Source organism: Schistocerca americana, chromosome 5 (assembly GCF_021461395.2).
Source record: "Schistocerca americana isolate TAMUIC-IGC-003095 chromosome 5, iqSchAmer2.1, whole genome shotgun sequence".
NCBI classification, from domain to species: Eukaryota; Metazoa; Arthropoda; class Insecta; order Orthoptera; family Acrididae; genus Schistocerca; species Schistocerca americana.
The window spans coordinates 705,695,834-706,272,549 of record NC_060123.1 but is presented as its reverse complement, the minus strand read 5'-3'; the positions used below and the strand labels follow the sequence as shown (position 1 = coordinate 706,272,549).

General features: G+C 42.7%; 2 protein-coding genes and 1 pseudogene across 2 annotated transcripts; 1 reads left to right on the top strand and 2 right to left on the bottom strand.

Moving 5' to 3' along the window:
* Positions 1-17,149: 17,149 nt before the first annotated feature.
* On the bottom strand, positions 17,150-69,980 carry LOC124615738 (U11/U12 small nuclear ribonucleoprotein 25 kDa protein-like). The gene is made up of 2 exons (XM_047143818.1): positions 69,630-69,980; positions 17,150-17,567 (listed from the first exon to the last, which is right to left on the bottom strand). Exons 1-2 carry the CDS (start codon positions 69,867-69,869, stop codon positions 17,322-17,324), a joined length of 486 nt encoding a protein of 161 aa, XP_046999774.1. The 5' UTR covers positions 69,870-69,980; the 3' UTR covers positions 17,150-17,321.
* A 30,638-nt stretch (positions 69,981-100,618) lies between these two features.
* LOC124616647 (trehalase-like) lies at positions 100,619-513,337 on the bottom strand. Its single transcript, XM_047144975.1, has 12 exons — positions 513,037-513,337; positions 431,190-431,289; positions 419,759-419,911; positions 329,963-330,212; positions 311,816-312,019; positions 294,752-295,080; positions 273,008-273,144; positions 245,359-245,642; positions 230,048-230,311; positions 229,800-229,944; positions 189,443-189,560; positions 100,619-100,753 (listed from the first exon to the last, which is right to left on the bottom strand). Exons 1-12 carry the CDS (start codon positions 513,335-513,337, stop codon positions 100,636-100,638), a joined length of 2,403 nt encoding a protein of 800 aa, XP_047000931.1. The 3' UTR covers positions 100,619-100,635.
* LOC124616913 lies at positions 310,375-310,492 on the top strand (annotated as a pseudogene).
* Positions 513,338-576,716: the final 63,379 nt, after the last annotated feature.

The window sequence follows — 576,716 nt, the reverse complement described above, 5'->3', positions numbered from 1 at the left end:
TAGGACATGTTCTGAGGCATCAAGGGCTCACCAATTTAGCATTGGACGGCAGCGGGGAGGGTAAAAATCATAGAGGGAGACCAAGAGATGAATACACTAAACAGATTCAGAAGGATGTAGGTTGCAGTAGGTACTGGGAGATGAAGAAGGATGTACAGGATAGAGTAGCATGGAGAGCTGCATCAAACCAGTCTCTGGACTGAAGACCACAACACACAGTGCAAGCAAACATAACAGGAAAGTGCTGCTTGTAGCAAAAAAAGCTGATGCTCACTACTGGAAACAAAAAGCAATATGGAGGATTGTAAAGCAGGAAACAGGTACCAGGAAGATGAATAAATCAAATATACTAGGTCTACAACTCTGCTTCCGTCGTTTTTTCTCAGAATTCAGGGCTTTATTGTGAAAAACTTATGAAAAAATTATGATTCATAGTACTGCCCATCATTGGCCACTACATTATCCCATCTTTTAGATTGCGTATGAATCCTGTGGTGGAAGAACTGGGCGTCTTTTTGGGGATCCATGAATCGATTCAAGTTTGCACTTGTTCATATGATCGAAAGTGCTGGTCAGCAACACTGTATGCCACTGATCGAAAAAGGTAGTAGTCAGAGAGAGCAATATATGGAGAATATGGCGGGAGCGATAGGACTTCTCATTTCAACGTTTCCATGTATATTTTGACGGGTTTTGTGACATGGGGTCGAGCACTGACCTGCTGCAAAATTACCTTTACATGTCGATCGCTGTATTGTGGCTATTTGTGTTCCAGTGCTGGGCTCGAATGCATCAATTGCTTTTGATAATGATATCCAGTGACTATCTTTGTCTGTTTCAGTAGCTACAAAAACATTCTGTCTTCCGCCGTCACGCTGGTCTTCGACATCAAAATCACTATTCTTAAGGCACTGAAAACATTCTCTGCACATTCTTCCACTAATAGTTCCCTCACCATTGGTCTTACCCAAAATTTTAAGAGCCACAGCCGCAGATTTCTTCATGTTAAAGTAGAAAATTGAAACTTCCTGCAACTGGCGAGAAATGGGTATGTAAGTTGATGTATTTAATCAAGAATAACCTTATGATACAATCACAAATCGACTAATATTTTTATAGCATTACGTTTACAGATGCCTAAGCTTATTGTATTACCCGTATGACCAACCACCTGAACCCCACTTATCGCTACTGGTGTCTATTGCAAAATGGTGGAAGCAAAGTTGTAGACCCAATTACAATCAAAGACAAAAGGACTCTAATAAAGGATCCAAAAGATTTGGCACAATATATACACTATGTGATCAAAAGTATCCGGACACCACCAAAAACATACATTTTTCATATTAGGTGCATTGTGCTGCAACCTACTGCCTGGTACTCCATATCAGCGACCTCAGTAGTCATTAGACATCATGAGACTTGCAGACTTCGAAAGCGGTCAGGTGTTTGTGTGTCACTTGTGTCATACATCTATACACGAAATTTCCACACTCGTAAACATCCCTAGGTCCACTGTTTCCAATGTGACAGTGAAGTGGAAACATAAAGGGACATGTACAGCGCAAAAGCATACAGGCCGACCTCGTCTGTTGACTGACAGAGACTGCCAACAGCTGAAGAGGGTCGTAATGTATAATAGGCAGACATCTATCCAGACCATCACACAGGAATTCCAAACTGCTTCAGGATCCGCTGCAAGTACTACGACAGTTACGTAGGAGGTGAGAAAATTTGGATTTCCTGGTCAAGCGGCTGCTCATAAGCCACACATCGCGCCAATAAATGCCAAACGATGCCTCGCTTGATGTAAAGAGTGTAAACATTGAAAAATTGAACAGTGGAAAAACATTGTGTGGAGTGACGAATCACGGTACATAATGTGGTGATCCAATGGCAGGGCGTGGGTATGGCGAATGCCTGGTGATCATCTGCCAGCGTCTGTAGTGCCAACAGTAAAATTCGGAGGCTGTGGTGTTATGGTGTAGTCGTGTTTTCCATGGAGGGGGCTTGCACTCCTTGTTGTTTTGTAACGCACTACCACAGCACAGGCCTACATTGATGTTTTAAGCACCTTCTTGCTTCCCACTGTTGAAGAGAAATTTGGGGATGGCGACTGCATCTTTTAGCATGATCAAGCACATGTTCATAATGCACAGCCTGTAGCAGAGTGGTTTCATGACAACAAAATCCCTGTAATGGACTGGTCTGCACAGAGCCCTGACCTGGATCCTACATAACACCTTTTGGAACACCAACTTCGTGGCAAGCCTCACCGACCAACATTGATACCTCTCCCCAGTGCAGCACTCTGAAGAATGGGCTGCCATTCCCCAAGAAACCTTCCAGCACCTGAGTGAACATATGCCTGCGAGAGTGGAAGCTGTCATCAAGAGTAAGGATGGGCAACACCGTACTGAATTCCAACATTACCGATGGAGGGCACCACGAACTTGTAAGTCGTTTTCAGCCAGGTGTCCAGATACTTTTGATCACATAGCTTAAATAACTACTTTAGCACTATAGGAACAAAATTATAGGCAAAAATTCAAACAGCCCCTTAAGTCAAAATGCTAAACAAATGTGTACCACTTTCAATGGTATTAATGCCTTTAACAGAGGTGAAACTCTATAGAGCAATTTGCAAACTGAAAAACAAAATTTCAGCAGGTCTGGATGAAGTACCAACTTGTCTGATTAAGGACTGTATAGAGAGCTGAACATCACCATTAGTTGACATTATAAATCAATCATTCAAACAGGGTTGCTTTCCTTACTACTTAAGATACACAAAATTACTGCCTCCTTTCAAAAAAGGTGAAACTGGAAATATAGAAAATTATAGGACACTCTCACTGATCTCTTGCTTTCGAAAAATAACAGAACTGTGGTAAAAGATAGACTTATGAACTATTTAAATTATTACAACCTCGTTTCCTATGATGAATTCGGTTTCAAATCAGGGAAAAGTACTGAATCGGCAACAAAATGTTTAACAAAATATGTCCTACATACATTGGTTAAAGGAATTTCTTATATAAAAGGTATATTCCTCAATCTAACTAAAGCTTTCAACACAGCTGACCACAAAATACTGTTAAATGTATTTGCAGACAACTTTTGATATGTCTGCAGATGATTAATGTAATGATCACTGACAAATCACTAGAAGCACTAAGAGAGAAAGCTGAATTAGCAGTGTATATGAACGGACAATAAAGTCACTTGCAATGTAAAGAAAACAGTCGCTATGAACTTGTACGTAAACAAAACACCAGATTACAACAATCTGAAAATAAATAATTAAGTTCTACAACGAGCAGAAAACAAAAACTTTCTGGCAATGCATGTTGCCTGCCAGTTAGCACGGATAGAGCCTGTAAAAATATTTAGTAATATAATCTCTACAGCATGGTATGTCCTCTGAACTCTTACATCAGTATGTGATATTTCATGTATCAGATCAGTGCATTTTGTTTATATTCATTCTGTTATTAACTATGGCATATCTTTGTGGGGAGAGAATAAGAAAAACATTCAAGCTGTATTCAGACTGGAAAAAGAGGGAGAGAGAGAGAGAGAGAGAGAGAGAGAGAGAGAGAGAGAGAGAGAGAGAGAGAGAGGGAGGGAGAAAGTATAATGACTAAAAGAGGAAAAACAGCTGAATTCCTCACTTTTTAAAACGCTAAAAATATTAACTGTATCTTATGAGTATATTTTTGGAGTGTTATACATGTTTAAAAAAATATATGTTGACCACTATGTTAAATACTGCTTAGTACATGATTATAAAACCAGAAACTGCTACAATTTGTATCCGGATGGAAAAAATAAAGTTAAAACTCAGCAGAATTTATTGTACAATGCCATCATGTTACATAATAAATTACAACAACACATAAAAGATATAGATAATATCTACTCTTTCAAAACGAAACTGAAAGATTATTTACAAAATAAAACTTTTTACAAGGTAATGGAGTACCTAAATTTAAAAAGAAGTTAACTATTTCACGATGTACTGTTTATAATGTATACATAGTAATAATACAGATGTGTTCAAATTATTAGACTAAATGATTATTTTTGATACTCTTTAAGTTTTCTGGTGTAAAAACAGGATAGAAAAGTTTAATAACTGATTTGTTTTAATAGTTTGATTGATTCCACGAAATTTCCCTTCCAAGCAACTCGCAGATCACTGAAGTTTTCGTAATGGTTTATGTTTCTGTGGTGTACTTCAGCTTGTTATTTATTCTATCAACTTCTTGCTACGTTAACAATACATTATATAGCTTGTGGACTTGCATGTTTTTAGCTATAGGAATAAATCGTGGAGTTTCCAAACAAATTGAGGTCATGGGGAAGACAATAGATGTTTCATCTTGGAAAGTTTCCCCTGTGGTAGCACTTCTTGCTGAAAATCATTACACACAGCAAGAAATTACTTACAGAATGAGAATATCACAGAAAACTGACAACAGAATAAAACTTTCAGTGCAGGAAGGTGGTGAATACAAGCCAAACAGGGAAGGAAAACGCAGACATAAAAGAAAACTCAGTCCTAGAACAATGAGAAGACTTAAAAACATGGCAACAATGAACTGTAAACTTACTTCTACAGACATGAACCAACATCTGTGAGGTTTGAGTGTTTAAGTGTCACCTGAGACAGTGAGGAGGACGCTGTTTGAATGTGGTTTAAAGGCACATCGACCAAGGAAAAAACAGAAAATCACACCTGCCATGAAAACCAAAAGACTGCAGTGGGCTAAACAACTTCAGGAGTGGATAAGTGAGGACTGGGCTAAGGTAAACATGGTGATATGGTAAATTAAGTGGGTCTGATCTCTTAAGGTTAGGAGTTTTGGCTTGAAACTGTGGTGTTTTGTTGATACTGAAGAAACGCCACTTGAATTTTGGGACTGTTGAGGTCTCCTATGCTACAATTTCCAGCTTTTCTAACCTGCAATTTTGTACACATGATTCAGGTATGCTTCAGTGATGAATCTGTATTCACTGTGATGGAAGAAAGCAGCCAGTATGTTCGTTGCAGACCTGAAGAACAGTTCAAAGCTGAGTGTGTGCAGCAAAGTGTGAAGCATTCAACTTCCACAATGGTCTGGAGTGGGTTTTTTAATGTTACATTTTTAGGGCACAAAACTGCTACAGTCACTAGCACCTGATCTGTGACTTAGGAAAAGGTAAAAAAACCAAACTGGAAACAAGCAGCAATGAGAGTGAAACTCAAAAAAAGTGGGGAAACTAAAAACAGAAAAAAAGCTTAAAAAACCACTATACAAGGGGGTTGTTTGTCCCCAAAAAGGACTTCAAATGACCGATGTCATCTCACTGACACTCGAGAACGCGATCGGCTGAGCGAGTGTCATCCGCTAAAATGGAAGATAAATCAGGAGACAGCTGTAGATGGGCGCGTAACGGAGTAAAATAGGGGCACTCAAGTAAAAGGTGTCTCACCGTCCACAGTTGAGAGCAGTGGGGACAAAGCGGGGGAGGATTGTCGATGGCTAAAAGACAGTGCCTTATCCGGAGTCTAGTTAAAATTACCTCCTCCCGACGACAAGGTCGGGAGGAAGAGGTTCAAGCATAGGGAAGAGCTTTCACGTCCCGCAATTTATTACTGGGAAGTGTCGGCCAATGTGCATGCCATAAAAGAGCAATATGACGACATAAAACACTCCGTAGATCAGCGAAGGGAACCATGCGAACAGCAGGCTGAAGAAGAGAGACTGCAGCCTTGGCCGCTATATCGGCCGCCTCGATTCCACAGACATGTCCTGGGATCCAGAGGAACGCCACAGAGACGCCCCCTAAGTGGAGCAAGTGGAGACAGTCCTGAATCCGGTGGACCAGAGGGTGGACAGGGTAGAGAGCTTGGAGACTGAGGAGAGAGCTGAGCGAATCTGAGCATATAATATACTGTATCCCCTGATGGTGACAGATGTATTGGACAGCCTGGAGAACAGCGTAAAGCTGCGCAGGAAAAACCGAACACTGGTTGGGAAGCCGAAATCGATTAGGGGTGTCGCCAACAATTTAGGCACTCCCAACACCAAATGATGGTTTTGAGCCATCAGTGTAAATAAATGTGGCATCCTTCATTTGTGTGCATAGAGCAGCAAATGCCCAACGAAAAACAAGAGAAGGGGTACCATCCTTGGGAAACTGACAAAGGTCATGGAGCAGGCAGGTCCGGGGCTGGAGCCAAGGCGGTGCTGTACCCCAAGTTGTTAAGAAAGTTTTAGGACAGTGGAAGGAAAGAGAACATAGCAGTTGACGGAAGCAGACTCCCGGTGGTAGTAGAGAGGAAGGGCAGCCCGCATACCCTAAATCCAAGGAGGCGCCGAAAAAAATGTCAACAGCCGGATTAGCAGGCATGGAAGACAGATGGCTAGCATAACGACTCAGAAGGACAGTTCGCCAATTGGACAGTGGATGTTCAGCAGTCTCAGCATAAAGGCTTTCCACAGGGCTGGTGTAAAAAGCGCCATACGCTAAACATAATCCACAGTGGTGAACAGAGTCGAGACGCCGAAGAGCAGACGGCCGAGCAGAGGAGTGAACTATGCTTCCATAGTCCAATTTCGAGTGCACTAAGGTGCGATTGAGGCAGAGAAGGACCACTCGGTCTGCTCCCCAGGAGGTACCATTCAGGACATGGAGGGTGTTGAGAGATCGCAGACAGTGAGCCGAAAGATAGGAAACGTGGGAGGACCAGCACAGTTTTCTGTCAAACATAAGACCCAAGAATTTAGTGACATCCGCGAACGGAAGGTTGACAGGGCCTAGATGTAAGGAAGGTGGAAGAAACTCTGTACGACGCCAAAAACTGACACAAACGGTCTTACTGGGAGAAAAGTAGAAGTCGGTTTCAATGCTCTAAGAGTGGAGGCGATCGAGACATCCTTGAAGACGTCATTCAAGAAGGTTGGTCCGTTGAGAGCTGTAGTAGATCGCAAAATCGTCCACAAAGAGGGAGCCCGAGACATCGTGGAGGAGACAATCCATAATTGGATTTATGGCAATGGCGAACAGTACAACGCTTAGCATGGAGCCCTGGGGTACCCCGTTTTCTTGGGAGACGGTACAGGAGAAAGTAGTGTTCACCCGCACTTTAAATGTGCGCTCTGCCAAAAATTCACGAAGGAAAACGGGCAGCCGACCTTGAAAGCCCCAAGAGAACAGTGTGCGGAGGATGCCTGTCCTCCAACAGGTATTGTATGCTCTCTCCAGATCAAAAAATATTGCTACTGTTTGGCGTTTCCTGAGAAAATTGTCCATGATATAAGTGGAGTGAACAAGATGGTCAACGGCAGAACGATGCCTACGGAAACCGCATTGGGCAGGTGTTCAAAGACTTCGGGACTCCAGCCACCAGGCTAAATGGCAATTCACCATGTGGTCCAAAACCTTACATACACTACTCGTCAGAGAAATGTGGCGATAGCTAGAGGGGAGATGTATGTCCTTTCCAGGTTTCGAAACAGGAACGACGATAGCGTCCTGCCATATTTTGGGAAAAGTATTGTCGGTCCAAATTCGGTTATAAAGGCGAAGGAGGTAGCGCAGACTATGGTATGATAAATGCATCAACATTTGGATGTGGATACCATCCGGTCCTGGGGCGGAAGAGCGAGAAGAAGAGAGTGCGTGCTGGAGTTCCCACATGGAGAAAACAGTATTACAGCTGCCTGTGTCTGTATATGTGCAGATGTGTGTGTGTGTGTGTGTGTGTGTGTGTGTGTGTGTGGGATGTGGGAGGGGGAGGAGGAGAGGGGGGGGGGGGGGGGGAGGTGAGCGCGTGCGAGTGTATACCTGTCCTTTTTCCCCCATAAGGTAAGTCTTTCCGCTCCCGGCATTGGAATGACTCCTTACCCTCTCCCTTAAAACCCACATCCTTTCGTCTTCCCTCTCCTTCCCTCTTTCCTGAGGAAGCAACCTTGGGTTGTGAAAGCTTGAAGTTTGTGTGTGTGTTTGTGTGGTTTTTATTGTGTATCAACGTACCAGCACTTTCTCGTTTGGTAAGTTACAGCATCTTTGTTTTTTATATGTATTATAGCTTTTGCAATTTTGAGAGGAGAAAGCAAGAGGTCACACTTCCACTGCATGTTTATTCGGGAGAAAAGCTGGTGGGGAATTTGAAGAGCTCGAAATCTCAGCAAAGTGTTGACCCAATGAGTTAGAAATTGCAACGGGGTCCACTAAGGTATCATGCATGACAGTGAGCCCAGAGACCAGGGAGAAACTAGGCCCTCCAGATAACCGTCGAATCTGACTCCAAACTTCTGAGCAGGGAGTGAAGGTGTTAAATGAGCTAGTAAAGAAGTCCCAGCTTGCCTTCTTGCTATAGCAGATGACACGATGGCATCGCGCACGGAACTGCTTATAGCGGATACAGTTGACCAAAGTAGGATGGTGGCGGAAAAACGCGAAGAGCACGTCGCCGCTCACGTATTGCGTCATGGCATGCCTCGTTCCACCAAGGAACAGGGGGGCGTCGGGCCAAATCGGAGGTGCGAGGTATTGAACATTCCGCAGCTGTAAGAATAACTTCTGTAGTATGAGTGACCTCATCGTCGACGCTAGGAAAGTGACTGTCATTGAATGTCGCTGGAGATGAAAAAAGTGTCCAATCAGCTTGGGCAAACTTCCAGCGTCTCAGGCGCATATATGGCAGTTGTGGCTGCAATCTAAGGACACATGGGAAATGGTCACTCGAGTGTGTATCAGCAAGAGCGAACCATTCAAAGCACCGAACAGTACACCCGAAAGGTCCAAATGAGAGAAATTTGTCATGGAGGCACACAAAAAATGTAGAGTCCACAGTGTTGAGGCAAATAAGATCTGCTTGGTGGAAGATGTCTATCAATAGTGAGCCGTGCAGATAAGGACACGGAGATCCCCAAAGCGGGTGGTGGGCACTGAAGTCCCCAACCAGCAAATAGGGGGGCGGAAGCTGACCAAGAAGATGAAGGAGATCAGCTCTTGCCATTGGTGTTGACAATGGAATGTATACAGTATGAAGAGAGAAGGTGTATCCAGAAATGGAAAGACGGACAGCAGCAGCTTAGAAGGAACAGTTTAAGGGGATTGGGTGATAATGGACAGTATCATGGAGAAGAATCATGAGTCCTCCACGTGCTGGAGTGCCATCAACAGAGGGGAGATCAAATTGGACTGACTGAAAATGAGGGAAAACAAAGAGATCGTGGGGATCCAGCTTTGTTTCCTGAAGACAGAAGATGACCGGCTAGTAGGATCGTAAGAGGATCGACAATTCATTCCGATTGGCTCGAATGCTGCGGATATTCCAATGGATAATGGACATATGGTGGACAGAAAAGGGAAGAATGTGACCAAGGTTGCCCTCAACTCAACGACTGCTCAGAGCCGGCGGCCGACAGCGTGGAACGGCATTCAGACGAAGGCAGAAGATCCTGATCCATAGGTTGTTCGGGAGCAGCTCCTGCCACCAGCGATCGGCCGGTTGATCGGCCGCCAGCAGTGTGCCTTGGTGACACAGAAGATGGCCGAGGGCGGTTACTGCCAGGTAGTGCCGTAGATGAGACACGTCGTGGCGGAGAAGGAGAGGAAACTGGGTTTCTTATTAGACTTCTTGGAAAGAGGACATTGATATGAGGGAGGAATTGATGGTTGTGAAGTCAGGGTACGTAAAAAATCTTCATGAGTAGGCTCTTTTTGGAAGTCCAGGTGTCTGATTTTGGGGCTCTTGATTTTAGCAGAACCTGATGAAGGGTGAGCCATAGAGTGAGCAGGTGACAGTGGGGAGGTTGAATGGGCGATCTTTGCACTGGTCGATCTGATGACCGTGGCACTAAAGGTGACATCACAAGTCTGCCGACGAGAGGCAAGGACAGTACTGTATTTACCTGCGTGAGGCACAGTGGGCTTTCGACTAGCAAATAACTTTCGACCAGCAAAGGTTGACACCTTTTCCTTCACTCTGATTTCCTGAATAAGCCGTTCGTCTTTAAAAATGGGGCAATCTCTAGACGAAGCAGCATGGTCACCCATACAGTTAATGCAACGAGGGGCTGGTATGATTGAACTGCTGACACTGATAGCAACGCGTAGGGTTTGGGATGTAAGGGCGAATGGAAATTATCTCATAGCCCACTTTTATGTTCGATGGAAGTTGAACTCTGTCAGATGTCAAGAAGACAGGGGTTGGAACCAAGTCCTCGTCAACCCTTTTCATGACTCGAACAGCCTGGCCAGACAAGTAGTTTTGAATTTCCTCGTCGGACAATACGTCAAGGGAGCGTATATAAACCACCCCATTAGATGAATTTAAAGTGCAGTGCGCTTCCACCTGGACAGGGAAGGTGTGTAGCAGTGAAGTACGCAGCAATTTTTGTGCCTGGAGGGCACTGACTGTTTCTAACAACAAGGTGCCATTTCATAATCAGGAACAAGACTTTACAGGACCTGCAATTGTGTCGACACCTTTCTGAATAATGAAAGGGTTGACTGTGGAGAAGTCTTGACCTTCATCCAATGGAGAAACAGCAAGAAACTGTGGCACTGATGGAAGAATTGTCCATGGCTGAGACTCATTTAACTTTCGCTTGTGAGCAGACATAGTAGGCAATGAGGAAACCATTGCGGAAGTATCCCCCATGATTACCAGCGTCTCCGATGGCACGCTCCTTCCTTGTGGGGGCCCTCTCTGAGGGCACTCCCGCCTTAGGTGATTGTTCACACCTCAGGTCACACCTCCCGAGGAACGGACGGAAGGACCAATCGGCACTTTCGGAAGGTACCAGCTCGGGTAATCATCCCTCCCTGGGCCTGGCCATTACCAGGGGGAACGTACGTGTCCTACCTGTCTGCCCAGGGCGCGGAATTACGTGTTACCCTGTCACCAGCTACACGTGGGAATGCGTGGGTCGGCCTTCAGACATGCACAGGGAGGAAAAAAGAGAAAGGGAGGAACAAATAAAAGGAAAGAAGAAAGGTCTCAAATGCCGCAGCAGAGAAGAGGGTAAAGATAAGAGGTAAGGAAAAGAGAAGGACAAAGGAAGGACAGAGACTTGCCAGCAGAGAAAGCGAAGAAAAGAGACTGTTTTACAGTTTCAAGTGTCCGTCACCGGATGTAGGTACTAAACATACTCCCAGAGGGGGAGGAAGGGAAGGGAAGGGGTGGTGGTGAGGGGCGGGGAGGGGGGGGGGGGGAAGATAGGGATGGGAAATGATGTGGAAAAGGAAGGTATGCAGCCTGGAAAGGAAAGAGGGCCACACTAGCTCGGGGTCCCGTGCTCGCTACGCACGTATCCACAAAAGAGTTGTGGACCCCCTGAGGGTGGTCTGAAGTGTGGTGTCCATGAAAGGTCCTGGCAGATTACACATGATTGAAGGGACAATGAGGCAAGAACAATATACAAAAATCCTTGGAAAGGAACTTTTCCCCCAAATAAATGATTGGTGTCCAAATAAAGATGCCATTTTTATGCATGATGGGGCACCTTGCCACAACGCCGAAAGTGTTTAAAAGTAGGTACTTGGAAGAAGAGCAACTGAAAGTGTTGTCCTGGCCAGGGAACAGCCCTGATATGAACCCAATTGAAAAATTATGGCCTATTGTGAAACAGAGGGTAAGGAAATTTACATTAACCACCAAACAAGATCTCATGGAGAAATGAGAGGAAATGTGGTACCAGGACAATATTAAAATGTCATGTGAAAAGCTATGCCAAACAGGATAAAAATGTTGATTAAGAACAAAGGCGTGCATATAAAGTATTGCATGCACAAATATAATCTGTATGTGGATGTAAATGTGTAATAAATATAAAGTTTGGGAAAAAATGTCTTTAGTCTAATAATTTGAACACATCTGTAATTAGTGAAGACTATAAAAAAAAGTAACTAGATTTAAAAAATTCATTGCCACTTACTGTATAACAAATTAATTTTAAGCAATAAAATTTCAATGATGAAATCCATACAATGTAATGTTTCATGGACTGATATAGCAATCAGTCAAGGGAAGCATATAAACAAAAGAAGCATACCTGAATCAGGACTATCTTTTCTTTTTTACTCTAACGTTACATGAACAGAATACTATAGCAACAAAGTGCATAAAGGCAAAAGATATCTATGAAACAAACCACATACTCAGCAAACTTTTTAAACTTCCTGTGGAATTCATACACTTTCAGGCATGATTTCTTGTCTGAAGCACACTAGAGGCCCTGTCCAAACCGAAGCCTGTAGGAATGATTATCCCAACATTCACTTGGTCTACCTCCATGATGTAAAATAGAATTGTGACTGCATTAGTTTCAAATGTTAGTTTAAAAAATTGTCGAGGAAAAGTGTGGCATATGTGAAAAATTGAGCACTTGTTGCAATAATGTTTGTCTGACATGTGATAATATTTGAAGTGGTTAAAAGCAAAGGGTTTTAAGTGACAGGACCACAAGTCAGAAAATGAGTGTCAAAGTTTCTACCAAATTTTCGAATTCTGTGTTCATTTGTTATACTGTCTATAGTAACTATCTTGTTGTTGTTGTTGTTGTTGTCTTCAGTCCAGAGACTGGTTTCATGCTACTCTATGATGTGCAAGCTTCTTCATCTCCCAGTAACTACTGCAACTTACATCCCTATGAATCTGCTTACTCTACTCATCCCTTGGTCTCCCGCTACGATTTTTATCCCCCACGCATCCCTCCAGTACTATAATGGTGATCCGTTGATGCCTCAGAATATATCCTACCAATCGATCCCTTCTTTTAGCCAGGTTGTATCACAAACTTCTCTTGTCCCCAGTTCTACTCAGTACATCGTCATGAGTTACATGATCTACCCATCTAACATTCAGCATCTTCTGTAGCACCACATTTCAAAAGCTTCTATTCTCTTGTTGTCCAAACTGTTTATTCTCCATGTTTCACTTCCATACATGGCTATAATACATACACATACTTTCAGAAACAACTTCCTGACACTCAAATCTATACTTGATGTTAACAAACTTCTCTTCTTCACAAACGTTTTTCTTGCAATTGCCTGTCTACATTTTATGTCCACCCTACTTTGATTATCACACGTTATTTTGGTTCCCAAATAGCTAAACTCTTTTACGACTTTAAAATAAGTGTCAGTTCCTCATCTAATTCCCTGAGCATTAGCTGATTTAATTCAACAACATTCCATTATCCTTGTTTTGCTTTTGTTGATGTTCATCTTATATCCTCCTTTCAAGACCCTGTCCATTCCGTTCAGCTACTCTTCCAAGTCCGTTGCTGTCTATGACAGAATTACGTCATCAGTAAACCTTACAGCTTTTATTTCTTCTCCCTGGACTTTAATTCCTAGTCAAAATTTTTCTTTCGCTTCCTTCACTGCTTGCTCAATATATAGATTGAATAACATCATCGGTAGGCTACAATCTTGTCTCATTCCCTTCTCAACCACCACTTCCCTTTTTGTACGTACAAACTGTAAATACTGTTTCGCTCTCTGTATCCTACCCTGCCACTTTCAGAATTTGAAAGTGTGTTCCTATCACCAGTGTCAAAAGCTTTCTCCAAGTCTACAAATGCTATAAACTTAGGTTTGCCTTTCCTTAAGCTATCTTCTATGACAAGTCATAGGGTCAGTATTACCTCTGTGTTCCTACATTTCTCCGGAATCCAAACTAATCTTCCCTGAGGCCAGCTTCCACCAGTTTTTCCATTCTTCTGTAAAGGATTCGTGTTAGTATTTTGCAGCTGTGACTTATTAAACTGATAGTGCAGTAATTCTCACACCTGTCAGCACCTGTTTTCTTTTGAATCAGGATTATTATATTCTTTACAGAAGCTCTCCTGCGAACCTTGCAGAACTAGCACTCCTGAAAGAAAGGATATTGCGGAGACATGGCTTAGCCACAGCCTGGGGGGATGTTTCCAGAATGAGATTTTCACTCTGCAGCGGAGTGTGCGCTGATATAAAACTTCCTGGCAGATTAAAACTGTGTGCCCGACCGAGACTCGAACTCGGGACCTTTGCCTTTCGCAGGAGAGCTTCTGTAAAGTTTGGAAGGTAGGAGACGAGGTACTGGCAGAAGTAAAGCTGTGAGTACCGGGCGTGAGTCGTGCTTCAGTAGCTCAGTTGGTAGAGCACTTGCCCGGGAAAGGCAAAGGTCCCGAGTTCGAGTCTCGGTCGGGCACACAGTTTTAATCTGCCAGGAAGCTTCATTATATAATCTATCTGATACCTTCTAGTATCTCCAGGCTTCTTCCATGTATACTACCTTCCTTCATGCTTCTTGGTTCAAATGGCTCTGAGCACTATGGGACTCAACATCTTAGGTCATAAGTCCCCTAGAACTTAGAACTACTTAAACCAAACTAACCTAAGGACATCACACACACCCATACCCGAGGCAGGATTCGAACCTGCGACCGTAGCAGTCCCGCGGTTCCGGACTGCAGTGCCAGAACCGCTAGACCACCGCGGCCGGCTCATGCTTCTTGAACCAAGTGTTAGCTATTATTACGTTATGCTCTGTGCAATATTCTACCAGGCAGCTTCCTCTTTCATTCCTTAATCCCACTCCATATCCACCTACTATGTTTCCTTCTCTTCCTTTTCCTACTATCAAGTTCCAGTCACCTATGACAATTAAATTTTCATCTCCCTTCGCTATCTGAATAATTTATTTTATCTCATCACACTTTTCTTCTTCATCTGCAGAGCTAGTTGGGATATAAACTTGTACTACTGTAGTAAGCATGGGCTTCATGTGTATCTTGGCCACAATAATGCGTTCACTATGCTGTTTGTAGTAGCTTACCCGCACTCCTATTTTTTTATTCATTATTAAACCTACTCCTGCATTACTCCTGTTTGATTTTGTATTTATAACCCTGTATTCACTTGACCAAAAGTCTTGTTCCTCCTGCCACCGAACTTCATTAATTCCCACTATATCTAACTTTAACTTATCCATTTCCCTTTTTAAATTTTCTAACCTACCTGCCCGATTAAGGGATCTGACATTCCATACTCTGATCCGTAGAACGCCAGTTTTCTTTCGCCTGGTAACAACATCCTCTTGGGTAGTCCCTGCCCAGAGATCTGAATGGGGAACTATTTTACCTCCAGAATATTTTAGCCAAGAGGACGCCATCGTCATTTAACCATACAGTAAAGCTGCATGCCCTCGAGAAAAATTACGGCTATAGTTTCCCCTTGCTTTCAGCTGTTTGCAGTACCAGCACAGCAAGGCCATCTTGGTTAGTGTTACAAGGCCAGATCAGTTAATCATCCAGACTGTTGCCACTGCAACTACTGGAAAGGCTGCTGCCCCTCTTCAGGAACCACACATTTGTCTCGGCTCTCAACAGATACCCCTCCGTTATGGTTGCACCTATGGTATGACTATCTGTATCGCTGAGGCACGCAAGCCTCCGCACCAACGGCAAGGTCCATGGTTCATGGGGCGGTCCCCATACAGGGTTTAAAAAAAATTAATGAAAATGTTAGTAGTATCAACAAGAACCCAGTTAGTAATAAAAACAATATAAAGATGATAACTGATGGGGAGTTATCATCTTTATATTGTTTTTATTACTATCTGGGTTCTTGTTGATACTTCTAACATTTTCATTAATTTTTTAACCCTGGATGTATTGTGCCCCTATATCTATGTTTGGTCTACTGTTGCCCATATGGATTCGTGATGGGTGTTTTTAATTTTTGATTGGGTGTTCTAGTCCATTACCAGTCTTTTATCACATTATGTTGTGAAGATATTTCTTGATGGTTTCAAAAAAAAAAAAAAAAAAAAAAAAATCAGGCACAATTGAGGAACTGTGGACCCATATTTTCTGCTTACATATTGATCTGGCAATTGCGGCACTTATTCATACACAAGGAATGTTCAGTCCCATCCACATTGCAACATTAATGTTACAATTCACCATGTAAGTAATTTTCTCTATTTCTCATTATAGAATGCAGCTAAAATTTGGCCACAATTGTCGCAAATGCTTTGTTTACTTTAACCCTATGAAGTGGCCTCTAGTTTACAATATTGGTCATTAACTAAATTATTTACAAGAGCAGCCAAGTGGCTATTATTCAAGATGTATAGTACATAAACTTCTCTTCTATATTAAAGATACCAACCAATTCCTAGACAGTCTGAAATCTGTGCCCATCCCACTCCTACCACACACCTTGCTTGTTGCCACTGGTGTCACCTCTCCTTATACCAACATCCCCCATGTACATGGTCGGTCTGCTGCTGAACAATTCCTCAATCAGCACACACTTCATGTCCTTTCTGCTCACCTTAATCAACTTTATACTTACCAACTTTACCTATGAGGGGCAGACCAGGGGCACAGCCATGGGAATCAGGTGGCTCCTTCCTCTGCCAGCATTTTCATGGTTCATTTAGAGGGGAGCTTCCATGGGATCCATAAGATTTCAGCCCCTGGTCTGGTTTAGATATACTGATGACATCTTTACCATGTGGACTCATGGTGAGGCTGACCTGATAAAATTCTTGATGTCTCTAAACGCATTCTCCCAATTAAATTTCGCACAGTCCTATTCTGAATCCCATCCACTTTCACTACACATGCCATCTGGATTCCTTCCCCAGACACTAATTTCTCAGAACTCCACAGGTGGAAACTGGCATTACAAAATGCCCTTTGTCCTCACTACCCACCTGGCTTAATTTTATTTCTTCAGTCTCAGCATTTCTTCTCAGTAACCATTCCCTTCGTCACTCTTCTTTTAGTTTTCTATACCTTTTATTTCTACATCTTTTCTTTTCTGACCTGTTGTTTTTTCCCACCTTCCACCTCTGCCACATACAATGTACTTACCTCTCTATTTTTGTTAACCTTGTACAATGTCTTGCTAGTGATCACTGTCTTGCTTATTGCCCTGTCTTCCACCTTTAAGCTCTCAGATTTCCAAATCTCTTCCAGTGCAGTCCCCAGCACTAGTCTTTGTCTTCCTTCCTCTTCAGCCCTCCTGCCAGGAGGAGGAGCCACTGACTCTAAAAGCTTACAAATTTCAGTATCTTTACATGGTTTTTTCTCCCTGCCACCTCATGGTGAGTAGATTGTTTTATCAACCCAATTACATTACATTTCTATAAAGAAGGATCAATTTATTTTCTGTCATCACATTGCATTGTACTACAATCTTTGTACGTAGCGAACACATGTAAAAAAAATGTTGTAAGATAGTACAACATGACAAAATGTTTATACTGTGAGATCACTTATCAAAATATACATAAAAGTATTTTGCATCAGCAAATACTGTCAGTTCTTTATCCCCTTTTCCCTTAGTCGTTTGATAAAACTAACATGACATTTATTCCATATTCCCAAGTCTTCCAACAAATCACTGTCACTTTTCAGCTTCTGACCTTCAAAATACAGCCAATTATTTTTCCAAACATAGCGCCAACTGATTTTGGTGTATATCTTCTCTCGGGCAAGCTTTAATGACATGTTTCGGCGAAAAGCTCTCTTCAAATCCAAAACAGTTGAGCCTCTTTGCGGCACCTAGAGGGAAAAAAGCAACCATTGTTCTAAAACAGATATTAAGAAATATACTTTTGATAAGACTCATCTTCTACAAAATAAATAAATAAAATACCTATTAAGGCTTCCATGAATAGAAAACTGATACAGAAAAATCTACTCAGAAAGAGTGACAGGAGCAGAAAATGTAGCAGTATATATTTTTTCAAATTATAAAGAGTTATGAGCTCCTTCTTCCTAGAGAAGACAGGAAAGGGTTGAAAGGAAAAAAACCCTGGCAAGGTTTAATGCTGAAGGAACAATTACCAAACAAACAAAAGACTAACTCAACAAGACACAAAAAAGGTTGTTGGTACTAGATCAGATTTAGTATCCAAGAGCTTAGAGGAGATAGAGAGGATGGTTGTCAAGTTTGACATGAGCAGGAAAGAGAGGGAGAAACTGTGTACAGAAAAAAAAGTGAGAAAAGAAAAATTATTGTACACTCAAGACAGATGGATGGTACAATTAAGGTCCAATCAGTAAAGTTCTGAGCAAGAGGTAAAGTCCATCAAATATGCGACAGAAAATGCCTCATCAGTGACAAGGTTATTAGAGATGGAGATGGGGAAGAATGGGTCCACATTCTTTTCAAAGGAACTGTCCCAGCTTTTGTGTCAGGCATTTTAAGAAAATAACTTAAAACCTTAATTGTAAAACATCCATCTGTCCTGTCAGGTGGAAATTAGAGCTCCCATCCTCCTGCATGAGTCCAGTGACCCACATCTGCAACAGTGCATGATTTTACAGGCACCAGTTCACAACTGAAGTGCTGCAGAACAAGTCTGGCAACAGTTGCAAGTATTTACTTTCCATCTATGCCCATTTATCCATATTGACTGTTGCTATACCAACCGACTGCTTCCATTTGGTGAGTAGTTTTTCTTTATCAACATTTGCCATTTGAAATAACAAAATGCATTCAGAAAGTATATCTGAATAACTCTGAGACATTGAGGCAGACATAAATCATAAAGATTACACAAAATGTTAGTTAATGATGTTACATATGCTTTCAGAAATTTGTGTCAGAAATAAAAAAGTGTGGTGATTATTTTAAGACTTTAACCACGATAATAGAAATACACCAATCAAGAAACCCCAAATCAGTAATTAAAATGTGTGTATCATCTACTGCTTACTGAAAATAGCCTTCACAATTCTGCTACGTATCATATCAGTCCAGAATTTTGTCTAACTTCAAGTCCAAAATATAGCAGCACAGAAACTGAAAAATCCTAAATAAACTTTGCTAAGAGCTTTTCATATCACTGATTTCCACATCTTCCCCGTAAATCCCAACACAATGGAGACACATTGGGGGTATGAACGAGCCAAGGTATACATTACCACACAGTAGCGGCCACCACAGATTGCTTTTGTAAAGTACACCCACAAAACTGGATGTACATCTCCGAATCCAAATACACTGATCATTTTAGGAATGGCTAAGCAGTTTTGCAGTTTTTCCTAAGCTTCTTTATCTCCCCTCCCCCCCCCCCCCCACCCCTCCTAATAACTGGGATTTCCAGCTTCCTGTCCGGTGTCTTCAGGCAGCCAGTTTAACACTTTGCACCATAAAGGAATACTCCAGTGCGAATCCTAGTCAGAGACAGAGTCTACACAGACATTATTTTCACGTGTTGTGTTTATAAATTGCACAGTTTGTTCCAAATTCTTATTAATATTTATTATTAATTACAAATATCACAGCATGTAAATGCATTGGTACATGAGAGTACCAACATCTAGATCTCTGAAGAAGCTTCTACAAATGTTGGTTATTGACTTTGCATTCTATTGTAACTGCACGTACTGTAGAACTTTTTTCCCTGTAGTTGTTTTGTCCAAGAAGATTATGCCACATGAACGTGTTGCTGCCATAACCCTGCTGACCCTAATCTCTGTAAACCCACTGTAACCATATCTTCCATACTACAGTTCCCCCTTCCTGTCTCCTATCATGCCTCTCCAAATCACCTACATCGTGTGCCACTCCCCACCAGCTCTGGCACCATGCATCACATGCCTAGCCCATACACCTGCCACCCCTCCCTCACTCATTCCTGGCCAGCAAACTGGGTGAAAATATTTGTGAGTGAAATTACAACCAGTTTCAGGAGAAGAGCAAATTGCAGAATTACAATACAGATGCAAAACAATTTAAGGTAGATTTTGCCTACTAGTCAGCAGTTGGAAGGGAAGAAATGTATTCAGAGTCACGAATACAATTAGACTTCACACAATATACTGGTGATACATGAAAATACACTTCAGACCAGGACTCGAACCCGGATTTCCCACTTCACGTGAATGGATGCCTTAACCACTTCAGCTGCCTGAGCACACCACCTGGACTAACCAAACCTCCAATACGTCACAGTGGCCCACATCCTAAACTCACACAGTTGCTGCCGTACAGGGAACTGTGCGAGTGCAGGATGTGGACACACGGTGACATGTTGCAGGTTTGTGTCCGTCCAGGAGGCATGACAAGTGGTTAAGGCTACTGCTCCCAAAGCAGGAACTCTGTGTTCAAGCCCCAGTCCGGCACAAATTTTCACGTCACCAATAAATTGTGCAACTAAAGCCTACAGGTATTTGCAATTGCTAGCTCATTTTGAACAGTGATCCATTGGTGTAGATTATTTATGAGCTCTGGAAATTGCCGAAAATAGAGAAAAATTGCTGGTGGAGGGCCTCAGGTGGAACTGAGCCTTTTGGGCTGTGCGATAGGTCCAGACAAAGCTATGGCCAAGGCATGGACCATGGAGGTGTACATAAGTGGACCCACAGGACAGATGATAGAAGGAAGTGTCGAGTTCAATAAGAAGCAACTGGACACTGACTGCAATTGGAATCCCTGTTCTGCGCCACTGTTGCAGGAAGTGGATTGTCGTCTTAGGGAAAAGAAGACGGTAGTTTGGATGGTGAGACAAACTATGGATGTGGGCAGTATAATTCGCAAGCAGTGGTTGCCGCCTGAGCTGCAATGGAGGAATGGCAGCTTCCACGAGGAGGCTATTCACTGGGCTCATTTGGAAAGTTCTAGTCGCAAGTCGAACTCCACTGCGGTGGATAGGGTCCAGCAGCTGCAATGCAGAGGATGATGCTGAACCATACAACATGCTCCCATAGTCCAGACGGGACTGCACGAGGGCTTTGTACAGCTGCAGCAGTGTAAGGCAATCAGCACCCCAGTCGGCGTGGCTCAGGCATTAAATAATATTACGATTCTGCATGCACTGATGAAGATGGGGAAGCCAAGTTAAGCAGGTGTCAAGGACCAGCCCCAAATAGCGGTAAGTCTCCACTGTATTAAGTAGTTGGTCATCGAGGTAAAGTTCCAGATGGGGGCTGGACAGTATGACAACATCAGACGTGGGCGACACAAGTCTTTGCCATTGAAAACTGAAATCCATGAGTGAGGGGCCCCTGACTGTGCCTTTCGTATGACTCCCTGCAGACAACTTTCAACCACACCAATAGAAGAGAAGCAAGAGGAAATACAAAAATCGTCAGCATATAGGAGGGACCCTATTGTTAGTGTGAGACCATTAACAGCTATTAAAAACAGTGGGACACTCAGGACAGACCTCTGCGGGACCCCGCTCTCATGGATATGGGTGAACTGCGGGAAGCACTGAATTGAGCTCTGAAAGTGTGAAGCGACAAGAAGTTCCGTATAAAAATCAGGACCCCACTTGTGCAGAGTAGCGAGGATGTGGTGTCGCCAAGTGGTATCATAGGCCTTTGTGAGGTCAAAAAAGACGGCAATAAGGTGTTGTCACCAGGGAAAGGCCAATCGAATGGCAGACTGCAAAATCCTGTATCACTGTTGATGAGATTATCGGCTGTATGGATATGTATTGCTTCCTTAATGACGCAATCGCAGAAAGATGATGCCGGGGATAAAACTTCTGTGTTTTCATAAATCATACGACGTCTTGTATTCAGGCAGTGTTCGACAATTGCCGAATTTTCTGGTTGACGAAGGCATGTATGATGCTGATGTTCATCGCAGCATTATTGTACTGCACGGCATGTCTGTCCTATATACGCTGCCCCACACTGGCAAGGAATACTCTACCTACGTTTCTTCAGCATCTGAATTCGCTCCATCTGAATATAAATTTTGCAATGGAAGTCTTGGTATGAAGGAAATCAGATGGAACCTTGGGACAAAGCATCTACCACAAGCCAACACATACAGATCTATATCTGCAGGCCATTAGCTGCCATAATCCTGCACAATGCGGTAGTGCATTACATATGTTAGTTCATAGAGCACATGCGGTATCTGATCCTGAGAGCCTGTCGAGTGAAATACAACATTTGAAGACAGCGTTCTGACAAAACAGTTATTCTGAGAAACAGATACGTAATGCATTCAGGCCCAGGCGAGTTCAATCTATGGAGCAGAATGAAGATACGAAGACACCCACCACTTTGGCCTTTCTGCCGTATTTTGGTGCCATGTCAAGAACCGGAAGAGTCCTCAGAACATATGGAATTAAGTGTGTGTTTCAACCATCTGCAAAACTGAAAAACCTGTTGGGCTCAGTTAAGGATGCCCTTGGCCTGAGGAAATGTGGTGTGTACAAGAATCCTTGTCAATGTGGGGCAGCGTATATAGGCCAGACATGCTGCACAGTACAAGAATGCTGTGATGAACATCAGCGTCATACACACCTTCGTCAACCGGAAAAGTCAGCAATTGTGAAACACTGCCTGAATACAGGACATCGTATGATTTATAAAAAGATACAAGTTTTATCCCCGGCATCATCTTTCTGGGATTGTGTCATTAAGGAAACTATACATATCTGTACAGCCAATAATCTCTTCAACAAGGATACGGGATTTCAACTGAGCACAGCCTGGAAGCCTGCATTGGCTGCTACTAAATCACGACGCGAAAATCAAGACTCTTCGATAATAGACCCATCATAACACTGGCCTAGTACAGCTGTTGGTGAGTAACATCTGGCCACACTGTTGACAAACACAGCGTACAGCGCATGCGTGGAAGAGCCGCTCTGCAATTTTCGGCAGAGGGGGTTTGAATATTGCAAATCATTGCGCATGAGCGATTTCCGCAGCTGCACATTCTTTATGCACGTGTTCTAGAAACTGGGCGTCGACATGCGGATACCGTCAGTCATACCTAGCCACCAGCAAGTCTGAACCACCTGAAGATGTCAGACAGTTGCTCCAAAGAAATATTGTGGAATTTGCACAACGTGATCCGGTGGCACACCCGTGAAGACTACTTACAAGACTAGCAGCCTTTAACACTTCAGAGAGCTGCTTGAAATCAGAGAGAATCTCTTTCAATCCAGAGTGACGAACATCATTGGTATCAATGTGACCCACCAATTGCAGTTGGCTGCCACCTGTGCTTTTCATGGCCACAGACAGTAACTGGAACCTGCCCCCCCCCCTCCCCCCCCCCTTCCCTGGTGGTCTTTTGCAGCCTTGCACACCCCAAGGCAACGTCCAACTCGACCATGGGTGACAGATCAGCCTCAATGCAGTAACTGAACTGGCGTCCAGTCCGAGCCAATTGGTGGACTCATGGGTCATGCTGGATGTCTGTTGGATACCCGTGGCCGGTCCACATCAGTGATGTCCATCCATTGCAAACTCAAGCTGTATACCCAAAGCCAACAAAGCCTGGAGCTGAGTGCAAAGTGTCACCAACTCAGCTCAGCATAGTCAGGTGTTTTTGTTTCACAAAAATTATTTAGGAGGGGGTAAAAAAAAAAAAAAAAAAAAAAAAAAAAAAAAAAAAAAAAAAAAATTATCAGAATAACATTGCCGGCAGAGCTTTTGCAACATGCATTTCTGCCACTAGGCATGTATAGTGCAACTCATTGGCAGTTCAGTGCCACCTGTGTTGTCAACCTGGTTTGTTCTGTTCATCTGAAGTGTTTGTTTTGTTTTTTATGGTGGCAAGTTGTGAACAATGTGCAGCTGTGAAATATTGTTTTTAACTCAGTAAAAATGCTGCTGAAACTGTTTTAATGTTGAAGCAACTTATACAGATGACACTATGGGAAAAACTCAAGTGTACGAGTTGTCTGCTCAATTTAAAAATGGCAACATGTCGATTTATGACAAACCTTGTTCTGGACTTCAATCAACTGCTCGAATCAACGAAAATATTGAAAAAGTTCAAGAGATTTTCACAGAGCACTGACAGACATTTTAAACTAAATTTGGATTCCGCTGCTGAAGAAGATGTGTACCAGTTTTCCACCAAGGGATGATAGTAACAGCAGATGAAAAACAGTCGACAATGGCCAATTGTGCTCGCGCAGCAGCTCGGGGAAGTGGAATTTTGCTGTGGTCAGTAGCGAGCCAGGGTGTGAATCGGACATTCAACAAAGCCACGCCCCCATTGAAAATGTCCTCCGCAGATGGGGATGAAATCTTGGGTTTTAAATTGAAATGCCTTCGACCACATCACAATAGCTCGGGTTATGTTTATTAATTGAGACATTTCATCAACTGTCAGAGATTAGTGGGTTATCTTGGAGCTTGGTTCAGCAAATTTGTGGCAGACAGGAGACTGGTTCTTCCACAACTACACACACAGCCATCTCTGTTAGGCAGTTTTTTGGCTAAAAATGGCATGTTTCCGCTGCCCCTCGCATCTTACTCTCCTGACCTGGCTCCATGCAGCTTTTTCTTATTTCTACACATGGAAAATGATATGAAAGGACAACGATTTGACAACATTGAAGAAGTAAAGGGAAAAAAAAAAAAAAAAAAACAAAGAGGAGCTGTCAGCCATTTCTAACGATGGCTATAAAACATGTTTTGAACAGTGGAAGCACTAGCGGGACAAATGTATTGGTTGTAACAGAGAATATTTTGAAGGGGATAAGATTGTTAAGTAACAATTTCAAAATATATAGCTTTTAAAAAATAATTCTGGTCTTTTTGGTGACCCTTGTATAAGTCAATATTACGTAAGTTTTTAACAGGGTTTGCGACAAAGCAAGCTGTAATAATTTTAATTCCCCTCTTGTTTTGCCATCCGCATCTTTAAATTCGTTTTTCCACTTTTAACTAATTAGCATTAACATACGTGAATATATCCCATATTTTCATAAGAGAGAAAGACTGGCCCTTAGCTTTAAAGAATATAACACCAGATCTAATTTTGCGCTTAGTTTAAGGTATATAATTGATTATCTAATTTATCTTTTGCTATAGGGTGAAATCAGTAATTATTTCATAACTTAAATTCTATTGTTGACATATAAACAAATTCTAATTATACACATCTGGAAGACAAAATGCTAATCTTAAAGTATCTATTTGGCTCTAGTCGGAAACATGTTATCAAAACCAGCCCTTCATTAATTCCAAAGTAATTAACAGTTTTGCCAAAAGTATTGTTTACATAACTATATGTTAATTTCATCATTTAAACAAATAATTCAACCTAAACCTTGTAGTAGAAGAAACTGTTAAAAAGAACAAAGTTTTCAATGTATTCAGTTAATTTAATGAGTTAAGTTTTAATTGTAATTACTGTAAATTAAACTTCGAATAATATGTAGTTTCAGCACCTGTTATTGTGAGAATATGTAAGGGAACCATTTTTTGTCACGAGACAGCAGTTCACGGCCAATTTTCAGACGCGTAACCTGTGCTGGTTATAACAACAACAATGCTTCAAATTAACTGTGAAATAAGTGTTAAACAATTAGGCCATGTGTTAAAACAGAGACAGTGTCTGCTCCATACGTACCTTTCTATTCTTCAAGAACTGTGAACTTTGTGGTTAGGCTTTTACTGCTCGCAGATGTTCAACACTAAACTATTGTAGCAGCACGTGGATTGTTCGCCTGCTAACTATTAATGAGGCTTATAGGAAGTAAGAACAATAGTGCACTGGCCATGTGTAACTGTGTATTATTGGGTGGAGAGGTTGTTGTGAATGTAAATTACAAGACAGTGAAATGCAACTGTGCATTTGTCAGCTACATCATTTACAGTAGTCAGTGTCCCACTTACAAACTTTTTCAGCCAGTGCAACGGAGTATGTCGAAACCGAGGACGACAAACAAATAATAATAGCAGGTTGAACTGCTACAGGTTGGAACAAGAAATTTTTTATGTCTACTTACAAGTTGCCATTCGTCTTCCAAAATACTAAAAGTATTCCGTACTCAGGTATAGCCCGGCCTCCCTCCCCCAAGGCACACATACTGGTGGTGTTAACACCTGAACAACAGGAACATTTCAGATGCACCAACTTTACTCTGACCGCTATTAAAATTAAACACAGTGAAGGCTGTCTCTACATTCAGCTGTGAGAATTTTTCATAAATATTTGCAAAGCGTGTCAATGACACAGAACGTGGGTACCAGCTTAGTGCATAACTTGTGGGATGTGGGAAATCAACCAAAAATAGCAAATCTGGGCAGGTCGGCTCACAGCCCTTGTCATCAATGCACTGAGTGGATTTGATCCAGTCGGACTTGCCTCCCGAGGTCCCAGAAGTGGTATATTAAAATGCTTGGCTACTAGCATGGGTGTTAACAATTAGAACATCAAGGTGACACATTGAGTAGGTCAGCGTAGCACCATTTACATTCTGTATACACAGTCAATTGCCTAAAACTTGCATAGCAAATATTGTGGAAATGGAAAGTTCCATTGATGTGCAGTGTTTACAAAATGGGATAGTAGTCAGGGGCTCATACCGTTAGACAATCAGAAGATTGTAATGATACTCAGAAAGTGTATTTGTTCGTGCAGCAAACATACATTTTTAAATGACATTAACACTATAAAGTAGAGTAAATTAAATCAATGATTTTTGTCACAGGATTCTAGTGTGAATCATTTACGAAATACTGTATTTTGACAAGTTCCCACACAGACACTTGTACAATACCTAAAGTGGCACACACTAAAGAAGAACAAAACCGCATACACTAGTTATGAGGATTCTGACCAGTAAGGAGACAACTGACCATCAACAGGTTGTGTTCAAAACTGGCAGTGGCAATACATGCTTTGTCTCATATGGAACAATGCTGCACATGTGCTAGCATTTCAGCGGAGATGTCTGAGCAGGCTGCAGTAATACTTCGTTGCACAACATCAGATGTAGTTGGTATGTCCTTGTAGACGGTGTCTTTCAGCTTTACCCAGAGAAAAAGTCTACAGGCATAAAACTGGCAAAACAGGGTAAAGGTCCTTTGTGTTCAATCCGATGATTTGGAAACAACTGGTGAAGACATTCTATAGTACACATGCACTATGGCTGGATAGCCATAATGTTGGTACCACAGGTTCTTCTAGTCTGCAGAGGGATATCTACTAGCACCTGAAGAAGATGGTCTGTTAGGAGGCTACAATACTTGTACACATTCAGTATTCAGCTTATGAGAAATGGCCCTATGAGCCGATGGTTCACTATTCTGCACCACACGTTTACACTCCATGGATACAGATGTTCCACCTAACAGAACCAACAGTTCTGGATCCTGCCTTAAGGGGGGTGTAATGGATTTTGGTCCAAAAAATCGATTTTTCAGAAATATTATTTTCTTGATCTACACAGTTTAATCTATGCCTTGTGTGAATTTTATCATGATAGCAGCTTTAGAAATGCCTCTGCACCCACCTTTTCTAACATTTGGGAAACTGCTTGCTTCAGTGGAATTTTTGTCAGTATGAATGTTATTTTCTTTCGATATCTCTGCCTGACATCTGTATCTCTGGCTGAAAACTTCCTTGCATGTGGTTTATTTACATTTTGACAATACTAACCCATATTAGTAGGTGGATGGTTGAATTCGCAAACCTTTATGTGGAAGTCAAGATTTATGCATAATGGGTGGTGGAAAGACTGTGTTTAGGAAACTGAGATTTCATGGAAATCTGTTTACCAACCAAAAAGAGGAAGCAGCTCGAAATGAAGAACATAAGCTCTCAGCTTTAGCATCGAAAGTTGGGACAGGAGAATTGTACAGGGGTGTTAATGATGTTGATATGGATTACACTGGATTCAGACGTATTTAGAGCTTCTCTGCCAGGCTAGTAAGTTTTCATGTTCATGTGTTAGCTGAAAAAAAAAAAAAAAAAAAAAAAAAAAAACAGGGTATGCATGATTGTTGTTGAAAAACAAAGAGTGGGAAGAGCTTGTGATTTTAAATAAATTTGTAATCCATGTGGCTATGAATTTTCATTTTTCTCCTCCAAGAAAACTGACACTGGTACCTATGAAAGAAATTTTACGTTAGCATATGCTCTAAGATTATGTAAGCTGGGTGCAACTTTTTTACCGTAATTCCACTACTGTTGTTCGGAGTACTGCTGGTATTTCTCTGCTCTTCGGTATCACTGTGAGCGTTCATCGGGGTTCTGCCCTTTCACCATTGCTATCAATCTTTGCATAGACACGGCAACAGCTGACATACAGATTTCACAACCCTGGACCCTTCTTTATGCAGATGATTTGGTACTTGCCGACAAAGCCCACCCTGAACTCCAGCACCAGGTTCAAACGTGGAAAGACAGACTGGCTGAAAATGGACTGCACCTCGAAGTCCAGAAGACAGAGTACCTAGAATGCGGCTCCCAAACCAGAGGCACCATAAGTATCGGCGAAGAAGACCTGCAGAAGACATGCATTTTAAGTACCCAGGGTCTGTCGTCACCTCAGACAGCGACACAGCTCTTGATATTCAAATGAGGGTGAATGCAGCTTGGCTCAAGTGGAGACAGGTCACTGGAGTCCTCTGTGATAAAATCAAGTGGAGACAGGTCACTGGAGTCCTCTGTGATAAAAAGATGCCTCAGTATCTAAAGACAAAAATATATAAGACCATGGTATGCCCAGCAACAATGTATGAGACTGAGTGTCGCTCTATGATGAAACACCAGGACCAAATGTTACACACCGTGGAGATGAATATGCTTTGATGGTCCATGGGGCTGACAAGATGTGACCACCTAAAAAATACAGACATCCAGCAAAGGTATGGTGTCGCACCGATCACCGACAAAGTGAGGGAAGCCCGTCTCCACTGGTACAGCCAACAAGTCGGGATTAATGCTTGAAAAGAGAGAGAGAGAGAGAGAGAGAGAGAGAGAGAGAGAGAGAGAGAGAGGCTTCGAGGTGCCTCAGACAGAGCAGGCAAGGAGGGAATTTATTGCATGATTTTCGGAACATGCCTCCACCTTGTGCAAAGTTTGAAAAAATAAATAAAGAAATCTCCGATGCTGCATGCGATACTGGCAAAGTTTCAATGAAGAAAGCAGTGAAGGAATTGGTGGAAATAAACCAAAAAGAAATAGATCCTGGGGCAGATATTCATGACAGTGAATCTCCAACAAATGTTACTGACCTATGTGTGTCTGTAGATGGAACCTGAATGAAAAGGGGTCACACATCAGTTGCATCTGTTATTGGTATTGACTCAGGTAAACAGTTTTAGATGTACAAATTATGTCTAAATACTGAAACCAGTGTGCAACAAGGAAACTGTCCAACAATGAAGACAGTGAGAAACTGTGGCAAGAAAAACATGCAGTAGCATGCTCTAAAAATTATAGTGGCTCAAGTTGGGGCATGGAGTATGCTGCAGTTGTGAGGATGTTCTCCAGATCTGAGGTCCAGTATGGTGTTAGATATACCAAATACCTTGGTTCAAAGATGTAACAGATAAAAATCCATACAATACAACAATAGAAAAGTTGGAATGTGTTGGTCACATCCAAAAGAAACTTGGTGGTAGGCTTTGTTGCTTGCTGAAAGAGAAGAAAGGTGAAGTTCTTGACGATGGAAAACCATTAGGAGGAAAAGGCAGGCTTACTCTGAAAGAAATTGGTTCTCTTTAGTTACTTTATGGGAGACCTATCAGGAAAAAACATACAATTTAGAAGCAATTAAGCGTACTGTGTGGGCAATTTTTTCCACAAACTATCCACTGACCATACACCAATGCCCAATCTGTGTCCGAAAGATGATTGGTGTTCCTGCAAATACAGGCCAGTCAGATTCGAAGAGGAGAGAAGAGAAACATAGATTATGAGGAGTATCAGTATGGAGGATCTTAAAATTGAGGTAAGCTTATTACACGTAGAAGTATGAGAAGAAAATCTTTGAACCTCACTTTCTCTGTTTTACATTTTTTTTTTTTTTACGTTATTAGAAGCCTTTTCTCAAAAAGCATATGCAGTAATGCTATGAAATTTTCAGAACAGTCCACAACGTGTTGCTGTCTCCCTGGAAATAAAAAATACAAGATCCTTCAATTATATTCTGATTTTTAGATGATTGTACGTAGGAAAAAAAGTTAATTTTGGATGTGCAAAATTAAAAACTCTTTAACAATAAAATTTGTACCACAAACTGTCTTATAACCTTCTCAGGACAATACAATAAAATTTTCAGAGTAATTGAATGATTAGAATTTGTTTTATGGTTTTTTATTTAAAAAATAACTTAATTAATTAATTAATTAAAAATTCAAATTTCTGGCAAAACATTAATCCTTCATATTTTATTATATTTTTCTGTTAAAACACAGCTCGTTTGCTTTACACATGCAAAATTTTAGATGTGTACATTAACAAATATGGCTGTAATGATTTTTTAAATAAATGCTTACTTTTCCGTTACATCTCTCCTTAATGCCCGTGTACTGAAGTTAACACAATTCTAATAATCGTTTCCATGCATCTCTTGATGAAGAAAGATGGGATATGATTGAAACTTATGTTGATGAAGTATGCGAAGGACACTTACCTGATGCATGCTACTTCCTTCTCATGCAATTGTATGGGAGCTAACATGTGGATAAATTTCAACAGTAGCAAGAATATTAATTTCCACTCCCTTCATCTAATCACAACCTACTGCTTGGACTGTCATCAGACACTAAGTGACTAGCAAGTCACAATGTACTCACGGAATGTACATCACGCTGTAAGCGGACACAACAACATTGTGTCTAGTGACTACGGAGGTTGAGTGGCACAAACAAGTATTGGTGCACAAATGTTTCAAAATACAATATCTCATAAACAACTCATGCTAGAATCCTGCAACAAATACCACTGACATTCTAACTGATTGATTGATTAATTGAGAAGAGTTATGGGAACAAACGGCGAGGTCATCAGTCTCTCAATTCTGAAGTTAGTCGCAGAAGAAAGAGGGTCCACTAAAAGTGGACGGATCCAGTCAGGGGAGTCAAATTATAAAATAATGACCATTAAACACACAGCAAAAGACATAAAAGGTGAGACCAAATCTAAAATTTGAAAAACAAAAGACAGTCTTTCCATGGGGGAGTGGTCACGGGGTCCCAGACCAATAAGACTGGATAAGAGGTCCCTGCTTCAAGACTAAAGGAGAAACTTATATCTGAAAATAAAAACCACTTTCAAGGAGGAAACTGAGAAACAGTTCAACCATCCATGAATTGTCTGCTAATGTTAAATTTAAGGAATCGGGAGGACTATACTAAGCACAAAGCGGACATTCCACCAATATATGGGGTACCGTCAGTCTGGCTCCACAACCATATTGCGGAAGTAGGTCATTAGATAGGAGGAAACAATAGGTGAGCATGGTATGACCAACGCGTAGGCAGCATAAAACAGCGGACTCCTTCCAAAAGAAGCGGAAGGAAGAGCGCCAAACTGCAGTAGACTCCTCCATTGTGCAGAGTTTATCACTATGAGCAGTAGCACACCATATGTCATTCCTTTTTTGGGCAAAGAGAGATCTGACGTAGATTTGCATATCCGCAGCTGGAATCATGAAAGGAAATGGGGGTATCTGCTTCTCTAGCCAAATTGTCAGCCAGTTCATTCCCTGGGATACCCACACGACTTGGGACCCGGCACAGCCAAGTGCAGAGAGGAGGTCATGGATAGCAGATACCAAAGGGTGGTGAGAGTAACACTGGTCAATAGCCCGCAGGCTGCTCACTGAGTCGGAACAAATTATAACACTGTGGAGGGAGGCCTGAGAAACAAAAAGGATAGCCCTATGAATGGCTAGAAGCTCTGTTATTAACACACTACACAATCCCAGCAATAAATTGTGTTCTAAGCCAGTAGGAGACGTGAAAGCGTATCCCGTCTTACCGATTGTCTTGCAACCATCAGTGTAAAAGATGGGAGGAAAGACACGGGGTGCATTCCAGTGAGTGGAGACGGAGATCCCGACGGGGGGAAGTGAGACACATGCCAACCGGCAATCCCACCCATGTGCAGGTGTCAGGAGGGAGACATCCCTCATTGGCACAGCGCACACTTTACATGGGATGGCCAGGGAATTGGCGAATAGCAATTGCATACGAAATCAGGAGTTGGCTCTGTCGTATGTGTAAATGGTGGAATCCTTGCTTCTGTGAGGAGACTATCAATGAGACTAGTGTGAAAGGCACCAAATAGCCAGATGCACCCCACAATGGTGAACAGGGTCAAGCAGTTTCAAAGTGGAAGGAGCTACTGAGCCACAAAACTGACTATCGTGATCTTGTCTGGACAAGACCAGAGCATGGTAGAAATGGATAAGAATGGTAAGGTTTGCACCTCAAGATGTGTGGGCCAGGAAGCAGAGAGCATTAAGCTTCTGCATACATGTAGTCTTTAGGTGGTGAATGTGGGGCAGCTACGTCAGCTTATTATGAAAAAAGAGGCCCAAAAAACGGGACTGTAATACGACATCGAGGAGCTGGTCACCTAAATAAAGTTCTGGATAGGGGTGTACTGTGGGTCGACGATAAAAATGTATAATCTGCATTTTGTAGGAGAAAACTGGAAGCCATGGGAGGTGGCCCATGCAGGGGCCCATTGGGTGGCGCCTTGGAGCCGATGCTCAGCAGGTGCTACCAAGTGGGAGCTGCACCAGATGCAAAAAGATCCACATACAATGTCAGGGTAACCAGAGGCCCAACAGAGGTCACAAGCCCATTGATGGCAATGAGGAAGGGGATGACACTTAGCACAGAACCCTGTGGGATACCTTTCTCCTGAATCTGAGGGGTGCTGAGTGAAATGCCAACTCGAACCCAGAAGAGAAAGTGAGATAAATAACTCGCAGATAAAAATCTGAAGGGGACCACAGAAACCTCAGTAATGGAGGGTAACTAAAATGTGATGGCACCAAACCATGTCATATGCCTTATGTAGGTCAAAGAAGACTGCGACAAGGTGCCTGGTGAGTAAAAGCCTGTTGTGTGGCTGTTTCCAATCGGAGCAAATGGTCAGTTGGAGATCGTACTGCCCAGAAGCCACACTGATACGGGGACAAAAGGCCTCGAGATTCAAGTACCCAACATAATCTGAAGCTGACCAAACTCTCGAGCAGTTTACAAAATACATTCGTTGAGCTTCAGGATGGGGATAGCTATACTGTCTCGCCATTGTGACAGAGAAGGACCCATGAGCCAAATGCAGTTGAAGACCCTGAGGAGATGATGCCTCTGCGGAACGTCCAAGTGTTGGATCATCTGGTTGTGCATGGAATCCGGGCCTGAGGCCATGTCTCATCAAGAGGTAAGAACCTGCAAGAATTCCCATTTAGTGTTCATTATAGGGCTCAGTGTGGTGCAGGATGAAACGGGGGGAGGGGGGGGGGGGGGGGGGGGGTCTGTTCAACACTCTGCTTCTGCCAGAGAAAGGTAATAGGATAGGAAGAGGGTGTCAATGCCGTTACGAAGTGTGTTGTGAGGTGCTCTGCAAGGACCAATGGATAAGTTTCTACAGGGAATCATAACTTTCTTGGCAAATGCCTTTCCAAGATTGATGTCTGAGATACTCCTCTGTGATACAGACAAGAGGGATTGAGCCAATAATTAAATCACTGAACACTCAGAACTCTCATGGTTTATGATAGAGTGCCTAGCAGAATATTAAATTATTGTGCTGCACATGTTAGCCCTGTATTTAGCCATATTTGTAATTTTTCCTTTAGGAATGGTCAGTTTCCTGAATGATTCAAGTACTCAGTAGTAAAGCGGCTTCATAATAAGGGAAAAAAGGATAATGTAGATAATTTTAGACCTATTTCTATGCCATCTGTGTTTGCTAAAGTTATTGAAAAGGCTGCATATGTAAGGATAATTGATCATTTTATATCACATGATTTGCTATCAAATGTACAGTTCGGGTTTAAAAGTCGTTTAACAACTGAAAATGCTATCTTCTCTTTTCTCTGTGAGGTACTGGATGGGTTAAACAAAAGGTTGTGAATGCTAGGCATATTTTTTTGATTTAACTAAGGCATTTGATTGTGTTGGATCACAAAATATTGCTCCAGAAGTTGGACCATTACAGAATACGGGGAGCAGCTCACAATGGGTTCAACTCTTAATTTAGCAACAGACAGCAAAAGGTCATTATTCACAATGTTGAGAATGGCTGTCATGTGGGGTCTGAGTGGGGTACGGTCAAGTGGCGGGAGGGGAGTGCCCCAGGGATCAGTGTTGGGACCACTCCTTTTCCTTATTTATATAAATGATATGCCCTCTAGTATTACTAGTAACTCTAAAATATTTGTGTTTGCTGATGACACTAGCTTGGTAGCAAAGGATGTTGTGAACAACATTGGCTCAGTTTCAAATAGTGCAGTTCATGACATATGTTCATGGCTTGTAGAAAATAAACTAACACTAAATCACAGTAAGACTCAGTTTTTTACAGTTTCTAACACGCAATTTAACAAAACCTGACGTTTTAATTTCCCGGAACGGGCATATGACTAGTGAAACTGAACAGTTGAAATTTCTAGGTGTTCAGATAAATAGTAAGCTGTTCAGGATCTTGTTCAAAGACTTAATGCTGCCATTTTTACTATTCGAATGGTATCTGAAGTGACTGATCATTCGACACGAAAATTAGTCTACTTTTCTTATTTCCATTCGCTAATGTCGTATGGTATTATATTTTGTGGTTAACTCTTCCCATTCTAAACAGATATTTTTGGCTCAGAAACGGGCAGTTCGGGCAATAACTGGTGTAAGTTCATGAACCTCTTGTCGAACCCTGTTCATGAGCCTGGGTATTTTGACATTGGCCTCTCAATATATTCCTTACTGTCATTTCTTGTTAACAATATTAGCTTATTCCCAAGAACAAGCAGCTTTCACTCAGTTAAAACTCGGCAGAGATCAAACTTGCATTTGGATCAGACTTCCTTAACTCTTGTGCAGAAAGGTGAGCAGCATACTGCTGCATCCATTTTCAACAAGCTATCACTCCAATTCAAAAATCTTAGCAGTAATCCACACGCTTTCAAATCGAAACTGGGGACTTTCCTCATGGGTCACTCTTTTGCTGTCGAGGAGCTCCTTGAAAAATTAGGCTGATTCTTGTTGTATTCTTGATTGTGTTTCCTTAAACTTATGGACTGACTTTCTTGGGGTTCATAAACATTTATTTTTATCTATTATTTCTCTTATGTTGTAATTCCATGTACTGACATGTTCCATGACCTTGGAGATTTACTTCTCAATTTGTTCCTACGGAACTTAACGCGCAAATAAAAAATAAAAGTACAGAGAGCAGCTCGGAGGTTAAGACCCAGGACAGTTGACTGTCACCGGCAACCCAAAAGGCTACAGAGCTTGGACCACATCTACGATGAAGAGGCAAACACCCCAGGAAGGAAGCATAGTGCTGCCAGCATTCCTTTTTACTCTGCTTAATAAGGTAATGAGCCTTAGCATGGAGAAGCTTAAGATCAAGGAGGTTGATCTGTGAAGAGTGTCACTCAAACTGCTGCAGCGCCCGTCAGCAGTCCTGGACAGCGACTGCGACATCCTTGTTCCACCACAGTACCGGTCGATGGGGGGACAGCAGTGCAAGCAGCACAGAGAATAGTGGCAGAGATGCCTTGCATGACTGCAGAAATGGAATTCAAGATACAGGTGTTGAATTGAACAGTAGACCTAGTTAAAGGCCAACTGACCTGCGGAATGCCCAACGTGGGGGCTCGTCTGCTTGGCGGCAGCAGGGGAATGATAGAATCACCGGAAAGTGGTCACTGTCACAAAGGTCATCATGAGATGATCAATGTAGTGAAGCCACAAGGGCAGGGGAGGAGATCAAGAGATCGATAGCAGTGAAGGTGCAATTAGTGGCACTGAAGTGGGTAGGGGAACCACCAGTGATGAGACCCCTACCCATTGACGTGACACTCCCCCACAGTGGGTGGTGGGCATATAAGTTACCACAGAGGCGACACAGGAGGGGGGAGTTGCTGGATGAAAGTAGACAGTGCAGCATAAGGAAGTGGCCGCCTACCTGGAGGGAGGTAGACATTGCAAATGTTTATTGCTGGAGTCATTTGCACTCGAACCACTACTGCTTCCAGGCTGGTACATAGGGGGGGATCCAGTCACTAATGACATCGGAGCGAACCTAAGTACAGACCCACCAGACCTCGGGACTGGCACACAAACTGCGAGGTCTCCGGTCCCTTGTTCCTGGTAAAATAATTACACAAGGGAAAGAAGAAAAGAAAGTAGACATACAGCACAAAAACAGGAGAATGGAAGAACCAGAAGAACGACACAAGGACAACCAACACTACTATGAACAAAACAGGGAAAGAAAACCACAGAGAGAAGCAAGAAACAGGTAGATGGGACAAAAAAAAAAAGGAAAAGAGAGAGCAGATGACTGTGGCTGGCCGACCATGAGAATAAAAAGGACAAGCCAGCCACTCTGTGACACATTAAAACATCCAGCCTAAAAGCATTTGAGTGGAGAACAAAAAGGGACAAAGGACATGCGCAAAAACATATACAGAACGCTGGCAGGTCGATAGACACACAAACAAACACAAACATACACACAAAATTCAAGCTTTCGCAACAAACTGTTGCCTCATCAGGAAAGAGGTAAGGAGAGGGGAAAACAAAAGGAAGTGGGTTTTAAGGGAGAGGGTAAGGAGTCATTCCAATCCCGGGAGCGGAAAGACTTACCTTAGGGGGAAAAAAGGACAGGTATACACTCGCACTCACGCACATATCCATCCACACTTACAGACACAAGCAGACATATTTAAAAGACTTTTAAATATGTCTGCTTGTGTCTGTATGTGTGGATGGATATGTGCGTGAGTGCGAGTGTATACCTGTCCTTTTTTCCCCCTAAGGTAAGTCTTTCCGCTCCCGGGATTGGAATGACTCCTTACCCTCTCCCTTAAAACCCAGTTCCTTTTGTCTTCCCCTCTCCTTCCCTCTTTCCTGATGAGGCAACAGTTTGTTGCGAAAGCTTGAATTTTAGTTTGTGTTTGTTTGTGTGTCTATCGACCTGCCAGCACTTTCGTTCGGTAAGTCACCTCATCTTTGTTTTTATATATAATTTTTCCCACGTGGAAGGTTTCCCTCTATTATATTGAAAACATATACAGAATGATAAAACCCACCGTCATTTATAAAACATGAAACTAAATTAGCCGATGAGGCGTTGTCAGCTAAAATTAATGGCAATGAGTCCGGTAACTAAAGAGTCCATTGCAGGGCAGCCAAGGGAGGACAGCTCACCAAGATACCTGCCACTGTCAGCCGGGCACAGCACTGACACTGAGGTGGGTCATCACGGCGCAGGAGGCAGCCATGTGTCATCCAAGCGTGGCCAACGCAGAGCAGACAGAGCACCACATAATGGCACGCAGTTTGTTGTGCGTACTGAGGTTATGCCATTCCGTCTCACAAAGCCGCAAAACCTTGCAGTGTAGTACTGAACGCAGGTCAGCTGCACAGAAGCCAATCTCCATAAGTGGTTTCCGCATAGCCTGTTTGGCCAGCCTGTCGGCAAGTTTGTTGCCCGGGATTCCGACGTGACCTGGGATCCGGACAAACATCACTGTACGACTGGACCGTTCCAGGGCACAGATGGACTCCTGGATGGTCGCTAGCAAAGGATGATGATGTAGCACTGGCCGTCAGCTTGTAGGCTGCTTAAGCAGTCGGTACACAGAAGAAACAACTTCCCAGGGCATGAACGGATGTGCTCAAGAGCAGCAGATATAGCCACCAGCTCGTCAGTGAAAACACTGCAGCCATCAGGCAAGGAATGCTGTTCAATATGTCCTCCACAAACATACATGAAGCCGACGTTATTTTCAGCCATCAAGCCGTCGGTGTAAAACATTTCATGACCTTAGTACATGTCAAGAATCGAGAGGAAGCGGCATCGGAGAGCCGCAGGGTTAACTGAGTCCTTAGGGCCATGTGAAAGGTCCAGGCAAAGTCGTGGCCTAGGTGTACACCATGGAAGTACGCATGAACGGACCTCAAGTATAGGTGGTAAAGGCAAGGACTCCAGTTCGGAAAGAAGGGATTGGACACGAACTGCGATTGGAAGCCCTGACCTGGGCTACGGATGCGGGAGATGAACCCCCGTGGGTGGGAAAAGGAGACGGTAATTTGGATGCACAGGAGAACTATGAACATGTGCAATGTAACTGACCAGGAGTTGTGCACGCCTTTAACCTGCAATGGAGAGACTCCGCCCTCCACCAGGACACTGGTCACCGGACTCATTGAGCACTTCCGCTTGAGATGAGAAAGGGGAGGAAGTCAAGTCAATCAGGCATCGAATGCAGTCCTAAGAATTGATATGTTTCCACTACACTGAGTGGATCATCATTAAGGTAAAGTTCTGGTTCCGGATGAACGGTATGACACACAACTTTGCAGCCGAAAACTGCAAACTGTGGGCTGGAGCCCATGACTGCACCTTGTGGATGGCTCCCTGTAGGTGCCGCTCAGCAACACGCAGTACTGGAGGAGCAATATGAAATGCAGAAGTCATCTGCATACAGAGAAGATGAGACAGACAAGCCTACAGCTGATGCTAGACCATTAATGGCCACTAAAAATAGAGATACACTCAATACAGAGCCCTGTAGGAGTGCTCGGCAATCATGATTGTGTCGGTAGATAACACGCCATTTACTTTATCACCGGGGTCTAGTACCCTAAAACACGTTTGATCCTTGTCCAGGCTTGGGAAGGTGATGTATGGCGCCCAATGGCCGACATGTATCTCGATCAACACTCCTGCTTCTGTCATTTGATAAGAAGGCGAATGCGGGCACATAACCGTTTAAAGGCTATGAGGTGCTCCAGGAGAGGGTGCTGCTTATGCCACTGTAGAGCTCGCCGAAACTCCTTAATTGCTTCAGTGACTTCCGGCAACCACCAAGGGAATGCCTTTTGCCGGGGGCACCCTAAAGAGCGAGGGATCGCGTTTTCTGCTGCAGAAAGGATTGTTGCAGTCACCTGCTTAACTATCACATCGATGTTCCCGAGAGGGGGAGAATCAACAGTGACAGCAGAGGTGAAAGTTTCCCAGTCCACCTTGTTTAAAGTCCATCTGGGCAGGCATCCATGTGCCTGACCCCAGGGCAGATGGGGGAAGTGATCACAACCGCACAGATTGTCATGTGCTCTCCAGTAGATAGATGAGAGAAGTTCTGGGCTGCAAATTGATAAATCAATGGCCGAGTAACTACTATGAGCCACAGTGAAATGTATGGCAGCCCCTGTATTTAAGAGGTAGAGGTCAAACTGACACAGTGAAGTTTCCACATCTCTGTCTCGAATAGTAAGCACAGTGCCACCCCACAAGGCGTTATGCCCGTTAAAATCTCCCAAATGTAGGAAAGGTTTATGGAGTTGATCAGTCAGTGCAGCTAATACATTCAGGGGTACTGCACCATCTGGAGGAAGTTATACATTGCAGACAGTTATTTCCTGTGTCAGCATCATTCTGACAGTCACAGTTTCAAAAGGGGTTTGAAGGGGCACAGTTTCACTACAGACCAAGTTTAGGACATAAACGTAAACTCCACCTGACACTCTATTATAGTTGCTACAGTTCCTGTAATATCCCTTATAGCAGCGGAGGGCCGGTTCCGCATTGCCGGGAACCAGATTTCCTGGAGGGCAATGCAGAAAGCAGGTGTAAAGCTTAACAGTTGCTGTAGCTCAGCCAGGCCGTGGAAAAAACCGCCGCAAATTCCATTGGAGGATGACATGATCGTGAGACTGGGAAGGCATGGAACATTCAGTGAGGCAATTTACGCCCCAAGGTCAACTGCTGCCACTGACTTGCCTGAGTAGTCTATAGCCATTGTGTCTGAGGGTTGGCAAGATCTAGGTCCTCAGTGGACACCAGAATCTCCACCTCATCCGCAGATGCAGAGCTTGTAGGCAGCGGTGGTGTGGTTGCCACCATAATTTCCTTGGTCTTGGCGATCATCATTTTGGATTTCTCTCACTGTTCCTTGGGTTTCCCTAGCTGGGAGAACTTCACTGATTCAGTCTCCGGGACTGAGGATGAGCGTGAAGCCCTACAACCAGCTGCTTTTGGGCTCTTCCGCCACTGGTGGGCGTCATCTTTTCCACTAGCAGAAACCTGCGAAGGGAGTGACTCAAGGGACCCCTTCCTAACGAGAGGAGCCAAAGAAGACTTACATTTCTCCGGCACAGAAGTGGGGACTGATAAAACCAATGGTTTGGAGGGGGGGGAGGTGTTTGCTCCCGAAGTAGGTGGTGCAGGAGCAACAGGGAGGGAAGCGCCCCCCAGAACCTTGGAGGCAAGTGTAGTCTTCTGGCTCTGAGAGGGGACTGGGGTTGGCGGAGCTGATGCTATAACTGTTATAGCAGTGGTGTAAGACGATATCATACATACAGGATGTAGGCTTTCAAATTTCCTCATAGCCTCAGTGTAGGTTAATCAGTCCAGGGTCTAGTACTCCATGATTTTCCTTTCTTTCTGGAAAATTCTGGAAAATCCTGCAGCCTGGCGAGCAAAGTGAATGGAGCTCTCCGCAGTTGACACAGATGGGAGGCTGGGCACATGGAGTATTGGGATGTGATGGACGTCTGCAATCTCGACACGCGACTCTGGAAGTACAGTAGGAAGACATTTTTGCTGAACTTCCAGCATTTAAAGCATCACATTGGGGGAGGGATATAGGGCTTTACATCACAATGGTAGACAAGCACTTTGACCTTCTCAGGTAATGTATCACCCTCAAAGACCAAGATGAAGGCACCAATGGCAACTTGATTATCTTTCGGACCCCAGTGGACACACCGGACGAAATGTACACCTCTTTGCTCTAAATTGGCACGCAGCTCATCGTCAGACTGCAGAAGAAGGCCCCTGTGAAATATGATACCCTGGACCATATTTGAGCTCTTACGGGGTGTGATGGTTACAGAAACATCCCTCAGCTTGTCACAAGGAGTAACTCCCATGACTGGGCAGAGGATGCTGTTTTGATCAAGACTGACACAGATCTCATTTTGGACAAGCCCTCAACCTCCCCAAACTTGTCCTCTAAATGCTCAACAAAAATCTGAGACTTCATCATCATGAAAGATTCCCCATCAGCTCTCGAACATACAAGGTACTGGGGCGAATAAGAGCTGCTGCCATCCTTAGCCTGATGTTCCGTTCCTCCCATGGTGTGGCCAGGGAGGGGAACGATATGCGGTTGTGCTTCTGTGCTTTGAATTGAGCCCATGAACACTTAAAGACTGCTGGTGTTTCACCACCAGCAAGAGAGAATGTACTATGCTTCATTGTGTGTCATCTGCCCTGGTGCCATCCATTCCACCCCACGAGCGCTACCGAGCCGAAACAAAGGCCACCTGGCAGGATGGCCATTGCTGGGAGTCCCAATGCCCTAGGGTGATGGGCACCTATTCCTCGGCAAAGGTGGGGAGTTAAAGGCACAGGCATCAGCAGAGCAATCCCTGTGGGATCAAATGGCTCTGAGCACTATGGGGCTTAACATCTGAGGTCCTCAGTCCCCTAGAACTTACAAGGGAACCTCCCCACTGCACCCCTCTCAGATTTAGTTATAAGTTGGCACAATGGATAGGCCTTAAAAACTGAATACAGATCAATCGAGAAAACAGGAAGAAGTTGTGTGGAACTATGAAAAAAATAAGCAAAATATACAAACTGAGTATTCCATGCGCAAGATAGGCAACATCAAGGAGAATGTGAGCTCACGGGCACTGTGGTCCCGTGGTTAGCGTGAGCAGCTGCGGAACGAGAGGTCCTTGGTTCAAGTCTTCCCTTGAATGAAAAGTTTACTTTCTTTATTTTCGCACAAAGTTATGATCTGTCCGTTCGTTCATTGACATCTCTGTTCACTGCAATAAGTTTAATGTCTGTGTTTTGCGACTGCAGCGCAAAACTGTGCGATTAGTAGACGAAAGGACATGCCTCTCCAATGCCTCTCCAATGGGAGCCGAAAACATTTGATCGCAAGGTCAAAGGTCAACCGACTCCTCCACAGGAAGACACGTCTGATATATTCTATACGACACTGGTGACGGCATGTGCGTCACTTGACAGGAATATGTTGTTGACCCACCTAACTTGTACACTTGGCGAATGGGTCAAAAGATCTTCTACCTTGCCCGATTTAGGTTTTCTTGTGGATGTGAGAATCACTCCCAAAAAAGTGATGAAAACATAAGAGTTTGTCACATAAACTGCAACAAATGAATGCAACAGTTTCACAGTCGCACAGTTTTCCGTGTGCTCTGTCAAAACATATGTTTTTAACATTTTCAAATTTTTCCTTGTGTTGACCGTCAAATCCTGCATATGTCCAAGCAAATCTGTACATGTCCTGGAATTTTGGAGAGTGAAGTTGATTATGTGTGAGTGCCTGAACTTTGATAATAGTCTGAAAATAAAAAATTAAAATTATCGCTCGAGGGTAGACTTGATCCAAGCACGACTCGTTCCGCAGCTGCTCACACTAACCATGGGACCATGGCACTCCTGAGCTCACACTATCTTTGATGTTTCCTATCTTGCGCATGGACTACTCAGTTTGTATATTTTGCTTATTTTTTTCATAGTTCCACACAACTTCTTCCTGTTTTCTCGAGTGATCTGTGTTCAGTTTTTCAAGGCCTATCCACTGTGCCAACTTATAACTAAATCTGAGGGGGGTGCGATGAGGAGGTTCCCTTGTTAGAACTACTTAAACCTAACTAACCTAAGGACATCACACACATCCATTCCCGAGGCAGGATTCGAACCTGTGACTGCAGCGGTCGCGCGGTTCCAAACTGAAGTGCCTAGAGCAGCTCGGCCACTCTGGCGGGCTCCTGTGTGGTCACGGGGCTACAATCAATAGGGTACATGGCGGCCCCACCACAAAGGACTGGCTACTGTGCTGGATATCAGGCGCCCCCAAGCAAACAAGTCCATTATCATTGCCAGTGCAGAAAACGATGCTGCACAGTTGATGGAAAAATACACACCCAGGAGGGTGACCTCGTCCAACAGTTGGATAATAAGCAGAAGTGCAGATCCACGTCAGTGAAGCATGCAATAGCTCTCAGTGCACGATAGACACGATACACTATGTAAGGCGCCGTTCCCCAATTGGCTCGCTCTTCAGGAAAATTTTGAAAAATGGAGGTCAAACCCGATAGGGGACCATCACATAAAGGCCTAAATGTGTGAGACTCCTTTTAGTTGCCTCTTACGACAGGCAGGAATACCTAGGGCCTATTCTAACCCTTGGATCCACAGGAGGTCAAGAGTGAAGGCGCCAGTATCGATGCGGTTGTCTCTGCAACCCTTCTGCACACGTCGAACAAAATGAATGCCACGTCACCCAGAGTTCCTCATCTGTTCGCAGGATGAGGTCCCTATGAAAACTCACTCCCTGGACCATATACAGAAACTGGTGAGCCTTAATAGACAAAGGGACATTGCCAAGTCAGTCACAGGTACGAAGAGCTGTGGATTGGGTGGCAGAAGCAGCTTTGATGAACAGGGAGACCGACCGCATCTTACTAAGAGACTCCATTTCACCAAACTTGTCTCAATATTTTCCACACAAAATAATGACTTTGTGGCAGTGAACTTGTCTCCATCCATCCTAGTACAGACGGGGTAACAGGAAAAGTGTTTCATCCCAAGATGGTGAGCCTGGCCCTCCTCCCATGGCATCACCAGGGAAGGGAAGGTTGCTGGGTCGTATGATGCAGTAGTCAATGACCCTTCACCACTCACAGAGACGGCTGTTTGATAACGGCCAGATTTTTTGCAGCTTGATATGCTTCATGCACAAAGCATCCACCCTGATACCACCCACTCTGACCAGCGGCTCTCCCCATGAGAACCACCCAGCTACAGCAAGGGCCATCTGGCACAGCAGCCATTGCCGGGAGTTCCGATGATCCGAGAAGACAAGCAAGCCCTTGGCATACATGGGGAGGGAGCAGCTCAGGTATCATTAGTGTGACACCTATGTTGTCAGGGAGCTCAGCCATATGGGTACATAAAAACCCAACTATACGGACTGTCTATATATGCTGGTGACCTAGCAGGGTGGAAGGGAGCTACAGTGGGGAAGGAAGAGGAGAAGGAATGGGGGAGAGAATCCACACCATAGATGCTAAGGAGGGAGTTCTTCCCCAAATGGCTCACACCTCACACTAAAAACAGGAAATTTTGGAGTGGAGGTCAAACCTCAAGCGGGATCCTAAATGCCACAAACGATGAAAGAACAGGAGAAAGGAACAAAATTGCAACCAATACAGGAAACCAGGCGGATAGCCAGCTTGATGTAAATCAGAACACCAAGAGAGGGGCAGAAGGGGGCAACAGTGAAGAAGCGAGGATAGGGAGGGCGGCAGGGTGAAGAAAATGCAGCCAGGAGAAGAAGAATTGGCTGCAATAGCTCGCGGTCCCATGTGTGCTACGTACGAACTCACGAAAGAACCGTGACTCCTTTGGTGGAGAGAGGGGGGAAGGGGGACATTGACATTCTAATTTACTCATTTTTAGTTTTTTAAAGTCAATAGACATTGGTCCATTTAAAAACGTGTGTACTTAGACTACCAATCCATTCTGTGAAAACCCCACATCAATAACACTTTCCATTCCCACAATACTTGCAGTGCAAGTTTTAGTGATTCACCCTGTATAAGAAAAGACACACAGCTGGTTTCTCATTCAGAATTCCCATTTCAGTTTTAACTGTTTGTGAGAAGATCATGTTAGGCACTGAGTAAGGATACGCTTAGTAGCATGTGCATGAATTTGACAGCACGGGTTTGCAGTGTGCGAAAACTGCACTCCTCCATTCACCAATATTGCTGCTCACATCAGTCAGGATTCCACGACTGTCACACGAGTACAGTACCATCAGGTTCAGAATAGCCATAATCAGTGCCGCTCCAGAACTCTATCACCTCATGCGATCACTGTCAGTGGGGACAGATGTACAGTTCACGTGGCCATGCAAGATTGTGCAGTCAGATCACACACCTCACATCAGGAAGCTTCTGTATTTACATCACAGCAAGTGTTCACACGAACAGTTCACCTGGACTTAGGAGTACCACCACATCACCTTTTCTACAAGTACCAGTTTAGCGTACAGTGTCGCAATGGACTTATCAATGCATGGAGGCTCTGAGGAGAGTCAACACAGCCAGACTGTATTTGTGACAGTCGTACAGGCCCAGTACTGGGTGTGACAGGGGAGAATGCCGTTAGGTACCTACCTGTTACGATCACCTCCAAATCGAACAGACGGTAATTTGGAAAGTAGCCATCATATACAGGGTGAGTCAGGAGGGAGGTACATGCTTTGAGGGGTCATAGTATTAGTGATTCTGAACAAAAATCTTCATATGGACGTATGACCTATTCCGAATGGTTTCCGAGATAGAACACATTTAATATCACTTTTGTGCGTTTTTCTTGAATAACTTTTTGTGTGAAGAGAACTCGCTTGATGTGGATGCGCTGTACCTAACGTAGTTTTTATAGGCCAATTTGAGGTAGCATATTGAGGTAGGAAGTTGAGACAAACAGTCTGATATAGGACACTTGTGGTCTTTCAAGTCGGGAAACTACTTCAAATTGGCGTACAAAAACTACGCAAGCCACAGCACGTGCGTCGAGAGAGATTTTTAACATTCTCACGCTCTCTTCGCACAAACCATTAGTTCTTGAGAAAAAAAGGATAGGACCTTCTTTGTAGGAAATTTAATATAGTTTAATTTTGTACTGCGACACATTTTCACTGAAGGGTGGAGTTTTCGAGTTATTCAAGAAATATGTATAAAAGTGATATTAAATGCGTTCTATCTCGAAACCATTTGGAATAGGGCATACATCCATATGAAGTTTTCTGTTTGTTTGTTGTTGTTGTTGTTGTTGTTGTTGTTGTGATCTTCAGTCCTGAGACTGGTTCGATGCAGCTCTCCATGCTACTCTATCCTGTGCAAGCTTCTTCATCTCCCAGTACCTACTGCAACCTACATCCTTCTGAATCTGCTTAGTGTATTCATCTCTTGGTCTCCCTCTACGATTTTTACCCTCCACTCTGCCCTCCAATACTAAATTGGTGATCCCTTGATGCCTCAGAACATGTCCTACCAACCAATCCCTTCTTCTAGTCAAGTTGTGCCACAACTCCTCTTCTCCCCAATTCTATTCAATACCTCCTCATTAGTTATGTGATCTATCCATCTAATCTTCAGCATTCTTCTGTAGCACCACATTTCGAAAGCTTCTATTCTCTTCTTGTCCAAACTATTTATCGTCCATGTTTCACTTCCGTACATGGCTACACTCCATACAAATACTTTCAGAAACGACTTCCTGACACTTAAATCTATACTTGATGTTAACAAATTTCTCTTCTTCAGAAACGCTTTCCTTGCCATTGCCAGTCTACGTTTTATATCCTCCCTACTTCGACCATCATCAGTTATTTTGCTCCCCAAATAGCAAAACTCCTTTACTACTTTAAAATTCCCTCAGCATCACCCGACTTAATTCGACTACATTCCATGATCCTCGTTTTGCTTTTGTTGATGTTCATCTTATATCCTCCTTTCAAGACACTGTCCATTCCGTTCAACTGCTCTTCCAAGTCCTTTGCTGTCTCTGACAGAATTACAATGTCATCGGCGAACCTCAAAGATTTTATTTCTTCTCCATGGATTTTAATACCTACCCCGAATTTTTCTTTTGTTTCTTTTACTGCTTGCTCAATATACAGATTGAACAACATCGGGGAGAGGCTACAACCCTGTCTCACTCCCTTCCCAATCAGTACTTCCCTTTCATGTCCCTCGGCTCTTATAACTGCCATCTGGTTTCTGTACAAATTGTAAATAGCATTTTCCTCCCTGTATTTTACACCTGCCACCTTCAGAATCTGAAAGAGAGTATTTTTTGTTCAGAATCACTAATACTATGATCCCTCTAAGCATGTACCTTTCCTCCTGTATCCGACACACTGAGGCAGGAGCACATGCCCTGTCTTGCATCCTGACCTGCCACAAGACATTGTGCCCTTCCCTCTATACATCTGATTTTCCATCTTAGTCCTATTTGGTACGGGTCCAGAATGGGGTGAAAGAGTGACTTGTATGCAATCTCCTTTGAGATTGATGGCATTTTCCCAGAATTTTACTAATAAACTGGAGTCTACCAACTGCTTTATCCACAACTGAATCGATATGATCATTCCATTTCATATCCCTACAAACTGTTATGACCAAATACTTGTAGGAGTTGGCAGAACCAACTCGGAGTCATTGACAGACAAGTTCTCGGAGTATTGTACCATGTCATAATATAAAAATCTTTACTGGAGAAACCAACATTTCAGCCACAGTTACAGTGGCCTCCTCCTGGACCTACTGATGTGATTTCGTTGTGAGGAGTCAATTTTATTTTGTAACTGCTGTTCACTGAGCATGACATCACATTATAATTTTGTGTAAGGTCATAGCTGTGATTGGTCATTTGAAGTAGAGGAGCAGGAACTTTAATATAATAGGTTGCTGCAGTGGACTGAGTACATATCTGCTGTTGTTTATTGCTTCTTGCACAGTATGCTATGACTCAGTGAATGAGACGTAGGCTCTAGTTTTCCTCCTGCCGGACGCATGCCATACAGCAACAGTTACTTGCAGGTAGTGCCCACGTCACATTTTGTTGGTGTGGCTGTTGGACTCTGAGGGCTGGCAGCCAGGATGGAGCAAGCTTGTATCGATCCTTGATGTTCATGTTGGTGGGGTGTTTTATTATTTCTATGGCTGCACCAAGGAAATTGAGTTTAACAAAATGCGCGTACTGCCTAAGCAGCCAGCTCTGACAAAGCACACGACCAAAAAAACTGTAGAAAAGTAAAACAAGGGTCATTAAGTGTAGTCCACATAAATTAGGCAGTGCTGGGAGAATCAGTGTGGGACATGAGACACTAAAATATAAGTGACAATGGCAGAGATAGAGGGGCTATAAAATACAAACTGGCAGTAGTATGAAATAATATTCTGAAAAAGAGAAACTTGTTTTGATCTAATACAGAAAATTTTTTGTAATGTTACTGTAGAGCATAGCCTTACCTGGAAACAAAATGTTGATATGAAATAAGCAGAGATAAGAAGAGATTAGATGTCTTTGAAATGTACTGCTGCTGAAGATCATGTAACTAATGAAGAGGTACTGCATTAAATTGGCTGAAACTCAACAAAAGTAATGAATCGGTTGAAAGGATACATCCTGAAATATCTGGGAATTGTTAATTCGATAACAGAGGAAAGATTCAGGGGTAAAAACTGTAGAGGGAAGCCAACTTCAAGTGGATGTACACTGCAGAACTTGTGCAGAATGGGCGAGTCTTGCCCACAATAGCCTAGCATTTGCATGACACCAATCCTTTGGACTGCAAGTCATGGTAACATGCCACATACCTTATCATGATTTTTGAACTGGGGATTCTCATTGCAGATACAGATGGATGTTTATGTGAGAACTGTTATTAGTCTAACCCCAAAAGCTGGGCCCTCATGCCTGCAGTTAAAAGAGAAGAGAAATAACATACATTCAATCAGAACTGTTTCTTGCTCTCATCAAAAATCGTGAGAGAAGGTCTGAAGACCTGTTAGCTGGATTACACAAGGGTCAAACAGATTCTGAAATTAAGACTATAAGGCATACCCAGGAGCAAAAATACACTCAGATCACAATTCAGTAATGATTAAGACTAGACTGAAATTCAAAAGATTTGTCCCAAAGAATTAATGTGTAAAGAAGTGGGATAGTGAAATACTGAGGAATGATGTGATGTATAAGTTGTCCCATTCTGTACAGAATGTGAAAATTAATACAACAACATGCAGTTCAAATGAAGAGGAATTGACTTCTTTAAAATCGGCAATCACAAAAACTGAATTGACATCTATAGATACAAGGGAGGTAAATGTGAAGAAATCCTAGGTAATGGAAGAAATACTTCAATTGATCAACAAAAGGAGCAGGTATAAAAATTTTCAATGGCTACAGCAAAAATGTGAAGAAATGGAAAAAGAAATGGTTGTCAGCATTGATTCAGCTTATATTTAAACACTGTTTTAAATGTAAAGGATTATGTATGCAATTCATTTGCAGGCCTCCAGTCCTGCATTAGTCCATTTAAGTTCTCAGCGTGCAATTCGAGAGGACTCACTGTCCTCCACTTGTTTCACTCAATACTTAGACAGAAGACAACCTTTTTGATGTATAAACACTTTATTCCATATTAATTTACAGGTGCTATTCAGCAATACCTAACAGGTGCACAAGGTGCCTGCGAGCTCAGCCCTGGGCTGGACGAGACATATGTCTGCTCGCTGCAGAGTCTACGACCTACCTTCTGGCCGCTTACAACAGTCGACCACTTCCACACACACAGTTACAATGTTTCCTGATGGGGAACAGATTATATCACACAGTCTGACCTGTCCAGTTTTCAGACTGCCACTAGATGGTTCTTACAGCAGCAAGTGAGTTATGGAACTCAAAATACTCCCACTCTAAGATGAGTCTCCTCATTTTACAAACAGTCATAAATTTAACCAACAACAAGGTTCAAACCAAGGAAAACAACAAAAATAATACTAGACACAAAATCAGGGCACATGAATATGAAATTCATTAACTTTTGGTTGCACAGACCAACACACATTGCTCTCACACTGATGAAGAGACGTGAAGGATACTAACCTTAAACACAAAAGCAACAAAATATTACTATCACACTGCGTATGAAATGTATGAAGTCACTACTGACAACAGCCAGTCCACAAAAGAAACATGCACAGTTTCTCAAGCCGACTTTATTCATTAAGGATTTGTTCCTGTAAATCGCAATTTAGCAATGGGCCTTTATAATGCACCACCACACAAATATAAGGGTACACTTGACTGATTCACTGCTTAGGCAGGGGACACAGTTTTGCTACAGACCTCTTAACCTGCCCATGAGCAGTTTTCACCATCAGCACATGCACATGATTATCAAGTCCCTGAAACAGCTGCTCGACAACACCCAGCCTCCACACCATGTGAGGCAAGTTATCTTCCTTGACCAAGACATGATCACCTATCTGGGGTTGCAATGCTCCTTCAGATTTCCATTTACTGCGTTTCTGCAGTTGGTGCAGGTACTCACTGGACCACTTACTCCAAAAAGACTGATGCACCTTCTGTACAAGTTGCCACCTGTGCAACCTTTTGGCAGGAATCTCAAGGATGGAGGGTTTGGAATGGGCACAAAGTGGCTGTCCAATGAGGAAATGCCCAGGAGTGAGAACAGACGGAGAATTTACGTCGTCAGAGAGAGCACACACAACGGCCCTGAATTTAGGCATGCTTCTATCTGAGTTAATACCATAGCTAGTACTCCGAAGGTCAGTACTGTACTGCCATGGACATGACTTCATACATTTGACTCCTGCTTCCCACAGTCCACCAAAGTGAGGAGCATGAGGTGGAGTAAAATTCCAACTGATACCGTCTGAGGTCGGAAAGTTCACCAAACCTTCAACTGTAGAATCGTCACAGAAAAAAGTTCAAGTTCAGTGTGTGCATTTACAAATGTATTACCTTTATCACTAAACATGTGAGAAGGCTTTCCTCTTCTCGCAATGAGTTTCCTGTGGGTAGCCAGAAAGCTGGTTACTAAGTCAGTAACTAACTATAGATGGATGACTTTGGTTGCTATACAAATGAATACGGTAATATAGGCCTTGGTAGTAACGTTACTCCATCTTCCACCATGCTTCACATTAACAGGGCATGCAGAATTTATTCCATCGTGCTGGAAAGGACGAGACTTGTTTACTCTCGATGCTGGTAGTTGACCCATGAGTTGAACTGCAGTCTATGACTTGAACCTAACGCACTTCAAACATTTCCCAATAACTCCTTTGACTGTGTTGCTCCCATTGGGAATCGAAAACACCTACACAACATGTTCAACAAAAGCTGTGACCTAGCGTGCTACAGATTTTCAGGTTCATAAATGATGAGAATTTCTGTCAGATGATGCTTAGATGGTATGATAATAGGATGTCGCTCATCATATGGTATGTCAGCATTCATTAACGTCCCTCCCACCCGTAGAATACCTTCTGTATCGACAAATGGATGAAAATCTGATAATTTGCTGTTATGTGGCATAGAAGAATTGGCCATTAACAAAGTGATCTCATTACCATACTCACCATGTTGAACTATGCCAAAGACCTTTTTGACGGTGTTTTGGCATTCTTGTAGGCTGCGTGGACCAGTTATCCTGTACGCTTGCCGCAGTCTAGTGTTGTTAACAAACCTCAGTGCATAAGCCAAAACCCTGTACGTTTCCTTGAATGAGGAATATTTACACAGCGATTCATCATCAAGCTCAATAACTGACACCAAAGATACTTGCACACACCTTCTTTCATGCACATCTTCTACCACATGGGAAGAACAACTGCTGCAGCCCAGGTCATAGTTGGATGGCCATGAAAGGACAGACTATCATTGCACAAGTGACCTCAAATGTGCTGGACTAATGCCATGCCATGTGACTGTCTTCTGATTTGATATGTCTCCAGATGGGATCTGAACTCAGTTCCTGAATTTCAGAGATTCTGTTGGCAACAAAAGTTTTCCAGTGACTAGAGCTACATTGCAGCCAGACCTACTGTGGAGTCCATCCACAGTTAGATATCACTGTTGTTTACAGAATCTAAGGCATTTGCCACCTTATGAGCGAGTCAAGCAAGAAGCAGAACACCATGTAATTCCAGTCATGGAGGAGATAGCAGTTTGACAGGAGTTACACGAGATTTGGCTGCAGCCAATGAAATTACAACCTCGTTGGAAAGAACACATCTGATGTATACACAAACACCATATACCAACTGTGAAGCATGACAAGAACCACAAACTTTGAGTTTAGGGCCATTCCGTGCCAAGTGGTCTAATATCAAGAAATGTTCCCACATGACCATCATGGATTTTGATGAAATTTTGTATGAACATTCACACATGTTCTCAATGAACACTGGTAAAGCTTCAGTTTCATAAATTCAATACTTGCAGAGATACAGTCACTTGTTTAAGACCATAGCACAGCTTCCAATAGTGCATCCTTGAATTTTCAGCAAATTTGAGATGAGATATCTTTGTTAGTATTTTCATGAAAGAAACAAAACATGGCCATCTTACACAACTTTTACAGCTCTTTAAAGTACAATATTAAGAAAAGGATTTCTGAGCAATTTTCATATAGATAATTTGAAGCAAAGTTGGGCGAAAAAATTGCTGTTTAAAAAAAAAATGCAAACTTTAGTTTTTTATATCTCCAAAAGTAATTGTGGGATGTTCATAAAATGTTGCACACCATAACTCACCAACACAAGGTCTTAGAATATAAAATTTCATTCTCCTATTGCTTTCCATTATTTCACAAATCTAGGGTGAAGTTGACGATTTTTCAAAAAGTGCTAAAAATTGGTATTTTTAGTCAAATTTTTCATAAAAGTGTTTTCTCCAAACTCTTCTAAACTATGGTCATTAGAAAGAGCATATTCTAAACTACCTAGAAAAGTGGATTTGGTTTTGCAATGCAAGCATATAAGGCCCTAAAAAGTAGCATCATCAAAGAGGCACACTGGAAGTTTGAACACATTTTTCTGGCACTCAAATTATACCTGAAACCTTTTATTATGCCTAATAAATGTTTATTAGTGCCTTGCATAATTGAAACAAAAAGATCTGGTAAATAGGCAATGAGACTGTCAGAAAAACATGAAAACTATGAGAAGTAGCCCTTCTGCTTTTATCGTAAGTGTTCATCTGCATAAAACTCTTCTCATTTGTAAAAAAGAGAGATCATAAAGAATTCAATGAATAATAGCTTCATATTTTTTGTACTTCTCAAAATTGTAAATATTAACAAGTGGAAAACGAAGACCTAATTTTTGGTTTCAATTGTATAAAACATTTTTCCAAAAAAGAATCTTTTTGCTTGAATCATGCATCAAGTGATGTAAATTTACCAATCAATATTACAAAGATTTTAATACCTAGGTGTTGTAACCTGCGAATTTTTGTCTTAAAGTTATTAGGGAAACACGTGAAATTGGTTGGTTAAACATCTAAGAGTTTTAATTTTGTATTTAATCACACTTAAATGTAGCCTACTACCTTGGTAAATACGTAACCACTAGTTTCACAGAGAACATTCACAAGATTCACTGTATATAGAAAATATAATGGCAACAATTACTTTAACAATCAGATTGTTTCATTATTGTGAGCCTTGTTTGAACAATCAGTATTTCAGTGGTGTGTTTGCAGCATAGTGAGTGGGTTCTCTTGACTGAGTGTGGCTCGTTAAGTGATTCGTAAGACCATAAAAGTTTGTAATCTAATTTACAAAAAATTGTTTTGATTGTGTCTTTTATAGCATATATCTCTTATTAGATTTTTTTCATTGGTATTATACATTGTGTACAATTTCATTCAGTAGCAATTTGTCTGAAATTTAAGCAGATTATAATTTGCACTTAGAGGCCAAATTCATTATTTAGTTACTGACTAGAGATGGATGCAGAAGGGAACAGCATACCTTTCTGCTCAATTGGGCAAGGAGATAGTGGAACAAAGTGTCATGTCACTTTCTATGCCAAAAAAGCTGCTTTAAAATGGTTTGCGGATTTTAGTGATGAGGAAAAAGAGTTGTTGGTCTGACGTTCAGAAGCAAAGCTGGACAATACCTCTCAAGTTTGCCTACACCGTGAAGCCCTGTTATTGACACAATAGGAGAGGTTACAAAAAAATGGGTCAATCCCTTTGGGAAGGTGAATCATAATGTTAAGGCAGGAATTCGCACTCTTGATACTGAAACAGCTAATAAGGCTTCTGATATGTTGAAGAAGCAGCTTGTTAATAACATAAAGCCAGGTCAGAAAATTTGTCCGGATTGCAGGACTACCTTAAATAAACACTTGGACAAAGCTTTATCAGCCTCATCATCACATTCTGATGAGGACTTGACACAAAAAGAAGAATTAAATAGTAGCTTATTGTATATCGGTATTTCACCCGTGAAGAGAACAGTAAGCTACAGAGATAAGCCCCAGTATGTGAAGAAGAAAATTCAAAAGGCTCAAAATGTGATTAAAAACAAAATTGTAAATGCAATGGGAGTAAACCGACAAATTGAAGATGCTAGTGAAATTAAGGAATGTGGAAACTGTGCTGACTATGCACATTTGCTGACTGAACTGAAAGCCAAGATGCAGAATGCAATTCATAAAGAACAGATGCAAATTTTAAACTTGGCACCTGTAAGTTGGACAGTCAGTCAAACAGCAGCTCAGTTCGGCGTGTTCGAAAGAATGGTGAATAATGCTTGGAAGCTTAAGACAGAGAAGGGCATTCTGGCACTTCCCGAAAATAGGCAAAGCAGGAAATTACCAGCAGAAGTTGCTAGTAGAGTGCGAAATTTTTTTTGAAGATGATGAGTATAGTAGGGTGTGCCCTGGAAAAAAATATAGTATTTCAGTTAGAATTTTAGATAGAAAGGCATACATGCAGAAAAGATTGTTTCTTTGCAATTTACGGGAAATGTATGTTATCTATAAGAATATAAATGGCCCAGACATAGGGTTCTCAAAGTTTTGTGAATTTAGACCCAAATGGTGTGTAACAGAAGGATCAGCTGGAATGCATGCAGTTTGCGTCTTTGCAATCCCCCAAAATGTTAAGCTTATGCTTAGCGGAGCTGGTATACGTGAAAATTATAAGGAAATTCTCAGCAAGGCAGTTTGCAGTTTGAACTCTAAACAGTGCATGCTACATCGCTGTGAAAGGTGTCCTGGGCCCGAAGCTATAGCATCTGAAATTACCAGCTATTTCCTAGATCATGAGCCACAGGAAGTTATTGTGTTTAAGCAATGGATACATACCAATCGGGCCAAACTGGACACGAAGCAAATAGTAGTAGATGAATTTATTGAAGATGTGTTGTTGTTGTTGTTGTTGTTGTTGTTGTGGTCTTCAGTCCTGAGACTGGTTTGATGCGGCTCTCCATGCTACTCTATCCTGTGCAAGCTTCTTCTTCTCCCAGTACCTACTGCAACCTACATCCTTCTGAATCTGCTTGGTGTATTCATCTCTTGGTCTCCCTCTACGATTTTTACCCTGTACGCTGCCCTCAAATACTAAATTGGTGATCCCTTGATGCCTCAGAACATGTCCTACCAACCGATCCCTTCTTCTAGTCAAATTGAGCCACAAACTTCTCTTCTCCCCAATCCTATTCAACACCACCTCATTAGTGATGTGATCTACCCATCTAATCTTCAGCATTCTTCTGTAGCACCACATTTCGAAAGCTTCCATTCCCTTCTTGTCCAAACTATTTATCGTCCATGTGTCACTTCCATACATGGCTACGCTCCATACAAATACTTTCAGAAACGACTTTCTGACACTTAAATCTATACTCGATGTTAACAAATTTCTCTTCTTCAGAAATGCTTTCCTTGCCATTGCCAGTCTACATTTTATATCCTATCTACTTCGACCATCATCAGTTATTTTGCTCCCCACATAGCAAAACTCCTTTACTACTTTAAGTGTCTCATTTCCTAATCTAATTCCCTCAGATATCACCCGACTTAATTCGACTACATTCCATGATCCTCGTTTTGCTTTTGTTGATGTTCATCTTATATCCTCCTTTCAAGACACTGTCCATTCCGTTCAACTGCTCTTCCAAGTCCATTGCTGTCTCTGACAGAATTACAATGTCATCGGCGAACCTCAAAGTTTTTATTTCTTCTCCATGGATTTTAATACCTACTCCAAATTTTTCTTTTGTTTCCTTTACTGCTTGCTCAATCTAATGATTGAATAACATCGGGGAGAGGCTACAACCCTGTCTCACTCCCTTCCCAACCACTGTTTCCCTTTCATGCCCCTCAACTCTTATAACTGCCATTTGGTTTCCATACATTTTGTAAATAGCCTTTTGCTCCCTGTATTTTACCCCTGCCAGCTTCAGAATTTGCAAGAGAGTATTCCAGTCAACATTGTCAAAAGCTTTCTCTAAGTCTACAAATGCTAGAAACGTAGGATTGCCTTTCCTTAATCTAGCTTCTAAGATAAGTCGTAAGGTTAGTATTGCCTCACGTGTTCCAACATTTCTACGGAATCCAAACTGATTTTCCCCGAGGTCCGCTTCTACCAGTTTTTCCGTTCGTCTGTAAAGAATTCGCATTAGTATTTTGCAGCTGTGACTTATTAAACTGATAGTTCGGTAATTTTCACATCTGTCAACATCTGTGCTCTTTGGGATTGGAATTATTATATTCTTCATCCCTCAGAGCTACCCATTCTTCTTCTACTGTATTTCTTTCCCCCATTCCTGCCATTAGTTCCCTTTCGCTCTCCCTGAAACTCTGTACGACCTCTGGTTTAGTCAGTTTATCCAGGTCCCATCTCCTTAAAATCCCACCTTTTTGCAGTTTCTTCAGTTTTAACCGACAGTTCATAACCAATAGATTGTGGTCAGATTCCACATCTGCCTCTGGAAATGTCTTACAATCTAAAACCTGGTTCCTAAATCTCTGTCTTACCATTATATAATCTATCTGAAATCTGTCAGTATCTCCAGGCTTCTTCCACGTATACAACCTTCTTTTATGATTCTTGAACCAAGTGTTAGCTATGATTAAGTTGTGCTCTGTGCAAAATTCTACCAGGCGGCTTCCTCTTTCATTTCTTAGCCCCAATCCATATTCACCTACTACATTTCCTTCTCTCCCTTTTCCTACTACTGAATTCCAGTCACCCATGACTATTAAATTTTCGTCTCCCTTCACTACCTGAATAATTTCTTTTATTTCGTCATACATTTCTTCAATTTCTTCGTCATCTGCAGAGCTAGTTGGCATATAAACTTGTGCTACTGTAGTAGGCATTGGCTTCGTGTCCATCTTGGCCACACTAATGCGTTCACTATGCTGTTTGTAGTAGCTTACCCGCATTCCAATTTTTTTATTCATTATTATACCTACTCCTGCATTACCACTATTTGACTTTGTATTTATAACCCTGTATTCGCCTGACCAAAAGTCTTGTTCCTCCTGCCACCGAACTTCACTAATTCCCACTATATCTAACTTTAACCTATCCATTTCCCTTTTTAAGTTTTCTAACCTACCTGCCCGATTAAGGGATCTGACATTCCACGATCCAATCCGTAGAACGCCAGTTTTGTTTCTCCTGATAACGATGTCCTCTTGAGTAGTCCCAGCCCGGAGATCCAAATGGGGGACTGTTTTACCTCCGGAATATTTTACCCAAGAGGACGCCATCATCATTAACCATACAGTAAAGCTGCATGCCCTCAGGAAAAATTACAGCTGTAGTTTCCCCTTGCTTTCAACCGTTCGCAGTACCACCACAGCGAGGCTGTTTTGGTTAGTGTTACAAGGCCAGATCAGTCAGTCACCCAGACTGTTGCCCCTGCAACTACTGAAAAGGCTGCTGCCCCTCTTCAGGAACCACGCATTTGTCTGGTCTCTCAGCAGATACCCCTCCATTTTGGTTGCACCTACGGTACGGCTATCTGTATCGCTGAGGCACACAACCCTCCCCACCAACGAACGGCAAGGTCCATGGTTCATGGGGGGAAGTTATTGAAGGTGCAAAAAATAAAATATGGAGTCTGTCATGCCATCATTACATTGCCAAGCATCAATGCTTGCATCTTAAAGGCCTTAAATGTTATCTGAAAGACGAAGAGCTTGTTGTCCTAATGGATTTTGCAGAAAATTATTCTTTTATCATTCAGGATGCTGTGCAAGGCTTCCACTGGGACAATAGTCAAGCAACAATTCATCCATTTGTTATCTACTTTCGTCAAAATGAGAAAGTAGAATCTTTAAGTTTTTGCATTATCAGTGATTGTTTGCGGCATGACACTATTACAGTTCACGTTTTTATCAAGGAGCTTATCAAATATATAAAAGCACGGTTTGCACAGATATCCCACATTCATTATTTCAGTGATGGCTCCAGTTCTAAATATAAAAACTTCAAGAATTTCCTAAATTTTGCTATCATAAGAGTGATTTTGGAATGACAGCCAAATGGAATTTTTTTGCTACTAGTCACGGGAAATCACCTTGTGATGGGATTGGAGGTACAACAAAGCGGTGACAGGAGGAGCAAACTTGCAACGGCCACTTAATGGACAAATTCTTACTCCCCTAGATCTGTTTCACTTCCGCTCTGAAAACATTAATGGAATTAAATTTGTTTTCATCAGTAAAGATGAAATTGAAAAAAATATTGTATCACAAGAAGAGAGGTTTAAACTTGGACTAACTGGAGCAGGCAGCAGAGAAAATCATCACTTTCTACCAATTGATGAAACAACAATTCAGGGACCGAGCGAGGTGGCGCAGTGGTTAGACACTGGACTCGCATTCGGGCGGACGACGGTTCAATCCCACGCCCGGCCATCCTGATTTAGGTTTTCCGTGATTTCCCTAAATCACTCCAGGCAAATGCCGGGATGGTTCCTCTGAAAGGGCACGGCCGACTTCCTTCCCAATCCTTCCCTAATCCGATGAGACCGATGACCACGCTGTCTGGTCTCCTTCCCCAAATCAACCAACCAACAATTCAGGTTAGCAGAGTTTCAAATGATTGTTCATCTTTTCTAGCTAAAATGGGTCACGGTAATGGAGGCATATTAATGTCTGCTCTCCAACCAGGACAATATGTTGCATGCATCTATGAAAACGTGTGGTGGATTGGGAATATCTGTGAGACCTCCACAGAGCAAAGGGATGCATTGGCTCAAATGGCTCTGAGCACTATGGGACTTAACATCTATGGTCATCAGTCCCCTAGAACTTAGAACTACTTAAACCTAACTAACCTAAGGACATCACACACATCCATGCCCGAGGCAGGATTCGAACCTGCGACCGTAGCGGTCACGCGGTTCCAGACTGACGCGCCTAGAACCACACGGCCACACCGGCCGGCAAAGGGATGCATTAATAAACTTTATGCACCCACATGGTCCAGCAAATTCATTTTATTGGCCATGAAGAAGTGAGAAGTGCTGGGTTCCGGAACACCACATTATTGCAGTTATTCCAGCTCCATCAGTAAATTCGTTTGGCCGGCAATACACCATTCCTCTTGATATTCATCAGAAAATTAATGTAGCATATAAAAAATTGAAATAGGTTAGAGTGCCTTCTAATTTTACACAGGGCACTTAAATAATTTTACTATCAGGCTTGGGAACCTGTGTAAAGAAACCCTTATCAGGCTTGGGATCCTGTGGTAAAGAAACCCACCCGTGGCTGTTGTTGCTAAGCTATTGGGTGTGGCCCCTATGGCAATGGGAATGCTGGTTTTCTCAGGTGAAATTAAACTAGCAGTGGTTAAGCCACCATGGACCATAGCAACTCATTTATACACTTCTTTTCCATCAGTAAGCTGGTGTTGTTCATTAAACAGGCAACTAATAATTAGATGATTATGCAAATAAATTTTACGACTTACATTCATTCTTAATAATAATAGTGTGTGTGTGTGTGTGTGTGTGTATGTGTGTGTGTGTGTGAGAGAGAGAGAGAGAGAGAGAGAGAGAGAGAGAGAGAGGGGGGGGGGGGGGGGGGGCGGGTGGGTGGGAGGAGACAATTAAGAAATAACATTGTTTCTATTTTTATTCTTTTGTTATTGGGACTTAAGCTAGGTCCTATTCATCAGGACTTCTTATTTCACTTTTCCCAGACATTAATAAACATGTATAAGGCAAAATAAAAGATTTCAGGTATAATTTGAGTGCCAGAAAAATGTGTTCAAACTTCCAGTGCGCCTCTTTGATGATGCTACTTTTTAGGGCCTTATATGCTTGCATTGCAAAACCAAATCCACTTTTCTAGATAATTTAGAATATGCTCTTTCTCATGACCATAGTTTAGAAGAGTTTGGAGAAAACACTTTTTGAAAAATTTGACTAAAAATACCCACTTTTAGCACTTTTTGAAAAATCGTCAACTTTACCCTAGATTTGTGACATAATGGAAAGCAATAGGAGAATGAAATTTTATATTCTAAGACCTTGTGTTGGTGAGTTATGGTGTGCAAAGTTTCATGTACATCCCACAATTACTTTTGGAGATATAAAGAACTAAAGTTCGCATTTTTTTTAAACAGCTATTTTTTCACCCAACTTTGCTTCAAATTATCTATATGAAAACTGCTCAGAAATCCTTTTCTTAATATTTTACTTTAAAGAGCCCTAAAAGTTGTATAAGATGGCTATGTTTTGTTTCTTTCATGCAAATACTTAAAGATATCTCATCTCAAAGTTGCTGAAAATTCAAGGACGCACTATAGAAAGCTGTGCTATGGTCTTAAACAAGTGACTGTATCTCTGAAAGTATTGAATTTCTGAAACTGAAACTTTACCAGTGTTCATTGAGAACATGTGTGAATGTTCATACAAAATTTCATCAAAATCCATGAGGTTCATGTGGGAGCCTCTAGACCACTTGGCATGGAATGACCCTTTAATGTGTTGAGGACACGGAATGATCTTCCTTCTGATTGAAATATCATTAAGGGAAAGTAGTTGCATGTAGAGGACATTCGATTCATCAATTAGGTTGGACAGTCGAACTTCATCCCAATCAAAGGTTAGCACTGCAAGACTGGACGCAAAAGCCCTAGTGAGCCAAAAATTGATGCTATCGTAGACAGACCATTATGCCTGGTAAACTTTGAGCACTGTCGTCTCTCTTCAGCTGCATGTGAAACTGGAATGTGTCAGAGCCAGGGTGCCATAATATTCCTAACATTTTTATGGTTTATTTACCAGTAAAATTACAAGGCAAAGGAGTTTGTCTGTCCTGCAATGGAATTTTTGCCATAACCTTGTCACTACTGGAATATCATTTCCTCAGTGGAAAATCCCCAGAAGCAGATAGTTGAGTCAGCTGGGTTTGAAGTTCCTGAGTTTCAGCTCCTGTAGCTAATGCACCTAAGAAGTCTTACACATAAAAGCTACACAACAGCGTTTGCGATGCCACTGGAACCCTGTCTTGATTTTCCAAGGCCAAATGTTGGTGACATCTAGTCACAAGAAAAGCAGCAGGAGTGGTTCCATAAGCGACTAGACAATATATATTCTTGCATTGGTTCTGATGGTGATTCCTGCCACAGGATGGAGAGACACTTGGCGATACATTTTTGTTATGTCAGCTGACAGAGCCACATAAAGGATCAAAATTTTATTATAATGGAAAATAAATCTGCCTGGACCATGGGAGCAACCTTCAAGATTTCATTGAGAGACACTCCATTAGAAGTGGCAGCAGAGCCATCAATCACTACTCTTAACTTACTAGTGGAGCTGCATTCCTTGAAGACAGCATGATGTCAAAGGTAAAACTTTGGACCAACAATATCCTGAGAATTAAGAAACCTCCACGTGTCCTACATCAATATACTCATGCATGAAAGCAGCATACTCCCTCCTCAAGTTCGGCTGCCTCATAAATTTCCTCTCAAGATGCTCTAGCCTCCGAGAGGCCTGTTCTTGTGATTCACCTAAGGGTTTACAGTCAGGTTTTATTGGCAGTCGTATCACATATCTCCCATCTTCATCTTGAGTTGTGGGGTGCTGGAAGTGAGCCTCACATATTTTATCCTGCTTACTCATCGTTTTGGTAGACAGTTCCTCTAGCTCCCAAAACCTTTTGTAGTTTGGCATCGAAAGTGTCGCCTCTATCAAAGCATGAGGTCACTATACAATGAGGCATGTTGCATGAAGCTGAAGGAATCTTAGCAGACAAAATCTACCAGAATTTAGTTTCAATCAGTGTTATATGATTTGGTTTCTCTAGTCTTTCCCTCAAAACAGCATCGAAGAAAACGGCAAGAATTACATCTACTGTGGCAGACTTGCTGAACTCATTATCATTCGCCAGATGAACCTTCCTCACATGCTTAGTTTGATATGAGTTACTGGCATTTCCTTGTGGTTCCCTTGAGGTGATGTCCCTGAATCTGATCAATCAAGAGCCTGACATTTTATTTCCAAAAATATCTATTAGTTGATTTAATGTGGTGAACGTGAACCCAGAAATTTTTACGTCCCACTCATGCCAGCCTGTGAGTGGCATAAAACAGCCAAAATTGCTTCAAAGAGAATCACTCCCTGAAGTGGAATGTCAGGTTTAAGAGCTTCTAAGGCCTTCAAATAGCTACACACAGGATTAATTAATTGGCTATAATCGGTTGCCATGCTGTGGCTGACTGTAGGCAGAGCTAACAAAGCCTTTACATGCCTGGCTGCAATTATGTTTCGATTATCATACCTCTGAATGATAATTCCCGAAGCAATTCATAGATTTCCTGATGTTGTAGGTACATGTTGCGAAAAGTTCCTTGCTTCACCTCGTAATGAGGAGTTTAGGTAATGAAATCTCTGTATGTCATCAGTTGAATTACTGTTCATAACGAGACTTAAAAAGGCATCTCTGTAAGATGACCACTTAGGGTACTCCCCTTCAGAATTTGGCAAATTAATGACAGGTATTTTTAAAGTACTGGCACTGCTTGTCAGAATCAATTCCATAGGCTGTAGCATAGCATGTCCCTTGATTAAACCCCTGACAATCAATTCAATCAAGTCCATGAATCCTCAAATTCTTCCCTATCCTTGCTGTGATCAACAGATTCATCTTCAATTTCCAACTGACCTTGACATGACTCAAAATCAGTCTGCTTAATTTTGCCTCTAGTATTTCAACATTAGCACTATCTGCATTCTGCAAAAATGTACGTGTGCTAGAGTGGCCTTTGCAACCCCTCTCTGACTAATTTTGTTTTCTCAATGGAATCTATTTCAGGAATGGGCAGATGGTAACAGGAAGCCAACTGTTGCACTTACCAGGTTGTAGCAGCAGCACAGGACAGTATGAACTAGAACAGCAGCAGCATCATGAGTGCTGGCTTGTCAGGAGCTGCAGTCTCTGATAGCCCAAAGTTTCGGCAAGAGCAAGAGGTGACGTCACAGCTGATAATGGCACTGTCTGTGTCTTTACTTCTCGCATGTAGAGCTCAAAAGACATCAGACATCAGCAAAAAATGTCTCCGGTCACTTGTGCTAAGGCTTTTGTTATCAGTGTTACAAACAGGCCTTGGAACACTGGGTAGCACTTACTGAAGAAACTGGAATGTGTGCAACACACACAGTTAGCTTCTCGCAGTATTTCATGCATTCACAAATACTGGTACAAGCACATGGATGAACATAACTATTCCATATGCTGACAGTATCCGGCCCACAGGACCAAAAAATGTAAGCAATTCACTTGCAGGCCTCTGGTCCTGAATGTACTAAGTTTTGAGTGTTTAGTGCAAGAGGACTCACTGTCCTCCCCTTGATCCCACTCACAATAATTAGATCAAAGACAATCTCTTTGCTAATATAAACACTTTATTCCATATTACCTTACAGGTGCTATTCAGCAATATCTAACAAGTGCACCAAGTGCCCACGAGCTGTAGTCTGGGCTGGATGGGACATTCGTCTGCTCACTTCAGAGTCTCCGGGCTACCTGCTAGCCGTTTACAACAGCCGAACAGCTTACCTGCGTGCACGAAGGACCTGGGAAGTCCACTTCCACACACACAGTTACAATGTTTCCCAAAAGGGAGCAGATTGTAATGGACAGTCTGACTCACCCAGGTGGCTCTTTCAGTGGCAAGTGAGTTATGGAACTCAACAGATTAATTAACAACAACTTTTGCTGTATTCCTGTTACCTTCTGCCAAGCTTCTCTGTTCAAAGCATCCTCCTTGTGCAGACCATTATTCTGTTGACATGGTCTGAACAAGAAAGATTTCTTCAGCATCAGCTTCAACAAATGTCCATACCAGTTTAATGAGTTTTCTTTCAAGTCTCTCTGTGTTATCTGTCCTCATTTTGATCATTAGTCCTTTTCTCAATTTTTTACACTTTGGTGCTCCTTCATAAACAATACACCTAACAACTGTCTTTTGAGCTCAGCATTTAATATCCATGGGTATGAGCACTGACTTCAAAAAAGCTTTTGACACTGTGAATTGGATGCTACTCTTTAGAGTTACAAAGAAAATAGGACTCTTCTGGAGTGACAGAAGAATGATTAATAAATTGAATCAGAACCAATGCACAAAAATGCACCTCAGTAATGCAGAGGAATAGGCCATTTAGAAAAGTAATTACACAAGCATGCCCCTATACTATGTCTATATTCGTTTAAGATGTTCATTGAGGAAGCTATTTAGATCATGAAGGACATGACAAACAAATGAACAGAATGTTGCAAGTCCTATCAACACTCTTCAACTATGGAACTTATAAATGAACAAATGTAAAACAAAAGTAATGATTGTAAGAAGAAGAGTGGGAGAAATTGAAACAATATAAAAATTGATGATGTCAGAACTAATTGTGTGGAACAATTTTGTTATGTGGTAGTATAACCACAGACAATAGAGAAGAATGGCACTGGGAAAGAAGGCATTTATGACAAAGAAAAACATTAACAACCAAACATATGAATATAGATGTTAGAAAATTACTTGCAAAATTGTATGGTGTAGCTGCTCTCTGGAAGTGAAATTTGGGGTGAATGGAAATGCCCGATTCCACCCATCTGCTTTGACCCGTGAAGTAATGAAGCCGTGGTGGGTGACATCACTATGGCGTGATATTTTTGAGTTGATTGTGTTTTTTTGTAGATGTCATGTTGTTGTATTTCATGGTGCCCTCTGGTGGTGGATGCGGACACGCAGAGTTTAACATGTGGTATTGGGTTCATTTGAGTTTTGGTTGTCACTGTGTTAATGTGGTTTAGAGCTTTGGTATTTGGGTTTCTCAGTTTCTGGGGTTTCGGTTCCACTTTTCGGAGTTGTAGTTGGTTTTTTGATATCAACAGCTGCGGTTGAGCTACATAGGTCATGGGAAGCATCCGAAAACACTTTCAGGACTGTAGGTGTGGTTTATTGGCATTGATAGTTGCAGTTGGGCTATATCGGTCAGGGAAATGTCCGATTCCTGTGGTTTTTTTGGTGTAGCAGAATGTTGTAATTTAAATTTTTTTGATATTATTTATTTTAGAATGGTGTAGTTTTTTAACGTATATCTAGCTTGTCCCCACCGTAAGCCAACAATTTTACGCAGTTGTCCTGTTTCATCTTATTTTTGGAGTAAGATGTTACCCTGTCATTTCTGTTGGTGTGGGACGTCATTGTTGCCATATCGTATATACTGAAACTAGCCATTTCTGCCATACTGATGATGCCAAGGGTCAAAGTAGATGGGTGGAATCAAGGAATTGACTTGAAGCTGCTGAAATGTGGATATGGCAGAAAACGACAAGAAAGAGCTGTATGTAAAAAAAATCTGGAAGTCTTGAGGGAAATCAACTTAGAGATAAGATTATTTCAGGAAATGGAAAAGAGAAAAATTAAATTTATTGGACACATCATTAGACACACCTTCACCACTAATATTCTTGGAGGAAAAGTGTCGGGAAAGAAAGGAACAGGATGGCCTAGGGTGAAGCATTTGGAACCCACTGAGAAGAGGATAAGATGTGACTATTAGAAGGAACTAAACCAAGCAGCAAACAACAGAAGAGCCTTTAGAATACGTATGTGTATAGCCACAACCACCAGCATATGCCAAATTCAACAATTAACCTAACAACTCATTTCTTACTGTTGAAGGAAATGTTCGAGGGCTACGCCAGCAGGCAGGCAACTACCAGCAAGGCCAACCAAACTGCACAGACTACAGGAGAACTACCATAGAAAATGTGCCTTATCTACAGAAAGCAGGTCTCTTTACATGGAGAGAAGTCAACCCTCCTAAGAGAGTAAACCCTGATATAAAATCCTGGTTCTCCAGTTTAGGGGTTGGATCAATGAGCGGGATTATGCAAGTGTCCGATTCCACCATAAACCATGACGTCATCTATATGGCGGAAACGGCTACTCAAAGTGTCTCCAATATGGCGCCTATGGTGTCACTACATACACAATGCAAACATTAAAGTACGTATAAATAAGATAACTAATGGGACAACTGCAGGAAATCGGGGTTTTGGGACAAGCTAAATATAACAGTAAAAAAACACACCACAATCCAAAAACACACAAAATGACGAACAAAAAACAATAATAACAAAAATCTACAGGAATCACACACTTCCCTTGACCTATATAGGTCAACCGCAACTGACGAAGCCAAAAAAGTAACACATACAGCAAAAACTACGAAAATTGGAATGAGACATTTCCCCTGACCACAGCTGACGATACCAAAACACCAATACCTACATGTAAAACTACAAAAATTGGAATCTGTCATTTCCCTTGACCTATATAGGTCAACCGTAACTATTGATACAAAAAATTCAGCACCTACAACTACGAAAAACAAAAATAAAACCACAACACATCAAAAAGTGAAACATCCCTACATAAATTAAAACACATTCAATACACAATAAATACACAAAACATTACAACTCAAGAAAAATAGACAACAAAATTACTTATCACCAACTAATTTTGGCACTGCACAAAGTAGAGTGGACACACACACACACACACACACACACACACACACACACACACACACACACACCGCTTCTGTTGACCCCAATGAGCAGCACTCCACTATCAGAAATAACTTTTGGAAGCTTGAGAATTTAAAGCGACGCTTCAAAACAACCATTGGTGAAATTAAAAAGGGAGGTCATCAAGATTAAGAATCAATGGGAATTCCACTGATAGGGGAAAAGAGTACACTGAAGGCGTCTTGGAGGGAGACAACTCTTCTGATGATGTAACAAAGGAAAAGGTTGGAGCCGATATGAAAAACAGAGGATCTAGTATGACAGTCACATTTTAACAGAGCTTTAGAAGGCTTGTGATTAAACAAGGCAGAATGGATGGACAAGATTCTTCTGAATTTCTAAAATCATTGGGTAAAGTGGCAACAAAATAGCTTTCAAGTTAGTGCATAAAATCTATGAGTTTGGAGACATACCACCAGGCTTTTGGGAAAATACTGCCCCTGCAATCCTAAAAATACCACAGGAAGATAAGTGTGAAAACTAACACTCAATGAGCTTAACATCTCATGCATCCAAGTTGTAGACAAGAATAATACACAGAAAGGAAAACTAAAATCAGGGAGCTGTTCCATAAGGATCAGTTTGAGTTTAGCAAAGGTAATGGTACCCTAGAGTTAGTTCTGACATTTTTGTTGGCAGTGGAATCAAGATTTCAGAAAAATCAAACTCGTAGGATTTGTTGAACCAGGATAATCATTCAACAGCATAAAATGGTGCAAAATGTTCAACATTCCCAAAAAAAATAGTTATAATGTATAGGGAAATACAGGTGATATTAAGTATGTTTAAGAACCGTGAGGGGAAAAATAAGAATGGCAAACAAAGAAAAACGTGGACACTATGGGAGAAAGCTCAGTGTGTAGTCTGGCTCACAGAGACGAAGTCTGATGTCCTAGGACAATGAAATTTTTAGACAATATGGAAGGGAACCACCATCTCGACCAACCCCTCAGGCTTGGCACAAATCATTTATGGAAAAAGGTAGTTTTTCGATAAATGAGATGTCATCATGAACAAAGTACAGTAGACACCTACAAAGAACCCAATAAAATCAATGCATATGGAGCTTAGAGGCTTATGCCTACAAGATGCAGATGCTTCAGGCACTAAATCTGAGTGACAAACATCAGCACAAACTACTTGTAATAGATGTACTAGCCAAGACTGACACAAACGAGACCCTTTGGGAATGATTTTTCTCTCCAATAAGTCAACTTTGCAAACTGTACCATCATAATATATGGGGATCTGTGAGCTTATGTTAGTCATGAAATGGAAAGACAATTCAAAGTTCAATGTGTGGGGCAGACGGGCACACAATTGCATCATTTGTCCATTCTTTTTCAGCAAGTCTCCCGTCAACAGTAATGTTTACCTGTATATGTCACAACAGTATGCTGTGTCACAACTGGAACACATGTAACCTGGGGCATCACAGCACTGGTCCCCAAATTTCTATTAATTTCTGGATGAAAAGTTTCCAGATGGACTTGTTCCTATGGGGTTTTGTAAAGGATTTACCAAAACAGGGTCATGGACAAATAGAAATTGAAGACAAGCATTCACAATGCATTTCAAGGCGTTGCCATTGAATTCCTAGAGTATAGGCTACATCGAGAAAAACTGGATGCCAGCTGGAAACTGTCCTTAAGACTTGGCATGAATTGTGGTTTACTAGTCTCATAACATACAGACGGAGATATCATGATGTTACAAACATTCAGGAGCGATTAAAAAGTGTAAATGTATCAGTTTGAGGTAGAAGACACTTAACCTCTTCTCCTGCATGCTCTTTGGTTTCTGTATTTTGGCAGGAAGTATTATGGACCAAAACAGAAAAGTCCAGTAAATAAGACCTCTAAAATGAGTATCTTAAAAGCTATGAGGAACTGTTCACCTCTGCTACAGTGAAACAAAACCTCTCCGACTGAACAAGTGCTTGTAGCTCTTAAGATATGCACTTTCGGGCTATGCTCACTAGACGACATTTTCTCGTTTTTCATCCATATTACCTCATCCCAAGATATTTAAAGCAAAGGGCTTGCAGCAGACGAGGTCCTTTGTCAATGGTATCAGAATAATATTACAATAACTTTTAGTTCTGGACTCGAGTCCCTTGCCTCTGATACATTTACCCTTCTCCATAATTCCTTAACACCTGCATCATCATGGAATCACCCTGTACAACAAATCATTTGATTCAGAGACACGAGACAAATTGTGCAGTAAAAAATCGAAAACAGAGACCAAGTAATTCTAATATCTCAGTCCTAATAATTCTTCACGTTATAAAAATCTCTAATACAACGTCACACCTGGTCGAATTATCTGTTCACCCTAAGTGGATTCAACTAAATAGTAGCATTCCTCTAACAATCTTCTGCAGCATTAATTTTTTCGATGATTTTGTTTCATATTACGAACATTTCTGCCCATTAATTTATTATGTATCTTCATCCTAACACGTTTTGCGTATATAATTCACTGGGGTCTGTGAATTCTCGTTAATTCTCTTGTCATGTGATGTGGCTGAAATCATTCTCCTCAGGTAATTTTTTTCTGCTGTGTAATAAAATAAGAATTTCGTAAATGCGTAGGGAAGGAACACTTAGGACTGCATCTGAAATGAGTTGCAATTTGTTTCCTGTTCTGGGGGTATGAGGTAAGCTATTGTATAGCATCACCCTTAATTCCATATTTTCCAGTACGACTACGTGTCTCAAACAACTACGTTATTTTGTCACATGCAATTTCTTAAATTTATGGTCACCATGTACTTTCAGCACAATGACCGAAATGACGCGTTTAAACATCTGAATGAATCCATGCAACGTAACATGAATCCGCTATTAAAGAAAAATACTGCTACAAAAGTGCGCAACTGTCTTATCATCCGAAATGACAACTTTGCTACAGAACAGGAAAAACGCGCCATCCAAACACTTCCAATAGCAATGACATGTTATTACTAACCACAACTGGTACCGTAGTTTCATTATGCCTGTCGATAAACACTGTAATTGACTGTCCTTGTTGTAGCGCAATTTGCGAATTAACCTCTTCCAAAGTCACATTCTTGGGCAAATCGCACATTAATGGATCTTCCATTAAAATGTCATTTAACGTCCTCGCAGTAACGGCGGCCAAATCATCCTCTGCAGACTGTTCACCCATATAATCTTTAGGGCTCTTTTCGTAATTTGCGTTTTCCATGAACACTAACTGACACTCATAACAAACCAACTAGACCACTTCTCGCGCCAAATTCTCATACATACACGCAAAAATTTGCTTGTAAACAATGAAGTTGGAATTAAATATCGAACTGAAATCGAATATAGTCGATATATCAAAGAAGTCGATCCCTTTATTCCAACTATTTTAAAACATATATCCCTCTTTTTTGACTGTAGTACATCGATACAGAGATTTAATGATAATAATACTAATTATGTTTTTGGCTCATTTCCCCCCTTGGAGCCGGTCTCTGCTGCGGCTACAAATCGTTGCAATTAAGTGCCAATACGTGTACTGATCTTAAGCCCGGTCCAACGCAACGATCTGTCTGCGCAGACATCGGCGCAGATGTCTGTACATGCAAAAGATCGCTGCAAATGTGGTGTGTTCACACGACACAAACACCAATCTACTACTCGCCTGCCATCTGTCGGTGTAGAAAAGAAATATCAATAGCAAGCGACTACGCTCCCCGTAAAAGTCAAAAATTTAATTCAGTTATTGTGAAATATAGAAATGGAGGAAGTTCTGTTATGGTCTGTGTTCGCAACTTGTGTTGCAAAAAAACATTCAGACCAACCGCAAGAACAGAGAATGCGGTCAAAATGGTGTAAACAGTGGCTGCCAAAGCGAAAGTAGTTTTCTCACGTAAATTTACTGCGAGAGTTGCACGGCGAACCTAACGACTGGCGAAATTATTTGCGGATGGATGTCGAAACTTATAATTATCTCTTAAAGCTTGTAACCACTCATATTATGAGTAAACATACTTGTGTGGCAGAACTGCCAGAAAATATTAATATCTTTGCTTTTTTGTACTTCGTTTTACTCACGTTGGTTGTTGACTAGTTGGTGTGAGACATTCGTCATGACTGTTACCGTGATTGTCGAAAACTATTTCTTTGTGTTTTGATTTATCTTGTGCCAATAAAAATATTACATAGTGAAAGTAAATGGTGTTTTCTGTGTTATAAGTATAACACTCGCCATACTGGTACCACACGTTGGGCTGAGGCTATCCTCATCGCAGACATTACGGCCGACACTGTAGCTAACGCTTTTGTCCACAATTGGCTTTCTCGTTTTGGTTGCCCTACTTCACTTAGCACAGACCAGGGGAGACAGTTTGAATCTAATCTGTTTAACCGCCTCTGTCAATTGTGTGCTATCAACAAATTCAGAACTACAGCCTATCATCCGCAATTTAACGGCCTAATAGAACGATGGCACTGTACCCTGTAGGTCGCTCTAATGTGGACTGAGGCACTCCCCTGGGTCCTTTTAGGTTTGAGGACGGTTGTCAAAGAAGACCTTAAAGCGTCAGTTGCTGAGATGGTATAAGGGGAAAACCTCGCACTTCCAGTGGATTTTCTTGATGATCCTCCTCTACTTCCCGAGGATCAACTTCCCGAGTTGGTACGACAGGTTTGACAGTATATCACCAAGTTACGTTTTCTGCAACCTCGATCGCATGCTACCCCTCCGGTTTTCATTCACCCACACCTCAGTTCTTGTAACTATGTGATGCTTAGAAAAGACGCCGTGCGTCCACCCCTTGCTCCACCCTACACTGGCCCAAACCGGGTCCTGTCACACTCTGAAAATACTTATACGATCCTCTTTAAGAACAAACCATCTGTCGTGTTCATTGAGCGCTTGCAACCAGCATGGATCCTTAACGACACTGACATATACGATAATGAATTTGTTTTGCAGGAAACTTCAGAGGCCTGTCCTCTCCCTTCTCCACAAGCTAATCAAACACTCTCTGCGAGTCAAGGACCCCCTCTTCTATACTTCGCGCCTCCGAGTGCCAGCAGTAATGAACGGTGCTTCAAGTGAACTTGAATGACTATGATGTGGACTCTATAAAAATACGACTTGTGGACACTTTTCTTTTTTTATTTGAAATTCAAAACAATTCTGTGCCATCTGACCAGAAAGATATTAAGCTATTACAGTGCTTCAATGTGGCTCCTGGTACTTCACAAAATGACATTTCAGCCTATGTAGACTCCAATAATGTTTTATTTATAAGAGTAACCCCCCCCCTTCTCCTTCATCTTCTCCGAATCCTCCTACCCCTATTGCTATCACCCGTGCTGGCTGCACCGTACGGCCACCTCTCAGACTTCAAGATTACGTCATGCCTTAAATGTTTACCTTCCCTTTATCACTTACTCCTCATCACTGCTCCTATGCGCTCCTAGCTCCTCGGGGGGGGGGGGGGGGGGCTCTGTGGCAGAACTGTCAGAAAATATTAATGTCTTTGCTTTTTTGTACTTCGTTTTACTCACTTTGGTTGTTGACTAGTTGGTGTGAGACATTCGTCATGACTGTTACCGTGATTGTCGAAAACTATTTCTTTGTGTTTTGATTTATCTTGTGCCAATAAAAATATTACACAGTGAAAGTAAATGGTGTTTTCTGTGTTATAAGTATAACACACGCCATATTTGTATGAGAAGGGCAATTTCTCCTCATGAACAGCTAGCGGTAACATTAAGATTCCTAGCAACAGGAAGGAGCTACAAGGATTTGGAATTTTCAACTGCAATATCGAAACAAGCGTTGACTGAAATAATACCCAACTCATGTGAAGCTATTTACGCTGTCTTGAAGGATGAGTTCTTTTTATAACAGCAGTTAATTTTCTATTATGTTTTCACACAAATATATTCTTTTGAATAAATTTTTGATAAACGTATGTGAAATATATTGTTTTACATTACGTCATGTTCCATTTCCTCGTACATTGACACTCCAATTTCATCTTCAATTGTACTCCTACGTGGTCTTGGCGTTTCTTGATCACTAAGAAAGCCAATCAGATCAAAATACCATAACGTTGGCTAGTATACTTGATCTACTACTACACCAGATCTTCTAGATTTCTGAACTTCGGATAACTCTTTTCGGTAAACAGTTCGAAACGAATTTATTTTTTTATTACTGTTTCTCTGTTTGCCGAGGCGTCAACTGCCCGCAGTTTTTCAATTGGAGCATTGTATGCTGCTGTCGTTTTGTCTCGGTTACTATATTCTTTACTTTTAATCTTCCACAAACATGGGTGGTTTCTATATATTTCAATGAATTCAATTACAAACTCTCAAGAACACTGACGAGTATCAGCCATTTTAATGCCCTGTGCGCACAAATACAAACACTAGACTGAGCAACCAGCTGTTTCGCGCCAGATTTGTGGCGATCTCCTGTCCACACACTCCAACTTGTCTGCACCGATGTGGTTTGAACCCACAAATTTGAGAGGTTTCACTCCAACTCCAACTTCCAGGTTTGCACGCATCTCAGGTTGGTGCAAATCTTTTGTCCACACGCAGATGTGATATGCGCAGACATTCTAGCAGATAGATCGTTACGTGTGGATGGGCCTTTAGTGTTGGCTTCGATCGTAGATCCCGATTTTCTTTCTTGAGTGAGTCAATATCGCTTCTTAAGGAACTGACTATGAATTGTAAGCTAGCAATTCGTTCTTTTAGCGTTGTTATTTCAGTGTTACAATTCTTACAAACTCCCTTTTTAACAGCATAACTATAACTATTTCTCAAGTTAGAATCACACACTTCTACACTCGCAGCCATCTTGTTGTAATAACTATGTAGAAGTATACATGAGCCTCCACATGACTTGTTTCTTCTGCAAAAGCTACTTGATAATCTGAAATTCCCTTTTTTGTTTGGAATTTTAATTGTGTCCTCAGCAAACCAGTGCTCATTTAAACAAACAACTCTAGTATTTGCACCTTCTGACAGGATGATTTTTAATTCGTCTATTTTGGAGCTTTCATTGTTTGAAGTGTTTAAACCATTTATATTCCAGTGGATAACAATTTACTCTGACTATTAGTTTTAGGATTTAGCATATTGCTTGTCAGATAATGATTTGGTTTTGTCTTTCTTAATGCCACACAAGTGTTTTCACCCCCATCACTACTTATCAGTTTCCCTTATTTTTTATGGCCTGTCAAATGTCTATGAACATCTTACTAAATATTTTTGAGTCCAACCTATTCAAATGTAGACCATCTTGGGCAACACACTTTGCACTTAGAAATTTGTTGGGATCAATGAAAACAAGTTCAAGTTTATTGCACTGTTCTTTAACCCGTAACTACTATCGACCATCTCTCAGACCGCTACTAATTTTTCTGTACAGATATTTCTCACACCACTGGAAAGCCATATGGACTCTTCCATGTACCTTCCTATTGGCTGTCAAGCTACACGTGCCAGCATTCGTGCATTGTTGCTGCTCTTTGTTTCGTAATTATTAGCCTTGAGAGGTCTTACAGACGTACCATAGTGTTTGCGTGCCGCGTTTTTATTGCATGCTACTGTTTCTCCATGGCGGGGAAAGCTGGGCCTTGTGTGCAACGTGTGTTACGTGAGATAGATGTCTTCACTTGTAAGATGAGCCTCAGACACCGAGAGAAGAATTCCAAAATCGAAAAATGTGCACCATTTGCCCTCCTTGTCTGAAGAGGAAAACAAGGTATCCATGTCAACAGCGTGGTGTTCCGATTTGTTTGGAGTGTTCCAGGAAGGTCTGCGTGAAGTGTTTGCAGGTGGAAATTGACAAAGTATGATTCAGTGGCACATGAGAACAAGTATTCAGTTTTTACTTCTAATTTTAGGAGTAAAATGGTGGCAAAGTTTCTCCATTCATAGACTTATGGACTGAAATTCGCTCTACATTGCAAAGTGAGTCGTAAACTGAAAGCTGACTTCGCACGCAATTTATCGTAAGTCATGTCGGATTTTTCCACCTAGTTATATTGCCAATTTGTAATACACTCCTGGAAATTGAAATAAGAACACCGTGAATTCATTGTCCCAGAAAGGGGAAACTTTATTGACACATTCCTGGGGTCAGATACATCACATGATCACACTGACAGAACCACAGGCACATAGACACACGGCAACAGAGCATGCACAATGTCGGCACTAGTACAGTGTATATCCACCTTTCGCAGCAATGCAGGCTACTATTCTCCCATGGAGACGATCGTACAGATGCTGGATGTAGTCCTGTGGAACGGCTTGCCGTGCCATTTCCACCTGGCGCCTCAGTTGGACCAGCGTTCGTGCTGGACGTGCAGACCGCGTGAGACGACGCTTCATCCAGTCCCAAACATGCTCAATGGGGGACAGATCCGGAGATCTTGCTGGCCAGGGTAGTTGACTTACACCTTCTAGAGCACGTTGGGTGGCACGGGATACATGCGGACGTGCATTGTCCTGTTGGAACAGCAAGTTCCCTTGCCGGTCTAGGAATGGTAGAACGATGGGTTCGATGACGGTTTGGATGTACCGTGCACTATTCAGTGTCTCCTCGACGATCACCAGTGGTGTACGGCCAGTGTAGGAGATCGCTCCCCACACCATGATGCCGGGTGTTGGCCCTGTGTGCCTCGGTCGTATGCAGTCCTGATTGTGGCGCTCACCTGCACGGCGCCAAACACGCATACGACCATCATTGGCACCAAGGCAGAAGCGACTCTCATCGCTGAAGACGACACGTCTCCATTCGTCCCTCCATTCACGCCTGTCGCGACACCACTGGAGGCGGGCTGCACGATGTTGGGGCGTGAGCGGAAGACGGCCTAACGGTGTGCGGGACCGTAGCCCAGCTTCATGGAGACGGTTGCGAATGATCCTCGCCGATACCCCAGGAGCAACAGTGTCCCTAATTTGCTGGGAAGTGGCGGTGCGGTCCCCTACGGCACTGCGTAGGATCCTACGGTCTTGGCGTGCATCTGTGCGTCGCTGCGGTCCGGTCCCAGGTCGACGGGCACGTGCACCTTCCGCCGACCACTGGCGACAACATCGATGTACTGTGGAGACCTCACGCCCCACGTGTTGAGCAATTCGGCGGTACGTCCACCCGGCCTCCCGCATGCCCACTATACGCCCTCGCTAAAAGTCCGTCAACTGCACATACGGTTCACGTCCACGCTGTCGCGGCATGCTACCAGTGTTAAAGACTGCGATGGAGCTCCGTATGCCACGGCAAACTGGCTGACACTGACGGCGGCGGTGCACAAATGTTGCGCAGCTAGCGCCATTCGACGGCCAACACCGTGGTTCCTGGTGTGTCCGCTGTGCCGTGCGTGTGATCATTGCTTGTACAGCCCTCTCGCAGTGTCCGGAGCAAGTATGGTGGGTCTGACACACCGGTGTCAATGTGTTCTTTTTTCCATTTCCAGGAGTGTATAATCCCTCTGATGAAAATCTGTGTGTGAGTAGAGAGCTAACTATTTGCTGTTCTTTTCGTAACTCATAAAATAAAAATATACTCTAGATTTCGCTTTGTTTTAATTGTTGAAGTGTTTAAAATACCGCAGTGTTTAACCTTCTGTGGGACGTAGTGTTTGTCGCAGCGAGATCGGGCGCGGTGTATCAAATTGATCACACCGTTTATTCACGTGATCGTTTATTAAATTCTGTTCACAAAACATATTATACGTGCCAAATATAATTAAAGAAAGACAAAGATGACATACGAGCACAGCTGCAGTAGAAATATTCAGATTTCTTATCGTCAATGTTGGGCTTTAGTAACAAATGATAAAAACGTCGCTGTTTCATTTGCTTCTTTATTATATTTCATTAGTGAAACACATTACAAATGACAATTATCTTTACAGAAAGTCTATTATGACACTGGAGCAGAACAACAATGATATTACAACTCACTCATTTGTTTCGTCACTTTTTGACTGCGGTAACAAATGCGTAATTTTTCCGCATTCAGAGCAAAAAAGTTCAATGTGTATCAAACAGATAGGCTTCTGACACATTTTGCAACAATATTTTCTCAGTCTTTTTTTTCTCTGCAGGTATTACACCTTTTCCTCTTGATCCCAGTCCCTTGTTCTTCGTTTCTGCTTGTGTCTTCTGCTTCTTCTTCACACGTTGGCCTATATTGTTGTAGCTGCAGTTGAAGATCTCTGTGAATTCCTGAGGTGTCCAAGCATCTACGAACCAAGTGAGGTAGAACTAACGCATATGAGAGTTGCTTCAGGAATCCTTTTCTTCGGATAAAATTCTCGTTGTTGCCATAGTAAATTACTTGTGAATTGATTCCACTCATATTGATCATTGCTAAACATATGACCATGTGCCAACGGCACACATTTCTTGCTACATTGTATGAAGTGATCAACTTATCTGTAGTGTCGACTCCACCTTTGGTGCTATTGTAAAATGGATGGCTTCTGTTTATCTCCAGTGTCAGCATCTACTGAATTATCTTCTTGCAAACTTGATGCCAAGATAACACATTTCCCTTTTTTAGGAACGTAGGGAACTAGAGTACAGCCTTTCTTGAAGCCAAAAAGTGAACTACGGACAGCCCTGCCTTTACTGGTAGCAAACTCCAGAGGAATCTCACGCTTGTTTTTCTTCATCGTCCCAACAAAAGAAAGTTTTTTTCTCCTTAGCTCTTCTATCAAACCAATACTAGTAAACCAATTGTCTGCTGTCACATTTCGACCTGACTGATAAATTGGTTCACATAGTCGCAGAACAACATCTGAAGGTTTATTGTTAACGTGGTACAATCCTTCTAGCTGCAGCCCAGCGTATATTTCCAGATTATAGAGATAAAATACTTGGGAATCCACAAGAGCATATATCTTAATTCCATATTTGTTTGGTTTGCTAGGTATGTGTTGGCGAAAACTGCACTTTCCACGGAATCCTTAAAGTTTCTCATCTACTGTAACGTTTTCTCCGAGGGTGTAGGATTTCTGACAATTCTGTACAAACAGAGAAAATATTTCCCGAATCGCTGTTATCTTGTCTAATTTTCTTCTTTCATCACGATTCACGCGATTGTCAAATCTAAGGCACCGCATGATGAATTTGAAACGTTTTATGTTCATAACGAGACGAAATTTTTCAGTTCCATCCTCATCAACTCCCCAAAGATCTTCTAAGCTTTGTCTGTTACTTTTGTTAACGCCAGCCAAAAACATAAGACCAATGAATGCTTTTAATTCAATAATATCTATAGGTTTTACGTCTCTCTCTCGCTGAAAAGAAGCTTTGATGTTCTCAATATACTGATTGGTATACAGAACTATAATCGACAAAATGTCGTCATCTATGAGGCAATTCCAACATTCCAAAGGCGTTCTCAATGCTTTCGCCGCACCTATAGGACCAGGTAACTTTCGAATAATATTGTGGGCCCTGAAACGTACTCTCTGCGATGGTGGAACTTTATGCCATTTTGTGTCTTTGTCCCTTCCAGGATAATAATGCTGGCATTCTTCAGGTACTTCCTCGTCGTTTTCACTGTCGTTTTCCTCTGTTTCTGAATCTTCCTGCCGAACTTCAACTGCGTCATCACAATCTGTGTCTACTTCATCTTCAAAATCCTCTTGAACTTCATCATTATCCTCTTCAAATAATATTTTTTGTATTTCTGCAACATGATTTGGGTCAAATAGGTTGTATGTCTTACTGTAGCCTGCCATGATCAAGTGTCTCACACCTAAAATGATAAAATTCCTATAAAATAACGCAGTCAGGCGCAGTATATCAATTTGATACCTGATACTCAAACATTCTTAACTGATGATTAAACGGTCCAAAAAGAAAATAAGTGCATTACACATTGTATGTTAACATTGTACTACTTACTAAGCTATGTTGATAACCAAAGAAATGAATTGTTGAAATGCAACACGAATGGGCGCAGTGCATCAAACTGATCAATCAGCACATATATATCAACAACAGAGCAGTCGTATCGACACTGAAGCACACAACAAGGACAAGCGTTCGGGAAAGGCTAGCTACTAGCGAGTAGGCGTCAGTGCTGCCACTCGTTGACAAATAATTTACAGTAAACTTCGAAGTGTATCAATTTGAACAGCCGCGCCCGACGGAAGGTTAAAAAAATCAAATTTCTACAAAAGCCACTTCTAAGAAGTGTAATGAATGACTGGAAGTCAAGAAACTATATATATTCAGCAAAATTCTGGTTTGATATATAAAATAGAAAATTGCGGTCTGTGAGACCCCTCCATAGTAATTGTGTTTCTGAGAATGACCATAGTAGTTAAGGGTTAATATTGCAATTTATTCTCTGCACATAGCTGTCACTCACTGATCTCCTGAACACAATGCCACTTATTACTATTCTGGAATTTGCTTAAAACAAGTGTTTTAAGCAAACTCATCGTTTGCGATGTGGGATGGCAACTCGATGCTTGCAGGTACAAATCTGTATGAGGGGGTTCCGGTAAACTGAATGCCCTAGGGAACCATCATTCTTCCTTCGGACCAGGACATCCAAAAAAGATGGTTGTTTGCCTTTCTTCACCCATCGCAAACCATCAGTTTGCTTAAAACACTTGTTCATAGAGCTCATATTGTCTCAGATCTGGATAGCTTACCTCAAGAACTCGCCCATCTAAAGACAATATTCAGCGAAAATGGATATTCCATCCAGCAGATTAACAGGGCACTAACAGTTAAAACTGAGATGCAGGAAGTGAATAAAGAGGAGAACATGCCGGAACAATCTTTAGCTTTTCTTCCTTTCGTTGGCAACACTTCGTTTAAAATAGCAAGAATCCTCCGGAAATTTCAGGTAAAAGTGGTTTTCCGCCCACCATCGAAGGTTGCGGACCTTGTGGGATCAGTTAAGGACAATCTGTTACTACGAAAGGCCGGAATTTACAAGATACCGTGCCAATGTGGTATGGCTTACATAGGTCAAACCACACGCACCGTGAAAGAACACTGCACTGAACATCAACGTTACACCCGCCTTTTGCAGCCAAGCAAGTCCACTATTGCTGAACATTATATTTCTACTGGACATTGCCGGCCGGTGTGGCCGTGCGATTCTAGGCGCTTCAGTCTGGAACCGCATGATCGCTACGGTCGCAGGTTCGAATCCTGCCTCGGGCATGGATGTGTGTGATGTCCTTAGGTTAGTTAGGTTTAGGTAGTTCTAAGTTCTAGGGGACTAATGACCTCAGAAGTTGAGTCCCATAGTGCTCAGAGACATTTTTTCTACTGGACATTCAATGGAGTATGAGAAAACAATGATTTTGTCCACAGCAACGTCTTTCTGGGACTTCATTATTAAAGAATCCGTAGAAATACGACTGGCGGAAAATCTGTTAAACCATGACAACGGCTACCAGCTGGACAGTGCATGGAATCCCATCATCTCCACGATTTGCTCAAATCGAAGACGACATAGTGCGTCGACGGCCGTGGCAAACAGCAACGCAGAGGACGACTGAGTTCCGCTATTCCACCAGCGAGGGCGCTGCCGGCGGGCAGTGTGGTTCAACTATCAAGTTTTCAACGCATGCCCAGAATAGTTACAGTACACTGTATATTGCGGAACGGAGGATGTTTTCACTACCCTGACCTGTGGAAGACCTCCCGCATCCTCTTATTCCTCAAACCCAACAAACCCCCTTCTGCCACCTCTTCCTATCGTCCCATCTGCCTCACCTCCATCTTCGATAAGGTCCTTGAATTCATCCTCTCCCACTGCATCCATCGGCACCTTGCTCAACACCACCTCCTCCCCCTTACCCCGTGTTGCTTCTGGCCCTCCTTCTCTGCTGAAGACCAACTCCTCAACCTTGTTCACCTTCTGTCCCTCCAGCTCAACTCCCATCGCTCCGCCATTTTTGTTTCCCTTAACCTCCAAAATGCATATGACCGTGTATGACATCCCGGTCTCCTCTTTAAACTCCAAACCTACGCCGTGCCTATCAATTTTGTCCGTCCGGTCACTTCCTTCCTCTCGCACCGTCCCTCCTATGTCACCCTCCACAACACCAACTCCCGTATCTTTTATCCCACAGCTGGCGTCCCCCAGGGTTCCTGTCCTCTCCCCTCTCCTTTATCTCTTGTATACAGCTGATATGCCCAAGCCACCCCCACTAGTCCACCTTCTCCAGTATAGTGATGACACCGCCTTCCTGGCTCTCTATCCTACCCTTCAACGGTCTCAACATACCCTCCAAACCCACCGTAACCAGTTCACCACTTGGTGCACCAGTGGTTCCTCCGCCTCAACCCCTCCAAAACCCAGGTAATCATCATAGGACGCACCACTCGCTCCTTTCGCCTCCATGATTTCTACCTCACCCTTTATGGTCGTCCCATCCAGCTCACCCCCACGCTGAAATACCTTGGCCTCACCATCGACCGACACCTCACCTGGACCCCTCATCTCCAGACCGTCCAGCAGAAAGCCCATTCCCGCCTCCGCCTTCTGAAACTCCCGTCTCACCGGACATGGGGATTGCATCCTTCTACCATCCTCCACACCTACAAATCCCTCATCCGTCCTATCCTCTGTTATGCCATGCGCTCTGCCTTGCCTTTCGTATCCACCTTCCTTCCACCACACAGCTCCTGTATGAACTGATCCCCTTCCCCCACCTCCTCCTGTTCCTCCAACATCTCCGCATCCTTTACATTGCCCGCACGCTTGATCCCCCCCACCCTCTGGTTTCCTCCTTCCTCTCAACCCCCCGCCCGTTGCTGCACCTCTATTGCTGTATCCCTCCCTCTCTTTACTTCCACACCCTCCATCTCCTTCATCTGGGCAATTTCCAACGACTGCCCCTCCCGGTTGATGAACTTCGCCGTGACATCTACCCTTCCTTCCAACTATAACCTGGCCTTGTTCCTCCCCCCTCCACAGGGCCCCCTTTTTTCCTCTTCCCTCCTTCTCCCAGAGCGGATTTTCCTCCTTCCCCCCCCCCCTCCCCTGAGACCCTGCACCCCATATTTGCCTCTTTCCTTCCCACATCCCTCCCTATCTGGCCCTCTTCCACGCGCCTCCCACTCACCTCCCCCATCTCTTCCCCTCCCTCCCTTCTTCCGGTCTCCCTCATCTCCTTGCGCCTGGCAGATCCTCTGTTTTGATCATCGTCAGTGTGCCACATCAGTGTTGTGTTTAGTGCTGTTTCTCCTGTGCGTCAAGAGGTGTGATTTTAATTGTGTACTGGCATGAGGTTTGCCGTCAGTGTTTGTTATGTGCTACACCATCCGTCGATACCTTTTATGCTCCAGTCATACTGTGCCTTGTGTTCTTTTAATTGTCGCAGTGTGTGGCTTTTTGTGTGTGCTACTTTTAAACAGTTTTAACAGTTTTTTATCTCCATTTTACGGTCACCCCGTTTTTTGTCTATTGCCTTCCATGATGTTCCCCCTTTTTTATATCTATGTTCACCATATTCTCTCCTTTGTTATTTTTAAATGTCTTCTATTGTTTGTTCTATGTCTTTCGGCTGAAGAGCAGCGCATATGCTGCTGCCTGCCCGCCCCGATGGGGAACTGAAATACAACAAAGAGAGAAAAAAAAGAACCTTTTCGCCAGTCTGCGACGGCTCACCTGAAGATGACTGGCAGGTGCCCAGTTGAAATATCATGTGAAGTATTGAACGACGACCAGCTGCAAGCCCGAACTTTGTTTGAACAGTCAATTCACTGGGAAAATTTTAAAATTTACGATGTGCTAACATGTCATTAGAGTCAGTGGATCACATAGTGGTATTTTGGTATTTTTTTTAGGGTTTCAAGATAGAGCTCACTCTATAGAAATTCTTGATTTAGATGCATTGAAGTTAATTGTGGTAATGGTGAAGGGAAAGCTCCAGTAAGAAATTCTGCAGGTTATTCTGCAGAAGAATATTATGTTGGGTTATGATATTTAGGCTCATTCCAGCTTGAGCACTGTGGGAAAGCAAGGCCTCGCAGAACCATTAGTGAAGTATGTACAAGGTGTACAACTTTGCTTCCTCCGTTTGCCGATAGGTGGCGACAACGGTAAGTAGCGGTTGAAAGAAACAGATCGCAGACATGTGGCAGTTAATTTGGACCTCGGTCAACATAACCTCATTCAAACATTAGTCAATTTGTGTCTGCATCATGAAGTTGTTCTTGATTGAAAATGTCAGTTCGCAAGCCTAATTCTCGTCATTTGCGGGAGGTGTAAGAAAACAGCGGCTGAGTATCATTGAATGCTCTCAAGTACATATAGTAAGGATGCTATTAGTGAAGGAACGTGTCATGAGTGGTTTCAACACTTCAAGAATGGTAATTTTAATGTCGTAGACCGGCATAGTAGTGGAAGAGAGAATGTTTCGAAGATGCAGAATTGGAGACATTGCTGAGTGAAGGCTCACATCAAACTCAAGAGGAATTGCCACAATTAGTGGGAGTGACACGGCAAGCCATTTCAAAATGTCTCAAGGCTATGGGCGTGATTCAGAAAGAAGGAACTTGGGCCCCGTGTGAGCTGAAACCAAGAAACGTTGAATGGCGTTTTTGTGTTTGTGAACATTTGCTTCAGAGGCAAAAACAGAAGGGATTTCTGCATTGCATTGTGACTGGGGACGAAAAATGGGTTCATTAAGATAGCCCTAAATGCATTTGAGCAGAGTATTAAGAAAACAAATGGCTGCAATACAGAGAGAGGCACGATAAAGTGATTTTGCAGCATGACAACGCTCGACCCCACTTTACAAAAGAGGTCAAAACGTACTTGGAAACATTAGAATGGGAAGTCCTACCCCACCTGCCGTATTCTCCATACATTGCTCCCTCTGGCTATCACCTATTTAGATCAATGGCGCATGGCCTGGCTGACCAACATTTCCGATCTCATGAAGAAGTCACAAATTGGATCCTTTCGTGGATCGCTGCAAAAGATGAACAATTTTATCGACGCAGGAAAGGTGGGAAAAAGTAGTGGCCAGCAATGACATGTTCCACATCCTGGAGGACCTCCTCACTATGGATCAATTGGAATGAAAGTAAATCTAATGTAATCTAATCTAATGGAAAATACTTTGAATGATACATGTCTATCCAATTTGTTTAATTAAAGCCTCAACCGTTGGCAAAAAAACGGCGGAAGCAAAGTTGTACACCTTGTAGTATGAACTGAAAAGAGTGTAGCAGCGTCAATATTGAATTATATGGATGAACAAATTGTAACCCACTTACTGCAAGGATTATATCCTGAAAGTAGGCAAAGGGCTTTAGCAAGGATATTAACATAGTTGCATGAAGTAAGAAGACAAGTTCAGTCATGGGAGCTTCCTGATTACTAGAACTACTTAAACCTGCCTAACCTAAGAACAACACACATATTCATGCCCGAGGCAGGATTCGAACCTGCGACTGTAGCTGTCGCGCGGTTCCTGACTGTAGCGCCTAGAACCGCTCGGCCACACCGGCCGGCCGCCACCTGATTACCAAAGGAAGAGCTGCACAATGAGAAATTTGGCTGGGAAAAATAAGATGGAAGGGAGAAGGTTCCATGGAGGGCCACAACTAGTGAGTAGTGGGAAGTGAGGTCAACAGAAAAGGAAGTCCCAAAACTGAGGTTTTAGTATTGCAACAAAACGGGTCACATAAAGAGGGAATGTACATTATGACAGTTATTATGCCAAGGACAGGATAAATTCATTATTGCTATTAAGGTTTGATCAAACTTGCAAGTACCTTTGGCGTGGCTGCATTGAATAACAAACCTGTTTGCAAGTTATTGGATTTAGGTAGTACCATTTCGGCTATTGATCACGATTGGTTTTTGAAACACCAGGGAATTTGTAAATGGGAAAGGCTGGTGATAAAAAAAGGGGCAATATATGATTGCAAACAAACCTAGTTTAATTGAAAAGGGAGCTTGCCAGTTTAGGTGATGCTAGGCGACTTTTCATTAATATGAAGGTTGAGGTGAATTTGGTGACTAGTTATATTCTGGGAGCAGATTTCCTTGGAAAGGTGGATCTTATTCCCAACTGGGTGGGGCAGAGCTTTTATTTCAAATATTGTTTAGGTTCTGTTGTCATTGGCAAGAAGGTTTGATGATGGTGGGTAGCTTGAAACCCATGAAAGGGTAGACAATGAAGGGAAATCAGATAGATTAGACACTCAATTAGCCCACTTAGATACATTTGTGAAAGGTAAAACTGAGGTCATTTGTGCTGAATTTCCTGATATCCTCATTAAATATCTGAGGCTCAGTAAGAAACTGGGAGTTACCCATATGTTGTAATGTGGTATGGAGTTAGTAGATCAAGTTCAGGCAAAGAAGGCCCCATAAAGGCTATCCCCACCCAGAATGAATGGATTAAGATAAAAAATAGAGAAAATGTTAGAACAAGAGCTTATTCGACCATCTAAATTGCCAGATGCAGCTCAAATGTTCTTGCTACCTAAATCCAGTTGAGAGTTATTGAGTAATGGACTACTGTTAGTTGAAGAAGAAGGTTTTATAAGATCAGTGCCACTGCCGGACTTATATTCATGTTTCAGTTGGTTTGGAGAAGCACGTGTGTTTAGTATCTGAGAACTCAATCAGTCTTTTAAGCAAACACCTTTAGAGAAGAATTCAAAGCATATCACCACATTTGTTACTGATGAATTTTTTGAATATAATCAGGTTTCTTTTGAGCCAGTAACAGGTGCTGCAGTTTTGTCACAGTTAATGGATGCAGTGTTTTCTAATTACAGTTTAGATCTGTTTGCCATTATTGAGAGGATTTAAAAATATACATTATTTCTACTCCAGAACATCTGTTGCACCTAAAAGAAATATGCAAATGTTATGAAAGACAGGCTCCACAGTAAATCCCCAAAAAGTTGTATTTGTCTGTGTGAAAGTTTTAGGACATACAGTCTCTGTAGAAGAAATCTCCATTGATCCTGATAGAATGAACATTATTAACCAATTCACAAGACCATATAATGTTAAACAAGTTGCCAAATTCATAGGCATTGTAAATGTTCTTAGAAAATTTATCAGAGGATTTGCTGAGAAGGTGGCACCGCTCAATCAGTCATGCTGTAAAGGATGTAAATTCAGTGAGGAGCCATCATGTAGAGAATTGATAGACAGTGTTGATATTTTATTTTAGTATACAGGCTTATTTCAGCTTTATTGCTTTCTCAGTGCATGTCCTGACATTGTAGACAGATATATGTCAACTTTGAGTAAACTATTATTACTCTCTGTAGTTGTTGGATGTAATTATTGTTATTATTATTTTAGGTTAAGTTTTAAATTTCTTTGATAATTTGCTGTTGCGCATGTACAGGGTGTCCCATTTATCTGATGACTGCCTGTATGGCGCAGTAGATGCCAGGCAGCAAGCATTCCATTGCCCAGTGATCAGATGCTGTGTTGCCTGTCTACTGCTGCGGTACGACATGACCACATTTAAAATATAAGAAAATAAATTTTGTACTCACCAATGTCATGCAAAGAGATGATGGAACTGCCTGCCATTTTTTTCCACATATTCTCACATCTACTCAAGAAATTATTAACCACATGACGTCATTCTCTGCAAGATATTATTGATTCACAAATATTATTCTCGAGTTCCTCTATCATGTGAGGATTTGCTGTATACACTTTGTCCTTCAATGCACTCCACAAATAAAAATTGCATGCTGTTAAATCAGGACTCCTAGCAAATGTTGTTACTAATCGCTCTTTCATCAAACTCATCGTGAATTGCCTGCAAAGAAACATTGGCCATATGAGCCCTTGCTGAATCCTGTTGAAAAATTGCAAAGCTTCGTTCTCTGTTACTCACTTCATTAAGAAATGGTCGCAAAATGTTTTGCACAAATCTTTCACTTGTAGCTGTGTCATTAGGGCCTATTATTCTGTCACCATTAACTGCGCACCACACCCCTATTTTCTGATCATGAAGGGGTTCCTCATTATGCTCAATAGGTCTATCTGCACTCCAGTGTTGACAGTTTTGGGAATTAAGATACCCGTGTAAATGGAACCAAGCCTCGTGAAAACAGAGTGAGGTAAGGATCCATTTCACCATCACGCTCTTGTTCTAAAACCCATTCGCAAAACTTAAACTAGTGCGCAGGATCACCAGGTCAAAGATCTTGTACTGCTGATACTTTATAGCCCCTTAGCCCAAGCAGCTTAGCACCTCTTTGTACAGAGGTGCACGATATTTATGTTTCCTGCAAAAGACGTCTAAGAGACTTTTTTAGGGGAATTCTCCAGGTGGTATGCAGTGTCATCGAGACGAGCATCTGTGAGCACTGCACATCGTCGTTTACGCTTCCTATCTTGAACACTTCCCATGTCATGAAATTTATTCACTAATTTGTGTACTGCATCACCACTCTGAACTCTAACACCTGGAAACTTCTGTTCAAACACTCACCAAACAGTACAAGTGGATTCTGTATGCACATACAAACTGTAAATAAACACTTGTTGTGGAATTAAATAATTCGCTCTTGCCACTGTTGCATTCACTAACTTTACTGTTACACTCGTGAGGACTGTTTCATGCCTTGAATGACACCGGCTGACAAGGTGCATATGTCTGTGCAGTCTTCAGGCTAAAACCCACAAAAAAAGAAGGGGCCATAGTATGGTCCCACAGGACCCATTTCACTGGAAGGCATGGTTTCCGTAGCTGGCCTGCAATACCCCAGCAGGCGGACATCAGATAAATGCAACACTCTGTATTACAATATGTTTTTTAATATATTTACAGTTGAAGAAATTAAAGTTTGACAGCTAGTTGTTTACTCAAAGATATTTATGTTGGGGTACATCATAAGAACCTGTATTTCAGGTACTCAAACAAGCATTGTTGTCAGTGCCACTGCTAGCCATGCCTGGTTTCAATGATGAGTTTATTCTGCAAATTGACATATCAGCCAAAGGAATGTGAGCAGTTCTACACAGGAGAAAAGGGGTGGTAGGAAGGCAATTGCCTGCATCTCTAGGGGATAAAATGAGTTGGAAGAGAAATATTCCACTTATGAACTGCAAGTGTTTGCTGTGTTGTCTGGAGTGGAGAAGTTCAGATATTATTGTGAACACAGAAAGTTTATTTTAGAAACTGATAATCAAACCATCAGCTGGGTGTTGGCCAGGCCCTGCAAAACTGGGCACTTTGTTAAGTGGGTAATGAAGATCCTGTCTTTAAAGCAGGACATTCTTAATATTAAGGGCTCTCAAAATGTGCTATCAGATGCGTTAACCCACATGTTAAGCAGAACAATGATAGTCAAACTGGGAACCCTCTAATGGGAGAGCATGATCACAGAAAGTGTATTGCTTCCCTCCTTACCCATATCTGTAGTTTGTTCCTGGATCTTAGGGAGTTCCAAGCCTTTACATTAAGCAAAAGCTTCAAAAAAGTGAAGTGGTACAATCACGTATTTTAAAAGATAAGAAGTTGTGTTGTAAAATTTGTGGCTGGGGACAGCCTCAGATAGTCATGCCCTGTAAACATACCATTGTATTTCCACAAGTCTCCTGTGGGAGGCCATTGGGGTGTCTGCATGACAAGGGAAAAAATCAATTTGTATGCCCCAAAATGAATAGCGAAATTCACAAGAGGATGACAAATTGTGAGGTTTGTGTGATCAGCAAACATGCTCAGAGTAGCAAGATAGGGTACCTGGCTTCTGTATCTGTCAACAGACCATCCCAGCACAAGTATTTTGATTTTATAGGCCCACTGCCAAGATCAAAAGAAGGCAACAAATATTTTTTAGTTTGTGTCAATGCATTTGCCAGGTTCCTATAGTTGCTGCCCACCAGCGGAACAACAGTGCAAGTAATAATCTGGAAACTGAGCAGTCTGTTTGGGACCTTTGGACCACCACGGTTGACAGTGATGGAAAGTACAGTCACATTGATTACAGATACGAGGGTGGTTTGAAAAGTTCTCGGAATTGAATAGAAAAAAAAGTACTTACATCACTGAAACTTTTTTTCATTTTTCAATGTAGTCTCCCAGCAGATTAATGCACTTAGTCCAATGATGTTCCAGTGCCTTGATTCCATCTTGAAAATGAGTTTCCTCCAGCCCTGCTAAATAGTTGTCAACTTGGACCATCAATTCTTCGTTTTAAGTGAATCTACATCCACCAAGAAAAATTTTCACTTTGGGGAAGAGATGGAAGTCTGACAGCCATATCAGGTGAATAAGTTGGGTGTGACACCAATTCATACCTTAGTTCATGTAATTTTGCCATGGTGACGGCACATGTGTGCGGGCATGCATTGTCTTGACGGAAGATTACTTTCTTCCTTGCTAAACCACGCCTTTTTCGCATATCTTTTGTTGCAATTTGTCCAGGAGGTTAGCATAGTATTCTCCAGTAATTGTTTTGCCCAGTGGGGAGATAATCTACAAACAGAATCCCCTTTGCATCCCAGAACACTGCTGTCATGATCTTTCCCACTGAAGGAATTGTCTTTGCTTTCTTTGGTGGCGGAGAATCAGCATGTTGCCACTGGATCATCATCTGAGCTCTCCCGACCAAATTTAAATTCGTTTGTCCATGGCAACAGTTGAATATAAAGGAGCAGAGTCCACCATTGTATTCTGGAAATTGGCATGGATTTCCATTGCTTTGATGCATTTCTTTATGAAGTACTTAATCACTGCTCAAATCTATGCAGGAACAACAACAGAGCCATGTCACCACCACATCTCCCTTCCAAGAGCACTGACGTGGCACATTTTTACAGGCGACAGTCCAATGAATATCATGTGGACAACTCGTTGTTGTGGCTGGGACCGTCTATTTGCCAGATTGGCCATGGCTTTTACCACTCCTTGCCATGAGACTCATAATCAGCAGTAATTGGCAGCAGACAGGTTGTTTCTCGAATATCAGGTGGCCACTCCACTTTTCAATCTATGGTCAGTAGAGGACCTCTTGCCTGAAGGCAAGAATATGCACCACAATTTCCCAGTGGAGATTAGCCAAAAACAACATTCAAGGGGTTTACAGGAGGGAAACGATGAGATATAATAAAGAGTGCCAGCCAAATTCTTACTGAGTCGGGGACAAGGTCTAAGGTCCACATTAAGAACTTTCAGGGCAACAGTAAAGCCTCTGAAGTGCTTAATAGAAAATTGTTACTCTGATATAAAGGTTCCTTTCAAATAAGGAAATTTCTTACCCCCATTACAGTGCTTTTAAGTGATTTACAAACAGGTAAGGAACTAAGAGCTCACCTGATTCAGATTAGGCTGGGTGCTAATGGTTAAATGGGTTGCTTCTGCTGATCACTGAAACAAAAGCAGAGGAGTTGCTGGCATGGTTGGCACTGCGCCAGCATATTGGCAATACTTCCACTGTCTGCAGTTTACGAGATCACTGCCAAAAATGGTATTTACCTGTGGGCCAGTGAGGAGGAAATGGACAGTGAAAGTAAAGAGCAGGAGGAGAAGTGGACAGTTATGATGGCATTCGTAGTAAACATACATCCACAGATGGTCTGGCATGTGCCTTTAAATTTATGCTTGGAAAGACTGTATACCAGACATCAGTCTCTTGCTGGGTCCATATGATGGAAGTTTGTTTTGTTTTTGTTTAGTTTTATGGTGCAAAAACAACTAAGATCATACTTGTGTGTGTCAGAACCTTAGACCACTAATGCGAAAATGGAGTTGAAAGCTACTACATGTTAAGCTCTTGGAGAAAGGTCTCCTCTTGGAGAAAGGTCCATAAAATACGCCATAGAGACAGTGGAGGCCCTCAACGGAAGATTAAATATCCTTTGCCTTATTAATACAACAGATAAAAAGTAAAAAACAGTTGGCAGCCCATGTGTCATTCGCTAAAAGGGCTGATAACTCAGATGATAAACATAAATTAGAATGTAAGTGGTTAAAAAAAGGACATTCTGTGAGGAAATGGCGAAGCGTCAAAGGTTGACGACAATGGGTACAAAATGGCGGGGGCACACCGCTTAACAAATGGCAGTGGCTAAAAAGACAGAACCCAATACACAACCTAGCTAAAATACTCTCCTTGCGGTGAGAAGTCAGAGAGGACGTTGGCCAAGCTGCAGGGAGAGCTTTAATTGTCCAGAGCTTGTTCCCGTGAAGGGAAGACCAGTGGTAATAACAAAGCGACACCACCTGCTGACAGACAGCAACACAGAGATCATTGGAGGGAATGGAAGAACTAGTGAGTTGAGGTAAGAGGACTGCAGCCTTGGCAGCAGCATCAGCGGTCTCATGTCCCTTCAGACCGACATGACCAGGGACCCACATAAACATTACAGTCGCTCTGTTGAGAGCCAGCGACTGAAAGCTTTCTTGGACCCGCTGCACCTAGGGATGGACGGTGTACAGGCCCTGGAATCTCTGAAGGGCACTGAGAGAGTTGGAGCAAATGAAACAATTGAAAAGCTTGTGTCGCCAGATGTACTGTGTGGTCTGATACACAGCAACAAGCTCTGCCATAAATACTGAGCAATGTTCCGGAAGCCAATACCGAAAATTGTCGGCTCCAATGTTGAAAGCACACTCGCACCATGGTCAGTTTCGAGAGCCATCAGGTACTATCGCTGAGTTCCGTGCGAAGGTAGAGAAACTTCCAGCGATAGATCGAATCTGGAGTAGTTTCCCTCAGAAGCAAATGAAGTCTAAGGGGAATACAGGCCACTGCACGAAGCCAAGGTGGTGAAAGGTTCACACCCATTGGGAAAGTGCCAGGTAGCGTGAAGTTGCCAGAGCAACAGCCGAAAGCAAACTCCAGGAAATAACAAAAAAGATGGACAACCCCATACTGGCAGTCAAAGAAGTCATTGAAGGGAGCAGCACAGTATGGGTGGCTGGGCATAGCAGATAAATGGCACACATATCCGCTGAGGAGAACATCATGCCGGTTTGACAGCGGTAGTTCAGCAGCTTCTGCATACTCTCAACTGGACTACTATAAAAGGCGCCAGCGGCCAAACGGATTCCACATGATGGGAGTGTGTACATTTGTGGTGTGTGTATCAAGCCAGGACTGCGCTTGCCCTTGGTGCTAAAAGCTACTGTCATATTTGCCAAGTTCCATCTTGGATTGCAGTGAGCTGTATTAAGTCTTCCTGTATTAAAGAATACTGAGTGTTTGTTTGGTTGCTGACATTTCTGCTTGCTATTTTCAGGATAAAAGTTGAACTCACATGATTAGCTATCAGTTACTGGGATGTGTAATGAAATTCGTGCTGGTTAGCAGTGGTACTGAAAGCAAGAAGTGCTGAACTACCTTAATATTAAGAACAGTGTTTACTTGCAATTAATTATAGTCTGTTGCAGGTTCGATTCCCTTTACATTTATTACCTCAAAGAATTATGTGCTAAATGCCTGCCACAAGTGAGAAGGAGAGGGATGCCGGTGCAGCATGCAGTGAATGAGGTTAGTTAACGTAGTTTATGCCTTACATTCTCATGAATTTACTGCATCTATTATAATAGAATTTATAATGTTAGTTGGCCATGTTGAAAGTTAATTTTCCTTCTGATTGCTGTAACAGTCTCTAAGCAGCTTCGTTCCCTGTATTTATGCAATAATGAGCCAAAGAGAACAGTATGATCAAGAGTTTCCTCAGGTAGTTATGGTTGTAGATGTGTACTGTCTGGTTTGCAGTTTAAACTTTTACAAAGAAGTCACACTTGCTGCCATGCAGTAACTAAAGTATATTTTACTCAAGAGCATTGTGGTTTATATGGCACAGATTGGTATTACTTGTGGTTTATTAATAACTAAAACATTAATTCTTTCATCAGATAAGAATTTTTGACTGCTGCATTATGTGCCAGAAAAATATTTTGGTTAAAGCTTTCTCGATCAGAGATTATTTAATGAACTCTTTTCTTAAGTGATTTGTATAAGTGAAGGTTTAAGTCTATAAGTAATTTCAACTTGTTTTAAATTCATATTTCTTGCACTGTTGATCCATGTAAGTCGGCCTTGGCATCAGTCATTCTACCCATTTAATGCTGATGACCCAGTATTCTTCAACAATGTTTGTCTTCAGTTATTGAGACTTCCACAAGAATTCTTTTCTTTAGGTGCAGCAGACTTGTTTGTATCATTTCGCCTGTTTTTATCTATGGCTTCAGTTATTTTATAAAAACATTTTTTCCCACATTTTGGGTGACAATTTTATTTCATCTGCATTGACAATTCCGCTTTGGAACTGTCATTGCCACTACGTAGCACATTAATAATTTCCTCATGTGACCTCACGGTGGAAGATAGTTTTGTGTTTTCATTCTGCAAACAATCTAGGCAGAACCAATGAACATTGTCAGCAACAAATTTTTAGCATACTTTCACACACTTTTCATGCAGCAGCCAGTAGTTGGACTTCACACATAGAATTCCTTTTACAACCAGTTTCTGATAGTTTTTACAAGATGCACGATTAAATAGTCACCATTTTATGAGTGTTATGTTACTGCTATTTTCAATAGGTGCCATCTGGAAATGTTGAGCTGTGCTGGTGGGAACTCTGCTTGAGACACAGCCTTCATTACTGTAACCCCCTGGCTTCAAACACCTTCAGTTGTTCCTGTTATCCACTTACCACAGTGCTTGAAGACAAGAGGAGCTGGGTGTGTGTGTGTGTGTGTGTGTGTGTGTGTGTGTGTGTGTGTGTGTTTGTGTGGGTGGGTGTGCGTGCATGCGTTTGTGTATGTACATTTTAACAATTCCTTTTATTTCCACAAAAGTCTCTGATTTCAACTACAGTTAGACTGACCCAGCTATCCTTCATAAAACTTTTTCTGAAAAGTTATCTTGCAGTCACCTGCTTACATTAAAAAAATAAGCAATAAGATTCCCAGAATGCTAGTAAGTGTTTGAATATTACTTTTTTGTATGTTAATTATTATTTTGAGATAAACTGAATGTCAGTATTTTAGTGAAAACACCTTCAGTTTATGTAGTGTTCAGTGTTCTCAGTGCACTTGTGTTAACTTGCAATAAAAATCCACACTTTCAACAACAACCACTGCAGTCTTTGTCAGGAAAGCAACTGACTATCAAAACAGTAACAGAATCACATACAGATAGTTGTAAATGACGTTGTGCAGTAAAGGTTACACAGGAGACGAGAATGATATGTCATTTGTCGCGTCTGTGTTTCCATCATGATAGTGGAAGCTGTTCTGCTGTTGCTTGGTGTAAAGAGACTGCTTCTCCACATTGCTGTGTGCAGAGCCTATTTCTCTATTGATATTGTTGATACACAATTTAATTTCCGCAAACTATTTGTCAGTTGAGTCCCAGAAATTCTACATATGGGCTGCTCAAATGAGATCTTAGGCTTTTGTGAAATATTGTGTTGGGCAAAATTGTTTTGTTTAATTTCTGTACTTGATGTACCACTGATGTTTGTAACAGCAATGATTTAAACAGACTGTCTCACATTGCTACTGCTACATTTATTTGGAATGTTATTGACCTGTGGCTCTGAGTCCATAACTACTTTCCACAAGGTGCAACATTCCCAATGCTCCTTTGAACATCAGCAACACACCTTATACAGTTATCTGGAAAAAGAACCATATGAATAAGGACTAGATCTTGTTTGAGCAAATAAATATTATAGCACATGCTTCAAACAACTATGAATAATTTAATGAATTTAGAATATACAACAACAACTTCAATAGAGATGCAAACTATACTTGGCAAGGCACGGAAGTTGGCACTCGATACCAAGAAACAAAATAGGAGTATGTCCAGTATTACACATTATGATGGGAGCAACAATGCTGCAGATGTCATGTTATTGTTAGCGCGCGTGTGCGCACACGCACACACACACACACACACACACACACACACACACACACACACACACACACACACACACACACACACACACACACAATTAATTAATTTCCAGCATAGAAATAACAATTTTCATATCGTAACTTTGGCTCAAACAATTTATCTGCTTTAAGGTGTATGTGGTTGCTGATGACAAACTGTGGAACAAAACAGTCACTGTAGGAACACAACACATCAGAAAAACCACACCATGTGGTAAACAGGTATAAACCCACAATTTATGTGTCTTTTTTTTTCAAATATCTGTAATTAAGATTTAAAAACTAATAGTTACATGTATACTAACAGTAAAGAACGTTCTTTAACAGATGAAAAATAAAAGCCCACTGAAGATGCTGCAACTGCAGTGAAACATGTTTGCGTTAAAAAACAAAAGTGTGTTTTGCTAAAGGCGGACCCTATCCAAAAACATATGTGTTGTTAGCACCAATGTAATCTGTTGCAGTGGGCAATACTCCATGGGCAATACTACATTGTTTGCTTCACTGATTCTGTTACTTCTTTGACAGTCAGTCGGTTTCATGGCAAAGACAACTGTGGATATTATCAAATGCTTTTTTTTTCTTTTTTCGGGGAATTATCATGAAAAGTGTGCTAGAACGTTTAGTACAATATATGGGCCATGACAAACTTCTTAGGTATATCATCAATTTATATATTTTTATGCTTAAAATTTCTTGATTTCAGAATGGGGTGTTCGTGAGAGTTCCATGACCATAGCCTTCAGTATCTTATAGACTAGCTGAAATATATAGTAATTGAAAAGAAAAAAAGGGGAAGGTGATTTTTCTTGGAGGGGGGGGGGGGGGGTGAAAGAGGAGAAGAAGAACAACTGTGAAGAATATATTCTTCCCATGGCAATCTGTGACAATTTACAACTGGTAGCACTGCGATGGAACAGTCTGTCTTTGCTTAGATTTCTTCATGTTATGCACAGGCATTGTGTCCAAATATCATAAGTGTAACTCTGGAGAAAAAGTAAAGCTTGTGTACTTGTACAAATTTCAATCGTCAAGTAATATTTTTGACAGCTTATGAACCACTTTTTATGTGCTGAGGGACATAGCTGCAATTGTTGACAATTGTCAGGCATCAAGACCATATTTCTTTTCTCTTTGTGAATAAATGAAAACCTCTATGGTTAAAATTCGTGTGTCAATTTCCAATAAAATCAAGTTCTTCTAGTATTTTTCAACTGACTGACATTATGTACTCTCTTCCAGCCTGAGGTCAGAAAAATGGCGTATCTCTCAGTTAAAGCTTCATAGCAAGTCATCACTGGGCAATGTGAGAACAGCACAGTGCACAATACAGTAGCAGTGATGTGCCTGCAGTTGAGAGCCATTAAAATACTTTCAGTGGACTGATGAATCCAATGAAAAAGACCTCACTTCTCAGCTAGCAAATTGGTAAATAAAAACCAACAAGTGGTGTATGTGACAGTAACTATCCAAAAAGTTCAAAGACTATCTAGCAGAAAAGGAATATTACTGTGTTAAAGATTACCTAGTAAATTAAATCTGTATTTATTTATTTATTTATTTATTTGTCCACATAAATCTCTTTTTAAGTACATATGTTGTACATAGGATATTGGACAGAAAACCTTTTTAGCTATTGGATTTTCAAATGTCAAACATACATTTTATAAATTTTTATGACAAATTAGATCTATACAGTTAAAAATTACAAATTTTTGAAATACTGTATATTTATGACTTATTTCTACAATTAAAGATACAAATTACATTTTTTTCTTGCGTAAGATGTTGTGAGATTGAATAGTAGCAGTTTTTCAGAAGGTAGGATGTCACAGACTTTTTAAAGCTTTGTAATTCAGTAAGAGATTTTATATGTCTTGGTGATCTGTTGTAAAGTTTTGTTCCTGCATGATATACACCTTTTTGGCATAATGTGGTGTTACAGTGATTAACATGTATGTCACTGTCTGACCTGGTACTGTAATCATGGACACTTTTGTTTTGAGGAAAAAGGTTTTCTTTTCTCAGCATGCTTTTTTTGACATGTGTGACTACTTTCAGTATATAAATGCAGGGAAGTGGTAGGATCTTTAGATCTTTAAAGAAAGGTTTGCATGATTTTCTACTGCTTACTTGTTTCATTATTCTTATAATTGCCTTTTGTTTCCTGAAAACTGTTATGGCCTGATGTACATTTCCCCAGAAAATGATACTGTACTTCAGTATTGAATGTACACGAGCAAAGTATACAGCCCTAACTATTTCTGCACTAGTACTGTTGCAGAGAATTCTTACCACATAGCTCATTTTTGCTAGTTTTGAATTTAGGGCTGTGATATGAGTATTCCATTTAAGATTTTCCTGGATATAAATCCCAAGAAATTTAGTTTCATTGACAGCACTGATGTTTTGGTTATCTATACATATTACAGGTTGTGACGGATTTTTATTTTGATCAGTGTGGAAATTCATGAGTATCGTTTCTTGGGGATTAACTATTAGCCTGTTTCTGGTAAACCATTCAGATACTCCTTTTGTAATATCTTTTGCAGATGCAGTAAGATTTTCTTCATTATTCCCTTCAATCAATAGACTGGTGTCATCTGCAAACAGTACTGGTTCAGAATCCCTAACGTGTGATGGGAAATCATTAATGTAGACCAAAAAAAGAAAGGGACCTAAAATGGAGCCCTGTGGAACACCATGACTTAGTCCACATGGTTCTGAAAGATGTACCTGGAGTTCATTTCCTTCCATTTATTTAATTTCAGTTACCTGAGAGCGATATTCCAAATACGATTTAATCCACTGATTTGGCACACCTCTTACACCATACCATTCGAGCTTCCTCAGGAGTATAGAGTGATCAATCACATCAAAAGCTTTTGTTAGGTCCAAGAATAAACCTGAGATATTTCTGTGGTTGTCCACTGCATTTAAGACATGGTTTATCAGATTGAAACTCGCAGTTTCAATTGATCTCTGTGGTCTGAAGCCATGTTGACATCCAGAAATAATATTATTCTTGTCGAAGAATGAAATTAGTTTTGAAAGGAACACATTTTTAATAATTTTCGAAAACCCTGACAATAGAGACACAGGCCTATAGTTACATTGATGATCACCTTTTTTATATAGGGGTATTACTTTTGCCATTTTCAGTTGCTGAGGGAAGACACCACATGATAAGGATGAATTGCATATGTCCAATAAAGGTGAAAGTATTTGTCTTGCTGTTATTTTTATAATATAATCTGGAATATCATCAATAGCAGTTGAATACTTACTCTTCAATGAATTAATGGTATTTAGTAGCTCTGTAGGGCTTACTGGACTGGGGAACATGGATATATTATTTATTTCAATAGATGAAAATTCTTTCCATCTTGTATTAGGTGGATTTCCATATTTTTCCTTCACTAATTTCCCAGCAACAGTTGTGTAGTAAGAATTGAAACTGTTTGCAACTTCCCTAGGGCCAGTGACATTCTTGCCGTCATGTGATATCACAATATTTTTGTGAGTTGTCTTCTTCCCCGTAAGATCCTGCACAGCTTTCCACATGGACTTCGTTTTGTTGGATGACTTCATAATATATTTGTCATTTTCCTTAATTTTTGTCTCCTTTATGACGCATTTCAAAACTCGCTTGTATTTTTTGAAATAATTAATAAATTCTGGACTGCTGTGACTTTTTGACTGCAGAAAAAGTTTCCGCTTCCTTTAACATGAGACTCTGATGCCTTGTGTAATCCAGTTTTTGAATCTATCTGTGCTTTTGGAAATAACTTTCCTTTGTGGAAAAGCTATGTCAAAATTTTGCTTGAAAATGTTCAAAAAATGTTCCATCTTTTAGTTAGTATTAGAGCTATCATATACTTCTCTCCAAGATTGTTCACTGATTAGGTACTGGAAGTATTCAATATTTTCCCCACTATAAATCCTTTTATGGATAACATTTTCTATACTGGTCGAAATGTGATTCACAGGTATGGTCACAGGTGGTCACTATAGCCAGTATCAAAGTTTTCTGATGTACACTTTTCCATGTTTACACATACCTGGTCAAGGAGAGTGACACTAGTTTTAGTTACATGTGTTGGAGAGCTAACAGTAAGACAAAGATTGTAGGCTTTTATAATATTTAAAAACGTTTCCCTGTGGGGGTTATGGCTCAGAAAGTCAATGTTAAAATCACCACTTAGTACCACTGTTTTCCCAGTTGTCGTAAGTTTGCCTAAAGCAAGGTCCAATTTTTTGAAAAAAAAAACACTTGTGTTACTAACAGAAGATCTATACACACATAAAATAATAGTGTTTTCAGACATTAACTCAACAGCTGGGATTTCAAAGTCTCTTTCACAACCAAGTTTGCAAATAGATGTTATACTCTTATAATCTACATTTTCTTTTACATGTATACACGTTCCCCCATGTTTTGATTCCATTCTACAAAAGCAGTTTGCAAGGTTAAAATGTAATATTTTTAAGTACTGAAAATACTCATTTTGTAACCAATACTCACAAAAACATAAAACTGAAACATCTTTCCATTCACTATTGAGGAGTATTTTTATTTCATCAACTTTGTTTGTTAATGACTGTACATTCTGGTGTACAATCATCAGTCTATATTTGCAATTTAATTCTGCATCACGTTTTTTTGTGATACAGTCTACTTCCCTAAAAAATGTCTTTCACCCTTTTTATAAGACATCGCATCGTTCTTTATGACCAATTTGTCCAAAGTACTTTGGACTGCTTCTATATTAGGCCTATTGTGATTCCAATTTGCTAGACGACAGATTTCTTCAACCAAAAAATGTTTCCTACTGTGATTTAAATGAAGGCCATGGTTCGTGTGCATGGACCTGTCTAACATGCTTACATTGATGAAGTTCACATACGGAAACTTTTTGCATACAGTATGTATCTCTTTGTTTACCCTTTCTATTAATTTATTTACACATGACCAAGGAGGAAGGTCGTATCTATGTGGTTGATTTACAACAGCTACATTTGTGTTGCCTAATTTGGGTAGCACACTTTCAAGAACATTGATGAGTTCACTACCTTTATCTCTGGCAACATCATTCGCACCTGCACAAATTACGACACAGTCTTTTGGGTTAAGGTTTTCACACGATTTTACCACCGTTTTTGTCACTTCTGCAATGCCTGCTCCTGGTTTGACAAAGGCTTGGACACTTGCGTTAGTTTGTGTATCTGCTACCTTTTCTGCTATCTGACGTCCATGATTATCGGCAAAAATCAACACTTTTTGTTCTTTTTTACACACTTGAGGCCAGTCGACTGATTTTTTAATCACATTTCTTTGTTTAGGATGCGACATGCGTGGAAAATTTATAGTACACGGTTGTTGTTGTTTGTAATTAATATCTGGACTCATATGTTCCTGATTGACATTGTTTGTGGAATCACGTTTGTCATTATAACTATTTGATGCACTTACTTCATTATTTCCCAGTTTTGTACTGGTTTCCACAGTAGTTCTTCCTTTGATTACGTCACTCGTAGCCGAAATTTCTTCCAGGTTCAGACGATGCTCTGTTTGTTGAGTTTTACAGCCAAGATGTTGCAGCTGTTTCTCGAATAAGGCTACAGTCCTTTTCAGTTCACTGTTTTTTGCAGTTAAAATGAGACGAAAATCATCGCAATGTTTACATGTCGATGTCACTGAATTTGCATTTGCCACGGTTTTCTCACTAGATTTTGATCTTGTAATGATTTCGTTCTGTAACTTCGCAGCAGTAACATTTTCCAGGTCGAACAACGATACTTTTTTTGCACTGAATACATAAAGACTCTTTTTTTTTTACGTTTTTCGCGGAACTCGATTTTCGTGAACCTTTTTTCACCGCCATCTTGATTCAGTAATGTTCCGTGCCATTATTAGTATCGGAAAGTCTAATCAAAATAGTTCCCCTGTTAATATTTTTGATAGTAAATGTTTTCCATTCTTTATGTATTCTATGTTACATGTACACACACACACACACACACACACACACACCTACACCATCAAATAAACATCAGAGAGACAGGATTAAAATGAACACAATATTACTTTATTAAGTCATTGGCAAATACAAAAATAACAAAAATTAAAATAAAATTTATATGTTGTGCTGCTTCAAATCTTATTTTCCACGATGCTAATACAGTTCTGGAATATGATAAACTGAAAGAGAGAGAGAGAAAAAGAGATTAATTTCTGCACTGTACTATGCTATGCTATGCAAAACAGAAATTAGGACATAACAGCACATAAAAGAAGATTCCTTATGCTGAAGGAATGACTGTTGTGGAATGGCTAGGAGACAAGGTGTAGTGTAAAAGTGTTCTGTCAAATGCTAGAACTGTGTGTTCTGTCATCAGGCAATGGATAAAAAGGAAACACAGGCGTCAATAAATGGAATTAATTGAGACATCTCAGATCCTTGTCAAGACAGGCATGTATGTCTAAAAATGAAGTATTCATTACTTAAGTACATTAGTTAACAATACTACAACCTTATCTTAGTGGAAGAAATTGTTTTTCTTTATAACACACCCAATAATATCTCAACTACAGTTTTGATTCTAAGACATACATACAGTAATCCAAATGAAGGTGATAATACATGAAATGTTCATAAAATATTTATGGAACTAATAAACCTAACTGTTTCTGTGATTTTATATTTAGAGACAATTAACTGCAGGTCTTTAAGTGCAAAGACAGGATATAGAAGAGTTGCATAATATCAAATGGAATGCTGTATGTTTTTTTAACAGAGTACACACAGAGGCATAAGAGGAGGATGGTTCAGGTGTAAGGCATTGTTATAAACAAGGAAATTAAAAACAGCAGTAAAATTCTATTTTTACATTTATCCAGTTTTTATGTTCATTTTTTACGGTCACAACAGAAGTCACAGGTATATACCCTCAATATAAAGCTTTCCCAGCATTAATGATTCCATATTACAACATTTCCCACATGCTAAGTATTCGTTGACATTATCACGACGTTTAACACTGGTTTTCTTACAGATTCCTGGAGTAAAAAAAAAAAAAAAAAAATAAAAAATAAACACATGCATTGTACTCCTGCTCGAAGTCAAACTTGAAACAAAGCAGAAAATGTATACTATATGCAAAATTATTGATCATGTAATGTAGTGTTAGCATGGTAAGCAAGATTTTCATTGTCGGCATCGTGCTCCTCCCCCCCCCCCCCCCCCCCTCTTCGTGATTTCATCTCTCCTCGCCCCATCATCTTAGGCATTTTGGTTCACGGCTGCCTGTATTACAGGCTCAGTATTTCGAGGGAGGACAGTATGCTGTGTCACTGCCTTAATGATAATCACATTCTGATGATAGTGACTCTAGGAGCAACCTTTCTTCATGTGTTGTATAACAGCTTTAATTTAATTTCATTGTCATTTGTACAAATGACCACCACTTTTGAAGATGGCCATATCTATAATGCGCTTTCACAAACTGTTGTTACTCCCTGGTCAAATACGCTAATCCATATTAGGCATGCAGTTTTAGGATGGTACGACCTGATGTCAGACGTAAACATTCCTCCTCAAGATGTTCCGTAACATGACATTTTCTGCTCATTTTCTCACCCAATATTGTCCCTGAACTGAGTGACCACCTTGTTGACAAGAAGCTGTAGATTTTGTGCCTATTGTTCTATGTTTATGAACACTGCCACAATGGCTCTAAGCACTATGGAACTTAACATCTGAGGTCATCAGTCCCCGAACACTGCCAAATTAACCATTTTAACCAATATTGTGTTACAAGTTTTATTTACTGTAGTGTTATAATGATTACCAATGTTGTTTGTTGTTGTCTTCAGTCCTGAGACTGGTTTGATGCAACTCTCCACGCTACTCTATCCTGTGCAAGCTTCTTCATCTCCCAGTACTTACTGCAACCTACATCCTTCTGAATCTGCTTAGTGTATTCATCTCTTGGTCTCCCTCTACGATTTTTACCCTCCACTGCTCTCCAATACTAAATTGGTGATCCCTTGATGCCTCAGAACATGTCCTACCAACTGATACCTTCTTCTAGACAATTTGTGCCACAAACTCCTCCCCAATTCTATTCAACACCTCCTCATTAGTTATGTGATCTACCCATCTAATCTTCAGCATTCTTTTGTAGCACCACATTTCGAAAGCTTCTATTCTCTTCTTGTCCAAACTATTTATCGTCCATGTTTCACTTCCATACATAGCTACACTCCATACAAATACTTTCAGAAACGACTTCCTGACACTTAAATCTATACTCGATTTTAACAAATTTCTCTTCTTCAGAAACGCTTTCCTTGCCATTGCCAGTCTACATTTTATATCCTCCCTACTTCGACCATCATCAGTTATTTTGCTTCCCAAATAGCAAAACTCCTTTACTACTTTAAGCGTCTCATTTCCTAATTAATTCCCTCAGCATCACCCGACTTAAATCGACTACATTCCATTATCCTCATTTTGCTTTTGTTGATGTTCATCTTATATCCTCCTTTCAAGACACTGTCCATTCCGTTCAACTGTTCTTCCAAGTCCTTTGCTGTCTCTGACAGAATCAAAATGTCATCGGCGAACCTCAAAGTTTTTATTTCTTTTCCATGGACTTTAATACCCACTCCGAATTTTTCTTTTGTTTCCTTTACTGCTTGCTCAATATACAGATTGAATAACATCGGGGAGAGGCTACAACCCTGTCTCACTCCCTTCCCAACCAGTGCTTCCCTTTAATTCCCCTCGACTCTTATAACTGCCATCTGGTTTCTGTACAAATTGTAAATAGCCTTTCGCTCCCCCTGCCACCTTCAGAATTTGAAAGACAGTATTCCAGTCAACATTGTCAAAAGCTTTCTCTAAGTCTACAAATGCTAGAAATGTAGGTTTGCCTTTCCTTAATCTATTTTCTAAGATGAGTCGTATGGTCTGTATTGCCTCACGTATTCCAACATTTCTGCGGAATCCAAACTGATCTTCCCTGAGGTCGGCTTCTACCAGTTTTTCCATTCGTCTGTAAAGAATACACGTTAGTATTTTGCAGCTGTGACTTATTAAACTGATAATTCGGTAATTTTCACATCTGTCAACACCTGCTTTCTTTGTGATTGTAATTATTATATTGTTCTTGAAGTCTGAGGGTATTTCGCCTGTCTCATACATCTTGCTCACCAGATGGTAGAGTTTTGTCAGGACTGGCTCTCCCAAGGCCATCAGTAGTTCTAATGGAATGTTGTCTATTCCCTGGGCCTTGTTTGGACTCAGGTCTTTCAGTGCTCTGTCAAACTCTTCACACAGTATGGTATCTCCCATTTCATCTTCATCTACATCCTCTTCCATTTCCATAATATTGTCCTCAAGTACATCGCCCTTTTATAGACCCTCTATATACTCCTTCCGCCTTTCTGCTTTCCCTTCTTTGCTTAGAACTGGGTTTCCATCTGAGCTCTTGATATTCATACAAGTGGCTCTCTTTTCTCCAAAGGTCTCTTTAATTTTCCTGTAGGCAGTATCAGTCTTACCATGATTACCAATAAGTCTCACATTAGAACATGTATATCTTTTTAATGTTGTTTCAGAAAATATTTTTGCTTCCGTGTTTTATTTACAACATTGGATATGACAGCAATAAAGAGGGAAATTAACATGTGCATTTATGTGCATCAGTAATCACTCAGTGACTGAATTTGTGATTTATGTTTTGTATACTGCGAAGAGTCAAGCAAACCTAATTGCTGTTAGAAAGAAACAAAACAATAAATTATCTCAGATTTTTTAAATAGACAAAATTTAAATTGTTTTAATTTCATAGTTTGAACATTATAAAGAGAATGACAGTAATTTATCCGTATTTTACATTTTTCTGCATTTTACACTTTTATGGATCAGTCTTCTGAAAAGTGAAAAACTGAGGTTTACTGTATATTACAGATATTGAAGGTGTATAGAGGTTGGATTGATTGGAAAAATCAAATCTGCTTTTGCTTTACTGTCTGCTGATATTAACTTTTTTGTGCAGCATCTATAGCAACGAGGATTTCACTTGTACTAGTATACCTCCCGATACATGTACTTTTTGAGAGTAGTACTTCGACTCATATTCTTCTTGGTTCATAATTATATGACAAAAGTTCCAGTCAAGCTCCCTGCATGGCAATCATTTACTGATTTGACAAATGTGTTATTTCTAAACTTTTCAATTTAGCAATATCATTTTTCATCTGGTTGAAAAAAGTCACTTTTCTGATCACACAATCTGTGCGTGTGACCAGTTGGGAAGATTGGGGAATTACAACTATGACATTTAAAGTTATAAAACAATTACTATGTTGTTTACTGCTCACAAAGCTAAACAAAGCAGCATTGAAGCTCAGACTGTAAACAAAAACACAAGAGAGCGCAGGAATGTTTGTCAGTATAACAATTTGAATCTTAGCAGAAGGGATCTCAGATTCTACAGTAGGAGTTTCTTTAAAACTGAATGAAAAGTATGAAAACGATTGAAGTCCATGCATCATTACATTTACATTCTTTTGAGGAGAAAGAATAAGTATACAAAAAGTTACATAAATTTATAACTGACAGGAACTCCCACCACGACAGTTGGGGAGTATAATATGAAATAACCAGTCTCATTCCTACCTGAAGATTCCATTGTTTGGTAAGTAGATCTTACTAAGATAAACTACACGATTGCCTTCCGTGCATCTTTCCAGAATAAAATGGGTTTGGTTATATTTTACCAAACAATAAGGATGCTTTAAAGGTGTGATGATCCAAAATCAGTTAGCAATGTGTATCATGAGACTATATTTTAAGAATAAAGAGGTTTAGTTGAGCATGTAGTTTGACATTCTGAAAAATGAATATTATATAGAAAAAAGAAAAACTGATGACACTTTTGCAGCTTTCAAAACTATTTGTTCCTTTCTTGGTGTGGAGAGAGAGATAGGTTGAGGAAAGTTGAACTGGACAGGGCACAGGATGAGTGTACTGAGAACAAGGGTACACTTACCCTTACTACAAGTGGGAATAAGGGTAGTCTTACCCTCATTGTCACTACAAGAGTGGAATAAGAGTGGGCTTACCCTCATTATCACTACAGGTGAGAATGAGGGTAGACTAATCCTTGTCATCACTATAGGTGGTGCCATCTCGTCTTGTAAGCTGTCCTTCCTTTTCAACCCATCCCTTTCCTTACTGATGAAGAAACTAATAGTGCTGACAGGATAGTGTTTTGGACTTTTATCTTTATATATTTCTATCAGCAATATAAAATATTTCACGCACAAAATAAGTACTGTCTCATATTTCAAAGTTTTCTCAAATTTGATATGATTAGTTTAGATTACACTTTTACTGTCAAACTGAAAAGGATTGTTGACAACAAACTTCACCAGTGTATAAATGTACTATCAGCCTGCCTTTAATATTCTCAGTTAAACAATCAGATACCTGTAAGATGTACATGTCGAAACATTACACACAGTTTCATTAACTTTGTTTTAAGTAACATATGCTTTTTGTCCTAGTGAGGATTTACTCTAGAACATTATTTTGTTGGACATAAGTGAATGAAAATAAATGAAAATATGCATAATACAATAGCTTACTGATTTCTATGTTATCAGTTATTATTACAGTGCAAGTAAGTGTACCTAAACGCTTAAGTTCATCTGTAAATGGGTGAAACTGTAAAAATTTTCTAGTTTTTTTATTATTAGTAAGAAATGTTTTGGTATTAATTAAACTCAGTAGAGTTTCTTGGAGATGAGGGTTTCATCCATAAAATGACGAAGTACCGTTCATTGAGCCCTTTCAGACTTGAAATATTAAACATTAATTTTTTTGAATTTTCTTGTTTTTATTGGATTATTTGGCATACACTGAGACGGACCAGTATGAAAAACGAGTGTTACACACATTAATTGAATACATGCAGCTCCTTTCTGCAATTAGTCACTGGGTTAACAAGCATCTGCCTCTGTGATGTTCCTTCTTTGCCCTACAGTGTATGCAGTGCCTTGAGGTGCCATGTATTGGTAGATGCTTTGCTTCTGTTGCATACACAATGTATAAATTTGAACAGGGCAGTTTTCTGTACCTAATCCACCGAGAAAATATGTCTTATAGAGACAAATTCAATCACAATTTGAAAACAAAGACTATCATGCACTGCATACAAAAATGGTTCCTACATTTTCTCATTAACTCCTAAGATTCAAAACTAATGAATATGTTCAAGCTGCAACCACTACAGAGCAGAATCTACAGGAGATGTAAAGGGTGACTGCAGAAAGAGTTACTGTGCCTATGCCATGAAATGAGAAAATCGTAGATGGCTTCAAATGGAACTACATCACCTGAAAGGGTTAGCTTCATGAACTTTTAGCATAATATCTGTTTTTTTGGTCGCAATTACACCCTGGCAATCAGGGAGAACTTTTGACAAGATATGTTTCTCATAACAAAAATATGAAATCACCACCAACACTGGATAACTCTATAGGTAGGTGTGAAGTTGAATAAGTGTACACGCAATTACACCCTGGCAATCAGGGAGAACTTTTGACAAGATATGTTTCTCATAACAAAAATATGAAATCACCACCAACACTAGATAACTCTATAGGTAGGTGTGAAGTTGAATAAGTGTAGTACTGTGTATGCTGATTTTTTTATTAGCTAGAAGTTCAGAGTAACATTTTTTAACAACATGACATTTAAAAAATACATTAATTTTTTGTATAAAAAAAACAGCTGTATGGAGAGTATTCTGACACTGCACACTATTAGAAATTAATTTGGAAAATCTATTTTCATAAGAATATCTTCTCTTTCCTATTCCACCTCATCCATATCTTTTGGTCACTTCCAGTTCAGTCCGGATTTCTGCACTGCACCAATAACAGCACCTTTCTCTGTAGCTCTCATGACTTTCCCAGGATAAATGACTACTATACAAACAACTAGCAAACTGCTATTGTCTCTCAACCCCTTTTCTACATCTTTTCTCAGTGCCTCTAGATTTTCTTTAGGATTTGGGGAACTGTCTGCACTCCATATCCATCCCATACTTTCTTCTGACTCTGCATATTGAATCTGTTCCTGTTCACTATCACTGCTCCTGCTCTCTTTGTGCTGCAATAGATTTTTTCCTCCACAACCTGTGGTAGATGGCTGACAGCCCATGACATCATTGGAACACTCACTCGTACCTGCAGGTACCTCCAATCTCTAACATCTATCTGCCTGCGGCCAGAAATGTCTTTCCCGCAATTTTTTGTAGACCTGAATTAAGGTCCAGAGCAATTATGGTATTGGGAAATCTTTCCAGAGCCTTATACCTATTAAGGAGGAATATTCCTGTTTTTTGGAAGTCAGAAATAAGGTTGTTTTTCCTCTGGGTTGTGAATCTATCAGTTCCTTTATTAGCCTTGGAATTTCATCCTTGGGAACTGAAGTGCAGCGACTTTCCATTGCAGTTTGCTTATACTCTTCCACAATTTTCTTCCACTGGCCTTTCATTGGACGGAAATATGCAGCACCAAGAGACTGAAATACTTGAGCTGCATTTGGTGGGAGTCTCAAATTCCTCACATGGTTTCAGCACTTTTACATATGTGTGGAAACTAAGACTGTCACCAATCAGTGCCTTAATCCCCACATGCTTTCTTAATATAAGTAGAAGCAAAAAGGTAAAAAAATCATCAGACGTATGCTTCTGTTATACCAACAGCAATCTAGGCTATTCTCTGTCCAGCTGCTTGAAATTCTTTCTGTCTTGTAATTGGCATGGGTGCTAATGTACTCTCATCATTTCTATGTACCACAAAGAAAGCATTTCTTATTTGCTCCTCCTCATGATAAATTTGTTAGTTTCAGGGTCATCTACAAGATTTGACCTCATCAGTGTTCCAAATACTGGAACCATTTGGTTCTAAATGGTCAAAAATGAGTTAACAATGCACTCTCAATAGATGTTCAAGCATAAGTAACATTTTTTGCTGTCTTTACTGACAGTACTTTATTTTGTCATTTCAGAAATGATAATGCCCACTCAGTTCCAGTAAAATTGCCTTTACACCTAGGAATAGCTTTACCAGTGCAGTTGAGGTTGGCTTTGCCAGTGCCTCTCAACTAAACTGCGAAGCCAAAAGTTGACAAGGCTTCCATATGAGATGCAGAGGAAGATGTTGAACATCTGGAGCATTCAGGACCATGGGAGAAAAAAATGTTGCCAAATGTGACTGATTTACTTAAGAATAAATTTGAGTCCTATTTAAGTGGAAGTGTTAAAAATGTGTAAAATAAGGACAAATTTGTTTTTTGTATATGTGTTAGAAACTCACTGATTTATCTTCTGTCATTCTCATGAACCTCTGCATTGCGCAATTTCTTTGCTGCTAAATATCTTTGCTTTCTTCCTGTTTGTGTATCCAATTTCTCTGAGTGTTGTATGTGTAACAAATAAAACCCAAGCTCATCACATTGATGTATTATTTGTTAACACAGATATAATCACTTGAAGACCTTGTTAACATTTCAGAGCTTGGTCTTTCTCTCTTCTTTAGGAATCTGTTTTTCTGATAAGCAACAAACCTGTAATAATACTATAGTGGAGACAGTGTAAGAAAATACCTGAAAACTCGTAGAACTGTTGCCAGCTTTCAACTGTGAAGTGCCAACAGATGTAGACGAAAACAACAGTGTTTACAGAGCTCTGACAACACTGAGGAGTTGCCCTACAGGCGTTTAAAAAATCATGTTATATTATTGGTTGAGGTAGGCCCATGAAGGTGCCATGTCCATCTCAATGCAACTGTCAGGGGTCAACTTACACCAGCTCAATTACAGCGTGAAACTGTGAGTGAGATATATTTGTAGTGTTCTCATGATGGACCATATTACATCAGTGGAGTTCTCTCAACATGTCAGCAAGATCCACACCACGTGTTTGTTGTTCTTTTCCACAACATAAGCTCTTGGTACATAACTGAATTTCTTTTCTGATTGAGAATAGCATATAGATGGTCAACACATGCATATATTGACACAGAATTTAGACCTTTCTCTTTCAAACCATTTTACTAGAGCCAATTTGTATGTTGTCACCACTCTCCAGTCACAAGAGCCACATCCAGTTTTCTTCAGCTCAACATCCATTTTAAAAGGACATTTTCGCATCTTTTCTATCCTGATTGTGTCACAGAATGCAATGCCTCTTTCTTTGAGGGCAATTGCTAATGGTATAAATCAAAGCCACCAGCAAACCCTTAAAAATGCTGTTTCTCTGTCATGTTTCTATCAATGCCAAAAAATATCCCCTGACAAACTTAACCCTCTATCACTGCAGGTGCTCTTTTAGTCAACATCTTCCCTGAATCACCAGTCCTTGTAAAAGATTTGTAGCTGCATTTGTGAGGCTTATTTCTTGCATATTGTTTCAAAGTTCTTCTACCATTGAAAGGTATTATTATCTGTTCATCAACAGCTTGGTATTATTCTGTGGGGACTGGTTGCAAAGATGACTGCAGTAAAGGCTAAAGTGGATGAATCTAGAAGAATTTGTCTCTATTACTATTAGCTTCAGGCAGTTCTTGATTACTGATCACATGAAAATGCCACAGTAGTTGGAAGAATCGATTTCTGCTCATCATATGAGCTATTTATGGATATCTACACTCATTCAACAAGTACAAATGAATTGAGGACATTTCCATTATGCCCATCTGCAGTAAAATACTGATAAACTGCCCCAATTCACGTTTGCTTGTCTCCAAAGAAACTGAGTCTTTTTGCAAGGCATAGATGTTGGTCTATTTAGCAATGATTTGAAATACATTGTCAAATACTAATAAAGAGATAGAGGGTATGATGTATCATGCAGGGTGACAGTGAGAGAGAGAGAGAGAGAGAGAGAGAGAGAGAAAGATATTGTTTATTACTCTGTGGCGGTCAGCGCTCACATAATTATTCTTAGGATATAGAGCTTTTGTTCTTGTTAAGAGTAATTTCACAAGAGGAGTGCCATTCTTCTTGTGATGTAAAAATCGACACCATTGCGAGATTTTGATTCACATTGTAAAATACACTCCTGGAAATGGAAAAAAGAACACATTGACACCGGTGTGTCAGACCCACCATACTTGCTCCGGACACTGCGAGAGGGCTGTACAAGCAATGATCACACGCACGGCACAGCGGACACACCAGGAACCGCGGTGTTCGCCGTCGAATGGGGCTAGCAGCGCAGCATTTGTGCACCGCCGCCGTCAGTGTCAGCCAGTTTGCCGTGGCATACGGAGCTCCATCGCAGTCTTTAACACTGGTAGCATGCCGCGACAGCGTGGACGTGAACCGTTTGTGCAGTTGACGGACTTTTAGCGAGGGTGTATAGTGGGCATGCGGGAGGCCGGGTGGACGTACCGCCGAATTGCTCAACACGTGGGGCGTGAGGTCTCCACAGTACATCGATGTTGTCGCCAGTGGTCGGCGGAAGGTGCACGTGCCCGTCGACCTGGGACCGGACCGCAGTGACGCACGGATGCACGCCAAGACCGTAGGATCCTACGCAGTGCCGTAGGGGACCGCACCGCCACTACCCAGCAAATTAGGGACACTGTTGCTCCTGGGGTATCGGCGAGGATCATTCGCAACCGTCTCCATGAAGCTGGGCTACGGTCCCGCACACCGTTAGGCCGTCTTCCGCTCACGCCCCAACATCGTGCAGCCCGCCTCCAGTGGTGTCGCGACAGGCGTGAATGGAGGGACGAATGGAGACGTGTCGTCTTCAGCGATGAGAGTCGCTTCTGCCTTGGTGCCAATGATGGTCGTATGCATGTTTGGCGCCGTGCAGGTGAGCGCCACAATCAGGACTGCATACGACCGAGGCACACAGGGCCAACACCCGGCATCATGGTGTGGGGAGCGATCTCCTACACTGGCCGTACACCACTGGTGATCGTCGAGGGGACACTGAATAGTGCACGGTACATCCAAACCGTCATCGAACCCATCGTTCTACCATTCCTAGACCGGCAAGGGAACTTGCTGTTCCAACAGGACAATGCACGTCCGCATGTATCCCGTGCCACCCAACGTGCTCTAGAAGGTGTAAGTCAACTACCCTGGCCAGCAAGATCTCCGGATCTGTCCCCCATTGAGCATGTTTGGGACTGGATGAAGCGTCGTCTCACGCGGTCTGCACGTCCAGCACGAACGCTGGTCCAACTGAGGCGCCAGGTGGAAATGGCATGGCAAGCCGTTCCACAGGACTACATCCAGCATCTCTACGATCGTCTCCATGGGAGAATAGCAGCCTGCATTGCTGCAAAAGGTGGATATACACTGTACTAGTGCCGACATTGTGCATGCTCTGTTGCCTGTGTCTATGTGCCTGTGGTTCTGTCAGTGTGATCATGTGATGTATCTGACCCCAGGAATGTGTCAATAAAGTTTGCCCTTCCTGGGACAATGAATTCACAGTGTTCTTATTTCAATTTCCAAGAGTGTATAAGTGTATATGGAAGGAAATCAGTTAATAGAACAATAAAATATTGTTCATTTCAAGAAGGTACGTGTTATTCTACAAACTGTGTATACTTCTTTTGTGATTTAATAATAAATACCAGCTTCAGAACAGTTCCAACGGGAGCATTCAGTTCTAGTGAAATAGTTCGATGCTTTCTTCGGAAAAGAAGTCACCTCATCGATCATTCAAATCCACAATTGTACCTGGACATTTCTCATAACTGAAAGCAATCTAATTGCTATGCAACAGAGCCCCAAAGAATAATTCTCTGTACTTTGGTTACCACTTTCAGCTCAACACGATATCTGCAGCACTGGAGCAGATTTCTACAACAGCCGAAGCGTGTAATCGCTATCAGTTTCACACATCATCCTGTGTACACTGTATGTATTTATCCACAACAGTGAACGTACAGTTACTCACACATAGAAAGACAATACAAGGTGGTGTAAGAAACATTTCAGAATAAAGGTCCTGTAGAGCTAAACAGTAATTAGCCTAGTAGTAGTAGTAGTAATAGTAGTAAAGAAAATTTAATTTTTTTTCAAAGGAACCTTTACATATGGCGACCGTGACAGGACACGATCCTGATACAACACTCATAGTGAACCTGCCATATAACTATGTTAGTAATCTAGTAATTAATGTTTCCTTGTGTATATATATGTCTAGTTTTATAGAGTAACTACATTATGGTGCTTTGTATGTTTCATGCTAACGGAATGTGTGGGAGTATCTTGTGAAGAGAACGAGTGCGCCGTCCCAGCAGCTGAGCAGAAACATCAAAAAGGCCAGAACATTTGAATTACTAGCTTTCTTGAGCATTTATGCATTGTAGTGACCTTTCACGTATTGATTTTCTACGTATAAATAGTGTTCTACATTACTTTTACTAGAATTCCAGTAGATATAGTAAGACAATATTTTGTGTGATATCTATGTACTGTGTATGTGTCAAATTGCAAAGTGTACATTAACAGCATTAGGACATTAACGGTTTTTTTTGCGTGTGTAAAATTTAATAGTCACTTTTGTAGAACTTATTTAGTGGAGAAACTGTGACTTGCATATTTACATGGTGATAACTAGATCTATGTCCAAAGCCAATAAGCAAGCACGCATCACAATGGCACAAAATTAATTAAATAGTGTGAATGCATCGTTAACTAGTGCCACGGAATTTGATACCACCGTAGTTAGCGATATGTCGATTACGGCTGAGCAACAACCAGTAATTAATGCGCTCACGCTGACGACACAAACCGTTGCTAGTTCCGACATTCATATGGCCGATGTCGAGTGAAGTCCAGAGAAATATGCGGCAACCAACAAACAACATGAATTTCATCTCTGACACAGACGCGTGCGAAAACGAAATGACTGTACCCTAAAATGTGTCGGTACAATCCCCATTAAGCCCAGTGCAATCGTCAATTGCTGAGAGTACAGATTTGTTATCCCAGCTGATGTCAAGTTTGACTGTCATAACACAAGGGATTAAAGCATTGGAAACCAAGCAATCCACGTTTGCAAATGACATGAATCGTAGATTCCAGGCATTGGGAACCACGCAATCCACGTTTGCAAATGACATGAATCGTAGATTCCAAGTATTCGAGAGTACGCAATTTAATTTGGCTCAGGAGCAATCTAATAAACTAAAAGAAATAAATGATAAGATTACTGAAAAATTCCAAAATTTGGAAACAAAGCAGAGTCACTTGATTGCCAGTCAGGCACAACTCACAATTACACAAGAACAACAGTATCAGGAATTAACAACCAAATACAAAGACGTCTTATGTCGTCAAGATACACTAAACCATGAAGTGCAAGAAGTTATACATGTACAGAACACTATTGCGCAGGACGTGAATACAATTAAGCACTATAACGAGCAAGCTGTCATTGAGCTTACTCGGTGGATAGATACTCTCAGTTTCGAAGGCGAGAAACACATAGAGAAACTTTTCAATGAACGTAAGGTCGTATTCTCTGAGGACATTGAAGTTTGGGCGAAAGAGCAAACCGAGACAGTGCGAAATTATGTAGACCAAACCTTGAAAGAAACGGTTTCTAATGTGCAAGTTAACAACGAAACTGCACAAGAACAACATAAACCAGAAGTTAGAGAGATTCAGGAGAATATAGGAGATGAATTTCCTGCTTGGAAAGCAAAGATAGAAAATACATTAAAAGAACGCCAACAGGGTCTAGTTAATACTACAGGGGCACATACTACTTGTACTTTATCAAAAGCAAACATTATTCCTGATGAAACCAGTGAAACCGAATCCATGCAACAATATCCATGTATTGGTGCATATTCAAGTAATCGACCAGAAAAAAATTACCAAGATTATCATTCACCACTAAGTAGCCACCAGAATACACCTGTGACTATGAATGAAGAAAAAATGCTTAAATATCGTCAATTCCAGATATTTATTCCCGAAAGGAAGTCGATCAATCCCGTGCTATTTATCAAGCAATTTAAAGGGATATTGCCGCGAATGTGGACTGAGCAACAAAAAATTATGTACGTTGCAGGATTCATACATGGAGATGGATCAATGTGGGCGTCAGAAGCATCCGATTGGTGTCAAGATTATGACCAATTTGAACGCGCTTTCTTGCAAAAGTATTGGAATAAGGGACTACAAGAAAGACCATGTAAGGAAGTTTTTGACCCACAACCTTTTTCTTTCAAAAATGGATCTTTAAGAAAGTATTTCGAGAAGTATATAAATAAAAGCAAATATTGGAATGAATCAATCCTGACGCAGGATATCATTCGAATATTAAAGGGAAAACTTCCACTGGAAGTTAAGGAAAAACTTCTACATGTGCCTGAACAACATGTGGAAGATTTTCTTGCCACATTGGATTCAATAGACATTCTGTTCAAAGAATCACGTGCGCGCTATAACCAACATGTTACCAACCTAACAAATACAATAGTAACAACAAACAGTATGGAAACAAACCTTTTGCACACAATTCACCAAAACCACAGGTGAATTATTTCCAGAAAAACGTGAAATTTGGTAACGAAAATCCCGACCAGTGTAACCATGACCAACAATGTGAACAAACATATAAACGGAAATGGAGGAAGAATAATAAGAAGAGGAAAGGATACTATCAAGAAGGGGATTATCAGCAAAAACGCCGATTCAGCAAGCAACCCAAGAATATCACAACAAACCGCAAACTTCAGGTTGGGTACCAAATGCTAACGCAAATGAATGGAGAAATCAACCACCAATAATAACTGATGTAACAGAGCAGACATCTACTAATAATGGACAATCGTCAAACTAAACTCGACTGTCAGAAGCCCCGACGGTGCAGTCGAAGAAGTTTTGAGGGGCGAAAATTCAAGCGTCAATTTTTTTCGGTACAATGATGGCAGATTATTAATAGAAGAACTTCAGCAGGATATGATGCCTTGTCAAGAGGAACATATCACTGAACCTGTTGCGAAAATTCAGGCAGCAATTGAAGGCATTACTGTGCAAGTTACTTTAGATAAGGGAGCAGCAGGAAATGTCGTTTCTGAGAAGTTATTTCAAAGAATACTTCAAAACGCAAATCCACCGATTTTTCCTGTTCAGTGTTGTAGAATTGTAGGCCCTACTGGTCATAAGTCTTCTCAGGTTAAAGTGCAGACTCAACTCCAGTTAGACATAGGAAATGTAGCTATAAATTGCATGTTCCTTGTAATAGAAAAATTGGTTGAGGACTGTATCCTGGGTATAGATGAATTTAGAGAGAGAAATTTACGTATCAATTTTTCTCTAGGCCGTGCCAGTTTTACAATAATAGATCAGAAACATCAAGTGAATCTCCTCAGGGAATATAGTACCCATGGAAAGTATTGTCAGGGACGAAAGCTGCAAAAAAAGTAGATACATAGCAAGCCTGCACGGTATCACCAAATTAATTACTTGCAACCAGTCTTAAAACCTGAAGATATGGTATACGAAAAGGTGCAAGAACCTGAATATTGGCAATAACGTCAAAGAAAGAAATTATATGATCTTCTACAGGAATATCATGAAGTCTTTCAAGAAAAAGCTGGTGTAATCAAGCAATACACATGCCATTTAGATGTGATTCCACACCAAGTTTTCTGCCGTATTTTTTTATCCAGTACCGTGGCACCAACGAAAGGCAGTTGATGCGGAAATCCAACAGATTCTTGAATGGGATCTGGTCGAACCTTCGACGAGTCCATACTGTAGTCCGCTTCATGTTGTCCTGAAAAAAGGAGGAAAAGTTCGTATCGTGCTAGACGCACGGCAGATAAATAAGATTATCGTGCCAGTGTGAACTCATCCGGAAAATATCGATGAGTTAATTCAAAAGTTCAAGGGGATAAAATACTTAACAAATATTGATCTGAAAAGATCATTTTGGCAGGTGGCACTAGACGAACCATCAAAAAAGTACACCGCGCTTTTTCATGCAGGTAGAAGCTATCAATTTAAGGTTTTACCTCTCGGGCTAAACGTGAGCTCAGGAGTTTTTATAAAGGCTCTAGATTACGCATTGGGACCTGCACTTTGAAGCAATTTAACTTTCACTTTGAAGCAATTTAACTTTGTTTGTGGACGACATGTGAATAGCTATGACCACATGGAAGGAGCACATTGATTTATTGAGAAGAGTGTTAGAACGTTTCAAGGAAGCGGGCATAACCGCAAATATGCAAAAGTCCCATTTTGCTCGAGATAAAATCAAATTTCTGGGTCATCTTATAAATGAAAAAGGCATCTTAACGGACTCTGAGAAACTAAAGGCAATCAAAAACTTTGCAGTTCCAACAACAAAAAGCCAATTAAAGGGCTTCCTCGGAGTTGTCTCTTTTTTCAGGCATTTCATTCACGACCACTGTATTAATGCAGAACCATTGTACAGCTTGTTGCACAAAAATACTCTGTGGGTGTGGATGCAACAATGCCAGAATGCATTTGAGGCAATAAAACATGCCTTAGTCAATTCACAAATATTATATCATCCAGATATGAGCCAAGAATTCGGTTTAATGGCAGATGCTCCGGAAATTGGAATAGATTCATGCCTCTTCCAAGTAAAGATGATAGATAGAAAATCAACTTTCTGTCCAATAGCTTTTGCTAGCCGACTCTTAACTGCTTGTGAAAGAACATATACGACTGCCGAAAAGGAAGCATTGGCCGTAGTCTGATCATTTAAGAAATTTTACTATTACTTATATGGAGCAAAGACAACAGTATACTGTGACTACAAAGCGTTAAGTTTTTTGCAAACATGTAAATTATTACATCCAAGACAAGCAAGATGGACGCTCTCACTCCAAGAGTTTCGGTTTGAAATTAAATACATAAGCGGACAGGATAATTTCATCGCCGATGCACTGTCTAGAATGCCAGACAGAGATTTGTCAACTATCAACATCACGGACAATCCTTCCAAATTTAAAGTTCTTATAATGACTAATAGAATATATAGGAAACATTTTCTTGACATGTGTAAGAACATGGGAAAACTACAGAATGAAGATCCTCGTTGGCATTCAATAAAGGAAACTTTAGCAAAGCCTGGAAACGATGATCTGAAGAGACTGTACAAAGTTGAGGACGACGTCTTATTTTTCAAAGGGCATCTTGATTCAGATATTTGGAAGGTGTGTATTCCTGAGAAGAATGAGAATGACTTAATTTTGTACACGCACATCACTTGGGGACATTTTGGAGTATTAAAGTGTGCTTGGAAGATTCAAGCATATTGCTACTTCCCAAATATTCGCAGGAAAGTACACAGACAGTTAAGGAAATGTAGAATTTGTCAGCTAGCCAAACCAGGAAATTTTTGTGTGAAAGATTTTCTATATCCTATTACACCGACTAAACTGCTGTCAATCATTTCAGTCGACGTCTGTGGTCCTCTACCATCATCAAGGGGAGGATGCAACTATATTGTAGCTTTTCTTGATATATTCACTAAGTATGTAAAACTTTATCCGTTAAAATCAGCTACTGGTGCATCCATAGCCAAGAAGCTGGTCAAGGATTATACAGTCAAGGTAGGCAAACCAGAGGCTATTCTTTCTGACAATGGATCAATGTTCACTGGATTTCGTTGGAGGCAAACATTAACTAGTTGTGGTATAAAACAAATTCTAACATCAGTGTACCACCCTTTTGCGAATCCCGTGGAACGAATTTTTCGTGAATTAAACCAGTTCATGAGAATATATTGCCACAACCAGCAACCCAAATGGATCGATTATCTTGATGATTTTCAGGAAATTGTAAACAATATGCCACATACTATGACAGAATACACCCCATACGAACTGATGTTTGGAAAACAGGAACAGAATGACTGGATTCGACCAATTCCTAAAGTAGCTATTAACAAAATAGACCTACAAAATAAAGTACAACAATCCTTACTCAATATAATGGACAAGGCTAGGAAAAGGAAAATATATTTTGACAATCGACTTGGAAAAATAAAAACATATAAAGTGAAAGACCAAGTTTTAGTAAAAACTCATCCTAAGGCTTCACTTATACAGAGGAAGAACACAAAATGGCAATTATTGTATCAAGGACCATTTGTGATTACCAAAATACCCCATCCAGGAACTTATCTTTTGAAGGATATGAAGAATGGAAAGGTGAAAGGAATGTATCCTCATCACTTGTTAAAGGAATTTCATGATAACTGAAGATTCTGAAGATTGAAGATACTGTTCTTATCAAATAATATTGATTAGACAATTTTCATTAAACCTATGAGTCATACTTAGGACAGTTTCTATCTTTTTGCAATTTAGTAGTTAGTTTTTATTTTCAGGCATTATGTACGAGAGATATGCAGACATTATGTATTTGTTTTCCATTATAAAGGTAAGTTTTCTTTTCAGTATGCAGAGAATTTAGCTATAGTATGAATGATTTCTTTAAATTTTTTTAAAATTTAGTTGACAGTGACTTCAATCAGGTTTCACAATGCATAATGACCATGGGTTAGTGACTCAAATGAATCTAGTCTATGACAAGATATTTTTCTCTTATGTCAATTTGACAATGTCAGTGTATGTTTGTATTTGTTTTTTACTCGCTGAGCTGAAGTCATGCTGTTCGGAAGAGGTCACCCATTCTCAGTTTAAAAAAACGCCTATTACTTTGTTTCAATCTTTTGTGATGGGCATTGTCTTTGATTGTACTATTGTTGTAACATACCTGTGTATGTAAATCATGTTATGTCAATTGTTGCTCGCGAAGTTACTAACTGAGTGAATGCCGATCAGTTACAAGCACATCAACAAGTGTTAAAGTCCACCTGAAAGATGATGAGCATAAGTTGAGAAGGCATCACCAGTTGGATTAGTGTATAGTGCATTCTATGGTTGTTGATAGAAATGAAGAACACCTTATCACTTCCGAATATTTCGAATTCAGGACAGAGAATTAGAAAGAACTTTAGATTAGATTCTATTTCAGCTCAGCATAGATCAAACACCTTTTCCATGGAACTTACACTGACTCTTATTTTCATGTTAACCATATGCGGAAAATCATAATACCCGTGAGTATATGGTGAAATGGGAATAGAATTCAATCAGTTACCCGGAGATGACAGATAGAAGGGAATTGTAGATAGACGTAACCAATGCATCGATGGTTCACCTCAAGACACAGAAGATTAACATTGTTGTGTTTCTTTTGTGAACAGTGTTTAAATTCATTCAAAAAATATATCCATGTTGTAAATATTTTTTTCCATTGTAATTCAATTTATTTTCTTTGCAAATGAGAAATACAGGATGGTAAATCTACCCCGAGGTTTTCCTTGGTTTTCCTTTGTGGGGCTTGGTCGAATGGCTAGTTTACCCGTTTGAGGCATCCCAAGACAGAAGCTTTGAGTGATGATGAAAAAGGTTTGTGATCACATCTCATGCCATCCTCGACAAATGAATAAAAGCAAGGAAGTAAGCTATGCATATAAGCTGCATCAGGAATTTTCAAGCAGCACAGGCTTTGTCAGCAGTATGTGCACCCAAATCTATAATTTCCATTTTGATAGTCATTCACTAATACCAAAATATCATAAGAAATATAGTGGACATTAATACTCTAGTGGACATTAATACAGCGTCATAAACAATCACCGATATAGTGTTGTGTGAACGCTCGTCCACAAGAGGGGCATGATGTATCATGCAGCGTAACTTGCTGTGACAGTGAGAGAGAGAGAGAGAGAGAGAGAGAGAGAGAGACAGACAGACAGACAAAGATATTGTTTATTACTCTGTGGCGGTCAGCGCTCACATAATTATTCTTAGGATATAGAGCTTTTGTTCTTGTTAAGAGTAATTTTACAAGAGGAGAGCCATTCTTCTTGTGATGTAAAAATCGACGCCATTGCGAGATTTTGATTCACATTGTAATATATATGTGTATATGGAAGGAAATCAGTTAATAGAACAATAAAATATTGTTCATTTCAAGAAGGTACGTGTTATTCTACAACCAGCATATACTTCTATTGTGATTTAATAATAAATACCAGCTTGAGAACAGTTGTGACGTGAGCGTTCAGTTCTAGTGAAATAGTTCGATGCATTCTTCGGAAAAGAAGTCACTTCATCGATCATTCAAATCCACAATTGTACCTGAACATTTCTCAAAACGGAAAGCAATCTAATTGCTATGCAACAGAGCCACGAAGAATATTTCTCTGTACTTTGGTTACCACTTTCAGCTCAACACAGTATCTGCATCACTGGAGCAGATTTCTACATCAGCCAAAGCGTGTAATCGCTATCAGTTTCACACATCGTCCTGTGTACACTGTATGTATTTACCTACAACAGTGAACATACAGTTACTCACACATATAGAAAGACAATACAAGGTGGTCTGGGAAACATTTCAGTATAAAGGTCCTGTAGAGCTAAACAGTAATTAGCCTAGTAGTAGTAGTAGTAAACAAAATTTAATTTTTTTTTCAAAGGAGCCTTTATAAGGGTTTGGCAGTACTTACCTCAGCTCAGTACAGCCGATAGATACACAAAACAGAACAGAAAATTTACGTGTCCTATCTTTCGGAACTTTGTTCCTTCGCCAGGGAGGAGACAGGGGAAAAAAGGGGAAGAAGGGAAAGTGGATTCAGTTTCCAGGCCTTTCCCCTGTTGCTTCATAACCTGGGTTATGAGTAACTGAATCCACTTTCCCTTCTTCCCCTTTTTCCCCCTCTCTCCTTCTCCCTGACGACGGAACAAGTTCCGAAAGCTAGGATACGTAAATTTTCTGCTCTGTTTTGTGTATCTATCGGCGACACTGAGCTGAGGTAAGTACTGGCCAGCCCTTCTATCTCTTTGTTAGTATTTGTTTCACATCTTTATACGAGATTTTCCATTAATAATTTAGAAATACATTGTCATTTAGAAATGCTTTATCATACTGCAAAGGTGTCATTTTTCTCTACTACTAGAAGTGGAAGTGATCCTTTCTGTTCTGTGTCTTGGACAACAAAATTAGCTTTTCTAAATTTATAGTCAGTGCACTTAAATCTGTGATTCATTTTCTGTGGTGCTGCTCTTGTGTAGATGATGCCTCTTCATTTCTGTTATGGTTGCTTACATCTGATAACTTTCCCACATTTCCACAAAGAGTTTACCCAAGACAGACAGTGCACACTGATTGCGTCCTGGGGGTGAACAAGAGACTGATGGCCACTATCTGCACCAGTAGCTTACATCCGATTTTGGCTGAGATTCTATAACTTAACCAATAATTTAAAGAAATCAACATCAAATATTATGTAATTACACTTATACATAGATACCTGATGAATATTATTACTTCTTTTAGTGATATGTACCTTTGGATTTTTATATTCTGTCTCTAATTCCTCCCTAACTGCCGAAATTTCAACATCCTCCTCCTGCTCCATACTGACAGCTGTGTCTGAAAGAGCTTAAGGACTTTCAACTATTTCAACAATTTCATTTCAATCTTCGACCCAAATATCTGATACATCACTGTCAGGGACATCAACTTCTATACTGAATTCATTACTAGATAAATTGTTATATTTAAATTCGTCCTGCAGATGTTTGCACTCACTAAGCTCGGAAAGTAGACAGTCAGTTGATTTGAAATTTTCACACAACATTGCATTCAATTATGCATGTGTTTTTACACAGTGGGGTTCAAAAGCTCACCGATTTTGATATATCAAAATTAAAAGTTTATTTTTATAAAAAAACACAAACAAAATACGTATAAATGTCATTTAACCCACCCATTTCAAGTATTAAAAATGTGAGGCATATGACCTACTCTACTATGCTGCCATGCAAGAGGTCTGTCCATGAATCCACTATGACTGTACGACAAGTCTCTACACCCATTTCGCTGACAACTTCTCGAATTTCCTCCTTCAAGTCATGGATGTTTTGGGATTTATTGGCATACATCAGTGACTTATGGTAAGATGACCCCAAAGAAAAAAGTGACAAACAGTTAAGTCACGTGATCTTGGTGGCTAGTGATGATTGGCTTTGTACGAAATGAGGCGATCTGGGAATTGTTCATGGAGCAACTGAACTGGTTTGCGAGAAGTATGGCAGGTGGCACCATCCTACTGAAACCATAACTCTTCAATGTCAATTCCATCCAAATGAAGCCCCATAACTCCCTAACCATCGTTTGGTATGGGTCTCCACTGTGTAAAAGCTTGTCCTGCCTCATCTTAAAAATAAAAAAAATAACAGCCAATGACGACACCTGACCAACGGCCACTCAGAACTGTCACTCGTTGTGGATGCATTTTCCTTTTCTTGGATCATGCAAGGATTTTCTGATGCCCAGATGTGGCAGTTCTGCTTATTCACTAAACCATTTAAGTGGAATTGTGCTTCATCACTGAATATGAAGTACACTCACACAATACAGTAGCTTATACATGCAGATGCTGGAGTCCACATTTGTTTGAAAATGATATTTGTTGGACAGAAATGGTCTGTATTTTGCAGGGACAGCTTTTATATTACAGGAAAAAAGACACAAGCGCAAAAACACAAAAGATAGTGTGGGTCAGAGAAATGTAATTACTTATATGGTACAGAAGAAGAATTTTTCAATTATACAAGAAGCTTGAGGGAGATGAATCTGCATTTTGTAAGAATTTTAGAAAGCAGAAGCACCAGTTTTCTTTCATTTGTGACATCAAATTACATCGAGAACTACAACAAAACAGTGTTATGAGCTGCCATCAAATCCCATGCAAAATTGGTTTGTTTGAGGTTAAGTTTAAATGCCAGTTCAGTGCAATTTTGTGTGCAGTAGTCATATCTCCCTCAGTACATTCCCCTTCAAGATTTGTAGGTTCTCTTTATATCTTGTATTTGGATTTTAATAGTTCCAGTGCCTTATTTGTATGGGGTTAGTTAGTGAGACCACATAAATATTGACCACTGGTGAAAAGCTGCTTCACACGCAATCCAGAAAGCTACTTTACATAAGCCTGCCATAAACATGTATTTAAATAAACAACTCCAATACATTGCTTGAGGTACCCTTCACAACAAAGCATTTTGCCCCTGTTGCGATATCTGAACGTTTCAATTCCTTTCTTTATGAAACATTGCAAATGCCTAACACCACACAAATTCCACTTACTAATCAATCAGATTCTACCCACAGTATTTTTTTCACTTCATGTTGCAGGCATATTGCAAACCAGTTCGTTGTAAAATATTAAATGTGGTACCAGTATTGTAAAGTGGTCATGTCATTTTGATTTCTGTATGTCATCAATGTGCAGGGAGGAAGTTACGATTCTATTAAACATACTTTGTTGCCAATGTGCAGTCTGATACATTCTTAGTTGAAGTGTGGTAGCTGGTGGACATGTTTAGTAATGCTGTGGAGTTGTGATTGTATATATATTATATGAAGAAAGGACAGCAAGGATGAATATAATGTGAAAGGAATGTAAATTTTTAATAATGTTATTGTTTTTGAAGAGAAGAAGTTTGATGTTGTCTGCAGCACTGCACACCTACTTTGTCAGAATTATTGTTGCCAGCTAGGTAACTTGCTCAGAGCTGAGAGAAACACCACCCCACTTCCCTGAATCGTGGATTAACATATTAATTGATTAAGCTGTTTGGTTTTTATAGAAATTCTCTGTTAACTTTGTACACTTTTTAAATCATTGTTCATTTCGTTAAGCATGTTCAGACCTTTGTTACATGTGAAGATCAGCAAAGTATTACTCTGTCTTTTTGAATACATCTTTCATTCTAAAGTCATTGTCTTGGCACATTTCATAAGAGTAGTTACTCTCCCCACCACACTTTGTGTCATAACTTATTACCAGCAGCAGTTTGAATATGCACTTAAAAACAAAAACCTAGTTTCAGCACTGCCTACTTGCTGTAGTGGTTTTGAGAAATCTGCAACAGTGTTGTCAAGATGTGTGGTAATTGGAAATTCTGATTAGGGCCAGCTAACTGTTTTATTTCCATTCTATATTTAATACGACGACAAGCTGCATTTACATCAATTCCAGTTTAATTGATATTAGGTTCTGGTTAATCGAAGGTTAGCACGCGAGCATAAGTTGTATAACAATTTGTGAACACACAGTTTTTGTAATATGTAGATTTTTATAGAATGGGAGGTAAAGTTGGGCTAATTCGAGATTGAAACAAATATAGTGGGGAGGTTACAGTGTATATAAAAGTTCACTTTATAAGTGTAATAGACGGAAAATAATTTAAGTACCCTCCTGTCATACAATTCAGATTCCTGTCTCACTGCTACAATTAATCCCTTGTAATTTATTATAACATTATAAATTTTAACATAGGAAATTATGAAATGGAACAATAAATAAAAAACTGACATCAACCACAAAACACACAATAAATCCAAATATAGCGATCTGTCCATGGCCATGTATCTGGAGGAAATGAGGTAGGGGGTCGCATGATCAACAACACACAGATGATGTCAGCCATCAAAACTTCCTTCCCAAGAAACCTTGATGGTGCCGTGATGTGACAGGATGACTGGCGTGACTGCCACCACCATTTGAAATACATTGCAAAATGTTTTGACACGTTAGCCGGTGTGAATTGGTCTTTACATCTGATGAAGGTTTTCACTATTGCTAGTGGTAGGTCATTATGTGGTGCTCAGTTATAACAAATTGTACAAAGAAAAATGTGCTTTAATAAATCTTCAAAGTGCCATTGCCTTCAAATGGTGTACTTTTATAACACACAAGTTGTGATATGAAAACTGTCAACTACTGAATTCAGTTTGGAATATCCTAACCACCCAACATCAAACGCTAACAAAAGTCGACAGCAATTACTGCAGTCTTCAGTGCAGTGTGTGTTGTCACGTGTATACCACACATCCCTATGGTGTACCTGTAAGTCTGCGGTGACCTCCTGTCCACATGCCATCTGGCATATATGACGCACTTAAACAAGATTGTTGCATGTTGACATAGATTACAGGTATCTCTGGAGTAAGCACTCGGATGTGCAGAATAGATTTTGTGTTATCAACATACACAGCCAGCATGCTTACATGATCTTGGGATGCCACAGGTTTGTCCACAAAGTGCCTTGTATATCCCAGATCCTCTTCATGGGTGCCATGGATTTAGTATAGACATCATAACAATTTTCATTTGATACCTAGAATAAACAGGCCTAGCTGCAAACATTTTTCAATCTCTGGGGCAGCCACTATCATCTTTGTGTTTTATACTAACTTTATCTGTTGTGATAAATTTTTGCTGTGATAGCATTGCAAAACAGCTTAATAGTATGCCATTGGCTCAGAAAATTACCCAGAAAATACTGAATTTTCCACACATTAGCGATTGTGCCATCTTTCCTGTAGGCTAGATAACAATTTTGCATATTGATAACACTCTGGCACATTTATTTCAGCATTTACTGCACATGCTGTCACTACACTACAGACTAACTGAAACAGAATAATTTCCGATTGCTGGTTAAATGTACTACAGAGCCAAATGTATCCCAAATATGAAAAATATATATGACAAATTCACTCTCCCCTTGGTGCCCTCTTAACACATTGATGATTACATGAATTTAGACTACAGTGCCTCCATAACATTTATTTTAATTCCTCATTGTCCTCTGTTGAGGCGTAGGCCATGTAATAGCATGAAGGGATGTGGACAATGAGACACTTGAAGGAGTTTGATGGTGTGTGTGTGTGTGTGTGTGTGATTTTTGTTCCCCATTGTTATGGTTTACATTCAGTCTGTTGTTTTTTTATTGACTTACTTGCAGAGCAGAATATACAATCGAGGTGTCAAGATGTCAGAGTTGTGATAAAAATAAATAAAGAAGTGTTCTGTACCAGACTTGTGCAGAATACGTGTTTAAGATAAATGCTGAACTTCCTCTCAATACAATGTGTCATATATTCCATCGTTTGTATAATTCACAGATCAAAATTTCACATTGCTATTAGTATATATTTAACTTCCTGTTTACTTTGAATTCTCTATCTCTCTCTCTCTCTCTCTCTCTCTCTCTCTCTCTCTCTCTCTCTCTCTCTCTCTCACACACACACACACACACACACACACACACACACACACACACACATATTCAGTTGTTTGTTCTCCATGCTATGAAACATGCTGTCCAATCAAGGATGCATTTGATTTTGAATCAAATACGAAACTGTTTGTTCATGTTACATAGTACCTTATGGGAAGTATATTTGAGCTTAAAACAAACAAACTGACCATAAATTACGCAGGTGTTGGCTATCAGAAGTGTATGAAAAGAAAAAAAGTCTAACTTTTACCAGTCTTTTTTGAAGATTGACCACCGTCAAAGGAAATGGCTCTACCAGTCTTTTTTGAAGATTCACCACTGTCAAAGGAAATGGCTATTTTACTAGCTGTGGGTTTCTTGACTTTTATGTGTATGATTATCATGAAATGATTGCTGGAGATGACCATTGACTTGGCTCAACAATCCTATACATTTTGCATACATAATAATAGATGAACACTTATTCAAAATGCAAACAAAACAGTACAGTACACTATCAGTACGTCAAAGTATTCACACAACACCAACATTTTCTCTTTTTTCGTATTTCGCTTTGTACATGCAGCAACTACAGTAATTCTCCATTGCTATTACTAATAAACAAATGGTGAAAACGCAATAAATACAGCTAATGTTTGATGCCTGTCGCTGTTTAGAGGTGTCAGAAAATAACATAACTGATAGAAATAACCTTACTGAGAAGTAACGGTTACTGTGATAACTGCTCATCTAATACTAGCAGTTATTTCAATAACTGCCAACAGTGCCTCGCGCTATCTGTTGACCGAATATCGTACTAAGCTTTCGCGTCAACTCATCGGAGATCTGGCTACGAAGGAGAGGGATTGACCATTTGGAAGGCGTTCTATAGGTCATGGGAATAGCTGTGAGACTGCGCGCCATCTATTGATCAGAACTTGCACCTTCGTTAAGCACAAACAATTAAATGAAGTTAATGTCACAGCGGCAGCTGATAGAAGCTGCAGTACAAGCATTAACAAGTACAGTCGTTCCCTTGAGCCACTGCCTTATATGTAAATTTAGCTGGGACGGGTAGTACAAGGACAGTTACCATAAGGAATTCGAGCGATTATGGAAATAACTGTCAGAGATAGGTATTTTACTCTGGCAGTTATCGTTATTGGCTCACAGTTCTCGTACGCTGTCAGTTATCGAGCTACCACTACAGGTAACCTGGAAGCTGGTAACGGAATAACTGTGTGTCTGTGTTCCTGACTCGGTGATATTTCCATAGAGGATAGTTACTGGAGCGAACAAAATAACAAATATTTTCGTACTGCTTCGCAAAAAGCCACTGGCCATTGCGAATGACAAATAACATGCCAAAAGGCAAAAAAAATATAACATAAACCATTTGAATATAATAATTATTATCCTCATCATTTCTTAGGAGATTGTCAAATATTACAGTAACTGCTAATATTTACAGAATTGATACAGTGTCAGAATAAAACATAGTTATGCACTTTTAATAAATTTATCATACACAGAATACTTGATCTTGACTATTGTGACTAAGAGGTTTCAAAACTGAAATATAGCAGAATTTTTACTTAAGTAGGAGGAGGGATCAATGGAAGTGTCCGATTCCACCTGTGTGTGTGTGTGTGTGTGTGTGTGTGTGTGTGTGTGTGTGTGTGTGCGTTGTATTGGGTTTATTTGAGCCTTGGTGTTGGATGTGTGAAGTCGTTGGCAGCAGTGTTTGTAATTTCAAATGTAAGTTTTTTCAGTGAATTATCAAGTTTTTTACCTTTTTTTCTAGTTGTGGTGTTTTGTGTATTTATGGAGTGTTGAATTTTTTTATTTATGTAGGGATGTTTGATTTGTGGATTTTTGAGGTTGTGATTTTGGTTTTATTTTTCGTAGTTGTAGGTGTTGGTTTTTTGGCATCAATAGCTGTGGTGGACCTATATAGGTCACCGGAAATGACCGATTCCCGTTTTGTAGTTGTAGGTGTTCGTGTTTTGGTATCGTCATCTGTGGTTGATTTATATAGGTCAAGGGAAATGTCAGATCCCAATTTTCGTAGTTTTAGTTGTAGGTATTGGTGTTTTGGTATTGTCACCTATGGTTGACCTATATAGTTCAAGGGAAGTGTCCGATTCCTGCAGATTATGTTGGTATAGGGGAATGTTAAAATTTTTTTCCTCTTTGTTTGTCATTTTGTGTTTTGCGATTGTGGTGTATTTTTTATTTTTGATATTATATTCATCTCGTCCTCACCCTAAAAACCCAACTTCCTGTGGTTGTCCCATTAGTTTGATTGTATTTTTGGAGGGAGATGTTATCATAGGAGACACTTAGAATAGCCATTTCCGCCATATTGATGACGTCATGGGTCAAAGCAGAGGGATGGAATCGCATAATTCTGTATCAAAAAGTCTTTCAAACATTCTGTAAACCGTGCTTTATCTGAAACCAAGTTTTTAATGGTTGCTGACTTGCTGGTAGTTTATTGAAAATGCGTGTTCCTGAATATTGGATCCCTTTTTGGACCAAGGTAAGTAATTTTAGGTCTTTACGCAGATTGCTGTTCCTATCTCTCATACTGATATTATGTATTGAGCTATTGGTTAGAAATACTTGCAACAAATTTCATTAAGGAAAGAATATACTAGGAAGCAGTGGTTAGAATACGAAGTTCGTCGAACAGGTTCCTACATGATGTTCTTGAATTTATACCACAAACTATTTTTATTACACACTTTTACATGTTAAAAAGTTTTGCTCTATTTGTGGTATGCCCTTCCCAACTGAATTTATTATCAAGTTGTAGTCCCAGAAATGTAACACTGTCAACCTTTTCGATCTGTATATTTTCATATGTTATACACATGTTGTAGCTGGAGAAATCAAGCAGTTTTCCAAATCTCACATAAAACTTGGATTAGCGCACTCACACTTTCCCCAATAGGACTATTTTGTACAAGACAGGCGTAAACGAATCTGTCACATTACATGTATTTTTGTTGTTATATTACAAGGCTTATTCTATTAAGAGAGCAGCACAAGAAATTAAGCTTCGAATTTAACCTACAGTATTCAGTTTATATATTACTTGATACTTAAAAACGCATGTTGTTAACATTTTACTTAAACATACATATAATATGAAACATTAATAATCGTTATAACATCTACTGAAGTGTACCCGGAATTAATTAGCTAAGGTTACGACACGATTCATACAACATTCCTGCCATTTCGCACTACTCGCAGTTATACTGATAACTAAACTGATGGTTTCCAACACTGTCGTTATTTAACTGTAGCCCCTTCGGAGTATTCGATAGTGACAAATAACTTGACAGTTATTGATAACCGTTAAAAATAACAGTTATCAAAGAATAACTGGGACCACGATAATGGTTACTCCAGAGTAACCGTTTGGCCCACCCCATGTCGCAAGCACAAACAAGGAATGTTCTCCAAAGTTAACACGACACATTCAGTTTAATCTCAGACTATGGTTTAATGTTGACAATATTTGCATCTAGGGACAGCAAATCTTAGTGCCGACTGGCCATGTTGGACTGGCCTTGGATCCGAAGATCATAGCACTTTTTCTTTAGATTTATTTATTTTGATCAATCTTTGAGTATTTTTGTGCAATCGATGTCGTCATAGGGAATTTACTTATATTGTACAAAAACATTTTGTTGACATAGTTACAGTACATGTACTACTACTACTAATAATAATAATAATAATGCAAGGCAGATAAAATATATGCGAGGGAAAAATTTCTTAATTTCACAGTATATAGAAAATAATATACACAAGTATCAACTAAACTATTGGCATTCTAAGGTAAATACAAAACAGTTTACAATTAGAAATAATTTGGTATCTCAGGTCGTCCTTAGAACGGTTTTTAAATTTTGAAATATACTTTCAGCCTTTTTTCAATTTTTGGTTTTAAAGTCATTAAGTGAGGTATGATGCACCTGTAAAGTTAAAGTATTAAACGATTTTAATCCTAGTATTCATAACTACACTGTGTTTTCTTTACTCTAGCTGTGGACATATCTATCTGTTTTATTTGCCTAGTTTCATGTTGGTATACAACTTCCCTTAAGATGTAGTTTGTAGACAGCAGTAAATATAAAGAGATGGGACTGTCAATACGTTTAAGACCTTAAAAATCGGTCTGCAGGAGGTTTTAAGATTGTAGCTGCAGAAATAGATCTGATCGCCTTTTCTTGGTCAGATGAATTTTTTTTTTTGCCCTCTGCAGAATGACACTATAAAAAGATACCATATTGCAGGCAGCAGTAGGAGCTAGGTAACAGATATGTTGTCACACATATCTATAGCCTAGTCAATAAAAATATCCAAGAACTTTCTGTGTACACAGTCTGTTTTTTTTTCCCCAACTTAATTTGGAATCAACATATGTATCAAGTGGCTCAACAGTTGAGCACTAAGTTTCACTGCTTGATAAACTAAAAGTGATGTTCACTGTCTTATTGTAGTTGATGGATAGCTCATTGTCTTTGAACCATGTATTAGATGGGGCTGTTTCACTTTGTTTATGTCTTCCCCAGGGTTAATGAATGTGTTGTTGTGTCATCAGCATAAAGCACAGATTTTCAGCGTATGTTACTGGAAATGTCATTCATAAATATTATAAAAAGTAAAGGGCCATGCACAAAACACTGAGGAATGCCTCAAGTTACATCTAAGTATTGGGACTTTTGCTTATTGTAATCTACTGTTTGTTTCCTGTCACTAAGATATGATCTTATGAGGGAAAGATCTAAGGCTCTGACCACATAATACCAAAGTTTCTGCACTAGTATTGTATGGTTCACCGTATCAAATATTCTTACTTAGGTCGACTATAATGACTTCAGAAGATAACTTTGATTCAGATGAGGTTACTATAAAACAAATTATGTCTTCAGCTGCTTTTACTGTTAATAATTTGGACCTAAGACCATATTGAGTCAGAATATTGTTTTCAGATAAATGTCTGCAAATATCCTGTTGTATGCAGAATTCTATTATTTGGGAGAGAATAACTATCAGTGAAATTAGACGATAATTATTTGTTACCATTTTTATGAATAGGGATGACAACTGTTCTTTTTAGACACTCTGAAAATGTCCAGTAGCATACATCCAGTTTATTAGTGTACAAAGAGGATTTGATATGATATCCACTATTTTATTAATCACAAAATTTGATAGCCATAAATGTTCCGAGATTTTGAATTTTCTAGACTTGCTATTGATTTTTTTGTTAATTACTGAAATTTTTAATCTCGCGCAAGTTGTCACAATGTGCTGAAGTGCCTAAGCTGCGAACACAATTTTTAGGACCTATAGTTTACAATACGAAAAAGCCCTTGAAAATATACCCCAGAACTAAAAATGTATTTGACTTTCTATTGTTCGCAAAGTACTAGTGTATTTCATTAGAAAAGTATTCAAGTTCTTGTTATATAAACTAACTCATTTTATATTTTTCTGAGTGTAGAGGTCTGTGCAGATTCATTCGTCTGTGCCCCTTTTTTATCACCAATGACTGTACAAACATCATAGATACTGGTTTCCTTCATTAACCTGGAACTGAATGTGATCTCAGAGTAATGGAGTTTTATGTAGTTCTCTCGAGATGTTCATATCCAACTACAGCAGTTTACGAGTAGATATATGTTTTTATGTAACATCCCCTCCAAGGGACTGAACTCGCCAATAGCACAAAGACAATTGTAATTATATTTCATAATCCTGGATATGGATAAGTATCTATCAATGTACTGCACTACAATGGAGAATCAGGTTTTATGAAATAAGCTAGTCAGCTTAATGAGTTTATTATTAGAGGAAGATCTACACATCACCAATATTTATGTACTTTTTACGAGTGTTTGAAATATTTTGAAAATTGGGCTAACTGTTTCTACAGTCCACTGTCTCTGTAATAGTGACATAGAAAATTTTCTTGCTAAAGATGTTTTGAATGATGGAATAGCCTGTAAGGTACACTGTGTTGCAGAAATTCAGGATTATTGATATTAAGACTGCTTCAGTTCAACAGTATGAGTTGCCAACAAAAACTGCCTACTGCTGTCTGACTGCCATTTGGGTTTTGCCAATAAATAATATGCAACAGAAAATTGTCCTGCTAAGGAAAGTGAGGGGAAAAAGTAAAGCATATTGTCAAAGCACATTTTTTATGGTGAGAACTATGATAAAATAGATGACGTTATGTTTCTCTGATACGATATGTAAACTTATAAACATCTCGGAAAAGAGATATTTAAATTGCACATATGGCAAATGAGACATTCTGTATTAGATTCTTCAAATAAATATTTTTTGTACTTTATCAGTTTCGATTTTGTTGAAATGTTATGCTAATTACACATATGTAAAGCATAATAGTTGTTATGTGGAAAAAAGAACATTGTGGCAACATAATTTTTTTCTGTAATTTTCTGGAATAACAAGGTCTCAGACAGTCAGGATAAAAGGTTAAAGAGAAACGTGTTTTTCAGCTTCTCAAATGATTCGCTCGCTCCTGAAGTAAAGAAAAAAAATTTGGAAGTATTGTTAATTTTTACGAAAATGTTGGTTATCGTGCCCACATCTTGAAGAATTTGGCGATAATAAGTTTTTATTGCTGCCCTATGCTACAGTGCACAAATTATAATTATATTTTTTCTATTTTCCAAATGAAAATTTTACTAACAAAATCCAAAACACGCGAACATATAAATACACAGGAATCTACTGTAAGCTTTCGCTGCCTGCCACCAGAAAGCGCTAAGAGCTGTAAAACCGAGACCAGCCGATCGACTCACCCGATCGGGACCGAGATCTGCTTTCCCTAGACTCCAGTGTTGACAATATGTGCAGAACTCAATGCTCATACCAGAGATGTTTCTACTCTAGGCATGTCGTGTACGTACCTTTATTTGAATATACATATCGAGAGGTACTGTTCGTCCACAATAAGTTGGCTATTGGGGCATTGGCAGTTGGGAACGGTCGTGGCCCCGCTTTATGACTGCCGTGGAGTGAGGAGCGCTGAGGGGGAGGCAGCTTGGCAGCTTGCAGCAGTGCTGCCACCACTATGCGCGTTTTCTGCCTAATGCAAAATCGGTGGGGGATCGGAAACCACCTAATCTGTCGACATATTCTTGCTCCAGAGTTTTATCTACAACTTACATATTATTTGTTTATCGAAAATAATGAAAAATGAAAGCAAATGAATGTACAACTTCTGACACTATGAATCGAAACTCAAAAGCTGATTTTTGAAATCTGTTTGTGCTTTACATTTATTAAACACAGCACAGTAGTGTTATTAACTGTGCCTGAAAGAACTGTCAAAATGAAGTTCACTAAAGATCACTGTCATATGAGTTTGATTTAAAATCATCATTATCATCATCATCATAATCTTTTGAGGTCGTGGTATTGATGATAACTTCATTGACAGAGATATCTATTATTCCAACATGTATCCAATCCCCTTGCTCCCACTGCTGCACCTTCCTGTTGTAACCTTGTCAGACTTGTACTGTAACTTAATGTATGGCAGCATTAACAAACTTTTGCATTCTTTCCTTCTAAATGTCACCAGTGACATTGTTCTCCATAAAAATGTGTTTTATTTTGCCCCATGCCAATTCCCTCAGATTCAGATCGCAGTCATAGGGCAGGAAACAGACTACTTTGTGGCCTCTGCTTTCAGTGACTTTATCCATGATGTATACTTTCACAGCTTGTTGTTTTCCTTCATTTTAGACAACAGTTCAGCCTTCCTCATTCACTCATTGCAATTTTTTTTGCCTATTCCGCAACAACTCTAACATCCTAATCCTGAAATCCTATTTATTAGGCATTCTGTTGAGCTTCCTATTGTGGTATGTCGCATTATCCACAAATCACAGATTTGGGTGGGACATTAGGAACCACCATATCTCCACCCCCTTCCAACCCCCCCATCGACGTCCGCTAGTTTTGTCATCTTCAAGAAGTTCACAAGTTAGTGGAAACACTTTCTTGCATGAAACTTTCTGCCAAAATAAAACTATGTGTCAGACCATCTTTCCATGTTCGTGTCCCAGTCCGGCACATACTTTTAATTTCTCTTGAAGTTTCAAATCAGTGTGCATTCTGCTGCAAGGTGAAAATTCGTTTGTAATTTCTTCGATCTTGTTGCAAGTCCGAATTTGTTATTTCATGGAAGTATTTCTCAAACTTACAGCTGCTGTGCGTGTTTAGTATCGGTGCGTGTGTGTGTGTGTATACACACACACACACACACACACACACACACACACACACACATATATATATATATATATATATATATATATATATATATATATATATATATATATATATATATATATATATATATGTATAATTGGCATCACCAGTCAAGGAAGAGTTTACCAACCAATTTGTTTCACCAGAAAGGAAAGTAACTTGACAGTATAGACGTCTTTAAACCTTAGCTGACTTTTAAATGTTAACATAAATGCATTACATTTGCAATAAAAGCAGAAAATGCTTGCAAAAATCGAATCGTAATTAAAAGTCTGCTGAACTGCATTTTTGTTTCAGGTTATGAATATTTGCTTATACAACAGATAAGAGACGTTCGAAATTTGCATACAACACCGCAAAATTTTTAAATCTAGTTAACTGAATAGTGTTTCTCAATTTTTACTCCTCTAACATGTTTTCTATTTTTATTTTTATGTTTCGTCATGGTTTTTATTGATTAATAATAATGCAACAAGTGTAGCGAATGCTCTGGTTCTTAAGAATAACTGCACTTCTGCAACAATTACTGTATTTGCAGCAAGTTCCTGATAAACTTGATTCAGTGATTTGAAGAAGTAAACTTGAGTAAGTTTTTGTTCTAACGAAAAGGTCTCAGCAAGTACTTACAGAAGTTACTTGCTAGTGGACACCATTCGTAATACTCCGTGTTTAGGGCAGTTTGATGTTGGCAGCACTCAGAGACAAATGAATATCTTTCAAGTAGTGACAATTTTCGCCGCTTCTGGCAGCAGTAACGAAATTGTGGCCAAACAGTACCGACTACTGAGGCTGGGTCCTTTCAAAGATAAACTTTGGCTGAAGCACTTCCGTGAGGCCATATTGGATTTCAGTAAGCTCGTATTTGGTGTATTTTATATTATAACCGTATTATAACTAATGACCTATAAATAAATGCTGTTCCAAAACACTAATACATTGAGAATTTCTCAAAAAGTTACAAGTTATTGATGTTAAATATCTGAAAATGATTATTAACGTTTCAATGTTTCAGGGACGCATAACATACGGCAAAACAAAGAGATGATCGGCAGATGGCTACTATGGTGCTAGGGAAAATAACATCAGCAATGGACAAGGTTGGAAAACTGTTATACTAGTTGTTTCCGTTCAAGCCCTGCAAAAATTTTGTTATTCACTTTCAGGTTTCTCAGGGCTTCTTGTCAATAACTTACAAATTAAACATGAAAATGCAAAAGAATATTCGAAAAAGGTTGATTATCTGGTAAAACAAACTAGCACTCACCATCAGAACATGAACACATGCAAGACGGAATTAAAAGATGACTTAATCTCTCTGTCAGCCGCCTATAAAGTATACAAGAAAATCTACACGCCAGTTATTTTAGGTTACTTCTTTTCTGAGCAAGAACGTCTTCAAATTAAGCATTTATGCAGACGAATTATTTTCTGGTACTGGCACAAGTGTATATCTGCTGGTGTTTCAATTACTTACAAGAGTGAAGGAAGACATTTACTTTCTGGCAGTGAATTATAATTTTTCGCGTAAATTAGAACATATCGGTACTTCACACAACCCATCACGTTTATTTAACAGTGAGGGAGCTTCTCCTTAAGTACTTTCAACAATACATACCACTATGTGAAGACCTAGTATGTACAGTAGATGACAGGTTCTCACTTCCAAGGAAAGAAACTACAGCAACTGTTGTAATTTATCACACAAATTATAATACTCTTCATACAAGCAGCAGATTTATTTCGCTTTGGGGAATTAAGTTCTTTTCGTACTATGTACCACAGCATAAATAACGAGTGACAATTGGGCATATTGTCACTTTCAAAGAAGGAAAAAGGTAGCAATAGTTTCCAAAATTCCAATGAAAGAATGAGCAGAACATATAAACAGCTTCTGCTTTAACTCGTCAGCCATAGGGCTGCCGCAGCCATGGTGATACCTTGACAACATGCCTGCGTGAAAACCAAAATATATCTTTGAAAGGAGCTCTGCCACAGTACTTTTAGTGAAGTATATATTGTATACAAATAAAGACATGTCATGTTGACCGCCTTTTCTAAACTATAATCCGTTCATCTTAAGAATAAACCTGATGTAGACATTGCAAATATGTATTCTTCCGCGTTTGCTGGAACCTCATTGGATTTCCGTTTCACGTGGGACTGCAGCCAGGCTATCTCGAGTACTGTCAAGTACGATAATAAGGGTACATTTTGTGCTGTGCGTTACCCGCACATGGACTTAGCGATAGTACGGGACAACAGTTGTACCGACGCATTTAACTTGGACAGCGCTGGGCGATCAGCTGGTACAGCTAGTCAGCTGTGATGTGAGCAGCTGCAGTTACGACGTAGCGTAAAAGAGGAGAGCAGAGGAGAAATACAACTTCGAATGTCATTTAATTTTTAAGCAAAATGAAATAATACACTGCAAATCTACCAAAATATGCTCCTTTGACGACTAGACGGAAACTGCAACACGTTATCATTTTTAGCTAATGTACTATTGTAATTAAAAACAAGAATGATGAAAATTCCTGATTTAAACATAGGGTAATTCTTCTGCATAAGCTGTATGTAAAGTAAGAGAGTACTGAAGGATTTTACCGTATACTTAAATATTGAAGCTACTGAAGGTATTACTTACAGTCAGTCGTCTGGTAATCTCTTAGCTCCTTCCTCATCCGAATCCGAGAAATACATTTCAGTTCTGGAAGTGTCACCTGCTGTGTTGAGAACGAGCCTATCAACAACAGAATCCACGAAGCCAACCAGGCACAGCATTTTCTCTTCTTATTTTATGACGAGCCGTTCTACATCCCGCCAGCGTTTTGCAGTGATGTGTGAAAAAGCTGTGTGCGTCAGTTCCAGTACATCTAGCAGCTTAACAGTCTCTTTTACTCCTCGGGTCAAATACTGCAGCTTGGCTCCAGATCAGTTGTGTTGGGTTCGTATTGTAATGGTACAGAAGCAAATGTAAAAATGCAGCATTTGTATGATGTGCTCGATGCTGCGAAAATGGTTATTTTTTTGTTTCTAAGATACTTACCTACCGCTGTGGTATAAAACGGTGGACATAGTCCATATAAAGAGGATTTGGTTTTTCATTTTTGCCTAAAAATTAAGTTATTTTGTTTTCTTAATTTAAACAACAGTCTTTCATAAAACATCAATAATTAAGAATTTGTATTTGAAATGGAAACAGGAATTTCGCGTCCAATATGTGATTAGAAGCTACCCAAAGCTAAACACAGAGAAAATATACATTGCTATAACACTAGAACGAATAGATGTATTTATACTCCACTCCTCAGACTCTCAAAATCACTGAACAGTTATGAACTAATGGGGCACAAATTATTTAATAAACTTCCACTATGCAAGATTTACCAGAGCAACCATACAAACAAGTACTGTATGACTGGTTAGTTGCCCACCCACTCTATGACATAAAGGGTTTCATCAATTGTAATATTATACAGTAATAACAAACAGATTACTCTTTTGCAACAGGAATTACATAGTATTATAAGTATGACTGTGTGGGATTTCACCAATCGTAATACTACACTGTAATAACAAACCTATTGTTCTTTTGCAACATGAATTATATTGTGTTATATGTGTGACTTTGTCAATTGTAATATTATACTGTAATAACAAATCTATTGCTCTTTTGCAACAGGAATTATATTGTGTTATAAGTATGACTTTATAGGATTTCATCAATAGTAATATTACACTATAGTAACAAACCTATTGCTCTATTGCAACATGAGATATTATATTGTAGGTATGACTTTGTCTATTGCCTTAATGGCCTAACGACAATAAAATTATTCTATTCTATTCTATCAGAAACAAGAAGACGTGCATTATTCATAAAAATGATGATGAGTTTCATGATTACGAGATGCACGTATTTCAAACAGAGCCCGGGAAGATTTGAACCGACGCATTTGGTTCACACTTCATTACGCTACTGACTGCGCTACACGTTCAATCTGCACTCCTTGGTCAACTGCATTATATACATCGCTTGGGAAAACTTCAGAGTCGATTATCTCCTTAAATTTACGAAAAACATTAAGAAGCTATTTGTCGGCACCTTTTAACCGTGTTCCACGCGCGTGTTTCACTACGGAACAGAACGCAGCCTTAGCCATTTTCATAATGCGCATTGCGCACCAACAACGCGACATTCAGAGTACAACGCTGCAGAGACTTTGACTATACACGATTTTCGAAATGAAAACTACGTAGCTAAAGCGTGATTAAGAGAAACGTTGATGGCTGTTAATACATTTTAATATTTTAAAGTTTCATTTAACGTAACTTAGTAATAAGATATTTAATACATAAATACGACCTACTCCCAAGAGCTTAACAACACCAGTGTACGTGATGTTCTGACCAATCATCGCGTTTGTGTTTGTTTACATGTGGTTTATTCTTATGACGAACGGATTATATCGTCTCTGCTATCTATTTATGACAGAGGGCACCTTCCTCTCTATTTCGCCGCTTTTAGTTGTTCTTTTGTGTACGTTAGATTACATGCAGTTAAGAGATACCGTCGTTCCAAAAGTCGTAAGACACTGGTCGTTTTTGTTGTTGTACTTAAAAAAATACAGTGAGAAAAACAAAACTACGAAAATGTCTCATATGCTGCTGCCGCGAAATGTTGGAATAACAACATGGTGGTGGATTATCCGCAAAATAGGAAAGAATCGCACGGCGGCATATTTTCATACTAAGTAAGTCGAAGCTTCGCGGAAACTTACAGTATTCGCCCTCCTGTTGAATTGTTACAAATAGGAATTCTATTCAGCTGACAACTTTGTTACTGCTGCATATAGGTACATTGTCAGTAATAACTTGCTTGGCATTAAGGACAAACGTACTTGTTATAAATCGGGTTACCTTCCATTCGGAAAGTGGGTGCACTCCTCGATCGTTATGTGACTTATAAATTATAGAGTGCAGCAATCAGTCGTCCTTTTTTAGATTTTATTACGCAAATCCATATTTCGGCTAGTACCTAGCCATTCTCAATGCACAATTTTCTATTCTCAGTGCATGACGCCCGAACAACAGGGACTTGCCGTGCATTGAGAATGGCTAGCTACTAGTCGAAATCTGGATTTGCGTAATAAAATCTAAAAAAGGACGACTGATTGCTGCACTCTATAATTTATATTACTTGTTATATCAAACTAAACTCACTTTTACAGTTTTTTTTTCTTCTGGTGCAGTACGCTGTTAAACTGTCACCTGAAGTACAGACAATCAGTGTGCAGTAATTCAGTAGCCAAACATGTTTACCCAATAAAATACCTGATTGTTGCCGTAACGCTATATAAATTAGTCCGTGGCAGTTGTACTGAGCAATTTACGTGTCTCGTACAGGTAAACATGTCAGATCACTGTCTACTGTATTATTTCTTATTTTTAGACAAAGAATCTGGTTTAATGTACTAAGGCACCGCGCTTTTTGTAAGTATATATGAGGGTCATTAGGTTGAAATGTAATAGATCGCTATTCCCGATGTTAATATTGGATCTGACAGGGATCGCTGCGATGATGTGAAGTTAATGCTGCTGCGAGCATCTATGACAGACAAGATAATCGCCGTGTTAGTTGCTGCTGTGTAGAACTCTCTACCAGTATCCAATTTAGTGTATTAATCTTACACCCCGTTTCACTTCTAACCTTTCCTCTCGATAACTACCGTAATGCTGCTGTCAAGTTACGAGTTTTTCATTAACGAAGCAATAATTATTACCGCTTATTACGATGTATTTTAATATAATTGGCTGCAGGAATTACAAATTAATCAAAAGTAAAACAGATGCCCTTAGCCAGATGTACGAAGTAAATTAACAGAACACCAGTTATTTATGGCTGACACCATAATATTATTGATAGACCACATCAAACGTACCTGTTGGAGGCTTTGCCTTAACAGCAATTCTTGCCAGTTGACAAATAAGTGTACTTTTATACTGTAGTGTAAAGGAACATAAACTCCGTAAACTTTTGCACAGAACTGTCACAGCCTGTTATCTACCAGTGGGACACGTTTGTATAAACATCATAGACATAAAACCTACTACACATACTGTTCATATTTTTTGTTCTGTTTCTGAAGTTATAAAAAGGTATGTTATATGTGACTGCTGGTAGTGCTGGTAAAGGAGGAAACAACCTAGCGTGCTTGTATCCTCTTTTAGAAGCTTGTTTGTGACTATGTTGTAAGAGCACTGGTATAGATGCCTCTTGTAAGTTACTCTGTCCATTACCTTTTTGTATAATTTTACACCTTTACTGAGAGTTACTGGATAATGTACCCATACTACTTATAAAAGCATCATTAACACCAAAGTAGTTTGTTGTTGTTAGAATGTGTATCGCAAGAATTCAAAAGTTGCAGATAGCGCACCATTCTCACCATTCTTCTTATTTAAATTAGCCCTTACTGAAAGGGCCTAAACACAGCTGAGTGACTCGGCCAAAATTAAGGAAAAAAGCTTAGTTCTCTCAGAATGTCCACCACATTAACAACCTTGCAGACAATATTAATAGTCAAATCAGGTTGCCTGCAGATAATGCAGTTATTTGTAATCAAAGACTATCTGTGAGAAGCTGCATAAATATTCAGTCAGATCTTGATAAGATTTCAGTGTTGTGCAGAGATTGGCAACTTGCTCTAAACGTTCAGAAATGTGCAAGTGTGCACTTCACAAAACAAAAATACGTAGTATGTCTTGACTATAACATCAGTGAGTGTAACACTTTGTAGGGATCTGAAATGGAATGATCATATAGGTTCAGTCACAGGTAAAGCAGGTGGTAGACTTCGGATTATTGGTAGAATAATGGGGAAGTGCCATCAGTCTGTTAAAGAGATTGCTTACAAATCACACTTGTGACCCATCCTAGAATATTGATCAAGTGTGTGGGACCCGTACCAGATAGGACTAGCAGGGGATATTTACTGTATACAGAGAAGGGCAGCATGAATGGTCACATGTTTGTTTAATCCATGGAGAATGTCACAGAGATACTGAAGGAACTGAACTGGCAGACTTTTGAAGACAGACAAAAACTATCTTTGATAAAGTCTGTTAAAACAGTTTCAAGAACCGGCTTTAAATGCTTACTCGAGGGCTATACAACAACTCTGTACATATTGCTCACATAGGGATTGTGAGGATAAGATCAGAATAATTACTGTACATGCAGAGGTATTCAGACAATGGGACAAGCCCTCTGCCATGCACCTCATGGTGGTTTGCAGAGTATAGATGTAGGTGTAGACATTCAAAGAAACTATCCAATATTATTTCATAACATATACCAGTAATCAAACATAATCCTGTTCTGGAGGGGGAATAAACCTGATGGGCTGATACCCTTTGTGCACAATATGATGTGTGTTGATGCTACTTACTAGTTTTTACATCGATTTCCACCAGAATACACAGATTTTTTTGTGTATTCTGGTGGAAATCGATGTAAAACTCAGATTTGGTGGACCACAAATATTGACAACTAGTGTGAAAGAAATTAGAATGCCATGTATTTTTAGTTACTACAATCAAGCACAGACTTTATCATACAACATTATCAGTAACTTCTTTTTATAGTTCGTAGTTGCCTTATGTATCAGCTGTAATTATATTGAGTTTTTGTGGGAAAACCGTAGTTGTGCTATAATAATTTAGAATAGCAGAGGGGTTGAGTCATCAACACACATCACAAGAGAGAAATAAAATTTATTATCATTCTTGGAAACCCCCTCCCCCCTCTCCACACACACATACACAAACACGCATACTACCTACTTGTGCCCCAACATAGTGCCAACTGAGATGCATAGTTCAATGACTGCAGTGCAGCAGGTGGACTAGGATGGGGTGGGGGTTATGTCAGATGGGGTGTGTTGATGAGAGGGAGGTGGGAGGCAGGAAGAGAGGTTGGGGGTGGGTGGATAGTGGCTTGGAGGGAGTTATCTGGTTTGATGGCAAGGGAGGAAGGGATGGCAAGTGCACAGGCTAGGCATGTGATGCATGGGTGTAGTAGCCAGTGGAGATTGGTGCATGGTGGAGGTGTTGTGTGTGAATTGGGAGGACTTAATACGACATAAGAAGGTGAAACTGTTTGTTGGAGGGTGTGGGGACTGAGTGATAACAGAGATTGAGGCCAGGAGTGTTATGGAGTGGAGGTTGTCTTGCAAGGATAACTCCCATCAATGTTTTACGTACATAGCAGGGCCACTGCTAAAAGCTGCCATGATACCTGCCAACTCTGCTGCAATCACTGCATCGCTTTTTATATCTGTATGATAACCAACCAGCTGTACACCAGAATGAATTACCATCACCAAACTGTGACCAAGAACAAAACTGACCACTCAGGGGCATAACATGCAGCTGAGCATCAATTGCTTAATTTCAGTGGCTGCTTCACAACCCATGTGAATCATTCCATCCACCACCAGCTTACCTGAATTCTGCAGATGGGAGTCATCCTTGCAACACATCCTTGGCTGCAGTAACCCTCCTGGCCTCAATTTCAACGAACTCACTCCCACATACTCTCCACACAACAGTTTCCCATTCCTCTGCCCTAACAACCCCTCTCATTTCACATCTCAACATTGGCTTCATCGTCTACCGCTCCCCACCATCTCCAGCACCCGTGTATCGCATACAAAGCCCTTACACCTGTGACTCTCCTTCCTGCTATCCTAGTGAGCAAACCAGCTGCCTCCCTCTGAACCATTACTACCCAACTCTTCTGTCTGACCCCATTACCCCTCTCCCCCTCTCCCTCCCTCCTCCCCACAGGGGACTTGCTGCTCTTTCGTGGGTTTGTGCTTGGCTACCACGAGGCCCCAGCCTTTGCAGCATTTTTTCTCTTCCATGCTGCATGTCTATCTTCCTGCTGTTCTTTTTAACCTCCCTTGAGGAACATGTCTGGGGTGTCTTTGGGAATGTTCTGCACTGTCCGTAGCTGACATACAAACAGTCTCAAACGAGGTACTGGCAGAAGTAAAGCTGTGAGGACGGGGCGAGAGTCGTGCTTGGGTAGCTCAGTCGGTAGAGCACTTGCCTGCGAAAGGCAAAGCTTCCGAGTTCGAGTCTCGGTCCGGCACACAGTTTTAATCTGCCAGGAAGTTTCAGTCTCACCACTGTTTCTGTTCCTTTTTCCTTTCTTCCTTCACCTTCTTCTGCCCTTCCTCTGCTTTGGCATTTGAGACTCCTCTTTTTTTCTTCTTCGTCCCTGTGCACTCCTGAAGGCCAGCCCATGCGTCTGACATGTAACAGGTGACTGGATAACGCGTAATTCCCAGCCCTGGTCCGAGAGGTAGGGTTCGCACGTACACCCTGGTACAGGTCAGGCCCAGGGAGGGATGATTGCCTGAGCTGCTACCTTCCCAAATTGCTGATTGGTCCCTCTGTGAGGTATTCGGGAGGTGTGACCTGAGATGTGAGCAGTCATCTAAGGCAGGTTTGCCTTCTTGCGAAGGTGGTCCCAGTTGGAAGGACATGCCATTGGAGATGCTGGCAAGGGGGGATTTCCTCGCAATGAGCCAATTATCATTTTTGCAGTCCTCGTCTACCAAATGTAAACAGAATGAAGCCCCTGATTCTAAGACCCTTCCAGCTGCACCTCGGTTCCTCATGGTTTCACGTACTGAAGATGGTCATTCCTTCACAACAGTAAATCTGTTTATTATTCAGAAAGTTGTTTATGCAATTGCCAGCCCAGTGAAATCCTGCTCTCGTTTATGGAATCACACTTTGCTTTAGGAGACTACTTCTGGTTCTCAAGCACAACTGCTTGCCGCTTCACTTCTGCACGGCTATCCATAGAACTCTAAATTGTTCCTGTGCTGTTATTTACTCTAGGCTGCTCAATGGTCTGTCTGAGGCCAAAATCCAAGCATACCTCTCCTATCAGGGTGTCATTGCTGTTCATCAGGTGATAGAAAAGGTAGATGCTTCCTTAGTTCCCACACACACTCTTTCCTCACCTTTGGTAGAATGGTGCTTCCGTCCAAGATAAAAGTAGGATATGAACTTATCACAGTCTGACTGTACATTCCAAACACTATGCACTGCTACTACTTTCATCATTTCAGCCACACTCAAATGTCTTGTAAACACCCAGCCAAATGTGTAACTTGTGGTAAGGATGCACATGAGGGCAATTGTCCACTTCCTTCTCCCCACTGTTATTAACTGCAATGGCGACTATGCTGCCTCCTCTCGAGATGGTCCCATATATCTCAGAGAGCAGGCTGTCCAGGAGATCAGGATAAAGGAAAAAATATCTTACCCGGTTGCTTGCAAATTATTGATTAGTCACAAACCCTGTGTTCTACCATCTGGCACTTATAGTACTGTTCTTGCTACATCTTGCTCCATGAAGGACATGGCCACACAGACATGTGACCTCAAATCATCTCTGAGGTTGTGAAAGCACCCTGTGTCATGGTAGCATCACCATCCCCTCATCCTCCCAAGCCGTCAAACTGTCACCTCGTGGGCCGAAGCCACCAGCTACACAACCGGCAGGCCAGAAAGGACAGAAGGAATACTCCCGTGAAGACTTCGTACGCCCCTCCAGCTAACCAACACCTGAGTCTTCCCTGCTAAACGGAAAGGCTCGAAGAAGTCCAACAAAAGCGAATGGTCTTCTCCTTCACTGACCTGAAGATCCTCTTCAACGGTGTCGCCACGTGACACCCTCGCTCAGCCAGCCTCCATGTCACCGATGCGCACCACCAACCATTTTTCTGCATTGGACTCAGCAGGCCAACAGCAGAAGAAAGCCGATGCTTTTGTGGACCTCATGGAGCAGGATGCTCCTGCCTCTTTGCCCTGTAGCAGCGATTCTTCGCTGGCTGCCAAGTGGTTTCTAGTGGCGGGTGGTGCAGTTGGTTTCTCCCACCATCTTTACATCTTGGGCCTGTTGCTTCGTTCATTGAAACTATGAAACTCCTGGGGCTTATGCTTGATAGGAAACTCTCTTGGTCCTCCCACGTGTCTTACCTGGCAGCCCACTGTACATGGTCCCTCAGTGTCCTACATGTTCTCAATGGTACTTCGTGGGGTGCAGATCGAACTATCCTCCTCCATTTGTACCAGTCACTTGTTCATTCGAAACTAGACTATGGTTCCTTTGTTTATGCATCTGTACATCCGTCCATGTTGCGTCATCTCATTGTCAGTACTATCTACCATCATTGCATAAATTTGGTCACTGGTACCTTTTACACTACCTTGGCTGAGAGTCTGTATGCTGAAGCTGTCGAACTGCCGCTGTCTTACCGCCGTGACTTTCTCCTCAGCAGATATGCATGCTGTTTGTCTGCCATGCATGGCCTCCTGTCCTATGCCTCCTCCTTTGATGACTCCTTTCATCACCAGTAGGGGGCACATACCTCTTCTCTGTCATCTCCTGGAGTTCGCTTTAGGCTCTTGCTCCGGCAGATTAACATCACACTCCCTCCAACTTTATCGGTGAGTGTGAACCTGGCCAGTATTCACCTTGGCCTTCATTTGCTTCCTAAGGATGCTACTTCAGCCTTGCTCTATCGCCTTCACTTTCACAACCTTCGCATGGAACTTTGCGATAGTACCTTTGTGTACACTGATGGCTCTCGGACTGACCATGGTGTAAGGTGTGCCTTTGGCATTGGTGCCGACGTTTTTCAGTGTCGGCTTCTGGCACACTGCATCAGGCCACACAGTACATCCAGTGCCACAGGCTTTTGAATTGCGTCATTTGCTCCAACTCTCTCAGTGCCTTTCAAAGCCTTTGTGTGCTGTATACTGTCCATCCCTTAGTGAAACAGGTCCAGAAAAGCTGTCACTTGCTCATTCTTGATGGAGCCACTTGTGATGTTTATGTGGGTTCCGGTCATGTCATTCTGACAGGAAATGAGGTTGCTGACGCTGCTGCCAAGGCTGCAGTCCTGGTACCTAAGCCCATTAGTTATTATATTCCCTCCGATGATCTCTGTGTTGCCATCTATCAGGAGGTAGTGTCACTTTAGCATCACCATTAGTCCTCCATTCATGGGAACAAGCTCTGGTTTATTAAGCCTCTCCCAGTGGCTTGGGTGACCTCGTCTCAGCCATCCCGCTGCAAGGAGGGCATTTTAACTAGGTTGCGTATTGGGCACTGCCTTTTTAGCCATTGCCATTTGTTAAGTGTTGGTCCCACACCACTTTGTGCACATTGCACCCAACTTTTAACTGTCCGCCATTTCCTAATGGGATGCCATTTTTTTAACCATTTACGTTCCCATTTGGGTTTACTGTCTGAGTTGTTGGCCGTTTTAGCGAACGATGCGCAGGCTGTCAACTGCGTTTTACTTTTTATCCGTCGATTGGGATTGATGTATAGTCATTTTTAACTCCTCCCTTTGTCTTTGTGTTTCTCAGTTTTGATGTGGGTGTCTATGACCCTAGTTCTTTTTGCGCCCTAAAACAAAACAAAACAAACAACTCTACCCACCCAATCCTGGTCTACTTGCCAAACTGCAATCCTGCCAGCACTGTGTGTGTGTGTGTGTGTGTGTGTGTGTGTGTGTGTGTGTGTGTGTGTGTGTGTAGTGGCTTCCTTTACTCTCAAATTTACATTGTTTTGGGTATGTTAGGCTACTGGGTAGACCATGTACAGGTCATTCTGGTTCAGTTACTTGGAAAGTACGTTTGTTCATACCGATAATAGCCTATCTAACAGGCATGAAATGCTTGAAGCTGTTGTTAAATTGCATGTTACAATCTCGAGGAACACCACCTTTTCTGTTTATAATATCTTCTGACAGATAAGTATTTTTATGCAATATCTGTCAGAAAGTTTTAAAAACGAAGTATCTTCTGTGTCCCATTCCTTGAGAAGAAAACTGAGCGAGGTGGCACAGTGGTTAGACACTGGACTCGTATTCGGGAGGACGACGGTTCAATCCCGTGTCTGGCCATCCTGATTTAGGTTTTCTGTGATTTCCCTAAATCACTCCAGGCAAATGCCGGGATGGTTCCTTTCAAAGGGCATGGCCGACTTCCTTCCCCGTCCTTCCCTAATCCGATGAGACCGATGACCTCACTGACTGGTCTCCTTCCCCAAACAAACCAACCCAACCCTTTGAGAAGAAACTTATTGGTTTTGCTGCTGTTTAGAATGGTCTCTGATATTTGATGTATGCCATAAATTCGTTTATGATCCCTTATCAACTGTTTTACAAGACTGAAGTCTCTGTTGCAGAAAAGAAAAGTATGATGCCTCTCTGCAATGACCTTGTAATTTGTATAGGAGTCTCCTTCACTCTTGCATGCTTGATCTCATTTTTCTTCCTTGAAGATGCACTTCTCAGTGTGTTTTTGGACTTTACATTATTTCTTTCATTGCTAAGTAATATCAGTTCACAGCGACCCGCAGCAACAACAGTACTTCTCCAAGATGTGCCCTACAAGACAAAATGGTGAGAAAGCTGGAAGTAAATATGTGAATCATCTATCTTCTATCTTCTATGCCACTGATATTCACAGGAAGGGCCTCAGCCGTGGACTCAAACCTTCTCTCTATGGGGTTATGAAACATATTTATTGATTTCTGAGTTTTAAGAGTGTAGAAATGAGATCTTCTCATCATAAGAGGTTTATGTAATTCCAAGGAACATTATTCTATCAAGACTTCATTCTCTCTAAAATTCTGAATGAGACCCTTTCAGTGTAGACAGGTATTTTTATTGCATAAATATTCTTGGACTTACTGCGTGTCAGTACAGTGTTAAACATCAAGCTTTCAATGATTACTTCCATCATCATTGTCAAGAGCAAACTGATTGTCTAAACTGCTGCTGTGGTGGCCTTAAGTAGTCCATAGATGGCTTGTGATTGGTCAGTAATTATGTTATGCTGGCACAGATGGTGCGTGTGTCTGCACTGGTGGCAACACCATTCCCTCCATGGTGTAAACATCACAATGAATATCTCTCCCCTTTCTCTGCATTGAGAGCTCGCTTCAGTGCACTGCTAAGGTTATACTCAATGTCAGGATTGAAGTCCTTCTCACACATTTTTATTTCAACAACCACTTTAATTACAGAATCCCAGTGTGTAGCAGCCTAGAACAAAACTCTTGTTTTGTAAAACAGTTTTTTGTATTTGCTTGTAAGTTTGTGCTCAGCAGCTGCAGATTTCTCGATTATTATTATTATTATTATTATTATTATTATTTTAATATGCCATTGATGTTCTGCACAGTGGTAGGAAAAGTTATGGATGGACTGATTGACATGACTGCCTCTGCACTCGTGGGGCTGTTATAAATCTCGACGACCTGAGGCCAAGACAGTCCTTTGGGTGTAGCATCTCCTTCATCTTCTTAGACGGTCAAAATACAGGTCTCATACTGTATCTTCCCAGGACTGTCTATCTTGATGAGTGTAGTGCCGCAGAAAGGAAAGAGTACAATTGGTGGCTCATCGCATGAATGTTCAACATTTTCATATTTCATTTTCTTGGCGTAAGGTGACTTCATATCAAATGAACTGCAGCCATTCTGTTGGAACACATACTTCAGATGATTAATTCAAGAATCCAAGAGTTCCTTGTCAGAAACAGTTTTTGCTGCATTTACCTATACGTTTAAAAGTGCTCTCTTCTGCACTGGATGATAGAAACCCTAGGTGCTAAGATGTACATCAGTGCGTGTTAGTTTGCGATTCACTGAGTGGCTGAGATGTCCATCTAACATTCATTCTATCAAAACAACTAAAAATGGGAGCCATTCTTCTTTCTCTGTCTTGACATTTAACTGGATGTTTGGATGCATGCTGTTCATAAGTTCAAGGAAGTGCTCAATAGGAGCTATGCCATGTGGCCAGAACATAAAGATGTTGTCAACATCGTGAGAAAATGGAGATGAATGAAGGGGAGCCAAATTTAATGCACATTCTTCAAAATGTTCCATAAAAAAGTTGGCCACTGCTGAAGATGGCAGAAGGCAGAGAACCCATAGCCATTCACCATTTTGTAAAATTTACTGCCACACAAGAATTAGGTGGCCATCATAATACACTACTGGCCCTTAAAATTGCTACACCAGTAAGAAATGCAGATGATAAACGGGTATTTATTGGACAAATATATTATACTAGAAGTGACATGTGATTACATTTTCATGAAATTTGGGTGCATAGATCCTGAGAAATCAGTACCTAGAACAACCACTTCTGGCCATAATAACGGCCTTGATACGCCTGGGCATTGAGTCAAACAGAGCTTGGATGGCATGTACAGGTACAGCTGCCCATGCAGCTTCAACATGATACCACAGTTCATCAGGAGTAGTGATTGGCGTATTGTGACAAGCCAGTTGCTCAGCCACCATTGACCAGACGTTTTCAATTGATGAGAGATCTGGAGAATGTGCTGGCCAGGACAGCAGTCGAACATTTTCTGTATCTAGAAAGGCCCGTACAGGACCTGCAACATGCAGTCGTGCATTATCCTACTGAAATGTAGGGTTTTGCAGGGATCGAATGAAGGGTAGAGCCACGGGTTGTAACACATCCGAAATGAAACGTCCACTATTCAAAGTGCCGTCAATGCGAACAAGAGGTGACCAAGACGTGTCACCAATGCACCCCATACCATCATGCCGGGTGATACGCCAGTATGGCGAATACACGCTTCCAATGTGCGTTCACCGCGATGTCGCCAAACACTGATGCAACCATTATGATGCTGTAAACAGAACCTGGATTCACCTGAAAAAATGATGTTCTGCCATTCGTGCATCCAGGTTTGTCGTTGAGTACACCATCACAGGCGCTCCTGTCTGTGATGCAGCGTCAAGGGTAGCCACAGCCATAGTCTCAGAGCTGATAGTCCATGTTGCTGCAAACATCGTCGAACTGTTCATGCAGATGGTTGTTGTCTTGCAAACGTCCCCATCTGTTGACTCAGGGATCGAGATGTGGGTGCACGATCCGTTACAGCCATGTGGATAAGATGCCTGTCATCTCGACTGCTAGTGATACAAGGCTGTTGGGATCCAGCACGGCATTCCGTATAACCCTGCTGAACTCACCGATTCCATATTCTGTTAACAGTCATTGGATCTCGACCAACGCGAGCAGCAATGTCACAATACGATAAACCGCAATCGCGATAGGCTACAATCCGACCTTCATCAAAGTCAGAAACATGATGGTACGCATTTCTCTTACACGAGGCATCACAGCAATGTTTCACCAGGCAATGCCGGTCAACTGCTGTTTGTGTATGAGAAATCGGTTGGAAATTTCCTCATGTCAGAGCGTTGTAGGTGCTGCCACCAGTGCCAACATTGTGTGAATGCTCTGAAAAGCTAATCATTTGCATATCACAGAATCTTCTTCCTGTCAGTCAAATTTCGCGTCTGTAGCACATCATTTTAGTGGTGTAGGAATTTTAATGGCCAATAGTGTATGTCAGAGCAACTTTATAGTTTCAGGAGGAAAATGCTCTGCCAACAGGTTTAGTGTGTCCTCCAAAGGCCCTTGTATAAATAGTGAGATCAAATCCAGGCTGCCTAAAATAGTGTTTGGACCCATTGTAAACCTGATTAATTTTCTCAAGGAACATCTGAGAGTTTTTGATGCGATGTTCACTGTGGCCAACTATCAGATTCATCAACTTCGTTAAATATTTGTTTACCCTGTAGGTAGGAGAGCTAATAGCGCAAACAATTGGTCTCAATGGAATACCGCCCTTGTCGACATTAGGTAACTTGTACAGACTGGTAGGGGTAGGAGCTCATGCTCGCTCTTAAAATTTTTAGTGACCACCTCTGGTAGACTAGAATTCTTCAGGAGCTCCACCAAACTTCTGTATGACAGAGCTAGTCCCATTTTAGGTATTTGTATCCAACAACAATGCCTCTTTGCTGTGATATCCAGTGGTCTTAAGAGCAACCAGGACATTTCCTTTGTCAGCCAGGGGTACCACAAGATCTTCATCTTTCTGAAATGCATGGAGCCCCTCTCAATCTGCTCTGATGATATTAGATTTGGGCAGCTTGGCTGAGGCTATAATGTGATCGGTGATAAGTGTTATCTTGTTGGTGTTGCCTTGTGAGAGATGCCACACTGCCTGTTCCACTCCACTAATGACATCTATGATAGGTGGTGTAAAAGTGGAATTCAATCCTTATTAAGGGCTGAAACAGCTCCTTCATCCATGTTGTTGTCCGACGATTACATCAGTCAGTCCATCCGTACTGTTTCCAACCACTGTGCAGAACAGTGGGATATTAAAAATTGAAAACTGGCAAAATCTACAGTTGCTGAGAGCACAGTCATACAAACAAATCCCCCTGCGGGACTGTGACTAAGAATAGGCCTGAGGTATCCCTGCCTGCCATAAGAGGCGACGAAAAGGAGTTTCACATGTGATGGCCCCTGTAGGGATTAACATGCATTCTTCAAAATTTTCCCAAAGAGCAAGCCAATTGGTGAAGGGCGCCTTACATGATGCATCGTGTCCATCATCCATTGGGATCTTTAGCCCACTTTCTCACTGTCGCATTTCAGTCCCCCTCATTCTCCATCTCTTGGGTGAGGACACCTTCCTGGGTGCGTTTTCCACCATGCGCTATGCAGTGTCACTTTCTGCATCGACGGTGACCATGGACTTCCAGCACGGTAGCCAGCCCATTGTGGTGGGGCCACCATGTACCCTATTGGTTGTAGCCCCCCTGACCACACAGGGATCACTCTGCTGATGCCTGCGCCGTTAACTCGCAACGTATGCCAAGTGGTAGATGCCCATCCCCCTGGGGTATCGGAACTCCCGGCAATGGCCATCCTGCCAGGTGGCCTTTGCTGCTGCTGGGTGGCACCCGTGGGGAGGGCCCTTGGTCGGAATGGGTGGCATCAGGGTGGATGACACGTGATGAAGCGTAGTCCATCATCTCTTGCTGGTGGTGAAACACCAGCAGTCTCTAAGCATTCATGAGCTCAATTCAACGCATAGAAGTATGACCCCAAATCATTCCCCTCCCTGGCCACACCATGGGAGGAACGTCAGGCTAAGGATGGCAGCGGATCTTATTCACCCTGGTACCTTGTATGTTTGAGAGCTGCTGGGGAATCGTTCATGATGATGATGAAGCCTCAGTTTTTTGTTGAATATTTAGAGGACAAGTTTGGGGAAGTGGAGGGATTGAGCAAAATGAGATCTGGGTTAGTCTTTATCCAAACAGCATCCTATGTCCAGTCGTGGGAGTTACTCGCTTGTGACACGCTGGGTGGTGTTTCTGTAACCATAATGCCCCATAAGAGTTTAAATATGGTGCAGGGTATCATATTTCACAGGGACTTTATTTTGCAGTCTGGGGATGAGCTGTGCGCCAGTTTAAAGCGGCGAGGTGTACATTTCGTCCAGCGTGTCCACCAGAGTCTGAGGGCTAATGAGGTTGTCACCGGTGCCTTGATCTCAGCCTTCAAGCATGATACATTGCCCGAGAAGGTCAAGGTGATGGTCTACCGCTGTGATGTAAAGCCCTATGTCTCTCCCCCGATGCGGTGGTTTAAGTGCTGGAAGTTCGGCCATATGTCTTCCCGCAGTACTTCCAGCGTCACATGTCATCTGTGTCAACTGCGGAGAGCACCATTCGCCTTGCTCGCTAGACTGCAGGATTCTCCAGAAAGAAAGGAAAATCATGGAGTACAAGATCCTGGACCAACTGACCTACACTGAGGCTAAGAGAAAACTTGAACACTAGCATCCTTTATGTATGACATCGTCTTACGCCACTGCTACAACAATTCTGGCACCATCATCTGCGCCAACCTCAGTCACCTCTTAGAGCCGCCGGACTACACCTGCCCCCATTATGGTGGGGGGGGGGGGGGGGCATTTCCCTCCCTGTTTCTCCCACACCACCTCCTTCGGGAGCAATAGCCTCCCCAACTATTGGGGATGTCCATTACCACTTCTAAGCTGGAGAAGCGTAAGGAAATTGCAGTGGCACCCATGCCACTGCTACCTGCTAGCTCTGTGTCTGAGAATGGGGTGGAGATTATAGCTTATGCTGAGGACCTAGATCTTGTCAGACCCTCAGACACAATGGGTACAGACTGCTCTGGCAATAAGTCTGTGGCAGCAGGTGACCCTGGTGCATAAACTGCCTCATTGAATGTTCCATGCCTTCCCAGTCGCATGATGACGCCATCTTCCAGTGGAATTGCGGCGGTTTTTTCCACCGCCTGGCTGAGCTATGGCACCTGTTAAGCTTTACACCTGCTATCTGCATTGCCCTCCAGGAAACCTGGTACCCGGCAACGCCGACCCCTGCCCTCCTTGGTTATAAGGGATATTACAGGAACCATAGTGACTATAATCAAGTGTCAGGTGGAATTTACGTTTAGGAAATAAACTCGGTCTGTAGTGACACTGTGCCCCTTCAAACCCCTCTTGAAGCTGTGGCTGTCAGAATAAGGATGATGCAGGAAATAACTGTCTGCAATGTATATCTTCCTCCAGATGGTGCAGTACCCCTGGATGTATTAGCTGCACACTGATTCATCAACTCCCTAAACATTTCCTAATTTCGGGAGATTTTAACACCCATAACCCCTTGTGGGGTGGTACCTTGATTACTGGCTGAAGCAGAGATGTCGAAACTTTACTGTCTCAGTTCAACTTCTGCCTCTTAAGTACTGGAGCCGCCACACATTTCAGTGTGGCTCACGGTAGTTACTCGGCCATTGATTTATAAATTTGCAGCCCAGTACTTTTTCCATCTATCCACTGGAGAGCACGTGATGACCTGTGTGGTAGTGACCACTTCCCCATCCTCCAGTCAGTGCTCCAGCGTCAGGCCCATGGATGCCTGCCCAGATTGGCTTTAAACAAGGCAGACTGGGAAACTTTCACCTCTGCTGTCACCGTTGAATCTCCTCCACACGGTAACATCGATGTGATGGTTGAGCAAGTGACTACAATAATTGTTTCTGCATCAGAAAACGCGATCCCTTGCTCTTTAGGGTGACCCCGCCGTAAGGCAGTCCCTTGGTGGTAGCTGGAAGTTACTGAAGCAATTAATTAGTGTCGGTGAGCTCTACAGCGGCATAAGCGGCACCCTTCCGTGGAGCACCTCATAGCCTTTAAACAGCTCAGTGCCCATGTTCGTACCTTATCAAGAAATGGAAGAAGGAGTGTTGGGAGAGATACGTCTTGACATTGTGTGCCATATGTCACCTTCCCAAGTCTGGGCAAAGATCAAACTTCTTTTCGGGTACCAGACCCCAGCAGGTGTTCCCGGTTTCACCATAAATGGCATGTTATCTACTGACACAAATGTGGTTGCTGAGCACATTGCTTGAGTCTCTGCCTTGGAGAATTAGCCCCCCCCCTCCCCCACAGCCTTCGTACTTCGGCTGGAAGGGAACGTCCTTTCATTCACTACACAGCACAGTGAATCCTACAATGCCCCATTTACAGAGTGGGAGCTCCTCAGTGGCCTTGCACATTGACCTGACACAGCTCCTGGGCCTGATTGGATATACAGCCAGATGATTAAACATCTCACATCTGACTACAAGCAACATACATATGACTACAAGCGACATATCCTCGTCATCTTCAACCATGATCTGGTGCGATGGTGTCTTTCCATCGCAATGGTGGGAGAGCACCACCATTCCGGTGCTCAAACCCGGTAAAAACCCACTTGAAGTGAATAGTTATTGGCCCATCAGCCTCACCAATGTTCTTTGTAAGCTGTTGGAATGTATGATGTTTTGGCGATTGTGTTGGGTCCTGGAGTCACATGGCCTACTGGCTCCATGTCAGGGTGGCTTCCGCCAGTGTTGCTCTACCACTGATAATCTTGTGTCCCTCGAATCTGCCGTCCGAATAGCCTTTTCCAGATTCCAGCACCTGGCTGCCATCTTTTTTGACTTACGTAAAGCATACAACACGACCTGGTAACTTCATATCCTTGCCACATTGTATGAGTGGGGTCTCCAGGCGATTTCTGCGTTTTGTGCTGCCTCCCCAGTACTGGTGTTGCTGAGTGTCGCCTACAGGGAGCCATCCACAAGGTGCAATCATGTGCTCTAGCGCATGGCTTCCAGTTTTCTGCCATGAAGACATGTATCGTGCATTTCTGTTGGCATTGTACCATTTATTCGGAACCAGAACTTTACTTTGATGATGATCCACTCACTGTAGTGAGGTCTGGTTTTTGACACTCGTTTGACTTGGCTTCCTCATCTTTGTCAGCTTAAACAGAAGTGTTGGCAGCACCTCAATGCCCTCCACTGTCTGAGGAACACCAACTGGGGTGCAGATCACTTGACGCTGCTGCAGCTCTACAGAGCCTTTTTTCAATCCCATCTTGACTACTGGAGTGTGATTTATGGTTCAACGGCGCCCTCAGCATTGTGTTAGCTCGATCCATTGCACCAGTCAGACTAGCGACAGGAGCTTTTAGGACAAGTCTGATGACAAGCGTACTGGTGGAGGCTGGAGTCCATCCATTGAAGATCAGACGTGCTTGGCAGTTACTTCGCACAAATTCATAGCTCTCCTGAACATCCTAATTACTGTCTTCTTTTCCCAATGATGGTGGTTCACCTCCCCCTGAGGTCAGAGCTAAAGATTGCGGTTCGCGTGTGATCTCTTCTGTCTGAAGTGGAGTCCTTCCATTCACCACCTCTCCTCAAGGTCCATTCACGTACACCTCCAGTGTGTAGCTGTAGGCCGAAGCTTCACCGGGACCTTTCGCATGGCCCTAAGGACTCTGTTAACCCTGCGGATCTCACCCGTCACTTCCTCTCGATTCTTGAAGTGTTCCGGGGCTCTGAAGTGGTTTACACCGACGGTTCGATAGCTGATGGTAATGTTGACTTTGCCTATGTTCACAGAGGCCACATTGAACAGCATTCCTTGCCGGGTGGCTGCAGTGTATTCACTGCAGAGCTGGTGGCCATATCTCATGCCCTTTAGTATATCTGTTCATGTCCCGAGGAATCATTTCTGCTGTGTACTGACTCCTTGAGCAGCCTAAAAGCTATTGACCAATATACCCTTTGGTGGCGTCCATCCAGGAGTCCATTGATGCCCTGGACCAGTCCTGTTGCTAAGTGGTGTTTGTGTGGACCCCATGACACATCGGCATCCCATGTAATGAATGAGATTTCCACTCTGCAGTGGTGTGTGCGCTGATATGAATCTTCCTGGCAGATTAAAACTGTGTGCCGGACCGAGACTCGAACTCGGGACCCTTGTCTTTTGCGGGCAAGTGCTCTACCAACTGATCTACCCAAACACGACTCACGCCCCGTCCTCACAGCTTTACTTCTGCCAGTATCTCGTCTCCTACCTTCCAAACTTTACAGAAGCTCTCCTGCGAACCATGCAGAACTAGCACTCCTGAAAGAAAGGATATTGCGGAGACATGGCTTAGTCACAGCCTTGGGGATGTTTCCAGAATGAGATTTTCACTCTGCAGTGGAGTGTGCACTGATATGAAACTTCCTGGTAGATTAAAACTGTGTGCCGGACCAAGACTTGAACTCAGGACCTTAATCCCAGGTAATGAACTTGCTGACAGGCTGGCCAAACAGGTTACGTGGTAACCGCTTCTGGAGATGGGCATCTCTGAACCTGACCTGCGTTGTGACTTACGCTGCAGGGCTTTTCAGCTTAGGGAGACGGAATGGTATAACAGTACACACAGCAAACTGCATCTCATTAAGGGCACTACGAATGTGTGGAAGTGTTCCATGCGGACCTCTTGCAGGGAATCAGTTGTCCTCTGCTGGCTCCACATTGGCCACACTTGAGTGTCCCACGGTTACCTCTTGCCACCTCAGTGTCAGTTGACAGTGGCCCATATTCTGGTGCACTGTCCCACTTTGACTGCCCAGTGACGAAATCTTGAGTTACCGGACTCGTTGCTGCTCATTTTATCTAACAGTGCCTCATTGGCTAATTTAGTTTTACGTTTTCTTTTTGAGGGTGGATTTCATCATTTGATTTAAGTTTTGGTGCATGTCCTCTGTCCCTCTGTGTCCTCCACCGTAGTGCTTTTACTGTGGAGGTTTTAATGTGTTGCAGAGCGGCGCAGTGGTAACACTGGTTCCTGTCAGATCACCGAAGTTAAGCGCTATCAGGCTGGGCTAGTACTTGGATGGGTGACCATCCGATCTGCTGAGCGCTGTTGGCACGTGGGGTGCACTCAGCGCCTGTGAGGCAAACTGAAGAGCTACTTGATTGAGAAGTAGCGGCTCTGGTCTCGGAAACTGACATATGGCTGGGAGAGTGGTGTGCAGACCACATGCCCCTCCATATCCGCATCCAGTGACACCTGTGGGATGACATGGTGGCCAGTCGGTACCTTTGGGCCTTCATGGCCTGTTCGGGAGGAGAGGGAGAGTGGCTGGCTTTTTCTTTTTATTCTCGTGGTCGGCCAGCCACTGTAATCTGTCTTCTTGTTTTACTCTCTTCTGTTTCCAGCATCTCTCTATTGTTTTCTTGTCCTCTTTTGTTCCTTCCAGTGTTCGTTGCCTTTCCTTCGTTCTTGTGGTTTTTTCTTTCTTTCCATTTTGTGTTATATCTCTTCTCTGTTTTATTCTCATACTTGTGGCATTGTTTTACTAGGAACAGGGGGACGATGACCTTGTAGTTCGGTGCCTTCCCACCCACCCCCCACCCCCCTCCCTGTTTTAAACCAAACAACCAACCATTGAGACGCAGGTCATGCCACGTGGTGCAACTGTTTGTGGGACAATACATTGCTTGTCTCAGTTTGTGACCATCCCAATCTGTTGAACAGCTTCTGAAGCTCTGCATTTCTGTGAGGACCATTCCCAGTGATGTGCCCAGAGTCATCCACAGTTGTGTAGTTGAGGTTACATTTTAAACTGTTGCTGACACCCACATTGTTCGTGGAGGAATCGTGTGCCATTGTAGAGAACTTGGTACGATCTGCTGTATAACCTGGATCCACAATTTAATAATCTATTGATCAAAGATGAATGACATTGAAATTAAGGTATGTGTGTCTGCAGTCTGTGCTGTTCACCATATAGAAGAGACATCAAGTCACAGACAGTATGTTTTAAGCTTTTGCGCGAGAAGCCACTTTCTGCTTTCTGGTGTGTGTGTGTGTGTGTGTGTGTGTGTGTGTGTGTGTGTGTGTGTGTGTGTGTGTGTGTGTGTGTGTGTACGATCACGTCTCAGGCCACTGCAGTGTGCAGTGAGACTGAGACTGAGGCTGAGTTCAGATTGGTCTTGAGTGTAGCTTCGTGCAGAAGAGAAATGGGGATGAGAATAGCTCAGAAGAGAAGATAGCTGAAGCTTTTGGAATCTGGTGCTATAGAAGAATGCTGAAGATTAGATGGGTCAGTCAAATAACTAATGAGGTGGTATTGAATCGAACTGTGGGGGAAAAAGAAATTTGTGGCTCAATGTGATTAAATGAAGGGATTGATTGATAGGACACTTTCTGAGACATCAAGGAATCACAAGTTTCGTAATGGAAGGAAGAATGTAGGATAAAGAGGGAAAGGAAGAATGGAGGATAAGGAGGGTGACTGAGGCCTGAGTACAGTAGAAGCTTCAGATGGATGTAGCTTGCAGTACTTGTGCAGTGCTATACTGCCTTGAACAGAATCGACTATTGTCGAGAGCTGCATCAAAGCAGTCTTCAGGCTAAGAGCCACAACAACATTACTTTCACATCTACATTTGTACTCTGCTTTCCACTGTATAGCCCTACAGATCGTTGCATGCAGGTATGAGTTGACCAATCCCCCTTGTGACTCGTGGCAGTCTTACCAAGAAATAACTGAATATTTGTACATATTTTTTCAGACAGCACTTCATTATGAAAAGAGCATCATCTGTGAAAAATCTGAAGTTACCCGTAATGTAATCAGCAAGGTCATTAACGTACCAGTATTGTAGTGGGAATTCCTGCCACCAAATGTAGTGGGAAGAGGTAGAAGGCACTGTATTAAGATTCGTTTGAGCTTTCCAAGTGATTTATTGTTTCCAGTTACAGTGCCATGTTACCCTTGGTCTATGTCACTGGGTCCCGCAATGCTGAGGACACCACTTCGCTGTCTGCGAACAGCTTGATGGGGAACAGCTGCCTCAGTGACCCTTGCACACACTGTGTGTCAGCCTTATACGCCAGCAGAGTTGCGGCATCATTAGGATGCCAGCAGTCGACTCAGCAGTCTGCATCCCTGTGACTCAGCACCGCTTGGTGTGAGCTGCAGGTGGTCAGCTGCGTGCTTCTCACCAGCGTGGCTGAGATAGCGGTGACAACAAGCACTCGTGATCTGGCGTCCGAGTCTGTGGCCCTCACCTCGGGATGCCTCTTGCATGCGTTGGAAGCCAGGATGTCTGCCTGTGGTAGTGAGCCACGGAGTGGCCCGCTGCTGGCTGGCTACAGGCCCCACGTCAGTCTCAGAGGATCAAACCAGCGACCCGCACTGGAATGGAAAGCTGGCACCCTATCTGCTGCTGCATGTAGCTGATGGTGTGACACGCCCCGCCTTCCAGGAGAGCTGCCACACTTGAATGAATCTTGTTAGAAACCCGCACCTATTTATATGTGGCTGTGTGCCTCTGTTTTGCCATATGCGCCGCTTCGCGTCACGTACTCATAACATGCTAGGGTGGCCAGTGGGCCCCTTCTGCCTGTGATTTGTGACATGCAAAACCGCTATGTATACTCTTTCAGCAATTTGATGACCCTGTGGCCTCTATTCTACTTCGCAACTGTTGGTATGCGTAACTCACTGCACTCCAGCCCCCACCTGGCTGTAACTTGTGCTCAGAATATTGCACAAAACTAATTTTCCCTATCATAAACAGTGGTGCCACTACAGTATGACCAGCAAGAGTCCCAACACATTTTGCTGGGGCACAAATGAAGTCACTTCTACATCTGCCAATGACTCTCCATCAGAGATAACGTGCTGCATCCTCCCTACAAAGAAATCCTCAGTTCACTCACAAATTTCACTCCATACCCCACACAATTGTACTTTTGATAATAATTGTAGATGTGGTATTGAGTCAAATAGTTTTTGGGAGTCAAGAAATATTGTATTTATCTTACTTCCTTGATCCGTGGCTTCCTGTGTGTCAAATAAGAAAAGTGTAAGTTGAGTTTCATGTGATCCATATTTTTGGAATCTATGGTGGTTGGCACGGAGGAGGAGGTCATTCTGTTTGAGATGTCTCATCTCATTTGAACTCAAAATATATACTAAGATTCAACACTGTCACAGATTTTGGGTGGTAGTATATGTATCACTGTTGATCCCTTTCTTGTAGATGAGTGTGACCTGTGATTTCTTCCATCTGCTGCACACAGTTTTTTTTTTTTATTGAGGGGTCTATGATATGTTATGATTAAGAGAGGGAGGTAACTCAGCTATAAATTCAGTATAGAATCTTATAGGGATTCTATTAGGCCTTGGAGCTTTGCTCAGTTTTTCTGATTTCAAGTATTAATTAGCTACTACTGACACTAATATGTATATCTCTCATCTTTGCAATGGCGCAAGAACTAAATTGGAACAGAATCTCTGGATTTTTCCTTGTAGAGGAACATTTGAAAACAGAGTTCAACATTTGCTTTGTTATCCCATGTAACCAGAATTTCTTTAAGTTTTGTGTCAGCACATTTCGCCCCCCCCCCCCCCCCCCCATAGCTCTATGCTTTGTTTTACAGGTATTATTGGGAAGCTGCTGTTTTTTCACAAGTTGTTTTTTTACAAGTATGGGGAAGCTGCTGTTTTCTTACAAGTATGGGGAAGCTGCTGTTTCTTTACAAGTATTGTTTTACTGTATACCTTGGAAGGTAGTGCCCCCCCCCCACCCCCCCTCCCCCAACTATGTCATGCTATGTCTTACTTAGTACATATGTGCCAAGTGCATAATCAGTTGTTCTTTTCAACGTGAGCCATAGATCTTCTGGATGATCTTTTCAGGAGCTAAATGTTTCAAGTTCCTCATTGAAACGTGATACTACTGCCTCTTTATCTACTTTGTTGAACAAATGAACTTGATTTTGTTGTCTTTTTTTTTTACTTTAGGAATCATTGTTAAAAGTGCCTCATTGCCGCTGATACTAATTTCGGTATGAACATCTCAAAGAAGTGGGGTCTACTTGTTGCCATTAGGTCTAATATATTTCCATCATGAGTGAGTTCCTGAACTATTTGTCCTAAGCATCATCATCATCATCATCATTTAAGACTGATTATGCCTTTCAGCGTTCAGTCTGGAGCATAGCCCCCCTTATAAAATTCCTCCATGATCCCCTATTCAGTGCTAACATTGGTGCCTCTTCTGATGTTAAACCTACTACTTAAAAATCATTCTTAACCGAATCCAGGTACCTTCTCCTCGGGTTGCCCCGACTCCTCCTACCCTCTACTGCTAAATCCATGAGTCTCTTGGGTAACCTTGCTTCTCCCATGCGTGTAACATGACCCCACCATCTAATCCTGTTCGCCCTGACTGCTACATCTATAGAGTTCATTCCCAGTTTTTCTTTGATTTCCTCATTGTGGACACCCTCCTGCCATTGTTCCCATGTACTAGTACCTGCAATCATCCTAGCTACTTTCATATCCGTAACCTCAACCTTGTTGATAAGGTAACCTGAATCCACCCAGCTTTCGCTCCCGTACAACAAAGTTGGTCGAAAGATTGAACGGTACACAGATAACTTAGTCTTGGTACTGACTTCCTTCTTGCAGAAGAGAGTAGATCGTAGCTGAGCGCTCACTGCATTAGCTTTGCTGCACCTTGCTTCCAGTTCTTTCACTATGTTGCCATCCTGTTTTCAGAAAAAGCATTTAATAATGTTTCACAAAATGTCTTGTCATGGCCATGACTTACAAAACTGTATTTATTTCAGCCACTTGTTAAATGATTAATGTAGCTTCGAGTGATGACATCATTACTACGGATGTTTGCTCTAAATCATTCAGTCACATCTGAAGGTGAATGTGGTTACCAGTTGAAAAACCCAATTATACATTTATTCATACCCTTGATGGTTAGTCTTGCCCAGACAGTCTTGTTTGCTGCTTCAGTTTCTATCCTGGTGAATTTGAGTTGCTTATCTACTGCTATAAACACACCACTTCCATTTTCCAGTAGTTTATCCTTTGATGTACACTTAACCAGCTTTCTGTACCTATGTGGACTTCTCTGATTTTTAGGAGCACTTCAAACCTTGGCACTTTGTTGTGAATGCTTCAACAGTTAACCACTAGGATTTCAATACTCCTGCCTTTGGCAGAGGAGGACTTTTTTTGGATCTTACACCGGATACTTCCTGTTCTCTTACAATGACCATTATCTGGACCGGGGGTGAGTTGTCTAATCTAAGAATCTGTGGAGTCACCGCCAGACACCACACTTGCTAGGTGGTAGCCTTTAAATCGGCCGCGGTCCGGTAGTATACGTCGGACCCGCGTGTCGCCACTGTCAGTGATTGCAGACAGAGTGCCGCCACACGGCAGGTCTAGAAAGACTTCCTAGCACTCGCCCCAGTTGTACAGCCGACTTTGCTAGCAATGGTTCACTGACAAATTACGCTCTCATTTGCCGAGATGATAGTTAGGATAGCCTTCAGCTACGTCATTTGCTACGACCTAGCAAGGCGCCATTATCATTTGCTATTTATCTTGTGATGCATGTACCGTCAGACCGATGTTCACCAATTATGGATTAAAGTTAAGTATTCCAGAAATCACGTACTATTTTTGCTACTATAAGACCTTGACCTGTTCCAGACCTCACGCCAGCCTGCGTGAGCTAAACGCGTGCCTTTTGGCTTCCTCTCCTAGTGACTTGGCTGTCTTGCCAAGTCACAACAGAATCCCTCTTGTGCACTCCACATGCAAACAGCTACCTGGATAGCAGCTTTTGATATGTGGTGCACACATGACTAATTTATGGGGGTCATTCAGTTCTCATTCCTATGGCACAGCCCTAGGAAGTCACAGCTTAGCTTGTCACAGAACCGTGAAAGTTTCTGTTCAGGGAATCGACTTAGAAAAAGGGGGCCATGATCTGTTCCAGGAATAATGCTCCAAACTGTACACTTTGTTGAAATAGTGAGCAAGGCAGGTCTCATTAACATTCTCTGCGAGGCACTGGGATGGCCTAAGTATGACCTCAGATCACAGTCGACTGACATTGTTTGTTACAACATTGTCCACAATCTGCAGTTGGTTGCACCCTCTTCTCTCAGTGTGCTGTAACAGCCTCTTCATCATGCTGAACAAGACTCCAGGTATACATACAGAGTTCACCTGGTGTTCCTTCCTATTCCTTGCTGCCTGTTCCATAAAGGGTTTTTCCTTCCTATTCCTTGCTGCCAATTCCATAAAGGGTATCATTATATGCTTTATGTTAACTGGCAACAGTTAATAGATCCCTACCCTTTCATGTTTTGCTCTCCGTTATGTAGGACACAGCAGGTTTCGCAACAGCTGTTATTTACATTAAATATTTACATCGAATTTTATCACTGAAACATGACCAGCATTGTTGACACAAAAATTCCTTCATACAACTATGCAATTAATATTGGACAACAGTGGCAACAAGAACTACAACAGTGTCAACACATACCATTCCACATCTGTCCACCATAATGAGTAAAAGCCGTGTCATCTTTGCAATATGTGTTGGCACTGTCACCAACTGTCCACAATGACCACTTTTGCTTTGTTGTAATTCCTGAACTTACTGCCTCATTTATCTTATTCCCATCTTGAGCACTATTCACATAGCAGACTGCCTCCTTTTACATTCAGCCGAATCCTTTTTTTACCATGTCATGGCAGTAGTGCCCCACAAGGGCCCTAATAAGAGTTTGGATAAACTCCAGATCCGAAAATCGGACCACGAGCTGTCCACTATTCCAACCCAGGGGGTGCCGGTTCTGACCTGCTGTTGTAGTCCTCTGGCTCTTCTTTGATGTCAATTGTCAATTCTGAGGCTTACTGCCCAAGAGGACATCCATAATGGATTTGGGGATGTAAGCACACTGATTAACGGTGAAGGCCGTGACGTGTGCAAACAGAGGTTGTCTCAAGTCGGGTGAAACTTGGAAAATGTCGCTCAGCTGTACGGGTGGTAGCTGCAGTAGGACTTGGAAGCTCTGTGGCTTTGTTCGCTGGCAGCACTTTATGAAGCTCTCCCACACTTTCTTCTGTTTCCATACCTGTTTTAGGATCAGTCTCTGCAGGATATTCATAACGAAACCGATGAGACGAGGATACGGGGACAGTGACTGTATGACAGTCCTCATCAGCAACATGGGAAGTGGAGTCATTTCCATAAGATGCTGCAGTACTACCGCCAGAACTTCTTGGCTGTAGGCTTGCTCCTCTGAGAAGCGCAATGAGGTAGCCTTTATCACAGTCTTTAGTTCACACTTTGAAGGATCTATTCTGTGCAGAGCTATGAGCAATTCAGCTGGTGTAAGTGGTGACATGTAACTAGGCGATTCTGTATGTCCGTATGTGTGCCGAGCAACCTGTTGAAAACTTCCTTGACAACAACAGGGTTGAGCTTGTTGAGCTTGGGCAGAGCAGCAATCATTTCCTTCTTGCTGAGACCATTCAGAACAGGACTCAGGAATCTCACATCCGACACGCGGGTGTGGTACAGTTCTCGAACATGAGCCACCAGCTCTGCACTTGGCGGTGTCTTTTTGATGAGGATGTGGATGACGTGGCTGACGAGCATCTCGGCGCCCTTGGGGCACTCCTCCACCAGCCGGAGCAGCTGCGGGGAGTCCATGCCCATCCCTCTGACTGGCTGCTCCAGCAGGCGCAGGATGGTTCGCTTCATGTCCGCTGCCGTCTGCACATACACTCTGGCCAGTTCGTGAATCATCTCCTCAGTGGCAGCAGTGCGAGGTACAGGTACAGGCAGCCACGCACGGCCTCCTCGCTCCAGGGAGTCACTGCAATTTCAGCCCTCGTTCGAACCTCTGGCACCTTGTGGGCTGTGTGCATCAGGAGAACATTCAGGAAGACAATTTTCCTCGGAGGCTGTCGCACGACCAGCTCCTGGAGCAGGGAAATGCTGGTCGTGGCACGGCTCCGGTCACTGCAGATCCTCCGCAGAATGTTCACTGCCTCATCCGCCACCAGTGGAGCCTCGAGGAACAGCCAGAATAATAGTGAGCCATCTTTGCCTTCCTGGCCAGGGTAATCACCAAGTGACTTCACCAGAGAACACAAAAGCTTGTCATACCGATGCTCGGGTGTCTTCTCATGTTTTATAAATGGTGGCAGGTAGCTAAAGCCCTGCATGAAGCTGTACTCTTCATAAAGCCACGCAAATGCAAGGTCTATCCTACCTCTGATGTCTTCGAGGAGGAATTCCAGTACAACATCTCTAACATCAGTATTGAAAGTCACAGCAAGTGTAGAGTTTATTTTGCTTCGGACAGGCATAACTCCGCCCATAGCTGCAGCACATTCCGCCTTCAGAATGCACTTCACGGCAGCCCGCATCATGTTTCCACGGGTCTCGGTCGTAAGAGGCATTGTAATTTCCGACAGCTTCAGTGTGCGAATGCGCTGCTTCGGAAACTTCACAGTAACCGTTCCAGACTGCTGAGAAGCTTTTGCCTGCTGCGTTTCCTTTTCCTTGTCCATCATATCTGTCATCACCAAGGTGAGAGATGGCTTCACATCTTTTTCTAAGGGACCATCTTCTACTTCCACCATAGGCTGTTTAGTATGGCCCCCATTGGGATCCATTCTTGCATCGCACAGCAGCTGGGCGAGCATGTGGCACAGCATTTTGTGAGTCACACTGGCTTAGCTCACATTTAAGTGGAAGATAGCACTTCAAACTTGTAGGTTGGGGGGAGGGGAGTTTAACACCCTGAGCTCTACTTGGTCCCTCTTTCCTCTATACAGGGACAGGGTGCCTAGCGCTGCTACTGACATGCCACTATGATAATGATGTTGTTGTTGTGGTCTTCAGTCCTGAGACTGGTTTGATGCAGCTCTCCATGCTACTCTATCCTGTGCAAGCTTCTTCATCTCCCAGTACCTACTGCAACCTACATCCTTCTGAATCTGCTTAATGTATTCATCTCTTGGTCTCTCTCTACAATTTTTACCCTCCATGCTGCCCTCCAATGCTAAATTTGTGATCCCTTGATGCCTCAAAACATGTCCTACCAACCGATCCCTTCTTCTAGTCAAGTTGTGCCACAAACTTCTCTTCTCCCCAGTCCTATTCAATACCTCTTCATTAGTTACGTGATCTACCCACCTTATCTTCAGCATTCTTCTGTAGCACCACATTTCGAAAGCTTCTATTCTCTTCTTGTCCAAACTATTTATCGTCCATGTGTCACTTCCATACATGGCTACACTCCATACAAATACTTTCAGAAACGACTTCCTGACACTTAAATCTATACTCGATGTTAACAAATTTCTCTTCTTGAGAAACGCTTTCCTTGCCATTGCCAGTCTACATTTTATATCCTCTCTACTTCGACCATCATCAGTTATTTTACTCCCTAAATAGCAAAACTCCTTTACTACTTTAAGTGTCTCATTTCCTAATCTAATTCCCTCAGCATCACCCGATTTAATTTGACTACATTCCATTATCCTCGTTTTGCTTTTGTTGATGTTCATCTTATATCCTCCTTTCAAGACACTGTCCATTCCGTTCAACTGCTCTTTCAAGTCCTTTGCTGTCTCTGACAGAATTACAATGTCATTGGCAAACCTCAAAAGTTTTTACTTCTTCTCCATGGATTTTAATACCTACTCCAAATTTTTCTTTTGTTTCCTTTACTGCTTGCTCAATATACAGATTGAATAACATCGGGGAGAGGCTACAACCCTGTCTCACTCCTTTCCCAACCACTGCTTCCCTTTCATGTCCCTCGACTGTTATAACTGCCATCTGATTTCTGCAAAAAATTGTAAATAGCTTTTCGCTCTCTGTATTTTATACCTGCCACCTTTAGAATTTGAAAGATAGCATTCCAGTTAACATTGTCAAAAGCTTTCTCTAAGTCTACAAATGCTAGAAACGTAGGTTTGTCTTTTCTTAATCTTTCTTCTAAGATAAGTCGTAAGGTTAGTATTGCCTCATGTGTTCCAACATTTCTATGGAATCCTAACTGATCTTCCCCGAGGTCTGCTTCTACCAGTTTTTCCATTCGTCTGTAAAGAATTCGCGTTAGTATTTTGCAGCTGTGACTTATTAAACTGATAGTTCAGTAATTTTCACATCTGTCAACACCTGCTTTCTTTGGTATTGGAATTATTATATTCTTCTTGATGTCTGAGGGTATTTCGCCTGTCTCATACATCTTGCTCACCAGATGGCAGAGTTTTGTCATGACTGGCTCTCCCAAGGCCATCAGTAGTTCTAATGGAATGTTGTCTACTCCCGGGGCCTTGTTTCGAATCAGGTCTTTCAGTGTTCTGTCACACTCTTCACGCAGTATCTCATCTCCCATTTCATCTTCATCTACATCCTCTTCCATTTCCATAATATTGTCCTCAAGTACATCGCCCTTGTATAAACCCTCTATATACTCCTTCCACCTTTCTGCCTTCCCTTCTTTGATTAGAACTGGGTTACCATCTGAGCTCTTGATATTCCTACAAGTGGTTCTCTTCTCTCCAAAGGTCTCTTTAATTTTCCTGTAGGCAGTATCTATCTTACCCCTAGTGAGACAAGCCTCTACATCCTTACATTTGTCCTCTAGCCATCCCTGCTTAGCCATTTTGCACTTCCTGTCGATCTCATTTTTGAGACGTTTGTATTCCTTTTTGCCTGCTTCATTTACTGCATTTTTATATTTTCTCCTTTCATCAATTAAATTCAATATTTCTTCTGTTACCCAAGGATTTCTATTAGCCCTCGCCTTTTTACCTACTTGATCGTCTGCTGCCTTCACTACTTCATCTCTCAGAGCTACCCATTCTTCTTCTACTGTATTTCTTTCCCCTATTCCTGTCAATTGTTCCCTTATGCTCTCCCTGAAACTCTGTACAACCTCTGGTTCTTTCAGTTTATTCAGGTCCCATCTCCTTTGATTCCCACCTTTTTGCAGTTTCTTCAGTTTCAATCTGCAGTTCATAACCAATAGATTGTGGTCAGAATCCACATCTGCCCCTGGAAATGTTCCACATCTGCCCCTGGAAATGTCTTACAATTTAAAACCTGGTTCCTAAATCTCTGTCTTACCATTATATAATCTATCTGATACCTTTTAGTATCTCCAGGCTTCTTCCATGTATACCACCTTCTTTTATGATTCTTGAACCAAGTGTTAGCTATGATTAAGTTATGCTCTGTGCAAAATTCTACAAGGCGGCTTCCTCTTTCATTTCTTCCCCCCAATCCATATTCACCTACTATGTTTCCTTCTCTCCCTTTTCCTACTGACGAATTCCAGTCACCCATGATTATTAAATTTTCGTCTCCCTTCACTACCTGAATAATTTCTTTTATCTCGTCATACATTTCATCTCTTTCTTCATCATCTGCAGAGCTAGTTGGCATATAAACTTGTACTATTGTAGTAGGCATGGGCTTTGTGTCTATCTTGGCCACAATAATGCGTTCACTATGCTGTTTGTAGTAGCTAACCCGCACTCCTATTTTTTTATTCATTATTAAACCTACCCCTGCATTACCCCTATTTGATTTTGTGTTTATAACCCTGTAATCACCTGACCAAAAGTCTTGTTCCTCCTGTCACCGAACTTCACTAATTCCCACTATATCTAACTTTAACCTATCAATTTCCCTTTTTAAATTTTCTAACCTACCTGCCCGATTAAGGGGTCTGACATTCCACGAGACTCGAACTCGGGACCTTTGCCTTTCGCGGGCATTCTGGAAACGTCCCCCAGGCTGTGGCTAAGCCGTGTCTCCGCTATATCCTTTCTTTCAGGAGTGCTAGTTCTGCATGGTTCGCAGGAGAGCTTCTGTAAAGTTTGGAAGGTAGGAGACGAGATACTGGCAGAAGTAAAGCTGTGAGTACCAGCCGTGAGTCGTGCTTCGGTAGCTCAGTTGGTAGAGCACTTGCCCGCGAAAGGCAAAGGTCCCGAGTTCGAGTCTCGGTCGGGCACACAGTTTTAATCTGCCAGGAAGTTTCATATCAGCGCACACTCCGCTGCAGAGTGAAAATCTCATTCTGGAAACGTCCCCCAGACTGTGGCTAAGCCGTGTCTCTGCTGTATCCTTTCTTTCAGGAGTGCTAGTTCTGCATGGTTCGCAGGAGAGCTTCTGTAAAGTTTGGAAGGTAGGAGACGAGATACTGGCAGAAGTAAAGCTGTGAGTACCGGCCGTGAGTCGTGCTTCGGTAGCTCAGTTGGTAGAGCACTTGCCCGCGAAAGGCAAAGGTCCCGAGTTTGAGTCTCAGTCGGGCACACAGTTTTAATCTGCCAGGAAGTTTCATATCAGCGCACACTCCGCTGCAGAGTGAAAATCTCATTCTGGAAACGTCCCCCAGGCTGTGGCTAAGCCGTGTCTCCGCTATATCCTTTCTTTCAGGAGTGCTAGTTCTGCATGGTTCGCAGGAGAGCTTCTGTAAAGTTTGGAAGGTAGGAGACGAGATACTGGCAGAAGTAAAGCTGTGAGTACCGGCCGTGAGTCGTGCTTCGGTAGCTCAGTTGGTAGAGCACTTGCCCGCGAAAGGCAAAGGTTCTGAGTTCAAGTCTCGGTCGGGCACACAGTTTTAATCTGCCAGGAAGTTTCATCAACTAACTCGTCCCCCATCTGAGAACATTATGTGCAGCATGGCTGCAGTTTGGCTAGTGCAATGTTGTAGAGAACAGTAAACAAGTAACTTTGGATTAAGTTTACTAATTTTCTTTTAGTTTTTAGGTACTTTAAGCCACAAGTATTGATAGTGCCCCTTAATAATTGAACTGATTAACATCCACAGAAGATGTTTAGATTAAGCCAACACAAAAATCTAGGATGGAAGGTACTGTGTCCTAAACTTTTCTTGAGGTTATGGTCACTGATAAGCTTAAAAATTGTGTTAAAGTATGATAAATGCAATCAATACAAACACCTGTTAGAAGGGAAAACTAAAGATAACACAATAACAAGTCCCGCTACAATAACTATAAATCACAAATGTCAATTTACAACAAAATGTTATGCACAGTATGCATAGCTAATAACAATACATGTTTATTCACGTTAATATGCTACAACCTCCTGCTTATTGCTCACATAGGGATCACGAGAACAAGATTAGATTAAGTGCAGCATGCACAGAGGCATTTACACAATATTCCTCCCACACTCCATGTATGAATGGAATGGGAAGAAACCCTCATAATGTACAATGGGATGTGCTCTCTGCCATGCATTTAATGGTGGTTTGCAGAGTACAGATGTAGATAAAGATATACGAGTACACTAAAATATGTTTTATTGAATATGTTAACAATCATAAAATTATATTTAAGAATATCATGGTAACAGCAAAACAAATGCAAACCAGTAGTTTAATTTGAAGATATAAAAGTAAATCCTGTCATTGGGACCATTGTGAAGTCTGAACTACGAAATATGTAAAATTCAAGAGGGCAAATCTTGTTGAAGTTTGTCAGAAGTTGATGTCTCACAACGTTCAGAAATATTTTAACCACAGACATAGAAAATATTTCTGAAAAATAGGATTTCTACAAAGGTAACTAAATCTGTGCGTGAAAATGTCATCCACCACTGCATTAATAAATAAGTCTTTTGAACAATTAAGTTTGCTCACTGAATGAGAGTGTTTAAACTTGATAGTATGGTTTATGATTTCTGCATTCTTATCCTCCTAATCTTTTTTTATTGATCAATTATGTTTTTTCTTCGATTCTGCCAGTCTTATTTTGGAGATTATACATGAACAGGAGATTTGTTGCTAGCGTTAGAAATGCTAGATGATTTATTATGTTTTCTTCTGTGATGTTCATCTTTTGTAAATTCTTTCCTAGTTTCTTCTAATCAGCTAATTTTGACCTTCTGTGAATTAATGGTGAGTAGTTTTTTGGGAGTTTATTGTTACCCCTTGTATAAATATGGCCATGGAGTTTAAAGCATCTTTTGCGCATGATGTTAGTAAATTTATCTATTTGCATGTAGAGGTCCCATGTTCTCCTCAACCAAATTCCAGTGTCTTGTGTAGTGAAATATAATTTCTTAAGAATTTTACACTCTTGTTTCTATATTCCTGAAACTTTATAGTGCCTTCTAACAACAGCCATGGTCTCTGATGTGAATAAGGCTTCCAGTAAAATAACTGCCTTGTGATCTTGCAGTTTTACATAATGCGACATTACTTTTTCATTATAGTGGTTCAGTGCAGCTCTGGATGTATTTTGAAGTGTTGTGACTCTAAGTTGGTGCTGCTGTCCAGCCGTGATGGCAATTTTCCATGAAATGGCTTTCTTCATAAGCTACCTGGAGGCGTGCCATTGCCACTGTCCTGCATAATTCTTCTACATGGGATTTAGTTTCTTCTTTAATCTTACTCATTACTGCAAAGTCATCAACAAAGGCTAAATATTTAATAGTGGTTCTGCATTTACAGTTTCCGATGTTTATACTTTTGATGGTGTTCATTTTCTCTTTCAGAGTTCATCACCTCATGATTTCCCCATCTCAGCAGCACACACTTTGTTATTTTTAAGTGATATGATGGCATCTGTTATGTTGTCAGGAGCTCTGAATTTGAATTTGGTGAGAGTTTTTTTGAGTTCCTTTTGGTTAATCACAGTTGGGTAGAACTTGAAAGTAGTTAGCTGGTATCATCTAGGAAAGACTCCCATCTTTCCACAGTTCTATATCCAATATCTATGTAAGTCAGTTAATAAAAGAGTCAAGATCACTCTAAACATTTATTTAATTTATTTTAAGTAAATGACTTTTGCCATCTTGACTGTGAACGCATTATTGTGGCCAAGATAGACACGAAGCCCACGCCTACTACAGTAGTACAAGTTTATATGCCAACTAGCTCTGCAGATGATAAAGAAATAGGAAATAGAAGAAATTTATGATGAGATAAAAGAAATTATTCAGGTAGTGAAGGAAGATGAAAATTTAATAGTCATGGGTGACTGGAATTCGGTAGTAGGAAAAGGGAGAGAAGGAAACATAGTAGGTGAATATGGATTGGGGCTAAGAAATGAAAGAGGAAGCCGCCTGGTAGAATTTTGCACAGAGCATAACTTAATCATAGCTAACACTTGGTTCAAGAATCATGAAAGAAGGTTGTATACATGGAAGAATCCTGGAGATACTAGAAGGTATCAGATAGATTATATAATGGTAAGACAGAGATTTAGGAACCAGGTTTTAAATTGTAAGACATTTCCAGGGGTAGATGTGGATTCTGACCACGATCTATTGGTTATGAACTGTAGATTAAAACTGAAGAAACTGCAAAAAGGTGGGAATTTGAGGAGATGGGACCTCGATAAACTGAAAGAACCAGAGGTTGTACAGAGTTTCAGGGAGAGCATAGGGGAACAATTGACAGGAATGGGGGAAAGAAATACAGTAGAAGAAGAATGGGTAGCTCTGAGGGATGAAGTAGTGAAGGCAGCAGAGGATCAAGTAGGTAAAAAGACGAGGGCTAGTAGAACTCCTTGGGTAACAGAAGAAATATTGAACTTAATTGATGAAAGGAGAAAATATAAAAATACAGTAAATGATGCAGGCAAAAAGGAGTACAGACGTCTCAAAAATGAGATTGACAGGAAGTGCAAAATGGCTAAGCAGGGATGACTAGAGGACAAATGTAAGGATGTAGAGGCTTATCTCACTAGGAGTAAGATAGATACTGCCTACAGGAAAATTAAAGAGACCTTTGGAGAAAAGAGAACCACTTGTATGAATATCAATAGTTCGGATGGAAACCCAGTTCTAAGCAAAGAAGGGAAAGCAGAGAGGTGGAGGGAGTATATAGAGGGTCTATACACGGACGATGTACTTGAGGACAATATTATGGAAATGGAAGAGGATATAGATGAAGATGAAATGGGAGATAAGATACTGCGTGAAGAGTGTGACAGAGCACTGAAAGACCTGAGTTGAAACAAGGCCCCGGGAGTAGACAACATTCCATTAGAACTACTGATGGCCTTGGGAGAGCCAGTCCTGACAAAACTCTACCATCTGGTGGGTAAGATGTATGAGACAGGCAAAATACCCTCAGACTTCAAGAAGAATATAATAATTCCAATCCCAAAGAAAGCAGGTGTTGACAGATGTGAAAATTACCGAACTATCAGTTTAATAAGTCACAGCTGCAAAATACTAACACGAATTCTTTACAGACGAATGGAAAAACTGGTAGAAGCCGACTTCGGGGAAGATCAGTTTGGATTCCGTAGAAATATTGGAATACGTGAGGCAATACTGACCTTACGACTTATCTTAGAAGAAAGATTAAGGAAAGGCAAACCTACGTTTCTAGCATTTGTAGACTTAGAGAAAGCTTTTGACAATGTTGACTGGAATACTCTCTTTCAAATTCTAAAGGTGGCAGGGGTCAAATACAGGGAGCGAAAGGCTATTTACAATTTGTATAGAAACCAAATGGCAGTTATAAGAGTTGAGGGGATGAAAGGGAAGCAGTGGTTGGGAAGGGAGTGAGACAGGGTTGTAGCCTCTCCCCAATGTTATTCAATCTGTATATTGAGCAAGCAGTAAAGGAAACAAAAGAAAAATTCGGAGTAGGTATTAAAATCCATGGAGAAGAAATAAAAACTTTTGAGGTTTGCCGATGACATTGTAATTCTATCAGAGACAGCAAAGGACTTGAAAGAGCAGTTGAACGGAATGGACAGTGTCTTGAAACGAGAATATGAGATGAACATCAACAAAAGCAAAATGAGGATAATGGAATGTGGTTGAATTAAGTCGGGTGATGCTGAGGGAATTCGATTAGAAAATGAGACACTTAAAGTAGTAAAGGTGTTTTGCTATTTGGGGAGCAAAATAACTGATGATAGTCAAAGTAGAGAGGATATAAAATGTAGACTGGCAATGGCAAGGAAAGCGTTTCTGAAGAAGAGAAATTTGTTAACATCGAGTATAGATTTAAGTGTCAGGAAGGCGTTTCTGAAAGTATTTGTATGGAGTGTAGCCATGTATGGAAGTGAAACATGAACGATAACTAGTTTGGACAAGAAGAGAATAGAAGCTTTCGAAATGTGGTGCTACAGAAGAATGCTGAAGATTAGATGGGTAGATCACATAACTAATGATGAAGTATTGAATAGAATTGGGGAGAAGAGGAGTATGTGGCACAACTTGACAATAAGGAGGGACCGGTTAGTAGGACATGTTCTGAGACATCAAGGGATCACAAATTTAGCATTTAAGGGCAGTGTAGAGGGTAAAAATTGTAGAGGAAGACCAAGAGATGAATACACTAAGCAGATTCAGAAGGATGTAGGTTGCAGTAAGTACTGGGAGATGAAGAAGCTTGCACAGGATAGAGTAGCATGGAGAGCTGCATCAAACCAGTCTCAGGACTGAAGACCACAACAAGAACAACAACAACAACTGTTTTATTAATAGATAATTTATAGTAAATTGCCATCAGATCTCCAAAACATGTTATTTAAAATATCTATGTTTGTGTTTTGTTGGAAACTGTTCAAATTTCATAACTGTTGCTAGTGAGTTGTATAGCTGGCTAGTCTCTTGGATCTTTTGCGCACATGCCATGATAGAAAATGCTGATGTTCTTTCTATGACATTCATTATCTGCTTATGGAAACTGCTTGCTTGTAGGTTCTACATCTGATAGGAAGATACCTGAATTAAATTTGTTTTAAATAATAAATAAATATTTACAATGAGCACAAATGTTTTTTTTTTTTTTTTTTTCATTATTCTTATGGCTGTTTGCTGTAGTTTAAAAACAGTGCTCATATTTTGTGCATTTGGTCCCCAGAAGAGACTGCAATAGCTAAGAATTGACTGTACTCATGAACAGTACTAACTAAAAGACACTGGCTGTTACACACGGCTCATTGAACTCTTAAAGGCGTGCTGATAACTGTCTGTTTGCCAGTATATTTTGTTGTTTGCTTCAGCTGAAAATTGATGCTCATTTTTAGAAAATGAGTGTGTGTTACACAGTCTGTACTGGTATCACTACAGATAATTTAATGGTGTAATTATCTCTGTCCAAACTTAAATTCATGACATTTGTTTTCTTATGCTCATTGTAACTTTATGACATAACAATAACGGAAATTTCTGGATAGCTGTACATAAGACATAGGAAAGGCAACCACTCACCTATAGTGGATTGGTGTGTGGAGCATAGAAATAGGTGACAGAAAACCGCATTTATACTAGCTTTTGAGCACCAGTTTTTTTTTTATAGCCAGAGCATGCACATTCACAGACACAACCACACAGACACCCAAATGCACACTCCCATAGCTGCAGTGAGATTGCGGCTAGTGTTGATACGCATAGTGTTCATGCGAAAAAAAGTGAAAATTACACTGATAAAAACAGCGTGTGCACGAATTGTAGTGATGAAATCAGAAAGTTAAATGATCGTGTAAGTAGTCTGCAACTAACCATTAATACTCTGATGAGCGAACTAAAAAAACTTACGTCCGGAAAGTGTGAACCTACATCAAACTTGCCATACAGTAACCACGAAATTCCAGGCAAAGTGAAAAACAAAGTGCCTCATTCTCAACGAAGCTTATCGTATGAGCCTAATATCGTGTTTACAAGCAGGTTCAGTATGCAATCAACCGTGCAAGATAAGAAACATTGTGCATGTGATAAAACTAACTTCTGAGCTGAATATGAAACTACAAATACGCGGAGTGATACATCCAAAAGAATGCCTAACAACTCAACTACTGTTATGGAAGGAAATGAAACTGAAAGACCTGTACACTTGCGTGACCCAAATATCAAATATTTGTCCAGCGCTGATACTAAATTGTTTGGCCATAATGGCGGTGAGCCTTCTAAACATGCAGAGAAACCTAAACAAAGAAAAGTAGTTTTGATGGCAGACAGTCATGATCGTGGATTTGCTCGCCTTCTGAACGGTCAGTCCAGTTTACAAACAGTCGCTTACATAAAGCCTGGTGCTTCTATGTCGGAAGTTTGCAATCAAGTACGATCCACAGACGTTGCTGACTTATCCTCTGAAGACTTTGTTGTGCTAATTGGTGGGTCAAATGATGTATACAAAAACGAAACCCACAAAGCAAAACAAGAACTAAAAAGGTGCTTAGGACAGTTGACACACACAAATGTTTTAGTGCTGAACATTCCACATCGGCATGACTTACCGTCTTCATCATGCGTAAATAAAGAAATAATCAATGCCAACCAGCAAATTTCATTACTTTGCAAACAAAATGTAGATCTCGTAAATGTTAACAATATTGGGTGCAGATTCCACACATTACATGGACTGCACGTTAAAAACATGGGGAAAAAACTGCTCGTCAGAAAAATTGAAGAAATTATCATCAAGAGGCATCAAACACTCAAAAGCAAAATCATCCTGGGTTGGCCCCCCAAATATTTGAAGGAAACAGCGCCAGCAAGACCTCACTCATCAACATCAACAACAAAAGAAGGAACTAGGTGCCTCCAATATTGAGGCACAGCAACAACAGTGAATGCAATAACAGCTCTATCAATTGCAGACCCAGCTCTAACACCAGCAGCAATATTATCAACAGTAGGAGCAGCAGCTGAACAACTACCAGGGGAGCCAGACACAGAAGAAAATTCTGCTGCAGATGATAATAGAAGAATAGGTGCAGTAGGGAAAAGAAAAGCAGTACTTCCAGCACACCTGAATGATTTTTTATTGACAATGTAAAGGTAAGTGATCAATTAAATATGCCAAAGTCTAACAATATGCCAAAGCCTAACAAATCCTTTCATTTCATGCTGATTCATCAAAGTGTCCAATCATTGCTAAACAAATTAAGTGAAGTTGAAATTTTATGTACTGATGAGCTAAAAAACGTTTCTGTGATGTGTATAACTGAACACTGGCTGCCTAAAGATGCAATGGCAGTCACAAAACTTCCAGACTTCAATCTTTCATCATTTTCTAGAATTACATCCAGTCATGGAGGGTCATGTATATCTGTTAAAAGTGGCATTGATTATTGTAACATAAAACCCATTGAACTCTTAGCTGAAGAGAGAGGTTTTGAAGTATCCGCAGTTGAACTCTCTGCATTAAAATTAATAATCGTATGTGTATATAGGAGCCCTGATGGGAACTTAATGATTTCTGTCATCAGCTAGAAGCAGCTTTAAATACTATAAAAAACTTCAACAAAACAGTGATCATATGTGGAGATTTTAATATTGATTTTCAAGAAATCTCAAAAGACCAGCAAAGCTTGATGACCCTACTGGGAACATATAACATAAAAGCCACCATAGACTCTCCTACAAGAGTTACACCAACAACTAGCTCAACAATTGATCAGATATTAATAAACACAAATGTAAATCACAATTTCTGTGCCGGAAATCTTAATACTGGCTTCAGTGATCACTATGCACAGTTTATTGCTTTCCACACCCCAAGTGAAACATCTGAGAAAGAGGAAATTGTAAAAGAAGCAAGGAAATTCACTAACAAACAAATAAACCTTTTTGTACAGAGACTAAGTGAAGAAACTTGGTATGAAGTTTATACTTGTGAAAATACTAACAAAAAGTTTGAAAAATTCATGGAAATCTTCATGTCATACTTTGAAGCTGCATTTCCATTAAAAAAAAGCAAAAATGTCAACCTAACTTCAAAACAAACAAATGGATTACAACAGGTATTAGAATATATTGTGCAGAGAAAAGATTACATGATATAGCAAAGACACAGAACATGCCTCAAGAATTTCATTTGTACCTTAAGAATTACAAGAGGATCCTCAAAAATTTTGTAAGGAAAGCTAAAACAATGGCAAATGACAAATACATTGAAAATTCAAAAAACAAATCTAAAGCTATATGGGAAGTTATAAAAAATCAAACAACAAGTGAAACTAAACAATATAAAAATATGAACTTATGCTATGAAGGACAAATGATTTCTTGCCCACCAGAAATTGCAGGGAACTTCAACAAATATTTTGCAAACATAAGTGAACAGTTGGTAAGTGGGCTGGAAGAGCACAACAAAATATCACCTCCATCATGCAATAGTATGAGAAAGGTGTCTACATCTTTGTTCCTTTCACCCACAAATTCTGAAGAAATTTTATCAGTTATAAAAACCTTGAAAACAGGGTACTCATGTGGAATTGATGGAATACCAGATCCAATTATTAAAAAATGCTGTCTTGCCTTAGCTCAACCCTTGACACATTTGTGCAACAGCTCACTGGCATCAGGAACCTTCCCTTCAAGCTTAAAAACAGCAAAGCTGAAACCACTGTTCAAAAAAGGAAATCCAGAATGTGTTTCAAGTTATAGACCAATAGCCCTACTGTCTGTATTTTCAAAAATTTTAGAAAAAGTTTTTTTATAAGAGATTGATTTCTTAAATAAAAATAAAATTCTCTCTCTCCTTCACAGCATGGCTTCAGGAAAGGCTATTCAACTGAAAGTGCAATATTTCAATTCCTTAATGAAATCTATACTAAACTGGATGCAAGTGAGTTTGTGACAGGCATATGTCTTGATTTATCTAAAGCTTTTGACATCATTGACCATAATGCCCCACTGCAGAAGCTTGACCAATTAGGAATTAGAGGTATATCCAATGAGTGGCTCAAGACATACCTAAGTGGTCGCAAACAGGTGGTTGAAATGCAATATACTGACCATAACAAAATCAGCTACTACTATTCAGGATATGAAAATGTGAAATATGGTGTCCCTCAAGGATCAGTATTAGGACCCATTCTCTTTCTCCTCTATGTCAATGATCTTATGTACAAGAAGTATTGCCAAACTACCTTCCAATTTGCAGACGATATAAGCTTCCTTATTAGTGGTAAAACAGAAGAAAAACTAAAAGACTCCGCTATCCAAACAATGAACAGTGTAGAACAGTGGTTCAGCTACAACAAGCTAATTATAAACAAAGAAAAGTCAGCAGCACTGAACTTCTATAATGTAAAAGGTAGACACCACCCAAACATAGAAACAGAACTTAGGGACAGAGTTCTTGAAAGTGTTGACAGCACTAAATTTCTGGGACTCTGGCTCCAGAACAACACAAAATGGGAGGTACACATTGAATATTTGCAAAGAAAACTAAGCAAAACCTGTTACATGATACGGATCTTAAAAACTTGTTGCAGCAAAGCCAGCCTGTTAAATGTATACTACTCCTACGTGTGCATTCTGTAATTAAATATGGCATAATCTTCTGGGGCAATACAACAACAAATATTAAACTTTTCAGGATGCAAAAGAGAATACTAAGAATTATTGAAGGGGTAAACAATACGAAATCATGCAGACCCATATTCAAAAAACTGTCAGTTCTTCCTCTTCCTTGCATTTTTATCTACGAAACATCAGTTTTCATCAAACAATATATCGATAGACACCCAGATATCTTATTAAAAAATGAAGATATACATGCACACAATACAAGGCAAAAATCTGACCTTCATATGAAACAGGTGAGAACATCATTGTGCCAAAAAGGCACACTGCATACTGGGATAAAGATTTTCAATAATCTACCTAAACATATTAAATCAATAGGTAAACTCTGTAGTTTTAAGGCTGAATTAAAGGCATATTTAATTGATCATTGCTTTTGCAGTCTGACAAAATATATAAAAGCCAAACAACAAAAATAAAGATGCATTATTAATATTCTACTTTGTATGTTGCCTGTAATGTTTGTTGTATTTATGAATCTGTGCTAAATTACTTCTAGTCCTTAGGATTGCAATACAAACTGTATTTTATCTTGTAAATACCTAACCATGTCCAATATCCTTGTATATATTCTATACATATAGGATTTGAAGAACTAAATAAATAAACAAATAAATAGATCACAATAGGAATCAAATGTGATATTTAAGGAAAACAAAATTGTTTTAAATAGTGAGGACAAATGGAGAAGTAAGGCTGATTACATATTACAGGATATGCCATGGGGGTGTGCATTTGGATGTCTGTGTAACTTTATTACATATTGACCAATTGTAAACTTTCTCAAGGAGTTCATTTTCTTTCCTGCACAGAATTGTCTTGTTTTCTCAATGACTACATAGTGCCATCATTAGGAAAGACAAATTTCTACCCAGTGTTTACACAGTTTGAAAAGCCATTGGTGTATATAAGGAACAGTATGGGTTGTAATATTCTACCCTGAGGAAGTCCTTCATTAACCCTCCACCTGCAGGTGATGCAGCCATGTGCATTCGATTCTTTTGTGGCCAGTCAAAATTTCTGCTCTGTTTACATGTTGGAAGTCACAATTTTCCTGCAGCTACTCTTCTGTTGATCTAGAACATCGTTGGCTGCTCTTTTCTCATCAAATCTCTTTATGTTGCCATGGACTATCAGAGGTCACTATTTTCTGATCTGAAACATTCACATGCTTAACATACAACTTCTCATGGCAGCTAATTTGTATCCCCATTACTGAGCTTTTAGATATACAAAAATCAAAAAGTTTATCAGTAAGTTTATTCTGCTGTTATAATGTTGAACACAATTTTCACATTTCACACATTATTTATGTTAAGTGTCGATTAAAAATCAGTTTAAAGTAAGTTTTTGGTTTTCTGGTTATATTTCTGAAATTCTATTTGTACAGTTATTCTAATTATCAAATGCTCCATGATTTTGTATTTGCCCACTGTTGGATGGTTAATGTATTTTGGTTCTGATAAGTGTTTGTCCAGGCCTTTTGATAAGTTACTATGTAACATCTTAATAGCTCATCATCAGATGATTACAATAAGTTGAAGTTGGTTATAATACCATTTTAAGGCTACTACCATAAGGTAGTAAGCCTAGTCTGTACTATCACTGTAGTTCTTCCACCTCATAACTTCTTTTCTGTTCACGATATACTAGTGCACAACTAGCTGTATTAAAATTATTTGGTTACAGTGAAGTGGTGTTATGGCAAACAGGTTGAGTAATTAATGATCTTTAATAGCTTGTTTCCCATAAATCAATGAAGTACAGTACAAAGGGAAACATCAAACATGCTCTGGATTACAAAAGGGATCTAAATGCAATATGCAGAGAAAACAAAAATCTTTGAAATGGTTAGGACAGACAGAGAACTAAGAAACAAGAAATGCTGTGCTCTCTTAAGGAAACTTAAAAAAGCTCTATATAATGTCTGAAATCAGTAATGTATATAAGAAAATTAAATCCATTTGGGCAGTAGTTCAAAGGGAAACTGGAAAATCAGTTAAGGAATGTGAGGAATTTGTTGTTAAAGGAAATGGCAAACCAATAAATAATAACAATCAAGTAGTCAAGTTATTTAATAACCACTTTCTTGAAGTACCTCAGAGAGAATACTGCCTTGAGTCTCTCTCAGAGGTATTCAGAAAACTTGCCACATGACTGTACAAGAAAACAAGCCACTCTAACAATCCTTTCATCCTTAACATGGGTTATTACTATCACAACCATAGGTGGAAACACAACTACCCAAAAACACCACTACTTAGGGACAATTAACCTCCTATGGGTAACACCAACACACAAAAATGACAAATACTGGTGAACCCCTTCAGCACTGCAAAATTAACAGGCATGACCAGGTGTAAACTAGTCGACCAGCTGGCAATCCAGGGAAGCCATATTGCACACTAAACACAAACAAACCCATTAAAAACCCTTACATAGTGATTAGTTTATGACCAATCGACCAGTTACAGAATGATCTTGGTATGTTACAGATGCAGATGCTGCAGCTGGCCAAGGAGACTTGGCCCAGCAGTACCTCTCCTCAAAAGGAGTGACACTCTTTATGATGACCAAAGCTGTGACAACAGTACTGAGCTTTGCGCGATACCCAAAACTTAACAACCAACCTACCCTTGCATGATCTGTTGCAGATAGCAAGAAACTGCTACTGCTCTTACTACCTAACCAGACTATCACAGAGATTTTTTCTCTTGGCACTTGCCATTGCACTTTTTTTCCTCTGCCCTTGAAACTGCCACCCTTCATTCACATTTCATCCATTATCTACCTCCTCAATGTGACTGGGTTAGTGGGTAATCATACCCAGATGCAAGGATAACATCACGGCCCCACATCCCATGAAGTCCTCAATTAGTAACTAACAAATACGGAGGTGACAGTAGATATATGCAAGAAGCAATGTCTCATAGACCCAGGCAAATTACAATTATTCCAAGCTCTGTCAAAGAAATTAAAAATATAATTAACTCCCTCAAAAACAAAACCTCTCATATAGTTGACACTATCTCAGGTAAAGTACGAAAGTCCTAGTTTGTTTTTGGAGGGTATCCACCTTGAGCAAAACACAATTTTATCTTTCCTTCTATTTCACACATCTATCACTAAAGTTTCAGTATTATCAGCGGGCTTTTCTTTTCTTTCTTGTTACCAAGTGCCGTGCTTTTCCTGTGTTTTTTTTTAATTGAACCTGTTTTCTTTCACAGTTTGTCATTTTTTTCTGGTGTCCCCATTATCTTCACTGTGAAAACCTGCACTGTGTGACTTTTGCCTTGTCTGTTTACAACCAGGAACCAGATAAAACAACAAACTGCCAAAGAAAATAAGTGCAATAAAAAAACTAGGAAAACCACAGCATGTGGTAACAAGAAAGAAAAGCCCACTGAAGATGCAAAGGCTGATCAATGATGCTGAAACTTCAGTGAAATTTGTCTGGGAAATAGAAGAAAAGATAAAATAGTGTCGCTCAAGGCGGACTCCCTCCAAAAAGAAATCTATTTGGTAGAAAACACAAATAGAAGAGCTTCAACCTCAAGATGCTTACTAAAATCCTTATATTCAGTCATGTATAAACATTGTAGGAAACTTGTTGTAGAATGTAAATACTTGTGGATTAAAGAAGACTAGTGACCAAGAAGCATAAGTGTAGAGTCATTGATCGCCCATGTAAAACAATAACACTCATCTCTTAAAATAAGATACCTACTCACAAGGGGAAGGCCTCCGACACGGCCAACCGATTCAGTTCAAATTTAGCAGGTCACTTGTGTACAACCTAAAATGAAGAACTCTGAGATTTTTAGCTCAACAGCCTCCTGTTCTTGAGAAAATCACCCCTAAAAGTCATGATGAGCAATCGACTCAAAATTGGCGGGATCGATAGATGATAGTAAATTGAGCATTTTTCACGATGAGGTATAGGGTCCAAAAATGCATACTTTTCCAGAAATCGAGGAAAGATACTTTTACAGCTGCCCCTTATGTACCCACATGGTAAACGCTTTTCGCCGAGAGCGCCGATAGTGGTCCCGGCACAGTAGCTCAGCATGTTTGGTCAGAGGGTTAGCTGCCCTCAGTAACAAAAAAACTGAGTTAATGGATGAACGATGAACTTTAACAAACGTAATTGGACGTCCACCCTGAGCAAATACAACGAAATTACGAACAAAATGAGATTAAAAAAAAAATTGTGCAATGACCAAGGTAGCTGGCTGGGACGCGGAGAACCCAGATTCGAAACTCGAGGAAACCTACTGGATGTAATTCTTCTCATTTGCATTTTCTCATAGCTCAATTGATATGGATAGGAGGGTTAATAAGGTAATTAAATCAATAAGGAATGATAAAAAGGTAGGCAAATAAATTTATCAAAACTTTTGGGATAGTAAACAACTAAAATGTTACTCCTGGTCACTTTACAACGGCTCTTCCAGTCACTGTTACATGTCCTCACTTCTCTTCAAAATACCAGGTGGATGGTACTTGCCACATAAACAATCAAAACAAATATACTACCCTATATTCCTACTCATGATGAACCCTACAGCCATTACAGCACTTTATGCTGCTGTTGATATTAACATAAATCATCTGAATATATATCCTTATCTTCTTTCTATTTCACTTCATTGACCACCACTATATCTAGACTGAGAGATTGCATTTCCCTTTTCAGATTTTTTAACTTCTGTGTGACATTCAGACTTCTGACATCCCATGTCTGACTTTTAGAATGTTACTTTTTAGTTTTTTTTCTCGTGGTCATCTCCTTCCCAGGAGTCCCCTCTCAGGTATCAAAATGGGGAACTAATCCAGAACCTTTTTCCAATCAACAGATCATGACATCTTTGCACTCACAGGCCACATGTCCTGTGAATCTATATTGTTTGTCTTCAATGCAGAGGTTTTCATTGCCTTTTGCACCCTCATGCCAATCGTCATTGCTGAGTGTTCCAGCATTTGGAGCATTTTCCCACACTGAGTGCAAGAGAGTGCCCTGAATCTCTGTCTGCTCATCCACCATCTTTGATAAGGTTGTCAGTAGAATGACGATGACTCCTTATAACAGATATTTTCTGTCACATTTGTTGATAATTTGTGGTCAGAATTTAAGCAATGAATAGGTTTGACTCTTAGATCAAGGATGTTTTGATTAGTAGGCAAAGACACTACTTCTGCCCCACAGTGGACAGTTTATGCACCTTCTCTGTAAGTCTGTTGTATATTTTATCATAAGATCTTTGTAACATTTCCATAGTCCTGTACTCACTTTAACCATTGTCTGGTCATAACAAGTGTAGTGTGATGATACATGGAAGTGCATGTATTTTTAAAACTAAATAATTTAGTATCAGAGATAATAGCTCACCAGGTAGTAGAGACCTGAGTCACCAACAAATGCACAAACAACAATGAAAAATTTCCAAGTTTTTGGATGAATCTCTCTCTCTCTCTCTCTCTCTCTCTCTCTCTCTCTCTCTCTCTCTCTTTTTTTTTTTTTTTGCTAGGCTGCATGGATGCACACGCATGGGCATGCATCCCCGCATGCGCATGTGTGTGCGCACACGCGCGCGCGCACACACACACACACACACACACACACACACACACACACACACACACACCATTACAGCTGTACTGTGCCTACTGAACTGAAAGTGCTGCACATCGCCAGGGTGTTGGGTGGAATGGGTGAAGGACACTACCTCTGAAATGCAGTCCACAAACAGATTTCCCATGAAGTAGCCTCATACATTGATAATCCTCACACCATGGTAAAGAGCCAACTGCAAAGGAGCATCTCCCTCATTACCCATTATCATACCAGGCTGGAGGTATGGAATCATTGTTTTTTGCCAGGACTTCAGCTATCTTTCGTAGAGCCTGGCAAATTCTTTAAATCCCTCCTAAAGTGGTATTCTGCTGTGCATCCAACCAACACAATATCCTGGTCCATGCTTATGACCAAACCGCTTGCCTCGTGGGTGATATCACTGTGGAAGATACAGACACAAAAACTGTCCGATTCACCCTCCCAGCAAGTACTACTCTAGTCTAATCTTGGGCTTGTCCTGTCTCGCGGCCGAGCGGTTCTAGGCGTTTCAGCCCGGAACCACGCTGCTGCTACGGTCGCAGGTTCAAGTCCTGCCTTGGGCGTGGATGTGTGTGATGTCCTTAGGTTAGTTAGGTTTACGTAGTTCTAAGTTCTAGGGGACTGATGACCTCAGGTGTTAAGTCCCATAGTGCTGAAAGCCATTTGAACCATTTTTTGTTCTTTCTCATAAGGGGCAGGGCCACCTGGAAAAGCAGGCAGATGTCCTGAAATTTCTGCTCAGCATTTAACATGGACATGACCACCAACCGACTGTTCACCCAAATGAAAGGCCATTGTCAAACTGTGGCCAGGAGTGAAGTTGAGTATCCAGTAGCGGGACACGCTCGTGAGCATAACATGTTCAATTTCAGTGACTGCTTCACAACCTGTGGCATCTGGAGCCAGCCTCCCAGCACAAGTTTTTCTGAAGGAAGTACATGGAAGTTGTCACTGTAGCACATCCTCCTGGCGTCATCTACGTGACCATAATACTCACGTGTGTGCCCGGCGAAGGTTCGTCGAGCCCCTTTCAGTCTATTTCTCTAGTATTCCACTCTTAACTATCTCCATGTGAACTCTAATTTCTCTTATTTTATTATGATGGTCATTTCTCCCTTTGTAGGCTGGTGACAATACAGTATAGTGCAAGAACTTGACAGTTTGAGTGCTTGTGTCTCATTCCTATCACGTGCACGTGCTGCATCTTCTTCCCACATTCCAATTTTGTACACCTACTGTCTCCCTCTGAGCCACTGCTGACCTTTCTCCTCCCTTTCCTCCCTCTCCTTGCCTCTTTTCTCCCTCTCCCACAGCACCTCGACCCAGCCTACCTGTCAAACAGTCCCGAGATTGTGCACATGGCAGCCGTACAGGTGTGCATATATACATAGTATGTACAGTATGCCATAAGTTTTCATAGTAATTTTAAAACTGCCCTGTGCACCCGTGCTAATTGAGCTAGTGATACTAGTCTCGTGACAGGCTAAGTAAGAGGCCAGTGCTGAAGAGTACTCTTTGTAAAACCATATTTACATTCCATCTGGACCTGGTAAATTATTTGTTTTCAACTCTGAATTGCATCACAGCACTAGGATGCCAGTTTCTATGTCCTCCATATTGGCATCTGTGCAGTGGTCAAACAATGGTATGTCTGTACAATTCTCATGGATGAATGATTTGTTAAAGCTATAAGATTTAAAACTTCAGCTTATCTTTTGTGCTGCTTCTATTGGTGCAGCAGACTGGTCAACATGTGACCAAATAGAAGCATGCAACCCACGTAATGATTTTACAAAGGACCAGAATTTTCTTTGGTACTTGGCAAGGCCCTTTCTAATTGCAGTTGTTGTATGCTTTGCACAAATTTTTATTTACATTTGCCTGTTGACATTTCTGCTTTTTTGTTCAATCCAGTGTGCAACAGTCTGTTTCTTCATCATTTTCCATATTTTGTTATTTTTGTGTAAAATCCAGCTAACTGAATGAAATGTGAAGTTGCTGCATTACTGCCAATCAAAGAGAAAGCATCAAGCACTGTTCTGCATTTGCTCTCAAGAATATGCTCTCTGGTGTAATCAGAAACTGTTCCATGAACTGGAAAATCATGGTAGTTGTTTGTAGTGTACACACTGACTATGTGTGTAGGGGAAAAGTTCTCTTTGAACACTTTTAAGTTTCTTTATTGATTACATTTGATATAGATTTGATAGAAAAGTTGGTAAGAAAAATGTATATCCATGAACACACAATGTCTCTTCAAGAACTTAAAGAAAAGGCTTGGAGGGAGAAATTCATTTCAAATTAAGGAAGAGTGGCTGAAAGAAACTGAGGAAGAGTCTAAAGATTAAAAAAAAAAAAAAAAAAAAGATTATAGCTTAAATTATTTTAAAACACTGCATAAAGTGTAGGCTACATATTGAGGTAAAAAGAACTTATATTGAGAACTGAAATTGGATTAAAGTAATGAAAAGGTCAATTTAATGCTGCTGGCATTTTTGTTGTCCTTAACCCTGTCATTGTGTTATTTTCCTATTGCCTCTTATTGATTTTGAACTTTTCAACAGTATATTGTTACCAACAATCAGAAAATTATTGTTGAAGCAAATGTAAAGACGTGCTAAATGCAAAATAAGATTAGTGTACTTACTGAAATAACATGTAAACACAAAGAAGATGAAAAGTTATTTAGCTTATCACATATTATTAGTATGAGTGAGTTAGTTGTTGTGTGCTTGTCTTGGATTCAGTTGTTAGCAAATTTCATGTTCAGTGGTATTTTCAAAACGTAGTTAAATAGGGATTCACATGTACCAGTCATCATTCCACTCTTAACTGATACTTTAGTTGAGTTGGCATAAGTTGATCCCCGACAGTTGCGGTGGGCTGGGCATGGCAGCTTTGTGTGCCTACCTCTGTCAATCACATAACACAATTTTGTAAATGTCTCTATGGCAATGGATCATTGTTGTCACAACTCTATAGATGGCTGTCATTTTCGTCTGTAGCCATTAGCACTTTGCAGTTGAAAGCTAGCAACAGCACTGAAAGCCATCAGAGATCTTCTTATGCCAACTTGACTGTCATATGTTTGCTCTTCAGGTTAACCAAACAGCAGTTTTTGTGCTGCAAACTGTATAGGAAAGAAGGATATTGGGAGAACTTGTCGTCTGGGAAAGTCAAGTTGGTTATTATTTTGTGAACACATTTTGAGCCACTGAATTTAGCAATTGAAATTACATAAATGATCGAATCAGAGTTGAATACCATACATGGTCAGAGCACGGGAGCCAGACGATGTAGCGGCAGCGGCACCAGCAGCAGCCGTGGAGGCGGCGGCTGCAGTATGAACAGTGGAAGTGCTGGCTTCATTACTTGTAGTTATGTTGCCTGGAGGGAGCAGCCATGCCATTAAACAGTTTTCAGAAGTTATCAACAAGTGGAAAATTTATTAGGCAAACATGTTACAAAAGTTGTATAATTAATCCTGGAATAGAAAAATACATTTAGAATAACAATGTGTAATTCTCATGGTTTATTTTTTCTTCATAAAATATATCTATATGAATATGAGTGTGAAAATCATTACTAAAGGCAAATAGTTTGCTTAGATTACTATAGAATGTTACAATATGTAAAGTAAAATATAGCCAGCTAATGTATGGTGCGAAGAAACTCCCAATAGAAAACAGTATTTACACTAGATTTTGAGCTCTTGGTCCTTCTCTAGTAGAAGTACACAGATTCGTGCACACAACCACACAAACACCCTATACCTCCCTCCAGCCCCCCACCCCGGGGGGAGGGCTGACCACTCTATGGTGAGTACATTCTTGGCTACCATGCGACCCCAGCCTTTGTAGCATTGCTCCCTCCTACACTTTGACTATCTCTTACCTCATCTGACTTTGTCAAGTGGTCCTTTTGGTGCAGACCCTGCTTGAACTTGGTTCACGATTTTGGTCTTCATTTCTAGTTTCACTCCCAGCCCTGTCCTCACATTCCATTAACAATGAGGTGGTCCCCATTATTGGGTTTGACCTGCCATCTTTTCCAAATTTTGCAGAAGTGCAGTGTCATGCAGGGAAGGTCATCTTCTCATGGTAGCCATCCCATTGTGTGTGGAGGGGAGAGGGGGATGGACATTGAGTATCTGCACAGTGGTAGCCCTCTAGCCCACTGACAGTGCAACGATTGCATTGTTGGTGCTTGTGCTACCCACTCCCCATGTATGCCATAGTGTGTGTGCCCATCATGACTGGAGCACAGGGGTTCCCAGCAACAGATCACTGGCCAGGTAGCCGCTGCTGTGGCTGGGTAGCACCCAGTTGAAGTAGGTGGCACCATGACAGATAGTTCACACATAACACAACTTAAACTTTCTCTGATTGGTGTCACACCAGCCCCAGGAGTCTCTTCAAGTGGGAAGGCCTTGTGCGATGTAACAAAGTATGATCCCATGTGTTCCCTTCCCTTGCCATGCTGTAGGAGGAACACAGGACTAGACGTCAAGGAGCGAAATCCTCCTCCCAATACATGGTCTGTAAGAGGACCAATGGTGACACCTTTTTGGCCATGATGCCTTTATTTTTTGTGGAAAACATTGAAAACAAATACAGAGAAGTTGCAGCCATCTCTAAGATGGAGAGCGGTTCCCTCCTCATTATAGACTGATGACCTGAGATGTTAAGTCCCATAGTGCTCAGAGCCATTTGAACCTCCTCATTCCAATGTCATCTCCTGCCCAGCCACATGCTCTTGTGACATCCCTATGACTGTCACTCCCCACAGGAGTCTCAATATGGTCCAAGGCATCTCTTTCACTGTGATCTTCATCTGCAATCTGATGATGAGCTGTGGGCCAGTTTAGAGCGATGTCCATTATGTCTATAGAAGACCAACAGAAAAGAGTTGCTACTGGGGCCTTTATCTCGTCTTTCAAGAGTGATACATTGCCCGAGAAGATCAAGGAGAAATAAAATACTATGTTCCTCCTCCTTTGAGAGGCTTCAGGTGTATGGAGTTCGGACATATGACACTGGTCCCCATCCCTAGGCCAGAGGCACCTCGTCCTCCTCCAGCTTCTTCAGCTAGGAAGAGGTCCCTCAGGACTCTTCTTTCCACTGTTTTTCTTCTGCGGCTCTTGCTGGTTCATAGCCAGACACCAGCCAGTGACACCCAGGGGGCTCGCCACTCTTTGGCTACCACGGGGCCCAAGCCTTTGCAGCATTTTTTCCCGTCCATGCTGCATGTCTATCCTCTTGCTATTCTTTTTCCCCTCCCTTCGGGAACATGTCTGGGATGTTATTGGGAATGTTCTGCATTGTCTGTTCCTGACGTAAGAACAGTCTCACCATTGTTTCTTCGCTCCGTTGTCCTTTATTTGTTTCCCTTATTCTCCCATTCCTCCACTTCGGTGTTTGAGGAGTCTCTTTTTCTTCTTCCTCCCTGTGTGCTCTTGAAGGCTGGCCCATGCATTTGACACATAACAGGTGACTGGGTTAAGGCATAATTCCCAGCCCCAGGTCGACAGTTAAGGTTCGCACGTATCCCCTGGTACAGGCAAGGCCCCGAGAGGGGTGATTTCCTGAGCTGCAACCTTCCCAAATTGCTGATTGGTCTCTCTGTCAGGTGTTCGGGAGGTGTGACCTGAGGTGTAAACAGTCACCTAAGGTGGGTGCACACCCTTCTGAAGGTGGCCCCCAGTTGGAAGGACCATGCCATCTGAGATGCTGGTAATCATGGCGGATTTTCTCGCAATGAGTCAGTTCGTATTTACAATCAGCATCTATGAAATGTAAACATATAGAGGCCAATGATTCAAAGACCCTTCCAGCTGCACCACAGTTCCTCATGGTCTAACATACTGAAGACAGTCAGTCCTTCGCCATGGTAAGTCCGTTTATTATTCAGAAAGGTGTTAACGCAATTGCTGGCCCTGTGAAATCTTGCTCCTGTTTACGGAATGGCACTTTGCTTTTGGAGACTACTTCAGATTCTCAAACACAACTACTGCTTGCCGCCTCGCTTCTTGATGACTACCCATTGGTGTTGAGGCCCATAGAAATTTGAATTTTTCCTGTGGTGTTATTTACACTAGGCTGCTCAACAGTCCAACAGAGACTGAAATCCAGTCTTACCTCTCTGATCAGGGTGTCACTGGCATCCATTATGTAATGAAAAAGGTAGATGCCTCCTTAGTGCTCAACCGTACTCTTTTTCTCACCTTTGATAGAGTGGTGCTACTGTCCAAGATCAAAGCAGGTTATGAAATTATTAAAATCTGGCCGTACATTCCCAACCCAATGCGCTGCTACCAGTGTCATTGTTTGAACCACACTAGAATATATTGTCGACACCCATCCGAATGTGTAACCTGTGGTAGGGGTGTGCATGAGGGCGATTGTCCGCCTCCCTCTCCCTGCTTTATCAACTGCAATGGTGGCCATGCCGCCTCCTCTCGGTAGTGTCTCATGTATCTTGATGAACAGGCTGTCCAACAGATCCGGGTAAAGAAAGAAGTGCCGAACCCAATCACTCGCAAGTTATTGGCTAGTCACAAACCCTGTGTTCTCCCATCTGGCACCTGTAGTTCTGTTCTTGTTACCCCTCGCATGAAGGACATGGTCACACAGTCATGTGACTTCCAGTTCAGCTCTGATGTCGTGACATTACCCATTGTCAAGGTAGTATCCCCCCCCCCCCCCCCCCTGTCCAGCTGTGCAGCAAGCCATCAAACTCCCGCCTCAAGACTCAAGAGGTGAACCCACCAGTTACACAATAGGTAGGCCAGAAAGGACAGAAGGAGTATTCTCTTGAAGACTTCCTACGTCCCTCCAGCCAACCAACACCTGAGTCTTCCTCTAACTGGAAATGTTTGAAGAAGTCCACCAAAGGCAAACGGTCATCTCCTTTGCCAACTCGAAGATCCTCTTCGACGGTGTTGCCACATGATACCTTAGACCGGCTGGCCTCTGTGTTGCTAGCATGCACCACCAACTGTTTTTCAGCATTGGACTCCACGAACTGACTGCACAAGCAGTCCAATGCATCTGTGGACCCCATGGAGCAGGATCCTCCTGCTTCTGTACCCTGTAGTAGTGACTCTTCACAGGCTTCACTCGGCAGCCGCCGAGGTGACATCTCTTCCTCATCATGACCCTCTGTTTACGGCCTTTGGTACCACAAAAAGGATTTATGACTGTTTTTCACGTCACAGTGTCCCCTTGTACTCTGCCTTCAGGAAACAAAATTGCACCCCCACCACTACTTTGAGCTTTCACATTTCTTACCAGTTCGTTTTGACTTTCCCCCTGAGGTCGGCATTCCATCTCATAGGGGCAACATGCTGCTCATATGGGATGACATTCATAGTCAGCCCATCTACCTGACTACCCATCTTCGTGCTGTTGCAGTTCGCCTTTTCCTTCCCCACCTGACTTTTTCCCTCTGTACCATTTATGTCCCTCTGATATTTAATGTCAGCAGGACAGACTTACTTCAGCTTATTGGGCAGCTACCTATCCCATTTTTGCTACTCGGTGGCTTTAAAGTGCATCATCATCTCGCAGGACCTGTCAGAGAGGTGCCCTCTTGGCTGACCTTCTTAAACAACTTACCCTCTTCTGCCGTAACACTGGGGCACCCACTTTTCTTTTCAACTCCTTGCACAACTATTACCATTTGGACTTATCCTTCTGCACTGCCCAGCTTGCCCATCATTGTGAGTAGTCCGTTCTATCTGATACCTACTTGAGCGACCATTTCCTGTGTGCTATCCATTTGTTGACTCCTACCCATCTGTGTACACACCCAAATGGCAGCTTACTAAGGCTGACTGGCAGCTTTCCTCCTCCCTGGCAACTTTCAAAGAACAAGATTTCCCCAGTTGCGATGACCAGGTGGAATACCTCACAAACGTTATCCTTACTGTTGCAGAATGTTCCATTCCTTGCACTTCTTCCTTACCATGTTGTTTCCCAGTCCCTTGGTGGATTGAGGCATGCTGTGATGCAATTCGCGTATGGAGATGTGCTTTCCACATTTTTAACCATCATCCTATGATGGCAAACTGCATTCAGTATAAACAGAGGCATGCAAAGTGTTGTCACATTCTTCGGGATAGCAAAAGCTATAACTGGATTTCATTCATTAGTTCTTTTAACAGCTCCACCCCTACTCTGTTGTGTGGGCCAACCTCCAATGGCTCTCTGGGACCAAGATCCATTCCCCAATTTCTGGCCTGACAGTAGCAGACAATATCGTTGTGGACCTATTGCTATCTGAAACACCTTGGGGCGCCATTTTCCGGAGATTTTGAGCTCTTCCCACTATCACCCTGCCTTCCTCCATCGGAACGAGCTGAGGAGGCTTGGGCGACACCCTTCTCTGCTCCGAATCGTGAGTGCTAGAATGCTGCCTTTACTATGAGGGAGCTAGATCATGCTCTCAATTCATCCTGATATTCTGCTCTAGGGCCAGATGCTGTCCACATTCAGTTGTTGCAGCATCTTTCTTTTGTGGGCAAGCACCTCTTGCTTAACACGTACAACTGCATCTGGGCAGAGGGCACATTTCACAGACATTGGCGTGAAGTCACTCATACACATACCTAACCCCGGTAAGGACAAAAACCTTCCTTCTAGCTACCTCCCCAGCTCTAGCTGTGATTGCAAGGTGATGAAACATATGATTCATGCCTGGCTGGTATGGTGACTCGAGTCTCGCAATTTACTGACGAATTCACAGTGTGGATTTCAAGTGCGGTGTTCTGCAATTGACCATCTCCTTACTTTGTCCACCCATGTCATGAATGATTCTCTGTGGTAATCCCAGACTGGCAGTGTTTTCTGATTTGGATGAGGCCAACGAACTGGTATCCTCTGTACTCTTTACACATGGGGCTTCCGGGGGCGCCTGCCCTGTTTCCTTCAGGAATTTTTAAAAGACCGAGTTTTCAAGGTGTGTGTGGGTTCTGCCTTGTTGGACACCTGTATCCAGGGAAATGGTGTGCCTCTGTGTTCCATCCTGAGCGTCGTCTTCTTTGCTATCGCCATTAATCCTATAATGGTCTGTCTCCTGCCGGGCGTCTCCGGCTCCCTTTTTGTTGATGATTTTGCCATCTATTGCAGTTCTCCACAGACCTGTCTCACTAAGCAGCGTCTTCAGCAGTGTCTTGCTCACCTTTACTCCTGGATCATCGACAATGGCTTTCGCTTTTCCCACTGATAAAACGATCTGTATGAATTTCTGGAAATGCAATTGGTTTTTCCCACCCTCTGTACATCTTGGGCCTGTTGCCCTTCCATTTGTAGAAACTATGAAATTTCTGGGGCTCATGATCAATAGGAAACTCTCTTGGTCCTCCCATGTGTCTTGCCTGGCAGCCCGCTGTACGCGGTTCCTCAGTGTCCTATGTGTTCTCAATGGTGCTTCAATTGGGGTGCCGATCGAACCAGCCTCCTCCATTTGCACCAGTCACTTGTGCATTGGAAACTTGACTATGGGTGTTTTGTTTATGTGTCTGCACATTCATCCCTCTTATGCTGTCTCAACACTATCCACCATCATGGCATCCGTTTGACCACTGGCACCTTTTACACTAGCCTGGCTGAGAGTCTGTATGCTGAAGCTCCTGAACTACCACTGTCCTACCGCAGTGACTTTCTCCTCAGCAGGTATGCATGCCATTTGTCTGCCATGTATGGCCGTCCATCCTATGCCTCCTTCTTTGATGATTCTTTTGATCACCAGTATGGGGTGCATTCCTCTTCCCTTTTACCTGCTGGAGTCCGCTTTCGGCACTTATTACAGCAGCTCAACTTCACTCTACCCGCAACTTTCCCAGTGGGTGTGAGCCCTTCAACACCATGGCCTTCATTCGCTTCCTGAGGACACTACACCAGGCTTGCTCTATTGCCTTCAGTTTCATGACCTACACCTAGAACTTCATGATAGTACCTTTTGTATACACTAATAGTTCTTGGACTGACCATGGGGTGGGATGTGCCTTTGTCATTGGCACCCGTGTCTTTCAATATCGGCTTCTGGCACATTGCTCAGTATTTACAGCTGAGGTCTTCGCCCTGTATCAGGCCATGGAGTACATCCGGTGACACAGACTTTTCATTTGTGTCCTCTGCTCAGACTCACTCAGTGCCCTTCAAAGTCTGTGTGTGCTGTACACTGCCCATCCCTTAGTGCAGAGGGCACAGGAAAACTGTCACTGGATCACTCCTGGTGGAGCCAGTGTGATGTTTCTCTGGGTTCCTGGTCATGTTGGTCTGCCAGGAAACAAGGCTGCTGACGCTGCTGCCAAGGCTGCAGTCCTCGTACCGCAGACTGCTAGTTCCTATATTCCCTCTAATGACTTCTGTGTTGCCGTCTGTCAGGAGGTGGTGTCCCTTTGGCATCGCCAATGACCCTCCTTTCATGGGAATAATCTCCGCCTTATTAAGCCTCTCCCAGTGGCTTGGACGACTTCCTCTCAGCCCTTCTGCTGGGAGGAAGTAATTTTAACTAGGCTGTGTATTGGGCACTGTCTTTTTAGCCATTGGCATTTGTTAATTGGCACTACCCCACCACTTTGTACATTGTGCCCTAGTTTTAACTTTCTGCCACTTCCTGAGAGAATGCCCATTTTTTAACCATTTATGTTCCCACTTGGGTTTGCTGTCTGAATTATCAGCTGTTTTAGCAAATGACGTGTGGGCTGTCGACCACATTTTACTTTTTGTCTGCCAAAGGAATATGGCAAAGTTTTGGACCTCCGTTTCTGTGTGTTGTCTTTTTTAGCCATTTCTCCAGATGCCTGTTTTTAGCTGTCTTCTCTTATGTCAGTTGGGACTGACATATAGTCATTTTTTAATTCCTCTCTGCCCTCATGTTCTATAGTTTTGACTTTGGCACGTATGACCCCAACTGTTTTTTGCGCCCTAAAGTGAAACAAAACCAAACCAGCCAGTGACTGAAGGAGCCACAGGCTGCTGGCCATCAGACTTCACTTTCTTCCTCTGTCCCTGAAAGAAATTCAGGGAAATCTTCTCAGTCCTCATCTTCTAACGAGGAGGAGGAGCAGGACAAAGAGAAGACCTTTAAGATGGAGGAAACTCCAGTGGCCCCAATGCCACTAGACTCTGCATGTACTCCTTCTGTGCCCAAGGTGGAGATCCCAGTAGCTCCTGAGGCACCAGATCTCCCCAGGCAGTGCTGTAGAACGTGTGCCAGTGGATTCCCTGATGTCTCTACTGGTGGCAGAATAGTACCGTGACCCATGTTCATAACCTACCCTCCCTGGTCACTTCATGCATCCACAGCATTCAAATAGTCTCATCCTCCAGTAGAAATATAACAGATTTTCCCACCACCTAACTGAGCTACAGCAGGTTTTAAGCACATACCTTGCATTTGTACTGCCATCCAGGAAACGTGGCTTCCAGCAACTCGGACCCATACCCTTCTTGGCTACCTAAGTTATTTTAAGAATTGTACTGACTGTGAGAGGATGTTGAGTGGATTTTGTACGTATGTGCTGGACTCTATGTACAGTGACCTTGTACCTCTTGAGACACCATTGAAGGTTATGGCTCTTCTGGTATGGGGACATCAGGATTTTACCATCTGTAATGCTTATATCCCTCGCAATGATGTTGTGTCTCAGGATATACTGTCTGCATTACTCTCTCGGCTCTCTCCACCTTTCCTAGTTGTGGGCGACTTCAACACCTATAAGCCTTGGTGGCGTGAACAATGGTCACTGGCCATGGTAAAGACATCGACACTTTACTGTCAAAGCTCGACCTTTGTATCTTGAACTCTGGTGCCACAAGTACTTCAGTGTGGCACACAGAACTTATGCAGCCATTGATCTCTCCTTGTGCAGTCCTGGTCTTCTACCATGTATCTACTGGAGTGTCCGTGATGACCTGTATGGTGCTGACCACTTCCCAATCTTCCTGTCCCTCTCTCAGCATTGCTCCCCTGGTCACTTGCCCAGGTGGGTTTTCTGTAATGCTGACTGTGATTGGTTCATCTCTGCTGTCGCCCTTAGCTCCCCATCACAATACAGTGTTAATGTAGCTGTTCAGTGTACAGTGGCAGCCATTCTTTTAGCAGTCAGCCAAATCATTCTCTCTTCCTCGGGCTCCCCCCTTCGGAAGATGGACTCTGATGGACCCCATGGATCGCTGCAGCCATTGGAGATCATAGGTGGGCTCAGCAATGCTAGAAGCAGCACCCTTCACTGGAGCACCTCTTTGCCTTTAAAATGCTCTGTGCCCGTGTCTGCTACCTCACAAAATAACTAAAGCTAGAATCCTGGGAGTGGTACACGTCCACCATTAGATCATGTACCTCTCCATCACAGGTATGGGCAAAGCTTCCAGTCCCCTGCAGATGTACCAAGTATTTCCTTAGATGGTGGCATTTATATTGATCCAGGTACTGTCACCGAATGTTTTAATAAGGATTCCACTTGTGCATCTGCATCTCAGAACTACCCCTCCTCCTTTCGGCTGATAAAACAGCAGGTGCTGCGAATGCACTTATCTTTCACTACCCACCACCTGGAGCCATATAATGCTCCATTCAGTGAATGGAAACTCTCCAGTGCCCTAGCCCTTTTCCCTGATAAGGCCCCAAGGCCAGACCACAGCCACAACCAAATGCTGACACCTCTCTTAGTGATTTTTCAGTGTCACATCCTTGCCATCTTTAATTGACTCTTGAGTGAGGGAGAGTTCCCACCTCAGTGGCGAGAAAGCACGATAGTTCTGGTACTGAAAGCGAGGTAAGAACCCCTTTAAGATGGACAGTTATCGCACTATCAGCCTTGCCGATGTTATCTGTAAGTTGCTCGAATGCAAGGTGAACAAGCGGCTGTGTTGGCTCCTTGAGCCATGGGGCCTTTTGGCTGCAATTCAGGGCAGTTTTGGCAAAGGCTGCTCCACTGCTGATAATTTGGTTCACCTGGGGTCCACCATATGGATGGCCCTTGCATGTAGTCGGCACCTCATCACTGTCTTTTTCATCCTACAGAAGGCTTATGTCACAGGGTCCACTCCTGATTTTTGTCAATAGGTTCCTGTTGCGCTGTACATTCTGCTTTCAAGTGGGCGCTACACTCAGTACCCCTATATCCAAGAAAATGTGGTCCCGCAGGGCTATGTACTGAGCATTCCCTCTTCCTGGTGGCCATCAATTGTCTAGCGGCAGCTGTGGGGTCTTCGGTATTGCTCTCCTTATATGCCAAAAATTTTTGCTTTTATTATTGCTCCTCTTATATGGTTGTCACTGAGCTTTGTCTACAGGGTGCCATATGAAAGATACAGTCACGGGCTCTCACCCATGGCTTTCATTTTTCGGCTGCCAAGACTGTTGTAATGGACATCTGTCCAACCACACCAAGAGCTTTACCTAGACGATCAGTTACTTCTTGTAGCTGAAACACAGTGGTTTTTGCAACCAATCTTCGATTTTCTGAAGTGGCTTCCACACCTTCACCTACTTAAGCCAAAAGTGCTGGCGACACCTCAATACATGTCGCTGCCCCAATAACACTAGCTGGGGTGCAGATTGCTGTATCCTTTTGCAGCTCTACAAAGCCTTGATTCAGCCCCATCTTGATTATGGAAGTCTTGCATATGGTTCTGCATTGCCTTCAGCATTGTGGGTACTGGGCCCCATTCATCATTGTGGGGTCTGACATGCAACAGCAGCCTTCTGAACCAGCCCTGTGAACAGCCCACTAGTTGAGGCAGTAGTCTGTCCATTACCTATCAGGCCCTAACAACAGCTGCTGAATTATGATATACATGTTCATAGCTTCCCTGAACATCCTGACTACTGTGTCCTTTTCCCTGGAAGTGAGCTTCACTTCCCACAGCAGCAACACAGAGCTGGGTTTACGATTGCTGCATGCCTCCAGTGTCTCTGTTCGGAACTGCAACTTCCTTCACTGTGACCTCTGGTCAGGGAGACATCGCATCGGCAACCATGGCTTGCATCCCACACTTGAATTTGCCTCAAAGTCTCCTTTGGTCCAAAAGATTCTGTTGACTCCACGATTTTCCGCCATCTGTTCTGGGCTGTCCTGGAGATGTATCCATGCTCGGAAATTGCATTCAGAGGCAGCTCAACAGTCAATGGACAAACAGGCTTTGGATACACAAATGCACAGTGCAGTGAACACCACACTCTGTCAAATGACTGCAGTGTCTTCACTACTGAATTGACGGCCATTAAATTAGCCCTTAGCTATGTTCGTTCTTGCACTGGCAGAGTATCCTAATCAGTAGTGACTCCCTTAGCAGCCTTCAGGGTATAAACCAGTGCTACTCTCCTCACCCACTGGTTATGGATATTGAGGATTGTGTCTTTGACTTCCAACAAGCTGGGCGGCCAGTCGTTTTTGTTTAAACCCCTAGTTGTGTAGAGATTTTGGGAAATGAACGGGATGATCTATTGGCCATACTGGTCACTAGGATGCCAATTCTGGAAATGGAGGTCCCAGAACTGGACTTTGGCTGTTATTATGCCATTGATTGCTGGAAGTCTGGAATTCAGATTGGTCTGCTCTGATCTTCCCCAACAAACTAAGGACAATTAGGGAGACCATGACCACATGGCAGTCTTCCCTGCATGCTTCTTGCAGGGAATCCACTGTCCTCTGTAGACTCCGCATTGGCCACATTTGGCTGACCCATGGCTACATTTTCAGACTTGAGGATCCCCCTCACTGCTGATGCAGACCCCCTCCTGACGGTGGTCCACTTACTCATAGACTGCCCTAATTTGGCTACAGTGAGGTGGCATCTTAATCTTCCTGACACACTGCCTCAGTGCTAGTAGATGGTGCCAACTTGGCTAACGTGGTGGTACATTTTGTTCGCGAAGGTGGTTTCTATTCATCCCTGTAAGGTAGGTCTTTTTGGCCACATAGACTACCTGAGAGTTTCTTGGCTTTAACACCTTGTCTTGACTGATCCTGTAATAACTTGTCTGTGCAGTCTTTTTCTAGTCTTTTATCTCTCCTTTTTTTTTATTGTGTTAGTTACATTTAGGCTTTACAGGATTTACCTATTGCCTCCTTCCCGTGACGACTACTTCTGGTTTGCCACTTAACAGATGAAGTGACTGATGAAATTGCAGTTTAGTCCCTTTCACTCCCATCAACCACCAGCCACACAAACCACACAATCATACATGCCCAGGGTCGCAGCAAGGCAGGTTATGATGTTATCACAGTCAGACCGTATACTCTGAACCCGATGCGCAGCTAACAGTGTCATCGTTACATCGCCCATGCTGCCTCCTTCCGTGATTGTCCTATATATCTTGATGAGCAGGCTGTCCAGGAGATTTGGTGAAGGAAAAAGTGCCTTACCCGGTCGCTCGCAACTTATTTGCTTGTCAGAAACCCTGTGTTTTACCGTCCGGCACCTACAGTACTGTTCTTGATACCTCTTGCTCCACACGGCCATCTAGTCTAGCGACCTCAAATTTAGCACTGCGGATGTGAAATCGCCCAGCATCATGGTAATGTCCCTGTTCCCTCCATCACCTGTGCAACAAGAAACCAAACTCTCACCTCATGGGGCGAAGTCACCAGCTACTCAACTGGCAGGCCAGAAAGGACACAAGGAATGTTCCCGTGAGGACTTCCTGTGTCCCTCCAGCCAGCCAACACCAACTTCCTCTGCTACCTGAAAGGGCTCAAAGAAATTGGGTGTGCACATATGTGGGGAAGGAGTCAGCAAACGGATAGCACACAGGAAATGGTTGCTCAAGTATGTCAGAGAAAACATACTACTCGAGATGATGAGCAAGCTGGGCAGTGCAGAAGGATGGGTCCAAATGGGGATAGGTGTGCATGGAGTCTAAAAGAAATGTGGGTGCTCCTGTGTTAAGGTCCAAGAAGTTAAGCTGATTAAAAAGTCAAACAGTCTTCTCCTTTGCTGACTCGAAAATCCTCTTCGATGGTGTCGCTATGTGATACCCTCACCCGGCCGACCTCCGTGTCGCCGGTGCACACCAACTGCTTTGCTGCACTGGACTCTGCAGGCTGACAGCAGGATAATGGTGACACTACTATAGACCTAATGGAGCAGAATCCTCCTGCCTCTGTGCACTGGAGCAGTGAGTCTTTGAAGGCTGGCACTCGGCAACTGCTGAGGTGACACCCCTTCATTTTTTCCTCATCATGACTCTCCACCAATGGAATGTTCATGTTCTTCGAAGCAACAAAGATGATTTATGGCTGCTCTTAGCATTGCAATATCACTTGTTCTCTGCCTTCAGGAAACAAAATTACGTCCTAATGACATTTCTTCCCGGTCCGTTTTTGCCTTCCCCCTGAGCTTGGCATTCCATCTCATGAGGGGGTCATGCTGCTTGCCCGGGAATACGTTCATAGTCAGCCCATCTCCCTGACTACCCATCTTCACACTGTTGAAGTTCGTCTTTTTCCTCACATGACCTTTCCCTTACATCCCTCCATCATCCGATGTCACCAGAACAGACTCCCCCAGCTTATTGGGCAGCTACCTCACCCCTTTCTGCTGCTTGGTGAGCACCACTCCCTTTTGGGGTTCTCCCAGAACCTGTCCGAGAGGAGCTCTCTTGTCTGACTTTTTAATCAGCTTAACTTCTTGGGCCTTAACACAGGAGCACCCACGTTTTTTTTAGACTCCACGCACACCTATCCCCATTTGGACCCATCCTTCTGCACTGCCCAGCTTGCCCATCATCTCGAGTAGTACGTTTTCTCTGACATACTTGAGCAACCATTTCCTGTGTGCTATCCGTTTGCTGACTCCTTCTTCACATACATGCACACCCAAGTGGCAGCTTACTAAGGCCCACTGCAGGCTTTACTCCTCGCTGGTGACCTTGGACGACCAAAAGATCCCCAGTTGTGATGACCAGGTGGAATATCCTACAAATGTTGTCGTTACTGCTGCGGAATGTTCCATTCCTTGCATTTCCTCTTTACCACTCCATGTTCCGCTCCCTTGGTTGACTGTTGCCTGTCATGACACAATTTGTGTGCAGAGATGTATTCTCCGTGTTTTTAACTGTCATCCTATGATGGCAAACTACATTAATTGCAAACAGATGTTTGTACAATGTCATTGCATTATTTGTGTTAGAAAAAAGCTAGGTAGATTTCATTCACTAGTTCTTTTAACAGTTCCACTCCCTCTTTTGCTGTGTGGGACAACCTCCGACGGCTCTCTGGGACCAAGATCCATTCCCCAATTTTCGGCCTGACTGTAACAGACAATATCATCATGGACCCTATTGGTATCTCCAACACCCTGGGGCGCCATTTTGCTGAGATTTTGAGCTCCTCCCACTATCACTCTGCCTTCCTCTATCGGAAACGAGTGGAGGAGGCTCGGGAAATACCCTTCTCTTCTGAGAACAGTGAGTGCTACAGTGCCACCTTTACTATGAGGGAACTAGACCATGCTCTCACTTCATCCCGATCCTTCACCCCAGGGCTAGATGCTGTTCACAATCGGATGTTCACTTTCGGGCAAGCACTTTCTGCTTAATACGTACAACTGCATCTGAGCAGAGGGCACATTTCCCAGATGTTGGCATGAAGCCACTGTCATGCCCATACCTAGGCCCAGTAAGGACAAACACATTCCTTCTAGCTACTGCCCCATCCCTCTCACCAGCTGTGTTTACAAGTTGATGGAACGTATGATTCACGTCCAGCTGGAATGGTGGCTTGAGCCTCGCAATTTACTAACCACTGCAGAGTGTGGCTTTTGAGTGTGGTGTTCTGTAGTTGATCATCTTGTCACTTTTTCCACCCATGTCATGAGTGGTTTTCTGTGGTAATTCAAGACTGTGGCTGTGCTCTTCAATTTGGAGGCGGCCTGTGACACCTGCTGGAGAACTGGTATCCTCCGTACTCTTTACATGTGGGGTGTCTGTGGCCACCTGCCCCATTTCCTTCAGGCATTTTTAAATGACCAAGTTTTCAAGATACATGTGGGTTTTACCTTGTTGGACAACTTTATACAGGGAAACGGTGTGCCTCAGGGCTCCGTCCTGAGCATTGTCTTTTTTGCTATCATCATTAATCCTATAATGGCCTGTCTGCAGCTGGGCATCTCTGGCTCCCTTTTTGTTGACGATTTTGCAGCCTATTGCAGTCTTCCATGGACTTCTGTCATTGAGTGGGTCTCACTGAGCAGTGTCTTCAGTGATCTCTAGATTATTTTTACTCATGGGCCTTGGCAATGGCTTTCGTTTTTTGACTGACAAAACTATTTATATCAATTTCTGGTGACACAGTTAGTTTCTCCAACCATCTTTACATCTTGGGCCTGTTGCTGTTCCATTCATTGAAACTATAAAATTCCTGTGGCTGATGCTCGACAGGAAACACTCTTGGTCCTCCCATGTGTCTTACCTGGCAGCCCGCTGTCTGCAATTCCTTAGCGTCCTACGTGTCCTCAGTGGTACTTCCTAAGGTGTAGAGATCAAACCACCCTCCTCCATTTGAACTGGTTCCTTGTCGGTTCTAAACTAGACTACGGGTGTTTTGTTTATGCATCTGTACATCCATCCATCTTATACTGTCTCAATGATTGAGCACTGGTACCTTTTACACTAGCCTGGTTGAGAGTCTGTATGCAGAAGCTACCAAACTACCACTGTCCTACTGCTGTGACTTTCTCCTCAGCAGATATGAATTCCGTTTGTGTGCCATGCATGGCCACCCATCCATGCCCCCTTGTTTAATGACTTCTTTGATTGCCAGTATGGGGTGTGTCCCTCTTCTCTGTTACCTCCTGGAGTTCGCTTTTGGCTCTTGCTCCAGTAGCTTAACTTCATGCTATCTGCAACTTGCTCGGTGGGTGTGAGCCCTTTACCACCTTGGCTTAGTGCAGTGGCCTGTGTTCACCTGGGCCTTCATTTCTGCCAATTTCTGGCATTGTTTCATACGCACGGCCAGCTGGAGTATGAAGAACAACAAATACATCTCCAAGAACACACACATGTGTTAACAGTGCTGGAAATTGTGAATAACACCAAATGATACATTCACAATATGAAACTTATGCTACAAAAGTTGCTTCTAACCTAAAAAGCAAGAGAAAAACACAACAAAGTGTAATATATCAGCATATTATATCTGTCACATAGTATGTTCATTGTATATATAAAAGAAACATGTATTTGATGCCACAGATGATGCTTCCCAAATAAATGAAGCAAAATGCGTATGGCAACAAACAAACTGCCTTCATTTATTTGCATAGACGGTACATACCTCCCCGAATTTAGAGCCTCTAAGGGAAAGATGGAAAACAGATAAAAATAACGAAAACAAAACAAACTCTCAACACAGCATTATCATCAAATAAATTTGTAGTGCGCATTGCCATGCTTTACTGGGATGATGATTTTTGGTATACTGTGCACCCAGTTCCCATGCTTCCAGCATTTCTATTATTGTGCTAGAAGATTGTTGCTTTGCTGTTACCATCTCCTCCTCGTCCTCCTCCAAAGAACTCACCACAACTTCCTGTCGTGAAACACACTGCAACTCCACAAATGCTTTGCTGGTCATTTCATGGCTGTGATCTTCCACAAGCTCATCAATATCATTTTTATCCACTCTAGTCCCATGATCTTGGTCAAAGATGTAATATCACTATCATTTACTACAGGCTTCACATCTGGTGTAGAGTGACCCTTCAAAATCCCATCTGTTCTATGCCAGTGTAGTGTTTGCAGTGCTCTTAAGCCTACCATTATTATGCTGGGGTAGATTTTGTGGGCACTGTTGAGTAAACTGATGCCTCTTATAATTTTCACATTTGCTCCTGTCACCTTTTTTGTAAATAGGAATCATCTTTGTTTTTAGCCAATTCTCAGGTATTCCTCCTTGTCTCCAGAACATATTCAGCAGATGCATGAGTCTGATATGTAAGAAGCTTCCACCATATTTCCAACTGCCTGCATTAATCCCATCCATTCTAGCTGCTTGTTTGATTTTTAAGGCTTTTACCATGTCTACAACTTTCTCAAGAGAGATGATGTCCAATCAATGAAGTTCATGTGTGTGTCTCTTCCTCTGAGTTCTTATCTTCATACCAAAAATGTTCATTGTATTAGTGCAAGGATTCCTCACCCATCACATTAAGTTGAACTAAATTCATGTGACACTGTAGGGTGTTAAGGTATTGTAAATTTTAACCTCCCATCCTGATTATTGTTATGGCAACAGTGTTCCTCACTTGAATTGCAATGTGATTGTTGCACAACTGGCACATGTCTCGTCATGTAGAAGAATGAAATGTTTGTGATAACCAGTTCATTGTTCACCTTCCCATGTTTGGTAAAAGACAATAGCAGATACTGGAGAGAGACTTTGGAGGGACACTTAGTAGTAAGTGTATTGGTCCATGAACAAAAGCATGATAACGAAAATGTGACACAGGTGATGGATAGGTTTTTTGAATGGTTCAGTAAGAGACTATCAAATCGTCAGACTTTTATCACACAAGAAAAGGAATATTACTGGGTGGAAAGTGTTTTGTATGCTCCCCACTCTGGTTGTCCATCAACGCAAAGGGAATGACCTGAAAGTACTTTTTCATTGATGCATTCATCCTGCAAGTTAACCAGAAAGCATACTGCAGAACTTGGAATTATAAGGAGCAATGTGCAGCTCCACATGAAAATGGATTAGCTGCTAAAGTAGATGAGTAGGACAACATGGAGCCATATTAAGATGTGCAGGGATAGTGGTGGTGCAGATATGGATGTTTTGGACAAAGAGCTATAAGCATTGTTAAAGTTATGAAGTAGTGAATGCACATACAAAGGGACCTTTGGCCATCTCATACAAGGTAGGCTGAAGAAAGGAACATCTATGTTTATAACATTTACAGATCCAGAGAAAGTTTTTGATAATGTTGAGTGGACTACACTTTAGAAATAATGAAGGTGGCGCAGATAAAATACAGGGAGAGAGAGGTTATTTACAAGATGTACAGAAACCAGACAACAGTTATGAATCAAAGAATATAAAAAAGAAGGAGCATTTGAGAAGTGAGTGGGACAAAGTTGTAGCATATCACTGATGTTATTCAATTTGCACACTGAGCAAGCAGTCATCCAAGGAGAGATTTGGAGAGGGAATTAAAATTCAGGGAGAAGAAATAAAGACTTTCAGTTTGATCAACAATATGAGGAAAGAGAGAGATTTTTACTCACTGAGATGACACACTGAATTGCAGACAGGCACTTCAAAAAGACTGACACACACATTCAGCTTTCAACCAAAGAATTCTTCAGAAAAGAAAAAATACACACACATTATTTCAAGCGAGCAAGCACACCTTATTCACACATAACTGCCATATCCAGCAGCTTGGGGGTTTGCCAATGATATTGTAATTCTGTTGGAGACAGCAAAGGACATGAAAGAGCAGTTTAATGAAATGGATACTGTGTTGAATTGAACCGGGTGATGCTGAGGACATTAGATTAGGGAATGTAGTAGAGGAGTTTCACTGTTTGGGCAGTAAAATAATTAATGATGGTTGAAGTAGAAAGGATACAAAACGCAGCATGGAAATAGCAAGAAAGTATTTTTGTAAATAAGACAATGGATAATCCAGGATGGAATAATGACATTATTATGAAAAGAATAGATTGCTACTCACCATACAGTGGCGATGTTGAGTTGCAGACAGGCACAACCAAAAGACTATTAAACACATGAACTTTTGGCAGAAGGTCTTCTGAAACACACACACACACACACACACACACACACACACACACACACACACACACATTCACGCACATCCCAGCTCACACATGATCACTGTCTCTGGCTGCACATGTGAGCTGTGTTTATATGAATGTGTATGTTGTCTATTTCATAAGAATGCCTTCTGGCTGAAAGTATACATGTTTAGCACTCTTTTTGTTGTGCCTGTGTGCAGCTCAATGTCTCTGATATAGTGAATATCAATCTTCTCATAAAATGTATTTTTTTTTATTTTTAATTTTTTCCCTTTCAGGGAGTGATTGAACTTTAGTAGTAATGATTTTTTCATCTTCCTTAGTTAAAATTAATGCAACATCTGGAGACTAAACCAAGGAAAGTTCACAGTAAATTGGCCTGGATTATTTCTTGGTCAATGCTCAGAAATTTGTGGAGTAAATAATTGATTTATACCAAATTTAACTGAAAGAACTTCAGTAGCCTTGTATGGAAGTGAAATGTAGATGATAAGCACTTCAGACAAGAAGAGAATACAAGCATTTGAAATGTGATGCTATATAAAAATGCAGATTATTAGGTGGGTATATGAAATAACAAATAAGGTGGAGTTGAGTTGAACTGCAAAAAAAGAAATTTAATTGACAATTTGACAGACAAAGCGACAGGATGCATTGTGAGACATCAGATTTGTTAGCTTGGAAATGGAAGAAAGTTTGAGGGGTAAAAATTGTAGTGGGAGACAAAGAGATGAACACAATAAGTGGATTTAAATGGATGCAGGTTGTGGTGGTTACAAAGATGTGAAGACACTTGCACAGGATATACAAGCATGGAAGGATGCATCAAACCAATCTGTGGGACTGAAGACCACATCAACTACTACAACTGCAATATGCTTAGACAGCTTCTTCCCTGTGTTTTCATTCCAAGTGCCCAAAAAAGTTCAGTATTCAGTTAATAATTCTATTAATTTGAACAACCATGGGTATTGTATTGTATTTATTGGCCCTGTTGCCTACAAAAGCACTTCTTGCATAAGACACTGGTCAAGTCACGTTACAAGTACACTTCTGAAAGTGATTTCTAGACATACTTATTTAAGATTACAATGATACACTTTATACATTAAGTATTTATATAACACACTTCATAAATTTAAATATTCTTGTTGTAAATATGACTTCAGAGATTTTTGATAGGTTTTGACTTCACCAATTGCTCTTATGTTTTCAGAAAGTTTGTTACAAAGTTTAAGTCCCATGTGGAAAGTACCATTTTGGCACAGAGATGTGTTAATTTGGGTTACATGTAAATTTTTTTTGTCTGCTGAAGTGATCATGTATATCACAGTTTTTTAAGTCTGCAGTCCTTACACATTACATTTATTTTTAAGGATATCAGGATTCCCACAATGTATACAAATGATAATGGAGGAATACCAGATACCTTAAACAGAGGTTTGCAAGAGTCTCTAGGTTTGCATCCAAACAAGATTCCAACAGCCCTTTTTTTGTAGTTTGAAAGTGCTATTAGCAGTTTAGAGTTTCTCCAGCAAGTGACTCCATATTTAAGGCAAAAATGGAAGTAGGGTTGATAAGCATTCATTACTGTTTTCTCACTACAGCATGATTTTAGTGAGCAAAGAAAGTGACATGTCTTCCTCAGTTCTGCATTAAGATATTCAAAATGCTTATTCCATTTACATTGCTCTGCTGCCAAAATCCTAAGAATTGGGTTTCAGTACTGTTACCAACCAGTTCATGGCTGATAGAGACCAATGGGATAAACATGTCATTGTTTGGAGCATTGTGGAGTTTTTTTTACCAACTTATTTATATACGTGCCAATAGTCACAGTAAACTTAGCATTGAGTAGGGTCAATGAGAATAATGTATCATTTTTGAGTGAACTGCTTTCATCTAAACTGTTTAATGTGGCCATTTAAGAAGACTTTAGATAAGCCTGGGGATGTTGGTCATTACCAACCTCCGAGTCCATACTATGTTCATTCATTTTTATAGTGCTAAAAAAAATTACGTAATTATGTATTGGAAAAGGTGCCTCTAGGTCCCAGATGCGAGAAATTTTTCTGATTTAAATTTTACATTTTTGAAAAACATTGCCGTTTTCCTCCAGCACATTTCCACTGATGCAATAACGGTTGACCAGTTCACACCGTAATAGTCTGAATCATCATCAGCAAAGTCACCCTGTCAATCAAATCAGGTCATAGAGTCACCTGACTTGTGAGATGGATGGCTGTAGTAGCTATAGTCACAAGATAGAGCTTTCCTTCAAGTGGCTTAGTTATCTTTACATTTTCCTTCTGAGATGGTTCTGGGGCTACAGGAGTTACCTTCTCTTGCCCCCTCCAGGCCATCTTCACCTCGCAGGCCCCAATCTTCATAAAAAATAAATTATCACAGTTTCTTTTTTCGGAACACGAGTATGATATTTACAAGCCCTCACTGCTTAGAAATCCCGTAAAAATTATATCAATGAAACACACAAACAGTAGGAATCTTGGCACAATTTAGAGATACTGCAGATTTATTTTCTTTTGGCTACATTCTTAATGTCTGCCTACTTATAAGTAGGCAGTATACAAGGTGTTTCCGCATGGCAAGTGCAGTGTCAGTTGAAAAGAGCTGCATCTGTTGTGTTACTGGTAAGACCATATGACTGTGAAGAATTTTTATGTTACATTTATTACTCTGTATTGTAAGCAAATCTGTTCTCAACCTGAAGGTTCATTTGAAAACTGAAACACTTCATTGGGCATAGTTTTGTTAGAAATAGTATCTCATTGTCTTCCTCTGACTTATTCAGCCAGTTAAAGAAACTACATTCTAAGGTGAACTTTGAACCACCATGCAACTGGCATTTTTTCAGTAACAAATTGTTCCCAGTGGTGAAAGAAGTGATAAATGACAGGAAAGATCCTATGGTCAGTTAGGGTTCAAAACTTAGACCTCTGCAATCTGATCACAGGGACATTTAAGACCAGGCCCATCTCTGGGAGCTGTGCATTACCTTGGTTTATCACATTCCCATCAGTGTAATATTTATTTGTCGTTGAAGACACCCCCCCCCCCCCCTCCTGCATGTCAAGGGTTGGAATAGGCTCGAGGTATTCCTGCCTGTCGTACAAGGCTACTAAAAGGAGTTTCACATGTTTCGGCCTTTATGTGATGGTCGCCTGTAGGGTTTGACCTCCATCTTCAAACTTTTCCCGAAGAGCGAGCCAATTGGGGAAGGGTGCCTTACAAGGTGCATCATGACCATCGTGCATTGAGATCTTTAGCCCACTTTCTCACTGTTGCATTGCATTCCTGCCTATTCTCCATCTCTTGGGCGAGGACACATTCCTGGGTGCGTTTTCCACCATGCACTATGCAGTGTCGATTTCTGCGTCGACGATGACCATGGACTTCTTTGCACCTGATATCCAGCACGGTAGCCAGTCTGTTGTGGTGGGGCCACCATGTACCCTGTTGGTTGTAGCCCCCTGCGCCATTAACTTCCCATGTATGCCAAGGGACTCCCGGCAATGGCCATTCTGCCAGGTGGCCTTTGCTGTGGCTGGGTGGACCCGTGGGAAGGTCCCGTGGTCGGAGTGGGTGGCATCAGGGCGGATGACACGTGATGAAGCATAGTCCATCATCTCTTGCTGGTGGTGAAACACCAGCAGTATCTAAGCGATCATGAGCTCAATTCAACGCACAGAAGTACAACCCCAAATCGTTCCCCTCCCTGGCTACACCATGGGAGGAATGTCAGGCTAAGGATGGCAGCAGATCTTATTCGCCCCGGTACCTTGTATGTTCGAGAGCTGCTGGGGAATCATTCATGACGATGAAGCCTCAGTTTTTTGTTGAGCATTTAGAGGACAAGTTCAGGGAGGTGGAGGGCTTGTCCAAAATGAGATCTGGGTCAGTCATGATCAAAACAGCATTCTCTGCCCAGTCACGGGAGTTACTAGCTTGTGTAAAGCTAGGGGATGTTTTTGTAACCATCACACCCCTAAAGAGCTTAAATATGGTCTAGGGTATCATATTTCACAAAGACCTTATTTTGCTGTCTGATGATGAGCTGCTTGCCAATTTAGAGTAGAGAGATGTACATTTTGTCTGGCGTGTCCACTGGGGTCCGAAGGGAAATCAGGTTCCCACCGGTGCCTTCATCTTGACCTTTGAGGGTGACACATTGCCCAAGAAGGTCAAGGTGATGGTCTACTGGTGTGATGAAAAGCCCTATATCCCTCCCCCAATGCAGTGCTTTAAGTGCTGGAAGTTCGGCCATATGTCTTCCCACTGTACTTCCAGTGTCACATGCCAAGATTGCGGGTGCCCATCACATCCCAATACTCCATGTGCCCTGCCTCCCATCTGTGTCAACTGCAGAGAGCACCATTCACCTTGCTCATCTGACTGCAGGATTCTCCAGAAAGATAGGAAAATCATGGAGTATAAGATCCTGGACCGACTGACCTATGCTGAGGCTAAGAGAAAATTTGAACGCCTGCATCCTGTGTGTATGACATCGTCTTATTCTGCTGCTACAGCAGTTTTGGCGCCACCAGGTCCATGAACCCAGGTCAACTCTCAGAGCCAGAAGAAAACACCTGCCCCCTTGATGGTGGGGGCATTTCCCTCCCTGTTGCTCCTGCACCACCTACTTCGGGAGCAATATCCTCCACCCGCCCCCCCCCCCCCCAACCATCGGGGACATCCATTCCTACTTCTAAGCCAGAGAAGCATAAGTCTTCTTCGGCTTCTCTCACTAGGAAGGGGTCCCTTGGGTCACTCCCTTCCCAGGTTTCTTCTAGTGGGAAAGAAAACACCTGCCAGTGGCTGAAGAGCTCAAAAGCTGCTGGCCATAGGGCTTCACGCTCATCCTCAGTCCCAGAGACTGAGCCAGTGAAGTCCTCCCAGCCAGGGAAACCCAAGGAGCAGCAAGAGAAATCCACAAAGAAAACCCCTAAGACCAAGGAAATTGCAGTGGCACCCACACCATCGCTACTTACAAGCTCTGTGGTTGAGCATAGAGTGGAGATTGTGGCATCTGCTGAGGACCTAGATCTTGCCAGACCCTCAGACACAATGGATACAGACTGCTCTGGCAATAAGTCTGTGGCAGCATGTCACCCTGATGCATAAACTGCCTCATTGAATGTTCCATGCCTTCCCAGTCTCATGATGTCATCCTCCAGTGGAATTGCCCTGATGCCACCCACTCTGACCACGGGACCTTCCCACGGGCGCCACCCAGCCACAGCAAAGGCCACCTGGCAGAATGGCCATTGTGGCAGGTTTTTCCATCACCTGGCTGAGCTACAGCGCCTGTTAAGATTTACACCTGCTATCTGCATTGCCCTCCAGGAAACCTGGTACCCGGCAATATGGACCCCTGGCCTCTGTGGCTATAGGGGATATTACAGGAACCATAGCGACTATAATTGAGTGTCATGAGTGTCAGATGGAGTTTGCGTTTATGTCCTAAACTTGGTCTGTAGTGAACATGTGCCCCTTCAAACCCCTCTTGAAGCTGTGGCTGTCAGAATAAGGATGATGCAGGAAATAACTGTCTGCAATGTATATCTTTCTCGAGATGGTGCAGTATCCCTGAATGTATTAGTTGCACTGATTGATCAACTCCCTAAACATTTCCCACTTCTGGGAGATTTTAACGCCCATAACCCCTTGTGGGGTGGCACCTTAATTACTGACTGAGGCAGAGATGTCGAAACTTTACTGTCTCTGTTCGACCTCTGTCTCTTAAATACTGGGGCCGCCACACATTTCAGTATGGCTCATGGTAGTTACTTGGCCATTGATTTATCAATTTGCAGCCCAGGATTTCTCCCATCTATCCACTGGAGAGCACATGACGATCTGTGTGGTATTGACCACTTTCCCATCTTCCTGTCACTGCCCCAGCATCAGACACATGGATGCCTGCCCAGATGGGCTTTGGACAAGGCGGACTGGGGAACTTTCACCTCTACTGTCACCGCTGAATCTCCCCCACATGGTAACATCAATGTGATGGTTGAGCAGGTGGCTAGCACAATTGTTTCTGAGGCAGAAAATGCGATCCCTCACTCTTTAGGGTGCCCGAGATGTAAGACAGTCCCTTGGTGGTCGCCGGAAGTCAATGAAGCAGTTAAGGAGCGTCAGCAAGCTCTACAGCAGCATAAGGGGCACCCTTCTCTGGAACACCCCATAGCCTTTAAACGGCTCCATGCCCATATTCGCTACCTTATCAAACAATGGAAGGAGGAGTGTTGGGAGAGAGATGTCTCCACCGTGGCGTGCCACACGTCAGCTTCCCAAGTCTGGGAAAAGATCAAATGTCTTTTTGGGTACCAGACCCCAACAGCTGGCCCTGGTGTTACCGTAAATGGCGAGTTATGTACCGATGCAAACGCGATTGCTGAGCACTTTTCTGAGCACTTTGCCCGAGCCTCTGCATCGAAGAATTACCCACCAGCCTTTCGCATGCCCAAACAGCTGCTGGAAGGGAACTTCCTCTCATTCACTACACCCTGCAGTGAATCTTATAACGCCCCATTTACATCGATGGCTCAATGGCTGATGGTCATGTAGGCTTGGCATATGTTCATGGAGGATATATTGAGCCAGCTGGCTGCAGTGTTTTCACTGGAGAGCTGGCGGCCATATCTCATGGTCTTGAGTACACCAGTTCATGCCCTGGAAAGTCATTTCTCCTGTGTACCGACTCATAAAGCAGCCTACAAGTTATCAACCAGTGCTACCCTTGTCACCTTCTGGTAGCATCCATTCAGGAGTCCATCTATGCCCTGGAAAAGTCCACCATTCCATGTGTTTGTGTGGACCCCAGGACACATCGGAATCCCCGGCAAAGAACTTGCCGACAATCTGGCCAAACAGGCAACGCAGAGACCGCTTCTGGAGATAGGCATCTCCAAAGCTGACCTGCGTTCTGTCTTACACTGCAGGGTTTTCTGGCTTTGGGAAATGGAATGGCATAACAGCATGCACAACAAACTGCGTCATTAAGGAGACTATGAATGTGTGGAAGTCTTCCATGCAGGCCTCTCGCAGGGAATCAGTTGCCCTCTGCTGGCTCCACATTGGCCATACATGGCTAAAGCTTGGTTACCTACTGCGTCGTGAGGACCCACCTCAGTGTCGCTGTGGCTCCCAAATGGCAGTCATCCACTTCTTGCTGGACTGCCCACTTTTAGCTGCTCTGCAGCAGACTTTTAGCTTTCCCAGCACCCTGCCTTCGGTGTTGGATGACAATGCCTCCGCAGCAGCTTTAGTTTTAAGTTTTATCTGCGAGAGTGGGTTTTATACTTCTATGTAGGTTTTAGCGCATGTCCTTTGTCCCTCTGTGTCCTCCACCCTAGTGCTTTTGGGGTGGGGGTTTTAATTTATTTCAGAGTGGCTGGCTTTCCCTTTTTATTCTCGTAGCTGGCCAGACACTGTAATCAGCTTTCATGTTTTACTCTCTTCTGTTTATAGCATCTCTCTGTTGTTTTCTTGTCCTCTTTAGTCTCTTTCTTGTCCTTTTAGTGTTTGTTGCCTTCCCTTTGTTCTTGTGGCTTTTCCTTTCTTTCCATTTTGTGTTATATGTTTTGTCCATTTTATTCTCACACTTGTGGCATTGTTTTATTAGGAACAAGGGGCCAATGACCTTGTAGTTTGGTCCCTTCTCCCACCTTCAAACCAACCAACCAACTAACCAACCAACACCCACACACCACATTGTAGACTGCCCACCTATGGGATATGGGAGCAGTTAAGTCACTAGGGACTTCTGCTAAGCATGACTCTTTTGAAACTAAGATTATAAATATTAATTTAAAAGAAAGCACTCAAGATGTAGTTTTTAGGTATCTCTTTGTGATATTTTGCACAAACACTGTAATGGATGCTGGTGGGTCATAACAGGCTAACAATTTTCAGTGCAGAATTGCATGTGTCTTAAAGACCCTGTAGCACATAAGGAGCAGCTGACTGCTGAAAGAATTTGCTCATACTTTCTGACTCCCTCGTTGCCCTCTGCAAATGCACCCAGCAGAGGCAATGGCCCAGATGAATCAGAACTTCCTTTTTTGTGCTACAAAAGTTGGCAAAAGAAATGTCATTTTACTGGTTACCAAGGCACTTCAGGATCTGAGGCACTGTGGAAGCTGATACAGTAGCGAAGGAAAGTGTGCCACCTCACTTCAAGGTACTGCCTCTCTGTTTATAGAGGAGATAATGCTCCAACGGAAGACCCCCCAGGGGGTCCACAATTTTGTGGCATTACTTCCTTTCTGTGGTGCAAGCTTACACTTCCACTATCCCATCCCCCTCTGCCTCTCCATTGGATGTTTTCCTGGTGCAGATCCTGCTTGGACCTGGTTTACAATTATGACCTGAGCTTCCAATTCTGGCATATTCTACAACTTTTCATTAAATAAGCACATGGTCCCCACTGTTGGGTTTGACCTGCCACCAATTTTCATAATTCTCCAGATGTGCGAATTATGCAGGAGAGGTCGGTGAGGGGGGGAGGGGAGGGGGGGGGGGAGTTGCCCAATGTGGTGTATGCTCCAACTTTGTGCCTTTCCATCTTTGATCTTTGCACCCTCCCCTTTAATAAGGTAATACACCCAAAACCCATCACAATAGCCATCTTGTTGTGGACAGATCATCAATTACCTGCACAATGGTAGCTCCCTGACTGTGCAGGGATCACACTGTTAGTGCCTGAGCTGAACACACTCCACATATGCCAAGGAGTGTGTGCCTGTTGTGCCTGGGGCGCAGGGACCTCAAGCAATGGGTTACTGGCCAGGTAGCCATTGCTAAGCCTGGGTGGCATGTATGGGGAGAGCCGGTTCTGACTGGGTAGCAATATAGCGGATGAGTCGCAAATGAAGCAGATGAAGTTATCTCCCTCTGGTGGCCATATATATGACACCATCAGTCTCTATCAAAAAGACAGTCCTCTATTAATGGAGAGAGATACAACCCTAAAATGTTCTCTTTCCTGGGTATGCCATGGGAAGAACATAGGGCTACATGGCAAGCAGAGCAATACTCCCCACAATACTTGGTTTGTACAAAGACTGATGGTGATTTCTTCTTGGCCACAACGCCCTTATTCTTTGTGGAGTACTTAGGAGGCAAGTTTGGGGAAGTGGCAGCCATCTCTAGAATGAAGAGTGGGTCGATTTGGATCAAAAAGGCATCTCATCCCCAGTCACAGGCAGTGCTCGCTTGTAACAAATTGGGTGACATACCGGTGACTGTCACTCCTCATAACTGTCTAAATTTGGTTCAAGGCATCATTTTCCACAGAGACCTGCCCTTACAATCTGATGATGAGCTACCCACCAACTTGGAGTGACAGGGTGTACACTTTGTCCAACATGTACATGGGGGCCAAAGGACAATAGGGTCAGTACAAGTGCCTTCACCTTGGCCTTTGAGGGCAATTTACTGCCTGAAAAGGTCAAGGTGACGGTATACTGATGCGATGTCAAACTGTATGTTCTGCTCACTTCCCTCCTGTGCTTAAAGTGTCTGAAATTCGGGCACATGTCTTTGCATTGCAACACTAGCCCCATCAGTAGAGGTTGTGGACGAGCACTACATGTGAATGTTTCTTGTTCCCCTCCACGCCATTCTCACTGCTTACTGGGTTGCACTGTTTTCTAGAGAGACAAGAAAATACAAGAATACAAGACTTTGGGCAAACTCACTTGCCAAGAAGCCAAGAAGTGGTACAAGAAATAGCACCCAGCATGTAAAACAATGTCATATGTTACAGCTAAGATGATGTCGCACACTTTGTTGATGGTACTCTCGCCCATTACGCCTCCTAGAGTAGATCCTGAGGTGCCGCTCAACCATGCCTGCCCCCTTGACGGTTGGGGGATCCCTTCTTGGTGCTTCACCCACACCAACTTTAGGATTGTTGGCCTTCCACCCACCAGGGACATTGGTGCCCACCTCCCAGCTGGAGACAAATCACCTCTCTCTGGCTTCTCTTGCTGTGAAGGGAGGGCTTTGTGATCATCATCTTTACTTGAAACTGAGTCAGGGAAGCCCTTGCAATCATTGAAATCCTCTAAGGAGAGGAAAGACAAGAAAAAGGACATTCCGGTGATCCCAGTGCCACCAAATCCCACATGTGGCTGAGGCGAAGATTCTGGCAGCCCGACAGGCCCCAGTTAACACCACACAATGGAACCTTTTTTTCCCCAACCATTTGGCTAAGCTACATCTTTTAAACACTTCCCCTGCCTTCTGCATTGCTCTTCAGGGGACTTGGTTTCTGTAATTTTGATCCCGGCCCTTTGGGGATACTGGGGACATTATAAGAATAGTGCTGCCTATGACAGGGTCAGGGGAATTTTCATGTATGTTGTAGACACTACACTTCAGTGTGGCCCACAGAATTTTCTCAACCATTGATCTTTCCATTTGCAGCCCCTGTGTTCTCTCATCCATCCACTGGAGAGTCTGGTTGTGACCACTTCCAGATCTTCCTGTCCCTCTCTCCGTGTCACTCCCCTCGATGCCTGCCCGGGTGGGCTCTCAGCAGTGCTGACTGGGGTGCTTTGTCACTGCGGTTGACCTCGGTTCCACACTGCATGGAGATAATGAGGAGTCAGTCCAGAATATATACAGTTATTCTTTTGGCTTTTGATTTGCGGATCCCTCAGGCCCATCCTGATAGAATGTGGTACCCTAGTAATCATCAGAAATTGCAGAGGTCATTAGAGATCATAGTTGGGCTCTCCAATGCCATATGCAGCACCCATCAGTGGAGCACCACACTGCCTTTAAGCAGACCCATGCTCTAGTCCGAAACCTAATAAAATGATGGAAGTTAGAATTGTGGGAAAGGTATGACCACATACCTCTCCTTCACTGGTTTGGTCTAAGATCAGGTATCTCTACAGATACCAGATGGTTGCAGGTGTACCTGATATTACCTCGAATGGCACTTTCTACACTGAGTCAGACGCCATCACCGAACATTTTGCCGAGTATTATGCTCGAGCCCCAGCGTCTGAGAATTACAACATGTCTTTCGTGCTCTAAAACAGTGGATGGAGCAAAATCAATTATGTCTTACTACATGCCATCTGGAACCATTTAATGCTCCATCCAGTGAGTGGGAATTTGTCAGTGCCCTTGTCAACTGCCCTGATACAGCCCCAGGGCCGTGTCGCATCTACAACCCAATGATCAAGCACCTATTGGTGGATCGTTGGTGTCATACCATTGCCATCTTTAACCATATTGGCGGCATCACATCCGTGCTAGCTTACACGAGTGGTTTCTCTGGGTCTGCTCCAGATTTTCATCCAGATCTTCCTGTTGCATTGTACATTCCGGATTCGAGTTGGTGCATCCCACAGTACCCCCCACCCCCTCCCCGTGTATGGCCCCCACAAGGCTCTCTACTGAGTGTCCTCCTCTTTCTAGTATCCGTCGATGGTCTAGCAGCAGCAGTGGGGTCCTCAGTATCACCCTCCTTGCATGCTCAAGACTTTTGCCTCTACTATTGCTACTCTAGTGTGGCTGTTGCTGAATGTTGACAGCAAGATGCCATACGAAAGGTGCAGTCATGGTCCCTCACCTACGGCTTTTCATTTTCAGACACCGAGACTCACGTCATGCTCTTCTGTCTATGTCCTACCTTTCACTCACAACCAGAACTTTACCTCGACAACCGACCACTCGTTGCGGTGGAGACTATCACTATTTAGGTCTAGTCTGATACAATCTTTCCTTGATTATGGGAGTCTGACATGCAGTTCAACATTTCATCATCACCCCTAGCACTGCAGAATTGGATCTGATACACCACAGCTGGGTTTGTTTTGTGACAGGAGCCTTTCTAACTAGTGGTGTGAACTGCTTACTCATGTAGGCTGGGGTCTCTCCATTGCAGGTCAGATGCCAACAACTTGTCAATTATACTACCCACATTCATAGTTTACCCTAAGCATCCAAACTACCATCTCCTCTTTCCATATATGGTAATGCATCTCCCTCAACGGCAGCCCTGGTCAGGGATTATAATTGCAATCTGCATTCGGTCTATTCTCTCTGAACTTCAGTTGTTTCCTCTTCCATCTTTCCTCTGTACCCACTCAAGTACACCTTGGTGGTGCATCCCTCAACCACAGCTTCATCTTGACCTATCACAAGGTCCAACAGACTCGGTTCATTCCGAGGCCCTCTGCCGCCAATTTTTCTCCATTCGGTGCTTCCCAGGATTCAGAAGTAGTCTACACTGATGGCTCATTGGTTGCTGATTATGCAGGCTTTGCTTATACTCACACAGGACATGCTGAACTGCACTCCTTTCTAGATGGCTGTAGTGTTTTCACTGCAGAGTTGGTAGCAATCTCTCATGCTGCTGAACATATCTGTTGCTGCAACAATGGTCCTTTCTCATCTGCAAACTCTCGATCGGTGTTACCCTTGCCATACCTTGGTCGTTACCATTCAGGACTCTTGAGGTTGGTATTCCAGAAACAGACTTCTGGTTGGTATTACACTGTCAAGTTTTAGGTATCCGGAATATGGCATGGCTAACTGATTTTGCCAAACTAACAATGGTTGATAAAGGAGATTACAACTCTGTGGAGGTCCCCTCCATGCAGGCCTCTCTACTGCCCTTTTACGGCTCCACATTGGCCGTACTTGTTTGACTCATGGTCTCTCCTCTACAGCAAGGACTTATCCCACTGTCACTGTTTCTCCTGTTTGATGGTGATACACATTTTGATGGACTGTCCCAACCTAGCCACGCAGTGGTGAACTCATCTCACTGACTTGAAACCCCTGGTGTCAGGGGATGATGCCTCAGTGGCTGACCTAGTTTTATTCATGAAGGGGACTTCCAGCACTCTCTTTAGGGGAGGGCCACTTAATCTTATCAGCCCATTAAGGGGTTGGCAGAACATTCTGTAGCCTCCACTGCCTAGGCCGGGCTGTGGCTGTCTGGGTTTAGTGGTCCAGCCTGGTCCTCATCCTACTTCCTATTTTACTCTTCTTCCTCCCTCTTGGATAGTCTGTTACACTTGTTCATCTTTTGTCTCTGTGTGCTTCTCTTGTCCTGCCCGTGTTGCTAGTCATTCCTAGTCAATTGGAGTGGAGTATCTTTGGTAAGTGGTAAGGGCTGGAAGTTGTATATCCTCTCATTGCAATATGCTTTCATGGGCTTCCAATTGCTCCCTAGATGGGGCACCTTGCATGCCTTTCATAATCTAACTCCCTTTCTTCTTTCTGTCACTGATCTCACCTTTGTTGACCTTTTGTAGACCTTGGGGTTTTCTTCCCCAGGGTTTTGTGTGGTAGGCTATCTCTCTTCTACAGTCACGTAGACCTGTCTGTTCAAGAAAAGAGGGACTGATGACCTTGTAGTTTGGTCCCTTCAATCATTCAACTGACCAACAGTCAATGGGAGAATGATTTCCTGGCAGCGATGGATAAAAAACTATATTCATTGAAAGCACCTCTTCAACTATGGCATTATTTCTGCTAGCTGTAGAGATAGAATGAAATGGCGATGACCTGTCTTTGAATAGGGCATTTTTCTCTGACTCGTGTGTGTGTGTGTGTGTGTGTGTGTGTGTGTGTGTGTGTGTGTGTGTGTGTGTGTGTGTGTGTGTGTGTGTTATTATTTGGCAATGTGACATGTGGACATGTGGTACACTAATGAAAATTTTGTGAAATGCCTTACACAGTTATTTAGAATATTTTAGTGAGATTTAGAGTATCTGTTTCATCCATTCTGCCTTGGTGATCAACAAGACAGCTACCTGTTGTAGTATTTTACTATTTCCATTACCAAGTTCTGTTATTTTATGTAGGATCTTAGGAAATGTATAATGGGAATAGTGAAGGTAACTAGTCACTGCGCAGCTGAGGCACTTAGCAGTTGACAAGCACGCAAATGCGATGGACATAACTACTAAGATTTGGGTCCATGTTCTTTCTTAGAGTTAAAAAATAAAAATCGTTCAGACTTAGGTGAGAGGTTATGTTATGTGGAGTGGTCTTTAAGAAGAGGGAGGAGGGAGGGATGGTGAAGAGGGAGAATGGCTCCAAGCAGGAAGAAGCAGCAAGAGAACAGGATAGGAATGAAGCACCGATGAGTGCAACCTGGTACATGCCAGAAAAGTACAGCAGAGTCCCGCTTATCCAAACCCCGGTAATCCGAATGTTTGGTTAATCCAACCATGAAAAATGTTAGTCTAAGTATGGAAAACTGTGCGGTAAACTGCTGTACATACACACTATTTCAATTTACACAGTACAGTAAACATGTATTAGAAAAATTGGCAAGAAAACATTAGGTTTTTAACGATGCATAACATTGAAAGAAAAGCTGTCAAACTTACTAAAATACAGCGGACATTTTATCCCTACATTTTAGATGAGAAAAACTCAGTCATTGTTTCTTGGCTTAATGAAGACAGTCTGTTTTATGATGCATAGTAGCGCCATTGTCTCATAAACATCAAATCAGCATGTGTACCACTGAACTTTTGCTCCAAATAACGTAGCGCGAGGTCAAGGGCTTCTGCTGCGTCACTGTGTGGCACCAGCTCTCCTTTGTCTCTTTCAGGCTCATTGTCACTTCCATCACAACAGTCCACTTCTTCCTGGTTTTGAGTCACAGCAGCAATTAAATCAGCATCAGTAAGGTTCTCCACACAGGCCCATCCACTGCTGTCCACTCATCTACATCTCCTTCACTAGCTTCTTCACAACCAGGGATAATCTGTATCATTTGTAGTAGATTTTCCCCTTCATTTTCAACTAGGTCGTCCTGAAATTCAAGAGATGTCCACAGTTTTCTCCACGATTTTCTCAGAGTATTTTCTGAAATATTCTGCCATGCCTCAGCGGCCCAATAGACAACATCCTTCACATTGGTCTTTTTTATTTTGTCCACTAAAGGAATGCTATCATCTTGGATCAGCAGTGTTAAAAATTGTTTTCTGTAAATCAGTTTTAATGTTTGCAGTATGCCCTGGTCCATCAGCTGTGGAAGTGGTGTTACATTCGGCGGCAAAAACTTCACCACAATTTCTCCATCACATAATTCCTCAGTGCTGGGGTGAGATGGCGTGTTACCAATCAAAAGGATTGCACTGGGAGACAAATGATTTTCCTTAGAAAACTGTCAAACGGAGGGAGCAAACTGGCTGTGAAACCATTCTTTGAACAGCTTACCATCCATCCCTGCTTTTTTATGGGCAGGGACTTCATGTTCCAGTTTTTAAAAGCTCTGGGCCTAACACATTTTGTCGATCAGCATTAAAGGCAGCTTGTGATTACCAGCAGCGTTGCTGCACGCTAATGAAGCCACATGATCTTTGCACATTTTAAAACCAGGAGCGTGGCCTTCTGCTTTTGATGCCAGGCTTTTTGTTGGCAATGCCCTAAAATTAAGGCCTGTCTCATCAGCGTTATAAATTTGTTGGGGAGAATACTTTCCCTCTCTTACCTTTTTTTCAAACTCACCCAAGTATTCCTTCACTGCATCACGGTCAGAAGAAAACTTCTCTCCAGTAATTGTCAGCTGACAGATTCCATGATGTTTTTTGAATCTGTCCAACCAATCCGTGCTTGCACTAAAAGACTCATCACCATTCATTTTCTTCAGGTAAATGGCATTCTCCTGAACCAGTGCTCCGCTCAAAGGAGTTCCCCTTTCTCTTTTCTGCGTAAACCAAAGCAAAAGAGCTTCATCCACTTTGTCGTACTGGGACTGTTTCAAAGTCTGCCAAATTTCGAGTGTTTTTCTCAAAGATGTTGCGCAGGACTATTCAAACTTCACTCGGTTCTTCTTCCAATCACAAATGGTTGCTTTACCAATACCCAGATCCGTTGCCAGTTTAGATACATTTTCACCATTGTCTATCCATTCAAAGCATTCAGTTTTTCATTGAGAGCTAACGTTGTATGTTTCGGTTTACTCATGATGAAAATACATACACCACTACACCTGAACAAATACAATACAACTCTTATGTGTGCCAGCAATCAATAACTAACATAACCAAGTGCTTTGAGAGCCAACTGGCAGTGCACTGACCTACGACACTACAAAGGTCTCAACAATGTACAACAACAAGGGCAGGGAGTGTGAGTGAGCTATTGTTCACAAACTTGTTCCCATTTGTTATCATGGCGTACCTACTTATCTGCTTGGTATACTTCAGTCTAGAAACTCATCACTGTAATTCCGGCTAATCCGGACAAATCAGTACTCCGAACAAGGTCCGGTCCCTATTAGTTCGGATTAAAGGGACTCTACTGTAGTGTGTGGCACATGACAAAGTTGTGGAATGGGTAGGGGAGGGGGGAATAAAAGAGTACAAGAAAGGAAGAGGATGACCGTAGAGAGGACAGTGTGAGTGTAGGTTAATAGAAGCAATGGGAAAGAAGTAAAGGTTGGTGTGGGACAGGGGACACAGAAGACCGAATCCATGATTGTGGGTTCAAAGATATGTTGTAAGGACAACTCCTGTGTAAATTCTGGAAACATCCCCCAGACTGTGGCTAAGCCATGTCCCCGCAATATCCTTTCTTCCAGGAGTGCTAGTTCTGCAAGGTTTGCAGGAGAGATGTGAAGCTTGGAAGGTAGGAGATGAGGCACTGGCAGAATGGAAGCTGTGAGGATGGGTTGTGAGTCATGCTTGGGTAGCTGCACAAACCAGATGAATTGCACTATGAATCATTCACTGGATCAATTAAGAGAAGCTGGTGTTGGTGAGGGAGTGTCCAGATGGCACAAATTTTGAAGCAGGCATTGAAGTTATGCAAGTTGGTACTCAGTGGTCTGCTCTGCCACCGAATGGTCGATCTCTCCTCGGTAGTAGCCGTGCATTCTGATGGACAACTGGTTGGTGCTCATTCTCACATAAAAGGCTGTGTAGATGTTACAGCTGAATTGTTATTTTCACAAGTGGTCTTGGTTCTCCTTGATGTAAGATATGGCTGTCATGGCACTGGGCACTGCAATAGAGGGTGCTGTGTGGATACACAGGACAAGTCTTCCACCTGTTGTAGATTGGCTGAGTTGGAGAGGTGGGAAGGGTTCTGGCAAACATGGTTGGCTATATCTGGCATATTCCAGAGCTGAACAAGCTAAGTGTGAAATTCAACTAGTTTGTGGTAGCAAACATTGCAGCTTATATTCTGAACCAATACTGCTGTAATGAAATACTCAATTCTTAAACAACCAACCAATTTTTAAAAAAGAAACCTACAAGATAATGCAGTGCATATATAACTTTCTTTTTTTCTTTCTTCAGGATTGCTTCACATGGCAGGTACACCGAGTTATCAGTTAGTGAGTAAAGCTGTGTGGGATTGAATATGACTATTATTATAGTGAATTAGTTTGTAGCGAGTAAGAGCAAGTAGTGTGTGCTAATTTTATTATGGCTTTTATTGCTACATTAGTGCCATGTGAAATGTGAATGTGTGTGTGTGTGTGTGTGTGTGTGTGTGTGTGTGTGTGTGTGTGTTACTGGCAAACAAAAACAAGATGATCATAAGGAGAGCAACACAAGAGGTGTTCAACAAATTTGAAAGTAATCTTTTGCCTGCTGATATGATGAGGATTGTAAGAAGTCTTGGTCTTCAGTTAAGCTGGTAAACGTAAGAAAGTCAGTCACACAGTGGTGATACTGAAACACAAGATGACACTGTGAAGAGCAAAATACTGACCTGCGTCTTCCAAAATAGTTTCACTGCAAAAGGTAATGCTAGTTCATTCTATCAATTGTTCTGTGATTTCCAAAATAACTGATATTGATATCAATAATTCAGAAAAGATTTTTGGACAGATGCAGATGATTATACATCTTTAACAATTGCATACGTCTGTCTTAGAATTACGGGACATCTTACATGGTCACACATTACAAACTCAAGTCTCTTTCACAGGAATCAACAGTTACTTTGTGAAACTCAGTTTGCTTTGTTTTTCTGTGAAATCCACATGGCTGCATATAGCAGGGTAACAGTCCCTGCTCATATGTCGATGTTGTGTCCCTTGACTTCCAGTTGGTGTTTCATACAGTTCCGCATGAATGCCTGATGAACAACATCAAAGTGCTGAACCAGCTTTGTGACTGGCTTGAGCACTTCCTCATACATAAAACTTGGCACATGTTCTTAATGGTGACAAACCATCAGATGTGAAAGCAACTTTTGACATACTACGAGAATGTCACTGTTTACACAGACAGAGGCAGCTGGGGCAGGCTATCTCAGATATATGAAGAAGTAGTATACAGGGTGTTACAAAAAGGTACGGCCAAACTTTCAAGAAACGTTCCTCACACACAAAGAAAGAAAATATGTTATGTGGACGTGTGTCCGGAAACGCTTACTTTCCATGTTAGAGCTCATTTTATTACTTCTCTTCAAATCACATTAATCATGGAATGGAAACACACAGCAACAGAATGTACCAGTGTGACTTCAAACACTTTGTTACAGGAAATGTTCAAAGTGTCCTCTGTTAGCGAGGATACATGCATCCACCCTCCATCGCATGGAATACCTGATGCGCTGATGCAGCCCTGGAGAATGGCGTATTGTATCACAGCCGTCCACAATACGAGCACGAAGAGTCTCTACATTTGGTACCGGGGTTACGTAGACAAGAGCTTTCAAAATGCCCCCATAAATGAAAGTCAAGAAGGTTGAGGTCAGGAGAGCGTGGAGACCATGGAATTGGTCCGCCTCAACCAATCCATCGGTCACCGAATCTGTTGTTGAGAAGCGTACGAACACTTCGACTGAAATGTGCAGGAGCTCCATCGTGCATGAACCACACGTTGTCGTACTTGTAAAGGCACATGTTCTAGCAGCACAGGTAGAGTATCCCGTATGAAATCATGATAACGTGCTCCATTGAAAGTACGTGGAAGAACATGGGGCCCAATCAAGACATCACCAACAATGCCTGCCCAAACATTCACAGAAAATCTGTGTTGATGACGTGATTGCACAATTGCGTGCGGATTCTCATCAGCCCACACATGTGGCGGTTAATCGAGGAAGTACAGTACATACTGACAAAACTAAAATGAGCTCTAACATGGAAATTAAGCGCTTACGGACATATGTCCACATAACATATTTTCTTTGTGTGTGAGGAATGTTTCCTGAAAGTTTGGCCGTACCTTTTTGTAACACCCTGTATATACCAAGCTGAGATTATGCAGAGATGTGGTGAATTTTCTGATCTATGCTAGTAGTATTTAATATTGATAGCTTTCAAATTGTGACAGTGACTTTTTCCTTTCTTTATTGAACCGTATCTGTTTTTCTCTGACACTGAAAAGAGCCCCTGAAGAATACTAACATGAATCAATCTCCCTCAAACAGTACCAAGATAACAGTGCCCCAAACCACTGTCTCGCCATCTGGACAAGAGATCCCTCAAACCTCTGCCTTTCTGTACCAAATGTGAGCAGTACAGCTACAAGTTTACTGTCATGTGTGAATGGTGGCCTTTAACACTGATGCAGGCTGTAGACAAATTATGGGCAGACAATACTGTGTATTGAATTTCATCTGGACTTACTGAAGCTTACATCCATAGTATATGTCATTTCATGTCTCTGAGAGTCATCTGCCTTTCCTTGTAGAATTTTTGTTTTAATTTTACCTTACAGATAAAAGCCCAGATGTATTAAACCTGGCAAGAGTGCAAGCAAAATCATGTTTTCGAAACAACTGAACTGACAGTCTCAAACTGGTTTGCAAAGAAAGTTTAACTATTTGTGTGGGATAGGTGTGATATCTGTCACATTGATTTGAAATGGATTGCCCTACATTCAGTGGGATGTTTTCTGACAACTGCATCAACATATCTTTTAGGAACTGTAGATGTGTTTCAGTATTTAGAATCCCATCAGTAAAATAGGGACCAGTGATGGTTGCTATTCCTGAAATTCTGGTACCATGCATGACTTACCAAGTCATTTGACACCCACTTTTTTCAGCCATTGTGGATTGTCCACTCCCAAGTAGTCATACAGTGAACTATGCTTTGAGCACAGTTTGTAAATGATGATTTGTGTGTAAACGAAGTCACACATAGAAACATGGATCACTTAGTAATTTTTGTAGACACTATTCAGATAACTGTACCCAGTGTTGAAAGTCATTGCCATGCAGCTGTTGATTGAGTAGCAAAATATGGAATGGATAAATTTGTAGAATATCCCTACTAGCATGTTCGAGTTGCCCCAAAATTACACATAGAATCTATACTATTGCTGCTAAAATATAGGTTTCATTTCTCTACTCAATTATGTTATGTTTTGTTTGTGTATTTTAAGCTTCACACTTTCAATTTTTATTACATTTGCAATGACAGGCCATGAGGCCTTGACACAGTCAGATCATCTTTCTGAATACGACTGTGCCACTGCTCTAACAGTTTGGCAGTGTTCACCGTAAACAAAAACCCAATCCACTTTTTCAGCTGAACAATTTCATGAGCAAGTTGTCTGATTGAGCACATCAGTCTGTACACCATAGCTGCAGCAAAGTCCATGTGTAAACACAGGGACTGCACCTGATTTACACATCTGCTTACATTTGGTACAGCAGATAGACAATTCTGGGATCTCTTCTTCCAATGGCTGGATGGTAGTTTAAGGTACCCTAGTTCTACACATTATGTTGTTGAAGTCCTCACTGAAGGCTCTTTCTAATGCAACAGAAGAAGAGTGTGTAGGCCCATTAAAAACAAAAACAAAGAACATTATGAAAACACGGTGCTATAATTCAGCAGCTATAGATGTTACAAATTATGTACACACCAGAAAATTCGACTATAGCTTAGTGGAAACTGCAGCTCTATATGTTTACACATTCTGGATATATCTAAGGTGCCCAACCTTAGCTGCTTCAGCCTGTGCAAGCTATCCTGCAGATAACAATAGAAGTTCCAGGGTGCACTTTGCAAGTGGTGCCCACCATGAAGTATCATAGCCAGAAAATTGTAGTGAAATGCAGGAAGACACTCAGAAATTTGGTGCCAGTCATTATATGAGTTGATATTTGACCCTCAACATCAATAAATATAGTGTATTGTCCATAAAAAGAGGCAAAGCTCTATTGTTGTTTGGTTACATGATTGACTGTCAAGCAATGGATCCAGTAACAACGGTAAAATACCAGTATATTTGAGTATGTGTCAAAAGTGATCTTACATGGAAAGACGATACAAAACTTTGTAAAATGCAGATGCCTGAGAGATTCTTTGGAAGAACCACAAAGAATTTTAATTCACCTCTTTAATAGGTAATTAAAAAAAACCTCTTTTAACCAATTCTTGAGTACTGCTCACCAGTCAACATTACATCTCAGAAAGGTTTTTAGAAGGCTTAGAAAAAATCATAAGACAAGCAGCACATTTTATTGCTGGTTTATATAGTACTGCGGGAACATCATGCAGATGCTCATCTACCTCCACTCACAAATGTTATATAGGAGACATCGTGCAACAAGAAGAAGTGCTAAAACTGTCAGATGGCATGTTGCAAGAGGATCCCAGGAACAAAGTTATCTTGTGAAATGAACACAATTACAGAAATTAATGTTCATGCAGAGGCTTACCATTCGTTTTTCTTCTAACACATCATTTGTGAATCAAACAGGAAAAAGGGGTACATGGAACACCCTCACCCATGTCTGTGAGCTGACTTGAGCGCTATAGATATAACTGTAGATGCACATGTACACCTTAGACTTAAAGATATGTCTTTTACATATGGCCTTATATGACTTCATTGAAAACTTAACATTACTTTTGCTTACTTTGGTATTGTGGCAGGTCAGGTATAGTGAGATTCTGTCCATATTCATTTAACAGCTCAAGGATACCTCCATTTGTCCATCCAAACCCAGGTTGAACTACATATTCTCCTCCATTTCCAAATTCTCCAGGTTTTTCAGCATCATACTGAAATGAAATATTGTGTTACAATCAGCTAAATAAGTACTCTGAGATGCAATACTCTTATTATTTTGTGACTGGAAGAAGGAATGAAACAAAGAAAACCAACCTTTTCAAACATATTATTGTAGCGTATATAGCCAGTATATGTTGCATGTATCCATATTTGTGCCAGCTCAAATGCAAACTCAGTGGCCTCTCTTACACCAGTCTTCTGCAGACCCATGATTAAAATGTTTTCAAGTGGGGGCCAAACATTTGGGAAGTCCCACTGCTCACCAGTGAAAATTAAGGATGCTGGAGCCCCTCCAAGATAACTTTCAATGTTGTTGTCTTTTAGGTAAGATACAATACCACGTATTTCCTTTTTAGACTGAAATAAAAAGTACATATTGAATGGAGCATGTACAATAAACAGTTTAGATAGGAAGAGAATGGAAGCTTTTGATATGATGAAGATTAGATGAGTAGGTCACACAACCAATTAAGTGGTTCTGAGTAGAATTGAAGAGAAGAGGAATTTGTGGCACAACTTGACTAAAAGAAGGGATTGGATGGTAGGACACATTCTGAGGCATCAAGGGATCACCAATTTAGTATTGGAGGGAAGTGTGGAGGGTAAAAATTGTAGAGGGAGATCAAGAGATGAATACATTAAGCAGATTCAGAAGGATGAAGGTTGCAGTAGTTACTCGGAGATGAAGAGGCTTGCACAGGATAGAGTAGCATGGAGAGGTGCATCGAGCCAGTCTTTGGACTGAAGACCACAACAACAACAATATCAAGTGAAGATTTTTCTATTTAATTGGTGTAATGACATTTTGATGTTTTGTTAGCTGCACTTACAATGGTGAATGACAGAACTGTAATTAAATATATCAAATATTAATGCAGTAAATTTACTACTGCAACATGTAAATTTTAATACTGAATGTAACCATTAATTGATTCCAAGACAGTCACATTAGTTTTCAAAACAGAAATCACATTTTATTGTGCAACAGAAGAACATTGTCCAGTGTTCAATAAATATGCATCTCCACAGAAATTGTATTTCTGTTTGAAAAATCTGCAACTAGTGTTATGAACAGTCCATTGGGATTCTGACTGAAATAGTTAATGGGAATACATTTTTTTTAAAAGAATAACATATTTCAGGTTCCGGTCACATAAATGTGTTTCAGTGAGATGGTATATCTTGTATGCGTGGGAAAGCATTTGTGACTGACTTGTACAAGCATTGCACCATCACTGCTGAAAAATGTGAAACCAATGTTCTGTGTAATCTATTGTTGCAAGTTACAAAAATAAGCAGTTTTTAAAAATTAGAACAGTCATCTATTGTCACTTAATATGATATTAACTCACCGTAAGCTACAGTGTTGGAATGGAGGCTTTTTACACGTTTTATGATTTAAAAATAGTTGGAGTGCCTTTGGTATTTGGGGATTCTTCTTATTCCATAGACATAGTTTCAAATCTTGATTCAGAGGCTTAGCAGCATCTGCTACAGATAATATGAATTTTGCGTTCATAAAATTTTTGAAGAGGTGGCGTCACTAGAAGTATCAGGATTAGATTTGCAGCAGTATTAAAAGGAACTCTTTCTTTTAGGGAGGTCTGCAGTTGGTAGATAACAATACATTTAAGTGGCCAAGTTTGTCTAGGAAGAAATTCTTAACAAACCAATTCCTCTGCAATCTAAGGGATGAGCTAAACTGAAAGGAAATATTACAGCAAGTATAGTATAAAGATAGGCATTATGATTATTAAGTGCAGAATAGGCATGAAGAAAAAGTGGCTAGAAATGTATTAGACCATAGCGGGTTGAATCCAGAGGATTTCCCCAGTTTTAGAGTGTAACAAATGAAAGCATGGGATATCTTTGTAAATGAAGTGAAGTGACGTGGCACTTGTGTGCAGTGGTCAGATGGACACTAATTTTTATCTTATTTCCAATATGTTTAACTAGTAACATGTAGCACTTACTTAAAAATTTCAAAATCTTTTCTAGACCAAATTTTAATCAACTTTATTATTCAGATTCTCATTTCAAATATTCTGATTACATTTGTGTTATTAATTTTCATTAGGATCCTGTTAATTAAAAGTTACATTTGACTGAAGTTAGAACTATAGTTAGAGAGACGTGAAACAGTGTGAGGTAATTGTTAAATTTGTGAAAAGTTACCTACACCAGTTGAAAGTGACTCATTTCGACTTTAGAGGAAAGTATTGTAAATTATCAAAAACTAATTATCTTCTGAACTAATTAAACAATTTACACAAGTGGTTTTGTATTAACCACTGTCATATTCCAGAGTTTTGTTACCTTAGTTTTTCTGTACCATCTGACATAGAACAATAATTAACTCACTAATTAATAATGTCATGTAATTTGCTATGGCACTCATTTATATAAACAAGATGATTCATGTTGGTGTAGGGTTAATAGTTCCACATATATTTCCAAATTTATGACTTGCACAATTTTATAAATCAAAATCATATTAGTTCTTATAGTTCGTCAAAATTAGTAAATTCCAACATGTACATTTGTCAAAGTATAATCTACCTTTCAGAATATAAAGATGTGCTGTAAAGTAATACCTCAGAACATTTTATTCTGTTCTCATATTGGTTGAGGTATTACATGTCACGTATTTTAATTGGTCAACTTTCCCACTTCACTGATGCAGCCCACTGTTATTACAGGGCTCCAAATTGTAGCGTGTAATGTGGTTGTGTGTAACATAACTATATCAGCACTTAAGATACCCTCAAAAAACTGAAAGCATGAATTCAAAGAGTTTGTCCACACATGGAACACCCTCTCCTTCAGCATGAGTATGCCAGACCACTCATAAGTACTGTGACATCAGCATCAATAGAACATGTTGGGTTCACTGTCATCGGTCATCCTCCATACAGTCCTGACATGGCCCCATCTGAATTTCATCTGTTTCCAAAACTTAAAGAACACCTTCAAGGACTTCACTTGACAGTGATGAAGCGGTGCAAAAAGGGGAGGGTGGGGGGGGGGGGGGGGTGAGGGTGTTTTTTTTTTTGGGGGGGGGGGGGGGGGGGAGGGTGTTGTGTCTCTGTCAACGAAGTCAAACATTCTACAGTGACAGTATCAGCAAGCTAGTCTCTCATTGGCAGAAATGTGTTCGGTTCCTTCAATTTGACACCCATTATTGATTTTCCTACTCGGGTGGTAAAGGATAGCAGCTCACTGATAGATAACTTCTTTATAGACCAAGATAAGTTTAACCAGATAAATGCTCAGCCTGTTGAGAATGGTCTTTCTGATCATGGTGCACAGCTAGTTACAATATATGACATAGCTCCATTCAGCAATACTAAACAGTCCTCCAAAGTAGTACGTTCAGTCAACAATTTAACAATTGCAAATTTCAGGGAAAGCCTACAGCAGTTAGACTGGGATGAGGTGTACCGTGAACCTGATGCCAATTTAAAATATAATTTATTTCATGACATTTTTGTAAATGCATTTGAAAACTGCTTCCCCAAGAAAATAGTTAAATATACTCGTAAGAAACCTTGTAACAAACCATGGCTTACTAAGGGTATAAAAATATCTTGTAACCGGAAAAGGGAAATGTATCTGACAGCAAGAAAGAGTAGTGACCCAGAAACTATCAAAAATTATAAAAACTACTGTGTTATATTAAGAAAAGTTATTAAAAAATCCAGAAGTATGTGTATCATGTCTGAAATCAGCAACTCTGATAATAAAATTAAAACAATTTGGAATATTATTAAAAGAGAAACAGGTCAACCAAGAGCAGAGGAAGACAGTATTACCATCAAATTGAATGAAAACTTTACGAACAAAAAGTCAGAAGTTAAAAATATTTTTAATAATCATTTTCTAAATGTTGTGGATATAGTAGGATCCAGGTGTTCATTAGAAGATGCTAGGCTGTTAATGGAAGAGGCCATACCTATGCAATTTGATACAATTGAAATCTCACCCACTTCTCCCTCTGAAATCAGGAAAATAATAAACTTGCTTAAAAGCAAAAACTCACATGGAATTGATGGCATTTCCAGCAAAATACTAAAAGCTTGTTCTCAACAGATAAGTAAGATTCTCAGCCACCTGTGTAATAGCTCTCTGGAACAGGGCATTTTCCCTGATAGACTGAAATATGCTATTGTTATACCTTTGCATAAAAAGGGGGATAGATCTGATGTCAACAATTACCGTCCAATCTCCCTTCTAACAGCTTTATCCAAAATTTTTGAGAAAGTAATGTATTCAAGAGTAGCTTCACATATCTGTAAAAATGAAGTACTAACAAAATGTCAGTTTGGTTTCCAGAAAGGTTTTTCAACAGAAAATGCCATATATGCTTTCACCAATCAAATTTTGAATGATCTGAATAACCGAACACCACCCATTGGGATTTTTTGTGATCTCTCAAAGGCTTTTGATTGTGTAAATCATGAAATTCTGCTAGACAAGCTCAAGTATTGTGGCATGAGTGGGACAGTGCACAAATGGTTTAATTCGTACCTAACTGGAAGAGTGAAGAAAGTTGAAATAAGTAGTTCTCGTAACATGCAAAGATCAGCACATTCCTCAAACTGGGGAACTATCAAGAATGGGGTTCCACAAGGGTCAGTCTTGGGTCCTTTGGGGTTCTTATTATATATTAATGACTTGCCATTCTATATTCATGAAGAGGCAAAGTTAGTTCTCTTCGCTGATGATACAAGTATAGTAATCACACCTGAGAAACAAGAATTAACTGATGAAATTGTCAATACTGTCTTTCAGAAAATTACTAAGTGGTTCCTTGTAAATGGACTCTCACTGAATTTTGATAAGACACATTACATACAGTTCCGTACAGTGAATGGTATGACGCCATTAATAAATATAGACCTTAATCAGAAGCATATAGCTAAGGTAGAATATTCCAAATTTTTAGGTATGTCCATTGATGAGAGATTAAATTGGAAGAAACACATTGATGATCTGCTGAAACGTTTGAGTTCAGCTACTAATGCAATAAGGCTCATTGCAAATTTTGGTGATAAACATCTTAGTAAATTAGCTTACTACGCCTATTTTCACTCATTGCTTTCATATGGCATCATATTTTGGGGTAATTCATCACTGAGGAATAAAGTATTTATTGCACAAAAGCGTGTAATCAGAATAATAGCTGGAGTCCACCCAAGATCATCCTGCAGACATTTATTTAAGGATCTAGGGATATTCACAGTAGCTTCTCAGTATATATACTCTCTTATGAAATTTGTTATTAACAACCAAACCCAATTCAAAAGTAATAGCAGTGTGCATAACTACAATACTAGGAGAAAGGACGATCTTCACTATTCAAGATTAAATCTAACTTTGGCACAGAAAGGGGTGAATTATACTGACACTTAAGTCTTTGGTCACTTACCAAATAGTATCAAAAGTCTGACAGATAACCAACAAGTATTTAAGAAGAAATTAAAAGAATTTCTGAATGAAAACTCCTTCTTCTACTCCATAGAGGAATTTTTAGATATAAATTAAGAAAAAAAAGAAAAAAAACCAAAAATATTAAAAAAAATAAAAAAATAAAAATAAAAAATAAAGAAAAGCAAAAAAAAACACAAAAAATAAAGTTGTTATATTAACTTAAGTATGTTGTTAAATTAACCTAATTATGTCATGTATTGGAAAATTCGACTCGTTCCACATCATTACGAAATATCGTATTCATGATCCATGGAACTAGTATTAATCTAATCTGTTCATTGCCAGGATGATTATGTTGAGAAAGAAATATGTAGGCATGAATAATAAAGATGTCGAATCTTAATAAAGTTTATTTTACTTGAAGCACTTTAACAATTTTCACTTAAGAAATTTAAAGGCATTCTTTCCAGCACGCCCACTTAACAATTTTAGACCATCTATCTTAGTCATGAAATAGTTAACCCGCAGTTGTAAAACTTAAGAGTAATGACTATACTGGATGTGCTTGTGTTGTCCGACTCTTTTTTATGACATATATTCTGGATGCAAGAATACATGCTCTGGTCAGTGCGGAACTCGAGAACTTTAATGTGTAAAAACTTTTGTGTAATTACAGTCCCTGTAAGTAATGAACATTGTGACTGAACTGTGTTGTGATTAAAAAATGCTGTGTAAGGTTATTGTTATTGAAGCAAGTTATTGTTGAACACAGTGGTGTAGACTGAGTTGAATGGACCACAGAAGCACAATATTTGATGAACCGAGAAAGTGCTGTAGTAAATCTAAACTGTGTTGCTTTAGATAAATGTGAACTGTTTAATTTGGGCCATAATTGAAAACTTCACCACTGTCATTGCATGGGTTGGCTTGGATAATTGCAGGAAGGATTGTTTGTAGTGTAGAAGCTGGTCACCATGATTAAACACTGAATTTCTTATGAAGTATAATGTGTGCATTAATGTCATCAAACTTACAGAGTCACATATATCAATGAACAAACAACACCCCACACTCAGTTAGATTTCAGCTTTGCAGTCATCAAGATTGGTGCTACTGGAGAGAGAAAGGCAAGTTCTGTTGCAACCTGACCTCATATATTCCTTCTGTTAACAGTTTCCACCTTTGACTTAATGATTATTGTCCATTATTATCCAATTTTGGCTTCTGTATGATTTTCAAGATGTAGTTAATGTACATGAGCACAAGCCACCAAGCCATTAATATATAGCAGACAATCATGAGGTTTACGACATGTACTCATGTATACAGTCTGTATAAAAATGATTTAAAAGTCATAGCCGAAACAAGAAAACTGCCCAGCACGTCGGCCGTATCATATTGCACAACTGGCAATCATCTGTTCTATTCTATCTGGTAATAACACCAGCAACTGAGTGTGGATTAAGGTACTGTTCTCGTTTATGTCCCCGCAAAGACTCCAGTCCAGCATATGTGGGTGTGTGATGCCTTAATCATTTTTTCAGCAAAAGTGAATGTACAGTAAATATTTTCTCTGAAAATGACATAAAACATGAAGCTTTGGAGAGTCTCTCTTGTGCTCTGCTGTGTTATATGGCAGCTGTGTTTCCCACATTATTACAGCTCACTTTTCCACATAGATGGAATGTAGCATAATTACTGAGCATTATATGTAAACAAAATTATCTTCTATTCCCCTGACCGTAATCAGTTCACAAAGCTTTGATCGCTTTTGTTTATTTTTACAGTTGTCAAGGGCTTGAAGCAGTTGAATCTTGTATGATTTGAAACATAAATGTTACTACATATCTTGCCACACAGGTATATGAGAAATGGCTTACTCTCAACTTACACCATGAGTTGACTTCTGCACACTATGTGCAAAATTCTGTCAAATGTGGTTTACACCTTTTATGAGCACACAGAAAGATCTGTAAATTTCCTCTTTCGAAAACAATCTCTCTCAAAACTGCTGGTGTCATTGTCCAGTGCATTGAGCTGTAGGAAGTGCAGTTCCACACTGTTGACAATAATCATGCTGCACAGTTGTATCTGGAAGGCACCAAATGAGAGAGAGAATGTGAAACATAGTTTGCTGCTGTGTTACTGCTATCTTGGCTCAGTGTACACTGACTAGTGAACGAGGGAGTGAGCTACCTGTTTCGGGAATAACTCTGCCAGTGACCACATAAAAATTTATTTCCTGTGTTCACGTGGAGGATATAGTCTTGTGAAGTCGCATGAATATCTTTGAAACGTCCTGTGTATTGCTTTTAAGATGGATTTAAGCTGCTGACTTTTTGAGAAAATATTTTTGAATGTTTGGCTTCTTGCCATGGTAACAAATGTTCCGTGTAGCTTGCAGTATTTGATGGAGGAAATGTTTCTTGAATGCCTTTGTTTCTTCTTTGAAGGTTTTATTTCTAGGACCAGGTTGCTAGGAGAGTCCACCTGACTAAGATCAAAAAGTGATGTTAGGCTTGCCAAGACCAAAATGTTGTTTAGTTTAATGTTCTTCTGAGTCCTGGGACCTCAACTACTACAATATCTGAAGTAGAAGGCAAAATAGAATCTGTAATAAACGAAGCAGAATTTGTCAGAATGATGTTCCTCAAACAGCACATATGATTCATTTTCCAGGCTTAAGAGAGTACCTGTATCTATATTAATAATGATATTAACAGCATGATATTAACAGCACCCCCCCCATGAACCATGGACCTTGCCGTTGGTGGGGAGGCTTGCATGCCTCAGCGATACAGATGGCCATACCGTAGGTGCAACCACTTCGGAGGGATATCTGTTGAGAGGCCAGACAAACATGTGGTTCCTGAAGAGGGGCAGCAGCCTTTACAGTAGTCGCAGGGGCAACAGTCTGGATGATTGACTGATCTGGCCTTGTAACCCTAACCAAAACGGCCTTGCTGTGCTGGTACTGCGAACGGCTGAAAGCAAGGGGAAACTACAGCCGTAATTTTTCCCGAGGGCATGCAGCTTTACTGTATGGTTAAATGATGATGGCGTCCTCTTGGGTAAAATATTCCGGAGGTAAAATAGTCCCCCATTCGGATCTCCGACGGGGACTACTCAAGAGGACGTCGTTATCAGGAGAAAGAAAACTTGCGTTCTGCGGATTGGAGCGTGGAATGTCAGATCCCTTAATCTGGCGGGTAGGTTAGAAAACTTAAAAAGGGAAATGGATAGGTTAAAGTTAGATATAGTGGGAATTACTGAAGTTCGGTGGCAGGAGGAACAAGACTTTTGGTCAGGTGAATACAGGGTTATAAATACAAAATCAAATAGGGGTAATGCAGGAGTAGGTTTAATAATGAATAAAAAAATAGGAGTGAGGATAAGCTACTACAAACAGCATAGTGAACGCATTATTGTGGCCAAGATAGACATGAAGCCCACACCTACTACAATAGTACAAGTTTATATGCCAACTAGCTCTGCAGATGATGAAGAAATTGATGAAATGTATGATGAAATAAAAGAAATTATTCAGATAGTGAAGGGAGACGAAAATTTAATAGTCATGGGTGACTGGAATTCGTCAGTAGGAAAAGGGAGAGAAGGAAACATAGTAGGTGAATATGGATTGGGGGGAAGAAACGAAAGAGGAAGCCGCCTTGTAGAATTTTGCACAGAGCATAACTTAATCATAGCTAACACTTGGTTCAAGAATCATAAAAGAAGGTTGTATACCTGGAAGAATCCTGGAGATACTAAAAGGTATCAGATAGATTATATAATGGTAAGACAGAGATTTAGGAACCAGGTTTTAAATTGTAAGACATTTCCAGGGGCAGATATGGATTCTGACCACAATCTCTTGGTTATGAACTGCAGATTGAAACTGAAGAAACTGCAAAAAGGTGGGAATTTAAGGAGATGGGACCTGGATAAACTGAAAGAACCAGAGGTTGTAGAGAGTTTCAGGGAGAGCATAAGGGAACAATTGACAGGAATGGGGGAAAGAAATACAGTAGAAGAAGAATGGGTAGCTCTGAGGGATGAAGTAGTGAAAGCAGCAGACGATCAAGTAGGTAAAAAGGCGAGGGCTAATAGAAATCCTTGGGTAACAGAAGAAATATTGAATTTAATTGATGAAAGGAGAAAATATAAAAATACAGTAAATGAAGCAGGCAAAAAGGAATACAAACGTCTCAAAAATGAGATCGACAGGAAGTGCAAAATGGCTAAGCAGGGATGGCTAGAGGACAAATGTAAGGATGTAGAGGCTTGTCTCACTAGGGGTAAGATAGATACTGCCTACAGGAAAATTAAAGAGACCTTTGGAGAGAAGAGAACCACTTGTATGAATATCAAGAGCTCAGATGGCAACCCAGTTGTAAGCAAAGAAGGGAAGGCAGAAAGGTGGAGGGAGTATATAGAGGGCCTATACAAGGGCAATGTACTTGAGGACAATATTATGGAAATGGAAGAGGATCTAGATGAAGATGAAATGGGGGATACGATACTGCGTGAAGAGTTTGACAGAGCACTGAAAGACCTGAGTCGAAACAAGGCCCCGGGAGTAGACAGCATTCCATTAAAACTACTGACGGCCTTGGGAGAGCCAGTGCTGACAAAACTCCACCATCTGGTGATCAAGATGTATGAGACAGCTGAAATACCCTCAGACTTCAAGAAGAATATAATAATTCCAATCCCAAAGAGCACAGATGTTGACAGATGTGAAAATTACCGAACTATCAGTTTAATAAGTCACAGCTGCAAAATACTAATGCGAATTCTTTACAGACGAACGGAAAAACTGGTAGAAGCGGACCTCGGGGAAAATCAGTTTGGATTCCGTAGAAATGTTGGAACACGTGAGGCAATACTAACCTTACGACTTATCTTAGAAGAAAGATTAAGGAAAGGCAAACCTACGTTTCTAGCATTTGTAGACTTAGAGAAAGCTTTTGACAACGTTAACTGGAATACTCTCTTTCACATTCTAAAGGTGGCAGGGGTAAAATACAGGGAGCGAAAGGCTATTTACAATTTGTACAGAAACCAGATGGCAGTTATAAGAGTCGAGGGCCATGAAAGGGAAGCAGTGGTTGGGAAAGGAGTGAGACAGGGTTGTAGCCTCTCCCCGATGTTATTCAATCTGTATATTGAGCAAGCAGTAAAGGAAACAAAAGAAAAATTCGGAGGAGATATTAAAATTCATGGAGAAGAAGTAAAAACTTTGAGGTTCGCCGATGACATTGTAATTCTGTCAGAGACAGCAAAGGACTTGGAAAAGCAGTTGAACGGAATGGACAGTGTCTTGAAAGGAGGATATAAGATGAACATCAACAAAAGCAAAACGAGAATAATGGAATGCAGTCAAATTAAATCGGGTGATGCTGAGGGAATTAGATTAGGAAATGAGGCACTTAAAGTAGTAAAGGAGTTTTGCTATTTAGGGAGTAAAATAACTGATGATGGTCGAAGTAGAGAGGATATAAAATGTGGACTGGCAATGGAAAGGAAATCGTTTCTGAAGAAGAGAAATTTGTTAACATCGAGTATAGATTTAAGTTTCAGGAAGTCATTTCTGAAAGTATTTGTATGGAGTGTAGCCATGTATGGAAGTGAAACATGGACGATAACTAGTATGGACAAGAAGAGAATAGAAGCTTTCGAAATGTGGTGCTACAGAAGAATGCTGAAGATAAGGTGGGTAGATCACATAACTAATGAGGAGGTATTGAATAGGATTAGGGAGAAGAGAAGTTTGTGGCACAAATTGACTAGAAGAAGGGATCGGTTGGTAGGACATGTTTTGAGGCATCAAGGGATCACAAATTTAGCATTGGAGGGCAGCGTGGAGGGTAAAAATCGTAGAGGGAGACCAAGAGATGAATACACTAAGCAGATTCAGAAGGATGTAGGTTGCAGTAGGTACTGGGAGATGAAGAAGCTTGCACAGGATAGAGTAGCATGGAGAGCTGCATCAAACCAGTCTCAGGACTGAAGACCACAACAACAACAACAACAACAACAACAACAACAGTGGCCTACCCTTGGACTGTGTGGAAATGTGAGGGCGGGCATACTCGTCGTCATAGTTGCAGTCGGCCACGTCCGATAACCACAAGGCAGGATCGCCATATTGTGCACTGAGCTCATTATAACCCCTTCACATTTGCGTCTGTTTGATATATGTCTGCTTGTGTCTGTATATGTGTGGATGGATATGTGTGTGTGTGTGTGTGTGTGTGTGTGTGTGCGCGAGTGTATGCCCGTCCTTTTTTACCCCTAAGGTAAGTCTTTCCACTCCCGGGACTGGAGTGACTCCTTACCCTCTCCCTTAAAACCCACATCCATTCGTCTTTCCCTCTCCTTCCCTCTTTCCTGATGAAGCAACCATTGGTTGCGAAAGCTAGAATTTTGTGTGTATGTTTGTGTTTGTTTGTGTGTCTATCGACGTGCCAGTGCTTTCGTTTGGTTAGTCACATCATCTTTGTTTTTAGATATATTTTTCCCACGTGGAATGTTTCCCTCTATTATATTCATAATATATAATCGAAAGAAACATTCCACATGGGAAAAATATATTAAAAAGATGCTGTGACTTACCAAACGGGAAAGCGCTGGTAGATACACACAATAAAAAGCACACAAAAACACACACAAATATCAAGTTTTCGCAACCCACGGTTGCTTCATCAGGAAAGAGGGAAGGAGAGGGAAAGACAAAAGGATGTGGGTTTTAAGGGAGAGGATAAGGAGTCATTCCAATCCCGGGAGCAGAAAGACTTACCTTGGGGGGAAAAAGGGACAGGCATACACTTGCGCACACACACACATATCCATCCGCACATACGCAGACTCAAGCAGACATATGTAAAGGCAAAGAGTTTGGGCAGAGATGTCAGTTGAGGTGGAAGTATGGAAGCAAAGATGATGTTGAGTGACAAGTTATGTACGAGGGGCGGCAACTTGAAATTAGCGGAGGTTGAGGCCAGGTGGGTAATGGGAAGAGAGGGTATATTGAAGGGCAAGTTCCCATCTCCGGAGTTCTGATAGGTTGGTGTTAGTGGGAAGTATCCAGATAACCCGGTCAGTGTAACACTGTGCCAAGATGTGCTGGCCATGCACTTAGGCATGTTTAGCCACAGGGTGATCCTCATTACCAAAAAACACTGTCTGCCTGTGTCCGTTCATGTGAATGGACAGTTTGTTGCTGGTCGTTCCCACATAGAAGGCTTCACAGTGTAGGCAGGTGAGTTGGTAAATCACGTGGGTGCTTTCACACGTGGTTCTGCCTTTGATCATGTACACCTTCCGGGTTACAGGACTGGAGTAGGTGGTGGTGGGAGGGTGCATGGGACAGGTTTTACACCAGGGGCTGTTACAAGGGTAGGAGCCGGAGGGTAGGGAAGGTGGTTTGGTGACTTCATAGGGATGAACCAAGAGGTTACGAAGGTTAGATGGACAGCGGAAAGACACTGTTGGTGGAGTGGGGAGGATTTCATGAAGGATGGATCTCATTTCAGGGCAGGATTTGAGGAAGTCGTATCCCTGCTGGACAGCCACATTCAGAGTCCGATCCAGTCCTGGAAAGTATCCTGTCACAAGTGGGGCACTTTTGGAGGTCTTCTGTGGGAGGTTCTGAGTTTGAGGGGAAGGGATTTGGGACTGGAGCAGATTCATTTGCCATGAAGACCTAAGCTGTAGGGAAGGGGTCGTTTGATATGAAATGGGTGGCAGCTGTCATAATGGAGGTACTGTTGCTTGTTGGTGGGTTTGATGTGAACGGATGTGTGAAGCTGGCCATTGGACAGATGGAGGTCAACGTTGAGGAAAGTGGCATGGGATTTGGAGTAGGACCAGGTGAATCTGATGGAACCAAAGGAGTTGAGGTTGGAGAGGTGAGTCCAGATCATGAAGATGTCATCAATAAATCTGTACCAAACTTTGGATTGGCAGGTCTGGGTAACCAAGAAGGCTTCCTCTAAGCAACCCATAAGTAGGTTGGCATATGAGGTGGCCATCCTGGTACCCATGGCTGTTCCCTTTAATTGTTGGTATGTCTGACCTTCAAAAGTGAAGAAGTTGTGAGTTAGGATGAAGCTGGCTAAGGTAATGAGGAAAGAGGTTTTAGGTAGGGTGGCAGGTGATCGGCGTGAAAGGAAGGGGGCTTGGTACCCAGCTACAATGGGGTAGACGGGATGTTTGGGTTTGTGAATTTTAGGAAGTAGGTAGAAGGTAAGGGTGCGGGGTGTTGGTGGGGTCAGGAGGTTGATGGAGTCAGGTGAAAGGTTTTGTAGGGGGCTTAAGGTTCTGAGTATTCCTTGAATCTCCGCCTGGACATCAGGAATGGGATTACCTTGGCAAACTTTGTATGTAGTGTTGTCTGAAAGCTGACGCAGTCCCTCAGCCACATACTCCCGACGATCAAGTACCACGGTCGTGGAACCCTTGTCTGCCAGAAGAATGACGATGGATTGGTCAGCTTTTAGATCACAGATTGCCTGGGCTTCAGCTGTGGTGATGTTGGGAGTAGGATTAAGGTTTTTCAAGAAGGATTGAGAGGCAAGGCTGGAAGTCAGAAATTTCTGGAAGGTTTGGAGAGGGTGATTTTGAGGAAGAGGAGGTGGGTCCCGCTGTGATGGAGGATGGAACTGTTTCAGGCAGGGTTCAATTTGGATAGTGTCTTGGGGAGTTGGAGTCCACGTGGGAAAAATATATATAAAAACAAAGATGCTGTAACTTACCAAACGAGAAAGTGCTGGTATGTTGATAGACACAATAAAAGTGTCTATCAACATACCAGCTCTTTCTCGTTTGGTAAGTTACAGTGTCTTTGTTTATATCAGTGTACTACACTGATAGCTCCAAACAAGGGAATTCCCTTGACTCCTCTGTCATGTTCTCTGACCATGTCACCAGGATTCGCCTTCCTGGCAACTATACTATTTTCTCAGCAGAGCTCCACGTGATCCTGAAGGCACTGGGCTGGATGTGCCATATTCAGGGCAAACAGTTTTTCATTTGCTCCGATTCCCTTAGTGCCTGTGCCTTACAATTTCTACAGAACCTGTACCCATCTGAGGAGTTGGTCCAGCTGATATATGATGACCAACTGTACTCACTTCAATGGCATGTGGGAGCGGGGTGGGCGCTGGGGACCTGTGTGCATTTGTGTTGGAGAGCAGTAGAGCAGAAAATGGAAGGGGTAGTCTGAGTATCAATGTAAGTGTATCTCCAGAGAGAGAGAGAGAGAGAGAGAGAGAGAGAGAGAGAGAGAGAGAGAGAGAGAGAGTGTGTGTGTGTGTGTGTGTGTGTGTGTGTGTGTGTGTGTGTGTCTGTCTATATACGAGGGTTATTCCAAAAGTAAGGTCCGATTGATTGCCAAATTGAAACCACAGTGAACATCAGAAATGTTTTACTTGTAACAATTAGCTACACCTTTCAGCTACTTCTCTACGTAGTCGCCGTTCTGACTTAGACTTTTGTCATAGCATTGTACCAACTTTTCAATAGCCTCATCATAGAAGGCAGCCGCCAGTGCTTTCCGCCAATTCTCCACGCTGGCCTACACCTCGTTGTCTGTGTCAAAATGTTGTCTTCATTGCCCCTGCAGAATGCGGCTGAGAATTGTCGTGAAGACGAAACAGCACTACAGTTATGTAATGTTGGCTGCATAGCTTCAGGCAAAATTTCTCACCAGGCCCTCGTACTTGGCGGCAGACACTATTTTCTAGACATCTTTACGCACTCACTGCGAGCTCAGAAATGAGAAGAGCGACGTGATGCTAACTGGGGTTATACTAGAGACACTACCCAACACATCTGTGCAAAGCTTTATCGGATTTTCATAGTCGTTTCCATTTCGCGACCGATCGGACCTTACTTTTGGAATAACCCTCGTACATGAGATGAAATGCAATGATTAATGTCAATATTTAAACACAGAGAAATTTACATACCTTTTTGTGGCAGCCTGTCCAGAGAGGTGCCAGATTGCTGGGATAGAATTGATTCCTGCTTACTTTGTTTAGCATGTCATAGTCAAGCCAGATGCCTTCTTCATCATTCCACAATACTGCATCAATTGCTTCTAATATTTCATTCATTTTTGCTGTGTAATAACCAGCTTCCTCCGTATTTCCCAGTGAGGTATGAAATTCAGATAAAATTCTGGCATTCATGCATAAAAACGCATTCAAATCAACTGGTATAATATATCTTGTATGTGTGTTAGAGAGATTTCCTGTAGTGTGCAAAAAGAAATGATCACAATCTTGTTATCATATATCCTATAAAATATCATAAAAATTTAAGTATCTGGGAGTATTACTAATGAGAAGACAGATGTTTTAAGTATTTTGGATAATATCTCACCATTTTATTTTTAATATTTAAGCTGTATGCACATTGAGAAACTTAAGACATTGTTAATATGAACATTAGTGTTAACCAAAATTTACATCCTCAAGCCCAAATTTTCTGATAAATTATGGAAGGAGTGAATGATAAGATGCTACTTTAATTTAATTTTGGAATTTTGGGAGCATCAACTTCCTTGCATGACTTTAGAATGAAAATATGAAACTGCCTTGTGAGCCCTAGGCAGAGACTGTACCAAAATTATTTTAGGTTGTTATAGTGTTGAATTTAACAGTTCATTAGGACCATTTAAGCAAAACTTGTTTTTTTTTTTCAGGGGACATTTATTTAATTAACAAGCAAGCTGAGAGGAAAAAATTTCTTACAGTTAGAAAATTTTGTACAGTTCTGAATATATTTTAAGACAGTCTGACAGTCTTTGCATATACATACAGTTTGTGGTACTTTATCAATTGCTGGGAATAGGAAAACATTTTTCTTTTCCAAAACTTGTTTTATGCCTAAACTAGATCAGTGATATCCACTGTAGTGTGTTTTATAAAATGTGCCATTATACAGAGCATTATAGAATTCTTGTTCTGGCTGGTGCATAAGACTGAAGAAAGCTCAAGTCTCAACCCTCTCTTGTCAATCTGTCTTGTCTCTCTACCAAATAATGCAGGAGAAAATTTTATGTTGCAGATGTGATTTTATTTGCACCTCTTCCTGTTTCTGTTTCACACCAAATATGATGAAAAATGTTATCAGTGCTAAATCAAACAATGGAAACTCCAGTTAGGAATATCAACAATGTAGGAAAAGATAGATTGCTACTTATCATAAAGATTGCACATTAATTAAAAGACACTCTCACAAAGCTTTTGGCCACAACCTTCATCAGAAAGAGAGAAATGCACAACATTCATACATATAAGTAAGCATGGCACACCTCATGCATACTTGACGGCCAATTCCAACAGCTCTAGCACGAGATGCTGGAGTTGGCATTTGCGCATGAGGTGCCCTTGCTTGTGTATAAGAAGGTGTGTGTTTCTCTTTTTCTGATGAAGGCTATGGCCTAAAACTTTGTGAAAAAGATATTTAGTTGTGACTGTGTGCAACTTAACATGTCATCTTTACAGTAAGTAGCAATCTATCTTTTCCTACATTGTTAATGTTATTAGTATTTTGTTTTGGTTCATGTACACCACAGTTTGATTATAGAATGGTACCTGTCAAGTGACAAGATTTCTCCAATAGACAACTTTGGCAGCAGTTGATTTTGTTGTATGTTGAAGACAACTTTTACAGTTTCTTCAGGGTACGAGGCTCGTTCAATAAGTAATGCCCCACATTTTTTTTTTCTCAGAACATATTTGTTGTTAAGAGTCAGAATTTGGTGACAATATTCATCACTATGTCTTGTCCATTTTTCTATGTAGTCTGCATCACATTCTATGGCCGTACGCCAACTTTGTGGAAGAGCATGTATTCCCTGCTGGTGAAAGCTGTTGTCCTGTGGGTGTACCCATGTTTTTACTGCATTACTGACACTCTCACCATCTTCAAAGTGTGTTCCCTGTAGAGAATTGTTAAGTGACCCAGGTCTGGACTGTAGGGTGGATGAGGAAATGATGTCCAACCCAATTTAGCGATGTGTTCCCGGGTTCTCAAGCTTGTATGTGGGTGTACATTATGCTGTTGGAGCAAGATTTATTCTGTATTCTTGTTTGATCAAACACATCGGACGCAGTTCTCGAGTTTATTCAGAGTCTTCTCGTATGCCTCTGAATTGATGGTTGACGCTCTTGGCATCACATCCACAAGAATGATGCAATCACAATCCCAGAAGACTGTCACCAAGAGTTTCCAGTCAGCGGGGGTTGTCTTGAATTTCTTCTTTTGTGGTGAATGAGGATGATAACACTGCATGGACTGCCTTTTTGTTTCCAGCGCAAAGTGGTGCACCCAGCTTTTTTCCCCCATAACGATCCATAGCAGAAAGGCCTCTCTGTCGGTCTGAGAATGCTCAAAATTCAGGTGAAATGGCCTTTCTTTGAATCTTGTGGTCCACTGCGAGCATTTGTGGAACCAATTGTGAGCACCTCTTTGCATATCCAAGAGTCTTGATCACTGCAGATACACTTCCAATGCCGACCGACAACTGTAGAGCCAATTGTTGAGTTGTGATGTGCCAGTTGGCACGAATAATGGCATCTGCACGATTCAGCATGTCTGGAGCAGTGACTGTGACAGGATGTCCTGAGTGTGTCTGATTATGGAGCTCTGTTTCTGCGTTTCCTGAGGCTGTAACTTTCTTTGCCCATTGCCCAACTATACTCCTATCAACTGTAGCATCATCATACACTGCACACAAAAGTTTATGGGTGTTCACCATGGTTTTTTTTCTGCACACAAGAATTCAATAACAGCACACTGTTTATAACATGAGTCGTATGTGGACGCCATTTTGACACTGTACTATGGCTCTGGTATCTGCCAGAACCGTTCAAATCTTCACCGGTGCAAAGAACAAACATCAAATGTGAAGGACCAACAAGGATGTTTGTCTATGTATATTAATGGCTTTTTAAATAGATGTGGGGCATTACTTATTGAACAACCCTTGTATTTGTTCGTGATGCTGTGGAACGTCTTTGCATGGGCTTAATGCTGGCACAAGTTAGTTTTACACACTTCCAGACATTCTTCAATTTCTGTAACCTTCATTTTCAGTTCAAACTCATTGCAAGTTGAACAGGTGTCACTGTGAGGATCACCAAAGCTGAGATTAAAATTCTTATAGAATATTGTCTTAAATTTTGGCATAGGACAGCTTTTATCGCTTGCTCAGCCCTCTCCTTTGCAAAAATTTTCCACATTATATTTACATTTAATTTTGATGTTGGATATTGTCAACTCATTTTACCTCTGCTATAGTAACATTCTCTACACTTTTACTTCAAAATATGATCTTTTGACTTGTTGTGTCGTAACTATGTCAGCCTGAGTTGCTCTCGATCCACCTCTTCATTGCTATAGGGTAATCCCACGTTCCTGATAGTGACAAGTAATCTGGCTTAAGCAATCATGTGATACACCTGTTATTTTTTAAATGGAGCAGCACAAACTGATGCTTGGGATACATCTCAAATTTCTATCTTATCTTTGATAGACAGATTTACAACATACCTAGCTGGTGCTGAAATATACATGTATTACAGAAAGAATGCATCTTGCTTGCATCTATCTCCTGAAGAATGTAATAGATTACTGAAACATGGCAAGTCAATGCAAGAGAGTTTGCTTGCATGACAGTCTTTCCCACCATGGTTGCTTGCCTCACTTCTTTCGGCATGCTGAGTCAATATTGGGCCCAGCATTTTGCTTTGAATATTGAGCTGATTTTGCTTTGGAGATATTCGATTGCTTTCTTTCTCTTCTTTTACACCCACTAAAAGTTTCACTCACAGCAATATTATATTCACCTTCATCTTCTGTATTCACTATTTAACACAACTCTAGTCTAATACACTCACCTTCCACAAGATGGTGGTAAATGACAACCAACTCACATAACAGCTATCATCAACAAATGTAGTTTAACGCTGCCAATGCAAACTAAATAGACACCCAGTGTGTTGCCTAACGGAGCTCCCATCAGCCACCACACTGGTTGTCAGCTTAGTAAGAATGCACAGTGATATTCCCTGCCATCTATCACCAAGCAAAGCAACTATTCCAGGAGTGCCTTAACAAAGTCGAAAAAGTACTTTTTCTGACATCTATTACACATTAAGCAAATTATGAGAAAATTCAGCGATACCTCTAATATCTTGCACAAACTAAGTACCATAAAGCAAGTTCTGAGAAGACCCCTACATATACACGAGGTGCGATTTCCCAAAACAGGCTGTATTATTTGTTCTACAAGTGTGGAATAAAGCAAGTTTTGCTAAAGCTGGCTGCATAGTCTTGTAGAGGGTGTTGAACAGTATGTATTAGGAAAAAACTATCTTTTTTTATTTAAACAAAAATGCATAAAGCCAGTTTTGTGAAATTGGTCCTCACTTGATAATCACTTTTATTATTAACCACCAGCATCATTAGGGGTAAATATATTGACACATAAGTGTAATAATCCCAAAATACCTGAAATGGCTACTTCAAGATATTTGGTTAATAGCCTAATGTAACATTCTTACTTCATTCTTTTGTAATGTTTTTTGACCTTTGATACATTGCCTGGAAAGATTGTGGTATAGGTCAGTATTGAGAGAAATCCTGCAAAGTTTGCTAGCAATCGCATATGCCTGTCAAAACAGTGAAAGAGGTTTCTAAGTGTAAGGCATGCGGAACTCTACTTTTTGGCTACCTATCTGATCCAGATGCTACTGCCAATTTATTTTTTTGTGCATACATATGCACAGGAACTTCAGACATGCAGCCACGTCCACATGTATACTCTGCAAACCAGTGTGAATTGCATGGCAGAGGGTACTTCCCATTCCATTAGCATATGAAGTGTGGGAAGGAAGACTGCTTAAATATCTTTGTGGATACTGTAATCAGCCTAATATGGTACTTCATCAGTTGCCTTTCGGGGCAGTTGATGTTTATCTGAAAATGTCTGCTAGTTCTGGTTTTTTTACATTTGCATGGCATTCTCCCTGTTATTATACAAATGTGTGACTGTTCCTACTGTCCTCCAATGTATTCATAAATAGCCCCTGGTAGTACTCTATGGCACATGTTACACATACTTCAGCAGTATTCTAGGACAATTCGTACAAGTGTTTTGATGGCAATGTCTTTTGAATACTACAGTATTTCCCTAGTATCCCACCAATGAAATGAAAAGTGAAATGAAAGCTGTTAACTGCTTCCACCCTGATTGATCTTATCATTCCATTTAAAAAATGTAGGAAAAGATAGATTGCTACTTGCCATAAAGAAAACATGGTAGGTTGCAGACAGGCACAGTAAAAGACACATATATAGAAACTTTTGGCCACAGTCTTCATCAGCAAAAGAGAAACACTCTCCATTCATAGACACAAGCAAGCACACCTCGCACATACATGACCGTCCACCCTGGGAGCTCAGACCAGAATGGAACTATCACATGGGATGCAGCAATGTGGAAGGGGCAAAGAAGGGAAAGGGATAGTAGTGTATGATTGGAGGCAGAGAGGAGCACTGTCTGGTAGGGTGTGCTGGGACTAGAATGGTGCAGCATCAGGAGGTTGTGGGGCAGGGAGATGAGAAAAAAAGGAGCAAAAAAAAGGAAGGAGCGTGGAAAGATGGACTTGTGTATTGTCAGTGGGCAGCAAACAAAGAGGGTGGGAGATGAGAATGTGGAGGGGATGACAGGACAGAGGGGGTGGAAACTGTTGGCTGGAAGGTGTGGGGACAATATGTTGCTGTAGGTAGTGTCTGGGATAATTATGGGAGTGGAGAATGTATTGTAAGGATAACTCCCATCTGCACAGTTCAGGAAAGCTGGCGGTGGAAGATGATCCAGTTGACCCAAATAATGAAGCAACCATTGAAATCAAGCATGTTATTTTCGGCAGCCGGTTGTGCCACAGGTTGGTCTACTTGCTGTTTGCCACAATTTGGTGGTGGCTGTTCATTCAGGTGGACAGCTGGTTGTTAGTCATACCAATATAAAAAGTTGTGCAGTGATTGCAGCAGAGCTGATAGATGATGTGGCTGCTTTCACAGTTGGCTGGGCCCCTGATGGGGAAGGATATACTTGTGACAGGACTGGAAAAGGAAGTGGTGGGAGGATGGATTGGGCAGGTCTTGCACCTGGGTCTTCCACAGGGACATGATCCTTGTGGCAAGAGGTTGGGACTGGAAATGGGATAGGGATGGACTAGGATGTTTTGGAGGTTGGGTGGGCAATGGAACACCACATTATCAGGGGTGGAAAGGGACTCGGATAGGATATCCCTCATTTTGGGGCATGATGGTATGCAATGAAAGCCTAGGTGAAGGATGTAGTTTAGGAGGCTAAGACGGTCTCCTCTAGATGGTCCATAAACAGATTGGCATGGGAGGCTGTCAGATCTTCATGATCTGGACTCAGGGCCAGACACCCTATCTTCATTCCTTCACAATCTCAACACTTTCTCTCCCATCTGCTTCACCTGATCCTCCACAACCCAGTGTGCTACCTTCCTGGACGTTGACCACCTCTTCTCTGATGGCTCCATCCTCACCCCTGTCCACATCAAACACACCAATAACCAACAGTACTAGCATTTTGACAGCTGTCATCCATTTCACACCAAAAAATCCCTCCTGTGCAGCCTGTCTGCCTGGGGATAGCATATGTGTAATGACGATATCCCGTGCCCAGTATGCTGAGGGTCTCACGAAGGCCTTCACAGAGAGGCACTATCCATAGACGTAGTCTACAAACAGATCTCCTGTGCTACTTCCACTCACACTCCCAATCCTCTCACCACCCCTAAGAACCAGCCACACAGGAGTGCCCCCTTTGTCACCCAGTACCATCCCGGAATGGAAAAACTGAACCACACCCTTCACCAGAACTTTGATTATCTATCATCATGCCCTTAAATGAGGGACACACTATGCGAGATCCTTCCAAACCCTGCTAAAGTGGTGTTCCATCACCCACCTGACCCCCAAAATATCCTAGTCCATCCCTATGTCACTTCCAGTCCCAAACCCTTATCACAAGGATCATATCACTGTGGAAGACACAGGTGGAAGACCTGCTGAATCCACCCACCCATCAATTCCTATTCCAGTCCTATCAAAGGCTTATCCTTCCCCTCAGAGGCCTGGCCATTTGTAAGAGCAGCCATGTCATATGTCTGCACTGCTTCATTGCAATCACTGCACAGCCTCTTATATTTGTATGACTATCAACCACCTGTCCACTAGGATGAATGGCAACTGCCAAATTGTGTGCCAGAGCACAGTAGACCACCCTGTGGCACAACATGCAGCTGAACACAATACAGTTGATTTCAACGGCTGCTTCATTGCCCGAGCTGTCTGGATCCTTCCCTCCATCACGAGCATTTCTGAACTGCGCAAATGGAAGTTATCATTACAACACCTTCTCTGCTCCCGTAACTATTCTGGCCTCAACCAATGGTAATATACTTTCCCCACCCTTTCCACCCAACAGTTTCCACCCCCCTTTACCCAACAGTTTCCCCACCTTCTGTCTTGTCATCTTCTCCCATTCTCATCTCCCACTATCTTTGCTTGCTGCCCTCTGACAACACACCTGTCCATCTTTCCCCACTCCTTTCCTTTTTGCTCCTTTTTCCCCATCTCCCTGCCCCACAACCTCCTGACAGTGCATGTGTTAGCATGTTAGTCCCTGCACACTCTGCCAGACAACATTCCTCTGTGCCCCTACCTGTGCGTTACTATCCCTTCCACTCATCACCCCCTCCAGATTGCTGCTTGTATCCCATGTGATAGTTGTATCCCTGCCCAAGCTGTGGGAGCTGGCAGTCGTGTGTGCGTGAGGTGTACTTGCTTGTGTGTGTGTGTGTGAATAGTTTGCATTTCTCTTTTGCTGATGAAGTCTGTGGCTGAAAGCTTTGTGTAAGTGGCTTTTTAATTGTGCCTGTATGCAACTTAACACGTCTTCTTCACGATAAGTAGCAAACTACCTTTTTATATAGTGTTGATATTCCGGAGTTTCCATTGTTTTATCATTGTGTTTCATACCCCTACAATATGTTACAACTAGCTATGTTCATGAGATGACTGATTACAGCTGTGAGTCACTGATATTGTAGCCATAGGATACAACATTAAAAAAAAAATTCATTAAGTACTCAATTTTACGTTTATGAACATTTGAAGCAAATGATCTTGAGCTGTGCTGCGGCTCGTGTTGGTGCCATTGCTAGGTTGGCATCATTTAGTTGGTATACTTATGGGTGTCGTCTTCTTCATATGTTCATTGGCACTACTCTGTTTGCAAGCGTTGTCTGTCCGCTAGTGGTAGCAGCGATGGTTATTGATATCTAGTAACAGTGATACTATCTTTGGGGCAACGTTGGGGTGTTTCTGTGTGGTGTGAGTTGGCAGTTTGGTTGGAGCAGATGAGCAGCCAGGTTGGCGCACCGCGAGAACATGCCGGGACCACTGGTGGCACGCATGCACTGCTGGATGGAAGGGCTGTAGTCGCAATGGGTAACCTTGTTGTCAACCGGACCCAGGAAGTTTAAGTTGAGTCGACCTTAATTCAAGTAGTGAAGCCTCCACCATTGTGAGATCTCACCATTTGCTTGCGTGTTGCTGCTTGCAGTGTTGCCGAGGTGAAAAGCAGTGGGTGGAGCATTGGGGGAAGGCAAACCTAATTAGCCATCCTCCACTTCTTATTGTTAATTGTTGCATTCTGTATGTTATTATTTGTGAAGTTCAACCAGCAGTATTTTTCCTGCCTAGTGGCTGCTAATGCCCTGGAGCTTAATGTATGTTACGGCAGCGTACTTTTCCTCACTTCGCCACTGCTGTCCGGTGAGGCGTGTAGTTCGACAGCTTCCTTGATTTGTGGGATGGGTGGTGGTTCCCCCCCTCCCCCTCTTCTCTAAACACCAGAGTCTGAAGACGTAGTGCTGACCACTGGTTCCAGCTTGGGTGTGTTATTCCATCGTTGCATTGGTCACCGCGCATTATGTAGATTTGGCAAATGATTATTGGTCGTGTTTAAACTGCCACTAGTCTGAGTTACCATCTCGTGAAGTGAATGCAACTCTTGGCTGCCTGTCTCATAGTTTACAAAGTTTTGAGGGACTTTCTCAGGTTGATCCTTGGAGCAATGTCTGCGGCCCCCCTCCCCCTTTTTGTAGTGAGATTTTATGATTGTTTAAAAAAAATATATATATATATTTTAAGGACTGTAATTTCAAGTTAAAAGTTGTTTAACTGGTTCTTAAAAGATTGCTATTCAGGCTTTCAGCCATGAAAGAGTTTTTAAATTATTACTATTGGGGCCTTCAGCCGAGAAATAGTTTGAATTTGGTGTCATTAAGGCCTTCAGCCGTGGAGCACTTCTTAATTTATTGTCACCTTTTATTTGTTGTTGTTTCCAAATAAATTGTATGTGACTGAAAAATAAACTAACCAACAGCAGTTGATTACGGCCTTGTCCACAATCGTAACCCAATCCTGCCTTCCTTGGTACCAGGTCTCAACTGGTAGCAGAGCGTACCCATGATTGTAATATTACTATTTCAGTTGTTGTTGGTTTGAACTGTAACTCTGCCAGTGTTATATGATATTTGTCTTTGGTACTGTGTTCTGATTTTGGTGACCAATTCTAATGGTGGTCAGGCAGTGACCTGGGATTGGCCTGTTGAGGAAGGACCACTTTATTTATGAGCTGGCAATAAGATGCCAGGCTATTGAGGGTAGTGTTCCGGACATAGCAGCCCGATTACGTGCTATCATGCTTCAGCCAGTTGACATCACACCAGAGGTTGTGGGTGAGACAAAGGCAGCCATTGAGTTCTTGTTTAAAGCTGTTAGTAGTATTGAGGATAACATATGTTTCTTAGAGGGCACTGAACCTAGTGGCAGTCAGTTAGACAGGGTGGGGGCGCAGTTGATACATTTGACCAAGCGAATATCTGATTTAAGGCAATTAAAGTTAGAGGATCGTGATAAGGAATCAACAGCTGAATTAGGGTTCCTTGGTTAGTAAACTGCAGTTTAAGATCACATGCTTAGAACTTGATAGGAAGAGGATCAGAGAGCAGGATTTGTTATCGTCCGGGCGGTGCGCTAGCGAGCCTGTCGGTAACGCCCTTATGTCTCGCGAGAGGTTAGACAGGGCGTTTGCTGAATTGCCTAATCCCTTCATGCATTTGTTTCAAGACATCACAGAATTGGTAGTTGACCAACTTGAGCTAAATGAAAGGTTGTTATGGTTGTTGGTTCGCAATGAGCAAGATGTTGATGCGTTTGGTGTTTTGCATCAAGTAGTTTTGTCTCTATTACATCCTTTAACTAGAGGTGAGTTGAGGACCCTGGTATCCAGGGCCATGGCAGAAGGGTTTTCCTTGCAGCAGTTAATGGAGATTGAAATTAGCAAGAGGTTGACCGTGGGAGTGCGCAAGCAACTCGAATGTCGGTATATTTGGCAGATGCAGCAAGATAAAGAGGAGTTACATCAATATGTGGAAAGAGTCAAGACGGCCTGTTTGGCCTTGTTAATTGACTTGCCAGAAAAGGAGTTAGTTTCTGTTGTCCTGAGGGGGATGCGAGCAGTGGATAAGTCACACTTTTTTTTTCGTGGTTGTCCCTCCACTTTGGAGGAATTTCGTGCCACCATTGTAGTGATATCTGCGTTACCGCTCTCGGATGATAAATGCTGTGAAGTTAAGGTTCAGTCTGTGGGCATTACCGAGAAGGATTCTGGATTTTCTACATCAGCTCAGTCTGCTAAAAAGAAATTGCGGTGTTGTTTCAGGTGTGGTCGGACAGGGCATTTAGTTCGTACTTGCGTTCAGCTGCGGGCTCCCAGAGTCGATAAATGACGCCTGGCTGGGCAGCGACACCGGCATCGGGCCTTTACACCCTGGTGTGCCCATGTCACTGCTTGATCATCACCTCCTCTGCCTTGTATTTGTTCTCGAGTAGGTGGCGAGCCTATTTGTGCTCTTTTGGATTCCGGTAGCTCCATTTCATTGTTGAGTTTGGAATGGTTCCTTGAATTTGGTCATCTTGCAAAGCTTAGGTTGGTCCCTTCTCCAGTGCAGAGATGTTGGGTTGCCAATGGGTAGGTGTTGGCTCTGCATGGTTGGGTCTGAGGGAGTATCTGGGTTGGTGATTTCTCGTGGCCCTTGTCTTTGGCTTTGGTTAAAAAGCTGCCAGTCGATTTGATGTTGGGGTGTGATTTTATTGGTAAAATTGGTCTTGTCTTTGATTATTCTGGGTACACCTTTTTCAATTCTGCTCAGAAATTTGGGTTCTGTGAATGTGCTAAATGTAAGGTGCATTGAGATGCAGGAATGTTGGCTGTTCGTTCTAAGGTTAGTGAATTTGATCTCACCCATCTTTCTTCCCAGCAGGTCTCTGAACTAGGGGGTTTGTTGGAGAGGTTCCCAGAGCTTCTCTGTGACAGACTGGGTTTTACTAATGTTCTTGACTACCGTATTCGTCTATCTGACCCTATTCCCATCAGGCAGTCCTCATATTGCCTCTCACCATCTAAGATGAAGATACTAAGGGGAAAGATCTCCAAAATGCTTGAGCAAGGAGTTATTAGGCCTTCTACAGCTGCTTATGCCTCCCTTATATTCCTCATCCCTCATCCATAAGGATCAGGGGCGGTTTTTTGGCCTGTTTTTGACTACCGTCGCCTAAATCCGAAGGTTATCCTAGAATAAGTTCCTTTACCTGATCTTCATTAACTCTTTTACTTGGTTTGCCGGGGCTAGTTGGTTCACTGTGCTCGATCTGAATCAGTCCTATTATCAGATTCCCTGATCTGAAGAATGCAAACACATTACAGCATTTTGTACTGATTGGAATCTGTTTAACAGGATCCCCTTTGGTTTGGCTACTGGTGCAGCCACCCTTACTCGTTTGCTGGATAATATTCTTGGAGACTTGAAATTAGTCTGTGTTTATAATTATCTGGACAATTTGGTAATTTATGGTCATTTGTTTCAAGAGCATTTGGAACATATCCAGCAAGTTCTTGCTAGGTCGCAGGGGGCCGGTTTGGCTGTTAAACACAATAAGGTGACATTAGCCAGTCAGCAGGTATACTTCTTAGGCCACCTAGTATCAGGTGAGAGCATTCGCATTGACCAGGAGCGGACTAAGGCATTGAGGGCTCTGCTACCACCTACTGATTAACGTGGGATTTCTAGGTTCATAGGTATGGCAAATTATTTTAGGCATTTAGTCCCTAATTTTGCTCAGATGGTGGCTCCTTTAAATGAACAATGCTGAAATGGGGTGTGTTTCGATTGGAGACCCGCCCAAGAGGTCACTTTTGAGTACATTAAGGCAGCTATAGCCAATCCTCCTGCTCTCAGTGTGCTTGATTCTAATAAGAAATTTGCTGTCCAAACCGATGCATCTAATGCAGGAATTTTGGCAAGAGTTCGAGGGTCAAAGGCAGCCATCATCGGTTAACCAGCATCGAGCTCAAATATTCTGTTTACGAATGTGAGGCATTGGCCATCTTGTTTGCATTGGAGAAGTACCAGTTTTATCTCAAACATAGAGTATTTCAGCTAGAGACTGATAATCAAGCCTTAAGCTAGGTGCTTCCCAGACAGCATAAAACTGGCTATATCACGAGCTGGATTGTACGCATTTCGGCATTTCAGTTCGAGGTTAAACACATTAGGGGCACTAAGAATGTGCTCATGGACGTCCTCAGCTGTATGTTTACTGAACATCCATCTAGTGAGAGCGCCCAAGAAACTGAGGAGGGCAGTCTTAGTTGTGTAGTGTTAGGCAGTATTCCTCATTAGTTTAGTGACACTGCTGAGCATTAGGATCAGGACCCCACTTGGGGACCAGTTAAGAAATGGCTTTCAGTGGGAGAACGTTCGGGTGAATACATTTGGTAAGTTTACTTCCCATTTTCTGGGTCCATGTACAATGATGAATTTTGTGTAAAAGGGTGGGATGTGCCAGGGAGATTAAGATCTGTGTACCAGCCACCCTAGTACACCCGGTTTTCCATTACCTTCACAACTCTTTGATTGACGGGCATTTAGGAACCTATAAGACCTTGCAGAAGATTAAGGAGCATCTGACTTGGCTGTCTATGGATCGAGACATTAGAGATATGGTTTCTCGTTGTCAGTTGGGTCACGTGGCCAAATCGAAGAACACTCTTCAGCATGGCTTCCTAAGTTCTGAGTGCGAATCTTGCCCCATGGACAAGCTCTATATTGATTATATGGAGCCTATATCTCACACCAAAGGCAGCCATCAGTACGTATTAGTTATTATTGACTCATTTTTGAGGTTTACTTGGCTTCTTCTGAGTCCTAATGTGACTGCTGCTACCAACAATTTGACAGCTTCCTGAGTTACCATCTCATGAAGTGAATGTGAATGCATCTCTTGGCTGCCTGTCTCATCGCTTGCAAAGTTTTGAGGGACTTTCCCAGGTCGATCCTTGGAGCAACATCTGCGTTTTTTTTTTTTTTTTTTTTTTTTTTTTTTTTTTTTTTTTTTTTTTTTTTTTTTTTTTTTTTTTTAAAATGTTCGAAGTTGTTTAGCTGGTTCTTAAAAGATTGCTATTCAGGCTTTCCGCTATGAAACAGTTTTTAAATTATTAGTGTTGGGGCCTTCAGCTGAGAAATAGTTCAATATTTTGTCGTTAAGGCCTTCAGCCGTGATTGTTACTTGTCTTAAAATTTTAATTACACAATTGTATTCTAGCATTGAGACTTTGATGATTGTTCTTTTAAAAATATTTTAATAGCTGTAATTGCAAGTTGAAGAAGTTAACTGGTTCTTAAAAGATTGCTATTCAGGCCTTCACCCGAGAAATAGTTTGAATTTGTTGTCATTAAGGCCTTCAGCTGTGGAACACTTCTTAATTTATTGTAACATTTTATTTGTTGTTGTTTCCAAATAAAGTGTACGTGATTGAAAAATAAACTAACCAACAGCAATTGATTACGGCCCCGTCCACAATCGTAACCCAATCCTGCCTTCCTTGGTACCAGTTCTCAGACCTATGTTTGCACCACTTTGAAATCTTGTCAAGATCTGATTGAATATTTATGCAGCTTCTTTCAGACTGTACTTCAAGAGAGATAACTGTACCACTTGTAAAAAATCTGACGTTACTATTAGTATTGTCTTCCAGGTGACTGATATGAAACACCAGCAGCAAGTATCCTAAAACACTTCCTTGGGGCATGTCTGAACTTCCTTCTACATCTGTCAATGACTCCCCAGCCAAGATAAAAAATATTTGTCAGGCAACTGTTAACATATACTTATAGAATTGCATGATACATACTGTGCTGTCTCACAATACATTTATTCACCAATGGGTTTGATCATGGACATATTCACAGTGAAAAATATCTATTCTGACAACATCACATGGCACACATGCTATTTATGCAGGAAAGTATATGCCATTTCTGACTTGAAAACCTAAGAAAACTGGTACTTAATGCTGTAATAGACGCTTAACCTAGCAGAAAACAATGTAGGAAAACATGACAATATTAGTAGTAGTAAGTGCACAGCACCATTGCTGAGGCAGGTTGTGCACTTACTGCTCTTTCGTATTTCCACATTTTAAACATTATTTTCTGCTTGGTTGAATCTGTATTATAGTATTAAGATCTGTTTTGTTGTGTGTTCAACTCAGTGATGGCATATACTTTCCTGGTTAAATAGCATGTATGTCTTGTGAAGTTTCCACAGTAGATATTTTTCCACTGTGAAGGTAGTCCGCAATTGAAACTGGTAGTGAATAAATGTATTGGAAGATAGTACAATGTGTATCAGGCATTTCTCCAAGCATCTAAAGTAACATGCATCCCCACAAAGAAATCCTCAAGCCAGTCGCATATTTTATTTGATCACCATATAATCATACTTTGGTAAGTAAACATTGGTTTGTATAGTATTGAATACTTTCTGAGCTGGGAAATACTACTTCCACATGATTGCCTTGATCCATGTCTTTCAGAATGTTGTATAAAAAAGCAGGAATCAGGTATCGAATGATTGATGTTTTCAGAATCCGTGCTGGTTGGCATAGAAGGGGTGATTCATTTCAGTATACCTCATTATGTTTGACGTCAGAATATGTTTTGAGATTCTACAAAGAATTGATGCCAAAGATATTGAACAGTAATTTTGTAGGTCACTTCTGCTGGCCTTGTAGACAAATGTGACCTGTGCTCTTTTCACCTTCTGGGAACAGTTTTTTTTTGTTAGTGTGTTCAGTTGTATGTTATGATTAAAAGAGGGGTTAACTCAGCCATGATTTCAGTTTAGAATCTCATAGGAATTCTATCAAGTCTTGTAGTTTTATTCAGTTTTGTGAGCTCAGCTGTTTCTCAATACTACTGATCATAATTCTATTGTTCATTATCGAAGGGGTGTGAGAATTAAACTGGGTCAGTACTCCTGCATTCACCTTTGTAAATGAACATTAGATACATTATTTAGAATTTCTGCTTTTACTTCACTACCATCAGTTTCAGTTTTTCTCTCATCCAAGAGTGTGTGTCTTGATAGCTACTAACTTTGGTGCCACTGATAGCCTTTAAATACGACCAGAATTTTTTTGGATGTTATATGAGATCTTTCAATAGAATTCTGCTATGGCAGTGATTGAAGGATTCATGCACTGCCCTTCAGACAGCCAAAAGCATTTAATTAAGGACTTCCCTCTTTATAATATTCCTCTGTTTTACGTGTGCACCACAGTAGTCACTGTTTTTTCATAAGTTGCTTTACAAAAACCATAAAGCATGGGAGGTCCCTCCTGCCATATGTATCTATTGCTTGGTCAACTATTCCTTTAAACTTGAGCCACAATTCTTCTACATGCTTCTGTCCAGAATTAAATGTTTCAGGTTCCTCAATGAGGTATAGCACAACTGCATCTTAACTTACTTTACGGAACATTAAATCTTCCTACTTGTTTTAGCTGCCATTTTTATATTGGTAACCATAGTTGCTACAACTGCTATGGGCACTGATATAAATATCAATATGGATTCCTCAAAGAGGTCAAGTTTATTTGTTGCCATTTGGTGTAACACATATCCACCATGACTGTTTTCTATGTGGTTTCCAGGAGCGGTTTTTAAAAACTGTAACTGTTCCCTTTGATTGTTGGATGACTGAAGTTGTCTCCAGTGATAACAGTATGATTGGGAAACATTCATAGTATCTGACTGAGGTTTATTTCTAAAGTTTTGGTGTACATCTAGGGTTGAGTTTGGTGGTTGATAGAAAGATTCAGTTACAAATTTATGCTCAAGCATGCTACTGAGACTCGTCCACACAATCTTGTGTGCAGCTTCCATCTCAGTGGACTTTAGTTTCTTGTCTACTGTGACAAATACACCACTTTCATTTCTCATTGACCTATCTTTTTGATATGCACTTAAGACTTTCACCAAAAATTCACTGCTGTCTGTTTCAGGTTTTAGCTGCCTTTCTGTGTGTAGTATTATATAAGTTCCACTGATTTTCAGGACTGCTTCATATGGTATTCTGTGACTGATGCAATGCTTTGGCAATTAATGATTATGGTTTTTATCTTTTCATCTGTAGGGGGCCATTTCTTCGGATCTTGTGCTAATACTTCTGGTTCTCCAACAGCTATCGTTATCCGGACTGGATGGAGAGTTGTCTAGATAAGAAAAAGCCCTCATGTACACCTCACACAGAATCACATACGTGGGTAAATGCCTCTGATGTGTAGCACAACCCAGACCCATTTAAGGGAATCCTACAGTTCCCAACAATGTGGTGCAAGTGTAGAAAGTCACAGCCCATTTTTTCATAGGACATTCAGAGTTTAAAGTTATAATCTCTCCCTCAACTAAGACTCAGGTAACCAGAAGCAGTTGTGGGGACTGTACTGCAGATTGTGAGCTCTGTCAAAATTCTTTGAGTTGTAAGTCTTCTCAAACCTCTCTGTCATTTGCTAGAATGTTTCGAGTATGGACTCAGTTGCCAGGCATTGTTCATTCCACCATGTGCCACAGTCTGCAGTTGATTGCGTCCTGTTCCTTCACTGGCTGCCAGAACAACCTCTTCATTGTACTGAATAAAGCCTCTGGGCACACAGAGGACATGAGGTGACCCTTCCCATCCCTTGCTGCCATTTCCATGAGGTGAGGGATACCATTATTTATGATGCTGAACTGATGATTAACAGACCCCTGCCTTTTTGCATTTGCCTCCTTGTGACAAAGGACACAGTAGGTTTCTCAGTAGATGAAGTGTGTTTCACTGATTCAGTTTCACTTTCAGTTGAAGTCAGTACCTCAAGCATGTAAGATTACCTCAGCCCCCTCCCCCCACCTGTAGGTCAAGATAGTGCCCAATCTTCCTTTGATAACTCTACTATGTATCTCTCAGTATGTCTTCCCAATACAATCAGCTGCAGCAGCTTCCAATCACACGAGAACAGTCAGGGTGGTTCGTAGGTTGTTTGTGAACAGCAACTAACTCATCCCATGTCTGAGAACAGCATTCACAGGGATATTACCCTGCAGCTGGTGTAATGTTTTACAGGACAATAAACAAATAACTTTAAACTAAGCTTTCTGATTGTTTTTTAATTTCTTGATTTGTTGCACTACAACTGTGATCTTTCAGATTCCTCAGCATGATTGGTTACTGATATGCTTTTGAGTGTCCATCCAAGTTGTTGATTTTGTTTTACACACAATATTTCAATGACTGAGCCAGAGATCTTTTTTGGTGCTGGTGTGCTGTGTTCTTAAGAACATTTGCTGCTTGGATTCCAACCTGACTCTAAAGTATTGTCAGTGTTCTACCAGTATTTATAACATTATCTGATTTGCAGTGTCTGCTATGCTCTTTGGTTCTCTCTGGTTTTTCAGAGCCCACACTGTCGTTCTGCGAAACTCACAATCTGTCTGAATTTTCCAACTCTAGTCGATGATACAACTTGTGAGTTCTTAATAAATTGAGTACCAGACTCCAAGCTTTGTTGAAATTGAAAACTCCATCATGGTAGATCAAAAATTGTACTGGCTGCTTGTGACATTGCTCTTGTTGGCTGGTAGAATTATAGAATCTTCATCCTTCTGATAATGCATATTATCCGACTGATTCGAGACAAAGACCGGGGATAAAATTTACGGGTTTCTTTAAAGCTACTTTGTACTTTTAAGTGTCAACTTATCTTTTTAATTGTACAATTACTAACAAATTCGCACAATGAAGCTGAAAATTAACAAGTGTGTTACTAAATTTAAGGTGGTATCACAGTTATAGTAGGCACAGAACACACAATCACTTCACACCAGTTGTCTTTTGTTGTAGCTACGTTTACATCACTGTTGCCTATGTTCATACATTTCCTTAGTACAAACTGGGCAACAAGTTGGAAATATTGTACTTATTACATAAATAGCTACACTGTGATTGAGGAGAAACGTTTTCCAAACCAGGTGCAAATCATAGATGTAGCGTACAACTGATGCTACAGTAGTATGAAATCTGTTTCTTTGCAGCAATTTATGTTAGAAAATACACACTATATCATGATATATGCATGAAATTTTATAAAATTAACACAAAAGGTGAGTTTAAATTATATATAAAATGTTACAATGGGTGTTTTTGAAGCAAAGAAATCTGACAAAATGTAAACCACTGATTTCAACCAAACTTGGTAGACGTATCCTTTACAGCCAGGCAACAATTGCTGAGGACCTAAGAACTACCCATCTAACATAGTTCAGGAGATATGATGTTATAAACAATGGTATGGATAAAGAACTGTCACATCATGCATGATGTTTAAATGTATTACTTGTGCTGCTAACTGTACTCACAATACATTTCACAGACAGTACCAACATATGCAGCTAAATGCACCCAAAAGGGTATATCTTGGTAACCACAAATACTTCAGGAGATATGATGCCATTAACATGTAGATGCGTGAAAAACTGCTGCATTGTGCATAACTTTTTAAATTTTTTACTTCTCTTCTACTGTCCCTATTTTTCATGCCTGATGTTTATATTTATTTGTCCTTTGTTACTAACTACATTTGCAATATTTCCCCAGATGGTATCCATCTATGCCACTGAATGTACCTACAGAAATACATCATTGTATAACACATAGTACAAGAGATATGATGTCATAAACACCGATATGTATGAAAAATTGCTCTATTGTGCATGTTGCATTGATACATTTGAGGCACTGAGAACCATAAGGGCGCAAAGACACAAAGTTTTGAGAAAATAGATGTTTATGAAAATCAATTTTTAGGTAAATCACCAGTCTCATTGGTGTGTGTCATTTTTTTTTTAAAATCTAATCCTCATCATCCCATATTTCCTATAAAAAACAATGAACCCATTTTATATTATAAAATATAATTAATATTTAGTATTATTACTATTATTATTAATGTTAATACACAAAATTTTCATATATAGGCTAGTGGTAATAGTGTCTTTTTTTCTGTTGTGTAGCTTCTAATTAATGTGAAACTAGACTCAGAACACACATAGCAGATGCTAAATGTATCTCTCTCTCTCTCTCTCTCTCTCTCTCTCTCTCTCTCTCTCTCTCTCTGTCTCACACACACACATGCACACACGGACGACCTATCCCAACACTACGTAGTCCTCATTATAATAATTTTTATCAAACACACACTTGCTTGAAGTTCAGAGCAAACTGTCTGTTCACTTCAGATGTGAACTCTAGCAGTAGCTAGACATAGCTACTAACTAGCTGACGTAGCTAGTTTGAATAAAGATGATTTTGCCGGGTTAATAGGAGGATCAGATGGTGTCTATAGAAACGAAACATACAAGGTTATTACGGAAATGAGGAAATTTTAAATAATTTAGCCCACACAAATGTACTCATTGTGAACATCCCATATCGTCATGATTTGCCACCCTGGTCGTGTGTGAACCGTGAAATTAAAGACAAACAAGTGTGTCACTGAAATATGCACTAACTTTAAGAATGTTGATGTTGTAGATATAAACAGATTGGAGCAAAGGTTCCATACAGTCCATGGACTTCATTTAAATACACCAGGAAAGAAATTACTAGCCAAAAAAATATGTACTCGCATTTTGAAGAAGAGTGAAGAGAAAAGTATAAGTGACAAACAAACGGAGATTAACAAGTGCTTTAGATGAGTTACAAGCTGTGCTATCAGCCAAATGCAAATTACCAAGTGGTTTAAACTGATTAGGCAAGAAACAAACAATCAAGTCATCAGTTAAATAAAAATTACAAAATGGTTTAAACTGAAGAGGACAGATGCGGATGAAGAAAAACTTATACAAGCTCCAGAAGTTAACTCACCTGCTGATTTCCACCAGCAAACAGAAGCCACACACAAGAAAGACACCAAAATTTTTTGTAGGGTAAGTACTGTATTAGAAATGACATTAGATAAAGAATCAGAAACCTTTTCAACTGAAGTTACTAAATACCCAGATTTTGCTATACTACACCATAACGTTCAGTCACTCACAAATAAAATTTCCATGTTGGAAACACTATTCCAGTATGCACTAAATGTAGACATAATTTGCATTACTGAACATTGGCTATGAAATGATGAAGTAAAATTAACCTCAATCTCAGGATATAGATTAGCATGTCATTTTAGCTGAGAGTTTTCCAAACATGGTGGCTCTGCTATCTTTGTGAAAGAACAAATAAAGTTCTGTGATGTCAGTAAAAGTTATATTGACTCAATTGAAAAAGACTTTGAACTTTCCATTACTAAACTGCCAGACCTTAATTTCATAGTTATTAACATATATAGAGCACCAAGAGGAAACCTGCCTGCCAGTCTTCACAAATAAACTAGAGGTTCTGCTGAACAGGATCAGTACACTAAATATGAAGATAGTGCTTTGTGGGGATTTCAATATTGATTTTTCAAAAGGCAGCAGCACCAGAGATGCTTTGATAAAGATGACAGACACATTCAATATGTCTTTAAAGTCATTGCTGCCATTAGACTGTTTTTATTTGCAGTGTTACATTTACACGATCATGATTTTGACTTCAAAGTGCCATTATCAAGTGTTTTAAGTGTTATACAGTGCCTAAGATGGCATACTGCATATTTATACACTTGATAATGGCACTTTGAAGCCGAAATCATGATTGTGTAAATGTAACACTGCAAATAAAAAACAGTCTAATGGCAGTACTGACTTAAAAGAAATATATTATGACTGTGGCCCCACATTATGAAAAAATTATTACATTCAGTATGATCCCCACAATACACTGCCCAACAAGATTAACAGAATGCACAAATTCCATTATTGACCAAATATTCATTTCAGAAACAAATCACAGATTCACAAGTAGAGTACTGAGAATGGGTTATAGTGTTCATGAGGCACAGCTGCTGTGTATAGAAATGCCAACAAGTAGTAGCAGTTCCAAAAAAGTAGTTGAAAAAAGATCCTTTTCCGAAGATAACATTAGAATTTTTAATCTCTTACTGGTGAAGGAAGACTGGGAAAGCATCGCCACTCAGAACGATGTTGATAGCATGTACATGAGTTTTCAGAGCATCTTTCTTCACTATTTTAATGTAGCATTTCCAAAAGTAGTAAAAACAGTAAAACCTAACCATAATAAACAATGGGTAACTAAAGGCATAAAAATTTCCAGTGAGAGAAACAGATTTCTGCAGTACTGTTGTAAGAAATATGGAGTAACCCAAGAATTCGCATATTATTCAAAAACCTACAAAAGAATCCATGGTAGAGTAGTCAAAGAGGCAAAAATTATGTGGAATGACAACTTGATAAGAAACTCATCTAACAAAATGAGATCCATGTGGAGAGTTATAAAGAAAGAAACTCGTAGTTCAGCGCCATAGAAAAAAAATGTATCATTAACACTAGAAAGCTCAAAAGTCACAGAACCAAATTCAGTTGTGGAAAAAGTCAATGAATACTTCACTTCAATAGCTGAAGACCTCATTCAAGTACACGGTCAAGGACCAGTCCCAATTTTCTCCAGCAAGTCAGTGATCTTGACTGCTTCTATTTAACAAAATGAGATCCATGTGGAGAGTTATAAAGAAAGAAACTCGTAGTTCAGCGCCATAGAAAAAAAATGTATCATTAACACTAGAAAGCTCAAAAGTCACAGAACCAAATTCAGTTGTGGAAAAAGTCAATGAATACTTCACTTCAATAGCTGAAGACCTCATTCAAGTACACGGTCAAGGACCAGTCCCAATTTTCTCCAGCAAGTCAGTGATCTTGACTGCTTCTATGTATGTTTATGAAACAAACCCCAATGAAATTATAAGTAAAATTAAATCATTAAGCAATAAAATGTCAAGTGGTCTTGATGAAGTACCTGATTTCATATTAAAACATATGCTCACCACATAATAAACCCTTTGGCAAAAATTTACATCCTCTTTTTAAAAACTGGCGTATTTCCAGACATCTTTAAAATAGCAAAAGTTTCACCACTCCTAAAAAAAAAAAAAGGTTCTTCTGAAAAAAATATCAAACTACTGACCCATATCACAGTTAAGTTCCTTCTCAAAAAATTCTAGAAAAACTCATCTAAGACAGGCTTTTAAGTTTCATAAATAAATATGCACCTCTTACAGTATAACAACATGGTTTCAGAAAGTCTAAATGTATGCAGACAGCAATTTTTGAATTCTTAGACTGCATTTTAAAATCCCTTGATCAACATAAATTAGCTGCAGGTATTTTTCTAGATCTATCGAAAGCCTTTGATGTCCTGGACATAACATTCTGCTCAAAAAATTAGAAAGACGAGGAGTAAGAGGTGTAGCACATAGCAGGTTGTGTTCATACCTAAAAAACTGCAGGCAGAAAGTATCACTTCAGTATGAATTCAACAAAATAAATAAAACAAGAAACAACTCCTCTCTTTCTAGCGAATTACAAATAAAATATGGTGTACCACAGGGCTCAATCTTAGGTCCACTACTCTTCTTGATTTATGTGGGCAACTTTGTTGAATATATGAGTCTCACTAAAACTATCATGTTTGCCAATGACACCAACATATTGCTCACTGGATCCAGTCCAGAAACTTTGCAGTCCACAGCAAAAAGTTCTATGAAAAAACTTTGAGTGGTTCACAAAAAACAAACTCATTATAAATACTGAAAAAACTGTGTGTGTTGATTTTCATTTAATTCCTCCAACTAATCAAATGTCTATTCAAGCATAATTAAAAGATGCTTCCCTAGAAATGTGACACAAAATTTTTTGGTCCATGGGTTTAGCAAGACTTAAAGTGGGACACACATATATAAATAACTTGTCTAGAAAATTATCATCTGTGTGCTATGGCCTAAGAATTTTAAAGGCTACAACAAGCAAAACAACAGTACTGCAGGCACACTATGCACAGTTCCACTCTCTAGTCTGATATGGGATCGTTTTCTGGGGATACTCAACTCACAGTGTAAAGGTTTCTAGAATGCAAAAAAGAGCTATAAGAATAATTTGTGGCTTTAAAAAGATGGACTCACGTAAATCCCATTTTACTGAGCTTGTTGCTCTACATGTTCCAAGTTTATTCATTTTTGAAACTATCGTGTTCACTAGGGACTGCCTCCTGAAAACAGGCAAACTGCTACAGAACAAAAATGTACACAACTGTAGTACTAGAGGGAAACCAAATATACATCAAAAATATCACAGAACAACCACCTATCAGAGGAGCATAAATAACATTGGTGTAATATTACACAATAAGATATCAGAGGAAATAAAAAATGCTACTCATCCAAATTTTAAAGCTAAACTAAAGGCATTTCTAATAAAGCACTGTTTCTTTTCTGTCAGAGAATTTCTGAATATGTAACAAAATTAATTGTAATAGGTACCTATTTTACTATGTATTATTGTAAGTTATCTTTGACCTGTCCAATATCGATTGTACAATTTGTGCTGTATGATAAAACTGGACCAATAAATGGTTCAAATGGCTCTGAGCACTATGGGACTTAACTTCTGAGGTCACCAGTCTCCTAACTAAACTAAGGACAGCACACACATCCATGCCTGAGGCAGGATTCGAACCTGTGACCGTAGTGGTCACGTGGTTCCAGACTGCAGCCTCAGCCACCCTGGCCGGCAGACCAATAAAAAATCAAATTAAATCAAATCAGTTTCATTAAGGCTATGTATTTCAATCTTGATCTAGTAGTTTTGTTAAGCTTGTTTGTTTCAAGGCTGATATTTGCCTTTCATTTATGTATTTGGGCAATTGATTTTGAAAGTCATCTACAAAGTGTTGAGAAATAACAAATTGTGATCTCCCTACTAAGTGTCTTGAAGACAATGGTGGCCTCTCATGATTCTAACAAAGAATATGTAACTTTCAACAACAGTTCATGGAACTTGATTACCACTTTGTCATTGTAAAATTTCTGAAATGTTCATTATTACCACAAACATCAACTTTTGTCTGATAGCAAGGTTTTTACTTAACATTTTAAGAGTTTAAGAGTTTTAAATTCTCAGTGTCCGTTTTACACACTGGAATTCCGAAACGTGGTAGATGAGGTTATGGTGAGGGATTCCGTAAAGAGATTCCCACTTTTATGAAGAAATGGGCATCAGTGTAGACTGTGACTGTACCTACTGCAATGAAAATTCATGCTTTGGGCCCATATGGAAGCAAATATCAAAGTAACTGGAGAGACAGCTTTTTGTAAATGTTCATGTATAAAGTGTAGGGGTACAGCAGTGATAGAGCTGGTTCATCTTAAGATGGACAGATGCCAGGAACTTGCACACATGTTAAAATCTCAGAACTGACAAGGGTGTGCCTTAGGCCCATTTGGTTCTCAGTGTCTCGCGTATTCTTTACTACTAAGAGACTCTTACAATCCCTGATACCTGGTAGTGGTTTCCACAGCTTTCAACTGCAACTTGCAAATGCCGTAGGTGTAAACAGTAACTGTCTTTAGACCTATGAAGAGGCATTATCATATAGACATTTGCAAAATCGCATTGTAGACACACAAAGCAGCTGTACCCATTGTACAGAAACTGTCTGGGATCACGTTCTTTGATTGTTATACTGTACTTATACATTTGTACATGTTCTATGTTTCTTTGTATGAATGTTTCATAGCTTCAAAGGTGTTTACATGAGTAGATGAAAATGATTTTTTTTGATACTTCACTATAACAACAGTTCATTTTTTGTTTTCATTTGCAACAGAAAATTGGCAAGTGAATACCCAGACAATGTCAGGTTTGTCAGCTAGTATGTAAATACATGTGTGGGATGTATGGATTACGCTAGTATGCCAAAGATAACATTAAAAACTTCAAAGATTGTGGAGCATAACAAATTACATCTTCTACATTAGGCAGTAACAATGCAATTACACACACTGAGTGTAATTTTCTGTACTTCTGTTAAGTCATTTTTGTTTATCTGGTATTACATGATCTGAAGTTTTGAAAGATTGTCACTAAGCACAAATAATTATTTTCCTTTGACAAGTAAGCCATAGTTGATGAATAACAGTTAAATTGCTGCAAAATCTGCTGGTCTTTTCACTTTTGTGTGTGATATATGTTAATTTACATCCATTTTAAATTCAAACTCTGAAATACTATTACTAATATTATTATACTGATTACCACAATTATGGTAATTACATGGGTACCACACAGAAGCAAAATATCATGGCCCATAAACTCTACTAGTTTATTCCAGGGTACTTTTCATGTCTTTGAACATTCTCTTACCGACTTCGAGCTATAAAGCATGACGTATTAGCTCTTGAATGAAGACTTCTAGTGTTGCTACTGCTACTATTTACCACTGCTACTGCTACTCATGGTCCTTACTCATATTATGAGAATATCAAAAAACTCTCAAGTTATGACTGAAACTTTAAACCCTTCAGTTTGGATGCACACTACATCCAAACTTTTGCAGGAAATCAGGAGAAGCTGTGGGCAGTGAGGATAATGGACAGTGGACGCTACATTTGTAATAGGCATCAAATTGAGAATTAGTGTTGAGCAGAAAGCATGCTTGGATAGCTGAAGTGGTTAAGGCGGCTGCTCATGTAAAGGAGGAAATCTAGGTTCAAATGCCATCCAGCACAAATGTTCACTTCACCATCGGATTTATTTCAATGCCCAGTTGCCACTAAGGCCTGAGTTTTTCTTACATCATTTATAAAAATATACACTGATAAGCTAAACCATTATGACCACCTGCTTAATAGCTTGTTCGTCCATCTTTGGAACAAAATACATCACTGATTCTGCATATCAGGGATCAGACAGTTTGTTGTTAGTTTTATGGACATGTGTGACATTAGATGTCTACACAAAGGTCATGTAATTCACGTAAGTAATGGGCAACTGATTTGCGAATGTGGTGATGGCACCTGATAGCAACCCAGAAAGGCTCCACAGGATGTACGTCAGACGACTTTGGTTGCTGAGACATTAACTTGAGTTCACTACAATGCTCCTTGAACCACTGTGGCATGGTTCTGTCTCCAAGACACGGACAATTATACTGCTGAAAGATGACACCGCCACCAGGGAAGACATCAACCATGAAGGGATGCAGGCAGTTTGCATCTGTCAGCGCATCTTTGAGTACTACGACCATTTCCATGCAAGTGCAGGAGAATTTCTCCCATAGCATAATACGGCTCCTGCCAGCCTGCATCTGTGGCATGCTGCACGTTTCGACCCACCATTCACCTCGATGATGGCATTTGTGGAGATGACCATAGAGCTAGTGTAGCAAAAATGTGATTCACACAACACATTTCCATTGATTGACAGTCAACTCCTGGTGGTCCTGTGCCCATTGCAATTGTAACTGATGGTGTCAATCGACCAATATGTAAACATGTAGGGATGGTCTGCAGCAGAGCTCCTTGTTCAATAATGTACAACAAGTGATGTGCTCCGAAACACTTGTGTGTGCACCAGCATTGTGCCCTTTTGGCAGAGGTCTCACAGATCACCATCTGTCCTACTCTACAGAGCAGACAAGCTGTTGAACTGCACATTCTGTGAAGAGTCATGGATGTCTAACTGTTTAGTGCCTAGTGGTAGTTTCATTGTCATTCTACCTCTTTCTGTAGATGCTCATGATAGTAGCATTTGAACGTATGACCAGCTTCACCTTTTTCAAGATACTCTTTCACAGGCCGTGCATAATAATAATCTGCCCTTCATCAAAGTTGCTTATCTCAAGGTATTTCCCTATTTGCAGCCCATATCTTCGCTAGGGTGATCCCCTGTCTGTGTTTGGTCCACTTACATACTTTTGTTACCACATTATCTGCCCTCAATGCCACCAGGCAGCATCCAATGTCATAGTGGTCAGTGGTTATAATGTTTTGGCTTATCAGTGTGTGCCCACTAAGTGAAAAATGCTGTCTCAGACGTGTTTGAAAGAATAGACAACTCACATATAGTTTATTTATGTGGACTACTGCAGTGAAATTGTGAAACATTTAAAAAGTACCTTCATTTGTTCCATTTGTTATGAACCATCTTGAAGAGAAATCCCACCCTGATTCTGCAGCTGATTTCAGGTCAGTATAAAGACGTTGTTGGACTTTAGAGTCATTAGATAATCCATGGGCAATTATGTAATCTTCACTGAAAAATGAAATTAAACATGAGATCAGCATTAAATAGTAGATTCTGAGAAAAATTTAATTGAAGTATGAATGCCTTATTACAAACATTCAAAAATGGTTCAATACTAAAGGATCACAGTCTCATAGTTTGATGTTTTCCTTTGCTACAGCAGTTCCAGCTGAAATGTGAACCAGTTGTTTGCTGTGCAAATATTTTTATATCATGAGGGCTGTACAGATGCACTAGCTAATTTTAGTCTGCTTACTATTTGGTATCTTTCTATGCTGTGTAAATTTCTTTTCTCTATGTGGTATTTTATCCATTCCTTTTTCTTTCTTTCAACTTTATTTCATTCTCTCACATAGCTGTCTAATCTTCAATCAAGGCAACTGACTTTTAGGGGTTTGACTACCAAATTCTAATCAATACTGCATACAGATGTTTGGGGAATGGAATGTGTGTGTCTGTTTCTGTCAATACTATGTCAGACAAATAGAGTTACATATACCTTCATTATGGAGAAGCACATGCAATCTTATGTTGTACCACACTGAAGATAGTATAAATGACTGCTTTTCAACAGTGGCTGTTTTCTGATCTTCTGATATTGACAATTAAGAAGAAAGATTGATGGAAACTGACCTCGACAGAGACCAGTATGGATTCCTCAGAATCTGTAGATACAAATTACAGAGATTTTATAGTCTTCACTTGAATACACTTCTTGGAATTCTGATAGAAGCACGAATTAAATAGCCTACAACCTGTACAGAAATCAGATTGTAATAATAAGAGTATAAAAACAGTAACTGATAAGGGAATGAGACAGCATTGTAGTCTGTTTCCCTTGTTATTTAACATGTACATTAAGCAAGCAAAAAAAGGAGAAATTTTGAAAAGGATAAACTTCAGAGAGACAAAATAAAAACTTTTGAGATTGGCCAATTCTGTCAGAGACAGCAGAGGACTTGAAGATCATTTGAATGAAATGGATAGTGTCTAAAAGCAAGATATTATAACATCAAAAAAAGAAAAAAAAGGCTAATGGAGTTAAATTAAATCATATGATGCTCAGGGAGTTAATATATGGAAGCTGTAGAAATACAATACTGCAGAAGAATGCTGAAGATTAGGAGGGATAACAAATGATGAGGTACTGAATCAAACTGAGCTGAAATAAATTTATGGCACAACTTGGACTAAAAGACAGGATTATTTGATAGGACTCATCCAAGGCATCAAGGAATAATGAGATTGGTAATGGTCATGTCAAGCTTTACGAGATTGTCTGGGAGGTGTCTGAAAGAATTTGTAATTCACTACAGAGGGGAGAGCAGTATTGTGTCTAAATGTGAGAAAGACTCCTGGAACACCTCCTCTAACAGGTCGGACTCTACAGTAAATGTAGCCTCCTGAAGTAGTGTTCTGTTTCTGATGAGGTAGGCCTTGCATGAAATTTCAAACCAGTGAGGAGGGAACTTGCTCAACACCAGCCATTGCATTAAAGTGCTATTCCAGGTTCTCTACCAGCCCTGAGAGAATGAAGATGTCCATGGAAAATCTAAGGCAGGTCTCTTACTGACAAGGTGTGACTAGTGACGTGATACGTGGCATGGAAGATACATGGCAGTAGAGTGGCATGCATGTGACTCGATGCCAATGGCCATTATTTGGTGAGTAACACAGTACATTCTTCTTACAATATAGATGTTCTGGCTTTAGTCAACTTAACATTTTAGGCAAATGTAGCAAAGCTACACTGGTCTCTGCAGTTAGTCTCTCATGAAAGCTACTTTTCATGTAAAAAATTAAAAACTACTGTTTTGGGATTTACATGTGTTCCTTGCTATGTGACATTTCTCATCCAACTTTTGAGGCAGTTTATCAAATTTTGATTCTTTCACACCTTATCATCTCACTTTGCAGCTTGATGAAGAACTGGATTTATTTTTGTTGTTGTGGTCTTCAGTCCAGGGACTGGTTTGATGTAGCTCTCCATGCTACTCTATCTTGTGCAAGCCTCTTTATCTCTGAGTAACTGCTGCAACCTACATCCTTCTGAATCTACTTAATGTATTCATATCTTTGTCTCCCTATACAATTTTTTCACTCCATGCTTTCTTTTTGTTACTGATTGTTATGGTACTTTGATTTACATAACCCACCACACATATTTCAAAAAATTTGTAGTGGAAAAAGAAGTCGCTGGCCAATTTGTGTTGAGACATTTTAGATTTGTAAAGTTGGAAGAAGAGCCATTTGTCTTTTCTGAAGCTTCAGTTGCCAGAGACTGCAGTCATGTCTGTGTGAGTTGCATTTGTGTGAGTGTATGTGTGTATTTGTTGTCTATTTTTCATGAAGTTCTTACTGGCCAAAAGCTGATTTGTGACAGCCTTTTTGTTGTATTGTACCTATCTGTGGCTCAGCATCTCCACTATATGGTGACTCGTAACTTTCCTTTTCATAATATTGTTACATTCCATCCTGGATTTTCCATTGTTTCAATTTTGCTATTGAAATATCTAAAACGTACTTCACTCTGTGTAATTATCTATGCAAGAGACATGGTCACCAACTTGAAGGTACATTTACTCTCAAAGGATTTTAGTTTTTTTTCCAAAAACTTGGATGAAAGAACAGGAAGCAATAAGAAATGAACATACGGTACCTAATTATTTCATAAATGAAACTGGTTAAGTACCTTGAAAGGACAGCAAACTCTGATACATTACATATGGCAGAACATGTGCTGTCTTATGCATTTTGCTTTGTATATAGGCAGAAAATTTTGTTAATTTCATTTTTATACCGTGATTGTTATTTTCAGCAGTTGTACCAGTAAATTCTTCTGAAACAATGAAACAAACCAACCTGCTATTACTGATGCTTCCTCACACTACCCAGCAATCCATTTTAGAGCAGTACTCACAGAACATAATTTGCATAATATTCTATTTTCATTCATGTAAGTGTAGTGATGGGTGTGCTTACTTTGAAAAGGCTGCGTGTGCGGCAAATTTAAAGCTAGCTGAGCTATGGTTGGCTTCAGCTCTCTGTGTGTATTTCTGCAGCTCTTTGTATATGTAATTGGTTCCTGCTGAATGTTACTTAAATACTGTGTTCAATGTGATAATGCTTCCATGGAATAAAGTAGTGTTCAGTCTACTGGTTTTGTTGTACTTATACCTAATTACAACACAGGTGTGGTCCTATTCCACAAACACATTTCTACTCTGGTCAGTTCTCCATTTATTCTTACAATAGCTGATGGTGTTACAGAGGACATTTTGCATTGGTTGGACAAAAAAGCGAGAATCATTCCCCATGGTGTTGCACAACCAATAACAGGTGCTGGACTGTCAAACTCAGTACTTCAATTATTGGCTTCTGTTTTGTCTAGTTGGCATGATCCTCAGTCTTTATGACCTTGTGTTTTGTCCTCTTCAGCCCTGTTGTTTATCCACCTCCTTTTTCTACATATCATGAGTCCATTGAGGAATGGGATGCATATGAGAAACATGTAGGATAATACTTCCAAGCTGTTGCAATCACTGAAGCTATTTTATGTCATGCCTTGTTCCTATCATGGATATAGCCAAAAATGTATCAAGTCCTATGTCAACTTGCCCCTTCATAGGATCCATCTTCTTTAATGTTTGACCAAATGTGTGAATTTCTTTCAAAATACTACTGTAAGCACACACACGTTATTGCATCACAGGTTGAGTTTTACTGCTGTAGGAAGCAACCACATCAATCCTATCAAGCATGGGTAGCTGAACTCCATGGTTTAAGTCATCATTGCCCTTTTGTGTCTGCTGTGCATGAAGAGCCATATGCTGATCAGATGATCATTTAGCTCTGAATCTGGACTCAATGAAGTGTGCCCCCATTGTGAAAATCCACTACTGCACACCATGGCTCAATTTGGTTACCTGCAGCTCCTGACATATAGAATTCAATGTGTCACAAGCTGCAGGTAATCAAATTGAGTCATGGTGTGAAGTATCAGCAGTCCAACCCTCTCCTCCACACCAGGTTTCAGATGTTTTGCAGGAGGAAGACACAGTTGCAGCAGTCTGCTCATGGTCAGAGCATCAAGGTGGCTGACTTCACTCCATGGAGCAGGCACACCAACAAAGTAAACAGGCCTGTAAACAGCAAATTACATTGTTTCATTAACCGTGAGTGCCCAGACTGCTGGGCTACCTCTCATAACTGCAACAAAAAAGGTCACATTGGTTCTGTTTGTAATGCAAAAATTCAGCACAATGATCCTGATGTGGATATGGATGTAAACATTGTATCGGCTGTTCCTGTTGTGCCGAACAAGTTTTTTATTGATGGTATGGTTTTTTCATAATGTTCTTCACTTGCAACTGGATACAGGAGCTGTGATAACATCATTTAACTCACAAACTGGGCTCTCCTCCTCTTCTCCCTGTGTCAAGAAAGTTAGTAAATTACAAAAAACCGAGTATCCCTATTCTCAGCCAGTTCTCTGCCCCCGAGTGACCTACAAGTCAACAGTCTGGTCAGTTACATTTCTTGTTGTGGATAACACATCTACAAAGAATCTTTTTGGGTTAGGTGCTTTTAAGTTGTTTGGTTTTACAATTTCAGGTGAAGTGAATTTAGTGTCAGAACAAGTGCTCTATACACAGTTAGATGCATTATGGTCTGAGTTTTCCTCTTAGTTCTCTCATGGATTGGGGCGTGCCAACAATTTTCAGGCATACCTGATTGTGAAACCTTCTGCTAGGCCTCATGTCTTTCAGGCCTGTCCATTTTTAGTGGCACTTGGGGAACAAATCAAAGATGATTTAGATCGCCTCATGGAATCTGGCATTGTCAGACCTGTTGCATTAGGTGAATGGTCTACTCCCCCTTAGTTATAGTACAGAAACCATCGGGCTGGTTTTAAAGTTTTTGTGGATGCACAATCTGTTGTGGATACATACCCGATACTATGCATGGACAAACTCTTTCCAAAGTTATAACATGGTCAATATTTCTCAAAAATTGAGTTGTTGGATGCCTAATTACAGTTCCTTTTAGATACAGCAACAACATATGTTAGTTGCCAGCACTCCCACTATTTTTCAATGTTTTTTTGGAACAGCTTATGGTGTCTGTGCCAGGTTGTGCAAATTATGTAGATGACAGTGTAGTTTCCAGTGCCTCCACTGAGGAACATGCACAAAAACAGGTTTTTCTAGGCAAAGTCACCTACCACCATAAATTTTTGCGCTTGGTGCAGCATCAATCACACAGCTGTTACTTGTATTCTGCACAAATTGACTCAGTTTCACTGGTTGCCAGCTTGTGACATCAGGTTTTCCACCCTTAAGATGACCATGTTGCAGTGTGCATTCTACTTAGTGATATACCAACCAAGGCTCCACTTAGTCCTTGCAGCAGATACTCCACTGTATGGGTTGGGAGCAGTACTGGCTCATAGATATCCCAATGTCTCGGAGTGGTCTATTGCTCATACCTCAAAAACACTAACTCCTGCTCAATATAGGTACTCCCAGATAGAAAAGGAAGCATTGGCCATCGTACATGCTGTGAAGAAATTCCTTGTGGTACCAAATTTCACTTGCCACTGATCACATACCATTGGTTTCCTTATTCAGTCCTTCTGTGTCCTTACCAGATAAAGTAGTACATCACATTAAGTGTCGGGCTCTTTTCCTTTCATGTTACAACTATGAGATTCATTTGCACCTTATGAATCAATGGCAAATGCTGATGCTTTGTCCTGCCTGCTGACGAGTCTGGGCCTAGAATTTGATCAGGAGGAATTGCTCTGTTTCCACATTGATGTCACCACATATCAGATAGTTGGTAGTTCTTTTGTAAGGATTGTGAAGGCTTCAGATCTCGTTTTGTGGAATGTCATAAGATTCGTGCAACAAGGTTGGCCAGTTTAACCACCTTCTCGTGCATTTGACTCACTCCATAATTATTACATCTTTCAACACTGATTCTCTGGTATGGATTGGGTTCTGCTTTTAGCCACAGATCACACAGCCCCTCAGGTAGTGATACCTCAGTGCTTCATTCAGAGGTCCTCCATTTATTACATGCAGTCTATTGGGGTGTTCACGCACAAAAACATTGGCCCGTTGATGTTTATTATAGTCTGTCGGTCATTGACACATATTCTTGTTTTCTGTATGTCATTTGTTGTGTTTCCGCATCCACAAATGCCACTGTTACAGCCTTGTCCAAAACGTTTTCACTTGAAGGGTTGCACACAATGTTAGTGTCCGATAATGGTCCACAATTTTAATCACAAGAGTTGGCCGCATTTTGAGATTCCCACGGTATCCATCACATTCTTACCCTGCCGTTCCATCCACCATCTAACAGTGAGGCAGAATACCTAGTGCAAACGTTTAAAACTCAGATGAAAAATTATGTGGCCAACACTTCATTCGACATTGCCTTAGATCGGTTTGTCTCCTTGTACCATTACACGCCATTCGGTGAGAAGAGCCTGGTGGAGCTACTCCACGGGCGCCATCTGAGGGCACTGCTACACCTCCTGCATCCTCCACTTGCATATTAACCTATGTAGCTGGGTGTGGTTGTCTGGATGTGTGGGTTTGAATGCCACCCTAAATGGATTCCAGCTGTCATCAGATGCCAGGGGTGGTTTCTCTGCGACATCTGCTTGGAGGGCAGCCTCTGCTTGAGGCACTGTGACCTGCTTTGTCTTCACATGGACAGCCAGGCATCCCCTGGTGTCATGCCATCACCTCTGAGCCCGTCCACATCTGGTGTCACATCACCTGCTGCTGCTGCTTCTCCACTCACATGTGAATAAAGGCATCCATCCTCGGTGGCCGAACCAGCAGTTCCTCTATTGCTTCTGATACTATTATCAGGGGTTCACCTGTCCCAGAGCAACCATTGATACTAGTGTCATCAGCACTGGGGGCACCATTGTCACCAGAACTGATGCTTGAAGTCAACATGGAAACAGCCCCAGCATTGCCTGTGTTACCGTACGGTCTGAGATGGGAAAGTGGGCACACAATATTTCCGTGCCAAAAGCACTTCAGACCATACACTCCCATTGCAGCATGCCACCTTAGCCAGAGCCCAGCATCTAAGGAGTACAGCATGGACGTCTGTGATCTCCCTAAGAGAGGAGGAATGGAGGAATGCAGTGACACATACACATACTTCCAAACGGCCAAGCTTGTGACAGAATTGTCTGCAGAGGACGCCTCAGATATATCTGTATGTGTGTGTGTGTGTGTGTGTGTGTGTGTGTGTGTGTGTGTGTGAGAGAGAGAGAGAGAGAGAGAGAGAGAGAGAGAGAGAGAGAGAGAGAGAGAGAGAGTGTGTGTGTGTGTGTGTGTGTGTGAGTGAGTGAGGTCACTGTCAGAGCTCACCACAGACCCCAATTTATTTAATGCTTGCTGAGCTATCCTTGGCGTCATCTCTCTGTGTGTAATGCGCCAGCTCTTTTGTATGTAATTAGTGCCTGCTGAATGTTACTTAAATACGTGTTCAAGTTGTTAATGCTTCTGTGCAATAAAGTAGTGTTCAGTCTGCTGGTTGAGTTGTACTTATGCTCCATTACAGCAATAAGTATCATCCTTTCCAATAATGTAATTATCCAAGGCAACCATGTGATGCAAAGAAATTGGTTCCATTATTGCTGCTTCTTCACGGAACGAGACTGACAACAGAATCGATTGTCACACCTGATAAGAAATACTACCACTGATGCCTCATTCTTACCAGTCATTCATTTCATTTGTTGTGCACAGTTACAATAATATAACTAACAAGCCACTGGTGGTGAGGTTTGTGCACTCTGCTATGACCTAGAGAGAGATGCTGGCAAGGGCTAAAGCTATTGGCAGGGCCACCCAAGCCATGCAGGTCTGCTAGGTAGGAGTCAGACAAAGAGCATTCCACAGCCTAGTGGGGTGGGGGGTTCCTTGGCATAGGAAACCCAACTCTCCTAGAGGAGACAACCTCAATGAAAAACAGGGAAGAACACCTTGAAAAACTTGGGGAGATCGATTCATAACTGTAGTAAAAGCAACCATCTAAAGGAGACAATCCCAAAAGAAAAACAGATGTGCTGGGATACCAGAAAGTGGCAGCCTCACCACCTAGTTACCCTGATTGCAAGCTGGTATCCTGTAATGGGGGAATCATAATATTACTCAGAATCTCTGGAAAAAAGCGGGCTGGATGGATAAATTTAAGACAGCCTTGGCATACAACAGAAACAAAACAACTTTGAATAGACAGCATGTTCAAATTGTCTAATTGGAATGTCTGCAGTCTAAAAGATAAGAAAGCGGAACTAGAAGATGAACTAAATTCACAAAATATGGAAATGACCTTCATAACAGAAACCAAAAAGAAATCAAGACGTTCTGTAACAATAAACAGGTATGACGAGATCTACAGCAGAGTCCCTCAAAGGAAAGAGCCTATTCCAGAACTGCTGTTCTGTGGAGGAAGACTTTAACAAACAAAATATGGTTTTATACCTTCATCAATGAACAGATAATTCTGGTGAGAATAAAGATACCAAGAGTAAGAGTAACTATTAGTTACTGGAGTATGTGCCCCAGAAGAGGGACGGGGTGATGACTCTGAAGACTTCTGTGATATCTTGCTGTATAAGATAAACAAATATGATTATCTGATAATAGCAGCTGATTTAAATTCCAGGATGGGTAACACCTGGTGGCAAATTTGATTGGTTCTGAATGGGAAAACATAATAAATAATAATGGATATAGACTGAAGGTGTCCTCATTGAATAATGAGTTAAGGATAAAAAACAAATTCTTCAGGCATAGACAAATCCACAAATTTACCTTATCAGCTAGCCACAATTCTAGACTACATAATGGCAAATAAGAAGACTTGATCATTAGCACAAGACACAAGGATCTTCATAGGGCCAGGTGTCTCTATGGATCATTTCTTGCTAGTCTCAGAAATAAAACTATTTTAAAAATGGAAGATATCTTCCAAACAGAAACAAAATAACACAGAACAACATTTAAATTACATTTACTTCAAGAAGAGAGTATCTGGTTGTTATATCAGAAAAGGCTTGAAGAATATGTAAGTTTAAATATAAAAGCAGATAACATCAGTCAGGAATGGAATAATATAGAGGATGCACTAATTAAAGCAGCAAGAGCAGCACTTGGCACAAGAAAGAAAAGTTATTATTTTCCAATGGAGCTTGTGATACTGGGATGATGAAGTGTGTAGCCTAACTGAAGATAAGAAATGTGGCTACTTAAAATTGTTGCATATCCCAGATGATTTAGATCAGAGACTAGATTATAAAACGAATAGCTCTAGTCGAAAGGAAAGTAAGGCAAGTTAAAACCCTTAGTTGGGAAAATTATATTACAGATGTTGAACATGACATAAGAGGAAGACAAGATAGAGCATACAAAATGATGAAACATTTAAATAAAGAAGGTAAGGACAATCTGCAAATAAACACAGTATCTGAATGTAATTGGTTTCAGTACTATAAAACACTCTGGGTAGATGTGCAAGATACATTGGTGGTTCCGTCTGAACCACATAGGAATGTAGAATTAGATGACATTGGAGGAACTAGAGGATGCAATAGTCTCTGGCAAGAACAGGAAGACTCCAGAGGGTGACAAAATCAATATAGAATTGATAAATTATGCACCAAATAGAGGAAAAATAAGAATACTCAATTATATGAACAAGTGCTGGAAATGTGGTTATATAAACTACTAGCCATTAAAATTGCTACACCAAGGAGAAATGCATATGATAAACAGGTATTCATTGGACAAATATATTATACTGGAACTGACATGTGATTACATTTTCATGCAATTTGGGTGCATAGATCCTGAGAAATCAGTACCCAGAACAAACACCTCTGGCCATACTAACGGCCTTGATACACCTGGGCATTGAGTCAAACAGAGCTTGGATGGCGTGTACAGGTACATCTGCCCATGCAGTGTCAACATTATACCACAGTTCATCAAGAGCAGTGACTGGCGTATTGTGATGAGCCAGTCGCTCGGCCACCATTGACCAGACATTTTCAGTTGGTGAGAGATGTGGAGATTGTGCTGGCCAGAGCAGCAGTCGAACATTTTCTGTATCCAGAAAGGCCCGTACCGGACCTGCAACATGCGTTTGTGCATTATCCTGCTGAAATGTAGGTATTCGCAGGGATCGAATGAAGGGTAGAGCCATGGGTTGTAACACATCTGAAATGTAACGTCCACTGTTCAAAGTGCCGAGTGATACACCAGTATGGTGATGACAATTACACGCTTCCAATGTGCGTTCACCGTGATGTTGCCAAACACGGATGCGACCATCATGATGCTATAAACAGAACCTGTATTCATCCGAAAAAATGATGTTTTGCAATTCGTGCACCCAGGTTCGTCATTGAGTACACCATCGCAGGCGCCCCTGTCTGTGATGCAGCGTCAAGGGTAACCGCAGCCATGGTCTCTGAACTGATAGTCCATGCTGCTGCAAACGTCGTTGAACTGTTTGTGCAGATGGTTGTTGTCTTGCAAACATCCACATCTGTTGACTCAGGGATTGAGACATGGCTGCATGATCCGTTACAGCCATGCGGATAAGATGCCTGTCATCTCGACTGCTAGTGATACGAGGCCATTGGGATACAGCACGGTGTTCCATATTACCCTCCTGAACCCACAGATTCCATATTCTGCTAACAGTCATTGGATCTCAACCAACGCGACCAGCAGCATCAGGATACGATAAACCGCAATCGCGATAGGCTACAATCCTACCTTTATCAAAGTTGGAAACATGATGGTACGTATTTCCCCTCCTTACACGAGGCATCACAGCAATGTTTCACCAGGCAACGCTGGTCAACTGCTGTTTGTGTATGAGAAATCGGTTGAAAACTTTCCTCATTTCAGCACGTTGTAGGTGTCGCCACTGGTGCCAACCTTTTGTGAATGCTCTGAAAAGCTAATCATTTGCTTATCACAGCATCTTCTTCCAGTCGGTTAAATTTCACATCTGTAGCATGTCATCTTCGTGGTGTAGCAATTTTAATGGCCAGTAGTGTATCTGAAGAAAAATGCAGCCCAGTTAGCACAGTTTATAAAAAAAAGAAACAGTTTGAATGTCAGAACTACAGTAGAATCAGCCTTCTGAATTCATGTTATAAATTGTATGCTAATGAAACAATTAACAGAAAAATATTGTGAATTTAGTTTGCCAAATTTTCTTGCCTTCCTTGACTACAAAAAGGCATTTGATAAAGTAAATGAAGCTGTAGAAAATTTTAAGAAATAGAGGGATCCCATCTTGTCCCATAACAGCTCCACGGGGTTCATATATTAACAACAAAACATAAAAGAATTGCAGGAAGCAGACATAATAGTACTGAAATAAACCAAGAAGTTAGACAAGTGTGTCCCCTCTCACCTAGCACTTTCAATATTTACACTCCTGGAAATTGAAATAAGAACACCGTGAATTCATTGTCCCAGGAAGGGGAAACTTTATTGACACATTCCTGGAGTCAGATACATCACATGATCACACTGACAGAACCACAGGCACATAGACACAGGCAACAGAGCATGCACAATGTCGGCACTAGTACAGTGTATATCCACCTTTCGCAGCAATGCAGGCTGCTATTCTCCCATGGAGACGATCGTAGAGATGCTGGATGTAGTCCTGCGGAACGGCTTGCCATGCCATTTCCACCTGGCGCCTCAGTTGGACCAGCGTTCGTGCTGGACGTGCAGACCACGTGAGACGACGCTTCATCCAGTCCCAAACATGCTCAATGGAGGACAGATCCGGAGATCTTGCTGGCCAGGGTAGTTGACTTATACCTTCTAGAGCACGTTGGGTGGCACGGGATACATGCGGACGTGCATTGTCCTGTTGGAACAGCAAGTTCCCTTGCCGGTCTAGGAATGGTAGAACGATGGGTTCGATGACGGTTTGGATGTACCGTGCACTATTCAGTGTCCCCTCGACGATCACCAGTGGTGTACGGCCAGTGTAGGAGATCGCTCCCCACACCATGATGCCGGATGTTGGCCCTGTGTGCCTCGGTCGTATGCAGTCCTGATTGTGGCGCTCACCTGCACGGCGCCAAACACGCATACGACCATCATTGGCATCAAGGCAGAAGCGACTCTCATCGCTGAAGACGACACGTCTCCATTCGTCCCTCCATTCACGCCTGTCGCGACACCACTGGAGGCGGGCTGCACGATGTTGGGGCGTGAGCGGAAGACGGCCTAACGGTGTGCGGGACCGTAGCCCAGCTTCATGGAGACGGTTGCGAATGGTCCTCGCCGATACCCCAGGAGCAACAGTGTCCCTAATTTGCTGGGAAGTGGCGGTGCGGTCCCCTACGGCACTGCGTAGGATCCTACGGTCTTGGCATGCATCCGTGCATCGCTGCGGTCCGGTCCCAGGTCGACGGGCACGTGCACCTTCCGCCGACCACTGGCGACAACATCGATGTACTGTGGAGACCTCACGCCCCACGTGTTGAGCAATTCGGCGGTACGTCCACCCGGCCTCCCGCATGCCCACTACACGCCCTCACTCAAAGTCCGTCAACTGCACATACGGTTCACGTCCACACTGTCGCGGCATGCTACCAGTGTTAAAGACTGCGATGGAGCTCCATATGCCACGGCAAACTGGCTGACACTGACGGCGGCGGTGCACAAATGCTGCGCAGCTAGCGCCATTCGACGGCCAACACCGCGGTTCCTGGTGTGTCCGCTGTGCCGTGCGTGTGATCATTGCTTGTACAGCCCTCTCGCAGTGTCCGGAGCAAGTATGGTGGGTCTGACACACCGATGTCAATGTGTTCTTTTTTCCATTTCCAGGAGTGTATATTGACAATGTAATCAAAACTTGGCTACAGACAATAAAACATTTTAAAATTAATGATGTGGATACTGGTCCATTACTTTTTGCTGAGGACCAAGTAATTTTTAGACAGTATGAAAATAACATACAAGAATCTTTCATTAATTTAAGTAAAATAGCCAAGAATGAAATCTGAATGTCTCCATCACAAAGACAAAATCAGTGGCATTTTCAGGATACAAGCCCATGCGAGTTAAGATTGAAATTGACAAACAGATCATAGAGCAAGTTGTTTTTGTTGTTGTTGTGGTCTTCAGTCCAGAGACTGGTTTGATGCAGGTCTCCTTGCTACTCTATCCTGTGCAAGCTTCTTCATCTCTAAGTACCTGCTGCAACCTACATTCTTCTGAATCTCCTTAGTGTATTCATCTCTTGGTCTTCCTCAACAATTTTTACCCTCCATGCTGCCCTCCAGTATTAAAATGGTGGCTCTTTGATGCCTCAGAACATGTCCTACCAATTGATCCTTTCTTCTAGTCCAGTTGTGCCACGAATTCCTCTTCTCCCCAATTCTATTCACAACCTCCTCATTAGTTATGTGATCTACCCATCAATCTCCAGCATTCTTCTGTAGCATCAATTTTTAAAGCTTTTATTGTCTTCTTGTCTAAACTATTTATTGTCAGTGTTCCACTTTCATAGATGGCTACACTCCATACAAATACTTTCAGAAAAGACTTCCTGACATTTAAATCTATACTCAATGTTAACAAATGTGTCTTCTTCAGAAATGCTTTCCTTGACATCGCCAGTCTGCATTTTATATCCTCTCTACTTCGACCATCATCGTTTATTCTGCTCCCCAAATAACAAAACTCATTTACTACTTTAAGTGTCTCATTTCCTAATCTAATTCCCTCTCATCACCTGATTTAATTCAGCTACATTGCATTATCCTCGCTTTGCTTTTGTTGATGTTCATCTAATATCCTCCTTTCAAGACACTGTCCATTCCACTGAACTGCTCTTCCAGGTCCTTTGCTGTCTCTGACAGAATTACAACGTCATCGGCGAACCTCAAAGTTTTTATTTCTTCTCCATGGATTTTAATACCTACTCCAAATTTTTCTTTTGTTTCCTTTACTACTTGCTCAGCATGCAGACTGAATAACATTGGGGATAGGCTACAACCCTGTTTCACTCCCTTCCCAACCACTGCTTCCCTTTCATGCCCCTCAACTCTTATTAAGTGCCATCTGGTTTCTGTACAAACTGTAAATAGCCTTTTGCTCTCTGTATTTTACCCCTGCCAGCTTCAGAATTTGAAAGAGAGTATTTCAGTCAACATTGTCAAAAGCTTTTTCTAAGTCTACAAATTCCAGAAATGTAGGTTGGCCTTTCCTTACTCTATCTTGTAGGATAAGTCATAGGGTCAGTATTGCCTTGCACGTTCCAACCATTCTATGGAATCCAAACTGATCTTCCCCAAAATCGGCTTCTACCAGTTTTTCCTTTCGTCTGTAAAGAACTCGTGTTAGTATTTTGCAGCTGTGACTTATCAAACTGGTATTCAGTAATTTTAATACCCGTGAACACTTGCTTCCTCTGGGATTGGAATTATTACATTCTTCTTGAAGTCTGAGGGTATTTCACCTGTGTCATACATCTTCCTCGCCAGATGGTAGAGTTTTCTCAGGGCTATAGGTAGTTCTAATGGAATGTTGTCTTCTCCCAGGGTCTTGTTTTGACTTACGTCTCTTAGTGCTCTGTCAAACTCTTCATGTACTATCACATCTCACATTCCATCTTCATCTACATTCTCTTCCATTTCCATAATATTGCCCTCAAGTACATTGCCCTTGTGTAGACCCTCTGTATATTCCATCCACCTTTCTGGTTTCCCTTCTTTGCTTAGAACTCGTTTTCCATCTGAGCTCTTGATATTCATACTATGGTTCTCTTTCCTCCAAAGGTCTCTTTAATTTTCCTGTGGGCAGTATTTATCTTACCCCTAGTGATATATGCCTCTACAACCTTACATTTGTCCTCTAACCATCCCTGCATAGCTATTTTGCACTTCCTGTCGATCTCATTCTTGAAACGTTTGTTTTCCTTTTCGCATGCTTCATTTACTGCATTCTTATATTTTCTCCTTTCATCAGTTAAATTCAATATCTCTTCTGTTATCCAAGGATTTGTACTAGCCCTCATCTTTTTACCTATTTGAACCTCTGCTGCCTTCACTATTTCAGCTCTCAAAGCTACTCACTCTTCTTCTGCTGTATTTCTTTCCCCCATTCTTGTCAATCACAAGTTAATACATTTAAATATTTAGGATGCAGTATGGTATACAGGGCAAACAATGAAATACAAGTAAGTTAGACCTATTTAACTATTTCTGTGAACCTTTGTGCAGAATACTGAGATAAGAAGCCCACAGAAATACTCTCTGAAGTTCTGTAGGGTTATGGCTATACCAGTAATGTTCTGTGGGTGTGAAAACTGGACTCTTAAGATGCAAAATGAAAAGAGAACAAAGGCATGTTAATGAATTTCCTTAGATATGTGGCTGGATATATTTTGATGGATTAAAAGAGAGGTGATGGCATCCAGCTGAACTGCATATGCAAAACTGACAAAATAAAATGATATCAGTCTATGCAGAAAGAACATATAGACTCTATGCCAGACCCAAGAATTTAATTGAATTGAATTGAATTTTATTTGATCCTGTAAGATTACATTGTGTACAGTAAATGTACGTGTAATATAGGACATGTCAAAGTATTAACATTCATTATCATTTATCACACCTTTAGCTTACATTTTTACATCATTGCTAATGAATAACAATATATACAAATTTAATGGCATAAGTATTCTGCAACACTGTAAAACACTTTTTCAATGAGATAGTCTTTAAGTTTCTTTGGAAAGTCATTGTGAAGTACACTATCTTGCAGGTTTTTAGGCAGACTTTTTAGTAGTCTGATACCAGAGTACTGGGGTCCTTTTTCTAGCATTGCCAGGTATGCTCCGTACTTCATTCTTCCTTCTTGTATTGTGGGTGTGTACACTAGCATTTGTAACCCAGTCCTCACTACCTTTTGTGATGCACATTATTGTTTTGTATGTATGCAACTATGAAAAAGTTAAGATACCTAAATTCTTGAAACAGTTTCTGCATGTTTCAGAGGTCTTTCTTCTTAAAATGGTCATAATTGCTTTTTTTTTGTAATGTGAACACTCGTTTTGTCTCTTGTATGTTTGAGTTTCCCCACACAGTCACTCCATACTGTTAGTACCAGTATGGTTCGAAAAGTCCATGATACACTGTACACAGAAGGTTCTTGTCTGAATACTGTGATAGCTGCATCATTAAGAATATGACAGAGCTCAGTTTCTTACAGACATTATTGATATGTTTTTTTTTCCATTTCAGTTCATTATCCACAAGAATACCTAAGAATCTAGCCGATTCTACTTCTTCCAGCCTTGTTCCATCAACCTCTAAATCCATGTCTGCAGCCTTCTCCTTGTTTTTAAACAGTGCATACATAGTCTTTTTTAGATTTATAACCAGTTCATTTTCCAACAGCCATTGAGCTGTGACGTTTGCAGATATGTATGCTCTTCTTTCAAGTTGTTCTATATTTTGGTCACTATTTAGTATTATCATGTCATCAGCATACAATATTTTCTTTTCTTCCTCCTCAACACCTATATCACTAAAAAACACATTAAATAACAATGGCCCCATTACCGAACCCTGTGGCACTCCATATTTGATGGATTTGGTTTCTGATTGGTATGAGTTTCCTAGTGATACATACTGCTTGCGGTTGCACAAGTATGATTTTATTGATTCATCTGGTTGCCCTCGAATGCCATAGTTGCTTAATTTTTGTATCAGCATTTCATGGTCAATGGTGTCAAATGCCTTTGGAAGATCCAGAAACATTGCAGAGACAACCTTTTTCTCATCTAAGGATTGTAAAATGTATTCTGTTAGACTGGCAATTGCTGATTCTGTAGATTTACCCATTCTGAAGCCATGTTGTGAGGGTATGAGAATGTTATGTTTGTCGAATCACTAAGGCCACAAAACAATATAAACGAAGAGGCAAAAGATCCTAAGGAAGATCAGTGAAGAGATGGCCTGACCAATTTTGAAGGAGACAGAATCGACCAAAAGGTCTAATCCTTGATGATGATGATGATGATGAACTAGTTATGTATTTAACTTTATACCGACAGTGCTTATATTACAAGTATTGATCAGTCATGCCAGAAATCACAAAACTTCACATTTTTGTAGTTATTTGATCTGTCTTGTTCTTAGTTGTATGTTAAAGAAGCTCAATATCAGATTCAGTCATAACTGCCATTGCATTTTTCTGCTTTCTAGATTGTGTCAAAAGAAGCATGACGTAACATGACAACAATAAGAGAAATGTAGCAGTTTCTCAAAACTTTACCTCAGAGCTGACATTAAGCAAACATTCTACTTGTGTCTTCCTATCTTTAAGGCATTTTCCTTTTACTTTTTTTCTGAGCTCACTGTGCTATTTAAAGAATTTTCACCAAAATGTCAAAGATGATATGAGAACATCTGCAGCCTGAATATTTACCAATACAAGCACAATAATTCTGGAAAAAAACAACTGATCATTAATGGAAACTATGGAATGAGTATAACTGTATAGGTAGCATGGACAGATGGCAAAAACCTCTCGCTAAATTCGGAACAAAATTTTACAATTCTAGTCCATAATCTTGATAGCTGTCTGAAGGTTTTTAGATTATCTTTACCAGTTGACATTGAGAATGCAACAGTGATTGGAGTCTATTGAAAGTAAATGTTTTCAGTGAGGCATAGTTTAAAGGCACAGTCTCTCTTCGAACATCTAGACCTTTGTTGGAAGAAGATTGAAAATTTCCTTATAGTTTTACTGCAGATGATGCCTTTCCTCTCACAAAATCCATGATCAGGCCATATCTAAATAGACAATGAATGAATGAAGGGAATGTATTTCATTACAGAATATAAAGTCTGTAGAATGTTCTTCTGTTATGTTAGTGTCAAAGATTCTGGTGTTGGATCTTCAGTAAATTGTTACTTCCCAGAATAGTATTCCAGGTAGACGTTAAAAAATTGTCAAAGTTCTTCCCTGGCAACGGCAGAAGGAGCACAGAGTGGGTCAATAATCAGCAGAATGCCAACAAGAGAGAAATGCTGATCGAGTGACAGTGAATACCAGAGCTACTGCAACACTCGGAACTGGCCAAGTGCTCAAGCGAGCGAATATAGCACAATAACATTATGGCAACAGAAGGATACCATCATAATGGTGACTGCACAGAGTGTCACAAGAAAGCGTAAATCAATTGTAAGTGCAACTGTGCAGGTAACAATGTAGCAGAAAAGAGCATATGAAAGATTAAGTTGAGAAATACTGAAGCAACCAAGAGAGCTGACTAAATTGGAAAACCAGGATGCATGGTGTCATTGTTGCCTCACTGTACCAGAGCACAAGAGTGCACCCAGTGGAAATATTTCTCCTGTTCTGTTTTATTTCTGTTGCACAGTTCTGTCGAGAGGAGAGGCTTATGTCGGTCGACCCTCTACTCACTGTTGAACTTCCTCAGAGCACTGAGTCCTGTTGGAGGGGCTTAGCTGCTGTGAGTAGCAGCACCTACTACTGAGCCCATGCTGATGGGGTGTTGTGACTGTCCCCATCCAGCTGGCCTTCTGGACACCTGACAACAGGACCCATTAGCATTGTGAAGGTGAGCCTCTGATGCAGCTCACCATAACTCCTGCAGCAGGCACCGATGCTGCCAGCATTTCTCTTGTAATGAGAGGCCTCGGCCTTGCTCTGCATGGTACACACACTCTGAGCAGGGCTTTAGATTACCTCCTGTTGGTGATGATCTTTGATGTCAATTAAAAGACTCCTGAGATCAGCTAGCAGAGCTGTGGGCCAGTGTCCCACAATGGCTGTGTTTGTGGTGCTACCAGGGTCATCGTCCACTTGTTGCACAGCAGCCTGCTACACGAGTGTTGCTGGCACTCCGAGACCATCGACACCCACTGACCTGGCCTGTGCTCCACCAGAATGCCTCATCTTCCAGCATCCTGGAGATGACAACTGTGTACTTGTGATCATTAAATATGTAACTGACAGTCATGTTTTACTTAACACACTTGAGTGTCTGACAGATCCTGACCACTAAAACCCACCTGACACAGTCCTGATTACTTTAGAGGATACAGACTGGCCCTCTATAGAATCGTGACATTAATAAAATTGATGTGATAGTTGAAGCTATTTCTTTGTTTCACAACTTTAGGATTCATGACATGTATGCAGCAAAATTTAGACCACCATATTGAGAACTCACATCAAAAACCAGAAAACCAACAGTGACCTACAAACAAAGCCATCGAGCTGAGTAATCCACTCTGCAGTTTTCTTCTAAGTACAAGTGAAGCATTGTCTTTTCAGAGAAAAGTGTATTTGTAGCAACATACTGAAAGGATATGATATTACGTAATAGATAATTATTTAAATAAAAGTAAATTTTTAATATACCAGACTAAAAAGTATAAAACAAGTGTCGCTAAGCCAATTCAGATTCCTCATCCCATACGGTTGTGAATTTTTAATGGATATGTAAATACGTCTTATAAGATTTAAAATGAAGAACGTAGAGTGTATTGCATAGAAGGTAGTAAGGACAAATTATTCATGCACCATATCTGTTGCATGCCCCCCATGCTTTTCGTTTTAAATCTTACAAGTATTTTCATAGCTATTAAAAATTCACAATCACAAATTTTCAGGACCATTGTATGGGGTTAGGAATCTGTGTTGGCTTAGGAAAGCTTATCTTACAATTTTAGTCCAATTTAAAAGGTAATGTATGAAATTCGTTACTTAAATAAGTTTTTTCTGCTTTTCAGTCGTGTTTGTATGATATTTTTGAATGGACTTAGACATATTGATAACATTATAAGAGACGTTAATTTTCTCTTTTATTTCAGTGTCTTTTCACCTGAAACAGAATAGTGTTGAACCCATCTACTGTGTGCCCCTATAGCTGAGTGGTCGGCATAGCTGACTGCAATGTGGGGGAGCCAGCTTCCGTTCCTGATAATTCCAGGGATCTTGCCCTCTTGGGAGGACTGGTCTGGGGTGCACTCGGCTTCGAGAGGCCAGCTGAGCCATTCGACTGATTAGTAAGTGTTCCGAGGTGAAAAATCCGGATAATGGCTGTGAGATTGGTGTACTGGCCACATGTTGCCCCCCCCCCCCCCCCCCACCTCCATACTGCCCTCATACTACATCCAATGGTGCTATTCACAGAGGGTGACTTGGCAGTCGGTCAGAACAGATTGGCGCCTCTAGGGCCAGAATGCACAACAAGTACTACTAGCATGGTGACACTACTACTACTACTACTACTACTGCTACCACTAGACCTACCTATCAATGATGTATAAATCTGTTTAATTGTTTTTAGAAAGAAGTAAGCAAAATTAATTTTGTATGATTTATTACAATATTGTTACTGCAATATTAGTTTTATAGTGCCTGTGGCTTCATCCTTGTATACTACTTCTTCTTCTACTCCTCCAGTCTCTGTCTATCTCCATCCTCTTTGTCCACTGCCTCCTCTCTTCTCCATCTGTATATCTCCTCTCCTCCCTCCATCCGTATATATCCTCCCCCTCCTCTTTCTATATCTCTCCCCCACTGTCTCTGTCCATCCCTTCCTCCAACCTTTCTCTGTTGATCTCCTCTTCGACCCTCTGTCTGACTATCTCCTCATTCTCCACTCTCTGTTCATTTATTCCTCTCCCCTCTCTGTCTGTCCATCTCCTCTGCCCGCAGCTATCTCTCTATATGCTTCTCCCTGCTGAGTTGTGTCTGCCCACACATACACTCCCTGAAACACATTCTGATACAACCGCACATATCGGTCGTGAAATGCAGCCTAGATGTCATATGTAATCAACCTTCCTTACTCCCGACCCACACTGGACAGACTGGCAAGAAAGCACATTCATATTTAATTGTCATCCAGTCCTGAGGTATGTTTGCATTTTGAGTCTCTAACTCACTGGGTAGTTATTTTAAAATCAACTGAAAATTTGCACTGGACAGACGGACAGACAGACAGAAAAGAAAGCAACAAATAAAAATGAGATAAAAATGAATACTGAACTCTTCATCATTCACATTTTCCTGGGTGCAGAGACAAATGAACAACCAATGTAGAAACTTTCATAAGCTGCCAATGGCACAAGCACAGTGTGTGGCAAATGTGGAGCACATCACTACATCTGGTAGTGGCATGGCAAAGTGTACGACTGGGTGACGTCGGATCTATCCAGTAGGCAGTGTATGTTTTCCGTCTGAAGTTGCAAGCCAGATGCGTGCCTTGTGCTACACCACATGCCACTCCACTTGTCGCATCATTTTGGTGCTTCTCCTGCATTTAACTTTTTATTTCTTCTCTCGGATCTGTAATTCCCTTTCCAAATTTCTCACTGATTTCCTTAATTTTTGTTCAATGTATATATCAACTAAAATGAGGGACAGACTAGAGCCCTGCACGCTTTCACACCATTCAACTCTCGTAATTGCAGTTGTGCTTCAGTACAAGCTGTAGGTAACATCTGCTGCCGGTGCCATTCTCCGCAGTGAAAAGAGTGTGTCACCTGTAGGACTCTGGCCGCGGTCCCCTGGACGGCGAGAAGTAGCGCGCGAGCTGGTGCCCACCCACGGACACGGTGCGGTTGTGCATCCAGAACTGGAACTCGGCGTCGAGTGCGGCGATGCTGCCGGCGAGGAAGGTGCGCTGCTCGCAGCCGGCGTGCTCGCAGTAGCTCACCAGCGCCTCCACCATGGGCGCCAGCAGCGGCGGCTGCGCGCGCTCCTTGTAGTAGACGCGGCCGCCGTTGGGCACGTGGCCCAGCTGCTGCACCAGGTACACCAGGTTGCCCACCACGCCACGCACCGTCTCTGGCATGTCCGTCGCCAGCAGGCCCTGCCACACACCACCAGACAACTCACTCACTGCTAGCTCACCCGAATAAGTCGTGACTGGATATTTAAAACAATATACATGAGTTAAATCGCAATGTAACTGCGATTGCCACTGATCCGGCACCGGTAAACGTTACAATGGGTGACCAACTTGATGCGATCAGCAGGGGTGTGAGTTGAGGTTCTTTGTGTCTGTCTTTCTCTCTCTCTCTCTCTCTCTCTCTCTCTCTCTCTCTCTCTCTCTCTGTGTGTGTGTGTGTGTGTGTGTGTGTGTGTGTGTGTGTGTGTGTGTGTCGGTACATATCAATATCCTTGATTTGATTATTGAGCACCCGTTTTATCATGTAGAATGATATGGGATTTGTCATGTGTTGCATACAGAAAAAATATGAATAACAACATATTATGTAAAAAATACCAGTGAACAAATCTGAATTAAATATATAGGCAAAAACAGTTATAGCTTACATGATATAAATTTATAACAATATAGGACACAAATAAGTTACATATATTCTGTGTATAATGGACAGCAACAAGAAACAATGAGTATAACACTCTATATTGACAAATTAATTAATTTTTGTCTGTACATTAAAAGAGTCTACCCCACGACACAAGTTTGTATATGAGTGAATTATAAGATAGGTGAAGGCACCCTATCTTTCTGAAGCATTCATGTCTTCACTAACACTGTAAAAACTATTACTAATTAACATTCTTTTGAGTTCACTTTTAAAACTGCTCAGCTTCTGAATCCTTTTAATTTTTAAGGGAAGAGCACTATAGAGAATTTTTGGATGGTATATTGCACTATTGTTGTACTGGGCTTTCTTTTGCACTTCTCTGTGAAAGTCATTACTCTGTCTTGTTGTATAGTCATGGAACTCACTGTTTAAAGAAGAAAACTGGGGGTGAGACTTCAGAAAGCATATACTTTCATAGATGTAAATGGATGGAAGAGTCATGATTTTATATTCCTTGAAAAATTCCCTACATGGATCTCTAGGTGCAGCTCCTTTTATGATCCTTATCGCTCGTTTTTGAATAATAAAAGAGCGTTGTGCCCGACTTGAATTGCCCCAAAATATGACACCATATCGCAAAAGACTATGCATAAATGCATAATATGCACACAATACTGTTTGATCACTGCTGCAGTTTTTGAGCATTCTAAATACATAGCAACATTTACTTAATTTTTTTTATTGAGCACATCTATATCTTTGTCCCACTTTAGATGCTCATTTAACCAAATTCCTAAGAATTTTGTATTTGGAGTTTGTAATATATTCTGTTGACCTAGCTTCACAGTTGTATTGGGCTTCACATTATTTCACACATGTCTGTAATTCATCCATAATGTTTTTTACTCATTCACAAATAAACTGTTGTTCCTGAACCATTTACTTGCTTCAACTGTTGTTGTTTCAGTTTTCGTGTTAAGGTCAGTCTCATTCTGAGCTTTAATAAAGAGACTTGTATCATCGCCAAAAAGTACACAATCAGCTTGTGTTACATAGTTTGGCAAGTCATTTATAAAGATCAAGAACAACAGGAGACCCAACACCGAACCTTGGGGCACCCCATAACTAACTTCCTTATAACCAGAAAAGTATGACATTCCATCATGAACTATTTCTGCTTTCTGGCATCTGCCAAGTAAGTATGACTTAAACCATGCATGAGCAGTACCACGGACTCCATAGCAACTAAGTTTTTCGAGCAGTAGTTTATGATTAATAACGTCAAAGGCCTTTGATAAATCTAAAAAGACCCCACAATTTACTTCATTATTATCGATGGAATTTAGGACAAGTTTTAGAAAGTTGTGTATAGCTGTTTCAGTTGATCTATTCTTTCGAAAGCCATTTTGTTCATTGACCAATATTCCACTTTTTTTTTTTAGGAAAGTAGAGAGTCTTCCATGCATTAGTCTTTTTATAATTTTTGAAAAACAAGATAACATTGATAAAGGCCTGTAGTTTTTTACATCATAACAATCCCCATTTTTGTATAATGGTTTTACAATTGATTGTTTCAGCTTTCTAGGGAAAGTGCCAGTACTGAAAGATGCATTAATTATATCTACAAGAAGAGGAGTAATATATCTGCTGTGTTTAATGATTTCATCTGGAATGCCATCGGTGCTGCAGGATAATTTATTTTTTAGTTTGCTGATAACATTCTCTACCTCATGTACTGTTACAGGATACAAAAACATAGTTTTGGGATTCAATGTGATGTTATGACTGATGCCTGTACTACTTTGGGCTCGTATGAGGTTTTGAACTACACTTGTATAATGACAGTTGAATATATTGGCAATGTGTAATGGATCATTTATAGTTTTGTCCTTAGTTTTAATAACAATGTTGTTCTTTCTTACTTTGCTTCTTCCTGAGTTACTATTGATCACTTTCCAAACTGATTTCATTTTTTTTGTTGGCATTATTTCTACTGATATATGAATCATTATTTAACTTTTTTGCTGCAGTAATTACTTTCGTGTATAATTTCCTATAACACTTAACACGTTGTTTCAAAGTGGGATTTTGCCTTGCTGATTTACTTAACATTCTGAGTTGCTCTCCAGATTTTCTTATGCCCTGTGTTATCCATGTGTTAATTTTGCCTTTTACTTTCACTCTCTTAAGGGGAAAAGCAACTTCAAAGTTATGTTTGTAATCAGCTAGAAGTGACTCAAACTTCATGTCTGTACTATCATGTTTATCTAGATCCCAACTTGTATTTTTTAACAAGGAATTAAAAATCCTAATGCTGTCCTCATTAATACATCTCCTGTGGATGTGTTTCTCACTTGACCTAAAGTTTTTACAGAGTACATTATTTATACTAAGTTTTAGTGCTTTATGATCCGAGAATCCAGTGTCAATCACTTCTACAACATTGTCTAGTTTATGTAAGTCAAGAAATATTTGGTCTATTATTGTTTCAGAGTTCTTTCCATGTCTAGTGTATTCAAAGATAGTTGGTGCTAAATTATGCGAACAAAAGACATTGCTCAATTTTGTAACATTTAAACAGTTGATTTTAAAGTTGACATTGAAATCTCCAAGTACAATAATGCTTTCTGTAGAATGTCTTAACTCACTGAAAAGACTTTCAACACTGTCCAAAAATTCCATAAGGTTGCCTGATGAGGAACGGTATACACACACAATAATTATTTTAAGGTCTGTAAGTTTGCAAACGCAATATTCAAATACTTTTTTAATGTTTTCTATCTTACTGATATTCATGTCAGATGTCTTTCGTTCACAACTGCCAGCAACCTCAAAAATATAAAGTACAGCCGAGATAGTTGACCTTCATTCCGAATTTCTTGTGTACAGTCACCTTCTGTTAACACACACAAGTAACCTCAAATAACCTCAGTGATTTATGAGGGCTTGCTGAAAAGTAATGCGTCCGAATTTTTATGTGAAGTCTCTTAAGGCTTTTTAAATAAAAAGAAACATTACTAAAATCCTATAACATCATTCTCCATGTCTACATATTATTTTCTCAACATCGTCATCCTGGCGACGAACACTCTTCTCTCAATGAGATACCACTTTGTTCATACTCTTGCTGTAAAATTTTTGACTTTGTTGAAGGAGGCAAAACTTCACCTCTGCTTGAACTGCTTCATCACTATCAAAGTGAAGTCCTCAGAGGTGCTCTTTAAGTTTTCGAAACAGATGAAAACCGGCTGGTGCCAAGTCTGGACTGTATGGACAATGATCAGTGATAGTGAACCCGAGGCGTCAGATTGTTGTAGATGTCGCAGGTGCTCGTGTGGTCTGGCATTAGCCGGCTGGGGTGGCCGAGTGGTTCTAGGCACTACAGTCTCGAACCGCACGACCGCTACGATCACAGGTTCGAATCCTGCCTCGGGCATGGGTGTGTGTGATGTCCTTAGGTTAGTTAGGTTTAAGTAGTTCTAAGTTCTAGGGGACTGATGACCTCAGAAGTTAAGTCCCATAGTGCTCAGAGCCGTTTTTGAACCATTTTTTGTCTGGCATTGTCATGCTGGAGGACAGTGTGCTCCGTGTTTGGAAGATCTCTTCAAATTGGAGAGTCAATTGCAGCACGCTGTTTCTCATGCACCGACATAGCTATGTTACACACCGCCATGTTAACACGTAGCGGAAGAGGGTTGCAGCTTGCGTCAGCAAAGCAGGAAAATGGACTGCAAGCACGCCTCGCAGTAGCATGATCATTTATCAGCTATAATGCAACTGTTTGAATGTTGCATCTGACACCAGTTGAAAACAGAAGAACCATAAAGGCTATCAAACTGTGCCGATGTGTGTCGAGCAGAACTAATGAACAAACTGGCACTCCGAAGTGGGCAGACGGTAGCACATGATGTTATTTTAAAAAGCTGAATTTCAGAACAATATTTTGTAAAAAAACAGTTTACAATTGTAAGTATTATTACATGTTTTCAGAAATCGAAACTTGTGTCTTTTATGGCTCGAGGTGATGATGGTGAATGGGGGGGGGGGGGGGGGGGGAGCGTTTGTATTGGTTGAGGATGTGCATTCCGTCACCTAAAATTTTAGAAATAAAGCACTGCTTACATGCCTCTGCACGCGCTGTAACTACTCTAGTCTTCGGAATCCTTATGTGAATGATACGTAGGGAGCCAAAGCACATCGCTCGATTCCTCACTTAATACATACTGGAACGTGAAGCCTTGTAAGTGGCTTCCATTGTCTGACAGTGAAATCAAAAAATCGTCTTCACTGTACAAAAACGATCTGTTAGAATAATGTTCCCGGGTTCGATTCCCGGCGGAGTCAGGGATTTTCTCTGCCTTGTGATGACTGGGTGTTGTGTGATGTCCTTAGGTTAGTTAGGTTTAAGTAGTTCTAAGTTCTAGGGGACTGATGACCATAGATGTTAAGTCCCATAGTGCTCAGAGCCATTTGAACCATTTTTTGTTAGAATAATGAAAAAATTATCAGCAGTTCAGAGCTAACACAAACCAAGCAATTATTTCGACAGCTGAATATTCAACTCGTGCCATGCGTCTAATACAAAAACATGTAATTAATAGAAAAAGGTACCTGAGAGTCTCAAAACTGACTTGTCTTCATTGTTACGATATAAGAAAATGCGGTGACATCCATATAAAGAGGTTAAACAAGATACTACCACAGAAACAAACCACCATTCACGGTACTATGTTGTAGAATAATTTTCGACGTGGATAAAAGAAATTTTGAAAAGTCCTCATTTAAGGAAACTATTCAAATTTTTAATAAACTTCTTGTAGTATGCCGTGTGCAGATTTCGTAAATTGCAATGTCTGTGATCCTTGTCCGCGATCGCGTGAGAGTCGAGAGGCGCTGTGCGCGCAAAGTTTAAAATCTTTGTCGCCCTTCTCCTTTGCTTGTCCCATTACGAATCACATTATATGAAGTAAATGGCCATTTTAATATTCCCGCTCTTGTGCTGTTGATCATCGGGTGAGTAATTACGCGAGGTACATGTACCACTTTCACAACAATAAACTATTATTAATGATCCTAATAATCAAATTCAAGTATATTGACAATTACGTTGGAAAGGACTCTTAGTGTCCAGGAAATATATAATGTGTGATGTATTTGTCTTTCTATTTGGGGTGCAAGTTAGTGAGATAGTTAACGTTCATTTCATTTTGGCGAAACTACGAACCTGAAACTCTGATTTGTTTCAAAGATATTTTCATTGCGACATGATACCATTTAATGCCGCACACCACCGTATAGAAAAAGCAAGTACTCAATCTCTTATTGCGCTTTGAAATACATTGCAACATTGTAGCTGCTGCTCTATGACAGGACTAGTTTTAATATATTCTGAAGTACAAATGCTGTAAGTCATTGATTTATCTCCCAACTAAGTGTGATCGTATTTTTTCTCTTTCATGATTTTCATCGTAGCAATAAATCCAGATGGAGAACGTAAAAAAAAGAAAGAAATCGCACAATGAGAGAGGAGTCGAGATCAAAGTTGCTATCTTCATATACCCTTCTAGGCTGGTAAAACTTACAGACCCTCGCTTCAGTATCTGCAGCTCTGCGAAATGATTCGAAGTTTATTGGCTGACTGCGAATTCTTTGACAACAGCTGTATTAGTTATAGATATTGTATTGTATTGTATTTTAACCGGGGACCTAGAAACGACGGAGAGGCTCCGTCCCCGCCGCTGCCGCAGTGGTCCGCAACCCCCACGTGCACGCTCCCTGGGCCGACCCAAATTTCCATGTGTCGCACCGTCTACATCCTTTTTTCGTAGTCCATTAAATTCATCACCTCGCAACATTACTTGGATTCCCGCAACAGGGGCAATGGGACGTCGAGGAACCGACACCAGTGTTCTTATCGGTGTGTGCACACCTAGTCGTATGATACTTAGGTGTTGAATTTAGTGGCCTATGATAGAAAGATGAAGACAGTGTGACGTGTGGAGATTTGGGTCGGCCCAGGGGGCGTGCGCGGACTGCCAGCCCGCCGCGTCGGCGATGCTGTCGAGTGAGGACGTGTGGCGGATATCGTGCGCCGCGACACAGTAGTTGAGACTTGTGGTGAATTACGAAGCATTGTGGAGAATTATGAAATACTGTGACGGAAACGTAGGCGAAGTCACCGTTACTCACGCGGGGTTTGGAATACGGACAATCGGGATTTTCGAACTACCGTTCGAAGTACCAGCGGAACAGATAACTGCAGGGGAGAGTCCTCAGTAACGTTGCCGAACGGTGGTCCAATGCACGCAAATTCCAAGTGCTCAACGGAAGGAGATGATTAAAGGCCGACTTGCACAAGCACGTACCGTCGTAGATCAGTGTCTGTGGTTACTGAGGCGTCGTTACGTAAGACGGTCGGAGAGGACCAGCGCGGCGTGCAACTCTGGCGGCCACGTCCGTGCCGAGCGTCTGCGCTACCAGCGACTTGTCACCCAAGAAGGAGACCACGGTGCCATCACTGACAGGACAGATTCGAGACCACGCTAGTCTTAGGAAATCGTCACAGCTGCAACAGTTTCAGCACAATGGACCCCGAAAGGTGGGAAACCGATCCATTCTTCCGCTGCTGATACCGAAGTTACGCAACAACCTACTCCGAACGAGCATCCTCGAAGCGAAACGATTTTTCTCTTGAAGCCGGCCTCGAATAATTGCTCGAGCGACAACTTGACTCGGAACGCCACACAATTAGGGGAACTGACGAACATCGAGAAAGATAACCTCAGGCAGCAGCCGGTGAAACCCAAACAGCAAACATGTAAGCAAGAGACCCGAAGAGATTTAGGAACTAGAGCAAAAATTCTCATGTACCAAGACAATTCTCAGAACAGGTGGAAGCGAAAACGTGGCGTGACTGAGGTCGGAAAAGCAGGCGTCCCAAACCCGAATGAAGATGTGCATACATTATGAACCTAGCCTCCTCAGTCGAAGAACCAATCTAAACAGGGGATCCCAATTGACCTTATAAGGAGACTGCGTAGCCTGATGAAAATGACTGTCCTTAGGATTAACACTCAATGCCGCAGGCGTATATAATTGTCACGCTCAATTTAAACAGGATTGTTTCCGACGTGAAGTTACAATCTCTAAATGACTACTTTTAGGCCACCGACACTGATACTAGTATAACGATGATACCAGAACCAGTTACGACGAAAATAGTGGACGTGTTCAGATATGAGACAATCTTCTGAGTGTAGAACAACAATATGGTTCAAGAAAGACATACCATGTACAGCGCTAGCTATACTTGAAACCGAACGACGAATAACTGGGATAATGTATGATCTACTTCTTCTAAATGTGTATGCTGCCTCTGGATCCAGCAGGAAACGTGCGAGGAGCAACTTGTTCTGGGATGAGATTGCCCCATTAATACGATGCTCGCTTGTATTTAATTTTGGATGGTGATTTTAATTGCGTATTGCGTCAGTGAGATCAAGTTCCGAATTTCAACTTTTGCGAGAAGCTGTCGTTGTAACTAATGGACTATATTTAATAGATACTTGGTGCCACGCCGAAGATATAAGTACGTATCCAGTAATTCAGACTATACAGGGTCTATGCAACGAAAGGCTATATCCATAATGTGGTTGACTGTGCAATTTCGTCCATAAATTTCTCAGGTCACTGAACATTTCATACAAGTGTGCAGCATACATTAAAAAAAAAAAATAATAAAGTAATCGTTAGTGGGACGAGGCTGTGCTGAAACAGATCAGTGATACATGGCAAGAACGTCTTCGGATGCAAGACAGATACCCAACACGCACCATGTGGTGGCTACAGTTTGTAAAAGCGCAGATAAAAAAATGCATCGTGCAGTGTGGTTGTATGAAAGCATGTTGGCGAAAACACACCTTAAGTGTACTTTTTATGGCCCTGCGAACTTTATGGTGACCCCATGGGATTCATAGCAAACATCTCTAGAATAAAACGTACTATGACAAGAATCTCAGCGTTTGTACGGCAATCTCTAGAGGGGAAAAGATCTGAGTGCTTTCTCCAGTTGAACTTACGCAGGAAAATTCGTCAATATACCACATGATCAGCAAAGCCAGTAGAGGTAAACAAAAGGTACTCCGTACTCTCAACGATGAACGGGGGCACGAATACGATCAAAAAGCTACAATAAGAAAAATTACGTGGTGCAGTATTATACAGATTTTTAAGTCTGGCCGGCAACTGATGTGACGGTAAGTGAGCCCTTTTTACTCTTCATTCACCCCCGGTCAATCCTAATGACAACGCCGACCTCGTAGCCATCACTACAGGTGAAGAAATGTTGACCACAGTCAAAGAGTTATCTACAAAGATCTCAGCTGGTTTAGATTGCCTGCCAATAGAATTTTGTGCTTGCTTTTGGAACGTCATAGGAATAGAGTTTACCAAATGTTAAAAACCATTCGAAAGCCAAGATCGCACAAAATATTTTTATTCAAGACAACCAGTTTCAACAGTCTTAGGCGTTATCTTCAAGTCTTAAACATTTTTTTGTAGTAAGACACATTCATTTTACGCTGATCTCATGCGCAAGATGTCAAGTGGATAAAACTCAGCATGTTTGTCATAGCTTCAAAAAATGTTTAAGACCTGAAAATGACAGCTAAGACAGTTGAAACCGGTTCTCTTGAATAAAAAGTATTTTGTGAGATCTTGGCTTTTGAACGGTTTTGAACAATCGAAACAGATCAATCAAGAGTTCACCAAAATGTATAACAATCATTGGGGGACGTGCAGGTGCCATCCTAGTTTACGGAAGGACGGACTGTCCTGATCCCAACCCGCGCAAAGAGAAAAAAAAAAGGTCGTGGTTCTACGCTGAAGGGTTTTCAGCCACTAATTCTGCTGAACTCCGACTATAAAATCTCCATCCGACGCATAAATAATGGAATGAAGTCGGCACTGCCGTAGATAATTGGCTCTTATCAAATGAGTGCAGTCTCAGGGCGACCTATGATAAATGGATTGTGTGAATACAGGGATATTATATCTGTATTGTGGCTGTGTAAGTGCAAAGTCGGTCTCATGTTTTTTAGACTTTGGTAAGGCATCTGACCGCATCAACCACCACTTTATACTAACCATAATGCGAATTGAAGGGGTTCAGCGATCATTTTACTCAGCATATACGCAAACGTATAGTCGTAACACCCTCTAGAATCAAAATTAATGGCCAACTAAGTTCACCGGTCCCGATTAAACAATGTATACGACAGGGTTACTCCCTCTGTTTGATAATGTGCGCAATCGATGTAGAACCATTACTGTTAAACCTGCAACACAGGCTACAAGGTTTACAGATTTCACGCCTATGCTGATTGCATCAGTGTAATAGTTAGCACGAAATCTGAAACTGAATGAGCTTAAGAAATAATCCACGCTGACTTCTTCTGCCCCAAGCTCAGTGAACACAGATCGAGGATTTTACCTCTCAGACTCCAAATTGAGACTATGAAAATTAACGTGGTTACAAAGGATAGAAAAGACGAACCACTTAGGTAGTATTTTAATGTCCAATCTGCGAGGATGAAGTTGCCAACTGGGACCATAAACTCTATACAGGGCTACTCTCCATAAGCATAAAACTAGAACGTTAAACCGGATACAGAGAGTTCTTTTGATTAACAGCTTTGCCCTAAGCAAAATACATCACATTGCAGCAGTGTAACCAGTACCCGGGGATACAGCGCACAAGGCTCTAGCTGCAGCGTCAACCGCAGTACTAACCCGCGTTTTTGGTGGTTTGGGTGTCAAAGACGTCCACAAACAATTCGCGAGATCGGAAAGTCGGCCGCCATTCCTCGTATAGCGTGGTGTGTCCTCTGGGGAGGAATTGCCGCTTTATTGGTGCATTTCACTTTTCGGGAGCGGGGGATTCCACCTGATCAACCGGCTTATTTCTTGCAGTACGGAAATTTGGGACGGTCAGAAAGTGCGTTGCCGTGCGTGGGTATAAGTTTCGGGTGAGGGTTCCTGGTAAGTACGGCCCTCACATCAGCAGCTAGCTGGACGACCGTGTTTTGGTGAACGAGACTAACATGGAGAGGTTTAGCAGAAACCAATAAATTATTTCTGTGGGTATTTGAGAGCGATGTGACGCTTTCCCAAGTGACTTTGAGCTGTAGTTCCGTTCTGTAGTCGGCGGGAGTTGCTCGTAGGCAGTTGGAGGCGGGGTACTGAACTGCTAGCGGTGGAGCTATTCCACTTCAGTAGTCGGTATCTGGGAATATTCTTGATGGTAGTAAATAACGGAAGGGCGTTAGTTACTGATTTTGGGACAGTTGCGGCCTAGAGCGAGGTTAGCAATGCTGACTCAGAATGAGTGGTAATGTAGCGCAGCATGTCCGCTAATAAAAATTTCCGATTAGACCTGTAGAGCGGTTTGGCACGTAGTGTGCTCCCCTGACATGCATCGCAGACAGTGCGTGGCTTCTGAGCGCAGCCACGAGGTCCAACGAGAGGATTGTCTCAGTGAGAGAGAATACGGACGTGGAGGTGGTCGACCTATGTGACGTCACAACGCCACAGGCGAGAAAGGCAGAATAAAACGCACCGGAATTTTGCAACGTGGCAGTGAGATATAAGACGTCACAATCTGAACTTACGGGACGTCATATTCAACTATATGGTTTGTAGGAGAAGCATGTATCGTACTCTTCATTCATAATTTATGTGTTATGACACAAGATGCCTTAAAGGACCGGTACATTAAGGATATGCCAAAAACCGGTTGCCTTTGCTTCCATTTCTTCCAATAAAATGACGCAAAACAACATATAAATAGTTAAAGGCTTTTGGTGCTCTTCATATTATAGCTTCCATGTCATGATCATCCGATGTTTCATAGCGCCAGCTCATTAAGGATATCTGTCACACATGTCGTACGTGGTACGATTTCTTATAATTAAACTAGCTGAGAAACCAGATGTTGCCTAGGTATTTGTTTATTCCAGTCTTCCATTATAGATCTGCTCCTCCCCCCTCTCCTTCCAACTCATCCTCTCACATTCTCTATCCATCTCTTTCTTTTCTCTGTCCAACTCTGCCCCCCCCCTCCCCTCTTTGTCTGTTCATATCCTCCTCTCAGATCTCTCGGACTGTCTCTTACTCCCCCTGTCTCTGTCCATTCCACCTCTTTACTTTCTCTGACAATCTCCTCCTCTCCCCTCTATCGATTCATCTCCTCCTCTTCTCTTTCTCTGTCCATCTTCTCCTCCTGCACTCTCTCTCCACGTTTACACACTCATCCCAAAAGGAGGCTGGTGGTTCTTACCCATACTGTATTTCTTTCCAGATTGTAGTTAATATGTGTACCAAATCTGATAGAAATAGTTCTAGCGGTTTAGGATGAGCTTTTTACCTATGGCTTTGCTCGCATACGCAAATGTCAAATAAATTTCGCACATATTTAACTTACTTCACATAAATTTGTATACGTATTTCACCTCTATGTCTAGCGAATATCGCCCTGCAGTTTAATTTTCACGCCGCGTAATGTTTATAACGTCGTGTTTCCGGAACTACGTACGGTACAATGATAAAATTTTGCAAGTGTATCCAGTGGTATATGTGGATATCGTCTGCGAAATGTGTTGTGTATAGAGTTAGTAGTAAAGAAGTAATAAATTAAAACGTCGTGCATGAGGCGGCAGTTTCTCACTCATCTCAGTCCTTATGACGTCATATCTCTTGAACCGTGTGTCGTAAAATGTATTTTTCTAAGTACATTTAGCTGCGTACGTGGATGCTGTCTGTGAAATGTGTTGCGAATAGAGTTAGTACCAACGAAGTAATAGATTGTAACGTTATGCATGATCCAGCAGTTTTTCTCGTATCTCTGCATTTGACATCATTTCTCCTGGACAATGTGTCGCACAGTGATATAGTTTTGTTGGTACATTCAGCATCACATGTGGATACCCTTTGTGAAAAGCGTTGCGAATACATTAAGTAGCGACGAAGTAATAAATGCAAACGTCTTGCACGATGCAATAGGTGTTCTCGCATTCAGTGTTTATGACGCCGTATCTTCTGAACAAATGTGCAATTATTCTGCTACATTCAGTTATATAAGTGAATACTGCCTGCAAAATGCGTCTTCAATACGGTTGGTAGTAAAGAGAGATTCCTGAACAGTGCAAACGAAGTAACCGACAAAATTTTTTCCTTTCATACTTTTGCTGGAGTCGTCAGGAGAGAGAGTTTCTTAATGGTTTGAAATTATGTGTAAACTTTGTTGCAAGTCTCTAAGTGCTCTCATTCTTAAATGCTGGATGACTGACCTGTGGTTACTCTCGCCTTATGGGCTGCACTGGTTCTTTGTGTCCACCCCCACCTTTTGACAGGTGGGTGATTATTATCCCCACAGTGGTTCTTTCCAGACGGTGAATGATATGAGTACAAAGTCTGGTTAAAATCGGTCCAGTGGTTTAGGACGAGATAAGGAACATATGTACATTTATACATACACAGACAGATACATCTATTTTTACAATTTGTATGCAGATGACCTTTACGGCATCATGATATAAAAGATATTGTTTTAAATAATTTGTGTCAGCTATAGCGTAGTGGTTAGAGAGGAAGCCTGTCAACTGAACGTAGCTTGTAAGATTATTGTACTAACAGACTTCATCAGAAATTATGTGGTAGGTTATTGTTGTTTCCTTCTCAGTTCAGTATTAACAGAAGTAAAGCGCGGGATATGTATCCGTTGGCGGCCTGCGAGCTATTGGTTACGCCAGAAAGGACCGGAATGTACTCCTTGCCTGTTTTATTTTCCCCTGTTTTCGCTTTATTTTGAGCACCAGTGGGTCCGCTGTTTAGGTGCGTTGGGGCTACGCCCGCTTGTCGCTGCCTGTTCACGTTCCCTGGTATCAAACGAAATTTATGACTGGATTGAGGACTTTTTTTGTGGGCAGGATGCAGCAAATAACTTGGATGCAGAGTCATCGATCGAAATAAAAGTAATTTCAGGTGTGTCCCAAGTAAGTGCCTTAGAACGGTTGTTGTTTAACTTGTACGCGAATGACCTGTCAGGGAATAATAACAGCAACATTTTGCAGATGATTTGGTTGTCTATAACGAAGTACTATCTCAAAAAGATGTATAACAGTTCTGTGTCATCTTAAAAAGATATGAGAATGGTGCAAATACGGGAAAGTTCTATAAAAGTTCAGAAATGTAAATGTTAAACTGTGACATATGACCACGACATCGTTCAGTTACAACTGCAGTCAGTCAACTCTATGTAACAGTTTGCACACGCACGAAATGGAATGATGACGTAAGCTCCATTGTGGGTGCTGGGATCGGGCCACAGAGGAGAGGGAGCAGCCGCGTGAAGAAGTGGCCCGGTCCCAGTGGCGTACGTCAGCCGCTGTAGACGGCCAGCGGTGCCAGCCGCGGCTGCAGGGCTACAGAGAGGCGACGCGCGCCTGGCGCCGGGGGGGCCGCTGCGGCCAGGGTGCTGGCAAGACACCGACAGTTCACGAGCGACTCACGCCACGCCACTGTGCATCCAATGTTGCAATACTGCTCAAGTGTGTAGGGCACGTGCCAGATAACAGTAGTAGGGCATACTGAATGTATACGAGAAGAAGAGTGGAACCAGCGGTCAGAGATTGGTTCGTCCCACTGGACATTGTCACGGAGATGTTGAGAAATGAAAGTGTCGCAGTCTGGAAGATAGGCGGCAATGAGCCCGCGCACGCCTACTTACAAAGTGCCAAGGAACGGGAGTGTTAAGTGCTGAATCTAGAGAAAACCCACCAGCCCACCTCGTATCACTGCTGCAAGGGCAGAGTGAAGGTGTGGTCTCAATGGTTACAGCGCGTGCAGACGCATGTCAGCCGTCATTGTGCTGCATACTGTGTGCACTTGGAATGGGAAGGACCGTAAAGTTTCGTACCCTCTGCTGTGTTCTTCACAGCAATTTGCGCAGTACATACGAGTGCAAGCTGAAAAGTAATGCCTCGGAATTTTTTATGTTGAAGACTCTTGAAGTTTTATAAATAAAACAAACGTTATTAACAATCTGCATCTTTGTTCTTCATGTCTACATATTTATTTCTCCCAACAGGAGACCAGTTTGTTGATACCGTCGTTGTAGAATGTTTGAGTTTGTTGATGAAGCCGCAGCCTCACCTCTGCTTCATCGCTATCAAAGTGAAGTCCTCTAAGTTGTTCTTTAAGTTCTGGAAACAGATGACAGTCGCGACAGGATTGAGGACGATCGAGGACAGTGAACACGAGACGTCGGATTGTTACAGATGTACTAGAGCTCGTGTATGGTCTGGCATGTCAGTTGCAGGAAAGGATGCTACTTGCGTGGACTATGGTTACAGTCAATTATAGGACACTGTTTCTCGAACACCGACGTAGTTACGTTACACACTACCATGTTACACAACACACTTCAGAGCCCTATTAACGGCAGTGGGCTGCAAATAGCAGGTGCGCTCACTAAGTAATGAAACATTTTTTTTTTCTCGGTCATTGTCTGTTTAAAAAGTGCGGAATTTGTTGTGGGACATCGTGGAATGTTCCCGCTTCAGCACCTGTAGTTTCGTGAAGTTCCGATATGTGGCGGCTCTGTACGAAGCCTTCGAAACGGCGTCTGTAACGGAGGGGCATTCCGAGCAGAGAGCTGTCGCTGATTTTATTTTGACAGAAAACCAGAGCATTGCAGATAATTTTAGGCGCTGCGGAGGCCTGGCGGTGAAGAAAGACACGGTGAGTCATTGGGCAAGGCGTCTCTCATCATTGCCAACGGCCTTGCCGCAGTGGTAACACCGGTTCCCGTCAGATCACCGAAGTTAAGCGCTGTCGGGCTGGGCTAGCACTTGGATGGGTGACCATCCGGTTTGTCCAGCGCTGTTGGCAAGCGGGGTGCACTCAGCCCTTGTGAGGCAAACTGAGGAGCTACTTGACTGAGAAGTAGCGGCTCCGGTCACGAAAACTGACAACGGCCGGGAGAGCGGTGTGCTGACCACGTGCCCCTCCATATCCTCATCCACTGACGCCTGTGGTCTGAGGATGACACGGCGGCCGGTCGGTACCGTTTAGCCTTCCAAGGCCTATTCGGACGGAGAGAGTTCCTTTTCTCTCATCATTGCCACAAGGTAGCGCAAACCTGTTCGATCTCACACTGTGCCACCCTCAGCAGATTGAAGAAATGTCTCCAGCGTGTTCCTCGCCACAAAAATGCAAATGAACTTCTAATGAAGCCATCGCAGAAGTCTGTGCACCCGAGGAGAGAGAAGCTGACAAAACTTGATGGGTCTCTTTTTCTAGAGACAGCATGTCCAAACTTCCGACTTCCATCCGTCTGGCCCAATGAAGGGTGCACTCCATGGGAAGCAGAACGTGGGTGATGGGGAAGTTACTGACGCAGCAGTACGTTGGCTCCGACATCGACCAGCAGAGTGGTACCATGTGGGCGTACAGGCGCTCCCTGTAAGGTGGCGTAAGACTGTCGCATTGAATGGGGATTATGTTGGAAAAATAGTGTTTTGTAGCCGAACGAGTGGGAAATAGTATGGTGTATTGGAATACTGAATAAAACCATCTGGCTGTCAGAAAAAAAAATTGTTGCATTCTTATTGAACGGCTATGGTATGTGGGCATGATGAATAAAGATGTAGACTGTTAATAACGTTGTTTTGTATAAAAAGATTGAAGACTTTTTACGTAAAAAATGTGGAGGCATTACTTTTCAGCACGTCCTCGTATACAGCTATAGATATGGTGTTTAGGGACAGCTGTCACTTAGACTGTGCAGTAGGTATTCCAGCAGAAGTACGCACCTAAACAGAGTGGTTGGTCCAGTACTGATACTGACTTTGATGTGAGTTAGTCAGTTACCTGCATGCTATGTAGAGCGGATTTGCAACAACAGACTATGGAGGGGAATGTCTCTGTAGAGACCCAATGCTTGCAGCATGTGCCTTTCGTCAGAAGATGGCTGGTCAGAGTCCATTAGGACATTCTGGCGTGTTCAGGAAATTGTCTGGAAAAATATAAAAATTAAAAGAAGGTACGAGTAGGGTTACAAATAATATTATACATTTTCTCGATGAAAATAGGTTTCAAGTTTTGAAGGTGGAATGCTCGTGTGGACCGTCCAGAAAGTGACTCGAAGATCGGGAGGTCTCGCAGACAAAGTAGCTACTGAGCTGGATGCCGCAGACACGGCGGGCGACTGACCTGCACTATCCAGTAGGTGTCCCAGTAGTAGTACTCCTGGAAGCGGCCGCCCGGCACCACGAAGCCGTTGGGCACGTAGATGAGCGAGTAGCGGTCCGGCTGGAGGCGCACGTCGTCGGGCACGCGGCGCGCCAGCTGCGGCCACTCCGCGTTCAGGTAGGCCGCCCAGTCGCGCAGCCTCGCGTCCTTGATGCGGCTCAGCAGCTGCGGACACAGGCGAGCGCCGTCAGGGCAGGCGGGTGCTGAGCGCCCGAGCACACTTGCCGAGTTCTACATCTACAGTCATACTCCGCAAGCCACCCAACGGTGTGTTGCGGAGGGCACTTTACGTGCCACTGTCATTACCTCCCTTTTCTGTTCCACTCGCGTATGGTTCGCGGGAAGAACGACTGTCTGAAAGCCTCCGTGCGCGCTCTAATCTCTCTAATTTTACATTCGTGATCTCCTCGGGAGGTATAAGTAGGGGGAAGCAATATATTCGATACCTCATCCAGAAACGCACCCTCTCGAAACCTGGCAAGCAAGCTACACCGAGATGCAGAGCGCCTCTCTTGCAGAGTCTGCCACTTGAGTTTGCTAAACATCTCCGTAACGCTATCACGGTTACCAAATAACCCTGTGACGAATCGCGCCGCTCTTCTTTGGATCTTCTCTATCTTCTCCGTCAGCCCGATCTGGTACGGATCCCACACTGATGAGCAATACTCAAGTATAGGTCGAACGAGTGTTTTGTAAGCCACCTCCTTTGTTGATGGACTACATTTTCTAAGCACTCTCCCAATGAATCTCAACCTGGTACCCTCCTTACCAACAATTAATTTTATATGATCATTCCACTTCAAATCGTTCCGTACGCATACTCCCAGATATTTTGCAGAAGTAACTGCTACCAGTGTTTGTTCCGCTATCATATAATCATACAATAAAGGATCCTTCTTTCTATGTATTCGCAATACATTAGATTTGTCTATGTTAAGGGTCAGCTGCCACTCCCTGCACCAAGTGCCTATCCGCTGCAGATCTTCCTGCATTTCGCTACAATTTTATAATGCTGCAACTTCTCTGTATACTACAGCATCATACGCGAAAAGCCGCATGGAACTTCCGACACTATCTACTAGGTCATTTATATATATTGTGAAAAGCAGTGGTCCCATAACACTCCCCTGTGGTATGCCAGAGGTTACTTTAGTGTCTGTAGATGTCTTTCCATTGAGAAGAACATGCTGGGTCCTGTTTGCTAAAAACTCTTCAATCCAGCCACACAGCTTGTCTGATATTCCGTAGGCTCTTACTTTGTTTATCAGGCGACAGTGCGGATCTGTATCGAACGCCTTCCGGAAGTCAAGGAAAATAGCATCTACCTGGGAGCCTGTATCTAATATTTTGCTGGGTCTCGTGAACAAATAAAGCGAGTTGGGTCTCACACGATCGCTGTTTCCGGAATCCATGTTGATTCGTACAGAGTAGATTCTGGGTTTCCAAAAACGACATGATACGCGAGCAAAAAAGATGTTCTAAAATTCTACAACAGATAGACGTCAGAGATATAGGTCTATAGTTTTGCGCATCTGCTCGACGACCCTTCTTGAAGACTGGGACTACCTTTGCTCTTTTCCAATCATTTTGAACCTTCCGTTCCTCTAGAGACTTGCGGTACACGGCTGTTACAAGGGGGCCAAGTTCTTTCGCGTACTCTGTGTAGAATCGAAATGGTATCTTGTCAGGTCCAGTGGACTTTCCTCTGTTGAGTGATTCCAGTTGCTTTTCTATTCCTTGGACGCTTATTTCGATGTCACCCATTTTTTTCATTTGTGCGAGGATTTAGAGAAGGAACTGCAGCGCGGTCTTCCTCTGTGAAACAGCTTTGGAAAAAGGCGTTTAGTATTTCAGCTTTACGCGTGTCATCCTCTGTTTCAATGCCATCATCATCCCGGAGTGTCTGGATATGCTGTTCCGAGCCACTTACTGATTTAACGTAAGACCACAACTTCATAGGATTTTCTGTCAAGTCGGTACATAGAATTTTACTTTCGAATTCACTAAACGCTTCACGCATAGCCCTCCTTACGCTACGTACTCGCGTACGTGTACCTCTCATTAGCATTATTCGAAGAGTAACTCCATGTCATCGCATAGCTAGCAGAACTGCATAACGTTTCATATATTTCTATAAGACTTGACTCAGTGGTTCTAGGCTAGATGTACTGTTCGAAATATTTATTGTGTGTTGGTATACTGCCTTGGCACAAAAATAGCTGTACAACGCACACTACAAACTAATCACTTGTCACACCAGATTGATCCACGACTGTTTTTCCCTTCGGGAACCGAGGCATTGTGCTACACCAAATCTGGGCCCACTACCCTGCTGTGTTGGCCACCTGCGCTCTGCCAGAGGCCGTTCTGTCGAGACTTGCACGTTCACCAAAGATCTGTCCTAGTCTGCCCCATTGTGGTTTTTATGGTACATGGATTTATTCCATTGTATACTGGTCTCTTCAGTTTATAATTTTCATACATAAAATTCAGAAGTATCGTTAAAGTATCGCTACTTTTGAAATATACACTATGTGATCAAAAGTATCCTGATGCCTGGCTGAAAATGACTTACAAGTGCGTGGCGGCGTCCATCGGTAATGCTGGAATTCAACATGGTGTTGGCCCACCCTTAGCCTTGATGACAACTTGCACTCTCGCAGGCATACGTTCAATCAGGTCCTGGAAGGTTTCTTGGGGAATGGCAGCCCATTCTTCACAGAATGCTGCACTGAGGAGAGGTATCGATGTCGGTCGCTGAGGCCTGGCACGAAGTCGGCGTTCCAAAACATCCCCGAGGTGTTCTGTAGGATTCAGATCAGGGCTCTGTGCAGGCCACGACATGTTACTGTCGTGTAACCACTCCCCCATAGGCCATGCATTATGAACCCGTGCTCGATTGTGTTGAAAGATGCAGTCGCCATTCCCGAATTGCTGATCAACAGCGGGAAGCAAGAAAGTGCTTAAAACATAAGTGTAGGCCAATGCTGTGATAGAGCCACGCAAAACAACAAGGGGTGCAAGCCCCATCCACGAAAAACTCGATCACACCATGACACCACCGCCTCCGAATTTTACTGTTGGCACTACACACGCTGGCAGATGACGTTGATTGGGCATTCGCCATACCCACACGCTGCCATCGGATCACCGTGATTCGTCACTCCACACAACGTTTTTCCACTGTTCAATCGTCCAATGTTTACGCTCCTTACACCAAGCGGGGCATCGTTTGGCATTTACCGGCGTGATGTGTGTCTTATGAGCAGCCGCTCGAACATGAAATCCAAGTTTCCTCACCTCCCGCCTAACTGTTATAGTACTTGCAGTGGATCCTGAAGCAGTTTCGAATTCCTGTGGGATGATGTGGATAGATGTCTGCCTATTAGGCATTAGCACCTTCTTCGACTGTCGTCGGTCTCTGTCAGTCAACAGACGAGATCAGCCTGTATGCTTTTGTGCTGTATGTGTCCCTTCACGTTTCCACTTCTCTATCACATTGGAAACAGTGGACCTAGAGATGTTTATGTGTGTGGAAATCTCGCATACAGACGTATGACACAAGTGACATCCAATCACCTGACTACATTCGAAGTCTACGAGTTCCGCAGAGCAGCCCATTCTGCTCTCTCTCTCGACGTCTAATGACTACGGAGGTCGCTGACGTGGAGTACCTGGCAGGAAGTGGCAGCACAATGCACCTAATACGAAAAACGTATGTTTTTGGGGGTGTCCGGATACTTTTGATCACCTACTGTAATTTGTATAAGTAACCATGATGTGTTTCGTCCTGTAACAACCAAAACCGGCTGTTAATATATTTTTATTTAATTTTTCTGAGTGTAATACAAAATTAAAACGTCTGAAATAAATATTCTATGTTACAGGATAAATTTTTGTACTAAAATTGTTGTAATGAGTGTATAAAAGATCAGTCTGTCACTATGGAGACTGAAAGTGACGTGGCGCCCACTGTTGCTTTCAGTATCTTACAAGCACAGAAAGAGAATTTTATGGGGAAAGAAAGAGTTGAAAGTATAGACTTTAAAGAAATTGAAAACAATCTTTTATATGAAGTTGATGTGGGGAAAGAACATGACGAACTATACAGTCCCTATTCTTATGTTCAAATCCAACTTTAGGAACGTAATTACTTGGTCGGCATATGAAATTTAATTTCAGGGAAGAACATTAGAAAGGGAAAATAATTTTGTGAAAGGCCAATTGTAGAAATAAAAGTAAGAAATGCGACTGCGAGGTATAACAAAATTGTGAATATGTAGGTTTTGTTATCGTTTTAAGGTCAGCCATATAAAATTTTCAAGTAGGTGTTCAAGAGAATTTTAGGAAAGAGTCCATCACCCATAAAGGAATCCGCATATAGGACGCTAGTGTGGCCCATTATTGAGTGCTGCTCGAGTGTTTGGGATTCACGCCAGGTCAGACTAAAGGAAGACATCGAAGTAATTCACATGTGGGCTGCCAGATTTGTTACTGGTAGGTTTGAATAACACTCGAGTGTTACAGGGATGCTTGGGGAACTCGAATGGGAATCCCTGGAGAGAAGGCGACGTTCTTTTACAAAAACACTATTGAGAAAATTTAGAGACCCGGCATTTGAAGCTGACTAGCAAAAGATTCTACTGTCGCCAGTATATTGCGCGTGAGGACCACAAAGATGAGATATGAGAATATAGGGCTCATATGGAAGCATATAGATAGTCGTTTTTCCTTTGCTTTATTTGCGAGTGGAACAGGAAGGGAAGTGGCAAGTGGTGGTTCAGGGTACCCTCCGCCACGCACTGTACGGTGGCTTATGGAATATCGATGTAGATGTAGATGTAGAATTTAATATTGGGCATTGACTGTATTACAAAAGTCAGAGCTGGGCTTGACTGGGACGCTGAAGAATTGTTATTTACTAATTCTATGAACAAGGAAGTGTCACAAACAAAGCTAGCTATTGTAGACTGTGCCAATAATAATCATCAAATGAGGAATACAATTTTTTTAATGGAAGATAGCGTTTTTGGGAAGAGTGTTTGTGTTGTTTAATTAATTAAACCACATGGGGTATCAATACAGGGAGCGAAAGGCTATTTACAATTTGTACAGATACCAGATGGCAGTTATAAGAGTCGAGGGGCACGAAAGGGAAGCAGTGGCTGGGAAGGGAGTGAGACAGAGTTGTAGCCTATCCCCGATGTTATTCAATCTGTATATTGAGCAAGCAGCGAAGGAAACAAAAGAAAAATTCGGAGTAGGTATTAAAATCCATGGAGAAGAAATAAAAACTTTGAGGTTCGCCGATGACATTGTAATTCTGTCAGAGACAGCAAAGGACTTGGAAGAGCAATTGATCGGAATGGACAGTGTCATGAAAGGAGGGTATTAGATGAATATCAACAAAAGCAAAACGAGGATAATGGAATGTAGTCGAATTAAGTCGGGTGATGCTGAGGGAATTAGATTAGGAAATGAGACACTTAAAGTAGTAAAGGACTTTCGCTATTTGAGGAGCAAAATAACTGATGATGGTCGAAGTAGAGATGTTATAAAATGTAGACTGGCAATGGCAAGGAAATCGTTTATGAAGAAGAAAAATTTGTTAACATCGAGTATAGATTTAAATGTCAGGAAGTCGTTTCTGAAAGTATTTGTATGGAGTGTAGCCATGTATGGAAGTGAAACGTGGACAATAAATAGCTTAGACAAGAAGAGAATAGAAGCTTTCGAAATGTGGTGCTACAGAAGAATGCTGAAGATTAGGTGGGTAGATCATATAACTAATGAGGAGGTATTGAATAGGACTGGGGAGAAGAGAAGTTTGTGGCACAACTTGACAAGAAGAAGGACATGTTCTGAGGCATCAAGGGATCACAAATTTAGCATTTGAGGGCAGCGTGGAGGGTAAAACTCGTAGAGGGAGACCAAGAGATGAATACACTAAACAGATTCAGAAGAATGTAGGTTGCAGTAGGTACTGGGAGATGAAGAAGCTTGCACAGGATTGAGTAGCATGGAGAGCTGCATCAAACCAGTCTCAGGACTGAAGACCACAACAACACGGGATATCAATTCCAAAAAAAGCAGCTGTTGAAAGAGAACATAAAAATCGAAAGTTGAGGTTTTACAGAAACAAGTGACAGGAAACATAACTAACTATTTTTAGTTGTGTCCAAGAATGATGAGGTGCTAGACTCTTTTTCAACATGATTTTTGAACAAATTTCTACTCAGAGAAAAATGACCATCCAGTGAGCGTAAATGAACTTCTTAATAAGTCTTGAGTCTGTAAAATATATGGCTGCCCTTCTCCTTACTTCAGGTTTTCATTGTGCTCTATTAGAACCAGGATGTAGGATATACAGAGCTTTTCTATTTGGTGGAAAATCATATAAGAATTGTGTTGTACCATCTGACTTTCAGTGGTTATCAGGGGTCTGGATTTTGTTTGAGGCAACAGGTTACTTCAAAGTTAAAAATCTGCATATATGATATTGTCTTCTTCTCCTTCTTTTACTTCCTTTAGTGTTCAAACCTGAGGTTGATTTGCAGCAGAGCGTCATTCCTCTCTTCTGTCTGCCTTCATCATCATTTCCACATACATGTTGCATCCAACATCTTTCATGATCTGTTGCATGTATGGTATCCTTTGGTTGCCCCTGCCGATTCCTTTCCTCAACAGCTCCTTCTGCTATTGTTCCAATGATGTTATTGTCTCTTAGGATGTTCCCTACAAGTTTGTTTCTTCTTGTTTGGATGTGCCTCCTGTACTCTTCTAAGCACCAACCAGATCTTGATCATCCTTCTATAGCACCATATCTCCAGGGCCTCTAGCTGTCTTCTCTCTTCTCTTCCCTTTGTCCAAGTTTCACACCGATATAGGCCATTGCGGTTGAGGAACCAGACGAAAGAATTGCTGGCAAATATCGACTTGGAAGAAGAAATGAAAGAGGAGATCGACTAACTGAGTTCACTCGAGGCACCAGTTAGTTGTTGCAAACACACCTTTCCTAAATCACAAACGAAGGAGATACTCATGGGAGGCCCCTAAAGACTGAGGAGACAGTAGATCGATTACATTCTAGTGAAGGTACGTCTTAGGAACCAGGCAAAAGATTGCAGGATCTATCCATCTGCAGACATAGGCAGTGACCGTAACCTGGTCCTGATGAAAAGCTCACTCAGATTCAAATGTCTGAAGAAGAAGACAATAAAACTTAAATGAGAACTAGAAAAACTGAAAACCGAGGGACTGGCAAAGCACTATGTTCACCAAACAGATAACGTAGCTAAAAATTTTCGACGTGGTGGAGTAACTGAAGACAGGGATCAAATTAAATCTGGTATATACAAAGCAGCAGAAAAGATAGTTGGAAAAGCACAATCCAAAAAGAAGAGGAAGTGGTTTAAAGCAGATGTTATTGAGCTTATATGAAACAGGAGATTATAAAAAACGCAACTGTGAAATGATGGATTGAACACCGAATGCTTTTAAGAGAGGTATAAAAAAAAAAAAAAAAGAAAAAGAGAGAGAGAGAGAGAGAGAGAGAGAGAGAGGGAAGATGGATATGACTTAGAAATTAGATACATGCAAGTTTAGTGTAAAAGAATTGCAATTTGAAATTTGCCATGTTTCTAAGAGTGGGATTTTGCTTTATAATAAGATAACTGAAGCCATAGCAAAATTCCCTGTTCCCAAGAATAAGAATCAACCCAAATCAATTTTTGGATTATATGGATTTTACAGACAATTTGTTAGTAACGAAGTGCTATATGACCGAAACAATGGCTAACTTGTTGAAGAAGAATAGCATTTCGGTGTGGGATGGTAAATGACAGCAGGAATTTGATTAAATAAATGTTCTGAGGGGTACACTTCTTTAAAGAAAGGACAATGGACGATTTTTCAGAGGTTCAGTGCTTTTAGAAGTAGTTTCTTACTTAAACACGAGAATGTGTAAACTCTTACTGAGAAATAATTTCTGGCAGTATATTAGGAATTTAACAACTTAGAAAAATAAACTCCTGGATCAAAAAATGATTGTTTATTTTATCTATAAAGCATTAAGCTACTTGTAAGAATGTAGACATTACAATGTAGGGTGACCAACTGGTCACATATTTGCAGTATTTTAATTGTAATATAAGATGCATATAAAAAACAAAGAAAATATAATCATTGACCCATAATTGAGATTACTATTGGAGTAATCAAAAGAGTAATGATGGAAAAAATGCAAAAGATCAAAAAATTTATACCAAAAAGGAAGTAAAAAGAAGAAAGAGAAACGTGAAACTATTGTAATGTTGGAATGACAAAAGAAGGGATGATCAGAATGAGAAACTGGTGTACAGCTATATGGTGAAAAATGGTCATGAAAATGTAGACGAATATTATGAAATTTGTAAGGAGACGCTTTTCAGAAGAACTAGTTTACGTATTAATGGTTGGAAGATATGTTGGCCTCAACAGTTTATTGATATTTTAGTTAAGTATGTGGACGGAAATGTGGAGATGTACGGTATTAAAATGTAAACAGAAAATTTAAGGAAATGTCTATTTCTACAACATTGCAAGCAGAGTGAGAAAGAGACTTATTATTTTTCAGAGGGTTAAAGTTAGCAACTAAACTTGTAGTTAATTTGTGTACTACATGCCACCTTATAAGTAAATGGACTTCATAGCTGTAGACACACAGGGTGAATCAAAATTTGTACTCTCAGAAAACACAGAGAGATAACTTACATGTTAATGGTACAAAGATGTCTCCAAGAATATTTTATGAAGTGCATGTTTTCGATAGAAAACAGACCTCAGTGGAAGACAATTTGGCAACAGTTTAATCACATGTGTGACAAGTACCTTCATACAATATTGTGTAGCTGTGATGTCCAACTAGTGCACTGGGTAGAGTTTTGCGTTAGAATACTCCGGATCAACAGTTTTATTGCAAGTTTAGGTGTGATTTTTTATTTTATTATTTTAGACTGTGTTATTTCGTATCTGGCAACTTAACTGACACACTGCACTTACAGCAAGTCTTACACAAAACACATGCTATTAATTACAAATAATGCTCTAATGGGAGCAAAATCATTTTTATTATTCCATATTTAAAGATGTGTTTTGCCCTTAAATATTTACTCTGGTCTCTTCCATAGGCTACACCACTTCACAGTCAGCACAGATTATCTTTCCTTCTGTTATACTTCTTCCCCAAAAGTAAAAAAAAGAAAGTACTTGACGCTCTTATTCTTGGTCTATATCTGCCCCTTTATCCTAGTTACCTCCTGCACAACCATTAAAATTACAAACCCTCATTGTCTAAGTGTTATATTTCACCCTACTTAATCAACTACATTCGAAATCAGTTTCTAGTATACCCTCTTGCTAAGGTTCTATTGAGTAATACCAGCTATAATGCTTACTACTTTCATGTCCTTTACATTTCTTTGGGACATTACGTCACCATATAATGAAACTAATTAACGACAGACTATCATTGTTTAAAAAACAATACAATACAGTACTCTAGCATACAACATGATCCATTAACATTTAAAATTTGGAGGGATTTTTTATTTTATTGTTTTAGACTGTGTTATATAGTATCTGGTTTCTTAACTGATACACTGTACTTACAGCAGGTCTTATACAAAACACATGCAATTATTTCAAAATAATGCTCTAATGAGTATTTGTCAAAACTGGTAAAGTGTAATAAAATTTATTGACTGAAAAACATATAAAATACGTTTTTAAATATCTATATTTATAGCTCACATGAAACTTATTTCATGTACATATATGTATGAACATGAAATGTGTATACAGATTGTACCTGCACCCAAACATTGCTGGTTCTACAGTATTGTATTGATTCTGCCATTTGTTTGTTAAATTCATTCTGTGGAAGTTTTTGTTAACATATTATTATTATTATGGAAACCTTTACAAAACATAATATCCGAAAAACGTGTGAATTAAGTGAAAATTGCATGTTTCTGTCTTTGAAAGTGCTGGAATTTTTAATTGTAGCCTCCATGGAACCAAGTTTTGACAGAATTTATGTTATGACTGGCATGTTGTAGTAGTAAGTTGTAAGTTCGACTTTCTGTCTTTTGGATGTGACTGAAAAGACATGTAATGTGAATTACTGAATAAAAATGTGGAAGAATTAATTCAACAGCCTGTGACAGTTCATTTAATAATGTATATTCAACTAAATAGAACCCTGAATTCGTTTTTGCAAACAGGATCTACCTACTATAAAGATTATGCCAACAGAGAGAATGACTGCTTATGGACAACCAATACAACGTAAGTAAGAAAAAAGTTAATTATTTATAATGACAGTTTAAATTCATGGAAAATGTAACTTTTTGTCTTATTTGTTCTCAAAGCATAACAAAATGTGCTGCAAACAATATCGTGGATGGTGCTTTTGAGGTTTGGAAAAACAGTTTTGGTAAATTGTGAATCGGTGTAGTAAAGTAAGAGGCACATTACTATCAGTAGAGGTACCAAACCACTTCACAGATGTTTACCAAACTCTGTTATAATTTTTTATCATCAATCTGTAAAGACTAATTATGTTTTTCAGATTCAAATCTCTTATTATTATTGTTATTATTATTGGCTACAGAGATAGATGCCTGGAAAAATATGGTCTATTATTGCTAGGGAAAAGGAACAATGCCTTTCAAGAGTGGGAAAGCTGGGTTGAATATTGCGAAACAGAAGCTGTGTTTCTACAAGTCGTGACTCAAACACAAAGCTGACTAATTGCTGGAATCATGGCTGTGATCGTCATAAGCTACATGACCCCTCTTAAGAATCATTAATTATTTGTCATAATTCAGTTTCTCCAACAGCTCTCCCAAAAACGTCATGAAAACCATTATATCTTTGACTTTTCCTTGGAGTGTGTTGGTACTTAAACTTCAGTTCAAAAAACACGAAATTAGTATCCACAACTTTTTTGTGGTGTGCATACTGTAAGACCTTCGGTACACACACCATCAGATTATTCGACTTGTCGCTCTAACAAAGTAGGCGAGTGTCAGCAATATGTCTCGTGGTCTTATCGTTGGGTGTTTATCTTCTGCCGTTAGGTCAGACGATAGAAATGCCACTTGCACGCTTAGAGTAGCAAATTGACGGTGACCAACTTTCAACAGAACTTGATTAATTTTCACACACATTTATTAAAATAATAAAAATCATAGACATTAAGTAACTTGATTCTGGATGTTGTTTACAATTGACAATCTGAAGTTCCTTTGGTCTTGGTACGTTATTCTTATTCTCACATATCTCTGATACTTGACAAAGTGTTTCGTCATTTATCTTCATGGCTATGTACAGAAATATGGTAATCTTCTTAGGCGCAGACTGAAACTTGACTATAGACTGGTACAGACTAATCCAGACTGACTAATCGGTGGTCTGTACACTCGTTATAATACCTCGAGCGTTCAGGTATCACTGCGCGAGTGTGATCCGCGAGGAGAAAAGGTTCTACGTTAGCAGCAATCTCATTGGCTGCGTTACATATTAATACACGGATCGGCGGAAGCAGAATTTGGTCTCTAAGACAACGCCATCTCGTAGTGCGGAGATGAACGAGCGCTGTGCCTGCGCTGTTGTGCTTAGCGGGGCGCGCTCTATTGGGAAAGTTGTGTACGCGCTAACTACGCGGAACTATGTACACAACATTTTTACATAAACACACCACGAAAAACAGCCTGTAAAATGGCTCATGCACATTAGGAACAATGGCCCACGTCCACAATAAAGTGTTTACAAGCACTTTTCCACAGATAGGGAACAGTTGTGAACAAAGTAATGTGGTTTCCCTACTGTAAAGCTATACACATACTGTAGCTTCTTTTTGCGTTTGTCGTAAAACTGCGTGTACAATAGTAAGCTATACACAAACGCCGGATATGTCGACATGTTTTTGACTCTTGGTGCATCTGATCACTGAAGTGGAGTTGCCACTCGTGAATATGATGCTAGGTACCCTAGTCTACGTCATCTAGACAAAAATGTGTTTTGTCATTTAGAGCTTCAGCTTCTCCCTCCAACATAATCGAATACAGGTCGTCCATGTATTAGCCATACTCCAGCTAACAGAGAAGCCGTTATAGAAGCTATACAGCAAGGACCCCAGTGAAACATATGTGTGGTGATGAGGCAACTGCATGTCGCACAACACTTGGTCATTGACTTATACGTGATGTGAGAGTCCACCCCTATTAAAGTTCATTAATGCAACACTAAATTCATTAAGACCATTTTCTGTTGATACAATTTGTGAATGGTTCTAAGAACAACATGAGGCCAATGACGACTCTCTAAAAACTGTAACATTATATAATGTAGCTGCGTTCACGCCACTCGATAGTGACTGTCACATCCACTTTTGCATCTGCATGTGGGACGTGATATTGGGTTGTCACGCCAGTTGAATACCTGAATGCATCATTCATCACCAACAATTTGCCTGAAGCACTACATTGTATTTAGCTTCATGTTCAGCAAAGGTTGTTCTTCCAAAAGGATGGTGTACCTGCACACTTTGGAAGATATGTGCGATGGTCTTTAAGTAGAGCCTTTGCCAGGAAATATATCGAACGTGGAGGCTGTGTTTTATGGCTTCCACGTTCGCTGACCTAAATCATCTGAGTTACTTTCTGGGGGGAGGAGGGGGGGGGGGCTCTACACACGAAGGAGTACATTTATACTAGTCCACTAGTGAATGTGGGAGAAGTGGTAGTGCCGTTCGGTGCTTTTGTAACTGTCGATGCAGCTGTGCTGCGAAGAGCTTGGAGAGCTTAATGCTAATGCTTGGTATAGCAGAGAGGTTGTTTTGAGCATCTGCCTTGAATGTTATGTAATAGGAGTACTTTGAAGAGACATGTTGTCACAGTCACTGTGTTTGAAATATTCTATTGTTAAGTTTTGTAGTTATTTCTGTCCTTTGACAGGTAACTTGTTTTTAACAAATTATTACTTTTCATCAGTATTTCTGACATGCCTGACTAATAATTGTTATGTTCAGCACTACAAAAACTGTAGTTGTGGATACATATCGTTCCAGGAATTGTGTATAGTACAGCATTGTTGGAAAGATGAAAATAAATAAATCAAAATATCTATCTAAATTTATCTAAATCTAACTCCTGAACCAGAGTATTCTAACGCAGAATTTAACCCACTGCACTGAATGGGCAGTACAGCTACACAGTAGTTTATGAAGATACTTGACTACAGTGTCGACAAATTCCATTTTTTGCTCATCCATTTTATGCCAAAAATAAGTATATTTTGAAATTATCTCAGAGACATAGGTAAGTGATGGCACTCTGCACCTGAGTGCACAAACTATGGTTTAACTTATGTATGGACTCTTATCTAGAGCAAGAGATGGTGTTTGATATGTTTTTGTGAGTATTGATTTGTTTTCAAAGTTTCTGAAGTTTTATCCAATTAAAGAAAGCGACCAGTAGGAAGATTATTTCCAAAATTGCCATAAATTACATTACAAATGCAGAGATATCATAAACAAGGATTTGGAGGTTAGAGAAGAAACTTAAATATAATCTGCTCTATGTTTACGATTTATCAAGCACCTTGGGTAGGAAGATACATGAGAGAGACTGGTGTACTGTGTAGGACATGCTACAGCAAGAATCACTCAGACTATGTTGAACATGTTTGTTTTTAAGGTATGGATGTTTGTTTTGTTGGATATTGGCACAGTACTGATTAGCTCAGTTTATCATTTTCGTACATAAAATTCAGAGAGTTCGTTGCAGACTTACTTTTGAGATAATCTTCGTATAGAAACGTTGTGTGTGATCCTGTCACATTCAAACCCAGTTACTAATTATTTTTTTTATAATTGTATTTCCTAATCATAATAACAAAAGTAAACAGTAAATGAAAGAACTCATAGAACGTCAGAGAAAATTTGGGAGTGAAGGTAACAAGTCATTAAGATTACATTTGAGCTGTACTTTCCATATCATATTAATATGAACTTATAGTATTTCAAATAATTACTCTTTTTATAAAATGAATTTCTATAAATTCAAATTATTGTTATTAGTATAAAAATACTTTCAAGAATTTATTCATGTCAACTCACGTAAATCTTTGTTTTTCACCTCTGTGTTTTAACATTTTAACATGGGAAGAACTTCATTTAAAGTTCTAGTATGGAGTTTGACTGAGTTTGATATTATGTAAATTAGAAAATTAGTAAATGTATTAATGTTTTCAATGAAAATTAAAGTTACAGTTAGTTCAGAATATCACCAGGTCAACATTGAAAGCAATAACATCTTATTCTCTTCTTTTGGCCTGCTAAGCCGAACATATCTGAGTATTTTCTTTGGCAGAAGAAGAAAATAAGATAATTTTCTAAAAGTTAGTAGGACAAAAGTTGCCATGAACAGAGACAGGTAGTGTGGACGAAGAATGGAGCCTGTTTAGAATGTCAGTAGTCAATAACACAATACAAATATGTGGCAGAACAAAAGCTAGGGTAAAGGAGAAACATCAGTTAGTGGAACAATAGAGTAAAAGATACAATTAATGAACGCAATGTAGTAATGAAAAACGTAGAGATTGAACAAGAGAGATCAGAACCATGGGCTGGCCGACAGAAATGCAGAATGGGAAAGCAGGAATATCTACTGGAGAAATGGAAAGCTGTAGAAGCGCGCATGACTATGGGAAAGATGGATAGCACCTACACAGAAAGTACAGATGCGTATGGACAAGAGAGCAGCATATCTAGGAATAATAAGAGCTCAGATGGCAAGGCAGTAAGAAGTAAAGAATGGACGCCAGAATGGTAGAAGGAATATTTAGAAGGACTAAAGAGGAAGCTAACTTGAAGAGAATGTTAGACAAAGTGAAGAAGGAATAGCTGAATATGAGATGGAAATATAATACTGGTAGAACAATTTCGCTCTAAAGGTCCAAGTCGAGATACGGCACCTGGAAGCGACTGACAATGGTTCATAATTTAAAAACCGAAGTACACAGTATTACTTTTCAATAATAATTTTTATTGTATGCTTGTTTGTGAAGTGAAAGTTTATCAGACAAGTTAAGAATGAACAGACAGTCCACACAACATCAAAGAAAGCTTCTAACTGACAATTTGTGTATCGTTGGATATCTGTATAATTTGGGAAATTTCATGGTTTTATGCCATTCACTGCGTTTGTTAAGGGTTTATACTCATCTCCACTGTCAAAAACATTGGGTACATCATTACATGATTTTTAGGTTTTGTACCCGTGTGAAACTGAAGCACTGGAATTTGTCTTTGTTGTATAGATAAGTAGCTATAAAATGGTGACCTACCTTTGGAAGTAACATACCTTTGTGCAATTTGAAACTCTCACTGATGTTGTATGGACTGTGTGTGTTCAGTCCTAAATTGTGTGAAGCGGAAAGCCAGTTAACAACAGAACAGAAAATAAATATTACTGTGGGCATTAATGCTGTGTGTTTCAGTTTTTAATATGTCTAGGACCTATGTTTCTCCAAGTACGGACGGTATAGTCCGTAAATCCCTTACATTCATTGAGATACACCAGAGAGCCAGCCATGACAAAACCATTCCCACTGGCATACAAGATACAGGAGTCAGGCGATATACCCTCAGATTTGAAGAAGAACATGACTCCAATTAGGAGGACCGAGGTGGTGACAAGTGAAAGGATACTACGGTATAGAAGGGGGCCCAAATTTGGTCACCTTAGAAGGTCAGAACATGTATAAGCCCTCAGAAGTTATGGAAAAGATTGCAAATTGATATACAAATTCTTGAATTTATTCAGTACTTGCAGAAAACTTACAGTTAAATTATTATAACATACTAAGGCAGTATTTAACATGAACGTTAGCGCTGCAAAAATAGAAGTACAAAAGGAAGTGTTCTCAATTTCGTCTGCCATAAAGCTTCCCAAAAATATAATAAATTTAAATGCATTTTTCGATTATAACAATGCCAAACAATATCACTTGGAGGGCACGAATGAACAAGTTTTTCAAGCTATGTCGCATGTGAATTAGTATGTCTGGGTAGATGAAGATAATAAACCAGGGGGATAACAAACCAGGCATTTTGCACAACGAATCCATTTCTCTCCACTCCCATTTTTCTACAGGAAAAAGCTAAATGTATGAAAATAGAAACAAAAAGGAATTTTTAGTAACAATTCAAAGTTACGTCCCTGGGACGAAAACAGGAAATGCAAACGGGATCGAAATTAGAAACATCCCGGAGATTTTTTTATAATCGCTGCTAGGCGAACGTAGGCGAAACCATTGACAATACCGATTAGACACCAGAAATATACGACTGCAATGAAGCCCAGTATTTGAACACAAACTAGTGCTCAGACTAGGAATGGCAGGCTGTTAATATGACTGCTACAGTAACTCGCATTAGTGTAAAAAGATGAATTTCCGCGTATACGGAAGGTAAGCTGTACGCAGGGGACTCTTTCAAGAAAACAATAACTAAGATCACGAAATCGCATGCAGTTATACACTGAAGAGACAAAGAAACTGGTACACCTGACTAACGTCGTGTAGGACTGCCTAATATCGAGTGCGTTCCCCGCGAGCACGCGGAAGTGCCGCAGTGCGACGTGGCATGGACTCGTCTAATGTCTGAAGTAGTGCTGGAAGGAACTGATACCATGAACGCTGCAGCGCTGTCCATAAATCCACAAGAGTACGAGGGGTGGAGATCTCTTCTGAAGAGCACGTTGCAAGGCATCCCAGATATGCTCAGTAATGTTCATGTCTGGGAAGTTTGGTGGCCAGCGGAAGTGTTTAAACTCAGGGGATTGTTCCTGGAGCTACTCTGTAGCAATTCAGGACGTGTGGGGTGTCGCATTGTTGTGCTGGAATTTCCGAAGTCCGTCGGAATGGGCAGTGGACATGAATGGATGCAGGTGATCGGACAGGATGCTTGTATACATATCAGAGCAGTATCTAGACCAATCCGGTGTCTGATAGCACTCCAACTTCACACGCTCCGCACCATTACAGAGCCTCCACCAGCTTGAACAGTCTCCTGCTGACACGCGGGGACCATGGATTCCTGATGAATCCACACCCGTACACGTCCATCTGCTCGATACAATTTGAAACGAGACTCGTCCGACCAGGCAACATGTCATCAAAAGTCCAATCTCGGTGATGACGGGCCCAGGCTAGGCGTAAAGCTTTGTGTCGTGCAGTCGTCAAGGGTACACGAGTGGCCTTCAGCTCCGAAAGCTCATTTGGATGATGTTTTGTTCAATGGTTCGCAATTTGGCACTTGCTGACGGCCCAGGATTGAAATCTGCAGCAATTTGCAAAAGGGCTACACTTCCGTCACGTTGAACGATTTTCTTCAGTCGTCGTTGGTCCCGTTCTTGCAGGAACTTTCTCAGGACGCAGCGATGTCGGAGATATGATGTTTTATCGGATTCATGATATTCATGGTACACTGGTGAAATGGTCGACTGGGAAAATTCCCACTTCATCACTACCTCTGAGATGCTGTGTCCCGTCGTTCGTACGCGACTAAAACACGATGTTCAAACTCACTTAAATCTTGATAACCTGCCTGTGTAACAGCAGTAAACTGATCTAACAACTGCGCCAGACACCTGGCCGGCCGGTGTGGCCGTGCGGTTCCAAGCGCGTCAGTTTGGAACCGCGTGACCGCTACGGTCGCAGGTTCGAATCCTGCCTCGGGCATGGATGTGTGTGATGTCCTTAGGTTAGTTAGGTTTAAGTAGTTCTAAGTTCTAGGGGACTGATGACCTCAGTAGTTAAGTCCCATAGTGCTCAGAGCCATCTGAAGCATCTGAACCAGACACCTGTTGTCTTATGTAGGGATTGCCGGCCGCAGTGCCGTATTCTGCGTATTTACATATCTCTGTATTTGAATATGCATGCCTATACCAGTTTCTTTGGCGCTTCAGCGTATACATCTTACCGACTGTGAAAACCAGGTATTTGCAGGGCGAGGAAACGGGGAGGCTGAGCCCGGGCGCGGGCTGCCGCCAGTGGACTCACCGCGGGGTTGGCGTGCCAGTCGGGCAGTGTCCAGTTGAGCAGCTGGCCGCCCTCCTCGAAGTTGTCGGCGACGAAGCGCGCGAGCGCCGTGCGCCCCGGCTGGCCGTCCTGCGCCGCCATGAACGCCTCGAAGTTGGCCAGCGTCTGCTCGGGCGCCTGCCGCTGCTTCATGTCGACGAACGTCTTGGAGTCGTCGAAGAGCTGCGCCATCTGCACGGTGTGCAGCAGCTCCCCCTCGCAGTACACCTGGCTGCAAACACAGCACACCAGTAAAGCTACGCGTGGCCAGTATTCCACACGAGACGTGTCTGTTCTCGTACTACAGGCCAGCTTACAAGCGCAGATATGGGGTGATTATAATTAGGGCTGTAGTTATTGTACGACAGTGAAACTTGCTAGATTTTCTAGTACATTAATGCGGAACCGGTTTACCCTCGAAAAAAATTACTTCAAAATTTGGCCACCACGTGCAAATCTGGCACTGTGAGCGATTGAAAGGTGAATAGAAATCTTTCTGTATTTAGTGGTTTAGGGGCAGAAGAGATCAAATAAGGGAGAAAGGCATAATGTCGATTTTATTATTAACTGCTGCTTACACAATTTGTTCGGTACAAACACTGGAGACGTCAACGAGTCGTTGCACGGCGCCAATTTGCAGCAGGTGGCCAAGGCTGGAACAAATTTTTTTTCCAGTGTAAAATGGTTCCACTTTAATGCATTAGCATATCTTCCGAGCTTTGCTGCCGTACGATAATTAAAGACCTCAACAGACCTCTGTGAGTAGCTGAAGTTTAATCGCAATCGGAAACATTTATACACTGTTTGGTAAAATTATGGGAACACGAATTTACGTCTCTGCCATAACCCATTGAGGATTGGGTATGTAACGAAATTATAGTCATCTTTCGCAAATTAAGTACACAACAAAATATCGTTGCATCCTCGTTCATTTACATAACAAGAACTGGTCTCACCGGAGTCGAAAACAAAGTGGAGACAATAGTTCATTCCATCATCCCGGTTGATGTACATTGGACTTGAGAGTTCAATAACGTTTATGCCCTCTGTGATCCTTAATCTGCCTGACACATACGTGGAATGCTCAGTAATAGTCTACAGAGGTACCTGTTGCCATTCCTCAATGCCAGTACTTCAGAACGCTCGTGAGTCTGCGACTGAACAGTACGAGCTCGAACACGACTGTCAGCCGTGTCCGTCACACTCTCGAAGGGCTCGCTGCTAGCCATTCCACTACCTCGACGTCCAGGCTTCGCACGACCTCTCTGGCGACGCCCGCTACATTGGCCCTGGAATTGTTGTGCTGGCGAAGGAGTTGAGGGTCACCACATTATGCGCCATTCACTAAGCGGTCCGAAAGGATCCGTGTGATATTCTGCTTTCTCGTAAGGCGACTGTGGATAACAAGATCCGTACTGCTATCAATAGTGATTCCTCCCCATAATAGCACGGAACCTTGCCTTAATTTCTCGATTTCCTTTACAACATTTGACAGGTACTGCTCACCACAGCATCTTCACACATGAACACGGACATCACCCCATGTCAGAGGATATCTGTATTCGTCTGTGAATAACATGTTTCACCACTGATGAGGCTGCCAACTGACATGGGAACGGGAGAACTGAATACGAGCTCCGAGATGTTGTCGTGTCGAGCGGGGTACTCAAACAGGTTGTCTAGGTTGTAAGATCCTTTCACACAGTCATTTGCTTAAGTTTGACTGGACGCACTGCTTCCGTTGGCACTTCTGAGTTCGTCTTGCAATGCTCTCGTAGTACTGTGGAACGCCACGATGTAGCGGTGACCAGATATCGGTCTCCACATTGGATGGTAATGAATTGATGACCTTATCCGACTCACCATGTGTAGTGACCTGCCAACCTGTAGCGCGAAAGCCACTGGCATCTGCAGCACCACAGCCGAAAGCGCACAGTTTTTGGATCAAACAAATCGTCCTTGAACTCGCACTGCATTAAGATGTCACGTTGCATGTGCTCGGTTGAGCAAAATGTCCACAAATGACAACTGCCACCTATGCAGCTTACTAGAACACTGTGACGCTGTTACTCACTACCTGATGATGGGTCTCCTGTTAGTGTAGTGCATAACAGAGCCGGCAGAGGGCAAATGATTTTGCATAAATCGAAAGCGAAAATCTCAAGCTATGCAAGGAGACCACAGGAACTGCCCGCATCAAAAAATATATATAGCATACTGGACGTTGATACATGTGTTCACGTAATTCTTTTGAGGAGTGTGTTACTACGGGTATCAGTTTCCAAATTTTACTATTAATTTTCGTACAATAAAGTAAGATGAAAAATAAATGGCGAGCATTTCCAGAAGTTGGAGGCTACGCTTAACGTGGGGGACTGTGTGGCTGCTGTCGTCAGGTCCTGCCCTGGTGGGTGGCTTGTGGCTCGGCAGCTGGAGATGCCCTTCTGCAGTCTGGCTCACCTGCTGTCAGCAACAATACATCGACGCTCAGATGCACTATTGCTGTTGTTGTGATAAAACAGCTTTACGAGTGAAGGCCTGCTCACCTCTCTCAGACCCGTGTCGCCTGACTGTAGCTGTGATGCGCACCCGTGCCTGCGCTTCAGTCCTAAGTCGCCGTTCGAGTGCCGGCTCCTAACAGCACGTCATGACACTACCAACAATACAAATCCTGCAGCGCACAGCCTGAACGTCATTTCTATAGTGTTGGGTACCCATTCGGTAAATAGTTTTCTGTCTACATTGGTCCAAATAGCGAAAGTTTAGTTATAGCCACAGCGTATTACACATTTCTGTTTTACGAAACATGAACTATCGATCTGGAATACTCCATACCAGAGACAAATATTATACACAGGTTGACAAGACTCAGTAGACTCCGTGATCCAAGAGGCACGAACTGCTCCTGATGACAGGATGCCATTAAGGCGACGATAGCTTCCAGGAAGAAGCAGCAAGTTCAGGAAGCTAGGTTGTGCGCTGGCGCCAGTTAGAAGCGCGGTGCTAATCATCCCATTAATAATGCGCACAGGTCGGTTTGGAACACAGTAGATCTGCTAGCACAACCGACATAAGTGACGGCAGTGAAGCGATGTCTGTGTGCCCATTAGCTGTATGGAATGAGTGCATCGGACCGACGTGGATGTCTGACGGTGTGGCAGAATGCAGCTATCATCTTTCGTCGGACTTGTGACCACACCGCGAACCAAACTGTTACATTCGTTGACCTATTAATGTCAGCTGTCCAAAAGTATCTACAACAAATAATGTCACACTCACATTCACGTAACACGGTGTAAGAACAGTGTATGTAGAAACGCCTCTGTCGCAGCTTCTTAACGAGTACTGCTGTCAGTGAATGCAGGCCCATCTCAACCAGTTTCAGAGAACACATTGCGAAGGGAACTGCTTATAAGAGACATTTGGAATCGCCCGTCTCTCAATAGGCCATTGATCAGAGCAGCACATGAAACTGCACGTTTTCAATGTGCCAGACAACAAACAAATTGGACAATAGCTGACTGTGGTCTGGTCCAAAAAGCCGTCATTTCGCTCTCTTCAAATGGTGCAAGACGTATGGCTTATCGACAGCTCGACGAGTCGCTTAACCCACAGTGTGGTTCTCTGGTGTTCTGGGGCCACACCCAGATTACCGCGAACATAAACCACGATGTTTATTCCAACATTCTCGGCAACCATATGTTGCCCTTTCCTCTGTGTCTTCACCATGAGTATACTACAGATGCTCCCATCTGACAAAAGCCGCCAGCGCAGCCGTACAAGCGTAGGCTACCCCCCTGGCATGAGGTCACTCAGCCGCTCTATCTCACCTCGAATGATTCACTAAATCGGCCGATGTTAATCCTGCAGTGAATGTCTGATGGCACTATTTGGAAAAGCAAGTGACACGCAGCAGAGAGCATCCTGCATACGGTAGCTATATGGATTTAATCATCATCAGACAGTAAGTGGCTTAAGCTGGATATTGCATACCAAACAGAAAGTATCTACGGTACATATGTTACGAGGTACAGTATTAATCATCTGTGCGAAAAACGACGCGCACAAAATTTGCGGAATGATATCGCAAACAACAATGTAAACACAGAACGAGAAAACGTCAAGGCATGCATTTTTTCCCTGTTGGGGAAAAGAAGAAACTCAGGAAAATACCGGTCTCAGAACATAGAATTTAAAGTAGAGAATGCAGTTAATGGAAAACAAAATGCTTCCCTTGTAAATCAACGTGATAATACAAAAGAGACTCGATAGATATTTGAAGATTGTACATCACAATTTCATAATATTTCAGGAAGTAAAAATAATTGTTGTTATTCTTTGATACTATTTATTGAGATGTTTAAAGTAGAGAATGCAGTTAATGGAAAACAAAATGCTTCCCTTGTAAATCAACGTGATAATACAAAAGAGACTCGATAGATATTTGAAGATTGTACATCACAATTTCATAATATTTCAGGAAGTAAAAATAACTGTTGTTATTCTTTGATACTATTTATTGAGATATTTTATTATGTATGATAAAATGATACAGTGTGCATTATACTCTGAAGAGCCTTTATTTATTAAAATAAAGGATACAGTTCTATGTCTACAGTTCAGAGTATGTACCACCACTTTATTACATACTATTATATACAGTCATATCGCCAACTATTTTACATTTCATATCAACACCTCTACCACGGATAAAGACACAGATATTATCATCATGAGGCAGTTTACAAGACCTATGGGTTCTAACACACAATGGTCCCGCGCGAGCACGCACACGTGCCGCAACACGACGAGGCAACGACTCGACGAATGTCTGAAGTAGTGCTGGAGGGAATTAACACCATAAATCCTGCAGTGGCTGTCCATAAATCCGTAAGAGTACGAGGTGATGGGGACCTCTTCTGAACAGCACGTTGCAAGGCATCCCATACATGCTCAATAATGTTCTGGTTTGGGGAGTTTGGTGGCCAGCGGAGGAGTTTAATCCCAGACGCCACTTTGAGCAATTCTGGATGTGTGGGGTCTCACATTGTACAGCTGGAATTGCCCAAGTCTGTCGCAATGCACAATGGACATGAATGGATGCAATGATCTGATGCTTGTATACGTATCAGAGTAGCATCTAGACGTGTCAGGGTTCCCATATCACTCCAACTGCACACATCCCACACCATTACAGAGACTCTACCAGCTTGATCAGTCCCCTGCTGACGAGCAGGGACCATGGATTCATGACGTTGTCTCCATACCCGTACACGTCCATTTGCTCGATACAATTTTAAACTAGACTCATCCGACCAGGCATCATTTAGTCATCAAGAGTCCAATGTCGGTATTGACTGGCCCAGGCGAGGCGTGAAGCTTTGTGTCATGCAGTCATCAAGGATACACCAGAGGGAAAGCCCATATCAGTGATGTTTTGTTGAATGGTTCACACGCTGACTCTTGCTGGTGGCCCATCATGGAAACCTGCAACAATTTACGGAAGGGTTGCACTTCTGTCACGTTGAACGATTATCTTCAGTCGTCGTTGGTTCCGTCCTTGCAGAATATTTTTCAGGCTGCAGCGATGTCGGAGATTTGATGTTTTACAGGACTCGTGATAATCACGGTACGCTCGTGAAATGGTCGTACGGGAGAATCCCCACTTCATCGCTACCTCGGAGATGTTGCGTCCCATCGCTCGTGAGTCGACTACAACACCTCGTTCAAACTCCCTTAACTCTTGATAACCTGCCATTATAGCAGCAGTAACCGATCTAACAACTGCGCCAGACACTTGTGCTCTTATACAGGCGTTGCCGACCGCAGCGTCGTATTCTGCCTGCTCACATATCTCTTATTTGAATACGCATGCCTATTCCAGTTTTTTTGGTGCTTCAGTGCAAATAAGCATCAACATATGTTCACTATATTTTACAATATTTGGAAACTTCTCTTAATATGTATTTAGCATATTTTACAATATTTAGAAAATTATCACAATTTTTGTGGGGCTTCCCATGTAAGGACGTTGCATATTCTGTAAAAGTACGCAGTGAAATAACGTTGTGTGTGAAAAAATGTTAAATTTCCTGTTAGAGTGTCAAAAATTGTGGAAGTATTGACGGAATATATTATCTGATATTCTGAAACAACACAATATATTTTTTAATTAATGTCCAAGCTAAGAAAAACTAGTTCTGTATTGGATAAGAGAAACTAACAAAGATAAAATTAAACAGAGGATAAATGAGCTGTTCACTGAGAAGGTAAGTTCGCCTAAAATTTCCCGAATTGTACATCAAGGTGTTTACACGCATCCAACAAATCCACCACTTTCTCTGCTGATAGAGGAAGAAGCTGTTTATACAACATAGGAAACCTCGTAACAGATGTACAAATGTTAACTTGAAGTTGATTTTCTCTTTTGTTTTTAGCAGAGAATGACGTACCCAAGATTGAATGACATTATGACTAAGAAGCAGGTACACTGCAGTTCGATCATTTGCATTTATATTCGACCGTGTAGCAAGTAATTGTCAGGTCTGAATCAGGCTGCATAATTCCTTCAAGAACAACGACAGCAACAAAGTCGTACTGGCTCATTATCTTTTAATGAAAGGTGTAGTTAAACAAGCTTCCCATATTACATTCTTCCGAAACAATAAAATAATGCTCTACTGCTTTACAATATCCTGTAAAAACAAGGTAGTTGTACAAAAGTATCTTTGTCCAGTTGTTGTTTTGCCCAAATCAACGAGCAGACCAAGCGACTTGTGCTAGTGTACAGTTTTTACGTTATAAGGATGTACAGCGTTTCTTTACGTCTAGCTTTTATTTTGGTTTTTAAAGGCTCGCCTCAGCAACTGTAAAATATAAACTTATCCACTGTTCCTCCTATTTTCTTGACACTCTGCTTCCAACGTGATGGATTTAGTTTCCTTTCTCCGCTTTGGTTTAATGACACAAATATCCCCCGGAGAGAAACATCAGCCACGCCCGCCATTTTCACTGATATACAACTTTCTTCCACGATGTCCATCTTTACAAGTACATGTTGCAGAACTTGCAATCAGAAGGAAAGACGCCTGTTGCTATGGTAGCGTGTCTCACGTGATGTACCACTTCAGTCAAGTGAAAACTCAACTTTACCAAAATTGTGATATACATCTTTCTTTGAGGGAGGTCGTCATACATAGAAAAACGCATCTTGGCAAAATCAGCAATAATGGAACAATGTTCATCATGACGCTTGCGACACATTTTTCTATCAGCTGTAGAAAACGAGACGCACGGTTGACGAGAGGGTACCTATAAACTCATGAAGAGCTGAAGAAGCCGGAGAAAAATGGCTCTGAGCACTATGGGACTTAACTTCTCATGTCATCAGTCCCCTAGAACTTAGAACTACTTAAAGCTAACTAACCTAAGGACATCACACACGTTCATGCCCGAGGCAGGATTCGAACCTGCGACCGTAGCGGTCGTACGGTTCCAGACTGTAGCGCCTAGAACCGCTCGGCCACTCCGGCCGGCCAGCCGGAGAAAGATGCTTGGGTAAAGAGACTTGTTGGACGAAACACTACCGGGAACTGTGGATTGAAGAAGACGACAAAGAGGCAGAAAAAGCTACTTCAGAGGGTGTTTTATTAAGACATGACTTCACATTAGATGCGAACAGGAGGCAGTGTATCAGATAAACAACAGGAAACCTGAACGCCCTGAGGCAATACCCGTAGTACCCCTTGAATACGGAAAATGGAAGTTACAACGAAGGCTGTCACAGATTTTAAATGAATGCTGGAAGCGCCTAGAACCGCTCGGCCACTCCGGCCGGCTCAGAGGAGTGCGACAGGAGGGGGTGGGGGCGGGGGGCAACCTTTCACTTACTGCGTTCAACATATAGAGTGAATATCATTAAACCGGCAAGCTGCAATGACGAATTCCTGACTGGAAATGGAGGACAAAACACCTTGTGAACATGTGTCTGGAAATGCGTCGTTGCCACAGTAGATGGCGCTGACGAATCTGACAGTTCCTCTGACCACGTGCCGCGTGTTCCTGGTGTGTTGCAGGCTGTGTGACTGAAGCAGGGTACTGTTGGCAGCGGTATGGCCCGGTATTCATATAGGGAACAAGCCGAGGTGGTGTCTGTGTATGCCAGGCAGGTGGGAACGGTCGAGAGGCAGCATGGCAATACCATAACAAGTACCCTCACAGACAGCAACCACATCACGCAACATTTCAAGCCCTTTTAGGCGTTTGTACGATCATGGGTGCTTTCAGACAGACGAGTGTGCAGGGAGGCGGGAGGCTGCGTGTACTCCAGATTTGGAAGACCTGGTTGTGCTGGAACGCACGACACGTCAGCTGGTCACAGGAACTCTCATTCTTCAGCGTCATCTACTGTGGCAACGACGCATTTGCAGACAAACGTTCATAGAGTCAGGAATCCGTACCTGCAGTTTTTCCGTTTTATTAATGTTCACCCTGTATACGTGGACGAGAATGCTAGACAGTGGAAACGCGAAGTTTAACGAGGTGTCATATTATTACCAGAAAACATACACGCGTGTGTGTGTGTTAGAAATTCAGTAAAAAAACTAAACTAACGATTCTCAAATATCCAGTACGCTCCAGAATAGTGTTGGATGAACAATCAGCAGAACATGTGTCACATTTTCTGCTGTTGCGCTGTGATATTGTCTATCAAGTCACTAATAAATGACTTTCAAACGTTTGATGGCACAACACACATAATGAAGGCAAGAAGCAAAGCCAAAATTTTGCCAAGTAATGGTTCGAAACGCGTGAGTCAGGTGGTGGACAGACACATCTTAAGTACCACGGCTGCTGATGAAATTTAAGATGTTTCTACCGTGTGAAGAGTATTTGATCCTGATAAAGTGGGTTGGTTATAAGGGCGACTACGTTGATCGAGTTGCTAACAAATGTTTCAATGTCTCCCTATCTGTGTGTTTAGTTGCGTGTCCCAAATTTCTCGTGTTACGAATGTGAGGGATTCTTGTAGGAGGGGGAAAGAGCCACTGGCGATCAGCCCCCTGAGAGCAGTCGGAGCGTGAAGTTGGGGCGGCGCTGGCCGTCACACGCCCGTGTCGTCGAGACGCCGCCCGCATACCTCAGCCCACGCGCCTCGCAGTCTGGGGCTCTGGCTAACAACGAGTGCCGTGTGTCGGGCCACTGGGGAATAAATTGTTTTAACAAGTCCGACTCTCCGCTCGAAGATCACCTTAATGGGCTGTTGCTTTCGACAGTAACACTTTTACTAGAGAACTGGATGGAGGTTGCCAGGCTGGTCGGGTGGTGTTCGTGTGCTGGCTTCGGTGGCTCCCCTTGCGGGAGTGGGAGTGGGAGTGCGACAGCCGGGTGGCGCTTCACGTGGAGAGACAGTTTCCCTGTCTGCAAGGCGGGAACGTAGCCCACTGGCTGATCTAAAGAAAAATCTACGACTGGGATTCTAGGAGGCTACTTCCTAGAAATTTCAGATATGCGAAGAGGTATCTGGTAAGTACGAGTTTGGAACTCGATTTTCTCATAGCATTTGCAAAGTATAAGCTTTAATGCAATAAAGACCTGGAGGGAACAATGGTGAGAAGTGTGCCCTGAGCATAGTCAAGCCCTCCCCTGCATCACTGAGAGACCGCCTGGATGTGAAGTACCGCGTATTTTACGTGGTACTTCACATCCATCCCTTAACAGAATACACACAAATCACGGAAGACGGGCAGACACTCTTTACAAATGGGAAAAAACACCAACTCCCAACTGTGCCTGTGGAGCCAACAGACAGACCATCCGCCACATCGTCCAAGAGTGCAACAGAAGAGCATACCGTGGCAAGTTCAGTGATTTCCTGATGGCAATAGACGCCACAAAAGACTTTACACATATCTTGATGTTTGTATTTAATTGTATTGCCCTCTATCTGTATGTTTTATACTTCTTATATAGTATATTTTATTGCGTTTTTATGTATATCTTTGTTTAAACATTTGTAAGAAGTATAAAAAGATGTGCATTGCCATACGCTAAATAAATAGGTAGGAAGGAAGTTGAGAACTTGGATCTGACGCCACTGCCTGTAAAACAGGAAACCCGAGTTCCAATCCTGGTCCACCAAAAACTTTCAACTTTCCCCACTGATTTCAATCGATTCCCGCTTGCAGTCATTCCTGTCTCTCTTAATTCACAATGAGTGCCAGATCAAAATGGTGTCTGTTCTTATGGACATGTCCGAAAGAGCAGACACTGCATACATACAACTGAATGAAATAAAAGCAGAGGCCTTCACACAGACTAAAAGTTTCTGAGACATGTCGTATCTAGATTTGAACACCTCTTTGCTCCCTGTTAGCCCAGTCAAAGAAGGAAAATTAGGGGAAAAAATTTGCGCAGTCGCAAATTTTGGAGGATGGTAGGGCGAACTGTCATGAACGACATACTAAAAATCCTGACCTACAGGAATGAGCGATGGGATGCTGGGCGTTTAAAGGGCACTTCCCCGCGTTTTCCTTGAATAACTCGAAAACCATGGATTCTACCGAAACTGTTTCCAGTAAAAAATTAAAGTACGTTAAATTTCCTACAAGAAAGCTCGTATTAATTTTTTCTCTGGGACTAATAGTTTCCACGTTACAAGAGGTGTAAAAGCCATAATTTTAAAGAAACAGTGTTTTAATGGTTTAAAATTAATGTTTAATACCCAATGAACTTGGAAAGAACAGAAAATGTACATTGGTTATTATAAGACAACATCTTATCTTCAATTTGTACAGTTAAACAATCAACAAACGTATCTTCATAATCGTCATCATCTTCCAGATCGACCAACGGTGCACCATTTACACCCGTACCGTGGCACGTGCCGCAAACTACACTATTGGCCATTAAAATTGCTACACCATGAAGATGACGTGCTACAGACGCGAAATTTAACCGACAGGAAGAAGATGCTGTGATATGCAAATGATTAGCTTTTCAGAGCATTCACACAAGGTTGGCACCGGTGGCGACACCTACAACGTGCTGACATGAGGAAAGTTTCCAACCGATTTCTCATACACAAACAGCAGTTGACCGGCGTTGCCTGGTGAAACGTTGTTGTGATGCCTCGTGTAAGGAGGAGAAATGCGTACCATCACGTTCCCGACTTTGATAAAGGTAGGATTGTAGCCTATTGCGATTGAGGTTTATCGTATCGCGACATTGCTGCTCACGTTGGTCGCGATCCAATGACTGTTAGCAGAATATGGAATCGGTGGGTTCAGGAGGGTAATATGGAACGCCGTGCTGGATCCCAACGGCCTCGTATCACTAGCAGTCGAGATGACAGGCATCTTATCCGCATGGGTGTAACGGATCGTGCAGCCACTTATCGAACCCTGTGTCAACAGATGGGGACGTTTGCAAGACGAGAACCATCTGCAAGAACAGTTCGACGACGTTTGCAGCAGCATGGACTGTCAGCTCTGAGACCATGGCTGCGGTTACCCTTGACGCTGCATCACAGACAGGAGCGCCTGCGATGGTGTACTCAACGAAGAACCTGGGTGCGCGAATGGCAAAACGTCATTTTTTCGGATGAATCCAGGTTCTGTTTACAGCATCGTGATGGTGGAATCCGTGTTTGGTGACATCGCGGTGAACGCACATTGGAAGCGTGTATTCATCATCGCCATACTGGCGTATCACCCGACGAGATGGTATGGGGTGCCATTGGTTACACGTCTCGGTCACCTCTTGTTCGCATTGACGGCACTTTGAACAGTGGACGCTACATTTCAGATGTGTTACGACTCGTGGCTCTACCCATCATTCGATCCCTGCGAAACCCTATATTTCAACAGGATAATGCACGACCGCATGTTGCATGTTGTGTACGGGCCTTTCTGGATACAGGAAATGTTCGACTGCTGCTCTGGCCAGCGCATTCTCCAGATCTCTCACCAACTGAAAACATCTGGTCAATGGTGGCCGAGCAACTAGCTCGTCACAATACGCCAGTCACTAATCTTGATGAACTGTGGTATCGTGTTGAAGCTGCATGGGCGGGTAGCTGTACCTGTACACGCCATCCAAGGTCTCTTTGACTCAATGCCCAGGCGTATCGAGGCCGTTATTACGGCCTGAGGTGCTTGTTCTGGGTACTGATTTCTCAGGATCTATGCACCCAAATTGCGTGAAAATGTATTCACATGTCAGATTTAGTGTTATATGTTTGTCCAATGAATACCCGTTTATCATCTACATCTACATCTATATCCATACTCCGCAAGCCACCTGATGGTGTGTGGCGGACGGTACCCTGCATTTCTTGTTAGTGTAGCAATTTTAATGGCCAGTAATGTATTGAACGTATGATTTCTGCTTTTCGGGATCCGCATCGTCCCCCACACCCAGTAGAACATCGGAAAGAAATGTTGTTCAGTGTAGCTTCAGGAGCTACTGGGTCTTTGGTAGTCAGTGGATGGAGCGATCCGTCCTCCCTTCGCTTCCATCTCCATTCAGTCAGCAGTAGGGGGTTGTCGAGCCACTGTTGCATGTGTAAGTAACTAACCAAACAGCAGTAATATCAAGAAATAGGATTGTAAAAATAATTATATAAAAGGACAGCTAATACAATTAATTTACCTATAAATAACTCTAAAAGAGTGCTGGTGTGCAGCTCCTATGGTTGGCGGTAGTGAGGCAGGGTCCGGTTTTGGCTTTAACAATGCTTCATATCGGAGCTTATTTAAATCTTGCTGTTATTCATTCACTTGATACGTTTCTAGGAACATCTTCTCACCAGCCTGTGCGACCTCGTCTGCTCGTGTCGGATGTAGTCTTCATTTGCCTCGGGATCTTACTGAACCATTCCTCCTTTGCTTTTGTTGTAAATGGCGGAGGTTGTGTCACACCCGCCAAAGGCATGGAGTAGGAGGATGGTTTCAGCAGAAGGAAGTTGCTGGAGTTAATTTGTTGAAAACAGTTTGGATTCAGCCTCGCCTTTACCAGGCTTAATGATGTACATGTTAGTGTCTGACTGTGAAAAAGCAATGAGTAAAACAATGAATTTGATATCTGCCCCAATTATCGTGACAGTTTGGTGCAGGGCAGCTTTGCCTAATGCACATCTCACTATCGTACCGTCAGCATCGCTTGAAGTAACTACTGTTTCCATTTCCTTTGCTGTCATTTTGTTACTAAGGAGTCCTATAAGCCTGGTTGTGTTCTTTTCGTTTGCGAGAGAGTGCTCCTGTTGGAGAGTGACAGTCGTGCTTTCATTAGAATTGATGTCAACTGAAGTTTTTGTGAAGACCCTTCTCTTCTGCTTTGCTCGTTTTCTGCTGTTGACATCGTTATAACCATCATACCGCAGTACAATTTCTACCATAATGTTTGAGCACATAGGCCATATACTGACTGCAAAATGCGGAAATATTGCTGTCCACATTCCATTTAACACGGCGGAGAAGGAAGCCTCCACCTACTACGTTGGTAGGTTTGTAGGTCACGAGCTGCACGATTGCCTTCTGCAAAAGCATCATAGGGAGAAGATTTCTTTACTTTCCTCATTCCCCGTTCATTAAAGAGAGACAACGGGAATCGGGATAATTCATATTGCATAAGCTTTGCAGGAGCATATTTCATACACAGACTCTCGTAATCACTGCAAATAACTAATAGCTTAATAAAATGAATTCCAGATATAAGGCAGTCTCTGCCTCAACATTTAATAATAAATAACGCGTTACTTGCTCTTAGCGCACTATCATATAAACTGCAGAAAGTGATGAAGTAATTATTACATGAAACTTTTGATTCGTGAACCTATCTATTCGCAGAATAAACAAAAAGTGTGACGTACAAACATACCTCATTAAGGTGGAGGGAACCACTCAACTCGCTCGACAGTAAAGTTATTTTGTCTACTCACGTAACAGAACTGGACATAAAATGCTGTGTGTAAATTCAACAACGAGTACTTTTCATGGTGGGGGAAGGAGCCTTTTCCAGAAAAATCCGCAACAAACGTTCACTGTGCCCAACAATCAGTTTCCCACCTACCGGTACAAGGTGGTGTGCAGAGATGTACGTAGATTTTGTTCGTACGTGAAGTTCTATTAATAACTAATATCTGTATTTCATTTATTGTTAGCCGGCCGCGGTGGCTGTGCGGTTCTAGGCGCTCCAGTCCGGAGCCGCGCTGCTGCTACGGTCGCAGGTTCGAATCCTGCCTCGGGCATGGGTGTGTGTGATGTCCTTAGGTTAGTTAGGTTTAAGTAGTTCTAAGTTCTAGGGGACTGATGACCACAGCAGTTGAGTCCCATAGTGCTCAGAGCCATTTGAACCATTTTCATTTATTGTTAATGAATTTGCGGAAAATAAAGACTTGTAACACGAGTCCTCGAGCAACGCATTTTGTGAAACATCAAAAATCTCCGGGCGTGTCTGCACACTGCGTCACCAGTAATTTACGAGGTGCGCTGTGGATGGGTCGCTGTGGTGGTCCTGTCGTTGCTCCTTGCAACGTGATGGGGTGGCTGGAGTGCGGACTCACTAACTCGCTCTTCGTTTCGCAGACGCACAAATAAGAGAAGTGCCTTCCATCATCATCTACCCTCCACCGATAACACCCCCGTAACACCCCTCTTCCCCCCCCCCTCACCCGCTGCCACCTGTCACATCCTCAGAACAAAATGTATCCCTCAGTACCGTTCTGCTGTACGTAAATCAGTTATAGCCATTTAATATTTGGTCTTAATCAACTTCATTTAACAATAAACATTAATTTTATACCATTAAAACATTGTTTCCATACATTTGCTATTTTTCAACCCCTTGCAATGAGAAAACTATTGGTCCTAGAGAAGAAATGAATAGGACCTTTGTTGTAGGAAATTCAGCGTACTTTAGTTTCGTACTGGAAAACATTTTCGCTAGAAGCTACGGTTTTCGAGTTATTCAAGAAAAACGTAAAACAGTGGCCTTCAAACAACGCCCCCTCCACCCCACCCCCTCGCCCCACCACCACAACGCTCACACCCTACATGTCAGGATTTTTAGCATGTTGTTCATGACACTCCTCCCTACCATTGTCCAAAAATCTGCGACTACACGAATTTTTCCCCTAATCGCCATTTTTTGGTCTTCATTGACTGGGCTACGTAAACGACTCCGATATCTGTTGCCACACTCGCTAGTCACCAGGAGAGAGTGCGGAACTATGGCGTAGGGTTTTCGGAATCTAGGGACGCAGTTTCTGCTTGGTAGCTTGTGCTCAAAGCCTCGTGGAGCATGTGTACCAAGACAGAGTGCTGGATTCTACGCGGTCGGAATCTTACAGAGGTGCTGATCTGTTTCAGAAACATCACCACACGAACAAATTTATACTGACGGCTTGTACAGAAATGGAATGCGGCAGATAAACTTCATGTTAAAAGCTGCAGTTAGCGGCTCGAGACAGGTTCAGAAGCGCTGTCGTTGATGCGGTCTTCTTCCCTATCTTATCGATCATCTGATGCAACTTGTGTCGCACATGAAGCTATTCTTATCGAGTAATGGGTGCGGCAGGAGCGCCGTAGACTCGCGGCAGCTCTGTCCTCGCCACCCAACAACGTTCCTACGGTCAGATCAACATTACTTGATAGCTGACGTCTGTCGCTTGCCGCTATAATGTTGCAACACCCGTGCCGGCTAGCGCTCGGTCATAGGCGACACACAAAACAAGGCGGGTCACTTCGCAAACCCTGCTTGTAAATGTGTAATGAGGACCATTGTTGGAAGAGGGCGCCGCGAGCTTTGAGAAGATGTGAGATGTCCGGTCGATGCCCAATAACTGAACTGCGGCAGACAACGCGCTTTGTAGCCTCGTGTCCTAGCCTAACCACAACTTCGTGATGTGCAATGTATCCGAGAAAACGCCGATGAACAATCTGCGGCAGAACAGAAATCACGATCGCTATGTGGACGCCGTTTAAGGCTAACCTCTACAAGAAAACTCAGGACAGAAAAATTTCATACTATGTTTCTTTGCATAGCTATCTTGCGCAGCAAAATTTCAGTTTTAGCGTTAAAAGCAAACTCTATTTTCTCCCTGTCGTTGCTTGCCTGAAATTGTCCTCACACTAGCTACACGAGCTGCTGTGTTACCAACGGATCAGCAGTCCTGGTTAGCACTTGTCTGCATTTTAAATGCGACACAAGCACATTCCAAACGAAAAAAGAATGATAGGAAGAAAATTAAAAAAAAAAGAAAAACAAACAAATAAAATCATAAGGTGATGAAAGTGGTGCGACAAAGTACTCGTATCAGAAATAAAAAAAATTACATTTCAACCAATTAATTCAATAAAAATAAGGGCAAAGACTTTTGATTACCTTTAAAAATAAAAAATTTGTTTGTTAGTGTGGACTCATCTCCTTATCTAACTAAGTTTAGTCTCCAAAGAAAAAAAATCTACCTCTACTTGGCATCACCTCTTTTAACTCTACCATAAAAAATCAACTATCCCTCTTCAGGAGTTGCCCTTAAATATTCTCAAAAATTCTCCCAAGGCGATAGGCTACATGGTTCTGTAATTTATTTATTTATTTTTAGTTACATGATTATTATTAGTAAATGTGTAGAAATGAAAATGATATAAAACAGAATGTGGCAGTAAAAATGTGATTCAAAACACAAACTAGAGAAGGTTTATATACTACTTGCACTACTTCAGCTAAAACAATATTTCTTCAAAAAATTGGTGCAACTGGAGTTTTCTTCTCCACTGCCACTGGCGTTTTCAATTTCCAACAATGCCGTAACGTCAACAACAGAGTCATGCCACATCTCTAATGCCTTAATGAATGTAGGGTTCGATGAATCAGCCAATCTGCTTTTCTTTCTCACTGTCTGTAGTGTCACAGCAAGACACCACACTTGCTAGGTGGTAGCCTTTAAATCGGCCGCGGTCCATTAGTATACGAGGGCAGTTCAATAAGTAATGCAACACTTTTTTTTTCTCGGCCAATTTTGGTTGAAAAAACCGGAAATTTCTTGTGGAATATTTTCAAACATTCCCGCTTCGTCTCGTATAGTTTCATTGACTTCCGACAGGCGGCAGCGCTGTACGGAGCTGATAAAATGGCGTCTGTAACGGATGTGCGTTCCAAACAACGGGCAGTGATCGAGTTTCTTTTGGCGGAAAACCAGGGCATCTCAGATATTCATAGGCGCTTGCAGAATGTCTACGGTGATCTGGCAGTGGACAAAAGCACGGTGAGTCATTGGGCAAAGCGTGTGTCATCATCGCCGCAAGGTCAAGCAAGACTGTCTGATCTCCCGCGTGCGGGCCGGCCGTGCACAGCTGTGACTCCTGCAATGGCGGAGCGTGCGAACACACTCGTTCGAGATGATCGACGGATCACCATCAAACAACTCCGTGCTCAACTTGACATCTCTGTTGGTAGTGCTGTCACAATTGTTCACCAGTTGGGATATTCAAAGGTTTGTTCCCGCTGGGTTCCTCGTTGTCTAACCGAACACCATAAAGAGCAAAGGAGAACCATCTGTGCGGAATTGCTTGCTCGTCATGTGGCTGAGGGTGACAATTTCTTGTCAAAGATTGTTACAGGCGATGAAACATGGGTTCATCACTTCGAACCTGAAACAAAACGGCAATCAATAGAGTGGCGCCACACCCACTCCCCTACCAAGAAAAAGTTTAAAGCCATACCCTCAGCCAGTAAAGTCATGGTTACAGTCTTCTGGGACGCTGAAGGGGTTATTCTGTTCGATGTCCTTCCCCACGGTCAAACGATCAACTCTGAAGTGTATTGTGCTACTCTTCAGAAATTGAAGAAACGACTTCAGCGTGTTCGTAGGCACAAAAATCTGAGCGAACTTCTCCTTCATCATGACAACGCAAGACCTCACACAAGTCTTCGCACCCGAGAGGAGCTCACAAAACTTCAGTGGACTGTTCTTCCTCATGCACCCTACAGCCCCGATCTCGCACCGTCGGATTTCCATATGTTTGGCCCAATGAAGGACGCAATCTGTGGGAGGCACTACGCGGATGATGAAGAAGTTATTGATGCAGTACGACGTTGGCTACGACATCGACCAGTGGAATGGTACCGTGCAGGCATACAGGCCCTCATTTCAAGGTGGCGTAAGGCCGTAGCATTGAATGGAGATTACGTTGAAAAATAGTGTTGTGTAGCTAAAAGATTGGGGAATAACCTGGTGTATTTCAATGCTGAATAAAACAACCCCTGTTTCAGAAAAAAAATGTGTTGCATTACTTATTGAACTGCCCTCGTACGTCGGACCTGCGTGTCGCCACTGTCAGTGATTGCAGACCGAGCGCCACCACACGGCAGGTCTAAAGAGACTTCCTAGCACAGTTGTACAGCCGACTTTGCTAGCAATGCTACACTGACAAATACGCTCTCATTTGCCGAGACGATAGTTAGCATAGCCTTCAGCTACGTCATTTGCTACGACCTAGCAAGGCGCCATTACCAGTTAATATTGAGATTATAAAACATGTACCGTCAAGAGCGATGTACACCAATTATGAATTAAAGTTAAGTATTACATCAACTACGTACTTTATTTGCTACTATTATTTCCCTTAACTGTTCCAGACCTCGCGCCAGCCTGCGTGAGCTTAAAAGCGTGCATTTCGGCCTCCTTTAGCAACACGGTGTTGGCACTTCTGCCAACACTTCACTGTCTGCATTTCAGGTGATGCTGTCTTCGATGTGATGTCGCTACTAGCAGGGAAGGGGGGCGGTGGAGAGGAGGGTTATGAAAACACTGCGTAACTAATTTGCAATGAAGGTACGGTGCCTCGGTGTGCGTTCAAGAGCGTTGAGAGCGTTTTGCAGGTACCACCAGTAATTGAGATTCACTTTCTTCCCTTCGCCGAAGATGTAGTCGATCGTCATGCCCTTAAACAATGTGAGCACAAGATATTTGCCAGAGGGGAAGGTCATAGTCATCAGCACACAGAAGGGACTGAGGTTGAACCACGTCAGATGTGACACGGAGGTAACAAGCTAAGACCTTCTCTATTGGACCCCAAACGCCGGACGACGACAGACACAGGAAGGTTTCATCGGTGTCCAGCAGGCGACAGTCAGGGCAAAGTGAGGAATCTGTTAATCCGACAGCGTGGAGCTAGTGTTCCTCGAATATTTTTCGTTCGTGACTCGATACCACATCGCGCGCGATGTGGTTGGCAGACAATGGTGGTGTATCATTTTCCACGCTCGTGGCCAGTAGACATTTGGGTACTTAGTTTCAACCACGGTACACAGAACTGTGCACAGAAGAGTGGTAAAAAAATCTTTCGTCCTCGGCAGGGGTGTTGTGGGGGGATCCGTGGTCACAAAGCTGTATTCCGGAATGAACGTCGATAAGTGGGACAGCTGTATGGCGACGTGCACCACCGGCACCAGAAGGACGTGAGACGTGACATCAGGACCTCCGACACACTGCCTGTGAGGGAGGTGTCTTGACTGGTTTATTGCTCACATAAAGGGCAGCTGCCCATGCTCGCCCTTAACCAGTCCCAGACCTCGACTGCGAAGGGGGAGAGTGAGAGCGTCGTTACGTATGCTGAATATATCTCATACTGTGGATAGGAAATAGCTGAAGGCCGCCTGAGGTCTGCGACGTATCGCCGCTGGCGCACCATAAGGCGTACAATCTGTAGTAACAGCCCATAATTTGTCGTGGTCATTCCACGCACATCCTTCATAAACGTGATTCTCAAACATCTCAGTTCAGTAACTGGTGGGAGGGAGCGACAGTTCCCAGCCCGAGACCGCACCCGATATTCAGCGCCGCCAACATTTTGAACTCCAGAAGATTTCCGCAGCCTGTCCGTATTACTCGATCCGGTTTAGTTCGCTGTTGACTTCATTGGCAGGACATACCAGCAGTAGTATGTCGTCGGTGTACGCCATGTAGCGGAAGGTAATGTCCTGCAGAGTAACGCCAAATAGCCTGCAGTTGAGGTTCCTCGATGAGTGGCTCGAGAGTCATTGCGTAAAGGTAGGACTGTTGTGCCGTACGTTCGTACAGTTCGCTGCACTTTAGACACGGCCACTGCATTCTCGAGTACCGTCTGCCAACCCTCCACTGGCAGCAGTGCGGCGTACTCCAAAGTGCTCACATTGGGGGCGCCAAAAGAGATGCAACAGTCATACCACTGGAGTCGACAGAGCCAGTCGGGATGCAGCCCCACGTGATTAAGTCGCGTCTTCGTGGCCTGGAAGGCGAGTCGTCTGGTGGGTCTCCTGGAGTGTGGAGCAGGTCTGCTCTCAGTCGCGATGCTGACTAAATAGTTTTTATGGGAGATGAACGTAGGCTATGGACCTGGACACGAATGATTATGCTGAGTTATATTTCACCTTGTTTTGAGAATAAAACTTCTAAGTTGTAATTAAATCCGGCTTTCCATTTGGTAGTTTGTACCTGGGACACAAGAGATACAAAGGGAGCAACTATGTCTTAGACACTTCTCGATAGGTATTGCGCCCGCCGTGCACCTGTTGACCTCGATCTGAAAGCTGTCTGCTGCCAGCAGATGATGCAGGGTGTCAATGAGCCTGGGGGAAATTCCATACGGCCAGTCATCCACTTAAGAGGAAGTTATACTGCACTACGTCAAAGCAGCGATTGAAACTAATGGAGACGACCGCAATTCGCAGGCGGCATGTTGAGGCGATTGATATTAACTCCCTGCAGACGCTGGTGCTTATTTGAATGTTGGTGTCTCCACCTGTGACATTTGATATGGGGCAAGAATCATTGCAAAGTTTTCTTAATTCGGCCTGCCAAGGCGCGATGAAGATCTTGTAGTTGGCGTTCAGCATTGTAAGTGGTTGATAGTCATTGACCAATTGCCCTTCTGGTGGCTCATGTACTATTATGAGAAATCCTTCGATGAAAGTAGGCGGTGCTGCGCAGTCCAGGGACATCAGTTCTTAGAGCAGTGTAGCAAAGCAAGGCATCGTGATATCATAGAAGGTCTGATAAAACTAGACTGGTAACCTATCGGGACCTCGAGGCTTACTGACCACACCTTTGTCCGAGGAGTCCGCCACCTCCTCTGATGAGACTTCCTCCATTAATGCCATCCCCACTGCTCTGTGTGTGTTCGTTGCTGTGTGTGTCACCTGTTATAACACTTCCACTGTGACCTTGTAATCTACGGCTCTTTCCCGGTAAAGATGATGAAAATGACCCTCCATAGCTTTCACTATGATCGATTGGGTCGTACAGGAGCGATCTTCTTGCGTTTTAAGGCGTATGATTAACTGACAGTGGTGTCGGCGCATTTCCGCCACACTGCCGTGCATGGTGGGGACCTCTGCAGCCATTTGGTCGTATCGTAGTGAGCGGACTAGAGCGCCTTGTAAACGGCACTTCGTCAGCGGTAATATGTGAGACATGATTCGTTGTCATTCTGATCGTCTGAGCAGCAATGGGAGTAGAGCGTCAAGGTCCCTGAGGGCAAAATAGTAAAAGTCGAGGGTCTGCTAATGCCATGCAACCATGTCCTTGACAGACTGCGGATTGTCAGTTTGGTGCCGAGGAGTCACCACACCATACTCAAGTGGTATCAGGAGTGACGTCGTTGAGAGTTGGCCCACGTTGTTGCGCCTTGCCAGCGGCAGTCCGGGTCTTGGACGTGTGTTATATTCATCTTACAAAGGGCGTTACTATGTCAGACCCGCTGATGGTGGATACACATTGTGCAGATACATGTGCTACGATCCGAGAAGGAAGGAAACCATTGTTCGATGGTCACCACTTCCTGTTTGGTACCTTGTGACATATATATGTGGCCCAGTCGGCTCGCCAAATAACTAGTAAGATGTGTGTGTCCAGAACTGTCGCTGCGTATCTTTTTCCTCATGTCGCACAAGTGAAGATCGTGAATCGCCATACCCAGTTCCGGACAAGGTGTGTAGTGCGGAATTTGGTCCTTGGGATGAAGAACGCTATTAAAATCGAGAGCGAAGACACCATGTTATACCCTCCTAGAAATGGGGAGCAATGTCAGCGGAGTAGTACCTGGTTCACTCATGACGTTTAGGGGTGCATGACAGTGCATAAACAGTAATGAATTTGGTGCCAAGGGCCATGATCGCTAACCATCATGTGGAGTGGAGATACGTGATGTCGGTGGGTTCGATCCCGTCACGCTCTAAAATCACCACGCCGGTGTCTGTGGGACAACAGGCGTCACATACGTTGTGTAGCCATAAAATTTCGAAAGCGGATTCGTTCACACTTCTCGCAGGAATGCGAAGTCGATTCCTGTGGCTCGTATTGTTTCTCTCTGCAGATGCATCTTGCCAGCAGAGCTAACTATGTTGATATTCATCGTGTCCAGGCGGTAAGCCTGACGGAGCGGTAGTTTTGCGGGATTATCCTCGGTGTTGGTGAAGAAAAATTGGAAATTTGTGGTAAGTTCTATGGGGCCAACCTGCTGAGGTCATTGGCCCCTAGGCTTACACGCTACTCAATCTAACCTAAACTAACTTACGCTAAGGACAACACACACACCTATGCCCAAGGGAGGACTCGAACCTCCGACAGGGGGAGCCGCGCGAACCGTGGCAAGGCGCCCTATACTGCACGGCTATCCCGTGTGGCTGTTAATGGAGAGAAGCGGACTTCAAGAGTCACGTCACACCCCACCGACCGTGAACCTCCCCGTGTCATTCAGACCTCAGCGGGCCGCGGATACAGTCCCGCTCAGTCTCGACGTCCTCGGTCCACGATGTGGAGGTGGAAGCATGTTCACCTTCCACGAGGTCGTGGTGCGAGCGAGCAGCTTCGCAGCCTGCATTGGGACCTTCCCGCTGATGACAGCAGGGAAGTGGCAGACCCTGCTGACGACTGTTCACCGCAGAGGACTGGCAGACCAGCTCCGCCGGCCCCGGCATCCATCAGCAGAAGTGAAGTCAGTGGCGATGGTGTCAGCCCCACGGCCGGCCTCCTGGAGGGTCATGTCTTCTCCATCCTGTGAGTGGGAGTTGGGGTCTCCTGACACGGTCCTACGGCGTCGCTTTGGGCGTTTGGGAGAGTGCTGTTTTCGTGTGTGGCCTCCCGTGTAGGACGATGGCGCTGACTCGTGCCTCGCCAGCACAAAGCTTATAAGTGCATCGACTGACATCTTGCTGTCTGCGATGCCTGCAATGTCCAGTGGGGAGTGATGGAGTTGTACAGAGTTCTGCCCCTGGCCAGTCTGACTGCTCGGCCTGTCGTCGTAGTTCCGGTACTGCAACGGAAAAATCGTGGGCGCCGAAGCGTAAGTTACTGGGGGGATACCAATTCGATTCTACACAGAGTACGCGAAAGAACTTGCCCCCCTTTTAACAGCCGTGTACCGCAAGTCTCTAGAGGAACGGAAGGTTCCAAATGATTGGAAAAGAGCACAGGTAGTCCCAGTCTTCAAGAAGGGTCGTCGATCAGATGCGCAAAACTATAGACCTATATCTCTGACATCGATCTGTTGTAGAATTTTAGAACATGTTTTTTGCTCGAGTATCATGTCGTTTTTGGAAAGCCAGAATCTACCCTATAGGAATCAACATGGATTCCGGAAACAGCGATCGTGTGAGACCCAACTCGCTTTATTTGTTCATGAGACCCAGAAAATATTAGACACAGGCTCCCAGGTAGATGCTATTTTCCTTGACTTCCGGAAGGCGTTCGATACAGTTCCGCACTGTCGCCTGATAAACAAAGTAAGAGCATACGGAATATCAGACCAGCTGTGTGGCTGGATTGAAGAATTTTTAGCAAACAGAACACAGCATGTTGTTATCAATGGAGAGACGTCTACAGACGTTAAAGTAACCTCTGGCGTGCCACAGGGGAGTGTTATGGGACCATTGCTTTTCACAATATGTAGAAATGCCTAGTAGATAGTGTCGGAAGTTCCATGCGGCTTTTCGCGTATGATGCTGTAGTATACAGAGAAGTTGCAGCATTAGAAAATTGTAGCGAAATGCAGGAGGATCTGCAGCGGATAGGCACTCGGTGCAGAAAGTGGCAACTGACCCTTAACATAGACAAATGTAATGTATTGCGAATACATAGAAAGATGGATCCTTTATTGTACGTATATATGATAGCGGAACAAACACTGGTAGCAGTTGCTTCTGTAAAATATCTGGGAGTATGCGTACGGAATGATTTGAAGTGGAATGATCATATAAAATTAACTGTGTTGCTTGAGGCTTTCCCGACGGACATGTTGTATATATGGTTCTAGGGCGAGACGTCGGATGTCATAGTGAAAACTCCACAATATTTCGTCAGCGCAACTGGCCGACATCTTCAGGTGCGACAAACACACTGCTAAGGCAGGACCAGGGCTCCCCATTTATGCCAGTTTTAGGCAGGAAGTTCGCATGCGTGGAGGCGCCAATTTCGATGGCCAATAGCGACGATATCAACTGATAGCTGGAAGGACAGTAACACCACCTACAGGATGAAGAACGAAATACTTCGGCGCACGCGCGGAGGCTGCCGCCGCTGCTCTGCGCTGCCATCGGCAGCCCCAGCGACCTCTGTCGGAAGCCGCAAGCAGTATTGCGCGTCCACGTAGGCGCCTTAATTATCCTCCCGTTGTCAACAGAATATTTATGTTGCTGGCGAATCGTGCCTTCGTGGACGCGCAATACTGCTTGCGGCTTCCGACAGAGGTCGCTGGGGCTGCCGATGGCAGCGCAGAGCAGCGGCGGCAGCCTCCGCGCGTGCGCCGAAGTATTTCGTTCTTCATGCTGTAGGTGGCGTTACTGTCCTTCCAGCTATCAGTTGATATCGTCGCTATTGGCCATCGAATTTGGCGCCTCCACGCATGCGCACTTCCTGCCTAAAACTGGCATAAATGGGGAGTCCTGGTCCTGCCTTAGCAGTGTGTTTGTCGCACCTGAAGATGTCGGCCAGTTGCGCTGACGAAATATTGTAGAGTTTTCACTATGACATCCGACGTCTCGCCCGAGAACCATATATACATAAAATTAATTGTTGGTAAGGCGGGTACCAGGTTGAGATTCATTGGGAGAGTCCATAGAAAATGTAGTCCATCAACAAAGGAGGTGGCTTACAAAACACTCGTTTGACCTATACTTGAGTACTTCTCATCAGTGTGGGATCCGTACCAGATCGGGTTGACGGAGGAGATAGAGAAGATCCAAAGAAGAGCGGCGCGTTTCGTCACAGGGTTATTTGGTAACCGTGATAGCGTTACGGAGATGTTTAGCAAACTCAAGTGGCAGGCTCTGCAAGAGAGGCGCTCTGCATCGCGGTGTAGCTTGCTCGCCAGGTTTCGAGAGGGTGCGTTTCTGGATGAGGTATCGAATATATTGCTTCCCCCTACTTATACCTCCCGAGGAGATCACGAATGTAAAATTAGAGAGATTAGAGCGCGCACGGAGGCTTTCAGACAGTCGTTCTTCCCGCGAGCCATACGCGAGTGGAACAGGAAAGGGAGGTGATGACAGTGGCGCGTAAAGTGCCCTCCGCCACACACCGTTGGGTGGCTTGCGGAGTATAAATGAAAATGTAAATGTAGATGTATATGAGGATTGTCATACTCAGCGGAAGTGCAACGTCCTTCGATGGAAGTTGTGTGATCCGATATTGGAGGCACTTGGAACATAGATGACCTTCCTTGCAGCATCTGGAACACGTTTTAGGCTAACCGTCATAAATAGCTGTGGCCTGGCAGCCTGGCATTTGGAGCTACAGTGGTATGTGACCTGGATGCAACTTACATTGGGTCCTCTATTCTGCCACGAGTTGGTATGCTGTACCGCAGGGGCGGAGCGTCGCCCACGATATCTGCCGCCGGGAGTTCGAAGGGTAGCTGGAATCTGCGTATAGTCCACACACACGGTCCCAGTCCGGCACGAGCACCCTCGACGTTGCCAACATTTCCGTCTGTCCGACACAAGTGCAGTCGTTGTTTCGTGTCTCGAAGAGTCCTGTCACATGTAGCGTCGGTAATAAGTTTCTCACAGATCGCGTTATTTGCGCTGGGAAGGAGGTTGCCGACAATGCCGGCAGCCGGGATGTTGGCCTCGCCCTTATAAATTACTCGACGTCGACTGCTTTTGGTGTAGCAAATTCGTTTCGAAAAGCGAATGTTAGAGCTAATTTTCGCTATTAATTGAGAACGATCTTGTCACGCTACGGCGTCAAGTTTGTGTGGGCCGAAGGAAGTAAAAGAGTGGAGCGTGCTCGCGCTGCAGGTGGGAACACAGAGACCGTCCGCGCTGCTTGTCCGCTAAAGCTGTGCTGTCGTATTTGACAAGGTGCGAACCTTCGACCTCCTATGCGTGGTGATAATACAGTAACTTTACTTTGTAAGATTACACTGCAATCGTCATAAGTGTCTCTGGTGTCCCAGTCGCAACGATTCATAATTGATATCTTGCAAAAAATTCAGTTTCAGGTAATCTCGTGCGAAGCTTTTCTAATGTAACTCAGTCGCTGTGATTATAATAACTGTATAAATGACGCTGAATCGTGTCTTGTGGGGAAGGATCCAGTTGTGTTCAGTTACGCTGTGTAAGGAACGTGCGTGTTTCGTTAGCATCGTCCTGGACGTTTGTGTGTGTGTGTGTGTGTGTGTGTGTGTGTGTGTGTGTGTCTGTCTGTGCGTTGGTTTTGGTGTGGTTATCAGTGATGAAATACGAAATTAAAGGGCCAGAGCCAGGCCGAACAAGGAATTGGAACTGGAATAATTGGTGCGGCTCTTTGGGAACGGCGAACTGTTAGCGCGTGACGCTGAGCGCTTTGCTTGGCAGAAACCAGCTGCAACGCGTGAAGTGTCAGCTACAAGCGCCGTGTGGGAGCCGGTGGTTCGCCGTCAGCCGCGGCCTTTGCCTCTGCCTGTTGTGCCGGCGCCGCGGCCGAGCTGCCGGTGGCGTTCGTGCAGGGCGTGAATATTCCTGTGAGACTTCCGCATCTGTTTCTCTTCTCACACTGCTCTCGTTTTCGGTAAGTCCTCAACTCAGAGCTACTCCCCTTCCTACATTTAGCAACAGTGCGTTGCTGTATGTTCACTTAATCTTCAATGGGCAGTGGCAGGGGCGTAGGGGAGGGGTTTAAGGGGAGTATCAGGTTCGAGTTGAACACAGTACCTGTCTGCGAGTCGCAGGCTTTCTCGTAGTTTTAACTATTTCCGATGTTTATCTGGATGGTTGCAGCAAATCGTACTGACGCTATCCGCTGTACCACATTTTCTGCTGCTTGACACTCAAAGTGTGTGGAGCAGAGCGCGCAGAGCAATACCGGCTGCCTCGTTTCCGTCGCCTCCGCCTTCCTCTCTTCCTCTTCCACACTGCCCTCCCCTTCCATGTCGTTTCTCGGATGGTATGCGGAAGGAGACGTTTCTCGGTATCAGTCTGCGCAGCATACAGTCTATCAGGTGCACACACTGGACTAACTAATGTGTTTCTCGACTCTCACTGCAGTGTCTTCTTGAGAGAAAAGTTCTCCGTGGTGTGCACTGCGTTTGCTTCAGAAGGATTCAGAAGAGAAATAAGAGCAGGTCCTTACCGTTTCCAAGAAGAGTTGTCGTATAGATGCTCGTAACTGTGGGCCAATATCTCTCCCGTGAATCTTTTTTAGTATTGTGGAACACATTTTATAGTCACCAATAAAGATATTTTCCGAGAACGAGAACCTTCTGTGTAGAAATTAACACGCATTCCGCGGCCAGACTCGCCACCATACTCTGCCCTCTCTGTCCACGAATGACATCCAGAGTGCCTGACACAACGCCACTCTGCCAGATGCCGTATTCCGTGACCACCACAGGACAGTCCGTACAGTTCCCTACTCCCGTTTCGAGAACGAAATACCTGCTTACTAAAATGTAGACTTTCACGGCCGGAAATATCATGTCCATTATAATTATCCGGGCTGTTATGCCGTGGTCGGTTGACGAATTCTGTGTCGATTCCCAACGTTTCGTCTCCGACTGCGGGAGACATCTTCAAGGGGGTCCGTAGCTCGATGGAAGGTCCAACACACCCAGTGGCTCGCTACTGACTGGCGCTAAATTCCGTGTCCGCGCGCTCCCACGCCGCGGCGTGACGTCACGTGTTTTGAAAACGTCAGTGCAATTGGCCGCTGTCCGTCGCCGTCGATCGCCGTTGCCATCACCCAGTAGTGGACGGGTGGTACACATCTTCTTCAACACCGGCATCCATATGCCGTTTAATTTCACACCCTCCTCCTTACGGTTCAAATTATTAGGGTGTTTAGCGATTTCGATTGCCTCCCTGTAGAGCCTTTGGATTGCCCAAAATTCATAAAGAAAATGTGCCGTTAAGACCGATGCTAAGTGCCATTGGTTCGCCCACCTACTCGTTAGCCAAGTTTTTGACTACGCTGCTAAAACCACATGTGGGCCGTTCGGACTCTTATATAAAGAATTCGACGGAACTGAGAGACTGTAGGAAAAGTAATTTCCGGAGTACCGCAAGCGGACGCTGTGGGGCCGCCACCGTTAGCAGTGTGTAGCAGTGATGCTGTGGATAACGTCTGGGTGACGCTACTCGCGGAAGACCTGCAGGAGCGCGACGACTAGCGCAGGAACCAGCTCCTCGTACTGCGTGTAAACAGGAGAGGCGTCCGCAGCTCCCACAAACCACTGGGAACAGTGGAAGGACACGTAGCACAAACTGGAAACAGCGTTAACAACAATAATTAACAACGGTCGAATCCACATTGATGATAATAAACTGCTGCGAATTAGCGAAACAGTGCAAGAGTTTCGTAAACAACGAGAGAATGCCAATCTTGTTGCTCAGTATTTTAAAAAATCATGAGAGAGAGAGAGAGAGAGAGAGAGAGAGAGAGAGAGAGAGAGGGAGAGAGAATGAAAGTGTGTCAGAGAGAGAGGAAGAGAAAGAAGGAGACTGGAAAACGACTGGTATACGGGCAAAACAAATAAACAGTAATACCAACGCGATGGATAATGCCGCAAGAAAAGCTCACAGCGTCACACTGAGACAATGGAAGAGAATGGGAGATGAGATCTTTTGGAGGTCTGAAACAGGAAAACGGAGAGAAGAGAGAAACGATGATAAGTGTAAGGCGGAATTACAAACACGCGCAAAGACGAGCGTCCCTCAGTTTACCCCAGGACGCTTTCTGCACTACGTAATGATAGTGACGCCGAGGGCATTACGGCTCTCTAGAGCATGCTTACTATCGCCGTTACTCGTCAGTATTCCATGTTTTACTTTTCAAAACGGAACAGTTGAATCTCTCTTTTTCTTCAGAGGCTACCTGAAGGCGGCAGACGTAACTATGCAAAAGTTTTGCGTTAACAGTGCCGTGCAGCTCAGTCCTTACTCCGCAGCCTTTCTCCCTTTATATTTACGAAATGGCATCTGCATTACATTATTGTGACTATCACTTGCATGCTGATGACAACTATTTTCACCTGACTGCGTATCCCAAAAAATAGCTTCCATCGTCTCAGACACGGATGGCGAACGTTGTTTGATATCAGGATGGCCACAGGACCTGTATCTCAAACAGATCACTAAGAAGGCATTGCTCATTCTCGTGTTGATCTGGAAGTTTATAGGTGAACATTTGGGTGAAGCATTTCCTGACATATTCCACTTATCCTATTAAAAGGGTATAATTGTAGATGTGCTTCTAAATTCGACGGAAGACGCTGGCGCATCGTGCAGGAAAACCCTTCTCCTGCCTACACGCAGTGAAACCATTTACAAAAACATTTTTCCACCCAAAATCAAACAAAATCTAGTCCTACCGCATGTCTGTGTCTACTACTGTAGTTTAGCCCGACGAGTCAAGAACAGTGAGAACTCTCACGACAAGGTAAGACGATAAATGCTTCCGGAAGAGAGATACGAATCGTTCGCTTGTTTGATCGAGTTAGCCGTCGTTTTCACACACGCCACGTTGCTCAGATGTTTCTGAGTCACCGGACTCGCCACTGCTTCTCACTAGTCCGACACACATGTGGAACGAGCTACCCGTCACGCGGCGCCTGTGCTAAAACCGGACATGCTGCCCACGAAAGCAAACGCGCCGCCAACGGCATGGCTGTCCTCTCCTGCCTTTCTTATCCGCAGTGTGGTCACAGTCGCATCTCTCCTCGTACCACTCTGTTACTCTTGCTTTCTTTCCTGCAACTCCACTCACTTTTCATTAATTAACACTCGTAAAAACTTAATACTTCTTCATCATATTAGATTCTGCCGTTTCATTCTCTTAGTATGTATGTCTACCCTTTGACGGAAACATTATATTAAGAGCAATGAAGTTAGCAACACATTATTAATTAATCAATAAGACCTTTATATTATGTGTAATCTTTCTTTGTTACCTGGAAAGGTAATCTCAAGGGATGGCAGGTGAAATCAAAAATTGAAACCGAGTCCGTAACTTGCTAGTTACTCAACATATATTACAAAAGTAAGTGTACAATGTGCGTGCCACTAAAACTCAGAAACAGGGCCCGGTACGGTCAAGGGAGTTATATGGTGTGGTAGGCTGCTTTACCCCATCCATGAAGAAGTTTCCCGTTTTCACTTGAAGGGCGTGCTTTTGAAGATACGAGCGCTGGTAAATTTCGCTCTCTAGAAATTTCTAGATTATTCCAGAACATTCGAGAGTATTCGAGGACATTACAGAACATTCGAGAGTATGCAAGAGCATTCCAGAGCTTTCCAGAATATCCAATATAGTATATAGATCCCAGATCATTGTGGAATATTCCAAAACACTCTTGAATGTTGTGGAACCTTCTGGAACATTGTGGACCATTCGAAGCTTTTATAGTATATTCTGGAATTCGCCTCTGGCGCTACCACCCATTGGGAGCGGTATATAAAGCACGACCTGTCGTGGATTCCAACGTTAGTTTCCTGTCAGTGACGAGGGGAAGAACCCAAAAAGGAGTGCAGTGAGTGAATAAAAGCAAACAGTGAAGCGTGGGTAGTCAAAGTGATAGTGACTGGATATAAATCGAAAATAAAATCATAACTATACTAATCCGGAATGGCTATTTGAACGGGAAATTTTGCCAACTAAAAGTCATGTTGTCGACGATATCAGCTTTAATATTCAATAGAAAATTCCCGGCGAAGAGAGAATATACAAACTAATCGACACGGTGGTAAGCGTTGAGAAAGTGTGAACTTCCTTACAGAATTTCTAAACTCTTTGCAGGTAGCACGAATGCCACTACACTGCCTTCGACTTAAAGTCAGAAATTTGAACTCACCAAAACTATGTAATGGAACAAGGATGCTCTTCAAACAGATGTCGAATAACATAATCGAAGTCTAACTTGTGATTGGAAAGAACAAAGGACACACTATTTATCCTCAGAATACCATTGAATTCTATTGAACTGCCATTCCCATTTAAAGGACTGCAATTTCTAATGAAATTATCCTACGGTTTTACCATTAACAAAGCGCAAGAAAAAACTTTAAAACATTGCGGCACCAACCTTATAGACTCCTGCTCTTCTCTCGGTCAACTACAGGGTACGGCGCTTAAATCCAGAGACATGAAACTTTTTTTAAAAGTAAATTTATTAAAACAAAATAGAAATGAAAATGAAAATCCTTTTACAAACAAAAAGTGGTATCTTTCAAGAGTAACATCACTCGGTGTAACCCTCTTCAGCCCCAATGACTGCCTCCAATCTTGTCCTGATCGCATGCCCTCTTTAAGGGGTGAATAACCGACAAAAAATCGATTATATAATTTTTGTCTTAAACAATTCTCTGTAGTTTTCTGAACGAGAAAAAGTCTGCTTCCAGGAAAAGTACCAAAAGTAGAGGAATTCAAAAGTGGCTGCACGTACCACGACGTCCCCATGCCACGAAGCATGTTAAAAATAAAGTTTTTCTACCATTTGTGTCGTTTTCATGACTTTTTAGTCCCTTAAGTTGCTTAGCCTGTGAAAGCTTTATAGTTGCTTATTTTTTGTCTATACAGAGCGTTTAGTCATTAGGTTGGGTTGCGCTGGGTTATTTTTCGGGGAGGAGACCAGACAGCGAGGTCATCGGTCTCATCGGATTAGGGAAGGAAGAGGAAGGAAGTCGGCCGTGCCCTTTCAAAGGAACTATCCCGGCATTTGCTTGGGGCGATTTTGGGAAATCACGGGAAACCTAAATCAGGATGGCCGGACGCTGAATTGAACCGTCGTCCTCCCGAATGCGAGTCCATTTAGTCATTGTTTGCCGTTGTTTTGGTGCGAATATTTTGTTTACAGCGAAGTAATTATCTGTGCGAATTTCTTATTGTGTTTGTGAGTTTTATCATTCCACCTGAAAACAATGGAAAGAATTAAGAAGTTCGGTGTTAAACAACGTAAATTTAATGGAAATCGGTTCACCAAACGAATTAACTCTACTAACACTGAAATATTACGTGATACAACACTTGAATCAGCTTCAACTACTCCAAGTGCTTCGAAGCTAAAACTGAAATAATTGGGCAATTGGCCTGACAGTATTAATGCTGATGATATAGAGACACCAACTATTGATTCACGTTGTGTTTTAGTTGAACTCTGTGCTCTATCTGAACTAATAAATAAGGCTTTCCAGCGTAAGGATTGTGGCAATAGTTGAGTGAGTGTAGTTAAGGAGATAAAGTACGTGCTAGAAGAGGTTGTGCATCAAAATTAAGAATTGTTTGTAATTTTTGTGATTTAAGCAAATGTGATTACACTTGTTGCGTAACTAAACAGAGTGTTTATTGCACAAATATTAAACTTGCTAATGCTATGAGGTGTATAGGCAAAGGGTACAGAAGTGCACAAATTTTCTGTGCTCTTATGCACTTATCTCCACCTACAAGTGTTGACAGGTACAATAAAATTATTTTACGGACTTCAGAAGAAGCAGCAAATGATAGCATGAAAAATGCTGTTCAGGAAAGTGTAGACAAGAATGACAGCAACACATGCATGTCTGCAGCCTTGGATACACCCTGGCAACGAAGAGGCCGTAGTTCCCTAAATGGTGTAGTGACAGCTACATCTGTGGACAATAGTAAAGTCGTTGATGTTATAGCTGTACTAGTGGGACTGAAAATCATGAATGTTTGATTAATTTAAGTGGTTATAGTGGAGGGATCGAATCTAAAGGTGCTGTGAAGATATTTCGCAGGTCAGTGGAGAAATATGGTGTGATGTATACATCTTACCTAGGAAATGGAGACTGAAAAGGGTACGAAAAAGTTTATAAAACCAAACCTTACGCTGACACAAAAATTCAAGAAATGGAATGTGTTAGAGATATCCAGAAAAGGTGAGGCACAAGATTGAGGAACTTGCAGAGGAATTTGAAGGGAAAGAAATTAGCTGATAGTAAGTGCATTAGTGGATGTGTTCGGCTTACAGAGGAAGCAATAAGATTGCAGTATTTTTATGGACAAGCCATAAGACAAAATAAAAATGACCTTGAGGGAATGAAAAAGGCAGTATGGGCTACCTTCTTTCATTAATCCTCCATACATGACAACCTATCTCTTGCACTCTGCCCACGTGGTAGCCGGCCGGTGTGGCCGAGCGGTTCTAGGTGCTTCAGTCCGGAACCGCGCGACCACTACGGTTGCAGGTTCGAATCCCGTCTCGGGCATGGGTGTGTGTGATGTCCTTAGGTTAGTTAGGTTTAAGTAGTTCTAAGTTCTAGGGGACTGATGGCCTCAGATGTTAAGTCCCATAGTGCTCAGAGCCATTTGAACCATTTTGAACCATTCTGCCCACGTGGTAGTATATCATAGTGTGGCTACCAGAGGGCTGTTATTCAAGGTGAGACCTACAACCATAAACATAGTGACACAAGATTATTAGAGAAATGTTTACGTGGTAGGACTCAAAATCCAAATGAAAGTTTCAACGATTGTATATGGGAACGGATACCAAAAACTGTTCTAGTAGCACTAAATACTTTGAGAATAGATGTGCTAGGTGCTGTCCTGTGCTTCAGTGACGGTGCAGTGTGAAGGCTTAATGTTACGGAACTGACGGGAGTGCCTGCTGAACTAAGTACGCTTAGAGCTCTAATAGCCATTCACTGAAAGATACTCTTCGAAGCAGAAAAATCAGTGTTGGAAGCCACCAAAAAAGCAAGAATAAGAAGAAGTAGTGTGATAAAGAGAAGGGAGGAAGAAAAACACAGGAAGCAAGATGAATATGGACCTGGGCTGCATTAGCGCCATGCAAGTTTAATAGAAAAAGCAAGTTTTAAGTGTAACTGGAATTTCCCGAAAGTTACATTATTTAATGTACTGATACACTTTGGGTAAAAACTATTAAAGATAGAGAGCTGTAATTTTGTATACTGTCTTAAAACATGTTTAACTAAAACTCTGAAAATAAAATGATTTTTTTAAGAAAAACCCTGAATTCATTTCCAAAATTTTTGGTAATCATACTCAAAATTTTTTTATACCAGAATTTATGACAGCACCATCTTTTCAATAGTCTGCTTTAAAGATAATAACGTAAAGAACTTACAGGAAAAAATAAACCTTTCACTTTGTTTGTATTTTCAGTAATGGGTACCTATGATGTACATAAATAATTAGCGTGTTTTTTTCACTTGCAACAAAAAAATAGTTAAGGAAGTGTGAGAGCTCAGGCTGAGGTTCATACATAAAAATGTTTCCAAAAGATGTCTTAAAAGATGGTAAGCCTTATATGGGCATACGAATCTTATTCTCTGAGTTACACTGTCTAGAAAACTGACAATTTTTTCAAGGTTTCCCCTGGTATTCACGGACCAGTCCCCTTAAAACAGCGCTGTCCATATACGCGAGTGTTGCTTCGATAGCGGTGCGTAGATATGCGACATTAGGGTGCCTCGTCTTATTGGTAACACTTTCGACTACGCTCCAAACATAGCAGTTGATAGGGTTCAAATACAGGCTATTCGGGAGCCAGAATCCCTTTGACCAGAACACGTCAAAGTTATCCGAGAGCCAGTTTTGGACTAAATATCCTCGTCTGCCATCCGACACATTGTTCGCTCGCCGACATCCAATACTGATGCCAGTTGGTTCAGCGATTGCCCCGGATCCTTCGAAATCAGCGCCTGAGTCTTTCCGACGACTGTGGTAATTCGTGACACGCGTTTCCTTGAATGATGTTTCCTTCTCGAGTTAGCAGAAGCTTCCCCAGACTTCCCCGGAGCAATATTCCTGGAAACAATATCATAAAGAGTTGATCTCGGGTACCTGAAGAACCGAACTATCTCAGTGGGCGAACGCCCAGTGCGAAGACTTTCGATTGTACTCCGCACTTGTCCACAACACCTCGGCCATTTTGAGGTTCTCACTGTGTACTAGATGCCTATGTCTTTCAAGAACGCCAAGCGCGACCTCCGGCGGAACTACGATATGGCGGGAAATTCAAATCTAAATTTGTTCGGATTTAAGCGCCGCGCCCTGTGCATGTAGCTTGTTCTCGGGTAGGAAATTCGAAAAATTTGTATGAATATACCCCGGATAACAAAATGAAAACTGTTGCTCATAAACAAGTATTGAAGATAGTTAGAATATATTTGCAATAAAACTTTTTTACTCCTTATACTTTACCACAAATCTCAGCTAATAAATACATAAAAGGAACAGATGACTTTACTGTGTCTTAAAATAATTCGACAAAAGTGAAAATCGTCGTTAAAACTTAAATTTTCGGATTGTCAGTAGGAATTGCTTATACATTCACATGTAACGATAGTTTTAGAAATAGTTGGCAAACGATTGGTGTAACGTCCAATAAAGAAATGAACGTTGATGCTACAGTCAAAACAGTCGTTTGGACTCGGCAACCTCCATTTTATCAACAAACTGTATTATAAATTTATTATTTTAGTTTACATTCTCTGTGATCCTTGGAAATACAATTGACTTTCTTCGGGTAAAACATATTTTGGTGCAAGTCAATTTAATTATTTTTCTTTGTTAACTTTGTAATCCTACACACCTAATGCATGGCAGGGGTCTTCTGGAACCTTTAGCAAACATCTCATCTTTCCAGTACTTTATTTATCTTTGGTTGAATGGCACACTGTGCTGGAAAGGCTAGTGATAATAATTAACTGTTCGGCACACCTACACTCATTTTTGAAAAACCAGAATTACTGCAAAAGCTACAATTCAGTATTGTTTTAGAAGGTGTGTGTATTTATTTTCCCTAAAGTTGTTTCTGATGAGCATAAGTTTAGTTTCATGAAGAGACTGATTATACAAGATACTTTTATCCTCTACTTACAGCAGTGATTCCATACTACCCGTTAGACGCAAAAGAACGTCATCTGAAGTCGGTACAACTGATCATAAATTTGAATCAACAGTTATTGAATGGCTTGAAGATGAAGCTCTTTCCGATCAGGAACATGACAGTGATTCAGACACTGATGGTCCACAAGCATTCCAAGTGAAGACAAGCTATACAGCTACTGATCTCTTTATTGGTCATGGAGTAAAACACCGCCATATTGCAGCAGAAAACCGTAGAGAACCAGTAGCCTATACTGTAACTGACACTCTAAAAATACGTCAGACTGTTTCACCGCGCTTCGAATTAACGTAAAAGTTAGGCGCATTGCTAATATCAAGGAAAAATGGCAGAGTGTTACGTCTGAGGAAGCGAATGGATTGTTCGGACCCCGATTAGGCAAAACAAACCAGTGTTCCTTCTACGAGAGTAAAAACTAAAAAAAAAGACTTTCGGAGGATCTAAAGCAGTATTACAAGGATAATTTCTCACAAGCTTTGTTTTCACAAACTTTCGCAGGAAAAATTTTACAATAGGAACTTAGAAACAAAACCATAAGAAAATTTCCCTAGAAGCGAAGGCTTCCAAGTTGAGAGAAGTTTTATCCTCATCATTTGGTTTTGAAAACAATTTGACAACTGTAGGTTATATGCCAAAAAAGAACAAAAGTGTCATGATGCTCAGTTCTCTACACCCCAGTGTCCAGTAAAGAAGCATGTAAAAAGAAGCCAGAGATAGTTTTATTCGATCCGGAGTGGATTCTGTTGACCAGAAGGCACATTCTATCATGCACAAAAGTATCGGAACGATCTGAATTGCCTTTTGCCTGATTTGCATGCAATCCGCATAATGTAACTGTATTGCAGGTCTTCACACTCTGTCTGGTACTGTCGTTTGGCTGTACAAAATGTTTACTACAAGAGGGCACATGAGGTGTGTATCTGTACGGCTATCAATCCAGCTGTAAATTAATACCACAGAATTTGAAGCATTTTACGTAAATCAACTGCACTGTCAATTCTAAAGCATTATTGTGGTGTCTGGGATTAGTCCTAAGAAGGTATTAGCGAGAGACAAATGATTGCAGAATATCAATGCAGGCACCCCTAAGGCGTACACTGTTTTGCACTTAAAACACACTATAATGCTAAAGCCATGTGGCTTCCCAAACATTAGTCATGCAGAGTGCAACGCGCTTAATGTTCTAATGCAGGACGTATATGTCGAACATCTGACGTGCATCCACCCTCCAAGTTTTCTATACCATTCACTACCGCCTCTACCAAAGAAAAACGTAGAGTCTTTGTGATTCATAGACAATGTAGCTTTCCAGAGGAGTATAGCGCCCACTATTCACATCCGATCATGGTTAAGAAATTTTGCTATGCTCGCATCAGTCCTATAAAATGATCGTCAGCATTGGAGAATGTGTCTTACAGGAAACAGACAAATACGTAGCAGCAGTGTTTGAAATGTGAAATTGCACGCCGTGCTGCTCTAACTTTTGGAACAGAACACAGTCTCTTCCACACACAACATGTGTCAGGCAAATGTATACAAAGTGATTGTGGTACCTCACAAATACCTACCACTAACTTAGAATCACCATAGCTATGCAACCGAAGACTCGATTCATGTCCAAGCTGCAGCAGGTGAATGGGTTCGTCACGTAAATCTTCGTTCGCCTAGAGGATGCTACCGAAACACGTTTTCCATTGATGGACACGTCTCGTCAGATATGCATTGGAGGTCCTCTGCTGACTGTGGTATGGAGAGGTTTGGTGTTAACGATTCAAAGTAGGTAGTGCTGTAAGTCAACACAGAACGCGCAGTTGTATATGAGTCGAGCACAGGTTATACCGCACAACTTATACACCCCGAGAGAAAAACGGAAAAATGGGTAAATGCGCTATAAATGAGCTACAGAAACATGTCCCTCTCTCCAGAATGTATCATCAGTCTATCATCAAATCAACCTCGTTACAATCCCATAACAAGCGATCAGTCCATCCATTTTCTATTGTTCTTGAATACAGACCCATGTCAGTTTAATGGCTGATGGTTCTCTTTTTCAGGAAAGCATCAAAGACAGCAGTTAACTTGCATGTATCACTATTACCTCAATAGACATTCAGTAGAACGTTGTTAAAAAGGCATGCAGCAACTATTCTGTAAGATATCTGTAAGCTGATACCTCACGGTTCTGATTGGTGGAGAGTACAGAGAAGCACAATGTAAATACTATTTGTTAGGGTTTAAAACACCTAAAAAGGTTTCCATTCTGTAGTTGTATGTTACAGCCTTCCACCTGTTAATACAACTTAATTAGCTAAGGACACTTTATAAAAATTTATAAGGTGGTTGCCAATAACTATGGGGTCACACTTTGGCTTGTGATGCAACATATATAAATTTATTACTCTGTATTTGATGGTCAAGCACGTTAAACATTCTTTTCCATCCGTCTTATCGCAGTCGACGACAAATGACTGTTTGCCTGGTTCCCAGTGCTTCCATGTCAACGTTTTCTCGTATTCCTCTTGTTATCATATATTCATTCCCATGTACAAGGATTTTCCTGCACCAAGCAGAAAAAATGCAAGTACTCTCTCATTCCACCTCAGTTTTCCCGAATTTCTGCGTATTTTCCCTCAGTTTACAATTACTTTCCGTCAATTTTATCGATTTTATGTCATTTCTGCCCATGCAATCATGACATTACCTCTCACCACGTATTCTAAAATCGCTTGTAAATGCAATACAGTTGCAAACAGCTACCACAACTGCACTACTTTTCTGGTCAGATGATGGTATAGCACTGTACTTGAATGCATCTAGTCACTTCCAACCACATATTCTACAGCAACAGTGCGTATGCTCTGTTTTCTGCACGTCTGTCTACGTGTATGTGCCACGGGAAATATCCTACCATGCCATTTTCTGTATTCACGAGCTGCTTGAGTTTGTTCGAATAGCCCACCCCCCACTCTGCAAATTGATTGACTGATTTATTAAATCAATATTTTGCAGTTTTCCTTGGTGGAAACTGGAAATATTTTTTGATTGGCAGGAAATCGACTGCAGTGTGTGTAATAGTGATTAAATTGACGGAAAATGCCTGTAAATTGCGGGAAAATACGCCGAAATGCGAGGAAATTGAGGGGAAATTAGGGTGTACTAGCATGTATTTTCCTTGGCGCAGGCAAATTCTTGTCTCTGGGGATGAGTATGTGGCAGCAAGAGGAATACGAGTAAAAGTAGACATGGAAGCTTCGGGATCCAGAGAAACAGTTGTTTTTCGTTAGCAGCGATAAGATGGCTGGATTAGGACGTTTAACGAGGATGACCATCGAATGTAGAGCAATAAATTTACATATGTCGGATGACAAGCCCAGGTGTGACCACAGAGATGTGGGTAACCACTTTACAGGTTTTTATGAAGTGTTCTTAGTTAAAGAGCGTTGTATAACCAGCTGGGGAACTGCTATATACAGCTACAGAATGGACCATGTGTTTGATCCTGAGCAACATCATTTAGGTCTTTCAAGTCCTCACAAACAGTATTTACCATGTGATCTTTTGTACTCTTCACCAGTCTCAACCACGCAGTGCCAGTTAACAAATACCTTACCAAACAGTTGCTGCACGGTTATTTAACAATATCCTACTCTTTGTCTATTGAGGTAATAGCGATACACGCAAGCTGAATGTTGTCTTCGATGCTTTACTGAAAATGAGAACCATCTGCCTCGAAACTGACGTGGATCTGGGTTAAAGAATGATAGAAGGTAGGTGGAGTGATAGGTTGAGAAGAGTTATAACGAGGTATAACGTAATGGTGGACTGATGTCACATTCTAGAAAGGAGAAGGTGCTGCAAATCATTTATTTTTCCTGTTGTTCTCTCGGGGTGCATCAGTTGTGTGGTATTATTTGCGGTCGACTCGTATGCAGCTGCATGTTATGTGTGCGAGTTAGAAGGCTGTCTACCTGCAATCGTTAACAGCAAACCTCGCCATATGAATACCTATTTCAGCACCCTCCTCTGGACAAACGAAGATGTATGCAAAGTACTCCACTTCTAGTCTTCAGCTGAATAACTGCAGTGATTATAAGTTAGTGCCAGGCGTCTAGTGAGGTAATAGTGATACATGCAAGTTAACTGCTGTCTTTGATGCTTTCCTGGAAAAGAGAACCATCTGCCATTAAACTGGCATGGAACTGTATTCAAGGACAATATAAAATGAATGGAATGATCGCTTGGTATGGGACTGTAATGAGATGTGATTTGATGATGGACTGATGATGCATTCTGGTGGTAGGGAGATGTTTCTCTAGCTCATTTATCGTGCATTTAACCATTTTTTCCGTTTTCCTCTCAGGATGTATGAGTAGTGTGGTATATAATGTGTTCAACTGACGTACAACTGCATGTTCTATGTGTGATTTACAGCAATATTTAACTTCGATTGTTAACAGCAAACCTCTCCATATCTCAGTCAGCAGAGAACTACCAATTCATGTCTGATGAAATATGACCATCAATGGAGAACCTGTTTTGGTAGCGTCCTCTAGATGAACTAAGATGTATGCAATGTACTCTAGTCCCCTGTTGCATCTTGTACATAAATCGAGTCTTCATTTCCATGGCATCACCACATATGAGAGATGCGACAAAATCTCCTTGAGTTCTTTAGCAGGTGATGTTGGTGATAGTTCGTAGTTTCATTCAGTTGTGTGTCAAAAGACTAGGAGAGAGAGAGAGAGACTGTGCCATTACACTGTCGTATTTCTAACATGGTAATCATAGGAATACAATAAAGGAGATTAGGTCATATGTGGGAGGGATATTTAAAGTCAGGCATTCGATATCGATGAATTGTAGGTGTTATGCTTTTGAATTTCTTTCTGCAGTTCGCGTATAGTCTGCCGCTATTTATCTCGTTGTGATAGCTCTCTACCTGTCAACCTTCTACCTAATGGAACAGTTCTGTCGGAACATGATGGGATTTCGACAGAATTAGCAGGAGTCTGTAACTTAGACTCCTGTCGAAATCCCATCATGTTCCGACAGAACTGTTCCATTAGGTAGAAGGTTGACAGGTAGAGAGCTATCACAACGATATATATATATATATATATATATATATATATATATAAAGATGATATCTGTTCTTCCGGACATGTCCGAAAGAATAGATACCATTGGTGACCATTCAGCTTGTTAGAATGAAATTACAATTAAATGAAATGAAAATGATATAAATCAACGGGGACAGTTGAAAATGTGTGCCCCGACCGGGACTCCAACCCGGGATCTCCTGCTTACATGGCAGACGCTCTATCTTTCTGAGCCACCGAGGACACAGAGGATAGTGCGACTGCAGGGACTTATCTCTGGCACGTCTCCCGTGAGACTTGCTTTCGCAACTTATTGTCCCGCACTATATTCATAGTGCCCCTGCCCATTATACTCATTGCTCGCGGCTTTACTGCCGATTCCCGTAAGAGTTCAGGCACTGTTTATGCATCCGCACAGAAGAAGATGATCAAATGGTGAGCCTTAACTATATATATATATATATATATATATATATATATATATATATATATATATATATATATAGTTTTATGTCAGATCACAAGCCCAGGTGTGACCACAGAGATATGGGTAACAACTTTATAGATTTTTATGAAGTGTTCGTAGTTAAAGAGCGTTGTGCAGGATTTTCAATATATGTAATGATATTTTAGTGATGTGAATACGCAAGCTTGCTCTGATTTCTTCTGTCTTCGAAAATAACTAGTGTAAATCGGAGGAACTAACAATTCACATGAGAAATTATAGGTGTATTGACAAAAAAACATCCCTGCTTCAGGTTTTTTAAACTGAGGAGTCTGTGGCAACCATGGGGCTGCAGTTAGCCTAAGATGGGCTGCACTGTAAGATGGCTGGTGGCGGGAGTGGTCATGGTAGTCGGAAGTACAGGATTAGCCTGGCCTCTGGCACGCTGCAGTTTCCCAGCTGATTGGCTCTTCAGGTACACAGTACACCCGTAGCTGGATCTGGACTAACCTGGAGGTGATTGGTCAAGTTTCTTTTTCATACTGAGACACCGTCATCAGGTAAGATCATGGGCACTACATTCAAATGAAATATCATACAATATATTTCCCATATTTATGTTGGCAGTGATGCGACTTGCATCTTGTAAATCGGTATAAGCGTGTTTTATTCTCAGATGATGCTGCTACAGCAGTCCTGTATGTAGGGCCAGGCTGCTATTGGCGCAGTGGGACAGTAGGACACAGTTCTAATGTTTAAACAAACAATATACTGCACTGCATACAAAATAAAGACTTACGTCCATCCTATCAGTAAGCCCAGCACAGACTGAGCCCTTTTCCCACCAATTTACAAGTGGGGAGATAGGAGAGGCAAGGTGAAGATGGTGGTGGTCAGTTGGTTTCCGAACCTCAAGGTGAACACAGGTAAAATCTGATATTCTCGCAAGTAAATCTGAATTTCCCGCTATTTGTCTTGAGCCGCCATCTCGGATTACATCATGAGAGGGCAGACTACTGGGAGTTCCCTTGGGCTATGTGTGTGCTGGCTGGGGAAAACCCATGAGGTCATCAGCGGATGGGTGCTAATTAATTTGCATGATTAATTCCATATCAGTTTTATATCAGAAGTGCACCAGAACCCATTTTGTCCCACAACTGCCTTGGGCAGTGCACCTATTACACGGTCCAGAATAAGGGTTCTTTAATTTATCACTTTCATCGTTTTGACTAATACAGACTAAATACAGAACTGAAATGCAAAACAGAATCATTTATTTCAAACAGCCGGTTCAACACGGAGAACCAGGAACTTCGCTTAGGACAACAAATTCTCCATATACAGCTTAGAAATATGGTACCATAGATTCTGCAATGCCTTAGTTCTTGAATTTTACTTATTACTTAGGCCCTGCTTGTAAGGAGGTTTCACCAACCAAAGATACAGTCGCAACTGGTCTCCGTGCATCCAGCTAGGCGAACAATCAGCATTTCCTCGCTCACTTCGCTAGATGATTGTACGTCATTAATAGACAATTAGGCATGTTGTACGTTCATAACAGTGCAGTCTCTATTAGTGGACAGAACTATCGATTGTGACGCATACCAACGATAAAAAAAAAAAAAATAGTACGCGGACTGAAACTGCACCTTTCCTGCCACCATAGCAATTGTCACCTCAGCCTCTGCGCTGCATTCGATTGGGCGACACACGACTGACGTTTCAGTTACAGAGACACGCATGAAACTTGAACAGCTATTTTTCGCGTAAAGTAGAGGCCGTCGCATGACAAGTCGCTAGCCACGTACTCAGGAGAGTTCCCTCTACAACATGTCTAAACCTGCGATTAACAGGTCTGACGGTCTCCTTGTCGTTAGACAATGTGATTTGCATCGTTGCAAGGGAACTATATAGGATGAAAGAATCAGGGATAGCGCAAAAGAAGAGTGACGGAGTCGACACAATTTTTTTTATTTTAAGGATATAAGTGAACAAACGGTAAATTATGTTCGCAAAGTACCGGAAAGGAGGCAGAGATCTGGTACGTGGAAGACAACAGAGAAACATTTGAAGGCAAACTTCTTTGAAAGTGAAATAGCGAAAACGCTGGTACTCTCATCTCTGTGCTGGTACTAAATAATCGGATTTTTGTATAACTTTTGCCATAATTACCGTAAAACAATTAACAAGCACATCACTCCGCCTAAAACTAGGAAATTAAAAAAACTGCACCTAGAAAGAGCATCGACATCGCGTACTGCAGTATTCCAACGCAATACTATACTCACTACACCAAATGAGCAGCAAAGCGAAAAAGTTTCCGATTGAAAATAGTTGTGGATGTGATGATAACGTTGCTGAAGTGCCTTTCTTCTACGCTCAGTGTCTATCGAAAAATATGCTTACGATGAAATTTTTGCAATAGACCTTTTCTTTGTTGTTAGTATGCAAGGAGTCGCATACAATTCACACTGTACTTGAGACTAAAACGACCACAGCAGATGTATCTGTTACTTGAAACAATAAAAAAAACGACACACCGGTTGCTAGGAATGATTTTTAAAGAAAATTCGCGAAATATGGGGTACAGTTGGCAGCGGACAATCGTCGTGACCTTGTCAGTATTCAGTACATCTAGATCCACGTGATTACTCTGCTACTCACAATAAAGCGCATGGCAGAGGGTTCAATAAACCACCTTCAAGCTTTCTCTCTACCGTTCCACTCTCGAACGGCACCCGGGAAAAACGAGCACTTAAATTTTTCTGTGCGAGCCCTGATTTCTCTTATTTTATTGTCATAATTATTTCTCCCTGTGTAGGTGGTTGCCAACAGAATTACTGAAATATCAAGAATTAAAAGGAAGGTCAGCATTGGCCGTAATATTGATGTTTTATTGATAGCAAAATCGACTTTCAATCACATAGTGACCATCTTCAGTGCTGTGGTGTACAAATTAAACTCGACACTGGTATCAGTGTTATTGTGATCCCTTCTCAGTTTTGGTTACTGATGACATGATACCAGTGTCTGAGTTTAATTTATACACCACAGCACTGAAGATGATCACTATGTGATTGAAATCCGATTTTGCTATCAATAAAACATCAACATTACGGCCAACGTTGACCTTCCTTTTAATTTAACGTGTATGGTCGTTGTGAACACAGGACTCCATGGAGTCGCCAATCAATGAAATATCATGAGCAGATTCGGTCGCAACGACAAAGGCCTTTGTTTTAATGATTGCCCCTCCAATTCACCCATCATGTCTGTGGCAATATCTCCCCTATTTCTCGATAATACAAAACGGGTTGCCCTTCTTTAAACTTTTTCGATGTCATCCGTCAGTCCCACCTGATGCGGATCCCGCACCGCACAGCAATGTTGCAGAATAGGACGGACAAGTGTGGTGTAAGCAGTCTCTTTACTAGACCTGTTGCACCTTTTAAGTGGTTTACCAATAAATCGCAGTCTTTGGTTTGCTCCAGCCACAACATTATCTATGTGATCGCTCCAATTTAAGTTATTTGTAACTGTAACCCCTAAGTATTTAGTTGAATTTACAGCTATCAGGTTTGTGTGACCTATCGTGTAATCGAAATTTAGCGGATATCTTTTATTGCTCATGCGAATAACTTCACACTCTTCCTTATTCAGAGTCAATTGCCACTTTTCGCACCGTAGAGACATCTTATCTAAATCATTTTTCAATTAGTTTTGGTCATCTGATGACTTTATAAGACGGTAAATGACAGCATCATCTGCAAACAATCTAAGAGGGCTTCTCTCCTATGTCGTTAATATAGATCAGGAACAATAGAGGACCTATAACACTCCCTTGGAGAACTTCGTATATTACTTTTGTTTCACTCGATGACTTTCCGTATATTGCTACGAACTGTGACCTTTCTGACAGGAAATCACGAATCGAGTCCCCCAACTGAGGTCATATTCCATAGGCACGCAGTTTGGTTAGAAGACGCTTGTGAGGAACAGTGTCGAAAGCCTTCTGGAAATGTAAAAACATGGAATCAATTTGACATCCCCTATCGATAGCACTCATTCCTTCATGAGTGTAAAGAGCTAGTTGTGTTTCACAAGAACGATATTTTCTGAATCTGTGCTGACTATGTGTCAATAAATCGTTTTCTTCGAGGTACTTCGTAATGTTCGAACACAATATATGTTCCAAACCTCTACTGCAAATCGACGTTAGTGACATGGGCCTGTAATTCAGAGGATTACTACTGTTTCTCTTTTTGGGTATTGGTGTGACTTGAGCAATTTTCCATTCCTTAGGTGCGGATCTGTGTGTGAGCGAGCTGTTGTATATAATTGATAAATATGGAGCTATTGTATCAGCATACTCTGAAAGGTACCTGACTGGTATACAATCTGGACTGGAGGCCTGGCCTTTATTAAGTGATTTGAGCTGCTTTGCTACACCGAGGATGTTTCTCATCTTGACAATTGTTCTTGATTGGAATTCCGGAATATTTACTTCGTCTTGTGTGGTGAAGGAGTTTAGGAAAACCGTGTTTAATACCTCTGCTTTAGTGGCACTGTCATCAGTGGCTTCACCGTTGTTATCGCGCAGTGGTGTGATTTATGTATGAGCAGAATCTCTTCGGGTTTTCTGCCAGAAAAATCTTATTAGACGTCAGATCATAACGAGAGACGTGAGCGCTGTTTTGTACGCGTGCGTGAAGCCAGACAGGCTATCGGGGGCAGATAATGTTTTCCAAAGGAGCTGGACATCATTTTCTGGGCAAACACGCAAGCATGTAGTACACTTTAAATGGTTATTAATGGGTGAATGGTTATCTGGAAAGTGACTTACAAACAGAGATTGGGGGAAGTTAGTCAATGTGGAACTCTGGAGTCTATTTTAAGTTTCGTGTGCCTGAAAATTTTGCTGGGTAGCCACCCAATTTAATTAAACTGAGAAAATTTAATATAGGAACTGAATTAATCACTGCTACGCAAGTGAGTATGAACATGTGGGAACAGTTTGAGTGTAGACGTCAATCAAGTAATTCAGAGCTAGCAGGAGCTTAAGCCTCAATATAAAGAATAAGATAGACAGAAAAATGTCTACAAATCTAAGGCCTACCTTTTGCGCTTCAGAAAGCCAGGTGGGATGTATTACAAATAATCTTACAAACAGGGAGGTGTGTGCCTGACAAACAGTCATCACAGTTGACATAGTTTATTAAAATAAGACATGATATTAAAAATTATCAAAGTAGTTCTGAACTATGATGTACCGTCACCCTTTATTTAATTAATTTGCGCTGATAAATGTAAATAAAAACTTGGCGCGCGTGGGAGAAGTTCACACACACACGATTCACACACACACAAGAATAAGGATAAAAAGAATTTTGCCCATGACAATACGTCAAAAGCTCAGAGGTTCATCCCTAACACTATGATTAAGTTATTGTGAATACGAATACTACGGAACAGTTTCCGACAAATTTATCTGGATCACCTTGAACATGATGTGACCTGAAATACCCACAAATGCGAGAATATTCACGAACAAATCAACGTTACTAAGACTCGTGAAAACTTGAAGAACGCAAATATTAACGTGTAGACACAAGTAGCAATCAAATATCACGCGGAATTAAGAATAAAACTTATTCAAGGTGGCACTGAAGGTACACATGGTGAAATCACCACCAAGTGTTATGAAAATATCTACACAATTTTTAAAATTGAAACGAAATGAAAAGTAGAAGAAATAAAACACATACGCACCATAAAAGGTCATACACACATTCCAGTTCAAAGAGAAGTCAGAGAATTGAATTTTTAACATTTGCTGGAGTAACGAACTTCCTGCATCGCGTGTTCTGGTTACACTTACTAGGTACGCACTCTGAAAAATATAGGAAGTCCACTACCGAATTTGAAAATGAACTGGCAGATGAAACGTGTACATCAGTTAGAAAAGCTACACACGACCACACATTAACACTCTCACCAGCGCCGAGTCGTGCTCGAGAGTGTCGTCTTCACTCACCAGAAGAACAGCCGCGATTGTCGAGAGTACGCTAGCACGCTCTCCCTGCAACGAACTTCTCCCAGGTAGCCGGAAGAGACCAGTGGGATCCTCTCCACCACCAACTTAACTACTGTCGAATGACTACAGAAAGGGTACAAATCTCTTTGCCTCGACTGAGAAAGATGCGTTGGCTACACTGTTGCAAGGACAGCAGACAGCCGGATGCTGCACTGCTACGATGTGAAAGACAAATTCAACATCCACACTGACTCTCTCATTCACACAGATGATAAAGAGAGAGAGGAAATTTGGGAGCACGAAATGTAGGTAATGTATGTAGGATTAGATGCTTACTGGAAAATTGATACTTTAATGTAATTGTGTACTACTGAATGCGGACAAACGCGAAGTACAAAGCTAAACTGTAAACGAGTGAGCGTGACAGTACACAACGCAAGCTAAAAAGTATGAAACGAATCTAACAGAGGCGTTTCAACTCGACGCTTCTTCAACGGCGCCGAGAGTCGACGTCGACGGAATAATAGGAATCAAAGAATCTCGAGTACGATTTAGAGAGATAATGAAACATTAAGGCGATCACATGTTGAAGGAAAGGTCAAAGGGAATGTTCCAGGAGGAGACTGGAAAGGAGCACGTGCAACCAGAGTTGGTTAAGAGCGATAAGAAAGAATCACGTAGCAGTGAGCAGGAGGTGTTCAGTTCCAGAGCGGAGCATCCAGGGGGCGGCACCTCGTGCGGCAGTAAACACTCCAGGTGCGAGACGACGGCGGAAAGCTTTCGTCGACGCACAGTAATTACAAGCTAAGTAGTGGTTTGCAATATTCACTGGAATAGTGCTGAACTGAGACTATCTATCCCTGTCTCAAGAGCTACAATAGAGGAATTTTGCCGCGCGGGATTAGCCGAGCGGTCTCGGGCGCTGCAGTCATGGACTGTGCGGCTGATCCCGGCGGAGGTTCGAGTCCTCCCTCGGGCATGGGTGTGTGTGTTTGTACTTAGGATAATTTAGGTTAAATAGTGTGCAAGCTTAGGGACTGATGACCTTAGCAGTTAAGTCCCATAAGATTTCACACAAATTTGAACATTTTTAGAGGAATTTTAGTGGATAACAGGAAGAAGTTACTACTTGGTACCTGTTCCTTGTGTTGTGCGCGAAGTGGCTTGTGAGTATTTGTGAAGTAGTTCACAGTGTCAATGATTGGTTAGTTAGGCCAAGTGGCCGGTAGTTGGAACCGAGTGAGAGTCAAGCACTCGCCTCTGTTAGAGATCCTTCCTGGCAATTACTGAAAGCATCTGACATTCTGACAAACTGCGCTAGTCCCACACCTCACTAAGTAAATGTGTTTGTTAGAACAATAAAGTGAACAAAGAAAGAGTAAAAATTGCTGCTTCTGAAAACCATTCCTGCCAACCACACCAGAGTCACCAGTCTTCTGTAACCTAACTGCCTCCAGCCTCTCATCTCCCTTCTAAAGGTTGATAACAGTGCAAACTAAACCCACAACGTCGTTAGCGTCCTCATTGAGCCAGGCGGGGGGACGGAACGTGTGCAGCGACGCGACACAATGCTGAATAGTTGCATTAGATGGTGAAACTACTGTAATTAGCCAATTGCGTTCGGTAACTGTCATCATGACGATATCTGTGTGATAATGCGAAAATAAAGCACACCCGTGAAATAGATATATGTAAGATAATGATATATTACTCTGTAGGAAATTATATAAAAGCGATACAACACCCTAGCTTTAGCTGTGCTGTGAGACCCGAAACAAGCCTCCATCTCCGAAATTGTTACGTATTATGAAATTATCGCGTCGTAGTCGGCAATCATAATCGGAAATGTGATTACCCCTCATTTCAGTCGGAACATTTCAACTGCTGAGCTTGCCTCGGAAATCTCGGCGTACACGACCTGATGCCAAGTCGGTGCAAATCAAAGTCATTTCATTTATATACGTAATTAAACTAAAGAGCCAAAGAAACTGGTGCACCTGCCTAATATCGTGTAGGGCTCCCGCGAACACGGAGAAGTGCCGCAAAACGACGTGGCATGGACTCGACTAACGTCTGAAGCAGTTCTGCAGCAAACTGACATCAAGAATCCTGCAGGGCTGTCCATAAATCCGTAACAGTACGAGGAGGTGGAGATCTCTTCTTAACGCCACGTTGCAAGGTACCCCAGATATGCTCAATAATGTTCATGTCTGGTGAGTCTGGTGGCCAGCGGAAGTCTTTAAACTCAGAAGAGTGTTCCTGGAGTCACTCTGTATCAATTCTGAACGTGTGAGGTGTCGCATTGACCTGCTGGAATTGCCCAAGTCCGTCGGAATGCACAATGGACATGAATGGTTGCAGGTGATCAGACAGGATGCGTACATACGTGTCACTTATCAGCGACGTATCTAGAAGTATCAGAGGTCTTATATCACTCCAACTGCACACGCCCCACACCATTACAGAGCCTCCACCAGCTTGAATAGTCACGTGCTGATAAGCAGGGTCAATGGATTCACGAGGTTGTCTCCATACCCGTACACTTCCATCTGCTCGATACAATTTGAAACGAGACTCGTCCGACCAGGCAACGTGTTTCCATTCATCAACAGTCCAATGACCGTGTTGACAGGCCCAGGCGAGGGGTAAAGCTTTGTGTCATGCAGTTATCGAGGGTAGACGTGTAAGCCTTCGGCTCCAAAAGCCCATATCGATGATGTTCCGATGAATGGGTCATACGCTGACACCTGTTCATGGCGCGGAACTCAAATCTACAGCAATTTGCGGAAGGGTTGCACTTCTGGTACGTTGCACGATTCTCTTCAGTCGTCGTTGGTCCCATTCTTGCAGGATTTTTTTCCGGCCGCAATGATGTCGGACATTTGATGTTTTACCGAATTCCTGATATTCACAGTACACTCGTTATACGGTCATCAGGGAAACTCCACTTCATCGCTACTTTGGACATGCTGTATCCCGACGCTCGTGCGCTGACTATAGCACCATGTTCGAACTCACTTAAATCTAGATAACCTGCCATTGTAGCAGCAGTAACCGGTCTAACAACTGCGCCAGACACTTGTCCTGTATAGCCGTTGCCGACCGCAGCGCAGTATTCTGCTTGTTAACGTATCTCTGTATCTGAATACACATGCCTATACCAGTTTCTTTGGCGCCTCAGTGTATATCGTAACAAATCCCATGTACAAACAGTCCACGGGTGTACTGCCGGTCCATAGTGTCCAACGGGCACAATATTTCAGACATGTCGCCATCGTCAGGTGCGCTGACGAATTGAGCTCCTGAGGGCGGGCGACCGTCTTAAATCGCCTCCTCCCCTCGCGAGGCGTTCTCTCCGCGATCCGCGCCTACGCGTCAGCGGTCGGTGAGACGTTGGCGTCGTCGTCTGTGGTGGCGTCGGTGTAATTGCCTCGTCCGCCCTAGTCGCCTGTTCGTTTCCTTTGCTGAGCGTCTTTTTCATTAGACGCCAGCGTCTCACCGATCGCTGACGCGCGGGTGCGGACCGCGGAGAGAACGCCTCGCGAGGGGAGGAGGGGATTTCAGATGGCCGCCCGCCCTCAGGAGTTCAGTTCGTCAGCGCAACTGACGATGGCGACATGTCTGATCGCCGAAATATTGCGCCCGTTGGACACTATGGACCGGCAGTTCACCCGTGGACTATTCGAAGAAGAAATACGCTGGGAGAAACTGAAGAATCACAAATCGCACGTCGTTGATACGTTTTCTGGAAAAGACTAATTCGTACATTATCCCCAAGAGGGGGAGGACAGCCCCTGGTGATCGTTGTCAACTTCCCTTCCATTCAGACTAATACCGAAGTTTGGCCGAAAAATTGTATAATTCATTATCACTTTGTGTCTCTGTGCTTCATTCGTTCCCACTACTGCTATCTCTTCTTGCTGTCACTATCTCTCTCTTCCTCGGTGTCGTGAGCATAGATTCTCTCTCTCATTACAGTCGGATCTCGCCGACCCTTGGACTGTTCTGTCACTGTCAGCTATGTTCCATTCCCATAGTGTCTCTCTCCTACTCTCACACTGCCATTGTCTCCATCACTCTTTCTGTATCACAACAACTCTCTACTATCTTGCAGTATTTATTAGTTTTCCGTCACATTCCCACTGTCACTGTCTCTTTCTCTCTCAACATAAAAAACGCTATTATGTTCGCGTGCCAAAATTTTTGGGAAAGTTTTTAAACGTGCTGAGGATGGTAGAATAAGGCAGCTGGTACGTCACTTTTCAGTCAAGAGTCTTTTAAAACGGGAGCATATTAGCCTTTTTTCTGCTCCGATAGCTAGGCGCGCAGTCCGGAACCGCGCGACTGCTACGGTCGCAGGTTCGAATCCTGCCTCGGGCATGTATGTGTGTGATGTCCTTAGGTTAGTTAGGTTTAAGTAGTTCTAAGTCTAGGGGACTGATGACCACAGATGTTCAGTCGCATAGTGCTCAGAGCCATTTGAACCATTTTCTCCGATAGGGGCATTTTCCCGGCGGTAGTAGTACAGAATTCACACTGTGCAATATGTAACTTGATCGATTTCCAGGAGCACCATCAGGCACTTATATACTGGAGACGTAAAAATCCTGTACAATACGAAGTTAGTCTGAACCAGAATTTGTACCTTCGAGACCAAATATTCTGATAAATATGGGATTGTTTGTAATTTAGTGGCCCATGTCTGTTAGGGACCTGTAAAAGCCTTTTGAAAGCAAATTCAGTTCTGAATGCTAGAGAGGAATGCACAGTGTAGACGAAGATTAGTTTTACTTCTGGTTCCGTTGTTGTGCATGTCAGAGCAGAAGGTAAATTCGCCCTCGTTGTCGAACAGAAATGCCACATGTGGACGACTGTCGTGGGGCGGTGTAACGGATACCCGCGCCTGCCCGCTCCTGCTCCTGCCGCCCTCCCCCCCACCCCCGCTCCCACGCCGTTGCCCTGTGACATCACAGTTGCGTCCCGCGCCCTTTGCCTCTGCGATGCCTGAGGGACCGGCACCCGTGCGCACACACTGTTCTCTCTCGTTTGAAGCCTGCCCGGACTGGGGCGCCACGTTTATTCCTAATTTGGTACGTTATTAATACACCGATGTTTTACGAAAGCTCAGTACGAAACAACAGCACGTAATAGCCCCTTTACATGACACTTTTTCTTTTTGCTCTACCACTTTTTTTCCGCCCCAGACAGGAAAGGGAAAATAGAAAAAAAAAGATAAATTAATTGCAGCTCTCAGCTCTTCAAGCTTTGGCGCTTATCTACGCCTATCCTAAAACAACTAATCTATTACTACAAGGGTGTAGGAAAGGAAGAAAGTAGGGGGAAGAACACAGAGAGTAGCGATGAAAATGAAAGTAGCTGTGCATGGGATTTTGTTTTTTTAGTTTATTTTATTGCATTTTTCTTTGTTTTTTTTGCGTTTTTTGTATGTATATTTTTATTTTCTTGTATTTATTTATTTTTTGTTTTATGTTTTTTTATTTTTTTATTTTTTGTATTACAGTAGTCTATGAACCAGAATTCCAGGAGTCGCTAGCGCCTTCCGATTGGCGGAACATCCAAACGTGTCTTCTCGAAATTTTAGTGGGGATTCCGTTTGTAGTGCGCTCACATCATCAGGTCGGAAAAAAGCGTCAGCATCTCATGGCTCGGACGTTCCTGCTGGAAGGCGGGTCATGAAAGGTGCTCTGTAGAAAACTGGAAAAGAGCTGCTGGTATCTTGGGTTGCGAACAAGTGCACAGTGTCGATCGTTAAGGTACGTCCAGTAACGTAGTTCTGATTTCCCATTGGGGCCAAAAATATACCGCACTTTATGAGAGCGTATCCAATCCACAGCGGTACTTTTTGTTGCGGGGTAATGAATCACATCTGCGAATAAAAGCGTCAGGAAAGTGACATGAGCAGGTGTGTTTCGGGTAAGGAAGGCCAAGATATGCTGCGCGAGCCTCCAGGCGTCAGACGACAGAGAATCGATGAGTGTCAGTTTCCACTACACCACTGTGTACACAGAGTGGTGTGTCAGCGAGGCGGATGCGGTGCAAACGAGACTGGTTGACCTGTTTGCCATTGACGACGATATACCAGGTGGACTGAACGCTGGTGTCGAAGTAACCAGCATGCACTGCATGCCACGCAAGACGCCATATGATCTGGGGAAACTTGTGTTCAATGGGGTTGGGGGTTCGACACATCTGTAGTGGGTCATGTACAGTCTTTGTCTGGAGTATACGTGGAAGGGGTAATGAGCTCAGCATGTAACTCAATTCAAGAAAGAAATACCGAAAGTGCTAAAGGGGGAGGGGAGAGGGTGGAATGTCGGATAACATGACCGGGCCAAACATGGACACTGGCGCGTATTCATGCGGAAGCAGTGCGGTCAGGCTCGTCGGGCAGACTTTCATTTGGGAGCCGACACGAAGTGCCGTAGGTCCGTCCCTCCCGTGGGAGGGAGAGGGAGGAATATTGAACTTTAAATAACATCCTGGTACAGACAAAGTATCCCATCGCCATCAATACACGACGTGCGAGACTAATCGGCACGGGGAACACTGGTGCCACAAGGGGGATGCGTCAGACTTGGTAAACATTCACGTATTGCTCATGCTGTACAATGTTGAGGGATCTAAGCTGGTGGTTCACAAGGCCAGCCCTGATCGTTTGGAGGAGACGTCGACCGTTGGATGCCGCTGAACGACGGAGGTCATTCAAAAATCAGTGTCCAAACAGCGGACGCTGGGGGCCACACTTAGAGGAGCGACATATCTCTCCGGTAGACCCTCACCGATGAGCAGAACCTTCGAGGTGGAAATGCTAAGAGAACTGCCCGATGCTCCCCATATGTCGCCACCCAAGTCAGAGCTGCGCGAACATGATCTTCATTGCGGAGGTAGAGGACTAGATCGTCAGCATAGGGTGTACAACAGAAGCGGTGTCCACGGAATGTCAGGCCCACCAGGCATTGGCAAAAGCCCCTGGAGTAGGGACTCTAATGCCAAAGCATACAGTATTGTGGAAAGTGAGCAACCCTGTCGGACAGAGCGCTCGATCGCTAGACGCGCAGCGAGGCGACCATTACAGAGTGTTCTTGAAGTCGCGCTGCTCAAGAGCCACATTACCACAGTTACTACACGAGCCGGAAAACCCATGCGTTGGAGGACCGATTTCAGAAAGGTATGGTCGACACAGTCGAATGCTGGACTGAAGTCAAGTGATTCTAATGCGCCAGGGAAATGTTGCGACCGCGTCAGCGCGATCATGTCCTTGTAATGGCAAAGGGCCATACGGCTGTTATTGTCAGCTCTCAGCGAAGTCGGATCAATTGAGGTGACTTATCTATCTGCCTTCTTGAGTAGTGGGGCCAAAAACCAGGTAAAAATTTTCATGTCACTGTTGAGTAGAGTGATGGGCCGGTAATTACAGATCCGTGATCGCCCATGTGGCTTAGGGACCAGGATGATGACCCCATCAAGGAAGGTGGCTGGGATCGTCGTTGTGGGTGACATCAGTTCACGACAGATGGACGTCCAAGTAGGTACCAGAAGATCGCTAAAACACTTGTAAAAGACGAGAGGGGGGCCGTCAGGTCCAGGGAACTTGTTGGCAGCTCCCATCTCGATAGCATCTAGGAATTCATCGGAGCTCACTTGTTCCTAAAGTTCTTGAGCCACGTCCTCTGGCATAGTGCTGCTACCTCCTCAATTAAGGTCCAGGGATGTGGGATGCCAGCGTATAATCGGCGGAAATGAGAATAGAAAGTGTGACCAATGGCGCATTGCATAGTGTATCGTCGTCCTTCCACATGAGTCAGGCAGTGGATGAGAGCTCGACGACGACGTCTGCTGTCTGTGAGCAGGTGGTACATCGATGGCGTTTCGTGAGGCGTAGGATCTGGGGTGCAGGATCTGACAAGGGTCCCTTCCAAGCATCGTCGCAATAGAGAAGTGGTCTGCACTTTAGCACGATGCACTATCGTGTGACAGACAGGAGAGAACGCCCATCGAAGTGCAGTCACGAAGCACCTCATAACAAAAGTCCATGGTGCTCTCTCGCCAGGCTCTGAAGTCTTCACTATGTCTCATCAGCGCCCTGCGTAGAGCTTTTCACACAGGATAGCCACCAGGATAAGGTGGTTGTGTATGCGGGCCGACGTCGACGACAGAGGGCCCACGCATCCTCAACGATCCGTCGGCAATCAGGGACAGTCAGGTGGGAAACGTTTAATTTCCACAAGCTGCGGCTGTGCCACACCTGTTGGCAGGCGAGGACGACATCGCAGATGTAGGCGTCGAGGTCAGAGAAAGCCAGAGGCCACACTTCAGCATGACGAGTGTAGGCAGCAAGGGAACGTGTGAGGTATATAAGGTCGAGGCGACTGGATGAATGCGCCGTATAGTATGTGAAACCTGCATGTGTGCCATGAACCTTTGTTTACGTGTCAACTAGGTGAAGTCTGTCGATGATGACGGAGAGGGCCGCACATGGGGAATGATGTGGAAGTTGGTCATCAGGCCCTTGGGTGGAGTTGAAATCGCCACCGACGACCATTTCATCCAGGTGACCTTCAAAAAGCGTCGTTACCTCGTCAGCAAAGAAAGTGTGTCGATCGCGACGTCGACTGGAGCCGGACGGTGCATATACATTGAGGATGCGGACGCCGAACAGCGTGAGAGCTACACCTCTAGCATTAGGAAGGTACACTACACCTTAATCAGGGAGTCCAGAACGGAGGAGGATGGTGACTCCACTACTGTTGTCAGAAGCATGGGAGATGTGTGCTGCGTAGCTAGTGGGGGCATAGAAATTAGCGACGATCACTTCTTGGAGGAGGGCAATGCCGACATCAGCAGGATAAATGGTCTCTCGGAACATTGCCAGTTTATGGGGAACCCTAATGGTGGCCAGATTCATTGTCGCGATACAGTAGTGTTGTGAGTGTGCTCCCACCATTAGCACAGATGTTACGGCAGAGATGTCCAGCTGGCATGTAACATCCAACGCAGTCTCTGCAGCCGCAATCACTGGGTGGAAGGCGGGTCAGGAACCTCCATGGGACACTGCCTGATGGGAGGGCCACCACCTCGATCTGCTCCATCGTCGACATCATCAGCCGAGGAGACTGGAACAGACGGCAAGCGACTGTCGCACACCTCGAGGGCGAGTTGTGGTGACGCTGCTATAGTGGAGTCCAGGAATGCTCCCTCCATGGAATCCGTCGTAGTCGTGTGAGATCGTTCCTCAGATGGGACATCAGGAGTGGCGACTCCTGTCATCAGCGCGCTCGAAGGGAGATCATTGTCTCGTATCCGCTCCACTGCCTGTGATGCCACATGAAGAAGTGTGTCGTCCGACGGCATTTGACTTTTCTTCTTCCGTTTTCTGGGCTGCCACTGCTTTCAGGGGTGCTGTTCTGTATCAGAATGTGGATGTTCAATGTCCGAGTTCGCACCCGTCTGAAGAAAAGCAGAGGTAGGCACCGCACTCTCATCGATGTCCATCGAGCTCTGGAGAGTTGGTGATGTCGTAGCCATCAGTGGAGATGGTACCGGTGAGGCCGTTGCAGCCCAGTCATTTCCAGTGGGGAGTGCCGGACAGAGAACAGGCGCTTCCTGAAGTGGCGCATCGGGCATGCGTACGGCTGTGGCGCAGCTGTCTCGTAAAGAAGAGACCATCACATTGGTAGCTGCGTCACTGGTCGCGACCTGGAGCAAACGTTGGTGGAGACGGTCTGACCGAACATGAACCTCTTGTCCGCAACTAGCACACGTCCGCGGCTGGCCATCATACATAACGATGGCTCGCACACCACCTGTCAGCACGTAGGACGGTACATGTCTGGAGAGATCGATTTTGATTTGGCGGACACCATTCAACAGGTGGTATTTCGTGAACGTCCGCCATTTTTCCGCGATATGCCCCACAACATTGCCGTAGGTTCGGATAGCTTCGACGACCACGTCTTGTGGCACTACGAAAGGGAGCTCGAAGACCCGAAGTGTTCGAACACCGAAACTAGCGGATCTACCGTTACCTCCCCAAATGCGCGTCAGAATGCTTGAACTTGAATTCGTGTGCGTGTCGTTGAACCACCTCAGCACATGCTTCCTCCGTCCTCATCTTAATATAAACGATTCTGTCAGTGATAGAGAAGTGAATACCTATCACTTCCTGCGAGTCCAGACGTAGCTCTTCGCGAATAAATTGTTCAATTTCATAAGCGCGTGGCCGTGCATGTTCGGCTTGGAATGTTACTCTAACTGTCGCTCGGCGGTAACAGTGCGCCACGAGGTGCAGTAGTAACGGACGCTACACAACGTGAAATACCGCGGCGCAGAAGTGAACAAGTGCGGTGCACTCTCCCGCGCCGGAGCCGGTCCGCACGCCACTACGGCCGAAAGCCGACTGAGTTGGAGCCACTTTGGTGACTTGCACGTCGATGGGGATGAGATGACGATGATGAGGACAACATTCAGTCCCTCAGCGGAGAAAATCTCCAACCCAGCCGGGAATCGAACCCGGGCCCCTTTGCACGGCATTCCGTAGTGATGACCACTCAGCTGTCGGGGCAGACGGTCCTTCTAATGATAAATAACACACACACACACACACACAACGGGTTGGAACTTTAATAGTGGCAACTATTTATTTACAGCTCGTACAAAACAGATACGTGTTTCAAAATTTTACTGACCTTCAAAGTAGTCACCAGCATTGTGAATAACCCGTTGCCAGCCATGTGAAAGTCGTAGGATACTCTTAACAGTGCCAATTATGTTGACAGTTCTAGCGGCGCAGTCTATTGCCCGACGAATCTGTAGCAGTTCTGAAGCTAATGCCGTGAAGTGTTTTCTTCAGTTTAGAAATCGAGTTGAATTCACTAGGGCTTAAGTGAGGGGAGTGCAGTAGGTGGTATAGCAGTTAGCAGCCCCATCAGTCAAACAAATCGGTGACAGCTTGCACTTTACGTGCTTGAGTATTGTCCTCCAAATGATGGTCAGGTCCTGCAGAAAGTGTCATCACTTCTGTCTCTATGCTGTTCATTTTTGGAACACAACCTACGACCACCTTAGAGACAGAAGTGATGACACTTTCTGCAGGATCTGACCATCATTTTGTAGGACAGTGCTCAAGCACGTACAGTGTGAGCTGTTACTGATTTGGCCGGCCGATGTGTCCGAGCGGTTGTAGGCGCGTCAGTCTGGATCCGCGAGACCGCTACCGTCGCAGGTTCGAATCCTGCCTCGGCCATGGATGTGTGTGATGTCCTTAGGTTAGTTAGGTTTAGATAGTTCTAAGTTCTAGGGGACTGATGACCCCAGATGTTAAGTCCCATAGTGCTCAGAGCCATTTTGTTACTGATTTGTTTGACTGATGGGGCTGCTAAGTGTTATAGTACCTACTGCACTCCTCTCACTTAAGCCCTTTGAGAGTTCAACTCGATTTGTAAACTGAAGGAAACACTTCATGACATTTGCTTCAGAACTGCTACAAATTCGTCCGGCAATAGACCGCGCCGCTCGAACTGTCAACACAACTGGCACTGCTAAGAGTATCCTACGACTTCCACATAGCTGGCAACGGGTTATAGACAGTGCTGGTGACTGCTTTGAAGATCAGTAAAACTCTGAAACACGTATTTGTTTTGTACGAGCTGTAAACAAATATTTGCCACTATTAAAGTTCCAACCCTCGTACACATACTAAGAAAACCTAAGCTGACTAGGACCGACTAAACTATGATCTACGACTTGCAAGGCTGTCGGTTATTGGCATCCATTCTGTGAAACAGCAAGAAGGACGAGAAGCTTTATGAAGGCGAGGAAAGCAATAGCAGAGGGTGGGATGGCTCGTCGAGATGAAGATTTACAAGCCTGCAATGCTACAAAGGTACAAATTTTTCGTTTGTGTCCAGAGAAAATGACAGGTAAGGTTGGCACTGAATTACGTTTCCGTAAATTTAATAGAAACTAGCTCTTTCAGTCAGTAAATTTAGGATTGAAAATAGCGGAAACGACAGTTTTGAAAATGACGAAATGCGCTTTAATCTCACATTCACGAAGATACGAAATCATCAGCATTTGGCGGCGTGGCTGGAGACAGTGCCGTGGCTGGAGCGCGCAGGCGGCGTCAGACCCTGTCTCGTTACAACAAGCGTTGCTGTGGAACAGCGTCAAATGCTTTTTGCAACTCAGTAGACACCGAATTCCCCGTTCGCCGTGATCCATTTCTGTCAGGACATCATGTGAGAAAAGCGTCAGTTCTCTTTTGCAGGTTCGATGTTTTCGAAATCCATGTCGGATGCCACGGACGAAGTCATTCTGTTTGAGACACGTCATCGAGTACGCTGCGTGTGCATGTGAATCTCACGCAAGAATTTTCCGTGCTGTCACCTAAGGCATTTGCTCAAGCTGAACTGAATTTAGTGACACGGTAGGCATATATACTAGTGGAAGAGTGAAGGTCTCCGCCGACGACGACCTAAGGCAATGCAAATAGCTGTGAAATGCAAAGAGTCATCAACTGTTTGCCTTTATTACAACTTATTCAGGTAGAATACTGACAAACTACCAGCAGAGACAGTGGCCAGTCACTCAAATCGGAAAGCAGTTGAGACGTTAGCAACTGCACCACTACTCACTTGCACAACCTCCGCGCTCAAAACAACCTCATTACTCCGTATCCACCACGGCGAGAATTCACTCTGCGGTCTCGGCTGAATGATGCTGTCTATTCATTCCTTAAAATTCTTTAACGCTATCGTCACAGTTACATCGTATTTTTGTTTTGTACGTCGCAATCCGTTCAGCCAAAGTCACAACTTTCCCTGTGAACTGAAACCCTCCATTGTAGTCAATACAGCGTAGGTATTTCGAATCACTTACTTCAACAGTTTCTGAGATAGAGAGTCTGGAACTTCGGAAAATGAACAACCGCAATATAGGACAATTGGTTCTCCCCTTAAAATATTTTGACAGGTCTAGAGACATTTTCCGACAGCATTTCCTCTTCTAAATTCGGATCTGAGTCCAGTTCATTCCGTCGATTAACATGCCGAGCGAAAGTGCATACAAGACTGTGGAGAAGTGCTTAATGTTGGCGATCAATTAGGCTTCACGGAAATTTATAACGCAATATCTCTCGGCTAATTTATCGGTCATTCGAGGCGTTGCGTCAACTTGCGTGCTAATGCTCTAAGAGCCTCTTAAGATAAGCCGAACATGCAGTTCTCGGTGTGCCTCTCACGCCACTTTTCCTGTGAATGCCAAGCTACATTGTGACATTATTCTCAGTGTTTGAATTTATCATCTTATCGCTGTCAGCAGAAAACATCGACCTTATCTTAAGCTGTTCAGGTTGTGGAAAAAGCAAATGGTCGCACACTGGAAGCTAGAGTTAGCGAGTTTTCAGCTGACACTCAACTTACAAGGACGCAGAAAGAACAGAGAATGAGACCTTTGGGTTTCAGGTCCCCTTGAGGACTAGGTTATTTAAGCCAGAAGACAAGCTCGAAGTTCTCGAATAGTAGAAATTGAGAGTTTTTAAGAATTTAAAGTTCCTCTCATGTGCATACTATCAGGGGCAAAACTACGTGTCAGACTGCGATAGTGTAACCCACAGTAGTGGGGAAAGCTGCCATTAGTGCTTTTTGTTAATGTGGGTTGCATACATTCAGAGGCCCCCACTATTCTCCTTAACCTACCGTCCAACTAAGTGGTTTGTGACCCCTGGGAACAGTCTGTCCTTCTGAGAAACCCTCCCTTCCCTCCCCCTCCTCATCCACAAACCCTCTGCAAACCTTCAACACTCCTCCCTCCCCCTCACCCAGGCCTGAGTTATTCGAATACCCCCTCACACTCTATCAAACTGATTGATTAATTAATCAAATTTATCAGATAATTAACACCTCCTCTCCACCCCCATCCCCCCTCCACTTCGCCACCTAGAAACCGGTGCGAACAAGATAGTCGATTGCCCATTTGGTAGCAAACAGATTTCCGTGTATGGAATAGTGTTTAAACAACTTCTGGTATACAAAGGAATGTGTGGAACATTGTTTATTTAAACAACTTATGGGATAAAGGGGAGTGTATGGATTATAGTTTAATTATTTAAAGAATTTGACATCAAATCCATAGCAGGTATGTAATATTATTTAAACAATTTCTGGTAGACAAGGTAGTGTCTAGAATACCTCTTATTTAAACAATTTATAGCATACAAGGTAGTGTTTGGAAATATGGTTTATTAATTTACTTAAGGAATTTATGGGGAAATAGACTGCAGTATATGGAATATTGTTTATTTAAGCACTTTGAAAGTGACAAGGCAGTATGGAATATCTAAACACTTATGGCAATTTTTATTCTGATCATGAACCATGGACCTTGCCCTTGGTGGGGAGGCTTGCGTGCCTCAGCGATACAGATGGCCGTACCGTAAGTGCAACCACAACACAGGAGTATCTGTTGAGAGGCCAGACAAACGTGTCGTTCCTGAAGAGGGGCATCAGTCTTTTCAGTAGTTGCAGGGGCAACAGTCTGGATGATTGACTGATCTGGCCTTGTAACAATAACCAAAACGGCCTCGCTGTGCTGGTACTGCGAACGGCTGAAAGCAAGGGGAAACTACGGCCGTAATTTTTCCCGAGGGCATGCAGCTTTACTGTATGATAAAATGATGATGGCGTCTTCTTGGGTAAAATATTCCGGAGGTAAAATAGTCCCCCATTCGGATCTCCGGGCAGGGACTAGTCAAGAGGACGTTATTATCAGGAGAAAGAAAACTGGCATTCTACGGATTGGATCGTGGAATGTCAGATCCCTTAATCGGGCAGGTAGCTTAGAAAATTTAAAAAGGGAAATGGATAGGTTAAAGTTAGATATAGTGGGAATTACTGAAGTTCGGTGGCAGCAGGAACAAGACTTTTGGTTAGGCGAATACTGGGTTATAAATACAACATCAAATAGGGGTAATGCAGGAGTAGGTTTAATAATGAATAGGAAAATAGGAATGCGGGTAAGCTACTACAAACAGCATAGTGAACGCATTATTGTGGCCAAGATAGATACGAAGCCCACACCTACTACAGTAGTACAAGTTTATGTGCCAACTAGCTCTGCAGATGACGAAGAAATTGAAGAAATGTATGATGAAATAAAAGAAATTATTCAGATAGTGAAGGAAGACGAAAATTTAATAGTCATGGGTGACTGGCATTCGGTAGCAGGAAAAGGGAGAGAAGGAAACATAGTAGGTGAATATGGATTGGGGGTAAGAAATGAAAGAGGAAGCCGTCTGGTAGAATTTTGCACAGAACATAACTTAATCATAGCTAACACTTGGTTCAAGAATCATAAAAGAAGGTTCTATACATGGAAGAATCCTGGAGATACTAAAAGATATCAGATAGATTATATAATAGTAAGACAGAGATTTGGGAACCAGGTTTTAAATTGTAAGACATTTCCAGGGGCAGATGTGGACTCTGACCACAATCTATTGGTTATGAACTGTAGATTAAAACTGAAGAAACTGCAAAAAGATGGGAATTTAAGGAGATGGGACCTGGATAAACCGAAAGATGGTTCAAATGGCTCTGGGCACTATGAGACTTAACATCTATGGTCATCAGTCCCCTAGAACTTAGAACTACTTAAACCTAACTAACCTAAGGACATCACACAACACCCAGTCATCACGAGGCAGAGAAAATCCCTGACCCCGCCGGGAATCGAACCCGGGAATCCGGGCGCGGGAAGCTAAACCGAAAGAACCAGAAGTTGTACAGAGTTTCAGGGAGAGCATAAGGGAACAATTGAGAGGAATGGGGGAAAGAAATACAGTAGAAGAAGAATGGGTAGATTTGAGGGATAAAGTAGTGAAGGCAGCAGAGGATCAAGTACGTAAAAAGACGAGGGCTAGTAGAAATCCTTGGGTGACAGAAGAAATATTGAATTTAATTGATGAAAGGAGAAAATATAAAAACGCAGTAAATGAAGCAGGCAAAAAAGAATGCAAACGTCTCAAAAATTAGATCGACAGAAAGCGTAAAATGGCTAAGCAGGGATGGCTAGAGGACAAATGTAAGGATGTAGAGGCTTATCTCACTAGGGGTAAGATAGATACTGCCTACAGGGAAATTAAAGAGACATTTGGAGAAAAGAGAGCCACTTGTATGAATATCAAGAGCTCAGATGGAAACCCAGTTCTAAGCAAAGAAGGGAAAGCAGAAAGGTGGAAGGAGTATATAGAGGGTCTATACAAGGGCGATGTACTTGAGGACAATATTATGGAAATGGAAGAGGATGTAGATGAAGATGAAATGGGAGATACGATACTGCGTGAAGAGTTTGACAGAGCACTGAAAGACCTGGGTCGAAACAAGGCCCCGCGAGTAGACAACATTCCATTAGAACTACTGACGGCCTTGGGAGAGCCAGTCCTGACAATACTCTACCATCTGGTGAGCAAGATGTATGAGACAGGCGAAATACCCTCAGACTTCAAGAAGAATATAATAATTTCAATCCCAAAGAAAGCAGGTGTTGACAGATATGAAAATTACCCAACTATCAGTTTAATAAGTCACGGCTGCAAAATAATAATGCGAAATCTTTACAGACGAATGGAAAAACTGGTAGAAGCCGACCTCGGCGAAGATCAGTTTGGATTCCGTAGAAATATTGGAATACGTGAGGCAATACTGAGCCTACGACTTATCTTAGAAGCTAGATTAAGGAAAGGCAAACCTACATTTCTGGCATTTGTAGACTTAGAGAAAGCTTTTGACAATGTCGACTTTAATATTCTACAGGTGGCAGGGGTAAGATACAGGGAGCGAAAAGCTATTTACTATTTGTACAGAAACCAGATGGCAGTTATAAGAGTCGAGGGGCATGAAAGGGAAGCAGCGGTTGGGAAGGGAGTGAGACAGGGTTGTAGCCTGTCCCCGATGTTATTCAATCTGTATATTGAGCAAGCAGTAAAGGAAACAAAAGAAAAATTCGGAGTAGGTATTAAAGTCCATGGAGAAGAAATAAAAACGTTGAGGTTCGCCGATGACATTGTAATTCTGTCAGAGACAGCAAAGGACTTGGAAGAGCAGTTGAACGGAATGGACAGTGTCTTGAAAGGAGGATATAAGATGAACATCGGCAAAAGCAAAACGAGGCTAATGGAATGTAGCCGAATTAAGTCGGGTGATGCTGCGGGAATTAGATTAGGAAATAAGACACTTAAAGTAGTAAAGGAGTTTTGCTATTTGGGGAGCAAAATAGCTGATGATGGTCGAAGTAGAGAGGATATAAAATGTAGACTGGCAATGGCAAGGAAAGCGTTTCTGAAGGAGAAAAATGGCTAATGGAATGTAGCCGAATTAAGTCGGGTGATGCTGCGGGAATTAGATTACGAAATAAGACACTTAAAGTAGTAAAGGAGTTTTGCTATTTGGGGAGCAAAATAGCTGATGATGGTCGAAGTAGAGAGGATATAAAATGTAGACTGCCAATGGTAAGGAAAGCGTTTCTGAAGAAGAAAAATTTGTTAACATCAAGTATAGATTTAAGTGTCAGGAAGTCGTTTCTGAAAGTATATGTATGTAGTGTAGCCATGTATGGAAGTGAAACATGGACGATAAATACTTTGGACAAGAAGAGAATGGAAGCTTTGGAAATGTGGTGCTATAGAAGAATGCTGAAAATTAGATGGGTAGATCACATAACTAATGAGGAGGTATTGAACAGAATTGGGGAGAAGAGGAATTTGTGGCACAACTTGACAAGAAGAAGGGACCGGTTGGTAGGACATGTTCTGAGGCATCACAGGATCACAAATTTAGCATTGGAGGGCAGCGTGGAGGGTAAAAATCGTAGAGGGAGACCAAGAGATGAATACACTAAGCAGATTCAGGAGGAAGTAGGTTGTAGTAAGTACTGGGAGATGAAGAAGCTTGTACAGGATAGAGTAGCATGGAGAGCTGCATCAAACCAGTCTCAGGACTGAAGACAACAATAACAACATGTAAGGAATAGTGTCAACAGAACGCGCAATCTGTCATCTGCTGGGCCACACCATGCACGAGCCATATCATATATTCCTGCGTGCACAGGCCCCACAATCGCTTTTGACTGCCGTACTAATCCCCCAAACAAAAGCTTCAGACGGCTGCAACTTTTTGATATTAAGACCTGAGGAATTCGTGTCAAAATACGTGCATCCCCCACCCCCTCTCCCTCTTTCTTTCTCCCTCCCCCCACCCTCTCTCCCCCTCAAGTGGATGTTTCCTGTTTGTATGAACCAACATATACAAACATATAAAGACCAAGATATGCGCCCCCCCTCTCCTTTTCCCTTTAATGCCCTTCCCATGCCCCTCTCATGCATACCTGGCGTTGGTAGTTGGTATATCGCTTTGGTGTAATACTTCCACTGCCATGTAATCCTGCAGCAGATGAAACAAAGACATTCAAGAAGAAGTAGGTAGCATCTGTCATGTCCCACACTAACCACACCTTTGTTCTTTGTTCTGAACAAAGTAGTGGATACCTGGTGAATCTCCCCCCCCCCCCCCCCCTCCCCCAAGCTGTGGATGACTTGGAAATATTCCGTCACTCCATTAGCCTGGTTGGCCAATTAATCAAATCGATACCTTTATGTGGGACAGTTTTTCATTGATTCTTATTGGTGGATACCAGAATTGGAATATTTGGCAGAATTTGTTGTTTCAACCACCCAGTTTCCAAAACCTTGCCTCTTATTGGTGGATACTGGCACAGTTAGGTCATTTGGTAGGAAGTACATTACGTTGTAGGCATCTGAAAGTTTGAAACTTCATCTCACTTGCATGCAACGTCTTTAACCAAACTGCAGAGGGGCTGTAGTGGTGTGTGTGCTCGCAATACCACTATCAGAAACAATGAATTGATCAATCGGGAATTTGACACAGCAATTGGTTTTTTTAAAAAAAACACTAACAACATATAAGCCAGTTCTTTCCATTACTTTCAGAAAGAGGAAGAAGGGCCTAGTACATGACATAATAGAGACAACAACAATAAATGTATTGTGAAGCATCAAACACAACGGTCTACACCATGATCTAATCCGTAGTACTGGTAGTTGTCATGGCTAGACGTCGGAGATTGCTGCAACACTCACACATCGAGCATGCTCACATCCCGATGTGCACGAGCAGCGCCCCTGGCCAGATGTTGTGCACCGCTGGTTGCTGCAGTGGGGCACATGCCTCAGTGATCGCACCAGGTCTGCAGCTGCACTCGGATCACCAGACAGGACTGAGGACTGCCTGCTCATAGAGGGTGTCGAGGATGACAGGAATGGTTGGAATTCTAATCTCATCAATATGTCCAGCGTCAACACTCGCCATACTGAATCTTCTCAAATATCCAGGAAACATCCACTTGAGGAGGAGAGAGAGTGGGGGGAGGGAGAAATAGAGAGAGAGAGAGAGAGAGAGAGAGAGAGAGAGAGAGATAGAGAGAGAGGGTGGGGGGAGAAATGCACGTGTTTTGACAGGAATTCCTCAGGTCTCAATATCAAAAAGTTGCAGCCATCTGAAGCTTTTGTTTGGGGGATTAGTACGGCAGTCAAAAGCGGTTGTGTGGCCTATGTATGCGGGAATATGTGATACAGCTGGAACACGGTGCGGCCCAGCGGGTGGCAGATGGGGCGTTCTTCGCAATCGAAAAAATTTTAACAGTTTCAAGTGTGATGGGTTCTATTGACACTATTTCTTACATGATCAGAATAAAAAGTGCCATAAATCATTCAATACTGCTTTGCCACTTTCAAAATGTTTAGATAAACATTATTCCGCATACTGCAATCTATTTCTCCACGCATTCTTTAAGTAAATTAATAAACCATATATCCAAACACTGCCTTGTGTGCCATAAATTGTTTAGATAAATAGTATTCTACACACTGTCTTGTCTACCAGAAGTCGATTTGCCACCAAGTGGACAGTGAACAAATTTTCAGGTGGGGTAGGTGAGGGGGGTCAGGGGCAGAGAGGAGATATTAATTAACTGATAAATTTAATTAATTAATACATCAAAATGATTGGCACACAGGGTGGCCACGCAGTCTCAGGTGTCTAGCCACGGTTCACGCGGCTTTCCCCTCGGAGGTTCGAGTCCTCTCTCGGGCATGGGTGTTTGTGTGTGTGTGTGTGTGTTGTCCTTAGTGTAAGTTAGTTTAAGTTAGAGTAAGTAGTGCGTAAACCTGGGGACTGACGACCTCAGCAGTTTGGTCCCATAGAACTTACCACAAATTTCCAATTTTTCCAAATTGATTGAGTGTGAGGGGGTATTCGAATAACTCAGGCCTGGAAGTGTGCTTGTGTCGGTGAGGGGAGGGAGGAGTGTTGGAGGTTTCCAGAGGGGTGAGGATGAGGAGGCGGATGGGGAAGGGCGGGAGGGTCTCTCAGAAGGACGGATTGTTCCCAGGATGTCACAAACCACTTAGGAGAACGGTAGGTTAAGGAGAATGGTGGGGGTCATAAAACAGTTCATTGAAGGCTTCCTTGCAACAGAGCTCAAGACGTCGCTTTTAACGGAGCAAAATCGACGGATGTAAACGTAATATCCGGAGCACGCGAAGGAAGTGAGATAACACCGTTACTGTTTATAATGTATATAAATGATGTAGTAGGAAACGTCGGAAGCTCGTTAAGACTGTTCAGAACTGATGCGGTTATCTATAATATGGTAGCATTGCCATAAGACAGTTTCGATTTACAAAATGACCTGCAGAGGACCGATGAATGGTCCAGGCTCCGGCAGTTGACCCTGAACGTAAATAACTGTAACACAACGCACCTACATACCGAAAGATATCCGCGACTGTACAGCCACAATACTGGTGACAAATTGCTGGAAATAAATCTACCGTTAAGTATCTAAGAGTAACTATCCAGAGCGACCTTAGGTGGAGTGACCACCCAAAACAGATAGTAGGAAAAGCAGATCTGAGACTGAGATTAGTGGGAAGAATCTTAAGGGGATGTAACCCATCCACGAGGGAAGTGGCTTACAAGGCGATTGTTGCACCAGTTCGTAAGTGCTGTTCATCAATCTAAGACCCTTACCATGTAGGACTGGTAGAAGAGGTAGAGAGAATGTAACGAAGAGCGGCACGTTTCGTCACGGGTTCGTTTGGTCGGCGCGAGAGCGTTACGGAGGTGCTCAACAAACTGCAGTAGCAGACGGTAAAAGAGAGGCATCGTGCACAAAAATAATGGCTCTGAGCACTATGGGACTTAACTACTGAGGTCATCAGTCCCCTAGAACTTTGAACTACTTAAACCTAACTAACCTAAGGACATCACACACATCCATGCCCGAGGCAGGATTCGAACTTGGGACCGTAGCGGCCACGCGGTTCCAAACTGACGCGCTTGGAACCGCACGGCCACACCGGCCGGCGTCGTGCACAAGAGGGAGTTGTGAGCACTCTTGGGGAAGAATCGGACAACATGTTACTACATCCTACATACATCTCGTGAAGTGACCACGATGAGAAAATTCAGGAAATTAGATGTAATACAGAGGCTTACCGACAATCATTCTTTCCACACGCCATTCGCGAGCGGAACAGGGGAGGGGGCATCAGTTAGTGGTAACAGAAATATCCTCTGCCACACACCGTTAGGAAGCTTGCGGAGTACGATGTTGATGTTCAGAAGTTTCAAATGGTCGACTTCAGTGAATGTTTTGATCACCTTCAGACAATAAAATAGTCGAATTTTATGACTGTCTGACTACTGTCGGACAAAAAAACTTCGCTCTTACAATACTTGTATGTTAGAAACACATGCATTGGATTTTGTTATTGTTAACAGCTAATGTGGTTCTCTGAAAGCAACGCACTGATGTTATTGATAGCCTATTAACTACATCATTTATATTAATATTAATACCACGTCTTCGACAATAACACTTGTGTCACGTCCAAAAAGAAAAAAATCGTATTAAAAATTAATTATTTTTACTATAACCGTGTAAATCGGTTGTATAAATCAGACAATTGAATGGAATGAGTACTACAAGAAAAGATCATGTGATTTGTCACGTTCAGTGGCAGACCACTCACTTACATCAATAAAAGCAACGAAACCAGCACAGAAGCCTGTGGGACCTCCCTACCTCTCATGCTCCCATTCATATTCAAATCTGTTCCCTGTTTGTTGACACTGGAGGAGAGCTTGCTGCTTATGAAACGCATGCAAAACTATTGTATCGACCACACAACCAAATGCTGCTGTTAAATGAAAGGACATACTTGCTGCTCTCAACTTGCAGCCGTGCTAGTGAGTCACGCAGTGGTGGACAGTATTTTCTCGGGATACTCTCTTCATGGAGCCGAACTGAAAGTGTGGCAGCAAATTACGTATACTCAGATGTGCACTACAAAGTAGCAAAGAAACTCGTAAGAAATAGCCTACGTTATCTCTTTCACCCCTTTATAAAATGGTCTTACAACGAGTATTATAATGTCAGTAAACTGATCACGTCTGAAAGTCGTGTTAAACGGGTAACTAAGTGGAGGAGTGGTGTATGCTGCACTGGTTTTGATAAACCTTCTTAAGTTTCACCATACCCATCTCTAATCATTTAATAATTGATTCAGTCTCATCCTTGCTTCATTCCTGTAGCTAGACGTGGTGTCATTGTCTGGGAACAACAGCTTTCAAGACTTCTACGTAGAATGCACATTACAATTAAAGGACTACTTTTTCGAAACCGCGTGACTGGCTCCCATTGCGACGTGTGACTCCAAGATGTCCACAGCGTTCCTCTACGATGGCTGAAAAGTGTGGCGCCGTGCGGCGTCGCCCTCGGAATCGACGACGCTTCAGACGTATCAACACAAAAGGCCACAAACCGAGAGTTAACGTGGCGTGTAAGGTGAGCTAATGATGTCACATTGGCACCAAATTTCACCAAAATTCTGCCCGACGCCACCGTGGAAGTTCCACACGATAGGAAGGTTGTGACACCCACTCTTACCCACATTTCACCCCTTATTAACGACGCCTCTACGACGACGGTCAGAACGGACACATCCAGCGTTGAAATCGAACAATTTTTCTATGAGGGCCCGAGGGTAACGTTGCAGACACACCGCCGAACGGAATCGACTCTAAAAGGCCTCAGGGCGCCGCATAAAGGCCGTCAATGAAACAACTCCGCGCCGCCTGTCTGGTGTGCGAGAACAGTTGTCGCCAATTGTTTCTCAGTCACTGCAGGGTAATCTAGTTGCGGAAAACGACGTCCGAGTGAGTCGCTGCTGTGTTTAACACATCACACTCTCATTTGCAGAGTGTGGAATTCAAATTCCCGCCTGCTCGCACGTGTTCGGGTTTCCCGCTTCCGTAAACTGATAACAGCTTATGTCGCGATGGTTCCACGGAAGATGACAGGGGCGAACTGATTCTCTATCTGATGTCAGCTCTCCATCTCTCACGATCTAATCTTTCGTTGAACGCCAAACACTAATCTACTGTGTTACGTTATGTAACAAATTTTGTAATGGCTAATCGACCAAACTAGTTGTCCTCCAAAATACTGAATTACTAACAGTAAAAATAAATGAAACATATCCTAGTATTTTTTTATTGTAAATACAAGTATTCAGTATTAACCGCTATCAAGAACATCGCTTTAAAGTATTCATTGCGTCCACTAGATTTTTAAAACAGAAAGAAACTACGTCGGCTACAGGAGGTCGCAGAAAATATTTATTTTGTCTAAATTCGTAAAAAAATGTCAGCAGTTTCTGTGTTTTAAAATTATTTTTCATAAAATAAAAATTGAGACAGTTAGTTAAAAAACCATGCTCGACGAAAGTGCAAGCTTTTCGAAGTAATTTTTGACCTTTACAGTTCATACACCGGTAAAAATTATTACTTACGATCAATTTGGGATCAAGGTGGGAATTTAAGGAGATGGGACCTGGATAAACTGAAAGAACCAGAGGTTATACAAAGTTTCAGGGAGATCATAAGGGAACAATTGACAGGAATGTGGGCAAGAAATACAGTAGAATAAGAATGGGTAGCTTTGAGGGATGAACTAGTGAAGGCAGCAGAGGATCAAGTAGGTAAAAAGACGAGGGCTAGTAGAAATCCTTGGGTGACAGAAGAATTATTGAATTTAATAGATGAAAGGAGAAAATATAGAAATGCAGTAAATGAAGCAGGCAAAAAGGAATACAAACGTCTCAAAAATGAGATCGACAGGAAGTGCAAAATGGCTAAGCAGGGATGGCTAGAGGACAAATGTAAGGATGTAGAGGCTTATCTCACTAGGGGTAAGATAGATACTGCCTACAGGAAAATTAAAGGGACCTTTCGAGAAAAGAGAACCGCTTGTATGAATATCAAGAGCTCAGATGGAAACCCAGTTCTAAACAAAGAAGGGAAAGCAGAAACGCGGAAGGAGTATATAGAGAGTCTATACAGGGGCGATGTACTTGAGGACAATATTATGGAAATGGAAGAGGATGTAGATGAAGATGAAATGGGAGATACGATACTGCGTGAAGAGTTTGACAGAGCACTGAAAGACCTGAGTCGAAACAAGGCCCCGCGAGTAGACAACATTCCATTAGAACTACTGACAGCCCTGGGAGAGCTAGGCTTAACAAAACTCTACCATCTGGTGAGCAAGATGTATGAGACAGAATGGGAGCGACAGCTTCGGGCTCCCTCCGGCGACAGCGTCGAGCGAACAGGGCCACAGGCCCGTCTGCACTTGTGCAGTTAGCTGTCGAGGGAAACTGCTGGCAGTGGGACCGACGCGACGCCGACTGAGCGTGCTCGGACCCAGCTTTCAGCCAGGAACCCGCACCCCTCTGACACACTGCTCTTCCTCAGGAGGGCAGTCGCTGCAGAACAGGTCGACCGTCACCGGCAACGTCTGCGCCACTTGATGGACAGCACCACAAGGGAGACACAAGTGCGTTTCAACGCACGATCTCGAGTGTTATCCAGCAGTAGAACTGGACTTCACAGACGTGTCAGGGTGTGCACTTTGAACCGGAATGCTGTTGTCCTGGTAATTTTTTCACAGTAAAGCTGTCTTCTTACCTTCGTATCACATACTCTTTATTTCACGCTGCCCTCGGAACTGAGCCACACACGTTCGCATGTAGGCAGGCGGCGCACAAGTTCTTTACTACAAACACAACGTTACACACAATCTCATACGTGTGTAAGCCGAAAAATATTTTTCTTCTTACAGCTGTGTCGGGAAAAGTTTCTGTGCTGTTTCACTCGAGACCGGCTTTAGTTCTCCGGAAACCGTCACTTACTGACAAGTGGTTGCTTCTGGACGGAAGGAACTTCATTGTGAGGAGGCAGAAACTAAGTTGAAGCAGTCTGGTAAGAACGTAAATGATAATCGAGGCAAAGAAAGTTATATCGTGAAAGTAAGCGTTATCCGGACGGCACACAATGAAGGGGCTTCCGCAGAGTGTTTGATCTAGGGAACAAGGTGATTATAGCAGCTGGAGGAGGATATAGGCTAAGTACTGACAAAGTAAGGAGACTCGGGCGTCAGCGGTGTTCTGTATGCAACAACAGCACCAACTGATCACACAACTGGTAGAGGCTGTGCAGCACCATGACCGCCCCTGCGTAAACACAGGTGACAGCGTGCACACAGAGCTTAGCTGGAAAAGTCTCATTTGCTGCAAACAGGAACTGAGATTACGCAAGACACGGCCTGCTACCCAATGATAGACTTGCGCGACATCCTAGTAGACCCGAAAAAATTACGAAAAGGTATGAAATTAAGACAGGACTTGGGTAATGTGAAAGACCCGCAGTTTGTTGAAGAGTTGAGAGGAAGCACTACGCAAGTTTGACTGAAACAGGTCAAAGGTAGCAATACTTTGAGAGATGAAATACTAACGGCAGTGTAGAAGGAAAAGGTGTAGTAGAAATCCCTGAATAACACAGGAGATATTGTTTGTGACTCACGAAAGGAGAAAATATTTAAAAAAAGCAGCAAATTGGGTAGGTGATAGGGAATACAGAACTCTAAAAAATGAGACTGACGGAAAATGCAGAACGACTTCATAGTCATGTTATTTGCTTGCTTTCGTATCGCTTATTCTTCATTCCTTCCTGTGCTCTAAACTGAGCTACATACGTTCGCATGTAAGAAGATGTAAGAAGGAGGGGATAGAGGACGAATGCCAGGCTCTAAAAGCCTGAATGACAATGGGAAAGATAGATGCCGCTTGGAAAATGAAACAGAAATTTGCAAGAAACAGAAACACTTGGTTGATACCAAGAGGTCAGATGGCAAGCGAGTACTAAGCAAGGAACGCAAAGTTCAGAGGTGGAAAGAATGTATAAAGAGGTGACAAAAGTCATGACTTATCTCCTAATATCGCGAGGTACCTCCTTTTGCACGTCCTAGTGCAGCAACTCGACGTCACATGGACTCAAAAAGTCGTTGGAAGTCCCTTGCAGGATATTGAGTCACGCTGCCCCTACCGCTGTACATAATTTGGGTACTGCTGCCGGCGCAGGATGTTTTGCACAAACTGACCTCTCGACTATGTCCCATAAATGTTCGATGCCATTTATGTCGACCAGTGTGGGTGGAAAAGTCATTCGCCCGAATTGTCCAGAATATTCTTCAAATTTATCTCGAAAAATTGTGACCCACTGACATGACATCGTAGTTTGGGAACATGAAGTCCACGAATGGCTGCAAAACGTCTCCAAATAGCCGAATACAACCATTTAGAGTCAATGATCGGTTCGGTTGTACGAGAAGACGCAGTCCATACCACGTAAGCCGGCCGTTGTGGCCGAGCGGTTCTATGCGCTTCAGTCCGGAACCGCGCTGCTGCTACGGTCGCAGGTTCGAATCCTACATCGGGCATGGATGTGTGTGATGTCCTTAGGTTAGTTAGGTTTAAGTAGTTCTAAGTCTAGGGTACTGATGACTTCAGATGTTAAGTCCGATAGTGCTCAGAGCCATTAGAGCCATTCCACGTAAACACAACGCACACCGTTATGAAACCACCACCAGCTTTCACACTGCCCTGTAGACTACTTGGATCCGTGGATTCGTGGGGTCTGCGCCAAACTCGAATACTACCATCAGCCGTTACCGACTGAAATCTGGACACATGTGACCAGGCCATGGTTTCCCAGTCGTCTAGTGTCCAACAGACAAGATGACGAGCCCAGCAGAGCCCCTACACGTGATGTGCTGGTAGGAAAAGCACCCGCGTCGGTCGTCTGCTGCCATAGCCGCACTGTCCCAAGGGATACGTCCTTCGTACGTCTCACATTGATTTCTCCGGTTATTACACGCTCTGTTGCTTGTTTGTTAGCACTGACAACGCTATTCAAACGCTGCTGCTCTCGGTCATTAAGAGAAGGCCATCGGCTACTGCGTTGTCCATGATGAGAGGTAATACTTGAAATTTGGCATTCTCGGCACACTCTTGACGCTGTGCATCACGGAACACTGAATTTCCTAACGATTTCCGAAATGGAATCTCCCATGCATCTAGTTCCAGCTACCATTCCGCGTCCAAAGTCTGTTAATTCCCTTCACGCGGGCATAATTACCTCGGAAACTTTTCACGTGGCTCACAGGAGTCCTTTTATACCTTGTGACTCCATACCACCCCCTTCTGTATAGGTGCATATCATTTTCCCACGACTTTTCTCACCTCAGTAGATGTAGTATCTACGTAACGGATAGAAATGGAGGAGAATTATACAGAAAAAGGAAGTAGGTGAAGATAATACGGAAGGCATCATACTTCTACAAGAACTGGAAGGCACTGTAAATGAAAACAAAGCCCGTAGAGGAGACGAAGTTCACTCACAATTATTGACATTCTTAGGAGAAGCAGCCATGAGAAACTCTTTGCTGCTGGAGTCAAGATATATATGAGACACGTTAAATACTCTTACACTTGAGGGAGCATGTAATAATTGCAATTCCAAAGAACGCAGTGGTGACCGGTGTATGTACTATGGAAGCACCAGTTTATAAACTGGTGGTTGCAAAATACTGACATGGGCTATTTACAGAAGTTTCGGTTTTGTAAGGCTTTATTCTTATGACTTATCTCAGAAGATAGATTAAGGGAAGTTAAAACTACGTTTATAGTATTTGTAGATTTGCAGAAGGCTATGAGATTGTTAATTGGAAGAGACTCTTTGAAATTCTGCATATGTCAAGTGTAAAATACAGGGAATGGAAGGTTATTTACAATTTGTAGAGAAAGCAATTAACACTTATAAGGGTCGAAGGACATGAAGGAGAAGCAATGTCTTACAAGTATAGCATCCAAATTAACTACAGCGATAATACTGAGGTTTATCTACTCTGAGACAACATAACCTATGAAGCTGGACTGTATCTTACTCTTTGTAATCATACCATTTTAAATAGTTTTAGTGTCGACTTTGAACTGTCTTTTCATACGGAAAACCTGATTGTGACCATGCAAGTTCCATTTGCGAATGTTGATGCCATTCTGCAATTTTTTGTGCTATCATTCGTAATTTGAATAATAATTCAATGATCATAAATTTATTTTCCTTATTTGTGGTAAGTGATTCCTTTCACCATCTGCTTTGATCTAAAAAGTAACTTGAGATTCGTTGATGTCTTGATAACTACTTGTTTGTTGCTTTATCTGATGACGCTGCGATCGAGAGGCAGTCACTCTCTCGCGAACCACTTTACTATTAAAATCGAGTGTGCATCTTTTCGTAACTTTGCCCGCCTTTCATACTGATGGATACTGTAGTGCGACTTGGACAGACAATTTTCATATTGTTTACACGCCATCAGAAAGTTCATGTAAACGAGATCGCTATCAGGACTAATGATTCCTCTTTCTTATCGCAACGCTCCTAACTTTAGAAATATTAAGCTTGAGTTTAGTAAGGAATTTAAATGATAATGCCAAATTGGAATAATTTTATAAGTTTCTATTAAAAAGGCTATCTCTCTCTATTAATTACTTTGCTAGTCAAATATTAAATAAAATCAATCATACAACTTTAAAGAGAGGTTAATACTGGAGTGGGGCAGAGTTGTAATCCATCCGTAGTTTTGTTTAATCTGTACATTGAACAACTAGTAGAGGAAGCCAAAGAAAGATTTGGAGATGAAGTGGAAGTTGAGGGAGAAGGAGGAAAAACTTTGAGGTTTGCCGATGACATTGTAATTCTGTGAGAGCCAGCAAAGGACTTTGAAGACCAATTGAATGGAATGGATAGTGTGTTGAAAAGAGATTATAAGAGAAACACCAGTAAAACTAAAATAAGTGGAATGGAATGTAGTTGAATGAAATGAGGCGATGCTGAGGGAATTAGATTATGGAATGAGGCAGTAAAAGCCGTAGACGGGTTTCGCTATTTGGGTTACAAAATAACTGATGATGAATGTAGTAGAGGGGACACGAAACTAAGAGTTGCTACAGCAGAAAAGCTCAGAAACATTTATGAAAAAAGAGAAATTCGTTAAATCGAAAATGATTTAAATGTAGGCTTGAAAGAACGTGAAACTAGACGATGAGAAGTTCAGAGAGGAAGAGGATAGAAACTTTTGAAATGTGATGCTACAGAAAACTTTTGAAATGTGATGCTACAGAAGAATGTTGAAGCTAAAAAGGGTACATCACATAAGTAAGAGGAATTATTGACTAGAAATGACGAGAAAAGAAATTTTTGGTACAAGCTGACTAATAGAAGAGATCGGTTGACACGACACATCCGAGGGCTCTTCAAATGGATGTAGGCTGTGGTGGGTGAGGAAAGGTGTGGTGGTCTGCACAGCGTAGACTAGCGTGGACAGTTTGTGTCAGACTTTTGTCGGGACCAAAGACCGCTATAAAGCAACATACAGCCGAAGGAATGTGTTGTTGTGGGGGTCGTGACCAGCGCGGAGGGAAATTCCCCCCGTAACGAGCAGGCGTGGCGTGGAGAGGCGGCGGTAAACACGGGCCGGGTAGCAGAGCAACCAGCAGGCGGGGCACTGGACGAGCCGGCGAGCGCTCCGACACAGCTGCGGACCACAGTTTAGGAGATCGGTCCCATAAAGGTAGAAAGGACAGGCGACGATGAGCCAAACGGTTATTTCGCGGTACCAATTATTAGGGCTATTTTTTATACCAGTTACTTTTAGCACTCACATTGTTACCATCGAATTTATCTGACGAGGTTGCAATTAACTTTGAGCGTCTACGAAACGCGAGGAGCTAGATATCCTTCAGCTTGTATATACGCTAACTCAGAATAATTTCTCTCCATCGTGTTTCTTATGACTGAATCTTTCGTCGCTTTATGTCTGCACGGTTTAGTCTCTTAAAGTAGCCAACTGGCACTACCTCCTTGCGCCAGACCATTTTGAAACTTTTTTCTTACTTATTATTTTTACATGTTTTTGTTTTATTGTGCTCCTATAGTTAAATCTGCGAAACGTACGAGGTATTTAAGTTTTTTAATTTAAGTGCGCAGTTCCAGGCTAAAGGCTACTCAAATGACTGAAATAGCTCTGAGCACTATGAACATCTTAGGTCGTCAGTCCCATAGAACATAGAACTACTTAAACCTAACTAACCTAAGGACATTACACACATCCATTCCCGAGGCAGGATTCGAACCTGCGACCGTAGCCATCGCGCGGTTCCAGACTGTAGCGCCTAGAACCGGCTAAAGGCTACTGGACACAGGTTAACGGCAACTGCATATGCAGCGGCTTGTGGATGACGTTAAGAGCAATAACAACGCAGTTATTTGTAAATTCTGTAGACCTCTCACGGTCGTCGGCTATTTTAGTCGAAATACGAGAACATTTGTTTCTGTCGAGTCTGGAAATATCACCGTGTGCTACGACCTCCTGGAGTCCGGAACAAAGTTATCAACTTCCAGGTCAGTTGTACTAGTAGGCCGCAACTTCCAGAGAAAAAGAACTCTGAGTGAAAAGTAAATGCCACAGAAAAATAACTTACAGGTATGCTCCTTTGCTGACGGGTTATTTCCATAGTCGCACGAGATCATTCTACGTATGTAGATAGCATTAATTCAAAGTCATTAATTCAAAGTCGTGTACCCTCAATGAACAGACTGCGCGCAGAGTATAAATATTTACGGAGTGTGCATTCGGACGGGCAGAATGAGAATTCTGTCCGCACCATGTCTTGCACCTCGTGATTTGAGGACGGCGCATCTAGGCCCGTATAGCGCTTAGCGTATTTTGAGTGTTATTACTTCACTGCTATAGAGAAATCTTCTTTAGAAGTACCGTGAAACTTTATATACGCGTTTTACAGACATCTAATCACGGTGAAACCAGGAACTCAAGTCAGCTTAAAGATGTGCCACACTACCGTGGCTCAAATTTCAATTTATTTACGTTTTTTCGGTAACGGGATAAGAACTGACAGCCAACAATATTTTCTTACTTTTCTGTTGCACTTATTCGTATTGTCGAATCTCTGTTCTAATTGATTACAATGACAATGGCGTCGAAGTGTCACGAAGAAACAACTCGTCTGGAACAGTGAGAGTGTTCCAGTGGATACGGTGAGCGATTTGCGACACCAGATTGTCTATTATTATTTTCAGTTTTTGTTTATACACCCTTCTGCTTTGGACACACAAACACAACCATACACTACGCATAAAAAAATACAAGGTCAGTGCTCGAAGTTTGGAGTTATAAAAGAAGTTACAGCCAACATTCTTTTTTTTTAGATTTTATATTGGTGTCGAATTTGTTCTAATTAATTACTTTACAACGAGACTGTACAGGAAACTGTCTCATGCAGAAATACTTGGGTACAGAGGGTAAGAGTTTCAGAACCTGTATAAATTGGAGAAAATTAATCCGACTGCCATTTACAAATTTCATATGCATTTCAACATAGCAACAATACGTATACACTGACTGGCAGTTTCCTCGTGCAATTTGTCTAACACGTGTCTCGTATACACGTGTCCATAAAATGGCAGACATTGTCCCTAGAGTACAACATATAAAGTGCCTCTTATAAATATGAAATTTACAACTACTCATTTGTCGTACATTCCTACGATTACTAACTGGTCCTCCTTCCACATGCTTCTCTTTACATGCGTAGCAACGACAAATATTGCATCATAGATTTACAAATTCTATGGGCATGAAGTCTGACAGTTATTTCCAGAGTGTATAGAATACCTTACAGATGGTCCCTCTACCTGCTCTGTCATTTATTCGTGGTCAGACCTCAGATGATGCGAAAGCTTAGTACGTTCGTCGGTAAACAGATGCCGCCACGCACTACTGGTCGTTATTAAAATAGCTGCTAGTATCACGTAAGCGGTTATTACGGTAACAGATGCTTCTCAAGCCGGTTACTTCTGTGAGTTAAGTTATTTTTTGCCGCCCCTACAAGGGAAACGACAGAGTGCAAGTTGCGACTGACCACACTGGGCAGAAAATCGGTGTGTCCGTATCACAGACGCTTTGCCTGCATTCGCCTTAAAGGATCTACGGCAGCTATTGAAGACAGAGATCCGGATAAACAGGCAGGGATTCTTGCCGTCTACCGTCCTCCAGAATACGACTGCAGAGTCTTAAACACTGAGCGACATTGGTAACGCCAGAAGACGCAAATTATAAACCAGGAGGACAGAAATTTTATCATATGTCAGCTGGAACAAAGGATGCAAGGCAAAAAGCAGGACGAGGGCACACGTAGGACACAGTGTTATTGCATTTATATATTGCCACAGCTGTGCTGGGAAAGAACCAGACCTACAAGTGTTAACACAAAGCACTGAAGCTCAAATCGTTATACACAGAGGCGCCAAAGAAACTGGTATAGGCATGCGTATTCAGATACAGAGATGTATAAACAGGCGCTGCAGTCGACAACCCCAATATAAGACAACACGTGTCTGGCGCAGTTGTTAGATCTGTTACTGCTGCTACAATGGCAGGTTATCAGGACTTAAGTGAGTTTGAATGTGGTGTTACAATCGTTGCACCAGCGATGGGACACAGCATCTCTGAGGTAGCGATGAAGCAGGGATTTTCCCGTACGACCATTTCACGAGTGTACCGTGAACATGAGGAAACCGGTAAAATATCAATTCTCCGACATCGCTGCGGCCGGGAAAAGATCCTGCAAGAGCGGGACCAGCGACGACTGAGGAGAATCGTTCAACGTGACAGAAGTGCAACCCTTTCGCAAACTGCTGCAGATTTCAATGCTGGGCCATCAGTGTGTGTCAGGGTGCGAAACATTCAACGAAACATCATCGATATGGGCTTCCGGAGACCAAGGGACACTCGTGTACCCCTGATGACTGCCCGACACACAGCTTTACGCCTCGCTTGGGCCCGTCAAAACCGACATTGGACTGTTGATCACTGGAAACATGTTGCCTCGTCGGACGAGTCTCGTTTCAAATTGTATCGAGCGAATGGACGTGTACGGGTATGGAGACAACCTCATGAATCCATGGATCCAGCATGTGAGCAGGGGACTGTTCAAGCTGGTGGACGCTCTGTAATGGTGTGGGGCGTTTACAGTTCGAGTGATATTGGTCCCCTGATACGTCTACGTTCTACTATGACACGTGACACGTACGTAAGCGTCCAGTCTGATCACTCGCATTCATTCATGGGTGCATTCCGACGGACTTGGGCAATTCCAACAGGACAACGCGACACCCCTCACGTCCAGAATTGCTACACAGTGGTGCCAGGAATGCTCTTCTGAGTTTAAACACCTCAGTTCGTCGCCAGATTCCCCAGTCATGAACGTTATTAAGCATATCTGGGATGCCTTGCAACGGATGTTCAGAAGAGATCTCCACTTGCTCGTGCTCTTACGGATTTATGGGCAGCCCTGCAGGATTCATGGCGTCAGTGGCCTGTAGCACTGCTTCAGACATCAGTCGGGTCCATGCCAAGTCGTCTTGCGGCACTTCTGCGAGCTTGCGGGGGTCCTGCACGATATTAGGCTCATCAGTGCAAATATTAAAGGCTGGCTAAAGGCCGCTATAACTGAGCCGAAACTATCACAAAGCACCTAATCGCGCTCACAAAGGCTAGATTAAATACATTTCGTGGTGATGTATTTGTTTCTAGTAGAAGTAGTTTATCTTGTAGCGAAATGGAAGTAGAAAGATCCTGTGAGTTAGTATTGGTAGATGTTGTACCTGACAACCGCAATAAACTAATAATTGGTTGCTTTTACCGGCCTGCAAATCAGATGACACAGTTGCTCAACAATTCAAACAAAACTTGCGTCTCATTTCAAATACGTAAAGGAGCAGACTCTAACTGTATGACGGATACAGGAACTAGCGACCGCAAGATGGTTGTAATGAGACTGACCTAATCAACATCTAAATCCACCAAAAGTAAACGCAAAATATATGTAAACAAGCAGAAAAAAATTCTCTTGTCGCCTTCCTAAGAGATAGTCTCGACTCCTTCCACGCTAACTATGTAAGTGTGGAGCACATATACCTTACATCCAAAGAAATAGTATAACGGCAGTTGAAAGATTGATACCGAAAAATTTAAAAGAATGTATCACTAATCCACCATGGTACACAAAACAGGTCAGAGTATTAAAGCAGAACTAACAAAAAAGCATGCTAAATTTAAAACAACACAAAATCTTCAAGACTGGCCATGTTTTACTGAAGCTCGAAACTGAGCGCGGACTTCAATGCTAGATGCTTTTAGTAGTTTCCACAACGATATTCAGTCTCGAAATCTGAGAGAAAATCGACAGAGATTCTCTTCGCATGTGGACTACACTAGTGGCAAGACACAGTCAATAGGATGACTGCGCTTGACAATGCCTCTAAATAGGAGTTAGTATACACTTTTTCTGGAAATACCTTTACCAAAGAAGATGAAATAAATATTCCAGAATTCGAATGAAGACTTCAACTTACGTGCAGATACCCTCAGTGCAACAAAGCAGCTCAAATTACTTTCGGTGCACATTGTATACGAGCTAGATTCCTTGAAATAGCTGTACACTTAGCGGTCATCTACAAACACTCGCTCGATGAAAGATCCGTATCTAGAGACTGGAATTTTGCACAGGTCACACGAATACTCAAGAAAGGAGACAGGGCTAATCCACTGAATTACAGAGCCTTATCACTCATGTCGATTTGTAGTAGAATTTTTTCAGTTGCGGCAGAAGTTGTGTGATTTCCTCTCAGGAAGGACACAGCTGGTAGACGGAAAGGTGTCGAGTGAAACATAAGTGATATCTGGCGTTGCGCAAGGCAGTGCTCTAGAACTTCTGCTGTTCCTATTCCATACGAACTATTTAGGAGACAATTCTGAGGAGCCCGCTTACGTGAACTGGAGAAGATGCAGTCGTTTACCGTCTGGTAAAGTCTTCAATCGTACACGAGAACCAATTGGAAAATGATTCAAGCAAGACATCAGTATGGTGCGAAAAGTGGAAATTGACCCTAAGGACTGAAACCTGTGAGATCATGAACAGGAATACTAAAGGGAATATGGTAAATTTATGTCACACATTAAATCACACAGACGTTCAACTAAATGCTTTGGGATCATAATCACGAACATCTTAAATTGGAACGATCACATAGATAATGTTGTTGCTAAAGCAAACCAAAGACGGCAGTTTATTGGCGGAACTTTTAGAAAATGGAACAGGTCCACCACATAGATTACTCCCACTAGGCTTCTCCGCTCTCTTCTGGAGTATTGCTGTGTGGAATCCGCATAAGATATACGGTTAACGGAGGACATCGAAGAAGTTCCAGGAAGGAGAACTGGTTTTATATTATCGCGAAACAGGGGAGAGAGTGTCCGGCACATAGTATCAGAGTGGGGCGACAGTCATTTTTCATAGCCGCATTAGTTTTTCACGAAATTTGCATCGTCAGCTTTCTCCCCCGAATCCGAAAATATTTTGTTGACAATGTAAAAATTTCTTCCCCTTTTTTACAGCACTGCAGATCCGTAATATTAATGAAATCCGTTGCGGGACAAGAGTCCGCCCCAGGTAGATAATAACTTTCATTGATTCAATGATTTTAATTGACGCATGAAAAAATATTTACGTGGTAAGACAGACTATTACCTGCCTTTGTTGGCAGTGAGTTAATCCAGGAACAGACACACTTCGACTGGCACTGCTGTCTGGCAAAAAAATCGCGGAAGAATGTTTTAGCAGGACTATTTCACCATGCGACTCGTGAATTGATAGCCTATCAACCAACGTATGTTGTTTCTATTTTTCGTAAGAATTCTATTCTGCAGTTATGCTGTCGTCTGCCCGTTGTGTCTTTTTTGTGATTTTTCACTCACTATTCTGTCCTCTTTTTTTCGGTGATATTTATGAGCTGTCGAAGAATCCCACCCATCGCAGTGCGAGGAAGCTAGCCGCGTTTGCGGGCAGGTGCGGCTGCCCCCGGCCAAGCTCGCTGATGCCCGCCGCCCTGGACGCACGATCCGCTGGCGCTCCGTGGTCTCAGACGCAGCGCTACACGCGAGAGTAATCTATGTCCACTAGAAGAACGTTTCTTAAAGTCTTACGCACCCCAGCCAACTCAGGAAGAGGACTAGAGCAACAAAGTCCTAAGATTCATCCCAGAACTTCAACGCGGGTACAGTTAAAAGTTCTAAAAGGCAAACAGCGTGTCGATCGTTACTATTTGTCACGCAAATCATCCATGGAACATGAAACTAACTGTAACTGTAACAGACATCAAGAGGATAACATATAGTTGCCAACAACTCTCACAATAGTACTACACACTTCTGATGTTAACCGCTTAAAATCATTGTCCTGTTTCAAGACTTTTTGTGTGAATCAGATATTTAGTAAGAGGATTACAAAATATTAAGTACATTGTAGCAGAACAAATATTAATAAATGCAAATGAGTTATCTCTCAAAAGTGAGAAAACACCATCTACTCTAAATTTTGACTTCAGTGAAAATTTGTAGAATGTACCATCCTTCAAATGTAGCCGTATAGAATTAATTGTTAACTATGTACGTAAAGTATACATAGGTGAAAGTTAAACATACTGGGAATTACTTAGTGGCCGAGCGGTTCTAGGCGCTACAGTCTGGAACCGAGCGACCGCTACGGTCGCAGGTTGGAATCCTGCCTCGGGCATGGATGTGTGTGATGTCCTTAGGTTAGTTAGGTTTAAGTAGTTCTAAGTTCTAGGGGACTGATGACCACAGCATTTAAGTCCCATAGTGCTCAGAACCATTTGAACCATTTTTTGGGAATTACTTACATGTGGTGGTAGGAAAAACCGTATTCATGGTAGTACAGCCTTAACAACACAAAATCAAATAGAAACAACGCAGCAATAGGTACAATAATGAATAAGAAAATAGGAATGCGGGTTAACTGCTATAAACAGAACAGTAAACGGATCGTTGTAGGCAAGTTAACGTTAGACCACGAACCATCACAGCTGAACAAGTATATATTCTTACTAAATCTAAGGCTGATCAACAAATTAAGAAAAAAGTATATGAAGAGATAAGCAAATTATTCGGTAGGCTGTGGAACAGAAAAGTTTCATTGTGATAGAAGACTGGCATTCAGTAATAGGCAAAGCAAGAGATGATGCTTTCAGAGGGCACAATTCAATGATTGATAATACTTAGATTAAAAATCGTGAGAGAACACTGCAAACGTGGAAGAGATCTGGAGGCACCGGCCAGCGCTGTTGCCTGGAATACACTATTTGGTAATCTGAAGCTAGTGGGGATCGAATGTAGGTAGCGGAACGTTACCTATAACTTGAACGTACATTAGCCTGGAGCTATGCGAGCCGAACGACAGGAATGGGAAGTAATACCTGAGAAGAGGTTGGAATAGGGTAGCAGCGAATCGCTGATATTGTTGAATTTCAGCAGTGAATAATCAGGAAGAGAAAGCGAGAACAGACTTGAAAAGCTAATTAACATTTAGAGGGAAGAAATAAAAACTTTGACATTAGCCTTAGATGGAATAGAATAGATAAGTTGAGTGGAACGGATGGTATCTTGAAAGGAGAGCATAAAACGAATATCAACAAAAGTAAAAGAAGGGTATAATAGAAATAAATCAGGTAATACCGAGGGAATTAGTTTAGGAAAATGCGGCAGTAAATGTTTTAGATGAATCTTTCTATTTTCGCAGGCAGATAACTGACGAAGATCGAAGTAGGGAGCGTACAAAAAGGGGATCTGCAGTATCAATGAAAGCTTTGCTGAAAAAGAGTAATTTTTCAACATCTGTCACACGTCTTTTCTGCAAGTGTTTGTATGAAAGTGAAACGTGGGCAGAGAGGAGAATAAAAGGGATTTATGGCCCAAATCGACTAAAGAAGTGTTGATTTGATCGCGAGGCACGAAGGAATGGCTAATTTGGTAATGAAGGCGAGTATCAACGGTGAAAATGTAGCGGAAGACCGCGGCTTCGCTACAGTACGTAGACCTGAGTGGGAGCGACTTGTACTGGCTGTGCACAAATGAAGAAGCTTGAGCGGGACAGAACAGCGTGAAGAGTCTTCGGAAAAAAAATAGCAGAACAACAACAACAACAACAAACACGAAACTGTCAAATATGTTAACGAAGACAACAATTTTGCAAGTGAACAACAATAAAGGTATACACGTAGAAAACAAGATTTGAAATATGTGCAGAATTTTTTCACAATGAAAACACAAAAGATCGAAAAAAAGTAAAGGTGTACGGAGATTCGTTGGACGGAAAATGTACGTAAAGGTGGCCGCGGCCTACCACACGGCATAACTTGAGCCAGCTCGACGGGAAGGATTTTCCTCCGCTGAGCTCGGCGGGTCCTCTCAGTGTAGGCACGCGACAGCCGTCTCTCGGTGCAGGTGAGTGAGCGCGCGCGCCGCTGCCGGTGAACATTTCATCCCCGACCAGGATTCGAACCGGCTTAGCTCGGAGCCGAGCGCCAGCGCCCAGACTTGCGGCGGCGACCCCGGCTGCGGGGGCCGATCGTGTACGTGAGTGGAACTGGTGCGTCCATTTGAGCCGCAAGGGAGTTCCTAGCAAGGTGAAGGAACTCGCACGCGAGGCGCTGGTGTGAGTTCTGCCGCAGAGCGAGACGACGTGGTTGCGCCGAAAGGACGGCGGGCAGATGCGGAGGAGTGGTATCTCGTGTTGGAGAAGGAGCGCGGAGCAGACGTGGGGCGCAGGCAGCGCCCTGGCAGAGACACGGCCGCTTCCAGGGGCCCGCCCCTTCTGTGACGCTCGCGAGCACCCTCGACAACGCGGTGTAGGGAGCACGCACGTAGTCGTGGAACTGTTCCTTGAGACGATTGGCGGTTATTCTTCTTCAACTGTTTACGCTCCACTGATACTGATGTACAACTTCTCGAATAAAATGTGGTTAGCGGTCCTTAATAAAAGGTAATTAGTAGTTTTAATGGCCGGGGAGACGAATAAGGCTTAACGTAGCAGCAAACTGCGTTGTTATTCACATCACATACACTAGCAGTTGTGACGTGCTAATGGCGGACTGAGCAGGATATCCTATTCAATGTCTTCTCCGTCCATATTGGATTCAATGGCTGAGATAAATTCGCGTGTCAGTGTGTATTATTTGATTACGTGAGAGTACCACATTAATCGCACATGTAGTTTGGAAAAGCTTCATTGTGACAGTTTTAGGTGTACTGACAAAAAACCGATTTCTCCCGTGAGGAATGAAATGCATGCTTTTTGTGGGTCCACCTTGATGCAAAGTCTTCGTTACCCGCAACTAGTTGGTGGCGATAATTTTGCTACGATCAGAGAAAGTTTGTTTTCAGTTTTTCCCCCTTATTTCCCTCGGATGTCACAAGGTGGGTATCAGTTATGATTTATTACCTTACACTGGTGAACTCAACCGATTTTTATATTACGAAACTGCGAATCCAGTACACTAATGAGGTGCTGAGGCGGCCGTTAGGAGGACGCAACTGTGGGGCGTCGCTAGACTGTATCGACGGAAAGGGCAGACGCTACATTGAAGGCGTCGTGTTCCACAGAGTAGTTTTCTGTTGAGTGAGATTGTTCCATAAGCGTCTCCGTGCGTAGCGTTCTGTCTGCTTGCGCGGCAGACGTACTCACAGGTCGTAATGGTGTATTTAGTTAATGTGCACACGTAAACTTGTTCACCCAAATTCTGTAATTATATTTCTTTACGCGATAGTTCCTGCATTTTCCTTAGTCTGAGTGAAGTCGTTTAACTAGTCGATTTTGGCGGACTTTCTATAATTAACAAGCTGCGCCTTTGTAGTCTCTGATGATGTCTCTCACACAACCTGGAGAATCGTTGGAGACGAAACAGACCTCGGACCACGGCCAAAAAACCAGTACCACGAAAGATACAGTTACCGTCCGTAATACGTACTCTTAAAATTCCGCGAGCCCACTTTCCAGTAAGAGGCAGGCAACGAATAACGTCCTGTCATACTAGCTCGCAAGAAACTAACGTGACTGAAAACTCAGTGTAGGACGTCACACGGAAGATTATCCAGATAGTTCCCTGTTGGATCAGGGAGACAGCGCGGTCACGCGTTATAACCGGCTTTACTTTCTGTCAGTTCCCGAACCGCGTCACTGTTCGACCGACGCAGATATGTCGGTGACAGTGGGATGACGGAATAAACGCTCGTAATCCGAAGATATGTGCAGACCGTGTTCTCGCTGATGATTTGTCGGTGAAAATGAAAACTGAGCTATCAGATCTGTTTCTGAGGGAGCTACTAAACGGGAGACGGTCACGTAAATTCAGAATGATATTCCCGAGCGAAGGAACTCGGGCAACTGGTGAGAATTAATTTCTGAATCACGTTAAAGAGGCATTAAAGAGCGCTTTTCGAAGTAAAATTTCTTTCTTAAGCACAAAGTTTCCGTACTGCACATTAAGAGTGTTTTACCGACGACACATAAGGAAACGTGTATCATTTACACCTGCCTGAATGTAAATTTAGGTGAACGGGAATGTCAGCTGTGCAACTCTTTCATGATGGTCAAAACAATTATAGATTACACTATGCTCTTTCCAAATTCCACCAGGCTGCTTTTTTTTTTGTTTATTTCCGTGCGATTTAGTTTTTCAGCAGGTCACCGTGAAGCGCTTTCAGGTTGACCGTTCACAATATTAACAGTTTCAGAAAGGACCAAAGGTGAGAAGCATAATGTTATTTCTGTTAGTGGGAGAAATAACTCAGAAGCGACGTCGCGACAGTGCCGGAGTGCAGCGGAGGGATCGGGCCCGGGGCAACGCCGCCCCAGCCGTGCCCGTGGCGAGCAGAGAGGTCCGCGCCGGGCAGCGGCCGCGAGTCCGTAAACATACTGCGAGTATTGAGGGATAACACTCAGAAACGATAGGAAGTGGGAGGATCGCGTAAAGTCAGTGACAGCGAGGCCGAATCTAAGTTTCGAATTTCTCAGAAGGGTGCACCCCTGCAGGAAATCACGCGAAAGGCGATTCTACGATGACTTCTAGACTAATGTTCCACTGTTTGTAGTAGTCGTGGAGCAGGCACGACAAAATGCATTTAACGAATACGTACGTGCACTGCTAGGAACATCCTACCAAGTCGGTGTAGCCCACACGAAAGTGTAACGCAAAAGCGCGAGGAAGAAGGTGTCTTTAAGTTGCCGCGAGACCGTGTCGTTTAGAGTACGAGAATGTGCCTTCCGAGAAGAGCACTGTGGCGTCACAGTCGTGCATCTCACGCGGAGCTGGCAGACGAGTACACAGGCAGTCGTTACGGAGGCCGAGGCCGAGGCCGGTAACTCACCTGTCGCAGGCGGGCGGCAGCGCGTCCGGGTCGTCTTCGGGATCGAGCAGCCGCTGCTCCCAGCTGGCGGTCTTTTGCCCGCGCGGCGCGTGGGCGGCGGGGGCGGCGGGGGCGGCGGCGGCGAAGGCGGCTGCGGCGACCAGAACGAGCAGCGCGGACGCCATGGCGGCAGTGGGGCGGCGGCGCCGCGGCCGGCGCTCATATAGCCGCAGCCGGTGACGTCGCCGGGCCCGCTGCCGCCTCCGAGCCGCGCCGCCACCTCTCTGCCTGCGCGTCACCTGCGGTTATCTCGAGAGGAAAACCTGCTAACGCCAGGCTGCCAGTCGCAAATGCACGAACAGCTTCCGACAACGTCACACCCGATACACCTTTCAATTTTTCCTCCGCATTTTTAATACTGTGCAACTCTGCACGTTAGTCTGTCCTGTACGGTCCCCCTCATCTCTTCTCAACTACTGCACCGTGCATCAGTTTCGATCTGTTTACCGTATTCCTGGCCAGCTCTCACAACCACTCGCCTCTATTGCCAACTTCACTGTGTCTCGACGCCTCAGCTTGTCTCCTATCTACTGAGTCCTTCTTTTAGCCAAGTTACGTCACATATTTCTTTTTAACCAGTTCCATTTTCGTCAGTTACATGATTTACCCATCTAATCTTTACCATTCTTCTTGTTGTAAGAACTGCTTATCGTCCATGTTTCAGTTTCATTTAATGCTATAGTCCAAAGAAATAGCTCGAGAATACAATTCCCAACACTTTCGTTGCTAACAAATTAGTCTTTTTCAGAAACGATTTCCTTGACGTTGCCAATCTCAATTTTATACATCCTCTACTTCCACCATCATCAGTCACTTTACTACCGAAACACTAAAAACCACTTCTACTGTCTCATTTCCTAGTCTAACGTCCATTCCATTGTCTGACTGACTCCTACTACTTTCCATTACCATTGTTTGTTTTTGTTGCTGTACACGCTACTAACCTCACGCTACTAACATTCCTTTCGGCTTCTCTTGAATGTCCTCAGCTGCCTGCATCAGAATTACAATGTCACTAGTAAGCTTTCGAGTTCTATTTTTTCTCCCTGAATATAAATTTCCTTTCCAAATTTGACCTCCGTTTCCTTCACACTTTCCCAGCTACTGCCCATCTTTCGTATCCTTCGACATGCAGCTCCTGTCACTTCCTATATTTTATCCTTGCTACCCTCAGAATTTGAAAAGTGTATAACATTCTAAAAATTTTCTCTTTATCTACAAATGCTGTAAATCAAGCATACTTTTTAAACCTATCTTCTAGCATAAATCATAGGGCCTGTATTGCCACACGTGTTCCCACTTTTCACCAAATCCACAACTCGTCTTACCCAAAGTCTTCTACTAGTCTTCCCATTCGTATCAGCATTACCCGACGATGAGTTATCATGTGATGTTTCGAGATTATTCGCATGTCTGGTTCTGCCTCATTTGAAATTACGATTATTATGTAATACCTGAAGTCTGTGGGTATTTCACCTTACATTTATATTTTGCATACCAGCTGGAACACTTTACCCACGGCTCGTTATCCCAAGGATCTCAATAATTCTGAGGGAACCTGCCGTGCTTCAATTTACAACACTCAATGCAGATTCCAATTCTACAGCTTTCACATTTTTAGTGTACCTGCTCCTACTTTCTCCGTTTCGTATTCTACTGGACTCTTGTTGTTTTACCGATCTGATCCTTTGCTGCCTTCACTATTTCACCTCTGAAAGCTACACATTCATCTTCCACTCTATTGTTTTCCCTTATTTCAGTCAATAGTTGCCTAATTCTCCCTTTGAAACTCTCAAGAAACCTCTATTTATTTTAATGTATCCACGTCCCATCTTCTTAACTTCATACATCTGTCGCTTGAACCATCTTACTGTTAAAATCTGGTTCCGAACTCCATCTTACAATTTTATAACCGTACTAAAATCTTCCACTGTCTCCACGTCTCCTCCATGCTTACAACCTTCTTCCATGACGGTTGAAATGAGTGACTCCAATGAATACATTATGGTCTTTGCAAAATTCCACCAGGCAGCTTTCTCTTTTGTTTCTTTCCACCAGTCCCTCTACTCTCTTCTCTTCATTTTCCTGGTGTCAAATATCACTCCTGCATCACAGTTTAATTTTCTCCTCCCGTAACAATCTGAAAATCTTCCTTTATCTCTTCAAGATTTCTTCACTCTCGTCATTTGGCACATAAACATTTGCTACTGTGGTGGGTGTTGACTGTATGTCTGTCTTGGGTACGATAATGTCTTCAGTGTACTATTCATTGTAGATTACCCGCATGCCAAGTTTCTTATTCATTATTAGATCTACTCCTGCATTAGAGCTATCTGATTCTGCGTTATAAACTCAGCGTTCACCGGACGAGAAGTTCTTTTCTCCCCACCACTGTACTTCTCTAATTCCCACTATATCTAACTTCCATATATCCTTTTCTCTTTTTAAATTGTCTACTCGATTCAGGGTTCTGAACTTCCACGCTCGAGCGTGTAGAATGCCAGTTTCGTTTATCCTGACGACGACATACTGGTGAGTAGTCGCTGCAAGGAGACGCGCGTGGGAGACTACAATGCCTCTGTAATACTTTACCCAAGAGGATGCTACAGTCACTATGCCGACAGTCGAGATTCGTTTCCCCGTTGGTATCAGTCGGCTGGAGTACCAACATAGCAAGAGCATGTTTTCTGGTGTTAAAAGGCCAGACAAGTCTATTATCCAGGCTTTTGCACCCGCAACTACTAGAAAGGCCGTTGCCCTCTTCAGGAATCATCGGTGTGTGCCTGTCATTGAGGCACGAAAGACAGCCCACTGCGCGTAGGTCGATGGTGTAGTGGAATTGTGAAGTTGTCTGGAGCGATGCGCAGAGAGCGAAACATTATCTACAACTTGTGTCAGAAATCAGACTGCACACATGGGAAAAAAATAAGCTTAGAATTTAATGCATCAATAACATCATTAGTGACGGATCACAAGCCTAAATCATAGCGGCCCGACGGTTATTTCGGTAGCCCTCCTTCTCAATACGACGACAGTGCCGCTCAGCAAACTGCACCGTCTCGCCGGGTCAGAGATTGGCGTCTGAGGACTTCAAACACTTTCTGGATTTTTAGACACCGGGTCGTCTTTTTTCCTCGAAATTTCTGTAGAGATTGGGATTTGAAGAGGATTTCCTCTCGTTTCATAGGGTGACAACTGGTCAGGGATCTCGACTGGCCGAAAGTGTTCCTGGCACTATTTTTTTTTTTTTCCGCGGGAGCACCAGGAGAGTTCTCCGTCACTCTGCCGTTGGCTCTCTGTTGTGGGACATCGTAGCTGACTCTGGCTCTGGACGTTGCCTCGGTAACTACTGCTTCACTCCGGTGGTTCATTTGGACCGAAAGTGGAGAGTTTGTATTAACTGTTGTTTCAGTTTATGAGTTCAGAGCGCCCAGAGCGACGGGCAGTTTGGTTACTTCCAAATAAATGATTTCCTTGGTTTTGTCGACTGACGAGTGACGTTTATAATAGCGAATCTTTGTGCACACCATTCCACGTGAGTGGTGTTTACAGTGCCAAGAGCATACCGTTAACTCCTTTGAATGCCTGATTAAGACCTGCTTCTCACAGCAGGATCGATGCAATTATTCCTGCAGCATCAGTGAATGCAGATTCGAGAGTGACCCCTGGAGACAATACTTTTCGTTTCGTTTCCCCAGTATCGTGAGGTCCACAGCTAAGTGTACTATCCCGTGTAAATTCATCACACTCGTATATACACTTTCTTTACATGCAGTTGTCTTCGTGTGTACTTATTACAGTTAATAAACGAGACAATGACTCGTCTCTTCTTATTAATTGTGTAGGAAGACAATCCCTGCCCCAATTAACGATTTAGTGAGACAGCAGACGCTTTTTATTTATGACGGTCTTTTTCCTTTTAATCCCTTGCGCAGTGTTTGAATTACGTGTCGGAATAAATGGGGAGCACTCTGACTGCCGGCGTGGGACGTCACACGGACAGACCGCGCAGGCCCCAGGCGGGACGAGCAGCTGGCGAGGCCCGGTGAGACGGGAGTGGGGGGGGGGGGGGGGGGCGTACAACTCTCGCCCCCTCCCCTCCTCTCCTCCTCCTGTCACGACGTTTGCCTCCCCTCGGCTTCATGTCGTTCGCTCTCCCCATCCTGCTCAGCTCCGGAAACCTATCCTTCTTTCCTCCCTGTCGAAGAAAGTAACACTTCTGAAAGGTAACAGTGGATATCACGCTTCCTTTAACATTTGAATTGGCGATGCTCGAAATCTTGCCTCCTCTTAGTGAGTGTTGTCCAGGCACACTGTCCCCCCGTAAACGTATCATTTTATAAACTATGTATGTACAACAAGTTGGTGGATATCGATCGATGAAGCAGTCATTTCCTACCTCATATAAAAATAAAGCAAGCTCAAGTCTGCAAAGTGGCGAACATCGACTCGGGAACAATTTAACGAGAATAAAAGTCAAATTAACCCTGAATAAATAACGCCAGTAAAAAACATACCTATAAAAAATTCTACGTAAGCAAAATCGGCGAAACCAACCTTAAGGAAGAATGGGAAAAAGAACGTGCGGAAACCTGTAACAAATTCCACACCAAAATCACGCAAAAGGCCAAAGAATTAATCGCACTAAAAAATAGTCCTGACACTCCTGGTGGAATTCGAAATGTCAAAAAGCGCTGGGAGGATTCAAAGGATGTTTCGTTAAGTATAACGGTAAGAAAACACCAGAAAATAAACAACTCTTCTACGAAATCAGGAAACAAGTGACCATATCCATTAGATATACTAAGAGGAAATACATGAATGAACAGTTGGACTCCATCGAAAAAACCTTTCCCAAGTCCAGTACTGCAGATTTCGATAGGACTTTTACAGAAGTAATCCTGGGACGTAACCCTCAAAATTTATGTTTCACAAAATAAGACAGAAGACTCACCATGAGCAAACAGGATCCTCAAGTGCCTGGAACCCCTTTCAAGATTCCGTGAGGCAATCTCCACTTTCACCCTTACCGGATCCCACTACCACCCCCCACAACAAGAGAGTCGCAGGCATGTACTTAGACTAAAAAATAACAGAGCTTTCGGAGAACATGGTATCACCGCAGAATTGCTCAAAAACCTTGGATCATCCCTCAAACTCACACAAATCGTAACAGCAATTTGGCGGACAGAAGAATTTTCCAAACACTGAAAATGCACCGTAATTCGAGCACTGCACAGAAAAGGGGATAAAAAGGATTTAAATAACTACCGAGAAATATCTCTTCTGCAAGTTACATACAAAATTCTCTGAACATGCCTCGTGAAATGAGTTCAGGAGCAACTCGAACACAGAACTGGTGAATACCAAGCCAGCTTCAGCATTGATCATAGAACAAATGTTCCATCTAAAGACAACATCGAAACACAGTCCGCTCGCGAACAGCTGGATCACACGATCCTTTGTGGACTTGAAGAAGTCGTGCGATCCTGCTGATCTGCGGTCCCCTCTTTTCATCGCCGTCGAACAACAGCGACTTGACTTGCAAACCAGAAATCAAACAAACACGCACCAACACAACCTCTAAAGCAAAATTCATAGGTTAGGTGTCAAACCGGTGTTCGGCAAGGCGATGGTCTCTCTCCTAGCCTCTTCAATCTGGTTTTGGACAAATTCATCCGAGAGTGGCAAAAATGACTCAAAAATTAGAACTGTTGGAAACCCATACGACTTCGAAAACCTAAAAATGACATGCAAATGTCTTCCTTAGCTCCCAAAACAGATCTGGCAATGCCAGCAGACGATGAGACGACAACAATTAAACAGAGACTCTCCAAAATATCGCGAGAAATTGGCCTCCAAACGTCATCCCAAAACACCAAGTAAATATGCTTAAAACAATCTCCTCAAAAACTAATCACAAAATGTGGAAAAATCGAGAGAATTACATGCTTAAAGTAGTTAGACGAAATACTCGAACATACAGCAGCAGAGAAAATTGCACAGAAAATTCTGTTGCAAAAACTTAGGAGCGTTTACGGTACAGTCTACCACATGTACAACAAAAAATGTATGTCCATAACACGAAAATCAGACACTGCAACACAGTTAGCGAGCCTAAAGTCTTGTACGCTAGCGAAACGCTTACAATGCACAGAAACGATGGAAAGTTTCAAGACCGCAAAAGTCTAAGAAAGATATTCGGTTTCAAAAGAACAGATGGTGCGCACAGATATAATACCGAAAAATAATTGAAAAGCTATCGAATCACGCAGAAGGCATTAGAAAAAGATGGGCACATCCACTGGCTCCCAATAATACTCATTCTCAAAATTGCGACCTACATAGAACAACTCAAAACCGCGGCCTGGGTACAACAGATGAAAAAGGATTTAGAAAAGGCTCGCATTCGCAACGGAAATCTCTACAGACAAAAAATTAGCTAACGGGAAGTATTGCCACAGAAATAAGTTACCACGAGACCAGGAAAAAACTGGACGGAAGAAAGAAAAAGAATCTACAGAGAGAAATGTGAGAGCCGCTTGGAAACCCCGAAGATTGAAACATAATAGCTTTCCATTATCCGATAGGATCGTATCGCACCAAATAATAATAAATAATACACTACTGGCCATTAAAATTGCTACACCAAGAAGAAATGCAGATGATAAACGGGTATTCATTGGACAAATATATTATACTACAACCGACATGTGATTACATTTTCACGCAATTTGGGTGCATAGATCCTGAGAAATCAGTACCCAGAACAACCACCTCTGGCCGTAATGACGGCCTTGATACGCCTGGGCATTGAGTCAAACAGAGCTTGGATGGCGTGTACAGGTACAGCTGCCCATGCAGCTTCAACACGATACCACAGTTCATCAAGTGTAGTGACTGCCGTATTGTGACGAGCTATTTGCTCTGCCACTATTGACCAAACGTTTTCAATTGGTGAGAGATCTGGAGAATGCGCTAGCCAGGGCAGCAGTCGAACATTTTATGTATCCAGACAGGCCCGTACAGGACCTGCAACATGCGGTCGTGCATTATCCTGCTGAAATGTAGGGTTTTGCAGGGATCGAATGAAGGGTAGCGCCACGGGTTCTAACACATCTGAAATGTAATGTACACTGTTCAAAGTGCCGTCAATGCGAACAAGAGGTGACCGAGACGTGTAACCAATGGCACCCCATACCATCACGCCGGGTGACACACCAGTGTGGCGATGACGAATACATGCTTCCAACGTGCGTTCAGCGCGATGTCGCCAAACACGGATGTGACCATCATGATGCTGTAAACAGAACCTGGATTCATCCGAAAAAATGACGTTTTGCCATTCGTGCACCCAGGTTCGTCGTTGAGTACACCATCGCAGGCGCTCCTGTCTGTGACGCAGCGTCAAGGGTAACCGCAGCCATGGTCTCTGAGCTGATAGTCCATGCTGCTGCAAACGTCATCGAACTGTTCGTGCAGATGGTTGTTGTCTTGCAAACGTCCCCATCTGTTGACCCAGGGATCGAAACGTGGCTGCACGATCCGTTATAACCATGCGGATAAGATGCCTGTCATTTCGCGTCTGTAGCACGTCATCTTCGTGGTGTACCAATTTTAATGGACAGTAGTGTATATATACGCAGCAAGATCCCAGTGATCACGTGGGCAGATTATTCTAACCTTAGGTCAGCGAGTTATGAAATAATACACAATGGAAGATGAGGTATTATGAAAACTTGGTGACAGATTAAATCTGTGTGCCGGACCGAGACTGGAACTGGAGACCTTTGGCTTTCGGGGACAACTGCTCTACCGATGGTGCTACCGAAGGACGACTTATAACCATCCTCATAGTTTTACTTCCGCCATCCCCTACTTTCAAAGCATTACAGAAGTTGTCCTGCGAAAGGTGCAGGAGTAGTACTCTTGGAAGAAAGGATATTGCAGTAGCACTCCTGGAAGAAAGGATATTGTAGAGAAACGCCGCAACCACTGCCGTGGGTATATTTCGAGAATGAATTTTTCACCCTACAACGGCGTGTGCCATTATGTGAGCTACAAACTGCAGATAAGTACATCACAATACGCACATTATTATGGTTACAGAACGGTGAATGTTATATACTTGTGAGGATTTAAATAGTAATGACGATAGTCTATCTGTTTGGGTGTATGACAGCCAGGTACTACAATACTCTAATGCAAAAGTGGTAAAAGAGTAAAAATCGAAGTTACACACACACACACACACACACACACACACACACATAACCTCCCTCCCCCCCCCCCCCCTCCCCCACACACACACACACTCAACACTTATTTATAGTGAGTTTTGAAATTAAAAGTAAGAAACAATGAAAAAATACTGTATTTTCTGTAGCTTGGCGAATACTGGACTAAAACCAGGTAATTGAGGAATTCTGCAACACAACACACTAAAACCAACAGCTTAAGATGTTAGGCTAGAAACGCGACACGATATAACAGGTAAAATAGAAGGCAGTTCCTCACTTGAATTTGGTTCTGCCCTGTGATCAAAATATAAAACGCACTCACGATATCTACTCGGCAGGCATCACAGGCTGGGAAAATCTTCTACTGGAGTACGAGTCCACGCGTTGTTGACTCTGTTCAATTTGGAACCGACTAAGGGTGACTCAATCCTGTTGCAGTGAGCAGTATAATGTACACCAGAACCACCACTACCAATTGCTCTTCCTCTGACTGCAGCATGGATGCCTGACTCACAAGCGAAACGTGTCGTTCAGTTATTGTTACTCCTCAGGTATCACAGTGTAGGAAATACACCTAATGAAGTACGAATGCGTGCTTTATTGGCCTCTGACCCATATAACGGCGGAATAGAGTGAATTCACTTTCGACGAGTGACCGATATACAATACGCCACAACCATATACACTACTGGCCATTAAAATTGCTACACCACGAAGATGAAGTGCTACAGGCGCGAAACTTAACCGACAGGAAGAAGAAGCGGTGATATGCAAATGATTAGCTTTTTAGAGCATTCACACAGAGTTGGCGCCGGCGGCGACGCCTACAAGTGCTGACATGAGGAGAGTTTCCAATCGATTTCTCATACACAAACAGCAGTTGACCGGCGTTGCCTGGTGAAACGTTGTTGTGATGCCTCGTGTAAGGAGGATAAATGCGTACCATCACGTTTCCGACTTTGATAAAGGTCGGATTGTAGCCTATCGCGATTGCGGTTTATCGTATCGCGACATTGCTGCTCGCGTTGGTCGAGATCCAATGACTGTTAGCGGAATATGGAATCGGTGGGTTCAGGAGGTAATACGGAACGCCGTGCTGGATCCCAACGGCCTCGTATCACTAGTAGTCGAGATGACAGGCATCTTACCCTCATGGCTGTAACAGATCGTGCAGCCACGTCTCGATCCCTGAGTCAACAGATGGGGACGTTTGCAAGACGAGAACCATCTGCAAGAACAGTTCGACGACGTTTGCAGCAGCATGGACTATCAGCTCGGAGACCATGGCTGCGGCTACCCTTGACGCTGCATCACAGACAGGAGCGCCTGCGATGGTGTACTCAACGACGAAACTAGGTGCGCGAATGGTAAAACGTCATTTTTTCGGATGAATCCAGGTTCTGTTTACAGCATCATGATGGTCACATCCGTGTTTGGTGACATCGCAGTGAACGCACGTTGGAAGCATGTATTCGTCATCGCCATACTGGCATATCACCTGGCGTGATGGTATGGGGTGCCATTGGTTACACGTCTCGGTCACTTCTTGTTCGCATTGACGGACACTTTGAACAGTGGACGTTACATTTCAGAAGTGCTACGACCCGTGGCTCTACCCTTCATTCGATCCCTGCGAAACCCCAAATTGCAGGAGGATAATGCACGACCGCATGTTTTCTGGATACAGCAAATGTTCGACTGCTGCCCTGGCTAGCACATTCTCCACATCTCTCACCAATTGAAAAGTGTGGTCAATGGTGGCCGAGCAACTGGTTCGTCACAATGCGCCAGTCACTACTCTTGATGAACTGTGGTATCGTGTTGAAGCTGCATGGGCAGCTATACCTGTAGACGCCATCCAAGCTCTGTTTGACTCAATGCCCAGGCGTATCAAGGCCGTAATTACGGCCAGAAGTGGTTGTTCTGCGTACTGGTTTCTCAGGATCTGTGCAGCCAAACTGAGTGAAAATGCAATCACATGTCAGTTCTAGTATAATGTATTTGTGCAATGAATACCCGTTTATCATCTGCATTTCTTCTTGGTGTAGCGATTTTAATGGCCAGTAGTGTAGTTAGCTTCACTGGCCGTAGCTTATATTATCTCGCAGTAACACCACTCGTTCCTTCAACAGTTTCGTTCCTCTCTAAAACGACAGCGAGATGTGGTGTATAATGGTTTGCAGCACTGACTTGGAACTCTTCTTATTGTGTTATGACTGCATGTGTAATTAGTCTGTGGCTCATCCGCGGGCAGTTCTCTATTTGGGGCACTGTTTCACCCGTTGGCGACAGAGAAGAGGCTCCGTCGCTAGCTTAAAGCTGTTGAAGAGGTAGCACCGACACGGTAGACCTGTCCCAGTAATGTGCATTTGCGCAATCGCGGTAAGAGGGGCGGCGGTGTAGACAATAAAAGGCCCTGTTGGAAGGAGGGGCTCTGCAACGCACTGTTCTAGTAGTCGGGCCTGAAGGCTAGGCTAGGTCGCTAGGGTATAACTAACGCAGAGGGAAGGCCGAGATTGCACACACAACCCAGCCCTGTGTCAATGGAGTGGACTCGGTCAGAAGGGCGGCGGCGCACACAGTGGAAGCACCTTGCTGGAACGGTAGGTCGGCAGCAAACGTCTGCACACAGTGGAAGGCCCTGGCAATAACACGAGCTCTGCACCACACTTGTACCTGCAGCAGTGTTTACCAGCCGGACTTGACGACTACTCTATAAACTATAGCTGATGTGTAGGCAGGTCCATTCCAGATGACTAAAGGAATAAACAAGAAATAAATTAATACTGACACTAGAATACTGGAATACATTGCTACTTCTTAGTTAACGTAGCTTGTGGTTGGGCGCGAGAAGTCCAAGGAGCAACGTAATTAACAAAGACAGGGAATGACACTCACCTGCAGAGGAGCAAGGTTAACGCGAGCGGTGTTTCCTGGATACGCCTGTGCAGCAGAGGCGGCAGTGGGCGCGCGTAGCGTCAGCTGCTTGCCACTGTGGTGACTACTGGTGCCTAGCCAGACACACAGACGGACGTGTGCCTTTGTTCATTGCTGGGCTAGGACCTGGACAGATGGACGGAATGACACTTGACTTCCCTGACTGCTGGACCAGCATCTGGACAAACAGACACACTGGTATGTGTTTTCCTTACCAGTTAGCTAGTGCCTGGACAGACTCTTCCCTCACTGCTGGGTCAGCATCTGAACAAACTGTAAACTGGTACGTGTCTTCCTTCAGCAGACGGCTAGCACCTGTTCAGACAGACAGAGTGATATACATGTCTTCCCTCACTGCTGGGCCAGCATCTGCACAAACACACAGACCAGTGTATGTCTTCTGTTAGCTGTTGACCAGCGCCTGGACACACGGACGGACTTAGGTGTGTCTTAGGGAAGACACACGCGCCGCCCATTGGCCGTCTTCTACTGGACGGCGACTGTACTCGCGGGTTGATGCACCCAGAGCTTTCACCTGGGATATGTCTTGCATGTTTAACAGGCCGAACTTCAGTGTTAATCCAGACAAAATGAAAGCTGTCAACCATAATCAAAGGCTGTGCTATCGTCTATTCCAGGAAATCTCTGAACTAGTTTCGAATAGACGAAGATTCAGCGCCACTTGCAGAAAATATGTGGAGTAAACGGGTTTTGTGTGAATATAATCTCATGGCATATAGGAGAAGAAATTATGGAGGTAGTGTCTACGCTGAATTGACTCATCTCCTACATTTCTGCTCATGGTGACTGCAGCGAAATCAACAGACAAGTCTTACCTGGTAGCAAGGCAATGCCCAACTTTGACAATGTTTTAATAAGTAGAGACATAACTTTAACGACAAAGATCTTTATAGTAAGGACTAAAGTCTTTCTGCTTGTGAGGTACAGATGTCAGGCGTAGACCATAAGAAAGTCTGAATGGCGTAGAATACACGCCTTTAAATTGTGGTGCTTCAGGAAACTCTTCAGAGTTCCATGGATCGCAAAGAGAACGAGTAAGGTCAGTATCACAGGAAATGAAATCGGATTGCTTTTTGGAAGGTCTGATACTGAAACAAAAACTGACCTTCTTATCCTATATGCCATGAGATTATATTCACACGAAACCCATTTACTCCAAATTATGAGAAGACATGATTCGTATATAAAGACTTTAATGCTGGGGACAGTCGGAGGTGCAACGAGAGGAGGGCAGCAAAAGATCACATAGATCGCTGGCGTCAAAGAAGTAATGGATTCCAACCTGGAAAGTCTGCGGGACAAATTGCAAGACAAGAAAACTGCTAGATCCCAATAACTACTAACTAACTGCTATTGTCAGCCCGTGATTGGTGACACACCTGCCCCCGTAATCGAGGAGTCTGGCGGATCTCGACCGTCACGGTGATCGGCGATCCCGCGCCTGGCGGTACTGGGCAGGTGCACCTCAGTCTCCAGTCGGTTCTTCTCATTTACCGACCATTGTGCTCCCTTAAAAATTCCCTCAGATTCTTTTGTGATACCTCGTTTGCCAATGTGTCTCATCAGAGAAAATGTGTCATTACTGGGTAGTTGTCGTCTTAGTCCAGTTGCCACATCATTGTGTATTGGGCACTCATAGATCAGGTGATCAGGAGTGCCTCCTCCTACGCCACAATCACACGCGTGCGATGCCCGCTTCCCAAAACGACACAGTTATGTCGAATACGGTCTGTGCCCTGTAAAGAAGTGCAGCACATCTCTACTCGGCTTGAAGTACCGCATCTCTAATCTCTCTCTCTAATGTCAGGCAGCAGCTGGAAAACTCTCCACTCTGTTTCCTCACTTTACGATGATTCCTGCCATAGCTGCTCCCCTCTTTTCCAGATTGCGAACTCGTCTCCCACCTGCACCCCCATAATGTCCAACGTCTTTTTAATTTTGCTCTTAGTTATCCAATACCACGCTGCCTGTTCGTGGGTTTTAATGTCTAAAGGACACAGCCCCATCAGCACCAACAGAACCCCTCCAGGAGTTGTCCTGTACGCCCCAGCAGAGCGTAACACCATACTCCGCTGCACCCTCCTCACAGCCACGGCGGGCGTCACCCTCCTGAGCCTGTGCGCCCGCACTCCCTCCCTGTATCGTACTATAGAAGTGAATATGCTACTGTGGTAAAGTTTGATTAGGACGGGAAGAAAATAGAATCTTTTATGCCTGACGTTGATTAGGTTATTTAAGACGTCTGGTAATCGGTGGGCTACGGCGTCTATGTGGTCTTTATAATTCCATTTATCATCAATATTAAGCGCATGACATCGAGCTTTGCAGTGCCGAAGAACTGGTGTTCCCTCTATCCTCACAGTGGGGTTTCTAATTAAACTACCTTTCAGCGGCAAGTATGTCGAATTGTTTGGTGCAATCCTCATTTTCGACTTATTCAGCAAGTGAGGTCAAGGCCTGTTCCACCCATGGTTCTAAGTCTTCACTTTCACTTATTATTCCCCTAGGGGATGATAAATAGACCTCCCTTTCTTCACAATAGCTCCTCAGACAGCCATATAGAGGCTCAGGACACCCGTTCTCCGGCAAGGAGAGCGAAGGCCACCACAGGTGGCCACTGATGTCCACCACATACTTATCTGAACTGCAGACCTCGGTCGCCTGGGTGACTGCGTCAGACGTCGATAGTCCTGGCCGAAAGCCAAACTGCCTGTCGCTCATCCCACACAGCACCCTGTGTGCCGCCAGTCTGTCAGCTAATAGCCTCTCAAAGATTTTCCCCAAAACGTCTAAAAGACATATTGGCCTATAGGATTTGACTTCCACTGGGTCTTTATCTTTGCCTTTCTTTATGATGATGACATTTGCCTTCTTCAAAGCTTTAGGAAATCTGCAATGTCTCAGGCATTCGTTATAGAGCCTAGTAAGAGGTGCGATTAGCTGAAAGGTGAGGAAGTACACCACCTCCGTTACAATGCCATCTGGCTCCAGAACCTTCCCCTTTTCGTGGATTTTATGTGAACTGATACCTCCTCCTCAGAGAAGGGTTGCACCACGGTGCTGTTTGTGTACTCGACAAGATCGTGACTGCGGATAGTCGACAATACCGTGGGAGATCTTATCTTTTCCCTTACCAGTTTGTAAGGGACTTCCGAGGGGTAGTGATTAGCTGTCCAGTACATACTTTTCCCAACTCTTAATTCTCACTGCCTTTAGTTCCTTCTGGAACAATTCCTTGGCATATCAAAAACTTTGTACCAGTACTGTTGGTTGGTTGGTTTGTGGGATTAAAGGGACCAGACTGCTACGGTCATCGGTCCCTGTTTCCAAATACTAAAAACACCCACAGAGAATAAAAACGATTAACAGAATAGAGCACAGACGACACAGAACAAGAGAAACTTAGACAAAGACCAGACAAGACGAACTAAAAACACACAGAGTGTGATGGAGGTTGGCCAACCATAGAAACAAAAAAGGAAAAGCCAACCACCGAGAAACACATTAAAACTCAGACTAAAAGCGTAGGCCAAAGGCTAGAATCAACACAAAAGGACATACCAAACACTCAGATTAAACGATAAAAACCTCCTGCCCGAATAAAACGTAAAACTAAGCCAGCCATATCAGGGTCATCAGTTAAAAGGGCAGGGAGCGTATCAGGCAGCGCAAATGTCTGTCTTACCACAGCTAAAAGGAGGCAGGCCAACAAAATGTGGGTCACTGTCAAAGCCGCCCTGCAGCGACATAGAGGAGGGTTCTCCCGGCGCATTAAATAATTGTGTGTCAGCCGGGAGTGGCCAATACGGAGCCGGCAAAGGACTAGTGAGTCCCTGTGAGTGGCTCACAGGGATGACCGCCACACAGCTGTCGTCTCCGTGACAGCACGGAGTTTATTACGCATTGTCAGTTGGCGCCATTCATCGTCCCATAGTGCAAAAACTTTGCGGCGTAAGACTGCCCGCAAATCAGTCTCTGGGAGGCCAACATCCAGAGATGCAAATCAGTCTCTGGGAGGCCAACATCCAGAGATGGTTGACTGGTGGCTTCTTTCGCCAGGCGGTCAACATGTTCATTGCCCGGGATACCGACATGACCGGGGGTCCACACAAAGACCACAGAGCGGCCGCAACGGGCAAGAGTATGCAGAGACTCCTGGATAGCCATCACCAGACGAGAACGAGGGAAACACTGGTCGAGAGCTCGTAAACCGCTCAGGGAATCGCTACAGATCACGAAGGACTCACCTGAGCAGGAGCGGATATACTCTAGGGCACGAATGATGGCGACCAGCTCAGCAGTGTAAACGCTGCAGCCATCCGGCAAGGAACGTTGTTCGGAATGGTCCCCTAGAGTTAGCGCATAACCGACACGATCAGCAACCATCGAACCGTCAGTGTATACAACGCCAGAGCCCTGATACGTGGCCAGGATGGAATAAAAGCGGCGGCGGAAGGCCTCTGGAGGGACTGAGTCCTTCGGGCCCTGTGCCAAGTCAAGCCGAAGGCAAGGGCGAGGAACACACCATGGGGGTGTACGCAAAGTGGCCCAGAAAGGAGGTGGAACGGTGAAAACTCTAAGCCCGGAGAGAAGCTCTTTGACGCGGACCGCGATCGTACAACCTGACCGGGGCTGACGTTCTGGCAGATGGACGACCGATTGCGGGAACAGGAGACGATAGTTTGGATGCCCGGGCAAGCTAAAAACATGGGCAGCATAAGCAGCCAGCAAACGTTGGCTCCGTAACCGCAGGGGAGGGACACCTGCCTCCACCAGTATGCTCTCCACAGGGCTGGTCCGGAAGGCACCATTGGCAAGTCGTATTCCGCTGTGTAAGATTGGGTCCAGCACCCGCAACACAGATGGGGATGCTGAGCTGTAAGCCAAGCTCCCATAATCCAGAAGAGACTGGATTAACGCCTGGTAGAGCCGTAACAGGGTGGATCGGTCGGCGCCCCAGCTGGTGTGGCTCAAGCATCACAGAGCATTTAGATGCCGCCAACACGCCTGTTTAAGCTCCCAAATATGAGGCAGCCAAGTCAACCAGGCATCAAAAACTACACCCAAAAACCTGTGGGTCTCCACCACAGCAAGAAGTTCGTTGTCAAGATAAAGCCGTGGCTCAGGATGGACCGTCCGGCGCCGGCAGAAATGCATAACGCGGGTCTTGGCAGCCAAAAACTGAAAACCATGCGCTACAGCCCAAGACTGCGCCCGGCGGATTGCGCCCTGTGGCTGACGTTCAGCAGTTGCAATGCCAATAGAGCTGTAGTAAAGGCAGAAGTCGTCAGCTTACAGGGAAGCAGAGACAGAATTTCCCACGGTCGCAGCGAGCCCGTTAATGGCTATTAAAAATTGGCAGACACTTAAAACAGAACCCTGAGGCTCACCGTTCTCCTGGACTTGGGAGGAACTATATGAGCCCGCGATTTGCACGCGGAAGGTACGATACGACAGAAAACTGCGGATAAAGATCGTCAGAGGGCCCCAAAGACCCCACCCATGAAGCGTAGAAAGGATGTGATGACGCCATGTTGTATCGTAAGCCTTCCACATGTCGAAAAAGACAGCGACGAGGTGCTGACGGCGGGCAAAGGCAGTACGGATGGCCGACTCCAGGCTCACCAAATTGTCGGCGGCGGAGCGGCCTGTGCGGAACCCACCCTGAGACAGAGCCAGAAGGCCCCTAGACTCCAGTACCCAGTTCAACCGCCGGCTCACCATCCGTTCAAGCAACTTGCAAAGAACGTTGGTGAGACTAATGGGACGGTAGCTGTCCACCTCCAAAGGGTTCTTGTCCGGTTTCAGAATGGGGATAACAATACTTTCCCGCCAATGCGACGGAAACTCACCCTCGACCCAAATACGGCTGTAAAGGTCGAGGAGCCATCGCTGGCAGTCCACTGAAAGGCGTTTCAGCATCTGCCAGTGGATGCGATCTGGCCCAGGAGCGGAATCAGGGCAAACGGCTAGGGCACTGCGAAATTCCCACTCACTGAATGGAACATTGTACGATTCTGGATGGTGGGTGCGAAACGAAAGGCTCCGACGTTCCATCCGCTCTTTAATGGAGCGGAAAGCCACTGGTTAATTAGCAGAACCGGAACTCAGAGCAAAATGCTCTGCGAAGCGGTTGGCAATTACGTCGGAGTTAGTACAAACTGCTCCATTCAGTGAGAGCGCAGGGACGCTGACAGGGGTCCGATAGCCACAGAGGCGGCAGATTTTGGCTCAGACCTGCGATGGAGAGACATGGAGGCCAATGGTGGACACATACCGCTCCCAGCACTCCTGTTTGCTTTGGCGGATAAGGCGGCGGGTCCGCGCACGCAGCCGTTTGAAGGTGATGAGGTGTTCAATGCAGGGATGTCGCTTGTGACGCTGTAGCGCCCGCCGGCGATCTTTAATCGCCTCAGCGATCTCAGGCGACCACCAAGGCACAGTCCGCCGCCGAGGGGACCCAGAAGAACGGGGAATGGCAGATTCGGCGGCAGTAACGATGCCGGTGGTGACCGATTGAACCACCACATCAATACTGTTTTTTTTGCCAGACGACACTTCGCTGGTAATATCTTCTGGACCTTCTTACAGACTGACGCATACGTCCAAGTTCGATAGACCATGGGGATGGAGAGGCAGCAACGGCTTTCCTCCTGGTCGGTACAGCAGCGATCTCCGGTTCGACTATTGGTCGCACCAGGTCCTCGGCGTATCCGTCCACGTTTTCGTCACCCTCTGGCAGTGGAGGAATTTCACACTCGCGAGCCAGGCATTCCAAATCAGTTTTATTGAAGTTAAATTGAACCTTCTACCCCATGTCCCAGCGGCTTTCCCTGCCGCTCAAAGAGAACATCAGGTTGTGGTCACTTTTTGTGGCCTGATCAAGAATTCTCCAATCCCTAATGTTGCCAATGACGCTGGGCGTCGCTAGCGTTACATCTATATTAGTGGCGGCTACACCTCTACCCCTAGAGGTGTGGAGATTCCCAGGTCTATTTACAACAACAAGTTGTGGGGCCATGCTCTTTGGCTCTCTCTCCATTTGCGTCTCGAATGCCACTGAACCATTGAGGGGATTTAGCATTCTTGTCTGATGTTACCTTGTGCCCCTGCAAAGCCATGGTGGCTCGTGTGAGGTGATCCAGGAAGTCTTCAAAATTACTTCCATATTCGAAGTACATATTCACGATGTACACTAGTCTGGCAGGTGGTTGAAGTTCCATGACGTTGCAGTAGCTATCTGACAATTGTGAGAGAACTGTGACACGTTATTGACTACAGTTAGTGCTGCTTTTGGTTCTTTCCCAATACTTACCTACCAAGTGGCATTCATAAAAGAAATCCGCTCAGCTTGGGAGTAAGTCTCCTGTAGGCAGACTACATCCAGCCTCTGCTCGTATACCACCCTCTGTAGCTCCTGCATCACCAGTCGACTATCGTGTGAGTTGTTTTGTCCGATGTTTTTTCGAAAGGAATTATGGAAAGTATGTCTGTACATTGCACTCGAGCCAGTTCTTTTTCCAGTCTAGTGAAATAAACCCATTAGCTAACAATGACTGTATGTAAATTTCGTCTAGATCGAATCTTTCATCTCTTCTTTCAAAGACTTTCTTGACAAGGTAACGCGGGGCTCCGGAGTTGGCGGGGAGATTCATCGACTTTAACTGTATTCTGTCCACAGCCTCCATTGTCGAGGTTACCTTTCTTCCACACTTGTGGCCAATACGAACGACATGTCTTAGGGCAGTTGTCAGGACAACCAGCTGCTCCATTCTCTAGAGCTGCACCGCATGCTCTGGATTGGGGTATACCCTTCTTGGGTAAGCGCCCAGACCTCTTACTTGTGGCACTTCCTCCGTTGACGCCATGTTGGTTACAGTGCTGTCTTGTATTGGTTTTGTGGCTGTCCCATGTGCACAGGTGAGGTACTGCTTATTGTGCCTGCTCTGGAGCGGTTGTCCAACACCTTGGTGCCCTCGATCACCACTGTCCAGCCTACCACCTCTGGTCGTCCCACATGTCTCTCTGCTTCATCTGTCTGACAGTGGTGGGAGGGGGGGTGAGGGGGGTGGGCGACGGCAGCCTGTGCCAAGGGCTGAGTCTGAGTGCAAGCATCAACCATTATTACTCATCGAGCTCTCGCTTTCGAAAGTGACTTCAAAAAATCTATAAACTTGCACGCCCTCTCAGTATCCCTCCTCCTTTTAGACTTTTTCGCCATCCTAGTCACGATAATGGCCTCAGCCATAATCAGTTTGGGATATCAGACGTTGTTCTAGCATTTTGTAAGTGGGGAGGTCCTCCCAGTGGCCCCGCAGGTTTTCTTGCCCCTTCAAGTACACTGAATGCATACACCGGATTTCTTGCAGCAGATGACGTATGCATGATGGTTAATTCTCCCGAATATCTCCAAGCATACATGAACCTGCTAAATGAGTCCTGAAGAAAATTTGGTTTAATCATAAGCATCACCAAGACGCAAGTCCTTCAACAACCACTTAGGGGTTCCAATACAGACGACTACAGTATTAAGTTGGACAACAAACATTTGGGAAACGTGTCACACTTTGAATATCTAGGTAGCCAAATTAGAAGCCACAACAGCCTGACAACAGAAATTGCAGCTCGTATAGCCAATGCAGCCTCAGTTTTCGGCAAACTGAACCACCGAGTATGGGAATCACATGATCTGAACACTACAAACTAAAATTGAGGTCTACAAAGCAATAATTTTACCAACTTTACTCTACGCCTCGGAAACCTGGTGCTGTTATAAAGCTGACATTAGGAGGCTAGACACCTTTCATCTTCGCTGCCTAAGATCAATTCTGCGCATGAAATGGGAAGACCGTGTTCCAAACACGGACATTTTGCGTCGCGTGAAACTGCCTGGCATTGAAGCTCTCTTAATGAAACACCAACTGAGATGGAGTGGCCGTATCATACGCATGGACGACAGTAGACTTACCAAAGCGGTGTTCTACTCAGAGCTTTCATGTGCAAAGTGGCGGCAAGGTGACCAACATCTACGATATAAAGACACCATCAAACGCCACCTCACAGCGTGTGGCATTCCGAGCAAACGTTGGGAGGAGCCTGCATTGCACCGATCAGAGTGGCGCTCCTGTACACACGAGTGTGGAACAATTTGAGCATATATGCCTAAAGAGCCTGGACGATAAACGAAAGCTCCGCAAATCTAAGCCCAAGCCTAATTACATCTAAACGTATAACACCACTGGGCAACTGTATTGCACTTCGTGCTACCGGATCTTCAAAGCAAAGCTCGGTTTTGCAAGCCACATCCGAGTCGCACACGGCGAGAAGGACACGATGATGATGTGGTCCTCAGCACCGCACTTGGAGCACGCCGACCTCCTGCTACAGTCCTTGTGAACGTGACCAACGTCCCAGCAGTTGTGGCAGGGAGGTACCACTAGGTAGTCTTTCACTTTTATCGCATGAGTCCTCCTTAAAAGTGTCAATGTCCATAATGTCAAGATTCTGTTGGTACAAAGTCTAGTGTAGGTCCTCCTCCCTCAGAGACGTTGGAACGTCATATAGGATAACTAGCGGGTTACGCTTTTTGGGGGGTTCGCATTTCACTGTCTTACATAGTTTTTGATTACTCAATAACTTGTTGTTACCATCTTCAGTAGTAACATCAACTATCACCACGCTCTTGCTTGCTTTTACTCTATTTAAACTGGCAATGGCAAGGAAATCGTTTCTGAAGAAGAGAAATTTGTTAACATCGAGTATAGATTTAAGTGTCAGGAAGTCATTTCTGAAAGTATTTGTATGGAGTGTAGCCATGTATGGAAGTGAAACATGGACGATAACTAGTTTGGACAAGAAGAGAATAGAAGCTTTCGAAATGTGGTGAAAGAATGCTGAAGATAAGATGGGTAGATCACGTAACTAATGGGGAGGTATTGAATAGGATTGGGGAGAAGAGAAGTTTGTGGCACAACTTGACTAGAAGAAGGGATCGGTTGGTAGGACATGTTTTGAGGCATCAAGGGATCACAAATTTAGCATTGGAGGGCAGCGTGGATGGTAAAAATCGTAGAGGGAGACCAAGAGATGAATACACTAAGCAGATTCAGAAGGATGTAGGTTGCAGTAAGTACTGGGAGATGAAGAAGCTTGCACAGGATGGAGTAGCATGGAGAGCTGCATCAAACCAGTCTCAGGACTGAAGACCACAACAACACAACAACATCTTGATATTTTCTCGCGCCGGATTTACTGTGGTGGTAAATGTTTCTTGCACCTTTTTAATGTCTTCGCCCGGCATGGGCCTCAGAAAGACCGCCGTGTCCGGTCGTTTGGAAACTTTAGCTACAGCCTCTTTTGTCGTTTGGGCCTTTGGTGCCGCCTGCGCGGACACGACAGCCCACGCTTTCACTGGTTGCTTTCGTAGCCTATCATTTTCTTTTTCAGGTGCCTCGTGCGGCCTTGTATCTTCGCATTTGCAATAGCCCATTTTTGCTTTTTTTGATTTTGTTTTTTGTGAGTATATTCCCTACGTCCACTTCGCCTTCACATTCGTTTAACTGTGCTCTTAGTCCTCCTCGATAGCTGCGCGGCCAGTGTCAGTGGTTGCTAAGCGAAGGGGCATGGGTTCGATTCCTTCCCAGGTTGCAGATTTTCTCTGCTTGGGAACTGGATGTTGTATTGCCCTTACTTTCGTATCGTCATAATTGATATTATTATTGAGATGAATGAATGACCACGGCCCGAAAGCCAATAAACTGAAGAAGAAAAAGTGTGCTCTTGCTAGGGCGCTTATTTTGTTTCTACGGTGTACTGGTGTGTCCCACGTGAAAGTACAGTGACTTTGTCGTATGATACGTCGACCTGTTATGTACAGCTCAGTTCTCTGGAAATCCACGATTGGTTGGTAGATACTTCTGGACTGACTTCGAACCAGGTACATGCAGCGTACTTGGCATCGAACTTTATGTTTTCGTTGTTGAATTTGTGAATTCCTTACAGGTAGAAAATTACTGCTGAAACATGGTTCCCAGCTTCCTTTCCGTCACAGAGATGGTTCAGTTATGGTACACTCCTTCTTGTCAACGCTGTCGTTGAATACACGAATGCTGGTGTGCTCAGCCTGCCTCCTCCGGAAGATGATGTTTACCTGAAAGACTTTTTGCATAAATGTAGAAAGGTTAAAAGCATTCGCCTTGAACGGTGATCCAGCCAGCACAGACTTGAATGTTACAGTGGGATTCGTTCAGTAGAAATGCGGATGAAACAGACTATCCAGACTCATTAACAAGTACGTGGCCAGGTGACGACAAGGTTTTTATCTAAAGAGAGTGCTCATCTTCGAACGAATTGTTCGACAAAGGTTTTTGTTTTGTGAGCTTCTCTTGAACAGCGGCGTAAGTTAACGGTGGCGGACCTCGTCCCCAGTGGAACTGAGTCAGGGGCTGCTAATGACGCCCACGGGAAGCATTTGAATTTCGCTGCGGGTGATTTTCCACCGTGACGACCGAAGATGGTTTCCGATGTCATTGCCGATCGCACGGATACTGAAGTGATCCAAAACAAGAGGCGCCGTACGCAGGATGGGGATACTGTTGAGCCGCTCCCCTGTCCTGCCCTTCCCCCCCCCCCCCCCCTCCTCTCTCCTTGTTTGTGAGGTAACGGTCGAGTTGTGCCGCTCTGGAAATGTTTGGAATTGGGGCTGCCGCACAGGACGCTCGTCAAAGCCGGGGCGCGGCAGCCAACACGTGGTGCCAAACGTTAGCCGGATGAGAGGGGCACCCCCAGCGCGTGGTCCAGCCGCGTGGCTGGGAATTCCGCTGTCACGAGGTCGGAGCTTTGTGTCGATGAAGGAGATGCCTATGTCGGGAGTGCCAAAGATGGCGGACTTTGTGAAACCATCATGGCAGACATTTCACAGTTCGTATAGAAATTCATAATAGGCAGATGAATCATGATACCTCAAAAAGAAACATATACATTACTATTATTTGCACGACGATTCTGATAGTGTAATCAGATTTTAAATATCTTTATTATTTAAAATATTAGTAGCTAACGGTAAATTATGCAAGTAACACCCAACAAAAAATTTCCAAATTCTAAACGCGTCATCCGATTTTCGTCGATCTACGTGTCTTTAGAAAGCTGTTAGTGTAAACCCAAATTGGCATAAATTACAGGGATGTAACTTGAATAGTACATGAGTTATTGGCAGTCAAAGTGGCCGATTACTATCGATCGCGTCAGGCCACAAGTACTCCACAGTTACACGAAGAAACGGTAGCAGTATGCTTATAAATACGTTGATTCATCTATGTCTTTGTTAATATCCGAAGACGAAGAAACTGGTCAATTATTTACTGTGTTTTAGAAAGCACAGAGACATTAGGCTTCTGGCCGACCTTTTGCTTCTTTTCTTTTGATATGTTTATTTAAATGTTTATGTATTTAATAATGTGTGTTAGAGCGTATTTATGGTCCAGCCGTAGGAATATTTATTTAATTATTTAAATGTAAAACCAGTATTTAGAAAGTGTTTCGTTATGTTCGTGAATGTGCGTTCGCTTGAAGAAATGGTGGGAGCGCTCTAGCCAATCACAGCGCACGTGAATGGGGAGATTGGATGGAAGTGGGAGGAGACAACGGTTTCCGGAGAGGACACGAGGTGGTCCGGAGAGTATGGCAGAGGACACGGAAAGTGCTGGACGTGAAGGCGCGACGGACAGTCGCAGGAGAGAGACTTGGAAACTGTGGAGCGGTTTGCGCGTGGTCGCGAGAGAGAGAGAAGTACTTTGGAGTGCCGACTTGTGCACTTGTGAGATTTCGGTGGCTTCTACAGTGAAGACATAGTGTGCGTTTAGAAGTGAATATCTCGCGAGCTGTGTTGTCGTTCATAACTAATTACGTGCTGTAGGAATCTATTGTTTCCCTGTTATTCAGCTTATATTTTGTTTAATTGCTGGACCATCGACACCAATAACTGTTTTGCAGAAATACACCGCATTCTCAAAAGTACTTCTAGTACCGTACTCATCATTTAAAGTCGTTAAGATAGTACCTGCAGATGTCATTTAATTGCAATCTTTCATTTATAAATTTATTTGTTATTTTCATAATTCGCAATTGCCGAGTGATAGAAACCTTCGACCATTCGATTCATGTGAATATTCATATTGTATACTGTAGACTCAGCAGTATTTGCCTGTAATGCGGCAACTACGTATCCCAGCCCCTACATAACGAAACCAGCCAAACCTTGTAATATTTCAACGCTGAGGCGGAGGGTGCGTAGTCGTTTCGAAAGCACGCATGCTGAACATCGAACATCTGCTGAATCTCTGGATGGTAGGGCTGCTGTCGGCGCTGTTAGGCCAACAGTTGAGATGGAGGGTCCTGGTGATCCTTCCATTTCCGCCGATGTTTCCCCTGAACCTCACCAGCGGTCACAAGATTCGGTCGCCGCCTGTTCCGTTCGTTCCACCTGTTGAGTCACAGGAGGCGCCTGTTTCCTTGCCTAGTACTGCCTGCGGCGGCTCTATTTCCACGCTCTCAGAAAAGCCGCACTCGGTGGTAGTTCCGCACGGCCGGTCTCCAGCGACGGCTGGTGTGCCGTCTGATTGTCCTGTCGTCGTGGGTCGGTCACTTTCGCTGGGGTTTCCTCCGGTGCAGACAGCCTCCGATTCAGGCCCGGAAATGACTAACCTGCCACCTCGCTGGCGTCGGATGATAACGTGCCACACGTTGCAAACAGTAACAGAAACGTAAAGTTTCGACAGGACGCGGTACTAGCCCTCTCACTGGACTCCTCGATAGCTGCGATGATGGATTGTGAGAGTCGGAGGGTGGAGTAAGTTGCGTTTCTTTTTTTTTCCTTTGCCGTTTTCACTGATTCATATTCTGATTGATGACTCAAGCTTACACGTTATTACATTATATGTTGATAGAGTTGTATCACATTTACGTTTGGCTCCTTTGCCTCATTTCACTTATGACTTATTTTACAAGAAGTTTTATTCACCAGTTTAGCTGTGTCTCTATTTCACTGTTTTTAAAATGGCTCCTGAATGTGAGTCGTGTACCGCCCTTTTCTTTCGCGGGGGTATTCTCATTGCCGATATTGAAATACCTGATTCTGGTAGCGGATAGGGTGTCGTATTTTCGACCTTTACTTGGTTGTTTTATGTACAGTCTGGTTCGGGTCATACAGTCGAGCGTTCGCATATTTACAAAGAGGAGGTTGTCTATCTTTTGCGCAAGAGTCGTCGGTGTGTCATTTTTGGTAGCGATCTTAACTCTGTTTTACGTCCTAGCAATCATTCTTCACATTATAATTTTTGTTGTGAATTAAGTGAACTGGTTCATGCGGTGCGTCTGCGTGACGTGTGTGAGCGGAAATATCCCACCCTGGTTAGATGAAGGTTCTTGTAGCAGTATCGACAGGTTTCATTCGTCCAAAATGGCTCTGAGAACTATGGGACTTAAACAGCTGAGGTCATCAGCCCCCTAGAACTTATAACAACTTAAACCCAACTAACCTAAGGACATTACACACATCCATGCCCGAGGCTGGATTCTAACCTGCAACCGTAGCGGTCGCGCGGTTCCAGACTGAAGCGCCTAGAACAGCTCGGCCACTCCGGCCGGCGTTTTATTTGTCTGATTGTTTATGTGACAGGTTCCCCGTTTCCTTTTGTGACCACTGTGCTGTGGCAGCTACTGTAAACATGTAACGGCGACCTGAAAAAGTGTTTTGGGCACAATGGATGCTGAACCTGTCTCAGCTCACGGATAGCTCGCTGAATGGTGCGGCTGGCGCAGTGTGGGGGCGTTGTCTCCGCTCCGCTTTGGGTTATGCTCTGCTGCTGGACTGGTGGACCGATCTAGCGAAGCCGAAGCTCCGTGGGTCCTTAACCCTCTACTGCACGACTTTTTTTTTTAGGTGGGGGGGGGGGGGGGGACCAGTTTCAGTGAAATAATTTCTGCGATTATGGTCACAAAATACACAGAAATTTTGATTTATTCATGTTTTAGGTTTGTTGCCACATAACAACAAACAGAAACTATTGATTAATCATTAATCGTTCGGTTACGCAGACATGTAAACATAATCTGTGCTATCATTAAGCATTATTTTACGTACCTTAGAAATCTGGTATATGCGATCTCAATGGTAGAAATAAGTCATTCTTTCACCTGCTTTGAGTGTTTGAGTGTTTTTACGTAGACTCGACCTTCAGCAAAGATTATAGATTTTACAACTGTTTCTGCCAACATAATGACGCTAAGCAGAGTAAAGCTCGATGGAGCCAGATGGCAAGATCATGCGTATGCTAGTGATTTCCTTAATATTTGGCACAAATTTACAGTTTGTTGTCAAATGGCAAAATCATTAATAGAGGGTCAATATCATACTGTGTTGTTCGAGCGAGGAAAACGTACGGATTTTAAACTCCAGCAAAGCTGCTGCAGCTGAAGCGGCATCAGATGGGGGGGGGGGGGGGGGGTGTTGCAGACGGAATTTAAACCTCGCTCGCTTGTTGAAAGGGAACTGACGTCACTTTGCCGCGACTACGTGGATCCTTCACAGTTGCTGCAGGTCGCCAGCTGAGAAAACTGATGCTGGTCACTCTCTCCGCCAATACTGCACACAAGATAACTGTGTGGGGACCATTTCCCGATGATTGTGATGGAGCCCTAAGTGAGAGCATCACGCCTGCTCAGATCGTTGATGTCTGCTCTTATTGCTGCTTCTCCCTCCCGCGTATCACCTGTCTAGGACGATCACCTTCAAGAGTTTTATGCCCGTTTTTGGCCCCTCACAGGTGCCAGGTTTACACCTATGTTAAAACAAGTTATGAAATCTGCCGGCCGATTGTAAGATGGGCAAAGTAGTATTTATATCGAAGCAATCTGGCTGCGTCACTCTGGATTATTTTCATCCTCTCACTTTGCTTAATTTTGATTACAAAACTGTTGCGAGGGCAATCAGTAGCAGCTTACCTTCTCTGCTGGCGAGCACCATTGGGGAGCCACACAGATGCCTTGCTGGTCTCTCGATTTTAACTCCAATTGCGGAGTACTGGAATATGATTTCAGCTGCTGCAGTTTCTTCTGTTCCCTGCGCCCTTGCTTTTCCGGATTTTAACAAGGCATTGACCGTGGTTCTCATAGTTATTCGATCAAAGTGTGGAATATAATCGACTTTACCCCTGAGGCCTCTGTAGTTCTTACCCACAAGTTTCAGGGCGTTTCGGCGAAGAAACTTCTCAATGGACAGCAGACGCAGCTGATCGCGATCGGTCGGTCTGTATCGCAGGGCAGCCCTCTTTTCATGCCCTCACTTCGGAACCCCTGCTTGGCTTCACGGTTCAGGCTTATGCCGTCGATGTGGTGGTCCTCGTCCGCCGTAGTGAGGAGCCTCCCTTGTTAACGGCGGCGTTAGATGACTACTGTCGAGCCACTGCTGCACACCTGAATATGGCGAAAGTAAAATTCTCACACTTCGGGGCTTCGACGATGTTGCTGTTCCGTGGGCTGTTGCCGTAGACTAGTATACGTCATTGGTGGTCATCGTCGATTGTTGCCCTCTTAAAATGGCGACACGTATCTGGAAAACAGTAACTGACAAATTCCAAGGGGCCATACTGGATCACGAGCAGTGCGAAGTTACAATTCTCCATAAAATTCACATTTTGGATAAATATATGTTGTGTAAGGCATTGTACATGGTCCAATTGCTCTCACTCCCTGTGACGATAGCAAAACAATTGAGGCAGTTGTCTGGGGGGTCTTTGTACAAACGTTACATATAGGTTGCGCTATGGGATCACGACCAAACGACGTATCTTAGGGTGTTTGGGCCTTTCTGATAATAATATCAAAGCTTCTGCTTTATACATTCGACGCACTGTTTTGATTATCGCCCAGGAGGCACTTACTTTTAGTGCTCAGCTGTTCACACTTGTGCGTGCGCCGAGTCTTCCTCCGCCTGCTGATGTTGGTCGCGTCAGTTTCTAACTACGGCACATTAAGAAATTTAATTTGCCTTGCCGTGAGCTATGTGGATACTGATGTACTGCAGTGGCCGGCACCCACAACCTGATCTCTGCTCTCCTGCTGGCAGGGGGTGGTCTGTACCAGCCCCACAGGTCTACAGTCGCCGCGGGTCTCCTGGAAGAGAGACTGCAACAACGTTAGTTCCGCAGTTCATTCCGTGGTAGCGGACTCTCCTCGGTACAGAGTCGTAAATAATTTCATCCTCACTAATGAACGTTTGCACTGAATTGGGGTCAGTGACACTGACACTTGTAGGAAGCGGACTCTTACTGAGCCATCCAGCACCGATTTACCTGGTGCGGATGTTTGGCTCCGGCAACAGTTGGTTTTCCTAACCAGATCTCTGGACACCGCCTCCACCACTGACATTTTCCTGTAGCCTGCAACTTCTGCTTCGTCATTTTGCATACTTTGTGGTGGCTGGTGTTCGTATTTCCTGCACACCAGCGCAGGCTGCAGGTTCCCCGCCAACATGCTCACGCTTACGTTTTGCCGGCAGGACGTTGGCTGAGGTCGGATGTGGGTGGCGGAGGCGTGGCATGGCACGGTCAGTTGCACAACTGCATAAAAACGAGACTACTTGACTTACAGTACTGGCAGACGGGTAGTGGGGGAAAAGAATGGAAGCATGCTAGGCCCACAACCCAGAAGTTCGTGTGTCGTAACCACGCTCTCCTGAAATTCATTCTTGCTCTACCCATTTTTGCCCCAGTGTCAAGAAACCTTTAACATTATTCAAAGAAGAGGTTTCGGTTCTTCCTGATGAAGAGTTTTAAATCTTCTAATCAGAACATAGAATAGTGCAGGCCGGAGTGGCCAAGCGGTTCTAGGCGCTACAGTCATAAACCGCCCAACCGCTACGGTCGCAGGTTCGAATCCTGCCGTGGGCATGGATGTGTGTGATGTTCTTAGGTCAGTTAGGTTTAAGTAGTTCTAAGTTCTAGGGGACTGATGACCTCAGATGTTAAGTCCCATAGTGCTCAGAGCCATTTGAACCAACCATACAATAGTTTTTTCCAAGTAGAGGTTTTAGTTATTTCCTAAGCAGAATTTTTTCGTTTATTCCGAAGAGGAGTTTCAGTTTATTTTCTGAAAAACTTTTTCAGTGCTTCTGGCGTAGGGTTATGGTATTTTGTCGAAGAGCTTTAATAATTTGAAAATTTATGAATTAATCGCAGAGATGTCATTAGTTTTTCCAAGAGCAGTTTCTCTACGACAAAAAAAGGGGAGACGGGCGGTTGGCAGATCGTTAGTTTGTAGTACCAATCGTCCCTGGTTCGAGTCCTGGTTTTTCCCACTTTTTGTATTGTAGTACACTTGAAATTGTTGCATGGGAGAACTGACAAGCAAAAGTACTGTTCGGAGTTTTTAGCAGTATTCTGTTGGCAGTCTACTTTCGCTTCTTTTATTTGAAAGTAACAAATCTATAGAGTACATTTGTTGTTTCACAGAAAAACGCAAACAATCGGAAGTATTAATAGTGACAATAATAATAATAAGAAGAATAAGGACAAGAAAATAATTGACTGCTAGATAGCAGCTCCGCCGTAAATTTATAAGCTACGAACAGCCCTTTTACACTCAGAAACATGTTGTTCAATGTAACCGCCTCACAAGTACTGCATTTCAGAAACTAGCAGGACCAGGTGTCCAACCCGAGACCCTTAGTACGACCAACCTAGCCTCTACCACTTCCGAACCGTAGCTCGACACGACTGCCGCTCGCAGTTATGCTTTTCGTCTGCTCCTTAGATCACGTGGTACTTGTTACTTACAGTTTACGCACGTTCTCCTCGACGGCAGGTTGATACTATACCGATGTACAACGTTTCCTACCGATCTGACTGTCACATCTGGAGGTTTGGGTGCAAGCGGCAAACGCAGAAAATGAAGATGGGCCGACGAAATGAATATTTCAGTTATACAGACGCACGTTGATGAATATGTGTATTTAAATTCGTCAATATGCGGCTAAAGCAGAAAGTGTAGGGAAGTCCTGCCATAGATGTTAGCACTAATGTACGACTTTTCCTGTCATACCTGGTAACGGAATGTAAGATTGTCCTTGCGAGAATGACGCACTACCGGACCCGCCGCAGCACGTAAAAGCACCTGCAAGGAACACAACGTGTTTCATTATCATACAATCTTATCTTCTTTAGATATTATATAGATAAGGGAAACTGGTTTGCAAACCGGATTGACATTTAGAGCGGGATGTAGATTGTGTCAATAGGATACTAGCCAGCCTCCGTGTTCTTGGGGAAGCGTTGCTACCTGGTAAAATAGGATTTGAATCAATAGGCGAGATGGCCATACGTGTGCGTCTTATGATATATGGTTTATGAAATTGATATCCGTAAAATAAGAACTGTGCCGGAAGAGTGACTGCGTAGCTGAGTGGCAAAGTTCTTTGAACATAATTATTTTCCCAGACACAGCTTGGACTCTTCATACAAGTACTGAAGGAAGGCTTTCACCAAAGGAACAAATACTTCCATTCAGGAGAATGGTAGACACAAAGGTTTGTGAACTCTGAAATAACTGGAGAAATGGTTCCGATAGATCCAAACACCAAGCAGCGAACGCGTTTCCGCAGACACGCGATACCGTGACGTGATGTGTAACTGCAACGCTGCCGGCGGACCCAGACCAGCCCCGTGCACCGGCGTTTCTGGCAGGAGAGGCCCGCGGGACGGCGCTGAATGGCCACACCGCTGGTCGCCGCCCTGCAGCAGTCCGTTCCCAAAGCTCTCCCACGGCAGTCTCCGGGTGGCCTCGCTGGAAAATCCTCTCCAGTTTCCGTCGGCGAAAGTGCTACAGTAACAGTTCAAAAACACTGCGAAGATCGGAAAGTCACGCCGCGATCAAATACTCCAGTTTCCTCAGATGCAACACAGCTTATTCACTCTCTTCGCTAAATCCGTTATTCTGATCAACGCTAAATCCGTTACTCTGTTGATCACCTGCTCTACGTAACTGTCAGATTCACGATATAGTGTAACGCATCCACTAAGTATGATACAGCCGTTGGGACTACGACAGTACGTAATGTTAGTGCCGAGTGTAGTTGTTCTTCCAAACAGCAGTCCATACGAGCAAACCAGTTACGTCTTCACATGCGGCTACTCGTGCTTTAGCCTCTTGGAGTATTCACGACTCTGTCTGGAAAAGAATGGCTCACTGTAGTCATAGGGTAGAGGGACGCATGTCTGCTTTCATGCCCCGCAGCTAATTCACTGCAAATAATAACCTGTAGCTGTGATTCTGTACACAAATAATCTCTGCACTGGCTAGAATTGCGACTCAATAAACTATATAGAAATATAAAATAAAAGATAAACGAATAATTTAATAAAGGGGTTCTATGCTAATGTCTGTAATTGACGTAGACGACTGTGACTTATGTTGATTAACTTCTATTCAAGAAAGAACATCTCAAGCAAACGGAAAGTGGTACTACGATATTCAGTTGAAATGCACACAGAAAATTTCCTTATCAAATGCAGCAAAGTTACGTTGAGAGCATTACGACAATGGTAGCAAAAACCTCAAAGTGAATAGTCGTCAAAGACTCGCGAAAAGTCCATTTCCTAATCACAATCCAAGAAAACTTCTCCAAATTCACAAATTAACGCGCACGATACGAATAATAACAACTCATAGTCTGTTATCAGTTCCGTAGACCAAGCGTCAAAAGTTAGAATCGTACGTTGGAGCACATTCAGACCTCTCGAAATATAAAGACATTGCAAAAGTTAGAGTATTCTAGCGGCCGTTCCCCACCCAGAAAAAATGTAATCAAAAGTATCCGGACATCTGCGTCAAAATTACTTACAAGTTCGTGGCGCCCTCCATCCGTAATGCTGGAATTTAGTATGGTGTAGACCCACTCATAGCCTTGATGATAGCTTCCACTCTCGCAGGCATACGTTGAACCAGATGCTGGAAGGATTCTTGGGGAATGGCAGCCCAGCCGGCCAGGTGGCCGAGTGGTTCTAGGCGCTACAGTCTGGAACTGCGCTGCTGCTACGGTCGCAGGTTCGAATCCTGCCTCGGGCTCAGAGCAATTTGAACCATTTGAATGGCACTCCATTCTTCACGCAGTGCTGCACTGAGGAGAGGTATCGATGTCGGTCCGTGAGACCTAGCACAAAGTCGGCGCTCTAAAACATCCCAAACGTGTTCTATAGGATTCAGGTCAGCAGTCTGTGCAGGCCAGTCCATTACAGGGATGTTATTGTCGTGTAACCACTCCGCCACAGGCCGTGCATTTTGAACAGGTGCTCGATCGTGTAGGAAGATGAAATCGCCTTCCACGAATTGCTCTTCGACAGTGGGAAGCAAGAATGTGCTTAAAACATCAATGTAGGACTGTTCTGTGATAGTGCGACGCAAAACAGCAAGGGGTGCAAGCCCCTTCATGAAAAACTCGACCACAGCATAACACCAACGCCTCCGAATTTTACGAGGGCACTGCACACGCTGGCAGATGACGTTCACCGGGCATTCGCCATATCCACACCCCGCCATCGAATCCCCACATTGTGTACCGTGATTCGTCACTCCACACAACGTTGTTCCACTGTTCAATCGTCGAATCTTTACGCTCTTTACACCAAGCGAGGCGTCGTTTGCTATTTACCGGCGTGATGTGTGGCTTCTGAGCAGCCGCTCGACCGTAAAATCTTAGTTTTCTCGCCTCTCTCCTAACTGTCATAGTACTTGCAGTGGACCCTGATGCAGTTTGGAAGTCCTTTGTGATGGTGTGGGTAGACGTCTGCCTATTACACATTGTGGCCTCTTCAACTGTCGGCGGTCTCTGTCAGTGAACAGACGAGGATTGCCTGTACGCTTTTGTGCTGTACGTGTCCCTTCACGTTTGCACTTCACTATCACATCGAAAACAGTGGATCTAGGGATGTTTAGGAGTGTGGAAATCTCGTGTAGAGACGTATGACACAAGTGACACCCAAGAACCTGACCATGTTCGAACTCCGTGAGTTCCGGGGAACGCCCCATACTGGTCTCTCACGATGTCTGATGACTACCGAGATCGCTGACACGGATTACCTGGCAGTAGATGGTAGCACAATTGACGTAATATGAAAAACTTATGTTTTTTGGGGTGTCCTGATAGTTTTGATTACGTAATGTATATGAGTGAAGCGCGCACGTTGTTCCAGACAGGTCTGCCTTCTTCCAGGACTCGCCAAAAGTGGCCAGAATGGCTCCCTTGAGCTCCTCACTCGAAAAGTTTCAGTCTCCACTTGACTCTCGTAGTGTTCTGCTACTGTCTTCTCCATTGGCTGAAGGCGACGTCGTCCTTCAGCCCTACAGAAACGATTTGACAACCTGACCACTTTCCCATACTAAACTAACGTATTAGAGGTCTATTTAACTGAAAGAAATACTATAAGGAATCGACTACATTCATATCATTTGCAATGAATGCAAGTGATAGTTTGTTCCTAAATAAATAAGCCAGTGTTCTTTCACAAGTGCGCTCACGATAAATATTATTTACACAATTATTTGTGCATTCGTGATTGAACCGTCTTTTCGTTCTCTTTTTAATTGTGCTGTCCGTAATACATGCGACTGACGACTTTTGAATTAGCAGTTTTTTAATAACACTTGTGTTCAACATTTAAATAAAGTTACTGGGATAATAGTAAACCATTCAATAAATAAAAACACAAGTATGAAAAAAACATAAAGTATTCGTGCTGCATTCATTGTGGAGAATACGATGTCCTGACAAACAGTTGCGTAATAAAAAAGATATAAAAGACATAATAAATCGAGAAATAAAATAGATACAGATATGTAGCTTTCACCGATAATAGATACAGCGCAGTATCTTCGGAGATATCACATGAAGTGTTTAAAACTGTTAATTCAGAAGGTCATTGTGAAACTGCTTCGCACTGTAAGTTATCAACTTTTTGTTTTTTTAAAGTTATAGAAATTGCTGTTGTGTCACTGGATGGCCTCATTTATCTGAGACTGCCGGCGTATTCAGATTTGCTTTAGTGCTCAATGTGAATTATTGTAGACCCTTGCGCGGTTCCCTGGAGCACATTCTGCACAGCTGTCCAGACCGCCAGCTCCCTGCCCCCGCTGAGCCCCGGGCTCGCCCCACCAGGCGGCCCCTCCCCTCTCGGCTCGCCTACACACACGTAACGTTACATACAGCTCGAATCGCAGACACCAGTCAGCTGTCACTACAGAAAAGCAGCCGTCGTGGAGTAGAATGTGAATGCACTTGCTAACAGAATCCCATTTCGTGAAAACTAAAACAACAGCAGCCAGGCCACCTTAGCTTTTACCAAAGGTCACTGTTCGTATACTTTTAAAATAAGTTACAACGGCAACATTAACGAGCGTTATTAACACTTTACTCGTCTTTTCAAGAGCTTTCGACTGCCTTTTAAAAGTGTGTCGTTCCGTTTAAAAAGACCTTACTTGTTTCAATATCTCGGTTGACACGAGAGATAAGAGAACCACGTGTACAACAAAGTTACGTGCCCCGCTGCGGACTGTCATTTGCTGGAAACCTCGTCCGATACCCTGAACTTTTCAGAAAATAAAAGGGCTTAGGTTTCAGGTCACTGGCCTTGTAGAATATATACTTAGACACAGTTAAAATATATATCAAAATTTTGTTCACGGTGACGCAATAAGGTATAAGTTCAGACCTGAAACTGAAATATTAGCTTGAAAAAATTAGGTTGGGAAACCAGTTACAGTTCTGCATTTACCGATAACTTCAACCTAAGAGTGTATGAATACTGAATAATAATTGAAGCTGATACTCAACAGTCTCCTATAATATAACACATCATACGCCTCTAATCGTTTCATGTCTCCCCTACCTCTTCCACCGCCACCCCATCCCCACCAGTCACACAGTTTCCCCGTATTTCACCCATATTGAGGTTTCTGTAAGCACAGATTTTAATCAATGTTTTTCTAGTCCTACAGCAGCTTTTTGTTTCTATTCACAGCAAACTGTTTCCCTTTGTGCAATTCTTGCTACTGCCTCTCTCCTGTATCTCCCTGCTGTATGTGTTCTGCTCCTAAGATATGAAAATTCTTTCACTTCTTCAAGAGTCTCAAATTCCAGTTTCACAGTTAGGCATTCGCCATGTCCACCTTCCGTGCACGCCATGAGCTAAAGACTGTTTTCTTCATGTGTGTACTGTATAGCGACCACATGGCACGGGTGACACTTCTTTAGGCGGCCCACTGAGCTGGTCCATGTGCCCTCTGGGCGACCACTAGTGCTGTCCCCATTGAGTTGTTCCACGATGATGTTCTGTCCATAACTAACAACTCCCACATCGAGAGACTCTTACTTCCATAGCTGCTTCAACAGACAAACGGCATTTTAATTTTGACAACGAGCAACACTGATCTACATCTCTTCCGATTTAGGCCCGCAGTGTCATTGCATCTGCATGGCGTAGAGAGACCAATGATTCGTGAAGGTAAGGAATGCCTCAATTCCACCTGGGTCCCAGTCCACATTAAGCTGCAGGTTCTCCAGAATGGGCTGCTAAATGAATACTAAGTTCGGTGCAGTCCAACTTCTACCACGTCAAATTAATTTCTACTCATTGCCATTATTTCTCTAGCCATACACATTGTACTAATTATATCGTATTCGTCCAACACAGAGCCGTGTTGATCTTCCATAAACTGACACTGCAGGACACCACTGCAATGCTGTGCGGCACATAACTGTGAAGAGTTGATCGTAAACATGGTGCTCTTCTGATTCTTCGCTACAGCCAACGTTCCTACCGTTGTGCCAAGAATATAGATATTGCCTTGTCAGAGAGCTCACCGTACAGTTCTCATATATAGGCAGCGCTGATTTTCATTCGTTCATGTGTGGACGACTCCAGAATTTGTCAAAGTATCAGATCACTCAGAATAAGTAAAAAACATTTAACTGAAGTAAATAATCAGGTATCTGGTATTCAATGTTATCGTGATAACTGGTTACGATTAGTGGCAGTTATTTTAATAATTTCCAGCATTCTGCACAACCTCTTTTTCAAAATGCCCTCTGACCAGACAGCATTCATACGTCTGTGGAAGTGACCAATTATTTCTGGGCTGCAGTGGTGACACAACACGTAATGGCATGTACGTGCAGACCACTGAGCTGACACCAGTGTTGCAGGACAGCCCCATCTGCTCCAGCCACGCGGGATGGCCGCGCGGTCTAGGCACCTTGCCACGGTTCGCGTGACTCTCTCCGTAGGAGGTTCGAGTCCTCTCCAGGGCATGAGTGTCTGTGTTGTTCTTAGCGAAAATTAGTTTAAGTTAGATTAAGTAGTGTGTAAGCTTAGGGACCGATGACCTCAGCAGTTTGGTCCCATAGGGACTTACCACAAATTTCCAAATATCTGCCCCAGAATGGCGTCTGAGACAGGCTGTGGGCCGCCATTTTCAGCACTGTCGAAGCGCAAAGTCAAGAACGTTTGCTGAATAAAACATTCTTCACTAAACGATGCTTTCATACAGTACGTGGACAGCTGCACTCACCTGCTCACCGTGGCCGATGGCAGGGAGCTAGTTTGCTGAGCAGCAGCAGTGATGTAGCCTCGCAGTCCGGTTTGCAGCAGGCTGGTGAACAATCTTCACAGCCTGAGGTGGCTACCAGGAGCGACGAGCCCAGCACTCTTGCAGGCCGGTGAAAGTGTCAAGAGGGTGGCACTTGAGGGGTGGCCTCACGTCGGTGGTGCCAGTCAGCACCGGCTAGCAGCCGTAGACGAGTGACTCCACCTAGTCGAGGACGCTGCTCTATGGGGTCGGGGCTGCTTGGCCACACATTTGGCCGATGACTGACACAGAGACCGCGCCAGGTGAATGCATGGCAGTGATCAAAGTGCTACCAATGGCTGAGTGGCAAGAACTTAGACTTGCCCCAGCCATGTGCGTTGTAAATAGAAGTAGCCCCCTGTCATGCAGAAGGCTGCAGAAGTGCAGTGATGCGCTGCAGCACGTGGAATACCCTGCGCTTCAGAAAGCTTTGCCAGCACTCCTCCAGTGCCCAACTGGGCACTAGCAGGACTGTAGTCGGGCAACAGGCACATACCTTACATAAGATAAGGAGGTGTCAGGTCACACACTTGTGATCCTAGGTGCCCCCACTCCTTCTCTCCTATGGGAACCAGTGGGAGTTAATCAAGGACACCCAGGGGAATCACAACAAGCATTAGAAAACTGTGTGAATCATATTCGAGGTCGTGATGTAACTCAATACTAGCCACTTGGTCCAACATTGTGAATAAAGCACTCCTATGACCCTCCCCCTCCTCCAAATCCCTATTTTCATCTTTTACAACTGGAACACTTGGTTGGCAGGAGTTGACTCAAGATCTGGGCATCATAGGGACAGGATAAGGCTGTACGTATTTGTCAATAACGTATTACATTAAGTCACTTCACCTGAGTTCTAGACTATGGCTACCTGTTAACAACAATTTAATATTACATAATTTGAGGCACTAACAGACACCATACCCTGTGAGTGCTCTCAATCTCTCGCATTATCCACAATTTTAAGCATTTTATGTATTACTTGAGTTCTGTCTCCAAGTCACGTCATCATCTCATGACGTCGCGTCATTATGCTGCAACAAATCGCTATATCCCAGCACAGCACCATGTCATATCATGACATTGTGATAATGTCACATTGCGCTGTGTCGACGTCACGATGCTGTCAGTGAATCACAATGCAACATGGTACTGATTATGTATCATTGTTAAGCCATCACTCTACTACTAGTGTGTGTGTGACAGCACAGAGTGTGTGTTAGAAACAAACACGTTGGTAGAAATAATGATATCATGTCATATTAATGACATCATATCAAATTCTATAAGCACTCTCAAAATAGTGTATGTATAAGAAATACCACATCGCAATAGATAAGTCCCTGACAAACCACCAGTACTTTACTAGACTGTGTGATGTCATAACGAAATTCCAATGGTTCAATTCAAAGATACTGTACGTGTAACACAGTCCTACAACATACACCTATAGAGAGGTGAGCTCCAGCCGGCTCCTGTGGCCGAACGGTTCTAGCGCCTCAGTCGGGAACCGCGTTGCTGCTACGGTCGCAGTTTCGAATCCTGCCTCGGGCGTGGATGTGTGTGATGTCCTTAGGTTAGTTTGGTTTAAGTAGTTCTAAGTTCTAGGGGACTGATGACCTCAGATTTTAAGTCCCATAGTGCTTAGAGCCATTTTTTGGTGAGCTGGATCACCACAACAACCACAGCGAAAAGCATGTCACCTGCAGGATAGCCCACACCTTTGAGTTAGACGTGTAGAGTCTAGCAAGGAACACCACACTAGCAGTGGCCAGGAAGACACATAATCTTCTACAGCCTGGTAGCTTACTCGAAAGACACCGTTGCTACAACAGTTTTGTAAGAGGGATCTTAACAGATACAAACACGTTGGTGAAAATATCAAAGACTGTTACAAATATAAATCACAATCCCACAATCCCCCCTGAATTGGTTACATAATGGAAGTTGAACAAGCCAAGTGAGATGCTGGTAGCGTATGGAACTTCCTGAGTGGCCAGGTCGTCATCGAATCCGCGACCAAGAACGAGAGAACTCCATCTGTCTGCATAGCGCTGTGCCACACCACCTAAGGAAACCTGTCACGCCTATATGCCCACCAGAGGAAATATGTGTTTGCCGATAAATGCTACTAACAGTTTAAGCACTTAGAACTCCCCTCCCCTCGAAACTTTGCCTCTGGACCAATCAGAATAAACTGTCCCTCCTCGCCCAACCATCATGCATTTAAAACTAACGCTTAGGTGTGGGTGCCTCCACTTCAGCCAGGTAGCACTGCCAAGTAGAATGAAGATATGTATTTATAATTAACGTATCTAAACAAATGAAACCGTGCAATAATATTAGTTTGCGGCGATGCTGTAAGACTTGTAAACACAATCCTGCAATAATATTCAGTGTGGAGGAGAGCCACCTGGGCTCTCAGGTAGAATAAAAGGGTATGTAACTTTCTCAGTGCTAGTGATACAGCATCACCATCAGACTAATAAATAGATGTGAAAGTAATCCAAAGTATATACATCCTTACCACAAACAGAGACTGAGCAGTGGCCACAGTGCGGCAAAAATAAACTGTTTCTGCATACAAAGTCAACGACTCTTAGAGACCACTGAGCCTCTTCCAGTATGTAATTAAAGAAATGCGAACTTAGAGAAGTGTAGAGCTATCACATGGTCTGCCAATAAACCGATTCTCCAAGAACTCAGTTACAGTAACCTACCACACACACAGTGATTGCTGGGGAAAAACAGGCTGCACATCCCTGATGACAGCACAAACATCATGCTGCACGGGTGCCTCGGTGCTTCCGCAGCAGTGGAACACGTGGGCTGCAAGCCTGAAGCCAGGGGCTGGGAACAGCGGCCGTTCATCACCCATCCTTATATGCAGCCACCAGTCCCCATCACACTGGCTCAAATTACATGCAGGAAAAATGGCCTACACAAATTGATAAATGGAGGGAACCCTCATCTTCGTGTGTTGCAAGCGCTGAAATGAAATGTTTGTATATCACTAATGACCCCACCTGGAACAGTTCGGTCGCCAAGTTGCAAGTACTTTCAGGTGAAACCATATTAGGCGATACTGATGAAATGATGATGAGGACAGCACAACATCTAGCCTCTAGACGGGAAAACTCCTGACCCACCTCGGAATCGAACCCAGACCCGCTGCATCGCAGTTAGACGCGCTAAGCAAACAGTTAGGGAGGCGGACGTTGTTAGCGTTATTAGCTTTGAATTCATGCCAGTGGTTCGCAACAGCTTTCGTCTGATAACTCACACCGCTCCTTAAGATGGCCACAAGATAAAGGAGTACACACACGAGTATAGTAATAAATACTTTTGGATAAAGTCCATGACAACAACACTTTCATTCACATAAACTTCTAAATGTGATTGAATTTGCACTATATTCTGTGTGCTGTGATGTGGATCCCGAGAGTGGGAGTGTGGGGTCTGGCAACGAAGTTTCGTAGCGCTACACCTTATGCTATCAGTGTGTTTCACTTCTGATATCAGAATCAAACCACTTTACACTGCATACAAATATTTTTACAATTACAAGCACATGTCACTTACTACTGACTTGTATTGGGGATGAAGAATACCAAAGGTTTAACATATCTGGTACCACTCCCTTTCTTATACCTACTCGTTATGCTCTCTCTCTACCGATTACCCTCTCTGTATAATGATTTTATTTTATTTATAAGTATATATGCGTAATGTGTATCTCTTCCTTGCATACATAAAAAAATCCATATATTTCTTCAAGAGGTCTGTGAGCACTCTTTCTTGACCATTAGTGCAAATCTCTGTCAGTTTGGAGTCAGATGGTTCTAATAATTTCCCTGTTCTTCTTTCCAGGAAAGTATCGAAGAGAGACTTCCAGACTCTATGATCTAATGCTACAGTCACAGTATAAGCAAAGACAACCTGTTTGACTGTGTTCTATCTGAATTTTAACAAATTTTTGATATTTTCGACAATTTTTCCATTTTATTAGATAATTATACACACATCAAGAAAAGTTTTGCATCACCCCGGTTCCCAGAACTCCTGAAGTTAGGTGTTGACTGTGGATACTATATCACAGACACAGTCCCTTTGACTGTTCAGAGATGTCTCTAAACCCGCCCAAAGATGTAAACAACAATGCATGAGCAGCGCCTATTAGACGGAGGGCATCCGACAGCCGATCAGTTCCAGTCATTCCACCAGGAAGGAGGTACACGGCTCGTGTTGTCTGTAGTTCAACCATGCCTAGACGGTCAATACCGCGGTTCGACCGCGTACGCTTTGTTACTTTGTGCTACGAAGGGCTCTCAATAGGGAAGTGTCCAGGCGTCTCGGAGTGAACGAAAGCAATGTTGTTCTGACATGGAGAAGATACAGAGAGACAGGAACTGTCGATGAGATGCTTCGCTCAGGCTGCTCAAGGGCTGCTACGGCAGTGGACGACAGCTACTTACGGACTATGGCTCGTAGGAACACTGACAGCAACGCCACGGTGTTGAATAATGCTTTTCGAGCAGCCAAAGGACGTCGTGTTACGACTCAAACTGTGCACAATAGGCTGCATGATGCGCAACTCCACTCCCGACGTCCATGGCGAGGACCATCTTTGCAACCACGACACCATGCAGCGCGGAACAGATGGGCCCAATAACAAGCCGAATGGATCGCTCAGGATTGGCATCACGTTCTCTTCACCGATGAGTGACGTATGTGCCTCCAACCAGACAAGCGTCGGAGGCAACCCGGTCAGGCTGAACGGCTTAGACACACTGTCCAGCGAGTGCAGCAAGGTGTAGGTTCCCTGCTGTTTTGGGTGGCATTATGTGGGGCCTATGTACATCATGGAAGGAGCCTTAACGGCTGTAGGATACGTGAATGCCATCCTCTGACCGATAGTGCAACCATATCTGCAGCATATTGGCGAGGCATTCGTCTTCATGGAGGACAATTCGCGTCCCCATCGTGCACATCTTGTGAGTGACTTCCTTCAGGATAACGACATTGCTCGACTAGAGTGGCCAGGATGCCAGCATGTTCTGCAGACATGAACCCTATCGAACATGCCTGGGATAGACTGAAATGGGCTGTTTATGGATGATGTGACCCACCAGCCATTCTGAGGTATCTAAGCCGAATCGCCGTTGAGGACTGGGACAATCTGGACCAGCAGTGCCTTGATGAACTTGTGGATAGTATCCCACGACGAATATAGGCATGCATCAATGCAAGAGGATATGCTATTGGGTACTAAAGGCACCGATGCGTACAGCAGTCTGGACCACTGCCGCTGAAGGTCTCACTGTATGGTGGTACGACATGCAATGTGTGGTTTTCATGAGCAATAAAAATGGCGGGAAGGATGTTTATGTTGATCTCTATTCCAATTTTTTGTACAGGTTCCGGAACTCTCGGAACCGAGATGATGCAAAACTTTTTTGATGGATGTACATTGTTTCACATGTATTTATATATGTAGAATGAACATTAACAAAATCGACAAACTGTAGGGCCGGAATCCTGACTGGAGACAGAGGGAAAAATGTGTTACGAACATGTGTCCAGAAATGGACTGTGTGCGTGCAATGACAACAAATCGTCCTGAACGCCATACAGAGCTGCACTGCACCCACGTCACAACAAATGTTCAAAGTTACATACATGGTATGCAATGCATACGTACAAATGTTGCATCATGACAGAAACAATTTGTTATACCGTCTAACCGTGATTTGGACTCCCAACCCAACTGGAGTATTTACTTATCCCACAAAATGTCAACACTAAGTGCCAAAACCAATGATAAGGCACATACATGCATGTACCTGGGTTGCTGTAGGGTCAGAAAGTTGACATTAGGTTGTCGTAAACACACACAGCACCGTTATTCTATTTTGTGTGTTGCCTTTCAGCTGACCTCTCCTCTCCGTTCAGCCACCAATGCCCAGACGTTGTCATCAGGTGCGTCATTGTCGTCGCGAATGACGGTGACATAGGGGCCTGGGGCAGTGGGTTGAGGGTCTATACCAGAACCCCAGGGTGAAAACAAAACAAGTGTGTGTGAAATCTTATGGGACTTAACTGCTAAAGTCATCAGTCCGTAAGCTTACACACTACTTAACCTAAATTATCCTAAGGCCAAACATACACACATCCATGCCCGAGGGAGGACTCGAACCTCCGCAGGGATCAGCCGCACAGTCCATGACTGCAGCGCCCTAGACCACTCGGCTAATCCCACGCGGCACAACCCCAGGGTGAGTTCAGTGTTGCATGCAAAAAGTGGATCAGCCTGCGCAAAGTTTGGGTCAATGGGGTAACGGCAGGGATGGATCCACCTAAGCAGAAAGAATTCTTGGATAATGTTCAGTACGAATCCATCCATGTGTAATCCAAGGTAATGTCCAAAATGTGGATCCACACGTGCGACATCCAGAAATATTGTTTGGGACTGATCCATCTGCACAAAGTCTGGGGTAATGGTTGGGTGGATTCATCTATACAGTAATTTCTGGATAATGTTTAGTTGGATCTACCAATGTATAAACTGAGGTAGTGTGTAAAACGTGTATCCTTGTACGTTAGATCTGATTCTGCTGCTGCCACCACCCCAACCACTGCCACCATTGTCCCTGACGATGCTGCTGCCTCTGCATCTCTGGCATTGGTAGAGGAAGGGAGTGGGGACCTCTGCTGGAAACAAACACATGAAATAACATAATGATGCAATGTGTTTTCAGTCTTTCCCAACACCAACCGATGTACATGCAAGTATGTGCTTTAAAAATGGTTTTGGCACTTAGTGTTGACATTTGGAGGGGTAAGTAAGTTCACTGGTCGGACTGGGACTCTGCATCATAGTTGGATTGTATAGAAAGAATTGCAAGCCACACCTGTTACGTATATTTGTGCAGTTGCATATGGAAAAATACATAAATATCTAAACAAAAGGAGAAATGGTCGAAAATATAAAAAATTCAGTCTTGAAAAATAAAAAATAAAAAATGGATTTGTAAGGTGGCTATAATTTCGCACCTTACAAGAACTCATCCACATACATTGCCGTGATCTACAAACACAATTAGGTATCATGTGATAGGTTGTACATCGCACATATGAATATATAAAGGAGACTGACAGTGTCACGTATATCTTGTAAATAATTGTTAACGCTTATTGCATGAAAGGTGACGGAGTGTCTTTATTTTAAAAACGGCGTAATGAATGATTGCCTATACTAATAGAGGTTGACAGGTTGGAACTCCAGTGGAGATGAAACGGCAGACAGAACTCAAGCTCTGCACGGGTGTTAGTCCTGCTTAAGTACATGAAGTAGCTAGATGGACGTCGTGGCACCTGAGCTCTGGAGCACAATAAGGTGACGGCCGCCTGCTATTGTAGTAGAGGCCGGAAGGAAAACCGGATAATACTTCCGAACGCTGAAAATCTTGGACGCAAGTGAGAGGAACGAAGAAGCGGCACCTCGGAAACCATGCAGGCTGGGTTATTTTCAAGGATTTTTACTCAGAAGCATACATTGTTTTTCCTCGCAAACTTTCCTCGCTGGACGACAAAAGACTAAAATGTGGTTGGTCGGCGTTCGGAAGAATCTGTAGAGAGGGACAACATTCCGTGGTTTCGGGAATATGATTCGTTTTCGGAATTACGATGGTGTGGAGCCAAGCCTTGCTGGGAAGCCAGCGCTGGAGAGACGTGGTCTTCCGTTCTGAGCGCCCGTGTGTGACGGTCGCTCGATATCAGCTTTGTTGGTACAGATGGACTAATTTGCTGTCTTTGCTGTCAGGAGAGTTTATAGTTAAAACAGTTAGGCACTGTACTGTTGCGAACCTATAGGATTCTGGACTTCACCTCCGGTTTGGAAGTCGTCGTTGAGTACGCAACGTTCAGTAGCTGAGAGCACTTCCTCTGCCTATACTTACGTTGAGACGTTATCTAGACTCCGTCCTTGTGGCTAGGAGTTCGCGTTTTTCGTCTGTAGAACACAGAGAGGAGAAGACAGTATTAGAGTTAATTAGTCAGAGGACTGCCTTCTGCCGTCCTAGTGGTTGAAAGAGTTTATTTGTGGCTGGAGTTCTTTAATGGTCGCAGTCAAGTGCGAGAACCATCACTTCGACACACCGGACGCAGCACATACGGTGATATCGCAAATTGCTTCGGCTTATTAGGGCTGTAAAAGCTAAACAGCTGGGATCACGTTAGTTTATATCCACTGAGGTTCCACACTATTGTAGAACAGCTTTGAAAGTAGTGTCTTCTAGTGTTTGGCACGTAGATGATGTCAGTCATTTCGCGTTATTGATATTAGACCGTGCAGTCATAATAAAGGACAGAGTTGGGCAATTGATTAGTAATTTTACTTAGGAAATGTAAACTTTGTAATCTAATTTTTTTTTATCTACAATAAATATATAAGCCGGGACAACGTACATCATTTAGTAGGATTAGTTGCCTTCATTATTCATTTATGTTTAGATTGTAATTTATAGAATTAAGAGATCCTAAGATCTGCTTCAGGGGGTAGTCAGACAGGGCCAAATCTTCAGTTACCGTTTATTATTTTCCGTTGTGCACATTCATTTTACACCCGCCTGGAGTAGCATCCTTAGAGTTTTTTTTTATTTACACGGGGGAGGGATAGACGTGTCTTACATATACTTCGAAATAAAAGAAAAATATTATACAGGTGGGGTAATCGGCAGAGTGGGACTGTAACGAGTTGACATAAGGAAGGGAGTGACACCACATATGGTTTTAATAGTGGAACTATCATACATTCCAGAGAGATATAGTGCCAAGACGAAGTTGTCATAGATCCACTAGTTGTGTGTGTGCATGAGGAACTGGTAATGATATTTTATTATGAAGGCTGCGGTATTCTCTATGCCCAATACTCTTGAGTTACAAGTCGTACGTACTTGGAATCATACAAATATTTGGATGCAGTGTAAGGTATACGATTAAAGAATTAAAACAAGTGAAACACAATGATTGTATATTAATGATACTACAGATGAAATCACAAGAAGATGGCTGAGGAGAGTTTTTAAAGGCGCTGTGTGGACAAAATGGATAGCATGAATTTATTCTACAATATATATAAAATATATACATATATACTGGGAGTTTCAGAAGTGATGGTCAGTATTCGTGGATATGGCAGGAATTATCATTTGAAACAAAAATGTCAAGTAAACATGTGCTCTAAAATGTACGAGGGCCGTTCAGAAAGTAACCTCCGGTTGATTTAAAAAAATACACCTAGTTAAATAAAAATATTTTAATATATACATCTTACAACTACATCTTTGCACTATTTTTCTACATAGTCTCCATAGCGATTGAGGCACTTATCGTATCTCTTCACAAGCTTTGAAATTCCTTCTGCATAAAAATCACCCGCTTGTGCCTGGAGCCAGCCTGTGACCGCATCTTTGAGCTCTTCGTCGTCATCAAACCGCTGTGACCCGAGCCATTTCTTCAAATGCATGAAGAGGTGATAATCACTTGGCGCCAGGTCTGGGCTGTAAGGTGGATGGTTGATAACGTCCCACTTGAAGGACTCAAGAAGGGCCGTTGTTCTGCGAGGAGAGTGAGGACGGGCGTTATCGTGCAAAAAAACGATACCGGAAGTCAGCATACCACGGCGTTTGTTCTGTATAGCCAGTCGTAACTTTTTTATTGTTTCACAGTACACGTCTTGATTAATGGTCGTACCACGTTCCATGAATTCAACCAACAACACCCCTTTAGCATCCCAAAACACCGTTGCCATCAGTTTTCTGGCAGAAAAATCTTGCGAGGCTTTTCTTGGTTTGGTAGGCGAATTTGAATGTGCCCACATCTTTGATTGTTCTTTTGTCTCAGGGTTCACGTACTTAATCCAGGTTTCGTCACCGGTCACGATTCTGTTTAACAATGGTTCTCCTTCGTCCTCATAACGTGACAGAAAGTCTAATGCAGAGGCCATTCTTTGAGTTTTGTGGTGGTCGGTAAGAATTTTGGGCACCCATCGTGCACATAACTTATGGTAACCCAATCTTGCTGTCACTATCTCGTACTAGAGAGTCTTAGAAATCTGTGGAAAACCAGTAGACAACTCCGACATTGAGAAACGTCGATTTTCACGAACTTTTGCATCAACTGTCTGAACGAGTTCGTCAGTCACCAATGATGGTCTACCACTCCTCTCTTCATCATGAACGTTTTCTCGTCCACTTTTAAATAAACGTACCCATTCACGGACAACTCCTTCACTCATAACTCTTGGTCCATACACGGCACAAAGCTCACGATGAATAGCTGCTGCAGAATATCCTTTGGCTGTAAAAAACCTTATGACAGCACGCACTTCACATTTGGCGGGGTTTTCTATTGCAGCACACATTTCAAACTGCCACAAAACCTAAACTAGCGCAGGTACGACGTTCACTCGACCACGGCTTGATGCCGACTGACATGTTGAGTGCGTGAACGCACAGATGGCGTCGCTACTCCCCCCACAACCCGCACTGTGACCAATCGGAGGTTACTTTCTGAACCGCCCTCGTATATCTTAAGAACTATAAGCCTTTGTTCATCTTCGCTATTTTGAAAAACCACTCTTCTAATGAACAACTGCTAATGATTTTTGAAGTATGCATTTTAGAGCACATGTTTACTGGACGTTTTTCTTGTTTTGGTCCGTACTACGACTTCCCAAAATATCGAAAGCAAACAGCTTGCAGTAGAAGAGATTTGTTCCACAGTATCGAAGATCAAGAATTGCTCATATCTCTTAAGATATGCGCCTTAGAACCAATGTTTACTTGACTTTTCTGTTTCGAATGATCATTCCCGTCATATCGCTGAATATTGACCATCACTCCTGAAATGCCTTATATATATACTGGCCATTAAAATTGACACACCAAGAAGAAATGCAGATGATAAACGGGTATTCATTGGACAAATATATTATACTGGAACTGACTTGTGATCACATTTTCACGCAATTTGGGTGCATACATCCTGAGAAATAAGTACCCAGAACAACCACTTCTGGCCGTAATCACGGCCTTGATACGCCCGAGCATTGAGTCAAACAGAGCTTGGATGGCGTGTGCAGGTACAGCTGCCCATGCAGCTTCAGCACAACACCACAGTTCATCAAGGGTAGTGACTGGCGTATTGTGGCGAGCCAGTTGCTCGGCCACCATTGACCACACTTTTCAATTGTTGAGAGATCTGGAGAATGTGCTGGCCAGGGCAGCAGTCGAACATTTTCTGTATCCAGAAAGACCCGTACAGGACCTGCAACATGCGGTCGTGCATAATCGTGCTGAAATGTAGGATTTCGCAGGGAACGAATGAAGGGTAGAGCCACGGGTCGTAACACATCTGAAATGTAACGTCCACTGTTCAAAGTGCCGTCAATGCTAACAAGAGGTCACCGAGACGTGTAACCAATGGCACCCCATACCATCACGCCGGGTGACACGCCAGTATGGCGATGACGAATACACGCTTCCAATGTGCGTTCAGCGCGATGTCGCCAAACACGGATGCGACCATCGTGATGCTGTAAACAGAACCTGGATTCATCCGAAAAAATGACGTTTTGCCATTCGTGCACCCAGGTTCGTCGTTGGGTACACCATCACAGGCGCTCCTGTCTGTGGTGCAGCGGCAAGGGTAGCCGCAGCCATGGTCTCCGAGCCAACAGTCCATGCTGCTGCAAACGTCGTCGAACTGTTTGTGCAGATGGTTGTTGTCTTGAAAACGTCCCCATCTGTTGACTCAGGGATCGAGACGTGGCTGCACGATCCGTTACAGCCATGCGGTAAGATGCCTGTCATCTCGACTTCTCGTGACACGAGGCCGTTGGGATCCAGCACGGCGTTCCGTATTACCTCCTGAACCCACCGATTCCATATTCTGCTAACAGTCATTGGATCTCGACCAACGCAAGCAGCAATGTCGCGATACGATAAACCGCAATCGCGATAGGCTACAATCCGACCTTTATCAAAGTTGTAAACGTGATGGTACGCATTTCTCCTCCTTACACGAGGCATCACAACAACGTTTCATCAGGTAACGCCGGTCAACTGCTGTTTCTGTATGAGAAATCGGTTGGAAACTTTTCTCATGTCAGCACGTGTAGGTGTCTCCGCCGGCGCCAACCTTGTGTGAATGCTCTGAAAAGCTAATTATTTGCATATCACAGATTTCACGTCTGTAGCACGTCATCTTCGTGGTGTAGCAATTTTAATGGCCAATATACACTCCTGGAAATGGAAAAAAGAACACATTGACACCGGTGTGTCAGACCCACCATACTTGCTCCGGACACTGCGAGAGGGCTGTACAAGCAATGATCACACGCACGGCACAGCGGACACACCAGGAACCGCGGTGTTGGTCGTCGAATGGCGCTAGCTGCGCAGCATTTGTGCACCGCCGCCGTCAGTGTCAGCCAGTTTGCCGTGGCACACGGAGCTCCATCGCAGTCTTTAACACTGGTAGCATGCCGCGACAGCGTGGACGTGAACCGTATGTGCAGTTGACGGACTTTGAGTGAGGGCGTATAGTGGGCATGCGGGAGGCCGGGTGGACGTACCGCCGAATTGCTCAACACGTGGGGCGTGAGGTCTCCACAGTACATCGATGTTGTCGCCAGTGGTCGGCGGAAGGTGCACGTGCCCGTCGGCTTGGGACCGGACCGCAGCGACGCACGGATGCCCGCCAAGACCGTAGGATCCTACGCAGTGCCGTAGGGGACCGCACCGCCACTTCCCAGCAAATTAGGGACACTGTTGCTCCTGGGGTATCGGCGAGGACCATTCGCAACCGTCTCCATGAAGCTGGGCTACGGTCCCGCACACCGTTAGGCCGTCTTCCGCTCACGCCCCAACATCGTGCAGCCCGCCTCCAGTGGTGTCGCGACAGGCGTGAATGGAGGGACGAATGGAGACGTGTCGTCTTCAGCGATGAGAGTCGCTTCTGCCTTGGCGCCAATGATGGTCGTATGCGTGTTTGGCGCCGTGCAGGTGAGTGCCACAATCGGGACTGCATACGACCGAGGCACACAGGGCCAACACCCGGCATCATGGTGTGGGGAGCGATCTCCTACACTGGCCGTACACCACTGGTGATCGTCGAGGGGACACTGAATAGTGCACGGCACATCCAAACCGTCATCGAACCCATCGTTCTACCATTCCTAGACCGGCAAGGGAACTTGCTGTTCCAACAGGACAATGCACGTCCGCATGTATCCCGTGCCACCCAACGTGCTCTAGAAGGTGTAAGTCAACTACCCTGGCCAGCAAGATCTCCGGATCTGTCCCCCATTGAGCATGTTTGGGACTGGATGAAGCGTCGTCTCACGCGGTCTGCACGTCCAGCACGAACGCTGGTCCAACTGAGGCGCCAGGTGGAAATGGCATGGCAAGCCGTTCCACAGGACTACATCCAGCATCTCTACGATCGTCTCCATGGGAGAATAGCAACCTGCATTGCTGCGAAAGGTGGATATACACAGTACTAGTGCCCACATTGTGCATGCTCTGTTGCCTGTGTCTATGTGCCTGTGGTTCTGTCAGTGTGATCATGTGATGTATCTGACCCCAGGAATGTGTCAATAAAGTTTCCCCTTCCTGGGACAATGAATTCACGGTGTTCTTATTTCAATTTCCAGGAGTGTATATATATACACACAAAATAGTTCCTTGTGCAATTCACAAAAACGGTGCTGGAAAGGAACATGTCTATCCACCCCTGATTTTTCTTGTCTCACGCAAAATGTACGCTGACTACGAATGTCCCTCCTCAATAGCGTTTGACGAAAACAACATTGTCCGCTTTGACGAATGACCTAATACTAGCATGTTAATTGATGCTACTGGTACCAAGTTCAGCATTATGGAATTGGGATTTTGGAGATGTCATCTACTTAGTAACGGTTGTGTTACAAGCAACAAAAGATTCACTAATACGAAGTGTGGTCAGCAACCTTATAACTCACGTGGATTGATCATATATCTTTTTTTCTTCTTTGTAGGAAACGGTGTGTGTGTGTCAGTCTCGAGATACATCAGTCGTAATTTACTAGTGTGTACGTTGCCAGAACATATCTCCTAATGGTACCCATCATGATATGTTGCTTTTTTGTTTTAGGGTGAAAAAAACTAAGGTCATACGCTCCCCTGTCAGAAGCGCAAAACACCAATACGAAAAAGAAGTTTAAGACGACTACACGTTAAGCCTAATCGACGGGAGGAAAGAGATCTAAGAACAAGGAGTTCATCTTGAAGAAAGGTCCATAAAATACGCCGTAGAGACGACTGAGGTTCCGAACTAAGGATCTGCCATGTTGCTACGACAGATAAAAAGTAAAACACGTGCGACAGCCAGAGCGTCGTTCGCTAAAACGGCCGATAACTCAGACGGCAAACATACATTAGAACGTAAGCAGTTATAAAAGGGCACTTAGTCGGGAAATGAAGAACTGTTGAAGGTTGATGACAATGAGCAAAAAGTGGTGGGGGATCACCACCTACCAATGGTGATGGCTAAAACGACAGTGCCCAGTACGGAACGCAGCTAATGTGATCTCCAGGCGGCGAGTGGCCGAGAGGAGGCGGGCCAAGCCGCTGGGAGAGCTTGTTCCCATGAAGGGATGCCACACCTGCTGACAGACAGCAGCACAGAGATTATCGGAAGGAATGGAAGAACGAGCGGGCCGAGGTAGGAGGACTGCAGCCTTCGCAACAGCGTCAGCAGCCTCGTTTCCCGTCAGACCGACGTGACCAGGAACTAACGTAAACATCACAGTGGCTTCCTCAAGGGTGAGCAAGTGGAAGCTTTCTTGGAGCCGTTGGACTGAGGGATGGATGGGGTACAGCACGCTGTGGCTCTAAGGGCGCTGAGAGAGTCGAAGCAGATGACACAATTGAACAGCCTGTGTCGTCAGATGTAGTGCGTGGCCTGGTAGAGGGCGAAGAGCTCTACTGTAAATACTGAGCAGTGTTCCGAAAATCGAAACCGAAAATCGGCGGTGCTAATGACCTAATGACTAATGCACACCCGACACAATGGTCAGTCCGAGAGCCATCAGTGTACACAAAGGTACTATTGCTAAGTTCTGTGCGAAGGTTGAGAAGCTTGCAACAATAGATCGAATCGGGAGATTTCCTTATTTCCTTGGGAAGCGAATTAAGTTAAAAAATGGCTCTGAGCACTATGGGACTTAACTACTGTGGTCATCAGTCCCCTAGAACTTAGAACTACTTAAACCTAACTAACCTAAGGACATCACACACATCCATGCCCGAGGCAGGATTCGAACCTGCGACCGTAGCAGTCGCGCGGTTCCGGACTGCGCGCCTAGAACCGCTAGACCACCGCGGCCGGCTAGCGAATTAAGTCCAAGATGATCAGGGGCCACCACACGAAGCTAAGGTAGTGAAACATTCACACCCATTGGGATTGTGGCAGGCATCGTGAAGTTAAGCTGCTGGAGCAATAGCTGAATGTGAACTGCATGATGTAACAGAGAAGAGGGACGCAACCCATACTGGCAGTGAAAGGAATCTTCAAAGAAGAAGGCATAGGGTGGGTGGCCAGGCATGGTAGACAAACGGCATGCATATCTGCTGAGTAGAACATCACGCATGTATCAAAGCTCTCGTTCAGCAGTTTCTGCATAGGGACTCTCTGCCAAGCTAGTCTAAAAGGCGCCAGTTGCCAAACATATTCGATGACGGTGGATTGTATTTAGACGCCATAAGATGGACGGACGTGCAGATGCATAGTCTAGTTTCTAACAGACAAGACATCGGTACGAACGGAGGAGGGTGATCTGATCCGTTCCAAGTAAATAACACTTAGGACACGTAGGACACTGAGGGACCCCGTGCAGCGGGCGGGTACGTAAGACATGTGAGAGCACCATGAACATCTTCTGTCAAGCATGAGCCCACGAATTTCGTAGTTTCAGGGAACGGAAGAGCAATAGTCCCAAGATGTAAAGACGGTGGAAGAAACCCACTGCGCCGGCAGAAATTCATAGAAACCGTTCATTCAGTGGAAAAGCGAAAGTTAGTGTCGATGCTCCGCGAATAAAGACTATTGGGACATCACTGAAGACGTGGCTCAGTGAGACAAGTCCGTGGAGAGCTGCAACAGATCGCAAAATCGTTGACGAGAAGGCAGCCGGAGGGAGACGGGCCACAGTAGCGTTAACAGCTGTAGCAGAGAGGAGGATGCTGAGGATGGAGCCCTGAGGCATTCTGTTTCCCTGCGTAAGGGTTTCCGATCAGGCAGAACCCACAAGGACCTTCAAAACTCAGTATTCTACAAATTCCTGAAAAGGGGTTGGGCGGGGGGTGGGGGGCATGCTGCCTCGAAAGCCCAACTTGTAGCGTATGGAGGATACCAGCCCTCCAGCTGGTAGGCTTTCACCGAATCAAAAAACACAGTCACAGTCTGGTAGGAAGCCATTCATGACAGTGGCTTCACGTCAGCATCTGAGAAACGTGCCGTCTACTCACATGCGATTGTACGTATGAAGGAGAAACTGCTTGCCCGGAAGAGAAATGTGCTCCAGCATATGAATGTGAACATTGTCTAGCCCTGGGGCGAAGGATTGGGATGAATTGAGAACATGATCTAGCTCCCTTATAGTAAAGGCGGCAACACGGGAAATCGTCGCTCGAGTATGTGTCAGAGAGAACGGACCAATCGAGACGATGGGCAGGCTGGGTAGTGCAGAACGAGAGGTTCAAATGAGAATAGATATGTGTGGGGTCTGAAACAAACGTGGGTGCTCCAGTGTTAAGGCAAATGAGGTTGAGTTAGTTGAGAAGGTCAGCCAAGAGGGCACCTCTAAGACGGATCTGGAAGACCCCAGAGGGGATGGTGAGCATTAAAGTCACTGAGCATCAGAATGGGGTGAAGGAGGAAGTCTTTCCTAGTGACACCGAATGACGGAGCGACGTAGGCGTTACAAAGAGAAAAGCTGAAGCGGGGAAGGAAAATGCGGATTGCAACAGCTTGCAGGATGGTGCTCAGGGAGATAGTTTGACTTTGAACACTATCCTGGATGAGCAGCATGACTCCTCCATGAGATTGAATGCGTCCTCGGAGGGAAGGTCAAAGACTAGAAAGAAATGAGAGAGATCAGAGCGATGACAAGGACACAATTTTGTTTCCTGGAAGCAGAAAACAAGTGGACGCTGCGATTCCAAGAGCAGCCACACTTCCTCCTTGCTGGATCTAATGCCACGAATGTTCCTTGGAGGAGAGTCATGATGGGTGAAAGGGGAGGAGGGAAAAAATGAAGGGTTGTCACCTCGGTGGCTGCCAAGCGTCAGCCTTCGAAAACCCGTTGCTACAGGTTGCAGAGGCTGGAGAATCCTGTTCTATGAGATCGACAGAGGCAACGTTTTTCTCACTGGGATTCCAGGACAGAAAAACGGTTGGCGGTGCGCACCGGTGAAATTGAGGTCGGCCGGGTGAGGGTATCACGCCGCGACTCCGTTGAAGAGGTTCGCTGAGTTGGCAAAGGAGTTGAGTGTTTGCCTTTGTTTCACTTCTTGAAGCCTTGCCGGCTGGCAGAGAAATACCCAAATGTTTGTTGGCTAGAGGAATGTAAAAAATCTTCACGGGAGTATTCCTCCTGTCCTTTCCGGCCTGCCTGTTGTGTAGCGGGTGATTTTGCCGCCAGAGGCGAAGCTGCGGTGGCTTTTTGCATAACTGGAGGAGAAGGAGCCGGGGATGAACCGTGACTCTTGGCGATTTTACAACCGTGGTCCCAAATTTGAGGTCACAAATCTGCGTGATTGTGTCCTTTGTGGAGCGAGATGTAGCAAGAACAGTACTGTAAGTGGCAGATGGGAAAATGCAGGGCTCTCGACTAGTCAACTACTTGCGAGTGACAAGGTAAGGGACTCTTTCCTTCACTCGGATCTCCTAGATGGTAGCAGTGCACTGGGTTTGGAATATGTGGTCATACCAATACGACTTCATAGCTTGCTTTGATCTTTGACGGGAGCGCTATCCTATTCAATGGGATAAAAAGAGTTAATGGTTGGCACTAAGGTTGCATCAACTTTTTGCATTACACGAACGACTGCAGTGACACCCTAATCAGAGTGGTAAAGTTTGGATTTCTCGCTTGGTCAGACCATCAAGCAACCTAGTGTAAATAACACCTCTTGAGGAATTCAGGATTCGATGGGCCTCAACACGAACAGGATAGCGGTGGAGGAGCAAAGCTTCAAGCAGTTGTGGGGCTAGAGAATCACAATTCGTCTCTAGAAGCAAAGTGCCTTTACATAAACAAGAGCAGGATTTCACATGGCTGACAATTGCATCAACACCTTTCTGAATTATGAACGGGTTAACTGTAGCAGAGGTTTGACCTTCTTCAGTACAGAACATGATACCACAAGGAATTGAGGTGCAGCTGGGAGAGTCTTGGAATCTTCAGCGTCATTCCATTTACGTTTAGTAGACGTTAACTGAGATAGTGATTGGCTCATTGCAAGACAATCCTCCATGGCTGCCAGTGTCTCTGATGGTGTGCCCATTCAAACAGGTGCCCCCCCCCCCCCCCGCCTCCAAAATGGTGGCTCACCTGGCTTAGATGACTGTTCACACCACAGGTCATACCTCCTGAACTCCTGACAGAGGGACCAATTGACCATTTGGGGAGGTAACAGCTCAGGCAATCACCGCTCCCTGACCTGGCCTGCACGAGGGGGGTACATGTACATGTGAATCCTTCCAGACGACCTGGGGCTGGGAATTACGCTTTACCCAGTCATCTGCTATGCGGCAGACGTGTCGGCCAGTCTTCAGCAGCGCACAGGAAGGAGGAATAAAGAGAGGAACCTTAAACGCCGGAGCGGAGGGAGGATAGGAGATAGTGAAGGGAGAATGAAAGAAAGAAAACAATGTGGGGACTGTTCTGATGTCAGGCTATTGAAAATTTAGAACACATTCCCAAAAATATCCCAGACATGTTCCCCAAGGGAGGGGAAAAAGAATAGCAGGAGGATAAATACGCAGCACGGATGGGAAGAGACGCTGCAAAGGCTGGGGTCCCACGGTAACCAAGCGCGAACACACCAAAGAGTGGTAAGCCCCCTGGAGGGTCCCCATCATAATGGTAAATGTGACATAAGGTACTGCGTATTTGTCTCACAACTATTTCTTATTAGTAAAAACGACTTAACAAATTCTCATTGTTCAGGTAAACTCTGCTGCCATCCCTCTCAGAAGGATCAGGCACTGAACTTGACTTTAATGTAAGCAGATTTGCACTTCGTCATCAATAGCTGTATGGGTAAATCCAGCAACTTACAGGTGTGTTCAACCACGTACGTGATTAGTGTAATAAAAAAAAAATAATAATTTTAGAACTTTTGTTATGGTTGTGTTCATACTGCCTTTAGAGATCCAGCAAGCGTCTACATCTTTCCAAGCTCCTCTATCTAGGGACCATCCTAAGAGGCGATGTGAGCTGCCTGGCAGAAGCTGTTGCGAGCCACTGGAATGAATTGTCGACCATTACTGCTAACAACACACATTGGTCGGGGAGCCCGTCCATTTATCGGTTTGTGTAGGCTGTCTTACTCGTGGTTACTTGGAACCACTGACGTGGCTCTTCCTTAGGACTGGCCACTCCACCTACGGAGAGGTGATGGACAGCTGCGGCCTGGTCAGCTGGCTGCAAGCCCACAGTGTCGTCAGTGCTGCAGCCCCTATGGTCCTCTGATGCTTAAGCGCTGACAGAGATGTGCAGCATCTCACTAAAAATATGATGCTTTCCGTGCTGTTATCAGGTGTGTGCAGTCCATTGTTTTTTTTTCTAGCAGTCATTGTGTGTGTGTGGTACGTTAATTGTAATTAAGTCTTTGGAGAATCGGTTTATCGACAGACCACGCGTGTGATTTCAACACTTCAGTAAGCTCGCATATTTACTTATTTATTTATTTATTTTTTGGAAATGATAGGGATGCTGTGACTTTTATCAGTCGTTGACTTTATATGTAGGAACAGTTTGTCTTTGCTGCACTGTGGTCATTGCTCAGTATCATTTGTGTGTGGTGAGGATGTATATACTTCGAATTATTTCCGCTTCTGTTTACGATTCTTGTAGTGATATTCCATCGCTGTACTGCGAGAGTTACATGTCTTTGTGTTCTGTCAGAGTGCCCTGGCGAATCGCTTCCACACTGAACGTTCTTGCAGAATTTGATTTGCGGTTCTTAAGCATCGCCACAAACTAATAATATTGCAGGATTTGGTTTGGTTGGACATAGGAATTATAATTATGTTTCTTTATTCCACCTGAGAGTGTTGCTTGGCTGAAAATGGGGTCGCCGACGCATGAGCGTTAGTTTTAAAAGCGTGTAATTGGGGGAGGATGGGTGCTTCTTTCTCATTGGCCCAGAGGGAATGGGTGGAGGGGGAGACAGCGCTTGGCGCTTGAACTATTAGCAACGACATCCACAGATTTACCCTGGTGTGCATGTAGTTGCCTACAAGTTATGCCTGGTTTACCTAGGTGATATATCCCCTCCATGAATGAGTGAGTGTCTTTTTTGCCAGCCACCAGACCGGAGAAGTTTCCGTGTGTTGTCGGCCACTGCTAGAGTGGTGTTCGCAGCTATAGGCCGAGGCGTGGCCTACCCTGTAGGTGTGGTTGTTTCAAATACTGTTCACCTCTCTTTAGGCGTACGTTGTACGGCTGTGTACACATACAGTACCATTGGTTGAAAGCATCAGAATTTATTATGACATTGCACAATATAGTAAAGTACTGATGGTTTGGTGGGGGTTTATTTGTTGTAGTGTGGTATTTCTTATATATACAGTACCTTTGGTTAGAAATCGGGAGTGCTTATACAAATTGATGTTTCATCATTAACATAATGTGACATTATCTCACTATGGTGTCACACACACACACAACAATAATGGAGCGGTGGGTCAGAAATGATACAGACACACACATACAGGAATAGTGGCGTGGATCTTCCGTAGCTGGATAAAATACAAGAAATGTGGAAAATACGTATAATAGCAGAAAACCCAGTAAAAATACGAAAATTATTGAGAAATAAGTAAAGCTGAGGAAAATAGAAACCGCGGAATATATAGACAAATACGTGAAATTGTGGAAGAATAAAAGTGCTTACATACCTACCAGAATTGTCTGTACTGGTACCTCGAATTACAAAATGCTGGATTGTTATCAACAAACGGCCATTGCCTAGAAGTCAAGTGACATGATATAAATTAATTCGTTATTAACAACATTGGCACCTTTCCTATGAACTCCGTCCACCCAAGTGTCCCAGTTATAAAAGAAGAAAACGGGGTGGGGATGCTTCATCCTCATTGGTTTCCCGCCAAATTTATATCCTGTGATAAGTATCGAGCACTTGCATACGGTGTGTGGGTAGCGACATCAGACCAGTATTGAATTACGTTATGACGCTGAATGTAACTTCCACAGTTTCCTAAGGCTTGTGGTGATTGCCCTGGGTCACCTCGATTCCCGGTGGTTTCCCGGGGGAGAGGGAGTGGGGCAGCAAGGAGCCTAAGTGTGTAACCTAATGCCAGATGTGTAAGCTGTTAGCTTCTTACCTAAGGTACGTGCCCGTTCTTTCAGTACCATCCTGCTCATAGTTTCTCGGGTGTTTGGCCTGCGCACACTCCATCTGGATATCAGTGGTTGGGATGAAGTATTCATACATGTGATGCAATGACGTTCGTTGATGTGGAAGTCAGACTAAAGCTTATAACTCGCAGTAAGCTTCACAGAAACAAATACTCGTTTTCTCTGTTACCATACTTGTACGGGAATAAACACAGCGCCAACAATTCACAGTTATTACCTCCGTTCTGCAGCAGTTCCTGCCGCTCTGTTGATTTATTTCACTGCCATGGATAAGGAGATCATGCAATTCCATTTATTCCGGAAAAAGTTGTCTTTCTTTTTTAACTAGCCAGAATTTTCAATTTATCCACAGACAATGTATCCCACCTGTAGTCTGTTGGCGGCATTGTTTCTTGTCCTACCGCAGCGGTCGTGCACTCTTGTCTAATTATGAAAACGACTCTTCTACATCGAGACGTGCAGAATCAATAATTTATGCACATTGCAACTATATTTCAAAATAGTCTGTGCCACTTTCCACGTCTCAGTAAGCAATTTCACCTTTTGCGCCGAAGTTATTTTTCTTTATTATTGTAACGTAAAATACGACTGCAGTGAAAGGTTTTTGCGGATGGGGCTGTAGGTCGAAGACTATGCCAGTCTACCACAAGACCCCCTGTGCCATGGAACACGTTAATTTTGTTTGCCGTTTGACTCCTGGCTCCATTAATGACGAATGCTAGGACAGCGGTGGTTTAACAAGAAATCGCTTGAGTGGGATCTCACGAGTTCAATCTTTATTAAGGCTCATTTGAAAGTCTTTTGTTAACCGTTATGACACGGAAAATATTAAATACTAGTAACTCACCATATGCATCATGAGGGTGACAGAAAATGAGCGTCCGGGATGTGCAGAGATCAACGTCCTATGGGATGTATTTATTACGCTTCAGAAAACGGACATTGTAGACATTCAAGAAATGTTCGAAACAAATCATTAACTTGCATCACGAACACCGAATAAAAAATCGCGCGCCTCAGAGATCACAAAGTTTCGCACCATCAGTACCGAAGGCGAACTTCTTGGAAGCTACAAACCGTACTGGACGTTTAGCTAGGTATCCACTCTTAAAGAATGCTTGTAGAACAGTATTGGTGAAACGAGGTGATGAGAACTGATGAAATGTAATAGCATCCAGCAGAATGCGAAACAGTCTGTCGTGGAGCTTATCTTCTATCCTTAGGGGCTTAGGGGCGTAGTTTCAGATAGTGTGATTATTTATATATATATATATATATATATATATATATATATATATATATATATATATATATATACAGGGTGTTTCAAAAATGACCGGTATATTTGAAACGGCAATAAAAACTAAACGAGCAGCGATAGAAATACACCGTTTGTTGCAATATGCTTGGGACAACAGTACATTTTCAGGAGGACAAACTTTCGAAATTACAGTAGTTACAATTTTCAACAACAGATGGCGCTGCAAGTGATGTGAAAGATATAGAAGACAACGCAGTCTGTGGGTGCGCCATTCTGTACGTCGTCTTTCTGCTGTAAGCGTGTGCTGTTCACAACGTGCAAGTGTGCTGTAGACAACATGAAGATTTTTCTGGTGTTGGAATTCCACCGCCTAGAACACAGTGTTGTTGCAACAAGACGAAGTTTTCAACGGAGGTTTAATGTAACCAAAGGACCGAAAAGCGATTCAATAAAGGATCTGTTTGAAAAATTTCAACGGACTGGGAACGTGACGGATGAACGTGCTGGAAAGGTAGGGCGACCGCGTATGGCAACCACAGAGGGCAACGCGCAGCTAGTGCAGCAGGTGACCCAACAGCGGCCTCGGGTTTCCGTTCGCCGTGTTGCAGCTGCGGTCCAAATGACGCCAACGTCCACGTATCGTCACATGCGCCAGAGTTTACACCTCTATCCATACAAAATTCAAATGCGGCAACCCCTCAGCGCCGCTACCATTGCTGCACGAGAGACATTCGCTAACGATATAGTGCACAGGATTGATGACGGCGATATGCATGTGGGCAGCATGTGGTTTACTGATGAAGCTTATTTTTACCTGGACGGCTTCGTCAATAAACAGAACTGGCGCATATGGGGAACCGAAAAGCCCCATGTTGCAGTCCCATCGTCCCTGCATCCTCAAAAAGTACTGGTCTGGGCCGCCATTTCTTCCAAAGGAATCATTGGCCCATTTTTCAGATCCGAAACGATTACTGCATCACGCTATCTGGACATTCTTCGTGAATTTGTGGCGGTACAAACTGCCTTAGACGACACTGCGAACACCTCGTGGTATATGCAAGATGGTGCCCGGCCACATCGCACGGCCGACGTCTTTAATTTCCTGAATGAATATTTCGATGATCGTGTGATTGCTTTGGGCTATCCGAAACATACAGGAGGCGGCGTGGATTGGCCTCCCTATTCGCCAGACATGAACCTTTGTGAATTCTTTCTGTGGGGACACTTGAAAGACCAGGTGTACCGCCAGAATCCAGAAAGAATTGAACAGCTGAAGCAGTACATCTCATCTGCATGTGAAGCCATTCCGCCAGACACGTTGTCAAAGGTTGCGGGTAATTTCATTCAGAGACTACGCCATATTATTGCTACGCATGGTGGATATGTGGAAAATATCGTACTATAGAGTTTCCCAGACCGCAGCGCCATCTGTTGTTGAAAATTGTACCTACTGTAATTTCGAAAGTTTGTCTGCCTGAAAATGTACTGTTGTCCCAAGCATATTGCAACAAACAGTGTATTTCTATCGCTGCTCGTTTAGTTTTTATTGCCGTTTCAAATATACCGGTCATTTTTGAAACACCCTGTATATATATATATATATATATATATATATATATATATATATATATATATATATATATATATATGGGGTGAGTCACCTAACATTACCGCTGGATATATTTCGTAAACCACATCAAATACTGACGAATCGATTCCACAGACCGAACGTGAGGAGAGGGGCTAGTGTAATTGGTAACACAAACCATAAAAAAATGCACGGAAGTATGTTTTTTAACACAAACCTACGTTTTTTTAGATGGAACCCCGTTAGTTTTGTTAGCACATCTGAACATATAAACAAATACGTAATCAGTGCCGTTTGTTGCATTGTAAAATGTTAATTACATCCGGAGATATTGTAACCTAAAGTTGACGCTTGAGTACCACTCCTCCGCTGTTCGATCGTGTGTATCGGAGAGCACCGAATTACGTAGGGATCCAAAGGGAACGGTGATGGACCTTAGGTACAGAAGAGACTGGAACAGCACATTACGTCCACATGCTAACACCTTTTTATTGGTGTTTTTCACTGACGCACATGTACATTACCATGAGGGGTGAGGTACACGTACACACGTGGTTTCCGTTTTCAATTGCGGAGTAGAATAGAGTGTGTGCCGACATGTCAGGCCAATAGATGTTCAATGTGGTGGCCATCATTTGCTGCACACAATTGCAATCTCTGGCGTAATGAATGTCGTACACGCCGCAGTACATCTGGTGTAATGTCGCCGCAGGCTGCCACAATACGTTGTTTCATATCCTCTGGGGATGTAGGCACATCACGGTACACATTCTCCTTTAACGTACCCCACAGAAAGAAGTCCAGAGGTGTAAGATCAGGAGAACGGGCTGGCCAATTTATGCGTCCTCCACGTCCTATGAAACGCCCGTCGAACATCCTGTCAAGGGTCAGCCTAGTGTTAATTGCGGATTGTGCAGGTGCACCATCATGCTGATACCACATACGTCGACGCGTTTCCAGTGGGACATTTTCGAGCAACGTTGGCAGATCATTCTGTAGAAACGCGATGTATGTTGCAGCTCTGTTTGGGCCCCTGCAATGAAGTGAGGACCAGTGAGGTGGTCGCCAATGATTCCGAACCATACATTTACAGTCCACGGTCGCTGTCGCTCTACCTGTCTGAGCCAGCGAGGATTGTCCACGGACCAGTAATGCGTGTTCCGTAGATTCACTGCCCCGTGGTTTGTGAAACCCGCTTCATCGGTAAACAGAACTGCAACGCACTCTCTGTTAATGCCCATTGACAGAATTGCACTCGATGATTAAAGTCATCACCATGTAATTGCTGATGTAGCGACACATGAAACGGGTGAAAGCGGTGACGATGCAGTATGCTCATGACACTACTTTGACTCAGTCCACCGGCTCTCGCAATGTCCCGTGTACGTGTGGGTTCATGGCAACAGCAGCTAACACACCAACTGCACCCGCTTCTCCTGTGACGGGCCTGTTACGGACCCGTTTGCGTGCTACGACCGTACCTGTTGCATACAGTTGGGGGTAGATGTTTAGCAATGAGCGGCACGTTGGATGCTCTCTGTCCGGGTACCGTTCTGCATACGCCCTGCAGGCTTCAGCTGCATTTCGTCGACACCCGCCATAGATGAGTATCATCACCGCCTTTTCAGAGTTCGAATACACCATGGTCACAGTTCCTACAACACTACACTGTCACAGACGTCTGGTAACACGGTGTACTACAGTTGGTCTGCGTGCGGAGACGAATGCAGAATAACAATAGCAGCAAGCACTACATGCGGACACTGCGACAGCTAGACCAAGCCACAACAGTGCACTACAGCCACACTCGTAAACACGGTCGTCATCTTAAACATGTCCCTGCAGATGCTGCTCGCCGACCGTGGCCCGTGTTTGTTACAACACGCAACTGAACGTCGGAGGTTTCAAGCGTCAACTTTACGTTACAATATCTCCGGATGTAATTAACATTTTACAATGCAACATAAGGCACTGATTACGTATTTGCTTATATGTTCAGATGTGCTAACAAAACTAACGGGGTTCCATTTAAAAAAAACGTAGGTTTGTGTTAAAAAACATACTTCCGTGCATTTTTGTATTGTTTGTATTAAACAATTACACTAGCCCCTCTCCTCACGTTCGGTCTGTGGAATCGGTTCGTCAGTATTTGATGTGGTTTACGAAATATATCCAGCGGTAATGTTAGGTGACTCACCCTGTATAAGGCACGGAAGACACAATCGTCCAGAGAATGAATATGTGCAGTGGTTCCAGGTGGTATGAATTGCAATCTCACAGGAGGGATAGTTTGCTCTAAAAGAGTATGACTTTTACACGTAGTCTAGGAATCAAGCGACAGCTAGTTATTTTGACCAGCCATAGGCCAAAAGGTGTGCTAGTACCATACTTGTAGTTCCCTTACGCCCAATTTCCTACCCATGCTTGCTGTGGCGTAAATGTTCCCAACTGCCCTTGCAAGATCACTCGAAAGAGTCGTAGGAGGCAAGCACCTCCGACCTTCTGCAGCGCTACATATAACTTTCCGGCCACGTAACAGTCGGCACAATCGTATACAAACGCGTTAAGGCATTGACGTTAGTTGATCTTGATACAAATATCCTGGTATCTCTAATTCTCAGGGTTCCTTTCATACGCATTTCCTCTTCAAATCCCAATTTGTCTGACTTGAAGACAAATTCCTTACTGAACGATGGGATAAGTTTGTTTATCTCATCCAAAAATTTTCGGGCCGATTCTGCAGTTTGCAGTGCATCGTCAAGTTGACGCCTTGTTTAAAAATTTCGTTATCCTACGTCATGCAATTCTCTAGCACTGTTAGTAGTTATGTAACCATCCACAGCTTCCCTCGAAATCACTGTAATCTATATTGCGCGCTATTTGATGTACAGTCATGCTCAAAAGTATCCGAACGACACGAATTGCATTTCGCCTGATTCACATGCAAAACACATAACGCAGCTGTCTAGCAGGTCCTCTAATCGCTCCTTGGTACAGTCGTTTGACTATTGAAAATGGCTCCAACAAGTCACCACTAGAAAACTCGGCTCTGTAACGCAAAAACGCAAAATTTAAAGTAATACCACGATACTATAAATATCAGGGAACACCTTATCACAGATATGACTGTCCTTAAGGCTTGTAAGCTCATATTTATAGCAATAAATGACATACCTGAAATGTTACCACTCTCATTATTACGTCAGATAGGTAATGCACCTAGTAAGATCGTCGTATTCATGATTTCCTCTTGAAAGTAACATACCGTGCATGTTATTTAACACAAAATGACATTAAAAAATTAAGTTATTCACGAGCAGCTAGTTGAGAATATGTATGAATTTCAAATGACACGACGTACCGTCTCGTTCTGCATATGGATTCAAACCCAGGTCATGCAGACTAAGGTTTCGTGAGTGATGGAAACTAACAGTCATTCCTGACTAGGCATACAGAGAGTGATAGACCTCGATTTTAGACAGTATCAGTTAGCAAATATCAACTTTAAATTACATAACGTAAACGTTTTTAACAGACGCGAATTCCTACCCAGCATCTATTCTCCCTGTTAACAAACTACGAGAGATGTTAAATATTGCTTCTTCACGAGTAACTTACTTGAAATGCCGTGAGGTAAAGCTTTGTGTTGGACAGGGATTCGAACCCAAAACATAATCGGATTGTTATCGAAGCACAATCAATTGTGACATATCGGATTTTCTCGGCAGTAGCTAGATGTTTTAACTGAAATGACGAGACGTAACATTAATTTTTTCCTTCCTCCGACTCCAACCCGACACCTATCGCTGTTATATTCTAGAGAATACGAACGTTAAATATGGGTTTGTTACACCAGCAGCGACGTGTGAGGATGTTTTAAATAGAAATACTATGACAAAGAGTTCAGTGCTGACTGGGAATCGAATCCCACACATATCGTTGTTGGCTACACACAAAGAGACCGAATTTTTCTCTACCAGCAGCTCGGAATAACATCCTTGAACTTACAGTGGTCTCTCAAATAGTTCTGAGTCTCACTGGGAGTCTAAAACGTCAGTTATCGATAGTGTTGACAACAAATGAAAATGCATTAAAAATCAAAATTATTATCCACTAGCAGATAGGTGTTCTCATGCTAGAGCTTGATGATACATAATGAAAACTTTAGTGAAGGTCAATGATTCGAACCCATTCACGCACAGTATGTGGAGATGCTGAGGAATGTGCAGTTTTGAACAAACAACAAATAGTAGTCGAGCTGCATTGTCAGGAAGGGATCAAATTCCGCGTTAAGGGCGGTCTGAGTTGCATTCCCAGTTCAGAACCAATTTTATCGACATACAGAAGCTCAAATAAAAGCTGGAATAAGTGTCCTGTGACCCTACATAGCGTTTGTTTCGTTACTAGAAATAAATAACTAGAATAAGAAAGGTTACTGGTGATAAAGTTGCCACATTTCGCCACTCCTGACTTTATTGTGGTTCAACCTAAGGACTACTTGGCAGAGAAGGAATATCATGTTTAATGTGAACTTCAGACCACATTGCCATTATACCTTCTTCACTTGGCATAGCCAGAAGAGAATAGAATCTGTCCCTTTGTATTAAAAATCATAGGCAGAAGTTAGCATCGAACCCAGACCAGTATCGTACGAACCTATCATCAATCCAACACAACACCAAACCATCATCTCTGAGGCTCATTTTTCTATCATAGCGCCGCTGTGACACACTCGATGAGAATTCAGACACACAGGCTCCCTGTAGTGGTTAGCAGTATGTTCAGTACATTCATGTACTTGGTTGACCGAATCGCCATGAACTAGCTACCTCGGCTACCCAGTGCATACATTCGACTCTATTTTGTAATCACCAAAATAAAATCACGTAACTACTACCAACACAGAGCTGCAGACAGTGGAGGATGCAGAAATTTTAAATAGGAAGTGTTCCTTTCCATTTGAGCTACTCTACTGCACGATCTGTTTGTTGAAAACGTCGTGCAGTGCAAAAGAAAAGCTGTAACTATCGGTCTCTCAGAAGTCTAGATCCATCCATATGCATTATCTCACAGCACTGTGGAATTCGGAAGTTCTGGAGGACCTGTTGTTGACTTCTGGAGGTGCTGTAGCTACAGGGGAGCTAGTAGCGTAACGGTAAGCATCGAGCGCCGTAGATAAATCGTCGCGAGTTCTATTATATTCGTTGCTACATATTTTTAAAAAGCAATTCTGCTGTTTTGTGAAGTTATCAGTTTAATGAAACTTCGACCTTAATTCCCATCACTTCTCACCCCAAAAAGCCGCATGTGGAAAAAGGGCTAACTTGTGGGACATTTTGTTCTTTTCAGGTTTAATAGACTTCCAAGCAGTAGATGCATCTCGAAGCTTTTTTATTATGTATGGGGAGAGCGCAACGTGCCAAAATACCCAGAAAAGTATTTTCTACATTAGCTGTCGTCTGGTAGTGGCATTTTATTCTTCTTCAAACCTTGTGTAACAACTTTAACTCAGTACAAGTTTTCTACATGCATGTAATCAATAAACTGAATGTGCATTGTCAGACTGTTATAGATAACATCAGAGAATTTGCATGTATCGTTGATGATTAATTTCTCTCTCATGTTTAGTATTGTTTTAACAACACTGAAAGAAACCTTACGAAAATTGTGCACCGTATTATAAGAAATGAAATAAAACTACCCACGATAACCTTAAGACGAATGTCTGTTTTGATAAAACTGAGTATCTGTACACAAGCGAGCTTCTATTGGCACTCCTCACTTTGATTTCGATTGGATCCGTGTATACTTGGTATCCTGTGTCATACTCAACAGGTATCCAAATGTTACATTTCTTAAACAAAGTTATGTATTCGTAGAAACCCAAAGTTTGCTTGTCAACACCGGAAAGAGGCGTTACCTGTTGTGCAGCATTGTAAGTTTTCTCTCATTGCACTATGGGCTGAAAGTATTTTCTTGCGACTTCGTTATTGATGTTTGATCTGACTGCTTGTAACTCTTTCACAGAAGGGATAAAAACATTTCTCTCTCCGAGACTGGAACCGCCAACCATAATAGACGCTTATTCACAGGTTATCACGTAACCACACAGCTAGCGAAGATGTATGTATTGCGTTTTCCTCTTACGAGGCCAATAGTGGCTAGAACACGCAAAGCGCTATTGAAAGGACGAGATTACTTGCGATTTCCACGTGCAACGACTTTCCTGGGGTGAAAACCGTAGGTTTACAATCTTTTGTTACACCTCAATCGATAATAACTCGGATTATGCAATGGAAATGACAGAAAAAATCAAGTGAACTTTGAGGCTTAATTCCGTGCACACCAGGAAGTAACTCGTCGATCACAGCGTTGCCAAACATACCTTGTCTTGTTGCCAAATCGGAGTTACAGTACCAGCAGGAAGAGGACGAACTTACGTGACCCTAGAGCGGGCTGGAAAGTGACCATAGCTGGCGTCACAAACACGCGGCTGCTATGGCCTGGAATACGTAATGCGTCTGATTCGCGCTTCTGTAACCAGCATTAGGGACTGGAGCGTAGTCACTAATAATACTCAGAACTGACTGCAAACTAAGATCATATATCAGTAGCTCTTATAGTTGTTTTTATATTTCTTTCGTAACTGTACTCAAAACTAAAAAACTCATTTACAGACATTGTCGTGCCTCGCCGATAGTCTCGCACACCAAACAAATAAAAAAAAAAGAATGTGTGTGTGTGTGTGTGTGTGTGAGAGAGAGAGAGAGAGAGAGAGAGAGAGAGAGAGAGAGAGAGAGAGAGAGACAGAGAGAGAGTGAGAGATAGAGAGAGGGAAAGAGAGAGAGAGAGAAATTAAAAAATAGAGTGAGAGAGGGGGTAAAAATTTGTTGTAAAGAAATTGAATACTGGTATGTAAAGAAATCTTTCATTAAAATGACAGTTCCGCAAAATTGCGAAATGTCGTATTCATGATCTATCCATTTCAAACCCAATCACGTGCACACCGGCCTGCTAGTGAAAATGACGTGCATTTTTAATGTCTGTTGATGCGTTGCCAACAATTTCTGGTCAAACACGTACACATCTTACTGTTGGTGAGCAAGCAATTGATACTTAAGCTATATTCAGGGATGATAAAGAAGAACGATGGCAGTGCGGTTCGATTGTCGCTCAGGCACAAAAATTTGTGTACTTATTTTAGATTCAAACACCTAGCAGCTGGTAAGAAAAACCGATATGTAACATTTGATTTTACTTAGTTAACAATCCGATTACGTGTTGGGTTCGTATCTCCGTCACAGAACTTCACATCATGCGCTTCATCTTTAAATGCATACATACTTTGTTACTTCTGAATGGAGGAATGTCAGACATCTTTCGTGGTTAGTTAACAGGGAAGAAAGGGTCTTGATAGGAGTCCCGGTTTATTACAAAACTGTTGTCTTTTATTTTCAAGTTAAGATTTGGTTACTGATATTGGCGAAAATTTCGGTAATTCATGACTCTTCACGGCTAGTCAGCAATATGATATGATTAGATTAGATTAGATTAATACTTGTTCCATAGATCATCAATACACACACACACACACACAATCTTTTTTTATTTTTATTTGTTTGGCGTGCTAGACTATCGGCGAGGCATGACAACGTCTGTAAATGAGTTTCTTAGATTTGAGAACAGTTGCGAAAGAAATATAAAAACAGCTATGAGAGTTTAAGAACCTTCAACAACGCAGCGCGTCAGCAATCGTTGGTTAATATGTTAAAAAACTAAAAAACCGCCTCGATTCCGAAAAAAGCACCTAGTGCTTTTTTCGCAATCGAGGTGGGTTTTTAGATTTTTAATAAACTATGAGAGTTACAGATTTATGATGCTTAGTTTGCAGTCAGTTCTGAGTATTATTAGTAACTACGCTCCAGTCCCTAAAGCTAGTTACAGAAGCGCGAATCAGACGCATTACGTATTCCAGGCCGTAGCAGCTGCGTGTTTGTGACGCCAGCTATGGTCACTTTCCAGCCCGCTCTAGGGTCACATAAGTTCGTCCTCTTCCTGCAGGTCCTGTAATAGAGTCCTGCATGACCGAGTACGCGAGCACGAAATACGAGATGGGGCAAGCACACCCTAACAGGATAGGCTGCCCGCACTAGTTCTTGTGACCGAACATTGAAGCCGTGACCGAATACGTAGCATGGAACTTCGAACACGTGTCATTATCCGTGTGAGACTGCAGCCAGTACGGGCTTCTCATTTGTGGTGTGTCTCTCTCTGTAATCAAGCAGCGCGAGGAAGCCAGCGCTGTAAGACCTACGACTGAAACCATTCTTTACACATTGAACGAATGGGAAGGTCTAAAAAGCCAAGTGTGGAGTACATTTCTGTTGGTTGTAGACGAAAACAGTGCGACTACTGGGTTCGTATCGTGCATAAACGGCTCCACATTATTGTGTTTCCAGTCGAGAAACCCTCATTTAAAGGAACACAGTTGCAGGAAACCTCGGTCACAAAGATACAGCTCCCTCAGGAATATCAGCACTAATAAAAAAAAGTATTACAGCAAAATGTGTTGCAATCTGTGCTAAAGATATGAGACCTTTTAATGCTGTTTCCGGTGAAGGTTTCAGAGAATTAGGCCAAGAATTACTACATCTAGGAGCGCATTATGGAGAAGTTAACGTGGCAGATATCATGCCACATCCCTCTACTATACGCTGACATGTCAAAGAACAAGCTGATGCAATGCGAAGCAGCATAATGCCTTCTGTTGTTGCGGAAGTTATTAATAAAACAAGTGCTGCGACAGTTGATATGTGGACTGATTCGCGTAATCAGGAGCAGTGTTTGGCACTTACAACACATTACTTTAACACAGATTGGTCTCCTGTGAACAATGTTTTATTTACAACAAAATTCCCTGACGTTGAGAAGACGGGAGTAAATATTATGAAACCAATTGAAAAGAGGATGGCTGATTGGGACATTTCGCAGCTCATGTTGCACAGTTTTGTTTTTGTCTCCGACCAGGTTGGTAATGTAATAAAGGCTTTGGAAAATCAAGAAAGGATTCCTTGTGCTGCTCATTGAATAAACACAGCACTTATCCATACTTTCGATGAAGATAACTTCTTGTTAAATTATGCCCGAACATCGCATCAACAATATATACTGCAAAATGCATTGTAAGGTTCATTGAGAAAAATGGCCTCTGCTCGTCTTTGAAATAATCGTTGAAACAAAATTCTGCACACGCTGGACCAGCTTGTACACTATGCTGGAATCCCTACACACTCAGTATAACGAAGTTGCTGCTTTGCTGACGGAAAAGCACTCCGCTTACAGATTGCAAGAATATGATAGTGAGCTTGGAGACCATTTAAAGAGGCCACAGATGAATTAGAAGGCGAAAATGAACCGACAACCCAGTTAGTTCTTCCTCGGTTTCACAAACTGCAACAAATTTGCAGTGTCAATGACACTGACTGTCAGATGAGTAATTACTGCAGTTAAAAGCACTGTTTCATTATGACATGCGATAGATTTATAATTAACTAGCGTAATTGATGTGTAGTAACAGATATGTATTTTTTAAGAGGAGGCACAAAGGATTAAAAATCGACCCTTGACTTTCGTTTGTGAGAAGACTGTGATCACTTCCAGACATAAAATTGCTACATCTCCTATCCGCGATTGTGTTGAAATATCATATTACTTTACAAGTGCTTTATGAATTTAGCGGTGTCACGTACTCCTTCTTGGAAACGTTACTTTTGTATTAAAAGAGAGAGAGACAGAGATAAATACAGTGTCTGTGAGTGTGTGTGTGTGTGAGTGACAGAGAGAGAGAGAGAGTGAGAGAGAGAGAGAGACGGTGGAATAGTACAGTGCAGTGCAGCGAGCTGGGGGGAGGCGAGTTGAGACGTCAGCGGTGACCGGTCGTGCTCGGTTATCCGCGTGTCCGGAATCCCGACAACAGACATGGGGCGAGTACGTGGCCGAGCCGAGTCGTGTGGGGCCGGACACGAGCGGCTCGGTCCCCCCGTCAACAGGCGAGCCGTGACCGGTCAAACATTCAGCGTTGCAGCACTCTATACTGTAACTCCGATTTGGCAACAAGACAAGGTATGTTTGGCAACGCTGTGATCGACGAGTTACTTCCTGGTGTGCACGGAATTAAGCCTCAAAGTTCACTTGATTTTTTCTGTCATTTCCATTGCATAATCCGAGTTATTATCGATTGAGGTGTAACAAAAGATTGTAAACCTACGGTTTTCACCCCAGGAAAGTCGTTGCACGTGGAAATCGCATTTATTTAAAATTTCTGCATCCTCCACTGTCTGCAGTTCTGTGTTGGTAGTAGTTACGTGATTTTATTTTGGTGATTACAAAATGGAGTCGAATGTATGCACTGGGTAGCCGAGGTAGCTAGTTCATGGCGATTCGGTCAACCAAGTACATGAATGTACTGAACATACTGCTAACCACTACAGGGAGCCTGTGTGTCTGAAATCTCGTCGAGTGTGTCACAGCGGCGCTATGATACAAAAATGAGCCTCAGCGATGATGGTTTGGTGTTGTGTTGGATTGATGATAGGTTCCTACGATACTGGTCTGGGTTCGATGCTAACTTCTGCCTATGATTTTTAATACGGAGGGACAGATTCTATTCTCTTCTGGCTATGCCAAGTGAAGAAGGTATAATGGCATTGTGGTCTGAAGTTCAAATTAAACATGATATTCCTTCTCTGCCAAGTAGTCCTTAGGTTGAACCACAATAAAGTCAGGAGTGGCGAAATGTGGCAACTTTATCACCAGTAACCTTTCTTATTCTAGTTATTTATTTCTAGTAACGAAACAAACGCTATGTAGGGTCACAGGACACTTATTCCAGCTTTTATTTGAGCTTCTGTATGTCGATAAAATTGGTTCTGAACTGGGTATGCAACTCAGACCGCCCTTAACGCGGAATTTGATCCCTTCGTGACAATGCAGCTCGACTACTATTTGTTGTTTGTTCAAAACTGCACATTCCTCAACATCTCCACATACTGTGCGTGAATGGGTTCGAATCATTGACCTTCACTAAAGTTTTCATTATGTATCATCAAGCTCTAGCATGAGAACACCTATCTGCTAGTGGATAATAATTTTGATTTTTAATGCATTTTCATTCGTTGTCAACACTATCGATATCTGACGTTTCAGACTACCAGTGAGACACAGAACTATTTGAGAGATCATTGTAAGTTCAAGGATGTTATTTCGAGCTGCTGGTGGAGAAAAATTCGGTAGCTGACGTCTCTTTGTGTGTAGCCAACAACGATATGTGTGGGATTCGATTCCCAGTCAGCACTGAACTCTTCGACATATTATTTCTATTTAAAACATCCTCACACGTCGCTGCTGGTGTAACAAACCCATATTTAACGTTCGTATTCTCTAGTATATAACAGCGATAGGTGTCGGGTTGGAGTCTGAGGAAGGAAAAAATTAATGTTACGTCTCGTCATTTCAGTTAAAACATCTAGCTACTGCCGAGAAAATCCGATATGTCACAGTTGATTGTGCTTCGATAACAATCCGATTATGTTTTGGGTTCGAATCCCTGTCCAACACAAAGCTTTACCTCACGGCATTTCAAGTAAGTTACTTGTGAAGAAGCAATATTTAACATCTCTCGTAGTTTGTTAACAGGAAGAATAGATGCTGGGTAGGAATTCGCGTCTGTTAAAAACGTTTACGTTATGTAATTTAAAGTTGGTATTATCTTAACTTTTTAATGTCATTTTGCGTTAAGTAACAAGTACGGTATGTTACTTTCAAGAGGAAATCATGAATACGACGAACTTACTACGTGTATTACCTATCTGACGTAATGATGAGAGTGGTAACATTTCAGGTATGTCATTTATTGCTATAAATGTGAGCTTACAAGCCTTAACGACAGTCTTATCTGTGATAAGGTGTTCCCTGATATTTGTAGTATCGTGATATTACTGTACATCTTGAATGATTGCGATACAGAGCAGAGTTTTCTAGTGGTGACTTGCTGGAACCATTTTCAATAGCCAAACGACTGTACCAAGGAGCGATTAGAGGACCTGCTAGACAGCTGCGTTATGTGAGTAGCATGCGAATCAGGCGAAATGCAATTCAGGTAGTTCGGATACTTTTGAGCACGACTGTACATTACGTAGCAGGTCACTATAATCACATCCTCTAAATGGTATCGAGTTGTTTTGTTTTTTTTTTTTTGTTTTGCACTACACGGCCATAGTGTTGCGGACTTATTCGAAATGCATTCATAACTGTGTTTTTACTATACTGCGGATGATCTTCCATGTACGTAATTATATTTAGTACCCGCTTCTTGACCAACGATAGTCCTTTACCGTGTTTCACTGGAGACGGGATTTGTGACTCCCTGTCCGACAAGGATGATGAACTACATGGCTTGACACCTCTTTCAATATCACTTTCACTTGTTAAGCACGTATCGTCGTCATTGTACTTCTCATGTACATTGTCCACACATTCGAGCGTATAGGCAACCACACATGCAACTGACTCATCTTGCAGAAACACTAATATTTCATCTGCCACTTCTTTCAGTCTGAGAAATTTCTTAGGTTCCTTTCTGACGAAACCTCATCTTCAGCAGCTGTTCTTGTAGATATAATGCAATGCTTGCGCTCTTTATCGTTGCCATTGCTCTGCTTTGTATCAATACCCCTAGCTCCGTAGCACTGGCGTGAGTTACTCGTCGACTAAGAAGGTCAACTGCGCTCCGCAGCCTCATGCTGTGCTCCACTACCGCCATTGTTGCCGTTAGCACATTAGCAGACAGATTGCCGTCAATTGCGGATATTAGTCAGCTTTCTGTACCTGACATAAAATGAGCTCTACTACTTCTTGGAGAGCTTAAAATTCTAATCCTTTGTCGTGCATGCTTCACCAATTGATACCTAGGATTGTAAGAGTGTGATTTGCGAGGGTATTTCCATCGGTATATAAAAATACAATACCATCGTCATGGTGCAACGGACACTTACGACCCTGAGTGCGAGGTCGTAAATGGCCAATGACGTTTACGGCATTCGACCCCACATATTGTCTGCCATGCTGTCCGTATTGAGCCTGACTGAAAGGTGTTCGGATGTCAGAAAATTAATGCGTGAAACCATCAACGACCACTTACCATGATCTCATCGAAAGGCCCCTCACGAAACGCAAACAAATTCTGATCATACGTAAATACTTCCAGTGATACCAAAGATACAGTCCAGACTCTCTTGGATGACACGGGTACTGAAACTGGGGTACCAAAGCAAAAGCAGTACTGCTCAAGTCTATTTTCAGATTCTGACTGCCCTGTGTACTCGTCGCAGGACGACAAATATGAGTGTTCAAATGGTCAAATGGCTCTGAGCACTATGCGACTTAACTTCTGAGGTCATCAGTTGCCTACAACTTAGAACTAATTAAACCTAACTAACCTAAGGACATCACACACATCTATGCCCGAGGCAGGATTCGAACCTGCGACCGTAGCGGTCGCTCGGCTCCGGACTGTAGCGCCTAGAACCGCAAGGCCACTCCGGCCGGCAAATATGAGTGTTGTATCGAGATATTACTGTCAATGACGTGCAGAAACAGCTATTATAGGTGAAACTGAACAACGGCCCATAGCCCATGGAATGCCCATCAGATTCTGTACAGCATTTGAGATTGGAGTTAGCTCCAGTTCAGTCATAATATATCATAGGTACCTCAAACAATAAACTATGCCCAGTAGATGGAGGTAACCTCAGGTCACACTTCTCTACAAGAAAGATACCAGAAATCATCGACAAAACTGTCGCCCAATCATATCCATCTGTAACCTTGATACAGATTCCCATTTCGAACTAGAAGTATTGAGGTTGACAAAAAGCAAAGGGCCTGATAAAATAAATTCTGACTACCAAAATATTAAGTTAAAATTTTCTTTTAAATGTTCTGAAGCGATTGGAGACAAAACAAGGACCAGACAAACGGATCAGTTATGTTATTACTATTCAGTTCAGATCTGGAAAAGTGATCAGATGATGAAAAATCAAAGTAAAGGTTTCAGTATTGGTAGGAGTCTCCGAAATAAAATTCGCTCTCATTATCAAGCATTTGCTGATGTTATTGAAATACTCTGGAATAAGAGGCCAGAAGAATAATCCAACTTGTAAAGAAACCCCATGGAACAGGACAAAAACTACGCTCAAAATTTCACGCGAGGGAACGCAGTGCATGGAAGGTTTCGACGATTTTTCCGTTGCATAATGAATGACGGAAAGCGCACTTTAACCCAAGGAAAGCACCAGTTCAACACTTAACAGTCAACCTTTCATCAGCTCATTTGGCAAAATCTCCCAAGTGCACATACTAAAGTATCTGGGAGAAACGATTAATCAATGGGTCTAAATCGGGAAGCTAACAAAGAAAGAACCGCGCGAGTATAAAGAGCAAAGGAACCCACCTGGAAGAGACACATTAGTATCTGTATTACAAAAGGGAAAATTACGGAATTATAACAAAAGCTCTTAACGTATCTGCAACCATAACAACAGGTGCCAGGTAACAATCATTTGACAGGTAATAATAATTTAAAAACAATTAATGAAAATTCTCAGAAAACCTTAGGGCCAAAACGCGAAAATGGAACGTGAACGAAAAAGAAATCACAGGAGATATATAATGTTACAGAAAACATTAATGACACCACCAGACAACGGCGGTCACAGTTTTGCGGTGACTTGTATAGAATGGGCAACAACAGGCTCACAGTAAACTTCTAAATTTAGGTTTATCGAAGCAAAACTACAACTGTCAAACAGAAGTTACCTAAAAAAATCTTTCAAGATAGAACAATATTTAAAATATGATTCACGATCAAGAATTAGTTGAGAAGTCTGTGCTACAAAATTCATGGTTGTACCGGAAAATGCAAAAAGAAACACAGTGAACCAAACAACATATACCGGGGAGAAAGTAGAAATTGCAAAATGAGTTCAGACGTACTCCTTTGTTGGGCACAACGAATTAAAACAAAAAAAAAAAAAAAAAAAACCAACGACATGTATACCGAACAGAATAAACACCTCCATGCCATTCAACATGGATTCCGAAAACATCGGCAATAGGGAACCCAATTCTCGCTTTACTCGCATGCCATCCCGTAAACCTGGGATCAAAACAATCAGGTGTATGTAGTAATCTATTTCTTGATTTTCACATATCATCTGATTGAGTTCCACACCAACGCACATCAACAAAAGCGCCATCTTATGCTGTATTAAACGAAATTTCTGACTGGTTTGAGGATTTCATGGTAGTGAGGATGTAGCGTGTTATCTTGGATTGGGAGGCGTCTACAGGTGTAAAATTAACTTCAGCCGTGCCCCAGGGGAGGTGTTCTGCAACTCTTGTGTATCGATAGACTTGCAGACAATATTAATAATATCAGGTTTTTCGCAGATGATGCAGTGACTATCCGAAAAAGCTGCACAGATACACAAACAGATATTGATACGATTGCAAGGCGATGCAAAGATTGACTGACAGCTTCCTCTAAATGCTAAGAAATGAATGACTAAAACTGAGCACTTCACACAACGAAAAATTGCAGCGTCCTGTGACTACAATATCAATAAGTCATAATTGGAAACAGTCAACTCTAACAAATATCTGCGTATAGCAGATTGTGGAAAAATAAAGTGGAATCATCGCAAAATCTTAGGTAAATCAGATGGTAAATTTCAGTTTATTGGTAGGATACTGGAAAAGTGTACTCAGTCTAAAAAGTCCATTACGTACAAAACACTCGTGCGATGCATCTAAGAATGTTGCTCCATTGTGTTGGAATCATACCAAATAGGACTAGCAGGCGATACTGAACGTGTATCAAGAAGGGCAACACGAATGGCCACAGCCCAGAGATTTGTCTGACCCTTGGTGTAGTGTCATGAAAATACTGAAAACTCAGAGCTGTCGGATGTTTGAAGATAAACATCTTCTGCTCTGCGAGACCCTACTTCCAATGTTTCGCGAAGTGATGTCTACGGAGCATGATACAGTCTCCTAAGTGTCGCACTCTCACGGACCGCTAAGACAACACTGAACTGATTACCGCCGACACACAAGTACTTAAGCTGGCATCTGCGAATGGAACAGGATGAAATCCTTGCACCGTAGAAAAGTGTCCTCCGCCATGCACTTGAGTAACTATGGCTCTAGATGTATGTTCTGATTTCTTTGGATACGAAATTCTTGGTAACATATTTTTGAAAAATTTTATCCCTAGTGGAATTACATACATAGTCGCGCAAAGTCATTCTCCATGTCATTGGTACTAGTACTAGCATTTCCTATTGTGACTTCTTTAAGATAACCACAATGTTTTGAAGATCTGCATAATATAGAAGTAATGACTCATAATAAAACAATCTGTAACTGGAAACTGCTCGGAATGCGTATTTGTTCAACGGACTGACTAGCTGCAAACTACCACACTACCAAAGTCTTGCAAATATATGGCTATACAGAGACGCAGACTAGTACTACAATATTAACCTTTCATTACATTGTGCCTCGATGTCCTTCAACAAATAAAGCGCCTGTTATTAACATGATAACTATCATTATACCTTTGTGCTACTTACCTAAGCAGATGTAACTGTTCTTCATTGCTCAATTGACGTATTTCAATTTTCATCCGCAATAGCAACAATTATTCTCCATTGATGTTACACTAATGAGTAAATAACTGGGCAAATACGTGTGATATTAAAGTTTCGGTCTTAGCACAAAATGTAAACGAACAGCGTTATACCAAAGTTACGTTACAATTCCCATTTGATGTTGGCGACGTGAGAAGTACGATACGATCACTCCATAGATATTCTATTCTGTAAATGTTGCCGAGAGCGGAGGAGCACATCTTTGGTGTTCAGCCAGCGACGAAAGAGGAAAGATTGTTGCCGTTATTATGAGTGACAACGATGATCTGCTGTTAAGTGAATGTCAGTTGTGCTTGAGTCGTCCATATGGCATCTTCTTTTAAGTGTTGGTAACTATTAACTGTCGCGTGTGTATATAATTGTGAAATGCTAACTTAATTTGACACAAAATAGATGGATGAAGAACACACAGGGGCTCTGAAAAAGAATATTTAGGGAATATTTAGTATAAGAGAAATTACTTCTTCGAAAAGAATGTTGATTTCTTCTCTTCTTCCACTCGGTGCAGCATCGCTTCGTTTGATACCTAGTCCACACAGAATATACTGAGCATGCTGCGGTAACGTCACACGTCAATTATTTTATGCTCTTCTGCTTCTTCCATTGTTCATGTTTCACTTCTGTACAGTAGCACACTCCAAACAAACGCCTTTATGAGGTTTTTCGCGAGATGTTTGTCTTTGCTCCTAGATTTGAAAAAGTGTTTCCTCTTGTTCAGAGTAGTATCCTTTCTTGACGTTCCATGGGATGTAATTTTATCCATAGGTAGACAAAGGACTTTAGGGTCTCCAGTCGCTCATAGTTAACTGGGCAATGGGCAACGGTGCTTTGTCTGCTCACAACTAAGATTTTTATTTTACCATTATTAACTTTCGTACTATAGGAAGGGCTGGGAGTGGTTTTCATCTGGGCCAGCAGCGCTTCTAATTATTAAATTTCTTCACTTAACATTCCGATATCATGAGCAAATCCCAGAATGTCTATTTTCTTACCATGAATTTCAATTCCTCCCATAGCTCCTAGTTTCTCCCTAGCTTCATCTAATGCACTCTGAATATATCCATTGAACAAAAGAGGAGAGAGTGAACAGCCCTGTCGTACACCCCGTTTAATAGTAGCCTCTTCTTGATGTTTTTCCCCCGTCTTCACAGCCACCTCCTCTCTGTACAGTCTCTGCATTACTTTTCTGTCCTCATGCTTTATGCCAATCTCCCTCAGCATTTTAAGGAGTTGTAGCCAGTTTACCCTGACAAATGCTTTTTCTACGTCGATGAAGACAATTATGTCTCTTGACACTTCTTTATCTTTTCTCGAGAATTATTCGTAAGCCAAGTATTGCTCCTCGCGTGTCTCCGCCTCTTCTAATCCCAAACCGGTCGTTGTGGTCATTGCATCTATCCTGTCTGCCTTCGAATGATAGACGTCAATATCTTCGAGGCGTGTGTTACCAAACTAAGGGTCTGTATTGTTCAAATCTGGTTACAGATGCTTTCTTTGGTATTGGCACTGTGATATATTTTTTAAGGTCTGTTGGGAACTCCACGGTTTCGTATATAACTTGTATGAGATGGAACAGTTCTTCATATAGCTGTTCTCCATCAGCCTTGATGGGTTCTGCTGGTATGTCATCAACTCCTTACTTGCATTACTGCAAGGTCGAACTCGTCATGCAAGATAGAGTCTCCCTCTTCTTCAGGATCGATTTCCTGCATACAGTTTTTGAGAATACTGTTTCCACATTTCTACTATGTCTTGCTGCCCATCCTATCTGTCCTGTATCCCTCTCTCACTTTCTGATTTGACTGCTCGTCTGCTGCATTCTAAGAAAATAGCTCTGAGCACTATGGGACTTAACTTCTGAGGTCATCAGTCCCCTAGAACTTAGAACTACCTAAACCTAACTAAGAACATCACACACATCCATGCCCGAGGCATGATTCGAACCTGCGACCGTAGTGGTCACGCGGTTCCAGACTGTAGCGTCTAGAACCGCTCGGCCACCCCGGCTGGCGCTGCATTCTATGATTCCATGTTTCAGTCAGTTCTCTCTTCGAAGCTCGCGGTTCAAAATCACTTATAATACCTCGAGTTATTAAAGTTCTTAATATATTTCTTAACAATTCGACTTCGGCAAAAGACATTTCGTCTGACAGGATAAGCATGTAAGGAAACAATGGTATCAAAGTATTAACTGTCATAAAGGATGATTTTCTTTAAAAGATCTGACGTACTTGCGTGCAAATCGCTGCACAGCTACATAGAAGCACAGTGCTTGCCGGAGGGCACATCGTGCGAATATTAACAAGTTTCTGTCCTAATCCATTAGCGAGCTGAGTAAGTGTACGCTGTTGACTGCATGTATCTGCTGGCACACAAATTTCTCTTGGGTTATTCTCATGGTCTCTTCAGTTACAGGGGTTGGGCGAAATTATGGAAACACCGCTATAAATGCGTGCTTGAACATAAATGCAGATGGTAGTCATTGGTGCAGGTTGGACTGTTGTATCTGACCACGAGCGGCACCTGTGCAGTGTCCTCAGTGCGCTGTGGCGTCAGTCGAGTCCAGAACAGTGTTCTTTGTGGCTGTGAGTGCGCCGGAGCTCAGTGAACTCGAACGTGGGAAAGCTGTTTGTGCTCGTATGGAGGGTGATCCGTGACCGAGGTACCCGAAGTATTCGGTGTATCGAAGATGTGTGCCGCATACAGGGCAAGCGGAAAAACATCATATGCTAACTAACAACGCGGACGAAAATGTGTTTTGTGTGATCGTGACGGACGTCATTAAGAGGATTGTGACGAAACATTAAGAGGGCGAAAGCTGCAAAAAATTGCAGAACAGAATACCGCGCGCCAAAACGACACGAACGGAGCTCCAGAAGCAGGGGACTGCAGGCAGAGCAGTGTAACGAGAAAACGTGGTGCCGCAACCGTGAAACCTGGTTTACGGAGCAGTGGAAGAATGTCTGGTCGGATGAGTCTTGTTTCATATTGTTCCCGACATCTGTCCGAGTTCAAGAATGGAACATGGCGGGGTTTCGGTGATGATTTGGGCAGCCGTATCGTCCTCCCCGTTATCTGCAACGTCGCATTAACGCCAAGCACTATGTGACCATTTTGGCTATCAGATGCATCTCATGGTACGGTGTTTGTTGCTCAGTGGTGACGACAGGGTCCGCGCTCACGCGGTTCGCATCGTTCGGGACTGGTTTTTGTGAACGCGGGGATGGACTGTCGCATCATCGCTGCCACCACAGTCACTGCGTCTCACTATTATTGAGGCTTTGTGGTGTACTCTGGTGAGAAGGGTACGCGGTCGCTATGCACCTCCAGTGTCATTGCCTGAATCTGCCATTATTTTGCACGAAGAATGGTACAAGACTTCCTTGGGAGCCATATTTTTGTTTTTATAGGACCTGCATTTCTCCATTCTGAGACGAAGGTTTTCCTACACCATATTAGGTATGGTAATGTGTTTTTCGTGTTTGTATGTCTTTGTCCACCCCCTGTACACGTACGACGATGGCCGCGGGATTTTAGAAGAATATTCCTGGAGATGGATTCACTAAATTTACCCAACACGGTGTCACCAAGACAACGTCGCCTTTCATCGAAAGGTACCAATGAATTTGTTCATTTTATGCATTCATGCCTACCTTATATGGATTTCAGTATTACAAAATTGGTCGCTTAAGCACTTGACAGATGTGTTGAACTTCCGCGGGACCCCTCCATCAAATCTCAGTGTTCTGTTTGCCAATCCAGATTATGCTTTGCATGAGACAGCATGTGTCAATTAGGTACGATTCGAAAATCTAGACTGTAATATTTTGTTGTTCGTGCCATTTTTAACAAAATCTCTTTTTGATTGTCTCAAGGCTTGTGTTCAACGTGATACAGTGGGTATTTTCGTGCTATTTCCCGAAATGTAAACTAAGTTTGTACTTTCTAGAAACTATTAGCAATAATATCCTCATTCAAAAACAATCGTCACCTTATTTCATTGTGTACTTGGGAGAAAAAAGTATAATTTTGAGAATTTTCGGTCGCTAAAGAGTGTTGTGCTTAACATATTCACTAGTAAATTGTAAGCTACAGTTGTGCATACTGTAAACTTTATAGCAATAGCTTCTACAGACTCCTTTCTCCCTTAGAGCAGTGCAGGCACTGAAGTGATAAGTGCAATATTTCCACATTTTCTGCCGACTGATCTGCTATTTGTAAGTCAGTGTTCGTAATTTTTTCGATAGTGACGTAAACGTAACAGTTACTATTTCAAAACGGGTGTTGCAGTATTTTGTTTTGCTCACATAACGATTGTCATATTGTATTCCATTTAGTTTCACACTTGAACAGGAGCGTATACTGTCAGTATCTGTCTCACATTAAACATCCATGGACACATCCTGTTTATGTGTCATCTACAGGAGACCTTCCCAACCTCCCAAAACGTAAAAACCCTAGTCTGGTTCAGATTCATTGATGATGACGTCTTCATGATCTGGACTCACGTTCAAGAAACCTTATCTTCATTCCTTCACAACCTAAACACCTTCTCTCCCGTCGGCCGCGGTGGTCGAGCGGTTCTAGGCGCTCAGTCCGGAACCGCTCGACTGCTACGGTCCCAGGTTCGAATCCTGCCTCGGGCGTGGATGTGTGTGATGATGTCCTTAGGTTAGTTGGGTTTAAGTAGTTCTAAGTTCTAGGGGACTGATGACCTCAGATGCTAAGTCCCATAGTGCTCAGAGCCATTTTTTTAAACCTTCTCTCCCATCTGCTTAACCTGGTTCTCCTCAAACCAGTGTGCTACTTTCCTGGACGCGGACTTCCTCCTCTCTGATGGCTCCATCCACATATCCGTCCGCATTAAACCCACCAGCCACCAACAGTACCTGCATTTCGACAGCTGTGATCCCTTCCAAACCAAATAAACACTACTACGTGGCCTGGCAACCCAGGGACAGCATATCTCCAGCGACAAGACCTCCCTTGCCAGTATGCTGAGGTTTCAGAGAGACCTTCACAGATTTTCAGTGCCGTTTGCCCTTGCACCCCCAATCCTCTCGTCACCTCAAGAACCAGCTACAAAGGACTACTCTCTTCATCACTCATTACCCGAGGAGCCTGTGACAAGACTGGTATAGAATGGGCTACCTGTGAAAGCATCAGTGTAATATACCAGCTCTGCTGCACTCATTACACAGTCTTTTATATTGGTATGACCACCAACCAGCTGTCCACCAGGACAAATGGCCACTGCCAAACTGATGCCAAGAGCAAAGTAGACAAGTGGCACAATCTGCAGTCGAACGTAACATGCCTGATTTTAGTGGCTGCTTTGCTACCTGAGCCAGCGGGATCCTCTTCTCCACCATCAGTTTCTCGGAACTGTGCAGAACGGACTTATCCTTTTAACACATGCTCCAGTCCCTAAATTATCCTGGCCTCAGCCTACAGTAACCTACTGTCTCTATACCTTCCCTCCAAAAGTTTGCACCATCTCTGTCCTATGACCTGCTTCCTGTTCTCGTCCCCCATTCTCTTCGTGTGCTGCTCTCTGCCAACGCACCTGCCCGCCTCCGCCTGTCCATTTCCCACTCCTCTCCTTATTTGCTGGCTGTTCCCTTCCCTCCTCATCAGCTACCTGCCCCACAGTTCCCGCATGCTGCGCCCTTTGGCAGTCTAGTACCTGCATGCTCCGCCAGCCAGTGCTCTTCTTTCATACCCTGCTATTCCTTCCCCTTGTTCGCCCCCTCCCGACGGCTGCTTACATTCTACTGACAGCTGCATTTGGGTCTGAGCTGACGGAGATCGCGGTCATGTGTGTGAGAGAGGCCGAAAGGTAATGTGGAGGTGCTTTTTCATTGCGCCTGTCTGCAAATCATGTCATCTTTACGGTGAGTACTTATCTATCTTTTCATTATATTGTTGATATTCCAACCTGTATTTTTCATGGCTTCATTTTGCGCATTAAATTGTTTTCGACATTGTTAGTGAGATTGTTAATGAGCCTAATCTCGAAGTAAATTGTAGAAACAGAATCATTTTCGAGAAATCTGTAACTCTTATGCCAGATTTTTCTTTCGTTATATTCGGTTATCCTTGTACGTTGTAGCTTCAAATCTTAAAGGGAACATGTATTACTTGGAGTATAACAAATTCTGACACTGAAACAAAATTAGTAAGGCTTCAGTTATCCAGTTGTCAGAAATCTTTGTACCAGTAAGAATTCAGCTCCACTGTGAAAGCTATTCCTGAGCACGAGATGAGTTAGTTGATGTTTGTAAGAAACTGGACGTCACTCCGACTGTTGTCAGGGGATGTGAGATGCTTCTAATGGGTGTGTTGGGGGAAATTGCCGAGAGCCATGCACCACAAGTAGTATCCTCTTCTGTGAATAATGTCTAATCCGTAGGATATGCATTACCCACCACTGTTTGTCCACCTGACTGTAAATGGTGTGTTCAAAATGGTTCAAATGGCTCTGAGCACTATGGGACTTAACATCTGAGGTCATTAGTCCCCTAGAACTTAGAACTACTCAAACCTAACTAACCTAAGGACATCACACACATCCATGCCCGAGGCAGGATTCGAACCTGCGACCGTAGCGGTTGCGCGCTTCCAGACTGAAGCGCCTAGAACCGCTCGGCCACATCGGCCGGCTTGTAGCAGTTCTGAAGCGAATGCCGTGAATTGTTTCCTTCAGTTTAGAAATCGAGTTCACTCACGAGGGCTTAAGTGAGGGAAGTGCAGTAGGTGGTATAGCACTTAGCAGCCCCATCAGTCAAACAAATCAGTAACAGCACTGTACGTGCTTGAGCATTGTCCTGAAAGCACGTACTTTGTAAGCCGTTACTGATTTATTTGACTGATGGGGCTGCTAAGTGCTATACCACCTACTGCACTTCCCTCACTTAAGCCCTCCTGAGTTCAACTCGATTTCTAAACTGAAGGTAACACTTCACGGCATTCGCTTCAGAACTGCTACAGATTCGTGGGGCAATAGACCGCGCCGCTAGAACTGCCAACACAACCGGCACTGCTAAGAGTATCCTACGATTTCCACATTGCTGGCAACGGGTTATACACAATACTGGTGACAACTTTGAAGGTCAGTAAAATTTTGAAACACGTATCTGTTTTGTACGAGCTGTAAATAAATAGTTGCCACTATTAAAGTTCGAACCCTCGTATATAAATTATAGTCAGCAAAAATCTTGCCCAGATGCTGAATGTTACTGAACCAGTTTAGTGCACGCAACACTCGACCTGTTATTTGTTCTGTTGAAGCAATTGTGAAACCAGAAATCATCCAGTTCAAAAGTTCATTTGAGAGATCAGGACGAGCTAAAATCTATGCAGTGAGCAGTGGCTCTTTCAGCATATCCATCTGTATATGTGCTTGATCGTTTCAGTGCCAAATGGTGTTTTTGCCTGTCAAAGAACATAGTGTTGTCATAGTCAAAATTTTCAATTTCAAAAATCTTTGGCAAAAATTTACTACTCCTAAAAAGCTTCTGACTTGCCATTTAGCAGTAGGTGAAGGGATTGCTCTGATTGCTTCTAGTGTTTCAGGGTCAAGTGCAATACCTTCCAATGAAATGATATGGCCTAAAAATCTTACACACATGTTACGAAAATGTGATTTTTCTAAGTTTACTGTAAAATCTGGGTCTTCAGAAATGTCCAACAAATTTTCCAGTTTTTGTTATTTGTTGACCAAGTTGGTTCTGCTACCAAAATATCATCCTCCTAGGTGGTGATGTGTCTCTTTGAATGGTCTGGAAGAATAGTATCTAGTCCACGAGTAAATACTGGTGATGAAATGTTTAAACCAAAAGGCAACATACAGAACTGGTAACACGTCCCAAAGCATAAAAAGGCTGTGTACCTCCTGCAGTGAGGTTGTAATTCTATTTGCCAAAAACTGTAGCATAAATCTACAGGTAATATAGAAATTTTGCAACAGTTCGTCAAGTGCCTGGGGTCTGTTTTCGGAAGAATGATAGTACTGATCTGACAAGAGTCCAGGACCAACATAACTGAACCACCTGTTTCTTTCAACGACATGCAATGGACTGTTTAGGAGCTGATAGCCGACTCAATAACAACCACTTCTAACATCAACTGTATCTCAGCTTTTACCCTTTCTCGTCTTGAGCCGGTATTACATAGAATTTGTTGTTCTCTCTAACCTGAAACTGGTACTGAAATCCCTTGATAACGACTATGTGTAAACACTACCGCATGTTCTTCTAAAATATCGGTAAGTTCTTTCCTGTCATGTCCATCGCCATCCTCTGCTTCCTCCATCTTTTGCTGGACTACTGTACTTCAATTGATTACCTGATCGTAACTGACGTTGTTTGTAAAATGATAAGCTGCATTACTGTCTACAGAATCGGGTGAGCATTGAAAGAAATGAGAAAGTTCATAGCAAACCTGCGTCCCTGACAAGTAAATTCCAGAAACGCCTCATGTTTAACATCAACAGTTTCTCCCAGAAGGGCACCTTGTATTTTAATTTTCCTAAGAGGGAGTATCAGTCAAAGTGTTGTTTCTGAAGATTTATTATATGCTGACTCGCTGATAACTGTTACTGAGCCAAATGAGTCCAAAACTAAGGTAAAATTATTATTTGCACTGCAAATGTTAATTATGGGATGTATAATTTGTTTTTGCCCAAATTCGTTTTTCTGAAGCAGAAAGTCCCTAAGATCTTCGAATTGCATAAAATTAATACCTACAGCAGCAGAGTCATCTGTTAGCTGTCTTTTCTCTTCAGTTGCTGGGACGTGAAGTCATTGTTTATTCTTTTTATCCTGTTGCTGACTGTCATTAGATGTCGGTGATCTAACTTCGACTATCTCTACCTGCCATACTCGTGACGACCTACCACGTAGACTTGTTTTTCTGACATTCTGATATTTGTTGTTGTCTGAATTTCGATGGTATGCCAGCTGTTGTTTTGACCTGATTGATTACATTGCCGATATCATGAATGTCCGTGATTATTATTGTGGTTGATATTATATTTATGACTGTTTCCAAAACGATGTTTATTTCTGGAATAAGAATTCGAACTATGGATTCTGAAATCGCGCCTGTCTTTGTAGTCGTTTCTGTGCCAGACGTGCTTGTCGTAAGGATGGTCTCCATGATTACCATGAAATTTATTGTGTGATCTACCGTTGTTACTATTGTCATGTTGTGACTATGAGCAATCGTAAATATCAAACTTGTGATCAGCTGATTTTCCTGTTAGAGCATGATCACTGTCTAATTCGAACTCTTGCAAAGACTTGTAACGACCCCTTAGAAAAAATTAAAAATGACAGTGCTGGAAAACCTCTTACGTTATTTGAACTTCAAACAGCTGAGCAAAACTGAACGTACTCAGACATTTCTCTCTTTACTTATTCTGATCATCACTAAAACCGACACACAATATTTTTAGCCCAACGAAATCTGACTTTCAATAATCCCTACAAAAGTATGGCCGTGACTAACAATAACCTATACCTTTCATGAATCACGTACCTCACAAAAATCTTCGTTACTCGAACTACTGCAATACAGCGGGCGCCAATACTGCCAGCAAAATAAGACTCTAACTGATAGGCATAGTTAGCAAATGAAAGATTTTGGTAGGGAACAAACAATGTATTTACCTTAATAGTGTTCAAAAGTCATAATACATGTATCAGTTCATGACGTTGAGTCTTACAAATTTCGTTTTTCTGACGGACACCCGTCCAGATCGTCCGCTCTCAAAACTCTGCCATCTCTCTCCCCACATCCACCACTGCTGGCGGCTCACCTCCAACTGCACAACGCTACGCGCTGTTCACATCCAACTGCCCAACACTACAATAGAGAATATTACAACAATGCCAACCAGCCACAGACTGCACACAGCACAGTCAGTGCTTTTCATACAGAGCGCTACGTGGCGTTACCAACATAAAAACCTAAACAGCCTACTTACAGACTCAAAAATTCTTCTAAATCGTCGTTACACATGCTTGCCATGATTATTGGACGTACAGGGGTAGGTAATTTCGTGAGACAAGTTCTGATTAATTCAGGTGGGCTGAGCGGGTGTTACAGGTATTGTTTTCGCCGTAAAACTGTACTGGGCTTGAGAATCCCGATTGTTCAAAGTTGTTCAACATGAATAAGCTGTTTTTGAATTTATTCTGCTTTGATGTAGACCAGTATGCAGTTAAAAATGTCTGATAAAATTCCTCTTCTGACTGACAGTCTCTTATAATCGATCGCATTCTGACTTCTGGTTCGTTTTCTAGGCATCCGCACATGAATTCTAGCTTGCTTTCAAGGGGCCAATTTGGTGGTAAAGCATAGATAAATTGATCAAGCCACGCCCCAGGATGAATTTCGTCAGTGAAATTTCGTAAAACTTTGAACGTTCGTACAGTGAGGGAGAAGTGTTTATAATCAAATCTGTCTTTGCGCCTTGGCGCAGCGTTTTCACGGTTGCGCCAAGCGCTCTGTTCGCTGTCGTGTCTTGATACGTGAAGCGCTTCCCGCTGGTAATTCTCCCAAGCGCCGTAAGTTGCTATTGTCGTCTAGGTTTTCATAGTGTGAACTCGTGTTACTAGGTACAAACTCTTGTCTACGGTTACTATTGTTCAGTTTTTCTTCAATACGCAAAAGTTGTGACTGTACGGTTGCAATGCCATTCTTTTGTTGTTTGTTGATTTTTATCTGATTTTCCTTGAAATGGTTCAAACATTGGTATTCCGTTGTGTCCGCGAAGTGCACAGGCACTGTGTCATCGGAAACTCGAGCATTGTTGTCAGACAAATTTGTCATTTTTGTGTATGGTTCGTCTGTTTGTTCGGGGGTGTTACTAATTTGTTCTTACTGTATTTCAGATATTAAGTGTAAGGTTTCGAACTTCTCGGTAACTTCTGTTCTTTTACCTCGGTAACTATTTCGGTGAGGACGACTTCGCTAATTTTTGCCATTATTTCTGCGCTGTCGGTTTTTTGTGAGTTTTTAGTTTTCTCAATGTCGTTTTCTAAAACTTGTAATCGGTTAGAAGTACTGTCAAACATTGGTTGAAAATCTTCCTTTATTTCTTACCTGTGTTCGAGTGGTAAGTTTGTATCTTTAACCTGTCGTTTCGTTCTATTTCAGGTGTAGGCACGTTTCTCTGTACTTGCGTAATTAGATTACGTTCCTTTCTGGTTACAGTATTGATGCTAAACGGTAACTGGTCACTGTTGAATGAGTTAAATGACATGCTCTCGCTGTGTTGCGTCAGGTTGTGTTGCCGTACGTCACTGCGCTGAACACGACTAGCGTTCACTGTTGTAACAAACTGGGATTGACATGTTGTTGTTGTTGTGGTCTCCGGTCCAGAGACTGGTTCGGTGTAGCCCTCCACGCTGCTCTATCCTGTGCTAGCCTCTTCGTCTCTGAGTAATTACTGCAATCTGCATAGTGTACTCATCTCTTGGTCTACCTTTACGATTTTTACCCTCCAACCAGCCCATCCCTTCTTCTAGTCAAGTTGTGCCATAAATTCCTCTTCTCCCCAATTCTATTCAGTACCTTCTCATTAGTTACGTGATCTACCCATATAATCTTCAGCATTCTTCTGTAGCACATTTGGAAAGCTTCTATTCTCTTCTTGTCTAAACTATCTATCGTCCATGTTTCACTTCCATACACGGCTACACTCCATACAAATACTGTCAGAAAAGACTTCCTGACACTTAAATCTATACCCGATGTTAACAAATTTCTCTTCTTCAGAAACGCTTTCCTTGCGACAGTCAGTCTACATTTTGTATCCTCCCTACTTCGACAGTCGTCAGTTATTTTGCTTCTCAAATAGCAAAACTCATTTACTACTTTAAGGGTCTCATTTGCTAATTAATTCTCTCAGTATCACCTGATAAATTCCATTTTCCTCGTTTGGCTTTTGTTGATGTCCATCTTATATCCTCTTTTCAAGACACTGTCCATTCCGTTCAGCTGCTCTTCCAGGTCCTTTTGCTGTCTCTGACAGAATTACAATGTCGTCAGCAAAGCTCAAAGTTTTTATTTCTTTTGCATGGATTTTAATTCCTACTCTAAATTTTTCTTTTGTTTCCTTTACTGCTTGCTCAATATACAGATCGAGCAACATCGGAGAAGAATAACATTCGGGATAGGGTACAACCCTGTCTCACTACCTTCCTGATCACTGCTTTCCTTTCGTACTCATCGATTCTTATATCTGCCGTCTGGTTTCTGTACAAATTGTAAATAGCCTTTCGCTCCCTGTATTTGACCCCTACCATCTTCAGAATTTGAAAGAGAGTATTCCAGTCAACATTGTCAAAAGCTTTCTCTAAGTCTACATGTGCTATAAACGTAGGTTTGCTTTTGCTAACAGATTGACAAACGTTACCTAAAATTCTAAAATTGTAATATGATTTATCACTCAGAATAAATTTCTAAAAAATGCAGCAACTGATGATACGACGTTACCGTTGCCTAACGGCAAAATCTAAAAGTCAGTTTTTTTTTAATTTCGTCACATGTACTGAATATGTGTCACGCCTAATGAATACTCGTAATACGCCAAGTACATGAAAACATAGACAATTTCACACGTAATAGTTACACAAAAAATAGCTACAAGGAAAGAAACATGAAACTGTTAGTACAAAAAAGATGCGCTGTGCTGTGTGCTGTAGCAAAAGAAAAAGAAATCTGACTGCTTTTAAAAGTGCCAGCAGACGATGCGAAGCAGCGGTAGACAAGTGAAAGTTATTTGCTATGGCTGGATCATTCATTCGTGCACAAGCGTCAAGATGTTTGCCACTTTTTACTCTAAACTGAATGTACTGTCCTGTTATAAAAGGGGTGAATTGAAATTACTGTTGCGAATAGTGTGTCTCTGTGCACACATTTGCATAAAGACAAAACTAACTAGGGTTAAATGTACATTCTCCTATCTTATTCCTTGTGTTTACCGTTGACCTGCGGCGAATAGTATGGTATGGTAGTAGTTTTGCACTCATTCTAGTCTTTCGTTTTGTGACTTCAGTTAGGCAATTTCGCTTTGCAGACGCCTTATTTTGTCGAGAGCGTCAGGGTCCTTCGCTACTCCTAGGTCCCTGCGCAGTCCATGGCTGTCAATTCTGGCCAAACAATTTCGCCTTGCCCATTGCCAAACACCAGATCTTGCTTCTTAAAGATGCTCCTATTGTAGTCGAAACTTTATTCTTCTTGAGCTATTTCTGCAATTCGCCCAAGATGTCATCGGCTACTTGTACGATTTTGGCCTCCACTGCGGCTCTTTTTGGTACTGGATCTCGCAATGAATTAGTGCGTGTGACTGCACCTGTTGTTCTGCCGGTGGGCGCTTCAGAAGCAGCTCGCTCGAGCTACGTGGCCGTGAGGTTTCACGCCTGGGACGGACCCTCGCCACCAGCAAAGTCCGCCGCCTCCGCCAGCTTTCGCCAATTTGTTTGGTCCAGTTGTCCACATTTTCAAACGCAGATGCGGGGCTAAGGCTTCTTTAGGGCTCACTCCTCTGCGGAGTCTCCCACCCGACCAGGACGGGCACGAAACGCTTTGTTTTGACCAGCCAAACGCTACGAACATTACTGTCGTTAATGCTGCAAGGGTCCACCTGGTGCTGAAATATTACTACAGTTCACGTAACTTTCCAGTGAAGAGATCGCTTGGTGGCAACTGGCCAGCCGAGAATACAGATGTTCTCGAAGAGGGCTAATTTCTTTGCTTTAACGCTAAGAAATATGTTCCCGAGAGGTGCGATATTCTGGGCAACGCTGCCAGCCTTGACGAGAGCACTGACAAGGGCAGGCACCGACGTTGAGATCGAGGGTCTACTTCAAACTTCGTGCACCTTTAGTAGGCCGTCAAAACAACGTAGTATGCAAGTTAGTAAGGCGCTCTACTCTGGCAATTCCGAGAAAATCACAAGAGAAGATTTAAGCGACTGTTGTGTAGCTGATGTATCTGTGCATAGGCACCGGACGACAGAGTTCATCGTCGTCAAACGGTTAGCGTTCGATGAGTGTAAAACGAACGTGTGTGTAGCGATGGTTTGACACTTAATTTTTAATCTACACTGCTGGCCATTACAATTGCTACACCAAGAAGAAATGCAGATGATAAACGGGTATTCATTGGGCAAATATATTATACTAGAAGTGGCGTATGATTACATTTTCACGCAATTTGGGTGCATAGATCCTGAGAAATCAGTATCCAGAACAACCACCTCTGGCCGTAATAACAGCCTTGATACGCCTGGGCACTGAGTCAAACAGAGCTTGGATGGGGTGTACAGGTAAAGCTGCCCATGCAGCTTCAACACGATACCACAGTTCATCAAGAGTAGTGACCGGCGTATTGTGACGAGCCAATTGCTCGGCCACCGTTGACCAGACATTTTCAATTGGTGAGAGATCAGGAGAATGTGCTGGCCAGGACAGCAGTCGAACATTTTCTGTATCCAGAAAGGTCCGTACAGGACCTGCAACATGCGCTCGTGCATGATTCTGCTGAAATGTAGGGTTTCGCAGGGATCGAATGAAGGGTAGAGCCACGGGTGGTAACATCTGAAACGTAACATCCATTGTTCCAAGTGTTCTGTGTGAATACCCCATGAGGCTGTAGTTACAACCAGCTTCCCTCGGGTTTGAAAGAGGCCGGAGGACAGACGGAACAACTACTTTCGAGGGACACAGAAGGCCGATGGTTAGTGGATTCGCCACGCCGCACAGGAGGCAGCCGCCCTTGCCACATTCTGCCGGTGGACTCGTTGTGGAACACCAGGCGGGCGGCGGGCGGCGCGTCGCCGTCCAAACAGACCAGTGTGCACGGTGGCGGGTGCGCGCGCACTGGCGCTGCTGGTAAATCATCGATATATCGATACATCTTCCAAAAATGTATCAATATTTATCGGCGAAATTTTATTAATCGATGTATCAGTAGACACTCACAGAAATGGCAATATCGACTGCCGATATTTTTATTTTATGGATACCTATTGTGCCGTGGCGGCGGTATTCCCGATCGATTCTCGATCGTTTGGCCTCCGAGTGATATTTCTTTGTCCACCTGGCGGCGGGTGGCGCCGTCTCTGGCCGCTGGCTTGTGCGCGGGTAGTCGAGTTTGGGCGCGAGCATTGCCTTGTGCGTCGGACGGTGGGTCCCTGCGCGCTGTCGCTGGCCGGGCCTGGCGTCACTCGCTGCTCCCCGGGTCGGTCGTCGCCCGACTGCCAGCCTTCCTGCCCTGCCTGACTGCGCCTCGCTGAGGTCTGGGTCACCATACTCGTGCCGGATCATCTTTCTCGCGGCGATTTCCCTGGACCGCGCCTTGGCAGGAGCTTGTGGCTGTGCTACTCCCGGGTATAGTTTACAGGAGAGTACTTTTCGGTCCTCGGAAGCTTGGTGCCGTTTCTGTGTTTCAACGTGCTATGGCCAAGAACATTATCTTCGTTATTATGATTGTGTCGGAAACGTGGGCAATCCCCACTGTTGGTGTTTCTCGGCATTCTGTGGGTTGATGTAGCTTACTTAGTGTGTTTTTCTTGGCGTTCTATTGTCCGTTGCAGAAATTTGTTTAACCTTTTCCCTCCTTACTCTGCTGCAGAGTGGCTTTGGATCCTGTGGCTCGTAATTTCGCTTGTGCCAAGTTCCGGGGTTTTGGGGGATAATTAATTAAATTATGTTTTGGAATTTATGGGATTCTGTGTGTTTGTCTGGGGTTTTTGCTGGACTGTGCCCATACGATTTCACGTTTCCTAGCCCGGGCGTCGTACGTAAAGTTTAAGGTGAGTGAATTTTGGTAGTTCCCATACAGTGGTTCGGTGGGTCCCGTGACGAATTGTTTTTTTTTTTTTTTTTTTTTTTTTTCGCACGCTGCCTGTCCTATTTCCCTGGCTTAAGGTTGACTCCTCTGTGCCCGTGCGCGAGTGTGTATGTGGACGATAGTGATCGTTTCCTGACGTCTTTACCGTTTCTTGCCGACTTCTCTGCATAGACTGCCGAATCTGTAATTTAGTGTATGCCATGTTATAGTTGCTTCAAGTTGGTTCACACACTCCCCTTGCTAATGTCATCTGCACACCTATGAGATTGAATAATGTTTTAAACTATTGTAAGCTGGCGGTTGTCGCCGTGTGTGTTAAATTTTAACTAGTATTTGACTTTTGGTGTAATTGTATTTTGTTAACTGAACTAATTTTATCTTGCCTACTGCTGCGACGTCAGAAAAAAATTTTAACAACCATAAATTTAATCTTACCTCTGAAGCCATATTTGTGGAGACTTGTTATTTAAATTTCATTGTATTCCCAGCTTGCCCTTTGCTACTGTACTAAAAGTGTTTGTTGTTTTGATTAATCGCAGCTGCTTGCCTTAAAGAATTTAAGCTGATTTTGAAACATTAAGAATTAGTGTAACTGTTCACTCCAATAAAGCCACCCTGTTAAAAGAAAAGTTTTGGTGCTACCATTTGTTTCCCCCTTGATCCCCTTCCATGGCTCACCTATCTGTCGATATATCGCCACATCGCTAATATTTTTCGATAGATCGAGGGCCATAAATCACAGTCCTTTAACCCTTTCATGTACATGGGACACATTTGTCCCACATATAAATCACCTTACTAATTGGACTGTAGTCACAGTTGATTTGCTGCAGATACCCTACTTGAAGCAGAGATATTTGGACTTACGGCCTAAGATGTTGAGTCCCATAGTGCTCAGAGCCAGAGATATTTGTTTTCTTTAATATCGTACATCTTTGGTGGCAACAATTACTATAACTACCATTACTCGTCGGTTATTGTTGGAGGTTCTCACTTCGAGCAGACACACAAATTTATTCACTTATTGTGTGTGTATTGTGCTCTCTGCCTTACTGTCAAAGCTTGAAAGTATATTCAAGTAAGTTTCTCTTTTACTTTAGACCATTCATTTAGAAAATAACTGTATTTCATCAGTGGAAATCTTTATTTTCATTCTTTGGGACATAGTTGTCCCAATGTACCACAATGGTAATTTGTGTACTTGTTTTTGAATGTCATGAAATCGTTACTATTACGTAAAAAAACGAGCTGAATGGTATTGAAAATTCGGTTGAAAATATATTATCTTTCATTTTATTAAATAAGTGGAAAAAATTTGTACTGGTATAATTCCAAATGTGCCTTTAGGTAACGTGCTCCAGAAAAAGAGAATTTTTCATCACTGATGAAAGTGTTATGCAGATTTTGGAGGCTTGTAGTAGTGATGACGAAGATAATCTGTTACTGGATGAAGAAGATAAAAATTTTCGTGAAGGAGATATGGAAGATAAAAGAGAACATGTTATTATAGAAGATCCTGAAAAAGAAATACGTAGCCCACCTAACAAAAAAAAGGCATACAGACGAGATATCAGAACCAAATGCTGAGGTACCTGATTCCCTTCCAGATTTACCAGAATTTGAATGAACCAGAACTTAACAATCAAGACAGTTAAGTTATAACATTAATCATGAATTTGGGAAAGTGCTTTTGTTTAGTGTCAGTGAAAATCATGAAATGCCACCGCCATTTGAAATTTTTTCTTCCACTATTGGCCTAAAAGATTTGGTGCATGATATAATAATTCCTGAAAATATGCAGAACAATCAGCCAACGCATTCAGCACAAATGAAGATGAAATCAAGGCATTTATTGGTATGAACCTGGTTATGGGGTACCATATTTTGCCTACATTTAGAAGCTACTGGACAACTGAACCCGATTTAGGTTTTCCTTATATAGCTCGGATTATGCCACTACATAGGTTTGAAGAGATTCGAAAGTACTTACATTTTTCCAACAGTGCAGATCAGTCAGTAAAGGAAGACCGCACATACAGAGTGAGACCTGTAATTACCCATTTGAACAAAACCTTCCAGGAGTCTCTTAGTGCAACTAGGGCTCAATCTGTAGATGAGCATATGATCAGATTCAAAGGACATAATATTATGCGACAGTATTTGAAAAATAAGCCAGTCAAATGGGGTTTCAAAATGTGGTGCAGATGTGATTCAGAAACTGGCTACCTATTTGAGTGTGATTTATACACGTTGGCAAAAAAAAAAAAAAAAAAAAAAAAAAAAAAAAAAAAAAAAAAAAAAACCTCAGGTCCTGAAGTAGGGCTTGGTGAGTCAATAGTTCTGCAACTGACAAAATCACTATCCGGACTGGGATGTGAAATTTACATAGATAACTTTTTAACTCTCCAGCTTGGCAATGTTACCTTGGTTTACAAAATATCAGATCATGTGGAACAGTGTGCACCAATCATAAAAACATCCCAAAGACATTCCCTTCAGACAAGGAAATGAAAAGAGGTGATTCATACAGTCTCAGTAGCAATGGTCCGACAATCCACAAATGGATGGATAACAAGCCAGTTTTTCTACTGACTAATTTTATTTCTCCTAACAATGTACGACAGTGAAGAGACATCAGTCTGGTTCTTCTGAAAAGATCAATGTTCAGTGTCCTCTTATGATAAGAAAGTACAACAAGTGGATGGGAGGGGTGGGCGTTATGGACCAGAAGAAAGTGACTTATGAGATCGACAGGAAGGCAAAGATGAAGTATTACCTGAGAATTTTCTTTGATCTTCTTGACATTGGTGTAAACAATGCATATGTAATATATTCAAAATTGGCAGGCGAATCAGGATTCAAATCAACACTATCATCCCTAGGTTCAGACAATGCATTGCGAGAAATCTAATTGGAAATTATTCAAGTTGACAAAGGAATTTATCAACAGTAGTGAAAACATCAAGAAGGTTGCAGACCAGTTGCAATCCAAAGAGTCCAGAGCACCGAATGATAAAATCAGATGTAAGGAAGAGATGTGTTCATTGTGCTTCAAAGTGTGATGAAAATCGCACTTATTTGTGAACAGTGTGGTGTTAATTTATGCTTTACTTCAAGCAGAAACTGTTTTGCAGAATTTCACATCAAATAGACAAAATTACACAGCCTCTGTAATTTTTCGATGTATTAAATGTAATGTGTTCTGTAACTGTCCTCTAAGGACCACAGAGACAAATACGTCCCAGGTTTTTTTTTTTAGCAGTACAAATAAAAATGTTTGAAATAATAACATATTTTGTTTATAAAACCTCCAATTACCACAGAGATACAAAAATTTTAATCACTAGCACTTTAGTTTTCTTATGTACCTGAAAGGGTTAAATATCGAGAGATCGGTTTCCCGAGATTTTTAAAAATATCAACAGTCCTAGTACGCAGGGCCCGACGGCAGCTGGCCGGAGGCTGGTTGGGGGCCGAGCGGCGGCGGCGGGGGGCGGCAGCTCGGGGCGGACACAGGGTTCCCGGGCTGTCTCGAATGCTCCCAGGTCCAGGCGCTCACAGTCCCTCGGCCGAGAGCAGAGCAGCTCTAGGCGGAGGTGCGGGCACCGCTACTGTCCTTGGCAGCTGCGGGGGATGACAGCAACACCACCACGTGATGCACACTAGCGTCCCATGTCATTTGATCCAAGTAAATTGAAATGTTCAGTAATACACCTGGCATATTGCGCTATACAGGGAAAAGAGAGACAAGATAAAAATTTACTCCAGAAACTGAGAAGGGAGATGAGGTGACAAGACGAAACCCCATCGATAAGAAACTACGTGAGAGACGATTAGTCAACTTGCTGTTCTTGTGTTCTCCAGTCCCAAGACTCGTTTCATGCAGCTCTCCATGCTACCCTACCCTATGTGAGCCTCTTCGTCTCCTGGTAGCTACTGCAGCCTACGTCCTTATGAATCCGCTTACTGTATTATCTCTTGGTCTCTCTCTACCATTTTTGCCCCCCACACTTCCCTCCAATACTAAATTGCTGATCCCTTCATGCCTCAGAACATGTCCTACCAACCGACCTCTTCTTCTACTCAAGTTATGACACAAGCTCCTCTTCTCCCCAATTTCATTGACTACATCCTCATTAGTTTGGTAATCTACCCATCTAATCTGCAGTATTCCTCTATAGCACCACATTTTGAAAGCTTCTATTCTCCTCACGTGTAAACGGTTTATCGTCCAAGTTTCACTTCCATACATGGCTACGCTCCATACTAATACTTTCAGAAACGACTTCCTGACACTTACATCTATATTCCACGTTAACAAAATTTCTTTTCTTCAGAAACACCTTTTTTGTCACTGCCAGTCTACATTGTATATCCTGTCTACTTCGATCATCATCAGTTATTTTGATTCCCAAATAGCAAAACTTATCTATTGTTTTAAGTGTCTCATTTCCTAGTCTAATTCCCTCAGCATTACCTGATTTAATACAAATGCATTCCATCATCCTCATTTTGCTTTTGTTGATGTTCATCTTATATCCTCCTTTCAAGACACTGTCCATTCCGTTCAGCTGCTCTTCCAGATCCTTTGCTCTGTCTAAAAGAATTACAACGTCGTCGGCAATGCTCAAAGCTTTTAGTTCTTCTCCACGGATTTTAATTCCTACTGCATTTTTTTTGTTTCCTTTACTGCTTGCTCAATATACAGATCGAATAACATGCGGGGCAGGCTACAACCCTGTCTCACTCCCTTCCCAACCACTGCTTCCCTTTAATGCTTCTCGACTCTTATAACTGCCACCTGGTTTCTGTACAAATTGTAAATAGCCTTTCGCTCCCTGTATTTTACCCCTGCCACCTTCACAATTTGAAAGAGAGTATTCCAGTCAACATTGTCAAACGCTTTCTCTAAGTCTACAAATGCTAGAAACGTAGCTTTGCCTTTTCTTAATCGGTCTTCTAAGGTAAGTCTTAGGGTCAGTATTGCCTCACGTCTTCCTACATTTCTCCGAAATCCAGACAGATCTTCCCTGAGGTCGGCTTCTACCAGTTTTTCAATTCTTTTGTAAAGACTTCGTGCTTCCACTTTGCAACGGTGACTTATTAAACTGATAATTCGGTATCTTTCACATCCGTTACCACCTGCGCTTTTCGGCGATTCCCGGCGGGGTCAGGGATTTTCTCTGCCTCGTGATGGCTGGGTGTTGTGTGCTGTCCTTAGGTTAGTTAGGTTTAAGTAGTTCTAAGTTCTAGGGGACTTATGACCACAGCAGTTGTCCCATAGTGCTCAGAGCCATTTGAACCATTTTGCGCTTTTCGGAATTGGAACTGTTACATTGTTCTTGAAGTCTGAGGGTATTTCCCCTGTGTCATATATCTTGCTCACCAGATAGAAGTGTTTTAACATGGCTGACCCTCCAAGACTATCAGTACTTACAATGGAATGTTACTTACTCCAAGGGCCTTCTCTCGACTTTGGTCTTTCAGTCCTCTGCCAAATTCTTCACGCAGTATCATGTCCCCCATCTCATCCTCATCTTCGTGCTTCTTCATTTCCACAATACTGCCGTCAAGTACATCTCCCTTTGTAACACCATTATTCATTGTAAGTAGTTTATACGGTGTTATTATGTGTATGTAACTATGAAATGATTGTTCTGTACTAGTTAAGATCTTTGAACTGTCAGAGGGAAAGTAGAAGATTACGATGTATATATTGTAAAGAATTAATAATGTTTAAAAATAATAAAACTTTATAAAATATGTACTCTCGTAAAAGAGAAATTGTACTTTGAATAATGGTTCATACTTAGGGAAGTTGTATTATGTAAAGGAAAAGGTGTAGGGAACCCCCTCGGCTGCGGAAAGGGATTGGAGCGGGAAAAGGAGGATTTAGCGGTCGACCTGGGCGGCAAGAGAGAAAGAACATTATGCAGTCAGTAGCCAACAGGTGTACAGTCAACACTATAGGAGCCAAGTGAGCCATCGGAAGCCTATTTATGTTGAAATTGCCTCGAGTGTGGTTTCGGTTGTAATATGGTGCTCTTGTATCATGTAATGGCTCTGAAATGATTAATACGTCGCCAAGAATAAATCTGAAAAGAGCCTTCAACTGCAAGAGGCGAGGCCAGGTAGCGGCCACGTGCTTGCCACCACTATTGTGCCACTGCTCCGGTAACTTCAGTAAATGAGATATGTATTTTAGTATGGACCAGTACATTTGTGTGTGTTTTTTCAATAATAATTGCAGCGATAAAAATATGTGTTTGAACTTTGAAATTGCCCTGATCATGAAACCTATGCAGGGTCCTATTCTAAACGTGCTAAAGACCGAGTATACTGTTTCTGAATAATCAGTGATTTGTTTCTACTTTGAATGTGCCAAAGTTTCAGTGCTAAAGTGTATAAAATGATGCTAGTTAAACCACCTGCTTCACAGGTGATGAAAGAGGCACGTAATTTGAACATTCATGAAACTTAACTTCGTTGTCACTATTACTAGGAACTAATTTCTTAAGTTTTATTTGAAAATATTAATTGAGTAAATTGCTATATAGTGTTGATACATAAACAAATTCAAGTTGGGTTAGATATCCACATTAGTTGTTGCAATTAAAAGAAATCTGTGACATTGCTAATAATGAAAGCATAATAAGTATAGGTGCAGGATTATTTAATTTCATTTGTGGTGTGTATGTGTTAGCTGAAATCAGAACTCTTCCCATGCCCAATTTCAGTCCAGTGTGTCTTTAGTATCATCTTGATGTTAAATTAGTACTGAGTTAATTAATGATTGCAATAGTAACTTTTATTACTATGAGTGAAGTATTATGTAGTTATCTATGTTTGCTGGTTTGTGTAAGAAGCTTTCTACTGCTAACCACTTCGTAGTTCGATCGTTAGTTGTGTGTATCCACTGCACTGTTCAACACGAGCATTAATGGAAGTCTCTTCAGCTATCCATGACCATTTTTCTATAAACTTAATGTTTGAAAGTATTATGCCTAATTAGGCTGGCGACCATTTAGTATTTCATTTACGTGAACTTCAATACTTTCATTATTTCCTAAATTTAAGTCTTTCAGCTTTCTGTTAATTGCTATAGTAACGAAATTCATGTTCGATACCCTCTATCGATTAGGTAAAAACACGGTCAAATACAAAATTCCTCCGAGAGGGTAAAGTTAGTTGTGAGGGCGTTATACTTAGCGCTAACTTGCAGCAGTAAATGTTATACCTTTTATAAAGACTCTATATACTCCTTCAACCTTCCTGCTTTTCCTTCTTTGCTTGGGACTAGTTTTCCATCTGAGCTCTTGATATTCATCAAGGTGATTTTCTTTCCTCCAAAGGTCCTTTTAATTTCCCTGAAGGCAGCATCTATCCCGTAGTGATATATGTTTCTAAATCCTTACATTTGTTCTCTAGCCATTCCTGGGTAGTCATTTTGCACTTCTTGTCAATCTCGCTTCTTAGACATTTTATTTGTGCTCTATTTTGTCTGCTTCATGTACTGCATTTTCATATTTTCTCCTTTCGTAAATTAAATTCAACATCTCTTATGCCACCCAACGATTTCTACTGGCCGTCGTCTTTTTACCTAGTTGATCTTCTGCTGCCTTCTCTTTTTCGTCTCTCAAAGTTACTCATTCTTCTTCTATTACATTCTTTTCCCCTGTTCTCGTTCCTTAATCGTTCCCTAATTGTCCCTATGAAACCCTTTACAACCTCTGGTTCTTTCATATTTCCAGGTGCCATCTCCTTAACTTCCTACTTTTCTGGTTTTCAGTTTTGATCTACAGTTCATAGAGAATGAATTGTGGGCAGAGGCCACATCTGCCCCTCGAAATGCCTTACAAATTTAAAATCTGGTTCCTAAACCTCTTTCTAACCATTATGTAATGAATTTAAATTCTTGCGGTGTTTCCACGTCTCTTCCACGTACACAACCTTTTTTTTTTGTGACTCTTAAAGCAAGTGTTAGCGATAATTAAGTTACGCTCTGCGCAGAATTCTACCAGGGACTTCCTCGTTCATTCCTTTGCTGCAGTCCATATTCACGAAGTACTTTTCCTTCTATTCCTTTTGTTACTATAGAAGTCCAGTCCCCCATCACCATTACATTTTCGTCTCCCTTAACTATCTGGATACTTTCATTTATCTCTTCAAAAATTTCTTCAATATCTTCATCATCTGCAGAGCTATGTGGCTTATAAACTTGTACTAATTTGCTGGGTGTGAGCTTCGTGTCCATCTTGGACTCAATAATGGGTGCACTGTGCTGCTCGTAGTACTTACCAGGGTTCCTATATTTTTACTCATTAGTAAATCTACTTCTGCAGTATACCTATTTGAGTTTGTATTTATAGCCCTGTATTCATCTGGTCTCCTAGCATATACAGTCCGTTGTTGTTGCCACTACGGTACAGCTATCTGTATTGCTGAGGCACGCAAGCCTCCTCACGAACGGCAAGGTCCATGGTTCAATTGCAGGTGAATCAAAAAGTGGAGTTGTGAGGATCAGGGACGGTGGAGCCGTCTAGTCTGTTGCACGAAATAATCAAAGAGCTTCAGGCACATAGGGAAGAAATTAAATCTGACTTCAAGGTATTTAGGGATGAAATGATTTCCACGTTTGAAGCTAGTATTAGTTTACTAGAGTGGAAGTTGGAATCTAGCGTTAAGGACCTGAATTCAGGGGATCAGAAATTAACAACTAAATTAGAACCTAATGCGACCAGATTATAAAAACTCGAGTGTGATAAAAGAGTGTTAAAAATCTAACATAAAGAACCAGATACGAGAAGTTCAGATAGAAGTTAAGGTTGAATTAAATGCGATGCGACCTATGAATGAAGACAAAACGAGCAAATCGACTCGAGTTTCTTGGTGGGCTCCTACTGACGGACCCGAATGATTTCCCATTTCATGCTTTGCGGTACTTTAAATCGATATGCCAGTCGTTTATACAATCTTTACACTGTTTCATTTTGTATCTGTAATATTACCATTTAATTGTTTTGATGATTATGAATTTTTGCTGTTTATGTTTGTATCGAGAGATCAGATGGAAATCCAGTTCTAAGGAAAGAAGGGAAAGCAGAAAGGTGGAAGGAGTATATAGAGGGTCTATACAAGGGCGATGTTCTTGAGGACAATATTATAGAAATGGAAGAAAAAAATGGTTCAAATGGCTGTGAACACTATGGGACTTAACATCTGTGGTCATCAGTCCCCTAGAGCTTATAACTATTTAAACCTAACTAACCTAAGGACATCACACACATCCATGCCCGAGGCAGGACTCGAACCCGCGACCGTAGAGGTCACGCGGTTCCAGACTGAAGCGCCTGGAACCGTACGGTCACCGCGGCTGGCGTAGATTAAGGAAAGGCAAACCTACGTTCTAGCAGTCTACAAATGCTAGAGAAAGCTTTTGACAACGTTGACTGGAATACTCTCTTTCAAATTCTGAAGGTGGCAGGGGTAAAATACAGGGAGTGAAAGGCTATTTACAATGTTTTTTTTTTATTTTTTTTGTCATCCGTCTACTGACTGGTTTGATGCAGCCCGCCACGAATTCCTTTCCTGTGCTAACCTCTTCATCTCAGAGTAGCACTTGCAACCTACGACCTCAATTATTTGCTTGACGTATTCCAATCTCTGTCTACCTCTACAGTTTTTGCCCTCTACAGCTCCCTTTAGTACCATGGAGGTCATTCCCTCATGTCTTAGCAGATGTCCTATCATCCTGTCCCTTCTCCTTATCAGTGTTTTCCACATATTCCTTTCCTCTCCGATTCTGCGTAGAACCTCCTCATTCCTTACCTTATCAGTCCACCCAATTTTCAACATTCGTCTATAGCACCACATCTCAAATGCTTCGATTCTCTTCTGTTCCGGTTTTCCCACAGTCCATGTTTCACTACCATACAATGCTGTACTCCAGACGTACATCCTCAGAAATTTATTCCTCAAATTAAGGTCGGTATTTGATATTAGTAGACTTCTCTTAGCCAGAAATGCCTTCTTTGCCACAGAGAGTCTGCTTTTGATGTCCTCCTTGCTCCGTCCGTCATTGGTTATTTTACTGCCTAGGTAGCAGAATTCCTTAACTTCATTGACTTCGTGACCATCAACCCTGATGTTAAGTTTCTCGCTGTTCTCATTTCTACTACTTCTCATTACCTTCGTCTTTCTCAGATTTACTCTCAAACCATACTGTGTACTCATTAGACTGTTCATTCCGTTCAGCAGATCATTTAATTCTTCTTCACTTTCACTCAGGATAGCAATGTCATCAGCGAATCGTATCATTGATATCCTTTCACCTTGTATTTTAATTCCACTCCTGAACCTTTCTTTTATTTCCATCATTGCTTCCTCGATGTACAGATTGAAGAGTAGGGGCGAAAGGCTACAGCCTTGTCTTACACCCTTCTTAATACGAGCACTTCGTTCTTGATCGTCCACTCTTATTATTCCCCCTTGGTTGTTGTACATATTGTATATGACCCGTCTCTCCCTATAGCTTACCCCTACTTTTTTCAGAATCTCGAACAGCTTGCACCAATTTATATTGTCGAACGCTTTTTCCAGGTCGACAAATTCTATAAAAGTGTCTTGATTTTTCTTTAGCCTTGCTTCCATTATTAGCCGTAACGTCAGAACTGCCTCTCTCGTCCCTTTACTTTTCCTAAAGCCAAACTGATCGTCACCTAGCGCATTCTCAATTTTCTTTTCCATTCTTCTGTATATTATTCTTATAAGCAGCTTCGATGCATGAGCTTTTAAGCTGATTGTGCGATAATTCTCGCACTTGTCAGCTCTTGCCGTCTTCGGAATTGTGTGGATGATGCTTTTCCGAAAGTCAGATGGTATATCGCCAGACTCATATATTCTACACACCAACGTGAATAGTCGTTTTGTTGCCACTTCCCCCAATGATTTTAGAAATTCTGATGGAATGTTATCTATCCCTTCTGCCTTATTTGACCATAAGTTCTCCAAAGCTCTTTTAAATTCCGATTCTAATACTGGATCCCCTATCTCTTCTAAATCGACTCCTGTTTCTTCTTCTATCACATCAGACAAATCTTCACCCTCATAGAGGCTTTCAATGTATTATTTCCACCTATCTGCTCTCTCCTCTGCATTTAACAGTGGAATTCCCGTTGCACTCTTAATGTTACTTTTGTGGCGGCGTTCGTAGCGACAAACAATTCGCTGTAGAAACGGCTTACGAAGTCACCGCCACATTTTTAATAGCGGGCCGACCGGTCCGCTGGAACAGTGAACAGAAAGATGAAAACCCAAACACTCTGATTAAATAAAAGTCGGTACTTATCTTTATTAACGAAGATACAGAAACACAGTAGTGAACTCCGTATCTACAGAAATCTGTCTAGTTCGAGTCGGAGCGACTAGGTCAGCGTCTGCTGACGACAAACAACAACTCTGCTGCGATGAACACACAACTGACTAGCAAGTACACAATTCGGTGGCGAGTATACAACTGAGCGGCGAATACAGAACTGTCCTAGCGCTCGCGACTCCAGCGCTTAAGACACCAGAAGCCAGCGGTGGCGTGCGCAGACTTGCGGCGATTTCCTGTCTCGCTGGCGCTGCTTATGCGGACGGCGTCCGGACTTGGATGCTGCCAACCTTTTGGCAGCGGGCTCGGGTGGCATTACTGGCTGGGATATAACACTCCTCCCCCCCAAATCGCCGCACCGTCGTTGAATAATGACGTGGCGAGCGTCGACGCCGGGGGAGGGGTCTGGCCGCAGGCGTAGCAGAAGAGACCGAGGCGGAGACTGTTGTCGGTGGCAGTCCCCGGTCCGCACCCCAGCATTGGCTGCGCGGGGCCTCGGGAAACACCGACTGAAAACCGAGGTCAGGGTGCACGCCTGTGACCACGGGAGCAGCTTCTGGTACTGGACGCGACGGGGCGTCGGGACCCACGAAGAGAGGCAGCGTCTCCTGACGCTGCGTCGACGGCTGCTGAGTGGGCGCCGGACAAGGCGCTGCGGTGTCAGACTCCTTGGGGGTGCCCAAGGAAAGCGGCTGCAGGACAGGCTGCACAGCCACCGCTTGGGAAGGCGGCCCGGCTGAGGGGTCGACGTCCATCAGCTCCGAAGGCGGTGGCGACTGAAGAGGGACCGCAGGCGCCGGAGCGTCCACCTGGAGCGCTCCCGAATGAAGCTGCGCGGGAGGCATCAACGGGACGGGCTGTCGGCGTGGTAGCGGCGACGGCTGCTGCTGCTGCCCTGGGGGCGGCAGCGAAGTCGGAAGGCGCGGCTGGAACCCGCCGCGGACCAAATCTGTGGACAAAGAACGAGCGGCAGAATCCGGGCGGCCAGCGCGGCGCAACTGGTTCTGATGCCTCCTGTGCACCCCAGTAGCACCTTGAACAGTATAAAAACCGCGACCCTGGACACTTATCACGGTACCACGTTCCCAACGACGACGACCGTGATAAACTCTGAAAAAAAAACGGCGTCGTTGCGCTGAAAACGCGTGCGATGCTCAGAAGTGGCGGGTCGATCCGGGGGGTGCAACAACCGTAGTAGGGTGCGATGACGACGGCCGTGGAGCAGCTCCGCAGGCGAAGGGCCGTCGCGTGGCGTGGTCCGGTACGACGACAGGAACGTGATGAGGGCCTGCTGACGAGAGTGCGTAGCACGCAGGCGGTCCATATGATCCTTGAATGTGCGTACAAAACGTTCCGCTGCACCATTCGATTGAGGGTGGAACGGCGGAGTAAGAACATGGCGAATGCCATTGGCAGAACAAAAACTTTCAAAGTCAGCAGAGGTAAATTGTGGACCATTGTCAGACACTAAAACTTCTGGAAGACCCTCAATACAAAAAATTGAAGTCAACGCCTGTATAGTTTGTGCAGACGTTGTAGACTGCATGGGCACAACAAACGGAAAATTACTAAATGCATCTATCACGATGAGTCAACGAGAATTCCAATATGGACCAGCGAAATCAATATGTACTCGCTGCCAGGGACCGGCAGGGCGTGCCCACTCAAAATAGCGTTGAGGCGGAGCAGCTTGGTGTTCGGCACACGTCGAACAATCTGTAGACATCTGCGTAATCTGCTTATCAATGCCGATCCATGTACAATGACGGCGGGCAAGCTGCTTGGTGCGGACCACTCCCCAATGACCTTGATGCAACAAGTCGAGGACCTTGGATTGGAGCACTTGAGGAACCACTACACGAAGCTGGTCATTCTCGGTGCGTAACAGCAAAACTTCGTGCGAAACAGACAACAGATGACGTTGCGGATAATAGCGACGAACCACAGGATCCGATATGTCCTTTGCCTTGGACGGCCAACCACGTTGAACAAAACGTAATAGTAAACTCAGATGAGGATCCGTAGCTGTCTCACGTGCCACCTGACGATAATCAATCGGAAAATCCCGGAGGGATTGATGCTCATCGGCGTCAATCTGATGGCAAGAGTCGTCAGAGGAATCGAAGACATCATCCGCAGCAATCGGCAATCTAGAAAGCGCGTCAGTGTTTGCATGCTGAGCTGTAGGGCGATACAGTATCTCATACTGGTATTGTGATAACAAAAGAGCCCAACGTTGTAGTCTCTGAGCTGTCCGCTGAGGAACTGGTTTAGACGGATGAAACAGTGACGTCAGGGGCTTGTGATCTGTTACTAAATAGAATGGTCTACCATAGAGGTAGTGATGGAATTTTGTGACACCGAACACAATAGCCAACGCTTCCTTGTCCAATTGGCTATAATTACACTGAGCTTTGTTTAGCAATTTAGATGCGAACGCAATAGGACGTTCGGTGTTACCGACTTGGTGAGACAACACAGCACCGAGACCGAAAGAAGAGGCATCACAAGCTAACACCAGAGGCTTGTTAGGGTCGTAATGGACCAGACAACGATCATTCAATAAAGCCTCTTTAAGCTGCTGAAAGGCTGATTGGCAATCAGCTGACCACACAAACGGAACATTCTTACGGCGGAGACGATGCAACGGTGCAGCAATCTGTGATGCATTAGGTATAAACCTAATATAATACGTCAATTTGCCAAGAACTGCTTGCAAATCATGCAGATTGCGAGTGGCGGGCAAATCACGAATAGCTGCTAAATGTGACTGGGAGGGATGAATGCCTTGAGCATTAATAACATGTCCCAGATAATCCAACTCCGTAAGGAAAAAGGAACATTTATCGATGTTGCAACGTAGGCCTGCCTGAGACAACACTGTAAACAAACACTCCAAATTACGGAAATGTTCAGCAGGCGTCCGACCGGACACAACAATATCGTCTAAATAGTTGCAACACGATGGCACATTAGCCAGAAGTTGTGACAAAAAACGCTGAAAAACAGCTGGAGCTGACGCACAACCAAAAGGCAAACGCAGAAAACGGAACAACCCCAACGACGTGTTTATGACAAAATACTGTTGTGATTGCTCGTCGAGGGGCAATTGCAAATATGCTTCACGGAGATCAATTTTGGAAAAGAAACGAGCTTCCCCTAACTTATCCATCAGCTCGTCCGGTCTAGGCAAGGGAAAAGAATCGATGACAGTCTGAGGATTAACTGTCGACTTAAAATCAGCACACAAACGTAACTTGCCAGACGGTATTTTATAATAACTAAGGGAGAAGCCCACTGGCTCGCTGAAACGGGTTGAATGACACCGTTGTTTTGCCAACGACGAAGTTCATCTGCTACAGGTGCCCGGAGGGCGTGAGGCACTGGACGAGCACGAAAAAATCGAGGCTGAGCATTATCTTTTAACGTAATATGAGCGGCAAAGTTCGCAGCACAACCTAGTTCGTCTTTAAATATGTCACTGTATCGTTTACACAAATCGGTTATGCTGTCTTGAGGAACAACAACAGAATTAATTTGCAACACATTGTCTTGGATAGACAGGCCAAACAAGTCAAAACAGTCTAATCCGAAAATGTTTACACTGTCTGTAGCGCGGAGCACTGTGAATGAAACTGTTTTTGTATTGCCACGGAATATGGCTGGCACGCTACATACACCTAACATAGGAATTTGTTCTCCACTATAAGTAGCCAAAGAATGTTTTGCCGCTGAAAGTTTAGGGCGGCCGATAGCCGCATACGTAGCACTATTTATGAGAGTCACAGACGCACCAGTGTCTAATTGAAAATTGAAGGTCTTATCCTGGATGCGTAGCTTCACAAATAGTTTATTACACTGTCTCTGGATCGGTGCAGTGGAGGCGGAAGACACAAAATCAGCGCGTTTAGCGCGCGTTCGCTGCTTACGACAACTCGTGGGTTGGGCGGGTGGAACAACAACTCCTGCTTCACTTGCAGTCTGTACATTACGTTTTACAGCGTTTGAATTACGCTTGGGTCGCATAGCAGAGGGCTGGGTGGGTGGCTTATTGCGAACAAGTTTATTACCCACACGAACCGTGGAAGAGTCTTTAAACGCGACCTTCTGGGCGGGCTGGCTTTGAAGAACATGAATATCCATGGGCTGGGCAGCACTAGAATTGTTCTTGCGTTTACGCAAACAAACAGTCTGGATGTGTCCTTTCCTTTGACAAAAGTGACAACCCGCGTTTCTTAACGGGCAACGTTCACGAGGATGAGCAAGAACACACTTAGGGCAAGACTTAACTCTATCATTTTGCACACGCGGGTGACGAATGTGTTTAACATGACGCGGCCGGCTAGTGTTTACAGTCTGACTCTGCCGGTGGGGCCGCGGGCGTGACATAACCTGCTTAGCACAGGCAATTTGAGAAATACATGGCTGATCTAACTCACACTCAGCATAGTCAAAAGTATCTTGGGCTTCAATGATGTTCATCACAGTCTCTAATGACGGGTCAGGCAACTTTAAGATAGCAGCACGAATACGAGAATCTGCAATGTTTTGAGTAATAGCGTCTCGTAACATGACATCACTGTAGGAAGCTCCACACACACAATTAAATCGGCACTGACGGGTGAGGCCCCGTAAATCTGTTAACCACTGTTTATTAGATTGATGTGGCAGTTTCTTTAATCTGAAGAACTTGAATCTGGCTGCTGCCACATGAACTCGCGACTCGAAATACTCAGCAAGCTTGTTAACAACAACGTCATAGTCTAAAGCTTCTGGCTTGGATTCCGAGAACAACTTACAAAGTAGTCGATAGACTTCCACGCCTGCAGTGGAAATTAAATAAAGCTGCCGCTCAGTACCCGTGATTTTGTAGACTGTCATGTGCGCCTGCAACTGCGCGAAATATTCTCGCCATTCTTCTCTTGATGCATCAAAAGCACGGAAAGGTGGTGCTGCCCGTGCTTGTTCCTGTTGTGTTGGAGGATTAGCCGCTTGTTTGGCGATTGCTTCCACCAGACTTTGTATTTGCTGACTCTGTAACAAGATCAACTGTTGTAATTCGGCAGACATAGTGAACACAAATTAAACCAGCCCCCAAAATTTTATCGCTATAATTAGTATAACCAGAAACAAGTTGAACCAGCCCTGCACACGAGTTCGGAAGCCCTCGACGTCAGTTTTGTGGCGGCGTTCGTAGCGACAAACAATTCGCTGTAGAAACGGCTTACGAAGTCACCGCCACACTTTTAATAGCGGGCCGACCGGTCCGCTGGAACAGTGAACAGAAAGATGAAAACCCAAACACTCCGATTAAATAAAAGTCGGTACTTATCTTTATTAACGAAGATACAGAAACACAGTAGTGAACTCCGTGTCTACAGAAATCTGTCTAGTTCGAGTCGGAGCGACTAGGTCAGCGTCTGCTGACGACAAACAACAACTCTGCTGCGATGAACACACAACTGACTAGCAAGTACACAATTCGGTGACGAGTATACAACTGAGCGGCGAATACAGAACTGTCCTAGCGCTCGCGACTCCAGCGCTTAAGAAACCAGAAGCCAGCGGTGGCGTGCGCAGACTTGCGGCGATTTCCTGTCTCGCTGGCGCTGCTTATGCGGACGGCGTCCGGACTTGGATGCTGCCAACCTTTTGGCAGCGGGCTCGGGTGGCATTACTGGCTAGGATATAACAGTTACCACCGTTGCTTTTAATGTCACCAAAGGTTGTCTTCACATTTTTCCTGCAGCCATTTCGTCTTAGCTTCCCTGCACTTCCTATTTATTTCATTCCTCAGCGACTTGTATTTCTGTATTCCTGATTTTCCGGGAATATGTTTGTACTTCCTCCTTTCATCAATCAACTGAAGTATTTCTTCTGTTACCCATGGTTTCTTCGCAGCTACCTTCTTTGTACCTATGTTTTCCTTCCCAACTTCTGTGATGGCCCTTTTTAGAGATGTCCATTCCTCTTCAACTGTATTGCCTACTGCGCTATTCCTTATTGCCGTATCTATAGCGTTAGAGAACTTCAAACGTACCTCGTCATTCCTTAGTACTTCCGTATCCCACTTCTTTGCGTATTGATTCTTCCTGACTAATGTCTTGAACTTCAGCCTACTCTTCATCACTACTATATTGTGATATGAGTCTATATCTGCTCCTGGGTACGCCTTACAATCCAGTATCTGATTTCGGAATCTCTGTCTGACCATGATGTAATCTAATTGAAATCTTCCCGTACCTCCCGGCCTTTTCCAAGTATACCTACTCCTCTTGTGATTCTTGAACAGGGTATTCGCTATTACTAGCTGAAACTTGTTACAGAACTCAATTAGTCTTTCTCCTCTTTCATTCCTTGTCCCAAGCCCATATTCTCCTGTAACCTTTTCTTCTACTCCTTCCCCTACAACTGCATTCCAGTCGCCCATGACTATTAGATTTTCGTCCCCCTTTACATACCGCATTACCCTTTCAGTACCCTTATACACTTTCTCTATCTGTTCATCTTCAGCTTGCGACGTCGGCATGTATACCTGAACTATCGTTGTCGGTGTTTGTCTGCTGTCGATTCTGATTAGAACAACCCGGTCACAGAACTGTTCACAGTAACACACCCTCTGCCCTACCTTCCTATTCATAACGAATCCTACACCTGTTATACCATTTTCTGCTGCTGCTGATATTACCCGATACTCATCTGACCAGAAATCCTTGTCTTCCTTCCACTTCACTTCACTGACCCCTACTATATCTAGATTGAGAATTTGCATTTCCCTTTTCAGATTTTCTAGTTTCCCTACCACGTTCAAGCTTCTGACATTCCACGCCCCGCCTCGTAGAACGTTATCCTTTCGTTGATTATTCAATCTTTTTCTCATGGTAACCTCCCCCTTGGCAGTCCCCTCCCGGAGATCCGAATGGGGAACTATTCCGGAGTCTATTGCCAATGGAGAGATCATCATGACACTTCTTTAATTACAGGCCACATGTCCTGTGGATACACGTTACGTGTCTTTAATGCAGTGGTTTCCATTGCCTTCTGCATCCTCATGTCGTTGATCATTGCTGATTCTTCCGACTTTAGGGGCAATTTCCCACCCCCAGGACAAGAGAGTGCCATGAACCTCTATCCGCTCCTCCGCCCTCTTTGACAAGGCCGTTGGCAGAATGAGGCTGACTTCTTATGCCGGAAGTCTTCGGCCGCCAATGCTGATTATTTATCAAAATTTAGGCAGTGGCAGGGATCGAACCTGGGACCGAAGACGTTTTTGATTATGAATCAAAGACGCTACCCCTAGACCATTGGTACAAGAATTTGTAGAGAAAGCAGACGGCAGTTATAAGAGTCGACGGGCATGAAAGGGAAACAGTGGTTGAGAAGGGAGTGAGGTAGGGTGTAGCCTATCCCCGATGCTATTCAATCTGTATTTTGAGCAAGCATTGAAGGAAACAAAAGAAAAATTCGGAGGAGGTATAAAAATCCATGTAGAAGAAACAAAAACTTTGAGGTTCGCCGATGACATTGTAATTCTGTCAGAGACAGCAAAGGACTTGGAAGAGCAGTTGAATGGAATGGATAGTGTCTTGAAAAGGGGATATAAGATGAACATCAACAAAAGCAAAACGAGCATAATGAAATGTAGTCGAATTAAATCGGAGATGCTGCGGAAATTAGATTAGGAAATGAGGCGCTTCAAGTAGTAAAGAAGTTCTGCTATTTGGGGAGCAAAATAACTGATGATCGTCGAAGTAGAGAGAATATAAAATGTAGACTGGCAATGGCAAGAAAAGCGTTTCTGAAGAAAAGAAATTTGTTAACATCGAGTATAGATTTGAGTGTCAGGAAGTCGTTTCTGAAAGTATTTATATGGAGTGTAGCCATGTATGGAAGTGAAACATGGACAATAAGTAGTTTGGACAAGAAGAGAATAGAAGCTTTCGAAATGTGGTGCTACAGAAGAATGCTGAAGATTAGATGGGTAGATCACATAACTGATGAGGAGGTATTGAATAGAATTGGGGAGAAGAGGAGTTTGTGGCAGGACTAGTAGAAGGGATCGGTTGGTAGGACATATTCTGAGGGATCAAGGGATAGTCAATTTAATATTGGAGGGCAGCGTAGAGGGTAAAAATCGTAGAGAGAGACCAAGAGATGAATGCACTAAACAGATTTAGAAGGATGTAGGTTGCAATAGGTACCGGGAGGCCGGGCTTGGTGACCGAGCGGTTCTAGGCGCTACAGTCTGGAACCGCGCGACCGCTACGGTCGCAGGTTCCAATCCTGCCTCGGGCATGGATATGTGTGATGTCCTTAGGCTAGTTAGGTTTAAGTAGTTCTAAGTTTTAGGGGACTGATGACCTGACAAGTTAAGTCCCATAGTCCTGAAAGCCATTTAGCCATTTGGTACTGGGAGATGAAGAAGCATGGAGAGCTGCATCAAACCACTCTCTGGACTGAAGACCGCAACAACAACAACATGTTCGTATCATAGCGCATGACAACCTCTTTGTCAACAATGCTAGACAAATGGTTAATAAACGTAAACGTAGGTCTCAAAAATAAATAAATAATGCAACAAATGGCACCTCACAATACCCACAGTACTGAAAAACTGAAATACAATTATTTTTAGAAGGTACAGTCCGTGGAAAGTACAACTGGATGCTCCTCCCTGGTGGAAGTTGTTGCGGACTCTAATGACATTGCCCCAGGGGAGTGTGCAGTTCCTTGTGCTCGCCACGCCCTTCCCGCTAGGCCCACGCGGCCGCGGCGCCACGGAGTTGCCCCGCACAGTGCCCGCGCGCCGCGCCGAGTGCAGTGTTGTCAGAGATCAGCGGGGAGATCAGTGCCGGCGAGCAGGGTTAAGCCGCGGCACGCAGCGCCGGCGCGCTCACAAACACGCGCGCGGGGATTACGCGGCGCTGGATTTGTCTTCCTCGAAGCACTGCGCAGATTTCGCAAGCGCGCTTGCTCTTCCTCCAACAAACTCCTCACCTGTGTAGCGCAGCATTGTCAAACGTGTTAAACGCCGACGCAGTTTTTTCGCAGCAAACGCAAAAACGGCAGGATCGGGGTTTAGTGTCGCATCTATGGCGAGTCAGTAGAAGTAGGGAAGGAGAGGCGAGGGGGCCGGCGCTGCCCCACTCAGAGACACGCGCCGGCGCCCGCTTTCACGGCGTTTACCGAATGCGTGCAAAATCTCCAGCTGGCCCCCAGTACGGGGGTTCGAACAGTGGTCGCTATTGTCGCTAGCACGGAGGCACGTCCCTGAGTCCACGCCACACAGCTCTTTGGGCCGAGCCTACCCAACAAAACCGCCTCTGAGAGAGAACGTTTAACGCAATGGCCACAGTATCGCCTACTTTTAATTTCAGTATGCTGTGGAAATATCTTAACTGTTTCACAATAATTTGGCTACATCAATTGTCGACTGGTCCACAGCAGATCCCTTTAGTGTAGTAATACCGAGTATGATGTATTAACTACATTTCTGGTACATGTACTGCTGTTATGTCACACTGACTGCACGTGTCACAATCGACTCCAATTTTATTACTTAACAAATCTAACGAATATAAATAAGTTTCTTGTTACATTAAAAGTTCTTGGCAGCACTTTCTGTTGTCATCCTCATAAATTCTTCCACGATTACTAGCGACTAAGACCGGTTTCCTTGTGAGACGGTACAGCGAACGCAAACTCCCTCCTCCACTTACACTGATCATCCTCGGTACTCACAGCGGCTCGTATCATACAGGTGACCTGTCACTACTTGTATTTTATGGCTTCCCCACGACCAGTAGTATAAATCTACCTCCCTCTAAATAACCTCTATTACGCTACTGGTGCTTGCGTAAGCGTTTCCATTTGTCTGACCCTATCGAAAATGTGATATGTTGTACAAAGCATACCAATCGATAGTAAATGTATCGCCCAAGTGAAAAAGTACGTAGGCTTGTTAATTTAGAAAGATCATTTGTTTGGGGTGGCCAGGGATTCATTGAGAACACCACTTAACGAAGGCGGTCTTGCCTTTACAGATTGTGAAGAAAATGTTCAGCTCTTGTAGTGAAAAATCTAATAATGGAAAGAAAATATTAGGAACCATTGGGAACAATGCTCCATCTCCTCCACCAACAAACCAGACAAAACAAAAAGACAGACGGGAAGAGCACCTGGTCAAATTTTGCAGAAAAGTCGTTAAGTTTACAGTTGCGCTCAGCAGCTTACATGTTTATAATTCCAACGACTGCGCGGCGCCACAGCATGAAACTGGCTGGTCAACCGTGCTGTTCGTACTGTGGACTTTTTCGCACAGCCATGCACCATGCTGTAAGCTGCACCAAAACTGCAGGCCTATGGAAGCGAATGAAGTTTAAACCGCGGGTTTGTTGCCAACGAGTGTTAATGGAACAAACAGCAAGAAAATAACGTACATGGACTTTAAAGCGTTTCCAGCGTCAAGACTAGAACGCTCATATTTCATCCACTACGTCTTTAAAGAGGGAGGAGAGTTAATCAATGACTGTAAGCAACACATCACTATCCATCTTACGTAAAAATAACAGAGGTAAACGGGGCAACTATAGACAGATATATGATGACAAAGAAACCATCGCCAAATAAAACGCGGACTTAAAAGGCTTATCTCACATATACTACTTATAAATACGAATTCAGGCACGTAAGGCATTAAATTCTTTAGTACGTTAACTGCCTTGTAATTTGGACAAGAAGAAACAAAAAATTTGTTTGCATCTTTATGAGTTCTTGTGGTGCAACCACAATCAACACTCATGAAGAAAAAAATTTGATTAGTTATATGGAAGATTGAATTTAGTTTCACTAAAGAGGAAGTATAATTTTTATTACGCAAGACTTAAGTTTCAGTTCAACGGATTCCCGAGTAAAAATTTTAAACCGAAAAAAAACTTTTTTTATAATTTCGGAAGAAGTAATAAGGTACATGTACTTGTACAAATGAGATGACACTATTTGAGAGACTTTACTGCTCTCATACGGATATGATTTTATGTAGGTAGACTGAAGCGGCGGGTGAAAATTTGTACCAAGACCAGGAACCGAACCCGGGTCGCCAGAACATGGAGAGTCTCGGTAGTTATGTAAGGAGGAATTTAAAGTAGACTGAGGCAGCACTGAAAATTTGTATCGAGGAAAGAGGTGTGCCGGGGTAATCCGTGCAAGTGTGTGAAACGCTGTGCCAACGTGGCCTAGTGGCTAACGCGCCTGCCTAATAACTAGAAGACCTAGGTTCGATTCCAGGGCTTCCTACGAATTTTCACTCGCCGCTTCAGTCTATATACATAAAAGCATTGTTTTCACTTACAAGGAAACATAACCAACTTGGCCTCTTATTTTAAGGAGAAGTAGGTACACTTGCAAGGTATCAGTCTCAGCATTCGATCCCGCATGAAAATTCGGGCCATAACATTCATAGTACATAGTAATGAGCTTATGAAAGATCGACTCACTGCTCAGGATCCCTGCAACAGCCCGAGCGCGAATTACTGCGCAGCGGAGCCAGTTACAGGTTTGTGAAACACTGGCTGCTATTGGTAACATGTTTTGTTAATTGTGCCAAGCCGCGGTTCCTGACCTCTAACTGGTGCCTGAGGTCTTTTTGCTTTCAGGATTTTTATGTTGCGATTCACATATGCAGGCGACTGAAGAAGCAGCGTAGCTCTATGTATTTATTTATTACATCGCTACTGCGCGTTTTCTTTGGATTTTAAAGGTGACAATTTTAAAGTGGAAGTACATTTGCAGGAGTTACGCTATTGTTAGACGTGATTGGCAGGATAAAATGGTAAAGCTAAAATCGTTAACTTCATTTCACAATAATTCCTCAGTTGCTCAGATTTATTCATTTTGATTTTGAGGTGTATGCTAATACCAGAATACTGAATTTAAATAATACTGACCATATCGCACCCCGGCATTAGAAGTGACACGAGTCAAAAAAGCGACAATTTTTTGTTTTTGTCAAGGACAAACACGTGTTAAGGCCCCAACGTGCACGAGAAACGCCACGTGTCTCTCGCTATTTCTCCACTGCGTCAGTCTTGTTGTGGGCTACTGCATGATTCGTGACGTCTCTTCAGCTCTGCGACTAGTAGGTGTGCGTGGCTCATTCAAGAAGAGCGACACATTCTGAATTGTGCAACTTGTCATGCATAAGGTAAGTTGAATGTAATTTTTAGAATCACTGATTATCGCTGTGTCTGTGTTTATATAGCGTCTGGACCTTAGATTACAATGTCCTTCAGACTCCCTACATGCGTGTGTGAACTACCAGACACTGTTTTGACGATCATAGCTGTTGTAAATATTTAGAAATTTCGTGCGTTGCAGCGGAGAAGAAAAAAAAAAAAAAAAAAGAAAATTTCTGCTACAAGGATTGAATGAAAAGCAGTGCCTCCGCCTTCGCTAATTGGGTTTGGATGGAAATATTTTAATAAATCAAACTCAGAAATAATCCTTAGATTGTGATCTTTAATTACCAACATTCACTTTTCCACATTGGATACGTTTCTGCCAACGATGAACAAGTTTTCTGAAACCGTCACGGAAGAAGTCGACACTGTTTCCGCAACCACAGTTCTCTCAACGTCTTCATCAGAAGCATAAAGTTGTCCCCGCAGATCGTCTTTCATTATTTGGAACAGATGGCTGTCAGACGGTGCTAAATCATTCTCGTAACGCGAGAGGAGTTCATGACAAATTTCAAGTCTGTGCGCTTTCATTTCAGTCAGCATCCGGGGTACCCATCGTGCAAAGATCTTCCGATAGCCAAGTAAAGCAATAATGTGACCCACACGTTCTTGTGAAGTGCCGATTACGCTTGCTAATTTCTCTTTGCGGCCGGCCGAAGTGGCCGTGCGGTTAAAGGCGCTGCAGTCTGGAACCGCAAGACCGCTACGGTCGCAGGTTCGAATCCTGCCTCGGGCATGGATGTTTGTGATGTCCTTAGGTTAGTTAGGTTTAACTAGTTCTAAGTTCTAGGGGACTAATGACCTCAGCAGTTGAGTCCTATAGTGCTCAGAGCCATTTGAACCATTTTTTTTTCTCTCTGAGTGATACGACGATCGTCCTGAATCAATCTGTCAACATTTTGCTTGTGAAATTCGGTGGTTGCTGTCACAGGACGTCCAACTCTTTGTTTGTCACGCAGGTCAGATGTTCCCGCCTCAGAATCTTTAAACTTACTCGCCCAACGACGCACAGTACTCACATCCACACAATCATCATAAACTGATATCATTCTCTGATGAATCTCCTTTGGGGTGACACCTTTTGCTGTCAAGGATTCAATGACTGCACGTTGCTTAAATCGCACTGATCGACCGTCTGCGCAGGGTTCCATACTTTACACTGTAACATCACAACCGTTCTGTGCTAAGGCTTCCGCGCTGAAGACCTTGCTGTCGTGCGCCCCCAAAACCCCTCTACTACTACTACTGCTAAGGCTTCCCGCCAACTGGAAATGTATAGAAGAGGCTACGGAACAAGCGAGTACCTGCTGCATACCAATGCTGCCAACTATTGAAGAGGCCTTACTTTTCGGTCAACCCTCGTATAAAGAAAATATAGCGGAAAAAATTCCTACATCACATAACCCTATTTATGATTCTATGTTTTCGTAAAGTGTATTCCTTTTTCATAATTTATGACTTTGCATTTTTAATAAAACAATTTCAACTTATTTTTCATTTTTTATTCTAACTTAATTACTACTAATGCTGTATTATATTACAGTAAATAAAAGAAAAATGGCGAAGGTACTACATGAGGGATCATAACAAAAACAAAAAGTTTATAGAAAAACAAGAAAGGTGACACATCTCAAAGAAAAATTAATACACTACTAGCCATTAAAATTGCTACACCACGAAGATGACGTGCTACAGACGTGAAAATTAACCGGCAGGAAGAAGTTGCTGTGATATGCAAATGATTAGCTTTTCAGAGCATTCACACAAGGCTGGCGCCGGTGACGACACCTACAACTTGCTGACATGAGGAAAGTTTCCAACCGATTTCTCATACACAAACAGCAGTTGACCGGCGTTGCCTGGTGAAACGTTGTTGTGATGCCTCGTGTAAGGAGGAGAAATGCGTACCATCACGTTTCCGACTTTGATAAAGGTCGGATTGTAGCCTATCGCGATTGCGGTTTATCGTATCGCGACATTGCTCAAAAAATGGCACTGAGCACTATGGGACTTAACTTCTGAGGTCATCAGTCCCCTAGAACTTAGAACTACTTAAACCTAAATAACCTAAGGACATCACACACATCCATGCCCGAGGCGGGATTCGAAACTGCGACCGTAGCGGTCGCGACATTGCTGCTCGCGTTGGTCGAGATCCAATAACTGTTAGCAGAATATGGAATCGGGGGGTTTTTGGAGGGTAATACGGAACGCCGTTCTGGATCCAATGGCCTCGTATCACTAGCAGTGGAGATGACAGGCATCTTATCCGCATGGCTGGAACGGATCGTGCAGCCACGTCTCGATCCCTGAGTCAACAGATGGGGACGTATGCAAGACAACAACCATCTGCACAAACAGTTCGACGACTTTTGCAGCAGCATGGACTATCAGCTCGGAGACCATGGCTGCGGTTACCCTTGATGCTTCATCACACACAGGAGCGCATGCGATGGTCTACTCAACGACAAACCTGGGTGCACGAATGGCACAACGTCATTTTTTCGTATGAATCCAGGTTCTGTTTACAGCATCATGATGGTCGCTTTCGTCTTTGGCGACATCGCAGTGAACGCACATTGGAAGCGTGTATTCGTCATCGCCGTACTGGCGTATCACCCGACGTGATGGTATAGGGTGTCATTGGTTACACGTTTCGGTCACCTCGTGTTTGGACTGACGGCACCTTGAACAGTGGACGTTACATTTCAGAAGTGTTACGACTCGTGGCTCTACCCTTCATTCGATCCCTGCGAAACCCTACTTTTCAGCAGGATAATGCACGATCGCATGTTGTAGGTCCTGTATGGGCCTTTCTGGATACGAAAATGTTCGACTGCTGCCCTGGCCAGCACATTCTCCAGATCTCTCACCAATTGAAAACATCTGGTCAATGGTGGCCGAGCAACTGGCTCGTCACAATACGCGTCACTACTCTTGATGAACTATGGTATTGTGTTGAAGCTGCATGGGCAGCTGTACCTGTACACGCCATCCAAGCTCTGTTTGACTCTGAAAGGTCTCTGTTGGATTCCTTTCATGTTAATTTCTTAAATCTGTTGTCATTTACGGCATAAATTCCTCTTCTAAATTTACTGTGGTGTTTCTGACTATCTGGGAGGAGACTGAGCAGTGAAACGTGTTACTTTTACACATAAACAAGAACGATCTGTCACACTACTACACTTTAAAACACAGTTTATATGTAATTCATGTCACACAGTCTCATACGGAACCTACATCCGCTTTCTTTTATATACTGTATATGATAAGATACTGTCATCCCCCTTCCCTTCTGTGTGAGAGGATGAATGACCAAATGTATTTCTAGTTGCATGCTGGATGGTAGCAGACAAGCCTGTCTGCTAGAGAACAGTAGGACCAACGTCGGAACAGGTAGCTACGCTTTCTAAAAGCAGAGAGGTTTCTATCCTTAGTATGGTCCTGTCCGTCCCTTGTCATGTTGGTATAGGAAGCTGCCTCTCTGGCCACTTCCGTTTGTATTTGTGAGCCACCCTCAGGAAGCGACCACGTTAGTCTGTCCGCGGCGAGCGTCTGAAGTTGTAAGATCTCCGGCTAAGCGCTTGTCTGCTAAGTCCGTAGGACAATGGATTTCTTAAGTTCAGCCTAACTGAAAATTTAATCACCTTTATTTCAGGTTTAGCTCTAAAATATCTAATGTTATCTTAAATTGCAACGCAGTGTATTTCGAGTGTGAAGTTCAGAATATCTTCCGGTAGTTGCTTTGTCACTACTTTGTGAGTAAAGTAGAACCACGTGTTGATCAGTAACTCTAACTAAGATCATCAATCTTAAATGCGAATGCTTGTGAGATTATAACGTCTCGTCTTGACAATATTTTCAATATAGCAACTTTCCTTTATGTTCAACCCACATGGGACGTACTTTGTGAGACCAGCACCACGTGCTTATACAAATGTTTGACCCATCAGGTTAATAGTAAGACGTTAGTAACCAGTTTGAGGTTTTTCTTTTGTAAATTGCTTTTCGATCTAATTTATTTTAATTATCAAAATTATTGTGGAGTTATACTCTTTGTGTAAACCAAGTTGACCACGTGAAGCATGTGGTGTAATCATCAAAGTAGCCCTCAGCCATTCTTTTCGGGGAGATTTCACAGAGAGTTAGTATGAATTTAGTATACCAGTGTGTGGTAATTACATGATGGACAGGATTGCGCTACGAACATAACTTCTTTGGGTGAAAATTGATTCGGTTGGTTGTGGTTAATTTCCTCTTGCGTATGTTTCAACGTTCTTCGTGTGTTATTTTATGAATGCAGTCTTGTATGCAGTCTCCCAATCTTGGCTCCATATTTGATGTGTTCCGTAAGTTTACAATCTCACATTTTCACAATCCGAAATAAGGCACCAGTTTAGTTATGAATCAAGTTTAATATGCTGAAATTTCGATGATCAATGTTAAAATAAATTTCCAAATATAAACTGATTTGTTTCTTTTTATTTAAATTTTCATATATATATATATATATATATATATATATATATATATATATATATATATATATATATATATATATATATATATATCTCCGGTTGTCGTATGACTATTAAAAGATTATAATTAATGGTAGTCTGGTTGGGAATTTGGTAAGTTAGACTGGATACTTGGTGAAACAGTTGCGCAGTAATGCAAGGTTAACTTCCTCAGATAGCTCACAGCTTTTAACCCGCTTTTATTGACTATCAGCACCGCTTTCATAGAAAATCAACGCAACAACGTTACAACTCAATGCCCAGGCGTATCAAGGCCATTATTACGGTCAGAGGTGGTTGTTCTGGGTACTGATTTCTCAGGATCTACGCACCCAAACTGCATGAAAATGTAATCACATGTCATTTCTAGTATAATATACAGGGTTATTACAAATGATTGAAGTGATTTCACAGCTCTACAATAACTTTATTATTTGAGATATTTTCACAATGCTTTGCACACACATACAAAAACTCAAAAAGTTTTTTTAGGCATTCACAAATGTTCGATATGTGCCTCTTTAGTGATTCGGCAGACATCAAGCCGCTAATCAAGTTCCTCCCACACTCGGCGCAGCATTTCCCCATCAATGAGTTCGAAAGCATCGTTGATGCGAGCTCGCTGTTCTGGCACGTTTCTTGGTAGAGGAGGCTTAAACACTGAATCTTTCACATAACCCCACAGAAAGAAATCGCATGGGGTTAAGTCGGGAGAGCGTGGAGGCCATGACATGAATTGCTGATCATGATCTCCACCACGACCGATCCATCGGTTTTCCAATCTCCTGTTTAAGAAATGCCGAACATCATGATGGAAGTGCGGTGGAGCACCATCCTTTTGAAAGATGGAGTCGGCGCTGTCGGTCTCCAGTTGTGGCATGATCCAATTTTTCAGCATGTCCAGATACACGTGTCCTGTAACTTCTTTTCGCAGAAGAAAAAGGGGCCGTAAACTTTAAACCGTGAGATTGCACAAAACACGTTAACTTTTGGTGAATTGCGAATTTGCTGCACGAATGCGTGAGGATTCTCTACCGCCCAGATTCGGACATTGTGTCTATTCACTTCACCATTAAGAAAAAAAGTTGCTTCATCACTGAAAACAAGTTTCGCACTGAACGCATCCTCTTCCATGAGCTGTTGCAACCGCGCCGAAAATTCAAAGCGTTTGACTTTGTCATCGGGTGTCAGGGCTTGTGGCAATTGTAAACGGTAAGGCTTCTGCTTTAGCCTTTTCCGTAAGATTTTCCAAACCGTCGGCTGTGGTACGTTTAGCTCCCTGCTTGCTTTATTCGTCGACTTCCGCGGGCTACGCGTGAAACTTGCCCGCACGCGCTCAACCGTTTCTTCGCTCACTGCAAGCCGACCCGTTAATTTCCCCTTACAGAGGCATCCAGAAGCTTTAAACTACGCATACCATCGCCGAATGGAGTTAGCAGTTGGTAATTCTTTGTTGAACTTCGTCCTGAAGTGTCGTTGCACTGTTATGACTGACTGATGTGAGTGCATTTCAAGCACGACATACGCTTTCTCGGCTCCTGTCGCCGTTTTGTCTCACTGCGCTCTCGAGCGCTCTGGCGGCAGAAACCTGAAGTGCGGCTTCAGCCGAACAAAACTTTATGAGTTTTTCTACGTATCTGTAGTGTGTCGTGACCATATGTCAATGAATGGAGCTACAGTGAATTTATGAAATCGCTTCAATCATTTTTTAATAGCCCTGTATTTGTCCAATGAATACCGGTTTATCATCTGCATTTCTTCTTGGTGTAGCTGTGGTGTCACCGCCAGACACCACATTGCTAGGTGGTAGCCTTTAAATCGGCCGCGGTCCGTTAGTATACGTCGGACCCGCGTGTCGCCACTATCAGTGATTGCAGACCGAGCGCCGCCACACGGCAGGTCTAGTCTAGAGAGACTTCCTAGCACTCGCCCCAGTTGTACAACCGACTTCGCTAGCGAATCAGTGATTGCAGACCGAGCGCCGCCACACGGCAGGTCTAGTCTAGAGAGACTTCCTAGCACTCGACCCAGTTGTACAACCGATTTTGCTAGCGATGGTTCACTGACAAAATACGCTCTCATTTGCCGAGACGATAGTTAGCATAGCCTTCAGCTACGTCATTTGCTACGACCTAGCAAGGCGCCATTATCAGTTGCTATTGCTCTTGTGATGCATGTACCGTCAGACCGACGTTCACCATTAATGGATTAAAGTTAAGTATTCCACCAGCTACGCCCGTTTTACTAAAGTCTAATTCCCCTGTCCTGTTCCAGACCTCAGGCCAGCCTGCGTGAGCTAAAACGACTGCCTTTCGGCTTCCTCTAGTATTCCTGGGTTGGCTCTCCTGCCAATCCACAACAGTAGCAATTGAACGTGTGCAGGCTTCTCTCTCGGCATCACCCTTAGTATTTTTGCCAAAACCTTCCGGAAAATTGAGACTTTGTGTGGACTTCAAGGCAACAGTGAATCCACAACTCGTGATTGCAACTTTGCCTTTACCCCGCCCGGAAGATCTTTTTGACAGACTGTGCCCGGGTAATTATTTTTCGAAGTTGGACCTAGCAGATGCGTCCTTGAAAATACAGATGGACGAAGAATCCCAGCGCGTTTTGGTGGTTAACACGCATCTTGGTTTGTATCGATTCAAACGACTGCCATTCGGGTGTGCATCCGCCCCTGCATTGTTTCAGCAATCTCTACAAACTGTTTGTGCGTCGGTCCTTACTGCTGCAAACTATCTGGACGATATTGTGATCTCCGGAAAGACGGAAGAAGAACATTTAGCCAATCTCCGAACATTATTTCAGGTCTTGCGACAAAATGGTCTTCGCTTGAGGAAGGACAAATGTGTGTTTTTTGCTCGGGACTTGCCCTACCTGGGCCATGTACTCAATGCCCAAGGCATACATCCCAGTCCCGAGCACCTCCGTGCCATACAAGACTTGCCTTCGCCGCAAAATTTGAAGCAGCTACGGAGTGTGCTGGGAAAAATCAACTATTACCATAAATATGTGCGCCACGCCTCTTCCATTTCAGCTCCGCTTCATCGCTTACGCCGTAAAGGTGTTCCGTTCGTCTAGACGACGGAATGCGAACGCGCCTTTCGCCAGTTGAAATCGGCGATGCTTTCCAATACTTGCCTTACGCCATTCGATCCCCAGAAACACCTTTTGTTGATGGTGGATGCATCGGATTTCGGGATCGGTGCTGTGCTTGCGCACAAAGATGGATCGCACGATCGCCCTATTGCCTTTGCGTCCAAATTGCTCTCGTCTGCGCAAAGAAATTATTCACAGATCGAGAAAGAAGCATTTTCTCTCGTATTTGGTGTTACAAAGTTTCATGATTTCTTGTATGGTCGTCACTTTGCCATCATCACAGACCACAAACCTTTGACATCGCTTTTTCATCCGAACAAGCCTGTACCTCCACGTACAGCGCAGAAATTCATTCGCTGGTCTATTTTCCTCTCGCAGTACCACTACGATATCTTGTATCGGTCCACTGCTAAGCACGGAAACGCCCATGCGTTGTCCAGTTTGCCTGTTGCTGAGGATAGCGCATTCGATTCCTCCGAACTTGCTTGCATGTTCATTGATGCGGAAACCGATGACGTGGTCGAATCGTTTCCGATTGATTTTCGTCGTGAAGCTACAGCCACAGCTGCTGACCCTGTCCTTGCTACCGTTCTGCGTTTTGATGCCACGCAATGGCCCTTGTCAAAGTCACAGATCGAGGATCCGTTGGTTCGCCGATTTTTTGCTCACAAGGAGAGACTTTTTGTTCGACGTGGTGTTTTGCTGTTGCGTTCTGTTGCGTTCAGGGTCGTGGTACCACGTTCGTTACAGGCCTCTGTCTTACAGCTTCTCCACCAAGGACATTGGGGTATAGTGAGAATGAAACAACTTGCTCGTCAGCACTGTACTTGGTTCGGAATCGATGCCGCGATTACGAATATGTGCTCTTCTTGCATGGTGTGTGCCGAACAGCAATCAGCCCCACCGCGGAAATTCTTTGCATGGCCAAAAGCCGCTTCCCCTCGGCAACGCTTGCACATCGATTTTGCTGGTCCATTCTGGAACGCTCGATGGTTGGTTGTGGTAGATTCATTCAGTAATTTTCCTTTTGTTGTCCGGATGTCTTCCACGACGTCATCTGCCACCATCCAAGCGTTATCTGCTATCTTTTGCATTGAAGGTCTTCCACAGACTATTGCTTCAGACAATGGTCCACAATTCATGTCCGCAGAATTTCAGTCATTCTGCAAGGCCAATGGTATTCAACATCTGACGTCCGCGCCGTTTACGCCACAGTCAAACGGTGCCGCTGAACGATTGGTCAGGACTTTCTAGTCACAGATGTTGAAGTTAAAAGAGTCGCATTCACGGGAGGACGCGTTATTGCTCTTTTTGTCCTCGTATCGCTCTCAGCCCCGAGATGGTCGCTCGCCCGCTGAGTTGCTCCACGGTCGTCCTCATCGAACCTTGATGTCTTTGCTACATTCGCCGCATCAGGTTCCTGTGCTGCGGCAGACACCTGCTTTTGCTCCAGGCGACGTTGTCTACTATCGTCACTACCGAGGTTCACGGCGTTGGCTCGCAGGGCGCATTCTTCGCTGCCTCGGACGCGCTATGTATGTGGTTTTGGGGGCCTCTGGTGAGGTGCGCCGGCATCTCAACCAGCTGCGCCTCTGTCGTCGCACGGGATCAGCCGCTCCCCGTCTGCTTTCAGCGACGGCGCCGTCCGGTCAGCGCCCTGGGGACCCATCTACTGGCTCGCCTCAGCCCCAGGTGTTACCGACGGTGCCTTCCGTTTTGCCCCATGACGACGCGCCACCGCCGCCGCCTGTTCTCCCGCCGGCGACGCCCGCAGTGGACGCGTCGCTGCCACCGCCGGCCGCCTCCCTTGGTCACGCGCCGCCGATCGCTTCCCGTGACCGGTTGTCCTCCGACATGGAACCCTTGCCCGCTCCGGACCATATGTCGTCTTCGCCCGTCGGGTGCCCCGATCCGTTGGAGGTCGACCCTTCCGCCCCTCCTGTCTCTCTGCGGGCGCATACACCGGATGTTGGCGTGCACCCTGGAACAGGTTTTCAGGCGTTTCCTAGCTCCCCGCGGTCCGAATGGCAGGGTGCGGGTGGCACAGCCTCGCCTGTTATTAGGCTCCCCACCTTGTCGCATACGTCAACATGGGGTCCTCCCCACGGCGGGCGGAAGCATTATGCCACAACCGTACGCCGATTTGCGGGGGAGGAATGTGGTGTCACCGCCAGACACCACACTTGTTAGGTGGTAGCCTTTAAATCGGCCGCGGCCGTTAGTATACGTCGGACCCGCGTGTCGCCACTATCAGTGATTGCAGACCGAGCGCCGCCACACGGCAGGTCTAGAGACAGTTCCTAGCACTCGCCCCAGTTGTACAACCGACTTTGCTAGCGATGGTTCACTGACAAAATACGCTCTCATTTGCCGAGACGATAGTTAGCATAGCCTTCAGCTACGTCATTTGCTACGACCTAGCAAGGCGCCATTATCAGTTGCTATTGATCTTGTGATGCATGTACCGTCAGACCGACGTTCACCATTAATGGATTAAAGTTAAGTATTCCATCAGCTACGTCCGTTTTACTAAAGTCTAATTTCCCTGTCCTGTTCCAGACCTCACGCCAGCCTGCGTGAGCTAAAACGCGTGCCTTTCGGCTTCCTATAGTATTCCTAGGTTGGCTCTCCTGCCAATCCACAACAATAGCAATTTTAATGGCCAGTAGTGTAATTACGATATAAGACCTCAGGATCAACGAGATCAGAACAGCATGTCCCTATCTATAGAATATACAAAAATTTACTGTCAAAAATACTTACACGGAATTTTTATAGAGTTCTTTACGTCGATTTGTTTAAAGTACTGTATTTTTGAATTGTGTCATTTTTCGAGCCGGCGCGCACTGTATGTTCGTGAGGATGATATGTTACGTACTCATATTACATACTATTTGTTCCGTAAAACATCTGTGTTATTGAACAAGGTATCAAAACACGTGGAGCAGAAGCGTCCTGCTCGTCTCCTCTTTCCTCGCCTTCTACGTCTCACAAACGGGCGGTCTCGGGTAGGCGCTGAGTGCACTGTAAGGTACAGTACAGTACAGGACCCGGAGCTCGGGCATCTTCAAGAATCGTTCAGGTGGAGTGGAGACCGGTGGCCGGTGGGTTGTTCACCATAGGTACCTGGTCTACTTCTTTCTTCCGTGACAGCGTCAGTTTGTTCACTAACTTCACATTACCGCACTTCTTCTCAGAAACAGGTATACTCACTGGTTGGTCTCTCAATTATTTCTATTCCAACATGTCAAGCGTTTCACTATCAACTGACTCGCGCTTCGATAGTGGGACCGGATATGAGGACGGTTCAATCCCGCGCCCGACCATCCTGATTTAGGTTTTCCGTGATTTCCCTAAATCGCTCCAGGCAAATGCCGGGATGGTTCCTTATGAGGCGTAGCGCCCTATTCCGATCCTGCCTTGGAGGCGGTTTAATGGGAGGTGTGTCTCAGAGCTGGATAGTGACAGATAGTGACGCGATACTGGACGCGCACGTAGTTTATTTATCAGCCGATAGAGGACAGTATTGGATAGGGGACTGTGATTTAGTTTCGATTGTGCCCACTAGAGTGCACTAAAGTAATAGATTATTTTTCATAAACTGTTGTAGTATTTTCATAAAGTGTTATTATGTCCTTTTGTGAGTGTAAAATGCTATAAATGTGTTTTAGCAGTATGAATGATGTGTGAGTGCGGTTTAAGGTTAATATGAAGATAATTGCTTAACGAGTTATGTAGTGGGATTTAGTGTGGGACCATTTCGAAGAAGTATGGATGTGGACAAAGGGGATTTTTGTAGAATATATTTGTGAAGTAAGTTTATGGTAAAGAGAAAGTTAATTCAGGTATAAATAACAATAATAAATAACTTTATGCATAAACAAAACTTCAGCATATTAGATAATTACGTCGGTAAAAAGTGCAGTCGTTAGGTTTACTATTTTGCGATTGGTTATTGATGAAAAGCGCGGACTGACGCGGGAGAATGTTGCTTTGCTATTGGCTGTTGAGTAAACTGACCAATGGTAAAGCAATATTCTTCCGGCCCCTTTCTCTGCTGGGAGAGAAGACTTATTCTAGAGAGGAGTCGGAGCCTAGCCATGAAACAGTTTGGACGTGTGTAGCAGTAGTTCAGATGGAAATGGTAAGTTGCCGGATCTAGCAGTGTTTCATACATCAAAACTGTTATAAAGTGACGGCATAATTATTCCGATGGATGTGTAGAAATTTCGGGATTTTTAAGTGAATTTTGTGACGAGAAAAGACATATATTCCGCGTGGCTTATTGAGCAGGTCGGTGGCTAAAGACTGTGACTGCAGTAGGTACCGACAGGCTTAATATTTTTTGAGCATTCTCAACCAAAAACAATCCGTATTTTTGTAGCTATTACGTTTTCGGGAAATCCAACACCATAAACTTGTTAACGTGAGTGAAAGGGATTACGAGTGACTGTGTTAAGACGAGCACGGGCTTGGCAGTGATATATTTCACCTAAGTTTCAGAATATATTAATTAAGGACAAGATTTCCAAACTTTCATTTCGTGTGAAAACTTTCTCCCGAAACGTAGGTTAGTGATTTTAATTTTAATTGCAGCCTGGTTCACGTCGACGTGCAGTAGGTTTCGCTCGGCTTCCCTACTGATGATCTGCTGAGACAATGTTGACAGGAAGGTGCAGGTTCGTCGCAAAGGGACGGAAGAAACCGCGCCGCAGCACTTTGAAAGGGCACGGCCGACTTTCTTCCCCGTCCTTCCCTAATCCGATGGGACCGATGACCTCGCTGTTTGGTCTCTTCCCCCAAACAGCCCAACCCAACGCGGTTATGACTTTACGAAGAATGACTCGTTCTCCTTTACCTACAACGTACTCTCTGGGTTACTCAGGAGTCCTGGTTTGTAAGAAAATATCTTTTTTTGCCTCATCCACACTTCGACGGAGATGTCCATGGCTTCCTTCCTCCTCTGTCTAAATACGACAAATTTCCTATTTACAGCCAATTCTATGTTTTCTGTGTAAAGCAGCTGCATCTGCCTTCATGGTGTCACATGTCGGAAGGAACGGGCCTGCTAACCAATCCGACGTCTGGATCCGCTTTGAGGGGTTTCCTGAACGTCAGACAACGTTTCTCAAAATTTAGACTGGCGTTCTGCTCTGGCAGCCATTAACCCCACTCAGTCGTGGTACTGTTTGTGCTGAAATGTCTAGGTCCTCGCCATTTGTTCCCTCAGCGACTAAGATTTCTTACTTAATCATTTTGTTCTTGGTCTGTGCAGACCCGTAATGCCACATACTATAACGGTTTGTATTTTTGTACCCATTCCAGCCATTTGTTGTATAGACTAATTTCTGCGAAATGTTATTGATAAAACTACCAGTCAACTAATATGTCAGATTTAATGTAATAGACATCAACCTCTAGAACCAGTTGTATCGTTTCACTATGATTTTCTTAAGTTTTCCGTCATAAGCCATCCTAAAACTGGTATTATTGTCCGCTACCCATATCGGCATCAACGTTGGTCCCTAATCGGCCCCCATGAAGAGCAGTCTGTAGTTTTCCTCACTGACTTCTCGTCGGGGCAGCTCACAGTTGTCGTTTTCCCACCAACGATCCTTCATTATCTCGACCGCGATACTAGTCAACGTAGCCTTCCATATTCGCGATCTCTCTGTCGAAGTTCGTTTTGTTGGTAGGGTCCGCCATCTCTTCGATACTGGTACAGAGCACTCAGTTGTCCTAACGCCGATTTAATTGCCTCTGTGTCGTAGTCGTTTTGTGTTAGTAATTTTTGTTGCACCACTAATTTTGACTGCTCCGTCCAGCTACAGATTTCATTCATAATAGTTTTTAAATAATTTCTTCGAGTTTCAGCTATGAGCCCGATCCAGTTTTTCTGCAATTCTGGCTGATACGGAAGCATCATGTTCCTGCACGGCCTTCTATTATCTACAGGACGAAGCGGTTTCGTCGCTGCTTGCCCCCTCATTGAGGAACAATGCTTTAAACTGATGGAAGGAGTGGACTGGAAACGGTTTCCCAGTAGGACTGAATTTCCTAAAACTCCGAATGCTTAGGAATACTTCATCGTTTCGTATTGCTACTACGTGTCTTGTTACTTCGTTGCCATTATGCAAAAATATTTTAATTTTATACCCTGCTTCATGTGCCATCTCTTTCTCAGTGTGTCTGACATCATCGTTCGACACTTTGAATACCCGACGTAGGCAGGAGTCTCGGGTGTTAACGATTTGCCGTAAAGTGCCGCGTCGAATTCCTTTTCGAGGAGAGTGATCTTTGTTTGAGACTCGTTGGCCCTGTTATCTAATGTCTCAAGAAAGGTGCTGTAAATTTTTAGTTTTTTTATGAGCCGGCCGGACGAGCGGTTCTAGGCGCTTCAGTCTGGAACCGCGCTACCGCTACGGTCGCAGGTTCGAATCCTGTCTCGGGCATGGATGTGTGTGATGTACTTAGGTTAGTTAGGTTTAAGTAGTTCTAAGTTATAGGGGATTGATGATCTCAGAAGTTAAGTCCCATAGCGCTCAGAGCCATTTTTTATGAAGCTTCTCATCTATCTCACCGACTTGTGTTTTGACCTCTTTCAATCGTTCCCCGCAGCTTTCAGCTTGTTCGCATTACCTAGGTGGCGAGCACGTCGTTTCTTTCTTTACACCTGTCGTCCAACTGAGCTGCTACTGAACACGCCGGCCACGAAGTAGACGCCTCCGAGAGACTGACGTCACGCAAGTGCCTGGTAACACCACCTCTGGAGTCGGCAATGCCTGAACTCGGCGAGGAACAAAGCCGTCAAGTCTTTTCAGGTACGCTGCATGGAGCTGAGGTGGCGTCGGAAACCAGAAGCGGGGAAGCGTCGCGGGACAGTTACCAGAATGATTGAGACATCCAACTTTCTGCCCACTTACGAAGCTGAAGTAAGTGCGCTCTTCACGCTGATATCTAAAGTGCCTCGGCGCTGATCGGCAGCAGTACATTACCCGCGTGTACGCTCTCCTGTTGATTTCGCAGCTACCTCCGAGATGGCAGTTGCTTTTGAGATTTGGTTCCGCCATACCGACATACCTAGAGAGCTGTGCTAACTAATACATTGCTAAGAAGACACCTTCCCATATCATTTATACTGTCGATACAGCTTTCCAGGCAAGTCTATCGCGGCAGCGTCGGAAGTAATGAGCACGTTTCCTGACAGGTTCGATCAAGAAGAGTAAGAGGGCTGCCCAGAGCTGCGATTCCAGCCACTTATCGACGAAAGATACTTTTGATCGCCAATGTACAATATTTCTCGCAATGTATGAAATCTGGACCGTTGCTTGTGTCTACCACAAAAAGATATTTAATGGTACCGCCGAATCCTTTACGCCCAATGAGAGATGGTTTGCTTCCTCACAGTCTCCTAACATAGTCACACCTCGTTCAGTCACGGACACGGGTCGTGCAACACGACCGTGACACTCGCTGGAACTGGTGTGCACCCGCCTCCCCCCCCCCCCTCCCCCTGCCGCTGTGCACCACACGGCAGCTGCCTGCTGCCTGCTGCAGTACAGCGCGGCGCCACTGCCGTGGATATGCCCAACGCACACCGCACACTTATTTGCTTATTTGCTACTTTACTTTAGTCTGTTATCCATATTCAAGAACTAGACTAGAAGTCTACTCTGTAGAAATCAGCATGGGTTTCGAAAAAGACGATCGTGTGAAACCCAGCTCGCGCTATTCGTCCACGAGAATCAGAGGGCCATAGACTCGGGTTTCTTGACTCCCGCAAGGCGTTTGATACAGTTTCCCACAGTCGTTTAATGAACAAAGTAAGAGCATATGGACTATCAGACAAATTGTGTGATGGGATTGAAGAGTTCCTATACAACAGAACGCAGCATGTCATTCTCAGTGGAGAGAAGTCTTCCGAAGTAAGAGTGATTTCAGGTGTGCCGCAGGGCAGTGTCGTAGGACCGTTGCTATTCGCATTATATATAAATTACCTTGTGGATAACATCGGAAGTTCGCTAAGGCTTTTTGCGGATGATGCTGTGGTATATCGAGAGGTTGTAACAATGGAAAATTGTACTGAAATGCAGGAGGATCTGCAACGAATTGACGCTTGGTGCAGGGAATGGCAATTGAATCTCAATGTGGACAAGTGTAATGTGCTGCGTATACGTAGAAAGGAAGATCCTTTAACATTTAGCTACAATATAGCAGGTCAACAACTGGAAGCAGTTAATTCCATAAATTATCTGGGAGTAGTCATTGGGAGTGATTTAAAATGGAATGATCAAATAAAGTTGATCGTCGGTAAAGCAGATGCCAGACTGAGATTCATAGGAAGAGTCCTAAGGAAATGCAATCCGAAAACAAAGGAAGTAGGTTACAATACACTTCTTCGCCCATTGCTTGAATACTGCTCAGCAGTGTGGCATCCGTACCAGATAGGGTTGATAGAAGAGATAGAGAAGATCCAACGGAGAGCAGCGCGCTTCGTTACAGGATCATTTAGTAATCGCTAAGGCGTTACGGAGATGATAGATAAACTCCAGTGGAAGACTCTGCAGGAGAAACACTCAGTAGCTCAGTGCTGGCTTTTGTTGAAGTTTCGAGAACATACCTTCACCGAGGAGACAAGCAGTATATTGCTCCCTCCTACGTGTATCTCGCAAAGAGACCATTAGAATAAAATCAGAGAGATTAGAGCCCACACACAGGCATATCGACAATCTTTCTTTCCACGAACAATACGAGACTGGAATAGAAGGGAGAACCGATAGAGGTACTCAAAGTAACCTCCGCCACACACCGCCAGGTGGCTTTCGGAGTATGGATGTAGATGTAGATGCGGATGTAGACCGAATGCTGCACATGAATTCGCACGAATATGGCACGTGATGTTTTAACATAATTTCAAAAAATGGTTCTAATGGCTCTGAGCACTATGTGACTTAACATCTGAGGTCATCACTCCCCTAGAACTTAGAACTACGTAAACCTAAGTAACCTAAGGACATCACATAGGATTCGAACCTGCGACCGTAGCAGTCGCGCGGTTCCGGACTGAAGCGCCTAGAATCGCACGGCCAGAACGGCCGGCAACATAATTTCAGATGTGTTAGTATAACTATGCATTACGGTGTTTAAGATTAAAAATCTACACAGACTACATACACAAAAACCAAGTCACACCGCCGCGGCGCAGTCGTTGCTGTTTTACGTCGGTGCCGATGTGTGCGCAGGTGTCCTGCACTCGCTGACGCATACACTCGGTGCTTGCGTGCTTGTTGTTTCTGAGTGTGACACATGTGGGTCATGGTTTAACACAAAGCGAACTACGTCGCTCGGCATTAAAATTAGGGCGTCACGGAGACCAAATGCAACACACGTGAAACTGGCCTACTTAGATACGAAAATGATTAGCGCTCAGCACGACCGCATCAAACAGGTAACATTCTGTAGCTGAGGAAAGATTAAGCAGCAACAGCAGCAGCAGGGATTTGATTCAGAAATCAGATTTGAATGCCAGTTCTTTGCGACGCGATCGTGTTATGCCCGATGTACGGGGGACAACGTCCACGAGACCGCGTCGCAATTCCACAGGGTTCGTGCCCTATCGGCAAAGCGGCTTATCGTTTCGCTATACGGTTGCTCGCCTCGGTCGAGTGTCGCGCGGGTGTGGGTTGAGTGCGTGGGTGTCGGAGTTCGCCATACCTCGGCGTCCGCGTGGCCTGCGAGACGGGACGGCGCGTAGGAATCGTTAGCGCCAGGATTTCGCCCGGAACAAGTCCCGCCCACTCACCCCCGGTTTCCCCGGTCTTTGTTCGGCGCCTGGGCATCGTTTCAGTTGACCCACGTGGTTTACGGCGTTCGGCTGCACTTGGAGTGAATCGTAAATTAATATCTTGCTAGGTCTCAAATTTTGCCAGATAATTAAAAGACACGTTACAAAAAACGTACGCAATTTGCCTCAGCTGCGCCAGGTACTTCCACAGCAAACATAAGAGAAAACAATTTAGCACTGAATTCTTTAAATACGAGAACTCAGTATTCCGATGAATAGCCTATGAATAAACATACTTCTATATGAGAAAAAGCACCCAAAGCTAAAACAGGAAAAACATACCCTCAAAGAATAATTTGCTTGGAGAAAGAGAAACCACAGTATACTTGACACTTAAGTTTCGGAACTCAGACAGTGTATGTAAAACAAGCACCAAAGTTCACTATACTTCCAGAGGGCATCACAATTACTTTGTTTTTCCTAGATCGATCCAAGCTGTTTTTGCGTGTTATTCACTGAATAGTTTTGCTGAAAAGTTTTAGGGGTGGAAGAAGAGTTAGCACAGCGTGAAGGACGTTTTACAGCCGTGAAACATTGCAGCATTTATTTCCTCCATAACTGCTCTGTGACCATCATACACATCATCATTATTATTTTTAAAAAATGGTTTGAGTGACATTTAGGAAATTAATAAATCTTTTGGTTAAAAACGGACAGGACAAAGAATAACGACAGATAATTTTCCTGAGACGTTTGCAACAACATATAGGACGCTAATCACATAGAAACAGCTATAATTCTTTATAACCTCGTTTATGATGCGCAAATATGGGATTTGAAGAATTTCCAAGTTAAAATTCACCCATTACGCATGCAAATACTAAAGAAATATGTCATATAAGCAAATATCTTAGTGCTTTCATTACGCATTTCTACTTTATGGCATTCTTATATTTTTAATTTTCGTGAGCTACTATGAGAGTCTACATAAACAAAACGGCTTTGACTTATTTCTATATAACGTTGATATTAGACAACAGAGTTACTCGACTTGATCCGTGGCTTTACTACCGACATGACAGATTCAAGACCATTGTTTTGGCATTGTATGTTTGCTCTGTTGTTTCCCTCAAATAAACGTATTATAATAAGTGAATTAGTTAATGAGAATTTGCCCTTATTGCCCTTAATGAACATCGCGTTGTTTTTTCTTTTCTATTCCTGGCGATGCTTTCAATTCTCTATAAATATTTTTATTTCTTTAATAATGCAGATTCATGTCATATTACTATCCAGAAAAACTTAAATTTCTTGTCATTAGTGAATTTCATCACAGTGTAAGGTGTGTTGGATTGTGACGGTAACAACTTTGATGTAGCTTCCAGTCTGCGGAACTTGCGGCTGTTTAGGGGAGGGCCTTACACTAAGGATAGGCACGGAGGGGGGTGAATGGGCGGGACTTGTTCCGGGTGAAATCCTGGCGCTGAGATGGAGTACGGCGCGCCGTCGCGGCAGGCACGCACCCCGCCCCACTCGGGACGCGAGGCGCGCGTCCTCCCACGCCGACGGTGCGATGCGGCGTTGCAGCTCCTCCGGCGGTCGCGTGTGTCACTGCAGTCATCGGTACCGCCTAGTTCTTCGTCGAACGTATTTGCGTGAAAATTCATGAAATATTATTGTCGTAACAACTTCGAAAAATGTTGTTCTGTAGGGCGGGCAACCACAGCAAAACTTCGACATTTTTCCAAAGAAAATTCCGCACTGTCTACATCAATGGCTCCTCTCAGCTTGAACGGTCATTGGCGCTACCATCATTTAAAAAAATTAAAAAAAAAAGATTTTTAAATTTTAACTACCGCTTTCACCAGATGACGGTATATTGGACGTGAATGGTGGGGAGTGGCTATAGTACAATGTTCAACGTTACCATGTTAAAAGTAGCATATATTTCCTGAGGATGCACCGATAAGTGGTGCGAAACCGGTCGCAGATTTAATAAAAATCATTGATACAGCCAGTGCGGAATTTTCTTTGGATAAACTTTGAAATATTACAATATAAATATTTACCTTTTATCACTCACGAGGAAAAGTCGGTACTGTTACCGCTAAGGGTTGTAAAAAGCTAGAAATGTCTCACGTCGGAAAATGAAAAATTCTCATTATGGAAACATCCCCCACTCTGTGGCTAAGCCATGTCTCGCAATATCCTTTCTTCCAGGAGGGTAATTCTGCAAGGTTCGCAGAAGAGCTTCTGCCAAGTTTGGAAGGTAGGAGACGAGGTACTGACAGAAATGAAGCTGTGAGGACGGGTCGTGAGTCGTGCTTGGAGAGCTCATATAGTAGAGCACTTGCCCGCGAAAGGCAAAGGTCCGGAGTTCGAGTCTCGGTCTGGCACACAGTTTTAATCTGCCATGGCCCAACACCCCCGTATATTTGAGAACACAACCCCTGCAGTTCATGACGCACAATCCACTCAAAATTGACGAGATCGATACATAACTGAAAACCGAACACTTTCCATCATCATGTATGGGGTCCGCAAACGCATATTTTTCTACCAATCGAGCAAAGAAACTTTTTTGACTGCGCTTGTGTATCCATAAGATAAACGTTGGTAACGAAAGCGTCGACTGCGCAGCTATCGAGGCATATGCCTGGGAAGCAGACGACTTCCCAAATATTTTTCTTTTCATTTCCTTTTTTTTTTGACAGGAGTAGGTAAGTAAATCAATAAGGAATAAAACAACGTAGGCAAATAAATTTCTCAAATGACTTGGATTATCGAAATACTAAAAGTTTGACTCTCGTTCTACGAAAACAATTTCGAGTAGAGTGCTGCGGAGACCACCATTCGCCGTACGTTATCACCCAAGGGACAAAAGCGAACTCTAACTGCGAGTGGTGATAGCATGCACAAAATAACGCATTCGAATGCGATGCAGCGTTCAGTCACAGCGTCTGGACAGTCGTTGCTTAGAATTTACTGCGCTTATAAGAAGCTAGTGATTAATTTGGTCCTCGCGCTACAGAAAAGATCATTGGTTTAACCGACTCCATGAAAAATGCTTCTGTCACTTGCTCTAAATCCGGTAAATTGACGAATCAAATTTACAACACTTATCCAGAGAAAATTCTAGAACCATACGTTGCTCATAATACGTGTTGTCTGACGTTGGATTTCAAGGTTGGAAGTATGATAGCATGTTTATAGATCACGGGGCTCTACCGACTTGCATGGTGGGTGTAATACCGCCAAACTGCTCACCCGTGTGCCAGCCGTCAGATGTTTATTTTTATCGGAAAGTTAGAAAGTTTCGCAATCTGCCTCTTGAAATCCTCGGGAATTGCCGAACCGTGTGGGTGCAGTAATGATTCACGGCATAATTCATGACCAGCATTCTGCAGCGGTTTTTGAGGAAATGTTGTCGTGTTCATGGCATGATCCAAAATTAATTCCCGGAAAAGAATTAATAATTTTTAAACAGAAACCGAGTTTGTTTTACGCCGAATCTTCGAAAGGAACGATGTAACCGCGAGAAGGTTGCATCATTAGACGTTCTTCGTGCCGTGCGTACATTTGCTTCGAACTTTTGTACGGAAAGTACCACGTGTCTAGTTGTTCGAAAGGAAATGGAGGACACTACACGGAGTGAGTGAAAGAGCCATTTTAAAGCGACCAGGATTATAGTTTTAATTATTTACTAATCCAGTAGTTTGAGAAATTGATTGATTTACTTACCTTATTAATCCTCGCAGTACTATCAATTTCGAAACGGGAAAATATAAATATACTTTGAATAAAACACAAGTTGTCTGCTTTCCAGCCAGATGCGTTGCTCGCTAAGCCAATGGCGCTTTCGTTGCCCAACATTTACTTTATGAGTACATATGTGGAAGACAAAAGATTTTCTTTCGTCGATTTCTAGGAAAACACGCATTTGCGGTCTCCTTCTACTCTGTAGACTCCTTCTACTCTATAGACGAATATCTTTACACAGACTGCTAAGCCAGCTTAACTAAAAATGTCTGTTAGAGCCGGCCGGTGTGTCCGAGCGGTTCTAGGCGCTTCAGTCTGGAGCCGCGTGACCGCTACTTGCGCAGGTTCAAATCCGGCCTCGGGCATGGATGTGTGTGATGTCCTTAGGTTAGTTAGGTTGAAGTAGTTCTAAGTTCTAGGGGACTGATGACCTCAGATGTTAAGTCCCATAGTGCTCAGAGCCATTTGAACCATTTTTTTGTCTGTTAGATTTCAGTTTTGGCAGCACTCGGTCACAACAGTCAAGATTAGGTATTTTGTGTATGATAAATTTATTAATAGTGCATAACAGTTGTTGTGGCTTGGCAAGACAGCCAAGCCACTATGAGGAAGCCGAAAGGCACGCGTTTAAGCTCACGCAGGCTGGCGTGAGGTCTGGAACAGGATACGGAAATGAGACTAGTAAAAAGACGTACGTATCTTCTGGAATACTTAACTTTAATCCATATTGGTGAACATAGCTCTTGACGGTACAGGTTTTACAGCATCAATAGTAACTGGTAATGGCGCCTTGCTAGGTCGTAGCAAATGACGTAGCTGAAGGCTATGCTAACTACCGTCTCGGCAAATGAGAGCGTAATTTGTCAGTGAACCATTGCTAGCAAAGTCGGCTGTACAACTGGGACGAGTGCTAGGAAGTGTCTATAGACCTGCCGTGTGGCGGCGCTCGGTCTGCAATCACTGATAGTGGCGACACGCGGGTCCGACGTATACTAACGGACCGCGGCCGATTTAAAGGCTACCACCTAGCAAGTGTGGTGTCTGGCGGTGACACCACAACAGTGTTTCATTCTGACAGCGTGCTAATTCTGTAAATATTAGCTGTTCCAGTTTACCACATTGTATTCAACTATTTCGACAATCTACTGACAAATTATCAGGGTAGTAAGTATTATATTCAAATGTCTTATGTCTTTATGTTATACTTTCTGACATGTTCCACAGCCACGAGAATCATCTCATTTTTTTGGATCTATTGAATGAAACCTGAATCTAATCTAATAAAAAATAGACGGGTGTCAGTCATGTATCGATTCCGCCAATTTTGAGTCCATACTTGTTGAGCCAAAATATCTTAGTCTTTAATTTAGCCTGTTCACGAGCGACCTGCGAAATATGAGACGAAAATGCTTCTGTGGAAATCCCCTGCAAATTTACGTAACAAAACTTAGCAAGTAAAATGCCTAACACTGACTGTCACGGACGTGAACATGTACCGCAGCACTGATGGAGTAAGAATGCCTGACAAGAGAAATGAGATCTGAACTGAAGTTTGACTGAACCACCCTGATGATAATTTTGAAATGCAATGCTTGAGTCTAAATAATCTTATTGTGTCCTAACAGTGATGTTCGTCTGGCTCTAGGAAACATTCGTGACATACGTTGTAGCAACAGAAACTCGGTACTCTTTTGAAGTGGTGAATGTTAAAATGCAGCTCAGCAGCGAACCAGCTGAAGGAAACCTTAGACCAAGAGCAATGCAAGGAAAAGCAACTATGCTAAGTACAGCATACTTTAAACCTGAGCAACTGTGTTCTGCTAAGTGCAATGCGCTGACACACGATTAGAAAAAAAAAACTTTTGTAAGGGGACGGTGAAAGAAACTTAAATTGCTGAAAGATTCAGGCCGGCCGTGGTGGCCGAGCGGTTCTAGGCGCTTCAGTCTGGAACCGCGCGACCGCTGCGGTCGCAGGTTCGAATCCTGCCTCGGGCATGGATGTGTGTGATGTCCTTAGGTTAGTTAGGTTTAAGTTGTTCTAAGTTCTAGGGGACAGATGTTAAGTCCTATAGTGCTCAGAGCCATTTTTTTGTCACACTGCCAACGACAATGCTCAGCACCTCTGTGGCGCACATATCGACCATAAAAGACTCTTGACTGAAAATTATTCACTGTGAAGTTATGAAGTATGAATCGCTGAATAAAAAGAGAACTCACGTCAGTCTCATCGAATACCATAAATAAGCTAGAATCCTTAGAAGCTACCTGAGACTAAATCGTCCCATATTTACAGCTGTTCCGTGATGAACAGCATGTATGGTGCCGTGGGCTATTTTCATGCCCGATAACTAGCCTTTCGAGTTCTTGCACCATGTGTTGCTGTTTAGGTTTGTAAGCTGACATCAGATGTGTACTAATTGTTCGTAAATATCATGATTAGTGTAATTTCATGTGTACCTGCATACTAGATGTGAGGATGCAGAAGGCAATGGAAACCACTGTATTAAAGAACAAATCCACAGGACATGTGACCTGCGATTGAAAAGTGCCATGATGATCTCGCCATTGGCAAAAGATTCCGGAATAGTCCCCCATTCGGATTTGCGGGAGGGAACTGCCAAGGGGGAGATGACCATGAGAAAAAGATCGAATAACCAACGAAAGGATATCGTTCTAGGGTCGGTGTGCGGAAGCAGAAGTTGGGACGTGGCTGGGAAGCTAGAAAACCTGAAAAGGGAAACGGTAAGGCTCTGTTTCGATATACTGGGGGTCATTGAAATGAAATGGAAAGAAGACAAGAACCTCTGCTTAGATGGTAGGGTAATATCAACAGCAGAGAAAAATTTTAACTGTTGTTCTCATCAGAATCGACTCCAACCAGCACCTACAACAATTGTTCACATACACTTACCCAAGTCGCAACAGAAGATAAAGAGACAGAGAAAATATAGGAGGATACCGAAGGGTAATTCAGTACTTAAAGAGAAAGTGGGTGATTTGAATCCGTTCTGGTAGAAGGAATAGAAGAAATGGTTACGGCAGAATATGGGCTTGACAATAGGAATGAGAGAGGAGAAAGACTAATTGAGTTCTGCGATGTATTTTACCTAGTAATAGCGAGTGCTCTGTTCAAGAATCGCAAGAGGACGAGATACACTTGAAAAATGTCAGGATTTGTGGGAAGATTTGTTACATTACATCAAGGTCAGGCAGCGATTCCGAAGTCGTATGTTGGATTGTAGCCCGTAGCCAGGAGCAGATATGGATTCAGATCACAAGTTAGAATTATGAAGAGTAGGCTGAGTTTTAAGAGATTAGACAGTGAGAATCAATGTGCAAAGAATCGAGATACAGAAATGCTAAGGAATGAAGGGATAAGCTTGCAGTTCTCTGAGGCTATACATACTGCGATAATGAATGAATCAGTAAACAGTTCAGCTGAAGAAGAATGGACACCTCTAAAGAAAAAACAATCATAGAAGTTGTAAAGAAAAACATAGGCATGAGGAAGGTAACAGCAAAGAAACTATGGAAATAAAAGGAATGGCTCTGAGCACTATGGGACTCAACTGCTGAGGTCATAAGTAATAAGAGGAATACTTCAGGTGATTGACGAAAGAAAGAGGTACAACAATGTTCAGGGAATGAAAGAACGAGGAAGTGTAGGGACGTTAAGACAAACAAGGCTGCATGAAAAATATGAATAAATCTAAAATGAAATGATTGTCGGAAGAACAAGGCAGGAGCATTAACAGTGCAATGCGAACTCTAGTGTTAACTGCAGAGGAGAGAGCGGATAGGTGGAAAGAGTACACTGAAGACTTCCATAAGGCAGAAACTTGGCTCATGACGTGATAGAAGAAGAAACGGAAGTCGATAGGGAAGAGATAGGGGATCCAGTACCATAATCAGAATTTGAAAGAGCTTTGGACAACGTAAGATCAAATAAGGCACTAGGGGTAGTTAAAATTCAATCGGAATTCCTAAATTCATTACGGGAAGTGCTCGACAATGTAAAATGGTGCAAGAGGGTAGAAATTCTGGAGAAAAACCGGGGCTAGCTTTAGGGAAACACGAGTAATATACAGTGTTTACAAGAACCAGTCTTTCTACCTAGGCAGTAAGAGTGGGGTCCAGAAAACGAAGTACTGGGATTAAGAAGGCTGTAAGGCATGGGTGTAGTCCGTCACTACTGTCTACTACACATCGAATGACGGAAATACAAGGAAGGTTCAAGACTGGGATTAAAATTCGAAGTGAATTGATATCAGTGGTAAGATTCCCCTATGACCCTGCAATCCTCAGTGGAAGTGGAGAAGAAATACAGTATTTGTCGAATGGAATCAACAGCCTAATGAGTACAGAATATGGATTGAGAGTAAGTCGAAGAAAGTAATAAGAAGTTACGGAAGCAGTAAGCTGTCGGAGATTATTGAGAACACACGGGGGCTTCCTAGGTTCGAGCCCGGTCTGTGCAGGGCGGGGAACAATTTTAGTAGTTGGAGACTTTCTAGGAGCTGATGCGATGGATACCTCACTCCACTCTCCGATCACGACCTATGTCTGACACTTGGTGTGTTATATTAAGTAAGGGACGAACAAGTCGTTAATTTTAGTGTGGCACTGACAGTTCTCATAGTGTCGTTCAGCTGGATGGCAATCTTGCTGAGACGACTGTTTCTAGTCGCCACAGGAGCGCAATATTTGGTAAGAGAAAGCACAATCGATCTAGAAGGCTGCAGTGTCTATACGTTCTCGTGTCTCGCCTGCCCTCTTCCTCGCAAGGGAGACTGATTATGGTTTTGTTCCAGTTGCAGGTAGTTGTCTTATTTCTGTCATTTGTTTTACAATCCCGTACCGTAAAACTTTTCCTCTGCCTCAAATCACTTGTACTGGCACCGACTCCCAGCCATTTGGCTCGATACGAGTATATTTTTAACAGCTCCTTTGCAATGACAACTGAAATCTAATTTTTTAGTTGTCATCTAGCTGTTGGATTCATTTACTGTGAAGTATCTGACTGCAGACAGATTGGCAGAAGCGAGGGCGGGGACTGTGCTAATGCAACAGGTAGTGGAGCGGCGCCGTGTTTGCGCAAGTGCGGCCAGCTGGTCCCGCGCAAACGCAGCTGCGTCCCGGCAGAGTCGCGGGCTCCATCCAGCCAAGGCCGCGGCCGTGACGTCAGAGGCCGGCCGGCCGCACGTGACCTGCGCCTCGCCTGCGCATCCCTCTGCACGCCGTTCCGCCTCGGACTGGGTCGCCGTTCGGCGGAGGGGCCGTGGGCGGCGAAGCTGGCGGCGGGGGGCGGCGAGCGGCTGCCGCCGGCCACACACGTTCTCTGGCGATCGCTTCCGCACTAAGCCCCACGTGTCGCTAGCGTAGGTTGCGAGCTTCCCATCTGAGACATACGGCGCTTTTGGTTTCTACAGCCACCAGTTAGATTGTACACAGAGTACCCGAAGAAACTTGCCCCCCTTCTTGCTGCGGTGTACCGTAGGTCTCTAGAAGAGCGTAGCGTTCCAAAAGATTGGAAAAGGGCACAGGTCATCCCCGTTTTCAAGAAGTGACGTCGAACAGATATGCGGAACTATAGACCTATATCTCTAACGTCGATCTGTTGTAGAATTTTGGAACACGTATTATGTTCGAGTATAATGACTTTTCTGGGGACTAGAAATCTACTCTGTAGGAATAAGCATGGATTTCCAAAAAGACGATGGTGTGAAACCCAGCTAGCGCTATTCGTCCACGAGACTCAGAGGGCCATAGACTCGGGTTCCCAGGTAATATTCGTCCACCAGACTCAAGACTTGACTTCCACAAGGCGTTTCATACAGTTCCCCAAAGTCGTTTAATGAACAAAGTAAGAGCATATGGACTAGCAGACCAATTGTGTGATTGGATTGAAGAGTTCCTAGATAACAGAACGCAGCATGTCATTCTCAATGGGAGAAGTCTTCCGAAGTAATAGTGATTTGAGGTGTGCCGCAGGGGAGTGTCGTAGGACCGTCGCTATTCACAATATACATAAATGACCTTGTGGATGTCATCGGAAGTTCCCTGAGGCTTTTTGCGGATGATGCTGTGGTGTATCGAGAGGTTGTAAGAATGGAAAATTGTACTGAAATGCAGGAGGATCTGCAGCGAATAGACGCATGGTGCAGGGAATGGTAATTGAATCTCAATGTAGACAAGTGTAATGTGCTGCGAATACATAGAAAGATAGATCCCTTATCATTTAGCTACAATATAGCAGGTGAACAACTGGAAGCAGTTAATTCCATAAATTATCTGGGACTAGGTATTAGGACTGATTTAAAATGGAATGACTATATAAAATTAATCGCCGGTAAAGCAGGTGCCACATTGAGATTCATTGGAAGAATCCTAAGGAAATGCAGTCGCAAAACAAAGGAAGTAGGTTACAGTTCGCTTGTTCGCCCACTGCTTGAATACTGCTCAGCAGTGTGCGATCCGTACCAGATAGGGTTGATAGAAGAGATAGAGACGATCCAACAGAGAGCAGCGTGCTTCGTTACACGATCATTTAGTAATCGCGAAAGGGTTACGGAGATGATAGATGAAGTCCAGTGGAAGACTCTGCAAGAGAGACGCTCAGTAGCTCGGTGCTGGCTTTTGTTGAAATTTCGAGGACATACCTTAACCCAGGAGACAAGCAATATATTGCTCCCTCCTACGTATGTCTCGCGAAGAGACCATGAGAATAAGATCAGAGAGATCAGAGCCTACACAGAGGCATACTGACAATCTTTCTTTCCACGAACAATACGAGAATGGAATAGAAGGGAGAACCGATAGAGGTACTCAAGGTACCCTCCGCCACACACCGTCAGGTGGCTTGCGGAGTATGGATGTAGATGTAGATGTAGAATTTATTAAAAACAAAACATTTTACACACTCCCGATTACTTCACTTCCTGCCAGTCCTGTCGTCGCTTTCAGTCACTTGGGACACGAAAACTTATTTTATGACCTCGTTTACCTATGGCCAATTTGAAGCATGAGCAGTTTGTTAACGTTTGTATAAAACTTATTACCTCACCATAGTTGATATATCTGAAAATATTCACACTGCCGCTCTGAGCAAATATTTGGCCTCTTCATAAAATGTGCTTGATCCACTACAATGCCTCGTAGAGATACGTATAACCAAATATACTAGATTAAGCATCCGTGAAAAAGGCACATCAATGATAACTTTGATCCATTTTGCTTCCCCATATCTCGAGTGCATATTTTTATTCTTATTATTTGGTTTGAAGAGCGCTAGGACCACTGCATAGCGTCATTTTTCTTTTCCTTATCTTCCCAAAACTACATCCTGCGACAGTGGGTCTGTCGTCTTTTTATTGCCCATCCGTGTTTTAGTTGTTTGGTCGTGAATGCACGAAAGCGGATATGCTGTTTGCGCGTCCGTGCAGTCGCCAGTGCGCCAACAGCACCTCCCTTGAGGCTTCCCAGATGCCTACTAGAGTTTCCACACTGCTTGTACTGGTCGCGGGTCCCGTTCGCGATGAACAACACTTTGTCAGTTGACTCACCGCGAGTCGCCGTGCGTCCGTCCATGTGCCCACCTCCGGTGGGTGACGAGAGTCTTGTGACGCAGTGACTTCTGCCAGCACTCGGCGACGCCACGGCGTCTCTCCGGACGAGTCCTCACCACAAAACAAGAGAGAGAAATAAAAGTATTCTATTAAATCACAGACTAGAACTCCATGTAAAATTGCGACTAAACTGATATCTAACTCTGACCAGTCGAATAACCAATGCACAGTTCATCAAACTTGAACATTGAATTCTTGTCATTGTTGTTGTTGTCTTCAGTCCAGAGACTGGTTTGATGCAGCTCTCCATGCTACTCTATCCTGTGCAAGCTTCATCTCCCAGTACCTACTGCAACCTACATCCTTCTGAATCTAAAAATTGAATTCATACCACTAAATTACAAACATATATATCCCCACTAAACTAAAAACTTGAATGCCACTCGCGTAAAGGGAAAAGTTTCATTAGATTTTACGGTTCATACATAAATTTTATGCCACAGTTTCCACTCAGTTCTCTACTCTCCTGTTCAACATGTTCCTTTACCACGCATAATGCACTTTTAATGTTTTTCATGTAATTTTCCATGTAATGTTTCTTTTTTATTCATTCTTCATTGTAAATGTAAATCACTTACTCAAATTGCGAACGGCCGGTCCAGTGGCCCCGCGCTCTTGTTCCCGCCATTAGCTAGCAGTACTTTTGCCAATCTGGTTTACCAATTCGCTTCCTCCTCGGCGTCCGCTACTCCATGCTCTGCGCTCGCTGGTAGCACACCGCGACTTGCACTCGTCCACCGCGGGGCTCGGGGTCACAGCACCCAGTGTAAGACGTGTCCTGGTATTCTTTGCATATTTCTGTACCCAGGTAGTCGTCGGTAGTACTGTCTGGTGTCTCTTTGGCATTGACTTAGGTTTCATAGCACCTACCCCGACCCGCGGTTTTCAGATGTTTTTTAATTTTTTATGAATTTTTTTCTTTTTAAGTGTACTGCTGCTTGTAAAAATTACCTCCCGTCTCTTGCTGTTTCCAATAAGACACCTGATGATGGGCGTATAAGAGCCCGAAACCGATCGTATGTTAAATAAAAGAACCTTCCAACTATTGCGGTATTTTCAAACTCTGACCACTAAATTAGTTTTCCCATGTCTACAGACACTGTCGAGGTAATATCTATGTAAAGGACCATCTATTAAAGGGGACAGGATAATTTTAGAATTTGTAAGTGACGTGCACGTAAGTGGTGTTTATAAAATGGGAGGAGGCCTGCGCCATATCCTGGAGGCTAAGAGAGCCATACGCAGATGGAAATGCTTGGGTCGCCACCAACTCTAGCCAGAAGACAAACAAGAGGTTCGACTGAGTTGGAAAATTAATTTATTTAGTCATAAGCAAAAAGCTCATGAAAGAACATTCGTTGTAATGTCACTCATAAGAAGCGGGACGTAATTATTAACATGAGCCAGGGATTGTCCACATGCATCAAATGCTAAAATAAAGTAAAAAAGGGCGCAAACACAGTGTATAAGAGCAGCTTGCAGCACCATTCCGAAAACAAGATCTATTCTAAAGAGTTTTAAATAAAAGTGAACCGTAATTATTGGACCTGTGCGTATGAAAATGCTATGGATGGGCTAACAAGGAAACTACAAGGTGCATGGGACAGGTAAGGGAGACGTAACATCGCTGCATCGGGTAAGACTTGAATCAAAATTATTTATTTCTAAACAATTGATATAAGACATCTATATAACTGCTTTCAAATAACTTCCGGGAATTCAGCCAGGTTACACTTTCAGCGACCGCCGATATTTCGGCGGGAGAACACCCCGCCATTTTCAAGGCAAACTGCAGCGAACAGGCGGCGTACATGCAAATTTAATACCTCGGTTCTCCGACAGAAGCAGGAAAGATAACACACACACACACACACACTGAACACTAGTGCCACCAAAGATGACTTTCCTGCTTCTGTCGGAGAACCGAGGTATTAAATTTGCATGTACGCCGCCTGTTCATTGCAGTTTCCTTGGAAATGGCGGGGTGTTCTCCCGCCGAAATATCGGCGGTCGCTGAAAGTGTTACCTGGCTGAATTCCCGGAAGTTATTTGAAAGTTGTATACGCCAGGAGAAACTCAGGTCTCATATATAACTACTGTTGAATCATAACTGCATACGATTGCTTGTGGAACGCTATACAATTCACAACAGAATCTCTTAATTTGGAACCGCGGTCGTAATTACAGGGGCACGGGAAAGGTTTAAAACTCGCATTCAGACCAACATTCACTCAAGAACAGCAAGGACGGCCCCAACACCAACATGCACCGAAGGTGGTAGGTTTGTTCCGCTGTGTTGGGAAATGATTAAATAAAAGAGCAAATCTGAATATCACGGTTGCATTTAAAGTTGAATCTCTGTTTGGAGAAACAGTCTCAACGAGGGCCACATATATACTACTGGCCATTAAAATTGCTATAACAAGAAGAAATGCAGATGATAAACGGGTATTCATTGGACAAATACTAGAACTGGCATGTGATTACATTTTCACGCAATCTGGGTGCATAGAACCTGAGAAATCAGTACCCAGAACAACCACCTCTGGCCTTGATACGCCTGGGCATTGAGTCAAACAGAGCTCGGATGGCGTGCACAGGTACTGCTGCCCATGCAGCTTCAACACGATACCACAGTTCATCAAGAGTAGTGACTGGCGTATTGTGACGAGCCAGTTGCTCGGCCACCATTGACCAGACGCTATCAATTGGTGAGAGATCTGGAGAATGTGCTGGCCAGGGCAGAAGTCGAACGTTTTCTGTATCCAGAAAGGCCCGTACAGGACCTGCAACATGCGGTCGTGCATTATTCTGCTGAAATGTAGGGTTTTGCAGAAATCGAATAAAGGGTAGAGCCACGGGGCGTAACAAATCTGAAATGTAACGTCCACTGTTCAAAGTGTCGTCAATGCGAACAAGAGGTGACCGAGACGTGTAACCAATGGCACCCCGTACCATCAAGCCGGGTGATACGCCAGTATGGCGATGACGAATACACGCTTCCACTGTGCGTTCACCACAGTGTCGCCAAACACGGTGAAAGGTCTCTGTTGGATTTCTTTCATGTCAATTTCTTAAATCTGTTGTCATTTACGGCATACATTCCTCCTCTAAATTTCCTGTGGTGTTTCTGAATATCTGGGAAGAGACTGAGCAGTGAAACGTTTTACTTTTACACATAAACAAGAACGATCTGTCACACTACTACACTTTAAAACACAGTTAATATGTAATTCGTGTCACACAGTCTCATACGGAACCTACATCCGCTTTCTTTTATATACGGTATATGATAAGATACTGTCATCCCCCTTCCCTTCTGTGTGAGAGGATGAATGAGCAAATGTATTTCTAGTTGCATGCTTGATGGTAGCAGACAAGCCTGTCTGCTAGAGAACAGTAGGACCAACGTCGAAACAGGTAGCTACGCTTTCTAAAAGCAGAGAGGTTTCTATTCTTAGTATGGTCCTGTCCGTCCCTTGTCATGTTGGTATAGGAAGCTGCCCCTCTGGTCACTTCCGTTCGTATCTGTTAAGCACGCTCGGTAGCAGCCCAGGTCAGTCTGTCCGCGGCGAGCGTCTGAAGTGGTAAGATCTCCAGCTAAGCGCGTGTCTGCTAAGTCCGTAGGACAATGGATTTCTTAAGTTCAGCCTAACTGAAAATTTAATCACCTTTATTTCAGGTTTAGCTCTAAAATATCTAATGTTATCTTAAATTGCAACGCAGTGTGATTCGAGTGTACAGTTCAGAATATCTTCCAGTAGTTGCTTTGTCACTACTTTGTGTGTAAAGTGGAACCACGTGTTGATCAGTAACTCTAACTAAGATCATCAATCTTAAATGCGAATGGGCGTGAGATTATAACGTCTCGTCTTGACAATATTTTTCAATATAGCAACTTTTCTTTATGTTCAACCCACGTGGGGTGTACTTTGTGAGACCAGTACCACGTGCTTATACAATTGTTTGACCCATCAGCTTAATAGTAAGACATTAGTAACCAGTTCGAGGTTTTTCTTTTGTAAATTGCTTTTAGATCTAATTTATTTTAACTATCAAAATTATTGTGGAGTTACACTCTTCGTGTAAACCAAGTTGACAACGTGAAGCATGTGGTGTAAGCATCAAAGTAGCCCTCAGCTATTCTTTTCGGGAAAATTTCACTTAGAGTTAGTATGAATTTAGCATACCAGTGTGTGGTAATTACATGACGGACAGGATTGCGCTACGAACGTAACTTCTTTGGGTGAAAATTGATTCGGTTGGAAGTGGTTAATTTCCTGTTGCATATGTTTCAACGTTCTTCGTGTGTTATTTTATGAATGCAGTGTTGTACGCAGTCTCCCAATCTTGGCTCCATATTTGATGTGTTCTGTAAGATTACAATCTCACATTTTCACAATCCTAAATAAGGCACCAGTTTAGTTATGAATCCAGTTTAATATGCTGAAATTTCAATGATCAATGTTAAAATAAATTTCCAAATATAAACTGATTTATTTCTCTTTATTTAAATTCTCTTTTATATATATATATATATATATATATATATATATATATATATATATATATATATCACTGGTTGTCATGTGACTATTAAAAGATTATAATTAATGTTAGTCTGGCTGGGAATTTGGTAAGCTAAACCGGATACCTGGTGAAACAGTTACTCAGTAATGCAAGGTTAACTTCCCCAGACAGCTCACAACTTTAACCCGCTTTATTGTCTATCAGCACCGCTTTCAGAAGAAATTAAAGCAACAACATTACACATGGCGACCCTGTTCTGTGATTCCGCTAGACTCTGGAATCTCTGAAACGTTAGATTACGAGCGTTGTATAATCTTAATTTTTTCCCCTGTAGCGCTCAAACAACTTCTGCGTTGTTTCTGAGCAGACTTTCAAAAGATTCACGGCGTTGTTTAGCGGCGTTGTGTTGTTTGTCTTGTTTTTTTTTCTATATTTGTGTGTTTTGTATGTATGTGTTTTTTTTCTCGCTTGTAAATTGCACTGACTTCGATCAAAGATATAAATTTGTTTTGCGTGTGAAAAAGTGCGTACTAGGTTGGGTACCTTTCGTGTGACTGTCGTAATTTTTGGGGGATACATTTATTCTGATTAGTGTGTTGCGTACCGGGTATAAATTGAACGAATGCAGACACGTAACCAAGCTAAAAGTAGGCGTTCCAACAACTTAAGCAACATGGACCAAGGGGATAATTTGATTTCGAATATTAACGCGTCGGACGGTTCCGAAAATGCGATGGGGAATACTTCAGAGGAAATGCAAAACAGGACGAACGGGCTCACAGCAGAGCCAGAAATTAATTTGCCTCCTACTATAAATAGGAGAAAAAAATAGAATAAACAATCTGGCAAGTGAAATAAAAAGCGATATTATGAAAGAATTAGGCCGTACATTTGAACAAATCGATGCCCGTCTGCAAGCCTGAGAACAGGGAAAGCGGAGTCGCGATGTGGAATCGAAAGAGAGCGAAGAACAGCTACTTAGGAATTTCCAAGTGCTGAGAGAAAAATGGCAAAGAGAATACCAGCAGGTACTTTCCAGGGTCCAGGAGGTGGAAACGCATTGTCCCGCGTCCGTTAGCAACACAGTAGCGGTCAACAGTCAAGCGATTCATGCACTCGAACAGCAAGTAGAACAATTGAAGCAGACTGGGGCGGAGGATAACAGACAAATACATGATAATATTGCGGCATTAGCGGACATCGTAGGCACGATGAAGGTGACGGAGAGCGATAACTATACTACACCGGTAGCGGTCGCAGAGACCGAAGAAGTGCGTTCGCTTCTTAGATTTCAGAAGGGACAGTTCGAAGTGAACAGGCGACACAAAGCTGTAACATTCGAATTGCAAGAACGCGTGGCGCATCTGGAAAGCCGCATTGGGTGTGATTCCAAACTCGCCAATAGCACTAAAAATAGCTGTACGAACAGTGCAGAGAGGGACTTCAGCCACGAGGGAGATTTTGACGACAGGGAAGAATGTATTTTGAGGGGCAGACACGAGAAAAATAGAAACATTCAAGGGCCTCGCCGGGAGGAAATGCGGGGATTTTATTTCAAACATTTGCTTACGGTGAGAAAGTTTGAGATATTTCGAGGTTCGCAAAAAGGAATACATCCATGAGCATGGCTCGAGCAATTTGAATTCTGTCTTCCCCCCGACTGGGCAAGTTCACATAAGATAGAATATATGTGTGGCTATTTGGAAGGCGAACCGGCGATTCGCATGAGCTTGGCAGGGCGTCACTGCAACTCCACTCAGGAGTTTCGACAAGCCTTTCTGTCCGCCTATTGGTCGGAAGCGACACAAGATAGGGTCAAGCATGGCATAATTATGCTGCAAAATTGGAACCAGTCTGGTTTCGGCAGCCCAGCACGCCTATTTGACCACATGCTGCAGGAAAATCAATCTTTATATGACCCATACGGGCCAGCGGAACTAATTAGGATGTGCATCACCAAATTGCCGATGCACTTGCGCCAAGTCATTCTTGTGGGACGATGCAAAGAGAACGTGGAAACGTTTAAGACACTTCTCCAAGAGTTGGAATATAATACAGCAGAATGCCCGCCTAATCAGGCACAAACTTATTACGGGGCACAGCAGCGCGATCGCAGTCGTGGCCGTAGTACTAATCAACGGCGTGACTGGTCGTAGCGTCGCGAACGGAACAATAATCGGGACCGGCCGTATAGAAACTGGGGTAACTGTCGCGAACACAGGTGGAACATCGGAAATGATCGAGGACGTGGACAAGATTGTGAACGCAGCAGTTACGGCAACCAGAATCGATACTACGGTGAACACGGTGGGAATAGGACTGTAGGCGGAGCACCTCATGATGTTGAAATTCGGCCGGCTATCCCTAGACATAATCCAGCAAATGGAAATGAACAAAAACGGCAATGACAAATGATCAGCGCAGAAGGCGCCCAATCGGAACAAATGAGCGACATGGCAAATGAGTGCATAGGGTATATAGAGAGGGAAGATATTAGAGAGGATTTGTTGCAAGAAACTACGAGTGCTAAAATTTCGGGAATAAATCCAGTCGTGACAGTTGCAGTAAACGAAATATGTTTTAAGTGTGTCATTGACACTGGAAGCCCTTTCTCCATAGTGAGCGAGGCAGCATTTCAAAAATGCGAAGGGACTGGGTCTTTCCCGTTTTTCAAGTGAGAGGAATAAAGGTGAAGGGCGCAATTTACGGTAAGAGCGTAGAAATCCGAAGGCAGACTCTGCTTGATTTTACCTGCCAGGGAAGAGAGTTTGAGTACAACTTCTTTGTGCTCCCAATGCTGAATGTGGCAATGATTTTAGGAAATGACTTCATGAATGCCCACATTGCAGTAATTGACATGGGTGGAGGAGTAATGACAGTTCAAGTTCGGGATCAGCCAGTTAATTTAGTATTTGATGAATGCATATTACGTGCCGAGTCAGAAATTAGTTGCCTAAAATTTCAAGCTCAAACCGAGTCGCAACCCAGACTGGAGCTACTCGTGAACTATGTAAGTGAGTCGTGCTCTACGTCTGGTGAGCAGGGGAAAGATGTTTTTGCTAATGCGCTGAGAAAGAGCATCGCGGGTGTCAGAACCACGGACAGGGAAAAGGAGAAATTGTATCCTCCACCCATTGCATCCACAGGACATGTGGCCTGTATTAGAAGAAGTGTCATGATGATCTCTCCATTGGCAAAAGATTCCGGAATAGTTCCCCATTCGGATCTCCAGGAGGGGACTGCCAAGGGGGAGGTTACCATGAGAAAAAGATTGAATAATCAACGAAAGGATAACGTTCTACGAGTCGGGACGTGGAATGTCAGAAGCTTGAACGTGGTAGGGAAACTAGAAAATCTGAAAAGGGAAATGCAAAGGCTCAATCTAGATATAGTAGGGGTCATTGAAGTGAAGTGGGCAGAGGGTGTGTTACTGTGAACAGTTCAGTGACCGGGTTGTTCTAATCAGAATCGACAGCAGACCAACACCGACAACGATAGTTCAGGTATACATGCCGACGTCGCAAGCTGAAGATGAACAGATAGAGAAAGTGTATGAGGGTACTGAAAGGGTAATGCGGTATGTAAAGTGGGACGCAAATCTAATAGTCATGGGCGACTGGAATGCAGTTGTAGGGGAAGGAGTAGAAGAAAAGGTTACAGGAGAATATGGGCTTGGGACAAGGAATGAAAGAGGAGAAAGACTAATTGAGTTCTGTAACAAGTTTCAGCTAGTAATAGCGAATACCCTGTTCAAGAATCACAAGAGGAGGAGGTATACTTGGAAAAGGCCGGGAGATACGGGAAGATTTCAATTAGATTACATCATGGTCAGATAGAGATTCCGAAATCAGATACTGGATTGTAAGGCGTACCCAGGAGCAGATATAGACTGAGATCACAATATAGTAGTGATGAAGAGTAGGCTGAAGTTCAAGACATTAGTCAGGAAGAATCAATACGCAAAGAAGTGGGATGCGGAAGTACTAAGGAATGACGAGATACGTTTGAAGTTCTCTAACGCTATAGATACAGCAATAAGGAATAGCGCAGTAGGCAGTACAGTTGAAGAGCAATGGACATCTCTAAAAAGGGCCATCACAGAAGCTGGGAAGGAAAACATAGGTATAAAGAAGGTAGCTGCGAAGAAACCATGGGTAACAGAAGAAATACTTCAGTTGATTGATGAAAGGAGGAAGTACAAACATGTTACGGGAAATTCAGGAATACAGAAATACAAGTCGCTGAGGAATGAAATAAATAGGAAGTGCAGGGGTGCTAAGACGAAATGGCTGCAGGAAAAATGTGAAGACATCGAAAAAGATATGATTGTCGGAAGGACAGACTCAGCATACAGGAAAGTCAAAACAACCTTTGGTGACATTAAAAGCAACGGTGGTAACATTAAGAGTGCAACGGGAATTCCACTGTTAAATGCAGAGGAGAGAGCAGATAGATGGAAAGAATACATTTAAAGCCTCTATGAGGGTGAAGATTTGTCTGATGTAATAGAAGAAGAAACAGGAGTCGATTTAGAAGAGATAGGGGATCCAGTATTAGAATCGGAATTTAAAAGAGCTTTGGAGGACTTACGGTCAAATAAGGCAGAAGGGATAGATAACATTCCATCAGAATTTCTAAAATCATTGGGGGAAGTGGCAACAAAACGACTATTCACGTTGGTGTGTAGAATATATGAGTCTGGCGATATACCATCTGACTTTCGGAAAAGCATCATCCACACAATTCCGAAGACGGCAAGAGCTGACAAGTGCGAGAATTATCGCACAATCAGCTTAACAGCTCATGGATCGAAGCTGCTTACAAGAATAATATACAGAAGAATGGAAAAGAAAATTGAGAATGTGCTAGGCGCCGATCAGTTTGGCTTTAGGAAAAGCAAAGGGACGAGAGAGGCAATTCTGACGTTACGGCTAATAATGGAAGCAAGGCTAAAGAAAAATCAAGACACTTTCATAGGATTTGTCGACCTGGAAAAAGCGTTCGACAATATAAAATGGTGCAAGCTGTTCGAGATTCTGAAAAAAGTAGGGGTAAGCTATAGGGAGAGACGGGTCTTATACAATATGTACAACAACCAAGAGGGAATAATAAGAGTGGACGATGAAGAACGAAGTGCTCGTATTAAGAAGGGGTAAGACAAGGCTGTAGCCTTTCGTCCCTACTCTTCAATCTGTACATCGAGTAAGCAATGATGGAAATAAAAGAAAGGTTCAGGAGTGGAATTAAAATACAAGGTGAAACGATATCATTGATACGATTCGCTGATGACATTGCTATCCTGAGTTAAAGTGAAGAAGAATTAAATGATCTGCTGAACGGAATGAACAGTCTAATGAGTACACAGTATGGTTTGAGAGTAAATCAGAGAAAGACGAAGGTAATGAGAAGTAGTAGAAATGAGAACAGCGAGAAACTAAACATCAGGATTGATGGTCACGATGTCAATGAAGTTAAGGAATTCTGCTACCTAGGCAGTAAAATAACCAATGACGGATGGAGCATGGAGGACATCAAAAGCAGACTCGCTATGGCAAAAAAGGCGTTTCTGGCAAGAGAAGTCTACCAATATCAAATACCGGGCTTAATTTGAGGAAGAAATTTCTGAGGATGTACGTCTGGAGTACAGCATTGTATGGTAGTGAAACATGGACTGCGGGAAAACCGGAACAGAAGAGAATCGAAGCATTTGAAATGTGGTGCTATAGACGAATGTTGAAAATTAGGTGGACTGATAAAGTAAGGAATGAGGAGGTTCTACGCAGAATCGGAGAGGAAAGGAATATGTGGAAAACACTGATAAGGAGAAGGGACAGGATGATAGGACATCTGCTAAGACATGAGGGAATGACTTCCATGGTACTAGAGGGAACTGTAGAGGGCAAAAACTGTAGAGGAAGACAGAGATTGG

Excerpts from the sequence above, each read along its gene's own strand:
- LOC124615738 (XM_047143818.1), bottom strand. The coding sequence starts at position 69,869 with ATGGAAAACGCAAATTACGAAAAGAGCCCTAAAGATTATATGGGTGAA. Across the intron at positions 17,568-69,629 it reads AAACTACGGTACCAGTTGTG|GTGCCGCAAAGAGGCTCAAC; the intron begins GTTAGTAATAAC and ends TTTTCCCTCTAG.
- LOC124616647 (XM_047144975.1), bottom strand. The coding sequence starts at position 513,337 with ATGATCCGGCACGAGTATGGTGACCCAGACCTCAGCGAGGCGCAGTCA. Across the intron at positions 419,912-431,189 it reads GTCCAGGCACTAGCTAACTG|GCTGCTCGTTCTGGTCGCCG; the intron begins GTAAGGAAAACA and ends CATGGCGTCCGC. Across the intron at positions 312,020-329,962 it reads ACTGGCACGCCAACCCCGCG|CTGCTGAGCCGCATCAAGGA; the intron begins GTGAGTCCACTG and ends CTGTGTCCGCAG.